Raw genomic sequence first — 576,716 nt, 5'->3', positions numbered from 1 at the left:
TAATCAACTGAGTTGAGTGATAAAATCCCTGTTTTTCCCCGGAAACATTATTGTCCTATTATAGCGAATCTAGTAAATTTCCTCACCACTTCGGATTTACATTTTTATCGTCATTTCACCAACAACTGTAACAACCAGGAAATCACACCATTGTGGATTTCGGTTCATTAACCAAATTGACTGAAAGAATCGCAGGATTCCTTCGTTTATGTATGAAAAATTCAGCCACGTAAATATCATTCCATTGTCGGACCAAGTGGAACCAGCAAATTTAATTGCATTCCATTGAAACGTTTAATTAATTCAAATTGATGATTTTCAAATTCTGACTGTGAAATATTGATTTTGAAATTGAATTCTCACATCGATGACGTAGGGGTTGGTGGTGATAGTTGTGAAACTATTCCGTCAGAAGTGGAGCAGACCATGAATGGGAATCTATTTGGGGTTTCAAAGGGATGTTTTCAAAAATTGACTGTTTTTAGTAATTACATTTTGGCATGCCTACATTTTTGGGACCTTTTTCAGATTTTACTGGAAAGTTCGAAATTGATAGTTCAGGAATTTGAAAATTCTTCGCAAAGTTGCATTCCAATTTCCACATTTAGCCTTTCCCCCAAACCGACTCAATCTACACTACTCAAGTGGAAATGGATGACCCATTTCATTCCACGGTTGAAACATTCTTGCAAATTTCCGCTACATTTGATTGAGTTCCCTCCTATTGACATAGCTAACAACGTTTCATTAAGCACTAAAACAAGGCAATAAGGAAACTCCCTTCTTGGAAAATTTCTCGACGCATTACGGTTGCTGATCAAGAAACTTGGTCGTCTCCTCGAGCGGGTCCTGCAGACAAGAAGTAATTTCCCTTCAGAAAAATAACATTGAGATAAGATGATGTTTGATTGATTGAAGCACTAGAGGAATATTTGGCAACTGGGATCATCTGCTTCCTGCGTCGTTTCCGCGAGCGAGGCAAGTGGAGCAGCAGATGCTCCATTTTTCCTAGAGCACACTCAAACTGGTGGTCCTCCCTCTGCTGTGTCCTTGCGTCGCGTCGGGCAAGCTAAATGGAACACATTCTCGCCAAATATATTTAAGACGATATTGCTTTGATAGTGGTTGGAAGGAAAATGATGCTCGAAATTACTTAGTGGGCTAAAGACAGCTTGCTGTCTCCGACGAAATATGAGAATGATGAAATAAGAGATCCTCTTTAATTCATGCCATCGCCTTGCAATTTTGCGATGTATGTGTGTGTTTTGTGGAGCCATAAACATTTCTTCAACTTGCCAACATTTTATAGCATATGCTCCGAGAAGATGAGACGTCTGTTTACTCCCATGCGTAGATAATGGAATGTGGTAATATGTACAGAAAAGGAAGATGGCCGGGGGGTGGAAATATGGAGTAGAAAAGTACTATACTGCAGAATCTTCGGTACTTCCAGGATATGAAATGTTTTGTGTACATACAGTTTGCATTAAAAAATGAGTTCGCTACTTTTTATGGCCGTAATTGAAGATGTTGCAATCATTCTACTGATGTTCCTCTCTTTACTACTTGGCTCTGTTACCTTAAAGTCGGGTAAAGAGATTTTTTTTGCAAATATTAGTGACAAACATATTTGGTACTTTTAACCGTTAAAAGGTCGGTACCAGACAAACCATTTCCTCCAATTGTTACTGCCGGTCTTCGACTATTTGGCTGAGCTGTCAAGAAGACTTCACTCTTCCTATAGTGCTTTTTGGAACACAGTTTTAGGCCAACAACTAATTGATTTTGGACTGACACTCACTCCCAGTAACAACGGAAGCTTTATAAATATATGATCTATCCATGACGGCTTCTAGACAATGCTGATGTTGGTATGCTTCGTGTACTTTATAGACTAAGTGATGTTTAGGTTGGCGTAGCAATCCAAAATTGTCACTTAGTGGCGAACGTGCCAAGGTTTCCAAATATCAATCCTCCTGTCGAAAACTTAACGTTCCACAATTTTAATCTCTACCATAGCCTCTCTACTCATGGTCGTTGTGGTTACCCCCATATAGCAGACAGAACTCCTTGTGGTCTCAGTGTAAAGCAATACCGCTGTCCTAGTCACGGCGAGGCTGGGATTGTGGTCTCCAAATCAATCCGTGTCCGAAGAGGAACATGGGGTTATGCCTACACGGTAGGCCAGGATCTCCATGTGCCTGAAATAATAAATAAGTGAAGAGGTTAAGTTTCATCAATATCCTCTACAGCCATCCCTGTATTAGTACTTGAATTTCTTTCTCAGTTTCTCCAAACAGGGGCACACTACACCAGGTGAATTATCTTTTTTTTTGAAGCCTCGAACAGAATACTTCAGTGAAGCCACACTGTAATTTTCGCCAATTCTTTTTTTTTTTTTGGGATTACTCTGCTTTAGTAAAAAGCTACTTCGAGTATGTAGAAGAACACAGAAGAGGTGGCAAAAGCTGATCGTGCTGGTCCGCCAACATCACTGAAGTATGCCACCCGCACGCATTTGCATACTTCAGCACTGACTACTATCGTGTTTTAGGTATGATGTATTGGAATTTGTTCAGAACCTGAAACATCAATTTGGAGGAAATCTAGAAAATTTACAGAGAGGGAGCTAAATTGGAAAACAAAGGAGATATAGGGTTGATCGCACGCGCAGAACTGGAAAACTCGTCAACCGGGTGCAGGTAGCGAAGACAAAAAATTTACAATGAATCACCTCTTCTGCCGGTGCCTTTCACTTATGATTTCTTTACCCTTTTAACTAAATCTGAGAAAAGGTTTTTCCCTGTCCCTACATTGCCGATAATCTGACAAAACTTAGAATGTCAAAATCCGCATTGTTACGAATAAAGGGTCTACCTAAGATTCTCAAACCCAGCGGTGGATTCAAGAAAGTAGCTACAAACTCACCCACGCAAATGGCTGCTGCTGGTAGATTCAATGAATTAAATGGGTTAGAGTCTGGCACATTCACTGAGAATTGAGCGGACTTCATTATGAAACTAAAGGAACTGAAGTTTACATCACCAAGTGAACCATTAATGTCATTTGCCATGGAAGCTTTGTTTTCAAGCGCTCTTTTATCTGGAGGAGTACTTATTAAGGAAACATCCTATACCCTTGACGTGCAAACGGGAAGCGGCAGACTTGTGAAACTTGCCAGAAAAAGCATTGTAGAGACCTGACTTTCAGAGACGAAGTTTAAAAAGGATTCGGAGGTGAGGCAACGGAAAATCTCATGTCACCTTTCTCGAATCACCTGCTTAAGATTCGGATCGAAAGTAAACTACAGTCCAAAAGCCTACTTCCTCAAATCTGCTCAAGATATGTATGCGAAATGCTTCTGAACAAAGCGAGGAGAGAAACAATTCTCTCTGAGACATATACAAAACCTTGCGAACGATCCAGAGATTGTTCTCATTCCCTCTAGTGCAGAAGGACTTATAAAGGGGAAGAAATATATCATCGATACTCGGGTTAAGAACACCTTCCAATCATCGGTTATTGAAAGCGTCATAAAGAAATAATCGAAACAGCAGCAACACGTTAACAACATCAAAGTAAAGAGAAAATTACGGGTTACGCACTCAACCGCTTCATCGATATTCAGAAAAACTGGTGAAAGGGAAGGATGACTGACAGTTTTGTCCAGGGCAAAGGTGGCTTGCCTGTCAGAACCTCCTCTTCCGCCTCTACCAGGAAAAACAGAAGAAAGGGAAGCTGGTGATGTGCATGCAACTGGTTTAATTCCGGTATGTGGAAACATCTATACAGCCCGGACACCGTGAACCTGGGAAGGCTTCCAGCCGACGACAACAGAAGGCATTGCCAAAGAAGGCGAGGTTTCTCGGGAATGAGGACATGGGGGTTGCTACATTGCCAACTGTAGCGATATTCTGAGAAATCGGACGCAAGAAAGCGGGACTTTCGGCGAAAGATGCGGACAAGTTGGCAATCCCAGTGAAGTCCACACTAAATGTAGCAGTTTTTGAAGTTAGCGGCGGTTTTCATATTATACTACACTTATGTCTACAAACGTAGGAGTTAAACAAACTAACATGCAGCATGTCAAAGCCTCTTCTATTTATATATTACTGGTTCAAGGGTAATGGGTTCGTTTTAACAAAATCCGCGATATTAGATCGGTCAAGGAGAGTATCATCTTCCTCGAGACCGAGGGTCTGCGTACGAATGCTGAAACAATTCTGTTCCCAGGACCTAGTTGCGGTCAACTTCCAATACCAGGTTAATGGTAAGAGGACAAACGTCGTAGTTGCCTCTGCTTACTTACCCTATGATTCTTTTTCTCTTCGCCGACGCAGGAACTAAGGGGTCTGGCAGTTTATGCAGGATTAAATTGTTTTGATCTTATCTCTTCAGCTGGTCGGATGACCGTGAACGTAGAGAGCACTCCTACAATCGTGGGCCAACTGGATCTGAAGTAATTGACCTAGTGATCTACACTTCAAAGTTGCTAGAATCGATTAGAGGCAGGCGAGCGCTAAATAAAGTTCACCATTACTTAGAATTTAGTCTGAATATTGCAGGCAAACAATCTATAATACAAAGATAGAATCCTAGGGAAACGGATTGGACAAAGTTCTTGCCGACAAAGTGGAGCTCACTAGGCGACTAAGGATTCCTTGGGCGATCGAGCATCAATTGGAAACTCTGAATCTCACATTTTCACACTGCTTTGAAGAGCCTTGTCCTCTTTCCCAAAGCCAACGCGGTAAAACGGGTCCATGGTGGAACCAAGAAATCAACCAGATGACCTTCAAATCGTGCTTGCAAAAGCAATAACAACGAAGACTGGTTGTACTTCCGGAAGTCATAGCGTGAATATAAGAGGCTCGTAAAAAGTTCGAAACGAGACTCCTTTAGAGCATATTGTGAGGAACTAGAAGGTGAAAGGAAACTTCCAGGCTGTACAGAGTCTTTGCTAAAGATAAGTCGGCCAATTTGGACTTTCTTAGAAAACTGGGTGGTACCTGCACGAACTCTGGAGTTAAGTTTACACTGCCACTCTTGAAAGTGCACCACCCAGGAGAACAGTGGGAGGAAGAGAATTGGCGGTTTCTGTAAACCTTTCAACGCGAAGGTGTTGCAAGGGGAATTGGCATAATGGCAGAGCGAAAAGGCGAGAGCTGCTATACTATTCTTTGAACACTTCAATGCACTTGGCATGGATGCTATCTATCCAGTGATGCTCATGTAGAATATAGGGCACTTAGAGCCGCTTCTAGCAAATATTTGTTGAGGATGTCTTACTCTGGGTTGCGTGCCCTTCTCTTGGCAGAAGGTTAAGCTATTCTTCGTAATTAAGCCTAGAAAAGATAACTATTCGAATCCAAAGAACTTCAGGCAAGTCAGTTTAACATCATTCTCGCTGAAATGTCTGGAGAGACTGGTTGAGTGTCACATTCCCGGGAAGGCGTTATGGTCGCACCCACTAAGTGAAAACCAACACGCTTACCAACGTGAAAAGTCCTGTAAGTCTTTTTTTTTTTGTTGAGGAAGGAGCCCTGAGTCTGCAACTTACTTACTCTCTTGTGATCTACGGACTCCTTTTTTAGGGTTAAATACCCAAGTTTATTAAAAATATAATATAATATAATTCGCACTCATGTTGTCTTTGCGATTATATATAAATGGAGCGATTGCCACCTGTCGCCACTTTTGGTCACGCTGTTCTCAGGGCAGAGGTGAGGTAGCGTCTGATGAGTTGCCTCTGCCTTGGACGAAACCTTAGTCAACATTTTTCCAGTGAGTCTGCTCTTTACTCTTTCATTTCAAAAATAGATAGAGAGAGGACGCAGCTCTAAAAGCCGCGTACGGGATGGTGGGGTTCGTGGACATTAAAGGCACGTTTGGCTGTACGTACCAGGCCAGGCTAGGATCCTCCAAAACCGAAATTTGAAATATGAGTCCAACGGCATATATAAAGTGTCCAGATTGGGAGAGGGCTTACATATGATGAATCAAAAGGTTGGTTTTGGAGCTTTGTCGAGACATTACAACTCTTATCTTAACATATCTGAACGGGAAGAATAAAGATAGGAGACTGCAACTTTGAGACGATTCATAATTTCTCCTCTCTAGGGTCGAAAATTACAACCGATAACAACTACGACGATAAAATCCGCGCACGGTTATTGGCAGCCAACAGAGCCTATTTCAGCTTATAAAAACTGTTTCGCTCGAAACGTCTCACCATAGGGTCAAAACTCTTACCATACAAGACAATGATCAATGTATTCCTCGGAAACTTGGGTTCTTAGCAAGAAAAATTGCGAACTCTTGGCCGCGTTGGAGAGAAAAGAATCCTCCGAAGAATTTTCGGCCCCCTACATGAAGATGGACGATTCCGTAGCCTACATAACGGAGAAATCTATGAGCAATACCATGACCGTCAAGTTGTGGATAAAATCCGGCTCAATAGGTTACGGTGGGCGGGTCACTTAACCGGTATGGATGAAGATGATCCAGGCCGGAAAGTATATAAGGGCAATATCTATGGTAGAAAAAGAAGACGAGGCAGAGCCTGACTGAGATGGAGCGATGGTGTAGGTCAGGACGCCAGACAGCTTTTAGCGATATCGAATTGGTGGACCTCGGCACAAAACCGGGATGTCTGGAGTTTCTTATTAAGGCAGGCTTAGGCCGGATACCGGTTGTTGCGCCGTTGATGATGATGACGATATCAAAACTCGCGATTAATTTTCACTTTGATGATAAAGGGAAGCAAAAGCAGGTTGTCGTATGCTTATTTAAATCAAGGACCAAGTCCAAGTCCAAGGACAAAACACTCTCTCCATATCAAATAAATAAAGGTAAAATAGTAGCAGCCTTTTAAAAAACCCTATTCTCACTCCAGTATGGAATTCTTTTGAACATTATGGGCCAGAAAATGGAGTACGAAACTGAAAAGTTCGGATGAAATCCATCTATTATCAACGAAGTTATAGTAGGCAAAATTTATCTTTTTCGCATAAATTGACTATGTACACCCTAAGATATCCAATGTAGTATCACATTAAAGTGGATAGGCTGACCTACTTCCCGCGTACCGATGGAACCGTCGTGGCTCGTATGCTTTTTTATAAAAAATACATAAAACCTTTCAAATCTGAATCTAGCTTCTGGTTTCCAACTTGTCCTGTATTCTTCTTTTTCTTCAGCCTTTGTCCCGTTTACAAGTGGGGTCGACTCGTCGTGAACGATTTCACCATTTGGCTCTATCAAATGCCTGATCTGGATGCAGTAGCGAGGCTTTCCAGTGTATCAAACCACCGTTGTTTCGTCCGGACTTTTGGTCGTTTACCATCGACTTCGATGTTCAGACCAATCTTGGCAAGTGAATTCTCGTTAGCACGAATTGCGTGATCATACCATCGAAGACGCCTCTCTCGCAATTTTTCCACGATCGGTGGAACCCCATAACGATCGCGGATATTCTCATTTTGGATGTGATCAAAACGTGTCACGCCACTAGTCCAACGCAACATCTTCGTCTCCATTACCGCAAAACGTCGTTTATTGTCTTTGATAGTCGGCCAACACTCAGAACCAAAATTTTCTTCTACCAGTATAGTGGCACTAAAATTGCCACAGAATTATCTATCTACATATCGTCCTTTTCAATTTCGATGCTAATTTTCTTCTACTAACCTCCGACTAGAAAAGAAATCTTTGACTCTTAGAGTTCCATCATATATGAATTAGGTTCATCGTAACAGTTTTATGACATTTTTTTATAGCAGAATATACCCTTTTATCATCGTAAGTGCACCGCGTGGGACCAAATTCATCATATTTTATCGCCCCCTCACTATGATCATGAAATCAATTTACATCTGTCCATCTCTCTGAAAATTTGATTGCGGAGTTCAACCCCACGTTCTTTTCCAAGGTAATGCCAAATATAGCGTTTAGCTGCTTGAGTCACATCAAAATCCTAAATTTCAGGTCCATAACTTCCTAAGATTATGCTGTCTAAAGTTCAGTTCTTTATGTCCCTCGTCCCTGGACTGGATTTGTTGGTAGTTCGCTGTCAATGTGACCTTTCATATAAATATAAGACGTACATCGGTCCACCACACTAAATCATTCCCTAAAATTCAAATTTGATTACGAGAAATCCGCAAGCGTTATTCTATCTTAAAATATTCAGATGTCAAAAAGGATTTGCATACGTACTCCTGCGGTGATGCATACATGGAAGTACCACTCAACTCGACTTCATCAAAGTATCTAAATTTTATGTGCAAATCCTTTTAGTAACTGCATCAGAGCACCTTAGATATCGCTGGCACGAGAGGAGCTGGAAACAGGCAAGGACCCAGCTATAGAGGTAGTTGCAAGCACGTTGGCTATGTGGTGATAAACTGGCTTAATCCTTTTATTTCAGTCCAGATTTGGGATAAGCTGAATGATTAAATCCGGGGAGACATTGTCATGCAAGCGTAAATTTAGTTAGATAAATCTTGCATATAGACATATGTAAATGATGGATCACGTTTTCATGTACATCAATTTGTACCCAAAGATACGTTTCTCAGGTTGTAACTTGATGAGGTGATGGTGAAGTTCGGAAAACTCTTGAGACGCGGTTGTAGGAATTCCCCGTTGGATAAATAGGAACATTTTTCTTTTTAGATCCTGAGGTGATGTCTGAGTGCGCTTGAAATTTCAACATGTTTGCGGGAATGGGTTCTCCAGGCTGTAAGCTACTTTAGCGGTTGCGAATGTAACGTTCTGTCAAGTACTGCCTAAAAACTTACAAGGTAGCATAAAAACATGGATTTAAATCTGTGTCACTGTTAGGTAGATACGACCTTCTCTGCTCTCAACAGGATAAGATGCTTTTCAATCAATCATTCGAAACATTCTGGAATAAGGCAACCCAATTCTCCAAAGAGTGCTTGTCGTTTCAAGAGTGCCGGTAGGGTTTCATTGAGAGAAAATGACAAAATTTTTTTCGGCATTTGAAGAAATAAGGTTTCTTCCTTTTCGATACCCATTCCAGAGCTTGAGTTTTTTCTCCCCGAAAAGACTTTTAATGTCGAATGTTGTCTGTACGTAGATTTTATATAATAATTTAACATGAATCACTCAAGAACACTTCAAAGCAGCACAATATCCTCACTGCCACGTCCTTCCAAATCCTGTCTCCTTTCAATAAACAAATAAAACTTCAAAGCGAGAAACAAACCAACTCGTCAGCAAAAACTAAGACTAGTGCAGCTAAATCTCTTGCCTTTACCATCATCATTTTCCCGGAAAAATCTCTGAGAGACAAACGATTTTCCTTTACCCTCTGTGGAGACATTTCCACAATCTGAGGCAGGATGAAAGTGATTGCATTCTGAGAGCAATTAAGGCTATTAAAATCTCTGCAGGAAACATTCCTAACCAGTTAGCAATTAGACGAAATATAATTGATAATTGCTTCTCGCCTTTTGTGAGAGAGAAGCTAAATACAATTATATTTTCTGGAGGAAAATTAAGTTTTGAATAGGATGGCAACGAAAAGATAATTTCAGAACATAATTTTTCTCGAGTTGAACTGGAGCATGTATTTTTTTATTATTGCTGCATGCTTTCGGTTCAAAGGAGGAATTTCTTAAGAAATTTATTCCAAAATCTGAAGCTATAATTATTTGCGTCGATTAAGATTTCTTTAGTTAGTTGAGAGAGGTAAATGGGAAAATTCATTTGTACTAAGTTCGAGCGCTGTGGTGTATATTCTTATTGGGTCCTCGGCTCTCGCATAGCTTTTTTTAGCCCTCCGCGATATTGAAGTTTCCAACTCGCCTTATATCTTCAATATCCCACCAACCTCTAATTAAAGCCGGTTTTGGCTTTGGCTTTGAATTTCTAATGAAATACACTAGGCCTTCATCAAAACCTAGTTAGAATCCAAAATCCTCTCCTACAGATGCGCAGCTACGAGAACGATATTCTGAAAAAAAAGTTTATGAATAAAGAGACGCCCCACTTTGCTCTGCATCTACCAGTCAAATGAAAATCGCTGTTAATACTAGTGCTCTACCTATATCGTTATCGGGCACAATCTTCTCTCTTGTCTAGTCGACACTCTTCCGGTCAGACACCAGCTGCTTATGGTAGTCCAACGACTCTTCGACTGTACTTTTTCAGAAGTAGCTCCTGCAAGCCGCTTTATTACTCAAGCAACTCTTTATAAAAGCACTGACTTGTTCTACTTTATCTAACTATATTCTTAACGACCTCAGCAACATCGGCTCATTGAAGATGTTTCTGCTCCCTTCTCCCATCTGTGAAGTTAAGTAGCACCTCCGATGATCTAATAGGTTTCTTCAAGATGACGGATCCCTTTGGCCGTAGAGAGTTTTCATCAAACTTTGCCAATAAACTACAAGGTGGAGGCCACCTGTTCATTTGACCATCATAAATCAATCGTTTATTCATTTAAGACTTTTCAAATGGAATGCGAACGAAGCCATTGAGCTTTAATATATCTGGCCTAGCTTTCCAGCTTCACCTCATCCACGTTTATTAAACTTAACAGCATGATAACGTTCACGATTCGGAGTTTTTGAAAGCATCTCTGACTTCCGCAGAACTGTGACAAACACCGCAAAGCTTTGGACAAGGCAGCTGGTTGGGACGTCCTTATCGTGGTTTACTCCTTCCTCCGTGCTACCCATCTTTTCCTCTCTCTTTTCTAACGAGTGTGTTACCTGACTTATTCCCCCGCCCAATAAAAATCCACTCATCATTTCCTATGAATGTTTCCCCTGAATTAGCGTCTCGCACCTATACGACGAAAAGTTTTACCTTCATTGTTTGTGGCCTAACGTTTCTGGCTCTGCACATTTTCAATTCAACTCTTTTCTTCCTTAATATACCGTCACGAACACCTCTTTCTCTCTCTAGCAGGCTTGTGTTTTATTTTTTTCAATCTCCAGATAGTTATCCTGAACTATCTCATCCCAACTCCCAAAATGGCACTTTCGACGATCTGAACTCAGTCCTAACAACTGGGCCCTCGACTTCTTTGATATCTATTCTGCTACTTTTTTATATTGTTTCCTCTCTCATGACATTACGCTTTTATTCGTTTTAGTTCTCCACTGTGATCCACAAAGACTTCGTCTGAAACTCGCAAGAATAATGTGCGCATCTTTAGTAATACCCCTCCTTACCGATGCCTTCACTATCCTAATATTGGCGGTGATTCTCTCGACGAAAATTATAGCCTTATTTCACTCCTCTCTTCTTGTTCCGAAATTCTTGGAAGATATGTCAACGAACGGTTGGCCACGCACTTTGGCCACCTTATAGCTAAAGAACTATACAGTTTTGTTAAACGTCTGTCCACTTCCAATTTATTTTACTATTTTGGTGGAAACTCTGCTTCATATCTGAGTTTTATCGCGCTTCTAACTATAAGCTCTACTTTGACAAGTACTGCATTGGTGCATCAGTTATGCTTCCAGAATGTCTGGCTTCTTATTGAGTAACAATTCTGACTTTGACTCACTCTTATTCTCCTTAACAAACTTCAATTTTCCCATTAGAAACATTCTCGAGTACTGCTCTGCGATCCAGTACACCACTTGCAGCTGTGGCTCTCATGCTTTTGAGAAAGTACATCGCGAAATCGACCGATCCCTCTTCTTTAAGGTGAGCTTTCCTCATATCCACTTTATTATTCATAGTCGTTTACTCTCCCTTATCTAAAATTACACAGAACCTTCCTCGATATCTGAACTACTTCTAAGCACTCTACCAACCTAATAGACTGCCCCGTCTCTGCTGGCGCCATCTATAGCGCCGCTTCGCATAGCATGAATAATGTAGAAATTTTTGGACTGACCTTGGGGGAGATCGAACCTATTTCTACTCCCCAATTTTGAGGCTCTGTTGGTGATATAATTTTGAACCAACCTAACCATCCATGTTTTCCGCTTCTTTCTAATAACTCTTCCCCTTCTACGCCTATCCATGTTTATAAACCTTTGTTCTACCCTCCAGTGTAGACTTGTCGGTCATGTGGGTTATATTCTTGGTTTTGGTAGTCCCGACCTAAAAAGTCAATTGATTCAAATCACCTCCAAAGTACCTCAACATTTGGCTCAAGGATTAAAGGCGTCCTGAGTCCATATTCATTTTATGATGGACGGAACAAATTGGGGGCAACTATCACCAACTTTTTTAGTACATGGACCATCATTAAGAGCAGCGTATCTTTTCTTTTTAAAAAATTTACACAATCATCTTTCCAAAATCGTCTTGAGTCCATATCAACTTCATGATGAATGGAACGAATTATGGAGAAACTGCCTCAAAAAAGTGTTTGACTGTTTCGACACTTTTCTTTTAAAAATAAATGGGAGCTTTTCCAAAAGTGGACAATCCGTATTTAAAAACAAGTCGGAATACCGGAAGCTCGCGCTTCGGGTATAAAGGTTTTGTGTTCATCTTATGTAAGAGACGCACATTTTTCTGTCCGTATATAGTTACAAATCCTACATAATCCTTCATATTTTTCCAAACTACGAGACAAACGTACATATTAGAGCCATAGATATCACGCTCACCCTAAACAAACAAACTGCCTATTACCTACTGTACACATATATGCACGTATCTAAATTTATCGTACCCATATTTCCGATTTACGTCTTATATCTAACTGAATTAGGCACTACCCGCAAAGTTCATTAGCACGCATATATTATATACCTACATACACACATGTCTGGTTGACACCAACTAAAAAACTAAAACAAAATAATTGTCTGCGACCCAATTCATAAGAATTCATTTCGTTGTGGTATTGACGAATTGATATGTGATGATGACGTCATGCAGGTTCTAGAGTGCACGAAATTCACAAAAAATTGTAAAGTTTCAGCCCCTATAACTTTGTTAATAATGGTTGGATTTTCTTCAAACTTAACGAAACTGTGCATTATATTCTTCATTATACAGACGCCAAATTTTGTACTTCTGGGATGAACATAAGGGGGGTGCCGGGTAAATTTCTAAAATATGGAAATATACTATTATTAACTTTATTTGTGCAGATATCGGAACCGGATATATTTTGAGGCCTAGATTTCATAGAGATGCACCACTGTGATTTTTTTTCAGATTTTTCGGTTGGATAGGTTCTGAGAACGAGACCTGTTACACTTTTTGTGGGTCATATTTTGAACCCTCACTCCCCTATGTTTCATCTAATATCAAATATTGAACCAGATTCGAAAAGTACTAATTGAGACCTTTGATTTGATACCCTACATGGCTACATTCTGTGAAAAAAAAATTTGCACCCTCCATTCACATGTACGGGGAGCCCCCCTTAAACTTAACACAAGATGGCGCCACTTACTGCATGTAAAGGGATCACCAGATTACATACTCTCACCAATTTTCGTGACAATCGGTGTAGCCGTTTCCGAATAAATCGGGTGTGACAGACAGACAGACAGACAGACAGACAGACAGACAGACAGACAGACAGACAGACGGACAGACGGACAGACAGACACCGTCTCGATGCTAATAAGGTTTTGTTTCACACAAAACCTTAAAAAGGGGAGACCTGTTTTCAACAACGAGATGGCCTTTAGCGCTGGTCGGTTATTTTGGTGCGTGCTCCACTCCACTCCAGCGATGGCACTGAACAAAAGGGCGCGATAGGGTCCGCCCAGCCCGTGGCCGTGTAAGAGTCCCGAGGCGTGGTTCCATCAGCTCGAGGCGCAATTTGCCCTAGCTGGTGTCGCATCTGACGCCACACGTGTCAACCATGCGGAGGAAAGAATCAACTGGGCTCGTCTTTGACGTGTTGAAACAGGGCTCACATGAAATACCCAAGGAACACGTAGTATGACATTTGGCAGTGAGCGAGACATGCAAACTGAATTACTTGCTGACGGAACTCACGCTGTACGACTGGACACCCAGTCAGCGACTTAGGGAAATGAAGCAGCTGGCTGGACACGGTGGCAACGGCTCTTTGTGGTTGCAGCGGTTTGCGGAGGGCGCTAGTGCCATTTTGGCGTAGTTTGTTGGACATTCTGGGGGCAACCGTCAACAAAATCCATGGAGTGTACTCGTGGCCCATGGTTGACGTCGAGTGAAGGGACGGATAAATTTACGCAACTACAACACGCAATGGCCGCATTAGTAACCACCACAGCTAAATTAGCCGAGACCGTTGCTCCTCTCCATCCGGGAAGAAGTTTGCGAAACAGGTCAAGATCCACTCCTCGAAATAGGCGCCTGGGTAGTAGGTAGTCAGGATTCTCGACAGGTATCAGACTATGCTAGTACCATCGAACGTTTGCAGAAAAAGCCACAAAATGTCCCACCCCTGTCGCCTTTGTCACAAAAAACTAAGCCTGCCGGTAGTCATGCCCACAGCTACCCGAAGCACAATATCACATTGCCTTTCCATTTACGACCCCCTGAGCAGATGCAACTGATTGATACAGGCGCTGAGGTTTCGGTTCTCCTTGTATCCAAGTACCAACGCCTCAGGCTTTGAAATGGCGGCACTCATGGCTACAGGCAAGTGAACCTGAGTTTGGGACTTCGGCGCATGTATTCGTGGCGTTTCATTATAGCGGACGTTAGCAGACTTCCTGTGCCAGTATGGTTTGTTAGTGGATCTACAACACAGGTCCCTCGTTGATCCCACAATCAACCTTACGCCATCAGGAGCGATCTCCACCTGCCTATCCGACACTACCTATCATATTTGAAGACGTCGCCGACCCCTGCGTTCAAACACTTTTTCAAAAATATCGCAAAATAGGTACCGAGCGTAGCCTCTCCGAGCCACTAAAATATGATGTTGAGCATCACATTATCACCACTAGCTTCCCTATCTTATCTTAGGCGCGTAAACTACCATCACAAGAAGCTCGCTGTTGCGCGGAAGGAGTTTGAAGAATTTTGGATTAGGAGGTAATTTGTTAGCCAAAGTTTTAAAATAAAAGATTGCCTTGGAAGATATTTTTCCGTTTTATTGATTAAAAGTATCTAATTTAAATAAATACGTATTTCAGGGACCAACTGCCCCTTCGTAGTCGTCATTGCATTACAGGCGAATAATCCGCGAATTATAGTTTGAAGTAATAACCGGCTTACAGGAAAATGTTATAGTCAAGCCAAAAGGCCGGACAATTTTGGAAATGGGCACATAAACTCTTTGGACCAACGATGCAGCCTCCCAAACTTCGCAAGCCACTGGTAGCTGAGTTATTAAAATTCCTTGTATCTAAATAACTGATCCTCAAACTTTAGTAATAAAACTCCATTCCCAAAGTCACATATCCCAAATATTATCTTTCCTCTGGCTCTAAATCTGCCAGGATATATGCCCGAATAAATTATCTGCACAAATTTCCAACGATATCTCCAAATTCCTTCATGTTGAAATTCAAACTTAAGCAAATCGTGCCCACTCCTTAACTCTCTTATCGTCACTTACATAGCGGCCCCTAAGAATGTCATTATTCACTTTTATTAGTCTTGCTTATGTATTCCGTTTCTTTTTTTTTTGGGGCGCTAAATTGATAAAATCCCTTTGAGGATGGAGATAGGATCAACAAACCTTAATTTAATTATTTTACGTCGAGAAATTTAATGCACGCTTGAGTGACATGAGGACACACACAGATATGCAAATCTTGTATCTTTTTTGGGTTATTGATTGTTGAGGCAGCACAGAAAGCATAGAAGCCAAGGAGGAATCAAGACGAGAAAAGCTGTTTGCTCAGGGACTCTGCTGGAAAGCCCAAAGGAAATAGATAGAAGCATATATTGTGCGTATTAGGTAGTTTTATGTTATATATTCGTAAGCACAGGGTCTATCTTCTCTGCATACAGTGTGCATACTTTGAAAGCTTATTCAGAAGATTCAGAAACTTCTTTATAAAAATATAGAATTTCATCGAATATGAAATCGCAAGATAGTATAAATATGTCCAAGTATATCAACGATAAAGATCAGACGTGTCAAAAGGAAAGTTGCAATTTCATGCATCTCAATCTTTAGATGTGAGCAATCACTTAGTAAGTGACAATGCTGGCAGATATGTCTGACAATTTGAAACCCGTCCGATGGTTGACTTACCATGTCTCATTTACTTCTTCTGGATATACTTCTGCTGCATCTTGTTTTCAGAAAAATATTTATTTGTTAAATAAAGTTCATGGAATTATTTTATTCTTTTATTGTATATTATCTGTCAGATTACATGATAATGTCAGATCAAGTAAAGGAAAAAGATAGCAAATGCATTACTTCTCAAAGGCAGTCATAAAAAGAAGCATTTTCCTACTAACTAAACAGTTCCCAGGTATTCAGTTAGGTTACATTGAGAAACTTAGTGGAGGCCCAGCTCCAAGCGCTGGGGTCTTTTATTCAGTCCATTGTTCCATGCCCCTGGCCAAAAACTTCCATTCTGCTACGGTCGTGGACTTCTGCGAATATAGGAACGTAAGAGATAGCAGGTGCTGATATCCTTCGTTGAAGGAAGATTTTTTTTAGGTATCCTTCCCTAAGGTCTGAGTAGGCAGGACAGCAGCATATGAAATGTAAGTTCATTTTTTCCTCTTTCTCCCATTGGATATTTATATGCAAGGTCTTTATCCTATTTTTCCCATAAGGAACACTGCCCCGTCAAAAACCCTACTAGGATTTTTATATACCCCTTCCTATGGGATAGGTTGCACCGTCCTATTCTTTAGCCTTTGTCCCATTTGGTAGCCGGGTTGGTTTGTCTGGATTGGGTTTGCCACTTGTCTCACTAGAATAAATATCTTTGGTGGTGAATCGAGGGAAATAATAACAAAGACTTTATATTTTCTATGTTTCACGAAAATTTGAAACTAAATTTTCAAAATTTGACCATTGATTCCTTTAAGACAGAGACAACCCATTAGCCGACAGTGGGCAATGCTCTGGGAACAGGCTGGACGAAACCGAAGTCAATATTTCAGAAACTACTGTATTTTGCCCAGAAAGAAAAATTCCAGCAACAGAAAACAATGCTACATTTTGCAGGACCGGCTAAGGTGATAAGGCTCAACCTGCAGATACGCCTCTGCCTCCCTTTATTACCCACATATGGACTATATAAGGAACAATATTGCAATTCTTAATGCTTTTTGGTCGGGAAAAAGGAGTTTTGAGCGCCCACACCCATGGGGTACATCGATAGAATGCTAAGCTAGACTAGGCAATTTAGTTATCCTCACTAGTCGCTGTTTTCATGTTCTAACTAGACCAAAAGCAAGGCACAAACATTTCTCCAAATTTCCCTAGGTATACCAAAGATGGTTTCCAAATGACACACTTTTTCAAGAGAGCTATGTAGTCCAACTGAATCTAACTTCATGTCGATGGTTAATTCTATTTGGCTGAATTTAGGTGCGGCCATGTTCGCTGACTTTCCGACCAGTATCACCGAAGGTCTAGCTCTAATCTTCTTGGACTGGTCTTCCAGTCACCTAACGCACCCAGGTTCATTACATTGTGCTGAGTAATTAATTAAAGTAGCTAAGTTTTCGCAGGAAGACAATCAAGTGTCCCTCTTGTAGACAATCTAGGAGATGATGTTCACTGCAGCCAGGGAGGTTGCAAACATCTCAGGTATGTCTCGATACACCTAGTGCAAATGATTGGTCAATGATGTTTTCTAAGATTTCACAGTTACTTTCGTGAATCCTCCGCTCATCCTGGTACGGCGCAATTAACCTTAGCAGCTCAAGTGAGTCTAGATGGAGATTGTCCAGGAGAATCGGAATCGTAATAAATATTAAAAAATCAGCTTGGCTGGTGCTGTTCATCGTCATTGTTTTTGTTCCACGTTTCCAAGGAGTTCAGCAAATATCTTATATGGAAATGCGCTTGTGAAGGAGGTAAAACTCCCCTCCCCCATTCAAGAGAATGGTTTCTACTCTTCTTAAGCGGAAACATCACCAGTGAGAGCGAAAAAATAGTCATCTCTTCAGGGTTGTGGGGAGGCTTACCAAAATTTATTAACTGCCCCTATACGACATCGATGCGGAGTGTGTTTCAGCTTATGAATCTTTCTTGCATATACTTCTATCGTGCGTCTCTTACAGTAACTTTAACTAACATGACTTCTTTTCCCTGTTTAACTGTAGGGCAGTCGGATGCCCTTAAGTTATCTAGCTTACGATATTTAGCACTGTGTTGTGTGTGTGTGGTTGGGGAGAAGTTACAGCTTCTGAGCACTCAGGCCCATTGTACTCGCCACCCGCCTTTAACGGAATATTCCAGATTCGTCAAAATGTCGCACAATTTCCGTTAGTGGATGTGGTGCTACCCGTCGCAACTGGAGAACATCGTCACCAAAGACCTGATGCCTGATGCGTCCATAGGCGGGGAAGTAGGAAGTAGGAAGTAGTCCTTGGATTCCGCTTCCTCATTAGAGGAGGGACACTTATCATCTTCAGTAATTCCTATTCTGAACATATGCCCAGCTAGTGAATTATGGCCTGTGAGAATGCCTACAATACACCTGCTTTTCGACAGGATAAACTTTTCGGTACGCATGTTCGGTTCTGACAAGAAAAGTTTAGTGTGTCGAACAGCATTTCGGCTCCGCCATCTATCAGTGTGGGAAGCTTATTCCGAATTTTTGACAGCAGCATCAGCCAATGCTACTAAGACCCCAATTGCTGGTCCCGGTCCGGGCACGGCGAAAATTGAAGCCTCTTTTGCTAAGGCATCGGAGATTCCATTTCTCTCTACGCCCCAGGTGATCAGGTACCGCGAGTAATTCCATCGTATTGAATCTAGAGATAGAGTTCAAACGGTTTCTGAATTGCTGAACAATTTTCGAGGTGATCAAAGGACTACTCACCGCCCTCAGTGCAGCTTGGCTATCACTACAAATGACGATGCGCCTGCCCTTCAACCGCTCGTCAATCACTCAGCTTATTGCCCTTAGGATCGCATAAACTTCGGCTTGAAAAACCGTTGCATATTGCCCATATCATAAGACCAGCTGAAATGATGAAATCAAATAGCTTTTCTCCTCTTGGATTGATTGCAACAAATATGTTGAGCATTCGCATTGCAACCTATTAAGAGTTCGAGACCACTTGATTCTACATACACTACCAGACCCCTAAGCTCTTGTGTCGATGGAGGATACAAAGAATCATAGGGTAAATAAGCGGAGGCAACTATGATTTTTTTCCTCTTGCCATTTATCTGATATTGTATGATGACCGTGACTAAGCCCTGGAAACAGAAATGTCTCAGCATGGTTGGCTCTAACTGTCTTGACATCACGACGCAAGCTCTCGATCTTATGGATCTTTCGTCGTAGAAGATCCTAGCACCATTTCCTAATTCAATGCTACAGATTCTGTTGAAACAAACCCATGACTCTTGCACCAGAAAGATGTAGGGAAAGTCCAACAGCTTTGTCAGTCGCGCTGCCAACAGATGGGAGGAGGCTTTGGCATGTTGCAGGTTGATTTGACCAATCTTTATGTTTTTCGACATAAATTTAGTCAAATGTGTTATGGAAAACAGTGAGAAGCGTAGAAACTCGATCCCATCGTGTTTGATTTCTCTGAGAAAAGCCGCACCGAAGATGCTGCAATTTGCTGTATATTGTGTGAATCGAAGACCATTAGTGTTGTTTGCTCTCAAAACGGAAATGATGCCCTACACTTTCCTGGTATGACTGAATTTCAGTCTATCTAGGAAAAAGTGGAGCACCATACGGTGACTTCCCCTGAGCACATTCAGACTTTTTTGGTCCAGTTCGAATACCAAGTTGAAACCCTCCACGTTTGTAGATTTTTCCTTCTTGCATTCATGAACTTTTCCCCTCCAGTGTCCAAAGTCCATGATCGGATTCTGTTCACTGGCCCGGTAACCAACATCCGACATATTCTGTCCTGGGCAGCTCAGTGTTCACAATAGTGAACTTGGGCTGACTGCCGGAACTCAAAGCCAGAATTGTCTGCTAGAGCCACTTGATGGCAGCCTAGTCAGTGCACTCTAAATGGAGAAGCCCATCGCGGAAACCTTGATTGTTGAGTCGTGGCATCGTTCCAGATCATTTTTTCCACAGGCATTTCCTGAGGATGGTAAACTGTCCCTCTGATATTTTGCCATCCTTGGAGGAAACTCCCTCGGCAACAGTCATAACAGAGGCTGCAGCTTGCACATGCGTCCTCTTCCTTCCCGCCGTCGTGTCCGTATTCCTATGGGAGAGACCAGCTTCATTTAGATCTCTCTCGCTGATTTGGTCCCCCCTCCCCCGGCACACCGGTCCTAATCCCCGCCGGACGCGTGGTTGTAAGTCCTGATGCGGGGCACAATAAAAGGTAGGCCACAGAAGATGTGTTTTTCTTAGGCTTCTTGCGCGCATTACCGTTGACAGAAGAGTCTGGTGCATCCAGTGTGGATCTCACCGGGGTTTCCAGTTTATCCCACCTTCCGTCGGAGATTCCGCTTCCTTGCGTCCGATTTCTCGGGACGTTACCGCACCTAGTGGTAGAGCCACGTCCATGTCCCCATTCCTAAGGTGGCTTCATCTTCCTTCGCAGTGCTCTCTTCTCCCGCAATTTGGGGCCTTTCCAGGTTCACGGTGTCCGGGCCGCTTGGATCCATTTCCGCAAACCGCATTAAACCAGTAGCGTCCACGTCCCCGGCTTCTCGTTCTTCCGCTCTTCCCGGCAAGGGTGAAGGAGAAGGTTCTGGCAGGCAGGATTCAGCATGTAGTCCCTTCTCCTTAGTGGTCGAAGTTCCCTACTGCTGAGCCTTCCTCATCTGTTTGCGGGTAAATTTGGACTGTAGTACCGCGGACGGGCCAGCCGTAGTTGAATTTCCAGTTTCTCCCAAGTTGAGAGTTCCCGTTCTTTCCTTTCTGGCTAACTTCGCCGTAGGCACTAAATGCAAGCTTTCCACTGAATCGGAAAGTATGCCTTCTACAGGTTTATCTATAGTGGAGTATGAATGGGGTGAGGCCTCCAAAATCCGCGTAAATAGATCAAATTCTATTGTGGCTTTAAGGGAGGATAATCTTAAATAACAGCAAAGAAGAATGAAAGTAATGTTCGCATATTCCACTTATCATAAATATCTCAAAAAACCTCCTCGTAGTTTACTTTCGCTGAATACTCTGGCGAAAGCCATAAAACCTTTTCCGACAAATGCTAATTTCAGAGAATATACGGCCAGAAGTCCTTTTCTTTTCATTTACAAACTTTCTTACACGTTCATATTCCCAAGTGGCGAATGGTAATTGCCACATAAAATTACCATCCACACTACATTCTTTTTTCGGATAAATTAAGCAATTCATTTGCTTACGGTATCAAATGGCAACAATGAAAACTTTGTTCAGAGACAATTTAAGCTGCTCCTGAATGCCCAAGGATACACTCGTACAAGGTTTGGCATTAACACGTATGCAGGCAGGGTTCCCTTCAATACCCCCACCATTCACATGTACATAGTTGCCAGGCTGGTACTTCAGTAAACTAGGTGGGCGTACTGGCATTGGAAAGATGAGGCGTTAATGAGACCATAACCCCCAAAAACCCTTGCCTTGTGCTGTGTGTTAATGAACCCAGGATATTTCACTTTCACGTTCCAATTAAAGACATCTCTTTTCTCCTGAATTGGAGATTCAACGGCAACTGTTTATGACGTGTATATTTTACAGACGACTATGTGGAATCCTATTGAACCCGAGCCTTGCCGGCTCATAATTACACCAGATCCTTTAGGAGGTGAAAAGCTGCGGTGCAAGGTGAGGGATGGAGACGAGAGCGAAAGTCATTAAATATGTAGAATACCCTCGGCTCGTATAGGAAAAACTACACATGAAAGCTATTGTACTACTTAACTAGATGAAGTCGTTCGTGTAAATTACAGGCTTTTCATTAAAAATTGTCGGAGGGAAAGGACCAGGATCTCCACGACGTGCTGACTGAATGCAATGCTTAACGATCGGAAAAGGAGTGTGTGAGCTGCGTTTGTTTACTCGTTGATGTGATATTGCTTCGGAGCGGAATGTCTTTAATAAGGAAGCTCGGAGCGTTCAGAGGAAGATGTCTTCCTTCTCTTCTAAGTAATTGGGTTTCAAATAAAATTCAATTATATCCAGAATGCCATGAAGATATTCAATTTCGCTCACAACATCTAAATTTCCTTCAATACATCTTCTTATGGGTACACATACGCAGTTGAGCTTGAATACATTTTACAATTGCTCCTGTGCCTTGAATTCAATATCATGGAACCTCTCAAATGGTAACAGAACAAGGGACTTTCCCCACCCCCACGTGTCTGATTTTGGACTAGTCAAGCCTTCGAGGAAAACAAAATATGAGGAATTTGTAAGGAAGGTCAGGGGCTGGGGACGAAACCTCGTCAAATCCTTACAATGTTTTCGAGTTATTGAAATTTTAATGGATAACAAAATGGGGGTTTTCCATTTTCCATTTTTCCAGTCAATCCATCCAGTCAGCGATGAAATCTGCTCGTCATCTCATCACCGGCCTCCTTTGTATAATCGACGAAAATTGATTTTTGTTTATTCAAGAAAGCAAACGATAAGCGCATTCCTCCCCATCTCCAGATATGACTAGATATGGAAGTAATACATTCCTTGCTATATTTACCACACTCACTGGCAGGCATAGCCACCACCCAGCAACATCTGCAAAATAACTTTTAACAAGCTGCCGAAGAGTGCCAGGGAAATGAATTGAAACGGTATTAGAGGGAGTTTTAAGGATCAGCTATTTTACATGAAGGAAATTAATCATCATCGTCGAAATAATGCTGAAGGACTTCATGGAGTGGTAGCTATTTCTTCAACGCTTGGGGGATAACTGTAAGATGTTCAATATACATATTCCGATTGGCAACAGCTTTCCTCAATGGGGTAGATTTGGATGGATATCGTAATTGCAATGTAGAAGGAGCCCAAGAACAATCTGGAGCGCATCAGGATCTGCTAGCCATTGACGGTAATAGCCTTATGGTAATTGCTTTCGAAATAGGGACAAAAGTGGGTATAAGAGTGAACATTTGAGAGGTTGATTTAATGGAAGGAACTAATTGTAGTGATTTGGCCTGAAGCAAGGGCTTACCAATTATTCCATATGTTCCTAGTGGTCAGTGATATCATGACCATGGGGATTTTCATCAAATAACAATCTTAACTTGACTCTCTATAGTCATGAAAATTGTTCACTGGTGCCAATGCTATGCATAAATTTACTTTTTGATGGTACCAGATGAGAAATTATAGATAACGATTCAGGACTTCCACATTCATCAAAAAGGAATCACCAAGGGCTTATTCCAAATACTCTCCCCTGTTCCCTTAATATATCAGAAAGGGTTGCGGATGCATTGATTAGCCAAAACATCCTTTTCAAGGTACTAGGAAGTGTCCACAGGCAGTTTAAGTCTGGGGCATGTTATCCTTTTCTTATGGTGGGTGTAGAGCTGCCTAAAATTTAGAACGCATTTGCCCCATAGAATGGCGAATAGAGTATATCAATAGGGTCGTCGTCATAACACTGAAAAACGGGCCAACCGATTCCTGAAATATAGTGTGTGTTTTGATAAAGAAAAGTACAACCAACAAGGGAATACCCTTCCTATTCTTTTTACCGAAAAAATTGTCTACCAAACTCACTTCGGAAAAGGCTAATGTGATGAAGTCTTCACTTTAATTTCACCTTAAACGGAATCAGCTACGGAAAATGGCCCTAATTGTCGGTCAACACTATTAGCCATGTGTTAAGGTCAGATAACGATGGGCGAATTAAGTAAGTGCCAATCTAATGGCCGTAGTGGCTCATTAGTGACAAACCTGTCTACTATAGCATTTAACGCTAAAGAGACAATAGAGGAGTAGAAATGAAGTCTACACCAGATCCTTTTCGTAATAGCTCTGAACTTGACAAGTCATCACCACGTCAACGTGGCTCCTCAGCAGTCGAAATTTATCCCGGGACTTCGAAAGGAATACGGTTGGTCCCCGGATGGACTCTAAGGCTGCTGAAGCAAAAGAACGTACGAGTAGAAAGGAGAGAACTGGAACAGCGTTTCCTTCAGTGGGAGAGTGCATAAATAAAATATGTGAGTCTACCATGGAGAGACGGATTATCCACCAAAGGCTTAACGCTCTGTAAGTTAGGTGAGAAAACGGGAACACCAAATAACGACGGTGTCAGTGAACCCTGCGACACCCAGCAAGCAGTCAAGAAGAAAAACTCCTCTACTAGCAAAGCTTAGCTGACGAAATCTGCAGCAATCATCTGAAAAAAGGAGCTCTGTCCTAAACGGATCCCGAATTGACAAACTTGGACGGTAGAGCCAAATTAGGTAAACGCTGAAAGGTGGTCTGATGTTGAAGTTAACTAAGTCCAGCTGATATGTTTCGCGGTCAGCCAAGAAAAGTGTTAGATGAGGCGCAAAGGTCAAGGACCAAAGGCTGGAGATAATTGTAAACAAAGGCAATGACTTAGAGGAGATTACATCACGGGAGCATATCTGTCTTGCACTAAAATATCAATTTACTCTGAGCGGAATAGAATAGGCTGCAATGGGGAAGATGAAGAAGGTATTTGGGGTACATAGACCACTATTATTAGCTTCCGGGTAGAATCAGGAGTTAAGTCGATTTCCTTGGGGAGAAAAGAAAGGTTTGGTCGTGTCTTGACTCAGGGAGTGAATTTCTTTAAAAAAATGTTCGAGCTGCCTAAACTTTTTTCATTTGACAGCGGTTGGAAAAGGTGCAAGGAATGTGGAGAAGGGTGCCATTTTATCAAAGATTGTATTGGAGACGTGAGCTTGAAAAGTACGGGGGCAACCGCACCAGAAATTAAATACACCGAAGAGAGAAAGCGGGTCCCCCAAGTGCAAGCTCCGGCAATCGAATCGGCAAAATCCAAGGGGAATGAAAACGGTGAATGGACCAAGATAGTTAATAAAAAGGCGAAGGAAAAGGCAAAAGTGCGAATTCGCCCAGTAGCAATGGAAGTGGTCCTACGCGGAGGTACTGGGAAAGATCAAAACTGACCCCGACCTAAAAGATCTAGACGGAAATGTCAGCAAGATTCAAAGGACCCAGAAGAGTGACCTCATGTTTGAGCTGAAAAATCCAGCTTTGGAAAAACTGATTGCTTCCAAGCTCAAGTTAAAAACTCATTTGGGGAGAATGTCACAGTACCGACCCAAATACATGAGGTCTATATACAATGCAAGGATTTCCATGAAGTGGCAACCAAAGGAGAAATTTGCATTTCCTTGATGGAACAGTTCAAGTTGGAGGAACTCGAGGAAATGCATGACAGTCTTGCCCTCGACTCAAGGGGTGTAGTCAACAGGTGATTGCGGGTGACTCTAATGCTTGGGCCCATAAGTGGGGTAGCAGAAAGACAAATGCAAGGGGACGCAGTCTACTAGACGCTTTTGCACAGTTGGATATAATTCTGGCCAACCAAGGCTATGTAAACACCTTTCAGAAAGAGGGGTCGGCCTCAATCGTCGACCTAACTTCTGTCAGCTCTGCACTGACATGTAGTATGACCTGGTGTGTCAGCACGGACTACACCCATAGCGATCACCTGGAAATCTTCTTTGGGCTATGGGTGGAGTCACCGGGCAGAAGACCATCATCTCCGAAACCGAGAAAGATGTCAGGGTGGTCTGCTAAAGCTTTAGATGAGCAGACCTTCATAGAGGTGTGGTTAGATCAACCTGATGAAGCAGGCGCCTCTATGGAAAGAGCCGTTCATGTGGCTCAATGCATCGCCAAAGCATGTGACGCGTCCATGCCTAGGAGGTGACCATTCCCTAGTAGAAGACCAAACTGCTGGTGAAACGGTGAACTGGCCAGCTTTCCATCAACCTGCCACTGAACCAGAAAAGCGATTCAGAGGGCGGTAGGTAGAGTCGATCAGGGACAAAAAGAACGCGCATATAAAGCAGCCCGCAAAACCCTCAAGATCGCCATCCAACGAAGCAAGAGGAAATTCTTTAAGGAGGTATATTCGGAAGTGGACATGAACCCGTTGGGGAGCGCCGATAAAATCGTGAAGGGACGATTCAGAGGCCGATCATCTCCGCAGGTCACTTGCCCATCACCCTTGTTAAAAATTATCCAGGGGTAATTCCCCTAGCAAGAGGAGGGAACTAGCAGCTTCCAACGACCTCTGAATGTGACGACAATACCGCCTGTCGCCAGTGCCAAGCTGCTGGAGATCTGTGCTAGAATAGGAGATAACAAAGCTCCAGGCCTGGATGGGGTGTCAAATAGGGCCCTAGGACACGTTCGCTGAGCTGTCCGAAGCGTGCATGTCCGGGGGGGTTTTTCCTGCATCATGGAAGCGACAGAAGTTAGTGCTACTGCCTAAGGCTGGCAAACTTCCTATTTGTCCTTTGGACACTGTGGGGAAAATGCTAGAGCGTCTAATCTATAATATTCCCGGTTGTTGGGAGCTAGGGAGGCCTCTCAGATCGACAGCATGGGTTCTGTAAAGCCTGATCAACCATTTGTGCTGTCAAAATGGTTACTGGTTTGGCCGAAGATGCAATCCATGGAACGGGCAGTACTAGCAAATATTTTGTGTTGGTGACCATGGATGTGAGAAATGCATTCAATTCGGCCAACCTAATACGGGAATCTCTGGCGAAGATTGATATTCCCGCTTATCTTGCAGCTATTGCCTAACTCTTCTTTATCGCAGACGAAGAACGACGAAAGGGAGAGGTCGCTAAATAGATGGCAAAAGCGTTGGGAACGCTCAGGAAAGGGTCCGTGGACACACAGGCTCATCCCTGCCATGAAGGAGTGGTTGGAGAGATGGTAGGGTGAGATTAATTATAATCTTACTCAGTTTCTCACGGGGCATGGAGGATATCGCCAGTACCTGTTCAGGTTTAAACTAGATACCTGACCCGATTGTCCACACTGTAATGGAGGACAAGAGGACCCAGAGTACGAATTCTCCACCAAATAGACGCTTTAAATTTCGTCTGGCTCAATCAACGTTTGTCTGTCTCAGACAGACAGTAAATCGAAACGTCTCATCATAGGATCAAAGCTCTGACTACACAAGAGTATGATGTTGCCGGTCCTTATATATTCCTCGGAGAATTAGCTTGGCAGCGTTCGAAGACCTCCGAAGAATTTTTGGGCCCTTACATGAGAATGAATGATTCTGCAGCCTCTATAGCGATGAAATCAATCAAAACATGACCGTCTGTTTGTGGATAAAATCTGGCTGAACAGGCTGCGGTGAACGGGTCATTTAATCTGTATGGGTGAAGATGATCCTGGCCGGAAAGTTTATAAGGGCAATATCTCTGGGAGAAAAAGAAGACGAGGCAGACCCTACCTGAGATGCAGTGATGACATAGGTTAGGACGCCAGACAACTTTTATAGTAATGGAATTTGATGATCTCGGCGCAAAATCGGCGTGTCCGGAGTTTTGTTACTAAGGCAGGGGTAGACCGGATACCGGTTATTGCGCCGTTGATGATGATGAACCTTGGGAGGTTTCACTATAATAGACTTACTGGATGTACACATTCTGAATAACTTCAATTTTAATGTACGCATGCACTGGCTGGTGATTGACATTGAATTTTGCCAGCACTTGACCTGTCCTAAATATACATGCGTCCATCTGGAAATACCCGGTCATATGGCTTCCAGATTTTTCCTTGGGAAGACATACTTTGTCTTAACTAGAAGACACCGGTGGATAAATTGTCACGAATTTTTTAATTACAGACTCGGTCATTTTTATCGACGGTGCAGGCACGGAAGACCAAGTGTTGCGCGGTAGTCTAAGCGCTTATCACATCCCATATAAAGATTACGAAATTGACCCTGAAGGTCCACCCGTAAATATTAGCGTTCCATTCTACCAGGATGGCTTTTTGATCATAGTCAATCTCATAAGGACATATAGCGCCCAAGGTGGAACCTAATGTTCATTAGGTTTTAATATGATAAACCTATGGCAAATATCCTCTTCCGGCCCTCAATTTCGTTTTGGTGTGCCAGATAGAGAGACACCAGGCTGTCAACCTTGTTTCCAGCTAGATTTCACGAGGATTTTAGTTAGCTTTCGTTTTTCCAACTTTAGGATACACGCCTTTTTCCCTGAAGCTAATATTCCTATTAGGAGCTTCCTACGACTCATTTTCCCATTCCAGCGTGTAGAGTAGCTTTTCCTATCCTTTTCTTGGTAGCACACCTTAAGAACTGATCGTTTCTTGCGTTTGCCTTGTCACTTACCCTCTCGCAAGTGTTTAATTTCTAGGAGTCTCTAGATCTACGGACCTTTGTGGCAATACACTGGGAGGTATTGGCGCCCGAGCTTCAGAAGAATGTCTTTCTGTACCTATTTATTCAGTTGTTTGAAGTACTTAATATTCTTTATTATCAGCTGGGATGGAGCAACAGGTGGGATCAGATTCGATGAAATACAAAAGCAGTTGACATCCCCCACTTCTCTAAAAGTCCTTACAACTCTACTGAGCATCGTCATTATTGATGGTAGTACAAAGCCACGAGAAATGATTCTCAGGATTGTGTTGATCTTTACACGCAACTTATCGTAGAGGCATGCAGGCGTGTGTCAACCAGGCCTTTCAGTGGAGCTCCAGTATTTGCCAATGGACCTTCACGATTCATTTCGCCACTCGTTAAGGTTTTTTTTAGATGGCTTGCTCTTTCTGCCAGTTAGGATGGTGTTTTAGACCATCGCTCAACCCCGTAAGTTATTATACTTATTTTGGAACTGGCCTAATCCCTCGAAAAATGACGACTATATTTAAAACGGGGATGTGCGCCATTTCATTGAATTTAGGGAAGTGCACCTTTCAAATCTGTTTCGACAGTCAGGCAGTATTATCGGCATTAACTAACAACATCATAACAAACAAGACAGCATGAGTTTGTTGCTGGTTCTTGCAGAAAGCTGGCTGACTGACCAAAGCTTTCATCATGTAGATGCCAGATTTGGACATCGTTGGCAGTAAGGAGGCTGACAGACTTACAGCTCCCTCGCCAAGGATCTTTCTTCACAATGGTGAGACAAAACCAGCATTTGATATCAGGCCATCGCTGATCGAATCTGTAGAAATTTGAATGTATCTTTGTAGAAATTTGAATCTTTGCCTTCAGACGAAAACCTTCGTGGGAGAACTCGTGACATCCAAGATGGCATTTTTATTATCTCTGGAGAGGTTAAGGCTTTTAGCGAAACACTGTTCCTGCAAAGACCACTTTAACAAAAATTTTATCGAGGTCCCGGCTATATGTAACCAATATCTGGAAAAGGAGGAGGTAGCCCTTCATTTCATATGCGGCTGTCCCACACCCTTAGACTTCGGAGGAAGATACCTCGAAAGTTTCCCTAGACAAAGACTCTCCACAGTCCCTGTCACTGAAAGATGTTCATAGATTTGCAAAAGCCTGCGGACATCATAGGCAGGAAGCTGTTGAAGAGGCGACTTTAGGAAACAGGCGGTGGGCCTAATAAAAGACTTGTGTGTTTGGAGTTGACTTGAGTGTTGAGCAAACTAATTAGACCTAACATTGAGTATTCAGGTGTTGCACCAAATCATTCATGCATAGACTTCTATTTTTTATTTGATCCCAGTATCAAAGATACTTTTTACACGAAGGGATGAACACCTCCAATTACGTTTACCTCTCACTTTTTTACGCAATTGAAATGAATGTTCTTGTTGTATTCCATCACGAATTGACTTTTATTCATTACTGGTGTTATGAATACGCACTTAACCTGAAATAAAATTCAAAATGTTAAGAAAATTTCTATCACACAAACAATTACTGCCGCTTTCCAGTTATCCTTGCACCTCTTTATCCTCAAAAATATTTACGATAAGCTTTCAATTACTCATCCTTTCCGTTTCAAACAGCAAAAAGAGAAATAACGAATAAACGCCAATTGAGATAGTATAAAGCACAGAGAAAAAACCGTAATTTATGAAAGCAGGATATGAGCAGGATATGAAGAACAATGGCGGAACGTAGAATGAAAGGGCAAAAAATCATCATCATCATCATCGACTATTCAAAATCAAGAGGCCACTTCACTTGCCTTTTCGACTGCTATCGGCAATATCTTTAATCATTGCTTTAGTGCACCCTGTCGACATCCCTACTATCGTCATCGTCATCGCTCTGTGGTGATGTTGTTTTTGTGCTAGTTCTTACCCAGCATCCTTGGCAGCGTCCTTGTCCCAGCAGCTGCTCTGTGATGAAAGCCAAAGTAGTTCATGGGAAATTGTTATAAAACAATGGAATGTTGATACTTGCTTCACACATACATTGAGTCATACAAACAAACACATATGTGAGCGGCAAAAGGAGCTGAAACAAACTATCCTGATGCTCTTTTGGTACGGTTGAAACAATGTTCTCACTTTGATGGAAGTTCGCTCCGCCTTTAGAATTCGAGATGCATTGAAATTTGTCTTCATTGTGATGGTTTTACTGAGTTTACTTCAGGAGCTTAGTACGCAAGGATATGTGGGAATCGTAGCTATTCTTTTAGGTATCGTTTGTGCATAGAGCAAGGATTATGCGCTGCTATAAAGTATTCCGGAATTTCAGAGATTTTCAATATACCGTGTCTATCTGCTTCTGAAGCTAGGGTATAAGGGAACCTGACTGATAAGTGTGGTTCAAACCGATTTCCCTGAGGCCGTGCTTTGTCGATATCTGAAAATCTTGTAACCCTCACCATTCAGGATCGCACGAGAGTTCCAGATATATTCTGGGGAATACATCACGAACCCATAAGATATTCCTCCCCGTCAGTCCCAATAACAGTTGAAATTTAATACCCACTTCCTGGAGTGTCCTAGATCTCAACTTTGCATGGAATAGCAAACATCCCTTAACCAATTGGAAGCGGGTTCAAGGCAAAAATAACTCCACTGACGCTTGCAGAAATATAAAAGAATAACAAAACCAGGGAAACAATGAATAATGATAATTTCATTTACCTACTCCCCAAGAGGGGTTGGGATCACGACAAAAGCTATGGTAATAGGAAAAGACGACCGAGTACTCGGGCTACCTTCCCCTGAAATGGAAGCTTTTGTTTATTTTCAATTTAAATTTTCAGATAGCACCGAGAATGTGGCTTCCTCTTTGCAATGTGTTGACGTACGTAAAACCTGCTGATGTAGATACCCATGAAACTCTCGAAAGAACGTACGTGTAAGTGGCTCCAATGAGTTACACTAACAAGCCAGGAGGACTCTCAAGGTTGCCTATCAGCATCATTTCAAACCGGCAGAAGGGCCATAATAAAGGAATATAGAAATCAAGGTCAAAACCTGAATGTTTACTAATCAAGCAAGCAAGTTGGAAGGTTTCCTTTTGGATTATGGCTCCCAGGAAGGTTGTGTTTAAAGACTTTGGGATTGTGGGAAGGTTAAGCATATTGCAGGAGTCGACCATTTGAATTTTACTTCTATCTAAAGATACTAGATACATATTTACACAACAAAGTATATAAACTTGAGTTAATTTTGATTTCTCCCTTTCTCTTTTCAGGTGAGTTGAACTTTTAACATTGTTGAAGAATTCTGTGAACTTTCGCTACTAATTGGTGAGTCAACAGCATTTGCAAATTTACTGCTTCAAAAACTGTGGTTCATTATTTTTCTCTCTAAAATTAAGATGAAAGTATCTTTCGTGCGGAACAAGTAATTATCTCCGTTGAGAGAATGCTTCTCATTTGCATTTTCATTGCATTTATACTACGAATTACTATAACATTCGGCACCAAGTATCCTTGAAGCAACCCGGGTCCAATTTGAATACTGTTGTTTGAAAATAACCCGCAGTAAAGTTATCACGTTCATAATTAAACTTCCCTATCAAAACCTAAATAACTATGTGAATGTAAGACTATTTTTGTTTATAGAAATAATATTGCCCAGAAAGTGTTGGGCTATGTCTCTGTTTATGGAGAAAACTTGGTGTGGAATTCGAAATTTTGGTTTCATTTAAAATTTACGCACAGAGTATTTGACTCCTGCAACGGTACATGGTCGGACTACCAACTAAACACCACCCCATCCTCAGCAAGCTAGCCTGGAATCGTTTGGTACATTACTTCGGGTTATCCTCCGAACTCTCCCGTCTTGCAGAGCCTTCAAAGCAGAAAATTTCATTCACCAACGGGATGGAAGAGGAGGAAAGGTATTGTCAATTCAAGGAACCCCTTGCCATCCGGCCCCTTAATCGGTCTAGCTCTTTTCTGCAATGAGGAGAACCCGATTGTAATGGGCAACACGATGCCACCTGGCAGCACTTTTCAGCATCTCTTCGACAATGCTGTCTAGAGAGAGAACCCCTGTGTTTAGATAGAGCTACTGACGTATCCCACCCCATCAGAACCAGTACCCCACAAGGGGAAAAGGTGTGCTGGGCACGTCCACAACTCCAGTTCAAATCATACGATCCGGAGATAGTGCCTTTCCAACCTTGCGTAGGTAAGATTGAAAACGTTAGTCTCACGACGCTTCTTAATAACGCACCTAAGCTGTCAATGAGCCGTGCAGTCCATCAGCCTCTGGTTTCAGTTTGCCAAAGGAGTTGCATCTAGGGTGCGTTACCGTTCATCAAGAGCAACCATCTTTTGCATATGGATTTACGCTCCTTAGCAAGGGGGCAACGGGGATCACTCCCGCGATTACCACCACGGTGGGTTCAGAGACAGTAGGGTACGCGCACCCCACTCGCAAAGCTCCCCTGTCTCTGTATTTGCGGGAAACGCTTGCGATATAACTCTTTACCAAGATCGTCATCCTACACCTCTGCCCCGTAGAGCGAGACAGACTGCGTTAAACTCATCAGAAGTCGACGCTTGCTAGACGTAGGACCCCCAATATTTGCAACTTACCTACTTAACACCGAAACCCCAGCTGTAGCCTTGTGCGATTTTAAGTGAAGAGTCAGTCCAAGATACCTTACTGTTGGTTTTAACTCGATCATCGACTCACCGAACGATATGGGACGCGGGGTCGGAGAATTCTCTTTTTAGTCAGGATGACTACTTCGGTTCTTTCCACTGCGAAGTTAAAACCATGAGCTCACCCGTCGCACCAATATGCCAAGTCTGCTTTCGACAGTGGGTTCAGCAAAAAGCGCCGCGACATCATCTGGTCGCACGTCACAACTGCCGCGCCTTTCTTAATAAGCCTTTCCTCTTCAGCTTTCGCCAGAGTAGTCAACAGCGCTCCCACTTGGCTTATATTCGAAACCATCTGGTCGGTTTCAGCACAGTGGAAACTGCTGCCACTGTGCCTCTTTCTGCAACTACAGCACTACGTGGACTACAGCACTACGTCTGGACTGCCGTCTCCGTTGCAGGTGTCGTATCACCTTCCGAATCTTCCTCTCTGTTTGCGCATCCCGATGTCTCGTCGGGTATTTCAGCTTCGGTGGGCGCTGGGGCAAGTGGTGCATTTTTGTGCTGCATATAAACGCAACGAACACATTCTTCATTCCCATTATTTCCTCGTTCGTATTGTTTGTATTAGCCATTTGAGTTTTTACCAGCCAACCGTGCGCAAGGGAGCAACTCCCCTTATCATAAGCGACCTGTTAAGATCTGTGGCGACCTCTGAGTAACTGGGTATACCAATCGCCGCTAACCTCCCTACCTCCTTATCAAACTCCAATGGGCCGAGTTGAATGCATTTCGCACATCAAGGATAGTAAAAGCGCAATACTTTCCAGTACCCTTTCTGTGCATCGGATTTTCAAGCAAGCCAGTAACCAAGTTCGTGATATCGACATTTCATCTGACCATACGGAAGCCGAATTGTATCTACAACGTTGAGCAATAGATTATTCACTCTAGCATTTTCCCCATCGTGTCCAACCGACATATGTATAGGCCTGTAGGAAGATGGTTCACTAGAAGGCTTACCGGGCTGGGGCAACAATACATTTTTCATCTCTCGGGAAAGACCCCATCAGGCAAAAAAACAACATTTTTATTTATAAATGGTGGACATTCTAAAAAAATACTCCCGTCCCCCGATTCGGCGAAGGTGTTCAGTATCGACGAGAAGACTACTTGATTAGTCGCGGATGTGCTGGAGAACGGCTCCTACGAGAGACTAAAAGAGCAACTCATACGCGGACTGTCAGTGAGTGAGCGAAGCTGAATCACTTTCTGAACGAGCTGACGCTGGGTGACGGTGCCCCTAGTCAGCTGTTTTGAGAAATAAGGCGGCTGGGTGGCGATAAGATCGACTCAGAGCTTTTGAACACGCTCTTGTTGCAAGACCTCCTGGAGAGTACCCTCGCCATCTGAGTCTGTATGGACTCAGGATCGCTAGAGGTATTATCCGCCACGACCGACAAAGTTCACGAGGTGTATGCACGCTCTGTCGCCCCGGAAGTTTTATAGAGATACTCGTCGGCAAGTTGAGGATCTGAAGTAAGTGGTGGTGGCACATGCGGATGCAGTTTGCAAACTTAAACGGCAGGTATTTGGCGTTCGTGGGGTAGATCTCAATCGCTGTCGCGGTCGAGGCTTGCTTCCCGAAGAGGACGTTGGGGTAGTGGCACGCTGGGACTCTCATCGGCCCCGAAGATTTGCTGGTACCACCGTAAATTCAGAGCTCAAACGACTACCACCGGATGCAATTTCAATATTCCAAAAAACTAGGCCTGCTTGGTGCCTCGGGGACGGCCACCCGAAGCGCAATACCATGTGGCCTTATAATTTTCGACCCTATCAGCAGGCGTTACTTTCTGATGGACACGGCGCGCACGTTGACACCATAAAAACTTGCAACTGGCTGCCGTGAACACTGTTCCCATCCGCCCTTACGGCTGCAGGGAGGTGGACAAGAGTCCCGGAATTCGGCGAAAGTTTTCTTGGTAATTCGTTTTGGCGGACATTAGCATCCCCATTTTAGGCGAAGACTTCCTATGGACTATTGGCGGACCTCCTGAACAAAGCCTTAATAGATCCCGCAACCTCTTTCAAGTCGTCAGGGAAAATGTCCACCTGTGCAAACGACACTTTTTCCATTATTTTCGAGGACTTTGCACACTCCTCCGAAAATATCGCGTCATTACTGCTGACAGTAGGTCCAGAAGGTTGCGTGTTCAAATCGCGTCGGTATCACCAATTTAGGAATAATTTATTTTGCTGACAAATTTTCGTGCCAGATCGCCAGCTGTCTAAGCGGAAGTTTAGTGCGTTTGGTGGAGGTGATCCCACCGCCGGCAATGAAGTCGGTGGTTCTTGCTTCCGGTGTGCCGCCACACCCTCTTCCTTAGATTGGAAGAAATTAAACGTTCCTTGAACCAGCAGTCAATTGACGCAAGAAATGCCGCAGAGTAGAACAGACGTAGTGCTTCCGATGCTCGGGGTCAGTCAAACTTCATAGGGATCACAAGGTATGTATACGTAAATTAAAAGTGCTCGCGACTAGAGCAATATGCCAGCTGTTTATCACAGAGACCATCCTAAGTGATTCGCACAGCACAATCTACTCTTTAATTCTTTTTTCATTTTGCATTGACATTGTTGATTTCCAGATTTTCTAGCACTTTTGGGAACACTCACTTTTGTTCATGCAAATTTACAATTTAGTTCAAACTTACTAAAGTCTTAAAAATTCGGACGACTATAGTTTCGTCCAAGGCAGAGGCAACTCATTAAACCCTGCGTTTGCTTCTGCCCTGAGAGCAGTGCAAACCAAGTCTTTCAAGGGTGATGTGTGCTCGCTTATATTAATTCGCAAGCACGCAATAGGTCCCAATTGTATTCAACTTTTGCCCTACTCTGAAAATGTAATGTCAAACGACTTGATGGCGGACTTATAACTCTATCCATTTTTAACGAGACAAGGTTAAAATCTAAGTTTTCAACTTCTATTTTTTTTACTCATTTTCGGTCTAATCGTGATTCAGTTATCACTTCCACTCCTCCAAACTCCAGTCCCTGAAATTCATCTATCTATAATTTCATCATCGCGTCTCTCCAGGTACCCTTCAAATCTCGGGTGACCTCTGCGTTGCACTTAAATTGCCAGAACAATGATTGCCAATATATATGCATTGGTAAATACAACAAAATTCCGCAATTTCAAAGCATTCCTCGAATAAATGCTCCTTGAGGGGTGAAATCAAATTACATGTAATTGGTCCTTAATATGGGCACCTGCATAGCATAGCGATGTTCTTTTCAGAAAAGACATTTTTTCGGACGAATTATTATATGTTATATGTGGGTGATGATTAAGTAAGGTGGAACGTTGCTTAGGATTTTAAGATTGATCTGTTTTGGATAGAAATTTTGAGGATAATTTAGAAAAATATGTTAATTTTGATTAATGTGCGGCTAGGATAGAACTTAAGAAACTGGAAATAGGGTAGCAGAAATGATAAGAGATGTTATGTAGTAGGAAAATTGGAAATTCTTAATACAATCTGCGGGGGTGATGTTTTTTTCGTATCCTTCCCGTTTGCTGTCCGCCTCCGATGCTCATGGCCATTTACTCTTATATTACTATATCTACTCTTAGAATAAGCAAACAATTCAAAAAGCCATCTGTAGAAATTATTTAATATATTTTTAATTACGGCACTAAAAACGACCGGGGAAAGTTTGAGAGATGAAATAAATTAAGTTTCTTGACACCAATCATTCATCATAAATTCCAGCTGTAAAGTGAAAGGTGAAGGATGTACGGTCAACCATAAAAACTGTCTTATACCGAAACATAGTCGTACAGAAAATGTTGTGCTAATTCACTAATGTTAACTGTAAGACTGTGTCTTGGTTTAATGACACAATCAACGATGGAGTTCACAGCGCTAATAAGAAAATTTAATTATAAGGTTTGAGATACCGAGGTATTTTGGTAAGTAATTAATTTTAATTTATTAAGGACTTAGGATATCCCGGTACAATATACATATGGAACTAAATAACATGAGGTTTGCCATAGCAAAAGTAAAGATCCAATTAAAAGTGAGCAAGGACTAACCCCAATCAAAAGACATCACCAAAGCAAATTCTAATTTTCACTAAAATGCAAGCTTGCATCTTCCCAGTTATCCTGAATCCCCATTAATTAGACAATTTGAGTGTCCTTGAAGCAGGATAATATCACTTTTCATCAGCTACTTGACACGAAATCTCTGATGATAATCTGAAATTGACATTGTAAAATTTTACTCGCAATAACACCAACTATCGGCGTTTCCAATCTCTGTATCTACCAGAATATTTATTTATAATTCCATGGATTGTAACAAGTGGATGAGGAATATAGCGTCATCTGTATTCCACCAGAGGCATTTTCCAATCTGCGCCAGGCTCCCTTCCTTCCTTTCTCGTCTTTCGAGCTGACTTCATGAATATTAATTAATTTCGAAAAGCATCGAATGGGCCCATTCAGGCTGCCTCCCGTTCAGCAAGGCTTCAGGCAACTATCAGAACGGCTGCTCAGCTCCAGGCCCGTTAAATGATGCTGAATGGAAAGTAACGATAAAACCAGCAGAAAAGGTGAACGCTTCAAAGGCTATCGCAAAAGCAATCGACACCAGTCGGTTGGGCGGTGAAAGGGAAATTAAGGAATTGAGGAGTCAATGAGCAGGCATTTTCCTTAAAGCGAGAGCATATGGAAAGGGGGATGAACGGAAATGGAAAAACTATTCACAATTATAGTGAATATTTCACTGCCACCTTGGGAAGATCCTTCCAACATTCGGAACCAACTGCTGATACTGACACTTATCCTGAAACGAAAGAGAATATCTAAAAAGTGACTAAGCTCCTGTAGTGGTCAGAAAAAGAATCTTTTTTTGATAAATTAACTGAAGGAATGGAAAACGTCAAAATTATGAAATCTGAAGCTCATAAATTTCAATCCAATTCCTTTCCCTACAACGAGGGAGTTCGTCTACTTTCGGGTTTCCTTGTGGTCTTGCTTACATCAAGCCAGCCTTGACTGAAACAAAATAAGGATATGGCAGGGAATGTTGCCCTTGCGTCTCCTCTCCTTCCTTCAGCTGAAGTTTAAATGTCTTTTAGATAGGATCCATTCCATACACGCGGACGGGGCAATTTTAAATTATCTCTAACGGTGAGTAATGATAATTTAACGGGAGGCTATAAGTCATAAAGTTGAACAGGCAACTTGTTGTGCCGGCGCTTACAGCGAGCTGAACTTACTTGTCTCTAGCGTCCTTTTTTGTTCGATAGTCTTCCAATGATTTATTGGTTACTCCTGCCATTTATTTTCAACGTTTTCAATATTGCCACCATTGGTTTGGATACCGCTGGTGCTACTTGGTTGCGTCAAATTTATTTTCAATAAAAACTTTGTTATGCATTTATGTATTCGTCCTGCAGGAAACGGATTTTTCCTTAGAATTTATTTCATTGCTCCCTCTCTTAGACAGATGCGAAGAAATGCTCAATTTAGCAACATTTTTCTTCCATATTATACTTATTTCCAGTCGGGCTCTCCTTTTGTGTTTTTCTGAGTGTGGAAAGTACTTTTCTTGGAAGGAAGAATTGAGATTCGAAAGAAAGCCTATCAAATTTAAGAAATGTGTTCGATTTTTGGGAAAGTAGAAGATCCAATGTGATTTTAAATTGAAATATTTGTGGATCAAAACTTTATAGAATTAAGAAATTCAATGCTGCAGGGAAGTAGGAAATCTAAGTGGTTTCTTTGTCATACTCGATCTTAAGGACTAAATTCACCAAAAACGTTTGAAGATTGGAGCTGTGTAATCAGCGAAAATGACCATGTGTGTTGAATGTGGGAACCTCCTTCTATATGGTTGCCCTTCACCCCTTGGTAGTGTATAGCGCAACAGCCATACCTACACGCTAACGTTCACGGTTACCTGAAATGCCCTTCAGCTCTCTCCACGACTGCCCGAGACTGCATGGCATAGCCTGCAATACAGGCCTCACCCCTCCTTAATGTGTGGCAGTGGATAGCCAATTCCGTCTTCCGATCACATCGCATGTGAGCGTCAAACCTATCCGGCGGCCAAGTTTTCCGTTTGAGACGTGTGAGGCCAGTGCACTCCAATGATACGACGCAGACAGGCATTGACGAAAGCTTGGGACTTTTGAGTAACAGAACAGCCTCAACTTGATCTTAGTAATGAGATAACTGCATTTCCACATTTTAGACAAGGCAGCGGAATCGAACCTAGCGCTATTAAAGTCTTGGGCAACGTTCAGTTCGGTGCCAACGTCGGCAGAAACCAAGCTTCCTAAATATACAAATCGATCGACGCCTTCGATACTCTGTCAATTAATGCAGATAGGAAGAGGGCGGTGACCCGTCACACTGAAAACTTTGCTTTTCTGCTGTTTATCTTCAGTCCAACTCTACTTACATCTCTTTCCAAATACAGATCCATATGGCAAGATCCATGACCTCGTGAGCGAGCAAACATATGTCATCAGCGCACTCGAGATATTTGAGGAAAGATGTCATAGTCCATTGAATTCCTTCACGTCCGCCGGACAAGGTTGACGGAAAGAAAACCTAGCGAAGTCGTCTCTAGATCTCAAAATCCTTCGAAATTTTACTCCGTTGCAGCATTTTGCGCTATCGAATGTTAGTTCGATAATAGTTATTAGCTTCTCTGGAATGCTCTGTCTGCGTAGAGCGTGGTGTTGGTAGTTGAACGTGGTCAATGCTGAACGATACGGAGTGGAAGCCAGTTGCTCTCGACTGATCAAGTTTTGCACATGTTCTTTATTGCGTTCCAAGATTATTTTAGGTATTATCTTTGCGATATCAAGAAGCACGATGATCCCCTCAAATTGTTACACTCAAAATGGGTGTTCTTCTTTGAAATCTGGACGATCTTCCCCTCTTTCCACTCTCTGGGAAATGTCCTAGATTCCCAAAGATTTCCGTACAAGTGGAAGTTGCAGATCTACAGTACAGCAAGTGCAGCAATAAATAACTGTGCGGGGGGATTTTCCAGCTCAGCGACTTTACTCCTTTTGAGTGAATTGATGGCTGAAATGAGAAAAAGGTGGAGTCCCACCGAATATGATACCGTACCGTGGTGAAGTGTTCTTTCCATTTTCCCAGTTGCGGGTCATCGTAGATGAGGTGTGAACCCTTAATGTCCTTCACAGGACCATCAAAAGATTTGCGAGCACATGCTAGTTCTCCTGCCACGGCGCACACTACTCTCTACTTCTCGGGATTTCCTACAGTAACGAAGTTTGGGCGCTTCATGGCCACCATTACTGGCAGCGGTCAATAAAGCTTTTAACCTCTTCCGTTAATCGATCCGCTTCCATGATTCCGCAGTCAGTAGGATCTTATTACATACCTTATCGACGTGGTCAACGACCTGTGTAGCACTTGAGAAAATTTGATGGCGACCGAATGCTTATCGATATTTTCAGACGCGTTACTCAGTGTATTGCCGTCCGATCAACAAGATAGCTTGGACACTGTCGAGCGATAGCTAAATCATACGGCCAATCTTGAACACGGTGGGTTGCAGATCTCCAACCCTGCGTGAAGGGGCAAACACAGCCTGCAAGCGATCGTAAGCGAACGTCAAATGGACATCCATTTTAAGGCCAATATCAGCGCCTCACCTATTATGCAGATCCATGAATCAACTAATACATCTACTGCTGATTGAGAAGTGTAGATCTGATTGCCCGAACGACGCTGGTCAGTTGAAAACCAATTGATCTTATGGCAGGCTCTGTGCTCGAACAATGTACCACCAATGACGAGGCGGTGGAAGCCACCGAAACCCGCCAAACTCCCACCATCATTACGGTCGCCAAGATCGTGTTTCCCCATCACATGTCCGAGCAAGGTGTCGCCCGATCCCATCTTAGCGTTCAAATTACCCATCACGATCACAATGTCGACTTTACGAAACCTGCATTAATCTGCGTTTAGTTGCTGATAGAAAGCGTATCCGTTGGTGCGTAACATTGTAGAATTGTGATGTTCCTTAACATGGACCGAAATCTTTCAGTTAAAAGTCTATCAGAAACCGGCTCCCAGGTCAAGAGAGCACGTCATGCGGTAGTCGTCAGAAGCAACCCGACACAGGATTCTCATGTGCTATCACTTGGCCTTCCAGAATACAAAAGCACATTGCTATTAGTGTGACAGGAGAGAGAGAGGAATACTCTTCAGGGTCCCACCATCTTACTTCTCTTAGGTCCAGAATGTCCAGTTTATATCGTTGAAATTCCCGCTCAAGCTGGAGAAAGCGAGCATTCTGAGCACCACTGCCATCGTTATCGAGGAGCGTGCGCACATTCCATACACCAATTATAGTCCATTTTTGATAGTCAAAGGTCGTTGCCGTGAGGTCAGCCTCTATCCGAAGCGTTGTTGACGTTTCGGTAAAAATAAAGTTTGCAAATTTGCAAATTGCCAGCCCACAAATGACTATCCCTTTTAATTGCGACAGGCAAGCAAGGCTTTGAGTGTATTCTTAAACACCAACTCACAAGGCAAGGTCCTTTTGAACATTTCAATCCGCCTTACTTCAGTATGGTCGACTCCAGCACCTTACTTGGCGTTTCTGAAGAACTGGCTGCTCCTCAAAAGCTGATGTCCTTTGGAATCTTCCAAACTTTTTGTTGGCGCGAGCGGGGAATTCCTCCCTAAAGCCTAAGCTATACCTGGTATTTAACCCGTCCTTACTCTTTAGAATGTGACTTTTCTAGCTGAACTTAACTCCATTGTCATATCTAAATATTTAACGTCATTCTCCTATGCTTTTTGTAGCTTAATTTTTGTTTGCGCAGTACTTTTGTCCGTGGTAAGGATAGCATTGTTATCCGCATCTATCACTATTTTGACTTCCACACAGCGAGGAATATGTTCTCTATGCAGAAGACACAGGGTTGGTCCAGCTGCAATTTTTCCCAATTTAGAGTATGTTCCTTCGTATTTCGTATTGGATAAGTTTGGATTCATAAGATTTTAGGAAAGTATTCTCACTCCCTCGCTGAGGAGCGTTTTCATGCTTGACATCCCCAACAGAACAGGAGATAGGTTTACCGCTCAAGTAATAACTGGTATGCAGCAGAAACTTCAATATGGAAAAATTCGGCTAGCAAACGCAACAAAGCTCTGCTCGCCAGACCGAACCAAATTATCCAGTGAACCTTCGAAACTGATGACCTTAAAAACCAATCCAAAGAAAGCACCATCAAAATATCGCCCAAGAAGAATGCATCCAAGATAGATAGTAGAGTGGTGTCAGAGCACTTTGGATTATCAGAATTTGAGGAAAGTTTATGGGCAAAGCGCACTAATGACACTTAATCATCGAGAAAGTTGTACTCCTCCTCTACAATTGCGCGCCACATAATTCTAGGTCAACCCGTCCCCGAGCCATCATGGAAAGGTGGGTTCCATTGCATGGCATAATCAACAATAGAGTTGCCTGTTTCCAGCCCTTCAAATCTTTATAAGGCATGGCCTTTGGGGTTCCCACTCTTCCTTGATATTTTCAAGCGAAAAAATCGAAGATTCCCATCATTTTTTGTGTGACCTTTGCTGAGATTGACTTTTCGTCGCATCGCGATTATAGATGGTAGCACGATCCCGCAAGGAAAGATCTTCTGGATTGAATTGATCCTCCCACATTGAATGCAAGAGCGACGGACACACATATCGCTTCACGAGTTGGAGGAGTGACGATGGATCTGAATCCGACACCTCTTCTCAACAAGACGACAGACTTAGGTCTGACATTTTTTACGGTCACGGCCAACTGGATTATATCAACTGGAATTTAGAGCGTCGTGGACGACGGTTAATTCCCTCTTTGTAGATCATGTCTACACTGTCATCGCATTATGGGACTTGGTTTTTGATGGCTTACCAATTTCCTTTCCAATCAACCACTACTTTTTCCGAATGAAAAGTCTGACCAACTTGACTCTACCGAACGATCTCGGGCTGCTGTCAACATATGTATAAAGGTAGAGAAAGATATTTGTATTACGGCTCCCGCCCGATGAATCGATTGCAACTATTTTCATAAGGCTCTATGCCGACAGTTTAGTGAGCCATTAGATGCCTGTTCTTAAACTGATTCAAGACCGCACCTAAAGGCAATGCGGGGGTCTTGCAGTTACGTTGTTCTAACCTACGCCATTGCTCCATCTCAGGCAGAGTCCGCCTCGTCTTCTTTTCCTACAATAGATATTGCTCTTATAGACTTTCCGGGCTGGATCATCCTCATCCACGCGGATTAACTGACCTGCCCACCGCAACCTGTTGAGTGGGATTTTACCCACAACCTGGTGATCATGTTATCGCTCATAGATTTCGTCATTGTGTAGGCTACGGAATCATCCATTCTCATGTAGGGGAGCCAACAATTTTTTGGAGGACTCATGATAGGGCATCCCCTTGTATTAGATCATTGTTGATGTTGAATAGTCTCGAAAGTGATCCTGCTATTTTTATCTGGTCTTGCACATTGGTCAGGGTCAGCCTAGTCGGTATTATCAATTTCGTTGGGATACCGAATTCTCTCATAATCGTGTACACTTTCATCCTGGCTATGCTATCATAGGCGGCCTTAAAGTCGATGAAAAGATGGTGCAACTTATGTCCATATTCCAACAGCTTTTCCGTCGCTTTTCTCTAGAGAGGGAATCTGATCTATTGTTGATTTTCCTGGAGTGAAGCCTCTTTGGCGCAAAACCGGTATGTCTGGAGTCCCTTATTAAGGGAGGCCTACACCGGATACCGCTTGTTGCGCCGTTGATGATGATGAAGCCTCTTTGGGATGGACCAATGATGGTTTGGGCGTGTGGGGCTATCCGACCTAACAAAACGCTTGCTGTCTCCCTTTTTATGCATGGGACAGCCTCGTTGCCAGCCTTCAGGCAGTGATTCACAGTCCGGCGCCTTGAGCATAAGTTGATGAACCGCTTAGTGTAATTGGTCACCTCCACATTTTATCAAATTGGGCCTAACTTCATCGGCTGCTGATGGCTTACGATTTTTAAGCCAATGAATTGTACTGGTTTAGTGCCAAACCGGTGGCAAACTGATGATTAAATTTCCGATATGGAGTTAACACGTTGTGGGGAGGGGGTTCTGATGGAATTTTAAGCTCAAATTGCCCTCTATGAAGATTTGAAGATGAAAAGCAGAAGGATCTAGTGGACATGGTTTTGCCAACCGAAGTAGTAACGACGAAAGATTTCTGCGCTTTAAATTACCACGTCACTGGCAATGCATTATTCCCTAAAGAAAAGTGTTGGGCACGTTCTATAAGTGTCGTTGACCACAAAAATGAAGAAGTGAACGCTCGAACGAATGGAACTAAGACCTCTGGTGATCGTTATGCAGGTAAAGCAAGTGGGGTCGAGAATGATACGTGGGGGTCCCATACCTTGGCCTACCTTGCGCCAGCATTATTACTTAGCGCACACCATGTCGAAAGGACACTGCACTAGTTAGCGATGTAGAAATTGCTGCTCATGGAAGACCTTTTAGTTACTCATAATATTTGGATAATCCAGTGGAAAACTTTATTAGGAGATTTCTCACCTACTATAATGGGATACTGAAGAGCTGTAAGGAAGGCTCTACAAAACTTTGCAATCGTTTAACGTCGGGTGGAAAAAATGGAATCACCTCAATTACCAAACCATCGATCTACCGGGGTAGCCTTTCTTGACACGGAAGAAACGTGCATGTCGTAAGTGCAATAATTTGCGAATGCATTTACGGACTTCCTGCCCTCAAACCGACTTATTTTGCTATTTCATCAGATATATTCCATTCCATGGTGTTAACATACCAACCGTTGCACTCTCAGGAAAGCAAAGCTCCAAGTATACAAGGCGATAATAAAACCTGTGCTATGCTACGGATGAGAAACATGGACCCTAACACAAACTTCTGCAAAACTGGTTCTGAAGAGATAATAAACCATGAGTTTTGCCAAATATTTGACGCTCCTGAGATCTCCAAACTTCAGAAGTCATAATGGGCTGGCCACGTGCTTAAAAGGTATTCGAAGGAAAAGCAGGACCGGTGAGAAAACCCATAAATTTCCCGGAACAGACACGGACTTCAAAATTGGAGCACGCGATCGATGGACCGAGATAGTTTGAGGAAGAACATCTTGATAATCAAGACTCGAAATGGTCTCTATAGCCTCGACGACGGAATAAACATCATTCCCTTGCTTTAGGCCAGCGTTCTGAATCTTGATAGGGGATTCAGTATTATTTATTACCATTTTTGTCAGTTGGACCATTTTACGGTAGAATTCACGTAGAAGTCACGTAAAATTACTTTTCCTGCCTGTCATCCGTTTACAATGTATAAGGTCTGACTCTTTTCAACAAAAGTTTCGTTAACTGTTCAAATAAAAGTAGCCAGGAAAAGCCATCGAAGAAGTCGCCCTCATTCCTTCCCGGAATTTATCTATAATTGTTTCTAATTATTTAAACGAAAATAATAGGAGTCAGGATATGCCTGAAAGTGATAATGAACTCCCTCAACAATTCGCTCCTCTCTGAAGCTGATAGTCCTTTCCAACGTAATTTCCTCTGATTATTGCCTCTCCCTTTTGCCACATATTTTCCTTTTCTACATCATTTCGCTATCCATTTTCTAAATCCAACTGTTACTTTCTCCAGACATTGTATTATATTAAGAAAGTGCCTTTTCCATTCGAACGCAACAAGAGAAACGACTTGATAACATCACTTGATACACTTTATGACGTGAATATCCTTTTATTTCTCTCAACTGCAGGACACATGACAATTCTTACGTTTCGCAATCGAAAAACAATGTTTCTCCCTTAAGTTTCGTTAAGCTGAAACAAGGATAAGTTGACTGGGTCCAGTAAAGAGAAAAAATGATTGTTTACGAGGGGAAGGGATAGAAAAAAGGAGCGGAAGTGACTGGGACCGAAACTGCCGGGTATCGGTTGTATTCGAGTTGAGAAATGAAGAGAAAAGCGTTTTTATTGATAATGAGTTTCCCTAAATCTGCTTAAATTCCTTGCTTTTCGCTGCCGTTAATGATGGTATTCGAGTATTAAAACCTAATTGAAGGAGCTAATGGGATCCAATTCTCATTGTCTGGTGCTGAAAAAGCAGAAATAAATTTCACCAATGGAGTAATTTGTTCAATTAAATGCAATTTGCTTGAAATGAACCATTTCCTAGAGGGGTTCAGAGTTTCACTTTACCCGGGTTACCTCCATTTTATATGGGTATTCCATCCTCATCCAGAAGCATCTACAATTTACTTCCGAAAAAGATTCAAAATAAAGAATGGTGCGAGTTTAAGCTCTTGCAGAAAAGCAAACAAGATCTCCTTTTCGAATAGAAATTGTATCCTAAAAAATAACGAGATATGATCATTTCATTAGAACAAGGACCCCACAAAAATATTCTTCTGTATTCTGTCCTTTGTTTAACTCCGTACGGGGTAATTTCTGTACTCAATGGTCCTATCTTCGTTGCCGGTCGAATAATTCACATATGGTAATTGCACAGTCAGAAGAGAATTTGATTGAATTACGTTTGAGGCAGCACTTTAGGAGTGATTTCGAGCCAATTGCTGCATTCCAAGAAGTGCATAATGAATTCACATGGAAGGGTCTGCTTGGCTTGGTGTTTGCTAGTTCAGATGAATAAATAGTTTATGCTCTTGGTCATTGTAGAAGCAGCTTGCCGAGATAGTTTGTCATCACAGTACATAAATTCTTGATGAACATTAAATAATATCTTGCAAATGTTCAGGGAAATATGTATACGTAAGTATAACCTCAGTATAAAATCACTTTATGATGGCTGTAGATAGCTTTACGCTCCTCGGCAAGGAGTATCGTAGGTAACGTTTCAGTTTGGACCTATTTTAATTGTACCAAATTGTCTACAGTTGCCATAAACCTCTTTATGGGCCAAAGCGCATCAAAAACGCCTACGCGCCATCGTTGACGGTCTCTAAAAATGTGCTCCAAGCGTCCCCCGCCCCCTCACCGGCTCTCCGAGAAGTTTGCACTCTTCCTTCCATCTCTACACCATGTGGCTCTTCCGCTCATCCTATGATAATAAATTCCGTTGTATGGCATGATGGAATAGCCTGGGATGGAGGAGGATTGTTACCTTTTGTCAATGTCAATGAAACGTACTACCCCAGAACAGGCGATGTCTGGTTTGCCAAAGAGCATCATAGTCTAGAAGAGCCGAGGAATAATGCATTATTTTTAAATTTTCAGCAAATGTGGTTAGATTCCTCAGCAACATGCCTAAGATTTTTATTTTTTAATTATTAAATCATTGGAGCATTATCCTAACATTTTTTTGCAGTATTTTCCAGGGCGGGAATGGCTTGGCGTTTTTGGCAATCACATTTACCTAAATCCCAACCACTTTGGCACTAAACCACCATCAACGCCAGCAAGGAAGTTAGGAAACAACGGAGATAGCCTCTTTCCGGGGTAGCAAGATCGAGAGGTTGACAAACAATTCGGCAATCGGATCGCAGTTTCTTGGTTACCTCAGCCGCTAGAGAATCAAACTCTTCGCCTCACCAAAACTAATAACGATAATATAGAAAGAAAACAGTATGAACCCCCACCACTACTATCTTCCCATAGAGCTCTGTAATAATTGTTGTTGTTGTTATTGCGGTTAAAAGTAAGAAGTAGTGCCAGGTCGCTACGGGGCCCGAGTATCAGTACGAGATCAGCCCATACGTTCTCTTTTCTCTGGCACTATGCCATGAGTGAATTACTCCAAAGTCCTTTCGAGTGGATCCCAAATATCACTCTTACAATAGGATCTACCTGCCACTATCAAAAATGATTTTCTTCATTGGATGAAAGGAGTCACATATCCCAATTTGAGATTTATTGATGAGTTATGGATTTTATGGTGGAGAACTCCGCGCGCGCTTAACTAATAGTCAAGGGAAGTGACTGTTTCTAATCCTAAACTGATGGATATTGAATTTCTTTTGCATGAAAACCTTTTAAGGGGCTACTATTTCAACACTAACATCAAATTGAGGATGTATTATTCCAGAGTTTCCTCCGTACTACTACGAGTATATGGAAGCAATACATAGAGAGTGACGAGGACTGTTACTTAAGGGGGGCTTCTGGCCCATGTCAATAAATAATGAAGAACTGGGAAAACGTACGAGCCTGAGACCTGGGGACTTGTTGATGAGAAACCGAAAGTACTAGCAAATAGTGCAAACATAAAGTACGACCGGAAACAGCATTACAAGCTATGCCATGTAATGGAACCCGCTACCACAGGATGGGCAGCAATTGGATCGCGCTAAAACTTCCCGGAAAATCGTCGATGTAGGTGAAGCTCAAAAGCTCATTGCCGGAAACTAAGAGTGATCGCACCAATGAGTGGTGAACCCGCTATCCTGCAGATAGGAGTTTATAGCAAGCACCGAAGGATCATCTCCATTAAACCTTTTGCTTTGGACTACTTGAATATTTTGGAATTTTGGATCGAAACTATGTCAACAGTGAACACAGTAAATAAAATGTCTGCTTTTCTGGTAATGATATCGCAAATAATGATTCGGAGGCGAAGTTAATCTAGACTGTAACTTATGGCCGCAGGGCTTCGGTGTCCAACCTCCGAATTGACCTAGTCTGATATTGCACAAAAAGTTGAAGGAGTACATTGATAGCATCTGCCGGGTAGGACTGCAGAGTGCCGGTAGGACCTGCACACGCGGCTCTTTGATTCCTATAAAACTTCATTCTTTTGTACTTTTTGCTCAGTTCCTGCCATCAGACAATGGAACCGTACGTTAGGATGGCACGTACGGATCTAGAATTTCATCCGAAAACTTTACATTGGAAGAAAGAACCAATCTTTGCCCTTTCCGCCGCGGAAGGTTCCCCTGTCTTAATAGTGAATAGTATCAGGTTTGGTTTGGTTGGATTTATGTCACATCTTACCGCCAACAGGCACGCCTTGCCAAAGCTCTTTCCATGATGTCACTCATAACGGAATGAAACATCCCTGACACCAATCACCAAATTGTGGCATACGCCACCACCTTCCCCTCCACTTAAGTCCAATATGTCTAGAATTTCGTCCATCATTATTAACCAGAGCACCGACCTGAGCGTACTTAGGAATCCTAGGGTTTTGAAGGTGCAGGGATTGGACGAGCTCTTCGACAACCAAATAGGAGCAACTGGACTCCTAGGAAACTGCTAGTATGGGATGACATTGAGTATTACGCGCTGGAGAATTGGTCTTCGCATGGTGTAGTCCGGAATCCACGGACCAGCTGAGAGGAATGGAGAATTATCACCCGCCTCTATAACACGTGAGTGACTCCTAGCCACGTCGCTAAAGTGTTTCGCAGCTTGTGCCTCGTCGTACGACTGCTGCAGCTTGCCAGTTTTCAGAGGATACCTGACATCCGAATGTTTGCACACTCGGCTCCACTTGTGTGGTTCTTACTTGTTACGGATGCAAGTATCACCACCTCTTATTTTTTTCTCTTGGATCCACGGGTAGTCCGAGAAAAATGTTCACCTTGGCCATCGGGGTAAATATTGAAAAAAGTGGGTTTTAATAATTTTAGATCCAAGTAAGAATAATAAAACAGCTCCGGTATAAGGCAAGAATCGAATGTGAGTTGGATAGTTTTAAGCGGGAGATGGAGGAGACCCTACAAGAGTGAAAAACTTTACCTTCACTAATTCGTTTATCTTCCAGAGGAGTTCCTTCTCAGACTTTGCGCAAATTTTTGCCATTCATGGTATGCCCGAGATTTCACAGCTTCCACATGTATACCAAATTCCATTTCAATCGCCGCAACCCTTTTCGAAAAAAATGTTTGTGACAGCGTAATGAACGTAAAAGTTAGGGGTGGTCATGAAAATCATCTGGATTGACTATTGTCGGACGAGGACAAAGTTATCTCAAAAATAAAATATGAAAATGGCCAAAAAAAGCATTAAGTCTGGCTTCAAGCACGCGAACGATCACGTCAACAATCCATAGTCTATCCGCCCCCCTCTTGGACTGATAGCTCTATTCATGTGGCTCAAGCGGCAACATCAGTTGAATTATAGCTACCAAAGTGTTGTACATGAAGCTCATGTGGTGAAAAGAATGCTCACTACATAAGTGGTCTGTCGGCTGAGTATATTATCCCGCTCAAATACCGGCTTGTCCGAACTCTCTCTGGCTTAGCTCGCTGGTGGAATCGTTTTTCAATCAACCACCGGCCGTCTTTATTACAGTTGAAACTGATAATTGAACCGAACGTGAAATGTGTGAATTGAAAGGGGAAATTTTGAAAATAACGTGTGACGAACTGAAGCCGACCATACTTCAATGAAGTTTCTAATTCTGGGCTAACTTATCTCGAGAATGGGGGATGGTCCTTTTGTTCTTCTTCAGTTCCTCTTACGCTATTTTCAAAATTTCACCTGTCACACGTGACATGTGGGCAAATTCTCCGCTGAAAAAAACGTTTCCAGAGCATTCTCGCCGTCGGCATCCGTGAATTAAATGCAGAACCATTTCCTCCTCTTCCTGAACCGGTAGAAGACCTGCTAGATTTTTACCGCCCCGACAATAAAAAGTTGGTTCATCGGTTTGACGTCAATAGCTGGTCCCACCATTATGAGGTCAGACTTCTGGCACAACTCATGCCAATCTGTCAACCCCCTTATTATAGGAGTTTTTCGAGCGTGCAGGTTGCTTTGATTGAGTTTGAGAAGCGGCTGGTGGTAGTTATGTTCTTACCTGCCTAACATTGTGCTATTATATATGGTAGTCTCGTTACGCCGATTAGATGTCGGAACAAATTAGGCTGCAAAGTATTTGACTTGCTAATTTTCAGCGTTTTTCGAAAACATCCCTGAACAGTTTCCCCTTTTATGACTGATCGGTCGGTGAAGATGATTGTGTCCATGACCGTACCCACCTGATGTCCGTTCTTTTCTTTTGGTAATTTCGATTAGTCTTGTCAAAGGCCAGGAATTCCGCAAAGGTGAAAGCTCCTGATCTTACCTATTTACAGTCTTACTATACCAGGGCAGGATTTCCAGCATTGCTCCTGCATATAGTGATTTTGACAGCTCGATGGTTAAGGGAGTAGAGCGGTAAACTCTCAATCTCATTACCGTGGGTTCGAATCCCAGACGTCCTGAATGTTTGTGCTTGTCTTTATGCTGATCAATGAGCCAACTTATTTGTAAGCATTTGAAATGCTGATATATAATTCTTATCGCCACTGGCTAGATATTAATCACTTTTTCTCTTTTATTACAGGTAAGATTCTTGGAAATTGCAGTAAATAAACCCCAAGTGGATGAAAGGTGAGACCAAAGTTTGAAATACTGGTCGAGTGACATTATGGTAAAAGGTACTTACTCACTAAGGACGAATGCATATCTTGGACTAGACTTACATAATCTTCCATCCATAAGCATATGCAAAATCGAAAACGAACTGCTGTAAGCGTTCAGCTTCCGGTTTCCCGACTTGTTCATTTTTAGGTGTGCCCTTTTTAATAATAATCGTTGGGGCGATAGTGGATGTTGGATTAGGGCCTTAAAGTGTGTTAGAGCGCTTCATTCAAGACCATTAAGGTACATTGCCTCTTACAGTTCGCTGTAGGAGGCAATGTGGTCAGCATTGTGCTCGCCCAGGTTCATTACCCTGATTCGACTCAGGTACTCATTCACACTATAGTTGAGTCGATTGGTATCTGACATCCAGCCAAGATAACAAATTTTTCTGCCACCAGTGAGATTTGAATCGCGACCTTCCGCTATGGAAAAGTTCCCAAAGTGGTGACCACAACAATTGAAGGACAATAAACTTCTCAAAGATACGTCCTCTATCACCCCAGAAACTAGCTGTTGCAAAGAAAGAGCTTCACGATTTAATGAAACAAAGTAGATGCAGACCTTCCAATACCTTCATTTGGTTACTAAACCAAACGGCAAATGGAGGCCATGCGAAGATTACAGACGTCTGAATTCTCAGACATTTCCCGGCCCCAATCCATTCATTGGTGGTTTCGCGCACTCACTCACGAACTGTCGTATTTTTACGACCTTGAATCTAGTCAAGGCGTATCAAAAAATTCCTGTCGCTCCCAAAGACATTCCGAAAACGGCTATTTACGCACCTTTGGGACTCTTCGAGTTCACCTGGATGACTTTCGGCTTGTATAATGGTGAACAGACTTTCCACAGGTTCATACACTCTGTCCTGCGAAACTTAAACTGTTGTTTCGTATGTTTGGATGATGGTAGCTTCTTCGTTCGAATCTAAGCCCTTGGACCATCTCGAGTGCAACATCTCCTTGAGACCGGGCTCATTCTAAACGTTGAAAAATTCAGATTCCTACAGAAGCAGGTTAATTTTCTCGGCCCCATAATAACCCCTGATGGAATCCAAGCTGACAAGGTTGAAGCGATAAAGAACTTTCCCTTACCAACCACGGTGAAGGATCTGCGAAACTTTAAATTGGGAGGTAGTTAGTCAGCGGAAGTTTTAAGTGCAAGATTTGCCTTTGAAGATATTTTCCATTTTATTGGCTAAAAGTATTTTGTAATGTATACAAATTCGTATTTCGTGGACCAACTGTCCCCTCCTTCTGTGTTTTATCTTCTGACAATTTTCTTTACAATTTGGGTTTTCTAGAACTATTCCTGTAAATATGATACCTTAATTATACTTCTTTCTTCTCCTGGTCCTTCCTAAAAGTTCCTCCAAGGTAGAAAAATTATTGCCCATATCCGTGTTTAGTCTTTTTTCCGCGGGAATTTTCTAAATATGGAAGCTCCCCTAGGAGTCCAGTTTTCTAACGTCGTTCACTTCGTTCAAAATATTGGCGTTGTCTAATGACAACTTGTGTCCCTGCTCTATTATATGTCTGACAACTGCGGGCTTGTGTGCGGACTATGTGTGGATTATTCTTATTTTTAGCGGATTCAGGCTCCTTTGTGTGTTCTAACACCCTGGTGTGGACTAGCCCTTTTGTTTGGCCTACATAAATCGTGTCGCACTCTGTCAGTATGAACCTTGACTGATTGTAACCGGGTCCTAAGTAGGTATCGTCTGCTGGTCAAGGTGACCCAGAATCCACGATTGTGTAGTCGCCTTTTGATGTTCCACGTCCGAACCGAGTAGGTTAATGTTATCCATTTCATAGGTTTGGTGTTCACCTCCTGGAGGAGTGTTGAAAGCTGCTGACTTGAGGCCTGACTTAGTTTCCTTTTGATCCAGCTTTCAATGAAGTTGCTGTTATATCCGTTTTTTTTGGCTGTTCCCAGAATTTAGTTTATTTCTTGATTTCTTCCCTCCTCATTGAACGGTGTTGTGACCATCTTGTGAATCATAAAGTTGTACGATCCCAACTTATGGTGGAAATCGTGGTTTGAATTGTATGTGATGGGTCGTTGTGTCTGGGTCGGTTTGCTGTAGACATTGAATTCGAAACCCCCTCTTTTTCGGATTATTAGTCCAGGAACGATGTCTACCCTTCCTCTTCGATCTGCATGGTGAACTCGATGTTCCTGTGTGCGGGGTTTAGTTTCTTGAGGATCCTTCCTGCTCTTCCCTTTTGATGATTGCTAATACATCGTCCACATATCTTATACAGAATCTCGGGAGTACCCCAGCTTCTTCGAGTTCATTTTCCAGGATCTCAGTAAATACTTCGCATACCAGCGGTGAGAGGGGGTGGCCCATTGCTGGCTCAGAGGTTGATTTATAAAATTCACTCCTGAATGTGAAATAGGATTCACCTATGCGTGTGAAGGCCAGCTTTCTATACAGTTTAGCCTTCTTCCTTTACTCAAATGAGTTTTCGTGTGTCATGACCCATTCTTCGAACAGATGTAAGGCTTCATCCATCGGTACCCTTGGGAGCAGCGCTTTTACGTCAAAAGGTACTAGTATTTCATCACTTTTTATCCCCCCGGCCCCTTTGAGTCTGCCAATGACTTTTTTGCTATTTACCATTGCCTATATTCCTATTTTAAGGCTATTTGACTTCTTCCAAAAGCCACTGCCCAACATTTTGGGTCGATGAAACCGTTGCTGCCATTACCTCTCGGACCTCGTTGCCTTCTTTATGTATTTTGGGGAGGAATTTGGTTTTAGCCAGCGATGGGTTAGCCATTCCCAGTTCAGCTGCTTTCTTAATAATGAGTTTGCATTCAGCCAGAGCCTTTTCCACTCTTTTAACGGAGTCTGGCAGAGGGTCCTTCCTGATGATGTGAAACTTACCATCTTCTAATTTTTTACATACTAAGTCGTCATATGCAACTTTGTCCATGGCGACCACTGGGTTTCCTTTTTTGCTTGTAAGTAGAAAACGTGTTTCTCTTTCAACTTTTTAGTGGTTTTGTGGTGCTTGGACGATGCTCTTTTCCTTGTGGTCATTCGCTTGGCGGGGGTCATTATTCGCCTAATTTCTTCTTGGATGCCGACCTTTTCTTCTTGTGATGTATAATTTATGCCTGCCTCGATGTTAATTACGATGTCCTCTTTGAGGAATTGGGGTCTCTTATGACGAAGTTCAAGCCTTTATTGAGAAGTGAAAGCTGTGCCTGGGTAAAGTGTTCATTGGATTTGTTGATCATATAATTGGGTATGAATTCTTCCTTCCGTTTCTCTATTGCGAAGGTTCTTGGGCATAATGAAAGGAAAAGTCCATCTTCTATTTAAAAGGAAAAGCTCCCAAAAGTTAAACGAAACTAGTTCTAATCTTATCAACCACATTATTAAATCTCTTAGTTTCGAACAAGAACACATCGGATGAAATTCCATTTTCCCACCATTTAACTCGAAATTTAATATCGCAGAATTCATGGAATTATTTTTGAAAGATGTAACAATGAAGCGTGAAATATTTGAAGAGAAACAGGTGCTAATAACAATAGAAATATGATTAATTATGTAATAATGGATAGGCCTTGAAAAAAAAATATCTTTTTTATTACCAGACAGTTGGTAGTCGACCTACTTTCCCCCATATATCATGGAACGTTCGTGACTCCCTTCCTAGAACTGTAGAATTTTCCATACATACAGATTTGTCTTTAATTATTATAAAATTCTTAGATTCGAACTGAGTGTTCTTTAAAACAATCCCTTGAAGGATACGAAATCGCGACAACTTCCACGAAGATTGCTGATAATCGAAAATTCCAAATTCAATATTTACGACCAATCTAAACGCGCCCCATACTATCCTTTCTGGCAATTTAAAGAATATCCGAAGGCACAAAGAAAATTTATATCCTTCCATAAAACTGCTTATCTCAATAATTTCTACCTCTCATCGCGGACATTTGCTCCGTACACATCCTTTTTCCCTATTCACTGGAAAGGCAAAATTTTTTTGCTTCATTCTACCTTTTTTCACGGTTGCGTTCCTTAGCTTTGCCTTGTAATAATTTACAGAAACTTTTTTGAAGGAGTAATTTTTTATGGCATTTAGCATAAAATACCCATTAAGGGTTACATTTTTGCGCTGCGTTCGTTCGAGTTGAGCTGAAAATTATTTAAGGCATCTCGGCAGCGCTGTTGCTACCTTTTTGTATGGCCATCCTGTGAGTCCCGCGAATTACGAATAAATACGAATACAACACATTCGCAAATGGCACTCGAAGAAAAACCATAGAAAAGGTAAATATAATGAAATTTTTCACTTTCCCCTTGTCCGCAAGGTGAAAGAAAGGCGTTTAGCCTTTTAGAAAGATACATTTTACATAAAATGATGCACTGCATGGTATTACCTTGGAATTGCCGGAAAAGTGTGTTGTCGTTTTGAAGGAAGCCATATTTCTTGTGTTGCAATTTTCACCAATTTCACTCCTTTAGATGGCAGAAAATTGATGCAGAGCAAGGACCTGGAAAAATATTGAAATTACGCCAAAAGCAATTTCAAGTTTCGAACTCCTCATCATCCATCCAAGTTTCTTACTTTTAGTATCGAAGTACAAAATAAAACCGACAGAGCGGATCAAGATCTGGCTCGGCACATAGTATTAACACTAAATTGCTTTTAGGAAGCTATAGCGTTCACATACTACATTACCCACTACCCTTCCTAAACGGAAACTAAACGAACTAAACGTCGTCAAATGCAAATATTTTCGTGGCCCCAAGGATACACTGCCAACTATACTCCCTGTAAGGAAAAAGTATCTTACCTTCAATTTCAAATAAATAGCTTCACATGAGCTCAACATCTACCTGTTTATTTTTACATGATGCTATTTTCATCATATTTTCAATCATCACGAGCGTATCTTAAAACTGATAAAAAATAAAAAAGATACAAAAATTACGTTATAAAAACTTAACATAAAAATGCTGTCAACTGGATAAAAATGAAATGATGGTAGCATATGAAGAATTCGAGAAAGATATCACTTCTCTAGATATATCTATATTGAGGTCCTTTTGAGGTAACCGAAAAGCCACTTATCTAACATAGATATCTTTTTTGGCTAGAGCTAAACAATTGCAGAAAAAAAAACAATCTGAATTTCTCATTTATATCTGGGCCACAGTCGGTAGACTTTATGAGTACTATCAGGTTTCTGCAATGTCTCGGTTGACTAATGAATCACATGTACTTCCGCTAAGCCTTATGAGCATCCTACAACTGGCCTATAGGCTTCAAAAGGAAGGCAAAGGAAAAGACAAAAAATGATCGGTTTTTCATGAAGCTCCCGAATTCTCACTCTATGAAAACAAAACCTCGAATGATTGTCGTGATCTCTGCGAAAACCGCAACACCAGGCATTGGTCTTTTTGGACGTCAACCACAGTTCACCATAATAGCAACCTCAAGAGTCAGTTCCTATACATAGCGTCGGAGCAGCGTTGTGGCGTCGCGGCATTCCAGCAGAAAATTGTATGCTGACAAAGTAGAAACAGCGTTGAAAAACGATCCACAGTAGAACTAATAAAGGAGTCATGTCGTTCTCAATAGAGAACCTCTTGCTTGTGGTAACGGCAAAGAAACACCGTAAAAATTACGTTCAGTCGATTCCTGAGGAAATGGAAATCCGAGTACGAGGAGGGATTAGCGGTTAGTAGGTCAGAAATGAATCAAAAAAAGTAAACAGTGATATCGCTTTCCTTAAGAAATAAAATAAGGGCCTACTGGACAAGCTTGAGGGAAACCTAAATAAGAATTACTCCCTGAGGGACTTAATCCGGAGCCTGCAGTCGACGATTGCCTCGCTCGAGGCGATAACCTAAACGATATATGATGAGCCTGGCCACGAGGAGACATTTTGCATAACATCAACGTCAGCAAAATGGGGCACCAAATGTCACCACTACCGTTAAACTTGGCAGCAAGTAGCAATCCCCAGCACTACCCAAGCATCAACAACCACAGGTACCTCGGATGAAGCAAATGATTACCAAGATTCATCCTATTGTTAATATTGGACCCAAACGGATAGTTTCAGAGTTACTCAGATTACCATTTCTTATGCCGTCACCAAGAACTATTGGTGGAAAAGTCTGGAGATTAAAAAAACAGACCCTCTCAAAGTGTAGGGAGAACGACACAGCTCTGAAGAACCTTCTCGTCGAAAACAAGACGAAGTTCTTCAGGTATACTCTCCCATCTGGGAAAACAATATCACTCATGGTTTGGATCACACCTAATACCCATAGGAGATTCCTGAGGATCCGAAAATCAAATGCATCTCCAGTGTGTTATCGATGAAACCCTTTGCCACGCAGGCGGAGCAAGAGGCCCTTGTGCTGAGCTTGTGGCAATGGAAGCGATAAACCGCACTTTGGCTACCTTCAAGCCGATTATGAATAAGTATTGCAAAAACTAAAAGTGTGCCGGCGATGCAACACCGAACTGCAAACTTGAGTATCGCTCCACCATCGGACCAGGTGAATATCCAGTGCGTCCAGTGCGAGTCCCAAGTGCGTAAGCTGTGGAGCTGCTTTTCAAGCAGCACCCAAAATTTCATCTCGGGGCCGACTGGTACATACAGCTTTTAACCGAGAGACTGGAATCTGGCATACAAAGTTTTAAAGTTTTTCCCAAGATTTCTCTAAATTTCAGCAATTTTCTTGACAGCCAGACCCCACAACAATGGTCATTTAACTCGTTCCATAGATACAAGTCTGCAGGTCCGGATGACATCATTGCGGCGCTAGTAATAGAGGAAATGGATGCCCTGGCTCTACATATTCGGAGCCTATACCGTGCATGCCTGGTACATGCTGACGTGATGTGAAGGTGATATATATTCCTAAACCAGGAAACCCACCTACACGGACACATAAAGCCTCTGACCAATCAGTCTAACGTTGTTTCTACTAAAAGGACTAGAAATACTAGTGGGTCGATTCATAAGGGATACACACATCTCTAAGTGGCCACTTCACCATTAGCCTGCCGGAAAGGCAAATCCACGGAGACAGCGCTCAATGAGCTCACGGCAAAAAAGGCGATGTCTGATAAAGAATACGCCTTAAGCGCATTCATGGACATCGAGGGTGCCTTCAATTATGTCCCATTCCGCGAGAAAAATCCACATATTGGTCAGCCAGAAGTCTTTTGAGGCAGGATGTCCATAGGCCGCTGGGAATGTGGCGAGCAATATTTCGTTCAAACGGGAAGGCGGCCCAGATTCAGGAAATGCAAGAATTTCCACGCTAGGAACTAGTCGTAATAATAAAAATAATTAAATAATTAATAGTTTGCGAACACAATATGTGATCGGTTGAATACAACTCTGCATAAAATTCACAGTTGGTGCTTCCGCAATGGACTCACAGTGAACGCTAGGAACACTGGACTAGTAATGTTCACAAGGAACGTCAGGTGGGACAGCCACACGTTACCCACTTTATTAGGACCGGAAATCCAGCTGGTACAAACAGTCAAATATTTAGGAGTACATCTCGGCTCTAAGTTAACGTGAAGGCACCATATCTAGGAACAATACCAAAAATGCTACCGATTGCTCTGGTTATGTAGGACTGCGATAGGTAAGACCTGGGGACTTGCACCAAAAACCGATACCAGACCGATAGGATGCATACATCCATAATAAAACTCATTTTGATTTATGCATGCGAGATCTGGTGGTCGAGACTGAACTTTGCTAACTGCAGGAAGCTATTAACACTGATTCAGAGGCTTGGCTGCCTAATATTACTGGAGCAATGAGTACTACGCCGACTGCCATTCAGTTGGAGGTGAAACGGAAAGCAGCCAACTACGCATATAGATTCGATACCATTGGAGCGTGGAAAGGCGGCCAATCATACGGTTATGCGTCTACCTGGTAATTCCTTGACAAACTTCGATGGCTCTGATGCTGGCCGATCATATGGTTTCCAGATTCGTCTTTAAAAAGACATATATGTCATATGTCATAATCACAAAAAGAGAAGAATGGTCGATAAACGGTCATGAGTTTTTTCTGGTTAGAGACTTAATAGTCTTCACCGAAGGGTCAGTCATTGAAGGCTGATCGGGCGGAGGGGTGTTCTCGGGGAGGAACTAGCTCCACCACTCGGAGAAATGACGACCATATTCCAGACAGTGATATATGACATTTGATTGGCCGCAGAAGAATGGGCAAATTTAAACATTTTCCAGCTGGCGAAAATCCTTGTGAAAGAGCCTGGGGTCGCCAGAGCCGCATTTTCGTTGTCACTTAAGAAGTAAGACATTAAAATCCTATCAGTGCCTATGATGGGACACTGCTCCCTAAACTACCATATGCAAAAGATTGGGGTGATGGTTGCGGCTATATGAAGCCAATGTGAGGAGGAGGAGGAGACGGCCCTGCATTTTATTAGCAGCTGCCCCGCTTCCCCAGATCTCAGATGACAACACCTCAGTAACTCTGCCTCTGGAGAATGATCTTAGATTTGCTTAGGCCTGCGAACATTGAATAGGCGCTTTGTGGGGATAGTACAATGGGCCTGACAATGGCCGAAGTGTTCAGAGCTGTGACTCCCAACAGCAAACTAAACTGAACTAAGCTGTGGGACAAATGATAACCCCTCTAACTGCCGCAAGTGTCCTAATTTCGCCAAAGAGATGGCGAGGAGAGACCGCCAGAAACGGACCCCTCCTTTGCAAAGCAACCCGATCCAAATTTCAACCTCCTCCTCTTATCTCATATCTTGCCCGCGGAATCACAATACTGGCCTTCTACATTTCAATTTCTTGCAACGCAAGTCTTCTTCCACATCAGTGCCCTTAAATCTCTAGTGGTTACCATCCCCTCCATTAAAACCACCTCCGGCTTCGTATACGTTGAACGATTCTTTGATCCGAACAAACAATTCACCGTCGAATCTTTTGCGAATCAACCCTACCCAACTAGCAAATGGCGGCTTTTGATTTTACGGGGCAATTTGAACGCCAGACACACCTGCTGGTTGGACATCTAAATCAATAATAACGGGGTCAGAATGCACCCTTGGCTGATCACTTGCTGTTGCACGCATTATATCCCATTTTGGCTCGGCATTCCCTACCTACAATGTAGGAAATAGCTATTTAAACCTCGACCATTTCCTGATAACTGGCAGCATCAATGTAATTCCAAATACCTTCCCATTTCTTGAAACCGTCCTTGACGTCAACGACCACGATCGTATCATCCTCGAGCCATTCGCCCTTTGCTTTCACAGCTCTCACTGGCGGTTGAGAACTCAAAATTAGATTCCCAGGTTTCAACTCTTACGGAATCAAAAAATCTCTAAAGGTACAATTGACCATACAATAAAACTCTGCTTCAGAGCTAAAGCAGCACAACAGCAAGAATACGAACACCCAAAACCGGAGTAATGAGCGGCTGACGCGCAGCCGTCTCGACCACCGCACCAGTCACTTTCCTATAGCCTTAAAAAGGATTCATTCCAAAAACAGATCAATTCCACAGACTCAAAATTAGCTTGACCACATTTTTTTAACTCCCCTCAAACAGGCAGAATATTACTGGAAAATACCGGCAACACCCTCTCTCAAGCATTCAACCACATTTTCACATACCAAAACTTTGTTAAATCACAAAGGACGAATTCATTTTCACTGAATTCAAAAATTGAAGTGACTCCCTACACGTCGCGGTGGCGTCTAAGAAGCCACCCCCAGAAAGGAACAAACCGTGAATAAAAGTAACCTTCGAAGAATATATTCTCTCATTTGTTGTTGAAATTGTCACCACTGCTGCTACCACCGCTGGGTTCTTGCCATCCAAGTGGTAGCAAAAATCATGATAAGCAAACATGGAAAAGGTGTGAAAAAAAAATATCTTTGAAATGGCCGAAAAGGTAATAGTTGCAAAGAAAAGTTCCCGAACGCCTCCTGTGATTTTTCATTTCAATTCTTCCGATTTTCCACAGTGACCGCTTGGACCGTTGTTCACGCTGACTTTGATATCCGAGCTACATGGAAAAGGATTCCTTTTTCGTCTGCCCTTGGAAGAAAATAAGAATATAATAAAAAAAAATCCAATTTTATGAGTCATTACCCACGTTAATAGCAGGTAATGAACAGTGGCTTGTAGTGCTGTAGTGCCTTTCGTCCTGATGGGGGAAATGAAAAATCTTTGGATGATTTTACAGTTTTCGAAAAGATTTTTGCATATCATCAAAAACAGGTCATTGGAGAAAGATATGGATGGTTTTTCCAATTTGCCAGTGGGGATTTTTTTACTGGGACGAAAAAGTTAGTGGGAATGCTGTTATAGATGTTTATGATTCATTTAATTGAAATTTTGTGATTTAAATTTTCAGACGGTTAATCACCCCTCTAGTGAAGCACTTATGCTAAAAAAAAATATCCACGATCAGTCTCATGGCTCCTCTGTACAATCTGAGGACCTTCCTAAAGTGTAGTATCCAGCTAGAGCTAGGCACAAAGTTCGGGATTTAAGCAGTGTTTTCAACCTTTTCGTCTTTGATGATCCTTACTCAAGAAGGTGATGTCTTTTCTTGTGGAGCAAACCCAAGCCAAAGAACCAGTGTGCAAGTACTGCCGGGACTCTGCAGTCCTGCTTGGCAAATGCTCTCAATGTACTCCTATATCTTCTCCCCCTAGACCTCCACATTAAATACATTGTAGCATGCAGTCAAACTAAGTGAGTCCGGTTGCAGAACAGCGAAACCTTCGGCCATAGTTGCATCCAAGACGAAGTTCCTCGGGAAATCTGGGCATTCCCCATGAACTACGCTTGCGTCGTGTTGCGAAACGGCTAACTTCACGAAAACTTTGCCGTAGACTTTCCAACCAGAGCAGAGTGGAAGACCGATGGCGTGTTGCGAGGTTGTAACACAGTATTCTTCTTCGACGGATCAAAGACGGTCTGCGGCCTTCCAGGGCTCTCCAGTATATTCCAAGCAGAAGTACTAGATACTAGAAGCCTCCCCATGGCTTGGACATGTTCCAAGCATCAGGCATAACATAGCTATTCTGACCGACAACGAAGCGACCATTCAGGCCTTGCATTGAGCATTTCAGATCTGACCCGGCTGGACTCTGCCCCCTTGGGGCATCAAAACGGCGCACCACAGTGCAAATTGAGCTTCTCAAAGCGGCCAATGATGCCTACCTACCGGCCCTACCTCCCACGAGTTCCCGAAATTAAATTAAATCTAGATATACATACAATATTTCATCAAACCTAACAGTGCAAGAAATTCAATTCCCATCCACACTTCCAATATTTCCCTCTACCATTGTTCGTCAGCTATAAAGAAGGATGCACAGAAAGCATTAACCGCGCCCCAATATTGAAAATCTTCTCTAAATAAGTTGATAGTATGGTGGTGCGGTTTGCATAGAAGCTCCTTTGAATTATCTGGTCTCCCTTGTGCAGATTCCTATGTAACCCCATGTATTGCAATTTTAAGTCAAAAGGCCTCCGGATAGAATCTCTGAAAAACATGTATTTTAAATTACATTTATGAATGATGCAAGTTTTCGGCTTTTCGCAAAAGGAGTCTCAAATGGCTGTATGGTTCCTCCTTGCGAACCGTGAATTTTCTCCTGGTACACGCAGACTTCCTGAGCCCTATGTTTCTATGTTCTCTTCGGAATTTGTCCTTGCAATTACTGCAAAAGCAGCTTATACATGGTGGAGGGTTACCTGGATTGCCTTAGTGCTGACTGTTGGCTGCGTTCGCGTTTGGAGCTCTTCTCCACTACCGGAGTATCAACCTCCTCCGAACCTCCTGGAACTTTCCTGCACATTGTTCTTTACCCTAGAAGACCTAGGTCGTCCAGCATCTCCGCTTCACTGAGCAGCAGGTCAATTTCCCTGTTTGATCCAGTCTATTCACGTTCTATGGCCTCCGAGATTCATTCAGGGACCTTGATAGGTTTTCCACCCGAGTCTGCTCCTCCCTCCAGGGATCAGTCATCAAACCCGATCATGAGGAATCCACCCTTGCCCTCCACTTTTCTGAAAACTCTCCATAATCGCGTGTGGTGAACCACACTCCGAGCAATTAGGAAGCCCATGAGATCTTCCCTTTCTAGTGCTGCGGCTTTAGGAAGAAATACTGTTACCATGTATGTTCCTAGTATATCACCCCTAGCACATATCGACAATTTTGCTTCTCCTTTCTCTAGCAACTTATGGACCATAAACCTAAGCCATTCCACAGTGTCCTCCGTCACGCAGTTCACCCAATATCTGACTTGGTCGAAAGCGTATCCCGGTGAACACAAGCTTCGCACTCTATCCCTTGCACATTTGCTGGACGACAAGGTTTTCGGTAGTTTCCTGCTCCTCGCGACTGAGTGTTTGCTCCGGAAACATTTTTGACAGTATGACTAGTCGAATGCCCTTTATCGCACTAGTCGAGCTAATGTTGGGCTTCCTGGCTTCAACCATGACCTATCCGAGATTTCCCAAGTCTTGGGTTTAGGTTAGGGTTTTTTAGCAATATTCCCCTCATTTGAGTTACTCTCCACTGCGTTTTCGGCTCGGATAAACATGGCTTAGGCCTGTCCTGAGCTCTCTTAATGGAATCAGCTAGTTCCATGCCTTTCTGCAGATATCGCAGGTGCCATTAAACCCCTGCGTCACTGGTGCCTGTCTCCTCCCCGACGTCTGATAAACTGATCTCAGACGCGCTTTTGCTTGTCCCTGCTTTTTGAGCAGTATTCGTTGTTGGTTTTAGTCCTCGCAGTGTGCCAATATTGACTTTGGCTCGCTGCTTGCCACTCTAACTTTTCCCTCTTTCAGTGTAATAACTTGGCTGCCAGAATTTTGAAGATGTGTCTCTGTCCACTTGGTACGGATCCCGCTTGATTGTTTTTAGCTTCTTTATGTTCATTCAAACTATTACCCATTTGCTTCCAACGCGTATGGAGGTTAGAACTTCCGCTTCCGCCGTAACACGATAAGATCAAACTTCCTTACTGAGTCGATTGGGTATCAGTGAGGCTCCGTTCGAATACGGTCAGTTATTCCTGAGTTCGAACTATCCAATAGGCATAGATCGCATGACACCCTAGAATGGGGAAGGTGTTTTCCAACTTTCCAAGTACTTTCTTAATAGATAGTCCACCCCGTACAGAGTGGGGCAGCACCACTCACTTACAGTCTTGACAGATGGGAGGCTTGGTTCCTGGACTCTTAGAGAAATATATTACCCTCAAAGGGAGACAGGTTGACCCAGTGAGCTATATTCCTTGTCAGTTTATCCTGGAAAGCACAACTTCACCCCTGTGGTTCTAGAACTCTGGGTCCAGTAGGGGAAGGTGAATATTTAAGGGTCTTGAATACCGTTGCTGGAGTGTACGTACATTCCAGAAACTGATTAGTATTCTTTTAGGTTAGCGAAAGGCCACAACTTGTTATTCCACTTTTATCCAGTGCGTGGACACCCAACACTGTGGCCCAGTGAATTCTTTAATTGGGTTATTCAGAAAAAAAGAACACCATCTGACTGGCAAGAAAGTACCACTGTTCTAATATAGAAAAAGAAAGGTATTATTGTTATTCTGTTAAGGGAAAGTCGTACCGCATCCTTGAAGAACTATTGTGCCCCTTTTACTGGTTATAGTGTACCTGTTGATCATAGTATCTCAAGCAGGCCTGTAACCGTTAGGAACTTTAGTATGTTCCCCACTTCCAGAAGTTTCAGCTTTGCATCTGGTATTAAGTGTTCTTCCAGATGTATCGACCTACTTTGCACGAGTGCCGGACACTGTCCCGGGACGTGCATAGAGGTTTCGTCCTCCTCCTCACAGAACCTGCAGGCAGTGTCCGTAGATATCCCTAGCTTCCCTAGGTGGTAGTTCAGCCGACAATGACCAGTGAGAATTCCCACTATGATTCGGAGGTTCTTTTTGGTGAGATTTAAGCAACCCTTTGTGCGCACGGGTTCGTATTCCCGAATAAGCTCCCTGTAGTATAGTTCCCTCTTAGAGTCATAGCCATGAAACCGTTTCCGATTCCACAGAAGGGTTCTGGCCCGTGTAAACGCGTCTCTGCTCCCTTGTTGGCTAGCCCGTCCGCTGCCTCATTGCCTTCCAACCCAGCATGGTCTATAACTCAAAGTATCTAGACCTTGTTGGACGAGCCGAGTGTATTTAGTCTCTCAAGGCATTCCCACACCAGTCAGGAGTTCACCTGGTTGGACCTAAGTGCCGTGATCGCCGTTTCGCTAACGGTGAGAATAGCTATGTTCTGCCCCCTGTAGTTCCTTTGCAGATTAAAGGAGGCACATTTGTCTATGGCGTATATTTCCGCCTGGAATATGCTAGTCTACCTGCCCATTGTCTCAAAGTACATTTTCCTTGGACCACTGACACCGGCATCTGCTCCCTCTGCTGTGAATGATTTGTCAATGCACCAAGTAATCAGTTGCTGGTTTAAGCCATTTGTCGCAGCCACGCTCTCCCAGTTTGCCTTGTTTCTCCAACGTGTTTCAAACTTCTTATCGAAGTGAAACCTCGTTGTCATGTTATCCCTTGGTATCAGTAATTCGGGATACCGCCTAGAAAGAATATGAATCCTGCTTCGATTCAGGCAGCTCCCCGCCTCACTGAGACTACCGGCCATCCTGAATATTGTCCTCCTTGTCTGCATCTGTATGTGCAGATGGGGAGGGGTTATTCCAGAAGGACCTCCAGGGATGCCGTTGGGCATGTCCTCATTGCCCCACTGATACACACACAGGCCAGTCTTTGGAGTTTATGTAATTCTCCGGCTTGTGTGCTGAGCTGGGTTCTTTCTGCCCAGATTACCGCTCCATAGGTAATCATTGGCCTTACTATTGCTGTATATATCAAAATTAGTATCTTTTTTTCTACTATCGATCTACAGGTCATCAGAGCTCTCATGGCTTTCCGACATGTGTCTTTCAGAGTCATTTTTGGTCTATCATAATTCCCAAATATTTGACCTCTGTTTCTGGTTTCACCTCCATATCATGTAATCTTATGGCTCTAAGGTGATCAGGTATACGCCGCCTAGTGAATGGTTCTATGGTGGTTTTGGCTGGGCTAATCCGCCGTCCCACCTTCCTGCACCAGGCACTAGTAACCCTTAGTCCAGTTTGGATTCTATCACATAGGGTATCTTCATATTTGCCCCTACATATTAAAACAATGTCGTCCGCGTAGCCCTGGACTTGTATTCCAGTATTAGTTAACACGTCCAGGAGTTCACCCACTACCATACTCCACATCAGCGGCGATAATACTCCGCCCTGTGGACAGCCTTGAGTGGTGAAAGGTAATCCAGCAGAATGTCCGTCCGATCCGCTTACTCTCCCCTACCATAAGGATTTTTGAACGCATCCTTGACAACCATATTCGCGAAATCATTGAAATAGCCGTGAATCAAGCCAGATTTGTCAAAAACTGCTTAACTACTGACGCAATACACGCTGCGCGGTTACTCATGGAGCAACATCATGCGAAGCATCGCCCTCTTTACATTGCATTTCTGGATCTAGAGAAAGCGTTTGCCCGTGTGGCACACGAACTCATTTGGTATGCTTCACGACAACACTTAGTGCCAGAAGAACTCGTGCGCTGGGTTCTAATTGCTATATCACGATCCGAAAACTAGTAACTAGTAATTTTTGACAACCCATCCCCATGAAACAGGTACAATCGCTGTCCCCGGCAGTGCCCTGCCCAGAACTGAGCGATTTAAATACCTCGGGTCAACACTATCAGCCAATGGAGAACTGTGTTATGAAATTGCTTCACGCATTAACGCAGCCTGGATGAAGTGGCGTTCCACAACTGGTGTTCTTTGTGATCGACGTATCAACGAACGTCTCAAATCTGCAGTTTATCGCAATGTCGTCCGTCCTGTCGCTCTTTATGATTCTGAGTGTTGACCGACTATAAAAGACAATGAATGGCGTCTTGCGGTAATGGAAACGAAGATGTTGCGTTGGACTAGTGGCGTGACACATTTTGATCACATCCGAAATGAGGATATCCGCGATCGATATGGGGTTGCCCGATCGTGGAAAAATTGTCAAAGTGGCGTCCTCGATGATATGGTCACGCAATTCGTGCTAACGGGAATTCACTTGCCAAGATTGGTCTTAACATCGAAGTCGATGGTAAACGAATAAAAGGCAGGCCTAAACAACGGTGGCTTGATACGCTGGATGGGGATTTGAAAGCCTCGAAATTGCATCAGGCATTCGATAGAGCCAATTGGCGAAACCGATCAAGACGAGCGACCTCGCTTGTGAACGGGGCACAGGCTGAAGAAAAAGAAGAAGAAGATCCACTACGTAGACAATTTTTTAACGGCTTATAAAAAAAGTCTCCCCCGCCCGCCCGCCTTTCAAACGAGCTTGGACCATTTTTTGGCGAAGTTTAGAGGACTTTTCCTAAATGGATTTCAGATGTAGCCTTTCAATGATCTTAGAGCATTCAGAGTTCTAGGCCACTTGGGGTAATAAACCAGATAATCATCAGCCCCTAAAACAAAATAAATCTGGCTACCGAATATTTCATCTAACCTAACAGTGTAATGAATTCTATCTCCGTCCAGATTCTGAATATTTCCACCCATGTACTTTGCATCAACTATAAAGAAAGATGCATTTATCACAAAACAGTCCGTAACCCTGCACCTTCCGTCAAAGTTAAGGGAGAAGAATTGCATCAAATATACATGTCATGAAAGTATTAACCGCACCCCAATATTGAAAATCTGCTCTAAGCTAAGTTGATAGTAAGATGTTGCGTTTTGCATAGAAGCTCCTCTGAATTATCTGGTCTCGCTTGTGCAGATTCCTATGTAGCCGCATATATTGCAATTTTAATAAAATTCTCCAATATTCTCTATGCAAATACCCTGATCGTAACCACATCATCGTAAAAACTATGGTGCCGACATTGTAGGAGTTTCCCGGCAGATTTTCTTAAATTTCAATACAAAAGGCGACCATCAAGGTGTTGTCTAGGCACCAAAGTATGGATGCATATACTCCTCATATGTATTCATACTTTCGTAACCTCATGCTTGATATTAAAAGTTTATAGCAATATTTTCAAGGAGTAAGAAAGTAAATCACAATGGATCATAAATAGCGTACCTACATATTCGCACAAAAGTCCCCTTGGGCATCAAGCATTCTTTTATAGTTACTCCCATTTTATAGGCGGTGTTTACGGGGAAAGCGAAGGACTGGAAGTGCTCCTTGTTTGTAATAAATTTCCTTCGTGTCCATAACCCTGTCATTAGGTAAAATATATTTTTCATGGTAAAGGAGAAATGATATGATGATGACTTTTATGGATTCACGTAATGGTAGCTTCCTTGGAAAAGAGTTTAGCAGAAAGATACGAATCATATTAATTGTGGAAATTAAAATCCAGTAGGTCCTGCGTAAGAATTAAATTTCAACGCCAATCCATCTAGTTCCCAGAAAAAAAGCCCCAAAGCTGAAATTGACCCAACTAAATGAATTAATTCTCGTACATAAGTATCTTAACTCCGGTGTAGAATTCGAATCAAGCTCTATCATTATCTTTCCTGAATACTTCTTTCTATACTGTCGAATTCCCTTTGATTTTAATTTAAGCGTAAAAGGATAACACGAACCATAGTTTTTGTACCAAATGCATGTAGCCCCGCAATCTGTTAATTACTTAAGGCTTCTTTTAGATACATTTTCATTGCATCCCTGGAAAATTCGTTTTCATTTTGAAATCTCAAAGCTATCTGCGTCTATTCATACATACTTTTTCCACTTTCCCGTCCTAAATTCCGCCATACAAATAATGAATTTAGTCAAAAAGGTCTGAAAAGCTAAAAAACCGTCTTCCGTGATTTACATGCGAGTTCGCTTGGAAGAGATAATTTCCCGGAGCTTCGTGCAAACAACATTTCTTCATATGTAAAGAGTTTTTTCCAGGATTTATAGCATATTTTACGCTTGTGTGAATATTTGCAGATACTGAGATTCAACCCTGGTTCGGAAGTTCATAATGTGAAGAATTACGAAAATTACCTGGAAAATAAGGAGGGAGGTCTGGTTGATTGTTGTTTGCTGAACTTTTCCCTATGAGCAGAATTTGTAAATCAAAATTACTTGAAAATGTGATCATCTTCCTCCATTTCATGAAAAATTCAAGCTATCCTTATGGGGATAGTCACAATCTGCTTAACTTTATAATACACGCTTTGTTGCTTAATTAGCTTAAAAATTCCTACTCCTACTGAAACTTTCATACAAAGGTAAATAAAAGCTTTGAACTCTTTCTTTCATCGATTCAAATAATGATTGAAAGGAGTCACTAATTATTCTTTTCAATAAAACACAAACGCTTGTTCCGAAGTAACCGCAGATACTTTGTATTTTCAAGATATTGCGAGGGTAGAGTAGGGGGGGTAGCGAGGTGATATGCATTTACACACAGTGCTGGACTCAAGTCTCAGATAGACTATTACTAAAACACCCCCCCTAGTAGACGCTCTAGGGGGGTGGACTTTAACGCGGAACCATTCAACTCATTACCTGAGACCAGGCCTAGGCCTAGTGGTAGACCACAATCCCATGGTTCAGATAGCCTCAACTACTCTAACATCTCTCCTATACATCTCCCTCTTCTACACCTTTAGAATGCCTTGAGTGTAACGTGCCACTCGGTTCCACGTGTACTTGTCCTGCGACGTAGCCTCAATCATGGTATCCAGAGACACTTGGTACTCTTCCATCGGTGATGACGCTGGTCCTTTTACAGAAGAAAAAGGTGTAGTAGGCATCATCTACCACATCCTCCCAATGCATGCAGTCGGAAGTGATAGTATATAGGTACGACTGAAAATACCCGTGTCTCCTAAGCAGCTGGGTTAGGTAATGGTCAACCTCAGCGTGCTTTCGATTGAACTACGACCACACGTCTTTGATAGGATGCGCGGTTCATCTACTCTTCGATTCTCCTTCCCACGATCGTTGCCATGCGCGAGTAGTGCGCGCTCTCTCTTCATAAGTGATGGGTTCATTATTTCCTTTGCCTCAGCTCAGCAGCATGGAGAGCGATCGGAATAACTATCAGGACTACTACTAGCTTCGAGGCAGTACAATGAGCGGATGCAACTCTCCACTCCTCTCCATTATATTTCCACAAAGCCCTTGCAGTACACCTCCTTATCAAGGGAGTCAGTCCATACTACGGAAGCTTAAAAAAGGGGAGAATGAAACGGAATTAACAACAAACGACACCTACTGAATAAGAGGCCGCCGACATTGTATAATACATAACCTAGCAAATCGCAAATATTCTAACCGCAGCCTTGTCTGTGGTGCTGCAAATCTGCTCGAAGAAACCTAGCTTCGTTTCTGCGATGATGGCGATGTATTTCACCGCCCGCTTCGATAAGACCATAACTTCACCAACCTGAATAGTGAGGACTGTGGCAACCCTCTCCTTCGTCAACGACTTCGGTTTTCTCCAAAGCTAAGGAGAATCAATATTCAAACATCCACCTGCTAATTCACCGCATCACCATTTCCAGTGTATGCTGAGCTTGCTCAACCGTAAGTGCGGTTACCAGTGCCACAACATCATCCGAATATCCAATCATTCATCAGGCCTCTCGAGCGCTAGAAAACTATCGTATAAAGCGATCCAAAAGATCGCACCAGGGGTAGATCCCTGAGTTTGCCCCGATGAGAACTTTATTTTGCTCTGTCCTTCTTGCGTCTCATTGAACAAAGCAAACTATTTTCCTGTGCCTCAAACATGTGGTACCACTTTGCAGAACTAAAGGCGTCTATTATATCTAGCGTCGCAAGGAGTACCACTCGACGACAGTGACAATTATGTACTTCAACCAGATTTACCAGTTGGGTCATTTCTTTAATCGTAGCAATTATGGATCGGCCTGCTCTAAAACCATAGTTTGTTGGTAAGTAGTCTGCCTTAGCGCAAATTGCGTCTGTCAGCCATAGCTTCACCAACCTGAATAAGGAGGACTGTGACAACCCTCTCCTTGGTCAAGACAACAACTTCGGTTTTCTCCAAAGCTTGGGATAATCATGTGCCACCATTCATCTGCTAATCCACCGTTTAACCGTGTGTGCGGTTACCACTGCCGCAACATCATCCGAGTATCCAACCAAATGCGATTCATCAGACACCTGCACTGCTATAAAGCGTTCCAAAACACAGGACCAAGGGTAGATCCCTAAGTCTGCCCCGATGAGACCTTTATTCTGCACTGTCCTTCTTGGGTTTCGTAGAACAACCGAATCAATTTTCCTGCACCTCAAACATGTGGTACCACCTCGTAGAACTGAAGGTGTTTCTTACGTCTAGCATCCCGGCGTTGTGTGCCTCAGGTCGATGAACCTCATTCACGAACTCTGTAATAGCATTCACCGTGAATCTCTCTTTTCTGAACCCGAACTGCTGTGGGGATAAGTCTCCAGCAGCGCGGATCATTTCACCGAGTGTTCTAATAATGAGCTTTTCGAGAACTTTCCTAGCCGTGTGAAGCATACACAGCGGCAGCTTCGGCTCTCTTTTTCTTTTTTCAACGCCAGCCTCGTTACCTTTCAACAACAAGGGAAAATTTCCTCTTTTAAGCAAGCATTGATCGCCCCCAGCAGTAACTCTGGTCATTGGCGGAACACCAATTTGCAAATTTCAGCCGGGATACCCTCAGGACTTGGCGCCTTCTTGGTTTTCATGGTAAGAACCGCTTCTTGGAACTCTTTCGTTGTGAAAAGGGGGAAATCCTTGACGTTTCCCTCGCTATTGATATCAACCCGTACAGGATGTCTAGGGAATAATGCCCGTACAATGTGGCCCATCTGGTCTGTACTTAGTATTCAGGGGCTTCCGCAGAGCCGCCGATTTTCCGGGTGACAAGTTTATAGCCAAGTCCCCTAAGGTCCTCATTCACCTCGTTGACCAGGTTCTGCCAGCTGCGAGCTTTGCTTTTCTTTATTGCACTGCGGAGTCTCCTTTTTACTGATCTATACTCTCCCGTAGGTTGGCAATTTCCATCATCCAGTAGCACATAGAAGGCTTGTCACGGCTAGGGCTCATCCGGGGCATGGAAGCCATACACGCTGGTCTTACCAGGTTCATTACTGAGTTTACAGCAGTATCTGCTCCAACGCTAAGAACCACCGAAGCCTTCCCAACGCGACTTCGCTTTTTCCAAGAACTTCGACGAACTTCTCGATGTTTGCAGTCGTATCGTCCCATAAGCAGGGGAAGCGCCGGGTTGGTGCACGCCGATAAGTAGAGTGTACCACTTCGAATACGATGTACTGGTGATCACTTGCCGAGAAGTCCTCCAGGACTCGCCACCCGTTCACATATAGTCCCAGAAATTCCCACACAAAAGTGATATCTGGGGGATGCTTTCTCCGCAGAATGGGTGCCGAAACGTTGGCGTGGATCTGGTGTGAACACTGCGAGCACAGGTCTTCGCCGCCATTTCCAGGATCCGTTTTCCTCTGGAGTCTGGCTGAAACATGTTCCATTCAAGTACCCTAGCATTAAAGTCATCAAAAAAATTAACTCACGGTTTCATCCAGGGCAGAGGCAACTCCTCAGATGCTACCTCTCCTCTGCCCTGGGAGCAGCGTTATCGAAAGTAATGGCAGGTGATAATCGCGCCCTTTATATAATTATATATATTCGCAAAATATAATTCGCACTCATGTCGTGTTCGCGATTATATATAAATGGAGCGATTACCACCTGTCGTTATTTTCGGTCACGCTGCTCCCAGGGCAGAGGTGAGGCAGCGTCTAATGAGTTGCCTCTGCCATGGACGAAACTTGGGTGTTTAACACAAAAAAGAGGATTCTGTGAACCAGAAGAAACGAACTAAGTGGCTTCCCAATTGGTCCGGTCCGTCATCAAGTGCATGCAGACTCAGGACTTCCAGCATCCTTAACAAAAAAAAAAATGAAATTATTGTCTACTTGGATTCGTTCTTCCGTGCCCGAAACGGCGCCCTGTTGAGCATCAAGCCGGCGCTAAAAGTCCCGAATCGTCTCATTCGACGTCAGGCAAAACGCTGGAAAATGTTATCCCTCAACGCTGATTTCAAACAAACCCATTCCCTCGGCCTTGGGCAAGAACACGAAGTCGAATGTCGTCCCGAACCCAGATGGCAGCAGTACCCGATAAGTAGAGATACAATCAATCCGGGCCCTTGTTCCGGTATTGCTCGCCGATTAGCACTAGATCAGCCTTTACCTCCGTAGCGAACTGCGCTAGCAGCTGGTGGGCGGTTGCACTCCGGCGCAAGTTAATTTGTAGCATGCATACCATACTAGTCGCGCCCTAAACTTTTGTGGTTTCGTCCTAAAAACCTTCTCAGGTTTGGAAATCGTCCCGAACTCGCTGTATGCGCGACCTTCTCACAAGGCGCGCCATAATCCCTGCAGAGAACGCAACTTTCGCTTTCATTGCAGGTCTTCGCTTGGTGACCTACCAGATCGCATCTGCGGCATGCTGTCCTCAACATGTGTCCATAGTTTAGACACCTGTAGCACTTAATGAGGATTATTCGCATTCGCACCCTGCATACTATTCATCCAATTTTGATTTTCCCGCTGCTAAGGAGTTTCCTCGCATATTGCTCGGGGATTTACACCACAGCGAGTTTTTGGCCTCGAGCATTTACAGAGGTGATATCTATCCGAGCATTGCTTACTTTTGGACATTCACGCTTTATGGCCTCCTCCTTTTGAGCCTCTTCTGCGAGGCAGTGAAGATCTTGGAGTTCTAGAGAGCACATGGACTCTAGAATAGAAACGAAAGCCTTCTCCCCAGTAAGTTATTGATCGCTCCGCAGAACGTACTCATGCTTGTCGGGCCTAGTTTAACGAGGACTCTACAACCCTTTGTTTTCCGTATGAAAGACACTCCTGCTTCGTTGTGTTCAGGTTTCATCCTGTAGCAGATATCACTAAGAACTTCCGCAAATGTCTTGCCTTCCGTCAGCTTAATGAGTAGAGCTGATGGTCTAGTCATTCTTCGTTTCCTCGTCTTTTCTCTTATTGGTTTTTGGTTTTTAGCCTCCTTGCCTTTAGACAGACAGGTCTCTATTTATTTCCATCTATCCTTCTTTGCCTTTTTTTGAGTTCTGGAAACGATTTAGATTAAGGCACGTTTTCCTCTTTCGACTTTTTCCCCAGTTCGCTTTGCAGTGGGCTATCTTTGAAGCGTTTGGCGCTAACAGTGTTCGAGAAGTGAGGTGTTTCTACTTTCCGCCTTCCGCTGCTCTCTACATTCGCCTGTAGAAGGAAATGCGCTTCAGTAGTTCTTCCAGTTCCGGCAGCCTGTTTTTGACATATTGAATATTGCCACCCCCATACGCTTCACCACTGCCGAGCATTTATTGGTGAGCTTTTCCTCTTCGGCCCAGTTAGGACAGTTGACTGCACTTCCACTAGATTCATCTCCGAATCCACTTGCTCAGGATTCGCGATTCTGACCATGGACATTTTACCAGCGCATCGTGTGCAAAGAAGCGGGCCGCAATAGTCAGAAACGAGTGTACCCTCGGAGACAGAGCCCCTACCCAATTTCCGTGAGACCTGACCTACACTCCGAAACTCACGGACAGATCAGCGCTCGCTCGGGGCAACGCGGCCTGCGGACACCGGTTCATTGCACACTACCCGACCAGAGTCTCAAGGGACAGGGGTCATCGTCGCGTCCAGTGTTCAATGAATTACACTGGACGCGACGACGACCCTGGCGTTGTTTGGTATCAGCCCAAGTCCCGAAGATTCGTATCTTCGTTGGGTCATGGCCATTTGCATTTGTTTACAAGCTCAAAAGTTCTACTGTTCTTCTACACCAAAGCGCTGCTTCATTGAAAGTGAAATGGAGTAGGGGCTAGTATATACAGCATCCAAGAATCAACAAAAGATATAAAATCCGAACTGATTCAAACTTTAACTATAAAAAGGAGGGAGACGGGTTCCAGGACACGAATCATACATTTATTGTCTTCACTTTGCAATTTATTGAAAATATTACACAAGATTTGGTTCCAGACCGAGGGAGTTAAAGCTCCATCCGAGAAGCACAACTGATAGTGCCTCGGAGATATCCTTTGTATTAAAGCAAAAAATTTCCCATTATTTATATGATACATGAAAACCAAATAGCTTTTCCTATTGGGAAATATTTGCACTTGGAAACATCCCCAACTGAATTCTCCACAACTTGATCTTGGATAAAAACAAGTTTGGAGCTTTATGGATACAAATGATTCCATCGCTTGTATCCTTAAAGCTCAGGAGCTGGTTGACGTCCATGATAGGAGAGTCCATGTATATGTATATGGTCCATGTATATGATGGGAGAGAGCCATTATGTCCATAATGGGAGAGAATTTCCTGTGTACTACGGCTAGACTTTGGAACAGAACTAGAATGTGGAAGGAAATTGTTGGTGTGGATCTTATTATCTTGAAAGTTGAAAATTCTAGTAGACGCAAAAGCGAGAAATTGAGGTCCTGACTAAAGAGGACTAAAATCAATCGTCCACATTATTTCTGAATTCTGCAGTGAGTGAATAGTTGAGAAATTGGGTTTCTGTTCCGACCCAGCTTTTGTCACGAAAATCGCATAAGAAGCTTGGGTTGTGGGGAGTCCACTCTTGTAAATTAATTTCAGATATTTATCTCCGACTAGAAAGCTCTGCAACGTTACTTATAATAATGCAAAGACATGGATGTTCTATTTATGTTACACTATCGCCCTAAATTTAAATGAACTCGGATTTCAGTAATAAAGTTATCGCTCTTTTCGATATGTCTCTTCCGCTTTCTATTATAATTAAGACGTCCACATATCTGTGGTCCTTAGGCTGGCAAAGTTATTTATTCCAGATTGCCGCGGGTCATAGTACCCCAACGATAGCGCGCAGATTGGTGCTAATGAAGGCTGGGAGCCTTAGAGTAACGCTGGTGGTCACTTTCAATGGTATCATATAGCAGAACAGAGAAGACATTGTCAAGGAACAAGCTCAATTTGAAGTCGATGGTGATGTATCTGCAATTCCAGATTATAGACAAAGAGCGAAGGCGGACCGACCCCGCTTTTACAGGACAAAAGCTGAACAAAAAGACAAAAGACCGAAGACGATTCTAGCCCTGTTATTGCATCGAGTGACATTAGGTTCGTCAGCAGAGAAAACTTTATCAAACTTCAATGTTCCGCCGATTATTGCAATAACTCGGCAGATTAAGAACCTTCGTTTTGTTGTTAATTATTTTCAATCGCCCTTTATGGTTCTGAGTGTTGGCCAACTATAATAGACAATGAACGGCGTCTTGCGATAATGGAGACGAAGATGTTGCGCTGGACCTGGAGATGTTGCGTTGGACACGCTTTAATCACATCCGAAATGAGGATATTCGCGATCGATATGGGGTTGCACCGATGGTTAGGTTGGGTAATTCGCGCTAACGAGAATTCAAGTGCAATGATTGGTCTGAGCATCGAAGTTGATGGTTAACGACCGAAAGGCTGGCCGAACTAATGGTGGCTTGATACCGTCGATGGGGATCTGAAAACCTCGCGATTGCACCCAGATCAAAATTTTAATAAGACAAAATGGCAAAACCAGTCACAATACGACGAGCCGACCCCGCTTGTTCCAGTCCGACAGCCTTTTTCAAATTCAAAGCAATTTCGCCACGCTACACGACTCGGTACGTCCTCTAAACCAAGGCTGCATGTAGGGTATCAGCAATGACGGGTAGGAAAGATTTTGACAAGGGTAGCCCTGGCTATCTCCAATTTGCACTTCAAATTCCTCAGGAATTTAATTTAGATATAGTCCACGACATTTTGTGTCAGGCCATCTCGCCTTTCTAATAATCAGTTTCTCTAGAATGCCCTTCCTATTGACAACATTGAAACCCTTCTCGAACACAAAAAAGAGCAGCTAGTTCACAAATCTAAACTCCGCACGCTGTTCCAAAATGATCCAAATGATGATGCAGTTCCACGGGAAAACACTGAATTCCAGTGGCTTTGCCTCGCTTTAGCGCATTGGTCCGCATGCTATATCGTTAAGAAACGTGACAAAATGTTGCCTCCATATCTTAAGCTGCTTGTCATCGGGGATGGTGAACCGACTATTAACGTACATCACATAACTATCAAAAGACAACCATCTGCGAGCTCTCTCTCAGTATACAATACTGAAATCATTTTTAATTTTCATTTGACTGATGTTGCGACGTACGCTACGTCCCGAGGTTTCTCGGGTATCGGAGCTCAATCAAACCACTCACGATGGCAATGGAGCTCTCACTTCCTTACGTTCGCTGATGGGCTCCCAAGTCTTACAAGTCAACCTGATCTTATGACGTCCCTTTGGGCACATGGTCAACAACTTGAATTGCGTTAAGGGAATGAGCACGTTGGTGGAGATCCAGTGTTCCGTCGAACTGTTTTCGGAAACGAACCTTATTGAAATTCAGAGGTAACACATATTTCCGTGGCGATGTGAATGCAATAAGCAAGCGACCGTGCAATTGGTGATCTTCTTCGAACCCGATGCCTGCGCCTCTTCTGTTTTGTTGCCGGGTGCTGGTCAGTTCGGTAAGGGTATGCCTGAACAGTGTGGCAATAACTTGGCAGTGCAGAAGATTCGAGTTCCAGACCTCTCACTACGATCCCCAAACCCCGCATTATATGTCCTCTTAATTAGCATTCTGTCTGATACCGATTCCAAGGGCAGGAGGGCGCTCCTTGCCGATGTGGTAAAGATTTACGCTCACCTTTCGCAGATTTCCCAAGGTAAAGAGAAAGGAGAATGTTCCCCAGAGTTCCAGCATCGTACCTCTCTGGAATCCAGAAACTCTAGCCTGTGACGCTGAAATTTTCGCTGGAGTCAGAGCAAGGGAGCATTTTATGGTCGCTTGATACCATTGCCAGGAAGCATTTGGACGTACTAGTATCCAATTATGAACAATTGTTGAGTGCAAAAGTCGTAGCTGGAAAACGAGTCCGCTTCGCTGACATGGCTTAAAGAAGATTTCAGGCTGACAAGTTGCTAGTCCACAAATCTGTATTCCTTGTAATGACAACATGTGATTTCGATGGTCATTCGATCATCTTGAGTGGCTGGAGACTACCAAGAGGGAAGAGCTATCCCAAAAACAAACAAAAAATGGTGAAATTGACTGTGAAGATCCGGACGCAAATTTTGAAGCTTCATCAAGGTATCCCATCGACTCGTGCCACGATAGAAGCGTGCAGCTAGCCTCGGAAATATGAAAAGGAGAGGAGGAAGGAGGCGGGTTCCTTCGGACACTTCGATCCCGCACGTGTCATTTTGCATAAATTGACGTCTCCCTGCCGGCGCGTGCGTCCACACCAGATCCTGAAAAATACTAAACTAAACAAAGGGTTGTCGACCCGAGTACTACAATCGAAAGGAAGGATCCACGATGGATTACATCCTCGATTATGGTTCCTCCTGCCACAGAGGTTTAGTGAGGCGCGGCGTCTGAGGTTTCCGCCCTCCCGTGATATCCTGAGGCCATTATTTTAGTAGATGTCCATTTTGTAGGAAGAGCGGAAACCTCAGAGGTCGTGCCTCACCACCTCATTAAACATCCGAAGTAAGAGAAACAATGATCGACGATATCAGCTTTTAAGGCAATCAGGAATACTTTCAGTGAACTCTTAACCTCTCCGCTAACAGGCGAGTCGTTGTTCTAGCGACTTGCCGAGTTTCCATTTTAATAGTGAATCTAACTAATCCGTGCGGATTTTACCCAAACTACTCCCTGAGACTTCTAACTTCTTCTATACGACAATTTAGATTAGATTGACTTTCCCTCCCGAAGTCTATACTTCCATAATATTGTCAGCCATCAGTACTGTATCGAAATCCCTTCAGGCTTCTCTAAATGTCGTTGAAGCTTCGTACAATCTGATTTAATCCTGGCAGAAGGACATCATTTTGCGCCCATTATGTAAATATTCCCCATAACTAATTACTAACTACCACCAACAAGCCCCTATAATCTTTTAAGTAGCTTCATCATCATGAATGGCGCGTATCCGGTCTAGGCCTGCCTTAATAAGGAACTCCAGACATCCCGGTTTTGCGCCGAGGTCCACCAATTCGATATCCCTAAAAGCTGTCTGGCGTCCTGACCTACGCCATCGCTCCATCTTAGGCAGGGTCTGCCTCGTCTTCTTTTTCTACCATAGATATTGCCCTTACAGACTTTCCGGGTGGGATCATCCTCATCCATACGGATTAAGTGACCCGCCCACCGTAACCTATTGATCCGGATTGTGTCTACAACTAGATGGTCATGGTATCGCTCATAGATTTCGTTGTTATGTAGGTTATGGAATCTTCCATTCTCATGTAGGGGGCCAAAAATTCTTCAGAGGATTCTTCTCTCGAATGCGGCCAATAGTTTTCAATTTTTTTTTGCTAAGAACCCAAGCCTCCGAGGAACACATAAGGACTGACAGTAAGAGCTTTGACCCTATGGTGAGACGTTTCGAGTGAAACAGTTTTCGTAAGCTGAAATAGGCTCTGTTGGCTGCCAGCAACCGTGCGCGGATTTCTTCATCGTAGCTGTTCTCGGTTGTGATTTTCGCCCCGAGATAGGAGAATTTTTCAACGGTCTCAAAGTCCTAGTCTCCTATCTTTATTGTTTTCGTTTAACCCGTGCGATTCGATGTTATTCGTTGTTGGTTTACGGCGCTGACATTGCCACCATTTACTTCGTCTCACATGCCTTCATGCCTTCATTAACGTGCGGCTCGAGATCTCCCCCAAGTTGACCCCTACTAGATCTGGATGAAGGTAGACTGAACCCCTCGAGTGTCCAGGAAGCTTTTACCGCAGATTCAGAGGCTCGATTGCTGAAGTATGATGATAAGTGTTCTACGCCAACTGCGGCGCTTGATACTATGCTAAATCTACCCTCCATGTACTTGAAGGTGAAACGGACGCATATAGACTCGACACCATTGGAGCGTAAAAGGGCGGTCATGCGGTCATGCATCTATCTGAAAATTCCTTGACGAACATCGAATAGTTCTGATGCCGACCAATCATATGGTTTCCAGATTCGTCTTTGAAAAGACATACACTGTCGTAATCGCCAAAAAAGAAGAATTGTAAATGGCCATGAGTCTTTTCAGATTACAGACTTAATAGCCTTCAATGACGGGATGAATGGCGGATTAGGCGCCGGGGTGTTCTCGGGGAACCTGATTATGAAACTGATCCGACCCCTCGGAAAAATTATAACCATATTCCAGGCAGAGATATATGCCATTTCATTGGGAGCAGAAGAATGTCTGCGACAAAAATCGAGGGGTCGCACCATTCAAATCTGTTCCGACAGTCAGGCAGCATCATCAGCACTAAACACCAACGACGTATCAAGCGAATTGGTGTGGAGTTGTCATCAGGCGTTAGTAATGAGGAAGCTGACAGACTGGTTCGCCGAGGGTCTGGATCCACAATGAGGGGGCCAGAACCAGCTTTTGGAATCCGAGCATCCACTGTCAAGTCTACTCTGAAGGGTGAAATTGCAAGGATGCACGTAGGCGGGCGGAGAAATTTGAAATCTTACCGGCTGGCGAAAATCCTTATGAAAGAGCTTGGGGTTACTAGAGCGGCATTTTTGTTTTCAATTAAGAAGTGGGACATGAAAACCCTAATAGGACTTCTAACGAGACACTGCTCGTTAAACTACCATATGGAAAATATTGGGGTGGTGGTTTCGGCTACGTGCAGCCAATGTGAGGAAGAGCACTTTTCATGCAGTTGCCCGGCCTCCTCAGATCTCAAACGAACACACCTTTACAAGGTATTCTTCAATGAAGAATCTGCACAAAAAAAATTGTACCACCCTCTTCGTATGTACATAGGGATATCCCCCGTCTCGTCTAGGGGCTTTAGAATAAATTATGAACCGGCGTATGCTCGAATCTTACCCGTCATGGCGCAAACTGAATTAAGGAGAACGCGTGGGAGTTAAATATATTTTCGTGTGTTCAGCATTAGTCAGCAATTTCCGGGATAAGTGTGCTCTACACACCTATGCACTCAAATCTACCAGCTTAAAAGGAAAGAGCAAAGAAATTGCCTTCATCGATTCACTTATTTAACAAATTGTGCGTAAAGGAATGTCTGACGTTTCTTCCATTACTTTCATCGTCATTTTTTCTCCTTGTAATCCCTGTACTTCCACAATCTCCATTAAATATTAATCTAGCTGGATCATTCTCGAAACATTTATTGCAAATTGTATCTTAAAAAGTGAAACATACCAATTTATTATCTTCTTACAAATAAGAAAATCTCCAGTACAGTTCTGCGTCCCACTTGAACTCCTACACGTCACGTAAAAGTAGATACAAGTTGCTATTAATCATAGACTAATCCCAGATAAGATTTCTACCGGGAGCCTCTAAGGATGTGGAAGTCCCTGCCGCCTGGTCTATTAAATTATGACTGCAGCCAGTAAAAATCTCAGTCATTGATAAAAATGAGGGTGTTCGGTACCCTTTGGAAGATTTAAATCCTGAACATGGATTTCACGGGAAGAACAGCAACAGATAAAAAGTGAAAAGTACGCGTCAATCATGTTGAGAACATGATGAGAGTTTGCTTACTCTATGGGACCATCAAATAAGGAATAAATAATGCATTGGCGCACTTAGCCGTTTTACTGGGACCTATAAAAGTTTATACGTGGAGCACAAGCCGGCGAAACCTCCACTTAGTTTTTTTATGTCTAGAGGATCAAATGGGCATCATAAATTCAAAATAGACACTTCTGGAGGCTGAAAGCCTGGCGTTTACTGGAAGTGGATTTGCATCTAATGGCCAAGCAGAGTGTGGCTAGGGAACTCTTGGGAATCCAAAAAGAAATGGGATGATTCCTTGTTTTAAGGATTTTGATTTTAAACATGTTTACTTGTAAAACTGCTGATTTAGATAATGTAGCTTGACTTGTCAATGGTTTAGATAAGATACAGGAAATTGAGACTAAGGCTCCCTAGATTAACAAAATTAAATTTAGTTGCTTTGCTCATACATGAGTGTGTGTGTTTGAGGTGGGGGAGAGGCAAAGCCTCTGAGCCCTGAGACGTTAGTGGCCCATTGTACTCGATTCTCCCGTCTAAGGGAATATCCTGGATTCGTTTATGTATCGCAGGATTTCCGTTAGTGGATGTGATGCTACCCGCTCCAGTCGTGGCACATCAACGCCAAAAATCTGACGCCTGATGCATCCGTAGGCGGGGCACTCACATAGAAAATGTTCCATGGATTCCGCTTCCTCATTACAGGATGGAGACGTATCATTTTGGATAATTCCCATTCTGAACATATAGTATGCTCACGTAGTGAATTATGGCCAGTCAGAATACCCACAATACTTCTGCAAGTCTTCCTACTTTTCGACAGGACAAACTTTGCAGTATGTTTGTTTGGTTCTGATAGGAAGATTTTGGTCTGTCCAGCAGCATTAAGACTTCGTCACCTGTCATTTTGGGAAGCTTGTTCCCAGTTTTTGATAGCAGCATCAGCCAATGCTACCGACACCCTAATTGCTGGTTCCGGTTCTGGCATGGGGAAAGTTGAAGGCACTTTTGCTAAGGCATCCGAGATTTCATTTCCCTGTACACCACAATGACCAGGCACCCAGAGTAAATCCACCCTATTAAATCTAGAAAGAGAATTCAATCGGTTTCTATATTCCTGAATGATTTTTGAAGTGACCAAAGTACTACCAAATGCCTTCAACCGCTCGTCAATCATCCAGGTTGCCGCCCTTAGGATCGCATACACTTCAGCCTAAAAGACCGTTGTGTATTGTCCCAAAGGGAAAGCCCACTTCTCGTTTTTATTCGAGAGGTAGATGTATGGGGATCTGAGAATCGGAAGGCATTGTGAAAACTAGAGTCAGTTCTCCCAATGATTCTTCTAATGCTCTGTGCGCTCCCCACGTCCATTGTTTTCCCATAGATTTAATCGAATTAGGTCTATGAACTGCTCTCATTGCAGCGCTCTGAATAAACAAATCCAAGGGCTGCAAATTGAGTAATGTATTCGGAGCTGCCCTGGATGTGGTGCTCATGGCACCGGTGATACCCAGACACACAGTTCTTTGCAGTGTGGCTAGTTTACAGCGAAAACTCTTCTGCTTCACCTTAACCCACCACACTACGGATGCAGCGGATAAGCGAACATCGGGCTAATGATAGCAACATAAATACACGATACTACCTGAGGTCTAGAAAGGCGCACAATCAGAAACTCCTGCATTGTCAATGAACACCCCCATCGTGTACTAACCCTTCTGAGTTGCATCCTCTATCTTTGTAATCAAAGCGTAAAGAACAGACTGACGGGACTTTCCACGTTGGTAAGTATGTTGGTTTTCATTTAGGGGGTGTGACTTTAACGCCTTCTCGCGAATGTGATGATCAATCAGTCTCTCCAGACATTTCAGCGAAAATGATGTTAAGCTGATTTGCCTCAAGTTCTTTGGATTCGAATAGTCATCTTTCCCAGGCTTTGCTATCAAGACTACCTTCTGCCAAAAGAAAGGCACGTAGCCCAGAGCAACACATCCTCGAAAAATATTTCTTAGAAGTTGCTAAAAAATTATTCTTAGAAGTGCTCAATACCTTCCTTTAGCATCGCTGGGTAGATACCATCCATGCCAGGTGCTTTGAAGTGTTGAAATGATAGTATAACAGCTCTCGCGTCCCAGATCCCCTTGCAACACCTTCATGTTGAAGGATTTGCAGAAACCGCCAATGCACTTCTTCCCACTTCTGAGACCTGTTCTCCCGGGTGGTGTACTTCCAAGAGAGTCTGTACAGACTCAACTCTGGAGTTCGTGAAAGTACCATCCGGTTTTCTAAGAGAGTCCAATTTAACCGAATCACCCTTATTAAGAACCCTGCACAACCTGGAAATCTGCCTTTCTGCTTCCAGTTCCTCACAGTGCGCTTTAAAAGAGTTTCGTTTTGAACGTTTTACGAGTCTCTTATATTCACACTGTGAGTTCCGGAAGTTTAGCCTTCTTCATCTTTATTGATTTTGCAAGCACGATTTAGAAGTCCTCTGGTTGATTTTCTGAGTCTCTGCAATTCTCGGTTCCACCATGGAACCATTTTACCACGTTGGCCACGGGAAATAGGACAAGCCTCTTCAAAGCACTCTAGAAATGCCCGATTGAGAGTTTTCAATTGATCTTCTATCGCCAAAGGAGTCCTTAGTCGCCTAAATAGCTCAACTTTGCCGCCAAGAAGTTGATTGAACTACGTGCAATCCGTTTCCGCCTTTGTATTACAGGCTGTCCGCTTACAATAGTTGGACTAAATTCCAAGTAACAGTAATCTGAGAGTGAGCCTTCATCTAGTACTCGCCAGTTTCTAATCAATTCTAACAACTTTGATGTACAGATTGTCAGGTCAATTACTTTTCTCGGCCCCACGAACGTAGGGGCCCACCTTACGTTCGCGGTCATCAAACCAGCTGAAGTGATAAAATCAAATAGCTTCTCTCCTCTAGGATTTCATTTGCTACTGCCCCAACAAATATGCTGAGCGTTCGCATGATAACCTATTAAAAAGGCCACTTGATTCTGCATACACTACCAGATCTCTTCGTTCTTGCGTCGGCGGAGGGCGCAAAGAATCATAGGGTACAGGCAACTATGACGTTTCTCCTCTAACCATTAACCTGGTATTGTAAGTTGACCGCAACAAGGTCCTGGGAACAAAATTGTCTCAGCATGGTTGCCTCTAAGAATTTTGACATCAGAATGGAGGTTCTAGATCTCGAGGATCTTTCATCATCCCCTTGACTGACCCAATACCACAGATTCTGTTAAAACAGGTTGATTTGACTAACTCTTATGTTTGTAGCTATAACTGCAGTCTAATATGAAAACCGCCGCTAACTGAAAAGTCTGCTGCGCTCAGCATGTATTTCACAGGGGTTATCGGCTCGTCCTCACCTTCCACCGAAAGTTCCGCTTTCTTGTGTCCGATTTCTCTGTATATCGCCACACTTGGTGCAGTAGCAACGTCCATGTCCTCATTCCCACGAAACTTCGCCTTCCGTTGTCGTCGGAATTAGACTAGTTGCATCCCCATCACCAGCTTCCTTTTCTTCCGCTTTTCCTCGTAGAGGCAGAGGACAACATTCTGATTCTCCTTTGCGGCTGAAGTTTCCTTCTGTCGATTCCCCTCTCCTTGGCGACTGAAGTTTCCTTCTGTCGGGCCTTCCTCCCCCGTATTTTAGAAGAGTTAGTTGACAGTGTCACCGACAGGCCGGCTGTAATCAGATTTCCAGTTCCTCTCATCCTACTATCCTTTTTGGCTGACCGTGCCGTAGAGACCGGGTGTAAGTAAGGCAAATATTCTCCTCTCTGAACTTTCATTACTCGACCTCCCTCCACTACTCATCTCCTGGCTTTCCGCCTACCTCTCATACCGTTCCTACAAAGTTTCTTTTTATGGTTACCCATCTCGTTTCTTTTCTCCTTCCTCTGACATTCCCTAAGGATCTATACTTGACCCGCTTTTTATCAATGACCTCGTTTCCATCTTCACCTGCTTGTGTTTACTTTGCGCAGTCAACCTTAAATTATTTGCCTCTGTTTCGTCTCCGCTGGACTGAACTCTCTTATAGTCCAACCTTGATCATCAAGCTAGCACTGAATGTCAGGAAATGCCCCTGGATATGCTATTCGCTTAAACCCTCCCCAACATCCTTTTCCTATTCTCTCAATGGACAACTTTTCACAACTGACTTCCTTCCAAGACCTGTACCTGGGTGTAATATTCGACGCCAAACTTTGTTTCAATTGCCACTTTGTTGACATCATCAGTAGAACTTCCAAAATGTCCGGTTTTATCCTACGTTCCTCCTCCAACTTTACCTCAATTCATCCCTCCTTAGCACTCTTCAATTCACTTATCAGAAGCATTCTTGATTATTGCTGTGCAGTCTCTCCCCCTTCGCATCCGTGACTGTCGCGTTCTTCAAGTTGTACAACGTAAATTCACCCGGACCCTTCTTTACAAAAAGGACTTTCCACGGGTTGACCATCCTTCACGACTCCGCCCACTCAATCTCGCCTCACTGCAACAACGCCGAATCTTCCTTGAGATGTGTACTCTTTTCAAACTCTGCATTTGCCTGATGGACCGCTCTGCCAACTCGGATATTACTTTCGACACCGCCTCTCATAACACTCGTAGTATGGACATTTTTGAAGTACCTTTCACGGAGCTTGAGATTTACTTCCACTCCCCGATCCCCAGGCTATGCCGGTCCTACAACGCCCTACAGCTTGGGTCCTTTGACTCTGTCTCCTTCTCTAGTTTTAAGCGTAAGGTAAGCCATTTACTTGCTCCTCCCTCTGAGGACAATATGTATTATAATAAGGAATTTCTTTTCTGTGTATTGTCCGAAACAGGAATAACAAAAGCAAGAGGCAGATACGCAACCAACTCGTGCATCGCACCACCTTAGTAAAGTAAAATGTTTTTTCTACATCCAAAACGGATCGTCCTTTTCGGTCGTTACTATTAGAAAATTATATAATTTAGTCCAGTTGTTCAAGAATGAGTCCAGCAAACAACTAAGGACAAATCGAAGACATTAGTTTTCAATGGAAAATACCAAATACCAGACAAAGTTAGAAGAAATGAATTTGTCGCTAAACATGCTGCTTTGGTAGCGTAACATCCAATACAAAAGGGACTAACTTTATAAAACTTGTGGACAAGTCACTATTCCAACATGAATTGAAAGTGTAAATACCAAAGATGACTTCCTACAAATCCACGACATGAATAGAAACTGAAATAAAGAAATAAAAAGTTTATGGCAAGTGTCCTGAAATCGTGAAACTTTGTGTACTTGATTTTTGTAACAATGGAGCAAAGTCTATGTTCTAATTTCACTTGTAGTTGCTCTCGATGCGGAGAAATTAAAAGAACTTTTGGTCTAGAAAAGATTGCAGTGTACACAGATATAGGTTAGTGAGAAAAATCGAAGATACAATAGGAGGTTGGCGATTCCTCTATTTAGAAACGTTAAAGATCTCTTTATTGTTACTGAAGGACATTTGAAGAAAAGTTCTGGGAACTCTAACTTCTTAGGGATTCTGCACGAGCTTTTTAATGGATCAAAATTACACCAGCACATATAGCAGGAAAAAATCTGACCATGAGGATCCATTAGAATAACACAAACAAATGTTTCTCATTCCCGAGCTGGCCAATAATAATTAAAGGTTGTTACTCCTTCCTATAAGTGTAGCCAATCTAAAAAGTTTCAGTTGCCGTGGGGGCTTCTTAGCTCATGGTACCCACAACTCATCCTATGGTTCCTAATTCCGACTTGATTTGTGCCGTCATTCCAGATAGTTAGACAATGGTAATACTTCTACCAAACAAGGCTGTTTACCCAAAGTCTTTTACAACAATTGGGTCATAATCCCAAAGGAAATAAAAACCAGGGAACCACTTGTGCTAACACAACACAAGTGGTTCCCGAAATATGGGTTTTTGCAAAGAATAGATATTCACACCAACGAAAAAAAGAAACAACAAGTTTTTATTATTTCAGATAATTAGAGGTTTCATCGCAGTCATGGAGATGAATTATCCCAATCCAAAAGTCAAAAGCCTGTATTATGTATTTTATGGTTTAGGTTGTAGGCCGTGGGTAGTTCATGAGGATAACCCCCAAACTTAAAGGACCTTTTCCTAACCCCCTCCCGCTCTATCCTACATTAAGACTGATGCGAAAACTTAGAGCTCCTTTGGAGACCACTGGTTAAGCCCTTTCAGTGAAAGTTTACACTCACTTTTGAATGTATAGCGATCTTCTCTTGAACACAACGTAGAACAGTGGTGTTCACTGCAGTTATTTTTAATAAACATGCTTGTGACAGACAGACAACCAGACGGACATGAAAAGAAGGTTTTGTAAAAATTCTTCAAAGTTATCTTGGCCCATATTATGATATCTCCCAAGCCATAGATAGTACGAACAGTAGCCTTAAGGTGTCTATCTTTCTGCTGACATTTCGTTGTCTAATCATATTTGCGACGTCTCTTTGTCTGTACGTTATAGTTGGGGAGAAGGTACTCAATATGGCGGTGACAAGGTCGGTTGCAGAAGGAGGAGGTATAGGTTGCTTCCGTCTCAATGGTTCAAATCTAGCCCAACATTGCCAGCGGCATGTGAGGAAGGCACAAAAACTATGTGGCCTTACTGATAATTCATTTGGCAAGCTATTAGGATACCTCAAGCTAGGGATAAAATATGGACTCTTCAATGAGAGGAAACGAAGATTAAGGTCCGGAACGGATAAATAGCGAGAATCGGAGTCGGGTTCTTGTAATAGGAGAGAGGAGGAGAGGAGAGTAGGAGAGTATGCTCCACGATGTTTAAGATCATAGCTCCGTCCTCTGCCTCAATCTATGGCATCCACTTCAATAGATTCACGTAAGCAGTGAATGAAACGGACTGAGGAAATGAGCTTCTATGTCATCCATTCCCACTACGAAATCACAAGGATTTGTCGAGCGTTCATCGTAATAACCACAAACAATTGTGCAGCGGGTTTTACACTTATAACTCTCCATCACTCCCATCAACAATTCTCAAAATTATCTTAACTCGTTCAAACAAAATTAGGGTTTTTTTTCTCTGAAATCTATCTCCAATAACCAGAAGGAAAGCAAAAAAATTCAAACACGAGAAAATAACACAAAAACTGAGACCTATAGAATCATCTCATGTCCAGTCAATCATCATCAACGGCACAACAACCGGTATCCGGCCTAGGTCTGCCTTAGTAAGGAACTCCAGACACCTCGGTTTTGCGCCGAGGTCCACCAAGTCGATATCCCTAAAACTTGCCTGGCGTCACCATCGCTCCGGCTCAAGCAGGTTCAGCCTCGTCTTCATTTTCTACCATAGATATTACCCTTTTAGACTTTTCGGGCTGGATCATCTTGATCTATATGGACTAGGTGACCCGCCTAGCGCAACCAGTTTCGTCGTTAGCTGGATTATCACAACCAAAAAAGCCCGTGTTATGAATTTTATGGTTTAGGCTGTAGGTAGTTGGTAGGTCCTGAGGATAACGCCTTAATGTAAAGGACCTTTTTCTAACCCCCTCCTGCCTTATTCTACATTGCGACTGATTTGAAAACTGGCCCCTCATTTGGCGCCCCACATGGTTATATTCAGTAAAATTTTACATTCACTTTTTCATGTATGGCGACCCCCTCTTGAAATCAACATGGAATGGTAATATTCGCTACATGGAGTGGGTACATACCTTCAACCTTTTTTTTTTAAATCCAATTCCCACCATTCATCTTTTGGTTGACTTTTCATTGTCTAATCACGTTTGGGATTTCTCTTTTTCTAGGCTAGAAGAATTTCAAAACAGCCGCCACAAGCTCGGTAGCTTCACTCTCGACCATATGGTCTTACAGATTACCCACTGGGGAAGCTATTACGATATCTGCCAGGGATGAAATTTGAGAACCGGTACGGAACTGGTTATAGTCTGACTCGGACTCGTGTATAAGATAGCATTGCGTCGAAAATCTCAATCATGGGACGGTTTGACGTGCAGACGCCACGGTCCCCAGGAGCATAGCCTCGTCCGCTGTCGAAATGTGTTCCAAATGTAACAGGAGCGAAGAACTAGCTGAGCTTTTTAGGTCACTCAATGCATTCCACCAGAGCGACCGAACGGTGTAGTCTTCGGTAACCAAAGCAAGAGAATATTAGCAGTTACTTTGAGGATTGCTTGACTATCATGCTGAGTGGTTTACGCTCGAAGCCAGCACGTCGAGCATGAACAGATATATCGGACCGGAGGTTGAGCTTGCCTTGGATAGTTCAAAGAGCAAGAAGAACTCTGGCCTGAACTGGGTACAGAAATGCTTATGCAGAATATATGGTCGGTTGGCACATGGTATTAATCAGGTCATCTATGTTCTGCAGTAACTTCTGCCCTCCTTCCTAACGGAGATTACTTAACTCTCCTAAAAAAAGACACGGTACAGGACGCCACAGATGCTTGGCGGACACCTTCTACAAACTCATAACGTTAATTATAAGTAGAGAAATGAGTGTGCACCTTGAGACCAGCAATATTCTGTTGGAGGACCAAAAGAGCTTTTGAGTCGAATCAAGGGGTTGCAAAGTGGTAGTTATAGGCAGACAACTAGAGGCCAAAAAAACCTGTCTTTTGGCTATGTATATATTACGCCAAAACTTCTGCCAGTGTCTCAACGACATAGCTCTGTACGGCATAGCTCCGATTCTACTTAAATTTTTGGCAACAGTAGTGGAAAGATGGTGTACCACTTTGTCAGTGCGCCCACACAACGCCCATCTATATACGAAGAGGCATTTTTGAAGAGAATTGATTAAACATGCATGAGCTCCCTTTGCAAGTAAATATTGCTTGTTTACCAAGTGCAAGCTCAGACACTTGACGAACCTACATGACACCAAGTTTTACACTGGCATTGATGACCATCTTTGAAATTTGATGAGTTGAAATATTCAGCCGGAATCTTTCGATGCAATGTGGTTTAAATAAGTGTTAAATATATCCCATCCGCAGAGAGATCTTTATCATAAACATAGCATTGGTGATCCTTATCTCCAAGTTTTGGCCGCCGTGATAGACTTCCAAAAGTATTTAAGAACTGTCCAAACGCATGCTCGAGCTAGTGATTTGAATTGCTCTCACTAATTCTTACAGTGGATTGTTCGCTTGTATAACCCAGATTATGGGTTAACTCCACTTCATTTGAAGGATCGATCTTCCAATCCCTTGAGTGGGTGAGGTTTGACCAAGAACGGATTGACAAGTCGAAATCAAAGAAAATGCACTGTAAACACATGATTTGTCTTTGAAAACTTTTCGTTAATCTATATTTGCCAACTTGGTGGTTGTGTGCTTGTATGGAATTTAGGGCAGTGCTGTCATCACCCGTACTTTTACAAACCTCATAATGAAAGAGCAGATGTACATGTGATTTGGATTAATTTATTGAATAATTTGTGACTTGGAATGATGAACTGTCATTCTCTATATTTCTCTCAGAAACCTAAAAACTTTAAGCGTTACGCTTCTCTTCGTTTACTAAGTGCTGAATAATTAAACATTCATACTTCACTTAACAAGGACAATTTAGCGTATAGCGCATTAATCAGAACTACGAGTCATCGCCCGCATTACCTGAAATGCACTTCAGCTCCCCTACGACTTCTCGAGGCGCTCGCCCTCTTCCTCTCCTGTTTTACGCCAAGTTCTCTTGGGTCGGCGGCCATCTTGAGTGAGTGGATTCCACTGCATAGCGTAGCTCGCAATTCAGTTGTCGACCCCCCTTAAAGTGTGACCTTTGCACTGCCGCTGCTGTCTTCCAATCACACTGGGTACGAGTGGCAGGCCTGCTCCTCGTTTGAGATAGTGTAAGATCAGCGCAGTCCGATGACACGACGCAGACAGGTATTGACGAAAGCTTGTAGCTTTTGGGTAACAGTGGAGTTCCCTTTGAATTTGCTCCTGTCAGATAGCAACATAGGAAGAACACTAGCACAGAATACTGTCAACTTTCTAGATTTTAGACAGGGCAGTAAAAGCGGATCTAATGCTGTTAATGAGTCGGCCAACATCTTGTTCGGCGCCAGAAACCACGTTTCTTAGATGTAAGAATGTAGATAGTGAAAGTGCATTGACATGTCGGACTGAGAACCTTGGTTTTTCTGGTGTTTATCTTCAGCCCAATCCTACTTGCCCCTCTTTCCAAATCCAGAGTCATTTGGCTAAGGTTCATGAGACCAGTGAGGGAGCAAGCAGATGTTATCAGCGTAGTCGAGACGTTTGAGCGAAGATGTCATTGTCCATTGAACTCCTCCACATCCTCAGGGCAAAGCAGCATGAAGAACGTCAGAAGAAATAATATCGGCGGCAGAATGGAACCCTGGCGGACCTCACTTTGGAGTTCAACATCCTCCGAGATTTTGCCTCCGTGCATCACGTGACATTTTGCCCCATCATATGTCGCTCTGATAATAGCTATTAGTTTCTCTGGAATACCCCCCTACGTTTAGCACTCCAGATACAGTCCCTGTTCACGCTATCGAAGATCTAAACTCGGCGCACTTCCTCGTCCTCCTCCTTTAACGATCATTCCCTTCTTCCACTTTTTGGGAACCCTTTCGTATTCCTAAGATTCCCGTCTGAGTGAAAGTTGTGGATCTGCAGTAATCGCAAGTGCAGCGAAGAATAGCTCTGGTAGGAGGCCGTCAAGTGCAGCGGCTTTACTCCGTCTGGGCCATTTATGACCGATATGAATTCTTTGTTTGAAAAAAAAAACAGTTCGCGTTTGCATGTTACAGTGACTAGAAATTTCAACCATAAGTTGGGAAACTTCACCGGATGTGATAAGGTCAAAAATCGTTATGAAGTGTTCTTTTAACCTCTTTAGTGGACGAGGTGTCGACCGTCAACCTTTTTCACAGGATTATCGAATTCGAATTTCTGACCATCTGCAATTTTTTCCATGGTGCGGTACATTCTTCTGAAATCGTTCTGTTCTACAGTTTCCTCGGCTCGCCTGACAGCAAATTCCTGTTTGGCATGGCGCACACTTCGCCGAACTTCTCAGGATTCCGCTCGACATCGGAGTTCGAGCGCATCACGTACTCCGTAGACCAATAAAAAAAAATTTGGTGAACATTTGCTTTATGTTGCTGTTCCTATCCTAAATCCTGAGTAGTTAAGCGTTCAACAACATTTCGTTTGTTAAGAATAATTCATGTGGATAAATATTTCTCTTCCCCGCTATTTGCTTAGTTCTAACTATGAAATATTGCATCTTGGCTTTCTCGAGGGAATGAGCTTCCTTTGCTTCAGTTTCGCTAATTATTTACTTCTCATTTCGCTAATTGTGGAAGCTTTTATTTGTCAAGAAATGATGGAATCGCAAGGAATTCGTAGCTACATTTGTATAATCCGGCAAAGCGGGAACAAGCATCCTCCTGATACTTTCCTTCAAATTCCGGCAAAACTATTAGACAGGTTTTAGATTTGAGGTTGCCTTTCTCTTACAGGTGCCTGTGTGTCGGGAGCACCTAAGGATGCTTACTTGGTCTCTGGGAATCTGCAATTCTGAGAGATGTCATAGTTCTTATGCTAAGAACGACACGGCACAGGAGTATTGAATTAGTATAGTGTGCACCTGAGAGTCCTTTTATAGAAACGCCCAGTCTCAACTTCGCCGCTGGTCTGCATCACTGCTTCTTGTCTTTGGTTTTACTATTTTAATATTCGTACCTGGTTTCGAAATGAACGCTTATTCCTGGATGGCTAGATATCCTTATTGCCTAATTACAGAAATGATTAGTAAGTTAAAACTTATTCTAATCAAAGAAGGAGCTTTTGTTCATAAACGTCCTTCCAGTTTTCAAATGCAGAAATTTACAAGAAATTTACAAATAGTATTTTATCTAAAATAATTAATTTTATTTCTTTTCTTTTTCCAGGTAATTTACAAATATCCCGCCTAAAAATTTATAAAAGCTCGTAAGTAAAGAAAAGCAAATTTGACCTTCAAAAAAATTATGTTAACTTAACATTTAACTGTGCAGAAAACTTTTACCAATATCCAAGATATAGATACATATTTATTTCTAATTGAGACAACGTTTTTTGTACCATACCACTCATTAGTGGTGAAAAAAATGGTGAAGAATCAGAGACTGTGCAGGGTACATTGTGCCTCAACAATTGACAATAAAGCAGAACCACATCAATTATCTTTTGTTAACTTCTTTGTGGAGGATAGATCGTCCACATAGTCCATTTTCCGTATTTTCGTATTACTATTATGTTGCCTATTTAATTACATATTCCTCCCGGGTTTGGCTTATGATAGTGCCATAGAGCAAGTATTACCTTACCTTACCTTACCTTACCTAATGAGCTTCACTGTCCGGATTCTCCACCAAAGTACCCTAAATCATATTGGTCCTTTCCTCTAATGTAAAGTATCTGGATGTAACCCTGGATCCAAAGCTAAATTACCTGGGGTCTCCGGTCGAGGATGGTTCTTTGGACGTACACCGCTGTAGTACGTCCGATCCTAACGTACGGTTCTATTGTATGGTGGCAGGCTTTGAAGAAAAAATACAATAGGATGAAGCTTAATAGGATTCAAAGAACCGCATGTTCAGGTGCCACTGATACTCAGCAGTCCTGCCCGGCAGATGCTCTTAATGTACTCCTGCATCTCCTCTTCCTGAGACCTGAGACCACCCTGAGGCTGGTGGGGAAGTGCCGAGACGCGCTGAACCGTCTGGGCGGCACACTCAAGGTCACTCTCCTCTGGGTTCCCGGGCATAGGAACATAGAGGGGAATGAGCGGGCTGACGGATTGGCCAGTCAAGGCTCTGCTCTTGGCAGTCCTTCGCCGAACACAATCGGTGTTCCGCTGGCGACTGTCGAGGGCCGAATCTACTTGCACTACCTAGTGCCTTAGATGGCGAAGGCTTTCAAGCTGTGCCAAGTCAAGGAGAATTTGGCCCGGTTATAACATAGCCCGATCACGAGAGCTTCTGTGCCAGACGCGTGAAAATGCATTCAAGATTACCGCGGTCTGCACGGGGCACTGGCCCATAGGGGACCATGCCGCTAGGCTCGGCATGCCCTACAATTTGCATTGCCGAAGCTGCGGAGGAGGAAGGGAAACCCTCATGCACTTTCTCTGCGATTGCCCATCTCTGGCTAGAGTCAGGCTGCGGACACTGGGTAAACTACTCTTTGGAGACCTCAGAGAGATTTCTAGCTACAGGCTCTGAAGATCCGAGCTGGCTGGACTCTGCCTCCCTTCTCCCGTAACAACAGTCACGTTTTTAGGAGTTTGTGGCATCAAAACAAAGCGCTAATTTGGCTCCTCGGAGCAGCCACTGATACCGACCTACCTACCCTAAATCAAGGTCAAACTTTATACAAATCCTTCAACTGGGCTCCTAAAATCAGGACTTTTCTCCATTAGTGAAAGAAAAACAATAAAAACCAGTATCCTCACCTTTTAGGTCCAAAAGATACAAACAAAGCCAGATCTTCAGATATAAACTTCCAATTGCAAATCAAAGATAATCCGAGCCCACGTAGTGATAGCTAGATATGGGTGATCTTTATTTTGATTATAGTCATTGAGGGACAGAAAACTGGCCCTCCTTTCTGTATGCATCAATCGCTTTATGTTACCACAAAATATGATGGGCTGGATCGAACTGCATAATCTTTGACAGTTATCTCCATCCATCCAGAGTATGAAGCTACTTTTGTTTCAGCCGGCCTTTCGGTAGTTTCCCATTGACGCCTCTCTTACAATTTTTCCACGATTGATTCAAGCCTATATTGAACACGAATGTCCCTAAGTCGGATGTGATCTAGGCTTGCTACGTCAATGCAACATCTTCTTCTCGATTTCCGTGAAACGCCGTTAATTGCCTTTTATAGTCGACCAACATTCAGGATCATAGGGGGTAAGAGGGCGGACGGTGCTACGGTAAATTTTGCTGCGTCCATCACAAAGACCGCAACTGGAATTGCTCCAAATTTCGGCAGTGCATGTAGTTGTCCGTTGCGGCTCATAGATCAGTAAGCAAAGTACCGCTCTTGTCATTGACGTAACAGAAGTGTTCGATATCCTTTGTGTGCTGATGAAAGCTGGGATCGTGATCGTGATGGGTGATCTGAATGCCAGGGTACACTTTCACAACACTTTGCTCAGACAAGTAATGGGGAATCACGGTCTTGGCGAGAGTAACGATAAAAGTGGAAGGTTCGTGGATTTTTGCATCTTCAACCGCCTCGTCACTGGTGGCATATTGTTCGAGTACACAACGTGCCTCAAGGTCTGTTGGATTTCAACCGACTGACACCGTACGAGCAATCAGATCGGCCACTTTGCAATCAGCAGTAGATTTGTAGTGTGTGTAACAAACGAGGCGCTGACACTGGCCTCGAAAGGGATTGCCATCTGATATTCACTTACATTCGCCTGCGTGTTGTGCCCGTCACTTAAGGTTGGGGAGCTACGACCTCCGAACTTCTCCGGTGTTACACTGAAGAATTATGGAGGCGGAAGACAACCGCAGCGAGTGACGCGTTCTAACTTTGATACCGAGCAAAATTGCAAGAAGTTCAGCAAAGTGGTTGTAAATCTTTCGATAGTTAGTTTTGTGAAGAATGTTGATGGTCGACCCCTCCTCCACGATAACGAGTAGCTAAAGAGGTTGAAGGAACACTTCACTACGATTCTTGACCGTATCGCATATAGTGAAGTTTCTCCTCTTGTTGTTAAAATGGTTAGTCACCGTAACATGCGAGAGTTTCCAGGTGGTAGCAATTGTCCTGTGGAGGCCGTTAACCGTCAATTTCTCATCCATGATAACGCGCAACGGAAGAGCTGGAAAGAACACTTCACTATGCTTCTTAGCCATATAACATCCGATGAGGTTCCGCCTCTTCTGAATGAAATGGCACCTCAACATGCTGGTACGAATTGTTCAATGCATTCAAACGCAGTAAAACCGCTGTGCTTGACGCTCTCCTCGCAGAGTTATTTAGCACTGTATCTGCAGTTACTCCAAATCCACTGCTTCCACTCTTACGGAAATCTTGGGAATCCGACACCTTTCCCGGAGAGTGGTAGAAAGCGATCGTTGCTAAGATTCCAAAGAGGGGCACCTGTTTTAAGTATGACAATTGAAGGGGTATCTGCCACTACATTGGTAATACCTAAAATAATAACAATATCTCGAAAACTTTATCGACATAGAGCAGGTTGGTTTTCGCTCCGGATTGTACTGTATTGACCACATCGACACCCTACAGATCATTCTGGAACTGAGCGTCGACTTTTACCAAACTTGATATCGCTAGACGCATTAACAGCACCAAATCCGCTTTCGCTGCTCTGTCTAAAAACTAGAAATGCAGTTATCTCAAAACCAAGATCAAGTTGAGACTCTTCTGTGCTAGTGTTCTTTCTATGTTGCTATATGGGAGTAGCATAAGGAAAGTGACCCTCCACTGTTACTGTCCTGCTCTGTCTGCGTCGTACCATCGGAGTACGCTAGCCTGATACTATCACAAACGTAGAACTTGGTCGGCGCATAGGCCTGGGATTCGTACGCAGTATGATTGGAAGACAAAAATAGCAGTGGGTAGGTGACACGTTAATGAGGAGCGAAAATTGCATTGCGGGCTATGCCTTGCAGGGGAATCAACTCTCCTGAGATGGCCGACGAGTGGGTCGCCTCGGCAAATTGTGGGGGTAGTTGAACCACAATTTAGGTTGAAGGGGATTTCAGGTAACCGCAAACAATGGCACGTGGGCGTAGTTTACGCACTATACGCCATCAAGGGGTAATTGGCAACCATATATATGGTCCAGAATTCTCAGAACCTATATTCATTTTATCGTTGGGTTTTTCACCAGATTTTTAACAATAAAAACCGAATACTCCAAGAAAAAGGAACTTACTAAATTACACGAACGATGCTACTGAAACGCCAATTTCATCATGTTCATCAGTTTCTGCATCTCGTCCTGTTGTCAGACAACCGACTACCATAATCAAGACCGGTTATGGCTGCACTTACAAAAATTTCGCTTGCAATATTAAAATGGTACATTCAGCTGATCGCTATGGTGGCAATAGCATGACAAATGTGTCAACCAATCAAAAGGGTAAGGTAGAGGACAAAGACAACAGAACATCAGCGTCAGTGTAACCTATTGATAATAATTTTTTAGATCTGTTAGTCTCATTAAATCGTTAGCACTGAGGTAGTTTATTCAAAGATTATCCAAAGGAAATCAAAAATCTCGGGCTAAAGTGCATATAGGTTAGGCTGCATTGGTAGATAATTCTTACTGCCTGTTATATTCGGGGTAGTCTGCATCCTTTTTGGGGAGTTGACTGATGTGTTCACATTAGCGGTATCAATTATTAAGCAGACGTATAGCTTTTTTGTAATCTAAGATATCTCGTTTTGGCTTGGTAATTCACAATACAGATATGAAGAGATTATTTTAAATTAAAGTTCCTTTATGGAAGTTGTATTTTTGTTAAAAAAAAAAATAACAAAAAAAAAGCTGCAGCTTCCATAGAATGCATTTAAGAAGTCAGAGTACATACACAAACTTCTACCAAAGAAATATCTATTCTGTTCCAGATTGCACCAGGTCAGTTGCGAACTTTACCTAGCAAGAACTGCTTTTTTTTTAGTACTGTCGTGTTTATGTAAGCTCATCTGTTTCCATCTTAGCCCAGTTAATTTTACTGTTTTATAATTAAGTTCTCAGAAAAAAGACAGCAAGTTAATTGACTTAATTTTCCAAGTCAGTTAAGAATTACCGAAGAGAAAGATCCTTGAAGATAAAACTTTGGTCTCATTTCCAAGGAGACATTAGGTTCATACTAACTCCAGGAGAATAATTGAGTCCTATTTAGGAAATCTTGTTGGGCAGGCAATTAACAAGGAGATTTTCTTAACTAAGTACATACCGCCGTAATTTGTCAATGTGAAAGCTAAAAAGGATTGCTCTTTAAAAATGTTGTTATGGTCTTCTCAGAAATGGAAGTGGATTGACTATTTCTTTGAGCCATATTTTCGGTCTCTAAGCATGGGAACTTTTTACCACATTGCTTATCCGCATAAACTGTCATACTAACCGTAAGTGAATTACGTACCCATAATTATATGAACTACATGCATATAGTGCCAGAAAAACTTCCAGGCTTCCAGTCGTTTGAGTCCTTATCGTCCACATTTTTCTCTGTCGTTGACTTAACTTTATGATCTTTATGAAACCTGCAGAGAAATAAAAAAGCCACGTTATAGCAGGACATCTAGATGAAATGCAAGAAAAACTTATGAAAAACACACATCCTTCGTCGGCCTCATTATAGCAATTATTTCAAGTGGACGAAGTAGCAAATGAGAAAATTTCCGGTCCCTTAATTGTATAAAACGCGACTTTTGTGGTTCATGAAAACAAGCTGCATTCATCTTGAATAACATTCATGTAATCCTTAGAGCCTCATGAAAATAAGTCCTTTCATTCTTTAATTAATTTAAAGAGCCCTCTCTGCTGGAAGGCGAACAAAAAGGAAGCACTTGGCCACTTGCGGCTTTTAGTGAGTTTCAAGCTTCAGAGACATTCATTCAGTCCTGAAAATCGCCTTGACATTGAGCAATTAATTACGCCGTCATGCAGTTATTTCTGCTCTTTTGAATCGCCTAGCGTCAGTTTCTTTGCACCCAAGGATATAAGCTAATATTTCATTGTGAGGTTTTGCTGAAATCTCGTTTCGACCAGTGAGTGTTGATTAAAATCGGTCTAAAGCTCCACTGGAAAGCTCTGGTCCTGCGCAATTATCCCGTCGTTCCTGCCGATTTCGTTGATGATAACATCAGAACAAGGACTCAGTGTATCCCTGATAACGGTCGAGGAAGGAACCATCTTATTCGGGATCTGAAAAATGGCGGGAAACTGAAGTCACGTACTCCTCAGTGATAACTGTCTGGTGCTGTTCGAGATAGTCAAAGCCTTTCTAAGCATTCCGGGAATGTAGCCGCTTGGAACGAAAAAGGATACGTGGTGAAAGAAGTGTTTAATAGGAGAAGCAAAGAGCATTCATGCAGTGGTGTTTAATGTTTTAATTCTGAAGCCTTTCCCAGTGATCTACGTAGGAAGTTCGAATGCATTGGTGTTCGCATAGTTAGTGGGAAAATGTTAAATTCAATTACAGCCGGCCATTGGTTTGCATCGTCCAGTTGAGCCTCTAGGGAATACAACAACACAATGGATATAGCCGAGGATGTTGTGGTTTTTAATTAAAAAATCGGTGAATATTCAATTTTCCCCTTTGATTACAACCATTATTTCATTATGTCCATATTCAAAAGGATTATGCATTTATTTCCAAGTAGAATTCAAATTAATGACAACTCGAGGGATGTTGACTCCTGGCATGCATAAAATGCTAAATATGGGATCGACTGTAATTCAATAAAAGAAAAAATGTTGATTTTAAATAGATTCTTTCTCGAATTATTTTAATAAGAATTACTTTTTTATAGCTTTTTCCGTCATCGATTTTCAAAGGGGTTTTCGCACCACCTACGTCCTTCATTGTATGAGATGATTTTTAAGCTTGACAAGTGACAAGTAACAATTTTACATCCTTATCTCAAGCACCTCATGTAAGTGCATTTTCAAGGACAATGCAATACTCTCCTGGCAAGAAAATTTAACGAACTGAAGTGGACTATCTGCCCCTCGAACCGATTAATTCAATCTGCACCACTTGTAACATCGAGTGGTCTTTAAAATATTGGAAAAGATAGATTTCGTTACCTCAAGCATTTCGAAGATAAATAAAAAATTTGAAGCTCCTGGCTCTCCTCCGTTTTCCTCGTGAATTAAATTTATTCATATTCTTCTAGTAATTGATATTGAATCCTATTAGGCATGGATTGCAAACTTGTAGGACCTCCTCTAAAGTATTGACAATTACGACGTCTCCATTTCATGCCCTGATTATGCTACTGCAATCAAAGAAATTATTCTGACAATTTGTTTACTCTCATTTATTACTTCCTGGCACCCCTCCCCCCTCTTACGACGAAGCAATTTGAATTGAGTGCCGAAGGGCCAAGAAACATTACTTGCCTTTATATTTTAGACATTTCCCCCATATCCGCAGCATGTCAAGATTGAACCATCTTTCTTGAGTTCTGTGAAATGTCATTTTGCGATTCTCATGCCATTATTAATGCCTTGGTAGCCTAGAATGCGTAAAAAATTGACGCGACGAACATCATAAAATTCTCAGGAATTTAATTGAAGGAATGGGGAAAGGACAAATAATTCAAGTACAGAAATTTTATTTATTATTGATTTTTGACTGGGAGGCAGTTAGGCTGGGAAACTTAGTTACATGGAACTCAGAAGTAGCTATTACGCGGCGAATGATTTTTTAAAGAGTAATATATTCTCTCAAGTATCTTTCGTATTTGGAGATGGAGATATTTGTTGGAATTGTAATGATGTATGCACTCTTACTTGCTAAAGCACCCCGCGTTCTATTCTCACCGCATCACCACTGTAGCTAGAAAGCATTACCTCGTGGAGGCTTATTAGTTCTTAGCTGGGGCTGGTTACGATTTTCTCTCTCCTGTGTTCTCTGAAACCCCTTAACCGCAGCGATTAATTTGCAATTTTTTTCTACTTAGTCTGACAATCTCCGAACTTGTTCGGTGCATTGCAGCAAAATTCAGGAAACGGAAAACAATATCCTTAATGTTCTCAACACTCAAGGCAGAAAGATGAATGGCCAAATTGTTTTTGGTATGTCACCCCGTAATTTAGTTGTTCTTGACTTCATTCACTTCACCTCCGAGTGGTATAATATTTCCAACCCCTACTTGGTGACTGGGCTCCTTTAGATTAGATTCGCATCCTCTCCACCGCCGTCAAGAGGTGTTTCACTCTCTGGTTGCTCACAGTTGAACGAAGAGGCGCTGGTTTTGATTCGTCAACATGTTGATGGGTAGCACCCTTGCTAACGTGTATGCTCCCTCTCCAATATGGCCCGCAGGCACTGCATACGTCAGGGTGCGTAAGCTAAAATGAAACTGCCTACTCTTTAGTTAACGGGAAGTGGGCTTTGTTTTTGGCAGTAATATCCTTAAAGTGGTTACAGCAATGAAGAGTCCTTTGTTATTCATACATTCGATCTGCTCCTTGAAGTCTAGCTTTCTGTTGATCATTCCTTCCAAGTATTCATACCTCTTGTTTCCTTCCTTCTATTCTCTATCGGCACTACCTCTGTTTTATGTTTAACAAATTATAGGTCAAGATTTTCCAACCAAAAACTGGTCTCCTATCTCGGGGCACTTTGTCAAGATTGCAATCCGATTATTATATGCAAAACCAATGACCCCTTCGCCGCCGGGGAACTGTAGTTCTTTTTATGGGTAGATGTGGAAATCTTGAAGCAGTGTGTTGGATTCTCACTCACTAAAACACCCCTACTTCCTCGCCCATATCCTCGCGGGACCACCATGAAGTATTACTTCGCAGGGAGGGCTCTGGTTTATACCAGCACAACTAAGTCACGCGTTCGTCGCGCTTTTCGGGCTCCTTAAAGTTCCTGCATCGCAGTTGCTGTTGCATTTATCAGACCCTAATTGGCTGAGGACTTCAGCGTCTCCTCTACGAAATTATGGGGTCGGATAACCGCGTCGAAAGCATCGTTTAACCTCCATCTTTCATTCGCGAATCTTGAACAATGGAACATAACATGCTCCGGATCCTTTCTCCTGTACAGCTCCTCCCTAGTGTCCTTTCGGAAGCTCGCAGTCACTTCGGCCGGATTCACCCTGCTTCTCCGCTAGAGACAATGTGCCTCATTCGCTATAGAATCCAAGGGAATCATCCCCGTGATGCTTCACCAGATACCGTCTTATATGCACTGCAGACCCTCACTACGATTGGCTGGTATGCCGAACTTATCCTTCCCCGCACACACCCAAACAAGAGCCGCGCATAGCAGGATTGATTTCATCACCCCTGCGATAACCAGCCGGTGACTAGATTTAGATTTTGGCCCTTGGAATATTAGGCATCATCCTTGCTAGAGATGAACTAGCCTTTTCTGCCTTTTCGCGAGCGTAGTCTAGGTCCCCATTGAAGCTCAATTTGGCATCGATGATTACCCCCGATATCTAATGATTGATTCTGAAACGACCTCGTGATTATCAACCCAGATTTTGGCAGTGTTGTTTTCCCTGCGAGTAGTAATAAGGACCGCCTCCGTCTTATCTTCCACCAGGTCCAGTTTCTCCATTTGGAACCATGTTTTGATGGTGTGAATATTTTCGCTGCATACAGTTCTACCGCCTGGTGGTGTCTCGCAACTCCTACCGCTGCCAGGTCGTCTGCAAACCCAATCAATGTTTCCTCCTTTGGCACGCGAAGCAGGGGCCCCAGTAGAGAACCTTGGGGAACACCTGTTATCACAACATATTCTTTCGGTTCGTCTTCCGTCTCGTATCAAAGAAATCTCTCCGCGAAGTAACTCTCAATTATCCGAGCTAAGTAACCAAGGAGGAAATGGATGCCGCAATAACCGCAGCTAACAGAGGTCCTGACGATGAGGCCTCGACAAATGATCTTCACAAGCAGCTGAAGAGTGTTATCATTGATACGGCCACAAACAGTTGACCCCAGCCGCAAGAAAAGTCGGAACGGCTGGTTTGACGATGACTCTAAGCTAGCAACGGAACTTAGGAATGCTGCATACCGAGTAATGTTGAATTCTCAAAGAACGCGAGACCTACCAGAAACTATGATTCTGCCAGTCCTTATGTTTTCCTCAGAAACCTGAGTTCTTAGTGAAAAAATGGGAACTCTTGGCCGCGTTCGAAAGAAGAATCTCGCATTTTTTTTGCTAAGAACCCTACCCCCCAACAACTGCGCGCGGATTTCATCAATATCGGTTGTCCTTTTCGACCCTAGATAAGAGAATTAGATAAAGAATTAGGATGCTGTGCTGGAAAATTGAGACCTTTTCGAAAATCTCCCAAACATCGAGTAAGTAAGCAGGTCTATTTTAAGCACCGATAAGTTTTTCACTCGCTAAGTCCGCCAGTGCGTACAGTGCAACTCCAATGAAGAAACAATCTTTCTTAATTATTCGTTGCTGTAGTTGTCACTTTAGAAATGCTCTTTTGCGCGTGTGAGAATACAATTCTCACACGCGTTAACAAAAACCAGGTGATTGAAGGTTTAAAGGTTTAATAATTTAATTAAATTACTTCCACACTCTGGAGAAGTCCGCAGGGGACATGTCCTCTACTTTTGTGGAAAGTCTGCACTCAGTGTATACAACATGATCGACCAGACAAGAGACTGTAGGTACTCCCATATTGAAAGGAACGAGAAACCTGGCATTATGGCCTAATTTTTCTAGGAAAAGAGGTAGAGTGACTCGGCAGAAGGAAACTTCAACCGCAAAGGAGAGCGGACTACAGTCTCAATCCTGCATACCAGAATCCTCTTGAATGTGAAGTGAAGTGAATATGGACGGAACTGGTTCGCAACAAAACTGGACACTCTCATGGTAATATTAACATGACAGCGGGAAGAAGGGGGTGTTTGCTTGAGCCGCAGCCTCATTTCTGACCACTACCTTAAGTGATCAGTTTACCATCCTCCGCAAATGCCTGTGGCAAAAATGCTGGAACCTTTGGACCGAAGCAGCACAGAGCTGTGCTTGACAGAACATTTCGGATATTGGATACAGGGTCCTCAAAGGATGGCAGGGGACATCACTCGCATGCTTGATGAACTAAAACCCCGCATTAATCTCGGTCACTGGAGAATAAAGTTCATGAGAGGATGATCTAACAAAAGGGAAGACATGGTTCAACCTGCCCTTCGAACTGGACCAACAGAGTCTGAAGGTGCTGTTCATTTTTCCCTGAAAAGGTAGACATTCAACCAAATCAGGGAATTGGAAAGCATCATTTTTATTTGGAGGGTGAAAATCAATGATGGTTTTCGACTCATTCATAATCGGTCATGTTACTGAATTTCACTGCTCTTTTCCGTAATGGATCTGGGCTCGGAGGATATTTAACTCGGTGCCAAGGCCAGCGTATAGGAGCTCGCGTTTGGCAAAAAAACAGATCCCACCTGCCAGCAAGTTCTTATACACTTTTACGGAAATTAGTGAAAGAAAGGAAAGCTAGAGGCGTGAACGACACTTTATGAAACCGGACACCGGGATCCAGAGGTGGCGGTGAATCGAACACGGAAGGATGTTTTGCGTGAAGGGACAAGACACTTCGTTGATAAGGACATGGACCCACTGCAGGACTAAATGGGGATCTTCACAGAGAAATCGACCAGAGGATCATGTCTTTGACGGTAAAATATGTGCGAAGCCTAGATGCAAATCGGCCGTGGCATATTCGTCTAACAGTCTTGTGAAACATATAAGAATGCACCTATGTCGAAAAACAATGGCGGAATCAAACTTCGGAATGCCAGCGGAAAGGACGAGGCTCCTCTTTGCTAGTAGCAAGGCTGTCAAAGCTTAAAATGGCATTATTTATTCTGCTTTACGGGGGGCAGAGGGGCTTAAGATCTCTCAGAGAAAAACGCAGGCGAATTCAGTTTACCGGCTTATGGCTCTGAGGGTTTGCAACGCTTTTAGAATCACGTCAGATGAGGCAGTATCGGTGATGGCAGGCATGATCCTTGTTGGCGACACCGAGGTTGAATCAGAACTGGCTCATGGTTTCTACTGCAATTGTAAGAAATACAGAACGAGCTGAGGAAGGAAGTAAGGGAGAGGAAAGCTTAAGGGCGAGAAGAACGAGTGCCTAAAGGAATCTCCATGAGCAGCCCCTGAATTCTTTTGTGATGGCAGGATTTTGGCATACATCGCTTGGTAAAGATTTAGAAACAGCTTCATTTCTTTCACTGCTCTCTCATATTTCGAAATTGCTTGTGAAAATTGGAATATGGAAAGCCTCCTCGACAGGATATTCAACAAACCAAACTAGGCTTTGGATCGAAGGCAGTAAGTGACTTTCAGAGGGTCATGGGAGTGTTCATGAAGCATAACAATAGACGTTAGAGGAATTGAAGGGAATTATGGTGAACGGCATGGAGAGGTGGATGCATGCTGAGAGCATTTTTCTTCCAGTGGATTTCTTTCGGGAGCCTGGATATGCTACCATTGCACAAGGAAACACATGAACGTCAATTAATTCCTTCCCCCTAATTTCATCCTTCGTTGGTTAACTCAATCGGAAATGACCTTTGACGATTGTTACTCCACCGTATATCAACGATTAATTCTTTTCTGAAATGTTCCTTTTGTACCTGGCATTTTTTCAAAAGCGCGAAGCTTATCGTTTGACCTCTTTCAGGTTTTCCTCTGTATTTTTCATCCTCTCTAAATCCTTCCAGGCATATCCATACAATATATTGTGGTATATTCGTCGGAATTTCCCCCAAAGCCAAGCAACATATGTGTGTTGAATTTAAACGTGAAAAGTATTCGAAAATATATGTAGCGTAGGCAAGAGGAGGCATCATGGAGGCCCAATACCGTTTTTCATTTTATAGAGACCATAAAATGTTTAATGTGAGTTTTAAAATTCCCCTGAGCTATGAGATTTCAAGTTCTGTCATTGACTTATGGCCGACCTAGGTGTTCCTTTTAATATCCCTTTCAGCTGGCGGAAAACGAATTGTGTTTAAGAATAATAATGCCGAAATTTTATTCGGTATGCATGAATAAGTGGGGAAGGATGGAGTTTAGTATTTATTAATATTAAATTGGATGTAACGCAGTTTGCGTTTATTAGCACTTTATAACTTCAATTTTTAGGGAGGGTGCAGACCATAAACATTGCTGGTAAAATGTATGTAAATTTGGGTAAGGAGTAGTGAAAGGATTGTAGTTGGTTTGGAATTTCGGTTAATACAGCAGCACCAAATATTCTTAAGATTTAAATACGTTGAATTTAGGAAGGAACATCGCTAAGTTGAACTTTAACTAACATAAAGAAAGATACTTAGTACTTAGGGAAGTCGCATTGCGTCCTAAAGATCGTTTGTGCCTATGACCTAAAGGACATTTGGTATTAAGTATTCTCCTAGGTGCCTCAACCTAGTTTGCACAAATGACGGACACTGAGCCTACTCACAGAATTCCTCCAGATACGAACGCTTGAGGTCACATCCCCCATGAGTACCATGGGCTGTTCCATTCCTTGTAATTTCGCCCAGTAGAGTTCTCTCAGCAGTTCCATTTCCAACTCTATAGAATGGCCCTGGCCCATATAGCGGCGTCCCTTTACCTTTTCTGACTAGGTCGTCCGCTGCCTCATTGCCTCCTAACTCCTGGGAACCCAGATCAATATCTCAAGGCATCACTATACCAGTTTGGAATTCACCTGGTAGGACCTGAATGCCTTAATAGCATCATGGTTGTCGGTTAGAATATCACCGTTCTGCCCCCTACAGTTCTTTTCGAGTGATTTCAGCGCCGATATATCAGTGTACCAGGAAAACAGTTGCTGCTTTAAACCGTATGTCAATGCCACTCTCTTCCTTCGATTTAGGCAGCTTGGCTCTGGCTGATTATCCCGTACATTCAGAAGATCCCCCTACTTATCTGCATTTATATGTACAGATGAAGACAAGTCAATTCCAGAAGGACCTCTAGGGATGCCACTGAGCATTAAACACGAAAACCAGCCTTTGAAGTTTGTTTAACTACCAGTCTGTTGCGCTTTCCGTCCGCCCAAATTTCCATCACATAGGTAATCATTGGCCATGCAGCGTATATCCAGTGCAGCATTTTCGGGTTGCATCCCCGCTTTTCCCTTGCATGTCATCAAAGCCCTTGCGGTTTTTCGAAATATGTTTCCAACATGTATCTAATGGCTTCAGGTGATCAACCTTGCACTTCCTCGTAAACGGTACTATATTGGCCTTGGCTGGATTTAGGCAAAGCCGCACCTTCCTACGCCTATTGCTAGTGATTCGTAGTCCAGTTTGGATTCTATCATATAAGGCATCCTCATACCTCTCGCAGATTAAAACGATGCCATCAAAGTAAATCCGGATCTGTATTTTTGTTAGCTCTCCAAGAACTACATCAATTACCACGCTCCACATTACCCCACCTTGCACACAACTTTGGGCAGTGTTCATGACACTAGAGTTTGTACCTGTCCTCCCTTTTTTTTACCTACTCACTGGCATTCTCCCAATACACAAGGGCTGGATGGTTTACCCCTCGCTTGCAGATCAGGGCATCTCGTGCCTCTGTGTGCGCAATACTTCCTTTTCGTTTGTTTCTATTGCATCCCGTACTACAACCGTCAGCTGATAAAGGCCAAGTTCGGTTTTCTGTCCTACCCGATTACCGTGTCGACACTGACGTACGGGAGTACGCATTAAAACCTTAGTTCTAATATAATCGTCTATGACGTACGAACCGTGTCAGTCATATTGATCTGAAAGGGAACACTCTTGCGCTCTCCATGCTTTTGGTAAATATTCAAAGACTATGCTGCCTCTAAGCGCTATTAGGACAAATCCTAAGATTATGTCTAGGCCTCTCTGCTAAACGTCGCTAGTGTCCTTTTGTACTTTTGCCAGTCCACGGTTTGTTTCGTCCGACTGAAGAGTTTTCGCATCGCCTTCCTCATCCTTGCTAGGTTTCTGTTGCATCGAACTAGGTCCTTTGATGGCTTCACTGACTTAGCCGGAGAGCTGGCCTCATATGCGTCAATAACAACCCTGTTGAGGGCTTTCACCACTATTTTTAGTTTTATTCTGCTCCTGATATCACGGCTCGCCTGTAGATGAGCCACACTGCAGGTAGTCTTGTGTAGGAGTCTCAGTCTGTTCTCATACGAATTGTCCTCAACGTCAAATCTTGTTATTTTGTGATCCAACATAGAGGGCTCATGCGACGCTTTCCAATTCTTTACCAAGCCGCTCATCAGAGTGTACTCTAGAGTTATTTCAAGTACCCTTTGCCTGCTGTTTGTCACGAATATTGGTTATTTATTTCTAACTTATTATTGATAATGAATTCGAGAAGGTAATAACCTCTCCAATTGATGTCGCTGCCCCCCAGATCTCACGGTGGACGGTGGTATCGCAACCGAAGAGAAATGGTAACATCTTTCACTCGCAGAACTTTGTCAATCTTACGACTAATTGCAAGGAGATCCTGGGTAGTATCTTGGTACCACCTCGCCTCTTTAATTCGTGTTATCCTTGGAACTTGTCCTTACAATTACTGCATATGCACTTTTTGCATGGTGCAGGTTTACCTGGGCTACTTTAGTTCCGGCTGTTTGATTCATTCTTCTCCAATGTCGGAGTATCTTCCGACATGGCACTCCACGCTATCCCATTTGGGCCCTTCGGGGTTTAGGTCTAGGTTCTTCTGTTCTTCTTCTATGGGCAAGAGGTCCACTTCCCAAGTTGGTCCTGCCCTTCCAGCCTCGATCTCATCCGCGATTGTTTGGGGTCCCCGAAGGACTTTCCAGCCGATGTGTCCTCCGAAGTATCTTTCCTTAGTATCTCCCTGCGCACATGCGGAGGTATGCTACTAAATCTATAACTTATGAGACTAAACGTCGCAGTTGCCACCAAGGATCGGTCATCTATCGCGATCGTGGGGAGTATATCTTCGCCCTCCTCCTTCTAAAAACTCTCCTTAGCCGTATACGGAGAGCCATGTTTTGAGTGATGAAGAGACGCAGGAGGTTCGCCGCCTCAATCGCTGTGGTTTTGGAAAGGTAGTATGCAACCGTAGGCGCCCCAGGTTCATCATCCCCCCCCCCCATATCGACAGTTTCGTACCCTCCTCTTCTGGCAATTTGGGGACTATAGTCTTATGGTAGTCCATCGTGTCCTCTGTCGTCTAAGACGTGGTCGAAAGCTTCCGTCGATGAGGTTTTTGATGATTGCTTGCTCCTCACGAATAAGTATTTGCTCTGGAAAAACTTGCAACAGTATGGCTAGTCTAATGCTCTTTACCGCATTGCCATAGCTAACGGTTTTTAGCTTCACCCCTGACAACCTGACCGGTATTTCACTCCTCTTAGGCTCGGGTTTGGGTTTCTTAAGAGCATTCCCCTCTTCTGGACTGATCTCTACTGCACCAGCCTTTCCTTTTTTGTGTTTATTTGGTGACTTATTATCATTAGCGAACGAAAAACAGAGTAAACTCCCGTTACTTATTGTCCTTAGTAGGCGGAGAAAGCAAATACCTTAACCTATGCTTAATACTACTACAAGATGACAAGTTTACGGGACCAAGCTGTTGTGTATTATAACTTCGACAAAATCTAGGAATCAAGGAATGTAAATAGATTTTGAGCTCTGCGAAGGGCATATTGAAAATATCTGCGTTACGAGTATTATAAGACGCAGGACGGCAGGCAATGTCGCTAGAGGCAGAGCAATCCATCAGACCCAAGGAAAGTTTAAAAAATGTACCTATATCCAGATAGGTTTTACGTTGCTGTAGGAAGCGCAGATTCAGAAAGTAAAATTTTTAAAATTTCTAATATTATAAGGCATGTCGGTTAAGAGTGAGAAAAGGAAGTGGGTGAGGATTTAAGCGAGTAGCACATAGAGTGACACTGCGGAATGGTAGGTGATGCGAGCCAGACTACATCCTCCAGCGGGAGGAAAACGAGGGAGGAGGGGGAACATTCACTAAATAAAAGTAGCGACAGAGTAAATCGCAAGCTGTTTGGGGGGACTAAACAGAAAAGCCAGAGAATTTCATGGAAGAAGGAGATAGCTGGGCGCGACAGCGGAAATTGCGAATAAAGGACCAGAAAGGTTTAAGGTTTCCGCGCTCCAGTAAGTCTTCAGCACTGGCCAGATATTCCTTTCTGGACTTAAACATTAAGGACTTAACCGAGGAATGGAGAGTTTTGAAAATAACGAAGTCTGTAAAGGGCGGCATAGGTGTTCATGAAAGTGAATGAAGGAAGGGAAAAGTGGATGGAGTTGTTGGGGAGGAAGGGGAGGCCGGAAGTGGTAGGCCAAAAGATCATAGGAAGGTTAAAGCCGCCACACAGGATGAATGAAAGAGAGGTGAACAAAATTGCTAGGACTTTTGATAATCTGTGGCATAAATTTCCGAAGAGGGGCTGAGGCAGCGAAAATATACACAGAATACTTAAAGGGGTAAATGTATTGCAGAATATCTTGTACGGTGACAAAATCGTAGTCTGAGGAGAAGAGGAAAAGATGGTTTCCGCACGGAAAGTGACTTAACAACTATTAGGTGACTTGCCAAGCGCAGCACAGTCTCTGTCACAACGAAATTGGAATCTAAAATCCTGTCATCCACCTGGGAGCCCTCAAGTTTGGGAAACCCTTTCTTCAACGGAAAGGGAGGAAGGGAGTTGTTAGTTCCGATCCATCAACGCTTTTCAGCATCTCTCTGACAATGTTGTCTGGAGAGAGCCCCCCTGTGTCTGCATGAAGCTGCTGACGAAAGCCGTCCACCTTTCACAATAGAAAAAGGTGTGCTCGGCGTCATCCGCTAATCCATTGCAGAATACACAATCAGGAGGTCGCACCTTCCCAATTCTGTGCAGGTAAGACTGAAAACCTACATGCCCTCTTAGAAGTTGGGTAAGGAAGTAATCAATCTCATCGTGCGTTCATCACTGAATTTACGACGGTGCCAGTTACGACGCTGTCACCCTCCGAAGTGCCCTCCAGTGCGACTCTGCCTGCTCCAAGAGTTTCGACGAACTTCCCGATTTTCACCCTCGCGACATTCCACAGGCAGGGTGAGCTCCGCGTTTTTGCTTGCGGGCAAGTAGCGTCAACCACTTCGAACGAGATGTACTGGTGGTCACTTGCCTAGAAGTCTTCCAGGCCTTGCCACCCATCTACCGATGATGCCGGAGATTCCTTCATAGTCTGGGCGCCGAAACGTTGACGTAGATCCAGTTTTTAAAATGACGAGCCCGGTTTTCGCCACCATTTCCAAAACCTGTTTCCCTCTGGAATCCGGCTGAAGGATGCCCCATTCAGGGGTTCTAGCTCCGTGCCCGAAATGACTTCCTTCAGAACATCAGGCCGGCCCCGAAAGTCCTGTATCTATCATTCAACGTCAGGTAAACGCTAGAAAGCGTTATCCCTAAACACCGAATGCAGACAAACCCATTCCCTAGGCCTTCGACAAGAGCACAAGGTCGAACGTCGTCTCGAACGCAGATTGCAGCGGTGCCCGATAAGTCGAGATGCCATGACGCCGGGTCCTTGTTTCGGTATTGCTCCCCGATTAGCACTAGGTCAGCATTTACCTTCGCAGCGAACTGCACTAGCAGCTTGCGAGTGGTTGCACTCCGGTGCATAGTAATTCGTGAGCTAGCTCTTGCCAGTTTCGCCCTGAAGATTGGAAACCGTTCTGTTCGTAGTCCAGACACATGTAGCACTTGTTGGGGACTATCTGCATTCGTACCCTGCATACTGCCCATCAAATTTTGATTTCACCGGTGCTAGTAGTAGTTTCCTCGCATATTGCTCAGGGGCTTCCACGGCGAGCTTTTGCCCTCGAGCATTTACAGAGGTGATACCTATTCGAGTATTGGTTACCTCTGGACATCCACGCTTTATGACCTCCTCCATTTCGACCGTTTCTATGAGGCAGCCAAGATCCCGGATTTCAAGAGAGCACATGGGCTCCAGGCTGAAAACAAGAACCTTTTCCCCCAATAACCCCTTCACCGCTTCGCAGAATGTACTCTTGCTAGTGGTCTTCGGGCCCAGTTCGATGAGGACCCCGCCACCCCTCGTTCTCCGTATGGAAGACACCTCTGCTCCGTTGTCTTCGGGTTTCATACTGTAGCGGATTTCACTAAGGACTTCCACAAATGTCTTGTCTTCCGTCGGCTTAATGAACAGAACCGTCGATCTATTCGTTCTTCATTTCCTCGTCTTTTCTGGCTTTTTGTTTGAGCCTCCTTGCAATAGGCCAACAGGCGGCATAGTCAGTTGTTTCTGTTTATCCTTTTTCACCTTCTTTTTTGAGCCCTGGAAACTACTTTGATAAAGTCTGCTTCAGGCACATCGTCCTCTTTCCGCTTTTTCCCGAGCTCGCTTTAAAGTGGGTTATCTACGGTCTGTTTGGCGCAAGCTGCGTTCTCTGTGGGGAGTGAGGCTGTTTCTAATTTCCGCTATTCATTACTTTCGCCTGTAGAAGGGAATGCGATCCAATAGTTCCTCCAGTTCCATCAGTCGATTTTTGATGCCTCTGGAGGAACGTTGCCAACCGCATAGGCTTCAACGCTGCTGCGCATTTCCTGATAAGCCTTTCCTCTTCGGCTCTAGGTCGACTGCATTTCCACTCGGTTCGTGTCCGAATCCACTGGACTTGCAATTCTGACTGGGCCTTTTTCCAGAACAGGGGCAAACTAGGATATTGGAGTTGTCTTCCTCGCACCGTCAGCCGCGCTACTTGATAAGTCTTCCTCTTTATTTGGGCATCCCGTGTCACATCAGGTACGTCAGCCCTCATCACTTCTTTCGCTGATGCTGCGGTCGACGACGCATTTTTGCGCTGCGCTCAGGCGCACTCAGCCCTTGCTTCTTTCCTGATATTTCCTAATACACGTCGCAACTACCACCTCTGCAGAGAGAGAGAGCTTTCGAAGGCTCTAGGGACTCTCAGTGTGTCCCGTCTACCGGTCATTCGCGGTTCGCTCTTCACCAAGAGGTTTACTCAAGGCTACTAAATAGGGCACCGGTATATTGCCAGCTAGAGGGTCAGAACTACTTAATCGAGCACCTCGGCGACGTCACACCCCGTATCGTAAGCGACCCCATAAAGGTCGCTGACGACCCCTGAGTGGATATGATGTTGGATGTGATATTTCTTGGCTCCAATGCTGAAGGCTTAGGTCTTTATTGAAGCTTTTTAAGTGTCTCTTCCGGTTTCAAGCCTTTCTTTAAATTGTTCAGATACCATTCGGTATCTTCTTCACTGAGGCCTGCCTCCTTCGTCTGATATGCTGACCTCAAACGTACCGTTTCTGGTCTCTGCTTTTTGAGCGGGGACTTTTGTTGATTGCGGTCTTCGCAGTAGGGTAATATTGACTTTGACTTCACTGCGTAATTTCCCAACCCCTAGCTTGTTGGGTTGCGGTTGTGGAAGTGTGCCACCGCTTGATGGGTCAGTTTGTCAGTGCGGTACGGGATCTCGTTTGTTTGTTGGTTGTTTTTCTATTTTTTTCCCGACGAATATGAGGATTGGAACTCCTCCTTTGCGACTCCTCAGAGTAAGCCCATAGCCTTTTGTTAATACCGGGAATACCACGTGCAGGATGCGGCTATCAACAGCAACTATCGGCTTGCTAAACGAGAGGCTTGGCTCCTGAGGGCCTCATATGCACCCCAGAGAGAAATAGGCTATTTCTCAGAAGGCTGCATTCCACATCAGTCTATGCTGCAGTTCAGGGATCTAGGATCAATCCTCTTAAAAGTACTTACCCATATCCAGTACAAAAGTACTTTCTCGTATCTGCAACTGACAAAACCCATCAAAGTACATTCACACCTTTCACTAGATCCTCTTTTGGTTCCTCTGAAAAGGGAGCACACCATTCTTCAGGAGCTTACAAGCAAATACCCATGCATTAATAGTCGCCCATATATCTGTCAGATGTAATTGTATTGCAAATATCCAACTATTTTAGCAACAGCTTTGGAGCTAAAATCGACGCCAGCGCTTGGATATAAATTCTCTCCTTGGAAAGTGTTTCTGAAAGGAAACCATTAGTCAGGATGCGCTATCATACCCATATTTCTTGCATCTCAATTCCCTGAGAATTTTACATCATGTTATCGTAAATAACAGCGTGAACGTAATGTCTTCTCATATTCGCACATAGTCAAATATAACATGGAACTTTCACAGTGCATGATATCTGGGAGCCCTGGAACGTTCATCGAGCTCCAACTTTTAAAAACAAACACGCTACGGGGAGCCTTATCTAGAATGCGTGTGGGCTTACCCGCAGCAATGAGGTATAATTTATACTTGGAGTGTCGCAGAACATAACTTAAGTTGTATCTCAGATAATCCCATAACTGATTGAACAATTTTTAAAACAGAAAATCCACATTCCGTCACTATCAATAATTCAGCAACAAAAATGGGTTCATATATTTAGAACGTTCCAGCGGTCAAGGCAGCTCGGGATCGATCACGTAAGATACATTCGGTCATGGCGGACGGAAAGTTTAGTCCAATCAGTGCATTATTCGTTGCCTCTTAGCTCTTATGGGATCCAATTTGGAACGCAATCTCAAGGGTCTTGACAAATCACTACTTTGAAATGTTTTCTCTTCAGAGCCATGAGGACTTCATCCATCCAATTTCAAATTGAGCTTACTGTTCAGATTTACACGCGACAAAACATATAGACATACTCGAATACGAGTATCTAAGAAAGGGTGTTGTATACTCGAACATCTACCCGATGACATATCATCACCTTCACCCCACGAAATTCTATTTCTTAGAATCCTTTCACATATCTCACTCTGGGCTATACATGCACGTACTGTACACAATATTCACTCACTCAAGAAAGGTTCTTTCCTGCTTGCTGTCGTTTCGTATCGCTTAGGAAATAGATGGTAGAAAATAGATACGAAAGTAAAAACCGGATGTTGGGAGCAATTTATGTCCCATTGACATACTCCAGAAGGCTTCCGCCAAATGGTCTTACCTAGTTACACGGCTCAATTCCAGCCGTCCCGGGGCAAAGTGTGGTATCTTCAGGACATTTTGACGCTGAAGATGGATTTAAAAAAACAGCGGTTCGGAAGGGTGCAAACATATGGGAGGCACGGAAAAAATGAATTCGTTTCACTTGTATGGCAAGGACTCCAAAAGACTCCAAAACGGCACGTGATGAACTATGAAACGATAGAAAAAAAGATAAACTTGTTTTCCGTTTGCGAAAACAGTCCTTTAGGAGTAAATACGCTCATAAATGCAGGCAACAAAAAATGAAAGACTATTTTTTCGTCTCCCATTCTCTAACTTCATTTTCAGGACGAAATTTCCCTCCACGTGGATAGAACAATAAAAACTTGGCGCCGAAATGGAAATGGAAAAGTTTTTATAAACCGGCTTGAATTAGGATTCTAATAATCTTTTATTGTTCATATAATGCAGTCAATATGGGGAAAATTAAAAAGGGAAGGAGTGTTGGGCTCTTCGCGACTGGGTCCTTATCAAGAGGGTACGGGCCATGAATTCATTCACCTCCCCCCCCAACTCCTGGACAATTTGTATGCTTCGTACATCCCCACAAATGTATTCAATATTTGGAAAAAAACAGGACCTTTATAAGCTTTCCAATTGTACGTCTCCTATCCAAATTTAATAAATTTCAGACATGAATCGTACATGTGTTCAGGGGTGGGTGCAATATCAGCCATTTCCAGGATTGAATCAGAAACTTTCGTTGTTCTATTTTGGATTATAGAAGAAGACATGGTGTCGTATAAATCACGCACTGTGAAGCTTCCTTTTCGACGGAAATTCTGTAGAAAATTATATGTCGTTTTATATTGTATATGTTTTGGGGTTGTTTGCATACAGACGCAATAAATTCTCAGTTTCAATGAGATTTGGAAGGAAAGGGCGCAGTTCTTAAATCACAAGTCTATTTCTGGAATAAAAGAACATGAAAGATCACTTCGTGTTGTTCCTTTTGGGTAGAGTCGTTTATTTGGTCTCATGTTAAATCGCTTGGTAACTAGAATGGATGGAACTAGAAATAAATGTCAAGCGTAAATCAGAGAAATATGGAAGAAAGAATTTATGGAAGAAGAGTTGTGAGTGCTTGTTAATGTAGTCAATTGTCTTTATCACCCAGTGAGGGTGAGTTAGCCATTGAAATTGGGGCCGCTTATGCCCTCAGGTCCTTTGTCAAAGGTGCGAATAGGCTCAACGTCAACGTCTTCCATAGGCTCACTCACAGAGTTAAGGACCTTTGAGATTTCTTTCATGGGGGCGGCTGCGAATGATATCAAGTACTCGTAAAATCATCGAGCTGTCGAATCACTCCCGGCTAGGAAGTTCTTATCAACGTGAACTACATGACCATACCATTGGTATCGTCTCTCTTAAAATTTTTCCACGATCGGTGCAACTCTATATCGATCGCCTAAGTTCTCATTCCGAATGTGATAATAGCGTATTACTCCACTGATCCAACGCACCCTCTTTGTCTTCATTACCATGAGGCGGCATTCATCAGCCAACCACAAGATCCATTGAGGGCAACAGGAGAAACGACAATATGGTATAACGGCGGCTATGGATACCTACTTCATTCACGTTGTGTCGATGCGTGGTGATGAAATTTCATAACACCATTTACCGTTGATTGAGAGCATTGATCTAAAGTACCTAAATCGCTTAGTTCTGGATAGGTATCTGCCACTGACACTGATAGTGCCTGTTTGTTTCAGATCAGTCGTCAAAAAACGCTGTTTTGTTCAGATTGACATTTAGACGTACATACCCCCGACCCCATTGTCCTGTCTAAACTTCCTATACCTTGCCTTTCCCAATCCCTTCATGCCGCTTCTTACGTTTCTGCTCTCGCGGTTGATGCTCAAATCTTCCGCCTCCACTCCCTAGTCGTGTACAAGCTTACGAAGTTTAACTTTCGTAAGGCAAACTTCGAAGGTCTGAACTCAGCCCTGGCGACAGTCAGCTTTATCAGATCTTCTTCCTTGTAACGTCGCCTCCTATCTTAAGCTCCTGCACTCTTACCTTTTTTGGTTCACCACTGAAGTCCACAAGAAACTTCGTCAAAACACACTGCGAGAAAGAAGTTCCTGTCCTCTAGAAAGGAATATGTGGCGAGTGTTGAAAACTCACTGGAGCGCGGAAACCTCAAATTTTTCTGTTTACGTTCGTAATTCCTGGCTCCTGTAGTAACTCCCCCAACTATCTTGTGATGTATCTGCCGCCAATTTTTCCGCAGCCTATGTTCCCTTTCCTCCCTCCACTTCCTTCCCGCTGGTGGGTATACCCTGCCCCGCATCTTCTACCATTCCCTTACTTACTCCTATCCTTATCGAATACCTCACTAACAAGCTTGACGTCAACGTCGGCTCTGGTTCAATGGTCTTCCAAACGCCTTTTTGATTAAAACAGGTGAGTCCCTCTCCTTCTCCTTTTAATTATTTTCAACAAAAGCCTCGAATAGAACCATTTTCCTGACCTATGAAGGAGGCTATTATCATCCCCATTCACAAAAGTGACAATCGCGCTCTTGCGGAGAATTGGCGTCCCATTTCGCTTCTGTCCTCCCCCTCTAAAATTTTGGGAAGGTATATCAGCGACTGGTTGTCCACCCACTTTGAACACTTCATAGCGAAAGAATTACTTTGTTGAGAGTGGGTCCACTGCCCTCAACTCGCTCGACTTCATAAACTTATTCAGAAATGTCTAAATTCACGGCTGAAAGTGCATACTATCTGCACTGACTCTGCAAATATACTTCTGTCCAAACTTTCGCCTTTAAGCGTCTTCATTCCACGTGTTTTTGCTTTATGGCTTGCCTCATACCTTTCCAACTGATCCAGCCGCGCCTCTTTCGATAACTACACAACCCGATCCTTCCCCCCTTCTTTGGCCGCCCATAGGAATCTATTCCGAGGTCTTTATTATTTTTATTTTATATCAATGACCTTCCTCTCTCCATACTTGTTGTTTTCCTCTATAACATTGAACTTCCAGTTAACCCGTTAGCGAGTTCCGTCCTCACGTACTCGAGGAGGGCGATCAGACCCGAGTCTGCAAGGGCCTCATTTGAAGTGGCTTCGGCCACGAAGCCTCACCGGAGGTTATCTAGTACCATGCGAACCGGGATGGCCCTCTGAGAGCATATGCTCCAGGAGAATTCCTGGAGGATGTGTTCTCGGCCCGGTTATTTGCGGTTGGCCCCCTAGTGGGAGTTTCATGGTGGTTGTGGTTATGCCTACATGGCAGCCAGAGTTCCTCGGAGCTCGAGCGTGGAGTTGCGCTGTACAACTCGGGTTCCGCACACCTTAGTTGCGGCAGAGGTGTTAGATAGGCTTCGCATCCACTGGTATGAATGTTGAGCCTGCACTCAGTATAAACCAGGACCGCTGTGCTTCCATGGCGGGGCTCTGACTGTGGTCCCAAAATCAATCCGTGTCCGAAAAGGACCGTGGGATTATGCCTTCACGGCAGGTACTCACGTTAAACCCCCCAGGACTTTCATACCATCGAACTTAACCTAATTCATCATCATCAACGGCTCAACAACCGGTACCCGATCTATGCATGCCTTAATAAGGAACTCCATACACCCCGGTTTTGCGCCAAGGTCCACCAATTCGATATCCCTAAAAGCTGTCTGGCATCCTGACCTACGCCATTGCTCTGAGATGGAGCGATCTGCCTAGAAATAGAAATTAGAAATTGGAAATTACCCTTATAAACTTTCCGGGCTAGATCATCCTCATCCATACGAATTAGATGACCCATCCACGCAATCTGTTGAGCCGGATTTTACCCATAATCAAACGGTCGTGGTATCGATCATAGATTTCGTCGTTATGTTGGCTACGCAATCGTTCATTTGCACGTAGGGGGTCAAAAATTCTTTTGGGGATTCCTCTCTCGAACGCGGCCAAGGGTTCAGAGTTTCTTTTTCAAAGAACCCTGGTCTCCGAGGACTTGTAAGCACTAATGAACCGAACAAGTGGTTCCCGAAATATCGGTATTTGCCAGACCAATAAATAACACTAGCGAATAGAAAAACAAGTCCCCAATCTTCATTGTTTTCGTTTGACCGATTCGATGTTGTTCGTTGTTTCTATTTTGGCGCTGACGTTGCCACATGTACTTCGCCTTGCCTCCATTAATGTGCCGCCCGAGATCTGGCGCCGCCTACTCGATCTGGATGAAGGTAGTCTGTACATCTCGGGTTGTTTTTCCCGTGATTCCAATATCGTCAGCGTAGGCCAGTAGTTGGGTGGATGATGCCTCTTGCTTTTACGTCTGCATCCCGAATTATTTTCTCCAGGGCCAGGTTAAAGAGGACGCATGATAGGACATCCCTTTGTTTAGACCGTTATTGATGTTGAATGGTCTCGCTTGGTGGTGGCAGTATTTGTCCGTGGTCAGTAGTTCATCAAAGTACACAACCCATCACTCCAATATGCTCATTCTGTCGGAAATCAGATTTCACTGTTTGTCTCGGCTGGATGAGCATCGAGGTGTATCAGACTTCATCCTGGTGATTTGTTGGCAAAACTTGCGCGCCTGGTGCGGTTGCTCCCTGTACTTTTCGAGTTCACAGACTTGTTGGTTCTCCCAGGCTTCCTTTTTCCGTCTATGAAGTCGCTCCTCGAAGTCCTTGGTAAGTCTCTGGGCGTGTCCCCGTTCTTTAAGAGTGTAACATTACTCGGTATGCAGCATTCTTCCGTTCCGTTGCTAGCTTACATTCATCGTCGAACCAACCGTTTCGACTTTTCTTGCGGCTGGGGCCAAGTATGTTTGTGGTCGTATCAATGATAACATTCTTGAGGTGATTGTGAAGATCATTTGTTGATACTCCATCTCCGGGGCATCGATTAGCTGCGGTTATTGCGGCATCCATTTCACCCTTATAGGTGTTTCGAAGGGCTGTGTTGTCAATGGCTTCAGTATTCACTCTCACCTGATTGTGGGGAGGATTGTAGGCGGTATTGTAATTCGAGCTTGGAGCACTTTGCCAACGAGAGAGTGATGCGAGTCGATATTGGCCCCGCTATATGTGCTAACATTCATCAAGGGTGGGAAATGGCGACGTTCAACCGGCACATGGTGAATTCGGTTGAAAAAGGATCCGTCTGGACAGACCCATGTACGTTTGTGGACCACTTTCCGCGCAAACCAGGTACTTCCAACAACTATTTCGTGCGATACTGCTAACTGAATAATCCGCAGTCCGTTATCATTTGTATCCCTAAGCTATGGCAGTTGTCGTATCGCCTGAATACGGGCTTCGTCCGTACTCGACTGTTGAAATCTTTCTACTTGACTGTTAAAATCTCCAAGTACGAATGCTTGGTAGAAGTTTATCCTTCTCCGACTCTGTAGTCCCCTCAGTAGGGGTGTGAACGTTCATGAGGCTTATATTTCTAAATTTGCCTTCCAAACGCAGAATCGCTTATATTTTTAGAGCCGTTAACAGCAGTTTTCATTTTTTGGCTGACTAAGAAACCTACTCCGAGCACGTGGTTCACTGGATGGCTGCTATGATATATGGTGTAGTGGCTTTTCTCCCGGAAACCGAAAAGAAATGTAACAGCATAGTGACATTGGTCCAGAAGGAAAATTTACTAATAGTTACATCCACAATCGGTGTTCCTCTCGCCTCAGATATTCATGGGGTCGACCTTTGGGTTTGTCCCACCCTGCCTTGGCACCCACAGATCTCATTATTTGGAGGATGGATGCCCAAGGTTTGCATCAAGTAATCGGTCAACATTTCTTTCTTAGCTAAAAGTGTCCGGCTGGGATAATCGGAGAGGGACAATATTTTTCATTGCTTTTGCAAGAAAGCGAATTTTTGAAGAAAGAAGTAGGCCAATACGCTGGGTCGAAAAATAAAATTTCAAGATCAAATTCTTGAAAATAGGCAGACGAAAATTACCTCAATTACTGCATTTAATAAAACCGAAACAATTCGAGCCATTCCTTGGGCTCGTGGACACAGGTCGTTGGTGGAGATGATGAGGAGTGCGGGCGAAGCACCTTGCTGGAACCATTTTTCATTCCAGGCTTGCCCTTAGCTAGAAATCCCTATTTCCGGGAACCTGCAAACCCTTGGGAACCGCTTATAGTTGTAGGAACAGATTCAATTTGGACGGAAATGCAAGATTAAAACCCAAATAAGTAGCAGGACGAACGCAACCCAGGCAGCCTTTTTAAATGGCTCAGCGGAGCCGAAAACACCGCACGCGTCCCCTCCAATCTTTCAGTAATGAATTTACTTGAACATTTTAAAATTTGTATCTTAATTGCTTCTTAACAAGATACTTCCGGATGCGAACACAGTTTTGGAGCCGCCACGAACAAAACGATTATTACGATTAGTAATCTGAAGAGTCCCACGATTCGATGAAGGAAGGAGATTCTGATTTCTTCACAAGTTCTTCAGAAGATTATTAGCCAGACTCAATGCCAGGCCTTTCTACTTTGATTGCCACCATCACCGCTCAAATTACAATGGTTATTAGATCGAAATGAAATTTGTATAAGTCCGAACTCACTTTTACCACTGTAATTTACATTGGAAATATATTGATTCATTTAAACAAAAATGGCACACTACTTGCTACGTATCTATCAAAAAACTGCTCACAAACTATCATAAATACAGCTCAAGTTATTCACCAACTCAACTGCGCCACTCAACTGCCTTACTCGGCAAAGGATTCACAGCGATACTGTCAGATCTCGGCATTCGCATCGACAAAATTTCGCTTTAGCCAGAAACTTGCGTTAGTAATACATTTCGCAATATGCAACATGATTAAGTCTTTGTACAAGCAACAATAAAAAAGATTAATAATCGTTTTTGAAATGTCAGAAAACTTCAATATTAACCTTAAAATATTTAAATGATTTCTGACATTTTGTGCGATGTTAAAGGTAATCATTTCAATAATTATTCTATTTTATAATACGGGAATGTGAAACCCAGGCGAATATTTTTACGGTCCCAATTTTTCTTTAAACCTATTTAAAAATGAAAAACAACATGAACGGAATTTTCATTTAGTTTGAAATTTGCCCAAGTCTAAACCATGACATTTGTTCTCTTCCTGCGAACATTCCTGACTACACAAATGTTCACTTTCTTATTACTTATCTGATAGCCCTCCGCCATCAAACGAACTATTCGATAAGTGTTACAAAAAGAAATGTAGACATGCTTGAGACAATTACAGACAGGTCCTTTAAAAAAGGATAAAGTGTTACACATGTACATAAGCAATACATTCGTACGTGCAGCATACGCATGTATATCGTATACTACTTATCCTGCTTGTACCATTTCTTCCCCAGATGCATGGAAATAAGAACCTCTCATCAACTAGACAATTTTCATGCTTTTTCCTCTCGTATCCCCAAAGGACTTGACACTGAAGAGCGAAGTTTTTCATGTTCATTTTCTCCCGTTTCTAACTGCAGAGGCTCCTCGGAATATTCTACAACCAAACGATATAAGTTTCCAACATAATCTTGGAACGAGGTTGTTCACGGGTTTTGTTAATTTCTTATATCCTGTCGGGTTAAGACTTCACCAAAGCCATGAGGAAAGTAACAAGATGGAGAACATGTTTCGTTTTTTGTGGCAATTGTAATTTCACTTCATGAGAAATGAGGAATTAGGAAAGTCAGACACAATTTAGAAGTATGTACTTGGCCTGTTCTTTCTGTTCGGTGATAGATAGGATATTAAATTGTTCTAATTTATTTTGTAAGGAGCATGTGGGATGGTGGATATTTTATCCACATGTACTTTCCCGTTTTTGTTTCAATTTCCGTTCGCCTTGAATTACAATGAGGGCAAAGGCAATTGAATGTCGGTTTCAAAACTTATTCTAGGCACAAGAGCACTATAATTTGTAAGCTAGGACAACCAATGTTTCATAAAAATTTTCCAGCAGGATCTACCCCACAACTCATAATTTATAGCCACTTTAAATTCTAAACTAAAACCGCACATTTTTCTTGATTAACTGAGCTGGGCCTTCCATGATTTTCCTCGCCTCAAGAACTGGTGATTTATACGCCAGTACTTTCCACTTCCTGGAAAAGTTTTCATATTAGATACCATCTTGTGTAAGATTTAACTTGTCAAAAACTTCCTTTTCGTATAACTAGTTGCAAAGAAAAATTTATTTGCGTGGATTTCCATGCGATCATTATTATTATATTATGAGAGAGGGTGGGCTAAGGCTGATTATAGGAGAAGAGACTAAGCCGCAACTGGGCAACTCAATTAAAGTTTTCAATGGAAATGGAAAGTTGCTGACCAATTCCATCTCAGGAATGAAAACCAGACGAAAGAGATAAAGTTAGTAAAGTAAAACTTGAATAGTAAAGGAGAGTGAAATTAGTAATTATCATAATTGGGGATGTTCTTGTTTTAGTTTCTACCGGGAATTAATTAAAAGCTATGGAAAATTAAAGAAGGAATATTGTGGTCATCAACCTTATAGAATGAATTTTCGGCAGTTCTAGTTGAATACAATGTCGGTTCCAGTGTAAAGCACCCTTTCGGAGGTCACCAAATATAATGTTAAACCTCCTGCTCGCCCGGACAAGAAAGAATGGATTTGTTAGTTCAATTTTCTTGACAATAAGAAGGAGCAAAACGTAATGCATAACACAAATGTATCTGCCAGAGATTCCCAGCATATCTCTCAAAACATTGTCTGAAAGTTGCTGACGAATCCCATTCTACTTTTGCAACAGAAAAAGGTGGTCGGCACTACACATAGAGCACACAATCAGAGGATCGTGCCTTCTTGATTTTCTGTTGGTAAAACTGAAAACCTCCTTTCACCAATTAGAAGTTGAGTAAGGAAGGGTCTAAATTGCCGGTTAACCGCGCAGTCCATTTGCTTTTCGACTCATTTTGCCAAGAAATCTGTCACCGATTTAGTGTACTTTGTCGTTATTCATGGACAACTACCTTTCTTACGCTTGTTGATGGCTTCATTTCCCTTACCAAGAAGGGGAATGGAGTTCACACTCGCAACGATCACCACATCAGATGCCATCCGCAAAGTCTCCTGTCTCTGCACTTGGGAAGGCGTGAAATTGCTTATGATATACCACCTCGCGCCGTAAAGCAGAATGGCCCCTAACATTCGCGATAAGTCGACTTAAGACCGAGATTCCAGCTGCAGTGTTGTCCGCTGCTCCTTTGATTTGCTAGAAAAAGCCTATCTTCATGATGTCATGCGGGATTTCATTTTTAGTCAAGGTCACTACTTCATTTTTCTTCAGCGCAAGGCTAAAACAACGAACAATCATCCATTCGTTTACCCGTTCCATCAATATGTCAAGTCTGTTTGGCGCTTGCCGAACAGTGCGTCTAGCAACCAGTGCGCAACATCATCCTTATAACCGACCAGACGCGACGTTTCTAGCATGTTGAGTCTTAGCAGACTATCATAGAAAGTGTTCCAGAGGTCCAACCCTAGCATGAATGTCTCTGTTACCCGTAATGTGACATCCACCATCCTCTGGCTCTCTTGCATCTTATAGAATAGGGAACTGTCTCTCAGATAATCCCTCAATATTCGCTGCAGATAACTCGGAACGTAAAATAAATTTCCTAGTGTAGTTAGCATTTCATCTCACAAAATTGAAAGCATTTCTGACATCAAGCGTTATGAGGAGTACTGCCCATCTGGATCGACGCTGATGAACCATTTCCAAAACCTCAACAACATCATCCAAAATAGATCTTCCGTCTTCTTCTTCTTTTTTTCATTGGAAGTCATCGCTTTGTGACATGCTGTCCTCCTATCAGATCTCTGACAGGTCATAGACGTGTACCCATACTCTAAGTAGTTGTTACACTTTTTGGGACTATCCGTATTTATACTCTTCATGCTACCCATCCAAGTTTGACTTTGGCGTTCTTACAGAGTTGCCTCGCATATTGCGCGGCAGCTTCTACCACGATGAGTCTAGAGTACTCTTAGGTAATACCTATCCGGGCGTTCGCCACCACTGGACACTTACACTTGATGGCCTTCTCCACTTTGACCATTTCTGTAAAGCAGTCAAGATCGCGAATTTCAAGAGAGCACCCAGGCTGTAGGCCAGAAAATAAAGGCTTATGTCCCAGTAGCCCCTTGACCGCCTCGCAAAAAGTACTCTTCTTTAGTTTTTCTCAGGCCTAATTCCAAGAGAACAATTCTACTTTTCGTTTTCTGTATGGAAGGAACATCTGCCCGACTGCTTCCAGGCCAGATGAGAGCTTCCGCAAATATCTAGCCTGTCGTTGGTTTAATCAACAGAGCCGACGGTCTAGTCCTTCTTATTTTCGTCGTCTTTTTCTCGGGTGATTCACCATTCGTAACCGCCCTGACTTCAGGCAGACGGTTTTCTAACAGCGTATTCTGTTGTTCCCTTTTGTCTTTCTTTGCCTCTCTTTGTTGAGTTCTGACGACTACTTCGACGAAGTCTCTTTCAGGCGCGTTTTTCTCTCCGCTATTCCCCCAGTTCGTTTTCAGCGACCCATTGGGCAGTTGCCATATTCTCAGCGGTCCAAGAGTTCTTTCGGTTTCACCACCCTGGTTTTTACGCTTTTGTTGATGTTTTTCTGGAGGAACGTTGCAGACCCCATGCGCTTCACTTCAAGCTCGCATTTCCGGATAAGCTAGTCATAAGGGGAATCAACAGGCTTCCACTCGGCTTATGTCCGAATGCGCCTGACCAGTTTAAGCGATTTTCCCTGGACTTTTTTCCAAGAGAGGAACACTGCAGGGTGCTGAAGTTGCTGTCCTGGGAACGGTAGTCGAATCACTTTCCTAGTCTTCTTCTTAATACAGGCGCGCGCATCGCGGTGTCTTCGCAGGTGTTTCAACCCGTGCTTTTTCTTTCGCTGAGTAGAGTAAACGATGGGTTTTTGTACTGCGGCCAAACGTAGTCAACTCTTCCTCCTTCCCTACTGTTTCATCAAACTTGTCAATTTTATTATCTTTGTTCTCCATACAAAGGAGGTTAGACACCAATAATTAGCTCGTATTTATAGTGAGTTGTCTGTCAAACCGCTAGCGTTGGTGAGATGAATAATTGATGGTTAAAGGATCAAACGAAATCCACACTTTGCCCAGAGCATTGGTCATCTTATGGTTGATTGCCTTTTACAGTTGGCACATATTTCCCTTCTCCTGTAAACTCAAGTTCGAAAGTGATTTTTCTGTTTTTTGTCATCCTTTCAGTAATTATGCAAGGTCCAATATATTGTGGTTCGAGCGGAGCCTTGGGTTGATCGCAGGGTACAAATATAGATGGGTAGATTTCAAGATTCTAGGAGCGAAAATATGAGGCCTAGACGAAGTATAAAGTAGTAACTGGTCTGACTTGGTACATGAATTCTCGGTGCTTCTCGATGAATCCTTGTAATGTTACTGAAGGTTGAATGGCCGCAAAAAATTCGCCTAGTTTGCCCGGTAGCATGCCCAAAGTCATCTCAACAGACGAAGGGTAAGAATTTAGTTAATGGGGTATTGATTATGATTATGGATGTTAGACAATTATCGCTTGTTTTTATCGTTCCTAAGACGACGATGGTTTTGCTATGTAACTTCTTGGAAAACACGGTCTATCTCAGCTGCTTGTTTTTGGCATGCCATAAAAGTAGATCCTTTCAGCGATTATATATGCTTTAATATTCCCTATTGTCACACCAGACAGAGAACAGACCAGAAAAACTCTTTCGATGATTCAGGTAGTGCTTGCATTCATCGAGGTGAGACAATTCTTTGATATCGATGTTGATGTGCTCAAATCGAGAATTAAATACTGCGATTCCTTGAGGCACTGTACACACACATTTATTTTCCCTTTGGCTGATGATGTATTTCCGCTGTGGAATCCCGGAGAATGAGCTTTCGTTTGAAAGCAGTCGAGCTAGTCATATTGTTTTCGATGACAAAAACCTTATGCCGATATCCTTTCCATAACTACGCTCTTCTTTTCCACACAAGTGAAGTCAAAAAAATTTAAAATCACTCGTTTAAAGAAAGCATATTTCTCAGTCTGGTCAATCAAGGATTTGCTGTACTTCAGTTAATATTAACCGAGCTTAACGGTGACGTAAATTATAACTAGGTCGCGCTTGACAATCCGGTATCTCTGTAACGTTTTCGCCACGTGGTTTTGTTTAAGTAAGCCTTGAGTAGAGTTTGATACTATTGGTAGAGTCAGTGGTTTATGGTAGAAAGATGACTCATAAAGCCAACTGCCAATTGCAATTTTCAAATACCTCCTCAGTTTCTCTATTACACAGATTTTCTGTTTGTTCTTCCATATCTCATTAAAGCACCCGTGGAATGGTGCTCGTTGCAAGGCTGTTTCTAATCCGTGACCAATAGTAATATATGCTTCGGAGAAATCCTCTGACCTATTTGATGGCTTTCGGTTTCGAGATCAAAATTACGGTGATACACAGCTTGTGTCCTGTCTCGACTGGGATGTAGCCAGGGAAAGCCACCCTAGTTTCATTTAGGACGCACTTCGTACAATTGATAGGTAAAGAGTTCTTCTTGAGGTCGTTCTTATGTTCGTTTTCTGACTGTCACCAGAAGAGGAAAAAATGCTAGGCTAAGGGTACTGAGTAGAGACCCGGTACCGAGCTGACATTAGGCTATTTGTAGTTGATGCAAATCCTCCCAAGCTTACGTGGTCTATATGCACTGGACTCATCTATGTGCTGCTAGAAAGATGGAGAGCATACCGCGATTAAGCCAAGATTTCAAATCTGGCTGTTTCCAGATTTACCTTTGCCAGCTGGTGAGAATCATTACATTCACCCGCATTGGCTTGAGTATTCCAAATTTGAAGCGGCATTTTTTTGAATTTCCACTAACGCTTGAAAACGCCTTGATACGCACTGTATCAGGAGTGCTGTTACTGCTTACCCGTCGTTTGCATGTTGAGTCAATGAAGAGGCCAAAATATGGGGTGAAGTCCGCTAATATGATTAATGTGTAGTTTCGAACAATGACGAATAACCACCAAAATTCCTTAGGTAGCCCCGCATCAATGCTGAATATCAAGATTTAGGTAGGAACTTGCCGCATGGAATGCAAGTAAGTTTGGTCAACCCTTTTGTTTGGTGGAGGAAACAGGTGGTACAGAAATTGTTGAGTCTGTCACAAAATTATGGCATGCTTTTCTATAGCATTTCCACATCTTCCTTGATGATATTCCAGACGAAATTGACTACTTTCCAAATCAAATTAACGACTTTCCACACCAAATTCACATTTTTCCAAATCAAATTAAGGATTTTCCTGATAAAATTAACATTTTTATAAATAAAATTTTCAAAATAAAATTCTTTCATAATTATCAAATGCAGGATCAAATTATTTCATAAAACTAAACTGAATTCGAACGGCGACTGGGGGGGGTAAGTGGGATCACTTTTCACAAATTGTTTTCCTTTTAGATTACTTGATAATTTGATCCCATGAATTTGTTTTGGTCAATTTCAATCGAAAAATCGTGAATTTGATCCATTCAAAATTGTCATTCAGTTCACTGCGGCTTTGGGCGGTTTTTCCAGTGTTAGCTCTTTACTGTTGTTATTTTTCCCAAATAGTGCTGTTGTTCTACTTTGGTAAAGAAGGTCCTGGGGATTTGATGTGAGTACATGCCAAAAATCCGTGGTCCTCCGCACGATCAGAGCCCCACTGTGACTGCCAAAACAGTCTCGGTTTATACTCTGTGTAGGCTTCAGAATTCATACCAGTGGATGCAAAGCCTATCAAACACCTTTTTTGCAACTAACGGGTGTGGTATCAAAGTTGAGCAGCGTAACTCCACGCTTGAGTTTACAAGGGGCTCTGCCCCAGCATAATGAAACTCCCACATGGGGCTAATCGCAAACAACCGGGCAGTGAGTAAATTTTCTAGGAATCCTCCTAGAGCACATGCTCTTAGAGAGCCATCTCGGTTTCCATTACACCAGAGAACTTCCGTTGAGACTTCGTCGCAGAGTAACTTCAGATGAATCCCATTGCATACCCAGGTCTGATCGCCTTCCTCGAGTGCGTAGAGAAGAGAAGTGAATTTATCGGCGCTTTTGATAATTACCAAAACACTTCGTTCTTATATCTAATCCAGAATTTCGGAAGCGTATTTATACTACGGAAATTATTTTGTATTCATTCATTTATTCAAGTTCCAATGTAATACAAGAACCTCTCAAAAATGTAAATTCCAGTTTCCTGTACTATATAGCATAGTTTGACCATTCAGCTGAATCGTCATGGTTTTTAACCCACTCTTCAAATAAGTCCAGAGTTTCATACATACCAGGTCTGATCAAAAAGTCCCCAGGCGTTCTCAATAACCCTTTATTACAACTATTTACAATTGTTCTCATTTATCCCTTTAAAAAAATATACCCCTTGGTAGCGAATACACTTTTTCTCCCACCGCTGTGCCCACTGTTCCATGCATCTGGAAAAGTCATGGATGTTTCATGGATACTATTCAAGTGTTCCAGTTTTTTTTCCTTGATCCCCCCAACCATCTGAAACCCGTGTCCGTTCCTTGGGTACTTGAGTTTTGGGAACAGCCAGAAGTCACACGGAGCCAGATCAGGAGAATAGGGAGGATGGGGAAGGATTGCCATGGAGTTTTTGGTAAAAAACCAGCGAATGGGAAGTGCGGTGTGACGAGGCGCGTTGTCGTGGTGGAAAAACCCCTCGCGTGTTGCGCACAATTCTGGCCTCTTCCGACTAATCTTTTGGTGTAAAGTTTTCAGGGCTTGAAGGTATCGATAACGATTGATTGTCTCACCTTGTGGAAAGAATTCATGATGGATGACACCCTTTGAATCGAAGAAAATAGTGAGCGTCACTTTAACGGTTGATCTCACCTGGCGAGCATTCCTTGGGCTTCGTGAATTTTTTTACTTCCACTGCGACGACTGCACCTTGATTTCCACGACGTAGTCATAAACCCAAGACTTGAGACCCATGTAATTATGGCTTTCAAGAAGATTCCATTAGCACTGGCCATTTTCAAGAACTTCTTACAAACCTCCAGGCGATGTGCTTTATGATCCTCTGTCATCAGTGGATGGAATGATGATGGTGGTGAAAATCAGTGGTAGCTGCAACTCTTCTCATCTCCAATTTTTTTGTCCAAATCTTTGGACATGACTGAGATGTCGCAATCCTCTGCCATCTTTCAAATCGTCAAACGACGATTGGAACGAGGAAGGGCATTCACTTTGGCCACATGGAAGTTGTCAATTGAGGTTAAAGGCCTTTCTAAACGAGGGTCATCTTCCATTCATGTTCTGGCTTCTTTCAGCTGTTTAAACTACTTGTGGCACCATGAACGACTCATCACTTCATCACCAAAGGCTCGCTGCAGCATTTGAAAAGTTTCCGAGAACGAAATGTCCAATTTAACGTCAAATTTTACGCAAACACGTGGCTTCTCCTTCACGATCATGACAAAAAACTCGGAACACGAAAAACAGATTCCACTAAAACAACTGAACAATCGGTTTGGAGAAGGTTAGAGCAACAAAACAAAATGAAGGTTACTCAGGGAGATTCCCGCGCCGAACCAGCTGCCAACGTTAACGTGAAGACGCGCAATTTGAAAAGTTCTGGAACTTTTTGATCGAACTTCGTAGACACAATGCTTTCAGTTCGAAAGACACTAGGGTTTTTGTCATTTGATTATATCTGTTGACATTTTTCCTGCCATTTTTTACTGCATGTTTTCCTATTTTTAGGCCAATGCTTTTCAGTTCTTCCAGAAGTCTGCAAGTCTGCAATTATCTGCCTGAAGTCGTTGATTTCTTATAGATTTTAGGAAGCATTCGTTTTGGACAGAAAGGGTTCTGAGTGCCAAGGCTTTCATAATAATTGCCCTGCATTCGGACCTTTTTCAGTTTTTCTACGGAGCTCTTTATTAGATTTCTTATTTGTCCTTGTTGGTAATGCCACTGCATTTCCCATATACATTGGTCGACAGTATACTGGTTTTTCTTCTAATTTTTTAAAGAGCTTCTGGTGGTTACCCAACTTTTTTGGCGATCTTGTAGTGTGCGTATTTCCTTCTTCTGCTTCCTTTTTCTTCCTGGGGTGCGTATTTTATTTCCACTTCTATGTTCATTTTGAAGTTTTCTTCAGGAAAAGTGGGATCTTTAATGGGAAAATTTAGTTTTTTAGTGGCTTCAATCAGACTTGTTAATTGTATTTGTGTTGTATTAAGAAGAGCGGTATGAGCTCCCTTTCTAAGATGCCCCTGGAAACTGAACTGGTGGGGGTTGGCATGGGCCCCAAAGTCTGGATCAGATATATGGACGATGTGTTGGCAATTGTCAAAACACAAGAAATAGGACTGACTCTTGGAAAACCAAATAAACCCCACCGAAATATACAAATCACTATGGATATAGAAAAGGAATCCGAAAACCCTTTCCTAGCGTTAAAGACTTTCCAAAAAGATGTTTGGTTTAAATAAGACATCTACTGGAATCCAAACAGGGATTGAAGGTTGCCCCAACCATAGACGTTTCTTATAAGAAATATACATATATTTTTTTAATTTATTTATTTGAAAAGAGTCATTCTCACATCCACGAATTACTGGTAGAATTCCATATTTGATCCACACATAAAAATCAAATTCGAAGGTCTAACCACTCAAAACGAGGCCTCTTTACTACATAAAACTAAGCTCCAATGCTAAATAAGATTGAGCAAAGAATTACACAAAAAAAGATACTTAGTTAGTCTTCAACTACTTCGGCCAAAGTTTTCCTTTGCTCTAATATTCTGGGAAAGTCCGCAAAGTGGTTATACAATCTGAAAAAGTCCCCTTAAATTTTATACCACCAAGTGTCCACGAAACTATATTAATGCCTTATATGTGGAGAGAATATAACTCCTGGTTCCCCACACACTTATTTTGCCTGGAATATTCTCAAAATTTCCACAGGATTCATAATCAGCTTAAGCCACCGGGAAAAAGTTACTAAATATAGGTACATGCGAAAATCTACGTTAATGTGAAACCTAAAAAAGCATAGTCGGCTTAACAGCATTCATCTTTCAGAATGGCTTTATCGCAAAATGTAAATATTATCCTTGATAAGTATATGCATATACGGTTATTACATACGAGGATGCATGGGACGATGGAAAGGATTTTGACTATGTGTCGACACATTTTATTATATGAATACCAAGTTCTGCGGTCGGATAAGTAAAATGTTGAAATGCTGTGGAGGTTTACCCAAATGAATGTCCACTTTTTGCGGAATGGAAATTTTTGGAAAAAGATGATATTTAGTAGATGGTATTTGGTAGACGGCTAGGTGGGATTTAATTTTGGAATGTAATTTGTAGTGACAAAAAGATACATTTAAATTGCTGAAAAGGCTTTGAAATTATAAATCTTAAATGGAAATTTCTTGTAACTTGAGGATTAAGTCATGTATAAATGCAAAAAGGCGACTAGGTTTTCCCCAAAATCGTTTATATAACTTCCTCACTTATAGGATGGCAGATCTTTTCCAAAAAAATGGGGATTCATTCTAAGAAATCTCGAACAAATCGAAGAAATGCCACCAGAAACAACCTTCCTACGAAGAGGTTGCCGTTGACTTCACCGACGGATGACATCAGATTTAACTCCGTGAAATGCGATTCAATTTAGAGCCTAACCGCACGAAAGATACTTTTCAATATCTACATCCATCTACAAACTGTCCATATCAATCTACAACCCGTTGCAGTGGCTTGCACCAACGGCGGTAGTAATAAAAATACTAATCAAGAAAATTTGGTAATGACGAAATTGGCTTGGAAGACCCCTCTGGAAATATTTTGTAACAGTGGGGACGGTATGAAGTTAGATGAATGACCTTGTGTAACGAAAATTCCACAATGACTGTCAGACAGGGAAATCACTAACGAAGTCGTCAGCTCCATTAGTGTCAATAATGTTGTTGATTTGCTGTAATGATTCTCAAGCTTTTCAAAGGAGATACGATTCCTGCCTTAAACTCTTCGGTTCGCTACGTATTTAAAAGGTCGAATTTGGCCCGAAAAGTAGGAGAAGAGTCGACTTCGGGTTCTACAATCAACACAGAAGATTGTTTTCACCCATGAAATGTAAATGGAAGGAAACTTCAAACCCACTGATTGGAGGCTATGAAGGAGCTTCCATTCATTGTCAAGCGCGGCCTATGAGAAAACGTCATTCTTCCAAGATTCATAGAGATCTCCGTGTCAATTTTGAGGAAGCAGGTAATGAAGGGAATACAGCAGACTACAGAAACGGCAACGAAGAAGGCTGCACCTAGATCCACCAAAAAATGAGGCCTCTGAGCGACCACAGTGAAATCAGAAAAAACACCAGAAGTGCATCTTCAGGCATTAAAGGTAATTAAAACGCTCGATGGATTCGTGGCTGTGCTACTTCAATTTGAGGCTTGCCTAAACTTCAGATCCCTATTTCCAATCTTGGACAATCCTAACGATATCGAGTCATTGATGGCGCTTTCTGGGGCTTATAGGCAGGATTGGAGTTACATCACACTTTCTGGTATAGGTAGTCTGGCGAGCATCTGCATCAGTGGCAGATCAAATCAAAGTGGGTTGACGAAGCTAATAACGTAGACCCTGCAGAACATAAAATGCCTCCAACGAAGTGCTCGTTATCATGGATTCGCTAAATCCATGTTCGAAATTATGGGAGTGATCGGGCCGTCACGGTCCGTTACCAATGCGGAAGAAGCATGCCTAGTTTTTTTGTATGGACTCACCTTGACTTTATATTAGGGCAGACCGACTAAAATTCTTTATGTACGAACGTCATTTGTTCTCAACGAATTTTAAGGTAAGCAAATCAGCTTATCAAGTCGAGAATATATTCGCCCACCATGATATTTTGCCTCACAGTGGTAATTTTTCGTACTTGGATCTGATATTTTGTTTGTAATCCGCTGACCCTGGGCCATATTTCACCAGGGGCTGACTCCACTGGGTGGAGGTCCCAGGCGCAGATTGGAATGTGTGAGCTCCAGGTCATCCGCAAACTTGTTTCACCCCCGCATCAACCGGAAAGCTTTATATCAGTTCGTTTCTCACTTTCATTGTGCCCTTATTTTATTTGAAGACTAAGGGACTCATAAGTCCATATCCAGTTGATGTCGGACTGGACCAATTGGGAATAAATTTTCTTCCGCATTCCCAGTCCACTTTTTATAGCTAAATACTCAAATTTTCAAAAAAGTGACTGACGATTTCGTCCAGTACAACTCATCAGATGCTGCCTCTGCCCTGGGATCATCATGATCAAAAGTGGCTACTAGTGGCAATAGCTCCTTTATGTATAATCGCAAACAGGACATGAGTGGGAATTACATCCAAGTGAACTCCGCCTTTACGGTATATTCATACCCAAACTAACTCGAAACGAAATTATTTAGTTTGAGCACTGAGAGAATCCTAAGCCCTCATCCAACTGATGTGCCCTGGACGAAATCGTTAGTCAATTTCTTAAAAATTTGGGTATTTAGCTTAAAAAGGCGTTCGTGGACCACAAATATGGAAGAAAGTTTTTCCCAATCGGTCTGATTCGACATCAACTGGATGTGGACATAGGACTCCCTCAATCCTCAAACAAAATATAATAGTTTCGCATTGGCCTACTTTGGGTCGGAATAAAAAGGTGAATTTCACTTGTCCCTCATGTCTTGTTTACGATTATATACAATATAAAAGAGCGATTACCGTCTATAGCCACTTTTGATCACGCTGTTCCCAGGGCAGATGCAGAGGTAGCTTCTGATGGTTTATCTCTGACCTGAGCGAAACCGTCAGCCACTTTTTTGGCCCTTATTTTTTTGCATTGTGGTTTTTACCAATCCGGGATTATTTTCCTTGAATTCCTAGTTCGACCATTATTCTATAAACTTGGAGGCTGGTCAGAAATCATCAATCAGCTACTCTGGTAGCGTCTTGTTTTGCTATAAAATACATTTTAAGAACTTTTCGCTGTCTCAAGATATCGATGCCATTTGGGTTCCCGCAAAATGTTGGATTAGTAGTAGATATCCTTAACTTGATTCGAAAGATTTCCTAAACTTACATATCCATGTTGATATTGGCCTAATTACTAAAGGTTATTCTAAACTTTTCATTACAGGTAAGCTCTTCAGTCCGTTTAAATTGCAACAATAGTGAGTACAATTTAAGTGTAAGTAATATAGATGTGAGCGTAGTTTTGGCTTTCAGCTTTGTTTTTTCTGTTCGTACACGGAGTTGGAAAATCTTAAGAATGCACATCCGCCCAAGCCCAAACGCCGGAGCTACAGGGAGAACGTGTTAGATTCGAACCCACTAAAACCCACCCCCGGTCTCTACAGCCCCAACCCCGCGTGACAACCATTTAGGTGTTACTTCGTGGGGTAGGTTTATCTTTAGGCACTCGTCCTACTCCTCTTTTCGGCTACCCTCCTTCTTTGCTCCTTCAGCAACTCCTCCTGTATTTGCATGATTGCCGAGCAAACCGTAAGCAGTTCTCCACGAACCTCAGCTTCTCCACTACTAAGTTCTCCGGGCTCACGCTCTCTTAACACTTGGTTTGGGTTCCTCCTGCCTATTGCGAATCTTGGGCTGTGAAACATTACATGCTGTAGAGCCTCCGCAACCACCGTGTTCCGTGAGGAACTGATTAATGTGGTAGTTGGTCTCCCTATGAATGAGCCTGTGCGTCTACCGACCCTTAGTAGACTCGTCCCACCTGTGTTGCCAGAAATCATGCGACTCTGACCTTGCTGCATTTCTACGCTCTCTCTCCATGCGTCTTGTCTGGTACAGCACACTGATTTCTTTCGCTAGAATGTCGGCAGGGATCATGATTCTAAAAGTACTGCAAACCCTCAAAGCCATCAGTCGGTGAATCGAGTTCACCTGCTTCCGTCTCTGAGAGTTTACAAGCGCCTCTGCCCACACAGGTGACGAGTAAAGCAGGTCCACCAATACACTGCAACATGTTTGCAAGGGCCGCGGTTTTCGCTAAAGCTCAATTTGGTGCCAATTATCACGCCCAGGTATTTTATAGCCAGTTTTGATAAGACCGTATATCCATCGACTCCCACTTTCACAGTGTTATTTTTCCTGCGGTTGGTTATTAACACCGCCTCCGTTTTCGCGTCCGCCAAGGTCAGCCCGCCTTTTGCTAGCCGGGGCTTTACCGCTCTTACTGTTTCAGTCGCGTGGACCTCTACATCTTCTGGGTGTTTTGGTGTAACAACCACAATCATCAGCCAAGCCGACAATCGTAGTTCCCTCTTGGACGAGAAGACCAAGTACCAATCCCTGCGGTACCCCGCTGTCACAATGGGGATCTCATCCGCCCAGTATCAGAGAGTCCTTTCTGAGAGATAGTTTCCCGTCAAATTCACTATATACCCGGGGACACCTTTGCGAGCCAACATCCCTTTAATTCTGCTCCAGTTCCCAGCCGCCGGAAATCAGTGCGCCTTTTGACAGGTTGACTACCATGCTAATTGCGTCCACCGTGGAGTGGGCACGTCGAAAACCAAACTGGCGTTCCGACAAACCATTGCTGGCTACGACGATAGGTTTAATTTTTGCATTACGATTTTTTTTGTATCGATTCGTCCAAGCTGATTATGGTACAGTTTTCCATTCCGACTTGAACGACTCTCAATTCCGAATAAGTGTTGAATGTTACCAGCCGCAGATTCAATGTCCCATTCTTTAGCTTCCTCTTCGACTGCTTTCTGTCAAGTTACTTCTTTGGAACTTGTTGAAGCTCTTGACTGTTGTACGCCATTATCGAGATCTTGCTCGTTTTATTCTTGGTAGTGTGGCCTGAGGATATTTGGTGAGCGAACAATTTGTCCCTGGCACTTTATCTGAAATCTGAGACCCAAAAAATGTCCATACTTACAAACTTTTTACATTTAGGAATATAAGAGAAGAAGCTCCTTTCTTTGTTCCTGAGGCATTTTCTGGTATCCTCCGCATCAATTGAGTTTAGGATCACCTTTGTGTTTTTACGGTTCTTGTTGAGAATGGACCTATTCTGAGGGCTCAGCCCGTAGTGGTCCATGGTACTCCTCCGGTTAATGGAATATTCGAGATTCATTTATGTATCGCAACATTTGCGTTAGTAGATGCCATGATACCCACTGCAGATCCTCACAAATAATAGCGGGTAAATCAGCCTTGGCCAGTTTTAACCGTAGGTATGATTTTCCGGATAGTTGAGTGGTTAGAGCATAATGTTGTCGTATGGACGCAGGTGATTCAAATCGCACTGGTGGCAGCGGAATTTGTATCGTGGTTTAACGTCAGACACCAATCGACTCAGCTATGAGTGAGTACCTGAGTCAAATCAGGGTAAGAATCGAGCGCAATGCTGACCATGTTGCTCCTACACGGTACTCCCTACCATTACGGTCTTGAATGAAGTGCTCTAACACACAAGTTCCTGATCCAATTGCATTGCACGATTTTTATTGTTATGATTTTTTATCATAGTAGCATGCGAATGAATGTTTGAAATGAAGACATTAGTGGAGGGGCCACTTGGGGCCACTTGATGGTGAAAACCAGTCAATTAGGACATAGTTCACAAGCGATGTAGAGATAACTTTATCACTCCCATGTGTGGTAGCTGACGCGATTCAACTAGAAGTAGAAGGGTGGACCTCAGGCTTTCTTTTACCTTCATCATCATCATCAACGGCGCAAGAACCGGTATCCGGTCTAGGCCTGCCTTAATAAGGAACTCCAGACATCCCGGTTTTGCGCCGAGCTCCACCAATTCGATATCCCTGTCTGGCATCCTGACCTACGACATCGGTCCATCTCAGGCAGTGTCTGCCTCGTCTTCTTTCTCTACCATAGATATTACCCTTATAGACTTTCCGGACTGGATCATCCTCATCCATATGGATTATGGGTGGGTCACCCACCGTAACCTATTGAGCCGGATTTTATCCAAAACCGGACGGTATCGTATATAGACTTGGTCGATATGTAGGCTCCATCCTCATGTGAGGGGCCAAAAATTCTTCGGAGGATTCTTCTCTTTTACCTTCCTGTCCAAAAAAGTCCATAAACAGTTTCCTAGAAAACTACTTTGATATCTCTACTATTGTCTTTGTCGTTTGTTCCGGCTTGGTTATAGGTATAAAGCCAAAACAGACCAATTTTTCTCATAATGCCCTATCATAATGCAGATTATCTAGAATAGTCGTACAGAAAACAAAAGGAGATGGTATAATGAAACCGGATTGTAGCTGCAGGCATACATACTTTGGTAAACATCTGATGGTTAGGACTATTCGCGTGCCGGCAAGCCTGTTATTTACGCTTCAATAGCTCACAATCCCACCGGCCGTGAAAGGTATTTGACGTAAAATTCATATAATGAGCCGAAGGCGCAATACCTAGACGAACTATTTGGCGACAGTCGGTCTGGCGCCTTATCCCACTTACGTATACGCTTGCCTGAATACCTTTCCGCCCGCACCATTCCGCTGGCCGAATCATTTTTCATTTGATCACAGGCCGCCTGTACATTCGGAATTGACAGGCCAACCCGACCTGACACGCGTCCCAGCCACTGATTACCTGTGGACTGTTCAAGTGTAACTGGCAGGCTTACCGGATCGTGTATGGGCTTAAGGAAGTTTTTGAACCACTCCACTTTTCTGGTCGAACATTGTTTCCACTGATTTTAATCCTCCTTATTGGCTCTCGCTATTTTTCTTTCGTATCCGACCAGAATCTCAACATAACTATTTCTAAGACAATTTACTTATTTTTCTTAGGGAAACATTCTTTGATAGCAGTCTTCCAAAGCAGAGCTATAATCGACTTAACATAGTTGTAAAATAATATTACCCAAAATGAAATATCTCTATAAGAAGTAATGGCTTAAGGGGGTCATCCCGTGTGAAGGCCGTTTTTTTTGGCTATTTTTAGAATTTTTTTATGAAGAACTGGATAAAGATTCAAATGCGAGTTTTTCACCATGATCCGGACCGATAAATACGCGCTTTATTACGATCAACATAAATCTGGCATGTGACTTATTACGTATTTAACACTATAATTTCCAAACGACTCCGAATATCAAAAAATAACTTTGCCCATATATTCTACACTATATCCAGATACAATTCATGTAAAAAAAAATTCGATTCCACGGATTCGACACATGTGATGACCCCCTTAAGTCTAATACCCTTGAAGTCTTTTTGGTTTCAAGGACTTGCTTGCAAAAAAGTGAAGCGATGGCGGCTTTACGGTTTCTTACCAGAGCAGAGGCAAATCGTCAGACGCTGCCTCACCTCTGCCCTGGGAGCAGCGTGACCGTAGCTTCACTTTTTTGTAAATTTTGGCTGCAAGCCCTAAGCGAGGGGTCCGTGGACCAGGAAAGAGGGAGTAAGTTGCTTCCCATTTGGCCCGGTCCAGCATTAAGTTGATGCAGACTTAGGACCCCATCATTCCTAAAAACGAAGACTTGCTTGCAGAAATCGTTAAGTGCTGGAAAAACGTTTTCCCCCATCAGCTCCTCAGGGGAAACAGGCCATTTCCCAAGCTCCCTTGTACATCTAAATTCAACGCTATGTCGCTCATCCTCATTCAAATAGTATTTGCAGTATAGTCTCTTCCTCCCCATAGTCGCAGTCTCTGCTTCTACGGAGCCCAAATTGAGTTACTTTGCTACTAAATATTCGTTTTGAGAATGATGGGGTCCTAAGTCCGCATCAACTTAATGCTGCTACTAAAGTCCCCGTGTCTCGTAAGGAATTGAGTCACATAATGGTTAATATGCAACCATTTCATTTTCACTATTCATTTTTTCATTATTCTTCCCTTTTCGATGCTATCCCATAACCTCTGCCATTTTTATCTAAAATAGCACCTCTCAGCTTCTCCTTTTCTTTCATTCCGCCAGACCAATTCTCGTTGAAAACATCTCCATCAGCCGTAAACGTTACCCCCCCCCCCCTAAGCGTGTAGGCAAAGTGTCTCTTAATTGCCGCAAGCTTTGTCGGTAGCTTTCCCGAACAGGACATCCATTGAGACAGTTCGGAATGCACTTACTTCCATGAGCGCCATTTTTGGGCCGATCTAATTGGTACAATATTTGTATCGCTCGTGAAGGGTGCCCACCCAGCTGCTCCATACGTTAGGACGGGTACCGACAATCCTTTATATATGGCGGTCTTGACCTATTATCTAATACCCAACCAGCGTTAGCAAGTCCAACAAGGTTGCTGAATATCATTTTAGCTTTGCTCGCTGTCTCTATTATATGTTGGGTTTTGCTAGCAGCCATAACCCCAGGTATTTTAAGCCGAATACAACTAGTATCAGATTACCTCAAATCTTTAATATAGGCCTCCTAGCCGTGGTGCTGCAAGCAAGATTTTCGATATGTTTTCAGTCCTGCCTTCAATGGGGATGAAGATATCATCCGCATCTGCAGTCGAAGTAATTTCTCCTGGATATGGATAACCCATTTATCAGCCCATCAAACACAAGGTTCCACAGAATGGTCGAAGTATGGATCCCTGTGGGCAACCTTTGGTGACCATTTTTTCTTCGCTTCGCTCTGAATATTTTCCTCTATTGCTGCCCATACAGTCCATTTGCACATCCCCTTCCCTCTAGTTTTTTTCAGCACCGCTGGCCACTATAGGTGGTCAAAGGCGCCTTTAATATCAAAGGCGATTGCCAAAACTTATGGCTTGTCGGTGTCAAAAGCAATGCGGTTCAATTCGAAAATGGCATCCCCAACGGCTTTCCCCCTACGGAATCCAAACTGGCGTTGGACAACACGACGCTCGCTTGTCAGTTGTGGGTCAAGCCGATTTAAAATTAAGTCTTTCCGGTAATTTTCCCACTACAGACATATTGGGTTGTAAGACTTTACTTTTTCCCTGTCTTCACCCCCTGCTTTTTAAATGACTCTGAGGCACTGATTATACATGCACAGCATTTCGCACGCTTAAAGACTTGAACCTCAATCTGATTTGCTCCTGGTGCTTTTTCATTTCAGAAGCGGTAGGCCGCGTTTAACAACTCGAATGGCCATTCGCTTCCCACACTTCCTTCCTGGTTCTCACTACGATGCTTCAAAGATCTCCTGATGGATTACCTGAGGGCACGCTGTATTTCCGTGTCCGTTTCTGCCACTTTAACAGAAAATCCATCCATCATGGCTCTTTCAGTGTCTACCCAATTTCCCGTTTTCCCTTCTACAGTATTAATTGAACAAAGGGGTTCTTCCCTACGGAGCTAGCTGACCTATGCGGAATTTCTCGTGGAACTCCACACACGTTCGTATCACTGATTACCTGTGGACTATTCAAGCATAACAGGCAGAGCGTATGTGGGCTGGCTCAAGGATGTTTGTGATGATGATGATGATTTTTTTTGTTGATCGACATCATTAATTCCGCGGCTTTTAGTCCTTCGTATTCATCATCATCAACGGCGCATCAACCGGTACCCGGTCTAGGCCTGCCTTAATAAGGAACTCCAGACATCCCGGTTTTACGCCGAGGTCCACCAATCCCATATCCTTAAAAGCTGTCTGGCATCCTGACCTACACCATCGCTCCATCTTAGGCATCTTAGGGTCTCCCTCGTCTTTTTTTTCTACCATAGATATTGCCCTTGTAGACTTTCCGGGTGGGATCATCCTCATCCATACGGATTAAGTGACCCGCCCACCGTAACCTATTGAGCCAGATTTTATCCACAACCGGACGGTCATGGTATCGCTCATAGATTTCGTCATTATATAGGCTACGGAATCGCATCCTCATTTAGGGAGCCACAAACTCTTCGGAGAATTCTTCTCTCGAACATGGTCAAGAGTTCGCAATTTTTCTTGCTAAGAACCCAAGTTTCCACTGTCTTGTACAGTTAGAGCTTTGACCCTATGGTGAGACGTTTCGAGCGGAACAGTCTTTGTAAGCTGAAATAGGCTCTGTTGGCTGACAACAACCGTGCGCAGATTTCATCATCGTAGCTGTTATCGGTTGTGATTTTCGACCCTAGATAGGAGAAATTGTCAACGGTCTCAAAGTTGTATTTTCCTATCCTTATTCTTCTTCGTGTTTGTGTTTGACCAGTGCGGTTTAATGTTGTTGGTTGATTAGTCTTCGGTGCTGACGTTGCCACCATATATTTTGTCTTGCCTTCCTTGATGTGCAGCCCAAGATCTCGCGCCGCCTGCTCGATCTGGATGAAGGCAGTTTGTACGTCTCGGGTGGTTCCTCCCATGATGTCGATATCGTCAGTATAGGCCAGTAGTTGGGTGGACTTGAAAAGGATCGTACCTCTTGCATTTACCTCAGCATCACGGATCACTTTCTCGAGGGCCAGGTTAAAGAGGACGCATGATAGTGCATCCCCTTGTCGTAAACCGTTGTTGATGTCGAATGGTCTTGAGAGTGATGCTGCTGCTTTTATCTGGCCTCGCACATTGGTGAGGGTCAGCCTAGTCAGTCTTATTAATTTCGTCGGGATACCGAATTCCCTCATGGCCGTGTACAGTTTTACCCTGGCTATGCTATCATAGGCGGCTTTAAAGTCGATGAACAGATGGTGCAACTGTTGTCCATATTCCAACAGTTTCTCCATTGCTTGTCGCAGAGAGAAAATATGATCTGTTGCTGATTTGCCCCGAGTGAAGCCTCTTCGATATGGGCCAATGAAGTTCTGGGCGTATGGGGCTATCCAGCCTAACAAGATAGTGGAGAATATCTTATAAATGGTAATCAGCAACGTGATACCTCTATAATTGCTGCACTGTGTGATATCTCCCTTTTTATGTATGAGACAGATAATGCCAATCGTCAGGCATTGATTCGCTGTCCCATACCTTGAGCACAAGTGGATTAACCACTTAGTGTAACTGGTCGCCTCCATATTTAACCAATTCGGCTGTAATTCCATCGGCTCCTGGCGACTTATGATTTTTTAGCCGATGAATTATACGAACTTTTTCTCCTAAACTTGATGGTGGCAGTATTTGTCCGTCGTCTTCAGTTGGCGGGGCCTCCAACTCGCCGATGTTCTGGTTGTTCAGTAGCTCATCAAAGTACTCAACCCATCCCTCCAATATGCCCATTCTGTCGGAAATCAGATTTCCCTCTTTGTCTCGGCAGGATGAGCATCGAGGTGTATAAGGCTTCATCCTGCTGACTTCTTGGTAAAAATTTCGCGGCTGATGCGGTTGCTCCCTGTACTTTTCAAGTTCACAGACTTGTTGGTTCTCCCAGGCTTCCATTTTCCGTCTGTGAAGTCGCTTCTCCGCTCGACGGAGTTCGTGATAAATCTCTGCGTGTGCCCGCGTTCCTTGAGAATGCAACATTACTCGGTATGCGGCATTCTTCCGTTCCGTTGCTAGCTTACATTCATCGTCAAACCAGCCGTTCCGACTCCTTTTGCGGCTGGGGTCAAGTATGTTTGTGGCCGTATCCATGATAATGTTCTTCAGGTGATTGTGAATATCATTTGTTGATGCTTCATCTCCAGGTCCTCTGTTGACTGCGGTTATTGCGGCATCCATTTCCCTCTTATAGGTGTCGCGGATGACTCTGTTGTGGATGGTTTCAGTGTTCACTCTCACCTGATTGTCAGAGGTGATTCTAGGTGGTATTGTTATTCAAGCTCGGAACACCATGTCAATGAGATAGTGATCCGAGTCTATATTGGCCCCCCTATATGTTCAGACATTCATCAAAGCTGATAGGTGGCGGCGTTCGATCAACACGTGGTCAATTTGGTTGAAAGTGGTCCCGTCTGGAGAGGCACACGTATGTTTGTGGACCGCTTTCAGCGCTAACCACATACTTTCAACAACCATTTCGTGTGACCCTGCTAATTGAATAATCCGCAGTCCGTTATCATTTGTTTTTTCGTGTAGGCTATGGGAGCCAACGTATCGCCTGAATACGGCTCCTTCCCTACTTGGCTGTTGAAATCCCCAAGTCTGGTTTTAATATCATATCTGGGACAGGCTTCGAGGGTTCGTAGAAAATATCCTTCTCCGAGTCTGCAGTCTCCTCTATAGGGGTGTGAACGTTAATGAGGCTTACATTGCTTAACTTGCCTCGCAAGCACAGACTGCATAGCCATTCGCTTATGTTTTCAAAGCCGATAACAGCAGGTTTCATTTTTTGGCTGACTAAGAAACCTACTCCGAGCACATGGGTGACCGCTATAATATACGGTGTAGCGGCTCTTCTCCAGGAAACCGGTCCCTGTCCATCGCATCTCTTGTAACGCTGTTATATCAGCCCTATATTGGGACAGAGTATCGGCTAGCTGCCCATCAGCTTTATCTCTGTACAGGGAGCGCACGTTCCATGAGAAAATGCGCAAATCGTTAATCCGTTGTCATTGGCGGGTTCGCAGTTGTAAAGTCCATCCTGTCCGAGGCTCCTTTCGCGACTCCTTAACATCGGTTTTTCGGGTAGGGTTATCAGCCCTACCCAACCCCCAACCTGGAGGACCAGTTGGTACAATTTGTCCCGTTTTTAGGCGCGGGAGACTCGCCTTCATCCTTCTCCTTCTGCAGCTTTTCGTTAAGAAAGAGCTCCCAGCGGTTACCACGTAGAGGTGGAGATAGGGTTTGGTAGTAGAGTTGTTGGTGTTGGTTCAGCAGGCATTTCCCAGGTTTTATGCTCCATCGTACTAATCCACGTTTCGCCCTGGGACTTACACTACCATTTGACCACTATACGCGCATTACGATTTTCAAAGCAATTTACTGATCTTTCATATGGTAAAGTTTTCTGATAGCAATCCCAAAAAAGCAGCGTTTTAACATAGTCGTAAAATATATTATTTTACACCAAATGAAATATCCCCATAAGAAGTAATAGCTAAAATCCTAGCAGAAAGCGAGCATTTGAAAAAGTCGCGTTTGAGACTTCCTTTGCAAGAATGCCACACTAAAATCCATTTCTCCCAAATAATCAGCATATTTTTTTCCAGGAAGTGTGACATACCATTCATAGTCAAATTTACACCCTTACACCGTCAACCCTTTGGGATTATTTCCTGCATGCATTCCGAGCTTTCATTACCCATAAAAACCCGTCATAACAGCCAGGCACGACCATTCTTCTTTCCACGTAAATATTCCCGAAATTCTCGTAAATTTTCGGATCAGCTTAAGTTCCCAGCAAAGTGCCCCAGGATATTCGCGTGTATGACCAATAATGTAAACCCTCAGAAAGGCTTTCCGCTTAGAAGCATTAATCTTTCATGATAACTTCAACACAAAAGTAGATGTAATTGCGTACGTACCCAGGAATAAAGCAAAAAGGAGAGTAAGCTTGACAACGTGTTCATAAATTCTACTATCTTGGGGCCGAAAAACAGGTTGTTGATATGGTGAGAGCATTGTTTGTGGAAACCAGTTTTAGGGGACACGTTGATAATGTGATGGGTCAAAGTAGGATGCAGTCGAAAGAAATTTAAGAATTTTTTGTATAAAAGATACTTTGTTTGGTAGGCAAAATTAAAATGAAGGGTTGTATGGAGGAGTATCTCTATCCAGATTGAAGCAATGAATTTCAAACAAAAGCTTTAGATAAGCAATGCATTGAGTAAAAATGTGCGCTCGGGCATTCAACTGAACGGATTGAAACCCATCCTGAAATGAAATTTTCGAACATGTGACTAAATTCTTTTTCCCAAACGAAATTAATCTGCTTAGAAGTCCACTCGAAAATATCCTTTAAAATCAAAAACTCCTTTCAAGTAAATACATTTTTTTTTGGTTCCAGACGGGACCCTACCCACCTAAGCTGGGGCTATTGAACAAACAAGAATTTTAACAAATCCTTGACTATTCACTCCAAAATGTCCCCATTGAGCCCTTAATCACTTTTCTGCCAGACATCTGAAAGGAGATAACTCCTTACCAAACACCGGCTCTACCTGTACTTACTCAGCAATTGATATGTATAGCCGCCAAGAGAAATATGGTCTTAATTACATTCATATTTGCTGTCTTGGAAGCAATTGTCTGCTCTCGGCTTAGCGACAATTTATGCAGGGGTTGTAAAAACAATTGTTTGCGACGAAAAGATGCTTTTTGTTAATTACAGGCATTACCTGGAACAATGAGCACGAACAATCTGGGAAATTTTCTGCAGTTACCAGACGAGCTGTCTGGTACACGGTTTTCATTACGAAATGCAAACAGTCGAGCAATCCAAAATTTAGTGAGAGTCAGCAATTAATTTTGGTTAAGCAGTCATGAATTTGAAGAATAATTTAAACAGGATCATTGAAAAGATTTTCATCGAAAGTCTGTTCCTCTTTGCCTCTTGCGTCATTCAATCCCAAGAGGTTAAAATTAGGCACGATTTCATTGGTGTAAAGCGTCTTCAGACTCAAAACAACTTTGCTAAATCCCTTCTCGGAGTAATATAATGAAAGGGTATTAAATTGGAGTCTTTCCTCAAGATCTAACTTGATTTGAACCGAACTATACAAAGTCCATTACCTTCGTTGGGGCGTAACCACCGGCTTCACCATCTTATTGCCTTAGGAGGGTTGAGCCCACAAAATATATGAAGCAGAGACTGTAGCAATAAACTTAGGCGACTTAGTGATTAAATTGAATTCCACCGGTAGTAGACCTAAAAGATCACATCGATTGTATAACTTTCCTTTGGTGCTGCACCATATTTACATATAATCGGAAGAAGACACTTGAACCATGTTGCTTAGCAGCTGTGGACGCCCTCATATTGGTCTATTGTGACGTCCGACAATAACTAGGAGCTGCTACCTAAAAACAACGAACGAGTAAGTGGTCGATGATCTAATGGGACATATTTCCGAGGCTAGTTTTCGTATTTTGCGGATGAAACTTGACGGGAAATTTCGACAACTTTTTAGGTTGTGAGATAGCTCTTCTCTTTTGATCGTCTCCGGCTACTCAGGATGATTGTTTGGTCATCGCCCAGATCGCATATGTTATTATAGTGCTAGAACCATAGAGGACAACGCTGCGGTGGTCTTTGGATTCGAGACGTTCCACATGTAGACAAATTCTTCCAGATCAGTTTCATGTCCCTAAACCTGTCCACTTGGTTCAGTGTAGTTTTCGATATAGTGGGGCATGCCATCTTAAAGAAACTTGTTCTCCCCACATTCATGTTTTTATCTTCCTAAGACCACGGAGCAAGATAGCAATTATAGTCTCTCCAATTGTTATCTTTGAGTAGCTTTCAAAAGAGTCAGCCACTAGCTGCAGATGTGGAAATTATTTGAAAGTGGGACGTGAAGTTCATCATGAACTCAGTCTTGCTGATGACTTCGTAGACAGGTATGAGCGTGAATATACACTTTCGGACCTTAAGCCATGGAGCAGACAAAGATCGGACGAATGTCAATGCAAACCCCGATCAGCTGCGTTGGTCATTGCCGGAGAATCAACCGGGCTTATTTCCGGGTTGACTTTGAGCATAAATTCTTATCGGATTATGCCACCGCAGGAATTAGAGCCAGACGCAATAGATAATACCGCGAGTTGGCCGGATATTCGAAATTTACAAAACAAAAACAACTTCTCCGACGATGCCCATTTTTGGATCAGCGGCTCAGCAATAATGCCGTTATCGGAGCGATCACAATCCGCAGATTTTCGACCAAGCATCATCATATTTATCTTAAAATGAGGAACCTTTTCCATCGGTCCTTTGTTAACCGACTTTTTGACAGTGCTGGGCAAAATCCTTAAGTATGAGCTATGGCTCCATGAAAACGTGGGAAAATTTGGAGGTCAGCTTTCAAGCCGAGATAATATGGCTTGACTACCCTCGATTATTTTGTAAGCCTGTCTCGTATGATTATATTCATGCCGTTGTTGAATTCGATTTTGACCTTGTTGAATCGCAGCCAAATCTAAACTTTGGTTTACATATTGACGTCTAAAGCAGGACCGCCTTTCTGGACGATTAGAAAACTTGAAGTCATGATAAATCACAATGCCGCGGAACTGATTGCCAAAGTATATTACACATTCAAAAATATACCAAACAGAAAATAGCGATTCCCAAGAAAGGCTTTGGGTTGATTTTCCTCGACTTGGATGTTCAGGCTAATCTAGCTGGCGAGCTCTAACACGGTCATACCACCGAAGACGCTTGTTTCAAAAACTCTCCGCGATATTTGAATCACCATATCGATTGTGGATATTCTCATTTTGGACGTGATCATAATGTTTCATGTCACTGAATCAACGTAACGCTTTTGTGTCCATCACCGTGGAGACACAGATAGACATGAGTTAACCGAAGCTTGGAGCTTTCGAGTAGCGGTGATGGTCAATATCTATATACTGCTACCCAAAGCCTTCTTGATATCGATGAAGTGTAGGTGACGCAGAAGTTAAACTCTACCTTCTTTTGCAGACATTTGAACAATCGTTTCTCTATTATTTCTTTTTTATTGTGATTATTTTTCTTCTATTCCTTTAACCCATTCGATATCACTTGTTCTTGAGAAGTTCACAAATTATCATCCAACATTTCAAGCCATTTGGTTGTCCCGGTTCGCCTTTGGATCGTTTTCCACCGAGTAGAAGCGTGAATGGTACTTTGTATTACGGTACAGCGATTGAATCGATCGACCAACCTTTTCTGGGACTATATTGTCTAGATCAAAGTATCACTCTTTTCCCATACTGAAACGAAGTTTCCTGAACAACGAGATTAATAAACTCACTGACCCAACGTATTAGATTGCAGCTACAGTATCTTCAGCTCTTGTTGCTTTAATGGTTTAATTCTCAGGCACAAGTAGATAGAATTAGTTCAAATGTTCGCAGTGACTGCAGAAGTTTGGAATCCCTTACTACGTTGTTTAAGACCTTTCCAAATGTGCAAAGTCTACTAAGAGGATAGGAGTATCTTAGAAACCTAAAGAAATGGGAAAATTGACCGTTAAGATTAGCCTGCTAATAATGTAGGTGAACTCTTCCTTCGCCACGTGTTTGCACGTCGAGGCGGCATGCTCAAGGTCACTCTCTTCTGGGTTCTCGAGCATAGGAAAATAGAGGGGAATGAGCGGGCTGACGGATTGGCCGGGCAAGGCTCTGCTCTTGGCAGTCCTTCGGCGAATACAGTCGGTGTTCCGCTGTCGGGAGCCGAGTCTACACGCACTACATAGCAGCCGCGAACCTAAAATGGCGAAAGCTTACAAGCTGCACCAAGTCAAGAAGAATTTGGCTCGCTTATAACATAGCCCGATCACGAAAGCTCTTGTGCCAGACGCGTGAAAATGCATTCAGGATTACGGCGGTCTGCACGGGGCACGGGCCCATAGGGGACCATGCCACTAGGCTCGGCATACCCTACAGCTCGCATTGCTGAAGCTCCGGAGAAGGAAGGGTACCCTCATGCATTTTCTCTGCGATTGCCCAGCTCTGGCTAGAGGCTGTGGACACTGGGTAAACTATTCTTCGGGGACCTCACAGAGATTTCCAGCTGCAGGGTGGGAGAGCTGCTTTCCTTTGTGAATGCTACGGGCTGGCTCTGAAGATCCGAGTCGACTGGCTCCCATAACAACAGTCACGGTCTTAGGAGTTTGTGGCATCAAAACACCAAAGTGCTAATTGAGCTCCTCGGAGCGGCCACTGTTACCTACCTACCCACCCTCCTTTGTTCTTCAGTGCCCCTCATGTAATTAATAAAATTTTCCATGTCCTTAATCCCGAGCTTTGGGACCGAACCAGAACCTGAATTTCAAGAAGAGTATCAAACGAAGTTGAATCGTCATGTCCAAGGCGATGTAAATACTGATGGTATCCCCATGCCTAGTGAAAAACTCAGTCAAGCGCATAATCTAAAGCTGGATATTTGGAGTCAGGTTGTTCGTCCACCTTTCCTTGTGAGAATTATCCTAAAGTTTCTGGTTGTGCATTCGTCATTCCACTAATAATCAATGAAAGTTTCTTTGCCTTGGCATATAGGTATCACAGGCTACGATGAAGTTTCTGCCAATTTACTGAGTTTTTTTCCCACATTGTACCTATTGATGTTGAACTTTCTTCCTTAAACGTCTCAATGAACTTTACCGCGTTAAACATCTTTGAATTTCACTACTTCATCCGGTATGACTTTATGTCTCTCGGATACCTCATTCTCTTGCTCTACATTACAACTCACCAGGTAATACCTACCATCAACGCGCTGCTTATGGAGGCAATATCTACCAGTGTGACTTCTAAAACACAGCAGGATATATTTTCTTCCAAATGCTATAGACAACCCATCTGACCTTGACTTCCAGCAACTCTTTTGGTCAAAAAGCAGGCAAGCTGTTGATTACTGTTTGCGTGCCACCGTATCCTTTTCGTAACTTCATTCAGAAACTACCGAAAAATGTAGTGATCCGTGCATATGGTATCCACGCCTCAGAATACTCCCCATTACGATACCTGCTCTAGTTAAGCTAACAATAGTATGTATATTATTATATTTTGACAGTTTACTGTTAAGTTCATCGCCGAACTTCCGAAATAAAGTCACAAATTGTTCTTTGAATTTCTAACCGCCTTCCGTGACGCCCTTGGAAATGCAAATTCGAAGCTGGATATGATAACACCAAATAAGCTTCAAGATCATACACATATTCGAAGTTGGTCAGCATATTCACTCTGGTCTAATAACGAATTTTGATCCTGACAATTTGACAATTTTTATTACAGTAATCGAAACCTTCTGGTACAACCCTTCTCAGTTCCATTTGATCTATTACTGTCCTAACAACCTTGTCCATATAATTCTTCGGTTATTTTCAGAGTGATTTCCCTCGATAACTCATATAACCTTCATTGCCATCCCCTCCTATATTGCCAACGAATTTCTATATTTACTTGGCAATAGGGAATACTCCGAAGGGATGTTCAATTGCATCCCATCAAGTTTTTATGTTCTCAACTTCGTAAAAATATAAATCAACAGGATGTTTGCAGGGAAGCATAAGAACAGATTTGTTTGTATGTTCTCCAGTTTACTACTGAAAATATCCTGTTTTTTTTTCTACCAAATAAACTTGAATAAGTGGTCCAAATGTAGTCAATTTGTCAAAAAAGCAGCAACCATATGAGTGGGTGATAAGATTTATTGTCCTTAATCTCGACTACTAGCTGTAGGCGCTTGTGATTCTTAATTCTACCACAAGACAAATAAGGGTAATACGCTTTTGAGTTTGCTCCAATTAATCCTTCTTTAACATAAAGTGGAATTTACGACACGCTCCTTTCAGCACTTTTCCCAAACAAGCATCCTTTGAGAGGTTCTTCACTTCTAATTGGCGTGGTAATCGCATAACTTCCTCTGTTTAATTTACAAAGAAATTTCAATTATTGTAATCCGCCAACAAAGATGTCCTTATCGTAAAATACACGGGTCCCCACCCTTGTTGAAACCGCTGCTCAAAATAGAAAGTAAACCATTAAGTCTTCGAAATACATAAACAAGATACTTTTCTCTTTTTCGTCGAGAAACTTCCAAAGAATTTGAAGAGGAAGTTCATTCACTTTTAATGCAGCCACGCCTGAGGAAGCCTTACAATTGGGTTGCAAACTTTGAAGGAGTCTGACATGCAGAGGCACTTTCCATCTACGTACAGTAGAAAGGTTGGAAAGTTTCAATAACCAAAGAAAAAATCAAGGTAAAGGTATCAAAACGTAGAGGAAGTTTGTAGTTTACAAAGTAATTGAAGTTTCAAGACGGCGGTTTATGCAGATACAGATATGCACTTGTGCATCTAGAAACAATACTTACGTTTTGGCCAGAAGAGATTGTATAGTATCTGCGCTTCAAATGACTCCTTTCTATCTCCAACTTCGCCTTATATGAGAAGTTGTCTGAAACTACTTTCGGTGAGAGGTTGCTAATTCGATTTGTTCAGTAAACGACAGTTCAAAGCGAAGAAGTTTTCAACTCTTATTATAGCTTCACTCTATCGCCGCATTTGACACAAAATAATGGTTCCTAGTTCAGATAAGTAATCAATTTAATTATAAATCCTTGATGAGGTGCAAATCTCCTGTCATATGATGGTAGCACATTCAAATGAGTCTCCCAATTACAACCAGATTTTTAAGGAGAAGTGAATGGTATTTATCGAAGAATAGTTTTGGGTTGGACAAGTGTGTTCAACCGGTAGAACTGGGTCGTCTCATCGATAAGCTTGTGGCGCGGCAGGATCTGCGGCATTCGAAATTTATTTCGAATGTTGCGGATGCGGACGGGTAGATGGCGAACTCTCCACTCAGTCATTTTCTGAACGCACCAGGGGAGTGGAGAATTAGCGGTGGAAAAATGCCGTTGGTTGGGACAGTAAGGACCGCATGGAAATAAGTCGGTCTCTTCTGTACCCAACCGCGGCGCTGAACACTCGGTATTAGATCGCTCGTGACTTGAATCAAAGTTTAAAAAGTTTTATTATTATTATATTTGTTATTTGACGATTTGGCTTTTCACTCGAGATTGGGAGTTTTCTTGCTAATTGAGTTCCTCTGTTGTACGAACTAAAAAGTTAAACTTAAGTGGTGACCCCGATAAAAAAGAAGAGGGAAAGGATCGCAGTGTTTTCCCCAGCTCAGGCATTCCTCCACTCATTTTGCTGCGCCGCACTTGCTACCAAACACACTTTTCCACGAATTTCGATTCGACGGTTCAGTCTATTTTCCACATGAGAACGTTATAAAACCACCATCGAAATTCACTGAATCGCTCGTTCTTCGCAAAATCTCGGTCTACAGTCCGGTGCGCGTAGCACATTCATCGAACGTCTGGGATTGCAGAGCCACGCAGCAGGGACAGGAGTAGTCGCGGCAACGATCAACAACAGCAGCAAACGGCCGTCCCCAGCACCGCCAACGCCGCAGCTACAGCCCGACGAATTCGAACCAGCGCCGCCGTCGAGGAGGACCCCAGCTCGGCTTAAAAGTAGCGAAAATCTCAGGCTTCATATTTTATCCACGGAAGGAACTAGTTTATATTTATTGCGACGTCGTTACTATTGTACTTTATCCTAAAAAGTGAAATTATTATTATCTCATCTCTTTACTCATTTTATATCAGTATCAAATTTAATTGTTATCATTAGTTGTGCAATATTCGCACTAATTGTTAATTATATTAAAAGTTAAAAAGTGATAATAAAAATTAAAGCCGCTGCAAGAGACGGCGTTGAGGTGTTTCGCATCGCGGGTTCTCCGTTTCCTTGGTGTTTTTGGTCTGCGCTGGAGAGCGTCCGCTTCGGTCGTCGTTTTTCTCGGTTCGTGCGTGCATTTGTGGGTGCGGCCTGACGTGTCGGTGTAAATTTCACCGCGTTTCAGTATAAACTCACCGCGTCTGCATCACAAACTCGTACTTTTCGGTAAGAAAAATGTCGTTTGACAATAAAGACGCGGCAGGCCCATCGGACCCACAAGTGACCGCCCTCGCCGTACGCGTTCCTCCGTTTTGGCGGCGGAACCCCGAGCTGTGGTTCGTGCATTTGGAAGCGCAGTTCCAAATGTCCGGCATCACATCGGACGCGACCCGCTTCAACTACGCGGTGGTCGGCCTGGACGAAGAGTCCATACTTCTGGTGTCCGACGTAGTGAAGTCGGCATCGTACTCGCAGCTCAAGAGCGAGTTGATCAGGCGCCTGTCGGCAAGCGAGTCGGCAAAATTAGACCACTTGCTGGCGGGTTTAACGTTGGGTGATCGAACTCCCAGCCAATTGCTTCGTGAAATGAGGCAATTGGGTGGGAGCAAGATCGGCGACGATCTGATCAAGTCGCTCTGGCTGCGTCGGCTCCCGGAGGGCACCCAGGCGATCCTAGCCTGCGTCTCCGGTTCCTTGGAGGAACTAGCAGCGACGGCCGACCAGGTACAGGAGGTGTACGTTCGCCCAACCATAGCGACCGTTCAACCACCGTCGGATGAGGTGAGCGACTTACGGCGCGAGATAGCGGCTTTAACTGCCAGCGTGGCCGAGATGCGGGCGACGTTGGACGCTCAGCGTTCGAGTGCCAGGTCGCGAGCTCGCTCACGGTCTGCCACACGAAAAGGGCGTTCGGGTAGCAGGTCGTCAAGACAGCCTGCGGACCAAGGTATTTGCTGGTATCATCGTAACTTCGGAGATAAAGCGACAAGATGTACGCTACCTTGCAAATTCGCGCCTACCGCAAAAAACTAGGTCCGCGGGGGGTTTTGGCGACGGCCACCCAGAGCGCAGCGCCACGTCGCCTAACTATTTTCGACCCCCTCAGCAGGCGCAACTACCTCGTCGACACGGGTGCGGAGGTTTCGGTTCTTCCCGTACCCCAGCATCATCGACTATACCCACAACCCCTCAAACTGGCGGCAGCAAATTCCTCCCGCATCAATACATACGGGTACAGGCAAGTGGACGTGAGTCTTGGCTTGCGTAGGACGTTTCCGTGGCGTTTCATCCTGGCGGATGTCAGCTTCCCCATATTAGGCGCAGACTTCTTGTGTCACTATGGGTTGCTGGTGGACTTGCAAAATAAGTCCCTTATAGACCCCACAACCAACCTAAATTCGTCGGGCCAAATCGTATCTCACGCTGACAATAACCTTTCCGTTCTTTTGGAAGACATCTCCGACTCTCGTGTTCGGACACTCCTCCAAAAGTTCAGCCAGATAACTACCGAGTGTAGTCTCTCGAAACCAGTGAAGCACAATGTGCAGCACCACATAAATACTACTGGTTCCCCGATTTTCTCAAAGGTGCGTCCTCTACCACCCCAGAAACTGGCTATCGCGCGGAAAGAATTTGAACAACTTGTTCAACAGGGTATCTGCAGGCCCTCAAACAGCTGTTGGTCTTCCCCTTTACATATGGTCCCTAAGCCAAATGGCGTCCCTGTGGGGATTACAGAAGGCTAAACGCACAGACTGTTCCTGACCGATATCCGATTCCACTCATCCACGACTTTGCGCATCACCTCGCGAACTGCCGCATCTTTTCGACCTTGGACTTAGCCAAGGCCTACCACCAAATCCCAGTAGCTCCTGAAGACATTCCAAAGACGGCAATATGCACACCCTTTGGACTCTTCGAGTTCACCCGAATGGCTTTCGGATTGTGCAATGCGGCGCAAACCTTTCAAAGGTTCATTCACTCAGTCCTGCGAAACCTTGATTTCTGTTTCGTCTATTTGGATGATGTTTTGGTCGCTTCTTCCACTGAGTCTGAGCACTTAGCCCATCTCGAGTGCATTTTTCAACGTCTCCTTCAGGCCGGTTTAGTCGTAAAAGTTGAGAAATGCAAATTCCTTCAACAACAGATGAGATTCCTCGGCCACTCCATTTCCTGTGACGGAATACAGCCCGACCCAGACAAGGTGCAAGCAATCACAAGCTTCCCGCGTCCAAAAACAGTGAGGGAGTTGAGGAGGTTCTTGGGCATGCTAAACTTTTACCGTCGTTTCCTGCCCAAGGCCGCCCATCACCAGTCCGTTTTGAACGCGTACTTGTCTGGACCCAAAACAAAAGACACACGAGAGATTGTGTGGTCTGAAGAGGCTGTCCGAGCGTTCAACAAATCCCGACAGCAACTGGCTGACGCTACACTTTTGGCATTTCCTCATCAAGATGCACCCCTAGCCGTTTTTGTTGATGCCTCTGACATCGCAGTAGGTGCTGCCCTTCACCAAAAGGTGGATCAAGTTTGGCAGCCGTTGAGCTTCTTCTCGAAACAGTTGAATCCCGCTCAACGGAACTACAGTACCTACGATCGCGAACTGCTCGCCGCGTACTTGTCCATCAAATACTTCCGTTTCTCCCTAGAAGGCAGGCCGTTCACAGTGTTCACGGACCATAAGCCTCTCACTTATGCTTTGAAACAAAAGCCCGACAAAGCGTCCCCTCGTCAGCTTCGACACCTGAGCTTCATAAGCCAGTTCACGTCAGACATCCAGCACGTGTCCGGGAAGGACAACATTGTTGCTGACGCTTTGTCTCGTGTCTCCGAAGTTAACATCCCCGCCTCACTCGATTTCTCGGCTATTGCCAAGGCGCAAGTGGATGACGCAGCACTTCAGAGCCTCAAGTCCAACCCCAAATACAAATTGCGGGAGTTACCCATCTTCGGCTCAAACCTCTCGCTCTGCTGCGAAGACTCGGAAAAGGGACCTCGGCCATACATTCCGGCCACATTTCGCAAGGAAGTGTTCCACGCAGTTCACGACTTGGCGCACCCCGGCATCAGGACAACAAACCGGTTAGTCACCGGAAAATACTTCTGGCCCTCCATGAACAAGGATATCAATTCGTGGGCCAGAGAGTGCATCGCATACCAGAAGTGTAAAGTCTCCAGGCATGTAAGGAAAGAAGTGGGCTCATTCCCCCGCACTACCAAGCGTTTCCACACCATACACCTCGACATAATAGGGCCTTTGCGAGACTCGCACGGTTACAAGTATTGCCTCACAATCATCGACAGGTTCACGCGGTGGCCTGAGGCAATACCTCTGAAGGACATTACGGCGCAATCTTGTGCCGAAGCCCTCTGCCGAGAGTGGATACCTCGCTTTGGCGTCCCTGCAGTGGTCATCACTGACCAGGGAATGCAATTTGAGTCCACCCTTTTCTCCGAGTTAGGCAAACTCCTGGGTTTTAAACGCCAGCGGACTACGGCATACCACCCGCAATCCAATGGGATGCTGGAACGTTGGCACCGGACGCTGAAAGCCGCCATTATGGCACGCGACGAACCGTCCTGGACTCAAGTCTTGCCTCTCGTCCTACTCGGCCTTCGTACAACCCGCCGAGAGGAATTTGCTGCCAGCCCCGCGGAGCTGGTATACGGGGAGAACCCAAGACTCCCAAGCGATCCGGTCTTCGACAAGAGATCGGGTCTCACGGAGTCGGGGTTGGTGCGTCTGCTGAGGGACAATCTCCGACGCATCAAAGCGCCACCACCCACTCGACACTCGTCCATACCTGCTTGTTCGCCCAAGGAACTGGACACATGCACGCACGTGCTGATCAGGACGGATGCCGTCCGGAAGCCGCTGCAGCCTCCATATGAGGGCCCGTACCGCGTTCTCGAGAGGGGAGAGCATTTCTTCCAGCTCGAGATCGGTGGTCACAAAAAGGCGGTCTCTTTGTCCAGGCTGAAACCCGTGTGCGCCCCGAAGCAGCGTCGTGTCCGCTTTGTGGATTAACGGCGAACGAAGTTCCGGGATCCGTCGCCGAAACCCCCTAGGTTTCGTCTGGGGGCGGAGTGATGTGGCGCGGCAGGATCTGCGGCATTCGAAATTTATTTCGAATGTTGCGGATGTGGACGGGTAGATGGCGAACTCTCCACTCAGTCATTTTCTGAACGCACCAGGGGAGTGGAGAATTAGCGGTGGAAAAATGCCGTTGGTTGGGACAGTAAGGACCGCATGGAAATAAGTCGGTCTCTTCTGTACCCAACCGCGGCGCTGAACACTCGGTATTAGATCGCTCGTGACTTGAATCAAAGTTTAAAAAGTTTTATTATTATTATATTTGTTATTTGACGATTTGGCTTTTCACTCGAGATTGGGAGTTTTCGTGCTAATTGAGTTCCTCTGTTGTACGAACTAAAAAGTTAAACTTAAAGCTCCTTAAAGGGTATTAAAACGAATTGTTTGATTCACAAAGGAGCGATACCAGCTGCAGTTTCAGTGTAGACCAATATCTATCTTCGTTGCCAAAATTTCGACTATAGTCCGGCAACTTTGATACAAAATGTTAACCAAGCTTCTACAAAATTCCTCTTAATACGTTACATATTACCATCGTCCTGCAACCATAGCAACTGATATTTCCAAAGCATGCAAAATCGTTTACAACTAAACCATGCAAGCCACAAACCAGGGGTGTGGTGATATTTCATTAATTAGGGTTTGTTTGTGCGTCCCATCAGCAAGTACCAGCTATCTGCTTCAACCAAGGAGCCTAGATTTTATGATAATATTTCAAAGAGCCGATGGTCAGCCATATTTTCATGCTCCGGGCTTTGGCCAAAATCAGGAACTTTCAATTGCATATAAATTAAATTTACCGAAATTCACTGCTCCACATACATGATGAACGAGGGTAGTTTATGGTTGATGATGGAAATTGATAGTTACGGTGGTAGAGTGGAGCTTCTAAAGAATTTGCACAAAGCATCATTGAAAAGGACGATGGAATTTTGACATAATTTGCTACTCCGAGCAGTACCAGGGTAGTTTCAATATTTGTGGTATACACGTAATTACGAAATTTTGATGAACATACGAGCACCTCGATTATTGGTGTTTATATTTAAAATAATTCAATCGTTTGATTAGAGGAATCAAACTCAAAAGAAATTAGTTTTGGAACTGATGATTTCTCATTTGACTAACTAACCTTTATTAGTTTGACTGTTCATCAAATTGTTTATACAACAAAGTAAATACGCGGAATATGTTCAATGATACGACATGAGAAGGGGAACCTTTCGTATCAGAAACCACAAATAAAGTCCTTGATATTCGCTGGTCCCCAGGATTAAAATGTATGATTTGTCAATTTGTAATAACTTCCTGGATTTGGCGATGGTTAAAAGACCATCTTCTGTGGCCGAAGGCGGCCTAGAAGGGAGTACTATCCCAAAAATCTAAAAAATAAGGCCCCCAAATATTGAAACTCTACAAAAGTGTTTTGTCCGCATCCGCTTGCTGACCTCTTTGCTAGCTTGGTTCAGGATTGTTTGAAAGTCCTTGGAAGACATCAGATCCTCACGAGTCACTTTACAAAACTATGTCCTTATACCGATGCATAGGTTCGCCCCGAAGTCTGACAAAGAAACAATCTTCTTGAGATATAACGCGAACCTATCGGAAGGTCCCATGCGACCTGGGAATAAAACCAAAAAAAAATGAACCCTAAAACTCTGGATCAAAGTGCCACGATCGAGAAGGAAGCCCAACGACGGAACGCATCCCCAATCGATGCTTCTCCTATCTCGGATACTCAATGAGGCGCACCTTTGGGGTTCTTACTTGCCTTGGCATCCTCATAAAATTAAGGCATCCAATATGAGCCACACTCTAGGCAACCAATCGATCCGATCCTTATAAGGAACTCCAGACATCCCGGTTTTGCGCCGAGGTCCACCAATTCGATGTCCCCAAAAGCTGTCTGGCATCCTGACCTACGCCATCGCTCCATCTCAGGCAGGGTCTGTCTCGTCTTTTGTACCATAGATATTGCCCTTATAGACTTTCTAGGCTGAATCAGCCTCATCCATACGAATTAAGTGACCCACCCACTACAACCTATTGAGCCGAATTTTATCCACAACCTGACCGTCATAGTATCGCTCATAAATTTCGTCGTTACGATTCCGTCGCTACGGAATCGTCCATCCTCATGTAAGGGGTCAAAAATTCTTCGGAAAATTCTTTTCTCGAACGCGGCCAAGAATTCGCAATTTTTCTTGCTAATAACCCAAGTCTCCGAAGAATATATGAGGACTGGCAAGATCATGGTCTTGTACAGTAAAGCTTTGACCCTATGGTGCGCGTATTTCATCATCGTAGCTCTTATCGGTTGCGATTTTCGACCCTAGATAGGGGAAATTATCAACGGTCTCAAAGTTGTAGTCTCCTATCTTCATTCTTCCCATTTGACCAGTGCGGTTTGATGTTGTTGGTTGGGTGGTTTTGGCGCTAATGTTGCCACCATATTGCCTTCATTGATGTGCAGCCCAAGCTCTCGCGCCGCCTGCTCGATCTGTTTGAAGGCAGTTTGTACGTCTCGGGTGGTTCTTCCCATGATGTCAATATCGTCAGCATAGGCCAGTAGTTGAGTGGACTTAAAGAGGATCGTATCTCCAGCATTTACCTCAGCATCACGGATCACTTTCTCGAGCGCTAGGTTAAACAGGACGCATGATAGGGCATCCCCTTATCGTAGACCGTAGTTGATGTCGAATGGTCTTGAGAGTGATACTACTGCTTTTATCTGGCCTCGTACATTGGTCAGGGTCAGCCTAGTCAGTCTTATAAATTTCTCTTATGACCGTGTACAGTTTAACCCTGGCTATGCTATCATAGGCGGCTTTTAAGTCGATGAAAAGATGATGCAACTGATGTTCATATTCCAACAGTTTTCCATCGATTGCCGCACATGGAAAATCTTATCTGTTGCTGTTTGCCTGGAGTGAAGCCTCTTTGGTATGAGCCAATGATGTTCTGGGCATATGGAGCTGTCCAGCCTAGCAAGATAGCGGACAATATCTTATAGATGGTAATCAGCAACGTGATACCTCTATAATTGCTGCACTGTGTGATATCTCCCTTTTTATGTAGGAGACAGATAATGTCTCTTTGCCAATCGTCAGGCATTGATTCGCTATCCCACACCTTGAGCACAACTTGATGAATCACTTGGTGCAAATGGTCGCCTCCATATTTAACCAATTCGGCTGTAATTTCATCAAATCCTGGTGATTTATGATTTTTGAGCCGATGAATTGCACGGACTGTTTCTTCTATACTTGGTGGTGGCAGTATTTGCCCGTAGTCTTCAGTTGGCGGGACCTCCAACTCGCCGATGTGCTGGTTGCTCAGTAGCTCATCAAAGTACTCAACCCATCGCTCCAATATGCCCATTCTGTCGGAAATCAGATTTCCCTCTTTGTCTCGACAGGATGAACATCGAGGTGTGTAAGGCTTCATCCTGCTGACTTGTTGGTAAAACTTGCGCGCCTGGTGCGTTGCTCCCTGTATTTTTCTAGTTCACAGACCAGTTCGTTCTCCCAGGCTTCCTTTTTCCGTCTGTGAAATGGTCTTCCTGTGAAATGGTCAACCAAGATCCTTTTGGTACCCGAGAAGCGGAGGTCGAAGCCGTACAGCTCGTAGTTGTTGGAATTGTGGGGAGTTAGGACACCAGTGGCAAGATTGTGTAGGAGAGAAACCTCGTCTTTGCTATGGCTTTGAAGCTCCTAATATCTGGAAGCCGCAGTGTCCCCCCCCCCTGTGTGATCCCAAAAAAATCGTAATACTCGATACCCTGGGGAATCGGGTGGCCTTCGTGTTAAGGTACTCCGATCCATTTACGATGACATACCCAGATTTGACCCCACGACCGACAGTTTCAAGAACACCGATGCTTTCAGTTCAGTCGTTCTCATAAATCGGCTCGGCCATTATATCCACTAGTATGGGTATATCACAGTCTAATTTTTTTGATTTTTATTTTCGCCTGCAAAATCATTAACGATAGTTAGTGGAAGAGATTACAGATCGATCTCAGGACAGCCGACGGGACTAGCCACTCGACAGAAGGCAATGTCGGCTGGCATCACGCTTCACGATCGAATGGAAACGATATCATTCCTCCATACCCCGTCGTTAACCCAAAATTTATACTTTGGTGCTCAATGCGCAAGTCCACAGATGACAGCATCACTTTGCTTGCTGGTGTGTCATCAATTGGTGTTGGTTGACGTTCTTAGCATTGTCTATTGAACAAATGAAAGTGCAATTAGGTCTTGCGCGCAAAAAGCAAGACAATGCTTAGAGCGTGAATCGACACCAATTGGTGACACACCAGCGAGCAAGGCGATGCTGTCATTGGCAGCTTTCTGTCTTTCGAATCGAAGGCCTTAGGGCGTATATGTCTAACGACACACGTCTTCGATGTCACGGACAATTAACTGATTAAACAGTTCCCAGTCCACCCCGCCATCGGGAAGCTCCTCTATAAAGAGATTTATCGATTACTGGCTTTGGTAGTTATAGAAGTAACGCAAACCGCCTGGTCATCACCGGTCACCTTTTCGGTAAAAGTTGGTGAAGTATGTCTTTGCCTTGATACGCTTAAGGTGAACAATGTCACCGTACAGGACGCTTATCCTTTACCTCTCATCGAGGGGAATTTCAGCCGTCTCCCGGTTGTGTTAGATTTACTACGAATCTAGATCTGAAGAATGCGTTCTGGAAAATTCCGCTGAATGAGGCATCCAAGGATATGAGTGCCTTCACAGATTCAGTACAACCACTCTGTTGGTTGGTGATCATCCCGTTTGGACTCTGGAACACACTTCAACCATGCAGCGACTGTTTTTGTATACTTAGATGACTTGGATGACTTGCTGCTCATCACAGAGTTCTTCGACCATTACTTGCAGCTCTTAAGCGAAGTAGCTTGATATTTTTCATCTCCAAGAGCAAGTTTGTCATGAAGAAGATTCAATACTTGGTTCATATCATTAGTAATGGGACAATTTGTGCCTATCAAGGTACACGCCGTCGAAGCTTTTCTACGCCCGAAACAGCTACGGCGATTCTTTGGAATGTGTAGGTGGGGTCAGCGATTTGTGCCAGATGACGCTTCGCTAACTGCACTGTTGAAAGACATGGTTTAGAAGAAGTGTCAGCTCTGTTGCTCAGATGCTCTGAAAACGAGTCTCTCTTCTTCGGTCTTATATAGCCCCCTCTACAAACCTTTTGCTATCCGTTGTGACGCAGATCAATATTTCATCGAAGCGATGCTGATGCAGATGACAGGGGAGAGAGATGAAGTTCTCATAGTTTACATGTCAAGGAAGTTTCTCAGCCTCAGCGAAACTACACTAACAGGAATATTTGATAGCCCCTTCAGGAGATGAACTGCAAGAGCGACAGGTTCGGAAGTTTTGAATTCTGGAGAAGCTAATGGCTGAAATAATCACTCGTGCCCATGATCATTCTTCAAGTGCGCATGAGGAGATTGATAAAACCTTGGGTAGACTGTGGTTGTGGTTCTATTGGCCGAAAAAGGTTTCACAGGTCATGGACTACAAGGCGTCAGAAGCTCCCAACGAAATGCTCGGCCTCTAATAGAAAAAACGCTCATCTCCGATCGGGTCTTTCAGCGCTTGTGTATCGATTAGATAGGCCCATACGCCAGGTCTCATCGCGGAAACATTGGAATAATAGTAGTTCCAGATTCTCTCTCCAAGTTTTCATTCGTGGAGCCGATTAAACGGCTTACCGCAAACGCTGACAGAATACTTGGAGAAGAGAATCTTTCATGTGTTTGGAATTTCTGAATCGACAACATCTGACAATGGAGTCTTCTAGACCAGTATGTGGAGAGTAAATCGCTCACTTTTGGCTGATATACGCGCCTATATCGATCCTTATTAAAGAGATCCATCAACTGTGCTTTTCGTTCAGCAAAACACATCTTGATAGGGACTTCACCCTATCACATCGTTTTTGGGCAAACCGTGGTCATCCATGGGAGTATATACGCTCTCTTATGACAACTAAACACCTTGCATGATGTGAACCTGGAAATCTGTTCTAAGCATAAACTTGCTAGGCTCAGAGCGGAAGTCCAAAGGCCTACCCTCCAGGCAAGAGAGACATAGGAGAAAGGTTACAGCTTGCGATTCCGATCTTGCAAATTTCAGGAAGAAGATATCGTATAGAAGCGGCTCTTTAATTTAAACAGTGCGGCAAAGCGGTACAATGCGAAACTGGATCAAAAGCTCGTGAAAGCAAAGGTAATCAGATTCAATACGATTTGAAAGAGATGGACGCTCGTTGTCTGGACGTCGCTCAACTAAAGGACTTCAAACTCTAGCCCACAATCTGGTGGACAATTTTCTGGAAAATGAGTTGTCTGGAACCAGTTGCTGATTTGTCTTTGATCTGGGATAGTCCGTCACCTAAGCGGGATTAGTCAAAGAGAATCAAAATCAGAATTCAATGCAATCTAGGATATGATTAATTACTATTTTATTTTAGGAAATTTAGCTCTTCCTCAGCGTACATATCCTCGTTACCACCTACAGGAATTGATTATTTCTCTGATAATATATTCCTTGTGAAATATCACTGCGCATTATAGTACACGAGCGATGCTTATGAATTTTACCACTCCAGGACACGAATCCTTTTAATATTCATGAACCATGACCAAGTTCTCAACCCCAGTAGCCGGAGACCTGAATATATTCCACTGGAGCATGGAACTCGGCCAGGCTGTTCAGCTCACTTCATATGGCATGTACACAGCACGCGGACAAGTGTCGATAGTGCAAAAGGTGCCAAGGAGAGAAAATGCACTGTCGGTACAGAACTAATAGCAGTCGACCCCCATCCGGGACATGTATCTGCCTATCAAGGATCCAATGTCTGAAAATTGTTATGACAGGGATTCACTTGAACAGTTTTGCTCACATTTGCGAATGCTTTCGTTTGGCTGAAATTACCTAAAAGGCATGTCGGTTTCGACGTACATGCTCCCCATGCAGCACCAGAGAATTCATCAACCGGAAAATATTGGAGAGAACAATTTAACTTGTAAATAGGTGGATCCAGAGTTCCATGTTCTGCGGAAGGACCGATGATGTTCTTGGATCCATCTCAGCTATATGTAGAGTTCGGGAATCAAGTGCAAGCTCCTGTAGCCTTTTGTGAATAGGTGATGACGTAGTATGGCTTCGGAAGTGGCTTTGCTTGTCTATGGTTAACGTTTTCATTTATTCAACCCCAACTTTGCGTTTATGTCTGAAAGTGAATTCCGGGTTGGGTTATGATCGTTGGGTAAATTCCCAGTAAATGATGCTTCTAACGAACCGTATGTAAATTTTTCGAACCAAATAAATGGATACGTTTGCTAGGATACCCCCAATTTGTATCTCATGTTTTCGAGTTTTGAAAAGATTTTCTCAAGTCAAGGCTAATCTTGTAAAGACCATGCATAGCAAGTTATGCAAAAATGTCAAGATTATTTTATAGGAAAGTTGGAATTAACATCGAAAATATCTACAACAACAATAATTTGAACCTACGTTAATGTCGAGAACTACCCACGGTAACCGCCTATTATGTATTTGTGTGGTGGGGAGAAGCTACAGCTTCTGAGCACTCGGACCGTGTTGGCCCATTGTACTCGTCACCCCGTCTAACAGAATTTTCCAGATTCGTCAACCTATCGCAGGATTTCCGTTAGTGGGTGTGATGCTACCCGTCGCAACTTGAGAACATGGGCACGAAAGATCTGATGCCTGATGCGTCAATAAGCGGGGCATTCACATAGGAAATGCTCCGTGGATTCCGCTTCCTCATTACAGAAGAGACACGTATCATCTTGAGTAATTCCTATTCTGAACATATGCCCAACTAGTGAATTATGGCCTGTCAAAATGTCCACAATACACCTGAAGTCCTCCTGCTTTTCGACAGGATAAACTTTGCGGTACGCACGTTCGGAAAAGTTTGGTGTGTCGAGCAGCATTTAGATTCTGCCACCTGTCATTGTGGGAAGCTTGTTCCCAGTTTTTGAAAACAGACTTAGCCAATGCTACTGATACTTCAATTGCTAGTTCCGGTCCCAGCATAGAGAAGATTGACCCCACTTTCGCTAAAGCACCCGAGATTTCATTGCCCTTTATGCCACAGTGACCGTACTGAAACTAGAGATAGAGTTCAAACGGTTCCTGCATTCCTGAATGATTTTCGAGGTGATCAAAGAACTACTCAACGCCCTCAATGCAACTTGCCTATCACTGCTGATTGCGATGCGACTGCCCTTCAACCGCTTGTCAATCACCAAGTTTGCCGCCCTTAAGATCGCATAAACTTCGGCTTGAAAAACCGTTGCATATTGTCCCAAAGGAAAAGCCGACTACTCGTGAGAGGTAAACTCCGGCTCCAGAACCCTTTTCTGTTTTAAGCCATCGGTGTAGAAGACTTCCGTGTATCCTTTCCCATTTCTCCCTACGCCTCAGGGTAATTTCATATCTTCTACCAAACAGATGTATGTGGACACGAGAATCGGAAGGCATTGTAAGAACGGGATTCAGTCCTCCCAGGCACTCTTCCAATGCTCTGTGCCCCTCACATCCATTGTTTCCCCATAGATATAATCGAATTAGTCTATGAGCTGCTCCCATTGCAGAGCATTGAATAAATATATCCAGTGGCTGCAAATTGAGTAGTTCATTCAGAGCTGCGCCGGATGTCGAGTTCATGGCACCATTGATACCCAAACACACAGTTCTTTGCGGTGTGGCTAGTTTTCAGTGAAAACCTTTTTGTCTCACCTTAACCCACCACACTACGGATGCATATACGAACATCGGCCTAATAATGGCAACGTGTATCCACATTACCACATGAAGCCTGAGTCCCCATGTCGAGCTAAAGGTCCGTCTGCACAGCCCATAAGCTGTGAGAGCTCGTTTCATCTTTACCTCTACATGTTTGTTCCAACGAAGTTTTCTATCTAGAGTGACTCCCAGATATTTCACTTCTTCGAAGAGTTGACGGCTAGTACCCCTCATCTCAGGGAGACAAAGTCCACCCAGTTTTCTCTTTTTTTGTAAATAATTCCATTGTGGGTTTATTTAGATTAACTGAAAGACCATGTCTGAGGCACCAGCTGTCTATCAAATCAACGGCACGTTGTATATTCCTACACACCGTTCCAAGATCCCGATCAACAGCAAGCACAGCCACGTCATCCGCATAACCTTGAGCGTGTATTGGCAAATTTTGCAGTTCGCATGATCGAGTCGATCAGCATACTCCACAGAAGTGGCGCACCTCCTTGGGGGCAGCCCTTCGTTACTTCTGCAGTCAGATAGCGATCGATACCCACTTCGGCGCACAGCAATCTCATCTCTCTAGTATAGCATGGATCCACTTAATTCAAGTATCATCAACACCATGCACTCTGGCGGCATCACAAAGTTTTTGAAAAGACGCACAGTCAAAAGCCCCTTCAATGTTCACGAACACCCCCATCGCATACTCACCATTTAAAGTCTCATACTCTATCTTTGTGACCCAGGAATGGAGAGCAGACTCACTGGACTTTCCACGCTGGTAAGCATGTTGGTTTTCATTAAATGGGTTCGACCTAAGTGCGTTTCCACGAATGTGACGCTCCACAAGTCTCTCCAAACCTTCGAGCAAGAATGAAGTCAAGCTGATGTGTCTAAAATTCTTTGGATTAGAATACTTATCTTTCCCAGGTTTTCATATGAAGACTACCTTAACCTTTTACCAAGAGGAACACACGCAGCTCTGAGCAAGACATCTTCGAAAAATATATCTTAGAGGTCGCTCTAAGTGCTCCATACCCTCCTTTAGCATTGCCGAATAGATGGCATCCATGCCAGGTGCTTTGAAATGTTCAAAGGACAGTATGGAAGCTTTCACGTTTTCATGGGTAACAACCGCTTTCGGAGTGTTCCAGTTCCCTTTACAGCCCTTGCATGTTGAAGGGGTTGCCAGAACCGTCAACTCTCCCCCTACCCTCACCCATTCTCCCGGGTGGTGTACTTCCAAGAGGGTCTGTACTGACTCTAGTCTGGAGCTCGTGAAAGTACCGTCGGGTTTTCTAAGAAAGTCCAACTTCGCCGACTCATCCCTTTTGAGGACTCTGCACAGCCTTAAAGTCTCTCTTTCGCCTTCCAGTTCCTCATAGTACGCTCTAAATGAGTCTCGTTTCGAACAGCTAACGAGGCTCTTATATTCACGCTGTAAGTTCTTGAAATTTAACCAGTCTTCGTTCTTATTACTTTTACAAGCCCGGCTCAGAAGTCGCCTGGTTGATTTCCTGAGTTTTTGCAGTTCCTCGAAGGAAGCGTATTAACGCTTTGGCCTCAGGAAATAGGACAAGCGCCTTTATAGCATTCTAAAAATGTGCAGTTCAAAGTTTTCAATTCATCTTCCAGCGCCAAAGGAGTCCTTAGTCCCCTAGGGAACTGTACTTTATTGCCAAGAAGTTCGTTGAACTTTGTCCAATCCGTTTTCCTAGGGTTCGGCTTTGTACTGCAGACTGTTCGCCGCAATAGCCAGATTGGATTCTAGGTATCGGTGATCTGAGAGTGAGACCTGGTCTAGCACTCGCCAGTGTGTAATCAACTTTAACAACTGTGAAGTGTAAATTGTTAGGTCAATTACTTCACTTCTTCTCGGTCCCACGTTCGCTGTCATCAGACCAGCTGAAGTGATAAAATCAAACAGCTCCCCATCTCTAGGATTGTATCTGCTACTGCCCCAACAAATATGCTAAGCGTTTGGTTCACAACCTATTAAAAGTTCAAGGCCACTTGCTTCTGCATACGCTACCAGGTCCTATAGTTCTTGCGTTGGCGGAGGTCACAAAGAATCATAGGGTAAGTAGGCAGAGGCAACTATAGCTTTTCTCCTCTTACCATTAACCTGGTATTGTAAGTTAAGCGCAACAAGATCCTGGGAACAGAATTGTCTCGGCATGGTTGCCTATAACAATTTTGATATCAGAATACAAGCCCTCGGTCTCGAGGATCTTTTATCGAAGAAGATCCTGGTCCCCTTGACTGATCTAATACCACAAATTCTGTTAAAACGAACGCAGGGCTCTTGAACCAGAAATATGTAGTCCTGCAACTTAGCCAGCTTTGCCGCCAGTAAATTGGAAGGAGCTTTGGCATGCTGCAGGTTGATTTGCCTAACTGTTATGTTTCTAGCCATAAGTGCAGTCTAGTATTAAAACCGCCGCTAACTGAAAAGTCTGCTGCATTCAGTGTGGATCTCACCGGAGTTACCAGCTTGCCCTCATCTTCCACCGAAAGTTCCGCTTTCTTGCGTCCAATTTCTCTGGGTATTGCCACACTTAGTGGTGTAGCATTTTCTCATTCTCAAGAAACTCCGCCTTCTTTCGCAGTGCCTTCCGTTGTCACCGGCTAGAAGCCCTCCCAAGTTCACGGAGTCCGGGCTGCAAGGATCTATTTTCACATATCGGCGTTAGACCAGTTGCATCCGCATTGCCAGCTTCCCTTTCTTCCGTTTTTCCGGGTACATGCGGAGAAGCAGTTTCTGACAGGCAATCCTATAGTTCTCCTCATTTGCGGCTGAAGTTTCCTTCTGCCGAACCTTCCTCCCCCGTATTTTAGAACAGTTAGGTAACAGTGTCACCGGCCGTACTCAGATTTCCAGTTGCTTTCATTAAGGGAGTTTCTGTACTATCCTTTTTGGCTGACCGCGCCGTAGACAGCGGGTGTAATTTTTCCACTGAAGTGCGGAGCCTGTCTTCCACAGATTTCTTCTTGAGGGAACATGAATTAGGTGAGGCCCCCAAAATCCGTGCCTCGGCCACGACCTGATTTCTCAGAGTCGCGGGTGAATTCGAAGTCTGTGAGTTCTTATCACTTGGAGAGTTACAATCCTTTATTTCCATCTTTATGTATTTTTGAACACTCTTAGTGTAGTAGTAAACTACCACAAGCTCCTCCTCCACGACAAAGTGGTGTACGAGGGGAGACCGCCTATTATACTAGCCAGAAATCCCCGTGCGTTTCCCCGATTAAATCGCTGATACTTTCCAATGCAGAGCACGAATTTCTTGGATTTGATCCCCAAAAACTTTTTTACCAACGCTCGAAGAGAATCCTCAGCATTTATTCAAATAAGAATCGAAATGCGCTCCATTGATTAAGGTCAATCATTATTCACTGAACTATTCATGCGGAATGTGAAAGGACGTAGCCACTGCATCCTAAACCCGACAACATTCTGCTTACACAGGTTCCGTTCAAGTTCATTTGTTCAGGTGCCAATTCCAATTTATATCGACAGCCATTGAACCTCCCCGTCCGCAACGCTCGCATACTAATACAATTGAGGTGAACACACGTCCTTGGAGAATTTTCAATTTACAATTGTGCGAACATCTCAAAATTCCAAATTATCTACTAAAAGTCGAGAGACGAAATTTTAACACATTTTCCGAACCTTTCATTTCTCCTCGTCCTTGTCTATTGCTTTTCCCTCAGCCAAAAATCGAATTTGAATTGAGGGTTCCGCAAAATGTTACCTAATCGAATTTGCGAGTCCTAGTCCCGATTTTAAATGCTGACGAAGAGTCAAAGGATCGAAAGCTCTTATACTATCCCATATACATATCCCGATATCTGCGCATTGTTCTTCTTGCGTAGTAAGAAAAGATTCGCACAGAAAACATTTGGATTAACTTTGGTTCGGGAGCTCAAAATTATTGCCATGCTTTTCCAGACGATGGAAAGTTTCATGAATGAATGAATAATTGAAAATTTGTAGGTTTTCAATGAATGCCATGGAAAATGTAGAGGATGCCAAGGATTCCGGATAATACAGAAAAATCTTTCAGATCAGGAAGGTGAGTCTGATTTGCATAAAAATAATTTGAAATGTATCATTCGTGACTTGGATGTACACGAGAAAAATATGAGGGGATAAACAGGAAGTGCTATTTGTATCTTCAGAATTTCGAAACGGATGTGTTCCTTTAATATTCAAATACGTCATCCGTTATATATTCCAGGATTTCCTTTTGATATTTTTAGAAAGTTAGCTTTTCATGTAAACGCTGCAAGAAAGTCATATTTTAGGCAACGGTGGGGTTCATTTCTGAATAAATTCTATTTTTGTAGATCCTAGAGATGATGAGGGATAAATATGTATTCCATACATAGTTCCAGGTCCTGCAATGAATCAGGCTTGATGTCCCTAAGTTAACTTTTGTCAGCCACGTAGGCAGAACTATGCCTCAGATATGAAAATGAAAATGTTGTGTCAATGTGCAGAGATTCTTCTCCAGGTTCATTGAGAACGTATGCCTAATAAATGGTATGATTCTGGATATATCCCTTTTGTGTGTAGTTTGCAGGGAGTTAGAAGAGGAAAGGATCGTCAGATTCAAGAATTTTGTCATCATCATCAATGGCAGAACAACCGGAGTCCAGTCTAAGTCTCTGTTAATAAATAAATAGAAATATCTGTGTTTTGAACCAAAATCTACTAATTTGATACCCGTCCGCTTAACAAAAAATGCATGCAAATGTACGCTAGGATGGAAATATACATAGCATTGGAAGGCTACTACATAAAAGGAGTCAATGATTGCTTTTGATTTCAATGTATACAATTGTTGACGCTGAAATATAGTAATTTAAAGGATACGTGTTTTTAATAATTTGGTGTCAGGAAGAAATATAACGAATTGCGGGGGTTGAGGGAAGGGGATGATGAAAAGCTAAAAATGCCAAATGCCATGCCAAACCCACTGAAGAATATTCAAATATGAATCGCATATCGTAAAACCGCCGGTTATTCTAAAGAACAAGTCATTATTTGGAAACAGAGTACCCGGATTTAACGAGGTCCTAAATTCAACTTTCATAGTACAAACTCAGCATGCATTTCTTTTCCTTGAATTTTTGTATTCGACGATTTTGTGCATCATAGCAGAAGTTACTTATTAAAAGAATTAAAAAAAACCTCTTCTCAAAATAACAAAATTAAGTATTTTCTTCTTATTTCATTCTAGGTAAGAGTTGCTTGATGACTACACTAAAGCCCTTGCTAACTGAATCAGGTGATTTATTTTTAAATTTTCTTCCGGAATACAAGGTCAAAATCGCCTATGCTTCAAAAATAATATCTCTTTCAGAAATCAAAAATTACCAGGATTTAAAGAACAACAGTATTTACCTATAAGCGCATATGTAACTATTTGCGGCTCAAACTTAAATATGCTTATTGGTCCGCTTTTACTTTACTCAAGTTGAGGTGTCAAAAATGTGCTCACAATATGGAACAGCTTGATACGAAACCCCTTCTGAAAGTCTGAAGATCTGAATTTACAACCACACCCTCCTAGTAAACGGCGTCGGTTTTTTCTTATTGTGGATTTAGGTGGAAATATTCTGAGGAAACCGTTATGGCAGATATGTGGGGGAGTCACACCTACTACAACCACGCTCCGCCCCTTCTCCTGTTCCTATCCTCCTGGCCATCATCATCAAGGGCGCAGCAACTGATATCCAGTCTAGGCCTGCCTTAGTAAGGAACTCCAGTTTTCGCACCGAGGTCCACCAACTTTGTATCCCTAAAAACTGTCTGGTGTATTGGCCTAGGCATCGTCTTCCTTTTCTACCATTCACATTGCCCTCACAGACTTTCCGGGCTGGGTCAGCTTCCCCCATACGGATTAAGTTACCTCCCTTTCCGCAACTGGCTGAGCCGGATTTTATCCACAAACAGTCGATAGTGGTATCTTTCCTATGGAAAAGTCGATCCTCATATATGAGGCTGAAAATTCTTCGAAGGATTCTTCTCTCGAACGCGACCAAGAGTTCGCAATTTCCCTTGCTAAGAACCCAAGTCTCCGAGGAATACTTGAGGGCTGGGAAGATAATTGTCGTATACAATAAGCGATTTGACCCTATGGTGAGACGTTTCGAGCAAAACAGTTTTTGTAAGCTGAAATATGTTAGGCTCAGTTGGCAGCTAACAAGTATGTCTGCTCGACCTGGGTGAAGGTGGACTGAACATCTCGCTCAGCTTAGTCAGTCTGATCAATTTTATTAGGATACCGAATTTTCTCATGGCCGTGTACAGTTTTACTCTGGCTATGCTGTCAGAGATTGCTTTAAAGTCAAAGAAAAGATGTTGCAACTGATGTCCATATTCCACCAGCTTTTCCATCGATTGACGTAATGTGATCTGTTGCCGATTTGCCTGGAGTGGTATGGACCAACGATATTCTGAACGTATAGGGGTTTTCCGACCTAGCGAAATAGCGGAGAGTATCTTATAGATGGTACTCAGCAACGTGATACCTCTATAATTGCTGGACTGTGTGATATTTCTTTATGTGTGGGGCATATATTGCCTCGTTGCCAGTCGTCAGGCATTGATTCGCTGTCCCACACCTTGAGCAATGGTTGATGAATTACTTGGTGTAATTGGTCGCTGCCATATTTAACCAAGTCGGCTGTAATTCCATCGACTCCTGGCGGATTATGGTTTTTAGGCCGGTAGATTGGACGTACTGCTTCTTCTATGCTTGATGGAGGCAGTATTTGTCCGTCGTCTTCAGTTGGCGAGACCTCCAACTCACCAATATTCTAGTTGTTGACCAGTTCATCAAAGAACTCAGCTCATCGCTCCAATATGCCCATTCTGTCGGAAATCAGATTTCCCTGTTTGTCTCGGCATGATGAGCATCTAGGCTTCATCCTGCTTGGTAAAAATTGCGCGCCTCGTGCGACTGCTCCCTGCACTTTTCGAGTTCACAAACCTGTTGGTTCTCCCAGGCTTACTTTTGCCCTCTATGAAGTCGCTTCTCCACTCGACGGAGTTCGTGATAGGTCTCTGCGCGTGTCAGCGTTTTTTGAGAATGCAACATTACTCGGCATGCAGCATTCTTCCTTCCAGCCCATCCGACTTTTCTTTGTTTTTTGTTGTCACCAATACCTTAAACAAGTCGGGAAACCGGAAGCTCAGCGCTTCAGGTATGAAAGGTTTTGTGTATTTCCTTTATAAAGAGATTTGAGTGTGCATTTGTCTCATTAGCATGTAGCACGTAAAATATGCATATATTATGTGAAAATTTCCACTTTCAAGTAATATTTACATTCATAGTCTTGAATTTGCAGAGATGCGACAGTTTTGACCTAGTATAACTTTGTTAGTAATAGTGTGATTTTCACCAAATTTGGAAGGATCATGCTCTATGCTGTAGCCTAGATTAGTGCAATTTTATGACTCTAGAGTGAACTTAAGGGGGTTTTCTTGTCAATTACTAAAAATTCTAGTAATGTACTACTATTAACTTTATTTTAACAGGTATCGGTATGGAGGGTATTTCGGAGCCTAGGCACCATATAGTGACAGCCCCCTGATTTTTTTCAGGTTTTTCGGTTGGGTAGTTTCTGAGAATGGGTTCGTTAGAAAAATGACCACTTTCAACCCCCCGCACTCCCCACCTTTTCAACAAATGCCAAAACTAAGATTAATTTGATATCCCACATGACTATATTTGATGAAAAAAAAAATACACCCCCCTTTTGCATGTAGGGGGACCCCCCCCCCCTTAAATTCGACGTAAAAGGAGGTAACTCACTATATGCGTGAGCGTTCACAGTTCCCACCTTTCTACCAAATTTGGTGCCAATCGCTATGACCGTCTCCGAGAAAAACGCGTGTGATGGACAGACAGACAGACAGACAGACAGACGGACAGACAGACAGACAGTAAACCGATTTATTTATTTTATTTTTTGTGTGAACACAAAACCTTAAAAAGGATACATTGAAACTGGAAGAAGCTCGATCCTCCGGATTCATACCTCCTCCTAGTTGTCGATCTATCGATCCATTGTTTCATATGCACTCCACTGTAAAGCCAGCTTCATGTTTCTTCGGGTTTTCTTGTAAGTTCGTTGTTTCACCTCCTTGTCAATCCTACCCGTTGCTCTCTGAGCCGCTTGTCTGATCCGATGGCAAGCCGACCGACGATGTGACAATTCACTATTCCACCAGCAGTTGGGCTTTCTACTAGGGCAAGTGTAACGTCTCGGCATCATGAGTCGCATGCCTCCCCGTTAGACTCCGTGATATGGAAGACTCTTTTCCAGGGAGTACCTTGTATAGTACGCTGGTCCAACCACACATCTGTGAATGTTTGTTCGTCAATTGCTTTCACAGACCAACCTGACGTTCTCCCCATTTCTGGACGAGCAGATTTGCAACCGCTTGACTTGCTCTTCAGGTGAAAGACTATTGAACCAGTCTGTCCAGCATGCCCTCGAATTCGGCCAACGTCAGGCTTGGCCATCTATTTTTGCCCATACAAACCCACTGACGGAAGGCCTCATACATTCATGTATGGCTTGGTCCTCGCATGCACACAAGGCCGCCCTACCTGTTGGATCGGCTACCCACATATTGTTGTTAGGGTTTCTATAGGGTTCGCTTATTATAACCACTTGCACCTCTGATTCATGGGTGGCCTGCGAGAGCAGATCTTACGCGACCCTACAGTGATTGCGGTTGATTTGGACCAACTCATTTTCTTGCTACCGTTTCCGACAATATGCCTGATGTCCAGGCCCTCCTTTCCATCACACAACATGGTTTTGGGATCCTTGTTATAATCCCGAGCAATGTGACCTGTTTTAACAGCAACGTCTGCATCGGCTAGACCAATCAGCCTCGCTTGTGCACATTTTCACTAAATGTCCGTACGAAAAGCAATTGAAGCATTTCCTTAATGAGATTTGCTCTCTAAGGCCACAAACTAACCATCCAATACGGACCTTCCCGAAATCCAGCAGTTTGCGCGCTGCTTCTGCTAGCAGCCGGATGGTCGCCGTTTGTGTACCTCCATACGCCTTTCCAAGGCTGGCAATGCATGCCGCCTGCAAGTCGTGCAGCTTAAACTGCTCCGCTAGGGCAGTGCAGATTTTCGCCTTAGATGATCTAGGTTCTTGCACTGTATAGCGATCTCATGCTTTTGAGCACGCACGGCAGCACTTTCCCCAAGTAAATTTTTAATTTGGCTGCGAAAGCCTTCGGCTTTGCTCTCTTCGGACCTTTTCAGTTCCAGCATGAGAAGTCCCTTTTGATTCCTCCGGATCCTGCTTACATTCCCCTCAAGTCTTTGAGATCAGAGTCAGCTTTCAGTCTTCTTAATATATCTGGACATACTACCTGTACTAGAAATGATGATTGCTTCGGGACGGATCCTCATTCTCTGCTTCTTCTTTTTTGGTTGGTCCAACCTTAGTCCAACCGTCGGATACCTTTTGAGATATTAGCTCCCTTGGTATTTTAGGCACTATTTTATCGCCTACCGAGGTTTTAAACCCCTTCCGTAATCCTTTTCCCAAACCCTCTTTTTCCTCTGCCCATCCGTGAGTATTTGGTTGGGTGTCACCTGCGTCGACTCCGTCACCGTCGAAGGAGTAATTTTAGGGCTCCCCTTCAAATCTTTCTCATCTTCCCGCGATTTGTTGTATAGAACCATGATAGCTCTCACCATATGTTTGATTGCTTGGTGCACGTTGTGTTTATCATTGATGAATTCCGACAACACTACAATTTTCGCTCCAAGGAAAATGAAGGATGCCCCTTCCAGGTCGGACTTCTGTTCCAAAGCCTCATTCGTCTTTCCGCACATTTTCTGGCGTCAACGGGATTTCTGTGGCCCAGGTCCTTTTCCGCATTGCATATTGGGGGAGATCTCATAATCGTTGAGCTTCTCTTAAACGAATCCGGCTCTCGATGCTGAGGAGCCTACCCTAACTCTTTACGCTCAGATGCGGCTTTTAACGACCAACGTTCTTCTTTGGGCACATCCTTCTGCGCGTTTGCTACGGGTATTCTAGGGAGCGATGTGCTCGGTTTAAACACCTCCTTGTCTAAGCTGCTTGTAGCATTAGATGCGACGGTGGCCAAGCTGTCCACCACCAAGGCACTGCAGTCGTGGGATATCAATGACCGGAAGTCTGCTTGGCCTCCCAAAAGCCGGCGGTGCTGGGATTTCGAGCCCCAACACCGTATGTTTATACACCTTCTCTTCGTCGATATTGGTCTATTATTCTGGGTAACCTTCCCATAGCCATTTTTATCCACGGGTGGCTGTTTTCCTCCCACCTACCCGACCTGCGCCATGTGGCCATGCACGCACACCTTCGAATGCGTATAAGTACATATTCATACGCATCCGTCGAGCATTCCCTTACCCGCGTGAAGGGACGGGCCTGATGGGAAATCTGGCAAATCCTCGCAGGTTTATCTGTCTGTCTATATGTTACACGAACGTTTCTCAGAAACGGCTATACCGATTGACATGAAATTTGGTGAGAAGATGGAAACTGTGATTGCCCAGATATGTAGTGAGTGGCATATTTCTATGTTGAGATTAAGGGGGGGGGGCCCTCATACATGCAAAAGTGTAGTTTATTTGCTTTTCACCGAATGTAGTTATGTTGGGTATCAAATGAAAGGTCTTGATTAGTACTTTTCGATGCTGGTCTTATTTTTGACATTTAGAAAGGCGGCGGGGGGAGGTCGATTTTTAAATAAAAGAAAAGTAGTTTCCTAAGGATTCTGCAACGAACAAATATGTTAATAGCTGAGATTATGAAAAGGCTAGAATTGCTAAAATATTTGATGAAGAGAAAGAGTGCTTGTAAATAATTCAATTGATTCCATCACCGGTCCGGCACAAGTTAATATAAACGTGAAAAAACATTTGAATAATTCACTAGTTTTATGGAAATGTGAGGTAAAGCCACACATGTCTACAAAAGGAATGGCGCTATGTTGGGAAGCTGCTCCTAATCCCTCATGTTTAGGTTTACTCCGAAGTTTGCAAAACTTTCACAAAGGAATAAATTTCGTAACTGATAACGACCAACTGAGGTCTATCATATTTGTTTCAGCTATCTGACGATAAGTGCCAAAACTTTTATGAGCATGAAAGCGGTCCGTGGACTAAATGGAAAATAAATGATTGATTGACACGTTTTCTGCAAAAAAATCTTTCTCCTTTCCCGAATCAATGAATCATTTAAGATTCGGGGGTATTATGATTACGATAAACAATCCAAATTTGTTGAAAGTTTACAGATATCAACTCCACCCGCACTGGAAAAATAATCAATTTTCTGAAGTTTTAATCTAAGCGAAAACATATATATTCGTATCCTTTTTGTATTTTCCAATTGAGAGGAAAATACCGCATCCTTGTGAAACCACAATCAAATTTCTTTTAAGAAGTTTAACCGTCGATTCAATAACAGAAAGAAATGGAAACTCACGTCCTGTCTGGTTGCGCGGATTTACATAAACATGCCACGAGTATAGGCATACGAAAAAAGGAAAACATCCTGGCTCGCATGTGTTACAACGATAATCTCATGGCATAATTTTTAAGAACTTTTAATCTATGGGGAAAATATATCAAACATATTTTCCAAAATATATCAAACATATTTTCCTAAAAGAAAATTATTTTTGTGGCAAAAACAGGCGCTTCAAGAAAAAATACAAATAAGGATCGATGGATCCTATATCACTCAATATTAGAAAATTCCATGGAAAGTTATTAATGTCGTTCCCAAAGCAGAAAAATGAATTTCCAAAAGGTGGAAAGTTCCAATAAAATGTTCACTCAAGACTTTCAAAAAGTCAAATCAGATCGACAGGATGGGAGGGGGAGGGGTTATTTGAATATTGGTTGCGACGGGAGGAAAATGACGACATGTTCAAGAAAAGTTTCTTCTTTAATATTGTGTAGACTCGTACGTGCTCACATTTGCGGCCCATATGGTGCTCATCAGAAAAGTTTGCCAATCAACTGAATCCCTATCTATTACTTGAAGACTTCACGTGTCCCTATTTGGTAGTACATCTTCTATTTAATTGAAATATTCTCCAGAATTCGAGTCCTAAATGGAATGAAGTCTGGCAGAAATACTCTTTTCACGATAATTTTCTACACACGCTTCCCTGAATACCTCCTACGAACTAATGCATTGCCTGCATAATAGTCCATGACTGTCGAAAAGTATGTCCTTTCCAGATTGACCATAAACCCAGTATCCGACAAACAACACAAAAGAAGTCTGAAATCACTCCCGGAAACTCAATAGAGAGTGATACCAGGAACGGTGAGTAAGAGGGAGTAAAGTGAGGCATTTACGTTGAATACTTGATTCTCTGCTGCTAATGTACTATACATCAATCGATTCATTCCCTGTGGAGATAATGATGAATCGGAAATTCAATTAAATTATCCAGGATTTAGCGTACGTTTCCATCCTTGCTGTACACACATTCACCCAAGAATTGAGATGATTTTCTCGTGTGTGATTTCCCCGACAGTTTTTCCGGGTATTTGGCGTAAAAGCGTACTTGTCTTCCTGTCCCAGAAATAGCGAGAAGAAGGAGATTTTTTATATTGTATGGTGGTGGTGTTTCCACTTCTATACAGTTATTTATTATCTTTTGTCCTGAAAGGTGGGATGTCCGTCGATCCATTTATATATGTACGTTACACGACTCATCTTTCTTTCGGATTTATTTACTGTATGATTGTCAGCGAAAGTGATTTAGAAGCGATAAAAGGAAATGGGAGAGACAAGCATAGTTCTCTTCTTCCTTTTAGTAAGTAAAATATGGTACTTTTGTATCCTTGATGGGTTTTGCTGAGCATTTCGAATGAATTTACTAGTATTTGGATTATATCTGTAAAGTGGAACTTCTAAAATAGTTCAAATAACTAACTAACTAACTAACTAACTAACTAACTAGTTTAGCGGAATAGAATACTTGAACATTTGTTTTTTTTTAATTTTCGAATATCCTATATCCTTTTTGCACAGGGCACCCTTTTTTTTTGGGGGGGGGGGGGGGGTTGGCTTCGGGCTAGTATCCCGGCTCTCCCGCCTTGCGGAGCCTTCAAATCAGGGAATTCCTTTCACCAATTGGAGGGGACAGGAGTAAGGGAACTGTCAGTTGAAGGAACCCCCTGCCATCCGGCTCCTACTCCGGTCAAGCTATATCTTCTTAGCAACGAGAACGACCCCAACGTAATAGGAAACACGGCTCCACCTGTCAGCACTCCTCGGCATCTTTTCGACAATGTTGTCGAGAGAGATCCCCTGTGTTTGAATAGAGCTGCTGACGAACCTCATCCCACCTTCCACAAGAAAAAAAAAGTGTGATGGGCGTCGTCCACAACTCCATTGCAAAACACACAAGCCGAAGATCATGCCTTTCCAATCTTGTGCAGGTAAGACTGATAACCTCCATGCTCACTTAAAAATTGGGTAAGGAAATAATCAGTCCCAGCGTGCTTCCTATTCAGCCACGCACCTAAGTTGTCGATGAGCTGCACGGTCCATCTGCCTCCAGTTTCATTTTGCCAAGAGAACTGCCACTCGTCTAGTGTTCGTTGCCGTTCTTCACGAGTAACACCCTCCCTTGGCTCATCTCCCTTGCGCATGTACATGGCTTGACACTCCTTACCAAGAAGGGAAACGGAGATCACTCCCGCGATAACCATCACGGCCGGTTCAGAGACAGTGCGGTACGCAGACGCCACCCGCAAAGCTGCTTGTCTCAGTACATGCGCGAGACCTTTACGATACACCTCCTTGTCAAGAGCGTCAGCCCATTCCTCTGCGCCGTAAAGCAAGGCTGCGTTGAACTCATCAGGGAAGTCGCCTGCTAGACATAGGATCTCCAATATTTGCCATCAATCTACTTAACGCCGAGACTGCAGCTGCAGCGTTGTTCGCTGCTGCTTTGATCTGCTCAAAAAAGCTCATCTGAGTCAAGAGTCAGCCCGAGGTATTTTACCGCTGGTTTTGACTCGATAATCGACTCCCCGAACGATATGGGACGCAGGGTCGGAATTCTCGTTTTAGTCAGGATGACTATTTCGGTTTTTTCCAGTGCAAGGTTGAAGCCATGAGTAGTCATCCATCCGCTTACCCGCCGCATCAATATGCCGAGTCTGCTTTGCGCCTGTTCAACAGTGCGTCCAGCAGCAAGCGCCGCGACTCTTCTGGCGTGTCGAGTTTAAGTAGACTATCATAGGTAGCGTTCCAGAGGCCCGGCCCTAGGATGGATCCGTGTGCTAGCCCCGATGTGACTTCCATCCTCCTCTGACCCTCTAGTGTTTCATAGAGCAGGGAGCGGTTCGTCAATATCCGTAAGAGATATTTGGGCACGTGGAAATTATTGTTAGCGTCCCTAAAATGTCCTTCCATCTTACAGAATTAAAGGCGTTTCTGACGTCAAGCGTTACGAGGAGCAACACTCGTCGAGTTGGGCAGCTTTGTGCCTCCGCTCCTCGAACGGCATCCACGACTTGCATGACAGGATCGATTCTGGATCTCCCTGCTCTAAAATCAAACTGCCGAGAAGATAAATCTCCGGCAGCGTGTATCGAGCTTTTCGAGCACTTTCCAGCAGTGTCAAGCATACATAGTGGGCGGTATGCAGACGGCAACTCGGGGTCGCCTTTCCCTTTGTGGATCAGTGCAAGCCCCACCACCTTCCAACAAGCAGGGAAAGTGCCCTCTTTCTGGCAAGTGTTAAATGCGCCGAGTAGTAGGTCTGGCCCGTGTAGGAATACCAGTTTGTATACCTCTGCTGGAATACTATCGGGTCCTGGTGCCTTCTTGCTTTTCAAAAAGAGGTATACCTGAAATCGCTAAGATTCTTCGTCATTGATAGAATTATGATCTACACTAATGTCCACAAAAAAAACTTTCTTCAAGATTTAAACTTTTGTGTTAAGATAAAACAATCCAATCGATAACCCCATTAACAATAGCTGCAGCTCTTTCAAGACTTTCCGTGAATCTTGCCATCCTTCTCAACTATTCTGTGCCGGGTACTGTTATGCAAACACATTCTGTCGACTTTTGTGGGATAGTAACCTATCGACTGCCACTTCCACCTTCTAATCATTAGGTGAAAAGTATTTGACACCGGCGATGTTCTTCGTTTGATATTGTCTCAAATTAGATAGCACCACAAAGAAAATATCAGTGCCGAAAGTCTGAACTTAATACTAGTGTCAAGATGTTTCATTCCCATATTTTAGGTGAAGCCGCAAAGGCGAATCCAGGGCTGTTAATACGTCAACTGACATTAAATTTAGTGGCACCATCGATATAAACAGCGCTTCCCAAATGAACGAATTGTTCGACGTCATCGATGTTTAATCCAAAGCCATTTAGTCAAAGTCTAAGGCTCGTTAAGAGAACCGCCAGATGTTATCGGGAGGTGTCTGGAGATAGTCCATTGAGCCCCACAAATCCCTTCATCCAATCAGCATACAAGGTATTACCAGCAACAATAGCAAATCAAGTATTGGAAATGCATCACACCAATGTCAAATTCCACTTTGGATTCCAAGTTATCCCAAGAGTCTACCTCCATTTTGCACGCGACATTTTGGAGGCCATATTTGGCTAGTTGAACAGTTATAAGAGCAAGTTGGACCGAAATCTAAATTGCAGTCATTGCTAGACAGATTCCAACGGCATGTCTGTGGAGGCTGCTGATGCCAAACGCAACAGCTGCACTTACAGGCTGGTTAAACGAAGAAACAGTCCACAAATTTATCGTGCAGTCGGCCCGTGCAGGTCGGTTACACACAAAGTTGAAGAAAGAATAGAAAAAAATACTAACTGCACGGCGCGGAACCGGGAAACTCGTGGTCTGAGTGGCGCGAGCGAGAGAAGATCTATGACAGATTGCATCCATCATCGATGTCTCTCCTGCTTCAGATCTTCAGGAATCATTCCGTGTGAAGGTATAATTTTAGGGTGAACCTTTTGCATTGGCATCATCCAGTCGTATAACTGACCAAGTAGCTACGAATCACATTGAAGTCTCCTGCTACCTTCGAAGCTGCCTACCGTTACCCTCCTTCGCCGGACCATCGAAATACCTACGATCTCCAGCAATTTTATGTGACACACAATACCAAATCCTTTGTATTCGCACCAGCTTTTCCTCTCCTGATAATCACAGTGGAATGTTTCCCCTATCCACCGCAGACATGATGGTGTATTAATCTGACTTTGTCACATTATCAGAACTCTACCATATTGGCGTCACCCACTTGTTTCCGTAGTCAGCCAGCCCTTCTTCTTCTATACCGCTATTTTTCAGTCCTTGGCCTCACGTTTCCATTTATCACGAATTCTCCTATCCGCTCCGCGATTTCCTATTTAAACATTCAAAAATAGTTCGTATCCTTCACGTAATCCACCTATCATTGTCCGTTGGCTCATATACAATTAATCTCCGGCGCCATATATGGTAGCCTTACCATTTGCGCAGTTTTCAGCGTTATGGTAATGAAACTCCAGAACAGTCTCATTGAAAATAAGACGGGGGAATAAAAAACAATAAGAAGGAAAAGACTATGCGGATGCTCCACAAAGGAGTGAAAAGCAGTAAAGAAAGATCTACAGTATAAAACTGCACGTGGTGTATTATTCGCCATCTGTCATCATCTCCTACTAGAACCTATAATCGCCTGACGATCCGTCGCCTGCTGCCTTTGCTATGACCTGCTTATAGTCCACGTCTCACTGCCGTAATACAAAAGAGGTCAAACTAAGGAGGTTTCCCGCTGTATTTTTGAAGTATATATTTCGAAATTGAAATCCTATCGTCATACGCTTGTGATTTATTCAATTTGAGGAGTTGTTTTTTTTAACTCTACGTATTTGTCTGGTTTGACACTCGCCGGATGCCTCTCATATATACACTAGAAATTTATGACATTGGTGCGTCAGGCTTACAGCATTTGTGGGATTCTCACCCACAAAAACCACCCCACATTCTCCTTCTTCTTCCGCAAAGTATTACTACGCGCAGAGGACTGCGCTAAGAAGCCTTCCACTTTTCGCGCCTTTCTTGCGTGCTCCGTTTTTTCAAATTCAGCCTGAATTCTTCTGATTACGCAGTTCACTAGCTTCCCTCCGACTCCTGTAATCCCCAGCTCCTTCTATCTAAACAAAATCGTAAGCAGTAGAACATTACATGCCCCGGATCTTCAGGGCAGCAAATGCATTGAGAATCATCCAACGACTTCAGCCTTACCGCCCTTTGGAATTCTGTAGTTTTTTCAACAAAGGACATTCATTCTCATTTTCTCGTACAGACATCGTGCCTCAATTGTCAGAATGTCCATCGACTGAGATTGTCATGCACCCGCTTCACACCCTAAGCGCTAAGTTACGCTTGCCCTACTTCGATTGCTTTCACACACTAGTGCTTCCTTCCAGACCAGTGCCAGGTAAAATAGTGTAGAGAGCATTACTCTGGCTACAAGCAATTTGCGGCTATATCTTGGTCATCAATGTTATGCATCACCCGTGTAAGCGATACGCTGGTATTTGCTACTTTCAGTAGTCCAGGTATTCCTTGAAATTGATCATCACCTTATTTGATAACCGAGTTTGCGGTGGTAATGTGGCCACCAACATCAATACTACCCGTATTTGTTTTTTCGTCGGTTAGTAAGAAACCCCGCCTTTGTCTTTTGTTCCGCAAGGTCAAGGTGAAATATCTCCAGCCGCGCTTTTATGGCACTGATGGTTTCATAGGCTTACACTTCAACATTTCCGGGTTGTTTCGCGACGACAACCCCGCCTAGATTATCTACGTAAACTATTTTATTGGCCTCCTTTCGCTGAGAAAGGACAAGGACAATATTGTACGCCACACTCCAAAGGAGAGGACTTAGCTTGACCGAACTGCCGCTCCAAAAGGCCATTCCTATATTCTGTGTTATAGTTATACGTGACTCTTTCTAGAATTTTTTCTACTATGTCTATAAGGCAAATCGGCGGTAGGATGGGCCCAGCCCCTTATTGGGCTTCGGTAGCAAAACGTATTTCTACCGATGAAAGATCGAGAGTGGAAAACTCTTCCTTCCAGTCGGGTGCGGTCTTAGCAGCGAGATTTTGGGCACTATTGCAAACCGTATCCAAACCTGGAGCTTTATTATCACAAGTTCTTACTCAGTTACCGTAGGTATGGTGAAGACTTCCCATGCTTGCATATATTTTTTGTGCCTCCTTTATGCGAGGGGGAAGAACGCCATCACTATATCGAAAAGAAGATGTGAGCAGATCAGTTGTGGTGTTCTCATTTTCTTCATAACAATAGTGCGCCCGGTTTCCTGGGGGCTTTAGTCTTCTTCCGCATAAAGTAGCTTAAAACATTCTCGCTGCTGAGTCACACATACTTCCCGTTCCTTGCCAAAGTCTGGTCTGCATTTAGATCCTTGGCAAATTCTTCTTGCTTGAAAGCGTGCAGGTTGTACCTCCGCAATTTCTTTGTTCCGCCAATACATTGACCACCTATTTACGAGGGATAGCTGCCTCACAATGGTAGCGCCGCATGGTACCGTTTCTGAAACCACGCCATAGGGGTTATGGCCTTCTAATAGCATCTCTATGACTGTGTACCTTTCAGATGTTTTCACGGACCAGCCTTGATATCCTGCTCGGCATGAGCACACATCGTTGCAAAACCGATTTTTTAAATGAAGGAAAATTGTCTGCTAGTCGCTATGAGCATACTGCTCATTGACAAATCAGATCATTGAAGCACGAAGTCTATAATCAATGTGTGATTTGCGGTGATCCTAACGAACAGGTTTAAGGAAATTAAAGAGAAACACCGTCTCCGTCGCTAGTAGTGATTATTTTATTAAGCAAATATCGATATTTCGGGAACAACTTGTTCTCGATTGAAGTAATAAAAACTTGTTGTTTGCAAACAAGTTCTGTTGCACTGATGAAGGGAACAAGTGGTTCCCGAAATATCGGTATTTGCAAGAATAAAATACCCACACCAACGGAAAAGAAACAACAAGTTTTTATTACTTCAATTAATTAATCGTTGGAAACACCGCATAATTTCACTCTGATTAACTTGTTCTCTTCTTCAGTGCACGGGTCTATACACCAAGTGTAACTCTGCAAAAACCTCGAGCGATATACCTGCTATTCGTAGTCCGACTGTCCCAATCTACAGCTCGCGCGTTGATATGGGGTTTTGACACTCAGCTCACCCGCTAGGATGGGGTTTTGACTTTTTACGTCCGAAAAGAGCATATCTTGCATTTCCTATTGCTTCATCATAGTGCTTAGTAGAGCATAGCAACTGTATATGTAAATGACAACTATTTTTCTGTCGACTTCCAGAAACTCTATAACTTCTTGGATGGATTTCTTTCCTTGCAAATCGACTACCCTTTAAATTTCGAGGTGGCATCATGGGTATTGCCTGAGTAATGTTTGCTTTCTTCGAAGAATTTTACCGTCCTCATCGCCCTTGCACACAATTCGAACTTCTCTGACCACTTTTTTGATATCCTGGTGCACATTGTATTTGTCCTTCAAGAATTCTTAGGACCCTATTATTTTCCGCCTGAGTATGACAAATGATGATTCGCATTCGGATAGTGGTCTTCTGCTTAGTTTTCTGTATTTATTAGCTCCGCTCGAGCTTCCCTAAATACCGTTGGCTTAGAGGAATCTTAGGTTCATCGAGTTCTCCTGAATGGATCCAGGATTAGTGTTTATGATATCTCCCGCCCAAGTGTAGTCCCAACTGTAAGCTTTACAACAAGTGTCCTTGAGAGCGATGGACTCTTTTTAAAAGCTTCTACCTACAGGGCACTTTTAGTATTACATAGATGCAACGGTAACTAAATAATCCACCACCGACCCTTTATAGTCAACGGATATCGACCACCGGGGACCGGCTTGCTAACCCCAAAAAAGCGCCGGCATAAGAGTTCCAAGCTCTTACGCCATATATTTCACTATCCTATCCAGCGCATAATTACCTGCTAATACGTATACGGCATGAATTTCCCAATCCGCACGGAGGGACGCGCTTGATGGGAGATTTAGCAACTCCACACAGGTCTGCTTGACTATTACACGCATTTTCTCAGAAAAAATCGATCATACACACGGGAACTGTGAATCCCTTCGCATGTCAGTTGAGTTTGTGGGGAGTCCAGATATATGCAGAAGGGGAAATGTAAATTTTCATAACCAAATATAGTCATATGGGGTAACAAATGAAAGGTCTTGATTAGTACGTTCCAAAGCTGGCATCAGTTCTGATATTTGAGGGGTTTTCGGGAACTGGAAGGTGATCATTTATTTCGCGGACTCATTTGCAAAAACTATCCAACTCCAACCTCAAAAAAATTATGGTGGCTCGGTCTTAAAATAATCTCAATACCGATACCTGCTTAAATAAAGTTAATAATAGTATAGTACAATACCATATTTTTTAGAAATTGACTAGAAACCTCTCCTTCTTCATCTAGTTTTTCCCAGTACTCTGCACCTGCACAGGCTATAATACAAAGGATGATACTGCCGAGTTTGATGGAAAACGCACCTTAAATGAAAAAGTTCTCTTCGGAATTGTCTCTTTAATGCTAACTACAAGATTTCTCATCCCCTTTTCCGGTGAACACACCATTCTTTCGTGCCTATGTATTTCGATGTGTAACAAGCAAATTCCTGGTGTAGGCAAACTATATGAGCCTCTTCATACTTGGAATGTGGGATTATAATTTCCATCGACACTTGTCTGCTTTGTGTTATCGGATTACTCTGGTCTAAATCCGCCTCGTCTAAGTCGGCTGAAGCTGAACTAATTTCTGCTATGAAAATTTAGAGAATCCTAGACCTGATGGGTATCAAGACATGGAAGTATCTATAATGAAGAGACTGACCCGAAACTGACGTGCCAGGGGTCTAGCATCTCAATGATGTCACTAAAGTCGACTTTTGGCATCAAACTGTCTGCCATCAAGTCTACTCCGACGGAGAAATTCGAAGTCGTCTCGATAGGATAAAATCTTTATTAAAAACTTAGGCCTTGCCTCTTCCAAAGGATATCGCTAGTAAAGCTTCCAATGAGAAAAGACTCTCTGAATTGTTGCATGGAACCCTTGAAATTTGCAGTATTTCTTTAGTGGCTAACCGGCTCCCTCGAACCTATGAAAAATCAATTTTAACGTGTAACCTTTTCTTGAGGCGTCTGAATGAAAGTAAGAGAAAACAGAAATAAATATTGACAGTACAACTCCCCCCAATGTGGTAACCTAAGCTAATCATTCCTTGATATTTTTGAAGCGTTTAACATAGCATAACGGATTATTTGCAAGATGTCTCTGAGTGGAATATGAAAATTCCATTGACGCTTCCACATTAACACCTTCTATGCAGAAGATACCAAAACCCGACTATAAGTAAATGCAAATGACTTTAAAGGCAATTTGTCGAGCTAGAATATGATATTCCCTGAAGAGGGACTTTGTCAAATTTTAGTTTCATATGTCCTGGGGAACATCTGCATCAATGGGCTACAGAATAAAAAACTAAAGTAAATTAGATGAAAAATCCCCATGCCTACACAAGCTCCTGTAAAATCAATATTCTTTAAAGGCTTTTTCAAAAAAAAAATAATAATTAGTAGTTAATTTATTTATCTACCAAATCTCTGAAGAACTAACCAAAAATCATCACTTTCACCTGCCCCTCTTAAATCCACTACTCCACTGCTTTATAAATCCATTTTATTTAAGACACACTAATTTGTCTTAATTAAATTGCTCAAAGCATTAATCTCGGACAATTCCTAACAATCAACTTCTCAAATCAACTTAAAATCTCATAAATCTAACCAATCGTTAAACTCATCCAAATCCATGTTCACTCCAGTGACGAACCTTTCACCAACCAAATCAGATAATTCATTTCAACGGGTTCCACAGAACGTCTTCATTTTGTCACTCAACGAATGGATAAATGAGCCATTTTCCTTAATCCAGGACACAAGGAGTATCACAAAAGATTTGTTGATCCTTCTATTGTTTTCCGCGACAAAGTAATCACTACCGTACCGGCTTTCCCCCTAACCACCGCAATCCATAAACATTTTAACTGGGATAGGACCCAACAGGATCCTGTAAGAAGGGTACAGAGAAAAAAACTTAGAGGCTTATCGCCTTAATCTAGATTCTTTAGAATATGTACGTGTGTATACGTTTTTATTACGCAGGATTCTTCTCTATGGAAGCGACAGATAAATCTTTCTGGCATTTACATTAACTTTTAGGTTTGCCGTGAGTAAAAGGAAGCGATTATATAAGGGATTCGTTGTCTGCGACAATCTATCATACAATGGAATAAAGAATGTGGATAAGGAAAGAGAGGAAGTGAAAAATAAATCACGCTTTCTCTTTATTTTCTTTTTGTCGGAGAAACTTTAAGTGATGTGGCGTGCTGAGCTATGAATAATATCATTTCGTGGGTTCCTTTTTATCACGACTTGAGAGTCTGCATTAAGGTAATCTGTGCGAAGGATGTGTCATGAAAAGGTTTGAAATATTTCCTAGCAAATTTTAAAGATAAAACCAGGTGCGATTATTGCCGACAAGTTTCCGTACATATTAGAAAATATAGAGTGTATATCTCAAATTGCCTAGATCTCTACCATTTAAATTGAAGATATTTTTACTTTAATAATATATCTATATTGGAACAGGGTCTTGAAGCGTGTTAAAGCACTTCATTCAGTACCGTAATGGTACACTACACTTCACTGTAGGAGGCACTCTGGTCAGCAATGCGCTCGCCCGAGATTATTACCATGATTTGACTCAGGTACTCATTCACAGCTGAGTCAGCGAGTACCCAACATCCAGTCACGATAACAAATCCGTTTGTCACCAGTGGCAAAGTACTAACTTTTTCCTACTTCCACATCTTTGCATCTGGTATTAAGTGTTCTCCCAGGTGTCTCGCCCTGCTTTGCACCAATGGCGGACACTGCTCCAGAACGTGTATAGAGGTTTCAACACACTCCGCGCAGAATCGGTAGGCACTGCCCGTCGAAATCCCTAGCTACCCTAGGTGATAGTTTAGTCATCAGTCACCAGTGAGAATTCCCACTATGATTCGGCAGTCCTTTGTGCGTTTGGGTTCGTATCTCCCAATAAGCAACCTGGACTTCTGCAGTCCTGGTAGACCCGCCCAGTATATTTAGCTCAACCATTCCTCTTCATTTTTTAATGACATATCCATGAACCCGTTTCCGATTCCACAGAAGGGCTCTGGCCCGTGTAAAGGTATTCCTGCTCCATTCTTGGTTACTGCGTCTGCTGCCTCACTACCTTCCAGCCGAACATATGGTTGAACCCAGAGTATCCAGACCTTGTTAAACGAGTCGAACGTAATCAGTCTCCCAAGGCATACCGGTTTAGAGTTCACCTGGTTGGACCTAAGCGCATTGATCGCCGCTCGGCTATCAGACAGAATAGCAATGTTCTGCCCCCTGTAGTTCCTTTCGAGATTAAAGAAGGCAGTGTTTTTACCCTTTGATTTCAAGCACATTTTCCTTAGACCAATGATCCCGGCACCCACTCCCTCTGCAGTGAGGGATCCATCAGTATACCAATTTGGTCTTTTGTAGCTTTCCGACATGTGTTTCCAAAATTCCAGAGTATTGTTTGGTCTTCCCAAATATTTGCCCCCTGTTTCTCGTTTCACCCCCACGTCGCTCTTAGATGAGCAAGCTTACGTTTCCTAGTGAATGCTACTATGGTGGTGATGGCTAGATTGATATGTAGCCCTGTCTTCTCGCACCAGCGACTAGTAACCCTTTAATCCAATTTGTATTCTACCACATAGGGTATCCTCATATTTACCTCCAGAGATTAAAACAATGTCGTCTGCGTAACCCTGGATCTATATTTCAGTATTTGTTAGCTCATCCAAGAGTTCATCCACTTCCATGCTCCGCACAAGCGGTGATAATACCCCGCCCTGTGGGCAACCTTGAGTAGTATTCGTGACTTCTATTTGCCTACTCTCTAACAATTTGCCCATCGAGAAAGCCAGGATGTTTCTCACTCCCTTGTAGATCAAGGCATCTTGTATCTCTGTGTGCAATATGTTATCGGATGCTCCTTCGATACCCAAAAACGCACATAGAGCTATTTCTTTTGTTTCTATGGCATGCCGTAATACATACGATCCGATACCGAGCAGTTTCGGTCAACCGTCCTGCCCGGTAAGAACATTAGTTTTATTATAGCTCTCTATAACCGACTCCACCGTTTTGAGCACGAACGATGTTGGCCAAATTGGCCTGAAAGGTTTAGGGTGAAAAGAATGATTTCTAGGTCTCTAGATTAGTACTAGGAAGATACCATCTACTCCGGGTGATTTTAGGGGTTTAAAGGATCCGATTGGTCACCTTATCCTAGCTTCCGAGCATACCTCTTTTGCTAGTTTCCGGTTCCAGTTCCAACCTTGTGGTAGGACCCTGGAAAATGAGTTCTGAGAAGCAGGTGCACTCTGTCCTCCTTATTCACGGTAAATGACTCATCCTGTTTTTTAATACAGACAAAAGATATTGCTCCATCTTTGGCTACAGCTTTATATACTGCTTCTGTGGTTTGTTCGGTCCCTCGTTCCGCTTTGTTTCCCTGATCACGTTGCTATACGGAGAAACTACATTTTTGTATTTCAACTAGTGTTCGGTTTGTTTTGCCCGGTTGAAAAGGTTTTGTTCCTCTCTTCTCACTCTCGTTAGGTTCCTGTTCTACCAGGGTACATCCCTTGATGACTTAACTATCTTAGCTGGACAGCTGGCCTCATATGCCTCAATGATGGCTTTGTTGAGTTTTCCCACCACTGTTGCTAGTTCCAGTCCACTCCTGATGTCAGCACCCCCTTGAAGATGAGCCAGTTGTTACTTAGGTGCGTTACATAGGAATCCCCTGAGATTCCTTATTATTTTTTTTATTTCGGAGTTACCCTCAATGTCGAATCTAATTATTCTGTGAACTGACATAGAGGGCTCATCCGAACCTCTCCAGTTACCGACCAGCCCCGTCATCATGCTTGTATTTACTCGGAAAATGTTTTTAGCAGTATGGCCAGTCGAATACCCTTGACAGCACTAGCATAGCTAATGGCGGGCTTCCTGACTACTGTCTTCACCCCTGACCTATCGGAGTTTTCTCCCCTTTTAGATTCAGGTTTGGTTTTTTTGGGAGCATTCCCCTCATTTGGGTTTATCCTTGCTGGTCCCCTCTTTCTTGGCTCTGGCAAAGATGGCTTAGGTCTGTACAGATGCTTCTTAAAGACCTCTTCTGGATTCAGGCCTTCCTCCAGATAATGCAGGTACCATTTCGCACCTGCACCACTGAGACCTGTCTCCTTCCTGGCGTCTGATATATTGATCCCAGACGTGCTTTTGTTTGTCCCAGCTTTTTGAACCGTAATGTTTGCTGGTTGTTGTCCTCGCAGTATACCAATGTTGACCTTTGATCTACTGCTTGACGTCCCAACTTCCCTTTTCTTGGGTATAATCACTTGGCTCTCAGTATTTCGGTGCTATGCCTCTGCCTGGTTGAAAAGTGTGTGCGCGGTGTGGGACCCACTTGTTTCGTTATAGTCTTCCTTGTTTTTATAATTGTACTCATTTAACTCCCACGAGTACGGCGGTTATGAGGTCCGCCTTGCCATAGCACCATGTAGCACGGTAAGGCACTGAGGCGCCCAGGTATCAATTAGGTTCTGTTCGAGTACGGTCAGTTACCGCCGACTGCTAATTATTCAATGGGCACAATTCGCAAGACACAATCGATTGGGGAGGTGTTTTTCGGCTCCCCAATCTAGATCCGTAGCGTTTTGTTAACAGTAGGGTAGGCTTGATCCTGGAAAGCCACACATCACCCTGGAAGAGAGAGAGTTCACTATCAGTGAGAGATAGGTTGACTCCAGGAATCTATATTCCGCGTACTCTGAAGTGCACTGCTTGATCCCCCCCCCCCCCCCCCCTCCCCCTAATGTTGCAATTTACAGCACACAGTCGAGTTTGAAATAACAACCGGTGACAATAAAGGCAAAAATAAAGCACAATGTAAAGGGGTGTCCGATATCAGATGATTTGATTTATGAAATCAGGATTGATTTTTCAAACATCCAATATGTATCCTTTATTTAGAAAGCCTTAATTTGTATATATCGTTTGAAATAGGGAAGAACAAAGCATAAAAGTGTAACCTGCCCCAGAATCGAGGCAACCCGAAATCATATGGAAGGAATCAAGCTCATAACCATCTCTTCTTCAAGGTGCTTTTTCTGCTTGTTCTGTCTTGGGTGCGGATAAACTCACCTAAGACAGAACTACCTCTTAACGACGATCTTTTCTCACGTGGCGTTCAAACGTTCGCAATTCAAAAAACGAAATTCCATCCCCTGGGGATGAACTACCTTAAAAGCTTGTACTTTGAAAAACATTTATTCTGGATTATGTAATGTTCTTCAGTATGCAGGGACAAGTTCTTTGGATTGATGTGATGCTTTCATTTTCCACTTAACTTCCCAGCGAAGATTTATAGAAAGGGACATCTCCAATGACAGGCTATGCCAGAATAGATGGAGACATCAAGATTCTTAAATTACTCAATCTAAAGATGAATTAAATAGTTACATTGTTTAACTCTAGAAACCGAAGTGAGTAATTTTTCATTATTATATTTTGGTGACCCTATGGGAAGCCTATTCGGAAATGCTCTAGTGTTGGCATGAAGGTTTCACCTGTGGTTTGATGCAAATTTACAATCTTAAGACATGTGCTATTTGTAAAATGACATTAAAGAGTACAAAAGCCAATAATCCTGCGCAGCTTCTCGAACTAGCTAGCAGCAGCAGTGAGTGCTGCAGGGTTACATCAGTTTTGCAAAGATGATAACCAAAAAATCTTACTGGTTTCCAACAACTAGTGTGCGGGTTCATGCTGGTGGAACTGTCAACCTCTTTTACTTTCGAGATTATTATCAACTTAAAAGTATGAGCAAAAGGAGAAAAGACCGACTCTTTCTTGCAAAGGGACTTAATGGGGTCTTCCGGGTGACATCAGTCCTTATCAGAACGTGGGTGCAGCCCTCTGGGTTTGCACCGCTGCCTGTGCATGATGAGGTGGCGGAGGCGGCATAAATTTGGGGACGGTTCTCCCCGTACACCAGCTCAGTAGGGCTGGCAGCAAATTCCTTGCGAACAGTTCAATGAAGGCCAAGCAAAATGCAGGGCAAGACCTGTGACCAGAAGTAGTGCGCCATAATGACGGCATTCAGCGTCCGATGCCAATGTTCTAGCATCCCATTGGACTGCAGATGGTATGCTCTTTTTCATTGGTGTTTAAATCAGAGGAGCTTTCCGAGCTCCGTAAAGTGAGTCGATTCGAATTGCATTTTCGAGTCTGTGATGATTATGGCGGGAACACAAGAGAATGGAATCCATTCTCGACAGAAGGCGTTAGCACATGGCTCTGGTGTAATGTCTTTCAGTGGTATTGCTTCAGACTACCACGTAAACCGAACAATTATCGTGAAGCAATACTTGTTCTACCTGAGTCTCGCAAAAGGCCTACAATATCAAGGTGTATGGTGTGGAAGCGTTTTGTTGACTTAAGGAATAGACCCACTATCTTCATCGCATGTCTAGTGACTTTAAACTTTCAGCATAGGATGCGCTTTTCGGCCCAAGAATTCACGTCCTATTTCATGGACGGCCAGAAATATTTGCAGAAGACTAGCCGGTTCGTTGTCCGAATACTGAGGTGCGCAAGATCGCTCACCGACTCAGTGGGTCGCCAAAGATGGGGAACTCCTTAAGCTTGTATTTGAAATCTCATTGCAGGCTCTAAAGAATTGGCTCATCCTTCTGGGTCTCAACGATTACCGAAAAATCAACTCCGGCTGGCATGATGATCTCGGAGATCCGAGACAAAGCGGCAACGACTCAGTTGTCTTTACCGGACACTTGTTGAATGTCCGATATGCCGAAGTTTGAGGATGGATGCTTTCAAATGCCAGCTGACTGCGACTACTGCCTCGATGCCTCTTGCTCAGAAAAGGCTGCATTGAAGTTTCCAGCATTCCAAAACCATGCAATAATCTTCCCTAGCTTTTTCGAGCGTAAAGTGAATTGACGATGACTCTTAGGTCCTGTTACCAACTTTTGAACTTTTGAATGTACGGTTTGAAAAGTACTTATGTCAAGGTGACACTTGATAATATGATATAATGCAGTGTAGGCTGGCTACAGGCTTACAAATAAATCGGCCAACCTCTTTGTTTATTTGTTTTGTTTCAAGACCAATGCGAGAGGATGGAGACTACTGGAGCATCTGGAAGGATTAGAATTACTGATCCTTAATTCGGGTAATGAATCCACTTTCTTCAACGTGGTAAGGCAAGAGGTCATTGACATCATAGTGGCATCCCCTGACATCGCGGCTCTTGTCGGAGATTGGATAGTATCAAACGATATCACCTTCTCGGATCACAGGTGCATTGATTTCATAATGGGCATGGATTCACCTCAACCCGCCTTCACCCGCTCCATTTCGGATTCCACGATCCCTAGGAGACGCATCAAATTCATTGCTGGAATTGATAAAACAACCGAGATGATCACAACTATCATGGGAGAAGTTTTCGAAGAGAGTTGTTTATTCACGATGCCAAACAAGGGTAAAACACCATGGTGGAACTCAGATTTGGCGAAACAGAGGAGAACAACAAGGGTGCTCCTCAACCAAGCTCTAAAGTCTCACGACACTTAAATATCGCTGGTAATGAGAAAACTGACAGACTGACTCGCCAAGGTCCTTGGTACACAATGGTTGGACCACCTCTTGTTGTCCCTTAAGAAGTGGGGCATGTAAACCCTAGTAAGGCCCCTTAAACTACCACACGGAAGAAATCGGAGTGGTGGTCTGGAAGAAGGATGAGGAGGAAGAGACGGCCCTCTACTTCATATGCAGCTGCTCGGCCTCCTTAGACCTCAGATGAACATCGGAACTAGTTTGACACACAGAACCGTGTGCAGAGCCCCGGTTTTTACTAACATCCTTTCTGTATTAGTCTCCACTATTTCGCAACCTTGCCTGTGAGGGAAGCGTCTAAAATAGCAAGTGACGTGCCTTCTCCCAAGGTTTCATTCGTGAGCTGACTGGCTAGATTTTAAATCCACATCATTTTGGCTTCTTTCGGCTTCTTTCGGCGTATGTAGCCAGCATTCATCTACTTTTCTATCCGTTCATGTCCTTTAAATCCTAACTAAATTAATTGAGATTTCCATCACCAAAGTGGCTTTTCCTTTTGAAAATACAACCATTTAACAAGGTTTTCGTGCATTTCAGGTGTATTTGTTCAAAAGCAGTTGCAATTTAGTCCTGGATTTACTACTGTCCAAGATTATTCTCTTCCCTTCCTCTTGCACTACTTTCTTCCTAGAAACACGATGCGGTCGTCTTGCCCGCTGTCCATTCAGAATCCATTCGAAACTCAAATAAAACTTTTTAAACACCGCACTAGGAGTATTTGCTCATTCTGCCATGTTTGCCTTGGTTGTCCATTCAGGCTTTCATATTAGATAACTTCAAAATGACCAGATTGCCGAGGATACCACTGAGATGTTTCTCATTCTGAAGCCAGCCATTTTGGTTGTGCTTTGATTTAGTAATGAACGGTCCACTGGGTTGAATCAACAATCATTAAATTAGACTAGTGGAGCTACGGATGGAGCCTGCAAGATTTCACTAGTCCGTGTACTGAATGCAACGCATGGACGTCCTCAGTAAGTTGCGGTAGGAATAGAGTCCGCGCAAATAATGCACACAATAGGCGAACGCAAATAGTGCAACCAAAATTTCGTAATTATGAAGTGATGAGCAGTCAGGACTCATTAAAACTTGAATTCGATGAATGCAATTTTCATCCCTGATAAAGTTCCACATTTTCATCTGTTTTTAGGATGTGAAAAGGGAAGTTATAATTGAGCCAATCCAGAATTGAATGCTAGGTACACCCGGGAATAGATTTAGTTAGAAAATGGATTGTCTTCATTTTTTCAGAACATTTGCCCGAAATTTACTTTGTTATTTGCGTTATCGCTGTCCGCGTCGTATTTCAATCTTCAATTTAATCAGCGAAAGGAGAAATGGAATTTTGTTTTATACGAGAAAGGATGCTTCAAATTGAATTACATAAACAGCTTCGAAACAGATTGTTTAGATACACATGCAAGTATGCAGTTCCCTCATTGATTTTGAGTTTCTCTGTGATACGTGCTATACTATACAATCCATCTCGGATAGTCGGATATTATGGTTTTGAAGTGGTTTCCTCTATAGCTCCAACCAAAAGAAAACAAAAGGATGAATCCATGAATCTACACCAAGAGTCTTATTAAAAAATTCCTTAAATTGTTCCGAACAAATTGAAGGATACTCATCTCGCTGGTTTACCTTATTCTTGCGACATCTTGGATGCAATGTCACCTACCATGAAACTATGCTGCAAAATGGAATTCCTATCTGTAATGAGCAGATCTCGTCCTTCATTCTGACAGGATTTTCAGAATAATTTCTCATTTCTGAGAGAAGATAAATTCCTTTGTGCTAAATTTCTTGACAGAGAATGCTTCATAAAATCAAAAATCATAATGTCTCTCTTTTCTCTAAAGAGAAATGTTCACTGCATACTTTCCAGGACGGTCTTCCAAACCACTTGATATGATGTACGTCTAAGTATTTTACAATGAGTTAATATTTTACTGAATAGCTTTCATTTGATTTCATTCCTGAGGAGGACTGCAGTAAGTATCTTTTCGTAAAAAAATTCCACCTCCGATTTCTTGCATGGGACATCAACCAGTCTCCCTCTGCTTCTTTTTCAATAAAACCGCACCTTAAGGACGCCATCATTTCTAATCATACAATGAGTTCGAACAACCTGAAAACTTCAAAAGTTTCTGACATATGTAGAAGTGACAGCGCGACGATTGAGTTGGTTGAGCGCCAGCTTCTCGATCTCATTGTCCGGGTTCGAAATCTTGATTCACCGTGGATGTTTGTGTTCATCTTTGTACCGCTTGTATCACAATGGGTTATTTTCTGGTAATAAATAATAAAAGCTATTATACTATCCGTTTTTGACGTTTCTTCGAAAAAGATTCGCGACGACTCCTTCCCTGACTTCTCCAGCTCCCCTTTCACTTCTTCGTTCTTTGGAAACTTCATTCCACCTATGTGAATCTTCAGGGAAGTGAAAAGACAGTAATCTGAAGGCACTAAGTCCGAGGAATGCGATGCAAAACGTCCCATCCAAATGAGTTCAAGAGTTACCTCATGGCATTTGGCCATGGTCTGGAATTATCGTACAGTACGGAAACTCGGTTTGTCAGTATACCCCTCCTTTTATTCTGAATCACTTTCACAAAGTTTTTAAGAGTCTCATAGTATCGCGTTGATGGTATACCCGAGTCAAATATTCAAGTCAGATATGGCCCTAAAGCACAAATGCCACGATTTCATTACCTGAAATTGTGGTTTTGATTTTTTTGGCGAAGGATGTGCGGAGTGTGATGCCACGGTTGGGCCTGTCCTTTGGTTTCAGATATATTATGGACAACGTCATCAAAATTTTTAACTGGAGTTTTTTCCTTCACGACGATGTAATGGATTCCGCACTTGGTGGTGGGAATTTGGATCGCCATTTTTCGAAAGCAATGATCCTGGGTTAAGAATTCTCAACATACTACCCCCCATTTGGTCCTTTTTGACGGCGAGGAGTACACATGGTTCATGGCATTATTGCCTACATGTAGAAAAGCCATTCTCTAGGGACAGAGAGCCCCAGTAAACCTACTTTCCAAATGTGCCCCGTACTCGTTATTTCTTGGCATTATTTCACTTTGTTTCACTGATCACGTACCTCATCAGTATGTACGTGTTTGTACCTTGACTGGCCCCAGTTTGCTTTGCTTTGAAGAACTTTTGCTCCTACGTCCTTATCCAAACTCTCATTTCACCAGAGTATGGCTTTAGGTGAAATATTAACCTTAACCGGAAAGCGGGCCTCATACTCATAATGACTGTTCAGGTCTTGCGTCACTGCGATTCAGATCTCACCGCACACAGCTATATAAACTAGTTTATTGCTCAGGTACCTTTCATAGAAATGCTAACTTTTTTGCTGGAACTCTCTACAATTTCATCTATTTCAGAATTGTCCTTAACGTCTTGTTATTATCGTCTTATGAGTCAGAGGTGCTAGTAACGAAGATCGACATATTTCCTATATTCTCTACGTCTATCTTATTACATTTAATAAATTCAAGATGGGTAAGTTAACCGCTGATGTCTCTCTTTCCCCAAATCTCATTGTGTGTGTTGGCATCGTAGCCAAAGAGGAGTGGTAGTGCTTCGTATCGCAGTACTGTTCCGGCAAGATCCGGGTGTTCTCTGGCAGGAAAGGAATGAGTTCTCTCATCGGGTTCTAATGGAACTTAGATAACCATTGGGCCTCCGTTCAGGACCTCTGAAATTTAAGAATCAACCAAATTTCCGACAAATTTCTTTCCTACAATTGCGAATGTCTTGCTGTCCATTTTGAACCTTAGAAGATCCAGTTCTCGATCGTCTAGCCCTTTCTCTTCAGAAGGAACCAGATTGACTTCCTTACTCGATCTTGCCCTTTACTCGATTTCGAGCCTTGCATGCCAATAGGACAACCCATGCCTTCACGCCAATATGCTTAAGTGGGCTGCAAAAAGGCATCCATGGGAGAGAATGGTTAAGTGCAGACCTGTCTAAACGGGCTTGAAACCCCAAAAGGAAAAGGTTTAAGTTTATGAGAATCGGGGTTAATTTATAGCACAATCTGATTCCACACAAAATCGCGCTTACATTAACTAAATAAAGACGAAAAGGAGCCAAAAAAAAACTTTAAGAGAGCTTCATGCTGGTGAATCTTTCTTTTCCGGTTCCCAACTTCATTTTGGCGTCTCATTTGGAGATAAGTCACTTGGTCGCGTCTTCTATGATTTGAATTAGAAGAGTTTTTCCCCCATCAAACAAGTGTTCTTAACACTCATTCTGATACTTTCGATATTAGCAAGAACAATGTCCAACGAAGAAAAAGTTTCCAGCAATATGAACCCTCCGTTGTTAGAAACTTTGCTTCCCCATTTGGTAGACCATACGTTGAAGTCTCCCACGATGCCAATTGGGAATTGTATACTTGCATCTAATGCCAATTCATGTAACATCCGCTCATATTCTACGATTGTTGCACTTGACGGAGCGTAGCAACTATAGACATGAATACCGTTAATTTTTGCTCTTATAAACCCATTATCAGGCGTTGCAGTTATCTCTTCAAACGAGTATCACCCTGTCGCACTTTCCACTTTTGTCGGTGGCACATACCGCGTTATCTTTTCCTTTGTATGGTTCGCTAATAATCGCCACGTCCACATCCAGCTCTTGGATTGACTGGCTCCCTCAGGTGCTATTGGACAAAATTCACGTGTCTCTTCAGCACCGAATCCTAAGAAATAAACCAAATACACGTGCACCTATCAAAATAAACAGCACAGAAGATAAATCTGGAAATAAAATTCAAAAAAGAAGACGGCTCGACCACGCTCGTTGAGCTATAAAACTCCGGACCCGAGTGCCGCGATCGAAAAGGAGGATCTACGATGGATCACATCCTCGATCAATGTTTCACCTGGCTCAGTTGTATAGTGAGAAGTGGCCTCTGAGGTTCTCGTCCTGCCTTGACATCCTCACGCCATGTTATTGGAGGATCTCCCTTGTCTAAATGAGTTTTGCGGGGCTAGGGAGGAGTAGGGGAAAGTGAATCCTCAAATTTCCCTGCAAAACTCAGGGATGGCTAAAATTCCATCCCAATCTCATAAATTTGTTGGAACTTGTGTGCAGAAACACTTCCGCTCACAGTGCTTATCTATGGAGAAACACCAATCGAGTAGCTACTCGCCGTAGACTAAGATAATAAAAAAAAAAACAAAACACAAAAAGGGAAACACGAGAATCCACTCTGCTTTGTCTGGATCCGTGAAGGAGATGAGAATGCACCATTGAGGATGGCCGAACCCAGCACCTAGCTGCGATCCCCGTTATCCAAAAAAATGCCACACGTTCATCCGTTTCTTCCTCCCTGCAAGATAAGAAGATGATACATATCTCTGTTTCCAATCAAATACTCGCCAGCAACCAACCTCCTTGTCCCGAAAACGAAGAAAAAACGTCTCTTCTATCTCCATGAGTATCCAAACGCGGGCATTTTTAATTCCGTGTATGATATCAGAAGTGAGAAAGAGGAAATATTGGGGGCGGCCAGGACTAACACCTCGCTTCAATCCTCCGTTTCCAACTTAATATGCGTTCACACTGCTTCTTCAACCCGACAAAGAAATAAAAACGTTTTATTTGCCACCTTTCTTCCTTGCATGGATTCCGAAAGCTAATCGCATGCAATGTATTAGGTACGGCCTTGCTGCAGTCCCCCATTTCGAAACGAGTACCCGCAGACCATCAACTTCTTCCCCGCAACACAGAGAGAAAAGATCAGCAACCGCGCGACGAAATCTAGGAAGCATTGTCATTCACATAAAGCCAAGAAGAGACAGTTCCCAAAAGCTTGGACGTCACAACTTTTCAGTCTTCCGCTGACAAGGCCCGTATTCCAGAGGCTTAAGAGACGCTCAAGCCTCAAAACACCAAACAAAACGAAGATCAGGGCAAGCCACTCTACAGGGCCTAGAAGCATCTCCACCGACGCCTGAGAGGATTCCCTAGTTAGGTCTACATCTTACCCTTTGAAACGAAACTCAACACACTCAGCAGAGGGACTCAAATTTCGTAGTATATTATAAAGAAAGGATTGGAAAGGATAGAAAAGGAAGCTCTTCAACGTGAGTTGGGAAATTGAAGCTTAGGAAAGCTTGCTTCTGGGGAAAAATACCTGAAAACAAAAACTTGAAAGATGAAGTTAACTGTACGTAGGACCAAGCCGGCAACAATGTTGAGAATCTATTAATTCTCTATCCAACACAACAAAACCAAGTTGCGAGCCAGAATGGACTATCTTCCATTGTTTCAAGCAAGGAAAACCTAGGAAATGTTGGGCTTGACCCTAGGAAATGCTGGGCCCCACGTTGGGCGCCATTTGAAATGACCAATTGAAAATTGCCACTTCAATGTTTGCGAGCGGATATTCACGATCAATTTCGCCATCTTTTTAGGTTTTTGGGCTAGCTCTCCCCTCTTGGTCGTCTCCGGCTACTAACGATGATCGTTTGACCATCGATAAATTAGATAAGTCATTCCACTGTCTAAAGACTGGTTTTGTCAACACTTGTGTCCATACCCACTGGAACAAACGTATTGATGGATTGATTCCCGGATTTTTGAATTCTTCAGCGAAGCTTTTGGGCTATAAGATCTTGTTCTTCCCTGGGCCAGGGATTCATGATCATCACCAAAGGACTCCAGAATAAATATTTTAGTTTATTCTTTAATCAAAGTAGCACCTGTAACAGTAAGACCTGAATCCTTTCGAGGAAGCACTTAAAAGCTTTTCTGTACCCCAATATATGCACTGACGACCAAACCGGGGTTAGGTTAGAATCCGTTTCGTGGAAAGCGTCGGTCTACAACAAAGTAAACCACCCGATGGATTCTATCATCTAGTATCTTTTTAAGGTTTTATGTAAAAGAAAGCCTTATTAAAATCGGTTTACTGTCTGCCTGTCCGTGACACGCATTTTTCGCGGAGGCGGTTGCAGGGATTGACACCAAATTTGGTGGAAAGGTGGGAACTGTGGACACTCATGCATGCAGTGAGTTACATTATCCCACGTTGAATTTAAGAGAGGGGAGGGTCCAAACATGCAATATGGGGATGTACATATTTTTCATCAAACATAGTCATGTCGGGTACCACACGAAAAGTCTTGGCTAGTACTTTCCGAAGCCGGTCTTAATTTTGACATTTGTTGGAAAGGTGGGGAGTGCGGGTGGTCGAAAATGATCACTTCTTTATCGGAACCATTCTCAGAAACTACCCAAAAGAAAAATCTGAAAAAAATCCAGAGGCTGCCACTATATGGTGGCTAGGCTCCAAAATACCCTCCATACTGATATCTGTTCAATAAATATAATATGTTAGAAAATCGTACAAATCAAACGGGACAATGTTGGTGCATACTAGTACTATGTTTTGAACATGATGAAGCCAACGTGTACACAGGACGTAAGCGGCTTTAAGCGATCAAGTACAAAAGAGAATATATCGAAAAATAGATTAGATGTTCAGTGGTTAGAAACACCACTGAACATCTAATGTACGTAAGTCGCGAAAGCGCCCGCAATGTAAAAAATTCGAAAGGGTTGCAACGGTAGAGGATTCGCCCCGCTCCGACGGCGTCGAGCGCCCTTACGGAAGAGAATTTACAACGCGTAGCCGAACTCATGGTAGAGGTTCCTGCAGCGTCTACGCGTAAAGGCTGTTTGCCGATAGACATGTCGCGACCCTCGTTCATACGAGCTAGACACAAATTAAAGTTTAAATATTATCGGCCACGATTGATATACGCCCTCAATGCAGAAGATCCGGACCAAAACCTGCAGTATTGCGAACTCATAAAGAAACAGTTGACAGTCGATCCTAAATTCTTTTCGAATATTCTGTGGTCCGACGAGGTTCAGTTTAAGTTATCGGGATACGTGTATTGGGACGCATCCCACGAAGGAACAGCCAGGATCGACTGTATGGGGTAGAATTTCGGAAGCAGTTGTATATTACCTTCTTTCTTTGACGGCAATTTCAACGCTAGCAGCTACCTGAAGAGACTGCAAAATGACTTCCTCCCAGGAATGTAAAAGTTTTCCAATTCTGATGACCTGTACTTCAACCAAGATGGTGCCCCTCCTCATTCTGCAGTCATGGTCCGTTGCTACCTAGGTGAAGTATTCCAGAGATGTGTTATCGGTCGGCGTGGGGCCATTGAATGGTCTCCCCATTCTCCCGACCTGACTCCCATGGATTTTTATTTCTGGAGTATCGTGAAGGATAACCGGAATCTGCAAGAATTGAAAGCATACATTTATGACGCTTCCCAAGACATCGAAAATGATAGCACTGCCCAAAACACACCTCGACGACTGCATCAAATGTCATTATAAAAGAAATACCTGAAGCGTCCAGATTCCGGTTTCCCGAATTGTTGATTCTGCTTTCATAACAAGCAACAAAATGTTTGGAACTGAACTGAAAAGGCCGCAGAGAGATAAATGTGGACATCATACAACATACTCCACTTACCCCATAAAAAGTATATATTGAGTCGGCGCTGTGCGTAGGTGACATTTGCCCGTTGGGGACCATTTCGTAAAAATGGGCTTACATCACGACACGCACTGCCGGTGCTGTGGTGATGAGGGGAAACCCCTTTGCTTGCAGGAATATCTCAAAGAAGTATATTAAAAATAAGGTCATGGAACTCTTTGCTTATTGGATCACGCTAGTTGAGTTTACATGAGCGAGTACAAGACCCACATAAACCAATTAGTCCATCTCCTATTAACTGAACTCATTACAGCTTTTTGAAGAACTGGAATTATCTTGAATTTCCAACATTTTTCAAGTACCTGTCTCACTGATAACATTTCATTAACGGTGGACCATTTAGTCCCAAAACTACTTTGATATATTTACGTATCATTATCATAATAGGTGTTTAACTTACGCTCAATTATTCCCGAGAGCACTTTATACAACCCACGTAAATTCCGGCGCTCATCCAAATAATGTTAGTTCGGCAGAAACTACAGTGGTATAACTTTCCTTAATTACGTTCTTCAAATACCAAGCATACACCATCTTGAAATTTCCCAATTTTCCATATTGTTCTCATCTGAATGATGTTTCGAATTCCGTCACGAAACTTTGTTTCATGTGATGCTCCCTCGCATCACAAGTCCTTCCGACTCATATTTCCTCATGCTCGATCCCGCACAGAATCTTCTCTTCAGAGAAAGTTTTACTTCCACCAAAAAGTTTTGGTTCGAACTTTACGAACTTTTTTACAACCCAAATAACAAATGTGACCATTATTAGTTCATAATCGGACGAAATTACACGCATCAGATGTTTTCAAGTTGGTGTTATCAGTAATTAGTTTTATAGGTTGATTGACGTAAACGGGGATCAAACGATCCAGGGAGAAGGGGAGCAATAAATTATCGCCATTGTTTATAGTCATGGGGGCTACTGATAGAAACTGATGGGAGATTATGGTCAATAAAGTTAATGAATATCAGTTCAGGGTGCAGTACTCGGCCTCTATGCACATCACTGTGGAACTGAGATTTATCCAAATTGATATATGAGTAACAGAAATGATATGGGATGTCATTTGTGGTGTCCTGCTATTAACAGAAATGGGGGTAAGGATTGCTACTGGACTATATTCTGATGTAAATTTCAAATCTAATTGAAAATTCGTTTGTTATGTGTCGCGTTACAAATGGCAACAGTTACAATTTCATAATTGATTTGCGTGCAGTGTAACAATCCCAGGAAACTGAGTATGAATATAGAAGCGAACATACTTGTGACACAATGATACATGATAATTTGAAGCATACACTGAATATCTAATCACTTCTCGAATTAAGAAATGGCCAAGGTACTGTCTGGGTAGTCAAGGAACAGCCACGATGGCTGAGCTAACCCGAATGAGAAATTGACCCTGAAATTCCGGCCAAAGAAAAACAAAAAGTAGAAGATTTGGTTTAAGGATTGAGAGGTCCTAAGTCCTCATCACTTGATATCGGACCGGACCAAATGGGAAGCAACTTACTCCCTCTTTTTTGGTCAACGCACCCTTCGTTTAGGGTTTGGCACCTAAACTTAAAAAAATTTAGGCGAAGACGGCTTTAAGGTTTCTTACTAGGCAGGACAACGTCTGACAATTTGCCTCTGCCCTGGTAAGAAACCGTAAAGCCGTCTACCCTTCAGCTTCAGAACGAAAAAAATTGTCGTTTTCAAGGTTTTGTGTAAAACAAAACCTCATTAAAATTGGTTTACTGTGTGCCCTGTCTGTCTATTTGTCTGTCCGTCTGAACTATGAACGCTCCCACATACAGTAAGCAACATAATTCTATGTTGAATCCACGCAAAAGGGAGGTGTAAATTGTTTCTCTCACAAAATATAGTCGTGTGGGGTATCAAATGAAAGGTCTCGGTTAGTACTTTCGAAGCCGGTCTTAGTTTAGATATTTGTTGGAAGGTTGGGGAGTACAGGCAACGGAAAGTAATACTTTCTTTCGCGGATCTATTTTCAGAAACTACCCAACCAGAAAATCTGAAAAAAAATCAAGAGGCTGTCACTGTATGGTGCCTAGGCTCCGAAATACTCTCCATACCAATATCTGCTCATATAAAGTTAATAACAGTATATTACTATAATTTTCAGTATTTGGCTGCGAAACCCCCTTAAATTCATTCTAGAATCACAAAATTTTGCAACAATATTGGCTATAATATATAACAAGTTTGGTGGAAATCGCACTATTACTAACAACGTGATAAAAGGTTAAATTTGTCGCTTCTGAGCAAAGCCAAGACTTTGAATGTCAATATCACGCGAAAGTGGATATTCTGACATAATTCTATATATGCGTATATTACAGGCTAGGTACTCATGGGACAAATGTCCACTGAATTTTTTCCATAAAAGTAAAAACCTTTTATACCAGAAGGGTCCAGCTTCCGGTTTCTCGATTTGTTTTTTGTACTGGGTACCGGTTAGATGCAACTGGCCGATGACCCGAATTAGCTGTGCTAAAGCACACATATGTAGCCTATCAACATGACATATGAATGTGTCAAAGTTACTTGATGAAAAATGCTTAAAAGAAGTAGACTTGTCATGATAATCACAGGACGTTGAAAATGGGATACTTTCACAATCAAAGGTTAACATCTTGGGCTAGGAAAAAGGGAATTGTGCCATGCGTTTATCAACTTCTCCAAAATTTCACCGCGCATTAACGAAACAAAAGTGTTGGGCATGTCACGAGGCGAGGGCTACTCTTGGGCACTTGGGTTCCCAAGATCTTTTCGAAGGGACTCAGCTGAAAACCGAAAAAAGAAAAGATCGCAGCTACTACAGGAAGCCCGAGTTTCTGAAATGCACTTGACTAAAAAGGTGCTTCAAACTCTCAGCACTTCCGCGTGAGCGACGCCCAGGTTACTACGACCCTTTCATTCGCATTGTACCACCTTGCTCTGCTGTTTAGATCGAAGAGCCGATTATACATAATATTTTGAAAGTGAATTTCACGAACCCGAGATCACATATTGTAGCCCTTTTCCAGTGTCCTGTTTCCAGTACCTTTCTAATCTTTGAGGTGACTTCTTGCTTGAAACTTGGAGATTCCTGTGTTGAAATTGTTGCTGGTCTTTTCAATCTTGGCAAGAAGTTCCCAAGAAGTTAGCATTATATTACTTCGCTTGGATTTACTAATCTGCTTTTTATATTTATGGGGGATGGCATCTAGAAGTAGAAGTTTCGGGATTATAATTTATGGATCAAGGGATCAGGTAAGATTTTTGAGGATTGATGGAATCATCAATAAATAAATCCGTGGCCGTCCCTATTGTACTCACCCGGGAATAAGCACTGTAAATAGCATCGGCGGGAGTAATGCAGCTATTACGTTTATTGTAAATTAATATCGCTAAGTCAATTACAACTGCCTAAGATTGAAGCATTGGATTGTAAGTTACTTATAAACATATGAATTTGGGAATCACACTAGACCAAATACTGCTCTGGAAGACACATGTTGTTGTCAAAAACCAACAATGGCCCTGGCGACTTCTATGTTGGAGTATGAAAAAGTAGGCACATCACTATTTTGAATATACACTGCAACATGGGTCGGTATCCTGGGCAGACAGGACAGAACTCAGCATAACAGCCAGAGAGTTACACAGACTTCAAAGACTGGTTTCCGTGTGTATCAGTAGGGCAATGAGAACATGGCCAACGGCATCTCTAGAGTGGTGAATCAAATTGACTATTCCTCATCTGCATATCCAGATGCAGGCAAGAAGGGCGATCTTCAGAATATCCGGGAGTACCAGTAAGACGAGGAGCTACCTAAATCCAGGAAAATTGATATTTTTTCTAGGCAGCATCCCGAATTGTTGATAATAATAATAATCGTTGGCACAACAATCCATATTGGACCAGGGCCTTGAAGTGTGTTAGAGCACTTCATTTGACTCAGGTCAGCTGAGTCGACTGGTATCCGACGTCAACTCACAATGCAAACCCCACTGCCGCCAGCGAGATTTGAACCGCGACCTTCCGTACGACAGCCTTGTCGAATTGTTGATACCAAAGGATAATATGAAAACGAAGTTTGAAACACGTTTGGAAGAACAGGGCAAACTGAGGGAGCGTGGCATTCCCCTAAGGCTTAAACCAGCAACTGACTACGTGATACACTGGCGGATCTCTTATGGCAGAAAGAACGGACGCCGTTCTAAGGAAAGCAAACTCTGAAACAGTGGGTAAGCATTTCAGCATACTACAACGGAAATATATGCCCAAGATGGATGTGCCTCCTTTAACCTCGAAAGGAATTATAGACGTCACAACATTTCTTAGCAGACTGAAAACGGTCGGTTTGCTCAATAATATATAATCTGGGTTCCAGCTCACATTAGGGAAGAAGGCAATGAGGCGGCTGGCCAAAGCAGCGACGCAACTATACGGGCAGAGCTATTCTGTGGAGTCGGAAATAGGTTCATGGCTACTACGCTAAAAAACGAAGAAGAACGGCTAAGAAAACTATACTGGGTGAGCTCACCAGGAATAGAACAGCTCAAGGTTCTCATGGGAGAAGACGGATCCAAGTGTTCGAAACCTCACGAAGAACAGATCCCGGACCATATTGGGAATACTCACTGGCTACCGCAAGCTAAATTATCACCTGGAGCAGTGACCGATATTCGCACCCAAAAGCATGCAGCTTTATGGATTATTGGTTTCACACTCTGGAGTAATAAATTGAGGTTGGCCCAGAATCGCTGGAACCTAGTTACCCGGATGGGGTTGTCGCATAGACGACAGACCATAAATCAACTTCAAACTCCAAAGAGAGGGTACTACCGAAGTTGTGATTTCTCCTTTAAATTTTACTTTCACTCACTGAAGGTTATAAATTGGTTGTAAAGGTTGTAAATTCTGAAGAAATGTCAAATTCAGAAGAGTTACTGTACTACTTGTGGGACGAGCATACTATAGAATCGTACTCTCTAGTTGCCTAGTAATTTGGAAGGAATTGTATGCGGTCATAGTCTAAAATAAGGAAGCTGCATGTCTGTTTCCGCAGTTGATACTACATTTTCATTTAACATCTTGACAGCTGTTTTGTTTCGCTTTATGCAAAGGTTTTCGTCTTTAGCAACTTATTTCTGGGATCCAAATGATTCACAATAGGATTAGAATTGGTCATCCCACTATCGAATTAGCCCCTCGAAGTATCCTCGCTAATGCTTGATAACACAACCGACCTAAATCAGCAAGCTGCCGGAAAAAGGACTTGGCCCATTTCAAATCCTTCACGTCAAAATTTTGATTTAGAAATTGGGATATTCCTCTTCTACCCCTGAAAACAATGAAAATATCTAACAAAATGATAAGACGAAATAGGCAACGATCCGAAACAACGAACAGGATACACTCTAGGGTTTTGTTTTATTTCTAATACCAGCTCATACCAAATAATCTTTCTTCAAGGGTATTGTCTAAATTCAGCTTGTCTGGATGTACCATGCGACTACCAAGGACCTTGTCGCCCTTAAGAGAGTCAATTGGGATTAAAGTGCCATTTTCCAGTATATATTTGATCTTTGTTATAATCACCTCGTGTCACGCATTGGTTCTTTGCTCTATTAATAAAAATTTCAATCAGAAGGATTCCCATGCGTCTTCTTCATTGGATCTTTCTTGCGAGGCAGAGGTTCGGCTGATGCAATTTCCTGAATCTTTTCCTTTTGATTCGATTGGGTTGATTTTTCCTGATAACTACTTTCATCTCAGGCATATTTCCGGGGAAAATTTCGTCTTCGCTCGAGCCTTTGCATTGCATCGATTTATAGCTAAGTTTCTTGTACTCGAAACAATTGCCAAATTTTGTCCATCACATACACCATCATCGTCTGCCGAAAACTTGTAGCTTCTTTCAAAGCCTCTGCTCGAGACTTTCAAATCAATAAATGCCTTTTAGAGAAAAGAGAAATGAACATGCCTCCTGATATTTTTATCTAAAACGGGTACAAGGGCCACATTCCTAGCTGATTCAGGCTCCATTGAGTTTTCTCCAGCAAACCCGCCCAACTCCGGTCCATGTCTTGTAATTCGTCTTGTTGAGAGGCTGAAACCACATCGCACATTTCGTGTTCATGTTTGGAGATTAGGTGGGCTTGAGCCCATAACTGATTATAGGACCGAGAACACAAAACAGGAGCAAAACAAGTATTTATGGGGCACGGAACGTTACTGTGTATTCGCAGGATAAGGAGAAGATAGCTAACTGGCCCCAGACTCTTGTCGTTAATGCATTGGTGTGTCGGTGTTTCGATGCGCCTAGATGGTTTTCTTGAGTGTGTTTGCCCATCCCATACGGCAAACCATAACTAGCTGGGCAATGCTACATGTACGATTATATCGGCTCGCAACCACGTGGCCACACACCAATGGACTGCATCACATACACGGCACTACACCAGAGCTAACGTGCGAAATTGTTCTCTTACATGTACCGAAGTGGGTCAAACATGCCCATTGATTATTTTCCACCATAAAATTTCAAGCAACGCGCCGGGAGACGAATCTCCTGTGTGTAGTTCTTAAGGAGAACCATATAACTAAAAGCGGATTCAATTTTAATTAATGTGACGTTATTATCAGTTGACTAACAAAAGAGAACTAAAAACATATATAGAATCATAGATTCAGGAAACAGAAGCAATTTGTACCCCGGTAGCAGCATCTATGAAAGAGACGATAACTCTCGAATCAAGTCACTTGCTGCAAACTCCAAACCGCCAAACAGGTTTGGCCAAAAAAAACATCTTCATCCACACGTTTACAAGTGCGTTAGTGTTTTCTAAAGGACCTGGCATAGCAGAATACCAGTAGCACATTGAAGTGGAACAATCATTAACCTAAAAATATTTAAATAAAAAACCTAAAGCACCCAGCTCCAGAAATCGGGACCTGTTTGTATTCCCCATGGGCAGCTCATTTCCTGAAATGTAAATCCAATCTCGTTTTTTCGAAGTATTCCCTGAATGTCAATAACGCTCAATCCATTATGTGGACCGTCAGATGGACAAAGTACTCGTCATATTCATATCGATTCAGATGCAATTTGCTGAAATTTATGGCTCATTATCATTTATCTGGACCATCTTCACACTACATTCATCACAAATGAGAGCTATTCACATTTATGGCAAATGAAATGTTGTTACTATGGAGGAGGAGCGATGCCGAAATATTGTCATACTTTCATCCAAACGACCAAAGTTTCTAGTCGAGAAAAAAAAACACAAAGAAAAAAATTATATCTTCGTTGACTTCTAGATAAATATTTACCACATACTAAGCCAAGTCTGCAAACTTCATGGAAAAGTAATCTCAGACTTCATTTCTACAATGAATTCAGGGAAGAGAACCTCCACCACATAAATCTGTTTTTAATATTTTCTAAATCAACAAAACAACAATCTGCCTAGGGAGATAACTTTCCAGATGACATTCCAGTTCCAGTTTTGAAATATTTTAGGAAAACACGCCTGCACATGCTTTTCTCCGTTCCAGATACACCCCAATGCTACATGTAATAAATTAATTTTCCTATCAGGATATAACATACATCCGAAGGACATCTTAGCAACTAAGAATTTATCTAGCAAATAAATATCTTTTATTTGACTGGAGTATATATAGTCTAAGATGGATTTGCTGGGAGTTTTGCACCTTTGGTAAGTGGGCGAAATACAGGCAGGGAGGACAGCTCTGCTGTGAAAATAAAAGCAAGGACGATGATGAAAGTAGATTGCAAACTACCAAATCCAATGAACGTGTTCGTAGCATCCACTATCGTCCTGTTTAATTGATAACGTTGAATAAACATACTATATGCGTTGAATGTATCTTGAGTTATTCAAACTTAAATTTTACAGACATGGAATCTTTTCCCTACTCTGAAGAGGAAATCCTTAACGAGAACTAAATTGTATAGTAGAGAAGCGAGTGATGGCAATTTTCTGATGTGTAAATATTTCTGCAAATAACTGAGAAGATGAAGATGAGAATTCATGTTTTATCTGCCCTAAGGGCGAACCAACCCTAATTAAAATTATCTCATCGTTTGAAAGATACTGGACAATGATTTGATGAACATTGCATAATGTCGCAATGTCTTACAAATCGATATTTTATTGCTCCCGTCTTTCATCACCGAAAACGGGAGGATGTTTTCAAAATTTTCTAACGTAAACCGGAAAGTTTTTTTTTTAAATTTCGAATCAACCATCTGACAGTAAATAAAGGAGACAATTGAAGGAAATTTTCTTGTCAAATACGGAAAAGAAAGTATTTTTCATTGGCTTTTAAAACACAAGGGATAAACTATCCTTCTGATATCGCTACTTGTTAAATTGAGTTACTATATATGCCAAGGACGTGACGAATACATGAAATAGTTACGGTCCCTAGATACTCCTAACAGAATAAAAATGGTTTGGGTCTAAGTGATGTCAATCTACATTATCAAAAGGATAAGTCACAATGTCCTTAGAAGTGAATTTAGTTTCCAATATACTGAGCAATTCGTGCGACATTTAACAAGACAGGATAGAAGGTGAGGAGTCGGGGAAAACTGTGAAAGCTTGCATGACGGGGCATCAAAGGAACCATTAATAAGGATGAAAATGGTTCTTATACAGTAGAGGAGTGTGCAACGGTTAAGCATCACAAAGCAACTCTGGGAATGAGATCTATTGTTATTAGGGACAGGGGATATCGAGGAGATTTTATAGATTCGTAAACATACCAAGAAATTAAACAACAACAAATGCTCAAAAGAAGGACGGAAAAGGAAATTGCAAGTATCAACTCCAGATTGTTATAAGAATTTAAAAGAAATTTATTAACTACTACTTACTTTACTAAAGCAATAATAATGTTAACAGGTAACAAATATGATAACATATGAAACTACCCTTCCGCTTATATGGTTGCCCTTCACCCCTTGGTGGGGTATAGCGCGTCAACCACACCTACGCGCCATCACTAGTAATTACCTGAAAAGCGCTTCAGCTCCCTCCACAACTTCCTGAGACGATCGTACTTGTCCTCTACTGTTCTGCCCCAAGTGCCCTTGGGGCGACTACCTCGTCAACCATCTTGGGAGAATAGTTCGACTGGATGGCATAACCGGCAATGCAATTATCGCCCCTCCTTAATATGTGACCTATCCACTGCCATCTTCCTATCACATCGCATACGAGTGTCAAGCCTGTACGCGGACCAAGTTGTTCGTTTGAGACAGTGTTAGGCAGAATTGGTCATAACTCGACTCCGACCTCGAGACATCATTTAACAGGTCGATTTCACACTTGTCTTCATTTACTCCACGATGATAAGTGGGATGAGACTGGATGCAAAGGAATGATGAGTTGTGGGAGACATGGGAATATTTTGAACAAATACGTGTCTTGGAATTTTCGGCTTGTCTAGCGATCACAACTCTTCTCAATGTGTACATCATCGTGTCTGCAGAGCTGCGTCCCAATCGTATTTGAGGGCCTACAGCTGCTGAAGGAAAAGTTTAGCAACCAATACCACTCTGCCGCCATACCAAGTGGATCGAAGATTCTTGCTATATCAGACGCAACTGTCCTTTTGCTTGTCCTACGCGGCTCCACATAAGTGACTCTAATTTGGAACACGTCGGATTTCAGCAGCCAATTCAGTCCCAGTATTTTTATTGATTCATCATGGCTACCATCATCAAGACACACTTCTAACTCCTCAGGTGGAATTTCCGGCAATGGAGGTTTATGGTTAGAACTCCATTTTCTAAGCTTAAAGCCTCCTTTTTCCAGAACAAATATGCCACCGTGCAAAGTTCGTAAAATTTTAAGGGCAGGCCTGGATCTTCCCTCCACCAAATCAAATGGAATCTTCTATGTGGCCCCTGAAGTTGAATTTCCCGGTACATCATCTGGATGTCTGCTTTAAACACGAATCTTGGCAGTCGGAATCGCAATAGAACCGTATACAAAATGTCGTTTAATGATACGTTTGCCGATTGTTTTTACCGAGGCGTCGAACATGATCCTTAATTTTGATCCTACTCTTTGGTCGTAGCACACAGTGATGCGGTAGGAAATAGTGAGGGTGCGGTATCTGAATCGGGTTGAGCCTGAGATATTCCCTCATGAAGTCGACATACTGCATCTTCAGGTTTTCGTTTTTCGCTAGCTTGCGTTTAAGTGTATGAGACCTGCTCAATGCTATATCCCTGGAGGCTCCAAGTTTCCTGCCGCTGTCGCAAAATGGTAGGTTTACAATAAATCGGCCATTCTCTGAGCTAGTTTCCTGATTGAACAGCTAATGTATGCGTAGAGGGTTCTGATAACTGCTCGGTCTGCCAAAAGCGCTCAATACTGCACTCTAGTGGTTCGTCCAAAGTATAGGTGCCGCATGTCGCAGAGGACTCACCTGATCCCATCAGCTTCCTCGTGGCTGTCCATCCGAGTAATGTATTTTGTAGCGGCGGCAACTTCTTCCCGAGTTTAATTTGTCCAATGCACAACAGCTGATGATAGTATTCTGCTCCTAATGGCACATCTACTCGTCTCGATTCATTGAACCTTGGGTCAGATAGCTTAATGTTTTTAGGAATATTCCATAAAAAAACGTCCAATGTTCGCGAAGGCTGTGGAGCCACGATCTGAGGTAGAACGATCACTTTGACTCTCATGGAGTAACTGGTCACTCCTGATTGGATTTCGAAACTCACTCTTCGATGCGTCTCCAGCTTTGAATGTCCTGCTCCTTGTAGGCGCATTGAATTAGTTGTCAGCGGCATATTTAAGTTCCGCAGCAGTCTCTCTGACACGGTGTTGACTTGTAAGCCGGAATCTAACATCGCTCTACAGCCGTTGCCTCTACGTCAACTGACGCTGTACTGAGGAACACGTAGAAATCAAGTTTATCGTTGTTATTACTAACCCCCGCTGATATAGCCTTCTCGTTTGCCACCTTTGAAGGCTTTCGACTCGAGCCGTTCTTCTCCAAGTCCTGTATTTGGCCGTTCGATGATGTTTCTTCCCGGGGGCTAAAATGAACCAGTGTGTCGTGTTTCTTGGAACACTTTGAGCATCCCTTCGAATAGCAAGATGATACAAAATGACCACTTTTTAGACAGTTGATGCAGAGATTATGTTTCCGAATATGCTGATAACGATCGGCGGGTGATAAGTACAAAAAGTTCTTGCATGCGAAAAGTTGATGCGCCTCTTTACATATTGTGCAAAATAAACTGACGGTAGTGACTGACATCGTTGTTCTTGACACGCTCTTCTTGCTGTCTCCTGATTTGGTGTTTCTGGTACCTGGCGCTTCCAACGACTGAAAACGAGTTTCTGCAAATTGCAGAAACTCGGCTGGCACCAGTGAGATTTGAACCGCGACCTTCCGCACGCCTACCTTACGCTCTAACCACTCAACTATCCGGACAATTTTTGAATATAATCCTCAAAATCGTATCCAGTTGCCGCTGGATCCTCTGCTGCATCCAGATGTTGTTATGGATATCTTCGACCTGATTCCAATAGCACTCAATGGTGGCGTTCTCCAACTCAAAGTAGTGCCGGGATTGCTCCTCCAGAAGAGCATTTTGAAGTACTCGGTTCAATACACCAATCACTGACTGCTACCATCTAAACTGCGCCTGCAGCCCAGTTTTCTCGCGAGGGATTCGCGCCGACTGCTGTTCAACCGTCTTCTGTTCCAGCTGATCCTCAAGCTTTTGAATGTTTTCTGCAGACTCTGCTGAGTATTTCTGAAAGGCCTCCCTCATAAAGTGGTAGTATCGCTTAGTAAAGTACGGATGGATTTGCTCTTCCCCGTACTGCTGTCGCCTTGTTCGAACAGCTCCCACAGTTCGATTAACTTTAGCTGCCGTTCCCGAAAATAACCCAACATCTTTCTCGAGGCTCCATCCTTTTTGAATTTGGACACGAGCGACTCTATCTGCTTCCCAATTGCTTCCAGCTTCTGCGTCCACAAATCCATCTCGCCGTGTTGTAACAATTTTAATTTAAACGTTCCGGGTCGCCAAAAAATGTCACGACTTGTTTTGTTCTATTTCGACAGCTGACGATACTGGAATCGTAAGTTGCTCCAACGAAACGCTCTAAATGTGAATTTCAACGCAACACTTCTTGGTGAAGCACCAATTCAAGCTTTAGGTCAAATCGATTGTCCCTAGCAGCCTCACTAGGGATAAAACAATAGGCCTGATTATATCGATCGGACTGACAATTCTTTATTAATGACATTCCTTTAAATACAGATACATTTTCATCTCGATTGCGAAGGCAATTTACTTATCGAGTTTGCTAAGTCTTGCCAAAATCGAGTTAAATTTTGTCTTTTGGCCATTGCAAGAACATTATCTGTATATCTCACCCAGAATGGTGGGAATATTTGTTCCTATTCAATCTGTTCTTATATTTTGTTCGTAGATACCTCGCTAAGTAGAGTCAAATAGGGTTGCCCATTGCGACATTTACGAACACAATGTTGGACTGCCGGCTCGGTACGTCGTCGGACTACCAAATAAACACCTCCCCATCGTCAGAGAGCTAGCCTGGAACCGTTTGTCACATTACTTCGGGCTAGTCCCCGAACTCTCCCGCCTCGCGGAGCCTTCAAATCAGGGAATTCCTTTCATCAACGGGAGGGACAGGAGGAAGAGAAGTGTCAGTTCAAGGAACCCCCTGCCATCCGGCTCCTCCACCGGTTGAGCTCTATCTTCTTAGCATCGAGAACGACCCGAACGTAATAGACAACACGGTTCCACCTGTCAGCACTCCTCAGCATCTGTTCGACAATGTTGCCTGGAGAGAGATCCTCTGTCCTTGAATAGAGCTGCTGACGGACTCCATCCCACCTTCCCAAAAGTGTGATGGGCGTCGTTCACAACTCCATTGCAAAACATTCAATCCTGAGATCGCGCCTTTCCAATCCTGTACCGGTAAGACTGAAAACCTCCATGCCCACTTAAAAATTGGATAAGGAAATAATCAGTCTCACCATGCTTCCTATTCAGCCACGCACCTAAGTAGCCGATGAGCCGCGCAGTCCATCTGCCTCTAGTTTCATTTTGCCAAGAGGGCTGTCACTCGTCTAGCGTGCGTTGCCGTTCCCCACGAGCAACAACCTCCCTTGGCTCATCTCCCTCGCGCTTGTATATGGCTTGACGCTCCTTAGCAAGAAAGGCAACGGGGATCACTCCCGCGATCACCATCACGGCCGGTTCAGAGACAATGCGGTACGCAGACGCCGGATAGTGCCCTCTCTCAGGCAAGCGTTGAATGCGCCGAGCAGTAGGTCTGGCCGGTGTTGGAATACCAGTTTATATACCTCTGCTGGAATACCATCAGGTCCTGGCGCCTTCTTGCTTTTTATTGAGAGGACTGCCTGTTCCGACTCTTTTATAGAGAAAAGTGGACTGTCTTCTGCGCTCTCCGCGCCGACATCATCATCCCATATGGCGTGCGCAGGGATTAGTACCCTTAAAATGCGGTCCATCTGTCGACTTTAAATGAAGGATTTCCGCAGAGCCCCGATTTTTTCGGGTAATCAGTTTGTAACCGAGTCCAGACAGGTCCCCATTCACTTCGTCGACCAGATCCTGCCAGCAGCGAGCTTTGATCTTGTTTATTGCGCTGCGGAGTCTCCTTTTGACTGACTTTCACTTTGTCACTATGGTACATGCCTCCTCCCGGTGATTTAGAGGTTGTGTTAAGCGGCGGAGCCTGTGACACTAATTCCGGAGCTCTGAGATTTCTAATGTCCACCAATACATAGAAAGTTTGCCACGTCTCCACGCCCTCCTGGGCATAGAGGCTCTGCAGGCCGACCGTTATCAGGTTCATAATTCAATTTACGACAGTGTCGGCTGTAGTGCCACCACCCCCAGGAGTACCCTCCAGCGCGGCCCCACCTGTTCCAAGAGTTTCGACAAACCTCTCGGTGTTCACTTTTGCGATGTTCCGTGCACAGAAAGGGCGCCAGGATGGCGCACACCGAGAGTTTGTGTCCACCACTTCGAAGGCAATGTATTGATGATCGCTTGCCGAGAAGTCTTCCAGAACTCGCCACCCGTCCACCAACGACACCAGTGATTCCAACGCGAAGGTTACGTCTGGAATACTTCCCTCGCGACCGGCCGGGCGTCGGAACGTTGGGGTTGATCCGGTGTTTAGAACTACCAGTCCTGTTCTCGCCGCTATTTCCAAAATTCATTTCCCTGTGGAGTCTGTGTGAGGCATGCCCCCTTCCAAGTGCCCTAGCATTGAAGTCACCCCCGACCAGTATTCGCCCCTCTGTGCCCAAGACAGCGTCCCTCAAAGCATCAAGCCTGCGTCGAAAGTCCGGCATTGTCTCATTCGGCGTAAGGTAGACACATCTGTTACATTTGATTGGAGCGACCCGGATTCGTATCCTACACACTACCCAACCAATTCTTATTTTCCCGCGGTTTAGAAGCTTCCATGCGTATTGCTCGACAACTTCCACCACAGCGATTTTTGGCCCCGGGAGTTTGCAAAGGCGATACCAATCCGGGCATTGGCTACCTCCGACAATTCGCGTTTGATGGCTTCTTCTACCTCATTCTTTTCTGTGAGGCAGTCAAGGTCTCGAATTTCCAGAGAACACGTGGGTTCCAGGCTGCAAACCAAAGATTTTTATCCCAGAACCCCCTTGACTGCTTCACAGAACGTAAGTTTATTTATAGTCTTCGGGCCTAGTTCGACTAGGCCTCCACCACCCTGCCTTTTACGAATGGAAAACACTTCTGCTCTGCCATCTTCGGGTTTATTCATGTAACGGGTTCACTGGGAACTTCCGCAAAAGTCTTGCCTCCCGTCGGCTTAATAAACAGAGCTGGCGGCCTAGTCCTTTCGTCTCCCCACCTTTTCTTAGTCCTCCCTCCTTCGTGTCCGCCTTAATTTTAGGCAGAGGTTTTCTGATTTCACGATGTGTTGTTGTTTCTTGCTCCTCTTCGCCTTGTTCTTTTGAGCCCTGGAGAGTACCTGAGTGAAGCCTCCTTCGGATGTCCCTTCCTCCTTTCGTTTTTTCCCCAGTTCGCTCTGCAATGGACTGTCTGCGATCCGTTTGGCACTCGTAGTGTTCTCGCCGGGAAGTGCGGTAGTTTCTGCTTCGCTTACTCTCCATGTCCGCCTATAAAGTGCAATTCTGTCCAGGAGCTCCTCCAGTTCCATTAGCCCGTTTTTCACTCCTTTGCTGACATTTTTCTGGAGGAACGTCGCAGATCGCATGCGCTTCACAACTGCCGCGCATCTTCTAATAAACATTTCGTCAGAGTGAAATTATGCGGTGTTTCCAACGATTAATTAATTGAAATAATAAAACTTGTTGTTTCTTTTTCGTTGGTGTGGGTATTTATTCTTGCAAATACCGATATTTCGGGAACCACTTGTTCCCTTCATCAGTGCAAACAAGTCGTCCAAGACTTGAACTTGTTTGCACTGATGAAGGGAACAAGTGGTTCCCGAAATATCGGTATTTGCAAGAATAAATACCCACACCAACGAAAAAGAAACAACAAGTTTTATTATTTCAAACATTTCGTCTTCAGCTGACGCCAAAGTAGTTGACAGTCCTCCCACTTATATTCGAAACCATTTGGTTAGTTTCGGCAGTTTCCACTGTGCATTTTTCCGCAATTATAGCACTGTGTGATATGGTCTGGGCTCCTGTCTCCGTTGCAGGTGCCGCATCACTTTGCGAGTACTTTTCTCCATCTGCGCGTCCCGATGTCTCGTCGGGTATTTCAACCCTTGTTGCGTTCTTCGCTGGTCGCTGGGGCGAGCGGCGCATTTTCGTGCTGCGAATAAACGCAGCCAGCTTACTCTCCACTTTCACTATCTCCTCGTTTGGTTTGTTTTTGTTCGCCATTTAAATTGTTTACAAGCGCATCGTGTGCAAGGGAGCAGGTCGCAATAGGCGAAATCAGCGCTCGCTCGGGGCAACGCGGTCTACTAATACCGATTCAATGCACTCTACCCGACCAGGGTCCCGAAGGGGCTGGCTTCTGATACACGCCACAACTACCACCTTGCCAGAGCTAGACTCACATCACCCCATCGACGTCGACAAGGTGTTGTCTACGGCACCGGGGACTCCCAGTGTATCCCGCCGTGTATCAGTCATTAGCATTTCGCTCTTCACCGAGAAACTTTCTCGAGACTAGTACCTCAACAACAGAACAACTTGCTCAGGCACCGACCCATTAAGGATCGTTGACGATCCCTGAGGGAATGAAGACTAGTTTGGCTCATGTACAAGGAGTCTAACTTACATATTGTCATTTCAATTAGTCGAACCTTCTTCCCTCTTTAGTAGATCTCCTTCTAGGTAGCACAGTGCTCCTTTGCTTGATGCTGGGGAGGAGTACCTTCACATCGAGGAATACTAGCATCTTGTTGTTTGACAATTCTTTTAGATTTCCGCAGATTCGTCCGAGTTGATCCTCTCTGGCTTATCATTTGGTCTCAAGACCTAGACCGCTTAGTGTTATAAGCCATTTCACCTGTTTTTGAGTTGACGAGTTTGTTACGATTATCTGCCTCATTTCAATCCCTCTCTCTTGTCGATGATGACAATCGACTTTCGCTTATCTGAATTCACGTAGTAAACCGGTTGTTCAGTAAGGATCTCGCCGGTGGCTGAGCCCTTACTCCTTGGTTTGGTCCTGTTATTCCTTGCATCATTTATTCATGATTTGGAGTTCCTCTTTTCTTACAATTTATTTTCCCTCTGTTAGGCGGTATCGAATAGCTGCACGATGTTCACTAGCATAGCATCATAGAGGAAAATCTAGCGCAAATCTTACTATTATTAATGAAGTTCTTGCACCTTAAAACATATGAACAAAGAATATGATTGTAACATTAAAGAGAATAGCCAGATTTATTTAATACACATATATGACGAGCTTAGTTCAAATGGAACCATCGAGGATACATAAAAGATCCGCAGATGCCTCCCCCAAATGTATACGTGCAATGCTGTCTGCAGTACAGTTATTACAACATCCTCACCCTTGCTGTTTAAAATGATGAATCTAGAATAAAATGTAATTACCAATTTGTAATTAACAGAATCGCATTAGCATACCAACCCTTCCATTTAATTTTGTGTTATTTCAACTCTAGGCGGGTCCTATAATTACCTCCTAGACGCATCCATCCGTCTCCCTTTAGCAATAAGGACTCGTCAATATTTTCGTCCAAAATAAATTCTAATGAGAAAACATCCAATTCAAAACCTAACAAATTCCTCCAGAATCGGATAACATATGAAGGTGCCAGGTCGTATTTCATTGTGGATAACATGTATCCACAGATGATGCCCTGATCACAGAATTCATCTACATACATCACACCGTGACATGTAATCCTCGTGCTAAATGAATACCAAAGGGTAACAATTGCCTGGAGCCTGGAAATATGCGAGTACCATATTTCACCCATTGCAAGTATAGACAACCCTTAACTGTGTATATGCGATTATCCCCCGGGAGTTGTTAATAGGTCGATACTGTCTACAAAACAAACTTTCAAATATGTTTCCGTTGTCCACGTGAATGTTACATATCGTCCTTTGTTGTGCTAAATGAGAATTCTTCTGCAAACTATGTTAGCGTGTTCACTGCAAAAGCAGGAAGGACAACTGTGTAATGACCATTTTCAGGAATATCCGATACAGAAGGCGTGGAAATGCACTTGTTAGATAGCTATTGTCGGAAAACAAGTAACAGTTTGTAGCTGAGTGACTTGAAAATGTAGTAATGGACAACGGTTGGTGTTGTGATTGTTTCCGGGATCTTTTTTTTGTAGATATTCCCTTGTGAGCACAAATAGTCACTATGAAACAGATAGCAGATAATAATTGCCACTAATTTTCAGTCTAACACATATATAGGTGGCCGGTTTACTGTAGATAGAAAGCAAATCTTAAGATGGTGGAAATTGTCGGTTCAGTTGCATGAATTTTCCCACTAACTTCCTAGAAAGTCATCCCCACAGTTTTATTCTTCAAATATATATAAAAGTCACCCTGAAAGTTGCATGATATTCCCTCAACTTCCCTCAACTTTAACAGTAAATATTTGATACTGACAACATTTTTCATTGGATACACCCGTGAACGAATTATCAAGGATAAGCTTTCACACCCAACATGTCAGTAAAATATAGAAGAATATTTCAGCCTCTCCTCATTTCCCAATTGTCGTCACCCATATGTCGGTAAAATCGAATTATGTAGCTCACATTGCGGACAGAATTTTTTCATCTGAACCTGGACTTCCCTTATTCATATGTCAGGAGCGTTCGCTATAGTCGTTTTTCATAGAGTCCATGAATGTCGAAAGCAAATACCGAGTTGTCTATTCCCAGATCGGAAATGGCCACGAAGACAACATAAAATGAAAATTGGAAAATTCCACGAAAATGTTATTTTATGCGAAGAGAACATGATACCTCAATCAATCAATTTCGCGAAGGTAGGAAATTGGGAAACGCCATTCCAACGTTGTGGCGCAATTGCTCCTGCTGTGTATCGAGCTTCAGATAAAGTTCTGGAACTGTTTCGGAATTTATTCATTTAGTTTTTTTTAAATCTCTTCAGGTTTCATCTTTCATACCCAAAAAAAATGAATTCAGAGATATAAAATTGAAAAAGGAAGTGCGGATTTTTTTTTGTTCACCCTCAACGTATGACAGTTAAAAATTAATGATTCAAGTTACCAACACTCGAGGGTCTCCAGAAATTGATAACATTTACCTAAGAAGGAAAAGTGACAGAAAGAAGGATAACGTCGTCTTCAAAATAAAGCTACCCACGGCAGAGCAAAACAATTTTGAATATTTTTACTTTTCAGAAGGTGGGCAAGTAAGTCCTAGTGAAACTTTCAATGTGACACCGTAACCTAAATTATTACCGAGTTAATTGGCTCGGCTACTTACCGTCAGGTCGGTTAGGCAATCAGGCTTCGCATTTCTACATTTCAGATGAAGATACTATTGAAAGGTCTTCTTCAGTAAGGAATTTGCCCGGTCTTTATCTCTATGTTAGATTCATAATCACGCCTACCTCCGACGTAATGAAGATTGTCTTCGTTTACTAAATCCTTTAAGTTTTCCCACATTTGCCGAATAGATATCCGTAATATACCATCAATTCAACAAGTTGGAAAATACCTCGGGAAGCTTGACTGAAAGAAAGACCAAACTACTCCTAGTCTCAGGACTAAGTTATAAGCACGTAGTTTTAACCATACAAAGGCCTTAACTCTCTTAACTTTTAACTCTTTTAAACGAACAAGTGTCCTAGCCGTCTTCAAGAATCATATTGGGTCCTTTATTCTTTCGTTTCCCTCAATGGACGACAGATACGCCGCTAGCCAGATATATCTATGAAAAACAGCTCTTCAATAGTGGTGAACCATCCCTTGGAATCTCGCTGCAATCTTTCTTCATCTATTTCTTAATTCGTCATCATCAACGGCGCTACACCCGGTATCCCATCTAGGTTTGACTCAGTAAGGAACTCCAGAAGTTCCGGTTTCGCGCCGAGGTCCACCAATTGGATATCCCTAAATGTTATCTGGCTTCCTGTCCTACGCCACCGCTCCTTCTGAGCCCTGATCAGTCAGATCTTCTTTTTCTGCCATAGATAGTACCCTTTTAGGCTTTCCGGGCTGGATTAGCCTCACCTTTACGGATTCGTGACCTGCTCACTGCAACCAAAAAAGAACGATCTTTAACTTACATCTCCTTTTCCAGAGCCAGGTAAAAAGGATGAGGATAGGATTTGCTCTGAAAAGTTCTTTTCCTCATACTCGTCTCCATCTTGCGACACTGTGCTTTTGTACTGTGGAAATCCCAGTGAAGACAGAATCGAATGAGGTGTCGAAATGCTGCTGACGATTGCCAAAAGGCGAACCTTTTCGGCTTGCGAGCTGGTTTCTGACATACTACCAGATTCGGGTCTATGTTAAGGAATATCGCAATTATGCTTTACTATATAGCAACAGAGATTTCGGAGATAGAGAAGGGAAGGTTGCCTCCTATGATGACGATCAGTGATTTAGATGCCACGGTGGGCTTTGGCAATGTCTTGATTGTCAGTTGGGTTTCGACTGACCGGCAACAAACATCTATTTAGATCGACCACATCGTGATCACCGGTAAATTTTGGAGTTGTATTCTGAATATGCATAACAAAAGTGTGGTCTCGAAATGGACAATCGTCTGATGGGTTTTTTACCTTCGCTTGTGTGTGGTTGCTGCGTATCCTCGCTCATATGCGTAATCCGGCTATCCTCCTGCAATGAGGAAGCTTTCTTACGAGGCAAGCCATACAAACTATAAGCAACCCACCCGAGAATATGTATGCAACTCTGGTGCAGATGCAGTTTTCGGCTACGTCGCAAAAAAGTTACAACACCTAACTGACTGCTGATATGAAGGCAAATTAATGATCTTATGGTACTGAGAGTTCTGCTGATGGGTATGGATAAGTACGGCCTGCTAGAGCTCCATTACTGTAGCACGGCGCAGGGATGTTAACTATAATACTTTGCCACCGTATACCGCTTCAAGAAAGAGGTTGCAGATGGTCATAAGCCTTCTGATGATCTTGTACAGAACGTAGGCTAAGCCATCTGGTATTAGGTATTCCCCCAGAGGCCTCGATCTACTTCGCAGAAGTGCCGGAGACTCCCAGAACGTGTATATAAGCACCCTGGACTGCTCCATTCCTAACTAGGGTAAGTTCGCATAGTATAGTTCCCTCAGTCGTTCTTCTCAATTTTTTAATGTCATAGCCACAAACCCATCCTCAACAGAATGGTACTGATCTCTGTTCGCTTCTTGACCAGTTCATCCGCCCCCCCCCCCATTGCTTTCCAACCCAGCATGGCTGCAACCCAGAGTATCCAAAGGTTATTGTGCGAGCCAAGTGTGTTTAGTCAGCATTGCCATACCAGTTTGGAGTTCATCTGGTTTCATCTAAATGCCTTGAGAGCCGCTTGGTTGTCAGTCAGAATATTCGACGTGCATGAAGAAGAATTACCCGACATTGAAAGGAAAATTTTACAAAGATATCAGAGATCCGACAATGGGGAACCTTTCGCCATTTTTTTTTTGAGCGACCTATTTATAAATTGAATCGAGGGTGATTTATAGTCCAAAGGTCTACTTCCTAAAATCTGAACCTTTCAGGGATACTTTGAGTTTAAACGCTACGGGAAAGATATTTTCCTCAAAAGCTTTCGCCGCCCACCCGGACGAACCAGCTGGCATTCTGTGAGAACTCTTTTTCGAGCTTGATTCGTCTCTGATTTCTTTGCAAATTGTTTGGTAGCCGAAATGACCTGCCGGCAACAATACCGACTAAAGTGGCGTTAACATATGTCAAATCCACTAGAGACCCCACCCGTAAAAGCGTATGATGCCCCGATATTCACGAGTACCACCTCTAGCTCCACTAACGCTCCAAACAGAGCACTTCCTTTCACATTTGTTCTCCGCTGCCCCATTCAAGAGCCCATACGTTAAAATCCCTCCTGAATTTCTGGCCAACATAATGTTGCGTCCAGAACTAGAGCGCTCAGTATCCGCTCATACTCGCTAAGTGTTGCATAGCAGCTTTGACTTTTACTCTTGCGAATCCGTCGCCTAAATACTCCATTGTATCCTGGAAGCCTTGTGTTCTGTAGGCCCATAGCGCTGCTTGGCCCTTTTGATTTTTGACCGAAACATGGCCACCGTGATTTCGATAAGATTCACTAAATATGACCACATCGACGTTTTCTTTACGAATGGTTTGCGAGAGCAAATCTTGCTCTACCTGGCAGTGGTTGATATTAATTTCTGCAAACCTCATCTTCGATTTGTGTTAAGGGATCTCCTGCAATGCAGTGTGACGCAATGACGGTACACATCCTCCTTCCCTATGCGTGGTAAGCAATTTGGATCAGCTCCACAATCCTTGCTGATATGGTCTTCCGTGCCAGATCTTCTACATTGCGTCGTCCTGTCAACTAGTGCATGCCTTGAGAATGTAACCGAAGTCAAGGCGTCTAAAGCATCCCGTCAACTTCACTGGCTCCCTAGGCCTACCCATTATCCAGCCTATTCTTACTCTATCTGCTGCCGACAGTTTGAGTGCTGCCTCCACAGGTAAGCTGATGTGTTTTGTGTTTCATCGTAAACTTTTCTTGGTGTTTTCACAGCTGACTCTTGTCATCCGATAAGGTCGAATTGCTTTTCCAAGACCTCGCGAACCTCCTCCTTTATAGGGATGTCAATCATATTTTTGCAAACTGTAGTGATTTTTGACCTGCTAGAACTTATTTCGGCTTCCTGTCTTTGGGACTTTTCAATTTGGTTCGCGAATTTATCCTTGATTATATCTTCGATTTCCTTAAGCTCCAACATAAGGACTTCTTTCTGAGAATGTCTAATGTAGCTAGCATTTTCTCCCGAATTTATGAAGTTGAGGTCTGCCTTCACTCTCCTGACAATGCCAGCGTACGATCCTTCACCTCCTTTTAAAATAACCTCCAATCTTATTTTCATCCGACATTTCCTTTTTCGAGGAGTCAGATTGCACATCCTGCTTGTGAAATGTAGAATAGCGGCTACGTGAGTTTCGCTGACTGCTTTATCTGTCCACCTCATATGCTTCACCTTTTGGGAATTTTCTCTTCGTTACTGCCCTGTTGGTTCGTTCAGTTTAGTTGTGTTCATTTCAGTTTCTTCTCTCTCGTGTTTTGAATAAGTGTTACTTGAGTCCTCTGATAAAGGCAGCTCTTCAGCTCTTCCTTTTCATATCCTCCCGCAACACAACTCCGCTAGGGGTAGCACTTTCAATGACGAGGGCTTTTCCATATACGGATGAGAATCTGGGAAGAAGAAACCAGTTCTAGTACCGCCCGCGCTTATAATATTAACTGCTACAGTAGTCAAGGCTCCCACTACTGAGGCACGGCGAGGCACAACTGGTACCTGAAATGCGGGTGAAAATGAATCAACTCAGTCATGTGTTAGAAAAAACATCAACTTTGGAGGTTAGGCGTCGAAAAAACTGACAACTAGAAGCTAAAGTTTACCTTCTTCAAGTTGAGATTGTTTCATGTCATCCAGATAAGATATAGTGAACTGTAGCAGCTGTACCTAGAACTATCTGTGGATTCTTTTACGCTCAACATAAATAGTTACAGCAGTAAAATTTTACATCATAAATTTTCCAGACTGATGATAGAACTATACAACAACTCCACAAAGCCTCTTGCATTTCAGAGACACATATCGTCCTTCACTCTCCGACTCCTTTTTCCGAACTCCCCAACCCTTTTCCGATAGAAGGATCCGAAAGCTCCCCCACTTTGTTTTTTCCATAAAGTGAACCGAAAACTCCAGCTGGCGCTTCTTTTTATGACAAGCTCCTCCCGATCATCCTCCAAGTACTTGTCAGGATGCCATGCTTTACTGCAATGAAAGTCCTTAGTAAACAATTATGTGATGAAAGTCTCATTAGGCTGATATAATCCTGTTTAGTTCTCCTCACACAATTTATTGTCTCTCGGTCCTTTAAAATTTCTTCTAGCTAGACGCTCGTTTCGTAAGAGTCTTTCTCATTCAAGCAGGGTCCTTTTTATAAGAAGGTGGTAGTGACTACTTCAAAATAAATCCTGCAAGTCCTCATAAAAAAATCAAACCAACACCATAATCGCTCAAATCTCAGTGCCTCACGGCATTGTGATTCCCCCAAAGCGCTAACAATGCCTGGTAAATTTTTGTCGAGCTAACAAACTGGACAAAACTTGGAATTTATAGCTCCCAACCTCTTGGCAATAAAAACTTTTCCACTGAAAGACGGCAGACACAGCATCCTGGCTAGAAACAGAAAGTTGGAAGTGCATAGGAAAAAACGAAGCGATCAGAAATGTTGACGTAACTTCGCTATTTATATGACGACGAGAATCGGGATTTTCATCCCCTTACGCTTGATAAACGGTTCTGTATTGTGTTCTTGATTGTCGCAGAATTATGTCTCATTTAGATAGCCTATATCAATTAGAAAAACGAGAAATAGACTCAGAAATATCTTATCGGAACATAAGACGCTCCTTGTGATTTATATGGCTATAGGAAGGAGATAGCCTGGGCACTATATGTTATGAGAGTGTGACGCCATTAATTTTATCAGATCGGTACAGAGAAGTCACTTGGAAGACGTTAGGAATGTCCTTGCTAGCCGCATGGGTACCGTTCTATTCACAGTTTATTCCAACCTTTTATCTGAAATATGTTCGGAGAAAATGAGTGCAATCCTGGGTGCAAATCATTTTGATTCACTGAACCTTGAGTCATATTCAAGGATTTTCACAGTCTTCAAAGAAAATACGAGCGCGTAACTATAATAAAATGAGAAAACAAGTTGGTTGAAAAATAGGACTCGTAAGGTTCACCCGATGACACAAACGTTTCCTGCTGAAGCTTAACCGTCTGAATAAAGGACGAAATGCTGCTTTTCCCAGCGAGGATTAAGGCAAAGTTGTTCGTAATTTTAAATTTTCCCAGCTGCAGATTCAATTCTACATTCATACGTACTCGTATTGTATGTAACTCCCCAAATCCGTACACTATCTAACAAGCTGTCGTCAGGGTCTTGCTCTCAAATGCGACCAGCTCAGCAGGTATTTTATGTAGAAAATTTATACAAACCCTCGGTATCTGGGTCAGAGGGTTGAAAATCACTGTTCAAGTGTATTTATATGTATTAGTCGGTATCAGCAGGACCTTCTATCATAGAGAGAGAATTTATTTGAAGCATCTGTGCGGAAAACGCTGTAGCGACTACATTTTGTATGAATTAAGTTGTTGGAAACGTTTTGTAGATAGTCCCCATTCGTGGAATGGCGTTGGGAATTAAATGTACACAACTGTAGGTCGGGGAGATTATTTCTCTGGAGGCGATGTCGGAAAAACGAAGTTAATTACGGTGCTACACACAATAAATTCAGCGATTCCAATTAAAATTTAAAGTGAGGGTATTTTATCTAGGAAAATGTGAAAAATTGAGTTGAATGTTGTGATACAATTTAAGCTGTGAAATGGAGCTCTTTGGATTATTGTATTTTATTTAACATTGATGGGAGCAATATGGGCGCTATAATATCATGACTTGCTTGTTTGGTGGAGGTATTTATTAATCGGAAATGTCCCTAGGTGTTATGTGTTCTTACATAGGAATCATAATCTGGGAGTAGATCTCGCCGTAACTTCACGGAAGCACCGATTCTAATTGAGCTTGGAATCAATTTTGAAGAAGTAATCCACGTTGACCCCTGCTAGTTTCATCCGCTCCAGTTCCGGATGGAAAAATGGAAATGAGGTGTAGGAAACCATGCTACCACCAAAAAGACAATTCTTTAAAAAGTTTGGATAGTAGATTTCGTAGAGAATCATAGGACCACAGAGCCTAAGAAATCGACAACTCAGTTCATTTAAGTCATAAATAATAGTAGCGGCTGACAATTTCATCCAGTGTCTCCGCCCCATCAGGCGCGCCCTCCTTTCTGCACTTATACTCGAAAAAGAGGTGGAAATTTCTGCTCCTTTCAGAGCCACATGCGTGCAGAAAAGATTTTGATAACTCACAGAGCCTGCCATAAGATTGATCGCCCCTAATAAACATTTTACCAGATCGACAATATCGCTCTCAGTAGTAAATATAGGAAGAGTTTTTTTGAGATGCTGACATCGGCCTCGAAATGGACCATCATCTGATGATCGCTTATCTTCGCTTGTTTGACGCGGCTACGTCAGCAAATTGTCGACCTTCTAGATTCTGTATGGGTTATCTACACGATCTGGCTGTCGTCCAGCAATGCGAACACTTCTTCGCCGCCCAAGAATATTAAGAAGAATATTAATCAAAAGTACCATTATCTCTGTCATGCATGAAGTTTTCTTGGAAGGATACCATAATTTGCTCAAAGCTCTGTTGATTGCTGCGAGTGTTGCTGCAGTCCCTAGAGAGTTACTTCTTCCGCTCATTCGTAAATACTGAGAGTGTAATATTTTTTCTAGCCTGCGGAAGAATGGGGTGAGCGTTAAAATCCAGCGTCATAAAGGAAATGGCTGAAATAATCCTTGGAAGCAATGAGGAGCACCTCGTTTGATCGGCAGGAAGCAAGTTGGGGGATTCCAATATCCAATGTCTCAAACACATCAGTTATGCTGGTGCCATCTACTTGTCCTCTCATCGGGTCATAAGCCCTAACGAAATGGATTCTGGCTTGGAGAAAGAGGCAAACAAGCAAGGTTGTCAGTGTGATTGGACATCGCCCTCTTCCTATTTGCACTAATTGCTATATTATCGAGAGCTCCGAAGAATTTGTATATCTAGAAAGCATCATTTCGGTCGACAATGGAACCAATTTTGATATAGTTTCACACATTAGCAAAATTGAATCGCTTTCGCTGCTTTTCAATGTTGAGTTTCGAAAATGAGTAATGTAGGACCTCAGACTTTGTGGAAGAGTTCGATCATACTCAGAGGTAGTCATATGATATAAACTATCACGAAAGCTTTTCCGTTTGCGATAATCCCTTTCCAAACCGCTTGCCGCGGAGAGAAAATTCGAGCTGTTGCTGATTTGTCTGAAGCGAAGTCTTCTCCCAACCCCCAAACTGAATGACCAGTTGGTACAATTTGTCCCGTTTTTAGGCTCGGGAAACTCGCCTTTATCGTTCTCCGTCTGCAGTTTTTCATTAAGGAAGAACTCTCAGCGATCACCACGTGGAGGTGAATTTTTGGTTGTACAGCTGTTGGTGTTGGTTCAGCAGGCGCTTCCCAGGTTTTATGCTCCATTGTGGGTACGAATGCACGTTTCGCCCTGGCATCTATACCACCCTTTGATCGCTACCTAAAAAAGAAGCGGCATATGGCAAAATCAATCGCAGGACTCCGACGAAAGAGTCTGTGAATCCACCTTGGTGCTTAGATGGTAGACACGTTCTTTAATAAACATAAGCCAACCCATATTGCTTTCTTACGAAGCTAATCTAAGTGCCCCTTTAAGCCAGCCCAAGCAACAGTCATCACTGGTAGGTTCCTTATCGACAATTGGGATGATCTCGAGGTCACCAGTTCATACATTCACAATGTTATTTTTCCTGTGAGTAGTGATAAGGGCCGCCTCCGTCTTTTCTTTGTATAGGCTCAGTTCAATCATTTAACCATAATTTGATGGTCGCCGGTGTATCTTCCAACTAAAGCCAACGCCACATGTGGCACCGGCTTCCTCCAGAGTCTCCCTTACTCTTACTCTTGCTGTAGCGGTGTTCTCCTTCCGCCCCCTATCAGTCTGGTGCCATGTAAACTGCATTTCTTCTCGGGACTCAGCCTCAGCTGCGTTGACTCGCTCATTGAAATCATCCTTCTTTAGCATTGCAACTCTTCAGCATGAGTCGCATTCCTTCATTCGATATTTACTGAAATCCTTCTTAGAAACATCCGATTCATAGCTATGTGTCCTTCACGGCAAGGCCAAAAGTCGTTCCAAATGCGCAGCACACCCTTAAAGTCAACAGCGAACATAAGGATGGGGAGGCTTGGTATAAAGCCCCCCCCCCACCCAACTTCAAGTGTGCCTCCATTCTACAACGTTCTGCAATATCGTCGTAAAAATTTCTGAAGATTAACTTTACAATATAATCATGATTTCACAAAAATCTTGCATTCTCTTTTCTTAAATTTGTTATGTCAAATCTTTATTACAGTGCGCCAACGATACCTACGCTTCCTTTCGGAAAAAATGATACTACTCTTGACCTATTCTGCGCAATGTATTTTAAGGGCAGCCCCCTGTCTACTGTATGGCAAACCCAGCGAGCTGTCAATCTTTTGTAATATGTGACCTATCTACTCCCGTTTTTGATCCTCAACCAAGACTTCTTCAGCTTTCTAGTTTGTACAGCGCATAGCTTGTTTGAAGATTGTAGCGAGCTAGAACGATGGTACAACAGAAACAGGAGTTGTGAGAAAGCGGAGGGCAAAGCGTTTCAACCACGCATACGTAGAATTCAGAATTTTGCTAAAAAAAACCATTCAATCCCAGTTTCCTGCTGCAACTGTCCCACCTTTCAGTTAGAAATCTCTCCGAGGTCCCCCTCTGTTCATATGACTATGGACCCAGAGCAGGATGATCTTGACTGTGCCTACAGCAGATGTTGATGATCTTCCTGATCAGCTTCCTGAGCTTGAACAGATCCTCATTTCACCATGGTGACAATGTTTTCTTGCTGAATTTGGCAGGTTATGAGACTTTAAAGGCGGTATCGAATGCCTTTTCTAGAGCCCCGACTCTTGACTGCAGTTCGTCGGCGTGCCAACCTTGCCAATTTATTTTTGATTACTTCACCAAACATTCGCCACTCGATTCTCCTGCGACTCAGAAAAGTTTGGAGACCTTTGCGGCAATATCTAGACTGACAAGTTTTCAACTATGATCTGAGAAGGATCTCTGGTCAGATATTCTCCAGTTCTCCACCCTAAGAATCCCACTGCAGGTTAGTAGGGTGATGTCAAGGACGCTCTCCCAACCATCACAGTTCTACGAGTTGGGAAAATAGAAGGTTGATATACTGCCCTGTTACAGATCGATAGATTTGTATTAATACCAAAACCTAAGAATGATTTACTTCTTTCGTATATTTCCCCATCAACAAGTTGACCTTTTTGTTGCAATGGTGCTTGTCAAATTCCGCAGTTATTCTGGCAGAGCTGATCCGTTCTGAGCTATGTAAGCCGAGGAAATATACGCCCCCGCTTACTCCAGTTTGACCACGACTAGGTCGCTGGAACTCAGGTCCAGACACAGAAAAGCCTGCAGACTCTTCCTCGCGAGGATACATGCTCTAGGTCTGTCCTGATCAGCATCTTCTTTGCTGTGGAATAAATTATTATATTTACTTTAGAGCCCTTTGATGCTTCGGTCGTCTCCGATCCAGGGCTCCTGTACTAGTACAATGTCGATGTCTTCCTCTGGGAAGAAGGCAAACAGATTAGCACACTCTGCTCCGTTTGTGTTTTTGTCCGACCTCGTCTTGAGATCGATTACGTTTGAGAGCGGTAGGTTACGCCTTCTGCTCGTTTGCCAGACGTTTGCCGTTATGATCCTCAACAATCCCCTGGTATTTCACGAAGTCCTTTTCATTCCGCTTGTTTGCAGTACCGGCTTCCTTATTCTTAGCAATGTCGCTGGCTCTTGAACAGGACTCCAGTGAACCTTCGCTTCTTAGCTGGTTTCCGGTGATCGACATTTTTTTCGGCCTTTGTTTTTGAGGGGTAACCGACGTCGATGGTTTTGCGGTTAGGAGTACTATGGCTGGTACTCGCTACACCAAGCTTGACGGCAGTGAATTTCAAGCTGGAAACCACTAGTTCACCAGCCGCTTCGCTCCGAAAGGTCCTTGCGGTTAGTTTCAGCATACCGATTGTACTGCTCTCGACGACTACTGTTTTCTTTTCTCGTCAGTTTTTTTATTTCTATTTTTATTAATTGATACCATGTCTTGATCGAGTAGTTCAAGAAGAAAGTCCACCCTGGCTATCCCGGCCACCAGGGTAAGGGACTTATTTGAAACTGAAGGTGCCCAAGGTATTCAGAGATTGCATACTGAAGACCAAGCTACCCATTGGACACTCAGCCCTCGGTGTATGCTGCTCCAGTTTGGCTTGAGTTCCTATTAGCACTTTTTCCAGTGCAGAGAGAACAATCCCCGGGCGGTTACACGGGACTCGGGTCATTCCCCGCTACGCCCACTTTCCACACATAACCAGCAGGCAAACAGATCCTTGTCAGTTAGATGAGCTAACTCCCAGCTCCGGCCTACACACTCTTGGCCCCTCTGAAGACGGTTTCCAGCGGCCACCGCGAGGAGGTCGTGTGAGGACTTGCCGAATTATGCAATTTTAACCTGAAGCATAATCAGACCAGGCCACCAGCGACTGCAAAGTTAATAAAAGAATCAATATCGTCGCCCCTATGGTATTCATACATATAAAGTTAACTTTATACTCTAGATTACTTGGTTTGGAAAATAAGCGAGTGCTGCCATTTGGCAATATCACAAAGGACTCTTCCGAACTCCAAACGCTTTCTGCTGACTGCAATATGCTCTATTCCCTGTCTTCCTGTGGATAGTATTAAAATCTGCATATATGTAGTGTATCTTCTGTGTGACCTTTTTCGACAGCCTCCTAGTCCGCACTTCTGCCATCATTAAGGGTATAAGACATAGCCTCTCCATATTTCTTCATTGTTGGCATTGTCTATCGACTCTCTCATTGCAAGCCTTCGTAACCGGTTTCTTCACATATAATTTTGCATCTAGACCGTATGTTTAAGACTGGTTTTCTTAACCTTTTTTGCAATCAATGTTAGTCTTATACATATATATTATAGCTAACAATCGATCAAGTATTAAGTTCCCTCCGGAACTTTTGATCCTTCATTTACAACATCAATTTTTGGAATAGTCAAACTCCCAATTACTGAGACGCCTACGTACTTTGGATATGGAGGTCCAGTTGACCAGATACTAAAACCATCTGCATTGACTACATACGCTCTGAACCTCTTATTTTTCTAAACATTTTTCATAGGTTTAGATATTTTTCACTCATTTAGGGCTCCAGTCAACCCGTTGGGGAGTACCGTCCCCACGTACTCGAGGAGGGCGATCAGACCCGAGTCTGCAAAGGACTCATCTGAAGTGGCTTTGGCCACGAAGCCTCGCTGGAGGTTATCTGGTACCATGGGAACCGGGACGGCCCTCTGAGAGCATATGCTCCAGGAGAATTCCTGGTTGGTGGTTGTGGTTATGCCTACATCGCGGGCAGAGCTCCTCGGAGCTCAAGCGTGGAGTTGCGCTGTACAACTCGGGTGCCATACCCCTTATTTGCGGCAGAGGTGTTAGATAAGCATCCACTGATATTAATGCTGAGCCTGCACTCAGAATAAACCAGTACCGCTATGCCAGTCATGGCGGGGCTCTGATTGTGGTCCCAAAATCAATCAGTGTCCGAAGAGGACCATGGAATTATACCTGCACGGCAGGTACACACGTTAAACCCCCAGGGTTTTTGATTCATTTAGGGCCACCAGTGATGAATCAACACCCCTTCTCCCTTTTCTATGCGTAATAATTTCGCAATATGTCAACCCGTAGACGCGCCTAAAGAAAGATATCTAAATCTACTATCTAAATTTGCCATCAGGACAATATAAGAATGTCTACATACTGTTGCTACTATGTTAAACAATCGAATGTCCTGTATTTTGTTACAATTTAACATGGTCGTATATGTTATATTCTTAGACATATGTCTCGGACCTTCTGCTCCTAGTTTAAAGGATGCTGGACAACTTTCACCGCAGTTCACACTAAATACTGGTGGGACTGGTGGTTAGATATTTGCTCAAACCAAATGTTTACGTATGCTTGGAATGATTCGATTAACGTTTCCGCAATTCACTGAACACACAAATTAAATGATCTAATTTCATGTACCTCTGCACCTACTTGTGTGTACATACGACATTTCAAGGATATTGTCAGACCATCCACTTGTGGTATGGAAATCAGACTGCGGTACGTCTTGTCACCATACATTTTAATGAGATTACTACACATTCAGATAATTCATAGACTTCTGGAAGAATGTTAAATTATAGAAACCATATTGCTGTCCTTCCCAACAGAAAGTGGATCTTAAGGACGTAGAAACGGTTTGTAGCTTCATGCGTATAACGTAAAACAAACAACCCCCACAGAAAATCAGAAAATAAATCCCAATTTTCGACTTTTGAATACCAATATCTTTTCTTTCATCGAGCTCGTTCTCTGCACAATTCATCCTGCTTCCACGTGGAAGAAGTAGAGCAGATGGATACACTCTCAACCTGTCTGTTGTCGCGAATCCTTCAGAAAGTTTATCAGCAAAGTGAAAAGGGTTTTTTTATTGCTCTGGTTGAAAGCTGATTTGCAATATGTCTGAAAATCGTACCCATAAGAAGGAACCATGGACCCTCCAATCCTGAACTGCATAAAATTTCTTATAACTCGAATCAAATCAGATATTTTATTGAAAAGGAAAGAGCTATTATGGAGAAAGGATATGTTTTGAATTTGATTAACCCTTGGCTCGAATAAAACCACGAGATCCTCCTAACTTTATGTTCTGTCTAGGACTGAAAATGTTATCCCGTATTCAGCTTGACATTATTAAAACATGAATATGAATTTAAATGAATAAATGTATCTGAAAATACAAAGCAACCGCTAACTTCAAATTCAAAAATATGCTGGTCTCCCCTTGGGTAACAAGTCTGTAAATTTATCTCGCAGATGTCAAAAATCCTAGATTTTCTGCTCACTAAATATTTCAATCTTGCTCATTGTTGCGCTCCAGAACTCCAGAATCAACTTTGAATAGATACTTATTTATAAATTCCCTATGATGGAAAGATAGATGAAAATATACGTACTTCTTTTAAAGGACTCTTAATGCTGTATCACCGCCTACCAAAAGGAAACTTCAATATTTATTAATAATTAATGATGTGATTGTGTGATGAAAGTATAATAAATCGACAACAAGACGCTGATTCTTCTCTCATTTCTATGTTTCCCAAAGGCGATATTGAGCGTTCCAATCCAAATCCTTTTTGTTTCTTCTGGGAGGAACTTAACTAAATCCTTGACTACTGAATCAAAAATTTTGGATACCGAATAAGAAATGCAATTCAAGTAGGTGTTCTGCCGTTTTCTTATCACTTCTTCCAATCTGGATCTATTTCAGATTCGAGGTTACCTCGAATGACTTCGTCTGTCTGTAATAAGTTCTCCACGGAGAGGACTTTTAAGCCTACCTTGAGCTCTTCCTCGTTGTTTCCTAACTCCTTCAGTTGACTTCATGCTACCAGACCAGTTTTGGAGTAGCCTAACTACTCTCCGTCGCTTTACTAAATCTAAGTTCCACTGAAATGTCCCATCTGACTTCCACTGTACTTCTGCTTCTCTTTGACGTACCAAAAAGCACTGCTTTCCTCTCATGCATATAACGATCTCTGGGTTGCCCTCTTATTTGTGCAGATGTTTCTCTTTGGAAAAATAGCCGGTTTTAAGACTTATAAATGTTCTCATCATCATCAATATCAATGGCGCAACAATCGGTATCCGGTTTAGGCCTGCCGTAATAAGGAACTCCAGACATCCCTCAGGTCTGCCTCGTCTTCTTTTTCTACTGTAGATATTGCGTTATGGGAACCGCAACCTATTGAGCCAGATTTTGTCAACAACCCGACGGTCACGTTATTGCTCATAAATTTCGTCGTTATGTAGGTACGGAATCGTCCATCCTCATGTAGGGGGTCAAAAATTCTTCGGAGTATTTTTCCCTCGAACGCGGCCAAGAGTTCGCAATTTTTCTTGCGAAGAACCCAAGTCTCCGAGGAATACATGAGGACTGGCAAGATCATTGTCTTGCACAGTAAGAACTTTGAGCCTATGGTGAGACGATTCGAGTGTAACAGTTTTTATGAGCTGAAACAGGCTTTGTTGGTTTCCAACAACCGTGGACAGATTTCATCATCATAGCTGTCGACCCTAGATAGGAGAAATTTTCTCATCATGTCAATATCGTCAGCGTAGACCAGTGGTTGGGTCGACTTGATGAGGATGGTGCTTTTTCATTGACATCTGCATTACGAATCACTTTAACCAACACCAGGCTGTAGAGAACGCATGATGGGGCATCACCTTGTCTTAGATTGTTGTTGATGTTGAAAGGTCTCCTGAATGATCCTGCTACTTTTATCTGGTCTCGCACGTTGGCCAGGGTAAACCTAGTCGGTCTTGTTACTTTCGTCGGGATACCGAATTCTCTCATCGCCATGTACAGTTTTACCCTGGCTGTGCAGTCATAGGTGACCTTGAAATCGACGAAGGGGTTTTTACATCTCTTGCTGCAGAGAGAAAATCTGATCTCTTGCTAATTTGTCAAGCCTACTTGGTATAGGCCAATGATGTTCCAGGCATATGGGGTTATCCGGCGTAGCAGCATAGCGGAGAATGTCTTATAGACAGTACTCAGCAACGTGATGCCTCTATAATTGCTGCACTGCGCGATACCTCCCTTTTAATGTGTGGGACAGATAATGTCTCATTGTCAGCCATCAAGCATTGATTCGCTGTCCCACACGTTGAGTATCAGTTGATAAACCAGTTGGTGTATCTTACTATATACTGGTCTTAATTCCTTTGTCGATCCCCTGGTACGTCTGTTCGTACGTACCATGGAATGTACGTCTGTTCAGAGGGTTTCCAACCTGCGTTGCACACAGACTTTTACGGATCTAATCGGAGGAACTTATAAAGCTGCAAATGAACCGAAGGATTACCTCCTCCTATTATTCATATTGGTGCCTAAGAATAGACGCACGAGTGTGTCATTCGTCGTCTTTTTAAGTGCTAATGGCATCCAGCCTGTATTCATCGGTAGCCTGTTTCTGTTTCACCTCCAACTGAATGGCTTTTGGTTATTTAGAATAGCTGGATTTCTACCTTCGATAGCGTGCCAACCCTCTCCTCTGATGTTCACAGTGAACATCACTGGTCCACCGGTAACCGTGAATCCATTTCGAAGGCACCATCGTTGATGATTGCAAAAATTGAACTAATTTCACTTACATGCCAAGGGCCATTCTCTTAGCTGTGGTCCAAATATGGTTATTAGTACCGCCTTGAAGAGTTACTTGCTAACTAGACTCCCAAACCAAAATTGGCATTTATTTCGAGGTTGCCTCGAGCGAATTCATCACTTCACGGAAACGCCAATGTTTATGCTCTCCATGTGTCCGCGTTCTGAGCTTCTAGCATTCAAGGCTGAAATTTGACAACAATCCCCGCCGAGCTGAAAAGGTGGCTTCTTTTGTACTTTTTGTAATCATCAGGGCTGCCCCCCGAATTGGAGCGAATAATTCAAGTTCTTGTGGCAAGTTTGTATTATGCACAGTCGGTTTTCTGCGAATTGTAAAATGGAGGATTTTGCGCCTGTAGGCCGGAGGTATATAATGTTTACCACTGTCATTCCCAAGAGCTTTTGCATTTAGGAATTCCACCGTAATATCAATGATTTTTCGCCTTGCTGAAGTGACGAAAGTGAATTAACGTTGACCATCTATAATTCTTTTACATCTCATTTCTTCGCCTCTGTAGCCCTGACAGTTGGCCCTATTTCTCGGTATACTTTCCTGGTTAATCAGCGGAGAAAGTACTTGTTATATGTTGGTAGCTCAGTACATTTTTTCAAGATAAACTTGCCATTCAGTTATCACAATCTCGGCAGATGCCGGATTTTACCTAATACTAGCACTAAGTGCCAAGCATTTAGGCTCGGACGATCCTACCTACTTAAAAACTAAAGGGGCACTGGTGGTGGTGGCCGGTGGTAGGTCAGTGGGAGAATCCGTCGAGTACTCCCCGCAACATCGAGCACGTATGCAGAATGGTGTACTTCTGCATGGTTTGAACCAGACTGTGCGAAAGTCCCAGGACATCAAGGGAAGCCGTGAGGGATTTAGGTACAATACCTGTAGCTGACAATATTATGGGAACTACAACCACCCGCTCGAGACGCCAAATTTCTTTGATTTCCCGAGCCAATGGCTCATAGTTCACCTTCTTCTCCACGTATTTCCGTTCAATGTTGCTATTATGGGGGATAGCAACATCAATAATATACGCGGAGCGACCTGTCTTGTCAACTAACAGTACGTCAGGCTTGTTGTGTGCGGTATGGCGATCAGTCAGAACTTGCCGGTCCCAATACATGCTGCAAGCAGAACTATCAAGTACTGCTTGCGGCTCGTATCGGTAAACCGGACATGTCCCCGTGATCAGCCCATGCTTGTATGCAAGGTTTTGATGGATAACCTTACATACAGCATTATGCCTGGTGATGTACTGCACCGGTGCCATAACAGTACAGCCAGAAATGAGATGGTCCAACGTCTCTAACGCCGAACCACACATTCTGCACTGGTCGTTCTCCACCCGTTCTTTCATGATGAGCTTTTTATAAGCTCGGGTGGCGACCACGCCATCCTGAATGGCACACATGAACCCCTCCGTCTCAGCAAAGAGCTCCCCAGCACACAGCCATCTGTTCGACAGGTGCAAATCGACAAATGGCTGCCAAAGACAATTCACGTGCTTACCGTGCATTGCCTTCGACTTCCATTCCTCGATCCGCTCTTGGTCCGACTTCACCCCACTCAGAGGATTGAAAGATCGATCCTTCAAGTTAAGTGGAGTCAGTCCACAGTCTGCCTTACAGACAGCCGCATGCAAGGGACTCGCCTGCTCTTTGCTGTAAAAATAAGCGCGCAGCGAGTCGACTTGGCGATGATGTTGTGCCGCCACGTCAACCACTCCCCTACCTCCGATGTCACGAGGCAGGTTCATCCGCTCCACGGCAGACTTTGGGTGATGCATTCGGAATTTGGACATAGTTGTCCGTATCCGCCGCTGGACGTTTTCCAGGTCGGTCTTCGTCCACGGCAATATTCCGAATGCATAAGCCAGTGAAGGGATAGCGAATACATTCAACGCGCTTATTTTATTTTTCCCCGAGAGATGCGATTTCAGCACCAGCTTTACACGTCGCAGGAATTCGGACAGCAGAGCTTCCTTCAGATCACCAACTCGAGCATGGGTTCCTTGCAGAATTCCTAGGTACTTGTAGAAGTCTGTCTCGGTCATAGCTTCGATGTGGAGGTCACCAATGCTATGCCCGGCATGCGGCTCGTGATGACCTTTGCGGATGGCTTGGATTCGACATTTGTCTAATCCAAACTCCATCCGAATATCACGGCTGAACATGTCTATTATTCTCAACAGACTTCTAAGATGGTTGTCAGTACCAGCATACAGCTTGATGTCATCTAGGTACATCAAGTGTGTCAGTTCGCACTTAGCACGTAGGCCATATTTTATTGCAAAACCATGCCCTCTAGCATCATTCAGTAGCCATGAAAGGGGGTTCAGTGCCATACAAAACCAAAGAGGACTCAATGAATCCCCCTGGAAGATGCCCCTCCGTATACGGATGGGCTCTGAGGTATTAGCACCCTCAGATGTACGGACTGATAAGGTGGTATGCCACCCTTCCATGACTGTCGCCAAAAACTTTATTAGTTTCGGATCAATGCGATACAGATGTAGGATATCGATTAGCCAGGTATGCGGAACGCTATCAAAAGCCTTGGCATAATCGATATAGCAACTGAAGAGGTTTCTTTGGCCTCTAGTTGCTTGTCCTACAACTACCGAGTCGATAATGAGTTGCTCTTTGCAACCCCTTGACCCAACTCGGCAGCCCTTCTGCTCCTCGGACAGAATGTTGTTGGTCTCGAGGTGCGCATTGATCCTTCCACTAATAATGGACGTGATGAATTTGTAGAGGGTTGGTAAGCAAGTGATCGGTCTTGTGTCTGCGGGGTCCTGCACCGTGTCCTTCTTAGGGATAAGGTAGGTAATCCCCGCAGTGAGGAAAGGTGGAAATTCCTCCGGCCGACTCATGACCTCATTTATACTGCGTGCCAACCGACTGTGTACGCTGGTAAATTTCTTATACCAGAAATTCTGCACCCGATCCAGACCTGGGCCCCTCCAGTTCTTCGAGCTGTTTATGGCTCGTCGAACTTCCTCTTCGGTAACATCCGCGAAATTCATGCCAGGTGTATTGGCATGGCGGGTGCCTTCGGCGGTGATCCACTCAGCATGCTCAGCATGCTGGGCAGGTAACCCCCAAAGTCCACCCCAATACTCTTTCGCTTCCGTCACCGAGAACTGTATTGTCTGGGCGCTCTGTTGGGATTCGTTGAGAGATCTGAAAAAGCTCCGCTGGTTCCTCGCGTATGTTGCATTCTGGACACGTCTGGAATAACTTTCGCCATACCGTCGTAACCGACTGCATATGACAGAAAGTTTCTGTTTTAGTGTGTCCAGAATTTCAACTACGGGTGTCTCACAGGGGATGGCATAGTTCCGGTAAACCCTCTGCACTTTATTTCTCACCCGTCGGCTGGCATTGCCAGTGCTGATCTGAATCAGTCTAGCAATGTCCTGCCTTAGTGAGTCCCGCCGACGTTCCAGACGAATTTTCCATGGTGGATCTCTTTTGTCACTCAAACCAATAACGCGAAAGCGAATCTTCTGACCGTGCAATCTGATAGCCGCAACTGCACCACAATACACAAGTGATTGTAGTTGCAGCAGCGACATATCAGCACACAGTCGAGACGCAATCTCATCATTGATTTGAGATAGAATTCCCGGAGTTGCTGGAAATGCATAGAGCCTGGGAATACCTGGTCTATGCAAAGGATCCACATCCGAGAATTCTATACACGCTCTTTGGAATTCGTCCCGAACTTCAGCGGAAACCTCAGCTGGACGGTGGAGAAGAGTGCTTCGGCGAGTACTGAACCTGTTGCCCGCAGTGCGGCGTGGTGTTGTTGATGCCGCCGCCTCTGCCCCCATCGACTCTCGGTCACCAGTTTCCCCGATGACTTCAAGTCGAACACGTTCCCTGATGGTGGCCGGGATTGTGTCACTGCGAGTGATGAAGCGGTACTGGTCTGCGACTCGCTGCACAGTCACGTGCGCGAATTGCGGGAAACGCTCGACGAATCTCTGGTGCAACAAGGGGCGGTAAGATGTTGTACCCGCCCCCGCCGTTATTTCGTAGTAGGAGCGGATGATGAAGAGGTTCATTTCTTCAGTCCATTTCATCCGCTTCCTACGCGAACCTGCTGAAGTGGTCGCCACTGATTGTGGCGAAACAGCTGCAGCAGGCGGAGCTGTGCTCCTGGTCGTCGTGGCGCCTAGACGTCGAACCGCCCCACGACTAGCGGTTTCGACGCCGTGCTGTCCATTACGAGAGCCCGACCCAGTCACCAAGTCAGACGACTCCCGCCGGTTATCCGTACCGGACCTTAAATTTCTCCTTCTTCTCATTTTTTGGTGGTGCATTTTATCCCTAGCTGCCAGGTGTGTAGATAGCTTCCTTAGTGAGTAATCTGCAAGACTGCAAAGTTCCTGCACTTTCCTCACCTACCCCCTGAGACGCTGCGGTGGCGTACAGCCATTCAGACTGAAGCTATCTATCCCTCCTCCTTTCACAACCGGGCTTGGGACCGGCTTCGGCATTCAGTATTATTATTATTATTATTCTATTAAGGGAAAGTCGTACCGTGTCCTTGAAGAATTATTGTGCCCCTTTTACTGGTTATAGTGTACCTATTGATCATAGTATCTCAAGCAGGCCTGTAACCGTTAGGAACTTTAGTATGTTCCCCACTTCCAGATCTTTCAGCTTTACATCTGGTATTATGTGCTCTCCCAGATGCCTCGACCTACTTTGCACAAGTGCCGGACACTGTCCTAGGACTTGTATAGAGGTTTCGTCCTCCTCCTCACAAAACCTGCAGGCAGTGTCCGTAGATATCCCTAGCTTCCCTAGGTGATAGTTCAGCCGACAATGACCAGTGAGAATTCCCACTAGGATTCGGAGGTTCTTTTTGGTGAGGTTTAAGCAATCCTTTGCGCGCATGGGTTCGTATCCCCCAATGAGCACCCTGGACTGCTCCATCTCTGGTAAGCCCACCCAATATAGTTCCCTCAACCGTTTCTCTTCATTTCTTAGATTCATAGCCATGAAACCGTTTCCGATTCCACAAAAGGGTTCTGGCCCGTTTAAATGCGTCCCTGCTGCCTTCTTGGCTAGTTCGTCCGCTGCCTCCTTGCCTTCCAACCCAGCATGGCCTGGAACCCAAAGTATCCATTGAAGATGCTAGTGTACCTGCCCATTGGTTCAAAATACATTTTACTTGGACCAATGACCCCGGCACCCGCTCCCTCTGCTGTGAGGGATCCGTCAGTGTACCAAGTAATCAGTTACTGGTTTAAGCCGTATGTCGCGCCACGCTCTCCCAGTCTGCCTTGTTACTCTAACGTGTTTCAAACTTCTTATCGAAGTGAAACCTCGTTGTCATGTTGTCCCTCGGTATCAGTAATTCGGGATACCGCCTAAAAAGGTTGCCATTCAGTAACGCGCCTCAAATATGTGGTAGAGGTTTTCCGCCTCCTTCATTAGTATGAAGTGCAAGTAAAGTCTTAGTCGTTCTAAATCAACCTTCCTTAGCTACAAATTCAACAGGACAGTTGGAATTGGAAAGCAATTCTATTTTGCCAGATCAGCAGTAAAGCTAGCTGAAACTTGGAAGTATTTGGTAATTAGAGTTCGCGTTCTTAGTCACATTTTTACTCCAGCCAAACCACTATATGTACGAAAAAGATATGAGGCTCAGGCCATGAATGCTCAGACGGCATCACCGATTCATTTAGATATCGCAAGATTTTCGCTAGTGATGCTACCCGCACTGAAGATCTGATTTCTAAATCATTCAAAAGAGGAACACTCACACAGAGTATTCCGTGGATTTCGAATCCTTAATATGATGGTCACTTTTTGGCTTGAAGTTTGATTAATTTCTCGTTCTCAGCGTCGCAGCACCCAGCATCGCCCTCACTTTTGCCACGCTGGCGGCCATCCCGCGCTTCAGCTCGCCTACTTCATCTGAAGGCCACTGAACGGCCGCTATCGTGGGATGGGCGTGCACCTCATGTACCTTTCCAACCGCAGCTGCCAGCGCCTCCAAAGAACCGGAGATGTACGCGAGGACCGTCTGGATGCTCTCCGGAAGTCGTCGCGGCCAAAGCGCCTTCATCAGGTCGTCGTAGATCTTGCTCCCATCCAATTGTCTCATTTCCCGAAGCAATTGGCTGGGAGTTCGATCGCCCAACGTCAAACCTGCCAGTAAGTGATCCAGCTTAGCGCTTGATCAGCTCCGTTTTCAATAAGCTGTAGGAAGCCGACTTTACGATGTCCGCCACCAGGAGGATGGACTCCTCATCCAGGCCCATAATGGCACAGTTGAATTTTGTCGCATCCGTTGTAATTCCGGACATCTGAAATTGCGCCTCCAGATGGACGAACCACAGCTCGGGGTTCCTTCGCTAAAAGCGAGGCATGCGTACGGCGAGGTGGTCACCTGAGGGTCCAATGGGCCTACGCGTCTTTGTTGTCTAGCGACATGATAAAAGCTAAGTTTAACGATCTGAGTTGAGTCGAGGACGCGGCTGTAACGAATTTTAGCAGACCCTAATTGGACGACGGCAGACTGCACCCCCAAATGCCCGAACGAACAAGAAAAGCGAAACCACCGACGCCTTCCGGAGCGGACGCTTGAAGCGCAGACCAAAATAAATAAAAATCTCACCAAGAGCGCGGAATTTCAACGATGAATTTTTAAAAATGAATATCGTCGCCGTCTCTTGCGGCGGTTCTATAATGTTGTTGGATGATGCCTCGTTGTGGCCTTATTTGAGTCTTCTCTGCGGTGGCTTGCACTGACAGCGTTTTTTCAAGGTTTGGGCTCCTGAGCTTGCGATTGATTCTTGACGGCGGCTTCGGCTCCCTGTCCCTGCGGTGACGTCGTCGAAGTCAACATCCGATTCTTAGAGATTGGCGTCTCAACAGTCTGATCAATGATTTCAACACTAGACATTGGGAGAACACAAAAACCAATGGAATTTTTCGCGTCTCATCCAGCGAAATACGGGGCGTCCCCGTTCGCGGTGATGTATCTGGCTCCTTCTGGCGCAAGGTTTCGCTACCTTTCGCCGTCTTCGCAACGAGCGGAACACAAAAAACAGCCCGAAACTGGCACTGTGATGATGTCCGCTTTCGCTCAAGTCGTGGCTGTGCTGCCACGCTCTATCTGGGTACAATCGCTGCAATTGCAAATTTCTGCATAAACCTCCATTTTTTGCTCGTTCCAATCAATCGGGCGAGTTCTACTTCTCCGTGGTCACCAATTTAAATGTCTTGAGTACTTTGAATTATTATTGAATTATTGACGAATACTCGCTACTGATGCACGAAATTAATTTCGATTTAAGGATTTTCAGATCTGCACGAATTTGAATGACAAATGAAATTTCTTTCTTGTATTTCGAATTATATTTTTGTTTTCTCAAAATGACAAGGTTTGTTATAATTCAACTGTGAAATTACACATAAATGAACGCGGCAAGTTTTGGTGAAAATCCCTAGCAACTCGTGAACGGTTGTGAACTGACTGTCAACCTCAATTATTTTTTACAATTTTTTCTAATCAGATATCAAGGCCTACTCCGCCACGGAGAACACCGGCGTTGACATCTGTCAGTCGAGTTAACAACATTCGAAATAAATTTCGAATGTTATTAACCCTGCTGTTCCACAACATTAGGCTTGCGAATGTTCCCAGCCTTGCTCTATATGTACATATGTAAACACTTATATGAGGGTTGTGTAAATGAAAGAGTATTGAACAGGATCTGAAATTGTAGCCCCCTAGAAAGCAGAATTCCTGGCAAATATGGATAAAGAGGTGTAAGTTACATGGGTAGATACAAACAAATTTCTAACAATGTTATCTTTAAATTTCAAACTTCCTGTTACCCTTTGAGCCATCAGATCCTGCTAGAATCCCATCCCTTCGTATCAGTAGAATAGACTGCATGTTGGCATCTAATGAATTAAATGTCCATCAGAAAATGAATAGTTAACAAACTCCCTCCAGCCCCAGATGCATACATGGTCCATGTTTATTGTATGTTTAAGAAATATTTACTCCGTTAACAATGCAAAACCTTCCTCGTGGTTATTATTATTTCAAAATGTGGATTACAACCAGCAGCCGAAGTGCTACATTGTCTTGATTCCCTACAAGTAAGTATCACACATTTTCAGTCCAAAAATATCTGAAAATGCTGGTTGCATAACGCTTGATAGCAGAAGTGAACTTTGCTGGCTGAGTCTCTTCCCATGGAAGCATTTGCTGGAATAGGATTCCCTTGAGAGAGTACCAAGAAAAGGTTTTGAATTATAGTCCTTGGGGGAATATTCGCATTCTGTTTTCGTGAAATTTTCTGATAAAGATGACGATGCACTTTATTTGAAAGGTTCCATATATGTCGGGATGTCTGGCTTCTTTTCGATATGGAAATGATTGATCCTTAAGTATATGCATCATACGGACAAACATATAAATATGTGGATTTTGAACCCACGGAAAGGGAGGAGCTTTTCCGAGGAATGCTTGTTGAATGCCATATTTGTATTCAACATTTTCAAGCTCAAGTGAGCACAAAAGTCAAGTATAAAGTCACTCGTCTGTGAAGAAATCCAATTTTGATCCTTTATAAAAATTGTATTTACATATTGCATTGCAGATAATTGACTAGATTTTGCTTATCATATATCTTTATATATATATATATAGGTTTTTAGCTCTAACCCTTAACTGCAAATGTCTAGTTATGGAAATGTTAAAGCAGAGCCTCTGTATTTTTGTAAATTTTGTTTAGGGTATCTAGATTTGGTAAAAGCTCCTTGCGAACAGCGGCCAGCGGAAGATTCTCCAGCAGCATCCATTCGATCATCAAGTTGTTGTCCTCCTTTAGTTAGAAATTCTCTTGGGATCGTCTTTACTAGTATGCATGCGACTTCGTCCGAGTTTGGTTGATAAGGGCAAAATCTTCGCAGTGCACTTAGGTGCCTGCTTCAATTTTCTTCCCTCTTTAGAACATAAATAAATATTCGCATTTATAGGACCGGGTCCCCTCTTGTCGGAGGAACTACGGCAGGGTCTACTTAAGCAAAGAGAATATTTGTCCTGATTTCGTCGAGCAGGTTGAGGCAAGTAATTGGTTTTGTCATAGGTTTTTAAGCTGGAACCAGTCAATGTAGTAAACCTGGCGGTTCCAATAAATATAAGTCATACCCTTGTGGGTTTTACATTTGACTCAGATGGAGGAGACAAAATTCGTAGCCGATTTCAGTCGCGCAGCCCATCAAAGCAGAGACAGCGTTTGATGAGATCGCCTCTACCCTGCGTTCGAAATCAGCCTGCAAAAAATTCGCCCTAGAAAAACAGTGGCTAATGCATTATAATGAAGAATTAAGTTGCTCCTCAAATCAGTGCAACCATCCACTAAGCATATGGCGGTTTCAGAACCACTCCTTCCCCAATAAAATCAATTTATTGGGTTCCACCAAAAGTTAGACGTTTCTGGGAACAATGCGCCATAACTTTTCGTCGCGTTATATTATACAGCAGCAATCTGGAAGCCTCCTCTTTAGACTCGCTGGTAGGTAGGTAGGTAGGTATCAGTGGCCGCTCCGAGGAGCCCAATTAGCGCTTTGGTGCGCCGTTTTGATGCCACAAACTCCTAAGACCGTGACTGTTGTTATGGGAGCAAGGAAGCAGAGTGCAGCCGGCTCGGATCTTCAGAGCCAGCCCGTAGCATTCACGAAATAAAGCAGCTCTCCGACCCTGCAGCTAGAAATCTCGCTGAGGTCCCCAAAGAATGGTTGGTTAGACTCGCTGACTGCTTATGTCTTTTTTTTCTTTTTAAAGGAGGTGGCCTGGGTACGCCACAGTGTGAGACTTTTACCCACTAAAACCACCCCCGACTCTCCCCCTAGCTTTAGGTATTACATAACGGGGCGGAGTTAGCTTACTTTAGTCTCTTTCCGTCTACCCGCGGGGTTCGTAACCGCGCCTTCCTCACTTCTTCTGCTTTTCGCAGTTTATCCTGGATTACTGCGATCATGGAATTGATCGCATCCCAGTCTTCCTGGCAAGCTACCATTCTCCGGACAAAATATTCCAGTGGTAGCACTTCACCTCGAGTTTCCTCTAGGTTCCGCCTTTCTTCCTCTGGCTGGTTCCTCTGGGACCTCGTCGCAGTTTGGACAATTAGTTGAGCTGCCCAATTTAAACCTGTACAGGAATTGACGGTCTCCTCCATGGCCGGTGAGAAACTGGGTAAGATTATAATTGACCTCCTCATGCTTTCTCTCCAGCCACTCCCCGATGGAAGATATCAAGCTGTAAGTCTAACGACTCTTTTCTGACTGGCCCCATCGTTGTTGCCATCCGTTTACTTTTTTCACCTGCGGTAAGGGAGAGATGGATCTGGTGTTATAAATGTTCATCATTTCGGTTGCCAGGATGTCAGCCCCCATCATTCCCTAGATGGCGAACGCTGCATCGCTGCACCCTTAAGGCTGTTCTTCTGTAAACTGTACTCAGTTTATGTGCATTGCCTAAAACCTGCAGCACTTTTTCCCAAACTGGGACTGCATACAGCAGGATATAACTCACCACCCTGGCTATGAGCACCTTGCAATTATGCCATGGTCCTCCAACGTTCGACATCATCCTTGCGAGAGCCATACTCGTGGTGGTTGCTTTTCCCCAAGTACGCTCTATGTGCAGCTGCTAAGTTTTTCGTCTATCATCACCCCCAAATACTTGATGGCCGGCTTGCAAGTGATGAAGGAAGGAAGGTTAGGTACATCATTTTACATGATGTTCCACAGTGGGACACCCACGGAGATAACGTACTCCTTGGGTCCATCATCGGTATTATACCAGAGTATCCGCTGTTGCAAGTAGCTATCGATAATAGCGGCGAGGTAGGTGGGAACACCAATTGTCTCCAAAGTCTTTTGCATAAGTTTCTCTGCACCAAGTGCTCGTGGAGCAACTCACTAGTCGGTCAACTTCGGACAGTAGGTCCATCTGCATGGCATAACCACCAATGAAACTGTCAATCTTCCTTAATATGTGTCCTATCTATTGCCACTTTCGGCTTCCCATCAATTCATCTACGAGTAACTGACCTGTGCACCGGCCAAGTTCTTTGCTTGAAACATCAACGGGCCAGTATTCTCCGATGCAGTGCTATTTGTAATCCATCTAGAAAAAACCTTCTAAATCAACTGCTGATCGCAAAGTGATCAATCTTATTGCTATTATAGTGTCGATCAATTGAAAGTCAAATCACCTTATGGCAAGCTCTATGCTCGGATAATGCTCCATCAATGATAAGGTGGTGGAAGCTGCCGAAATCCATAATAATGATAATCGTTGGAGGGATAATCCAAATGAAGTGGGGCCTTAGAGCGCTACACTCAAAACGGCAACGGTATACACACGCACATAACACTGCATCCTGGCGATTGACCGCGAGTGTCCTCCGTTTAGGCCTAGCACCACGGTCTTCTTAAGAGGCAGTTTGAGTTTCCGAACAAAACAATCAAAACCCCGCTGTGACAAACAACAGCGGTACTAGTATGTACTGAGTGCATGACTCAGCACTCATACTGATGAATACAAGACCTACCCAAATCTCTGCCGAAATAACAAGTACGGCGCGCGAATTGCAATTTCAACTCCACCATTTCGGTCCAAAGGTCTCTGTTGGACATAACCACACCCCCCATGAAACTCCCACTAGGGACCAACCGTCAATAACCGAGATGAGAACGCATTCCCCAGGAATTCTCCTGAGACTATGCATACTGATCCATGGTACCGGATAATTTTCGGTAAAGCTTCCTGACCGAAGCCACTTAAAATAAGTTCCCGTGCGAACTCGGCTCTGATCGCCCTGACTAGGCCTTGGAGCATTCGCTTACTTCATCACGACCGATGTTTCCCGGTGCCGCCATGTGGAGTTTGCCCTCGATCACTTGGTTTGTGGTGGTCCTTATCCTGCCCGGAATTTTGAAGTTAGACTCCGACCAACCAGCCTCACCTTTTCATGTTGAAGACCAAATCACGCTTTCTGAATATCCACTTAAGGACGATCATGAAGAGGACGCGGGATTCCGATATCTGAGCATGCCTACCTCAAAAGCAAATCCCCAGGGAGCGCCATTTGTGAGGCTATTACCATTATTGAGTGATCGTTACACTACAAAAAAACATAACGCAATAGGACTGGAGAACATCTTATCTATACTTAGAACTAGAATTATCTAATCTGGCCTAAGAGATAGGTTGAAAAAGCTGTACCTGTGGTCTACCAGATGTGGACTCGATATAAAAGACCCTCCCACAGAAAACCCTAAAAAGACCGTTTGAAGCGCGAAAATTCGTGATAAATTACGGCGGTCTACACGAGTACTGATCCAGAGTAGACCATGCTGCCAGATTTGCAATAAGTTATTGAGCCGAGTGAGAGGCCTTCAAGCACTTCCTTTGCGACTATTTAGCTCTAACCAAAGCTTGCTGCTGGGTAAATACTTCTCCGGAGACCAGAAGAAAGTCTCTGGTTACAATAAAATGGGGAACTGTTGTCCTTCGTAAACATCATGGGTTGACTCTGAAGATCTTGGTACACTGAATTGTGCTCTCCCAGTTCTTTCTCTGCGTCAGCAGTGTATATCATGTGTCTTCTAAAGCGCGGTTAATTGGCAACGATGTTATGTTGCAATTTTGGGACATGTTTAGGCACCACAATACTTCAATCGGTACCAGAATGTCATGTCATCCTATAGTTCGTAATCATCAATCGAGTTTAAACCTTTTATATCTGAATCAAACTCGTCTGGCTATTTTTCTAACGCTTCTTCAAAGGCCTTGTTTTCAATTTAACTCTTCGAAGATCCAAAATTACTTCCGTCATCCATTCCCTTAGGATATGGACGTAATATAAAAGTAAGCAAAAGGATTAAAAAAAAAATATTTAGGTATGCACACGCCTTTGGTAACTTCCATCGATTGTAATTACTGAGCAGGAAAATGTCACAAAATACAGTGAATTCTCTTGCGAAAAATTTTACATAAGCGTATGAGCGCCTGCAGGTGAAAAATACTCAACATCCTACACCAGGGCTAACTTGGCCCTACTCCTCTGCTTTTTCTATGTGTTTAAAGATATTACGCAGGGCGAAAGGGTGGCTACGTTTTAGGCCCTCCTTTTTCTACAGCCCTCTTGAAGTTGTAAAAATGATAAAACGGAGCAAAATCTGCTGAAGGCTGATCGAATGTGTACAGAGTTAGGGGCAGCATCCCTCTCCCGATCACTTATATTAAATTGTAACTAGCTACAATTTTCCCTCAAATGCATATACTGAACAATATATCTGTCGTCTACTGCTAGTGTTAGATATATTCAGAAATTGGACCCTTTATTACCTTCTCTCCTTAATATACATGTGTTTCTATCTCCCTTAATAATTTTCAATTATATTTCCAAAAACGAGGAGGATAATTACCCTGGAGTTCCCGAAAAAAGGAGTGCCCCTACCTGTTAATGACATGGAAAACTGTATTGTCTCCGGAAAGATTAATTTATTTGCAGTCATAGGGCGAAGTGCTATTTTCCTGGCAGGTACGACTAAAGCCCTATAGTGCAATATTGATCCCCTGAGTGGGTCTCTCATTTTCCTTACCTAAATAGCGTTACTTTTCATAGGTCAAGTAAATACCAGTCATTAAGTCAGTACTCAGGTATAGAAAAAAAGGAAATTAACCTCCTGAACAATAAACATTTCACCCCTTTCAGCTTATAGTCCATTGTAAAATCAAGTTTGCCTTACTATAGTTCGTCTTGCTAGAAACTGAAAGGAGTATTTTTATGATAACCAAACTTCCCTTAAGGTCTGCTAAACACGCAGATAATTTTTGAATTAGTTTCCCGTCGTTCTTCTCTTGTGCACTAAAGTTGACAATTTTCAAGGGGGTTCAAAAGCGCGATTGCCAGTGTTCATCAGTACCTTAGTCGAGATGAATCAAGAAGAGTTCGAAGCGCTCCAGAAAAAAGTGAAAGCGAGACTGAAGGAACAACCCAGGATAGCCCATAGCGATAAAAGGCCCGTATTTCTAACGTACGCAAATCGGACCAGTACTCCTGGGGCTTGGGTGACAAGTCTTAGGCTGAAAGCAGTAGATAATCTCTGCCCTCGCAAAGGTCAGATTCGTATTTATGCAATATTAAGGGACACCTTTTTCAGAATCGAAGATGATCCCAACAGGCGGAATATCTTACAGAGACTACTCTATGATATTCGACGGGAAGTGTGGAGGAACAACAGAGTGGTTGAAGTTATCTCCGATGATGAAGAAAGTGAATCGGGTAACAAAACTAAGGAAAAATCGGAAAATAGTGTAAAATCTGAAACCAATAGTAAACCAGCGGAAGGAAGTAGTCAAGATGAAAATAGCAAACTAAAAAGTAGCGCTCAAGAAAACTCAAAAATTGGTGATAGGAAAACTTTTGGAGCTGAAGAAGGGAACAGTGTTAACGCATCGAATGAAAGTGACCTTGATATAAGTGAAACCATAAAAAGCAGAGAAGAAGACAACCACCCTTTAGCAGCCAAATCCGAAAATGTTATCGAACGTAATCCACAAAAAGATGAAAATGGTGGCGGATGTAAACCAGAAGAAAATAGGGTCGAGAACGAGAGCGACCCAGAAAAGACTGGAGACAAAACTGAATCTAGCGAGGTGAATAGTGGAGACGACAACGGACGTAAGCAAAAAGAAGTTAAAAATGAGGAAAATTCCAGACCAGAAAAGAGTGATGAAAACGAATGTAACCAGGAGACTAGTGAAAGTAATAACGGATGTAAACCACAGGAAGGTGGTGATACTAACAGAATCGAACCAGAAAAATCTGGAGATAGGAAGCAATGTGCCACAGAAGGCTGTGTCAATGACATAGAAGCTGCACAAGGAGGCAGTGAAGATAAACGTACATATAATCCAAAAGAAAGTGAGAACAAAAACCAATCTGAACTAGAAGCAAATATAGATGAAAACAAATGTAACCAAGCAACAATTCAAGAAGATAAGGGAAGTAAACCAGAGAAAAATGATCATAAACCACAAGAAAAGGTGGTCGAGAACAAGCGTGAACCAGAAAAAAATGTGGAAGATTATCGAGATAACGAAGACAAGAGTAAAGATAAACACGGAAAAACCGGAGAGGAGAACTTGTGTCAACAAGAGAACAGTCCTGTCAAAGGAGGATGCAACCTAGACAAAGGTGCCGAAAACAAGGCAATGACAGAAAACAATGCAGGCAACGCGGCTAAACCAGAAGAAAATGCAGATAGCGAGTGTAAACCACAGCAAAGTGGGGTCGAAAACGAATGTAAACTAGCAGAAAATAGTGATGAAAATGAATGCGAAATCGAGGAGGTTTCCAAAAATATGGGCAAAATATCAGAAAATCTAGTTGAAGAGCAAACAAAGGACGAGAACGAGAATGGATATAATACCAAAAGCAGTGAAGTTGACAGAAAGGAAAACTACATTTCAGCACCTGATCATGTTTCGGAATCGGTAGAGCCGATCGAAAATATACTTGAGAAATTAAAAATTTCCTAATTTAAGTGATTTTTACTGATTTAGAATTAAGAACAATATATGTATACGTATCAATTTATAATTAAATGAAATAGCTTACAACGATTATCTTTTGTTCTGATTGTGTGATCTACACGATAGCCAACCTTCCTTTTTCTCACTTCTCCTTCTGTGCGGCGTTTTTAGTGACTTGGTTCAAAAATTTCATATCATCTCTGATATGGAAGCAAAACCTTCTTTTTAGACCCTTATTGGCGACAACTACAATTTATTTAGGAATGCCAGAGGTGCATTTCCTAGTATGTTTGTTGCTTCCACAAACTTTCGTCTTCTGATTATAACTACCGCCTAACACGGTGTGGTATGAATCTCAATCCACCGTCAGTCAACTGGAGCACATAGAATTACGTCAATCTCACTGGCACCAAAATGATGGCCTAAAAGCAAGCGACAGAAAAGTTCAAATCAAACAAAAGGATACAAACAAACAAGAGAAAAGTCTGGAAGACCTAGCTCAGAAAAAACGCTTTATCCTCGCACAAAAAGAGAATTGTATTTTTTCTAACTTCTAAGTCTTCAGCATTACTAACGTTTTGATGACAATTTCTGCGCTTTTCCACTGATCCTTTCTGCTTTTTCATTTCCTGTCGTGCCTACGGGTGCTCTAATCGGTTATATGTTATGGATGATTGCACAACTTACTGTGATACTTAATTTGGTATTCTTGTCAAAATCAATCCTCTACTTTTCTTTTAGAACAGGAATTTGACATCATCACATCGCTGCAATCGGTTAGGCCCATTCGGCTTTGGTGTAGCCAAAAATATTCGATGCGTCCTTTAACGTCAAAGGATAAACTCGATGGCTATTGCTACTCAAAACTATTGAACGATAATTAAACTGCTTCATCCGAAAAAGCATCCGTCAGTTGTTTGTTGCAATGAACTTCTTGAGTATAGTCCACTAAAAGCAAGGTTACCACATCTCCTCCCCCACTCTAGCCTGAAAAGTTTCAAAATGATTTCCATAATCCATGTAAATACCGTCTCCGAAACTTCTTTTAGGCCTACAAAGAGGAATAACCAAAGAAAGCAAATTATGAGTAGATTTCAAGTCTTCACGCGTAACTTACTGACCCTCTAAACACGTTTTCCTATCTCAAACTTTTCTATGGAGAGGTCTAAAACCAAACTACTCCTTTCCAATTTATGAATTCTGAAGTCCTCGCTATTTCTCCCGAATAAAGCCCTCCCATCTACACGAATAATTTTCTAGAAGATTACCTGAAATGTAATATTCTCCTCCCTCTAAAACATAAATCGCTCATCCCAACTCCCGTATTGAGCGGAAACTTGTTGAATTCAACTTTCAAACTTGGTCCTGACAACGGTAAAATTAATTAAGATCCTTACTTCATTAATGTAAGTACTAACAACACTTCGGTACCATTTATACCTTAATACCTAACCTCCTTCTTGGTTACACCCTTTCTCCCAACAAGTATATGTCTTACGAGCGAGTATACTCACCAATTCACAATTGAGATCCAAAAAACTTCACCTGAAGCTTACACCAATAAAACCGTTCTAATTTGCGTCAATCAATCTAATTTTACTCCTTTCAAAACTCTTCGTTACTCCTTACAGTCCTTGATAAACATGTATGTCCTGAAAGACCAATGTGGGGATCGCTTTAGCGCACGGAACTTTTAAACTTTTCTGCACTCTCATTTTTGCCTAGTCCTACTCCATTTTGACAAAAGTCACTGGCCCACGTGCTTCGTCTATCTTCCGATTTACTTTCGGATTACTCCTCCTAGGTGCAATTTTCATGTTAGTTTCTTCCTATTCCTTTCCCTTTCTCGGTCTAATCAGAGTGCATACTTTTCTGTTCCTACTCCTTTCCTCCGTCTTGGTTGAAATCCTCATCTATGGTCTCCAAAATTCTTGCTGCGAAATAATAAATAATGTCTTACCCGCGACCCCCCCGGAGTCATTGCCAGGCAAGCTACTTTGTATCTTCTACCATTCCTCTCGTTACCTCCTTCTTTAGTTGAGTTTCACATGGACAGTTTTGACGCCAACGTTGGTTCCGATCCAGATGGTCCTCAGTTGAGTTCCCCATTGACTATATGGATGCTAACGTCGATTCTTGATTGTCCACTAAAGTTATCGGATGCAGAGATGCTGCAATTATCTATGGTGATGTTGTCATTCCTGCTAGGATGCTGACGATTTTGTTCGTTCGCTGTTCGTCCTTTCTTCAATCCAGCCCGTGCTTCCCCTAAATATTCTCTGATCCTGGTGACCGATAGTCTTTTAGTTGATCCAACGTAGACCTGGTCTCATTCCAGACAATCGATTTTGTATATCCCGCTTCTCCCATTCTTTTGCAGGCACTCTTGTGACGGACCCAGTTTTAGCTGTTATTTCCTAGTTAGCTGTTATTTCCTGCTTGTAGTTATCGACATCAAGCTGGATCACCTGAAAGCCATAACATTACATGATATGGAGGTGAAACGAGAAACAGAGGTCAAATATTTGGGAATCACGCTAGACCAAAAATTACTCTGGAAGACACATGTCAGAAACACTTGTCGGAAAGCCACGAGGGCTCTGATGACTTGCAGATCCATAGCAGGAAAAAAATGGGGTTGCAGCCCGAAGATACTACTTTGGATATATACTGCAATAGTAAGACCAATGATTACCTATGGAGCGGTAATCTGGGCAGAAAGAACCCAACTCAGCACACAAGCCAAGGAATTACATAAGCTCCAAAGGCTGGCTTGCGTGTGTATCAATGGGGCAATGAGGACATGCCCAACGGCATCCATGGAGGTCCTTCTGGGAATAACCTCTCTCCATCTGCACATACAGATGCAGACAAGGAGGACAATATTTAGGATGGCCGGTAGTCTAAGTGAGGCGGGGAGCTGCCTGAATCGAAGCAGGATTGATATTCTTTCTAGGCGGCATCCCGAATTACTGATACCAAGGGATAACATGACAACCAGGTTTCACTTCGATAAGAAGTTTGAAACACGTTGGAATAACAAGGCAAACTGGGAGAGCGTGGCTGCGACATACGGCTTAAACCAGCAACTAATTACTTGGTACACTGACGGATCCCTCACAGCAGAGGGAGCGGGTGCCGGTGTCATTGGTCCAAGGAAAATGTACTTTGAGCCAATGGGCAGGTACACTAGCATATTCCAGGCGGAAATTTACGCTATAGACAAATGTGCCTCCTTTAACCTGCAAAGGAACTACAGGGGGCAGAACATAGCTATTCTCACCGATAGCCAAGCAGCGATCAAGGCACTTAGGTCCAACCAGGTGAACTCTAAACTGGTATGGGAATGCCTTGAGAGACTGAATACACTCGGCTCGTCCAACAAGGTCTGGATACTTTGGGTTCCAGGCCATGCTGGGCTGGAAGGCAATGAGGCAGCGGATGAACTAGCCAAGAAGGGAGCAGGGATGCCTTTACACGGGCCAGAACCCTTCTGTGGAATCGGAAACGGTTTCATGGCTATGAATCTAAGAAACGAAGAGAAACGGTTGAGGGAACTATATTGGGCGGGTCTACCAGGGATGGAGCAGTCCAGGGTGCTAATTGGGGGATACGAACCCATGCGCACAAAGGATTGCTTAAACCTCACCAAAAAGAACCTTCGAATCATAGTGGGAATTCTCACTGGTCATTGTCGGCTGAACTGCTACCTAGGGAAGCTAGGGATATCTACGGACACTGCCTGCAGGTTCTGTGAGGAGGAGGACGAAACCTCTATGCACGTCCTGGGACAGTGTCCGGCACTTGTGCAAAGTAGGTCGATACATCTGGGAGAACACTGAATACCAGATGCAAAGCTGAAACTTCTGGAAGTGGGGAACATACAAAAGTTCCTAACGGTTACAAGCCTGCTTGAGATACTATGATCAATAGGTACACTATAACCAGTAAAAGGGGCACAATAGTTCTTCAAGGACGCGGTGCGACTTTCCCTTAACAGAATAATATCGACAACGGGTTTATTTCCTCGATTAATTATTTACTGTTTCGCGTTGCTCTTGAGTAGGTATAGGGGATCTACTTCTGTCTTCACGATTTTTCTTGTTGTTGGCTGCTTAGGTGCGTTAGTTCCCTCCTTTTCAGTTTTCTTTCGTCTCATTAGATGTTTTACCATTTTTCCTTGTAGCCGTTCATCCTAGCGGTGCTGAGGATGTAATCTTTCTGCACACACAGAATTCTATAAAATGTCGGTTACCATTACCGATTTACATATATTCACCAATTTTATACCTATGTGCCAAAGTTGTCAACAGGAAGGGTACGTTATTTGCAGCGATTGATTTCTAAGACCTTGCCGACTGGACAAATCATGGAAAACTTTTGTTTAAACTCGTTCAAAAATTATATATGACTCGACTCACATCCCTCATACTAATCTTCCAGAAGGCTTAGGGCTTGGAACCTACAGGATCTAGTCAGGACAAGCCTCCTTTACCCTCTGAAGATGATCGATGTCCTGAGTGTTACTTAATTATTTATTTGCGGGACATTAAAAAACATTAACCTATGCAACTAGATCGACAAGATTAAGGGAGAGAAAGGGAACTAGGTTAAGAAGATTATACACAGGAGATTCGTCTCCCACTGCATTGCATGAATCTTTATGATGGAAGAAAAGTATTGCACATGTACGGCGTTCTTTGATCACTCACGCCTGAAAAATTTCACGCATTTACTCTGACGTTAGTGCAGCGCATTTCATGCTATGCATTGGCTATTGATTGTATTATAAGAGGCAGAGTGGCAAGTGATGCCATTAAAGGCAGGTCAATCCAGCAGACCTGTCGAAAGTTTGAAAATTGCATATAAGTCAAGATATATCCCTCTCTGTTGGCCTGGGCAAAGTTCTTTTTAAAAAGATAGAGGCAACAGATGGGTTTCTATTTCAAAACAATCTCAAATTACAGTTACGGCAGGGTGGTACGATCACGAAGGAGTACTTGGAGATAGTTCTAACAGGAGAGCTGAAGAGAGTTGAGGATGGTTGAAAGAAGTCAAAGCCAACGGGTGATCCTCATATAAAGCCGGACAATTTTTCAATTTTTCAAATTTTTGAAGCAGTGGGTGTCGAAGTGGAGCTTATTACTGAAAGTGACTCCACGGTCTTGAGTGGGAAAAGGAAGTCAGGAAGTCTATTAGCGGAAAACAGATCACGGTCGTCTGCATAAAGTAAGTCGTTAATAAAGACGCCTATGCTTAACCCTGATGGGTATTCAGAGCTGAAATTTGAATTTTTTGAATTTATACCTGATCCATTGTTCAATTGTGGATTGATTGCTTCTGGAATTAATAATTGGTTAAATATATAACTTCTGATATCCTATCGACCCCAATATTCCGACTGACAAGAATCCATTTCCACTGATTCTCTTCTTATTCAATTTTCCTCTCTTGGAGAGGGAGATGCATATCTAGTATATTCACCATCATCATCAACGGTGCAACAACCATATCCGCTCTAGGCCTGCCTTAGTAAGGAACTCCAGACATCCCGGTTTTGCGCCAAGGTTCACCAATTTAATATCCCTAGAAGGTGTCGGTCGTCCTGACCTATGGCATCGTTTCATCTCAGGCAGGGTCTCCACGTCTCATTTTCTATCATAGAAATTCCCCCTATAGAGCGGGCTGAACCATCCTTATCCATTCGGATTAGGTGACCCGCCCACCGCAACTTGCTGAGCCGGATTTTATTTACAACCAGACGTATGTGGTATCGCTCATAGATTTCTTCATTATGTAGACTCGTCCGTCCTCATGTATGGGGCCAAAGATCCTTCGGAGGATTCTTCTCTCGAACGCGACCAAGAGTTTGCAATTTTTCTTGCTAAGAACCCAGCTCTCCGGAAGAGCAAGGTCAATGTCTTGTACAGTAATAGCTTTGACCATATGATGAGACATTTCGACCGAAATGGTTTTTGTAAACTGCAATAGGCTCTGTTGGTTACCAATAACCGTGCGCGGATTTCATTGTCATAGCTGTTATCGGTTGTGATTTTCGACCCTAGATAGGAGAAATTTTTAACGGTCCCAAAGTTGTAGTCCGGATGGCCCAAGTGGTTAGAGCGCTGGGCTGTCGTAGCGGAAGGTCGCTGTTCAAATCTCGCTGGGGGCAGAGGAATTTGTTATCGTGATTGGATGTCGGACACCAGTCGACTCAGCTGTGAATGAGTACCTGAGTCAAATCAGGGTAATAATCTCGGGCGAGCGCAATGCTGACCACATTGCCTCCCACAGTGTACTGTGGTGTACCGTTACGGTCTTGAATGAAGTGCTCTAACACACTTCAAGGCCCTGATCCAATATGGATTGTTGTGCCAACGATTATTATTATAAAGTTGTAGTCTCCTATTTTCATTGTATTCAATTGACCAGTGTGATTCGATGTTGTTCGTTCTTTTGGTTTTGACACTGACGTTGGCACCAGGTACTTTGTCTTGCCTTCATTAATGTGCAGCCGAAGATCTCGCACCGCCAGCTCGATCTGGATGAAGGTAGACTGTACATCTGGGGCTGTTCTACCCGTAATGTCGATATCGTCAGCGTAGGCCAGTAATTAAGTGGATTTGAAGAAGCCGGTGCCTCTTGCATTCACAGTTGCATCGCGAATCACTTTCTCCAGAGCCAGGATAAAGAGGACGCATAATAGGGCATCCCCTCTTCTTAGGGCGCTGCTTTTATCTGACCTCGCACATTGATTAGGATCAGTCTAGTCAGTCTTATCAATTTCGTTGGTATACCGAATTCTCTTTATGACCGTGTACAGTTTTACCCTGGCTATGGTGCCATAGACGGCTTTAAAGACGATGGAAAGACTCTCTAAAAACTCTAGCCATATTCCAACAGTTTTTCCATCACTTGCTGCACAGACAAAATCTGATCTATTGCTGATTTGCCTAGAATGAAGCCTCTTTAGTATGGACAAATGATGTTCTGAGCATATGGGGCTATCCGGCCTAGAAAGAATATCTTAAATCTCTAAGGTGTCTAAAATAATCAAATCGACTAAAATTTAAAGGCACGCGATATAGCAGGCAAAACGATTAAACAGTTCCCCAAAATGCATTACACATGCCTAAATTACATGAGCATGCTATGGCTTAAAACCTACTCCTCGAGCTGAAAACAACCTCACCTAACAGTGACCTCAAGGATCAAACGCAAGAACAGTCTGTAGAATCACTTAGAGTGACTCAGCAAGCCGTTTCTGTATAATTGTGGGTCATGATTATGATGCGAAAACAAGGAAATTGGATAGTTTATGCACTGAAATTCAGAGACGTTTAAAGGTGATTTTTCAGTTGGCAGAAACTGATGCAAAAATAACAAAAGAAGTTTTCTGGATCATGCTGCGACTATTTCAAATTCAGATATTCCACGACAGTATCCAGAAGGTAAAATATATGTTAATTCCGGACAGTGAATGATATCCACCTCAATATGAACGTCAAAACGAACATACACGGTTCGAAGATCATGCCTAGTATCTGATGGGAATAAAAGGACAACGTCGACTAACGGTTTTGTCCAGGGCTGTGACAACTCATCAGACGCTCTACCCTGGGAGCAGCATTACCCGAAAGTAGCTGCAGGTGGTAATCGCTCCATTTATGTATAATCGCAAACACGACATGAGTGCAAGAGGAAATAAGTTGCTTCCCACGTGGTCCGATCCGTCATCAAGTGGATGCGGACTCAGAACTCCCAGCATCGTCAACAAAAAAAAATCACTTCGACCTAGTTTAGGTCTAAACTTACGACGGATTTTGCTTTAATATAATTCGCACTCATGTCATGTTTGCGAATACCACCTGTAGCTACTTTCGGTCGCGCTGCTCTCAGGGCAGAGGTGAGGCAGCGTGTGATGAGTTCCCTCTGCCCTGCACAAAACCTACAGTCAACTTTTTGTTAAACTTGGGTATTTAACTCGAAAAAGAGTAATCCGTGGACCACAAAGGACGAAGTAAGTTGCTTCCCAAATGGTCCGGTCAATCAAGTGGATGCGGACTTAGGACCCCCAGCATCCTCAACAAAAAAGGACAACATTTATTAGGAACTGAAATTTTACAAAAACATATGTTAGTATGCTATTCCCCAACATTACATCGCTCAGTCCAATGTCGCCTGGCCAGACTTGTCAAAAGAGGGGGAAGGAGGTTGATTCCACCCGGCCCCTAGTTTTTCTGAAGTGGTGAAACAAAAATTTTCATGAGCTAAAGGAATATTGATCCAGCATAATTTTCAATGTATAATAGCTCACCCCGGGCTCGATTTCTGCAGTTCTTCACAGGAGGAACTGGAAAAACAATAGGTATTTGCAAAATAAATAAAATGTCTTACTCCCCGAGCCGTATTCTTTTGACACGGTCGCTTCTATTTATTGGTTATTTTGCTCATCCATAGTCAGACTCCATGATCTTTGCATAGTTACCGTTTTACAACTTTGATGTTAATAACATAGGTAAAAGACCCCTCATAACCAGAATCAACCCGGAGAGCAGAATTGTTTACTTGGAAGGTGTGCGCCCTTAATCGCCGAACCCAGTATTCTATTTTGTACGCACTACAAAAAATGTTTCTTGGTTTACTCCGAAATGCTATCGAAAGGGGATGATAATAAGTTTCTAAATTTTTACCTGCAATTCGTTTGCATGGGTGTTCGCAATTCCCTTCCAACTTGTCAATCAGTCCAATTAAACAAATTTACTCTACTAAAAGGTTTAAAATACCTATCTTTCTACTCGATTTCTTTTCCACTAAAGATATTTATATAATATTTATTTATGAAACCAAATAATAATTAATCTTTTCACTTCTTTTCAGGTAAGAGCATCTAAGGCCTTATGAACCTCCCAATGGCTAAAATTAAATTCTGTTAAGTGTAAGTAGAAATTTGGACATACACGCACCATCATAATAAATATGAAGTTCTTTAGTAACAATATTCCAGGATTGATTATAATATAAATAAGATGACGGAAAATTGGAGCTTCAAATACGAAAGTTCTGAGCTTCCATAATAGAAATTTTTACCATTATTAAGTAACCTAAGCTCTTTTAATATCACCAAAAGAAAAAAGAAAAACAAATATTTCCATTAAGTCCCCTATCCAAGTAGTGACCACTTCGGGAAACGCTTAACTTTAATTATTATATGAGGGTGGTTTTTCTTTCAGTCAATCTTCATTGTTAGCTATTTGGAGCTTTTTATTAACATGTATAAAGCAAAGGAATATTATAAAATTATATCAGGGCAATGTGTAATTGGAATTTTGGGCCTTGCTTAACAATTCAGTTTTCTAATGTGAGGTTCTAGATTGATTATCCAGTAATTAGCGGCAAATTAGTAGTTACAGTTTGGAAGAATGCTTTCCTTTAAATATGTTAGGCTGTTCAATTTAGTGTGATAACCACATTCAAAGATGTACAGTACGCTCACATAGAAAAGAGTTTTAAATTGCTATGACTTTAGTGGTTCAGATTCGCCGCCAAATTTTCCAGGATAATGCCCTCTAACATATATTTTTGTAAAACTCTGTAGACAAATTTTTGGAATGATCTTGATGATACTGACAACAACATGGTAGCAACTGCACCTGATGATATAAAAAAAACTGCCAATATTTTAATAACATTTGAAGATTTTAAAGTTACAATTATAGATCAAAGCCGAAATCACTGAGATCATCATCATCATCAATCTGTTCTTTTTTCGTATATAAGCTTTCTCATAATGAACGAATTTGGTTACTAATTCCACTCCCGCCATCAACTGGGTTTTCCATAGTAACTTCTTTCCCTGCAGCATACTTCATACTAATTCCCCCGTAAATATAAGTATCTCATTTTATTTATAATGGAACACTGCTTACGGAGCCTTGCAAAATAAGGATGGAATAATCTAAAATCATCTTATTCCCTCTCTTGATTCTACTGAATTTTTTGTTTAAACTGCCTGAATTGAATTTAATTGAGAGCTCTTCAAGTAATTTTATCTTTTATAGTATTTCCTCGAAATAAGAGTACACATTCTAAAAATAGATGCCAGATATAGTCCTGATGTTCCTAGGTTCAATATTATCTTATAACAGCAAAAACCAATTTCGAAGATACTGTTTACCTGGGCTCGTAATTATCTGAAATATGTATATTAAATCTTTTGATGTTAGCTTAGCGTACTGGAGTGCTTCAAATTTGTCTTAAATACGTACCCAAATAACTTTAAACTCAACATTTCTGTTCAGGTACTCATATATATTATAGTTTACTAGAAATCTGAGTCAATTCTCTTTATAGAAACATCATCTATTTATATATATATTCTGGAAAATATCTGGGTTAGACTATTAAAACTCAATGAATGAGAGTTTACAGCCAAACCTTAATTATCTGGTTTCAAATCGTAACCATTCCCAGGCATGATGAGGTATCTCTTGCAAATTAAATCACATCGTCATTATCTCTGGTTAAAACAAAGATTGAATAACTCTTGGTATCCTGTCTTTCTGATTTAATTACTCAAAGCACAGATAAATAGAGGGATATTTTCAAAAGAGGAGGTGTTTACGAACGAAGAAAGTGTGTATTATTACGAAGTCAGAGAGCAACGTTCTCCGAAGAAATTTATGGTCCTCAATTTAAATTATCTTACCATTTGTAAAGGGTAGTAATTTGATGGGTCCCTTAGTGGGCTCCATTGGTCATAAGATCTACTTCCAACAAATCTGGTTCGTATTAATTACGTCGTTCATTGAATACCTGAAGAAGTGACTCCCGTCGAATTACCTCAGGTAAGATCAGCCCGGAAAGTCTCTGTCATAGATGGAGAGGCGGTCAAGGCGCCAGACCGCTTTTATGAGTATCGAATTTGTGGACCTCAGCGAAAAATGGAAAGTCTGAAGTTCCCTACTAAGGCAGAAATAAATCGGATGCAGGCTGCTGCGCTTTTGATGATGATAATAGACTTGGTGCGGGTGGAGTTGAGAAGCTCGCAGTTTTTCTACGATGGTGCTACTCCATATCATTCAGAATGTGATCGTAGCATGTTACGCCTCTGACCCAACGCAACATTTTTGTCTCGATTAGCCTAAGCGCCGTTCATTGCCTTTGGTAGAACCATAGAAGGCGGCAAGGTGAACGACAGTACGGTATATTTTGAATATGAGACATTGAGAGGTGTGACGGTCTTGTATGGAATATGAGATTTTATGTGAGAAAAGTCGAAAAGTAGGAACATGAGACAATAATTTAATAAACCATGTGTCGGCAAGTACAAGATAGTGAGTTTCGGCACACTGAGACAATGCACTCATCTAACGTATGATGGTATATATTAGACGAGAACAATTGAATCCACAATGTTGCGATTGACCGACCTGACGACAGCTAAAGTCGAACCCCACATAAAGATGCTAGGCGAACTGATATAAAGTTTAGTTTTGAAACGATCGGGGATCAAATTAAGGAGACGGCCATAAACAGAGACCATAAGTGATTTTCAAACGAAATTTAAACAAAAGGGAAATCATCATTATCGTCAACAGCAAAACAACTGACAGTCCAGGCCTGCCTTAGTAAAGAACTTCAGAGATTCCGGTTTTGCTCCGCAGTCCCCCAATTCGATAACAATCAAAGCTTTCTGCAGTCCCAGCCTACGCAATCACTGCATTTCAGGCAGTATCTGCCACGTCTCCTTTTTCTACCATATATATTGTTCTCATAGACTTTGCGGGCTGGATCATCCTCATCCATGTGGATTAAATGATCCGCCCACCGCAACCAATTGAGCCGGATTCTAACCCCAACCAGCTGGTCGCGGTATCGTTCATAGATTTCGTCGTTATATAGGCCACAGAGTCGTTCAATTATCAACGGTCTCAAAGTTGTTATCTCCGAACATTATTGTTCTCGTTTAACCAGTGCGATTCGATGTTGTCGCTTCTTGGTTCTTTGATTCTAACGTTACCAACATGTAGTTGATCTTGGCGTGCCCGCCTGCTCAATCTGGATGAAATTATGCCGTACATCTCGGGTTGTTCTTCCCATAATGTCAACATAGGCCTATAATCGAGCGGACTTAAAGAGAATGGTGCTTCGCGCATTAATATCTGTATCGCGGATCGCTTTTTCCAGGCTAAAGGGGACGCATGATAGGACATCCTCTTATCTTAGACCGTTGCTGACGTTGAATGGTATCGAGAGTGATCCTGCTGATTTGATCTGGCCTCACACATTGGTCAGGGTCAGCCTAGTTAGTGTTATGAATTTAGCGTGAATGCCGAATTCTCTCCTGGCTGTATACTGTTACCCTGGTCATGTTATCAGAGGCGGCCTTATATTTAATTCTTTGTTAACATCAAAACCCATTGAGGACTAATTTTTCTGGAACCAAAATATTCATTAGAAAATTAATTTATTTTAATTTTAATTAGTTTAGTGAATTCTGGCCGATGATAATGAGTTTCATTTTCCACGCTTTCTTGGTCATCCATTAATTGTTCGGCCCAAGTACTCACTCCATCCTGGCACATTCTAGGGTCTTCAAACTCTACCTTGAAACGAGTTAAAATCTTGAAGGGTAGGTTGGTTCGGCAGTTAACAGTTGCTAGGAGGTTGGGAGTCCTGAGTCCGCATCCACTTGATAACGGAGAGAAGAAGGTAAGTGGTCCGGTCCGTCATGAAATGGATGCGGACTCAGGACTCCCAGCATCCTCAACAAAAAAAACTCGCTTCGACCTGGTATAGGGTTGAATTTATGATGGATTTCACTTCAATATAATTCGCACTCATGTCGTATTAGCGATTATATATAAGTGGAGCGATTACCACCTGTCGCCACTTTCGGTCATGCTGCTCCCAGGGCAGAGGTGAGGCAGCGTCTGACGAAACCGTCAGTCAAGAATTTCTCTTTTCTTTATGGATGAAGAGGTTTTGTGTGGATTGGGCGCGGTCGGAAGGTGGGATCGATTGGAGTAAGAAAGTCAATTCGCGGATCTCTGTTTCGACAATCCGGTGTGAATGTGTTGGGTTCAATGGTGTGCTTGTAAGAAGTATTATTCTAGAATTTTTGCCTTTTCAGGTAGGGAGATAGTATAAGTTAGTATTGGGATTTTGTTGGGTTATTCCCTAGATGAAGGCAAATTTTTCTGATTTTCATGAACATGTTAGTATTCAATTCGATGTTGGAGAGGTGTTTGTGGAGGTAGTCAGTATGTAGGATTAAAATTCATGGGCGCATTAATCTGTCAAGGATGCGGATTCCTTCAATGAGGTGAAAGGACTGCGGAAAGTACCTTTTTCTAAGCTACCCCCACCGAATGGTCTTTTTGGACTTGATATCGTCAATCATATCAAAGGGGAGAGGAATGAGGTTACGGTATTTGAGTAGACGAGCTGAATCATTTCAATTGGTTATTCATTGTTTTTGCCCAGGTTCTGACAAAGGGCTTAGCGCTGAAAACGCTGGACCCTGGCTGGCTTTGTACTGAAGAAGTGGGTACGTTGCTCCCGAAATATATATAAATATATACGTCATAAACAAACAAAAAATGTAGTTTAGAGAAAGCTACTCTTTGTCTATTAATTTTAGGTTGTATGCTCCCTACGATGATGAAATCCGCGCACGGTTGTTGTCAGCCAACAGAGCCTATTTCGGCTCATAAAAACTCTTCCGCTCGAAATGTCTCACCATAGGGTCAAAGCTCTTACTGTTCAAGACTATGATCTTGCCAGTCCTCATGTATTCCTCGGAAACTTGGGTTCTTGGAAAGAAAAATTGCAAACTCTTGGCCGCGTTCGAGAGAAGAATCCTCCGGAGAATTTTTGGTCCCCTACATGAGGATGGACGATTCCGTAGCCTAAACAATGACGAAATCTATCAGCGATCCCATGACCGTCCGGTTATGGATAAAATCCGGCTCCCACCCGGAGAGTCTATAAGGGCAATATCTATGATAGAAAAAGAAGACGAGGCAGACCCTGCCTAAGATGGAGCGACGGCATGGGCCAGGACGCCAGACAGCTTTTGGGGATATCGAATTGGTGGACCTGGGCGCAAAACCGGGATGTCTGGAGTTCCTTATTAAGGCAGACCTAGACCGGGTACCGGTTGTTGCGCCGTTGATGATTATGATGTATGCTCCCTGCAGCTTTAGTTCTTCAGTGTTTTCTTTAACCAGACAAGCGGAATCAAAGCGACGAAGGATAAGGGGGTTTTTCTCGTCAGAAAGAAAGGACAGTGGAGTAATCTTTAGAGATTTTTGTTAATAATTTGTTGGGAATTACCGAACTTCTTAATTAGGTAATTATTGAGAAGGGCTCCAAAAATGTTTTGCTTGATTTGTTCATAATCGGTCAGACGTTCCATTATATTGAGTGGTGGAGTTCTTCGACCTATCTCCCTACTTTTGTCATTGAATGCTTGGTCGCCTTAGCCCGCCTTATAGCTGGTATAGCACGAGCTAGTGCTGTCTACTTTGGTGTGGTTGCTTCTGCAACGACCCCTTTACAAGGTGGTTGCTCCATCATTTCTGGTTGATGCTGTTGATTTGCTAACATTGTTTGAAGGTTGAGTCCCCATATCGTTTATTTATTCGTTGCTTCACGAGGGAAGATGGTTGCTTGAAGTCCCCGGATTAGGTCCTGTTTGGACTTGTTTCTTGAGGGCTTGAACTAGCTGCTTCTCCACCACTATGGGTTCATTTAGAGTTTCGCTAAAGTACCGGGGCGACTTGGACTCATTTTCTATTACAACCACAGACTCCTATTCGTACTCAAACTCGATTGTTTCTGGTGGGAACATACCACCCGTTATTCCACTAAGGGCGATATCATACTGCCTGCTGTCTTTTTAACGTTCACTGTTTCCTTCTTTAGATCATGTTTCGCTAATTTCCTTTACCTCAACTTAAATCTGCTTAGCGGCACCACTTTAATACGTAGGGTTCACCTTACACCCACTTATCTAGCATTGGATATTAGGAATCTGCTATTCCTGTTTCTTTCGCTACGTTCGATACAATTCGGCACATTCGATGGTGAGGAATCAAGGTTCCTCAGAGAATCCAATAGGATACCCACGAATACAATGTAGTACTTCTACTCATTGTGCGTATTGTGTCAGGTAAAGCGAGTGCCCGTACCTTCCACTAAGGTAAGAGACCTTTTGTCACCAGGCAGCCCCCGATTAGATGTCAGCTGATCAAAATGAGTGTATTGGGTATTGCATTTTCGCCAGAGGGACCGAGGGAAAGATGGTTAATGTTGTTCCACAGAAGCCAAGTAGTCAGCCTAATTATCCTCCCAAACTAACATATTAACTGAAGGAGGCAACCTATTAATACCACATAAGCCTATATAATGCGGATTCACCAGAAAGTTAGTCGACTTAGAAAACAGCTTAAAAGTTTTATTTGGTTCCTCATCATGTTCGAAAATCCCTAGAGGCCTCCTGCGAGAATCACCACTGAATAATCTTTAGAGAGAGATCGGGCCATTCGCCTATGATTACCGCCATTGAATCTCAGCACCTTCAGGTCAGCTCTACGTATCACCTCTGTGCCTCTCGTCTGAAATGAAGAAGCGCCAATTAAAGGTCAAATTATTCGCTATTCCCCCAACAGTTTGATGATCTCCTATATAATGTTTATCGCTTCAGCGTTGATGTACCGCATGTCGGTTGCTCTCCCAGAGGGTACCTAATTTAATACCATTCTGTTCCAGCCAAAGCTTCGTAAATGTTTGTTTAACCATTGATTTCATTTTCCAGGCCAACTGCTTTCACGTTCCTAAGTGTCGAAACATCCAGTTTCCTGGATTGTTTCTCTGATTCAGTAAGATTGCCCAATAGTCGGTGAATGTATAGTATTTAAAGAAGTTTAAAGATGTATCTCGAGTTAACGAAGCAGCATTGAAAGTTAATTCAATAACTGAACCAAACACCCCTTTCCATAGATATTGACTTCACCTATCTTTGCTAAAAAGACATCTAAGTCCACCAAAGTTTCCATTGCAAGTAATGCTTTTTCAAATTGAGGATAACTATTGTTTCCTGCAGTCTTACTGCCATCGATGGTCTCCTTTCCGTTGCACAACACTTGAAATCCTTGTAATGCTTCCTATGAAGCTAACAAATTTCTTTCTGCACTAGTTGAGGTGATAGCGCTACAAGGAATGTAATTGTATGAGAAGTTCTCTGCCCAGAAGGGGTATTCCAATATCGAGGTCATCGGTACTACTTCTTCTTCTCATCAGCGACGTCCTTCAAACTGTCATCCCACGCTCTAATATGAATAAAGGATATCGTTCTGAATTTGAGATAATCTCTATCCATAATAAAGGAGCACAACTTATGCCCTTTAAGCTTTTGTTGTCTGAATTTGTACGAAATGCAATATTTTATCTTTCCACCGCGTTAGTCCTTAAAGATATTTCAGTTATGATTACCGAAAAGTTACATTCATCGTCGGCATGACTCGATTCATTATTCTGAACTTTCTTGAAAATCCAAAAGAGAAATTTTTCCATCTCAAACACATAAATCTTTGTAATTGCAAGTCATTGAAAGGGTTCTGCTATTTTTAAATTCCATGGACCGTTTGGGTTTAATTAATTTTGTTGAAAGATGAAATAATTTCTAATTAGTCATGCTTTGCTCTTCGTTTATTTGAGCTCTCATTCCGCTTAAGTTAATTTTTGCTTTGCTCTTTCTGTTCTGTAAGTTTTGCAAAGTTTCACATTTTGAATATTCTAAAAATGCTGCAGATGTTTTCAAGGTTCAGATACAGATGCTTAGCTGCAATTTTTATGGAAAAGTGCTTTCCTGAGGGTATATAAAGAGGAGCGCACAATTAACCTGGAATTCAGTTCTATTGCTATCATTAAGCAAAATAGCGAATATGAATTTTCAAAGTAGCTTGGTATTCCTTGCACTAATTGCGCAAGTATTCATAGGAGCCGTGCATCCAGTTGCCATTTCCGTAAGTGCAGCAATTAAGTAAACGTTGGTGTTGGTGCTGGGGTATTTCTTCGTAATAAGTCTATCTGCACATATGAGTATCACGATGCCTGGAATTTAATCATCAGGTTTACTTTATTCCATCTATTTTCGAATCCTTTGGAAATTTCAAATGTGCATGTTTGTAATCTGGTGAAAGTTTTGTATCATTATTCATCCTAACAGATATTGTTCGAGTTTAAATGAAAAAAGGTACAGTGCAAGTAACAAGAAAAACAATTAATTTTCAGAAAATTTCTGGAATACGTCCTCGTCCCCGGCAGTCTGTTCCTATACGAACTCTTCCCTACAGGATAGCTACTGGCGGCATTCTGGGATAAGCCGTCCTCAAATTTAGACCAAGGGCAAAACTAAAAAGAAATCTAGAGTTGAAATAGATACAAATTGAATTGAAATTGAAAACGCTCGTTTTACTCTCAATATTCATTCCAATACGCATGAAAATATCTTCAAGTAAGTATGGGAATTTTCCGTTAAAATGTCGATCCCATTTTCGAAGCAATCCATCATCATAACTTCCCCCATTAAATAAATTGGCAAATATATATGTATGGGATAGAATTTTCTTACTGAGAAATCATTACATGAATTTGCGCATTCCTCGCTTCCCAAAGTTCTAATCCAATAACCTCGTTTTCCTATTTATCAATGAGAAACGTTCATCCCGAAAAATAACTGCCAAAGAATAATTATTCATGGGAACCACATAGGCAGGGTGGCGTCATTCTCCAAGTTACTCAACCAAATCGAACAAAATATGAGAATGGCAAATTATAATTTACGAGCGAACATTAATTATATTTTTTCCTTTTCCTGCCACAAAGAGGGTTTGGTACAATTTGGAATGGGAAATGTTCCCTTGGAAATTTGCCTAAATCTCCTAATTCATTTTCAGCCTTGTTCAATCTAAATTTATGATTATCGCTTGGGGAAAGCTTAGCAAGCTATTGAAATTTTCCGTAATTATATACATCAAATGGATGATGGCGGATACAACTCAATGGGAAATTATTTATTTAGATATAAAAGGAACCTTGAATATTCAGGTGATCTGCTAGCATCATTTAGGTATTAGGAACCAGTTAAAATTTAGTCTTGATGCAATGCTCCTTATGAAAAACTAAACCTACCTTCATCCTCTGTCTGTCATCTTTTTTGTTTTTGTGAGGAGCTGGAGGACTCCCTCTTTACCCCTACACACATTCATCGGGCCTTAAGTAAGGCTTGCGGAGACCCATTTGGGCCCACCCCGAACATCGAGCTTGAAGGAATGCTCCCGTCGCTTCAGGACTTAAAAGGGGTCCTCGTGTGACCTCCGAGGAGCGTCCACTTTGATGAGGACTTATGAGCATGTCTCAAGGTCCCTGGGGGTGTCGACCTCAGGCTTCGTGTGCCGGGAAGATGGAGTAAACCGCAGTTCCGAAACCGCATCCCTGAACAAACGCAACATGCTCGAGTCGCTTAACCCTGCTTTGATGTCCAGCACAGGATCGGCGAGGAGTCGCAGATTCTTCCCGCATAGCATCTCCGCGGGGCTGGCCGTGAACTCCTCTCGGTGAGCTGTGCGAAAGTCAAGTAGGGCGAAAGGCAAGAATTGCGACCATGACGGATCGTCGCGAGCCATCAAGGTGGCCTTTAGTGTCCAGTGCCAACGTTCCAACATCCCACTGGACACCGGATGGTATGCAGTGGTCCTGTGACGTTTAAAACCGAGGAGCTTGCCTAACTCTTAGAAAAGAGGAGACTCAAACTTCATTCTCTAGTCCGTGATGATAAAAGCGGATACACCAAAGCGCGGTATCTATTCGCGACAGAGGGCCTGGGCACATAGTTGCGCCGTAATGTCAGTCAGACATATTCCTTCAGGCCACCGCGTAAACCTGTTGATGATTGTAGGGCAGTACTTGTATCCATGCGAGTCTCGTTAATGGTCAATGATGTCGAGGTGGATGGTCGATCGAAGGAATACGCCTAGTTCCATTTTTACGTGCTAGTTGATCTTACACTTCTGGCACGTTCTTATTCATTGACGCCCAGAAGTATTTTGCGGTAACTATAATAACTTGTTCGTCGTCCTGTACTGGGTGAAAATTCTTCCTTCTGAAAATCAGCCGGAATAAATGGTTTAAGTCCCTTGTCTGAGGTCTCACAGAGTAATTAGGAGTTTGAGTGAAGGTAGGAAACTCCTTGAACTTGTATTTTTAATTTGCCCTCAGGAGTCATCTTCATGCAACTTGGCGATTGCCGTAGAATCGACCACAGCGGGAACTTAAATCTCCGAGATTTGTGGCACAGCGTCTGCAACGACGTTGTCTTTTCCAGACACATGTTGAATATCGGAAGTAAACTGGCTGATGAAGCTCAGCTCCCGAAATTGGCGAGGAGACACTTTGTCGGACTTTTGCTTAAGTGCCAAAGTTAGGGGCTTGTGGTCCGCGAACACGGTCAACGGCCAGTCTTCAAGAGAGAAGCGAAAGTATTTATTGGAGAGGTACGCAGCGAGTCGCTTACGGTCGTAAGCGCTGTAGTTACGTTGGGCTGGGTTGAGCTGTTTAGAAAAAAAGCTCAACGGTTGCTAGGTTTGATTCTGCTGTTGGTGAATTGCGGTGTCTACCCCTGTGTCTCATCGACGTATCGACGAACACATTTAGGGGTGCATTTGGCCGAGGAAATGCCAGTAGCGTAGTATCAGCAAGCTGTTGTTTGACAGTTTCAAACGCACGGACGGCCTCAGTATGCATTGAGCACCGCTGGTAATGAGCGGCCTTGGACAAGAAACGACGATAGAAGTTTAACATGTTCAACAATCTTAGCAAATTCTTTACAACCACGGTAAAAATACGGAAAATTTTTATCGCATCAAACTTGTCTGGGTCTGGTTGAATTCCTTCAGGGGTAATCTTGTGGCCGAAAAATTTCACTTGCTTATGCAGGAATTTGTTTTTTTTTAACATTTAGAACGAGCCCGACCACAAAGAGACGTTGGAAGAAGCACTCGAGATTGTCCAAATGCTCCGATTCAGAAGAAGAGGCGATCAAAGCACCATCCTTCCAAACGAAACAGAAGTTGAAGTTTCGTAAGGTAGAGTGGATTAGTCTCCAAATTGTCTGCGCTGCGTTGCACAAGCCAAATGTCATCCTCATGAATTCGAAGAGTTCGAAAGGTTTGCAGATAGTCATTTTCGGTATGTCTTTGGGAGCAACAGGCATTTGGTAATACGCCTTGGCCAAATCCAAATGCTGTGAAAATACGGCAGGTTGTCAGTGAATGCGCAAAATCATGGATGAGTGGAATAGGGTACCGATCGGGAGTTGTCTGTAATCTCCGCATGGCCTCCATTCGTTGTTTGGCTTAGGAACCAGATGGAGTTGAGATGACCGACTGCTATTGGAACAGAACAGCCTATTAGGACACTGGAAGCTATTAGAACAGGATTGGCTATTAGGGCACTGACAAGAAAGGAGCAGGGACGCCTTTACATGGGCCAGAACCCTTCTGTGTGATCGGAAACGTTTTCATGGCTACGACACTAAGAAATGAAGAGGAACGGCTGAGGGAACTATACTGGGCGGATCTACCAGGGTTGGAGCAGTCGAGGGTGCTTATTAGGGGATACGAACCCATGCGCACAAAGGATTGCTTAAACCTCACCAAAAAGAAAATCCAAATCATAGTGCGAAATTCCGCAGTTCATTTTTTATCTGACACCGGTTCTCAGGACATGAGTGCACTTGATCTTGTAGATGTGGAAACAATCAATCTCACACCGTACACTTATTTCTGGCATGTCTCTCAAAGTACAATAGCATAGACCCGTAAGAGGAAGAGAACTGATCTCCAGAGCCCCATCATCATACCTCACTTTACCCTAGAATGTCCTCCTCTGTACCGCTAAAATTCTAACTGAAACTGGAGCAAAACAGCATCCTGGGCAACCTCATAAGATTCCAGAAGATATTGCCGAAACATCAGTCGTCACTGCAGGTGGTTAGCCCTCCAAGACTTTATCAATTTTGGTCGCGTTTTATGGCTAGCAGGAAGTAGTTTGAGTGAGTTCGGAACCTCTAGTTCTTAGAGCAGGGCACGGATTTGCCTTTTTAATAGAAAATAGTTTGAAGCCTCACCTACTCCCTGGGATGCCTAAGTATTATAGAACACGGCTATTCAAACTATAATGGCTCTTGCTACCTGCTTTGTCAAACGGGATTGGAACCATCTTTGCGCATCAATGAAAACTTCCTGAGGATCTTTGATGGCATATCATTCACTCCCAATCAGTATCCAAAGCTCCTCTTTCGTAAAGCATTACAATCCTGGACGGTGATGCATTCTCTCCCTTTTACACCATATCTATGTTATGACCCCAATACTCAAAGGAGTGTACAAGTTTCAGGGTCCATACGGCTTCCCTAAGAGAATAGCCCATTCATCAACGTTCCAAAGCGCGGCTTTCAAGGCTCTAAAAAATATCTTACACTCAAATGTCCAGACAACTATACTCATCACCTCGTCGCAGTTAGTTCAGCCGGGCATGCGCGACAATCTCCACCGGCAGACACATCGATATAGGCTTTGCCAATGCGCTAGTGTGATATACTGACATAATATAAGCCATATTATACAGACGGTCCAAGTATCGGCATGCCGACTTCATCAAGCTTCTCCTCTGTCAGTGCTTTCAATACCGCCTTGCCGCGCGGTGGATAGGTCCACTAAATGGCCAGATATAATCTTTCTACCGGGCCGATAAGCAGCAATCGCCGCCTGAGCCTTCATCGGCAAATGTGTCAGCATACACTGGAAACCATTATTTATTACGACACAAGGCCACCCGGTGCCAATCCCCCCATTCTCTGATTGTGTTAGTTAATCTTCTTAAACTCTGCTTCAATCACAAAATCAAATCCCTCTTTTGAAAACGCTTGATTAGTTCCTCTCTGATGTCTATCTTGTCCGAATCCCACTCGGTCTTTTATAAAATGTTCGCGTATATGACATATTGCTTTTGACGATTTTGTCATTTTATGACACCAACATGTTTTTTTCCATCCTTTGCATTATTATATTAAGCCTCAATCCCTATGCCCATGTTCTCGATGAACACGTGCCAATTCTAATCTGGATCTGGATACCTCGTGCATCGTTGCGCCTTTCCGAAATGTCTTTTTATAATGCATCCTACCGCATTCTTGTTCTATATGTTCTAATTCGTGAAGGATTGCCTTTGTTCTAAGAAAAAGCGCCATTTCCCCCTAGGTTTACCCAAAAAGCTTACGTTCCTTCTTAACTGTTTTGCACTACGTTTTTCTGGGACGACTCATTCATCTGCCATTTTGGGATAGTGGATTCTATTGTATAGCATAGCTAACAATGAAGCTATTGTCGACAGTAATTTAATTTAACCAAATAATTTGGATTTTGTTAAATATCTACGACTTTAGTTTCGTACCTTAAACTTTTTTTTACAACAACTGGACGTGAATCATCCTCAAAACTTTGAAACTCTCACGAAATTTTGCAAAATATTTTGTAGTGTTCAGAATGACAGCTTGTAAATGACATATGTCATAAAAATAATAGCGACTAAGCTCCATGTATTCAAAATGGCGGCCAACCAAGTTCAGGGCCGAGTTTTTACTTGCAAAGCTTTCGTTTTAAATTTCACAACCGTTATACTTACATTTACCTCAACTTTTCATCAAAATTAATTGCTTTCCCATCTATTTCTCCCCACTCTTACGATTTGGTGCAATTATGATATAACCTCACAGTAATAGACGTGTAGATTTTATATTTAAGAAGGCGGTTCCTTTCTTGGCCCCATCATAATTGCAGGGGCCCAATTTTAATATTGTGTTGATGTACAGTCTTTTTGAAACGATTGTTTACTTCATAAACATTTTCTAAAAGTCTGTTCGACTGACATTCCATGCATATATATATCCTAGCTAATTTCTTTGATTTCTAACCAATGAAGCTACAGGCAAGCAACGCGATCTTGGCTGAAGACATCCAGATTATTTTACTAAATAAATTTAATTAATTTGATGTTTTGCGAGATTTCCTAGGGGTGATATTCCATCCACACACAAACGAAAAGTTTCATATCAAAACAGCCGAAAGCACTTTGGTTTAGAAATCCTTTATCCTTTCCATACGTTGAATTGTATAGTTTGGACTTCCTTGACACATCACATCCTTGAATGGGACGAAAATACTACAAGCTTAGTCAAAAATTTTAGTTTCAAATGCAATTTCATAAATTAACTGCAAAATCCCTCACTTCGAGGTATCTAATGTAGTATCTCCAACTTGTTAATCTGAAAATTAATTTAGTCTTTGTGCTTTACAAAAAGAGACAAAGTTTTTGCTGCTTTCACCTTTCTACAGAAGAGATATTCAACGTTTCCCTTGAGTTAATTTAACTTTCAATCCCCAATCCGTTTTTCAAATTTCCACTGCGACATAGTATCCAGATGTAACCATTTCAATTCTATTCTTGCTTATTGAATTTCATGTACCAAAATGTCCTTGCAGTCGTCATAACTCCTAGTTTTCCGTCCGCAAAGTGAATTGTTTGTTCAGTTGTAATGGAAATAAATTCTACGAGAGAAGTTCATGTAGAAAACGAAGGTTTCCCTCTCGTCCCCATTGTTAAGGGAAATCCTTTTCTTATTGTTCTTATAAATCCCCCCTCCTCTCACACTCCAGGGAAATGCTTTCATCGAGCACGTCCGAATTGCGTCCCCAAGGTCTCTTTCGAAAAATAGAACAATAGACCTTTCATAATTTTTCACTTCACCGCAAGTGTTGTTTCAAATGATTCAATATTTACGTAATCGTGCCATTTTTGGGGCCTTGTTAACCTCGTAAATAAAATTCAATATTCAACCATATTCAACCTTTGGGGAGCGTGTTCCTTATCGGCTTAGGTTATTCCAGATTGGGACGTTATTCTGGGGTCTTTTAACCCAAGCGATTATTGTTTTCTGGAATTTAGCTCTTAGGTACGTACACAAATTCAGGACCGAAATTAAATTATTCATAATTTCAAAGGAAATGTATCTCATCCCTAATAAGTTTTCCCTAATAAACTCTCCCTAATAAATTTCCTGCATCTAGTGCAGTTTTTCTCAACCACTCGACTTCAGATATCTTCTTGGAAAATCAGCACTCCAATTTCTACAAATATTAATCTTCTCCAGGCATCAGTTATGAAAGTTGCACCTGTCACTCTGGGACTGAAGGATCCTAAGGGATGCATCCTTTTGATTTTATATCTCATTAGAATTACGGAAAACGTAACATTATAGTGGTCTTCGGTTGAAGTAGTTCGACTGTTCTGCATAAAATACAACGTCTTTGATCCTGATTTTGGTGTGGCTACCTAGCTTCGTGTTGTCGTCCTGCACCTGAAATACATTAATGTAGGGAATTTTAGAGAGGGGGATATCTCTATCAATTAGGATAAAACGTGGCGTTACTTCTAATTTCGCGATATGATATCAGGAATAATTTCACATTTTTCGGATGAACAAATTCGTATCTAGGATTCTTCTTCATCGACAAAGAATTCGCTTTGTTGATAAGATTATTCTCTAAGCAAGCTCGACTGAAGAGGCCTTAACGTCCTTTTTGACTGCTACTCAGAGTTTAATCACTTATGGCCGATGCTTCTGAATACCTATGCGATCTTTCTGCCAATACCATTCGAAACAGGACGATAAGACGCTTGACAATTAAAAACCTCAAACTGTAAACCTTTATCGATTGTTGGACGTGTTGTAGTGCTGAAATGAGAAATGCAAGTTCTGTAGAAAGCATTGAATTTAATATTCGGCAATAAGGTAACCTCTCACTATATCTCTGGTTGTATCTCTTCGGGTCTTTCAACGGACCTATATTATTGTCAAGGACGTCAAACTGATGGTCTGGAAAGGTGATTTCTTCACGCGAAAAGTCCTCATCTATGTTGCTACTTAGGTAACTAAAATAAGGTCGTGGATAGCTATTGTTCCTTTTGGAATACAAGGTCCAATGGATTTACGCTGTGTCATTTTCTTGGTAACCAAAATCAAGATTGGGGGTCCTAGTTGGAAGATTCCCAATGTCGGGGATCCTGGCATGTAGCGGCTGCAGGAGGAGTTCTCCTCCACGTGGATGTGTTGGCTTTTTCTTAGAATACTTGACTTTTTTTCAATAAGTTGAAAGAATCTAATAGCCAAAGATTCATCCTCACCGTACGTCGCGGCTTAAGAATATACTCAAAACCTTCCCTGCTTATCGTAAAAGCTGACTAAACGAGATAGAAATTTGTGATGTGAAATATCAACAACACCTCAGATCGAAATTGCCCTCACGGCAGCTTGCTGCAACTTCCACCGCGCCCTCACTCGTAACACATTACTAAAGCACAGAGCTTGCTATAAGGTCAGTCGAGTTTCAACTGACCGACATCGCGCGAGCAACCAGATCGAAAGAGATCACCATCTGATGGTCGCTTACCTTTGCACGCCTTCGCTTGCGTGCTGCATCCGCCAATTTTCGCAGGGTTGAAGAACTGCGGCGACCCAAGTTTAACATCGACCGCATGTATAATCCATCTGTCGTTTAACAGTGGGAGAGATATCTTGCCGATCGGATTGAAGATACACTAAGCCCGCCGGTGAATATCGATGACAATGGGCCACATAAAAAATGCTCTCTTCTCAGACTACAACTACGCTAATGACATCCGTTTGCTCTCTCACCGAGTCATAAACCTTGGCCAAATGACTCTGGGTGTAAAAGGGAGGCAAGTAGAATTCAACCGAAGATAAACACCAACAACACCAAAGTCCTCAGTCCCAACAACACCAAGGCCCTCAGTCTGATGGGTCATCGTAATCTCCCTATCTGCATTAATGGGCAGAGAACCGAATACGTCTTTCAATTGATATATGGAACTGAATGGCGCCGCATTAATAGTGCTAGATCCGCGTTGACTGCGTTGTCTACAATCTGGAAATGTAGTTATCTCAACACCGAGATCAAATTGAGATGTTCTATGCTAGTGTTCTTTCTGAACTGTTATAAGGGGATAGTATATATCAGGTGATTCCCGCTGATACTCAAAAGCTCCAAAGCCTTCGTCAACACCTAACTCCGTCATATCATCGGAGTATCCTAGCCTGATACTATTAGCATTATTAAATAGCAACGTTATATATCAAGTTTGAAAATGTGAAAGGGGTTGGTGCCTGTCAACAACAATTCAACCAAAATGCGTGTTTCCACCCATTATCTATGGAGTTTGCTATGGGGTGGAGCCTGCAACCCAAAACTTTTTAAGTTTGCAATAACTGTTCCGATAAGTCCAAAAAGTTGAAAAACAAGTCAAGCCAACTTCGGATGAAACTGAGCTACTCCGAAGCACTTCGACAATTGGACCGCAATGAAGAAACAGGAAACTAGCTAACTTTCGTTCAACATATGGGTGGGGTAGGTGAATGTGTTTGCAATCGGAGTATTGGACTTCTGTAACAATCATCCGAGACTATCCTGGAACTGTTTGCTATATTACTTTGAGTAAGCCCTCCAGTCTCCCGCCTCACGGATTCCTTTAGTCAACGAATTCCTCTCAGCGACGGGAGGGGGAAGGTAGTTCTTAATTCAAGGAACCCATTGCAATTAGGTTCCTCCTCCGGTCGTACTCAATCTTCTTGGCAATAGAAAGAATATATTTGGGTTCCTTAATGCGCAATACGGCTCCACCTGTCAGTGCTTCTCAAGATATTTCTGACGACGTTGCCTGGGAAGCATCAAATTTCTAAGAAATTCCATCCCGCCTTCTAAAGGAAAATAAGTGTACTCGATGTCGTCACCGTCCGATTACAGAACATGCAGTCAGGGATTGCGCCTTCCCAATTTTTCTGCAGGTAAGACATGCTCGCCTAAGAGAAAATAATCAATCGCACCATGCCTTTGATTCAGTTTGCCAGGGATTTAAGTTGCCAATGCGCAGTATAGTCTCCTATACTCCTCTTGACTCATTCTACCAAGAGAGTTCCAGCTCATTTAAAATATGTTGCAGTTCTGTACTGCTCTATCTATTCCAGTAGCTTCTTCGAACCTTCATGTTCATCTTTATGACGTTTCATACGCTGGGCGTTTGGAAGGCGATGTACAGAGCACCACTCGTCCACCGACCGCATCAGTGATTCTTGAACCATGTTTACATAGGGGATGCTTCCTTCGTAGCCTGGACATGCACCAGTCAAGTATCTAGGATTTGCTACCGCCCCCTCTTTCTGTCTAAGACACCGTCTTCCACTGCATCGAGCCTGTATTTACTCGGTGTTAGCTAAACATCGAATTAATGCAAAGCCATTATCTCGACCTTGGGTAAGAAGCTGGGTCCTTGCTTCGGTGCTGGTTGCTGATTAGAACTAGATCAATTTTAACATCCGCAGAGTACTGCACGTGAGCGAGTGTACTCTCTCTCCATCTGAAGCCCGCAGAGTGTACAACGCTCTTACCACACGAAGCGGGATCCCTGAAAGGAGCACAATTCTCTCTTCTTTTCGTTGTAAGTCTTTACTTTGTAACTTATCTTGCTGCATCTATGACATGCTGCCATCTCTTCAGATCCCTGACGGATTGCAGACGTGTTCCCATAGTCTAAGTCAGCAAGGCACCTATAGCACTTGGTACGAGCCACCCGAATTCGTACCCTACATGCTGCCTAACCAGTTTTTCTTTTCTACGAAGAAGTTTCCCCGCATATTGTTCGGCAACTTTCCCTACAGCGAGCCTTTGGCCTCGAGAAATCGCAGAGTTGATATTCATCCGGGCTTGGTTTCTTCTCGGCATCTACGCTTGATGGCCTCTTCAACTTCCATTTCATGCTAGACCCTCAAGATCTCAGATTTCCAGAGAATATGTGAGTTCTAGGCTAGAAACCAGAGCCTTCTCTCCCAGAAATCACTTGTTTGTGTCTTTGGACTTAATTCTGGTACACTTCATGTTCAGACTTCCTCAAAGGTTTTCCATCGGTTCAATGAGCTCAATGGTGGTCGGCTCCCCCTTCGTTTCCTAGCCTTTTCCTTTACAACACTATACGCCTTGACTTAGTGCGGACAGTTTTCTGAACGCACGGCATATTGCTTCCTCTTGCCTTCCATTGTTTTCTTTTTTTTTTGAAATTAGGAGACTGCCTCAAAAGGTTTCCCAATCCGCATCGCAACAAATTGTCTACAGCCCCTTTGATGCTTACGGTGCTCTCAGCGGTAGTGCGGTAGCTTCTGCTTTTCATCCTCTATTGTTATCCATGCTCGCCTCTAAAAGGAAATACAAGCCAAGATGATGATGTTTTCTGGAGGAAGGTAACAGACCACACGGGTTTCACAACTGCCTCGCATTTCTTGATAATAATTCTTCGACCCCAACAAGGACAACCGATTGCGCTTCTATTCAATTTCAGCTATGTTCTGTGGGCTTCTTCCCGGGTCAGTACAACTACAACGTATTGGAGATGACATCTCGGTGTCTCGTCGGGTGTTTCAGCTCTTGCTGTCTCCTTTCCTAGACGCTACAGTGAGTGACGGATCTTCGTATTGCACCAAAATGCAGTCAACTCTTCTTCCTTCCTAAGTTTTGTGTCTTTTATAGTATATGGAAATGGTAACAGCGCATTGTGTGGGAGAGACCCGCAATAGTCAGAACGGGTATACTCTCGGGAGTAAAGCTCCCACCCCAGTTTTTTGAGAGTTGACCTATGTGTAACTGATCGCGGAACTTACGGACGGATCAGCGGTCGTTCGGACCAATGTGGCTTACTTATACCAATTCAATGCACAATATTCGACTAGAGTCGTGAATGGGCAGGCTACTGATGTACGCCACAACTAGCACATTAGCCGAGCTAGGCTCATACCATTCCATTGACTTGGGCAGAAAATTGTGTACAGCTGCGACCACTCGCAGCTCGCACTTCAACTAGAAACTATCTGGAAGCTGCTACTTAAGATGCATGTATAATACCAGATAGGAGATCAGAACTACTTACCCGGACACCTCGGGACGCCACTCTCTGTATCGTAAAAAACCTGCTAAGAATCGTAGGCGACCCCTTAGAACGTGTGAATCAAACTACTAAGGGTTATGGGAGAATCAGACTTCGTCAGATAGCCTTGCTCATCATATTCTAAAGGTTACCTTAGGCATGAAATCAAAGATGTGGCCTCTTACAACCTTGCAATCAACCAAAACTTGTTGTGCAGACATGATTTCCACTCAGGCTATCAAATCAATCTAACCGTAGTGCGGCTATACCACTTGTGTCTTTTTCAGTAAAACCAATTCAAAAACGAAAAATTTCCAAACTTAACTTTGCTGACAATAATCACTTTTGGATCCTCAAATCTTCTATCCTTTTGTGGGTTTCAACGTTCTAATAGTCTTTCAAATAGACCCCCACGTAGGAAGTCATGCTATGATAGAGTTATTATAATTATAATTAGATAAGATATTATTCTTTAAAGGGTGTGGTAAGATCTACAAAAAGTCGATGAACCTATAAATGCGCATAAGCAGAAAAATGCTTCCCGAGAATCTAAGGTCATTCCACCGTATCATAATTTCTACCTACTTTTCCTCTAATTTGAGTATAAACAACCCATGTTATACCCTAAAACATACCCCGAAAACATGTTTGAAGCATATTTTATTGATTAAATATTCTAACCGGAAAAGATTCCATTCCATTGATTCAAAGCAAAGATTTCCTTTAAGAGATGCGTGAGATCTTGTGCAGTTAACATTGAAAATTTCCATGCCTACTTAGGAGCTGGGTAGGAAACAACAAACAAAGAACCACCTCCTTTCAGTTTTCTCCCTTAAGCTCGTACATGACTTTACGCTCCTTAGTAAGACAAACGACGGAAATCATTCGGCGATAACCATTACAGTCGGTCCAGCGACCGTGAGATAGGCAACTCTCCTGGCGTGTAGAATCTAAGCAGACTATCGTAGGAAACGTTTCAAAGTCTAGGCCCTATGATTATCCTTGCATAACCCCCGCCAAGATCTCCATCCTTCCCTGTCCGTCTAGCATCTCACACAACAGAGATAGCCCGGTAAGTGGGATAAATTGCCTAATGTGCCTAAAATACTTTTCCTTTTTGCCGTTTGGCGGCTGTGTACTGCTTGACAAATCGCATCGACTGTGGATCTTCTTGCTCTAAACCCAAACTGTCTTGAAGATAAGTCTCTGATAGTATGTAGCGCTTCAGCGGGTCTACATTTCGCACTTGAGCTCTCAAACAACTCTACCCGCGACATGGACGCAACTACCATGAAACTCCCGCAAGGGGACCAACTGCCAATAGGTGGACCGAGAACACGTTCTCCATATCAGATAAGGCCCGATGAGGGCCCATTGCACACTCCGGTCCGATTGCCCTCCCCGAGTACATAGGAATGGCACACACTCCCTAACTGGAATACTGAATCCGGACAAAGCCATTCCATCGGCCTAGGACAAGAACCCTAAGAGGGGTGCCGTGCTGAACCCAGTTGGCACCTGATAAGTTGGAGTGCTATGAAGCTGGGTCCCTATTCCCATACTATTCCCTGATAAAGACTATATCAGCTTTTATCTCCACAACGAAGGGCGTTAGCAACTCATGAAGGGTTTTACTCTGGCGCATATTGATCTAAAGGATGCGGATCATGTTAACCGCGCTCTAGAACTTCCCGATTCTGTTCAGAAAACTGAGCACCGCCTCGAATCCGAATTGATTGGATATTCGCGATTGACAACCACTTCTACTTTAGCCTCTCGGTAAGCCAGTCGAGTTCTCGGATTCCCAGAGAGCACGTAGGTTCTAGGCTAGAAACCAGAGCCTTCTCTTGCAATAGCCACTTGGGTGGACCTAAAATTGATAGACAAGTTTCCTCCAAACTACAATTTTTAATTTTCAATGTAGACATATATTTCGGGAGCAACTTGCCCCCTTCATCAGTGCAAAGCGAGTTGGTTTGTACATGAAACAGGAGATGTGACCTCTTGCAACTTAGCAACTAAACCTTGTTTTACAGACATGGTTTCCAGATAGGCTATTAAATCCAGGGAAATCTAACCGTGTAGTGCGGGTACGCTCCTTTAACCTCATGGTCCTCCAAAATGTTCTTCATAGACCCGCCACGTAGGAAGTTACGCAGGTGCCATGATTGAATTATTATAATCATAATTAGATAAGATATTATTTTAAAGGGTGTGGAAAGATCTCTATTCCACCTATAGACACGTACGAGCAGATAAATGCTTTCCGAGAACTTAAGGTCATACCACCGTATTGTAATTTTGACCTACTTTTCCTCTGATTTGAGTATATGCAACCCAAGTAATTCCCAAAAACATACCCCCAAAAATGTGTCAAGCAGATTTCATTGATTAAATATTCTAACGAAAAAAAGATTCCATTCCATTGATTCAAAGCAAAGATTTCCTTCCTGCAAATTCAGATGGAAAAAGCAATTTAAGTTTTTTTCATCTTTTTGGGAGATTCAAACAAACTTGTTTCCATTCAATTTGCTTGTCCTTTTACTTGGCGTTTGAGAATAATAGGAAACTCTTTGACCAAAGACGCATTGAACTATGAAAGTGTCGTTTCCAGAAATCAATCGATGACAGGATATTTAGTTGGTACCAAAGCATAAAGGAAAAAGGTCGAAACATATTCGATTTGGAAGATTTGCCATTTGTGTTTAGCATGAATTGAAATTTGTATGTGGAGAACAATCTTTCAAAGCCATTCATTCCGTTTGAATTGGAAATTCCAAGAATAAAAGGAGGAAATGCTAATCCCAAATTTACTCTGTTAAATGGGGGATGAATTTTCAAATGGATGCGGGAAATATGAAATATGTTTCGTTGAACTTAGAAAGTGAGTAGGAACGTAGAGTTCTGAAGCTGTAACCGAGCAAAATAAATTGATGCAAATAGGTTTACAGGTAAAATCATGCAAATGGATTGACTACGTAGATTTTAAAGTTAAAGAAATTCAGTAAAACAACCCTCAAAGGACACAGTGGTACATCAATTCCCAAAATATTAAAACATTCATATATATAAGTTGATTGAGTTTAGAAATGTATCTATAATATGTACTTATTTAGGAATTGCACAAAGTTTCATTAGACACGAAATTCAGATACAATTTTCGTCTTTAGACTTAAGCTCAACTACCCCTATACTTATAAAATATTTGTTGAAACCGCTTTAATTTACTCCCAAATTTTGTTATTAAATTTGTTAAAGTTAGTCACAAATTAAGCCCAGAAAAATTAAGTTTAAAATTTCGCATGGTTAACTTTCCTAATACCCCAATGGAATTTGATTATCCAAAGTGGTAATTTTTTAGTCTAACTCATTCAATATCGACGTCTTTATCGAAGTCAATAAAATTCTACGACCGGGTGTAGTCAACAGGTTCAATACAATTAAGTCAGGGAAATGGCTACCATTAATTTCAAAACTTAGGCAATTTCCGGTACTCAATAAGCCATGAGACTTTTAAAGTTCGAAAGGAGCAATTTTTTTTAGAAAAATACCTGATGAAGCGAAAAACCAAATATATCTGAAAGTCTGAAAGAAAAAGATACATTTTAGGATTCGCTCTTGCTTAAACTCTTGAGAAGGCCAGATACAGACACAGAACTAACAGTAAGCGCTTCAAGAAGCTAATGAATTGGGACACTTTTCATAGTGCAGCATAATTGTAGTATTTTTCTCGTCTTTCTATATATATTGGAAGAACATGTTAATTGAAATTGGATATTACCAAATACTATTATACTTCTCACTATAATATTATTTGCCCTGCGTTTGTCATATTCGTAGCGTATAATGTACTGCAGTGCCAAATAGGTATGAATGAAGAATTAACCTTTCTTTCATGCAAGAGAAGTAAGAAAGCCAAAGATCCCATATCCTATATCACATCGGCACGGGCATTACAAAACATTACTTACCACAGCAGTAATATCAGTTCTCTACTGGGTGGTGATGCAGTGCTGTTGTGATGTTAAGTGATATTATAATGTTTAGTGATGTTGCCACATTAGGTGATGTTGTGATATTTCAATCACGCTCACTAATGGTAATGTAATATCACACTTTAAGGTGATATCACTTTTATAATATTGCCTATCCATCGCTAATATAAATGGAATTTACCACAGAGCCACTGACAGCTTTCAGGATTTACGGCGTTTGCTAATATTGTCCATACTCGTCGCTTTGTCAAATTTCGAACTATTGCCTGAATTATAGGGATGGAGTATTCACGTCGCAAAGAAAATTCCTCCATTGCTATTGATTAACTGGGAGGATTTAGAAGTTTCCATAAATAAGACACTCTTTTTTTTTGCTATTCAAATTACTCTTGCTGATTATGCATTATGCTTGTCTCTACGAAGGCTCGTGTTTGCTTGAAACCAAAGTATTCTCACCACCACCAAATGTCAGGAACACTTGACCAAAATGTATTCGACATGTGCGATGCAGCTCCTTTCAACTAAGATCATATTTTTTGATTATAACTAAAGAATTAAACTTGCTACTCCAGCGGAGAATATCTGATAGATGGTATTCCGCAGCGTGATCCGCTGATTTTATGCATGGGACAGATAATACCTCGTTGCAATCGACAGAGATTGATTCACTCTCCCACACATTCAGCATAAGTTGATGAACTGCTTGGTGTAACTGGTCGTCTCCATATTTAACCAGTTAGGCTGTAATTCGATGTTCGATGTTCGATGAATTGCACGGACTGTGTCTTCCATGCTTAATGGTGGGAGCGTTTATCCGTCGTCTTCTCTTGGCAGGATCTCCATGTTCTGTTTGCTGAGTAGCTCATAAAAATACTCAACTCGCTCTTACCTTATTATGAGAGGGGATTCTAAGCGATGTTGTAATTCGAACCCAGAGCACTAAGCCTCTGCGCCGTAGGGCAGGACAGACTGCGTTGAACTCATCAGGTGACATCGCCTGCTAGACGTAAGACGGCCAATATTTCCCATTAGCCTACTTAACGCCAAAACTCGAGTTGCAGCCTTGGTCGCCGCTGCTGATTTGATTTGCTAAAAAAAAAGCTTCGAGTCAAGTGTCAGTAGTCAGTCCAAGGTGCTTTCCGCTGATTTCGATTCAATTATCGACTCGCCAAACGACATGGAACGCAGGGTCGGAATTCTCTTTTTAGTCAGGATGACTACTTTTTCCAGTGAAAGATTGAAAACATGAGCTGTCATCCACTTATCCGTCGCATCAATATGCTTCATTTGCGCCTGTTTGCCTGTACGCCCAGCAACAAGTGCCGCGACATCATCTGAATAACCGACCAGGTGCGACTCTTCTGTCATGTTGAGTTTAAGTAGACTATCATAGAAAGCGTCTCAGAGGCCCGGCCCTAGAATGGATCCCTGAGCTACCCCCGACGTGACCTCCATCTTCCTCTGACTGTCTAGCGTTTCATAGAGCAGATGGTCCCTCAATATCCGTAAGAGATAGTTCGGCACGTGGAAATTATTGTCTAGTGTGCCTAGAAAGTATGTCAAGCAAGCGCAGTAGGTCTGGCCGATGCTGGAACACCAATTTGTATACCTCTGCTTGACTACTATCGGGTCCTGGCGCCTTCTTGCTTTTCATAGACAGGACGCCCTGTTCCAACTCTTTTATAAAGAAAACTGGGCAGTCCTCGATATCACTATCCCATACAGGATGCGCAGGGAATAGTACCCGTACAATGCGGTCCATCTACTTGGCCTTAACCAAACCTTATTCACTTAAGGTTTCCGCAGAACCCCGGTTTTTCGGGTTCCCAGTTTGTGACCGAGTCCCCATGGGTCCACATTCACTTCACCGGCGAGGTCCGCCAGCAGCGAGCTTTGCTCTTGTTTATTGTCCTACGGAGTCTCTTTCTGGCTGATCTGTACTCTGTCGTTATGGTGCATGCCTCCTTCCGGTCGTTTAGACGTTGTGTTAAGAGTCTATGGCATTCCTTCCGGAACTCTGCAATTTCCGCCATCCATCAATACATAGAAGGTTTGCCACGTCTCGATGCCCTCCTGGGCATGGAAGCTCCGCAAGCCGTCGTTATCAGGTTCATAACAAAATTTATGTCTGTGGCAACTACAGCGCCACGATCCCCAGGAGTACTCTCCAGCGCGGCCTCACCTGTGCCCAGAGTTTCGGCATACCTCCCGGTGTTGACTTCGCGACGTTCCATGCACAGAAAGGGCGACCGGATGATGCACACTGAAAGTTTGTGTCAACCACTTCGAAGACAATGTATTTATGGTCTCTTGCCGAGAAATCTTCCAGAATTTACCACCCGTCCACCAGCGACACACACCGGACACTGAACTGGAACGGCTAGCTGCCTGGGAGCTCATTTCCAGTACAATGCGCAAATCGTTAGTTCTTCTTCGTTGCCGAACCATCAATGTGGCATCCGTCCTGTCGGAGGCTCCTTTCGTGTTTCGGTAGCTTCGGTTTTCCATGTAGGGCTGTCAGTCCTACCCAACTTCCAACCAGGAGAACCAGTTGGTACAATTAATCCTGTTTTTAGGCGCGGGAGATAAGCTTTTATTCTTCTCCGTCTGCAGTAGAAGTGGAGATGGGTTTGGTAATAGAGCTGCATTAACCATACCTCCTGAACATTCAAAATAATGAGCTTATTACTATTGCAATTCAAAATTGTCATTACTATTGGCATAATATGTATTTAAATTATATTTTTTTTTCGCCATTACAGGTAATTCGTCTTTCATTTCATTGCGAATATCCATTCTTTGTTCGTCGTAAGTATTCATCCAGAATATTTATATAACTTATAATTGTATCCCTTACTTGATTGCTCTTACCAGAAAATGTTCCACTCAAATACGTCGCCCGTTCGCTAATACTGCAAAAAGTATTAGAACCATGAAGATACCTATTTTTGTATGGACATTGTTTGGCTTCACAGTTAAGGAGAGATTCTACCCTGAATTTCGTTAAACACCATGCTAGCAAATGGTGTTAAGTGCTTCAGAGAGGATTTTGACAAACACATTTTCCAAGCATATGAAATGGAAGCGCGGTGTTGATTGGAATATTGAAAAATATCTTGATTTCTTCACATCCGGACCTCAGTAATCGACGCACATCATCATTGGCGTGTAGCTTATAATCGCGCAAATGTTCAAATCAAAACAAACCCCAACTAACTATCCAGTTTCCAAAAAAGATAACCCGTCTCAGCATAAGGCTTTCTTCCGCAAATTTTTTATGCTTGACGTAAGTTAGGACATCGTTAAGGACATCACCGCTAACGTGAAGAGAAATTGATGGCAAAATGTGCGCTAATGGGAGGATGGTCACTTCGGTGTATGCTATGCTGCCCCTCTCAACACTTGGCACGATACCCAAAATCGAGCTCGTCTGCCTTAACATTGCTTACTCCTCTCAATAGACCTATCAATTTAATCCGCTCCCACATTTCTGTAGATAATCAAGTCTCTTAATGTTCCTTTAGACATAGGCGATATCCTGAATGACGACACAATGCTTATCAACACCGTGCGGAGGAATATCTAAGTCATCTGCCGTCTGATCAGCATTTGGGAGTGCCATGGCAGATATTTTTATTATTCAATGGTATACCTTTGTGAAGTTAATTTGAATGATTACGCTCGCAGCTTCGACACCTCACTCAAAACTGCTATTAATCCGTCGATTCGTAGCATAAATGCTGCGTAATCCAGAGCACAGTAGAAAGTCTTATAAGTTCAGGGCTCGTTGAGAACCATGCATCAAACTTACGCAGTTAGTACGTACTATTCTGAATCCGGAATCTTTATAACTGCTCGAAAGATTCCCAAACTCCGATACGAATCTTCCGCTCAGTGACTGAAAACCAGGTTTACTTAAGTCAACAGATGTTCCACCGTAGCATTGAAATGGTTAATTATCCTCGCTGAATTAGAACTGGTTGACTTGCAATGACCTTCGTATAATAGTTTTGGCTCCACGATTTCTTGTAATTCAGGTTTAACAACATAAACAAGTCGGGAAACCGGAAGCTGGACGCTTCAGGTACGAAAGGTTCTGTGTATTTCTTAGTACGTAGCACGTAATATATCCATATATTATGTGAGAGTATCCACTTTCGGGTGATATTGACATTTATAGTCTTCAATTTTCAAAGAAGCAACAAATTTGAGGTATTATAACTTTGTTAGTAATAGTGCGATTTCCACCAAACTTGGTAAAATCATGCTCTATATTATAACCTATATCACTGCATTTCATGGTACTAGGATGAACTTAAGGGGAGTTTCTAACCAATTACAAAAAATTGTAGTAATATACTATTATTAACTTTATTTAAACAAATATCGGCATGGAAGGTATTTCGTAGCCCAGGCACCATATAGTGGCAGCCTCCTGATTTTTTTCAGATTTTTCGGTTTGGTAGTTTCTCAGAATGACCCCCTTAAAAAGTGATCACTTTCAACCCCCCGCGCTCCCCACCCTTCCAACGAATGTCAAAACTAAGATCGGCTTTGAAAAGTACTAATCGGGACCTTTAATTTGATACCCCACATGACTATATTTGATGAAAAAAAATTTTACACCTCCCTTTTGCATGTATGGGGACCCCCCCCCCCCTCTTAAATTCGACGTAAAAGGATGTAATTCACTGTATGCATGAGCGTTCACAGTTCCCACCTTTCTACCAAATTTGGTGTTAATCGCTATAACCGTCTCCGAGAAAAATGCGTGTGATGGACAGACAGACAGACAGACAGTAAACCAATTTTAATAAGGTTTTGTGTTTACACAAAACCTTAAAAAGGATAGCTCCTTCACTACCATTAGTTTTATTGTTGCGTATATGCACGCATTTCTTACACCCTTCCTCAGTACAACTGCCACTGTATGTAATGAAGTCCGTACCAAACCTTCCAATTTAAATCAATATTTTAAACCGCCAAAAATTAAGTTTCTGGAATGAAATTGGGGATTTCCAGAATATAGTTAAAGGCTACTACCAACTCTGTTTAAAAAGGTATCAAGATAGTTTACATTTCAAGACTTAGGCGTAAATCAGTAACATGCATCATGTGTCTTTGTCCTTTATTTGACACGTGAGCGAAAGGAATGATAAAGTTTATTAGAAGTTTACTTCAAAATGAAATATAGATTTTTTTTTCAAGGGAAAAAGATATTTTTTAATATTCTTGGGTCTCTCTTTCGCTTCTCTCTGGAAAATAAATATTCACTTTTATGAAAAGCCTCATAATCGCTTCTACGCCTTTTATCATCAATCCAAGTGGGCTTGTGTCAAGGGTACACTTTGACTGAAATATATGTAGGTGTACATCACTTGTTTATCTACGCACGCCCTGGGTACATGTACGTATCCATTAACTGACATGTTTGCATCCTGATTTATGTACGTATATTTTCTTCACTGCGCTATTCCCACGAGGATTGTTGTGATTGTCGTTCAAGTTCCTTGCGGCAAGCATCCTACCTTCCATCACAGCATGGTACGTACGCAAACACATTTGACTGACATTGCTCATTACGTGACGACATGTAAAGCGCCAAAATATTTTTCTTTTGAACTCAAACACGTCAACTTATGGATGCTGGTGATTGCCTCAACAACTTCCAGGGCTTTGATTTTTGACATGCTTCCTTCCTCGTTATCACAAGTACTTGCGTGTGTCGCAGAGATAATGTCCTCAAATGCAATATATGTATGTAGATGATGTGCAGAGCATGGTACACTTATGATGCTTCCCATACATAAATTTAACAAGGAACATGGTTGAGGAGCACCTTGATTGGTAGTTAAAGCGCACCAGATCCAGATGTACTCATGAGTTCTTACCCTTACCGAGGCAGCTATGAATTAAATATGTGAACCGGAAACGAACGCGAAATTGAAAATTCAGTTCTTACAATCAAACCCTCAAGCAATGCGTATGTGTATAACAAACAAACTAAGGAACTTGTTACTGAAATGGAGCGAAATATCTTGTTAGAACTTTTCAAAATCGACCTCACCACATTCCCGCTTTTCAAAGAACTCTCTCTCTCTCTGTAATTCCACCGACTTGTAAAACCTCGGGGGAATCCCTTGAGAAAGTTTCTAGATTTGTCTTCATCCTAAATCTGATTCCCTTCAGATCCTTTACCGCGTACAAAGTTCCATTACTTCATTAAGTGCGAGTCTCTGGAGCATGGAAGCTAATTAATGAGATAAGAAGGTGCGCGAAAAACTTTGAGAACGACTTCCAAGTAGCTTCCTTGAATTGTATTTACGAACTTAAAATAAAGGAAAAAAACTGCGACCCGGCGTCATCAGATCCTAATGATTGCCTTCTGGCAAGGGTTCGAAGGAGATTGAATTTCAACAAAGCTAATGCCTTGCTGGCGTAACAAATATGAAGAGAAAAATTTAAAACAAACAACCCCGAGGCAATTTAGGAAAGGAAGACCCTGTTGTGGTGAATTGATTCTTTACAGAAGCTTGTGAGAGTCAAAGGTTCATAAATTTAAAATTCAGCACTCCCTTTGTTGTCCCCACAAATGAAGACTTTCTAACTTTCCGGAAAAACACAATGAATAGTAAATATTGGAAAATAACTATGAAAACACACATGGCATGATAAATTTTAAGAATTTATGAAGTGGAGTCAAATACTTAATAACAAATCAATGACGAAATTAAAGGCGGAGGAAGGTTTTGTATAAATCAGGACCTTATTAAAATCTATTCAATAGGCCACTGCCTCAATCTTGTGCCCCCTTACTTCTCAATGTTGTGATTTAATTCACTTTGAAATATTTGGAGTAACTCTATAGGTATAGGATCCTTTGGATGAATCGTCCTCTTCTCCTTTGTCACTTCAGAATAAATTCAGTCCTCGTTAATTGCCGCGCCATAGAAGCATCGATCCTCCTATCGTTCACGATAGGACAATATCTGCTATCAGACATTCTGCCTCGTTTAATAGGCACACGGTGTTCCTTTTGTCATGGATGATCTTTCTCATATATCAAGGGCCAGACAGGAACTGTATAGAACAAGATCGAGTTAACAACCTTCCAGGCAAGGAGCCTTGAGCCACCTATATTTGATAACACCACATATAACACTCTCCACTACTAATATTTTTTCAGTCAGATGTAGTGTGAACTTTAATTTCCGGTCATCGAAGGCTTTTCGTTATTTGAGCGCCAATTTTGACGGTTGAACTCAGCTTTACCGTCTTTCAATTGGGTACATATATTAAGCAACTCATCCTGTGATCAAGCTCTAAATACGTTTTACAATGTCCTTGTCCGATCTCCTCTCCTTTCATGTCCCTTCTTCCCCTCCCTGCCTACATTCGTACCCAACTTCACAACGGAAATTCTTATCAACATTCGCCTGAAACATACACTGCGAAAAAAGTTTCGGGCTTCTAAGAACGATGCCGAACTTGCTTACTTTAAGGCTATATGCTCTACTGTGAAGTCAATGGTCAGAAAAGCGCGTAAAAGGTACTTATTGAGCGTCGAAGCCACCCCTGCCCGCGGTAACTTAAAACTCTTTTGGTCTCACGCTCGCAATTCTCGTAATCCCACTCAACCTCTCCTTTCTTCTATCAGTTTCGCTGACTCCACTGCTAACTCCCCACAACAATCCTGCGACCTTCTCTGCACCTACTTTTCTTCAGTTTTTTCTGCCTCGAACCCTCCATCCTCTACACCTCTCATAATTGCAGATTGCTGCGAATCTCTGGCCATTCCTCTCCTTATGCCTTCCTTGGTTGAGTTCCTCATTGATACTCTGGACCCCATTGTCAGACCTGTCTCCGATGCGCTTCCTAACCTCCTCCTCTCTAACTATAGAAAACATATTTCCCTCCCCCTGAGTATAATCTACAACATAAGTCTAGATGAATGCCACTTTCCCCGTTTCTGGAAAGCGACCCCTATCATCCCTATCCTATCCCCCTATCCCCCAAGAGCGGAGACCCTTCTCGTGCTGTGAACTACCGCCCCATTTCTCTTCTCTCCTCTAGCTAGAAAATCCTGGAAAGATACGTCAACGACTGCTTAAGCGCACACCGTATTATCAAAGAGCAGCATGGTTACGTGAAACATAGATCTACGGCTTCAAACCTTCTGGTCTTTACCAACTGTGTTGCTAAATGCTTTAATTCACGGCAGTAGATACATGCTATTTATACCGATTTCTCCAAAGCCTTTGATGCTGTTGACCATAACATTCTCCTCTCTAAACTTTCATTACTAGACTTCCATCCCTCAGACATCTCCTGACTTTCCTCCTATCTCTCATACCGTTCCTGCAAAATTTCTTTTCGTGGTTACGCATCCCGTTCCTTCTCTCTTTCCTCTGGTCTTCCCCATGGCTGTATACATGACCCGCTACTCTTCCTGTTTTTTATCATGACCTCGCCTCCATCCTCACCTGCTCATATTTGCTTTACGCAGACAACCTTAAATTGTTTGCCTCTGTTTTGTCTCCGCTGGACTGTGCTCTCTTACAGTCCAACCTAGATAATTTAGTCCGTTGGTGTTTGGTCAACAAGCTAACACTGAATGTCAACAAATGCCGCTGAATGTGCAATTCGCCTAAACATTCCCCAACATCCTTTTCCTGTTCTCTCAGTGGACAACCCCTTTCACTACCGACCTCCTTCGAAGACAAACTTCGTTTCAATTCCCACCTCGTTGATATCATCAATAGAGCTTCCAAAATATCTGGTTTTATCCTATGTTCCTCCTCCGACTTTACCTCAACTCAGCCCTCCTTAACCTCTTCTATTCCCTTGTCAGAAACACCCTTAAATATTGCTGTGTAATCTGGTCCCTCTTACGCAATCGTCACTGCCGCGCTCTTGAAATTGTTCAACGGAAATGCACCCGGACCCTCTTTTACAAAAAGAACCTTCCACGGGTTGATTATCCTTCACGACTCCGCACCCTCAATTTCCCCTCTCTACTGCAACTTCGTACCTTCCTTGATATGTGCACTCTTTTCATACTCTGCAATTGTCTTATGGTCTTTCCGTATAGCCTCGTCTCATAATACACGTAGTGCGGACATTTTTGATGTACCCTTCGCGGAGCTCGAGATTTACTTCCACTTTCCGATCCCGAGGCTATGCCGGTCCTATAACGCCCTACAGCTTGGATCCTTGGACTCTATTTCCTTCTCTAGTTTTTAGCTTAAAATAAGCCATTCACTTGCTCCTCCTTCTGAGGATAATATGTAATAAAGAATCTGTTTTCTGGTTATTGTCCTCATTAAATAAATAAATAAAGAGAGTAGGACACGTGATTTGCGGAGATAGCAGCCCTCCGAATCGTCTCATCGCAACTTTGTAGGCGCTCCTCCACTGATTTACATCCACTTCAAAGCAGAGCTCCTTAAAACGTCCCCTTTTTCCTCCGCTGGAAAGCAAATTTTGAATTTTTGCGAGCTTCCTTGTATCCATGCCAATTTGCAATCTGACCGATCCTACTTACCTCCACTGAGCCATTCTTCTGGCTCGGGGGTAGGTTGATCGAAGGCCGGCCAGTTTCCCATTCTACCAGTAGTCGGGTCTTCTACTGAGGAATGTGCATCTTCTAGGCATGAAAGCGTCACATGCCTTCGAGATGCATTATGTGACTCGGAGAGCTTTTTCATGGTGCCGACAGCCTTGGTAGGTTGGTCCAGCCACAATTCCATGCCTGCTCGTCCAGTACTATTGTGGACCAGCCTAATGTCCCTTCGGTTTTGGGTATGTTATTTGCCTACCATATCTCCCTAATTTGAAAATAATTCCCGGTGATCGCTGTGTTTGTAGTCCTCGCTAACGGGCCACGTCCTATTTTGCGTCACTGCAGGGTTAACATTACTTTCGTTGTGCAGAACAATGTTTAACTGGACATTCATCATTCGCTCTGCTTCCCCATTCTAGTGCCGGCACCGGCAATCACCTGCGTCGTGAACAAGGTTGTCTTAAATGTCTTAGGAACCCAGTCTCATGGTGGAACATAGCAGCTGTACACTTAGACGTTGCTTATTTTTTCCCACACAAAGCGAATGGCCGACTCATGGTGCATTATATAACTTGCCTATCTCACACCAATATCGCCGTTTCAACAGTTGAGACAGTGACCCATACGCCCGCGTGACAGTTCCTGTATGGTTTATTTGAATGAACCTCATTTTTTTCCTTCCAATCAATGCCTTTCTGAATTTGCTACCTCCACCCGTTCTTTTCTTCACACAGTAGGAATTTGGGGTCCCTAATGCATATGACCTTTCTCCCCGCACCCCTTGCGTCGATCGGTCCGATCCACGCCATAGGTACATGCCTCGCGAAGTGTCCATGAATGACTTGCAACACTTCTCCCAGACGTCAGACAACCCATCCGATTCCAACCTTTCCTTCCATTAATAGCTTCTGCGCTGCTTCCACTGGTAGTCGATTTGTGGCCGTTTGAGCACTACCATAGGCTTTCCCCAGATTCGCGATAGATTTTTCACCCAATCCTCCAATTAAAATTGCTCTTTCAGCGCAGTACGAATTTCTTCTCTGGGTGTTACTTCACCAAGATCCTTGCACTGTGTCTATATCTTGTTTTGGGGCCCGCACCATGACATTTTCCCCAATTGAGTTCTTAACTTGGTTACGAAAGTCATCGGTTTTGGGCAAGCTAAATTTTTTCAGCTCACACATGAGACCGCCTATCTGGCATTTTGTTGGCATTTCCACCTAGGTCTTTTAGGTTGGGATCAATTTTGACCTTTTTTAGCATCTCCGCGTACGACCGATTAACCTTGCTAGAGATAACAATTGCGCCTGGGTGAAATCGCACCTTCGACTCCTCCTTCGCCTTTTTGGGAGTGACCTTGGTGTATCCACCATTCTCGGTTGTCTTAGGTTTCGGTTCAGCCGCAGACGACCACGCTAAGAGCTCAGGCTTCCTCCATTCAGTACTTTTAGCTCCGTTCTTCGGAACTACATGTCTGCCTTTCTTCCTCCCGAGATCGTTCTTCTGGAACAAATGCAGTGGTTGTTGAAACCTTCTTCGTGTGCCAGCGATTTTCTTTCATCATCATCAACGGTGTAACAACCGGTATCCGGTCTAGCCCTGCGCTAATAAGGAACCCCAGACATCCCGGTTTTGCACCGAGGTCCACCAATTCGATATACCCAAAAACTGTCTGGCGTCCTGACCTACGCCATCGGTCCATCTTAGGCAGGGTCTGCCTCGTCTTCTTTTTCTACCATAGATATTGCCCTTATTGGCTTTCCGGGTTGGATCATCCTCATCCATATGGATTAAGTGACCCGCCCACCGTAACCTATTCGCCCGGATGTTATCCACAACCTGATGGTCATGGTGTCGCTCATAGATTTCGTCGTTATGTAGGCTACGGAATCGTCCATCCTCATGTAGGGGGCCAAACATTTTTCGGAGGATCCTTCTCTCGAACGCAGCTAACAGTTCGCAATTTTTCTTGCTAAAAACCCAACCCAAGAATACACGAGGACTGGCAAGATCATTGTCTTGTACAGTAAGAGCTTTGACCCTATGGTGCGACGTTTCGAGCGGAACAGTTTTTGTAAGCTGAAATAGGCCCTGCTGGCTGCCAACAACCTTGCATTTACCTCATCATCGCGAATCACTATCTCCAGGGCCAGCACGCATGATAGGGCATCCCCTTGTCGTAGACTGTTGCTGATGTCGAATGGTCTTGAGAGTGATCCTGCTGCTTTTATCTGGCCTCGCACATTGGTCAGGGTTAGCTTAGTCAGTCTTATTAATTTGATACGTCTATAATTGCTGCACTGTGTGATATCTCCCTTTTTATCTATGAGACAGATAATGCCTCTTTGCCAGTCGTCAGGCATTGACTCGCTGTCCCACACGTTGAGTACAAGTTGATGAACCACTTGGTGTAATTAGTCGCCTCCTTATTTAACCAATTCCATCGGCCACTGGCGACTTATGATTATTAAGCCGATGGAACGAACTGTTTCTTCCATACTCAGTAGTAGCAGTATTTGTATTTTTTTAGCGGGAGCTTCAACTCGCCGATGTTCTGGTTGTTCAATAGTTCATCAAAGTACTCAACCCATCGCTCCAGTATGTCTATTCTGTCGGAAATCAGATTTCCCTCTTTGTCTCAGCAGAATGAGTATCGAGGTGTGTAAGGCTCCATCCTGCTAACTTGTTGGTAAAACTTCCGCGCCTCATGAGGTTGCTCCCTGTACTTTTCGAGTTCACAGACCTGTTGGTACTCCCAGGCTTCCTTTTTCCGTTTGTGAAGTTGCTTCTCCGCTCAAAGGAGTTCGTGATAAGTCTCTGCGCGTGCCCGCGTTCTTTGAGAATGCAATATTACTCGGTATGCGGCATTCTTCCGTTCCGTTGCTAGCTTATATTCATCGTCAAACCAGCCGTTCCGACTTTTTTTGCGGCTAACGGCGGATAACGTTCTTCAGGTGATTGTAAAGATCATTTGTTGATGCTACATCTCCAGGATCTCTGTTGACTGCGGTTATTGCGGTATCCGTTTCCCTCTTATAGATATTGTGGAGGGCTGTGTTGTGGATGGCTTCAGTGTTAACTCTCACCTGATTGTCAGAGGAGCTTCTGGGTTGTGTTGCTATTCGAGATCGGAGCACCATGCCAACGAGATAGTGATCCTTGTCTATATTGGCCCCCCTATATGTTCTGACATTCATCAAGGCTGAGAGGTGACGGCCTTCGATCAACACGTGGTCAATGTGGTTGAAGGTGGCCTCGTCTGGAGAGGCCCACTTTTGTTTGTGGACCGCTTTCCGCGCAAATCAGGTTCTTCTAACAACCATTTCGTGTGACACTGCTAATTGAATACTCCGCAGTCCGTTATCATTTGTATTTTGATGTAAGCTCTGGGAGCCAACCTATCGCCTGAATACGGGCTCCGTCCTTACTTGGCTGTTAAAATCCGATGATTTTATGATTTTGATGTCATATCTGGGATAGGCTTCGAGGGTTCGTTCTACTGCCTCGTAGAAGGTATTGTTCTTCGTCTGCAGCCTTTCGTTACGAAAGAGCTCCCATCGGTCACCACGTGGAGGTGGAAATAGAGTTTGGAGGTAGAGCTGTTGGTTTTGGTTCAGCAGGCATTTCCCAGGTTTTATGTTCCATCGCGGGTACCAATCTACGTTTCGCCCTGGGACCTTACCACTTTTTTACCATAATAATTTACTGTTTGAAAAGAGAATACAAGGTACGCTTTTTTAACCGGTTTCAGTGAACCAACAGATAAATGGAACATGATCGGCGCTACGAGAGCATTGGCTGCGTTACAGGATACAATTTCGTAATAAACAAATAAAAATGTTTGAAAAGAGTTTGGACAATATTCGAGCAACTTGTAGAGCTTCCTTAAAGGAACTTGAAGATGAAGAAAAGTTCTAACTGAAATCGATTCGTTGTAAAAGGGTCGGTACAAATGGACCATAATTTCCAGAAGTAAGTGGTTAATACATATATAATGAGGTGGGGGAAACAGCCACCACCAGCAGTGGTCGACCAGGAAGTCCATAAAACAAGACTAACAGTAATAGCTTCTAATTATCTATAAAAAGCGCCATCAAACTTCGCTCGCTTGAAGTTTGCTTTAATTAAATCCCGTGGATGGAAAATCCTGGAAACCTTCATAGTTACTATCTCAACTTCCTTCCACTATGCGGCATCAACTTCTGCACTTCACCTGGAAGTAATAGACGGTACTTGTGCCTTCTAATTTTCTATAATGTTGTTTTGAAAACTCTTCGCGCAAAAACAAAGATATCAACTTTTCCTTTTCCTTATTGTTCGTCCCAGGCCCATTATCTTGAAACGGCAAAACTTTTGAATGATACTAAATTTATTAAACTAATTTTCTCAGTTGGGTGGAAAACACTTTACCGCCTGCATTATATCATCGCAATTAAGATACAAAGATACATACGTATACGATTAGGCAGCACGACTTTTTATGATGATAAGTAAGTTTACGGAATGTGGTCCTTGGAAGCAACGCGACATTTTGATAAATTGTTTGGTGTCAAGCAATTAGAACAGGTGTAAAATGGAATGTGTGATGCACATGATCTTTTATGGGGAATAAGGTGAAATACCTTCAGCATTCATAAAGGACAAATAAGAGGGACTGAGTAATGAAAAAGGTGCGGGAGAAGATATTTTTATGAGTAAATAATTAACACTGAGTTTTCTTATCCAAATTTGTTTGTTGTTCATTTGCAGATAATAGACCGTTGTTATTTCACTTTTTTCCGGTGAATACCAATTATAATAATTCACTGAAATCTATTCAAATTAGGGAACTCTCAAGAATTCCCAATAATAATTCTCTTGGGATCACAACCCGTATTTCTGTTCATGCACAGTTTAGGTAAAATTAGTCCAGATCAAGATGTTCTAAGAAAACAGGTAGGCATTTTCATCCTAAGTATCTGAGGGGTAAAGCTTAAAACGAAAAAGAACGGCCTAAGTAGTAGTGGCCTTACTCTTTCATAGAAACTTCATAGTACCTGATGAGAGTTAAGTTAAAATTTTAATTGGGTCGTTTGGAAAAAGGCGGTAACTACCTGAGTGAGCAGATATGAAAGACCTACAGTATGCAAAATTCGTATTGGAACACATAGGTTTTTAACAGTTTTTTGCTTAAATCTTCGAAATTCGCACGAATTTTGAAAAATTAAAATGTGTTTTGGATTTTAAAGCAAAATATTTATTCAATTGTATAAAAATAACTAAAAATTTTGGTAACAAAAAAAAAATAATAATAATTTCATACTTTAACAAAAACAAAATTCGTATTGGAACACTAAAATGGATTACAAAAATTCATTTTCTTAAACACATCTAATATTTAGTTGGGTAGCCTTTTTGCTTTATAACAGCCCTTAGTCGTTTTGGCATCGACTGCACCAATTTTTCAGTCAAGTTTCTCGGAATTTTTTTCCATTCTTCCTGTAATGCAGTTTTAAGGTCACTGATGTTTCTTATGCTATGATATCTTAACCTCTGTTTAAAAATTGACCACAAATTTTCAATAGGGTTAATGTCTGGGCTCTGAGGAGGGGTTTTTAAATATTTTCTACAATTGTACAATAACCACAAGCGAGTATTTAAAGCGGTATGCTTGGGGTCATTGTCTTGCTGAAATATGTAGCGGTCCTCAATGCCCAAGTTTCTCGCACTTTTATGCAGATTTTTTTTTTAAATGTCGATATACTGCGCGGCATTCATATTTCCTTCGATAAAGTGGAGCTCTCCAACGCCGGATGCAGCGAAACAACCCCAAACCATTAATGAGCGGTACCCATGTTTAAAGGTTGGTCTCAGATTTCTCGGATGGAGGCGAGTATTTCGTTCACGCCAAATTCGTATGCGACCATCCGACGACTTAACATTAAATTTACATTCGTCGGTAAAAATTACATTTTTCCAAAATCGAAAGTTTTTATTTAAATACCTTTTTGCGAATGTAATTCGCTTTTTTCCGATTTATTGTATTTATAAAAGGTTTTCTTGCACTTACGTTGCTCCGAAATTGAAGCCGGCGAATGTAATTTTGAATCGTTTGAGCTGTTACAGTTACTCCACAATATTTCTCTAGGAGGGCAGCTAGCTTTACAGCACTTACGGCATTATCCTTTCGAATTTGACGGAGAAGAAAGGACTGATGTCTGCAAGTCAGAAGCATTCGATTCGGATTATGCGATTTCTTATTGATCCTGCCGCTTGATTTGTATATTTTGATTATGTTGTAAACCGTCGTATGACTTCTTTGAACGATTGTTGCTATTTCCTGGAACGATTTCCCATTTTCATGCAAATTAACGATTAATTTTCGAACATCGTTTGATAACTCTGTTGACTTCCGACCCATTTTGATAAATTTTGAATAGTATAACTAATTATGGAAAATAAATGTAATTTTTATACTTAAAACTATTCTCTAACTCGATACACAGCCGATCATTAACTAAAACATCACAATCTGTGCAAATTGTGCATTTCCTGGAAGCGTACAGTGTCGCACCATTAGTGTTCTAATACGAATTTTGCTTCGACAATAATGATCTATAGCCCATTATGAAAAACCGGTTTTGTTATTTTAAAAACTTTTATGTGTTAAAAGTGTCTTAACTCAAATGCAAATAATTAGAAATATAATTGTGCTAAAATCATTTAATTTTCTCGTAGAATAAACCATTTTTCTGTAAAATCATAGGTGTTCCAATACGAATTTTGCATACTGTACATAGAAAGCATATCCCATTCCGGAGAATTAATTTAAGAGTTTCCTGATCCCCAATTGTTGGGTTAATCCTGTGAATTCCCAGTATGGCAGGGTAGATTTTTGAAATTATGTTTTGGGCAAATAGATAAACAGGTAAAGTGCTTTTAGTTGCTTTACTCTAAGATACATTTCATGTTCGCAATGGTATATGCTTACTGCTTGAATAATGGATATGGAGGATTTTAGTGGTTGGCATATTGATGATGGAGATGGTGCTACAATTCAATATACTATATCAGCTTGAACTATTGATTTTAATGAAGAATTAATTTTTAAATTCCACTTGGTGGGTTTTGCCAGATATAAAATGAGTGACTAATCTCATTACTCCGCGCTTGAGTCCCGGAGGGAATAACAATAAAAAGGATAATAAGGAAAAGAGGGTATGGATGCCCTATACTCCTCAAAGGAGTGAAAAAACCATAAGATCTTCTGCTTTAGATGTTTACTCACTGCAAAATATAGTTAGCTGAGATTTTGTTTGAGATGTAACTAGGGGATCTCTTTCAGATAATCCCTCAATATCCGCAAGAGATAGTGTGGCACGTAAAATGAGTTTTCTAGTGTGTCTATCATATCTGTCCATCTTACGGTAGAAATGCCTTTATTCTGACATCAAGGGTTATAAGGAGCGCTATCCATCGAGATCGGCGGCTGTATGCCTCGGCTCGATGAACCGCATCTACGACCTCCATAACAGCATCCACTGTAGATCTCCCTGTTCTGAACCCGAACTGCCTTGGGGATAATTCCCCGGCAGCGCGGATCGCTTCAGCGAGTCTACCCCTGATGAGCTTCTCGAGCACTTTTCCGGCCGTGTCAAGCATACACAGTGGTTGGTATGCAGACGGGAGCTCCGGGTCTACTTTACTCTTACTGATCAACGCCAGTCTGGCTACTTTCCAGTGACAAGGAAAAATACCCTCCTTCAAGCAAGCGTTTAACACTTCACGCAGCAATTCTGGTCGTTGGCGGAACAAAAGTTTGTAAACTTCTGCGAGGATGCCAACAGGGCCTGGCGTTTTTCTGTTTTTCATAGTGAGAACCGCTTCTTCGATCTCTCTCGTTGTGAAAAGGGGCAATCATCGACGCTTTTCGCGCTATTTACATCAAACCGTACAGGATGTCTGAAGAACAATGCCCTCGCAATGCAGTCCATCTGGTCCGTACTTAGTATGCAGAGTCTCCGCAGAGCCCCGGTTTTCCGGATAACAAGCTTATCGCCAAGTGCACACGGGTCCTCATTCACCTCGTTGACAAGGTTCTGCCAGCCGCGAGCTTTGCTTTTATTTATAGCGCTGCGGAGTCACCTTTTTGCTCATCTATACTGTGCCTTTATGGCACATGCCTCCTCGTTGGCGTGCAAACATTTTGCCAAACAGCGAAACTTGTGATACTTCCTCCGTAGGTCGGCAATTTCTGCCATCCACCATTACATAGAAGGCTTGACTAGATCGGTTTCTACACGCGATGAACAGATGGTGCAACTGGCTTGTCGCGGCTGAGACCCGCCCGGGGCATGGAAGCCTCACATGCCGTCTTTATCAGGTTCATCACTGAATTCACGACACTACGACCCCCCGGAGCACCCTCCAGGATGGCTCTGCCTGCTACAAGAGATTCGATGAACTTCCCGCGACATTCGACAGGCAGGGGAAGCGTCGCGTTGGTGCTCACCGGCAAGGAGTGTCAACTACTTCGAACGCTATGTGCTGGTGATCACTTGCCGAGAAGTCTTCCAGGACTCGCCAACCGTCCGCCGATAATGCCAGAAATTCCGACACAAAAGTGATATCAGGAGTGTTTCCTTCACAGCCTGGGCGCTGAAACGTTGGCGTGGATCTGTTGTTTAAAATCACCCCCTATCGTCCCTCCGTGCTCAAAACTGCGTCCTCCAAAACATCAAGCCGGCGGCATCCTCTCGTTCAACGTCAGGTAAACACTAAAAAACGTTATCGCTAAAAACCTCGACTTTAAGCAAGAACACGAAGTTGAATGTTGTCCTGAACCCAGATGGCAGCGGTACCCGATGTCATGAGGACGGGTTCTTGTTTCGGTATTGCTCGCTAATTAGCACTAGATCAGCATTTACTTCCGCAGCGAACTGTGCTAGCAACTAGTGACCGGTTGCACTCCGGTGCACGTTAATTGGTAAAATGCGAATCACGCCGTTCGCACCCTAGCCCTTTCTAATTCCGCCCTGAAGATTGGACACCGTCCCGAGCCCGCAGTGTGTGCGACGCTCTCGCCACGATTCCTGCAGAGAACGCAACTCTCGCTTTCATTGCAGGTCTTCGCTTGATGACCTACTTCGCCGCATCTTCGGCATGCTGTCCTCCTGTGCGGTCGCTTGTAAGTTGCTCACATCTGTCCATAGTCCAGACACCTGTAGCGCTTGGTGGAGACTATCCGCATTCGCACCCTCCATACTACCCATTCAATTTTATTTCTCCCGCTGCTAAGGAGTTTCCTCGCATATTGCTCGAGGTCTTCCACCACGGGGAGCTTTTGGCCTCGAGCATTTACAGAGATGATACCTACCCGGGCATTGGTTACATCTGGACATTCACGCTTTATCGCCTCCTCCACTTCGACCTTTTCTGTAAAGCAGGCAAGATTCCGGATTTCTAGAGACCACATGGGCTCTACACTGGAAACAGGAACCTTGACTGCTTCGCAGAAGGTACTCTTGTTAGTCGTCTTTGGGCCCAGTTCGATGAGAACTCCGACACTCCTCGTTTTCCGTATGGAAGACGGAGCAGAGGTCCGTTGTCTTCGGTAGGTATGCAAGGTATGCAGTAGTCCTATGCGTTTAAAACCCAGGAGCTTTTCTAACTCCACGAAAAGAGTAGATTCAAATTGTGTTCCCTGGTCCGTGATGATGACGGCTGGAGCACCTCGAAACCTGTCGATGATTCTGGGGCAATACTTGAATCCGTGCAAATCTCGCAAAGGGCCGATTATGTCGAGATGGATGGTGTGAAAGCTTTTTATTGACTGAGGGAACACACTTACTTCTTTTCGAATGTGCTTGTTGATCTTGTACTTTTGACACGCGATGCACTGTTTGGCCCAAGAATTTACGTCCTTGTTCATGGACGGCAGAAATATTTTTCAGTGACTAAGCGGTTCGTCGACCTAATGCCTGAGTGGCAAGATCGTGAATCGCGTGGAATACCTACCGCAGTATGTGAGGTATCGACGAACACACCCACCGGAGCGGAAAATGGCTGTGGCTCAACTGAATTTCCATTCACCGACGCAACAATTTCCGCAGGCACGCGGAAAACGGTCTGGCAAAGACCGAAGGTAGCGACCAAAAAAACTGAAAACCCTCGCCGACCATTGCGAAATTACAAAAAAAAAATATAAATGTAGGTACAAAAATAATCAAATAAGAAAAATGAAAAATAAATGAAATTGAATAATCTACATAAAAAAAATAAAAGAAAAAGAACAAATAAAGGAAATGGCATAAACTGGATTCAGTGGTCCTTGGCTGACTCGACGCATGCTGTGTATATTTCCTTTGTCCGCTGGAACTGTTACCACTGTTGGGATCCACTAATTGATCTAAAGTATGAAATTTACGTTGACCGATGCAGTACATGCCGTTTTCAATATGAACACGAAAATGCTTGTTTCAACCAAGTGCCCTATGGCCTTATGGCTCCGTACTACCGGCTTTCTATCCTCCCTTCACGACAAAAAAACAATCCGAGGAAATCGCGTGCCCGATTCCTCGGATCTTAAGACAGTTCGGTTGTATGCTTTTGAGAACGAACTGAAGCCATTTGTTATTGCTTACGGATTTCGCAAAATAGTTATTGTACAAGGCACGAGGTGAATGATTCACAAAAGCAATTTTAACGCTTGTCATTTTCGTTCGGAGTCACTACTTTGGGGTGTATCTCTAATAATGATTATCTAGATTCCAATGTTTACTCAAATTTTACTTTATTTTCTGCACTATCTTATTTTTTTACATATCACATGCTTTGCCCTTTTTGCTTTCTCGGGTCGACGGAGGTGATCTCTTTTGACAAATGTCATAATTGGCATGTCTTTCAACTGCTACCAGGCCACCTATCGATTTTGGTGCGGCTATTAATACAGCGGTGAAGGCGAATTCGCAATGGTGCCCTAGGTTCGTGCCTCCACGGCACCGCCACAGTAACATTGGTCCGTCGTTCTTAGTTGGCGATATTCTGATTGTTGAATATTTCATCAAAATTCTCAATCTAATATGCCCGTATGGTCGAAAAACCCCTTTGCCTCAGCAGGATGAACATCGATGTACATATGACTACATCCTACAGACATGTTGGTAAAACTTGATCGCTTAGTGCCATTCTGCCCTGTCCTTTTCCAGTTCACAGACCTGTTGGATCTCCCAGACTTCCTTTTCCTATCTGTCATTTCTCCGCCCAATGGAATCCGTGATAGGTCTCTGGGTGTCCGTGTTCATTGCGACTGCTGGTTTGCCCGATATATGCATGATATCCTTCCGTTCCTCTGCTAACTTATTTTCATCATCGAATCAGTCGTACCGACTATTTTTGCAATTGGGGCCAAATGAGTTTCTGACTTTACCATCTTAGAATCATAATACGCCATAATATGAGACACCGTAGGAGAAAGTTTGGTGGAAACGTATTCCCGCCTAAAAATTTCACAAAACTAATTACTAGAGAGGATTATCTATTAGTGTCGAAAAAGGCGGAAACATATTGTGATGGTTCAATTGGCCTTTCCTGGACCCCCGGGCATAACTCTCTGTGGAAACTTGTAAGCAATGGCTACGTGCCGTTTGTGGTCCTAAATTTAATACAAGCCTGAAAATTACTGTGAGTTTATGCTTACAAGGCAAACCTTAGACCCCTTTGATCTCCAGCTTCTTAGATACTTTCCTTAAATTTAGCTAAATGACCTAACTCAAGTCATATTGATTACTCTATCAATCCCAAGGATGTTTTCACTCAAACGCAGGACCTCTTCTTGCGGTTTAAATCATTCAGAGCAAAAGCTGAACTTTAAATTCCCTCTCACCAATGTCCTGTCATAATATACAAAACAGGAAAAAAACACAATTGATATTTATCTGCATAACAGCTGGCAAATTAAATTAAACTATCACATTCAACTGTTGTTTTCTTGGGCTGATTTCGTGCAGCACAATAATTTTATAGGCAGCCATGTGCTGCGTAATGTTCTCTACTTTGTCCTCCGCCCTTTCCATGTTGTATAATACATTTTAGTTCTGTAGCCGACAATTTTGCTTATGCTGGCATTCTATGAATTCGTAAATACTCCATTCTAAAATTGATCTCCCTTACTCAGGAATAGCTTTCCAGTTGGTTAAAAATCGTTTCTTCCAGTTAAAGTGGAATAGTGGTTGGTATCGAATAATTTAAAGTATTTCAAATTTTAACACGATATTCCGACTTTTCGTCACTTTTATCTCAAAAAATATAAATATCGACATAACAGAAAGATTAAACTCTTCAAATAAATTGGATGGTGTTTTCAAAAAGTTAAACGAAGAATATGACTAAAATAGATTGACTGGGGAAAGGGACATGTCGTCATACTAACAGAGATAAGTTGAGTGGTAGTAACGCTGTCTTAAGCCACACCGCTTAGAGAAGACTATCTAACTTTGACGGCCCGAACTCCCCTGAAAAAAGGGCATTTTCAATGGCTTTTTGTTATTGTTTTCATGTTTGATAGGTGCAAAGATCCAAAACCCAGCGCTTACTTCTTCATCTCTCTCCTTCGACTCTCCTCGCGGGACTGCTCTAAAGCAGACCATAACAATTAGTCTGATTTTCTCCAAACCTTCCGGTATTATGTCATACATAACATATTATATTTGTGCAGTTTTCAAAACATGGGTAGCATACCATTATTCCCTATATTAGAATTGATATCCAAATGGCGAAGCCGATCACGACGAGCCGACCCCGCTTGTGAACGGGACAAAGGCTGAAGAAAAAAAGAAGATTAGAATTGATATCCAGATGAAGGGTCGGGATGTAGTTGCGGTTGACTAATTTCTGTTACTTGAGGCTGTAACATTAAATCTGCCATTTCTTCACTTCCCAAACAAAATCGAAAGTAATGCCTTTTTTAAAAGTGCCAATCAAGGCCTCTTAGTTGCTACTTCTGAGGATATTGACTTCAAAAAAATACGTATCCAAATACGGGTAGCTTAAAGGACCAGAATGACATTTCTCAGGTGCCCTAGGACATTGTAATATTAGATCAGTTGGCACAACTGTTTCGGAGCTAATTGAATAAGATAGCCAGATAAGGAGACAGATTTCAGGCTGATTTGATTAGGATATTTTGGCACACCCCGCACGATCCATTGTGGGAACTAGAGAAAAATTCAGAAATAACAATCGCTACTCCATTAATAAAGGTGAGAGAAGAATAACCCAAAGATGGAAGATGAAAGATAGGATATGAATTGATGCTGGGCTTATGTATATGCTTTCAATCTGAACATATGTACCATTTAAATCGCACATGCTAGGGAGAACGACCTGCTAGTTAGGCAATTGATGAATCGAATGATGGTGATATTATTGGGGTCGAAAAATAGTTAGGGAAATTTTTTTCTCTGTTTAATTCACAATGTACAATAAACCGATAAATTACATGAAGATATGGTACGCACATAACGTATAATAGGGTAAACATTACTGAGAAGAAAAAAAAAACACAAAAAAAAAATTATAGTACCGACACTACTTCCTTTTTAAATAAATCAATTGATAAGGACAAAGGATCAAGCTGCAAGCGGTTGTATTAACGAAGAATTCTTGGTACAGGGAGTAATAGTATCATAAAAGCTTAGCGAAAGGAAGAGTCTCAGAATTAAATTTCAGAGGTTAAACAGCTGTCCATTAGACCATGGCATAATTTATAAAGGACGCATACATCATTCCGTGATTTGCGTTTCCCAGTTATAGAAACATAGAGCGGAATGATCGGGCTGACGGACTGGCCAGGCGGAGCGCTGCTCTTTTCTAGCTGCAGGGTGAGAGAACTACGGGCTGGCTCTGAAGATCTGAGCCGACTGGACTCTGCCGCCCTGCTATCATAACAGCAGTCACGGTCTTAGGAGGTCTTGTGGCATCAAAACGGCGCACCACAGCACCAATTAGGCTCCTCCAAACTGCCACTGATACCTACCAGCCAGTGATCTGCGCCAATAATGGTAAGGGAATCATATTACTGAAGCATCCTTAAACTGGTAAGAAGAAGAAAGAATGAAACCAGACATTTAGTAGGCTCGACTAAAAATGTCAACATAATGACAATTAAATCGAAGCTTGCTGTTGAATGTTACGTCAAGGTCGTTGTAAGGGGAAATAACTAAAAGTGCCTGACCATCCAAGTTGTAACTGGAACTAACGTGAAACATTTACTAACATCAAGTGCCAACGTGGCAGAGTATCGAGATTTGATTACAGGTGATTGAGTTCTGCAGGTGGGTCAACAATAGAAATTAGCTTCAAATCGTCTGCATACAAAAGACAAGAATAAGTAAATAAGGAAGAAATAATAATAATAATCGTTGGCGCAACAATCCATGTTGGATCAGGGCCTTGAAGTGTGTTAGAACACTTCATTCAAGACCGTAACGGTACACTAGGAGGCAATGTGGTCAGCATTGCGCTCGCCCGAGATTATTACCCTGATTTGACTCAGGTACTCATTCACAGCTGAGTCGACTGGTATCCGACGTCAGGTCACGATACAAATTCCACTGCCACCAGTGAGATTTGAACCGCGACCTTCCGTACGACAGCCTTGCGCTCTAACCACTCAGCTATCCGGACACGACACGGACGGATAAGGAAGAAAGATCACTAATAAACAAAATGAAAAGAAATGGTCCAAGGACGGAACCCTGCGGGACTCCAGATTAGGGGAAAACAGGAATTGAAACGCGACTGTTGAAGAAGATCGTACTAACATAGCAGGAAATCATCAACTAAGTCGAAACGGAGAAATCAGTATACATTGTGTGTACGTCTTTCCTTCCATTGAGGGATTTACCAACAAAGTTGGTAAACTTCATTAAATTAGTTACGATCGAGCGCCTCCTTTGAAACCCATGTTGTTCCTTCGCAATGTGATGTCCGAAGCAAAACGAAAGGAAGTCTTAGGTAGACCGTCAGGACCACAACTTCCATTACTATCTATTGCCGATGAAAAATTCGACAATGGGAGGAGACAGAAGATTTTGATGGCGCGCCTATTTCGTTTTACCTTCATTAATGTGTAGCCCAAGATCTCGCGTCACCTGCTCAATCTAGATGAACGCAGTTTGAACATCTTGAGTTGCTCTTCCCATAATATCGATATCGTCAGCATATGCCAGCAGTTAGGTGGATTTGGAGTGGATGGCGTCTCTTATGTTTACCTCAGCATAACGGATCACGTTTCCCAGGTCTAGGTTAAAATGGATGCACGATAGAGCCTCCCTTTGTCTTAGTCTTGACAAGTAGTCAGGCCGCGAATATTAGTCAGGGTCAACTTAGTCAGTGTAGACAATTTCGTCGAAATACCGGATTGGTTGTTCAATCGTACAATTTTACCCTGGCTATGCTGTCATAGGCGGCCGCGGAGTCAATGAAAAGGTGTTGTAACTGGTGGTCAGGCTCCAACAGTTTTTATGAAGCATTTTCATCATGGGCCAATTATGTTTTGGGCATAGGGGTTACCGACCCAGCAGAGTGCAGAGAATATCTGATGGCAAATAGGTACCTCTATAATTGTTGCATTGTTGCGTCTGTGTCTGAAAACTTGAGCATAAATCGTTGAACAGCTTAACGTAGCTGATCGCCTTCATAATTATCCAGCTTTAAATCCATCGGCTCCTGGTGACTAATGTTTCTTAAACTGATGAATTGCATGGACGTCTTTAACTGGCAGGACCTTTAACTCGGTGATATGATATTTGTTGAACATTTCGTCAAATTACTCAATCCATTTTCTGAAATGCCTATATGGTCATAAAACAGATCTACCTCTTTGTGTCAGCAAGATAAACATCAACATGCATATGACTTCATCCTACAAGCATATTGGTAAAACCATTGTGTGTAGTGCCATTCCGCCCTGTACTTTTCGAGTTCACAGACCTGTTGGAGCTCCCAGGCTCCCTTTTTCTATCTGTCACTTCTCCGCTCGATGGAGTTCATGATAGTTCTCGGCACGTGCCTGTCCTCATTGCCACTGCTGCATTGCTCAATATTCAGATTCCACTCCTTTTCTAACTTAAATTCATCATCGAACCAGTCGTTTCAGCTATTTTTGCGATTGGAGTCAAATATGTTTGTGACCTTACCATCTTAGAATCATAATACCCCATAATATGAGGCACCGTGGGAGAATGTTTGGTGGAAAACTCACAATTATTAACAAAATTATAGCAGGTCAAAATTGTCCCCTTCACAGTATCATATTGGAATGAATAGACAAACTCAATGTACTTCCATCCAGACTGTCGTGTTCCCAAATATTTCCACCCAAAAATTTCACAAAACTAAGAGAGAGGATTATCTATCAGTGCCGAAAAAAGCGAAAACATATCGGGATGGTTCAATTGGCCTTTCCTGGACTCACGGGCATAACTTATAAGCAATGGTGACGTGCCGTTTGTGGTCCTAAATTTAATATAAGCCTGAAAATTACTGTGAGTTTATGCTTACAAGGCAAACCTTAGACCCCTTTGATCTCCAGCTTCTCAGATACTTTCCTTAAATTTAGCTAAATGACCTAACTCAATTCATGTTGATTACTCTACTAATGCCAAGGATGTTTTCACTCAAACACAGGACCTCTTCTTGCCGTTTAAATCATTCAGAGCAAAAGCTGAGCTTTAAATTCCCTCTCACCAATGTCCTGTCATAATACCCAAAACAGGAAAAAAAACACAATTCATATTTAACTACATGACAGCTCCCAAATTAACACAGAAAATCCATTTACATAAACTCTTGAATTATAAGCATCAATTTCTAATGAATCTAATTAGAGGAAGCTTCTACACAATCCCGAGGATAATATTTATTGCCAGTCATTAAACTGAATCGCCAATTCCATCCCCGCAAAAGAAATGAATAAATTGCTCAAAAAAAGTTGGTATACCTTTCATGAGTCAATCCCTTGGGATGCTTAGCAACATCGTTGACAACGTTTGCCAAAAGAAAACAGAATTTAGGATCCCGATTATTACATTTTCCTGAATTGCAAATCCTTATCAATTCGGGGGAAGCAGGGGAGACAGACGAAGTGTAATGAGAAAAGGAGACCCTCACTTATTGGCTTTTATTTGATTTACTGTTTATTCCATTACCATTTGGCACGAGCGTTTCAGTAAGATGTTCACCGTAAAATTATCAAAATTTCATCCCCGTCGTCTTCTCCAAATTCTATTATTATCTGAAATATTTTCATCTCCGGCATTAGACAAGTTGCTTCCCTCCGTTTCATTTTCCGACCCAGAGCTTGAAAGTTATTCTGAACACTCCTGAAGAGGCAACGTCAGGGGATGGTGTTGTCCACCTCCCGTTATTTGCTCTGAACCCAATTAAATTCTAAGTCTTGCAAATTTCACCATGGGCCATGATCAAAAAGGCGATTTCGATGCTGATTTCAAAAAGGCCGGGGACTATCCTATGGCCGGACTTTTAGCATCGCTGAGCATCGTTTGATGGACCTGCAGACTAGTTTCGTAGAAATGTCAAAAATGGACGGTGAGCAACTCGCAGTCGTTCCTTTGAGTACTAAAAAGTAATTGAAAATTGGAAAGGCTAATAAATTCGTCCATAAAAAGGACGTTTTTATTGGAGTCTACGTATTTAACAGGACGTCCTTTGTTATTAATTTCTAGTGGTTGTATCCTGTTTTGTCGTTAAAAACAAGAGAAGAAAGTGCCTAATGGAAAGGGGAATTGTAATAGCGCTCATAAAAGTAGAACAATTATAACTCAGCAGATTGGGGGGTATGATTCGTTTACAATACTACAAAAGTCAAGGATTCCGAAATAAAGGATTACATTCGTATGACATCTAAATTATGAAAAAGCTTTGATCTAAATACGAAGAGAAAGCCATTTTTGGAATTGCTTTGCACATGCTGCAGATACGTAAATTGGCCATTAGATCCGAATTGACAAAAAGGACACTGACTGTCTGGCTTGCACATAAGCTGATGGCAACAATATCAGCATATTAGTTCCTGTCAGTGAATTTCCAAAGGACTCGCAAACAAGCTCTTAACTGCTCTAACCAGAGATACCAGTGATATTACAGCACAGCCGAGGGAAAACAACCCTTTATTGCACATTTTTCACAATTTCGTTACAATTCTTTTTATTGCTTCGTGTTTAATACGCCTCGATGAATCCACGATTACGCTAGCATACAGCATCCTAGTGTATCCTGTGTTCTGGTCCCATCTAACTTTGAGGACTTTGTAGTTATCTGAATTGCTCACTTGCTACCAAACTGCTCTAGTGTGTGGTGCGCTCCACATTTGATAGTGATTCCTCTTCAATATTGTTTGCAGAAGGATTCTCAATTTTTTCCCGGCTAATGCACATACCATTTTGTGTGATGCTTCAAATTGGTTCAGCGCGGAGAGACAATACGCTGTTTCTAAATAGGATTGAAAGGATGCGTCGCCATGGAAATATGGATGGTTTGAAAACATTTCTCACTAGCATTCGAGATGTTAACAGCAAAAGGGAGGCTTTTTCCTACAGAGCTTAATAGGAAGTATCGTATTGAGGTAGATACGGAATAATTGAAAACAGATTCGATTTTGGTTGAGTGCGTAATTAGGAAAACTTCTGCACCAGGGGATGCATCGATATTTTCTATTTGGTGAGGGCTAGAGATACGTACAATTTTCACTATATAATATGCCTTATGAAGTGTCAATAGGACTGCTTGGCAAAGACAAGGAAGTCAAGTGGTACAATCTCCATTGAATAATTCTTTCTACTCAGTGTAACCCCAGCCCACCATCAACGAGTTCTGCAATTAGAACTCGTATGATTTTTCAAAAGGAACAGTTGGTGAGAAGAGTCCTTATTTCTGTTGATTGTGACACTAAACTGAAATGACTCGCTTTGTTTTTTTCTGTCCAAATCCTTTCAAAAGCGGCTAGGACGTAGACCAGGCAGCAACCCTGTCGAGTCAACACGAAATGGCCAAAGGAGAAGCTCCAAATAGTGGCACCGGGAAACGCTGCATTCACATTGGCTTGTTTGTCATGATATAGCAGACGAATGCTCTGAGGCCTAGTAAGGCAAACAGAACCGAGTCTGCACGGAACTCATCTCAAGTGGCTGTTACCACGAAGTTCATCAGAAGTTTTCTTGAATCATGAGAACCGTGATGGCTTCTGGTGAATTCCTAGGTGACGTGTTCTTCGACCAGGTATACTAGTGATCACGAATTAGGCTCCTATTCCAGAAATTCTCAATATTAACGGAGATAGAACCGTTTAAAGTTTTAGCCAAGATTCCTCCAAATTTCAGCAATTTTCCTGGTACCCAGACCCCCCAACCTTCATACCATTTTGAAGCTCAGACCCTGCCCTGATAGTAGTGATCGCGAATTAAGCTTCTTTTCTCGAAATTCTCAATATTAAACGGAGATAAAAGCGTTTAAAGTTTTTCCCTAAATTCCTCCAGATTTCAGCAATTTTCCGTACCCCTCAGTTGCATTGTATAGGCCTCGCATTCACTGGTATGAATGCTGATCCTCATCATAAACTTGAACTGTTGTGCCAGTCATGGTGCAGCTCTAACTATGGCCTTCAAATTAAGCCGTGTACGAAGAGGACCGCGGGATTAGACCGACACAGCGGGTACTCATGTAAAATCACCAAGACTTAACTGTCCAAATCTGCAAATTCAGCAGACCAAATTGTGAGTCAGTAGGTCACTGATTAAGAAGAGCAACAACTCATTTCTAGTGAAATCCAATATCTCAGAATGGCTGACGAGGGATTTGCTTCAGAAACACGTGGCGCAGAATGCAGGAGGAGTGGTAGCTTTCCAGAAACCTCTGTTGGAATTCAAAGTATACTTATTTCGGAGAACAACGACACATAGGTGTGATTGGCGCCCTGTACCCCATTCAGGGTTAAAAAGCGACCACTTGCACATTTCCCGTTTGTTGGAAAACATACCTAAAAGTAATGAAAATTAGGTCCACTAGCTTGTGCGTTCTTCTGTTCCCCCGCCTTAGGTTTGAACCCAAGACTTTAGGTTCCAAAACCATCATCATTATCATCAATGGCGCAACAACCGGTATCTGGTCTAGGCCTGCCTTAAAAAGGAACTCCACACCCCGGTTTTGCGCCGAGGTTCACCAATTCGATATCCCTAAAAGCTGTCTGGCGTCTTGACTTACGCCATCGCTCCACCTCAGGCAGGGTCTGCCTCGGCTTCTTTCCCTACCATAGATATTGCCCTTATAGACTTTCCGGGCTGGATCATCCTCATCCATACTGATTAAGTGGCCCGCCCACCGCAACCTATTGAGCCGGATTTTATCCACAACCGGATTTCGACATTATATAGGCAACGGAATCGTCCATCCTTATGTAGGTGGCCAAAAATTCTTCGGAGGATCCTTCTCTCGAACGCGGCCAAGAATTCGCAATTTTTCTTGCTAAGAACCCAAGTTTCCGAGGAATACATAAGGACTGGCAAGATCATAGGTCTGAAAGTTATAGTCTCCTTTCTTTATTCTTCCCTTTTGACCAGTGCGGTTTGATGCTGTTGGTTAGTTGATTTTCGGTGCTGACGTTGGCTCCATATATTTTGTTTTGCCTTCATTGATGTCCAGCCCAAGATCTCGCGCCGCCTGCTCGATCTGGATGAAAGCAGTTTGAACGTCTCGGGTTCCCATGATGTGGATATCGTCAGCATAGACCAGTAGTTGGGTGGACTTAAAGAGGGTCGTACCCCTCGCATTTATCTCAGCATCACGGATGACTTTCTCCAGGGCCAGGTTAAAGAGGACACATGATAGGTCACCCCCTTGTCTTAGACCGTTGTTGATCTTAATTGGTCTCGATAGTGACCCTGCTGCTTTTATTTGGCCTCGCACATTGGTCAGGGTTAGCTTAGTCAGTTTTATTAATTTCGTCAGGATACCGCATTCTCTCATGGTCGTGTACAGTTTCACCGTGGCCATGATGTCGTAGGCGGCTTTAAATTCGATGAAAAGATGGTGCAACAGATGTCCATATTCCAACAATTTTTCCATCGCTTGCTGCAGAGAAAAAATCTGATTTGTTGCTGATTTGCCTGGAGTGAAGCCTCTTTGGTATGGGCCAATGATGTTCTGAGCATATGGGACTATCCGGCCTAGTAAGATAGCGGAGAATATATTATAGATGGTACTCAGTAACGTGATACCTCTATAATTGCTGCACTGCGTGATATCCACCTTTTATTTATGGGACAGATAATGCCTCGTTTCCAGTCATTAACTTTGCCATTTACCCCTTAGTTTTGTATACCACGTCAACCACATCTATGTGCCATCGTTCCTGGTTACCCGAAATGCATTTCAGCTCCCCCTCACGATTTCCTGAGGCGCAAGCACTCTCCCTCTACTGTTCGACGCCAAGCGCCTTTGGGGCGAATCACCCGTCGGCCATCTTAAGGGAGTGGATTCCACTGCATGGCGTAGCAACAATGCAATTGTCGCCCCCCCCCCTTAACTGGTTGGCCGATCCACTGCTATTTCGCCGTCCGATCAAAGTGCGCACGTGTACCAACTGGTTTGTTTGAGATAGTGTCAGGTCAGCGTACTCCGATAATATGACGAAAGCTTGGAGCTTTTGCGTGACAATGGACTTCGCTTTCCATGTGGCACTCCCGTATAGTAACACAGAAAGAACACTAGTATGGAACAATTTCAACTTGACTTTGGTATTGTGATAACTGCATTTTCATATTTCAGACAAGGCAGCGATAGCGGATCTGGTAATGAGTTGGACAACAACCGACCTGGATGTCGGTACACGTCCTAGATATACAAATTGATCGATGCTTTCAACGTTCTGCCCATTAATGCAGATAGGGAGAGTGGTATGATCCGTCAGACTGAGAACCTTGGTTTTGTTGGTGTTTATCTTCAGTCCAATTCTACCATGGGGCAAGATCCATGACCTGGAGAGAAAGCAGTCAGATATCACCAGCATAGTCTAGGTGTTTGAGGAAAGATGTTACCATCCATTGAATTCGATAACAAGAAGAAATAATATCGATGACAGGATGCGACCTTGGTAGATTCCGCTTTGGACCTCAAAATCCGCGAAGATTTTGCATCGGTGCAGGACATGGCATTTTGCGCCATCATATTCCACCCTGATAATTGCTATTAGCTTCTTCGGAATGCCCCTCCTACGTTTCGCACTCCAGATACACTCCTTGCTCACACTATTGAAAGCTTTCTCAAAATCAATGAAGAGCAAGCGCAACGTAGATCTAAATTCCAGGCAGAATTTCAAAATGGTCCGTAGGGCGCTTATGTGATCAATGTAGGAGGATCCAGAGGGAAAACTAGCCTGCTCTCTTTGGGAGAAGCTTTCGAGATGCTCTTTGATGCGTTCCGGGATTATTTTAGATGTTATGTTTGCAACGGCAGAGAGTACGCATATACCCATCCAATTGTCAGTCTCAAAACGGGTGGGAAATCTTCACCACCATCCTCTTCTTCCACTCTCTGGCAAAGGTCTCAGATTGCCAAGGGATTCTGCAAAACTATTCAAAAACTATCAGCAAAAGTGTCAGCAAAAAGGTGACAAGTTGACACGCGAAAATTACTACTTTGACGCCCATCAGACAAAATATAAAGATTGATGAGTACAACTTGGAAAATCCAGACAACTTTAAATACATACTGATGTATGCGCCTGAAGATGGAAATGAAGCGGACAAAGTAAAGCCTTCTACTCAGTCCTGCCGGTTTTAAAAAACAGTGGCATATACTGGAGAGGAATAGATGGGGGGGGGATGGGGAATGAGACCTAAGCTATTCTACGGGTTTAAAACATGGACCCTAGGACCAACTTTCGGAAAACTGGTTAACACCTTTGAACTTCAGCCCAAAGTCCTGTGAAGAATAATGTTGTTGAAGAGTAATGTTGAACGGGTGGACGACAATGGCAAATCAGATTCAATCATGAATTGCAACAAATATTTGACAACCCTAAAGTCTACAAAGTAATCGAACTTCAGGAGCGACAATGGGCTAACAGCGTTCAATGTATGATCGTCACCCAGATATCTAAAAGAGTATTTGAAGGTAGAACAAAAGGACAGGGACCGGTGGGAAAACCTCAAAAGCGAAATTAGAGAAGGCAATCAGTGGATCGAGGTGACTGGAAGAAGGACTTTTTGAAGGCCAGGGTGTAAAATGGGCTGTGCAACCTCGACGATGACAACAAAGGGAATTCCTGTAATCGGTATTTCCCACCCTTGACATTTGAAAAGATTTCAAATTGAATGAGCTCCTCCTAAATAAAGCTATCTCACACTCTAGAAATAGTTCCTATGACCCCCTCTACTACGGCGTGGTTTGCGGGGTTACAGCTTGTGTCGTCTGCTCCTAGCGTTTTTATTATCGTTCTTCCTGGAAATGGTGTACTCAGTTTGAAGGACCAAGTAAAACTGTTTTCTGGCGCAATGGTTGAATTAGTGAAATTTACGCCCCTCGCAGTCATACCCTGACCATCATAGGTGTTTTATTTTTTTTTGTTTGAGATATGAGGGATCTTAAGTTCACATCCACTTGATGTTTGACCGGGCCAAGTCTAGAGCATATTACGCTCACTTTTTATAGTCCACGACTTTGACCTAGATTGGGCTCAAACTATTAACGGTTTAAACCACCACCACCACCATTGTCGATTATATAAAAGTGTTTTCCACCTGTTGCCACTTTTGGTCACGGTGCTCCCAGGGCAGAGGTGAAGTAGTGTTTGATGAGTTGCCTCTGCCCCGGAGGAAACGGTTGGTCGTCTTTCATTTGTTTGTATTCGTTTTTCTGTAATGATCTCTGCCCTTCTTGGATATGACAGCAGCTCACGAAGATCGAACCATATCACCCAGAAGCTTTAGTTATTCTTCATTGTTTAAAGGGTAACCTCATCAAAAGAAAACGTGTTGCCAATAACCGATATCTGGTAGTTGATATGCTACATAAACGGCGAGCAACTCCTTGCAACTATCATTTAAAAGAGCAAGTATCTATAAATGCTTTGTAGCTTATAAACTTAAATTACGGATGACTGTTTTGCTCGCTTCCCCGATTTACAGCATTACATTTTATATTTAATTGTATTTTCTCTGTCTTTTCAGGTATGCTCCACTTTGTAATTATCTAAAAATCCGCAGTAAGTAAAGTGTAGTAAATGCAATCTGAAAATTTCATGGACTAAAAGCTGTTTCATTCGGTTACGAAGTATCGTGGCTTGCACGGACATCCTCTTCAGTGTAATCATTTAAAAATTAGTGTCTCGTCAGACCACCCTTGGTGGTGAAACCGCTCTTTAGTCCACAAAAAAAGCATGGAAGGAAACCTTCCCCTCGGTCTCTATCGTAGATCCAATATTTAGAGTCGGTTGTTCTTGGGTCCTTAGGTCTGAAAACGTGATCAAATTTTATCCAAGCCATTCCTGTGGAATTAATGAAAGGCTTAGTAGTCTGCCTTGAGGATCACGTTGACAACTATCCAGTTCTGATTAAAAAAAAATATCTTTTCGTTTGGAAATTGAGGGCGTTTTGAGTATCCATTTACTTAATGGCGGACTAGATGAATTGGGAAGAAATTTTCTTCCATTTTTGTGGTCCTCGGATTCTTCTTTTTGGACTTAACATCAATGTTTTTAAAAAGGACGGCTGAGTATCTTGCTATGTTAGGTATTCTCCATGTGCCCATCTGGAAGTTCTTGTCAATCATTGCATTATCTAAACTTGGATAGGTAAAAGTTAGGCCCTGTTGTTGATAGAAAATTTAGCAGCAATAACAAAACTAAAAAGAAACACGCAGTACATTTTCTATTTAACTTACACACTTAACCAATTAGGAATTTTCGAGGTTAAACAAAAGAAAATAATTCGAACAAAATTTTCCCTTATTGGCTAAAATTTTTTATTTGAATTTAAAAAGTGTGCTCCTTTTTGACTTCCAAAGTTACTTTTTTGTCCCAATTACGTAAAGTTCGTTATTGTCTTAATGATCTCTTTATTATCCTTCGTCAGATGGTTAGATGATGTCCTTGTTTCACTATATGCCTAGTCACTGTAGACCTACCTACATCGGAGTTGTTATTCTTCTTAGTTAATTCGGTCTCTTTTATATAATCCTTTAGCGGCCTGTAGACCGACCTTTAGGTTTGCTCTACTTAAGCTCTGTCACAATCTGTTCAAGGTCTTCTGTATACTCCTGGAGGACAAAGGAGGTGACTTCCCCAGACCTCAAATTTGTCGAGTCCCTGAAGTAGCAATACTAATAGTTAATTACAGGCATGTCAGCAGGAGGCGCTACACTTTTTTACTGACTGAAGTTGACATACCTAACGAATTGCCTCTGCTAATGATGTTGAGCAACAAATCCAGTGCATGAAATCCATGTCCAGCATTACGCTGAGGTAAATAAGTGCTCTCCATCTGATAACAGCAAAGAGAGGCCAGTCTTCCATTGTCGCTGTTTGCAGGCTAGAAACTCAGATCATAAGGGAGATGCCATGCGTCTATCGTTGCGTCGTCGTTCGTAATCCAAACAGCGAATTTTAAGGGAAAACTTCGGAAATGGGGTGGAAATAATGCGCCTTCCAGTTTCATAATTAATCCAATTTTTTTAAAGTCTTTATTTGCAGCCCTCTTAAAAAAACTTGTGGCTTAAGGAAATTACACTCCCGTGACAGCAAAAGTGGTATCCAAGTCTTAAGAAAAACTGACAAATCCCCCTGCCTTCACCTTTACCATTTTTCAGATTCACTCAGAACGCTTGGAGTAGCTTTTAGCTGTCCCTCATTGTAGTATATTGACGGGCGGTGGGTATTCTGCTAAAATTCTTTAAAAATTCTCATGTAGAAATCAAATTAGATCAGGTTTCCTCACAACCAATTCGTAGAAATGTGGGATGTACTTGATTGTCGGATTGAGGTTTGCCTCATTTGAAAACTTAGTCTTTGAAAAAAATCTTCAGCAAGAACCCGCTCTTCTGCATTTCAAACTTCATTAGCTCTTATAGATGCAGCCGTTTCGCTAAGCGGCAAGGGCATGGTCAGAGAAAGGAGTAAATTCAGCTCCGGCTGAAAATCATTCCATTAAGGCTTTATATTTAGTGGTGGCAAACTCCAGGCTGATGGAGCAATGCAGACCCGCAATGAGCAGTCACGACAACACGCTCAAAGGCACCCTCCTCTAGATTAGTGGTCATAAGAATGGTGGTGAAGGCAAGGTCTGCATTAAGTCATCATTCAACAAAAAGACTCGATTTCAAGGGGCACTGACCTACATGAGATCATGCCGTCAGATTCAGTATACCATGCTATTTACATTGCCAAAGTTCGGTTTGTCCTTTGGTAAGCTGATGATAAAAGTCAATAGCTAGTATGCAGCATTTTTTTCTTTTTCATTATTAAGCACCCCTTAGTTTCTCCCTTACTCGCCTGTCAATTTACTACTTCCTACCCCAACAATAGAATTGTTTCAGCATGGCTGCCTCTGACAATTTTGATATCAGGACCAGGATCTCAGTCTCGAACATCTCTCATCGAAGAAGATGCTTGTCCTCTTTACTAATCCAATACCACAGGTTTTGTTAAAACGAACTCATGGCTTTTGTACCAGAAGTATATGAGGAAAGTCCTGCAATTTTGGCAAGCTGGCTGCCAGTAGAAAGGAAAATGTTAATTTGAATAACCTTTATGTTTGTAGACATAATAGTAGTCTTATATGAAACCCACCGTTAACTGAAAAGCCAACTGCGTCCGACGTGGATCTCATTGGAGTTGCCTGCTTGTTCCCAATTTACGCCGAAAGTTTCATTTTCTTGCACCCGATTTCTCTGGATTGTATATCAACACTCATGTCCTCATTCTTAAGGAACTTCGCCTTCTTTTGCAGTGTCTTTCGTTGCCGTCAAATGGGAATCCTCCCAAACTTACCGTGTCCGGGCTGCAGGGATCTCTTTCGGCTTACCGGAATTAGACCAGTTGTGTCCACATCAATAGCTTTCTTTTCCTCCTCTTTTCCTAGCCTGTAGTCCCTTCTCCTTTGAGGATGAAATTTCCTTCTGCCGAACCTTATTCTCCCGTTTTCTGGAAGAGGCCGGTCGACGTCAATTTTTTGGGTTCCTCTCATTAAAAGAGTTGCTGTACTATATTTTCTGGTTGACGGTGCCGTAGACATCGGGTGCAAGTTTTTCACTGAAGTGGAGAGCCTGTCTTTCACAAATGTCTCCGTGAGGGAACATGAATCTGGTGAGGCCTCCAAAATCGGCGCCTCGGCCGCGATCTGATTTCGGAAAGTCGGTGACTTCTTATCACTTGGAAGGTTACATTCCATTACTTCCAATTTCTGCTGTTTTTGGACACTGTTAGTGTAATAGTAAACTACCAGAGGCTCGCCCACCACGACAAGGTGGTAGCCGAGGGGGAGCTTCAATAGCATAGTTTAATTCTTTTGGGGGGTGATAGTTGGCCTTGGATGAAATGCTCATCAGATCGGGTAATTGTCTAGTTCCACCCTTAAATATCTTAATTGTCCACTGAAGTTCATAGAAGTTCAGAGGAGGGTACATTAACGAACTGATTTCGAATACACAACACAAGATAACCTTCTACTTTTCAACATTCATATAAGCATATGGCCTAATTTACCACTGAGTTTGTAAGACTCGATATTAGCGGCTTATATTACAAGTGGTACAGGTAAATAATAGTAACATATGCATTTCTACCACTTTAGGTCGATAGGGTGAATAGATATTTCCGGAATGAAGTGTAACGCAAACAGTTCCGCATCACTGTAGAGCAGATGACAAAAAACAATAAAAATTTCCAGGTGATTTCCCAGGAGTAATTATCCATGGTGTAATAAATAATAGAATGGGGTATAAAAATTATCGGAAATGACAAACATGACATAACTTATGTGTATCAATTTTCCCGACTATAAAATGCAAGATTTCAGATCTTTCAGAAAAATTTTAGAATAAACGAACGTCAGTTGCGCGAAGGGCGAACATGAGATTCGTTCAAATTTTTATATTTTGCCTGATTTTGGTGCTAACGAATGTAGGAGTCCTTTACGGCGACTTCAGTTCTGATTTTAAAAACAAGCTGGTATGTTTTAAAGAATACATTGCGGAATTTTAAATTGATTGTTATCTTTTGTTTGTTAGAAAAACGTTGAAGATATAGCAAGAAACCTAACAACCCAGGCGCAGGCGTTCGCCAAGCTTGTGAGTCATTTCGGATGATAACCAGTGTGATATCACGGAATTCTGTTCGTAATGGTGAAACTTCAGTTACATAAATAATGCTTAACTTGAATTTAACTAGTATCTTTGAAACAAACGGTTGCTAGATTCAAATATTAAAACATAAAATCAACGAACGTGCTTTCGTGCTCAAGTGGAGATGTCACCCACATGACGAGTTCCACCTACTTCATCTTAAATTCCAACTGCAACCTAAACTTCCAAGAAAAATCTACGCACCTTCACCAAAATTGATTTTGCTCTTTGGCTCCCGAAAAGAAATATTCTCCACTTAACCCAAAGATCACATCAAAGATTTATCCAGAAAAAAGCATCCTTTTCCTTACAACAAACGATAAGGGACTATTCATAAGCCTCGACGGAACAGCCTTCAGGAATCGCCCCTAGGATAAGCACATCCGTGCAAACAAATGTATACCCTCCTTCCTTAGCACGAGAACCTCAGTTCGGTGCTATAAAATATTCATCAGTTCAGATTGCAAAGGAGCAGAAGGATCTGTGGGACAATCACATTCCTACTATTCACATTATTTTTGGATTTTCGGATAAGAAAGTTAGATTGCTCTCAAGGAACTTTCTTAAACATGTGAAGTTATTTATTTACTAAGAAGAATAATTGCACCTGGGAGATATTGGCGGTGATACGTGTCGTTGTGTGATTACGATTGTGCAGTCCATTCGGTCGAGTCTCTCTTCGTTATAGTTTTTCTACAGGAAAAAAGAACGGACACGCAATGGAGTTCATAAGAAACGACACTCAAGGGCTGACAATCTTAGGTCTCCATTAAATAAAGCAATAGAATAGAACGCTCGGCCTCGGTAATCGGAGCCCAAAGATATATATTTAATGCAAAAAGAGATACCAAATCTAATCAACCGTTTTCTGACTACAGATCCCCAACTTCTTCGGCATCCATTGTTCCAGCATGTTTACCGTTCATTAGGTCTCAAAGAAAGCGCCCCGAACTAATTGGGCTACAAAATAAAATCAAAAAGTCCTCACACTTCCGAGAAAGGACATTCTGACCACTCTCTGATTGAGGAAAAATTACATTTCCGTCTCCTTGAATTTCCGGAGCTTGTGATAATTCCAGGCGTAAGAGGATTAATTTTTATGACAGTCCCCTTCCTATTCTTCCGATTATCTACTTCTCAGGAATATTTAAATGGTCTTAGCCTACAAATTCCAATTACAATAGGAGAAAGGCCATAAAGTCCTGGTAGGAGAATTTTAAGAAATCCATAAAGCCTCAATTCTATTTCAGCTTAGAGGGACTGCCTGTGATGTACAAGGGGAGGACACCATAACGTTAAGATAGTGAAGTATTTATTTTAGGGGGTAATAAAACGTTAAATTTTTCTCCAGGAAGTGGAGATAAAATAGATAATGAAATATGACTGGTATAAAGCTCGCCAAATATTCTATTCTGCTGATTCCAATCCTCTAAACTTTGAGCATAAAATTGGAAGCTAAGCATTTTATCAGACGATGTGGACGATGTCCTCACTTTGCTATTACTGAATTATTCCTGCAATAAAAATGTAAATAAAAGTCTGCGGTGATGTAATAAATCAAATATTTCTCTGCAGTTGCCAACGTTTTAGTTATATGAATAGTACTCAAGAAAGCCCTGCAACATGGCGAGGAAATCTAATAAAGTATTCATTCCGTTTTGCCGTTTTACTTTTGAGACTGGAAGTGGAATCACGGAAAAGTGATGTCACTCGATGTAGTCCTGCTATTTTATTTTGCGAAAATGGGGGAACGTTTAGGCTTTAATTCTATAATTTTGCAAGACGACCAAGCGTTGGTGGGAAGCAAAGCCCCCTTGAATCTTAACCGTATTGTTACACCCATCATCTATGAAAGAAAGAGAGATAACAAAAAATCCACCCTTTGCCTCCATGATACACCCTCTCTCACAATGTGGTTTATGGGACCGGCTGATCGAGAGACAACTGATTGGCAGAGAAGATCATTTTTGGCTGTTGGTGAAGAAAGTTCAGATTTCGGAATTGCTAGCAGTAAATGGGATTTGACAGTTGTGCTGTTTTTTGTGCCAACAAAACGAGGAGGAGAATTTTTACCGCGAGAAATCACACTTGTCAGTAAAGGAAGTGGAACGAAATCGCGAGATTTTATTGAGAGGTTGCCATTTGGGGACGCACTTTCTTTTTTGTTTTTATTTTGTAAACATCTGGTATTTTTTTTTTAATAATTTCATGAAGAGGTGAAAAGGTGGAAGGTTGGTGGGATTCGGTGAACATTTTTCGGGTGGATCGCAATCGCTAAACTTCTTTAAAAGCAGATATTTATTTCGGATCGCGAAGGAGCAGTTAGGACGTCATCCTTTGTGAAGCCGAGCTCTCCGACTTCTAGCTGTGTCACAATTGAAATGGGAAACGAATTCCAAATTTGGAAAGGGTCGTCTAGGCCAATCGTTAGTGTCTTGCTGTCGCTTTTTGAAAGATATTGTTCGTCAGCATCTCTCTCTTTGACTCTAATAAGAATCCCAACAGAAAGAGGTTAGTGAAAATAAAGAAAAGTTGGTTTGCATATCAACTGATAAGTTTGTTATGCTAAAAGTTTTCAAATAAATTTTCGGGTTTATTCTGTGAATCTGATTATAAACACAAATGGAACGCCGAGTGCATCTCAAAAACTGCTGATTGTTGAAATGAATGACAAATGAATTTTAAACACTCATTCGAAGGAACGCAAGAACGGCAGCGCGTGGAGCTTCGAGTGCATCCATAAGTTTTTATTTATTTATCTTTTTAATTTTTCTCATCTATTTTTATTTATTTATTTATTTCTTTTATGATTTTTCCATTCATTATTACCATTTTCATTTCATTATTTTTATCTATGTAATATTTTATTGTTTTTCTCTTCTTGAATTCCTCTTGAACACTTTACTGAATTGTTTTATTCTGTCATTTTTCAATTATCGTTTTTGAATGAAAATATACTTCTGCGTCATGAAGTATAATTATTTTTTATTATTATTTAACTCCTCTTTAGCGCCGCAAAACTCCCACATTTTAGGGACATCCTCCAAAATATTGACCTGAGGATGTCAAGGAAAGGAGGGAACCTCTGGTGCCGCACCTAAATATACGTCTGAGGCAGAAGACACAAGGATCGAGACCGTGATCCGTCGTGGATCTCTTCTCGCACGGTCGAGCCGTCATTTTTCTTTTTATTTTCATTTTTCAGGTTTTTGCTCGCGGTTTGGTTTAACTCGTTAGGCTTACGGGAATCGCTGTTCGTGCAGTTACTTTCAAGGTCCGGTGCAGACCCATGGATCGGTGTAGATACGTGAGGGATCATAGCGCCCAAAGAACGCCCCACATCCCCGAGCCTGGCTAGCACAGAGGCGTGCAAACACGTATCGATCGAGCTTCGGTATTCGCGGGCGATAGCTCTTCCTTCTAAGTCGTCTTCGGCCACTCAGGATGGTCGTCTCACCATTGGAATTCGCATTAGTTCATTATAGGGTTCAGCACAACTTTCATCCCGGGCTTTATTCACTAGACATAGTAATTATTTATGTCCTTAAAATCAGCGGTTTGTTTTTAGAGTTTTATATTAAACAATTATTAAAATCGATTTACTGCGGGTGCGTCCGTCTGTCAGACCTTTTTTCAAAGCCGTGCAAACCCTCAAAATACACTTGTCTGTATATTAAAACTACCCCCGAGTTAGCTCACTCAACTTATGAACTTTAAACTTTTCTTGTTTCCTCTGCATTGTCAGATTACCTGAATAGTGTCGATCATAGATTTGATCATATCCCAATCCTCCTGACATGCTACCGCAATAGATTATCCGGCAGCACCTTTCCGAGAGGTTCCTGCGGGATTGCGTCTTTTCCGCGAATGTTGGACAATACATGCTCTAAATCCTCTAGGATTCCATTGCAATTTGAACAATCGGGTGAAGCGTTCGATTTGAACTTGTACAAGTATTGGAGATATATACCCTTGAAAAACTGGGTAAGTATACAATTTACATCTTCATGTCGCATCTCCAACCATTCCTTAATTGTCATCAACCCTACCGACCTTTTCCTAAGCGTCGCCAACGCTCTTACCCTCTATTTATAGACCTCTCCTTTCCAGCGTTCTTCGTCAGCACTAAAGAACAGATGGACTTTGATGCACAGCATGTACCCCATATCATCTGCCAACAATCAGAACCATTCCCGAGATGACAAATGCTGCATTATCTGGCAGGGTTCTGAAAGCATACTCGGTTCATGCCTGACAAATGAGATCTGAAGTATTTTTCCGCAAACTGTGGCTGCATAAACCATGATCAAGTTTACCACCCTCCAGAATAATAATAAAGATTATCTTTAACGCAACAATCGAATTGAATCAGGGCCTTGAAATATGTTAGAGCATTTTATTCAAGACCGTAACATACCCATAAGAGGCAATGGGGTCAGCATTGCACTAGCCGGTGATTATTACTCTGATTTGACTGAGATATTCATTTATAGCTAAGTCGACTGGTATCCGACATCCAGTCAAGATTACAAATTCCTTTGCCATCACTGAGATTTGAACCGCGACCATCCATACGACAGTTCAGTGCTCTAACCACTGGAGCCATTTGAGAACTACTCCTTCAGAAACGGAAAATTAAGTACATCATTCTACATGATGTTCCACAGCAGTACAATTTATATGGGGCCATGTGAGACACCCGTAGATTCATGATGTCAACCGAGAGATTCTTTCCTCCTAAAAAGCTATCGACAATAGCAGGGACATAGGTGGAAATACCAACGGTCGCCAGGTATTTCCATATTATGACCCAATTATCCGAATTGAACGCATTTCTCGCGTCGAGGGTCACCACCATGCAATACTTACAGGGACTACCCTTTCTGCGTATGGCATTTTCGGACATGCCGCTCATAAATTCCATGGTACCGATAATTGATGCGTTCGGTAAGCATGCGATTTCCAAGACCTCCTTGCTTGTCAATAACTCGGACCAATTTATTGTAGATGACTCGCTCTAACAATTTCCCCATTGTGCCTGTAAGACACGTCAATCTATAGAAGCATGGCTCATCTGGCGGTCTGCCAGCCTTATGATTAGTACCAGTTTCTGCCGCTTCCATGCTGCAGGGAATATCTCCTCGGACTCGAACTAACCGAAAATGTTCCATTTACATTACAGGATCAGTTTAAAGGCCTTAGTTGGTATCCGCGGTTTTACTGTCGCCTGTGCTACTTCAGATCTCCAGAACTGACGTCACATTAATAGACCGTTAGGGTCTATCGTTCCCCTGCTCTTCGTGAGGAGTATCCATTGCAGAACTTTCTACAAGAAGGTAGGACCCATGATTTGTTGAGATGAAGGCTCACCGAAATTTTACGTCCACCTCAGAACGAACCTGTTTAAAATCTCGCTCCTACTCTGATGGATGGTCAGCTCGTGGTTTTTGTGGGTTTCCTTATTGGCGCTCTATTTTTGCCCTAGTTGGTCCTACCTGCGACCCTCCGTGCGACTCATTCACTTGGTGCCATTCTAATCGAATTTTGACCAAGTTGCGATTTTACCAATAGGTGGGTTTTCTGTTGGGTAGTGTGCATCTCCTAGATAGAGACGACCCATTTGCTTTTGCAATGAATTGCATCACATAAGGAGTTATTTTTATGAAAGTAATTGTCATAGTAGATCAGGTTAAACTCATTTTAGTGAAAATTGGTTCAATTAAGTTTTTGGTATACTGGTTCCCTCCCCTGTGGCTCGCGCGACAGTTTAGGAATGACTGCATGAAGATCACTAATAGATATAGCCCCGTTGACGTGTTTGAACATACCTTGAGTCAGTGCAGGGTTGACAAAAAGTGAAGTCTAAAACCGGGCCAGATCCTCTTTCCGAAAGCTGTTTACACTACCATCGTTGACTAAAGCTATACTCAACTGCGCACAAAGGTGAGGTCTACAACCGAGCCAGAGCCAGAGCCTCCCCGAAAGGTGTTTTCATCAGTTTCCATGCCCAGAGCTTTATTCTATTTCCCAAAAAATTCGAATAGATTGTGTCTCCTTTAATTTGCTTCTTTGCAACCATACCTAAAATTCTAAGCTTGGGAATTATCGTGAACTACCTTTGGACTTTGTCAGATATCTTCTCGAATTCAATCAATGTCAGACATTGTAGCCCGTAGCAGCTGTTCACATATACGCCACTTATTTTCGCCCACCCAAAGCCACTGACCACTTAGCTCTCTGATCAAGTCATCATAATTGTATCCAGACTAGGCAGAAAAACAAGCCATTTATAGTGGTAACATTAAATTGGTACTCCAAGAGGACTCAACTGAAGCTAGATAGACATGGTTTGACCATCACATTTGTAGAAATTCGGCCAAAAAGAGAGGAGCTAGTAGCTTCAAAAGGCCAAGGACTGACATCAGAAGGCGCTAAATTGCAAACGAAATCTTGACAGATTTCAAATGGAGGCTCCTAAAACTGAATGTTTTGTCGGCAGGCTCTGGATTTAACCATCATTGTTTACTGAACTGCTAAAAGTAGGCCCAGAATATGTAGGTAATACGCACTTTGTAAGCAACTCCCTTTGGTTTCATCAGTAATGAATATTGTTTTGCAACTTGAAACCAGGGGAGGAGAAAAATCTCTGACGAGTTGCATCCTCACCTCATTCTTTTTCAGGCCTGAGGTAAGCATGAATTAGAACCTACTAAACTCCTGTCTGCTCCTCCTGCTCTACATTTACTTCACCTGACCGCGACATACGTTAGCGCTACTTATTGAATACTGCTATAAAGCCCGAGGTTTTAAGAAGGGTGACAACCATATACAGCGTTGAACGACTGGACTTTGGCATGCCAAAGAGCAACAGCAAAAGAGAGGAATATTCGGCAAATAGCCAAAAAATTCGATTATGCAAATCACCCGACCTATAAAACCTATAAGACCTGACCTATAACCGCATTCTATTTTATTGGCAGCAAAAAATGCTTTCGTCGAAAATAGCGGGGGTTACACTATTCGAACCTGTTCAGACAGTCAGACCTTAGAAGTAGATACCTCGGAAAGGTTTTCTTCGGCGAATTACCTGCGGACTTCCAGCCCCTTGAAGATATTCTCAGATTTGCAACAACTTGAAATCGCGTCACGCTGGAGAGTGTTGAATAGGGGATGGCCCTAATAAAAAGGCCTGAGTGCTTATAGCTGCGTCTCCCCCGCTTATATAAGCCAATCTAGCCTAGCCTAGCCCTTTATTATAATCGCATCTCCTGCTAATACTGTAGCAGAAAAAAGATAACACAGGAAAATACAACGTATTTTTGAAAACCATTCACCACCTTCGGAAGTTTCACCGGATGTTTCGAAACCAAAACAACTCCCACCCAAAATTAATCATTCAGTAATCCCAATAATTCCGTACCACGTGAAAATGATTACATAAGCTCCTATTCCTATTATCCCCTCCCAACAGCTGCTAAATCCACTTCTCAAAAACATTTCTTCAGAATTGCTTATGTGTCATAACGAACTCCGAACATAATACCCCCAAAGTTTTCGTGTTAATTTCCGCCCAGCATCCAATATCCTTTACGAACCAACAGCAACACACTTCCCAAGATGTAACCTCGCACTTATGTTAGGAAAATGAAGGAAACTGCAAATTGGACTGATTTATCGCATCGTACAGGCCTGCGAACTCATCCGAACCTGAAGAGGATCAATAATCCTTTCGGAATTAGTGGTAAGGAATGAGGCAAAACGTAATTCTATTACCACAGGTTACCTTTGAAGCAAATCCTGTATATTTCGAAGTTATGGCAGTTTGTATGCATGTGTAAGTCTACACAGCCTTGTACATTTGTCATGGGGTTGGGGATGAACGTTCATTGAACATTTTTAGGAATAGTTGAGCAAGCATTCAACAACATCCCCCGGAAAGAGGTCAAGCATTAAATTGACATTTCGGAAATCGTTCTCTCAGGAAAATAAATGGGGGCCTGGCCGTCTGGACAACTTTCACTTATTTTCCCTCAATACGCATATTCACAAAACATAAATTCATTTTTCGGAACATTTCCAAATTTCCCGAAAACATTGTTTGCCTTGTTCATGCTAAATTTGGCTAATATGAATGTTTCACAAGGGCAGGATGGGGGAAAACAAAGCTCAAAGAGGCAAATTATTTCAAGATGTTCAGTTGGATAGGGAAAATTCACAGAAAATCCAATTTTCCATCTACTAGCATTGTCTTATCGAGCCCGAAGCAATTTGTTAAGTAGCTCGTTAGAAAAAACGACGTTTTGGATTTTTATTTCAGATACTTATAGGCAGGATTTCCACAGGGAACCATCCAATTCAGGGTCTTTAAAATAGAAGGCTAATGGAGTTTTAAGTTTTATTGGCTAGTATTTGGGGGAATGATGTTGAAGATGTTGGAAGTACAAGCGTGAAAGTTGGAAGTTAAAACGAATGAATAGAAAGTCATTGTGAAAGCTGATACTGGCATTCTTAGTAATGCGAGCTCGTAAGATAATCAGTTTGAAGGCTAAATGTGCCACTATTTGGTTTGAAGATAAAATTAATAGGAATGATAATGATATTATCAAATTGGCGGCGGCATGACTGTTGAGGCAGATGGTAGAGTCATCGATCCATATGTCCAGAGATAGCTGAAATTTGGGCCGTTTTTCGGATCAAGAATTTATGGGAAGGCATGAATGAGCGTCTTTTCATCTAAATAGATTTACATCTTTATTCTCTGGCAAGATACATATTTTTTCGCCTTTTCTTTCCATTGAAAGCTCTACATGTAGGGTTGGAGAGAAGTACAGCCTTTCAGCACTCAAACCACAGTGATCTTTTGAAATCGGCTCCCCGTCGAACAGAATATCCAGGAGTCGTCCCTATATGACGGAATCTTCGCTTGCGAATGTTAGCACCAAAAATCAAATGATGCTCCATAGCCGGTGCATTCACATAGAAACCGTTCTATCGATTCCGCTTCCTCGTAACGAGAGCATCTTGTAGCAGTCATATTCTGAACCTACATCCACCTAGTGAGCTATTGCCAGGTGGAATGTCCAGAATTCATCCGGTTTTCTACAGGATAAACTTTGCACAACATTTGCTGGTTTTTAACAAGAAAAGTTTGGTATACCTATCATCCTTCAGCCTCTGGCACTCGCTCTTATTCCAAGCTTGTTCAATGTTTTGACAGCAACATACCCAAAAGGCGCTCAAAACGTTTGCAATGCTTTGAACCATCTTTTTCAGCTAAAATTTAATTTAATTTAATTTTTTTGAGGAGGACCTAGTACACGATAGGATTTCGTTGCTCGATTTGTCAGTCTCGCAGATGTTGATGCGGACGCTAAAATGGTTCAGCAAATGGAGGTGAAGTTGGTACAGACTACGGAAAGACCTGCTCATTTGCTACGTTAGATGAACCTCAAGTACTCTCTATCATTCAATCTACTGAGCATGCTCTTCTTATCTTGATAGAGTCAATTTCAGAAGCCAGCGACACCGAGAATGTCTTAGTTGTCTTCGTCGGTTTCCATTTATCTATTGGTAGGGTACAGCGTATCAACCACATTTACACGCATCATTCACGGTTACCTGAAATGCACTTCACCTCCTCCCACGATTTCGTGAGATGCCTGAACTCTTTCTCTACTGCGTCAAAAGCCCTTGGGGGTACTTACCCGTGAACCATATTGGGAGAGTGGATACCACCATGGCCATAGCAGCAATCAAATCAGGATAATCAAATAATCACACAACGTAATAGTCTGCACAGTAATAAGGCGACTGAAAGTCGTACTACTCTTCACCAACGCATCCCCCTTAGTGACTCAGTAGCAAATGCCGACGTCCTCCGGAGTTCAATTTCCTCAAATGGGACATTACAGGCAAGAAATAGATGGATGTTGACCGTTAAACTGGACTTTTTTGGTACATGGCATCTGAGCTCTGAAAAGTAATGAACTGGGACCCAATACAGTGCGGACTCAGGACTCTCAGCATCCTCAACAAAAAATATTTGCTTCGGCTGGTTTAGGTCTGGACTTATGACGGATTTCACTTGAATATAATTCGTACCCATTATGTGTTTGCGATTAGCAATTACCATCTGTCATTACTTTCGGTCACGGTGCTCCCAGGGCAGAGGTGAGGCAGCGTCTGCCCTGGACGAATCCGTCTGTCAACTCCAAAAAGAGCAGTCCGTGGACTACAAAAGAGAAAGTAAGTTGCTTCCCAAGTGGTCCGATCCGTCACCAAGTGGGTGCGGACTCAGGACTCCCAGGATTCTAAAAAACCAGTTAGGCTTGACCCATTAGACCTCTTCACACATCTGGAATTCCTAAGGTACGGCAATGATATCATTAGTATCAAGCGCGAAGGCTATGTGAGGGCGACGACCAACTTCAAGACCGCACAAACAGCAAACCGCTTCGCAGCGGACAACACAATGTGCCATCGTAGTTTTCACTGCTTTCACATTTCAATGCGGCCGAGGTATCCGAAATTGTAACATTGCCGAAGAGAGAAAATCTGATCTGTTGCTGATTTGCCTGCAGTCAAGCGTCTTTGGTAGAGGCGAATGATGTTCTGGGCGTATGGGCCTATCCGGCCTAGCAAGATAGCGGAGAACATCTTATATAGAGAATATCTCAGCAAGGTGATACCTCTATAATTGCTGCACTGCGTGATATTTCCCTTTTTATATATTAGATAGATAATTCCTCTTTGTCAGTCGTTAGGCATTGATTCGCTGTCCCACACCTTGAGCACAAGTTGATGAACCACTTGGTGCAATTAGTCGCCTCCATATTTAGTTAATTCGGCTGTCACTCCATCGGCTCCTGGTCGCTTATGATTTTTAAGCCGATGAATTGTACAGACTGTTTCTTCTGTACTTGGTAGCGACAGTATTATCCGTCGCCTTCAGTTGGCAGGACCTCCAACTCAACGTCAAAGTACTGAAACCGTAGCTCCAATATGCCCATTCTGTCAGAAATCAGATTTCCCTCTTTGTCTCGGCAGAATGAACAGCGCAGTGTGTAAGGCTTCATCCTGCTGACTGGCGCGGTTGCTCTCTGTACTTTTCGAGTTCACAGACCTATTCGTTCTCCCAGGTTTCCTTTTGTATCTGTGAAGTCGCTGCTCGTGTTAAGTCTCCTCGCGTGCCGCAGTCCTTTGACAATGCAACATTACTCGGCAGGCAGCATTCTTCCGTTGCTAGCTCACATTCATCGTCAAACCAGCCGTTCCGATTTTTTTTGCGGCTGGGGCCAAGTATGTTTGTGGCCATATTTATGATAATGTTCTTCAGGTGGTTGTGAAGATGATTTGTTGATGCTTCATCTCCAGGATCTCTGTTGACTGCGGCTATTGCGGTACCCATTCCCCTCTTGTTGTGTTGTGGTTGGCTTCAAGGGTAACTCTCACCTAATTATTAGAAGGGATTCTAGGTGGTGTTGTTATTCGACCTCAGAGCTCTATGCCGACGAGACAGTGATCCGAGTCTATATTGGCCCCCCTATATGTTCTGACATTCATCAAGGCTGCGAGGTGGCGGCGTTCGATCAACACGTGGTCAATTTGGTTGAAAGTGGCTCCGTCTGGAGAGGCCCATGTATGTTTATGGACCGCTTTCCGCGCAAACCAGGTACTTCCAACAACCATTTCGTGTGACCCTGCTAATTGAATAATCCGCAGTCCGTTATCATTTGTATTTTCGTGTAAGCTATGGGAGCCAACGTATCGCCTGAATACGGGCTCCTTCCCTACTTGGCTGTTAAAATCCCCAAGTATGATTTTGATATCATATCTAGGACAGGCTTCGAGGGTTCGTTCTACTGTCTATCCTTCTCGGACTCTGCAGCCTCCTCTGTAGGGGCGTGAACGTTTATGAGGCTTATATTTCTAAACTTGCATCACAAGCGCAGAGTGCATAGCCGTTTGCTTATGTTTTCAAAGCCGGTAACAGCAGGTTTCATTTTTTGGCTTACTAAGAAACCTATTCCGAGCACATGGTTTACTGGATGACCGCTATAATATATGGTGTAGTGGCTCTTCTCCAGGAAACCGATCCCTGTCCATCGCAACTCTTGTAATGCTGTTATATCAGACTCACCTTCATCCTTCTCAGTCTGCAGCTTTTCGTTAAGAAAGAGCTCCCAGCGGTCACCACGTGGAGGTGGGGATAGGGTTTGGTAGTAGAGCTGTTGGTGTTGGTTCAGCAGGCATTTCCCATCGTGGGTACCAATCCACGTTTCGTCCTGGGACCTATACTACCCTTTGTCCTTAATCCATATGCCCAAAGTTGGCTGAAATCTGGGATCAACAATGTATGGGAATCCATGAATAGGCGTCATTTCATCTAAATACCTTATATATTTTTTTAAACTTTTATTTCCATTGGAAATTCTTTGTGTGTGTGTTTTTTTTTTCGGCTAAGCCAAGATGTGGAATCTGGCAAAGTCATCAGCGGAAACCGCTGACCTACACGATTCGTAGACATAAATCCGCACCTACGTACTAAGACACACGCTCATCCCGCGGAACTGTCGTTAGATATTACTACACGGGCCCAGATAGCAATTATCGCTCACCTTTCTTTTTCCGCACCTTAATTACGAGCGCCCTACGTTGTCAGTCTTCCGATCCGTGTCATCTATTCAGCCAAAACGACTACCAGGAAGCCCGGCTACAACTAATGCGGCTTTATCTGATATCCTTCGAAAGCCACAAATCACCCTCAGAGCCCCTAATCTGTACAACCGTAATAGGCTTTTCCTAATTTCTTTATTCGTTAATGCTGCAGTCCATACTGGAGTGGCATAGAACAAGACTGAACTTTTGACTCTAGATAGGAACACTCTGCTGACATATTTGGGTCCGCCAATGTTTGGCAGCATTCGCGAAAGTGCTGGCTTTTTTTCGACGTACTATACATGCACTATGAATTTGAGTCTATTGTCGAGCATCACACCTAAATATTTAACCGCCTCCTTGCTTTGTATTGTCTGGCTTCCAACCTCCGGCTTGTTATCAAAATTGCAGATTTGTGATTTGTGAGCACTAGTCCGGCAGTTTCCAGCCAACTCTTGATAGCGCTTCGCTCGTGGATGTGCTTGTCAACTACAACCATAGCAATATCGTCGACGAGACCTATTACTTTTACCCCTCCTGGTAAATGCAGGCGGAAGACTCAATCATACAGATGTTCCACAAGAGCGGACCCAGTATCGACCCATGAGGAACTCCAGCTGAGACAGGGTGATAATTGGTGCTTTTGCCGCTCTCACAGTTTAGCCCCCTTTCTGTAAAGTAGTTAGACACTATGTTTCTCAGGAAGGGTGGTGTACTCATTCGGTTGAGGGACGTTTTGATGGCCGACCAGTTTACTGAGTTAAAACCATCCTTCTCATTCAACGTGACCTCGCCTCTCGCCTCGCCTCTCGCCTTCTATGGCAGTGGCTGCGGCGTCTACCGCCACCTTTATTGCATCGACGATGCAGCAAACTACCCTGAATCAAAACTACAAGTCGAAAAGACCCTTTTCATGTTAAGCCGTCTCGCACAATCTGTTGGCAATTAATCCATATGCCCATCGCATCTTGAAGGCATATTGGACGACATAATGACGAATCGCCAGGTTGTTTCCTTCTGGCATCAAAACCAAACGATGCTGTTTCTATTTCTTCCCCCTCATTCAGATATTACAACAGATAGTTTGCCTTTTCTATTCGCCAGTAATGTTTATTAAGATGCAACACGTCCTTTTTAGTATTGATGAAGGGAACAAGTGGTTCCCGAAATACCGGCATTTGCAAGCTTAATAAATATTGTGTGTTCGTGTGTGTGATGAGCGAGAAGCTGCAGCTTCTGAGCACTCAGGCCGTGTTGGCCCATTATACTCGCCACCCCCCCTAACGGAATATTCCGGATTCGTTAACGTATCGCATTCACATAAGAAATGCTCCGTGGATTCCGCTTCCACATTACAGGGGGGACACGTATCATCTTGAATAATTCCTATTCTGAACGTATGCCCATCTAGTGAATTATGGCCTGTCAGAATGCCTACAATACTCCTGCAAGTCCTCCTGCTTTTCGACAGGATAAACTTTGCGGTATGCATGTTTGGTTCTAGCAGGAAAAGTTTGGTGTGTCGAGCAACATTTAGGTTCTGCCACCTGTCATTGTGTCAAGCTTGTTCCCAGTTTTTGAAAACAGACTTAGCCAATGCTACTGATACTCCAATTGCTGGTTCCGGTCCCGGTCCCGGCATAGGGGAGATTGACCCCTCTTTCGCTAAAGCGTCCGAGATTTCATTTCCCTCTTTGCCACAGTGACCAGGTACCCAGAGTAGTTCCACCGTATTGACTCTGGAGATAGAGTTCAAACGGTTTCTGCATTCCAGAACGATTTTCGAGGTAATCAAAGGACTACTCAACGCCCTCAATGCAGCTTGGCTATCACTGCAGATTGCGATACGCTTGCCCTTCAACCGCTCGTCAACCACCCAGTTTGCCGCCCTTAGGATCGCATAGACTTCGGCTTGAAAAACCGTTGCATATTGTCCCAAAGGAAAATCGCACTTCTCGTTTTTATTCGAAAGGTAGACTCCGACTCTAGAACCCTCTTCTGTTTTTGTGCCATCGGTGTAGAAAACTTCCGTATATCTCGCCATGCATTCCTCTGGGACTTCCCAGTTCTCTCTACGCCACAGGGTAACTTCATATCTTCTACCAAACAGATGTATGGGGACACGAGAATCGGAAGGCATTGTAAGAACTGGATTCAGTCCTCCCAGTAACTCTTTCAATGCTCTGTGGCCCCCACACCAATTATTTCCATATAGATCTAATCGAATTAGTCTATGAGCTGCTCTCATTGCAATGTTTTGAATAAATATATCCAGGGGCTGCAATTGAGTAGTGCATTCAGAACTTCGCCGGATGTCGTGCTCATGGCACCAGTGATACCCAGACACACAGTTCTTTGCAGTGCGACTAGTTTACGGCTAGTACCTTTCATCTCAGGGAGGCAAAGGCCACCCAGTTTTCTCCTTTTTGTGAATAATACAATTGTGGTTTTATTTGGATTAACTGAAAGACCATGTCTGAGGCACCAGCTGTCTATTAAATCAACGGGGCGTTGTATATTCCTACACACCGTGTCCAAAGTCCATGCCCGGGTTCTGTTCACCCAGCATGCGGATGATGTCATCTGCCTTCCTTCTGTCCTGCGTAGCTCAGAGTTCACAATAGTGAACTTGGGCCGACCGCCGGAACTCAAAGCCGGGATTGCCTGCTGGAGCTACTCTATGGCAACCTCGTCAGTGTGCTCCAAATGGAGAAGCCCACCGCGAAAACCTTGAATGTTATATCGCGACTTCGTTTCAGGCTCCAGGATTTTTTTTCACAGGCATTCCCGGAGGATGGTAAATTGTTCCTCTGACATTTTGCCATCCTTGGAGGAAACTCCCACGGCAGCAATCAGAGCAGAGGCTGTAGCTTGCGCATACGTCCTCTTTCTTCCCGCCTTCGTATCCGTATTCCTATGGGAGGGACCAGCTTCATTGGGATTTCTCTCGCTGATTTGATCACCTCCCGGCAAACTCATACCAATCCCCGCGAGACGCGTGGATGTAAGCCCTGGTGCGGAGCACAATAAAGCGTTGGCCACAGCAGATGTGTTGGCCTTACGCTTCTTGCGCGCATTACCGCTGACAAAGAAGTCTGGTGCGTCCAGTGTGGATCTTACCGGGGTTTCCAGTTTATCCCCACCTTCCACCGGAGATTCCGCTTCCTTGCGTCCGATTTGTCTCGACGTTACCGCGCGTAATGGTGCAGCCACGTCCATGACCCCATTCCCAAGGCGCTTCATCTTTCTTCGCAGTGCTCTCTTCTGCCGCCAACTTGGGGCCTTTTCAGGTTCACGGTGTCTGGGCCACTTGGATCCATTTCCACATACTGCCGTTAAACCAGTAGCGTCCACGTCACCAGCTTCCCGTTCTTCCGCTCTTCCCGGTAAGAGTGAAGGGGAAGGTTCTGACGGGCAGGATTCAGCCTATAGTCCCCCCTCCTTAGTGGCCGAAGTTCCCTTCTGCCAAGCCTTCCTCTTCCGTTTGCCGATAGATTTGGGTTGTAGTACCGCGGACGGGCCGGTCATAATCAGATTCCCAGTTTCTCCCAAGTTGAGAGTTACCATACTTTCCTTTCTGGCTAATTTGGCCGTAGGCACTAAATGCACGCTTTCCATTAAGTCGGAAAGAATGCCTTCTACAGATTTATCTATAGGGGGTATGAATGTGGTGAGGCCTCCAAAATCCGTGTCTTTTCCACGACATGATTGCTCATGGTCGCGGGTGGATTCGAAGTTGGAGAGTTTATATCCTTCGTTTCCATATTCATATTTGGACACCCTTAATGTAATAGTAAGCTGCTACAGGCTCCCCCACCACGACAAAGTGGTGTCCGAGGGAGGCTTTCCCCTACTGTAACTTCGTTATTAATAGTACGATTTCCACCAAACTTTCCAGATGCTCCATATTAAGGACTTAATGGAGTTCGGAGAAAATTTCCAAAATAGAATAATATACTATTATTAATCTTATTTGAGAAGATATTGAAACAGGAATTCTCTTGTGTTCTAGATATCATATCATGGTCCCCCCCCCCCTTTTTTTGAAAATTGTTCCGTTGAGTAGTTCTTGGGAATAAGTCCTTGATAAAATTGGCCTCTTTCGGACCCCCGCAATCTCCTCTTTGGAAATATAAACAACAATATTAAACTAATACCTGCTTCGAAAAGTAGTAATCAAGATCGGGTCTAGTGGAATGGTCGCACTAGAGTCCCTGAAAACACAGCTGCAGCAGAGAAAGACAATGCTGTTGGATTTCATGGCACTTACACGTTAAGTTGTCCACAATTACCATTTTCGATGCAATGCTCTCCAACACGAGAATCTGACCAAACTATTCTAAATAATACTTTTATTTTAGTATTTATAAGTATCTGCCTACTGAAGAGATAGCCTTGAAGCTCTTATACTTTCTGCATATACTTCCCGAAACGCTACGGGCCATTTAGACCAAAGCTAACCAATCCGTTTCCCTCCCCGTAATGGGACTTAAAAACGATTACCCCAGTCACTAATTTTATTTTTAATCATATCAAAATATAGGATATATCTAAGTATAATAAATTTATCTGCCTATGGAGGTCGTAGGCCATTAGAATCCCTAATTGGGTATAAAATTCCGCCATTAAGCTAAAAGTTATCAAATAAATATTCTTAATGACCGCGAACACTTGTTAGAGGACCTTCTAAAAATAATGAGAATTTATTCAAGCCTTTAGAATGCTCTTATGTCCTTGTGCTGGCTAAATTCTCACCAGCAAATAGATGCATGATATTTTAAAAAACAAGGATATGAGATTTTAAGGGCATTTATTTCAGAAACAGAGGTAGGAATTTGGTTAGTTGGAATAGGAATTTGGTTTACTCATTTTGGGTTTGAATATTATCAAAATATCAAATAGTCCAGTGTGACAAAATATTGGGTTGGAGAAAAAGAAATGTCGTATTTGTGATGCAAGTTTGACGCTTTATTTAACATACTTAGAATTATCCGATTTAAGTCCCCTCGGCAAACTTCTTGCCATTTAGAAGACAACTTCATTATCCCCTCCTTATAAAACCCCCCTCCTTATTTGCAAAAAAACTCAGACAGCCAGCTTTCGCAAGCCCCTTTTGAGGCCAACTTAGTAGCACGAAGAGCCCGTAGCTTCTGGGGGGTTATCAAAGATGTGTGAGGCCGAGCGTTGTCCTGGTAGAACACAACACCATTCCTATTGACCAATTCTGGCCAGTTCTGGTTAATCGCCTGCTTCAAACGGTCGAGTTCCTCACAGTATAGGACCGAATTGAGGGTCTGGCCATAGTGGATGATTCCCTTCAAATCCCACCAAACACACAGCAAAACCTTCCTGGCCCTCAACTCGGGTTTGGCGATGGTTTGGGGCGGCTCGCCGCGCTTCAACCACGATCTTTTTCGTTTGATATTATCGTACGTGATCCACTTTTCATCACCAGTTACCATCCGCTTCGAAAATGGGTCGAATTCGTTCCGCTTCAGCAGTGCATCGCAGGCGTTGATTCGGTCCAAGAAATTTTTTTGCGTCAACTTTTGCCGCACCCAAACATCCAGCCTTTTTTGGAATCCAATCTTCTGTAAATGGTTCCAAATGGTTTTATGGTCTATACCCAGTTCCTGGCCAATCGAGGGAGTGCTCACATGCCGGTCTACTTCGGTTCCTACGACGATTGGCCTACCAGTGCAGGGTGCATCTTCGACATCCACTGCACCAGAACTAAATCGATCGAACCAACGCTGTTCTGTGCAAATCGTTACAGTATCGGGCCCATAAACTTCACAAATTTCTTCGGTCACCTTTGTTGCATTTTTACCTCGCAGGAAGTAAAAACGTAAAATATGACGAATTTCTTGCTTGGTGGACTCCATCTTTGGCGCGCTATAACTTGAGACTGAAACTGATAATCACAACACTGTCAAAGAGACACTTATAGCGCAGATTGCGTCTTCAAATCGCCGTACAACACAAGATATGTTTAAGTGTCGCCATCTATTGACAAAATACGACATTTCTTTTTCCCCACCCAATATTATATACTTGGGTAAAGGAAGAGCTCGTCATGTCGAATAGGATAAGCGAAGATACAGATATTACAAGTTTGGATACGCCCGTACATATCTTACATACTAAAAACTACGCATCTGTCATATGGCATTATGTTTTCTGCCACTTGCTCTCAATGCATTTCGATATTTTCGGATTCTTGCAATGCTGTAACTCGTAAGATAGGTCCAGAAAACGCTATTTCCTGCTTACTTTCGTGTACATACCTTGCATATCCTAGAGCAATATCATTATGAACAGCAACAACTGGCGAGCGAATTTTATCTCAATTTTGTGCATCTTTTGTATTCATAAACTGACTCCCGAAAAGACCCCCCCAACAGTTATCTAAAGTCCATACAAATTCAAATTCGGGACAACTATCTTCAAGTTGTTCATTTGAATATTTCCACCGAGTAATATTGACCATTGTAAGTCTTCACAGCAGAGATTTAACTATTTTTATTTAGATAAAAGTTGGTATGAAAAGTTTAAAGTTCAGTGCAGAGTATCTAGCTTCGTACTTTCCATTGAAAAGTTTAAACCATTTTCGCCACCTTAACTGCAGTGAAATGCTGTTAAGCGGAAAAATCTAAAGTTGAATAGTTTAAAGTTTAAGTTGCCTCAATAGTATGAGAACGTTGGTGTTGATTCCTGTGAGTGAAATCTAATTCTTGTTCGGCTACAAAGCTTGCGAATTTTAGTTCGACGAGTAAATATTTTCGATCAAGCTTGAATACGAAACTTAGATTGGCTAGTGTGAAGGAAACATTTTAGATATGCCAAGATTAGATGCTTTTCAACAACGTTTTGTACTTGACTCCAATCTAATCCGCATTTACACTTATCTTTTCAACGGGTATCTGGACTACACATAAGAGCGAAACTTTTCATGTCGATTAGCATAATCTTCTCGAACCTTACCTACCTCCCTACAGGAAAATTGAACTTATCGAGGCTTACAAGATGAGCTTATCTAAACTTTCCTTTTAAGCAAATTTACGACTCGTTGACTTAATGAAATCTCACCTCAAAGATAAAGCGACGTTGTTCCATTGTCCCGAACCATTTCATCACAGATTTTCGGATTCATCCAGACTATGTACTCTCTGTACTTTGCTTTATGTCGGTCAGCTTTATCCTTGCTCCATCAAATCCAAAGGAATGGTTAGTTGGGATAGTCGAGATGGGGATGATTTGCATATTGCAGATGCTTACGGAGAAACATTTGCTGTTGTTGAAGGAAGATGCACAAAATTGAGCCAAATCAGAGGAATTCAATAGAATGAACGAAAGCGTAGGGCCATGGACTGGAAGAATTTCTAATTCTAAGAAAGTACGTAGTTGGCAGTTGCAGAAGCAGAGATAGCAATGTCGGATGAACTTGAACTCCTTTGGAATCTACTTTGTGATTGTAAATCTAAAGAGAGGTAAGCAGCCTTTCTAAGGCGATCTAAATTCTTGAATTCTTGTTCAGCACAGACCAAATCTGTGTAATTATCTACATCGGTCAAGAGTGGCATTTAACTACTCATAGGTAGATTACTGTAATAACACGGACCATATATAGAGTAAAGAGTGCAGTTCTACAGTCAATAAATGCATAGCAACAGATTTACCAATTATTAGATTAACTTTGCTCGAAGTATTGCTTTGAAGATTTTAGTCCCAAACTATGCAAGATGGAGGTAGTATCAGTGACTGTTCCAAAGAGCGTAACTACTGACATGAAATAAAAGATTCCTAAAACCGTGATTGTTGCAGGAAGAACCAGGATAACAAAATCTAGCCGGCATTTGCAAAGAATATTTGCTCCTAACCCTGGAGTGAAAGATCTTTTTGAGATAAAAAAAATGTCTTTGAAGAGAAGCAGCTAAAGTATCTTGCTTGTAGTGTAACTACCGCACAAACATACTAATTGCCTCGTAAAGAGTAGTTTCTGTGGATCTACCTTCGAAGTATATATCTGAGTCTTGAAGAAGGGCATTCCCTCCATAATCGCCCTCAAACGGATATCCAGGACGTGCTCTAGGGTTTTCAATACAAAACAGAGGTGACGCTGATTAAGCTGAAAGTAGTTCACAGCACTCTCGCTGTTGGTCCGAAAGCCCGCCCGCATTGCCAGTTCGCGTACCGGAAGGTTGCTCTTGATAACTTCACTCAACTTCCTCTAGTTGATCTTTCAAGAGTATCTAAAAGAGTTGGAGACCCCTGCAACGAGATTTAGACTGCAACTGTGATCTGAGAAGGGTCTCTGGTCAGCCAGATTCACCATCCTGAATTAAATTGAACATTGGTGTAAGGCCTCTGTCATACAATGATAGATTTGTATTAATAACGAAGTAGTAGAGAGACTCAGTTCTTTTCTTAATTTATCGGCCGTCCCAAAGCGGTATGTCTTTCATTGGGGTTCCAGCTTATCAACATATTGGCCTTCTTTGATTCGTTGGTGATCGCTAAACATTCTGGTGGATCTAATCGGCCGGGAACCATGTAAGCCGAGCAGGTATACATGCTCTCCGCTCCTTTCTATCCAGTTTGACCACAGGGAAGTCGCTGGAACTCAAGACTGGACATAGGAAGATATATAGGCTCTTCCTGGTGAGGATACGTGCTCCTGCCACGATACTGGTCTTTTTCTAAGGAATAAGTTGTAATATTAGCTTTTAAGTCATATGATGGTTCAGACTCCTCGGATCCATTGCTCCTTTGTTAAAGCGACATCTATATTCTGCTTTCAACGGAAGACCTAAAGATTGAAATGTGCTTCCCTTAGTATGATCTGCTAGCGTAGGAGTCTCGTCAGTCTCCGTCCGACCGTTGATCTTCATCTTCTCCAACAATTCGTTAGCGGCTCTGACTGGATCCCAGTCGTCGCCGAGTTTCAAAGAGCAGAAAACTTGCACTTTTGCGTTCCAAATTCGAACTGTACTGTCTAGTAGTCAGTATCCAAAAGTTCCTGGGGCTTTGTCCTTATCCATGCGGATCTACGGGAAACAGATTTGAGCGCTCGGTCCCCTGGGAATCTCGTAGTATAGGATGACTTTTAGGTTTAAGCCTCGTCGTGGAATTGTTTCTCAGCAGTGGCCAGTTGTTTCATTATGTGCAGAGCTTGCTTGGTCCTCGAGCCCTTGGACACTCTGCTCCTATTGTCTTGTTGTTCAGCCACATATTGAGATCGATTACCCTTGACGGCAGTAGACTTCGCCTTCTGCTGGTTTCCCACGTGTTCATTATTATATTCTTCGGTAATCGTCTGCACTTTACGAGGTCCTTTTCAACCCAACCCCACCCCAACCCCCGAATATGTACGATATCTGATATAGCTCCTGGGTAGGACTCCAGTGGACTTCACGTTTGTCACTAGTTTCCGGCAGCCGACATTCATGTGGGCCCTTGTTTCTCCGGGCAACCGTCACATTGACATTTGCGATAATGCGCCTGGCATCACTATCTCTTCTACCTCAACCGTCAATTCGTTGGTTTTTAAATGTTAATTCATGTCCGGGAGCCACGAATACTCCAGGAAAATCTTCGTACTGGCTAGCCCAGCCACCGAAGTGAGAAGTTTACTTGAAATTAAAGGTGCTCAAGGAATTCAAACCCAATAGTTCTACTACCAAGTTATATCTCCATTTCACGCGGTGATCGCTGAGAGTTCTTACTTAATGAAAAACTTCAGGTGGAGAAGGATGAAGGCGGGACTGCCGCACCTGAAAACGAGATAAATTGTACCAACAGGTCCTTCGAGTTGGGGGTTGAGTAGGGCTGACAACCTTACATGGAAAACCGACGTTACGAAGTCATCGAAGGAGCCTCGGATTGGATGGATTTTACAACGACGAACCCGGCAACGAGCCACTTCACCATATATTATAGCGGCCATCCAGTAAACCATGTACTCGGAGTAGGTTCGCTAGTCAGCCAAAAAATGAAACCTGCTGTTATCGGCTTTCAAAATATAAGCGAACTGCCATGCACTCGGTGTTTGCGAGGGAAATTTAGAAATAAAAACCTCATTAACGTTCACGCCCCTACAGAGTAGACTGCAGGGTCGGAAAAGATTACCTTCTACAATATCAAAATTATACTTGGTAGTCAAGTAGAGACGTTTCGCTCGAAACGTCTCACCATAAGGTCAACGCTCTTACTATACAAAACAATCATCTTGTAAGTCATTATGTATTCCTCGGATTCTTGGATCAAATTCTTGGGGAGAGGAGAGTCTTCCGAAGAATTTTTGGTCCCCTACCTAAGGATGAATGATTCCGGCTCAATAGCTTACGGTGGGCGGGTTACTTTGTCCTTATGGATGAGGATGATCCAGCCCGGAAAGTCTATTAGCGCAATATCTATAGTAGAAAAAGAAGACGTGGCTCACCCTGCCTAGGATGTAGCGATGGAGCCCCAGCTTTAAAGGAAATCAAATTGATGAACCGGGATGTCTGGAGTTCCTTACTAAGGCATACATAGACCGAATACCGGTTGTTGCACCGTTGATGATAAAGGAATTCAGAGTCTGCCAACTAAATACCAACCTCCTTTTGGCCACACAGCTCTCAGAGTATGTTCTTTCATTTCGGCTTGGGGTCCTGGTGGCGTCTTTTCCGGTGCAGGGTGAACAATACCCAGGCTTTTACTTGAGTTAATTTCTTCGCTGAACCCACTTGTCCCTACCCTATTGGTCATGTGAACAGATTTTCGCCAGTTGTCGCATTTATACCTCCGAAAATTCAAACCCAGTTATTGAACAACCACCGTATTTATCATATTATTGTTCATAGATCAGAAGTTGGTGCTCGGGTTACTGTGAATGAGATACGGTAACTGTAGTCTATTTTATGCGGCATTTATATAAAATACCATTGAACCGTGTGAGGTGTCAAATTGATTCCTGTTCTAGATGACGATCGTTTTGATTCTGATGAAAACTAATGGATCCCTGTTTCGTCAATTGTCACACACCGACGCACAAATTCGGGTTTTTTATACAGGAAGAACTAATTAATAATTTTGTGGATTTTTTGGTATTTTTGTCAGTAACAGCCTCTTTGAGGCATCCACTGCGTGCACCGCCCTTGGTGCTCATTTCGTCTTGTTTAAAATTAGCAAAACACTTCTCAATGGTTTCCTGGTAGAAAGTCCAAATAATGTTTATCAAGCCAAGCCTTGGTTTCAACAGTATTCGTTTTCGCCAAAAAGCAATGCATTATTAGACGCGAAATTTTGTTTTATTACTTTTCTTCAATCTAAAAGTTGCTTCACTCAAAATCCTCTATCCTACAAATTAATAGTCCGACAGCTGTCAAATTTGCACACGTATCTTTTGGAGGTTAGGGTTAACTAAAGATGATATGGATAGAAGCACCATCTGTGTGTTAGCCTACGAACTTATTAGCCTACCTGGTAAAGGAACCTGGAATCATAAACATGCTATACTGTTGGGAAACTAGTATAGTATCAGCGATGTTAGGTGCGTATCTGTATGAGAAAGAGGGCTTTTCGTTTTCAGAATATCTAACTTAAATATTTTGAACTATCATCAGTGGACTCCGTAGATATCCGAAAAGCCAATCTAGATCCTCAGACAATAGTCAAAAGTAAGAGTCGAATGGTGTTTGCAAATTTGGAATGTAACCCTCTTTTACTTATCAGGAACATAATTATCAACTGATGGAACCCTAACTTCTATATGTCCTTGTTACCTTTTTTGACAAATGGGGAGCACGGTCAGTAAACTATTACCTTTACTAGAAATTTTAACGAGTTCATGTCATCCAAATCAATAATTTCTTTATGTTTTTCGCCTGTTCTTTATGGGTTCTGCCTAGTGTAACCTTTGATGGAATCAACACACATACATATACTCATTGAAATTTAGTTAAATTACTCTCCAGAATTCCTTGTAATCGCTACTTTGATCACTTTGACAGTTGTTCATTTGATTTCGCTCTCCTCCTCTCTGAAATTCGGCACAGCTAAATGTCTCCTTGAAAATGTTCACTTTGCATAAAACATTTCATCTCCATTCATCAATCAAAGTCGAAACATTTCTAATTAATCTCCAAAAAGGCTATCCCTACATATGTACATATGTGCAATAACATTCAAAAACAGGCAGATGAATAAATCTTTCATTACGATAATTTTACCTTTCATGTTCAAATTCGTCATTTATGTTGTAACCTGATCAGACCTATCTGAATTGGGTACTGAACCCGTAGGGTTCAGGGTTAGATTAGACGAACTTGAAAGGTTTATTTTATCGTCCTTTTCGCATGTTGGTTGAAAAATGTTTAATGCTTCGTATGATAATCACAGACATATTGTATGATTATTTTCCCAGAAAATATCAATTTATTACCATTGGTGTGATGCGAAAAGGTAATTATTGCTGAGAAGTTCTCGAAATGTGTCATTTGCATGAAAAGATATTTGTTAGTCTATGCAAACGAAGAAAAGTCGTAACTTTTTCTTTTGATGAAAATACTATGTTTTCGCGAATTTTAGTTACGATATATATTTTCAGATTATTAAACTTTTTTGGAAAACCATCAATTTTATAACGATGAATTGGAAACAGACTCGCAGGAAAGAAAATCCTGACCCAGGATGAAAATTGCATATACCACCCCCTATCAGAACTTTTCCCAATGAAATGTTGATACTAGGCCTCCGAGAAAATTCTGAGCACAAGTGACTTAAGCTCGTTTCACATCTCTACGGTTCCATTCAGTTTCGGTTGCTGCCGACATGTGTGAAACGATGTTCCGGTTTCAATTCGGTACCTAATTGAAACCGTGTAGCGTTAAATACTTTGACGACACGAATAGGTTTTACTTTGAGTTGTCGGTAGTAACCTAAACAGAACTGAAAACGAACCAAACCGCATGGAATTGTATGTGTGTAAAAAGGCGCCTTATAAAAACTACAAAACATGACATGGTCGAGAATGCTACTGGGAGGATCCTTTTGTTCGATGTAGCCATTACCATATACGCTAGACTCGAGTGCATTCTTAGCAACTTTCAAAGCAGTCTTTCACTGGGTGAAGTGCTTTTTACAGAATGAGGGGTATTCTTTAAATAATTCGCAATCGCCTCAGCCAATGCGAGAAATCGTCATCGTTCAAGAGTAATCTGTCAATCGATCAATGACTGATGGCGTTGAAAAATTATATTTCCTATTATACCCGCTCGAATAATTTCTAATATTAGCGATAAGTTCGTGTATCTGTTGATTGAGTCCGAATAGCTCAGTCTTCAGTCTCAGTACTTCCCGCAAAATGGTGTACTTTTGCATGGTGAACCAGAACCAGACTGTACGAAAGTCCCAGGACATCAAGGGAAGTGGTGAGAGATTTAGGTGCAATACCTGTAGCTGACAATATTATGGGAACTAGAACCACCTGCTCGAGAAGCCAAATTTCTTTGATTTACCGAGCCAATGGCTCATAGTTCACCTTCTTCTCCACGTATCTCCGTTCAATGTTGCTATTATCGGGGATAGCAACATAAATAATATACGCGGAGCGACCCGTCCTGTCAACTGACAGTATGTCAGGCTTGTTATGTGCAGTATGGCAATCAGTCAGAACTTGCCGGTCCCAATACACGCTGAAAGTAGAACTATCAAGTACTGCTTGCGGCTTATATCGGTAAACCGGACATGTCCCCGTGATCAGCCCATGCTTGTATGCAAGGTTTTGATCACTCTTACATACAACGTTATGCCTGGCGGTGTATTGCGCCGGTACCATTACAGTGCAGCAAGAAATGAGATGGTTCAACGTTTCTAACGCCGAACCACATATTCTACACTGATTGTTCTCCACTCGCTCTCTCATGATGAGCTTTTCATAAGCTCGGGTGGCGACCACGCCATCCTAAATGGAACACATGAATCCCTGAGTCTCAGCAAAAGGCTCCCCAGCACACAGCCATCTGTTTGGCAAATGCAAATCAACAAATGGCTGCGTGTTTACCGTGCATTCCCTTCGACTTCCATTCATCGATCCACTCTTGGTCCGACTTCACCCCACTCTAAGGATTGAAAGATCGATCCTTCAAGTTAAGTGGAGTCAGCTCACAGTCTGCCTTACAGACAGCCGCATGCAAGGGACTCGACTGCTCTTTGCTGTAAAAATAAGCTCGCAGCGAGTCGACTTGGCGATGATGTTGTACCGCCTCGTCAATCACGCCCCTGCTTCCGATGTCACGAGGCAGGTTCATCCGCTCCACGGCAGACTTTGGATGATACATTTGGAATTTGGACATAGTTGTCCGTATTTTCCCCTGGACATTTTCCAGATCAGTCTTCGTCCACGGAAATATTCCGAATGCATAAGCCAATGAAGGGATAGTGAATACATTGAACGCGCTTATTTTATCCCCGAGAGATGCGATTTCAGCACCAGGTTTACACGTCGCAGGGATGACTTGGATTCGACACTTGTCTAATCCAAACTCCATCCGAATATCACGGCTGAACATGCCTATTATTCACAACAGACTTCTAAGATGGTCGTCAGTACCAGCATACAGCTTCATGTCATCTAAATACATCAAGTGTATCAGTTCACACTTAGTACGTAGGCTTTACTCTATTGCAAAACCATTCCCTGTAGTTTAATTCAGTAGCCATGAAAGGGGATCAGTGCCATACAAAACCAAAGGAGACTCAACGAATCCCCCTGGAAGATGCCCCTCCGTACACGGATGGGCTCTGATGTATTACCACCCTCAGATGTACGCACTGATAAGGTGGTATGCCACCCTTCCATGATTGTCGCCAAAAACTTTATTAGTTTCGGATCAATGCGATACAGACGTGGGATATCGATTAGCTAGGTATGCGGGGCGCTATCAAAAGCCTTGGCATAATCGATATAGCAACTAAAGAGGTTTCTTTGGCATCTAGTTGCTTGTCCTACAACTACCGGGTCGATAATGAGTTGCTCTTTGCAACCCCTTCCGCTCCTCGGACAGAATGTTGTTGGTCTCGAGGTGCGCATTGACCCTTCCAGTAATAATGGACGTTATGGATTTGCAGAGGGTTGGTAAGCAAGTAATCGGTATTGTGTCTGCTGGGTCCTGCACTGTGTCCTTCTTAGGGATAAGGCAGGCAATCCCCGCAGTGAGGAAGAGTGGAAATTCCTCCGGCCGACTCATGACCTGATCTATGCTGCGTGCCAACCGACTGTGTACGGTGGTAAATTTCTTATACCAGAAATTCTGTATCCGATCCAGACCTGGGCCACTCCAGTTCTTCGAGCTGTTTATGGCTCGGCGAACTTCCTTTTCGGTAACATCCGCAAAATTCATGCCAGACGTATTGGCATGAATGGTGCCTTCGACGGTGATCCACTCAGCATGCTAGCCCTAACGTCCACCCCAATACTCTTTCGCTTCCGGCACCGAAAACTGTACTGTCTGGACGCTTTGTTGGAATTCGTTGAGAGGTCTGAAAAAGTTCCGCTGGTTCCTCGCGTATGTTGCATTCTGGACACGTCTGGAATGACTTTCGCCATATCGTCGTAACCGACTGCATTAGCAGAAGGTTTCTGCTTTAGTGTGTCCAGAATTTCAACTACGGGTGTCTCACTGGGGATGGCATACTTCGGGTAAACCCTCTGCACTTTATTTCTCGCCCATCTGTTGGCATTGCCAATGCTGATTTGAATCTGTCTAGCAATGTCCGAACTTTCCATGGTGGATCTCTTTGGTCACTCTAACCAATAACACGAAAGGGAATCTTCTGACCGTGCAATCTGATAGTCGCAACTACACCAAAATATACAAGTGATTGTAGTTGCAGTAGCGACATATCAGCTGAGATTGCATCATTGATTTGAGATAGAATTCCCGGAGTTGCTGGAGATGAATAGAGCCTGGGAATACCTGGTCTATGCAAAGGATCCATAACGAGAATTCTATACACGCTCTTTGGAATTTGTCTCGAACCTCAACGGAAACCTCAGCTGGACGGTGGAGAAGAGTGCTGCGGCGAGTACTGAAACTGTTGCCTGCAGTGCGGCGGGGTGTTGTTGATTCTGCCGCCTCTGGCCCCATCGAATCTCGGTCACCAGTTTCCCCAATGACCTCAAGTCGAACACGCTCGTTGATGGTGGGTGGGATTAAATCGCTGTCGAGTAATAAAGTGGTACTGGTCTGCGACTCGCTGCACAGTCACGTGCGCGAATTGCGGGAAACGCTCGACGAATCTCCGGTGCAACAAAGGGCGATAAGGTGTAGTCGCCCCCACTGTTATTTCGTAGTTCGAGCGGATGATGAAGACGTTCATTTTTTCAGTCCATTTCATCCACTGACTACGCGAACCTGCTGAATTGGTCGCAGCAGGCGGAGCTATGCTGCTGATCATCGTGGTACCAAGTCAGGCGACTCCCGCCGGTTATCCGTACCGGACGTATTTCTCTTTCTTCTCATTAGATGGGTTTGCATTTTATACCTAACTGCCAAGGGTGGGGATAGCTTCCTCAGTGAGTAATCTGGAAGACTGCAAAGTTCCTGCACTTTTCTCACCTACCCCCTGAGACGCTGCGGTGACGTACAGCCATTCAGACCGAAGCTATCCATCCCTCCTCCTTTCACAACCAGGCTTGGGACCGGCTACGGCGGAGTTTTATTATCTGTTATTATTATTATTATCTGTTGATTGTTTGAAACTCGTTCCACCATTTTTATATTTATGGTTTTCGTCCTTTGCTACTGAATGTTGTTAGACCGAAAAAGTAAGCGCTCTAATATGACTAACAATCTTCACCAGAAGACCTTTCTACCCCCGCTTAAACCATATTCGCTTTGAGCCTCACATCCCATTTAGTTGATAAGATAACAATCCACCCAACCTCATCAAGTACCTATAAACACCTGTTTCAATAAAAATATCTCTAATCCCATTGTCACAGAACAATCTGTTTTTCATATCTAACATACAATGGGAGCTCAAAAACAACTTGTTACTCGGCAGATCAAGCATTTTGCTATTGTTGAAACTGACTTCATTCTATTGTAGTCACCATTCGAATAAAATTCGATTATTTATTACATCCAACCCAAAATATATTTTATTAATATCAACAAGTGGGTCAAAGATCCTCTTAAGTGATAGGATAGCTGACCATTGTAAGAAATAGATACATTTGGAGATATTTTAAATTTTCACGAGATATCTGAGAAAGTGGGCAAAAAACACAAAGCGCTATAAACGTTCTTTGTCATCGTGTTATATACCGTTGCGAAAAATACAAAGAAACGGATAAAAATATCTCAGCTACTTCCGAGTTTCCCCAATATATACTGTCGTAAGCTGTATATTGTATAACTAAAAGTATCTTTTCCCAATGCCAATCTACGTTTGTTTGATATCCACTTTCTTCACATTTCTTTATAGTTAATAATCCACAATAATACACTTTTCCAATATCTATGTTATCTTATCCTTACCAAATTTGATCCGAAAGAAAGAAAGAAAACCCTTAAGAGAAGGAGAAACACAGAAAGTGAGTCCTTTTTGTATACTTTCTACTATAGATTGCCTGGATTTATATTCACAAAAACCAAACAAGTGGAAAAGCTATCGTAACAATGCCTTGAAAACTTTGCCATAATATCATTGAAAACGATACTTTTCCAACTTTTCCTTGCCAAGTAGAAAGAAAATCTTATTTTTCACTTATTTTTGTACCGATTATTGTATTATAATCTGAGAAAACTTTGATACAGATGCATTCATTCCAACTGCAACATCGGTGCATTGCGTTCTGTTACTGAAAACAACGAAACTATTGTACGTTTTTCTAAGAATGCATCTGTAAGATGCTTTCAAAAAAAAGAAGTTTATTCCCTTTTCACTCTGTAAAGAAAGTTTGAGGGATGATTTTTCTACTGTTTAGACCCAGCGCTCATAGAGCGTCTTACTTACAAACAAAATACAGTTACAACAACTACAAACGCACTCTTAGAAAGGACTGACGCCAAGTAACTATAAATGCACTATTTACATTGCACTAAAAAATTACGTACGGATATACATAATACCTCCTGTTCGCCCCAACCTGATCCTATCCCCGATAATCACTCATGAAATCTAAAGGAACGGGAATTATTTACGGTTCCGAGTGTTGGCCGACTATAAAAACAATGAACGACGTCTTGCGCTAATGGAGACGAAGATGCTGCGTTGGACTAGTGGCGTGATACGTTTTGATCACATCTGAAATGAGGATATCCATGATCGATATGGGGTTGCACCAATCGTGGAAAAATTGCGTAAAAGCCGCCTTCGATGGTATGGTTACGTGATTCACGCTATCGGGAATTCACTTGCCAAGATTGGTCTGAACATCAACGGTCAAAAGGCCGGCCGAAACAACGGTGGCTTGATACGCTGGATGGGGATTTAAAAGCCTCAAGATTGCACCCAGATCATGCATTCAATAGAGCCAAATGGCGAAATCGATCACGGCGAAGATCGCAAAATGAAGCATAAAGCATGCCATTTTTTGTCCGAGGAAGTGAGGTAATGCTGCTGGAATAGTTCTCCGTATGGAGATTGGTTTTCGGGAAGTTTTACATTCAGTTTGTACTCATATGCCTAAAAAGGGTAGTTAATGGTTATGATCGACTTTCATCGTGAATGCGATGTTCTTGTGGTCGTATTTAGCTTGTTTGAAAGGGAATAAAATTTGTTTCGTCTTCCAATTACGGTAATTTCGTCTTCATAATTCTCGAAACGCCCACTTGAAAATCTTGCAGAGAAAGTGGACTAGTATGAGCGTGGAAGCGGTTTTTACTTTTTATTAATGTGCTTCAGTCGCATTAGAATTTTCCAAAGACCCTACAATTCTCCCCTACCGCCGAGGTTCATATGAATCTAGCGTAAACCATTTCTGAGATTCAAGTTTTTCTACACTGTCAGAATGGTTAGCATATCGCAAATAAACGCAGATGAAAACTTGGAACAATCTGGGGGAAGTGAGGGTCACTATCTGTGTCATGATAAAAATTGATCTTCCTCAATGGTGCAGTAGCTTGTTACAATCCTTGACCTCCAGAATGCAAAGTCCCCAGTTTTCCCAATCTGATCTCTCTTATCTATCAAGAGCCGCTTCGAGGAGCCCAATTAACGCTGTGGTGCCCCGTTTTGATCCCACAAACTCCTAAGACCGTAACTGCGGTTATGAGAGCAGGAAGGCAGATTCCAGAACGAAGGGAAGCAGCTCTCCCACCCTGCAACTAGAAAGCCCCGTGAGATCCCCAAAGAATGGTCTACTCAGTGTCCGTAGCCTGACTCTAGCTAAGGCGTGCCTGAGGATTCCCCTTCGCCGCAGTTTCGGCAATGCGAATTGGAGGGTACGTCGAGCCTGGCAGCGTGGTCTCTTTGGGCTAGTGCCCTGTGCAGACCGCCATAATCTTGCATGCATTTGCACGCACCTGGTGCAAGAGTTCTCGTGATCGGGCTAGGTTATAAGCGGACCAAATGCCCCTTGACTTGGTACAGGTGGAAAGTCTTCGCTATCTAAGGCCGGCGACTGCTAAATAATGCAAGCAGATTCCGCACTTGACAGTCGCCAGTGAGACACCGACTGTATTCGCCAATGGTCTGCCAAGAGCAAAGCCCCGCCTAGCCAATCCATCCCCCCACTCATTCCCCTCTATATCCCTATAACTGGGAACCCAAAAGAGGATGACCTTGAGCGTGCCGCCTAGACTGTCCAGCGCGTCTCTGCAATGGCTCACCAGCTTGGAGGATGCCGTTTCTGAGCACATGGCCTTAATGACCGCGTGGCTGCCGGTCAGAATGGTTAATGTTATGCTTGGTAGTCAGATCATGCTCCAGCCATCAACGGACTTCCAATATCGCCAGTACCTCCGCCTGAAATACACTGGCGAAACCTGGGAGACCATACGATTCGGATACACTGTGTTTATTCGAGAAAACCACGCACCGACTCCACAAATCATGTTTGATCCATCTGTGAAAAGTACTGCATCATAGCCTTGCAACACGCCGGCGGTCTTCCAATCTGCCCTGCTTGAAAACTCCACAGCAAAGTTTCTGTGAAGTTCAGCTTGTGTGTTGCATAGTGTGTGGGGAATGCCCAGATTTCCCGAGGTACTTCATCTAGAATATTAGCATGGCCGTAGGGCTTCACTGTCCAGCATGCCGATTCAAGTAATCTGACGACACAACGTATTTAATGTGGAGGTCTTGGGGGAGGAGATGCAGAAGTACATTAAGAGCATCTGCCGGGTAGGACTGAAGAGCCCGGGTAGCACCTGCTCACCCGGTTCATTGAATCCTATTAAGCTTCGTTGTGTTGCACTTTTTATTCAATGCCATACAATAGAGCCGTACGTTAGAATTGGACGCACCACAGCGATGAACATCCAGAGAACCATCCTCGGCCGGAGGGCCCATTTCTTTGCAAAGGTTCTCTTACAGGCATGGAAGGGTGCACCGGCCTTCTTAACCCTCAGTTCTATGTTCATTCTCCAAATTAGTTTTGTATCCAGGATTACACCCAGATGCTTTACATTGGAGGAAAGAACCAATCTTTGTTCAGTCAGCCATGATAGATGGAATTCAGGTACGCTTGTCTTGGTGGTGAATAGCATCAGTTCCGTTTTGGTTGGGTTTATGTCAAGTCCACACCTTGCGGCCCACGAATACACCTTTCACAAAGCTCCTTCCATGATATCGCTCATAATGGAGGGAAACATCCCTGACACTAATATCACCAAATCGCCTGCATACGTCACAACCTTCACCCCGCTGCTTTCCAATATTCGTAAAATTTCGTCCATCACTATTAACCAGAGCACCGGAGAGATGGCGCCACTCTGGGGTTGCCTCTCAGATCCGGCTGGATTATCCTGGTACTTAGCATGGGGAAAATCCAATGCGTCCAATCCTCCAATCCAATACTGGTGAAGGCTTCCTTGATGAGGTTGGTACTAACAACGTTGAATGCTCCATTTATATCCAGGAAGGCAGCTAGGGTATACTGCTTGTACTGCAGTGACCGCTTAACCGTGGAACTACCCTGTGGGTGGCGGTTTCTTTGAGGTAGGCAACGCTGATACTTAGAGGCATTATCTCTATAATCGTCCTTAAATGGATGTCCAGAATGCACTCTAGGGTCTTCAATACGAAAGAGGTGAAGCCGATTGGTCGAATGTTCTTCGCGGACTCATGGCCGCGCTTGCCCGCTTTCGGTATGAAAACCACTCGCGCGTGTCTCCAGGACTGTCGTATTAATCCTAAAGAGATACAGCTCTGGTAAATCTCATCAAGCCACGACATAACCCTTTCTTGCTGCTTTTGTAGCATGACTGACATTATGCCATCTGGACCCGAAGATTTATATTATATGTTTTTCGAGTAAATCTTGAGTTTTCTGCAAGTCTTTAATGCAGCGCGATTCTTCAAACCGTTTCCTGAGGAGTACAGCTTGGTAGCGATATATATGCCTTCGATCGTACCACGCTTCTAGATTTCGCAAAGCCCTTTTATGGAGGCTGCAAACTTGTTGTTTATGGGTTAAAACCGCAGAGGGAAGTCAATCATAAAAAAATTTAATTTAATTTCATAATTTAAATAATTTTATTACATAAAGCTAACGAGAAACTACACAACATAGTATCCTCTCTTTTCTTAATTCAAATGTCGAAATTAATTTTTTAAATTCAATTATTATTTCAAAAATCACGGCCTACTCCGCCACGGAGAACACTGATGGTGGCAACTGTTAATCGAATTAATACCATTCGAAATTATAATGATGGTTCGCCCGTTGGCTAGCTGTGGCTGCTTACTTTTCTCCAGAGGTTAAGCAACCTCTGGAGTCCGAGCTCTGGCCCACTCTGCTTCACTTGTGTTATTGTTCGACCTCTCCTTGAGACCGATTGCATTTCAGAGCGGTGGGCTTCGCCATCTGCTCGTCTGCCAGGCGTTTGCTTTTATATTCCTCAGCAATGCTAACAAGATGAATGGCCTTCTGGTGCTAGCTCTTGAGCAGGACATCCTATGCTTCTTAACCGGTTTCCGATGACCGACGTTCTTGTAGATCTTTACTTTTGAGGGGTCACCCAACGTCGAGGGTTCGGGTTAGGAGTACTAATTCTGATAATCGCTACACACAGCTTGATGGCACTGGATTCCAAGCAGGAAACCACTAGCCCGTCTACCGCCACGCTTCGGGGGTCCCTGCGGTTGGCTTTCGAGCAGCCAATGATGCGCCTGAAATCACCACCTCTTTCTTGTATCGTCGGTTTGTTTGTTTTTTTAATAATTAAGTCCATGTCTTAGTCTCATGAGTAGACCAAGAAGAATTTCTACCCTAGCTAGCCCGCCACCAAAGTAAGGTTCTTATTTGAAACTGAAGGCGCCCAAGGTATTCAGTGTTCGCATACTAAAGCCTAAATTCCCCATTGGTCACGCAGCCCTCGGTGTATGCTGTTCCACCTTGGCTTGAGGTCCTATTAGCACCTTCTCCAGTGCAGGGAGTCGATCCCCGGGCTGCTGTTTCGGCTCAACCCCCCGCCAAATCCATTTGCCCTTAACACATGACCAGCAGATAAGCAAATCCTCGTCAGTGGGATGAGCCTACTCCCTGCCCGGTCCTACACACTCTTGGCCCGTCCGAAGACGGTTTCCAGCAGCCGCCGCGAGGATGTTATGTGAGGACTTCAATCTGAAGCATAATCAGACCAGATCGCCCATGTCTAAATAGTTCTCTCATTCAACACGAGGTTGTTTCTTTGATAGCCTTTCTTATGCGACTTAGCAACCAATTCGGAATTCTGCTCTCTAGCATTCGCCCATTCGATCTTGCAGAACTAAACATGTTTCGAATAATAATCAAAACACTCATTGTATATAACTCTCCATTTTTTGATGACCCGAAAATCCTTCGTTGGATCGTTCGCTTAAATATGTCGACCAACCTTTCCTGCGTAATTTTCAAGGTTTAATTGGCAACATCAGCTATATGAAGTCTCCTGTCTGGCGGTCAGCCATCCCTCTCGGTTACCGGAAATAGGCTTCAGCTTTTCTTCCCGAATTTTTGTACTTTTCCTCCGCCGTTTTGCACCATATAGCTTTAAGGAGATCCACTCGCCGGCCATCCTAGAAGAGTGGGTTCCATTGCATAGCATAACTCGCAATGTCTGACTATTCACCGCCATATCCGCTTCCTAATCAACAAGTCCATCTCGTTTGTTATTATCTCATTTGAATCCTAGCTAAGGCCAGTGGTATCAGTTAGTGTTCTAAGTTTCCCTCGACTAATAGGCATTACTTCCGGGGTGGGCTTGTATCGAATTTGCTTCCAAAATTTAATTATTAAATTTTACAATGTTTATCTAGTGAGTAAAATTTGCTAATGCCAATCTTTCTCCCGCGTATTTTCGGGAGTCACGCTCGAGATACGCGAGGGTAAGAAAGGTAGCTACGGCTGGCTTAAAATATTGCTACAAGCGTGATTATAGTCTGGGGAGTGTTCTTTTGGGGGGTTTAGGTGGTGTAGTAAGTTGGCCTAAAGCTGATAAGGAGTGCTTTGGAAGCAATTAGGTTCGTGATGCCAAGAGGGGAGAGCAAAAAAACCGTGTCACAACGTCATCAAAGGGTAAATAGATGTTACCGGTGTGAATGTGATCCGTTGTAGATCTTTCATCTCAAGTCTTTCGGCTCCGCACCAGGTCGAACAATTATTTTTTTTATCCAAATTTAAGTTCTTACTGATAAATAATAACTGGGCGTTTCCATCTTTCCTAAACGAAGTATCTCTTTTGGCGCAAGGGAGTCTGATATGTTCAACTAACCTACTCACATTCCAGAGCCATGCTAGCATAGAGGCATGCAAGCATATGTCACTGGGGAACCTGCACGGTCGATATTTGCCAATTATCATGGATTATGTATCTAGCTCTTCACTTTTGGATCTATAGCAGCCACATGGACTTCGGATTACGTTCTGAGCAGGTTCAATTTTGCTTACTTTAGGACAACTGTTGGCGATTTTACTTGGTAGCTGCCTCGAGTTAAATGAAGGCAATCAATCAAGTGGAAGCGGACTCAGGCCTCTCTGCATCCTCAAAAAATAATAACTGCAGCCTGGTCTAGGTTTGAACTTTGGACGGATTCACTTCAATGTAATTCACATTCATGTCGTGTTTGTGCTGCTATCAGAAGCAGAGGTGAGCCAGAGTCTGATGAGTTGCCCCTGCCCTGAACGAAACCGCCAGTCAAGATTTTTGACAATCTATAATCTTATCTTCTTTAATTTCCACTTACGTTAACCCCTAAAATTAAAACCTTTTTATTGTGTTCCCCAAAAAGTAACTGCTAAGAATTTGCTTGAAAGTAAACTACTCTCAAATTCCAGACAGTGGTTCAATGAAGAACTCCAGACATCCCATTTTTCGAGCTCCACCAATTCCATCTCCCTAAAAGCTGTCTGTTGTCCTGGCCTACGCCATCCCTTCACCTTAGGCAGGGTTTGCACTCGCCTTCTTTTTCTACTATAGATATTGTCCTTATATACTTTTCGGGCTGGACCATCATATAGGAGACCATCAACCAAAATTCATGTTTTCTCTGCGAAGCATAACATACGGGGCAAACAAATATTCACTGGTAAAAGTAAAGCAATATATCTTGGGAGTGAAACATGATAAAAGAAAATGCTACGTAAAACTGCTCTAGGTTGGGTTGCTAAGGTATAAAATGGTTCCATATTATATTCGCAACCATTTTAAAGGCCAACATATTCATCAAAACTCCATTAACAGAATCTCGAAATATCTGCAAAAGATTTATTATTATTGTTGTTCTTAAACTTGAATGCTTCACACAACAAGGTGATGTTTGCGTCTCTAGAATTTAATATCCTTTGTCGTGCTATTGAGAGTCTTTTAAATGTCTCCGTTATACACAAAACCCATTGAATTCGAGAATGTCTTTCTTATCACCGAAAATTTGCACTTCGTTAAATATTCCCAACTCTCTACTATTCAAGAGTTGTGTCACCAGAAGCACTGAAACTTCCATCAATAGACACTTCCCTGAATCAAGAGAATCTTTGAAAGGTGCTCAAAACCACAGTACAAAGCACCACCTGACTCCAGGAGAACTTAAAATTGCAACTACTTCAGGCACTGTTTGAAATAACACCATCACACAATTTAATCTAACAAAATTTCCATTCAAATGAGGATTTGAATTACAGCAGAAAACTTAGTATAAGGCAGGAGTAGTATCAAGACGGAGATGCAATTCGAAGCCTTTTGTAATTCAGGACGAGGATCAACTGCTCACTTTGAGGTTCAGATGATTTATCATGTCGTCGAGAATGCTCCAAAGCTCAAAATTTACCTGTTCATTGCACACCATTGAAAATAGAATCAATTTACATGGATGGGAAATTTCTACTTCATTTTATTGATCCTATTAGGTGGGTTGGAAATGGATTACAGCTGACGATTGGTCCCAGCACAAAATAGGATTGCGAATCGAATTATGAAGAATCGGAAAGAACCAGCTCAATTGAGCAAGCAAAAATATGGAATCCATCATAAAAAATTCAAAAATCTGTTAAAGCTGAACACATATGGTATTTATATTTTGGAGTTCAAAGGAATTTTATTAAATCGGCTCGTAAATACGTCCCATGTATCTAGATATGTTCGTTCAAATCCCGAAATAAAATTCGAAAGAACGAGTAATCAAATTTCAGATATACTGAAAAGGTTTCTCCAAAATTGATTAATGATCAGAATATGTTTACAATAGATAAACTGGAAAACAGTCAACGATTTTTTGAGTCCTTGAAAATAAGGAATTTTCTTCATAAATTAACAAACCCAAGCTACTTACCAAACCATCTCCATACAATCTCCAGGAATGGAGCACACACGGCCTATTTTATCGCTGCAAAAAAAACTATTAAAAACTCAACAAAGCAGCGGTATTGGACTCTTTTACAAAAAGTTTCCTCCGATATGAGATTCCGTCCCAAGATTATCCAAAACATCCGCATAATTTCGGCATCAAAGTGTTCAAACTATTGAATTATACAATACATTTACGAACCTACCCTCCCAGCAGCGCACAGAATCCACTGGATGAAACTCTCTTTTCAGGATTATATTTTTATGGTCAATTTTTCCGCAGTCTACGGCAAGATTGATTACTTCCATTTCAAAATGCTTTTACCCTTGAATTATTACGTATTCTGCACACAAACACCAATATATGTACGCACCACACCAACCCATCTATGAACATGAATATTTAATTCAATTGCGAAATTTATTCGCATCCTTGGGAATTTTCACGCATTATTTTGAGTGATTTGGGTGGGGGGAAACTGTGAAAGTAAAATTTTAATAAGTTTCAATTTCGTATTTATAAATATTTGATGATAATTAGATTTGTTTGAAAGCGGAAAAATATGGAGTGTTGTTTTCTGGGAAAGATAAACATGAATTTTGCTGGAACGCAGAAGGTACTCTTATCCCCATGGAAGGGGCCTTTACTTAAAGATATGCGGTTTTTTTTTCTTTAAGTCCTTTCATTGGCAATTTCCAGGAGCATCATATTTACCTACGTTACGCTAACACGTATCTCACATCTTGAACATCCTTGTTGATCTAACCTACATCTAAATAGATCACATAATCGTCGGAAAGATTATCAAAACACTGATGTCAGAGAGCAGAGAGCTCATCTAGACCTAATTCGCCTATTTTTTCGGCCATAGGGTTGGTCGAAGTGGAGTCGAGTGGCCCCACTCAGAAACACCAGTTAGTATTTGAAGCCATTGCTGTTTCGGTCGGTGTTTTGGCCCTTTTAATTGACTTCTATGTTCAGGCCAACCTTAACTAATGAGCTCTCGACAGCGCGAATTATAGGACCGAAGACGCCTCTCTTGCACTTTTTCATTACCGCGAGACGTCATTCATTTTCTTTTATAGTTAGAGAGCATTAAAAGCCATAGAATCTGGTAGGCCAAACGAAACTGTAATACTTTACATATGAGACGTCGAACGTTGATCGCATCAACAACCAACTATGAAACGCTACTTCATCCAAGTTCATTGATCCGAGATCAGTAGTCAGCTCCTTTGTATTGATTACACTAATAGCCCTAAATAGTTAGTTCTGATCAGTGACCAAGTATTTTAGAGGTAGTCAAATGATAAATCTCAACCAAATAATCAATCAAATGAAAGTAAAGTAAAGCAATTCGTGTTCAGAAAAGGGTTAAAAAGGGAAATAAAAGTGTCAGATGGAGGAATCCATTTAGCTAGAATATCTAACGCACAGCTATTTATTTTTTTTTTTCTTGGAAGTATGGTAAGTGAATGCGTTTACGTTTTAGTCTTGGACTCCCGCAAGAGTACGCTGCCGAACTGCCAACTAAATACATCCCTGTCATCAGAGAACCAGCCTGGAACCATTTGATGTGCTACTTCGGGCTTACCCTCCCGCTCTCTTGGCTTTGGGAGCCTTCAAGTCAGAGAATTCCTTTCACCAACAGAAATGAAGGACAGGAAGGGAGTTGTCAGTTCAGAAAACCCCTTGCCATCCACTCCCTCCACTGGTCGATTTAAATCTTCTTCGTAATAAGAAAACGGGACACATTGTACCAACTGGTCCTCCAGGTTGGGGGTTGGGTAGGGCTGACAACCCTACACGGAAAACAACTTGTTACAAAGCCACAACAGGAGCCTCGGACAGGACGGATTTTAAAACGACGGACCCGGCAACGACAACGGAACAACGATTTGCGCATTTTCTCATGGAACGTGCGCTCCCTGTACAGAGATGAAGCTGATGAGCAGCTAGCCGATACCCTGTCCCAATATAGGACTGATATAACAGCGTTGCAAGAGATGCGATGGACAGGGACCGGTTTCCTGGAGAAGAGCCACTACACCATATATTATAGCGGTCATCCAGTAAACCATGTGCTCGGAGTAGGTTTCTTAGTCAGCCAAAAAATGAAACCTACTGTTATCGGCTTTGAAAACATAAGCGAACGGCTATGCACTCTGCGCTTGTGAGGCAAGTTTAGAAATATAAGCTTCATAAACGTTCACGCCTCTACAGAGGAACCTGCAGAGTCGGAGAAGGATACCTTCTACGAGGCAGTAGAACGAACCCTCGAAGCCTGTCCCAGATATGATATCAAAATCATACTTGGGGATTTTAACAGCCAAGTAGGGAAGAAGCCAGTATTCAGGCGATACGTTGGCTCCCATAGCTTACACGAAAAAACAAATGATAACGGACTGCGGACTATTCAATTAGCAGGGTCACACGAAATGGTTGTTGGAAGTACCTGGTTTGCGCGGAAAGCGGTCCACAAACATACATGGGCCTCTCCAGACGGGACCACTTTCAACCAAATTGACCACGTGTTGATCGAACGCCGCCACCTCCCAGCCTTGATGAATGTTAGAACATATAGGGGGGCCAATATAGACTCGGATCACTATCTCGTTGGCATGGTGCTCCGAGCCCGAATAACAATACCACCTAGAATCCCCTCTGACAATTAGGTGAGAGTGAACACTGAAGCCATCCACAACACAACCCTCCGCGACACCTATAAGAGGGAAATGGATGCTGCAATAACCGCAGTCAACAGAGGACCTGGAGATGAAGCATCAACAAATGATCTTCACAATCATCCGAAGAACGTTATCATGGATACGGCCGCAAACTTACTTGGCCCCAGCCGCAAAAGGAGTCGGAACGGCTGGTTTGACGATGAATGTAAGCTAGCAACGGAACGAAAGAATGCCGCATACCGAGTAATGTTGCATTCTCAAAGAACGCGGGCACGCGCAGAGACTTATCACGAACTCCGTCGAGCGGAGAAGCGACTTCACAGACGGAAAAAGGAAGCCTGGGAGAACCAACAAGTCTGTGAACTAGAAAAGTACAGGGAGCAACCGCACCAGGCGCGGAAGTTTTACCAACAAGTCAGCAGGATGAAGCCTGATCTGATTTCCGACAGAATGGGCATATTAGAGCGATGGGTTGAGTACTTTGATGAGCTACTGAACAACCAGAACATCGGCGAGTTGGAGGTCCCGCCAACTGAAGACGACGGACAGTATTTGCTAGCACCAAGTTTAGGAGAAACAGTCCGTGCAATTCATCGGCTAAAAAATCATAAGTCGCCAGGAGCCGATGGAATTACAGCCGAATTGGTTAAATATGGAGGCGACCAGTTACACCAAGTGGTTCATCAACTTGTGCTCAAGGTATGGGACAGCGAATCAATGCCTGACGATTGGCAACGAGGCATTCTCTGTCTCATACATAAAAAGGGAGATATCACACAGCAATTATGGAGGTATCACGTTGCTGAGTACCATCTACAAGATATTCTCCACTATCTTGCTAGGCCGGATAGCCCCATACGCCCAGAACATCATTGGCCCATACCAAAGAGACTTCACTCCAGGCAAATCACCTACAGATCAGATTTTCTCTGTGCGGCAAGCGATGGAAAAACTGTTGGAATATGGACAACAGTTGCACCATCTGTTCATCGACTTTAAAGCCGCCTATGATAGCATAGCCAGGGTAAAACTGTACACGGCCATGAGAGAATTCGGTATCCCGACGAAATTAATAAGATTGACTAGGCTGACCCTGACCAATGTGCGAGGCCAGATAAAAGCAGCAGGATCACTCTCAAGACTATTCGACATCAACAACGGTCTACGACAAGGGGCTGCGCTATCATGTGTCCTCTTTAACCTGGCCCTCGAGGGCTGAGGTGAATGCAAGAGGTACGATCCTCTTCAAGTCCACCCAACTACTGGCCTATGCTGACGATATCGAACCACCCGAGACGTACAAACTGCCTTCATTCAGATCGAGCAGGCGGCGCGAGATCTTAGGCTGCACATCAATGAAGGCAAGACAAAATATATGGTGACAACGTTAACACCGAAGACGAATCAACCAACAACATCAAACCGCACTGGTCAAACACAAACACGAACAAGAATAAGGATAGGAGAATACAACTTTGAGACCGTTGACAATTTCTCCTATCTAGGGTCGAAAATCACAACCGATAACAACTACGATGATGAAATCCGCACACGGTTGTTGTCAGCCAACAGAGCCTATTTCAGCTTACAAAGACTGTTCCGCTCCAAACGTCTCACCATAGGGTCAAAGCTCTTACTGTACAAGACTATGATCTTGCCAGTCCTCATGTATTCCTCGGAAACTTGGGTTCTTAGCAAGAAAAATTGCGAACTCTTGGCCGCGTTCGAGAGAAGAATCCTCCGAAGAATTTTTGGCCCCCTACATGAGGATGGACGATTCCGCAGCCTACACAATAACGAAGTCTGTGAGCGATACCATGACCGTCCGGTTGTGGATAAAATCTGGCTCGATAGGTTACGGTGGGCGGGTCATTTAGTCCGTATGGATGAGGATGATCCCACCCGGAAAGTCTATAAAGGCAATATCTGTGGTAGAAAAAGAAGACGAGGCAGACCCTGTCTAAGATGGAGCGATGGCGTAGGTCAGGACGCCAGGCAGCTTTTAGGGATATCGAATTGGTGGACCTCGGCGCAAAACCGGGATGTCTGGAGTTCCTTATTAAGGCAGGCCTAGACCGGATACCGGTTGTTGCGCCGTTGATGATGATGATGATTAAGAAGACCCCGAGCCTAATGCGCAACACGACCCCAGATGCCAGCGCTCTTCAGCATCCCTCTGACAATCTTGTCTGAAGAGAGCTCCTTTCTATCTGAATAAAGCTGCTGACGCCTTTCGCAAGAGAAGAAAGTGTGTTGAAGGTCGTCCGCCGGTCCATTGCAGAACACACAATCAGGAGATCGCGCCTTTCCAATTCTGTGCAGGTAAGACCGGAAACCGCCATGCACGCTTAGAATTTGGGTAAGGAAGTATCAGTCTCACCGTGTTTTCGATTCAGTCACAGGTCTAAATTTTCGATGAGCCGCGCAGTTCATCTACCCTTATCTCATTTTGCCAAGAGAGTTGCCACTTGGAAAGGTGCGTTGACGTTCCTTGGCAAGAAGGACAACGGGGACCACTACCGCAATCACCATCACGGCCGGTTCTGAGGCAATGCGATAAGCAAACACCGCTCGCAAAGCTTCCCATCTCTGCAAGGTGCTATCGATGTACCTCCTTGTCAAGGGCATCAGCCCATACCTCCGTGCGTAGAACAGAATCGAATTCCATAAGTAACGCATATTCCTTTCCAATTCCGTCATAAAGATGAGACACCATAGCCCGCATTGTGTGCGAAATTCCCGCTTTCATTGCAAATCTTCGCTTGGTGACCTACCTGACCGCATCTCCAGTATGCTGTCCTCCTGTCCGGTCCCTTACGTCCGAGCATTAGTTACCTCTGGATATTCACGCTTTATCTCCTCCTCCACTTCGACCTTTTCCGTGCGGCAGTCAAGATCCCGAATTTCTAGAGAGAAACACGACCCTTCTCCCCCAATAACCCCTTGACCGCTCGCAGAATGTACTCTTGCTAGTCGTCTACGGGCCTAGTTCGTCAAAGACTCCGCCACCCCTCTTTTTCCGTACCGGAAACACCTCTGCTCCGTAGACTTACGGTTTCATTCTGAAGTGGATTTCACTAAGGACTTCCGCAAATATCTTGGATATTTGGATATTTATCTGAAGGAAGGCTTAATGAGCAGAGCGGCCGGTCTAGTTCTTCTCCGTTTTTCCTCGTCTTTTCTGCTATTGGCTTTTGGTTTGCAGCCTCCTTGTATTTGGACAGTTGTTTCCTTTCATCCTTCTTCGCCTTCTTTTTTGGGCTCTGAAAGCTACTTTTATAAAATCTCCTTGAGGCACGTCGTCCTCTTTCCGCTTTTTCCCCAGTTCGCTTTGCAATGGACTATCTGCTGTCCGTTTAAAGCAAGCAGCGTTCTCAGCGGGGAGTGCGGCTGTTTCTACTTTCCAAAAGTCTTCCATCTTCCACGTTCGCCTGCAGAAGGAGATGCATCCAATAGATCCTCCAGTTCCATCAGCCCGTTTTTCACGCCCTTGCTGACTTCGTCGAGCCCATACGCTTCACCATTGCTGCGCCTTTTCTCTCCGGTTCAGGACTAGCACACACTACATCAGATCGACCGTTTCGAGGGCCAGCTGCAATCCACTAAGTTCAATTTTGGCCGGACTTGTATAACCTAATTTTTTTTCTGATCAGATGGCGGATATTCTGAGTAACCCGCCTGTGAGAGCATTAGGCCGTCATCAGAAATGCTCTTTTCTCGGATCCTAGGTCGTCGGATACGTCCCGAAGAGCATCATAAGATCTGGCTGACTACGGAATTGTGGAAGCAGATGGATGGACGGAAAAGGTTGGAGGCTCTACTGACCGCTGCGAGTGATGGCGGGCATGACGCGCACGAACTTCGATACTGAGCAAAAACTCCCGAGAAGTTCAGCGTAGTGTACGCCGTGACAAGAGAAAATTTGCTATCGCGCTGCTCAACTAAAGCGCATTTCAAATAATCGTTAGCGATGGGACATAGATGTGGCCGACGCCGCCAAACAAGAGGTTTTGGGCAAACATATAAATAAAGAGACAGAGATCCTAGAGATGAAACATGGACAACTGATATTCACAACTATCTGAAGAACGTTGACTTTGAATACGGCGACAAACTTACTTAGTCCTAGCCGAACCGCTGGTTCGATAATGAATGTAAACTAGCTATGGAACCGAGGAATGACGCATACCAGGCAATACTGCACACTCCAAAAACGAGCTCGCACGGGGAGACCTATCACGAACTCAACGGAGCGACTTTCAAGACAGAAAAAGGAAACCCAGGAGAAATCTCAAGTATGTGAATTCGAAAAGCACACGGAGGGAAGTTTTGCCAACAAGGCAGCAGAGTTAAGCCAGACAAAAAGGAAATCTGATTTCCGACAGAATGGACATATTCAAGCAGTGGGTTACCCAACCCACCCACCCCCCCAAAAATACCCATTTTTATGAACTGCTCAACAACCAAAATATCGGCAAGCGGGAAGCCCCGCCAACTGAAGACGAGAGATAAATGATACCAGCATGGAAGAAACAGTGCAATTCATTGACCAGAAAATCATAAGTCACCAGGGACCAATGAAATTACAGCCGAATTTACTAAATACGGAGACGACCAACTGCACCAACCAACGTTCAACTCAAGGTGTTGGACAACGAATCAATTCCTGAAGACTTGCAACGAGACCTTATCTGTCCCATACATATAACCAGCGCAGCAATTATAGAGGTATCACGTTGCTGAGTACCATCTATAAAATATTTTCTGCTACCTTACTAGGCCGAATAGCCCCATTCGGCCGGAACATTATCCACCCATACCAAAGAGGCTTCACTCCAGGCAAATCATTAACAGTTCAGATTTTCTCTCTGCGGGAAGCAACGGAAAAATCTTTGGAATATGGCCATTAGGTGCACCGTTTTCCATCGATTTCAAGACCGCATAAAAATCAATGTAGGGTTTGACCTTTTTTTAAAAAAAAAAAACAGTTTTTTTTCCAAAAACGATCGACATAGTTTCTCTCTATTTGGTGTTGTCCGTGTGGCCATGTGTCTTTTCAGATTAAAGACAGGTCAGTCATGGAGGGCGGATCGGGCGCAGGGGTATTCTCGGGGAATCCGATTATAGAACTGGCTCGACTCCACGGGTCCCCCCACAGCATGTCCATTTCAGCAGAAGAATGTCTGCGACAAAAATGGACGGGTCGCACCATTCTAATCTGTTCTGACAATCGGGAGGCATTATCAGCACTAGATAGGAACGACATATCAAGCCAGTTGGTGTGGAGTTGTCATCAGGTGCTGCTGAAACTTGGCCGACTGAACAAAACATTTCTGATGTGGGTGCCGGGCCACTCTAACATTGCTGGTAATGAGGAAGCTGACAGACTGGCTCGCCGAGGTTCTGGATCCACAATGGTGGGGTCAGAACCAACTTTTAGAATCCGACTGTCAAGTCTTCTCTGAAGGGTGAAATTGCAAGGATTTACGCAGCCAAGTGGAGAAATTTGAAGTCTTGCTGACAGGCGAAAATCCTTGTGAAAGAGCCTAGGGCCACTAGAGGGGCTTTTTTGTTGTGCCTTAAGAAGTGGGACATGAAAACCCTAGTATGGCTTTTAACGGGACACTGCTCCTTAAACTACCACATGGAAAAGATTGGCGTAGTGGTTTCGGCTATGTGCAGCCAATGTGAGGAGGAGGAGGCGGTCCTGCACTTTTTATGCAGCTGTCCAGCCTCCTCAGATCTCAGACGAAAACACCTTGACAAGATTTTCCTCAATGAAGAATCGGCACACACTCTGCCTCTGGAGAATGTGCTCAGATTCGGTAAAGCCTGTGAACGCCGTAGGTGGGAACCCATTGAATAGGCGATTTACGGGGATAGTACAATGGGCCTAACAATGACCTGAGTGCTCTGAGTTGCAGCTCGTCCCAGTAAACTAAACTAACTAACTTGGTGTTGTCCGTAAGCAAGTGAATGCAGACCCAGAACTCCCTCTATCTATAAAACTACAATTATCACTGTAATTCAGAAAAGAATCTAAATCCATTTAAAAAAAATCTTAGTTGTGAATATACAGTTTTACATAGAATTTACATCTCCTTAAAGTCCAGGCATTGGCCTTAAAAATCTTTTCCACAAAGTGCCAAGTCCACAGTTTCCATTCAAATGCGTTTCATTGTATATAAAATTGAATGAATCAAGCAATGGCAGATGGTGGTAGATTAAATCTTGTTCAGCTTTTAACAATAAAAGTTTTCCACCCAACGTGTGTAAAATAGCTGGCAGAATGGACCTTGTAACCTAATGTACACCCCAAATGTATACATCGGCGCACTTATATGAGTCTGCACACATCGTTGATCCGCCTTGTGTTCGCCAAACTATGGGACGAGGAAAGTGAAAGGACGTATTCAATGGAAATCTATTTTACCCACTCGGTAGCCAGTTTTCCAGGAAATGAATTTTTATGGGAAATGAACAAGCAACATTGGCGAAAATGGGGTAAATCGGAAGGCAATATGTCGGCTGATGTTGATATTGTATATAAATGTAATAAATTTCTTACGGTTTGGTGTTTTATTCAAAGATGGAAGTAAGTTTGGATACGGTAAGTGTCCAACAAAATATGTAGATGTATTCTTTAAATGCCGGAAAAAAGTATGTTATCCCGTCTTACTAAAAAGTTATTATTGACAACAGATTAATGCTCTGCTTACCATACGGTTGGCCATGGGGCAGGATCTCTGAAAAGCTTTCCAGTAATAATATTTGTGAAGGAAAGTCGTACTGCGTCCCAGACGAACTATTGTGCACCTTCACTTGTTATCATCGTCATCAACGGCCCAACAACCATATCCGGTGTAGGCCTGCCTTAATAAGGAACTCCAGACACCCCGGTTTTGCGCCGAGGTCTACCAATTCGATATCCCTAAAAACTGTCAGGCGACCTGACCTTCCACGCCATCGCTCCATCCCAGGCAGGGTCTGCCTCGTCTTTTTTCTCTCTCTCAATAGATATTGCCCTTATAGACTCTCCGGGCTGGATCATCCTCATCCATACAGATTAAGTAACCCGCCCACCGGAACCTGTTGAGCCGTATTTTATCCACAACCAGACGGTCGTGGTATCGCTCATAGATTTCATCGTTATGTAGACTACGGAATCGTCCATCCTCATGTAGGAGGTCAAACACTCTTCGGAGGATTCTTCTCTAGGCCAAGAGTTCGCAATTTTTTTTGCTAAGGACCTTTACTTGTTATAGTATACTTATTACCTGCAGTATATCGTTTAACCTTGTAACCAACAGGACCTTCAAGTGTTCCAACCTGGCATCTGGTATTCAGTGTTCTCCCAAATGGCTCAACCTACTGTGCGCAAGTGCCAGACATAGTGCCAGAGCATACATTGAGGTTTCATCCCTCTTCTCGGCCTCTCCAGATAATAATTTAGACTACTGTCACTAGTGAGTATTCCTTCTATGATCCGGAAGCTCTTCTCAATGAGGTTTAAACAATCTTTCAAGCGCCTGGCCCGGTATCTATCTATAATCGCGTTGGACTGTAATATCCCTTAACCGCTCCTCTTCGATTTTTAGTGTGGTAGCCATCAATCCGCTTGCTCTGGTCTATGCAGTGGCGTTCCTACTGGTCCGCTGCCTCATTGCCTTCTAACCCAATGTGATTTCGAACATAAAGTATCGAGACTGTGTCGAGCGAGCCGAGCGTGTTTGGTCTATTAAGGCGTTGCCGTACCAATTTGGAACTCACCTGATTGGACCTAAGGAGTGTTTCCTTGAGTTATGTCTAGTAGTTCTTGCCTGGTCAATCACGAATGCTGAAATGATCCCTAGATTATATATTTATAGGTTATTACTAGGCCTAAATGCGAAAAAGAACCCAGATCTTCGGTTAGTGCCGTCATCCAACATGACCCGTCCTTGCATATCGCTGTCCGTTTTCTTCATTCAATTTCTCGTCTTCTGTGGGCAGCAGGTCCACTCTCCTACTCGGTCCTGCCCTTCCAGTCTCTATGACTTCAGCAATTCTTTCGAGGATCTCGGTGAGCTTACCACTTACCAAAATATCTGTCTTTAGTTTGTCCCTGTGTACATGTTATCCTGCCAAACCCGTCATTGTTGGACCAGTTGCGGCGTTTAATTGGCTTAACCTGATCGTGAGGAGACTGTCTCCGTTTGGAAGCATATATTTTCAGTAGTTAGGAGGCGCAAAAGCTTCTCCGTCTCAATCTCTTCAGCTTTCCAAAGGTATACTGACATTCAAAGTACATGGCGACAGTTCTGTTCCATTCCAGTTTCGCAATTAGAGGGTTATGTTCCTAAGCAAATCCGCCGTGCCCATCCCCCGCACAACATTATGATGATGCGGCCTCCGATGATTTCTTGCTCTCTACAAGTGATTGGGATTTTATCCCTCTTGGGTTCGGATTTGGGTTTCTTGTGAACGTTCTTTTCTTGTGGGTTAATCCCAAATACCCTATTTTCCTTGGCTCAGTTGTTGACGGCCTAGGTCTGTCCTGAACCTTATTAAGGCTCTCTTCTGGTTTCATACCTTTCCTTAGATAATACAGATACCATTTTGCACCTGCTCCACTGAGGCCTGTCTCCTTCCTGACTTCTGATATACTGACCTCAGGCGTGCATTTGCTACTCCCTGGTTTTTGAGCTTTATTGGTTGTGGTCTACGCAGTAGGCCAATATTGACCTTGGCTCCACTGCTTGACTTCCCAACGTCTCTCTTCTTTGATGTAGTCACCTGGTTCTCAGTACTGCAAAGATGGATCAGTTTATGTGCGGTGTGGGGTCCCGCTTGTTATCTGTTTGATTTTTTAAATATTATCTTTCTGTATAACATCATCATTTAAATCCCACGAGTATGGGGATTATCCGCAGTACCAGAGTCCCACCCCCCTAACACAGTAAGGTCAAGCTTACTCACGGATTTGACCAGGTATCATTAAGGCTTCGCTCGAATACAGACAGTTACCTTCAACTGCAAACTATCCAGTGGGCAAGGTTCTCATAACACCCGTGATTGCAGGAGGTGCCTTCCGACCCCTCCGTCCAGATCTGTAGCATTTTGTTAAAAGTCACCTCGTTCAGGGTGTGGCTATCACCACCTACTAACGGTCTTGATGGCCCCCAGGGAGAGAGAGAGATTGGCTCCGCTTCAGTCTGTCCTGCAGTCCACTGCTTGCCAAAACTACCTCAAATTTAACAAAGTCATTCAATATTTTTTTGAGAATGGTGGGTTCCTAAGTCCTAAATTGATGTTGGACCGGACCAAATGGAGAGCAACTTACTCCCTCTGTTTTTGGTCCACGGACCCCTCGTTGAGGACTTCGCACACAAACTTTAAAAAGTGTTAGGCGATGACGGCTTTACGGTTTCTTACCAGGGCAGAGGCATAGCCGTCATCGCCTGTCATTTAATATTCAAGATAGCGGGGAAAGTTTTGGCAGTGGAGGACTCGGCGATGTGGGTAAGATGAAGGCATGCGGAAGGGTTTTCAGGACTAGAAGCTAGGATGGGCCCTAGTTTGTAAAATTGGGACTGGGAGAAATTACGAGTGTAGAAGGCGACTTTACCTTAGAGATCCAAAAAGGGGTTTGGCAATTGGAATGGGCTTGGGCCGGATTAGCATATGGCCACGAAGTTGTGGACATGACTAGCTATAATGGCGTCGATGCTGGGAATGTGAGAGGATCAGGTTGGAAATATATATGGACCGGTCTTTGTTTTTAAAGATTTCGGAACAGTGGCAGACGTTTCAGCGCCCATGGTGTTGAAGACATTCCATTTGGGATAGGGAAGTAGTAAACTAGAAAATGAAGTCGAAAATGAGGGAGAAGGAAGGTTGGATAAGCTGATTGTAGCGAAACGGCTTCACCTTTAAGGGAGTTGGAATTTTGTAGTCGATGACTACTCGTAGGGATCTGAAGACAACGGTTGAAAAGCCCAATTCCTTGGTAATATGGGGTACGTGAAACAGACGAGAGTTCATAATCACGGCAACATAAGTGATTTCTTCAATTGTTGGCGTGGGAGTTCTGTAGATATTAAAGAGCAAAATAACGAATTCCCTCCACATTTTCGAGTATTTCTGTGAAAAAGGCTGGTGTCACATTTCCGATGGTTTAAGAAGAATTTCCATTTGGAGAAGTTTTACCGTTAGTCGCCCAAGTAGAAATTCAGGCGAGTTTCGCCTCCCAGGATGCTTCCGGTGAAGTTGTAAAGGAGAAGGTCTGTGTATTCAGTTACTCAGTAAAAAAGGGTGGCAGAGAGAATGCAGCAGGATATGAGTAGGGTGGCAAGCGTTGTGACTGTGCCTGGACTTGGGAATTCCACACATCTAGGAGGCTAAAGGTTACCGCCATATGGAGTCGAAAGCGTTCCATAAATGGAGAAGACAAGGCGATGGTTGGGGTTTTCCGGTTTAAACCCAGAAGGAGCTCTGATTTCAAAATGAGGAAGTCGTGCTCAATCGGGTGTTTAGGTCGGCTAGCGAATTGAAACTCGAGAATTGACTTGTTGCTATCACAGGGCTCGTCTATGGTCCGCTCGGATATTTTGGCGGATGATGATAGGATCAAATATGTTATCAGTTATCAGAATTGAGGAATATTTTAGTTTTTCTTGAGTATCAGGGACAATGCGAGTATACTTCCAATCGCCGGAAAAGTGCACGTTGTAGAAGCAGTGGTTGATGATTGACAATAGAATGATGGATAGGCTTGGGACGTATACCAATAAATTATATTTTTAGATGCAAATATTAAAGCCACGATAGTATTCGCACTGACAGAAGAGTGGGATATTTTGCCGGAGTTTCGAGTCAAAGAGTGGTTAAGAGAAAACGCTCGTGCTGGCTTGCCGAGGAAGGAAGGATCGGCATGATAAGATGGACTCATTGGTCTCGTTTCCAAAACGCAGTTGCTTGGATGTTCACCCTTTCAGGTGGAGGGCTGTTTTTCCAATACAGGGAGATGTTTTTCTCTTAGCTCGAGGCAGGCTTCAGCTCAGTGTCGGCGATGCGATTATAGAGATGATTGGTACAATATAAAGGGTCAAACCCCTCTGGCAAATTGACCTATTTTAAGACCGGATTTCACCTAGGGTTTGCGAGGATTACGGAAACTATATGCATCTAGTCTCTAATGAAGGACCTTCTTATATTTGATATCCTGGAGGATATCACTATTGTGGTAATTGAAGCAGCACCTCTCAAAAGGTCCATATGATAGACTATGAACCGAAACAACCGATGTTGCAATCCAGAATATTGTGATGGTACAAGTCAAGACCATAAAAGATGACTTTTTGCTATAGTATGTAGTATAATTCAAGCATGTTTTTCCTGGACTTGCAGAAAACAAATATTTATAGTCGTCGCGCTGGAAGAGAGTCAATCACATCATTTCTACTCAAAAAGGAGCTATATCTGTCCATTTATCTGAATTTTTTTCGTTTTAGGGGTGTCCTCCGTAAAACCATCTTATGTAAATATATAATATCACGACCAATTCCACCAAAACTTTTAAAACTTCTGTAAAACGTCGTATGACTCATAAATTGTATCTCAGTAGGGACGCAATAATCCTCAGAATATTCAAGAAGGAATAAAGTTTATGAAGTAAAACTATCAAGACACTTGAACTAAGAGGTTCATCATAAATTTTGAATGGTATTCCCAATTGGACTGACGCCACTTCAGTGATAGTCTTATCGATAACCATATGCTCCGAGTTCAATTTTACTTGAAATGACAGCGACATATATTGTGTTATTTGTACGACACTTTGGGATGAGTTCCTCCATCACAGTCAACCCATCACTTCATCCAGAGCATGAAATAAAAAACTTTCCTTAGATATCCTTGGACCTGAATATTCCCATAAATATGTCCTAGAGGAAACCCATAATTCCAGCTGAATGTCTACTTTCCAAAAAGATTCCATTAAGTTCCGGGATTACGAGATAAGTTGAAAATGGAAGTGCACCCACTTGTCAACTGAAGAGCGGTGACTTTTCCCACTTATACATACCATTAAATTGTCAAATAGTCCTTGTCAGGGCACGTTCTAGACTACATAATGCATAATCGTTTATTCTTTACCATTGCAGGCTCTTTTGCACACGCATGACGTTGTTGCAAGAGAAGTTTATGGCGAGGATGCTCTAAGGGTTACACCGCCCCCAATTGCCCCTTATCTGAATGGTGACGACATCGATAGTGCGGATAGTGGTGAGCTGCAGCATGTAACTCGAGTTCGATTGGTACAGTTCCAGAAAAATACCGACGAACCAATGGTAGGTTGAAAAATGGTTAACAGTTGTGCATGCATTCACTATATTCTGAAAGCGCCTTTTCGTAATATTTTGAGTGCAGCATTGACAATGCATGCATGCCCATTTGCACGTTCGGTTAAACATGGAAAACAAATAGCGCCAATTCCACTGAATTGATATTTCTTTTTTGCAACATTTCCCCATTTATTTGGCTCATTCAAGGATAAATAATCGTCTCTTTATTGTTTCGAACAGGGCATTACACTAAAAATGTCGGAGGACGGGCGTTGCATCGTAGCTAGGATTATGCATGGTGGTATGATTCACCGTCAGGCCACTCTGCATGTTGGAGATGAAATAAGGGAAATTAATGGACAACCAGTGCAACACCAATCTGTTAGTCAGTTACAACGAATGTTGGTGAGTTTTTTGATAAATTGTTATGCATGGACTTGGTCTTATCTAGGCTGAAATAAACTTAAATATTTACAACCATACAGTGAGGAATAAGATATCTCAACCGAAAACAAGATATTATAGTGAAGTAGTAAAATTTGTCCTAATACTACCGTGAAATAGATGTTACTGGCAGGAAGGTTCTTTCCAAGACCCCATTGCCTCTAAAAACACCCTCTTCATTCCTCCCTTTTGTTTTTCAAAAGACAGCCTGAGCAGCCTCAATGACGCGGTTTCCCAAATAAAGTCTCTTCTATTTACTACAAATCTACAGCCATATACTCCATTTGACGGAGCCTAGTATGGTTTTGCTATCAGTCAATCGGTCCTCGGCGCAGGTAATTAGTCGCACCGTTGAAAAATATGAACGTGAGTCCTCGCACCTCAAGTCGTTAACCAAAACACTAATGAAGCAGACGCAGAAACATCGATTCGACGCCGACCTGTTGAATTGACCAAAGAGTTAACCCGGCTTATTTTGCAGTTGGTTTTGGGCCTACATCCTTATAAGGATATACTGACGCAAATATGCATAGACATACCATGAGTTCGCTAATTCCGCGCTGTAAATACTGGCCGGAAATTTGAGTTATGGCATATTTTCATACTTGGACCATTTTCGGAGTAACCGCTATTTAAACAAGTAAAATTGCCACTTTTGGAACGTTCACAATCGCAATGTCGTCCGTTCAGTCGCTCCCTATGGTTCTGAGTGTTGGCCGACTATAAAAGACAATGAACGACGTCTTGCGGTAATGGAGTCGAAGATCCTACGTTGGACTAGTGGTGTGACACGTTTAGATCACATCCGAAATGAGGATATCCGCGATCGGTATGGGGTTGCACCGATCGTGGAAAAGTTGCGAGAGAGGCGTCTTCGATGGTATGGTCACGCAATTCGTGCCAACGAGAATTCACTTGCCAAGATTGGTCTGAACGTCGAAGTCGATGGCAAACGACCAAAAGGCAGACCTAAACAACGGTGGATTGATACGCTAGATGGGGATTTGAAAGCCTCGAGATTGCACCCAGATCAGGCATTCGATAGAGCCAAATGATGAAACCGATCACGACGAGCCGGCCCCGCTTGTGAATGGGACAAAGACTGAAGAAAATAAGAAGACAATCTATAAATGTTCAACCAAGCATCAACGCACAAAGACTGACAGTTTGATACGGTTTATAGGATGACGGCATCATCGAACCTTATTTCTTTCGAAATAAAAACGGAGACACCGTCACCATCAATGGCTCTCGGTAGAGAGCGATGTTAACCGACTTTCTGTGACCAGAGTTCGACAACAGCTAGGATAGCTGTGGTTCCAACATGCTCGAAGCTGCGAAGGACAACTTTGGCGACTAGGAAAACTAGCAGCAAGCGTTCATCAATTGACCACCCCGATAATGCGACTTGAACGGAGCAATGCCGTACTTTTGGACCTTGTCATAAAAATTTGGACAGCTGGAAGTCCGGTCAGCGAAGCCGAGGCAGCCATTGATGATGCTAAAACTGATGTGATACTCCATATACAAGGACGTGATTGTAGCTACCACCAAATCAAGAAATCAATTTGATATTCCACACGGCGATAGTTTTATATAATTTCTTTTTCCTGTTGATCTTATCTGGTCACCCAGTATTTAACTTTTCCTGGCTTGATTATAAAGGCCACTCAGTTGTTTGTCGAATCAATTTTCCGTTTCCATTTGCCAAATCTTTGTCAACTTCGATGTTGTGGTCTTACCAATTTTGATTCTATTTGACAATGGAACTTTCAGGTTAGTGAATTGGAGTGCCAAATTTCCCCGAGCTCCCATCGTTAGCATTCGCACCTAGGATAAATTGGATTCAAAGGTCAAAGCTCTAAAGAAGGCAATCGATGTCGTCTATAAAATTTTGTTGGTAACAAAATGCCACACTACAACTGTGATAAAATGAAAATATATCTGGCCCAGGAAGGAAACTAGAAAGGTCTCCTATATATTCTACATTCTCATATATTAACAGTAGTATAAGAAAGTCACAAACTATACAAAAGTACTAGGAGTGAAGCCAAGAAACGGTCCTAGCTAGACTGGAGCCAGAAGATTGAAAACATCAGCGACTCCACAAGGCTTCAGAATTCAACGTTTTTAACAAATCTGATGATTCCTGGTGGGAATTTATTCTGTACGCACAGAAATGAGCGACCATCCTGGATATTTCTGTCAAAAGGCTAAACTTTACGCATTTTCATTATTTGGTTGGCGTCAATTGGTTCTCTGCTATCGACAGCTTATTCACCGAATATGATGGGAACTGGATCCACTTGATATCAGACTAGACCAAATGGAGAGCAACTTACGCTCTCCTTTTGGCTTTGGTCTAAAATATAGGTGGATTTATGTCCAATATGATTCGCACTCACATCGTCGTTTGTGAATTATATAATTGAGCACTTAATATTTGCGAACCGCTTCGTTGCTCCCAGGGCAAAGATGAGGCAGCGTCTGACGAGTTATCTCTGCCCTGGTACGAAACGACAAGCCGCCTTCATCTGTTTCATATTGGAATTAAACTTTCAGGGTTTTTTTTTGGGAGAAGGGTAGATGAGTGCGTTTACGCACAGAGAGTTGGACTCACGCTACAGTGCGTTGCCGGATTATCAACTAAACACCTCCCTTTCATCAGAGATCTAGCCTGGAACCGACACATTCCTTCGGGCTAGCCCTCCCGCTCTCCCAGCTTTGGGAGCTTTCAGGAAGGGAGAGGAGAAAGGGAGTTGTAAGTTCAGGGAACCCCTTACCGTCCGATCCCTCCGCCCGTCGACTTTAATCTTCTTCGCAATAAGAAGAGCCCGAACATAATGCGCAATACGATTCCAGCTGCTAGCGCTCTTTAGAATCTTTCTGACAATGTTGTTTGGAGAGAGCTCTCCTGTGTCTGCGTAAAACTGCAAACGAAAGCCGTCCCACCTCTCGCAGGAGAAAAAGGTGGGTTCAGTGTCGTCCGCCACTCCATTGCAGAACACACAACCAGGAGATCGTGCCTTTCCAATCATATGCAGGTAAGACTGAAAACCTCCATGCCGGTTTAGAAGTTGGGTAAGGAAGGAATTAGTCTCAACCACGGGTCTAAATTGTCGATGAGCTACGCAGTCCATCTGCCCCTGCGCTCATTTTGCCAATAAAGTTGCCACTCGGCAAGGGTGCATTGATGTTCTTCACGGGAAACCACTTCTCTTAAGTTTTCGTCCTTACGACGCTAGATAGCTTTGCGCTCCTTGGCAAGTAGGGCAACGGGTATCACTCGCACGATCACCACCGGTGCGGAGACGGTGCGATAAGCAGACACCACTCACAAAACTCCCTGCCTCTGCACTTGAGCAAAGCGCTTACGATACACCTCCTTGTCAAGGGCATCAGCCCATACCTTCGCGCCATAAAGCAGAACCGACTGGGTTGCTCCCATAAGAAGATGTCTCCTAGTAGATATAAGGCCCCTAACATTCACCATTAGCCGATTCAAGCCCGCGACTCCAACTGCAGCTCTGTCCGCTCCTGCTTTGTTTCGCTCAAAGAAGCTCATCTTCGAGTCGGCCGCGAATTAACCGCTTGTTTTGACACTATAGTCAACTCGCTAATTAATTAGGGACGAATTCTCCTTCTGATAAAGATGACTACTTCGGTTTTTTCCAGCGCAAGGCTGAAACCGTGAGTCGTCATCCATCCGCTTACCCCTCGCATTAATATGCCAAGTCTCCTTTGCGCCTGTTCAACAGTGCGTCCAGCAACAAGTGCCGCAACGTCGTCCGCATAACCTACTATGTGCGACTCTTCGGGCATATCGAGTCTCAGCAGACTATCATAGGAAGCGTTCCAGAGGTCCGGCCCTAGGATGGATCCCTTTGCTACTCCCGACCTGATTTCCATCCTTCTCTGGTCCTCTAGTGTCTCATAGAGCAGGAAGGGGTGTTTCAGATAATCCCTCAATATCCGCAAGAGATAGCTTGGCGCGTGAAATGAGTTTTCTAATGTGCCTAGCATATCTGTCCATCTTACGAAATTGAAGGCAATCCTGACATCAAGCATTATGAGGAGCACTATCCGTCGAGATCGGCCGCTGTGTGCCTCGGCTCGATGAATCGCATCTACGACCTTCATAATATCCCCCTGTTCTAAATTCGAACTGCCTTGGGGATAAATCCCCGGCAGCGTGGATCGATTCAGCAAGTCTACTCCTGATGGACTTCTGGAGCACTTTCCCGGCCGTGTCAAGCATACACAGCGGTTGATATGTAGACGGGAGCTCTGGATCTCCTTTACCCTTACCCAGCGACAAGGAAGAATGCCTTCCTTCAGGCAAGCGTTGAACGCCTCGAGCAGCAATTCTGGCTGTTGGCGGAACACTAGTTTGTAAACTTCCGCTGGGATGCCATAAGGACCTGGCGCCTTCTTACTGATATCAACCCGTACAGGATGCCTGGGGAACAATGCCCGCACGATGCGATTCACCTGGTCGGTACTCAGTATACAGGGCCTTCGCAGAGCCCCGATTTTCCGGGTGACAGGCTTATAACCAAGTCCCCATGGGCCTTTATTCACCTCGTTGACAAGGTTCTGCCAGCCAAGAGCTTGATCTATACCATGCTTTTATGCCGCATGCCTTCTCGTTTGCGTGCAAACGTTGTGCCAAACGGCGGAGCTTGTGACACTCCCTCCATAGGTCGGCAATTTTTGCCGCCCACCAGTACATAGAAGGCTTGTCGCGGCTGGGCCTCTCTGGGGCATGAAAGCCTCACAAGACATCGTTATCAGGCTCATCACTGAATTTACGACGGTGTCAGCTGTGACACTACCACTCCTCGGAGCGCCCTCCAGTGCGGCCCTGCATGCTCCAAGAGCTTCGATGAAATTCCCGATGTTCACCCTCGCGACATTCCACAGGCAGGGGGAGCGTCCCCAACCACTTCGAACGCGACTTACTGGTGATCACTTGCTGAGAAGTCTTCTAGGACTCTCCACCTGTCCACGGATGATGCAAGAGATTCTGATGCAACAGTGATGCCAGGAATACTTCCTTCACAGCCTGGGCCCCGAAACGTTGGCGTGCATCCGGTATTTACACTACTACCCGGTTCCTGCCGCCATAAACTTTCAGGAAGGCCACAGTTCTAGTAGTACCATCTGTTGGAAATCATCAAGTACTTATGTAAAGTCCTGATAATTGTGGTGGAATATAACTTTCAGTGAGTTAACGCATTGTTTAAGCCAAAAACAAATAAACGAAGACCGCTGGACATACCAAATATAAATATAAAGCTTACATCAAGTAACTTTCAGCTCATGTTCATATACATACATATTTACAGAAAACAAACTGAAATAATATTTCCATAAACAGAATCGCTTTACCATACGAGGACCAGCTACTTTACAATGGAATTGAAACTGCAGCCATCTGCAATGTTTATTAAAATTATTCATTGTGAAAAAAAAAGATAAATACGAAAAGCATAAAAAATTGGAAAGCTACTGTTGAAAGTAAGCCTTCCATGCGAATGAGTTGCTTGGCATTTCGAAGGACATACAATGGTAACAATGCATTATGTACTCTGCACATGGCCGCCTTCGGAATCCGCTTAAAATTTAATTGGATGTGATAAAACGCATGGAGAAGTAGGAGTATCTACTGAAAAAATAAATGTAGATATTATTAGCGCCTCCGTTAATTACCCGCTGATGAATTACTGAAATAAAGTACTGAAGCCTATTCGAATTTCGGGAAGCGGTTTTCAGCAATTTTAAGAAATTAAAATTGAATTTGATAAAAAAAACTCCCTTTGACGGTTGAACATTTCATGAAAGAAAGAAAGAAAGGAAAACCCTTCTTCCAATAGTCGTAACTTTCAGTTGAATCCAATTGGCACATTTTCCTACACTGAATAAAGATACGCAACCGAAAAAAGGTTTTTTCCAGATTCTTTTTCATCTTGCTTTGAATGGATCGAAATGGATGTTACTTCCTTCTTTCAAATACTACAAAAATTACAAATGGTTACATGGTCAAGATACTCTTAGACTGCCTCCAAATCATCGAAGCTTATCCTCCTACGTTAAAAAGAAGCATCCCTTAGACTTCTAAATAGATCCCTACTACAAATGAGCCTAATAGATTTTCTATTTAGATACTCTCCCGGTTACTTGTATGTAGGTAGAAATCTGACTGTCTCTAACCACGAAAATGAATACGGTTTCAATTTTAGAAGCCATTTAAAAAGGTTAAATGGTTTTTTTTCCAAGAAAACTCTTCGGATTTTCATTTTCTTTGTTATTGATTCTTGCCCTTTTGGGGATACAAAAGGTAGGAATTGTCCTTTTTTAAAGACAATGGTAATTTCCTTTTAATAGCATTGAAACGTGATTCGATATCTGCCTTGGAGACATGTGGTATTTATTGTAAGTTGGAAATGAAGTCGGTTTGTATATTTTCATCAGATCCTTATGAAAACGTTGGGTATTACTTGGAAGGTATCATTATAATGACTTCTTAAATTTCAAGTGGGGAGCTCTGAATTTGTGTAGCTTAGCCACCGTAGATACTGCATTTGGTTTATCTTTTGTGCTTTTTCTCTGATAAATTCTAAGAAGGACTGCGCCTTATCGATTTTTAGTTTTAAAATAATATTTCCATTAATTTTGTATATTAAATTTCCTTCCATCCATCCATCCATATTTTCATTCCTGATTGAAAAATAAATTTGGCTTCCCATCAACAACAACTCAACAACCAGAACGTTAAATAACCATTTTTTTCTCACATGGAAATAAGATCAATCTTGTATTCGACCCTAGCCCTGTAGGTTCTTTGAAAGTCCCCACAATCCTCCCTATTCAGGTGGGTGAAACCATGGTCTTATCGAAGCCATCAGTGAAATGCTTTGGCATCATGATAGACACGAAGATGAACTTCTTCGACTTCAGACAAGTTTACAGCTAGAATGTTTGCGATTTGGCAGCTAATGTCCAATGTCAGAAGCCCCTTATCCAGCTGGCGTCGCTTGCTGACGACTGTGTGAACTGCACTGCCCGTTCTCTTTTACGGTTTCGAAATATGTGCTGACTCATTCAGTAAGGAAATGTGCCGCAAGTCAAAGACGTGGGGCTCTGCGAGTTGTGTCCACCTATGGTACAGTCTCAAACCTGGCTGTAATGGTGATCGCTGGAGTTATTTCGATCGCTCTCCATGCTGCCGAGCGGAGGTTTCTTTACCTCAGAAAGGGCGTGGGAAATAAGGAAGCTCCCACTTATGAAGAGAGAGCTCGTACTCTCTGCGCATGTCAGCAAACTTGGGGATGAGAATCAAGAGGTAGAAGGCAAACAAAGTTATCAAAATCGTGGAAACTGCAACGCCGGCTCGAATCGACCCAAGGGAGGTGGAGCCCAAAAATAAATCACACATAAAAGAAGATTACGGCCCAAATTAATTATCATTTCCAAAAAAGGTGATATGACTTATGCCAATATCCTCAGGTCAAATCCGATCCTGAGCTAATAGACCTTAAAGAAAACGTCAGCCGAATCAGACAATCCAAAAGGACATTTGATGGAGCTGAAAAAGTCTCCGAGCAAAACGGTTGAAAATTTCCTCGGCAAGGTGGAGAAGTCTTTAGAAGAAGAAACGAAAGTATGGGCCAAAAAGCAGAATCTTATACATTTTAGGAACATTGATGAAATCACGACTAAAGAGGATATCCTCGCCTAAGACAAGCAGCTCGGACCACTTGGTTTGCAATATTCCGCAATCAGAGAACTGGGGAAGGCATACGGACGCACGCAAACGGCAACTATAAGCTTACCAGCTGAAGCAGCGTTCAAGCTGCTAGCGTCTGGTAAAGTAAAAATAGGTTGGGTCGTTTGCCGACTCAGGGACCAGGTGTCTCTCAAGCGCTGCTTTAGATACCTGGAATTCGGTCACATAACGGCGAAATGCACAGGTGACTGTGACTCGTCAAAAAGTTGCAAAAATGTGGAGGAGAAGGTCATATGTTCAGGGAGTGCAAGGCTGACCCAGAATGTATGATTTGCAAGGGGTGTCGACTGTCGACTGTCGACGCGTTGCAGGCAGCAGCAGATGCCCAGTGTTTAGGAGAGCCTTGAATGCAGTAAGGAAATGAGGTTGATACAAATCAACCTCAACCACTGCGAGGCAGCGCAAAGCGTTCTCTTGCAGACCATCTGTGAAAAGGGAATCGAAGCTGCCATAATCAGCGAGTCTTATCGCAATAATAAGAATCGTGCCTGGACTGCAGATGTAACTGGCAATATGGGCATGTGGAAATCGAGCCATTCAAGAAGTGATGGAGTTTCCAGAAGTTGGATTCGTCAGGGCAAAAATAGCTGGTATCTACATATATAGTTGCTATGCTCCACAAAGCGCGACGATAGCAGAATTCGAAGAAATGCTAGGTATGCTAGTCTCGGATGCAAGAAGTGGAAAGCCCAAGATCATAGCGGGTAATTTCAACGCGTCAGCCGTGAATTGGGGCAGTCGCATTACGAACACCCAGAGCTGTATCCTGCTCGAGGCTTTCGCGGAGCTAGACTTGGTGCTTACCAATACGGGAAATGTTTCCACTTTTCGTGGGACAGGATCGGGCTCAATAGTCGATCTGACATATGTGAGTACCACATTGGCGAGGAGAATCTCATGGTTTGTCTGGGAGCATATAATCGTAGCGACCACCACCCAATTTTTCTCCAGATCGAATATGGGCCATGCGGCGATGTGCGTTCCCGCGGAGCTGGAAATCAGGGCTGGTCCGTGAAAAAGTTTGAATAGGACGCATTCATAGAGATGCTAATGGGGGGCCACAGTCCCGGTGGTGTGGCTACAGAAAAGGTAGAGCAAATTATGGGAAGCGTAATGTGAGCATGCGACACTGTTATGCTGAGACGGCGAGTCCTTGCAAAAAGGCGCTCAAACTATTGGTGGAATGAAGAAGTCGCGGAGTTGTGGGAAGCATGTTTTCGAGCTAAAAGAATCTACCATCGATCTAGAGGAAGACCGGACTTCGACGGGAAACGGCAAGTATATGTTAACCTTCGAAGTAGGCTTAAGCGAGAATGCTTGAAGGAACTTTGCACAGAGGCAGACTAAAACCCCTGGGAAACAGCGTACAGAGTGGTTATGAAGAAGATGAGAGGGCGAGCACCACAACTGATTTGCCCGCATCTTCTGCTCGATATCGTGATGGTTCTCTTCCCCCGGATAAAGGAGAGCGCAAACAATACGGTAGGAAAGATGCTCGAAAGAGTCATCTACAATAGACTGCTCCCTATCATTGAATATAAGAATGGAATATTGGTGCGGCAATTTGGATTTCGACAAGCCCACTCAACGATCGATGCCGTAGACATTGTTTTCAATCTGGCTCGAGACACCATGTCGTCTAATAAATGCTGTGCCGTGGTGACGCTGGACGTCAAAAATGGTGTCGCTAGTTATTTGACTAGGCTTCTCGAAAGTTACCCTTCGGAGAAGTCACTTGTATGATACAGATGAGGGATCCAAGCAGTACACCATCACCGCAGGAGTACCACAGGGCTCAGTGTTGGATCCTCTCCTGTCGAACGTGACGTACAGTGTGGTCCTTGTCCTTCCCGTGCCAAAGGAGGCCACGATAATCGGTATTGCAGATGCTCTAGCTGTGGTTGGCTGTGGTTGTCGTCGCGAAACAACCTGAAGACATTGAAGTGTACGCTAACGAAACCATTAGCACCATAAAAGCGTGGATGGAGATAGTTCAGCTTGACCTTGCGGAACAAAAGACGAACACGGTTTTGATTACCAACCGCAGGAAAAGGAGGAATACGGTTAATATTCGTGTTGGTGGTCACGTCATCACTTGGAAACCGATTATGAGGGTGATGATTGACGCTAAAATCAATTTCAAGATACACCTGGACTATGCCTGTGAGAAAGCGGCAAATACCAGCGTATCATTAGCGCGAATGATGCCTAACATTGAAGGCACAAGATACAATCGGAGATTACTTGTGGCCGGAGTGGTTCGCTTCACATTATTATACACGACACCAGTTTGGGAGGAAACACTAGCTTGTGAGAGTAATCGTAGGAGGCAAAAAATATGATTTACCGCTTAGTGACGCTAAGGGTGTGCAGCGCCTTTAGAACAATATCAGACGTCGCAGCGTGTGTTATTGTGGGAATTATTCCGATAGACATTCTGGCAAGTGAGATACGCTGCCTGTACGAGAAAAGGAAAATTAATCCACCTGAAATGGATGCAGAATATCGAATTGAGAGTGGATCCAGCAACGATACGGCGAGATTAAATACCACCTGGCGCAATTCCGGTCAGGACATAGTGGTTACAGCAAGTATCTACACCAATTCATTCTCTCTTTTGTCCTGAATATCTTTGCATACCTGAGGACCCGGAGCATGTGATATTTCATTCTCCACGAATTTACTCAGAAAGAAGGAGCCTGGAAGACTCTCTGAAAATCAACCTAAGCCCGCAGAACATCATCGGGAAAATGCTAAAGTCGGAGGAAAACTGGTGTATGGTGAACTCCGCAAAGAAAAGTATACAGGAGCAACTTGGAAAAGCGGAAACGCACAAGGAAGAAGGAGTGGGGGTCGTTTTAGTGGGTGAGAATCCCACATACTGGTGCAACCTGGTGCGGCCGTGTCTTTATAAGACAGACTGACAGTAAACCGATTTTAATAAGGTTTTATTCACACAGCTTCGGCCGGCTTAGACCAAAATTTGTATGGGATTTGTTACTGGATACTGGATACTGTACTGACTGGTGCATCTGGCCACAAAATGACCGAAATCGTGGCACCTGAAACATCCCTTAACAGACACTTGTTCCCCAAGTCGGCACACGATCCTACCTATTCTAACCTTGCCCAAAGTAATCAGTTTAGCCGCTGATTCTACCGGTAGCTTACCAGTCCATATAACCCCAAATATCGTCGGTAGCCTGTTTATTGCATTCCCTTTTATTCCGTTAAGGTTAATTTGTCTCCTATGCGGCATACAGATATACTCCCATGATGTAATCTCGTCTAGGTCCTTACACTCGATCTCTATTTCCTGATTTAAACTTTGATTTCTGCTTGCGTTTCACCTTTTCTGCTCGGTCGTGCTGATTTCTCGCTGGATTTATTTAGCTCCAACATCAGATCCCCTTTGTGCGTTCACCTGATACTGCTCAGAGTGCCGCCCCGCTTTCACTTTCTGATGGATATCGGCATAGCATATATCTTCTTCTAATGATTATGATTGGACGAACTTTCCTCTTGCTATTCTTTCATTTTTTGTTGCCCACCTTTGTCCATTGCTCGGGGTCACGAGTTATCTATTTTTCTCCTTTTTCTAATGTTGAGGCAGTAATTGAGACGCTGTCAACTTTCCCTGGAATTTTCCACGGATTAGCATTTTGCGGTCAAGAGGCTATTTTCTTCTTGGCCGCTTGCTGGTCCCTAAAAGGTTCACTGATACTGTTCCTACTCCTACCTATGTTGAGGAGGTGTCACTAGGGTTTCTCGCGTGACTTCTCCACATGATGCTTGGGGTTTTTTACTTTTGGAGCATTAACAAGTGACAACTTAATGCCCCATATCAGAGCCCTGGTGTTAGTTAATATTTCGTCTCGCTTTGATGAAATCACAGAGTTCATTTATGTGTTCTCCCACTGAAAGAAAAGATGTTTCGGCTTACTGCCTTCTAAGTTCGTCTTTTATAATCGCAGCATTAATCCATACCCGTCTACCCACATTCCTGCCCAGATTCTGCAACGAAACTCGCATACCGAGGGGTAATGTTGTGCGCCCTGAATACCGATGCCCAGGAGACAGCTCCCCCTTGCCACAAATAAGAACCGGGAGTACTAAATTTCCGAACCCCTGCACCTTCCAAAAGCTTCCTTTTTTCATCCTCCACTTTTATTCCTCCTATCTACAAGTATGTCTGGATGGCTTAAGTGATTACAACTAAGCGGCTATGCTCATGATATCTTTGGCCGAATGGCTCTGGATTTGGAAATAGAGGCAAATAGAGTTGGACTGAACACCAACAAAACCAAGATTCTCAGTCTGACGGGCCATTGCACTCTCTCTATTAGCATTAAAGCAAAACATCGAAGGTGTCAATCAATGTGTATATCTAGGAAGCGTAATTTGCACCCACAATGACACCGAACTTGATGTCCCTCGAAGCATTATCAGCGATAGACCTCTTTCGCTGCCTTGTCTAACATTTGGAAGTTTAGTTATCTCTACATCAAAGTCAAGCTTAGACTGTTCTTTGTTAATGTTCTTTCTGTGTTGCTATATCGGAGTGGTATATGTAAAGTAACCACTACTATCTCTCGAAGACTCCAGGCCTTCGTCAACACCTGTTTGGATCGTATAATTGGAGTACGCTGGCCAGATACCATTAAAACTGAAGAACATGGTCGACGCACAGGCCTGGCACCCGTACGTAGTATGATCGAAAGGGGCGCCAATTCGATTGCTGGCTACGCCATGCCGAGGAACGCACTCTCCCAAGATGGCCAATGGATGGGTCGGCACATGGGCACTCAGTACAGAATAGTTGGGTAAGAATGCAGGCGTCTCGAGAAGCCCTGGAGAAAGCTAAAGTGCATTTCAGCAAATCGTCGAGAACTTACATCGTTATTCGCTCGTTATACAATATGAACTCATGGCGTATGTAGTCCCTTCCTCAAATCCGCGAAGAAATTCTTGTCTAAATTAGGTTTTAGATTCGAGAATATTAAAAGAAAGCTACTGACTCTTCCCCAGGAGAACGATCACAAAGTTATCTTAATGACGATTTAGATAACAACGAGTGGAGTATTTTAAGCAAGTTGATTGGAACACATTCTAAGAAAGTTTTATTCGAGGGGAATATTAAGATAAATGCTATCTTTGTTTCAATTAAAAAGTATGGCAAACAAATACTAATTCATTTGTCAATAACATTTATTAAATTGTTCACTTCTTCTTCTTCTTCAGCCTTTGTCCCGTTCACAAGTGGGGTCGGCTCGTCATGATCGGCTTCGCCATTTGGCTCTATCGAATGCCTGATCTGGGTGCAATCTCGAGGCTTTCAAATCCCCATCCAGCGTATCAAGCCACCGTTGCTTAGGTCTGCCTTTTGGTCGTTTACCATCGACTTCGATGTTCAGACCAATCTTGGCAAGTGAATTTTCGTTTGCACGAATTGCGTGACCATACCATCGAAGACGCCTCTCTCGCAACTTTTCCACGATCGGTGCAACCCCATAACGATCGCGGATATCCTCATTTCGGATGTGATCTAAACGTGTGACGCCACTAGTCCAACGTAGCATCTTCGTCTTCATTACCGCAAGACGCCGTTCATTGTCTTTTATGGTCGGCCAACACTCAGAACCATAGAGAGCGACTGGACGGACAACATTGCGGTAAATTTTAGATTTGAGACGTTTGTTGATACGTCGATCACAAAGAACACTAGTTGTGGAACGCCACTTCATCCAGGTTGCGTTAATGCATGAAGCAATTTCATAACGCAGTTCTCCATTGGCTGATAGCGTTGACCCGAGGTATTTAAATCCGTCAGTTCTGGGCAGATCACGGCCGCTCACAATGATTCATGGGCATCGGTCGTCAAAAATTCAGTTTTGCTTAGATTCAATCTGAGACCGTGTTGCATGAGACGATCATTCCATTTTTGAACAAGTTGCTCGAGATCATTTTTGCTATGAAACGTCAGGAAAACATCATCTGCATAAAGCAGTGTGTAGGGCGCTGGATATTGGATATCCCGTGTGACGGTGTCCATAACAAGGGACAAAGAGGAGTGGTGAGAGGGCACTTCCTTGATGAACTCCAACAGAGACACGAAGCGGTTTTGATACACCCGCCATACTTCGAACTTTACTTTTCGGATCGTGGTAGAGCAATTGAACCCAGCGCACGAGTTCTTCTGGCACGAAGTGTCGTCGTAAAGCATACCAGATGGGTTCGTGTGGTACACGTTCAAACGCTTTCTCTAGATCCAGAAAGGCAATGTAAAGAGGGCGATGCTTCTCACGGTGTTTCTCCATGAGTAACCGCGCAGCGTGTATTGCGTCAGTAGTTCCGCAGTTCTTGACAAATCCGGCTTGATTCACGGTTATTTCACCGATTTCGTGAATACGGTTGTCAAGAATGCGTTCAAAAGTCTTCATGGTATGGGAAAGTAGCCGGATTGGACGGTAATTTGAACATTCTGCTGGTCTACCTTTCTTTTTCAATATTGGAACAGTGGTACTTTCTTGCCAGTCAGATGATGTTCTTCCTTCCTGAATAACCCAGTTAAAGAATTTACTGAGCCACAGTGTTGGGTCCCAGCTCTTCGCTTTCCAGAGCTCAAATGCGATGTCGTCAGGTCCTGTTGCTTTCCCCGATTTCATTTGTTTTATTGCCTCCTCGACTTCAGTTGCGCTGACTGGTGGAACTGCTCCCAATGTCGGCAATGATTGTGGAAGTGGAGGATGAGCAAATTCTTCAGTTGAAATCTGCTCGAAGTATTCTCGCCATCTATCCGTTGCGGCTCGACGGTTGGTGGGCAAAGTACCGTTCTTGTTATTAACACAACAGAAGTGTTCGATATCCTGTGTACGTTCGTCACCGCTTTTAGGAACTCGATACAGACCTCTCTCGCCATCCCGAGTGTCCGGTTTATCGTAAAGATTTTTGAAATGGTTCGCTCGGGTGACAACGACCGCTTTCTTTGCTTCCCGGTTGGCATTCTTATAAATTCGCTAATTAGCAGGCGTTTTATCGTCGAGAAATTTGTGGTAAAGGCGTTTCTTTTCACGGACCTTCATTTCAACATCATCATTCCAAAGCCAAGTATCTCGGTTGATGTACCGTTTACCAGGCTTGGTGACCCCGAGGGTTGCAGAGGCCGCTTTGTGGATCGTGTCTTTCATTTGGTTCCATGATTCTTCCATATTCGTAATGGTTGGCAATCGTATGAGTGAGACCGTTTCTTCTTTCTTCTCACCAAATCGCCACCATTTAATGCGCGGCGGGCCAGTGCGTTCCTCACGCTGTTTTATCGGTGGCTTAATTCGCAGGACGGCAATCAATGACCGATGTTGAGGTGCGATAGTCTCATTGGGAACGATTTTGCAATCAGTGACAGTAGTAAAATGTTGGCGTCTTATGAGAATATAGTCGATTTGCGTTTTATTGTTCCCACTATAAAATGTGGGAAGGTGAGACAATCGTTTGATGAACCATGTATTCATAAGTACAAGGTCATGGGTGTCCGCAAAATCGATTATACGCTCGCCACCTTCATTGCGCGCTCCGAACCCCTTTCCCCCATGGCACCTGTTGCCGTCTGCCTTTTCACTCACATGACCATTAAGGTCGCCGGCAATGATTATGTAATCGTCAGCAGGCACGTGACAAGTCTTTTCATCGAGAAGTTGCCAGAAGGCATCTTTCTCGGCATCAGGTCGAACTGTTTGTGGTGCATACGCGGTGAAGAAGTGAATAGTGCGATCAGCTGATATAATGGTGAGCTTCATCAGCCGATCATCAAATCGTTCGACTTCTTTAATGGCATCACGGAAACCCTCTGAGATGGCAATGCCAACACCATATTGAGTGTGTGGGTTACCAAAATAGAGAAGTTTGTAGCCATTTTTACCGCGTTCGCGTTCAATGTCGCAGCTTTTTGCACCAGACCATCGGGTTTCTTGCAGAGCGCAGATGTCAATGCACCTTTTCCGAAGGGCTCTTGCGAGTTCCTCGGTCTTTCCAGTTAGAGTACCAACATTTAGCGTGCAGACACGTATTTATTTTGTTCGTTGTGTGCGGATTAACTTGCTTACGTCCTCACGCCGTCCATGCGTCAAGAACCCTTGCCCATTTCTCGACAGGACCGGGGCCCGTCCTGGCGCGTCGGCTGAGGTGGACGCCCTAGCATTTCTCTGAGGCTTGTGACTCAATCCGATCATCATGTTTGTAACGACATTGTATGCATTTTCTTGGTCGACCTGTCGCGAGGCCTGTCACCAAGAGAGATCAGGTAGGATTTAGCATAGTAGAATAACTCCAACTATACTCTATTTATCTCTTTCCCTGATCTCAGCATTTTATTTTTGTTTTACTGAGGATAGTACAGAGTACGTTGCCTCAAACCCTCCTCCTTTACTTGGGCTTGGGACCAGCATACTATGTTAATAGCATGGCGGAGTTTTATTAAATTGTTCACGCTGACATCAAATAGCATTAAAATACGTGGTTCAAAATGCGAGCCGATGGTTGCCTCTTACAAGGATAGGATAAACCGGTCTCATAAGGGTTCTGTACAACTGTACAACTATGCGCTATTGACTCATTTCCTTCCATATGTCCCCTCAAATACAAGTGCAAATGTGATATTTTCTTGATGTTTGAAACACAAGTTTCCTAGGAAAGTAAGTAGCTCTTTTCTGCCGATTGACGGCAGTCAATCTGCAGTCATGTTGCTTACCAGCTTATCGAAATTCCATCAAATTATTTCCCGCGATGGCGAGATTCATATGAATCTCTCTACCCAAATATCTAAAAGCAAGTCGGGAAACCGGAAGCTAGACGCTTCAGGTATGAAAGGTTTTGTGTATTTCTTTTATAAAGAGATTTGAGTGTGCACTTGTCCCATTAGCATTTAGCACGTAAAATATGCATATATTACGTGAAAATAGCCACTTTCAAGTGATATTGACATTCATAGTCTTGAATTTGCAGAGGATCGACAATTTTGACCTAGTATAGCTTTGTTAGTAATAGCGCGATTTTCACCAAATTTGGCAGGATCATGATCTATACTGTAGCCTACATTTGCTACATTTGTGATTCTAGGGTGAACTTAAGGGGGTTTTTCCTGTCAATTACTAAAAATTATAGTAATGTACTATTATTAACTTTATTTGAACAGGTATCGGTATGGAGAGTATTTCGAAGCCTAGGCACCATATAGTGGCAATCCCCTGATTTTTTTCAGATATTTTGGTTGGGTAGTTTCTGAGAATGTGTTCGTTAAAAAAATGACCACTTTCAACCCCCCGCACGTAGCCTTACAACATCCCACTTCGGTCACGCTACTCCCGGTGAAGACGCAGAGGCAGCGTCTGATGAATTACCTTTAGCCTGGATGAAAACGGAGTTGTCTGAATTTTTGGAATATGTTGTTTCTCCGATTTAAGGCATGACATGTTCACAGGATATTTCAGTTGGGCAGAGTGCTGCCTTGCTGGTGCTATTTAGTGGACCGACAACACCAATTTTCGATTCAGATTGTTGGCTGATTGACGGCAGTCAATCTGGATCAAATTATTTTTCCGCGATGGCGAGATTCATATGAATCTATCTACTGTATCCAAATATCTAAAAATAACGGGCGCATCCCAGTTTATCTAAATGAATCTCTTTAGTGAATGTATCCAAAAAATATCTCTAAAATAATAAACACATAATTTGGTATCTAGTTATAGATGAAGATTGAAGATAGAATAGAAACAGTAATGTAATTTCCTCTCCCGAAAATAAACTCATAGTAATTTTTTTCCACCATATTGTTATGTTATCCGCACTGACTCAGATAAATCTTTCTTAATATCCAACCATTTCTATTTTATTTACAGCGTGAAGCTCGTGGCTCAGTTACCTTCAAAATAGTTCCTTCATACAGGAGTGCTCCACCACCATGCGAGGTAAATAAATCTTTTCTCCATTACTCTTCCAGGATAATGTTTTCCATAGTAGTGGTTACCATACAAGGATTCTCGTTTGCATGATATGTACATATATATGTTTTTTATGACACGCATCGCATTTTCTTCCTTCCATTTTGGGCTTCAGTTTTACATTATGTTCACCCATTTGGGGGCTAATTTTCCATGGAGGAGTGATAATTTTTTTTGTTGAAATTTTTCCATGGAAAGTGACAATGCATTTACATTTGCAGATCCCTGGAAGGATAAGCATATTTCATTGTATTATCAAAAATTGCAATTTAATGGGATTATTTCGTTTTCAAATAAGTTTCATTATTTAAATTAAAGCTCATTCCGGTGTCACATTTGTTTATATAACAGCCAACATTGTACAAACTACGACAAAGGCTAAATCCTTGGATCTACATTTACGTCAAAGGATAATGCATTATGTGTAATTTGGCTTTTTAATTAGAATGTGATAATTTTTAATAATCCATAAGCCATGATCATGACGGGTTCATTTGAATGATATGAGTGATGCAAGGGTCACGCTCCACACATTTATCAATGTTGATTTATTCCTTTTACGTTGGTTTGGTTTCATGTCTGGGAAAATGTGCAATTACTCCCTTGATTAACATCAATGAATCTTTCCTAAATTCAAATTTTCTCTAAAATCGTTTTCATATACACCACGCAGCTATTCAGGATTAGACCCGCTCCAGTTCTAGTAAGTATTTTATTTCAACATTTTCGAAAATCCATGATATAAAAATGATATTAAGACTTTGATAGTACACACATCACCTTTCAATAAATCCCCTTTGGAATTAGGATCAGCGTCTGCAATGCACCTAGATTCGCTTTCTTCTCTGACGAGATTCCCACCCCTAATTAACCGTCTTCTTAACGACGCTCTGAAGAAAGCATTAATCACATTATTTATACACCAAGGTTATAAAACATTGATAAATTACTCTGGATAGAATTTAGTATGCTTGGAGTGGAGCCGGAAAATTCGGTACTAATTAGGCTCTTATAGATTTTATTGTCCCAATTTATCAACTTCCATCCTGTCTTTCACTTTCGGATACGATGCCAGGATTGGTGGATTAGATTTTATGAGAGACTCGTATCTGATGGCAATTAATCCTGACAGGATGTTACTTACACTACTGTCAATATCGATTTTATCTCTTGAGTTGTTGATTGGCATTTGGGGGGCATAATCAAGTTTTGATGTTGATAATTATTTAGAAAGAAAACACCGTCGATTGTAAAAACACTGTCTTGTTAGGCAGCTTTGTCAATGAATTTTGCTCTTGGATGGTTGCATGCAAAAGAAAAGACCCATTGTCTTCAAAGGAGATTGGATTCATTTGTCAGCTTTTCAGCGACAATGTTGACTACGTGGAGACTCAGGAAAAATTGCAAAGGGGCAGAACTCCCATAATGATAAAAGTAGAGGTAGCCATTGATTACGTTGACTTAAGATTAAATTACGACAGGATTTCACTAGGTGCCCGCATGCCAAAATGGGGCTCCCACTTCGCTGGAACCTTTTTTTGCTATTTAGGACATTATCTAACATGGATGAAGTACTACAAACCAACTGCAGCGTGAAAAACTGATTCATAGACTAAAATGGATTAGAACTGCGAGCCACCGGTCGCAGTTACCTGAAATGCTTCACCCTCGATTTCTTCAAATCTCTGCACTCCTACTCTATTGTTCTGCGCCAAATAATCTTGGGACGGCCCCACCGTCGTCCATCTTGAGAGACTAAATTCCACTGCATGGCGATGCCGGCATTGCAATAGTCGTCCATCCCTAATAAATGACCTATCCACTGCTACTTCCGTCATCCAATCATGCGTACAAGTGCCAGGCCAGGTTTTTCGTTGATAATAGTATCATGCCAGCGGACTATGACGATACGATGCAGACAGGTATTTACGAAGGCTTGAAACTATTTAGTAGCTATAGGATTCCCTTTCCATATAGCAATACGGAAAACATACAGATTAGTCCCAACCTCATCTTAGTGTGAGATAACTTCATTTTCAGAATTTAGACAAAGCAACGAAAGTGCTGTTACTGTAGCAGAAAGCACGTTTTCTAGATATGTAAATTGATCGACGCCTTCGAAACAGATAAAAAGAATGCAATTACCTGTCAGGCTTGGCTTTGTTGGCGTTTATCTTCACTCCAACTCTACTTCCCTCTCTTTCCAAATCCTGAGCCATCTGGCCAAGATCCATGAACCGGTGAGAGGGCAAGCAAATGTCATTAGCATAGTCGAAGTGTTCAAGGGAAGGTGTCATTTAACCCCTCCACGTCCTCCGGGCACCATGAAGAACGTCACCGATAACAAGAATATCAGTGACAAAATGCAACCCTGGCGGACTCCGCTTTGGACCCGAAAGTCCTCTGAGATTTTACATCGGTGCAGCACGTGACATTTTGCGCCATCATATCTCGCGCTGATAATAGGTATTGGTTTCTCCGGAATGCCTCTCCTGCGTAGAGCACTCCAGGTACACTTCCTGTTCATGCGATCGAAACCTTTCTTGAAATAGATGAACGGCAGATGCAACGAAGTTCTAAACTCCGGTCACTGTTCTAAAATGATCCGTAGGGTGTTCATGTGGTCAAAGCAGGAGAATCCGGAGCGGATATCAGCCTGGCCTCTGTCGATCAAGTTTTCAAGATATTCTTTGATACGTTCCGGGATTATTTTAGCCATCATCTTTGCAGCGGCAAGGAGCACGCAGATACCCCTCAAATTGTTTTTTAGAATCTTGACGATCATCTCCTTCTTCCACTCTGGCAAAGGCCCCGGATTGCCAAGATTTTCGTACGAGTGGAAGCAGCGAATCTGCAGTAACTGCAGGTGCAGAAATAAATAATTCTGCGGGGAGACCGTCAAGCCCAGCGTCTTTACTCCGTTTGAGTGCATTGGTGATCCAAATGATTTCTCTTCCGCTTGGACGAACAATCCGTATTCGCATATTACGGATACTAGCCCTTTCATCCACAAGAGGAGGAACCCCATCGGATGTGATATGGTTTAGAACCAAGTGCGACTGTTCTTTCCACTTCGTCAGTTGTTCATCATCGTAGATGAGGAGTTAACATCCTCCAAAGGACCATCAAAAAATTTGCGACCACATGCAAGCTCTTTCGGAATGCGGAATACACTTCCAAAATCATTGTGTTCTGAGGCATCTTCCACTTCCCTGACCAGCGCAATAGCAAATTCTCTCTTGTCACTTCGCACACTATACTGAATTTCTGTGGATTTCGCCCGGCATCGGAGTTCGAGCACGTCACACCCGCCATCACTTACAGTGGTCAATAGATGCTTAAACCCCTTCCGTTCATCGATCCGCGGCAACAATTCCGCCTTAATGCAGACCGTGCGGAACTTCTCATGACAGCCCAATGCTAGTCAATATTCTCAGGCAGGTTACTCAGTATATAGCCGGCCGATCGCTAAGATAACTCCCCTCTGTCAAGCGACAACTGGATCAAGCAGTCGATGTTAAATTTGGAGGGTTGCAGGTCTCTGACCCTGCGAGAAGTGGCAGACACAACACACATGCAAACTTAGGCGACCATCTGATGGTAATCCCTTTCGCAGCCAATGTCAGCGCCTCTCTTGTTATGCACATCGAACAGGCAAATCCTAAATCTGCTTTTAGAAGTTTTAATCCAACTTCTATCAATTCTCGTTTGGAACTCACGGTCAGTCAACAAACGCTATTTATTTAATTGAACAATCTTTAATCACTTAAAAAGTAATTGAACCTAATTTCTTATTTCAAAAAACTTCACAATAATGAAAATAGAAAATATTAAAAATGAGCTCGAGTAAAATCACACGGGTCTCCTTGGCAAACCTTTCGAATGCCGCGAATTCCGCCGCGCTACATACTCCTGGTCGCGAAGAACTTAATCTGACTGTTCGTACGGCGTCGATTAATTAAAACACAACTAACCTTATGGCAGTCTCTGTGCCCCCAATGACGAGGTGGTGAAAGAAGCAGAAATACACATATCTCTTACCATTATCGTTACCGCCACCAAGCCCGCGTTTTCCCATCACAATCCGAACAAGTTGTTACCAGATCCCATGTTGACATTCAGATCACCTATCACGGCCACAATGTCACCGTTAGGAAACCTCTGCTGAACTGCATATAATTGCTCCTAGAAACCATCCTGCTCCACTCCACATTCGTTAACCAGGACCAAAATTTTATAGTTAGAAGTCTTTTAGCAACTGGCTCCCAGGTGAAGCGTGCGGTAGCCGTGCGGAGCAACCCAACACCGGATTCGCAGTAGCTAACACTTGGCTTTACAGAGTACATGTTTCAGTTTCTAGGTCTAGTTTGACTATTCATAACCATGTAAGCATACTTAAATGATGGTACGAATGTAATGGAACATGCATGGTCACCACCGGAGGTCATTCATTGCCGCTCTGATAGTTTATCGGTTTTCACGAAAAACGGACGAAGTCTATTCAATATCATTATTTTCAACTCCAGGGCGATATGAAGGAGGTACACTGGGTGATTTTTAGCGTTTCGCTAGCAAGACCACCAGGGTTTCCCGTTTCTATCGAGTAGAAAAACACTTCCTAGGACTGACTTCAACAGCCGAACTCCAGTAGCTCTTCCTCAGTTAATGGGGGTATCTGAAAAGTTTGTGTGTGTCCGAATGGCTCAAGTGGTTAGAGCGCTGGGCTGTCGTAGCGGAAGGTCGCGGTTCAAATCTCGCTGGAGGCAGAGGAATTTGTTATTGCGACCGGATGTCGGATACCAGTCGACTCAGCTGAGAATGTGTACCTGAGTCAAATCAGGGTAATAATCTCGGGCGAGCGCAATGCTGACCACATTGCCTCCCACAGTGTACTGTGGTGTACCGTTACGGTCTTGAATGAAGTGCTCTAACACACTTCAAGGCGCTGATCCAATATGGATTGTTGCGCCAACGATTATTATCATTATCTAAAAAGTTTCCGGAAGTCCGGACTAGGCCCTCGATACACATGGCTTCCATGATGTGGCTATACACGATATTGTAATCCTCGATATTAAACTTCCTGAAAGAGCCATCCGTTCCGCCCCACCCTCAGTTCCAGATTACCAGAAGGCGGACTGGAAGCTCATTAACCGGATTCTTAAGCCCAGACATGATCCACTATTGCTCCCATCCAAAGTATCTAACAACACTATCCACCAAACAGTTCGCCAGTACATTGAAGTAATTCACCGATTATGCAACAAGCTGATTCCAACTCTTTCCTCAACTACCGCAACATCTTTCTCTTTCCCCAATGATATCCGCGACGAAAACAATTTCAAAAAGATCCTTCGATGGAGACTATTTAGAAATAGATATCTTCCGCAGTCCTCTCACCTCAATGCAGAAATCCGCAACCATGACCGGTCAATCTGCCAATGAATTTTAACCTTATATACCGATTACCTCCACAAATGCCTCTTCAGCATTGAATTGGACCCTGGCACGTTCAGGGAAATCAGAAAAACTTGTCCTCACCTAGGCAAAACAAGCCCCAATCCTACCCCAAACCATCTGCCTACCTGAAAAGGCCAATATCCAAGCAAAGCACTCCCTGTTAGCACACCATTGCACATTGCACATCCACAGTCAGGTTTTCGAAACCTATGTTAACAAGTCAATTTCCCGACTTTAATCCCCTTCATCCCCTCAATCATCCGGATCGCCGGGAAACCTCCCACCCATCCATTGTGTCACACCGAACATGGTTACGACGTCGTTTATGGCGTCGAAAAACAAGAAATCGGTAGGTCCTGACAAAACCTCATCCACAGTACTTAAAAAATGTTTCCCAAGCATTTCCAGAGCAAGAGAGTGACGGTGGTTAAATTTCGGCGTCTTATGAGAATACCATATAGTCGATTTACGTTTTACTGCTCCCACTATAAAATGTAGGAAAATGAGACAATCTTTCGATGAACCATGTGTTCATAAGGTCATGGGTGTCCGCAAAATCAATTATACGCCCATGGCACCTGTGACCGTCTGTCTTTGCACCCACATCACTATTAAGGTCGCTGGCAATGATGATATAATCGTCAGCAGGCACGTGACAAGTCTTTTCAGCGAGAAATTGTCAGAAGGCATCTTTCTCGGCATCAGGTCGACCTGTACGCGGTGAAGAAGTGAATAGTGCGTATAATGGTGACCTTCATCAGCCGATCATCAAATCGTTCGACTTCTTTAATGGCATCACGGAAACCCTCTGAGGTGACAATGCCAAGACCGTATTGAGTGTGTGGACTACCAAAGTAGAGGAGTTTATAGCCATTGCTACCGCGTTCAATGTCACAGCGTTTGACATCAGACCATCGGGTTTCTTGCGGAGCGCTCTTGCGTGTTTGCTTTCTTCTTAATTTCTTGGTTTTGCCGGTTGTTTAGTTCCCAACTAAGGATAAGAGCCCTGTTGAGCTAGTAGAGCCACATGCCTCCTTCAGTCCAAACCTAAAATCAAATTCTAGCTGGCAAAATCGGTTACTATTTTTTTCTGGATCCATGTCAACTACATATCACATCATCCCCTTTTGGTTGTGATCATCGATTAGTTGATCCGGGGCAGGGGCAGATCAAGTGAAGATAAATAATAAATAAATCTGCAGAAAAGTAATAATATCAAAAAATTAAAGATTGTATTAAATTTTGATGAAGTTGACAGAAAACTCAGCCCCCAAACCATAGTCTTTCTACTTGAAGGGACTGCAAATGAATCCTCTCCCATGAACTGACATTCTATTGATCCAATAGTCAACACCCGATGGCTTCGAAATCAAATCATCGTATCCAAGAAAATCACTTGAAAATCGCCAAAACTCCAAATTTATTCCAAAAGTACTAATTTTCTTTTTTTCTCCCTGGTTGAACAGATTTTTGTGCGAGCTCAATTCGACTATAATCCGCTGGATGACGAGCTTATTCCTTGTGCTCAAGCTGGAATTGCATTCCAGACAGGTGATATTTTACAGGTGAGTAATATTGGATTTCAAATTATTAATAAAGATTTGTTTTTTTTTATTTTGTCTACATTCCCCTCATTAGCGTTATTCCTACCCCAACCATCTTTTAACAAGTTTGAAACTTTTCCTTATCAAAGCTGACCTGCTTTGAATTATCCTAATTTTCCCTGTCAAACAAGTTTTCAAAATAAAACTTTTTCCCTGGAAAATTTCAACAGCAAAATGTTTTATTTGATTGAAACTTTTAATTTGGAAGGACTCCATAATTCAGAATAAAAGACATAAAGTTTTAAGAAAGATTTCTTATCTTTTTTTAAGAGGGGCTCCTAATTCTAATGTCGTATTTGCCCCAGCAGAAATAAATTTCATTTTCTTTTGCTTCATAGCTTCAGGCATTGTGTCACCAACTAAGTAAATTTCCATTTTTATACACGAATAGAAAAGATTTTTTCTAACGGAATCCCAAGAAATTCAATAGCCGGAATTGATTTTCTGACTTGAGTTGTCTGTAACTTCCTGACAAATAAATTGATTCATTTTCGTTCGAAGACGGTATGCCTACGCAACATGTCACATCTCACTGATAGTCAGAGTGGGCTGTTTAGTCGCAGAAAAAGATTAGATAGATTAAAATCAATTTATTAGATGATTACTTTTGATTGCAAATTCAGAACCATCACAGTAAATCTATAAATTATGCTAACCGATTCATACCTTCTGATTGAACCACTGATGCGTAAATAATATAGTTTTGGCTTGTTACTATCAAATGCAGAATAATGGGATTACCAAAAAGTTTCCCCGCATTTATCAAAAGCACAAAAGATATTCTACCCTTTGATTAGTAGAAGCAGCAATGAAGGCAAATTCGAATAACTTCGCCATTCTTCGTGCTTATTAAAGTAAATTAGTTAGTCAGAACTTCCTATACTTTTGTCACTATATTACGAGATCATTTTGTTCATATACAGCACTTCCAAGTCAGATACTGGCTCGCAGATCCCCAAATTAAGTAGCCAACCCAATATATTAGCCGAGGAGCTGGGGTTCTCGACTGCTACTACCAAAATCACTTCATACTTGATAAAGTTGGAAATCTTTGAGAGATACTCTTACACCAGATTTCAGATGTCTCCTGTTCACCCCTTTGTAGAGTATAGGGAATCCACACAGTCTTAAAATCAATGACAAGCTCAACGGTCGAATTGGTTTGGCGTCAGCTACCTCGGATTGGAATCCCAATTATCATGGATATTTTTGTTCGATAGGATGGGCTACCACTAAAACATCCACTTTTCGAGGAAGACGCAAGCGAGACGGGGGTGATTCAAAACGTCACATCCAACCGAATATAGGAATTGCTTCGTGCCATTATCGTAGGGCAGGAAGACTTCCTTTGTCAGTATGACCCCGCTTTCGCCCTTTTCAATGGTCTCCCTCTGAGCCAATATATTTCAATCATATTTAATCAACATTATACCTTTATGGTCTCAAACCACGAATGCAATTATTGTATTACATTCCTTGGCAATATGGCCTTTCTCCCTGCACATTCTGCATCGATCGGACCAATTGCTCTTTTAACGAAGTGCTAATTTCACCCTTCATCGAGATCCTCGGACTGTATATAGATCTTTTGGGCTCGCACCGTGACGTTCTCCCCAAGTAAATTCTTAACTTGGTTACCAAAGCCAGCCAAGTTTTGCCCAAGCTAGATTTTTTCAGTTCAAACACGAGATCGCCTTTCTGGGTCCTTCGGATTTTGCTGACATTTTCACCTAGATCTTTTAGGTCATGGTCAGTTTTGACTTTTTTTAGTACCTCCACGTACGACAGATTGCTGGAAATAACAATTGCCTCTGGGCGAATTCGCACCTACAATTTCTTCTTCAGCTTTTTGTGAGTTACCTTGGTCCATCCAGGATTTTCTGTTCCCCTAGGTTTCGCTTCAGTCGCTAACAATCATACTAAGGGCTGAGTCTTCCTCCTTTCCATACTTGTAGCACCGTTGTTCGGAACTGCTAGTGTTTCTTTTTTCCTTTATAGCGCCTGGTAATTCCGTTCAGGATCACCACCTTCTTCCGCACTAGGTTATTTGATGGCAGGTCGATGGCAATACGGTTAGATGTCACTATGACACTGTTTGGACGACCGGTTTCAGCTTTTGCTGGGATGCTCTTTTCTTGCTTGTTCATCCCCAAAAGCCGCCAGTTCTGGGATTCCGAGCCCTTGCACCGTGAGCTTCCTCCTTCTCACGCCTTTCACAGTGGTTTTATGTTCGGAGAGTCCTTTTCATAGCCATTCTGGTTCGCGCACCAGAGATAAGCAAACACTAGCCCATCCACAACCAAAAAAGAAAAATGCATAAACACATATTTATACATCAATAGGTATGCCCCAATCCGCCAACTCAGGTCGCGCCTGATGGAGGATCTGCCAACTTCTCACGACTCCTGTCTGTCGGTCTATCTCTCCGTCTGTCTGTCTATCACACACACTTTTTTCAGAGACGGTTGCACTGATCGACACTGAATTTAGTGGGAAGGTGGGTATCGTGAACGCTCTTGCATACAGTGAGCTACATCGGTCTATGGGGAACTTTAGGGGGATCTCCATACATACAAAAAAGGAGTGTAGATTTTTTTTCACCAAGTATGACTATGTGGTGGACTCAGATTCTCTCCGCACACCATCTCCGCAGAGCAAGGCGTGAACTCCTCTCGGTGGGCTGTGCAGAAGCCGAGGAGGACGAAAGGCAATCACCGCGATCACGATGGATCGTTGCGTGATATTAAGGCGGCCTTAAGCATTTTTGCGCCAACGTGCTTGCATACCATTGAACTGTGAACGGTATGCAGTAGTTCTATGCCGTTTGAACCCAAGGAGCTTGCCCAACTCCGAGAAAAGAGTAAACTCAAATGGCATTCTCCTGATGATTGCGGCTGGTGCACCAAAGCCCAGGATCCGTTCTCGACGGAGGGGCCCAGTACATGATTGTGCCGTAATGTCAGTCAGAGGTATTACTTCAAGCCACCGCGTAAATCTGTATAATACATGTATCCGTGCGAGTCTCACAAAGGGCCAATGATCTCGAGATGGATGGTGTAGAAGCGCTTGGTCGACCTAGGGAATACGCATACTTTCCTTCTTACGTGCTTTCGCACTTCTGGCACGCGATGCACTATCTGGCTCAAGAGTTTACGTCCTTGTTCATGGCCGGCCAGTAATATTTTGCAGTGACTAACCGATTCGTCATCCTGATGCCTGGATGCGCTGGATCGTGTATTGCGTTAAATACTTTCTCTGAAAATAGAGCTAGAGCGTTAGCATTGTGTTTCCAGACCATTGGATATTAGAAGTAAACTGGGTGATATAACTCAAGTGCCTAAGTTCGTGAGGGAACGCTTTATCGGCCTTTGTCTAAGCGCGAAAGTGAGGAGCTTGTGGTTCGTGAACACGGTGAACAACTTGCAATCAAGAAAGAATCGAAGCGAGAAGTATTTTATAGAGTGGTACTCGGCGAGTAGCTCACGATTGCAGGCGCTCCAGTTACGTTGAGCTAAGTTGAGTTGCTTCGAAAAGAAACTCAACGGTTGCCAGATTTGATTCACCCGTTGGTGACGAGCGGCGCCCATCGCTGCATCTGGCTAAGAAATTGCAGCAGTGTTACATCAACAACCATCTCAAATGCCTGAAAGGCCTCAATAGACCATGCAGCGTCGCGGGAGTCTTTTGTTTTGCGCCCAAACAAGTAAGCGTTAAGGATCGCTTGAAGATGGGGAGAAACGACGATATAGAGGTTTAACACGCCAAGAACCTTCACAGATCCTTTACCGTGGTTGGCAGGGGAAAGTTCTTTATCGCTGTCTGGGTCAGGTTGAATACCGTCCGGGGTAATTATTTGACCGAGACGTTTCACCTGCTTCTGTAGGAATCTGCATTTTTCAACGTATATAAAAAATTCGGCCTCAAGAAGATGTTAAAAGCAGCATTTGCGATGTTCCAAATACTCAGATTCGGAAGAAAAGCGACCGAGAGATCATCCATAGGTGAACCTCTGGAAAACTATCCTGGTGAACTTGAAGAGTCCGAAAGATGTGCAGATAGCCGTTTTCGGAATGTCCTCGGGAACGACAGGGACTTGGTGGTGCGCCTTGGCTAGATCGAAGGTCGTCATAATTCGGGAGTTCGTAAGCGAGTGCGCAAAATCATCGATAAGTGAAATTAGGTATCGGTCTGAGACTATCTGAGCGTAACGTGCGTGTATAATGTATGCATGGTCTCTAGTCGTAATTTGGCTTAGAAACCAAATGAAGTGAAGAGGACGAACAGCTATTGGATGATCTGCAGATACCCTGTTTCATTAAATTTTCAAACTCTTTCTTCGTAAAAGCAAGCTGGGGTGAAAGTGGACGCACCTTTGAGAAAATTAGAGGACCGGGAATATTGATGTGATGCTGCTTGTCGAGTTTAAGCGGCTGGAAGAAACTACTTTCAGTAGCAATGTTGCGGTACTTACTGAGGAGTGCGCGTTTATCATTAAAAATAATTTTAAGTGTGTCATCTTTACAAGTGGAAATTTTCCCTGATGTGTGTAAAGAGGTGGTGGGGTATATCAGGGCCATGTTCTACAGGTCCACCAAAAGCCCATTGTGATATAGGATGTCTGCATCCTCAAATGGAAGCGCTGATGTCCTTCAGAACGAATCACCACGGAAACACTCGGCACAACCCGAGATTCACGTCCAACTGTTTATAGCCATAGGTGCGGATGGGAGAGGAATTCACTGCTGCCAGTTGTAGATTTTGTGGGATTAATGTGCTCGGATGGGGTGCAGAGAGAAATGACACCTCAGCGCCTATGTCGACCAGGAAGCAACGCCTGCTCAGACGGTCGAAAATTGAGACACCCAGCGAGCCTAGTTTTTTGTTGGGTTAAACGTGCGTACCGTGTTACATTTAGCTGGTTGAGCTCCGTATTTACGATGGTACCAGCAAGTCATCGAGACCCATGAAGATCCCGGCGTGCGACTACCTTGACGCCTTTTTCGGGAAGCAGACCTGGATTGTGATTGCGGTCGAGATCAACCACCCGAACACAAAGTACCAATCGTCGCTGCGACCGCGTTAAAGATCGTGTCGTCATCATGGCCTTGAGCTCGTCGACTTCCCGACTCGCATCTCAAGAAATCTCCGTGATAGCGGGGCGTGCGTACACCACATGTACCTTGTCGGCCGTGGCGGACAACACCTCCAGCGACCCCGAGTCTGCGCAGGCGAAAATGGCGTGGGTGCGCTCTGGGAGTCGCTGCAGCCAGAGGGACTTTAGCAACTCCAAGCAACCTCCCACCCAGCTGCCTCATTTCTCGAAGCAACTAGAGGGGAGGGGTGTACGGTCGCCTAACGTCAACCCTTTCAGCAAGTGATTGAGCTTTGCTTCCTCATTTACCAAAAGTCGCCCAATAAGGTGCTCCTTTAAGCGGATATACGAGAAGTCCTCGAGCACGTCCGAAACAAGTCTGATGGTCTCTCCGTCGAACCCGATAAGGGCGTGGTTGAAAACCGTGGCGTCCGTCGCGACGCCAGCCAGCGCCAATTGCGCCTCCAATTGACGGAACCACGCCGCCGGATTGTGCCGGCAAAAGCGAGGCACCCTAACCACCCTTGGCAGCCGTGGGAATCGTGCCTCTCGCGGTTTTTTCTTCGCGCGACAACTACCTAAGGAAAGTGGATAAAAGGGGCAGAGCACCGGAGCGAACAAACAAACTATGGCCCCAGTGAATTCTCGCGCCGTCGCCACAACAAACTCCGCAGTCTCCGAAAAATGGTTTGGCGGCGCAGTTCGGCGGCGTGGTTCCGCCAATTTGAAGCGCAAAGCATAAAGAAACACAAACACACAAAAGCTCCTGTCTATTGGACGGGAAAGGACTGATTTTATTGCCCGAACGTTTAGGTAGTTGACCAAAGATTTATGTTAATTGACCGAAGTTTTATAAAGCTAGGTATGCCGCATTTTTGCGATGAGGTTTCCAAAATTTACGATTATCTTTGGCATATCTTTGAAGGATTTTGGAGCAAGTCGATGCCCAGAGTGCCGGAAAGATTAACCAATCAATTGTCGCTCTCGACATTTAGTTACCAACCTGTGTTTGACCCAAAGGCCTTATTAAAATCGGTTTACTGTCTGTCCGTCACACGCATTTTTCTCGGAAACGGTTGAAGCCATTGACACCAAATTTAGTAGAAATGTGGGAATGAATTACATCTTTTTACGTCGAATTTAAGGGGACGGGGGGTTCCCATGCATGCAAAAGGCGGGAACAAGTTCTTTTTTCATCAAAAATGGTCAAATATGGTGGTATCAAATGAAAGGTCTCGGTTAGTACTTTTCGAAGCAGGTCTTGGTTTTGGCATTTTTTTGAAAGGTGGGGAGTGCGGGGGGTTGAAACTGATCATTTCTTTAACGGACCCATTCTCAGAAACTATGTACTTAACCGAAAAATCTGAAAAAAAATCAAGAGGCTGCCACTGTATGGTGCCTAGGCTCCGAAATACCTTCCATACCGATACCTGTTCAAATAAAATTAATAATAGTACATTACTATAATTTTTAGTAGTTGGAAAACCCCCCTTAAGTTCCTCCTAGAACCACGAAATTGCAGCCATATAGGCTACAACATAGAACATGATCCTACTAAATTTTAAATAAATCGCACCATTATTAACAAAGTTATAATAGGTCAAAGCTGTCGCTTTTATGCAAATTCAAGACTTTCAATCCCAATATCACTTAAAAGTGGATGCGTATATTATGTGCTACATACTAATGGGGCAAATTCCCACTCAAATCTCTTTATAAAAGAAATACACAAAACCTTTCATATCTGAAGCGTCTAGCCTCCTGTTGCCCGGCTTATTTAAGGGTAAATGAACTTAAGTGAACCAATATTGTGACTTTGCAAATACACCGTACTGACTTGAAATCTATCTTAATATCTGGTACTGATTTTTTTCTTCTTGAATCTTTACAGATAATTAGCAAAGACGATCATCACTGGTGGCAGGCACGACATGATGCTGCTGGCGGCTCTGCCGGACTAATTCCTTCTCCTGAACTTCAAGAGTGGCGAATTGCTTGCCAAACAGCTGATAAGACAAAGCAGGAGCAAGGCAAGTGCATCCTTTTTATGTTGTCTCATTGTTTATAATGTTCAAACGCTTACATATATTTTACAGTGTTTATTTGTACTATACATCACTTTCACACTCTTGTTAAATGTGTTTTGTCTATCGAATTAGTTTCCATTCGTTTCATTTACTTCCATCAACCCATATCTGTGTTCTGTTCATTTCAATCGTCTTTTTGTAAAGCTAGAGATATTCATTTCTTGAAATTTGTTGAGTTTGAAGTGGCATATCACAGTCGATCCTTCCCTGGGAACTGTGGTTTCAATAGCATTCAAAATGACTGTATTGAAGGTTACACGAAAACCAGGATAATTTGATAAATATTCAGTTTATTAAGTCAAAGCACCGACTGCAAACTTGTATCTTTTTTGTAGATTTTTACCGTACTTTGAGTAAGGCTAAAAAAATTGCAGCCCATGAGTATGATCCCGATTATTTCCAAATTAGATGACAAATTCAGACGAAACTGTGAATTAGACAAATGAAATTCTTACCCCATGATTTTGATCTGTTTACATTAAGTTGGGGTGCAGGGAAAATCAAGACCTACCCCAGCAAATTTTAAAGTTCTTCCCCCGACCGGGTGACAGTTTACTCGGAGCTCGAAAATTAGCTGGTTCAATTGAAATTTCTTATGAGTTGGCTTTTTCCTTGATTTGTTCCGTTTTTGTCTCTAAGAAACAAAAAGAAAATACATTTTATATGTTGTTGTTCATGTATAAGTGTTGACAATGTTTCTGTGTGTTGTGTTGCCGGCATTCAATTTCTCAATTATCAGGAGAGTCTGGACCAGGATGTTCAGCTCATGCAGAGGGATGTGATGGATCAACAGGTACTGATGCATTTCAATTGAGACAGTAAATGCCAAAGAATACGTAATAGTCAAAATCGAAATTTTTTTTTCGTCCCACCGAATGCTATTAATTTTTTCTTTGTAATTAATTGTTAATAGCATTGAATTATTTTAACACTTTCGGCAAATATAACTCCTCCCCGTCTTGGCATATACAATACATAATTTTTCATATTGAATATTTTGCGCATTGAAAGCATTTCCAATTAAACTTTTTACAAAAGATCAAATCTAAAAGTATGAAATGATTTTTGACAATAAAAACAAATATGCAGTCATGAATTTATTTGTTCCTCTCCATCACACCTAGTGGCAGTTTTTTCCTTTTTATTTGAAACATCCAATAGAATGCGAATTCAAATTTCTCGGAATGCTTTGTGTTTGGTATGCGGTTCCCATTCATTGCGTGATTGCCATGTTAAGCTTCGATTGAGTACACAGAATGCTGCTTAGAGGTAGTCCTTCATAATAGCTTAGTCCAGTTTTTCCGCTTTTCAATTTCAAACGTAAATTCATTTTATTATTTTTTAAGGTAGGAATATTGTTTAGAATTATTAAAAATATGGAAGGATATGTTTTCTTTTCGCAAAAGCTCCATCGTCGTTTTCAATGATTACTGCGGGTTTTACGTTCAAAAAATCGCAACAAAGTATGATGGTGAATTCATACTGCCCAAAGTCTTTTAGGGCAAACTAAGTAAAACAGTGTAATTACTCAAATAGAAACTGCGATTGTCAAAGGACCATCCTGAGTACCCGGAGACGACCAAGAGGGGAGATCTTACCCAATAACCTAAAAAAAGATGGCCACAATTTACCGTGAAGATCCGCTCCCAAATATTGAAGTTCGATCAAAGTGCTCCGTCGACACGTGCTTGGCCGCCTCTGTGCTAGCCAGGCTCTGCAATGTAAGGAAGTCCTTTGAGTGCTTCGATCCCTCATGTGTTATTTTTACAAAAAATCGTGTGTCCTTTCCGGTGTGTGGATCCGCACCGGATCCTGAAAATATTCAATCATGGTGATTTGCGTGCGCCTAACGAACACACAAGAACGTGGAACCATACAACTCCTGACCCGAGTGCTGCGATCGAAAAGGAGAATCCACGACGGATCACATCCTCGACCGACCTTTTCCCTGCCTCATCAATGCACAGGAATACGATACGATACGCTTTCACTGAGCACGTACCTGTTCTGGACGAAGCGTGGGCGGATTGTCATGCTGCACTTTCACGAGTGTGGAAAACGAAACGAATCGATACTTACTTTCTGCTAAATTCTATGCGCGAAGCTCTTTCCATTGGGCAAAAATAAAAAAAACAATACTGACGCATCATTCCGCAGCACAAAACTCACAATATATAGCTATCAGAGATGATTTCCCAAAACTCGATTCCTATCTGGTTTGTGCATTAACAGGTTTGCGTATGAACGATTTCCCTCCTTTTGACTCACAAATTACAAATTTTCCAACCATACACGCTCTTTTCTCACCGTCCGAAACTCACTTTCAAATTGAAAACTCGAGTCCAGCTCATCAGCTGTCCTTTGATCAGCCAGTCTCATGCCGGTCTGTGTTAACAGCAACTTACACGGTTGCTGAAATGTGCAGCAGATCATTCCCCTTAGCCACGAACTATCGCCTGCTTGCACCCAGTAATGTACAATACGAATAATTTTGTAAAATATAGAATTTGAAAAGCTTGAAGAGAAATTGAGTTATGAATTTTCAAGGGAAAGGGACCAGTGGCTGGATGGTTTAAAACATAGGAAAATGTAATTGGTTGAAATCTTAAGTTTTTTTTAATAAAGGAAGGGATGGGAATTGCGAAATAAAGAAGGATAATTCAGAAAACTAAAGGAGTAGAAAAACAATGTTAAGATAAAAAGAATATGACACATTATTGAATGCATTATTTGGTCGGATTGGCTCCTGGAAAAGGCGGAAGGAATACTCCTCCTATCGTTAAGTCGTGGACACTACTACAGTTCATAAAAGTTATTGGAGCACCCAGAAATTTGATTTTTTTCTGCACAGCTTTGAAGCACCCTGACGACTAGCGATTTCGCAGGAGCAAAGTCAACTCATTATACGCTGCCTCACTTCTACCCTGAAAGCAGCGTAACCGAAACCGATTCCAATGTATTATTTGCTTCCTTAGGCTATGCCCCGGACGAAACCGCAAGACGTCTGCCTTTTAAAGAGTGTGTGTTTAGCCCAAAAGGGGATCCGTGTTTCTCTGACTGACATTGACCCCACCTTGAACTCCACAATATTTTCGGGTGCTAAGTCCCTGTCTGCGACCGCCTTCAATCTTGTTCGGTGCGCAGTAGACCTGGAGTAATCAAATAATACATGCTCCTTATTCTCGGCCACGTTTACACATCTTAGGCAGCATGGTGTCTCGTGATGAGAAAATCAACGTGAATACGCACAATAATCTCCGTGTCTTCGCTCAATCGATCTTCGAATGTACGGTATGTCCAATGACCAGTTTTGACTCGTCCCATCTCTTTTGCGATAGATTCTCACCGTGCCAGTTGCCGTCGAAATACGCTAAACTCTCCAACTGCATACGCTTTTTCGTCCGTCTGTCTGTCGCGCACACTTCTCCTAGAAACGATTATACCGACCCCACCTCAAAGCCTCAATCGATTGGCATTCTACATCCAGTTACGATACAAACCCTTCTGACAACGGTAAGATGAAGTGGCCGGAGACGACCAAGAGAAGAGAGCTAGCCCAAAAGCTTAAAAAAAGGTGGCGAAATCGACTCGGCTCGATCGAAATGTCAGGCCTGTACGCCGAGCAAGTTCTTCGTTTTAAAAGGTAACAAATCAGCATACTCCGACGATAGGAGCTGATACGCTTCCTAGGTATACAAATTGATCGACGTTTTCGATGATCTATCGATTAATATAGATAGAGATAGTGCGACGACACATCAGATTGAAAACTTTGGTTTTGTTGGTGTATATTTCCAGGCCAATCCACTTTCCTCTATTTTCAAATCCGGAGCCATTTGACCAATCCCTATGACCCGGCCGCAGAGCTGAGAGAGCAAACAGACGTCATCAACATCGTTGAGGCATTTAAGAAAGGTTGCCATCGTTCATTGAATTCTCCACATCCTCCAAATAAGGCAGCATGAGAAACCTCACCGATAACAAGAAGAAATAATATCGGTTATAGAATGCAACCGAGGCGAACCCTATTTTGGAACTCAAAATCCTCCAAGATTTTACTTCGGTGCAGCACGTTCGAAAATCATCCATAGGCATGATCTAGAATGAAATCCAGCCTGCTCACTGTCCATCAAGCTCTCGAAATATTCTTTGATGCGTTCCAGGATTATATTACCTATTATCTTTGTAACGGTGGGGAGCACACAGATACCCCTCCAATTGTCACATTCAAAACCATTGTTCTTTGGAATTTTAACGTTTTCTTTGGAATCTTAACGATCATCCTCTTCCTCCACTCTCTGGAAAAGGTCTCAGATTCCCAACACTTTCGTATGACTGAAAGTAGCAGAACTGCAGTAATTGTATATGCAGCAATAATTAATTCTGCGGGCAGACTGTCAAGCTCAGTAGCTTTACTCCGTTTGAGTGCATTGATGGCCGAAATGATTCCTCTTCTGTTTGGAGGAATAGTTCGTATCCCCATGTTACGGTGACTAACCATTTCATCCACAAGAGGAGAAACCTCACCGGACGTGATGTGGTTAATGACGGAGGTGAAGTATTCCTTCCACCTCCTTTCTCGTCATCGGGGATGAGAAGTCGACCGTTGCCGTCCTTCCCAGGACCGTCGAAAGATTTGCGAGCTCTTTCGTAATGCGGTATACAATTCTGAAATTATTGCGTTCTGCGGCATTTTCCGCATCCTTGACCAGCGCAAGAGCAAATCCCCTTTTGTCATTATGTATACTACGTTGAACATCTCGAGATTTCGCTTGGTACTGGAGTTCAAACACGTCATGCCCGCCATTATTCGCAGCGGTAAACAGAGCCTTCAACCCCTTCCGTTCATCGATCCGGTTCCACGATTCCGCACTGAGCCAGATCTTATAACACCCCTTCAGGACCTAGCCAACGACTTGTAAAGCACCCGAGAAAAGAGTAGTTTTCAGGGCAGCCCAATGCTCATCGATATTCTCAGGTGGATTACTCAGTATACCTGCCGTCCGGCGAGCAAGATATCTCTCTTACTCTCGAGCGACGGCTGGGTCATACAAGCGGCCAATGTTGAACTCGGAGCTCCCCGACCCCGCGAAAATTAGCGGACACAATGCGCAAACGGAGGTAAGCAACCATCAGATGGTGTTCTCTTCCGATTGCCATGTCAGTGCCTCTTTTGTTACGCGCATCTAGGAGACAACCCACAGATCTACTGCTGGTGGCAAATGCAACGACGAACCTCCCACTGTTCAGGCAGGGAAGACTTTGAGTGTATTTTTGCACTAACTCATGTCTCATTGTATGCATGATAAATAAATTTATTTATTTATAAAGTTGACAAAAGATAAAGGGAATCCAATTATAATATATATTGCACGAAAGAGGTAAAAAACGTAACGTAACTGCTTAAAACCACTATAGGAAACCAAGTCTAAGAAACCAATCCTATAGCGCATTGTAACTACCTCTGAATCAGAGGACGTTAATTAAGTGCAAATTCCGCGAAGTGCTCTCCGAGGATGTCTACGCCAGGTGTATCTTACGATGCAGTCATTAAAGATGGACTACTGATCAGTCAGCCCAAGCGCCTTTTCAAGATTCAGTCAATCGCAACTGCAAAAGGGACCAGATCGCAGAGTTATACTCTAGGGCAACTTGGCTGTTGAAGGGTGTTTGGGGGAATTGCATAGTATCTATGTTAAAAGGAGAAAGTAATTTGGAGCCTGACATTCTGGAGGCAGAATTGTTCACGTTGAACTCGTGGCTTTCGAAGCGAAGCCCATTACGTCCATGGCTTGCCTGAAGCTCAGATTTTCCAAAGACTGTCCGACAGCATTTTTTTTATAGATCCCGGTGATAAATTAAATTATATAATAGCTCGCGAACCTGAGGAAAGTGTGAATGAGAGCTCAGCTGACAGCCTTATAGTTCACAATTCAGATCTTCGAATTTGGCTGTTCTAAAGTTGAATTTATCGGGCTAACGCAAATGGTCCTGTGGGAGAAGCTTTCCTTATAGAAGAGGGAACGGGTGAATTTACGTTGCACATTTTCAAGGACAAGACAATCACAGTTACGAGAAGGTGACCAGATCACGGAGCAGTACTCGAGGGTATTCCTCACGAGGGAATTGAAGAGAGCTAAGGAGGGTTGGATGGAGTCAAAATCAGAAGAGGAGCAAAGCATTAAGACTGACAATTTCGCTGCTCGATTGGTGACTTCGAGGCAATGGGTGTCAAAGCGGAGCTTGTGGTCGAAAGATCTTGAGTGAAATTTAAGCAGGATGAGGAATATCCGTGAAGAGATTAGGAGAAAGAAGTGGGTGGGGGATTTAGGGAGTAGCACATAGAGTGACACTTTCTGACGTTTAACGCTAAATCATTAGTCGAGCACCAATGAACCAGATTGTCTAGGTAAGATTGAAGGGAAACACAATCCGCAGGCGGCGATATAGGGGAAAACACTTGAAGGTTGTTGGCATAGAGCAAATAGGGACAAGTAAGGAGTGGGCAAAGATCGCTGATAAAAAAAACAAAGGGCCCAGAATAGATCCCTGTGGGCCGGCAGAGGAGTGGGAGAAGGAAAGCGTGTTAATGTTTTATAGTACAAAGATTACGAATATTTCACAAGAAATCTTACTCCGTCAGCAAAGCCTCAATATGAAGGTTCAAGGTACAGATTCTGCGACTAATATTCATTCGGGGAGTTTATTCGGCATACCTTATCCAAAAATTCACTTCTCAAAATGATCTTTGACCAGCCCTAATACCTGGCAAATTTATACAATGCCACCATAACGAAGCAATTGCTGAGAGCTAACGCACCCCTTGTGATAGCCACTACTATCCCCTTACTCTCTGGCAGGTCCATCTTGTCTTCAACTTCGTAGAACAGCTTATGGCAGGCAAAATAGTTTTCATCCTCATGTTTAAAAAGCAGAATGTACAATAATATCCAGCGCTCAATGGAAGTTTATCTCAGCCTCAGGTAGCCATACCAATTTATATTTCCTTTTGGCTAAGAAAAGAGCAATTGTCTGGATGTCTACTTCCAAAATATTAGGGACAAAAGAAACCCTACACAAAATGGCTACACACAAATTAATTTAAGGTGAAAAGACTTATTTTACCAACTTTCGGAATGACCCCTCTTTTCGACCTCCATGACCATGTGCCCCAAGGGCTACACTATCCCTGACCATCTTCAACGGGAAGACTAGAAAGATTTCCAAACCCCATCAACTCCGGACGGTTTCAATGTATTTTTACTTCCAAGTTTTTTGGTATACTCGATTTTCCCCCTCTGTCTGTTATTGAGGAAGCCAAGCCAATATCATAAAAGCGAAAGGAAAGGAAAAAGAAATTTGCACCGCGCTCAGAGACCAAGTGAAACCGGAGAACATACAAGAAACGAATATCAAGAGCCTATGGAGACTGTTCGGCGACCTTAACTATGTCTGTGGCATCAGCTATAGAAGCCCCATCTGCAGGTACAGTTCGGAACGGATGAAATGTGTGTAGGTTACGCGAGAATATACCTATGAAGAAGTATTTTAAGTGCCTACGTTTCAGACACATGATGAGGGACTGCACTAGCAGTTTTGATAGACCATCATTTCGTTGAAAATGGGAAGGGGAAAAAATCATTTGACGGAAGAACCCTTACTGCCTTCTGTGTTGAGAAATCAAGAATCAGGACTGCAACCATATAACGGTGTCCAGCCTACAGAATTGCTTTAGGTACCTTATATAAATAAGAATCATCCAGCTGAATTTAAATCATGGGGAACCAGCTGAAGGAAAGGATGTTGGTATTGTCTGTGAACAATAGAAAAATCTCCATCAGGATGATTGGGAAACGGATATAAATGGAATGACTGCGGTGTAGGCCTAGGGAAATCGAGCTTTAGAGCAAATAATGAAGCATTTCAGTTTATGATGAGAGTTAACATCGATGGTCTCTACGTACATTTATAGTTGGTATGACATACCAAGAGTATTGCAAAACGGTAGACAGACTAACGAGAAACGTCAAAGAGCACACAACGACTTCAACACCTGGGCTGTGGATTGAGGAATTCGGGAACGCAAATAATGCTATGTATACCACCATTGATAGAGAGACCAGAAAGAGGTCACCAAGATCACTCGCTGAGGATACAACTCTGGAGATAATGTGGTGGAATACAGAATTCACTGGTACGGCTGTAAATAAAAGATAAATCAAGCGTGGGATGCTTCCACACTATACCGCGAAATCCTAACTACTGATCGAACGATGTTCTTTTTCTTCAGCCTTTGTCCCTTTCGCAAACGGAGTCGGCTCATCGTGATCGGTTTCGCTATTTGGTTCCATCAGATGCCTGATCAGGATTCAATCGCAAGACTTCTAAATCCCCATCCAGCGTATCAAGCCACCATTGTTTTTGCCGGCCTTTTCGTCGCTTACCATCGACTTTGATGTCGGCAAGTGAATTCTCTATCTCTTCTCTCACAACTTTTCTACGATCGGTGCAACCCCATAACGATCGCGGATATCCTCATTTCGAATGTGATCAAAACACGTCACGCCACTAATCCCAGGCAATATCTTCGTCTCCATTACCGCAAGACACCGTTCATTGTCTTTTATAGTCGGCCAACACTCAGAACCATAAAGAGCAATAGGACGGACAACATTGCGGTAAATTTTAGATTTAAGACGTTCAATGATTCGTCGAACACAAAGAACACCAGTTGTCGAACGTCACTTCGTCCAGGTTGCGTTAATGCGTGAAGCAATTTCATAGCACAGTTCTCCATTGGCTGATAGCGTTGACCCGAGGTATTTAAATCGCTCAGTTCTGGGCAGGTCACTGCCGCTGACAGTGAACCTGGCTCATCCGCCAAGATGTTACCAATTCCAAGTTCGATTCGCCGATTATACAACTGATGGATTAACACTGGTAAAAGAGACGAAGACGGAGAGAGCAAATCGAACACCCCGACCTTTGGTGTTTGACAAGAAGATCTGGGGATCTAAATGCCAGATCCAAAGACCTTGGAGACAACCTCAGTAATGGTAAAGGGATGAGGTTGGAAGCCGCTGTTCTCAACCCTTTGTTAAATTTTGCTTAATACCTAGCGTCTATGCTTGATCAATTGGGTTCGGTTCTAGACATCACTGTCGCTAATTCCGTTAGTCAATCCTGGCAATGGAATACGATTATTGATAAACCATCCAACAACAGTCACAACACACCCATTTGCATCTCCACGCAGTTCCTTAATGTTTCTCCTAATTTCAAAACTGATTCGAATAAGTTAAAGTTACAGATCAACAACATAAGGTCATAAGTAAATATCCCCACTCTAACTTACATAATGAAAAGGGAAATTGCTGATTCAACCAGACCTATCACGAATAATAAAGGCCAGCCCATGTTTTGATGGGCCCCAGAGCTAAGCTTCTTTAGAAGGAAACCAATCGCGTATCGGCGATTTAGAGCTAGGTCAAGAACCATAAATTTTCTACTCCTTGGAGTGGCCAAATGCTTATGAAATATGGTCATCACGGATGCGAAGATGAAGCGATGGCGTGAGATTTGGACTGACTTAGCTATGACAAAGGATGTCAAGTCTTTCTGGAAATTCATGAAGAATTTTCGCAACTATCTTAGTGACAAATCCCCGTGCTGGGACCAAACAAGAAACCGTGAAAATCTCGAACTTTTGACAGTATTGTCCTTCATCCATTCATTAGGCATCTCACAATTTCTCATGCCTGCTTTGAAGAAGAGCTAATTTTTTTTCACCGAATATAGTCATGTTGGGTATAAAATGAAAGATTTCGATTATTACTTCTCGAAGCCAGTCTTAGTTTTGATATTTGTTGGGAAGGGAGTGCAAGGCGTTGAAAGTGATGATTAATTCTCTCTTTTCTTTCCCTTTCTTCTCAGAAATTACCCAACTGAAAAATCTAAAAAAAAAGCAGCAATATCCCCAAGTCTGACTAAAATCGCACTATTACTGACAAACTTACAGTAGTTCAATGTACTTACATAAGAAACAAACAAAACCTTTCACACCTGAAGCGCCTAACGTCGGTTTTCGACTTGTGTTTATATGACCTTGGTGAAGTTTGAATTTTCAGCCCTAGCCTCGGGACGAAGGCGATGGAAGGATGTGGAGGAAGAAGAGGCAGATCCCTGCTTCTCACTCCATTTAAGGGCTGCGACGTCCAGCCCCCTTAAAAATTATACTGACACAAAATGAATCTCAAATTTGGCAAGTTCTAATTTAGAACCTCACCCCGGAGGAGGTAGGGAGAATATGGAGGGAGGAGCGGCTGAGCCATTTTTCCGCAAAGTCCCTCATCACACAGACTTAAAAATTATTGGTGATATGAAAATAGCAAGTTTTCGGCGCCTAGTAGCTTCTATGTGGAAAGAACGTTGCAATTTTTAGCGGATGCCTCGTTTTCTTCGTGGATACGTTCCTTACTTTCTCCGGGAGTGGGGTTAGTCAATCAAAATCTACCATGGTGATATCAACATACCCTCATTTGGGGCGGTGTAACTATAGAGAGAAGGACCTGCGGCTTCAACTGTAATCGAGAAAACAAAATATTGTTCAAAACTTCTAAATAATGACGAGGAAAGTGAATTTTAAAAAGTAGATCCTTCTCATTCGGAATAAACCTGATGTCTTTGACTACCACCATGTATCACCTAGACGCTTCTGTGGTTTTCATCTTCTGTGAATCAATTTTCTAAACTCTTCTCTTTCTTCAGCCTTTGTCCCGTTCACAAGCGGGGTCGGCTCGTCGTGATCGGCTTCGCCATTTGGCTCTATCGAATGCCTGATCTGGGTGCAATCTCGAGGCTTTCAAATCGCCATCCAGCGTATCAAGCCACCGTTGCTTAGGTCTGCCTTTTGGTCGTTTACCATCGATGTTCAGACCAATCTTCGCAAGTGAATTCTCGTTTGCACGAATTGCGTGACCATACCATCGAAGACGCCTCTCTCGCAACTTTTCCACGATCGCTGCAATCCCATAACGATCGGGGATATCCTCATTTCAGATGTGATCTAAACGTGTGACGCCACTAGTCCAACGTAGCATCTTCGTCTCCATTACCGCAAGATGCCGTTCATTGTCTTTTATGGTCGGCCAACACTCAGAACCATGGAGAGCGACTGGTCGGACGACATTGCGGTAAATTTTAGATTTGAGACGTTCGTTGATACGTCGATCACAAAGGACACCAGTTGTGGAACGCCATTTCATCCAGGTTGCGTTAATGCGTGAAGCAATTTCATAACACAGCTCTCCATTGGCTGATAGCGTTGACCCAAGGTATTTATTTTTCTAAACTGATGTATAGCTATTACGTTGCTTTCCAGTCTGATCGTAAATCGTATCACTTTGCGGATGTTGCTAACAAAATCCTTCTAGGAACTCACTTTTCATTATAAACGGACCATTTTGACACAACACTCTCGTGAGACAAAGAAATGCTTCCAAAGTCCAACCATCTATAATAGTTAGTATCATCCAAACCCTCACTCGAGGTAGAGAAAGCGAGCACTCTTGGCAACCTTTATGCCCTTATCAAGGAGCATGCTTCCATTTCAAAAACCTATCCTTGCTCATTTCAATTCTTTCTGACAGTGGAGTAAATATTTACGCTTTTCGTAACACCTTTAACTCATCTCGTCCTTGGGCATTCATTTCCACCGCTCTACAAATTGTTCATAGCCAGTACATTGTGCTTTTCATCGACGTTGATATCTAATCTAACATTCTACCAATATTGGAAGCGTCCTTATCTATTCCTACTTGATAGCATACATAATATTGAATGTGTCATGTACACACGTCTTCTGAATTCTGTAGAAAAACGGAAAAACGAATACTAATGTACATACTCTCATACGAGGATACATTATTTATCCAAGAACCTGCAAGAAAGCATAATATGACACAATGCCAGGACCATGAGCCTATCGATATCTAACAAACAAGCCTTTATCTGAAGAAAGCCCTAAAGAGCAAACATAAAACACTCAACAAAATTTTCTTTTTTTGCCAGTCCAGTGAAGGATATTCTCCTTTCCTCCGTGTCCTGGGAGAGAAAAAATGCTAATATTATGAACCATCACCGAAAAAAAATATTGACGCAGCTACACGTCCAGAATAAATACGAAGGAAGCAAAAAGTTCAACTGAAAAATATGCATGTACATGACTTTACAACACGTGACCTCTAAAAGTTCGATTCTTCTTAAAATAAACCAGCTGTGACCCTCTCGTACACAGATTCAACAAATATGGCTTACCACAGACTAGAATCATGAAAATCCTTTGGCTAGTCACGTATTTTCTGCATCATGACTTCCTACGACGTGTCGAGTACGAAATTGTTGAGGAAAAAAAGTATCTTTGCCAATTTAAAATGAAAAGATTTTCCCTTGCTGAGTGGCCATCTTCACGGGCTTGGAGGTGGCGTCTACACACTCAGTTACCTCTGGAACTTTCCTAGAGATAAAGTTAGGACAGAAATATTAATAAACGCTCACGCCAGATGAAAAGTGTTCACCTGGATCTTTTTTGGGTTATGAGGTTCAACGTGAGGAGGAGAGAAGGTGCCAGGATATATGGCAGAAGATATGCAGGTCAAGTAAGCCTGGAAGGGCTATGTGGTAATCTGAATATGCAAATGCGAGTTTTATATGGGAAGGTATTTGCATGGAGGAATTATAGGAGGATTAAGCTTCCTAGAGCGGAAAAATTCTTGGCAAACAAAGTCAACCTAACTTCTTTTTAATTTGAGTTAGGATTTTAATAATCATGTGTACTTCCAGATTTTGTTAAAATTCAGTGCGTAATTGCGTTGAGCTAAATACAGGGAGAAGGGCTTACCTCTTAACCAATGTATTCCGTTAAGGTATCAACGGATTCACAGTTGCACTTAAACGTACACCGCCAAAATTAGTGATTCACTGCCCAAGATCTGTATTTCAGATCGCCTGATACTTCTCATCCAGATATATTGGTGCACTCTCTGACCACGGTTTAAGCTGAGTTTAAGATAAATATTTATATCAGCGGGTACAAGGCGTGCCGAAAACCTTTACCTTAACAGTAGGTAGGATGCGCGGTTGGAAACAGTCTAATGCATTGTATCCCGAATTCTACCTAATAATCAAGGCCGAGGTCGAACATAAAGGTAAAACCGTTTTTTTTGTGTGTACATGCAGGTGGAAAATCTTAGAAAGACACGTCCGCCGCAGCTCCACCGCCCGAACGCCGGAACTACAGCGGGCGCGTGTGGGATTCACACCCACTAAAAACCACCCCCGGTCTCTCCAGGTAAGGTATTACTTACGGGGTAGGTTTGCTCTTAGGCACTCATCCTTCTCCTATTTGCAGCTTTCCTCCTTCTTTGTTCCTTCAGCAACTCCTCCTGCATTTGGATGATTGCGGAGCCAACCGCAAACCACTTCTCCTCGGACTCTAGCATCTCAGTAACCAAGCTCTCCGGGGTCCCGCTCCTGCCCAGCACCTGGTTTAAGCTCCTTCTCTCCATCGCAAATCGTGGGCAGTGAAACATCACATGCTCTGGATCCTCCGGTATGCCATCGCATCTGGGACAGTTCGGAGAACCATCCAACCTAAAGCGGTGCAGATACTGCCTGTAGCAACCACTGTGTCCCATGAGGAACTGAGTAATGTGGTAGTTGGTCTGCCCATGTTTTCGCTCAAGAAACACCCTAATGTTGGGAATGAGCCTGTGCGTCCACCGACCTTTCGTAGACTCGTCCCATCTGCGTTGCCAGAGATCAAGCGACTCTGACCTTGTCGCATTTCTACGCTGTGCATGCCCCTCCATACGTCTTGCATTGTACGGGATCATGCCTGCCACCACCAATACTGCCTCATCTGATGTGGTTCTAAAAGCACTGCAAACCCTCAAAGCCCTCTGCAAGTAAACCGGGTTCACCTGCTTCCGTCTCTGAGAGTTTGCAAGCGCCTCTGCCCACACAGGCGACGAGTAGAGCAGGATGCAGCGCACCACTCCGGCTAGCACCAACCTCCGGCAATGTTTCCGTCCACCAATATTTGACAACATTTTTGCAACTACCGTGGTGGCACTGGCTGCCTTTTGGCATGCATACTCTAGGTGTTCCCTAAAACTCAATTTGGTGTCGATTATTACCACCAGGTATTTAATAGCCGGCTTTGATACGACCATATTTCCACCGACCTCCACTTTCACAGTGTTATTTTTTCTGCGGCTCGTTATTAAGACCGCTTCCGTTTTCGCGTCCACCAAGGTCAGCCCGGCCTTTTCTAGCCAGGACTTTACCGCTCTCACTGTTTCCGTCGTGTAAACCTCCACATCTTCTGGGTGTTTTGCTGCAACAACCACAGCTAGGTCATCAGCAAAGCCGACAATCGCAGTCCCCTCTGAGACGGGAAGAGCAAGCACCCCATTATACATGATATTCCACAACAGGGAACCAAGTACCGATCCCTGTGTATCCCAGCTGTGACAATGTACTCTTTTTGGCCCTCATCCGTCCCGTAGCAGAGAGTCCTCTCTGAGAGGTAATTTTCCACCAAATTCGCTAAGTATCCGGGGACACCTATGTCAGCCAACACCCCTTTAATTCTATTCCAGTTGGCCGAGTTGAATGCGTTTTTCACATCCAATGCCACCACGGCACAGCGGCCGCCAGAAATCAGTGTACCTTTTGTCAGGTTTACCACCATGTTAATTGCGTCCACCGTAGAGTGGGGGCGTCGGAAACCAAACTGGCGTTCCGACAAACCATTGCTGGCTTCGACAATGGGCAGGAGTCTGTTGTAGATGACTCTCTCCATCATCTTCCCCATTGTATCTAACAGGCAGATAGGACGATACGACGCTGGGTTTCCAGGTGGCTTGCCAGGCTTCGGAAGCAACACCACCTGCCAACCTATAGTAATGTATTACCTCCAACCCCCCAACCCCCCTTCATTCCGGTCCGGAACAGGAGAATCTTTAAACTGCCTCAACCCTTATCACCAGTTTCTTTGGTTGTTTTTGCTTAGGGCATACAATCGTCTCCGCCCCTCATTCACTCATTTTAAAGCAGCCTTTAAATGGGAGCATTGAAACAGCACGTTTTCTAGGTCCTTTGGTACGCTAGCCTATCTAGGACAGGAATCTTTGAATCCGAAGTGCTACAGATACGGTCTGCAAAATCCCCGGTGCCGTGAGGAATTGCGAGAGAGGTGATAGTTGGTTTTCTCGTAACTCCGCTCGACTTTGTGCTTGTTCCCGAAGAGTTCATCCACTTTTTCTAATATAAGAGATGTATTTCCACTTGCCTGGATCTTTCCAAGTATATTCTTTATAAGATCGGCCATTCGATGTTAAAGAATCTGGTCCCACTGCTCTTCTGCAGTAGTCCTCAGCTCCTAAAGATCTTGTGGGTTATTTTGATATAACATGGATTTCTTAAGATAATCCCAAAGATGCCTTATAAAATTGAAATATAGTCTGCGAGCTGGCCACTCCAAGGGTCGGATGCGTTACCAGCGTAGTCCCTGACAATATTGGTGGCGGGGGGGATCATTTTCATGCATAGAAAGAAAATGAGAGAGAGAGTTTATAAAAGGGGGAAAAGGGTCTACATACTCTTCCAGGATGTCCCTTATGTAAGTTTGTGCATTGAGGGATGGTCTCCGGAACATAAGGAGGTCTATCTTCGGTTCTAAACAAATCCCTCACACACAATCACCAATCTTGCGTTGAATTGTACTGTATCCACAATATTGCACTGAGCCTAGCATTCTCCTCTTTTTTGCCAGAAGCATAAATGGTAATTCTGCATTCATCTGAGGAGGGAACAGAAGCCCATTCAGCCTCAGTCCAGTCAGAATGCTTCTGAGCAAAACGGAGTGGAGCTACTCCTTGTGCTGCATTGAGGAGGCGGCCGGTAGCAGGAACATAAGGGCGCAGGTTGAGTTCAGCCAGTCATCTACATATTGTATGAGAACTGACATAAACACCTCGAGCAGCATAAAGCCGGTTGCCGGTCATTCCAGGTGACCTTAAAGTCTCCATTGCAATAGATCGTCAGCTTTGTTTGTTGTTCTTGGTCACCCTGATACCGACCTCCATGAGTTGCTGCCAAGTTCCCTACTCCTCGGGATCGCCCGTCGAACCATCGTTTCCGGTACCCCGAAAGTCCTGGCTGCGTAACGTTAGCTTCTTGCGTCCTCAACTAACGCTACAATTTGAACGATTACCATCTATGGATTGGATAAACTTTCGGACAACAAACAATACGAAATAAAAACGAAAACAGAAAAGGAAGCCATTGCCAGTGTTTCGGCCTGCAACTATTCGTCAATATTTGTGCAAGCACCGCAGTAGCATTGCCCGGACCATAGCATTAATTATGAATTATTACTCCTTGCTATTTCATAATTTAGCTCGAGATAGCCCTAAATCCACCAACTCCCGCTTTGAAACTCTTCTTCTGATTAGAAATCAGGGCGTTTCCATCTTCTCGCCCAATAAGGTCAAACTAACTTTTTGAAGCCAGAACCTCATAATTCTTACTGTTTCCCCGTGATATTCTCTACACTCTCCTCGTGTCTCACGGTGTCAAAAACGACCAAATCATAGGCAGTATTGGAAGCAGGAGAATTCCCATTAGGGTTGCACAGTAACGGATCTAGCACTGAGTTTTGGAATACTCCAGCTAGTATTCAAAAGTGTTCGTGAATAGGTTGACCAAGCGTTTCCTGAAAATTCAACGATTTTCACTCAATGGATTTTTCTATGGTTTGCTTTCTGCAGGTTTCATAGTGAGGGGAAAGGGTAACTACAATTTTTCCGAGAAGGTGTGCACAGGACACCTGCGGCAATCTTTGCCTCTGCAGCTATACTCCGATGGTTAGTCAGCCATTACGTATTTATTTTAAAAAACGCAGAACACACCGAGTTAGCCCTATTATATATTGCTTTGCTGTAGGAAAGTAGGTATAAGGGACCAAGCGACAGTAGATTGTAACATCGAGAGTCTCAGAATTACATTAAGACTGTCAATGAGGTACTTGGCTAAGGAAGGGTGTTGCGGAAGAACGGTGAGGGGTTACTGAAATTGCGATCCCAAAAGGGTGTGAAGATTTTTCACGCCAACGCGACTACGAATCTGGCCATATACTCCTTTTTCAACCTAGTTATCCATGACTTTCTCAAGGATCGCCAATAACATCATCCCAGCCCCTAAAATTTTGAGTTGTATTAATAAGATTTTATAGGATACGAAACCATAAGCCGTCTTCATTCTCTTTTCATCCATTTCTGTTCTCTGGGTTTTCTTGCTGTACACTTTGGTGCGTTAGTTCCCTGCTCTTCAATCGCCTCATCTCATTAGATCCTCCACTGTTTACTCCTTGTAGTCGTTCTTCTTAGCGGAGCTGAGGATGTATTCTTTCTGCATCTCGAAGGTTTTTCGGTGGATGTCAAACTCCACCTTTCCATTCCTGTTTATTATTTTGACATCCAAATAGAAGGCTGTGGTTCACTTTTGTCTCCATTGTGAAAGCAATTTTTCTGTGAATATTGTTGAGACTTACCAACATGAAGGTTGTGTGGAGGGATTATTCCCCTTTTTTCATCCTCTCTTAAATTTTTTTCATGAAGATTTCGCTAAGTAGTGGTGGGAGGATATTCATTGCAGGTTTCGTTTTTTTCAAAGCGGCCGTCGGCTCGTTGAAAGCCTTCAGCCTCGATAGGACTCCCATTTGGAGCCGCCCCGTATGTTGAACTTGAACGAGTACTCGCCTCATTCCAGAACTGTATAGGGGCTGTTCTATGGTGGTTGCAGCGGCCTCCGAAAAGCGTCCACCCGAACGAGGAGCTGTGAACACGTCTCGAGGCCCTGGGGGTGTTGATCTCCGTTGTCGCGTGTACGGAGGGTGGAGTCGGTCGCAGCGTTAAAACCGCGTCCCTGAACAGACGCGGCATCCCAGAATCGCATAACCTTGCTCTAATGTCCAGCACAGGGTCGGCGGGGAGGCGCAAATTCTCTCCATACACCATCTCCGGGGGCGATACGCAAGATCGTGTATTGCTTTTAATACTTCCCTGCAAAAATCAGCCAGAATGAATGGCCCTGAGTCCCTTACCTCAGGTCTCGAAGAGTAAATAAGAATTTGAGCCGAAAATAGAAAACTTCTTGAATTTGTATTTGGAGTTTGCCTTCAAGCTCTGAAGCTCTTCGTCGTCTTTTTGTGCTTTGCGATTGCCTTATAATCGACCATGGCGGGGACTGTGACCTCCAAGATTCGAGGCAAAGCGTCTGTAACAACATTGTCTTTTCCGGATACGTGCTGGATATCAGAAATATAAACTGGCTGATATAACTCAAGTGCCGAAGTTGGCGGGGGACACTTTGTCGCCTTTTGTCTAAGCGCGAAAGTAAGGGTGAACGGCCTGCCCTCAAGGGAGAAACGGAAGTATTTTATGCATATCTTGTAGGCGCTTTAGTTGCGTTGAGCTGGGTTGAGGTATTTTGAGAAGAAGTTCAACGGTTGCCAAATTTTATTCACCTGTTGGGGAAGAACGGCGCCTACTGCTGTATCTGACGCATCGACGAACACGGTTAGGGGTGCATCTGTCTGAGGAAATACATCAACAAGCTATTCTTTGACCGAATCAAACGCATGAACGGCCTCAGTAGACCATGCAACCTCAGAGGAGACTTTAGTTTTAGACCCAGACAAATAGGTGTTTAAGATCGCTTGGTGATGAGCGGCCTTGGGTAAGAAACAACAATAGAAATTTAACATGCCTAAGAACCTTCGCAGTTCCTCTACCGTGGTTGCTAAGAGAAAGCTCTTTATCGCCTCAACCTTGTCTGGGTCAGGTTAGATACCGTCAGGGGTAACTAAAATTTTACCTCCTTCTGGTGGAATCCACATATCTCAACGTTTAGGACAAGTCCGGCCTCAAGGAGACGTTGAAGAATGCACTCGTGATGTTTCAAATGCTTAGATTCTGAAGAGGAAGCGACCAAAACATCATCCATGTAGACGAAACAAAAGTTCAAGTTTCGTTAGACAGAGTGGATGAACCTCTGGAAAGTCTGCACAGCCTTACACAACCCGAAAGTTATCCTAGTGAACTCGAAAAGTCCGAAAGGTGCGCAGATAGCCGTTTTCGGAATGCCTTCGGGAGCGACAGGGATTTGGTGGTATGCCTTGGCTAGATCCAAGGTCGTTAAAAACACGGCAGTTCATTAGCGATTGCCCAAAGTCATGGATGAGTTGAATGGGATATCGATCTGGAACTGTCTGTGCATTCAGACGCCTATAATCTCCATATGAGCGCCATTCGCAGTTTGGCTTAGGAACCAAATGAAGTAAAGAGGACAGCTATTAGATGGTCGCCAAATATTCTGTTTCATCAAGTCTTCAAACCCTTTCTTCGCAACAGCAAGTTTCTGGGGTGAAAGTGGACGCACTTTCGAGAAGATTGGAAACCCGGTAGTGTGGATGAGATGCTAAACATCGTGCTTACCCGCTGGGAGAAACTACTTTCTGTAGTAATGTTGTGATACTTTCTCAGAAGTGCGGGAATTCGGTGGTCGGCAATATACCCGAAAATTATCGAAAGAGGGCCATTTTGGCAGGAAGAAATCTTTCCTGATGTCTGTTATAAAGTTGCGGGGTCTATCAAAGCCTTGTTCTGCAGTCCACCAGCACCCCGTAGTAACACAGAAATATGGTGCCTAATATGGGGATGGTAATGTCCACCAGAACGAAACCCTACGGTCTTCGGCGTAGTCCGAGACTCACGTCCACCTGCCTATCGCCATAGGTGCGGATAGGAGTTCGCGGCCGCTAGTCGTAGGTTTTGCGGAAATAGGGTGTTCGTACGGGGCAGAGGGAGAACCGACTCCTCAGCGCCCGTGTCGACCGAGAAGCAACGTTTGCTTAGGAGGCGAAGATTATAAGGTCGCGTGGTACTGCGCTTCGGGTAGCCTTCGCCGAAACACCCAGCGAGCCTAGTTTTTTGTTGCGTTAAACGTGCATCCGATGATACATTTAGTCGCTGAATTTCCCCATTTACGATGGCAAACTGTCGAGGCCGATGAAAGTCCCGGTGTGCGATTACACGAACGCCCATTTCAGGGAGCAGACACCGACCTCGATTGCGATCGAGATCTACCTCCCGAACGCAAAGTACCAACCGTCGCTCCGAGCTTTATGACCCCGTCGGCTAGTGTTGTAACAATTGACTTAAGCTCGTCGACTTCCTGTCTCCCGTCGTTGTATCTCGGGAAACTTCCGCGACCATGAAGGGCGCGTACACCTCGTGTACTTTGTCGGCCGTGGCGGAGAACATCTCCAGCGCTCCCGAGTCTGCGCTGGCCAAGATGGCGCGGGTGTTCTCTGGGAGTCGTTGCAGCCAAAGAGACTTTAGCAGCTGAGAAGCGACCTTATTCCCACCCAACTGCTTCATTGCCCGTAGCAACTGGCTGGGAGTATGGTCACCTAACGTCATTCTGCAAGTGATTAAGCTTTGCTTACTCACTCACTGATAGGCGCCGAATCAGCTGCTCCTTCAAGTGCAGGTACGAGCACTCCTCCAGCACGTCCATGGCGAGTCCAATGGTCTCCTCGTCGAGACCGATGAGCGCAAGTTGTGCCTCCGATTGGCAGAACCACACAGCCGGATTGCGTCGCGAAAAGAGAGGCACCCTAACCAGCATCGCACCTTCCGCGGATTTCTCTTGGCTCCTGGCGACATACGAGTATTGCCACAGGAAGATTGAAGAAAAAGAAGAGCAAAAGGGAAGGTAAAGAACTCGGGAGCAGACAAACGGCTACGACTTCGCGGCCGCCGACGCGATAAACTTCGCAGCCACGCGAAAACTGATCTGGCAGAGACCGGAGGGAACAAATGTCAAAAAACTGGAAAAAACTCCCCCTGACCGTAGCGAAAAATAAATACAAATGCTAACAATAATAACAAATTGTAATAAAAAATAAAATTGATGAAAATGAAATCAATAAATAAAAAAAAAATAAAAGAAAATGAAAATGAAAGTTGAAAGGAAATGAAATGAAGAAAACAAAAATGAAAAATGAAGTTGCCTGCTTCGTCTTGGCAGGTCCAGGTTAGAACGAACAGCGTGTCTGACTTAGCGCATTCTATTTGAATTCCCTTTGTCCAACCGATTTGCTGATCAACGCTTAGATACTTGCTCTTGGACTGCTTTGCCGTTGCACTTTATTACGGCTTTTCGACGCAGCACCGCGTGGATCAAGAATATAATGTCGACAGGCGGGATCATGTTATAATCGCTAATACAATTCTTCCGCCGGGGTCACCACTCCTTGGGGTTAGTTTTTCCCAAATGCAAAATAAAAAAACCGTTCTTAAGATTTTGTTTTGCAAACAACAACAAAACCTTATTAAAATTGGTTCAATGTCTGTCTGTCTGTCTGTCCGTCTGTCTGTCTGTCACACGCACTTTTCTCAAAAATGGCTGTACCGATTGACACGAAATTTGGTGAGAAGGTTGGAACTGTGAATGCGCAGACATACAGTCAGTGATATCCTTTTACGTTGACATTTAAGGGGAGTCCCCATACATGCAAAAGGAGAGTTCACTGAATATAGTCATGTGGGGTATCAAATGAAAGGTCTCGATAAATATTTTTCGAAGCCGGTCTTAGTTTTGTGATTTGTTGGAAAGGCGGGGAGTGGGAGCAGTGGAAAGTGATGATTTCTTTAACGGACCCATTCTCAGAAACTACCCAACCGAAAAATCGGAAAAAAAATTTATGAAGTTACCTCTCTATGGTGCCCAGGCCTCAAAATACTCTCCATATCGATATCTATAGAAACTAAGTTAATAATTGACTAAAACCCCCCTTGAGTTTACCCCAAAGTTATAAAAGTTGGTAGTAGTATAAAATATAATATGAAGCATATTATCCTCAAGTTGGATGAAAATCATACTATTAGTAGCAAAGTTACAGTAGCTCAAAGTTGTCTTTACCGTATAAATTTACAACCCGAAGTACTAAATCTGACATGCAAATTCATATACATATCGGGCTACGTACAAATGGGATAGTTCTACACTCAAATATACTCGCAGAAGAAGCAAACAAAACCTTTCATACCTGAAGCGCCAAGCTTCCGGTTTCCCGTCTTATTTTTTTTATTTATTTACTTTTCTTTTAAGCATTACGTGCTGACGGTCTCCTCGAGAGTCCTCTTCTTCTTCTTGTCATTCTGACATCTCTCCCCTCGGTCCCCTCTCAGGCCGCCAGCGCGAATTCGCGGTAGCGCTCAGCGGCTTCTTTATTGCTCTTTTTGGTCCTATTGTCCATTGGGATCATCTAGTATAATTTTGGTTAGACTTTTCTTTGCGGTTTCCTTTTCGTCTGTTGGGTGGTATTGAATGGCCGCTTCGATGTTCATTATTGTGTCCTGTATTGGGAGTCTGCCCTCTCTTAGAGCGTAGTTTATCCCCTTGTTGAGGAGAGCTAGTTCCTCTCCTCCGAAATTTTCTCTGGACCAATTTATTATAAAGTTGTTTATGTTCTTGACATTATTATTTCCCGACCCCATGTTGAAAAGTTGTAGGGCCTCTAGTTTCTTCGTGAGTATGACTCGTTTTCTTTTGTTTTCGCATTACAAAGCCTTGTTTGCCTTGGCTATAGTCTCTTCAAGGATGCCCTTACGTGCGTTTGAAAAGCATATACAACTATATTCGCAGGTTCGTTCGAGGGGTTTGTGCAACTTCTTCTGTCTCACCAATGTGGATACCAACATTTATGTAGTTTGGAATAATGTGTGTTCGTCCTGACGAATTCCATGCGGCGAGAACCCTTATTCAGCTTTCGATAGACTCGGAGCTCGCCCTAAAATAAGTTTTCGCATTTATCTACAATTATAAAAATGTTGACATAGTTTACAGGATTTGGTCACCCCCTCATAATTATATGGTAATATCTTAAATAAACTTTTTGACCATCTACAATACAGCTAGATGCTAGCATGTGCAAATGAGCTTAAGAAATTAACGATCAGGAACTTCCCCAGTTTTCTCCGTAATAGGAAACCATCGATATACTAAATTAGATTGATTTCCTTATCTACATAATTTAATGTATAATCATGACCCAAAAAGGTTTTTAGGACCAATGTATTTACATCTAATATGATTATAAATGGTTTTGTATATAACGTATTCTGAGACCTTGATCCAAATTACATGTATTGCATATAGTCATACACTATCTATCATTTATGGTAGTTATATAATTTTTCTTTAATTTGTGAAAAATTTAAAAAAAAAATAAAATATGATTATATAGCCACAGAAGAGCCGTTCTAACCCCCGATAAATGACATAAAAGTATCAAAATATACAGAATCTGCTTTTTTGAACTTTTGATCCTAAAATGATGACTAAAAATTATATTTCCTTTCCAGAGATATTATTTTTGTTTAGGAATAAAATTATTATAAAAGTTCTGTGTGCATTACTACAATTCAGAGATTAGCCTAATTCTTCTGATACACATACATACAGGGAACAAACCATAAACACACATTAAGGGACTAAAGAGCACCATTCAAAGTCCTATTAATTGCAGCATTACCATGCAAGAACGTATGAATGGCTCCGTAATTATGCACCATTTAACGACATCGGCATGCAAATGATGATTTCGAACATGCACCCCAAACCTCCTGATACCAACCAACCAAGCATTACTAACAAATTGACAACCCCCAGCAGTGCTGTTGCATTTTGTACATAATAATTACTACTGCAGCTACCAAGTCCGTTGTCAGGCGAAATTTGCTTAAATCCATCCCTTGTGCATATCAATCTTTATTAAAATTAAATTAGAATAGTTGCGAAATTTATTGCCTACTTTTATGCATATTGAGTACGCTTTGCAATTAAGTTCGTAAGCAATTTATAGGATACTTGCTAAGAAGTACGAGTACGTGCCAAAAGTAAGAATTAGATCAGTTATTCAACCTCCATCCTGCTTGCAATATTATGTATATGATATCTTGTATCTTATATCTTGTATGAACACGCTAATGTCCCGAATCGCTCCATTCGGCTAAGCTTTAATTGTTCTAATATATTTTTATGAATAATTAAATTGTTTAATATTTACAGCTTTCAGTGTCTATCTGTTTGTTTCTCGACGAATCCACAGAATGCTTTTTCCGTCTTTTCACACATTATGATTACCATACTCCGTTACGTACACACACTTTTAATATTTTATCTTGTATGATATGATTTAATTAATTTGATTTTTTTCTTCTTTTTCTCTAAACTTTTATTTGTAGATGAGATGAATTCATTCATTAAGAATTTTCAATTTCAATTTTTAGTCAACTGCTCGATATTTGGGCGCAAGAAAAAGCAATGCCGGGATAAATATTTGGCTAAACATAATGCGGTGTTTGACCAATTGGATTTAGTTACCTATGAAGAAGTTGTTAAAGTGCCAGGTAAGATATAATTGATTGAAAATGTGGTTTAATTTAAATTCAATTGCATTAGATAAACACAGGGATCCCTTGAATTTACGTTGATTTCAACCTAGAAAATAAGCCACCTTCACAAAAGGTCTTTCAATTAGGATTATGAAGATGTCAGGTAGAATTTCAATAAAAAGATATAGTTCCATAAGTTGACTAATCAGGTCACGCCAACTTAGGCCTATGATCCTGTATCTCAAAGAAAGAAAGAAAAATGATTATTCTCCTTATTATATGGACCTAAAATGTACTCAACTTGGTTTTAACACCGAAACTGGTTGCAGTCCTCAAAACTTTCTAATCGAACTCGGTTTAAAAAATCAACGGACTAAAAAAGATGCGAAATCGTCCACTATATATCTTCAAAAGTTTACCAAAAACTCGGAAAAACGATATCTTTTCTAATCCAAATGCTGTCTGTAGTAGTGCATCTCCCACCTATAAACATAAATTAACCAGAAAGAGCCTACAACTTAGTCCGAGAATTTCCTGAGAGAACTGCATATAAAAAGTTCAAGATGCTGCAAACATATCTGACAATTTTAAAGCAACATACCTTGACTTAAAAGTGAGGGACAAGAATCCGGCCTGGGCCTTTCAACTAATGAGTTCGCTGTCAAATTTGCAACTCCAAAGTCACTTCTGCACTCACTTTTTGTCCCTTGTTGTGGTCGATTAAGTTTAAAGAGGCATGATCTTGGTAGTCGAAAGAACCACTGAGTCCAACTTGCTCCATTCATGTCCCTCAAAACGTAAAAGTCGTCTGTCCTGCTAGGTAACACGCTGCCATCTTTCAGCTGGTAGACCGTCCTACGTGTAACGAATTTTCAATCAAGGCCTAAATTTCTACTCACTTAAGAAGAACATGTATACGGATTGAAAGAGAAGAACTCTGTAAACAGATAGTTCTCCGAGTATTATTGGACACCCTGTAAGACAAATTTTAACTGTAAATAAGGGTAATGAGCGGCGGGTTTCCAAAATTGTCGGAGGTCTATCCTAATTTTATTGGAAAAATTCTGGTACACCCTCAATAGTTTTCACTTGATTGATACATACCCGTCTCTAATGACTTTGGTTAGATAAGATTCCAATATCTACGGGGGCGACTGGATTGACAACCCACTTGTATTTTAGGGCAAATTTAGAAATATAAGCCTCATAAACGTTCACGCCCCTACAGAGGAAACTGCAAAGTCGGAGACGGATACGAGGCAGTTGAGCGGACCTTCGAATCCTGCCCCAAGTACGATATCAAAATCATACTTGGAAATTTGAGCAGTCAAGTAGGGACGGAGCCCGTATTCAGGCGATACGTCGGCTCCCATAGCTTACATAGGGATACCAATGACAACAGACTGCAGATTATTCAATTAGCAGCACGAAATGGTTGCTGGCAGTACCTGGTTTGCGCGGAAAGCGGTCCACAGACAAACTTGGCCTCTCCAGACGGGAACACTTTCAACCAAATTGACCACGCGCTGATCCAACGTCGCCACCTCTCAGCCTTGATGAATGTCAGAACATATAGGAGGGCCAATTTAGACTCAGATCACTATCTCAATAGCATGGTGCTACGGGCTCGAATCACAACACCACCTACAATCCCCTCTAACAATCAGGTGAGAGTGAATACTGAAGCCATTCACAGCACAGCCCTCCGTAATGCCTATACGGGGGAAATATATGCCGCAATAAACGCAGCCAACAGATGTCCGGGAGATGAAGCAACAATTAATGATCCTCACAAACACCTGAAGCACGTTATCATTGATACGGCCACAAACATACTTGGCCCCAGCCGCAAGAAAAGTCGGAACGGCTGGTTTGCCGATGATTGTAAGTTAGCAACGGAGCGGAAGAATGTTGCATTCTCAAAAAAACCGTGTCGTGCGGAGACCTATCACGAACTTCGTCGAGCCGAGAAGCGACTTCACAGACACACACGGAAAAAGGAAGCCTGGTAGAACCAACAGGTATATGAACTCGACAAATACAAGGAGTAACCGCACCAGGCGCAGAAGTTTTACCAACAAGTCAGCAGGATGAAGCCCATCGCACCTCGGTGCTTATCCTGCCGAGACAAAGAGGGAAATCTGATTTCCGACAGAATGGGCATATTGGAGCGATCTGCTAAGTATTTTGATGAAGTGCTCAACAACCAAAATATCGGCAAGTTTGAGGTCCCACCCACTGAAGACGACGGACAAATGTCGTCACCACCAAGCATAGAAAAAACAGTCCGTCCAATTCACCAACTTAAATACCGTAAGTCGCCAACAGCCCATGGAATTACAGTCGAATTGGTTCAAGATTGAGGCGACCAACTGAACCAAGTGGTTCATCAACTTGTACTCAAGGTATCGGACAGCGAATCAATGCCTGACGGCAGGAGACATTCCTGGCCGCATTGGAGGGAGCCCATGATCCGGATGGAACAGCGGTGGAAAGGGTCACACAGCTGTCTCAGCGTGTAACCGAAGCATCCGACACTACGATGCACGACGACGTTTGCACCACGGCAAGAAGCCAAACTACTGGTGGAACATGGAGATCGCTGCCTTGAGATCCTCTTGTCTCCGAGCGAGGAGACTTTCCCACAGAACAAAGGGAAGGCCGGAGCACCAGGAACGTGAGGAAGAATACAGGGATCTGCGAAGCAACCTTAAGAAGGCCATTCGGAGAATCAAGCGGCAATGCTACCAGAAGCTCTGCATGGAGGCTAATACGAATCCATGGGATACAGCCTACCAAGTTGTAATGAAGAAGATCCGCGGGCAAAAATCACCTCAAGTGACATGCCCACGGCTCTTGTTGCAAATAATTACAACTCTTTTCCCGCAGAAGGAACAGGATGAAAGAGAACCCCAACTGGTAGCTCAGCAGGACGTCTTCTCGATCCCTGATGTTACCGAAGAGGAACTTCGGGAAATCTGCAGACGTACTGGGGAGAGCAAGGCTCCGGGATTGGACGGAATTCCGAACGAGGCTCTGAAGGTGGCGGTCAAGGCCACACCAAGGTGGTTCTCAAGCACATTCGAATCATGCATGGCGGAAGGAATATTTCCCGCCCAGTGGAAGAGGCAGAAGCTGGTGTTGCTACCGAAGCCCCAAAAACCACCCGGCTTCATATCGTCCTATTTGTCTCTTAGACATCATAGGGAAGATGTTAGAGAGGGTGATATACAACAGGCTGCTCCCGTTCATCGAGCTGGCGGGTGGTCTTTCAGAGCGGCAATATGGGTTTCAGCGAGCCCGTTCTACGGTCGATGCAGTAGCAAAGGTCGTGGAATTGGTTCGAAATGCAATGGCCATGGGCAAATGCTGCGCTCTGGTGACGCTGGACATCAAAAATGCTTTTAGCTCAGCCAACTGGGCCTGGATTAAAGGCGCTTTGGCCAAACTGGGTGTTCCTAGCTACTTGGCTCGGCTCATCGAGAGATACCTTTCGGACAGACTTCTCCGGTACGAGACGGACGACGGGCTGAAGGAGTACATTGTGACAGCAGGTGTGCCTCAAGGTTCTGTATTGGGACCGCTGCTGTAGAACGTAATGTACAGCTTGGCCTTTGCGTGCCGGAGGAGACAACGCTGATTGGTTTTGCGGACGACCTGGCGGTAGTTGCAATTGCAAAGCATCCCGAGGACGTGGAGCTTTATGCAAATGAAGTCATTCATACCATCAAGTCATGGTTACGAATGGCCAAGCTGGACCTGGCGGACGAAAAGACGGAGGCGGTCCTCATTACCAACCGTAGGAAGAACAACACGGTTACCATCCAGGTTGGTAAGCGTGAGGTCGTCTCAAAATCGGTTGTCAAATACCTGGGGGTGATGATCGATGCCAAGCTGAGTTTCAAGGAACATTTGGATTATGCGCGAGGGAAGGCAACAAATGCCAGCTCATCCCTTGCAAGGATGATGCCTAACGTGGGAGGGCCGAAGTATAGTCGCAGGCTATTACTCATCGTGGGAGTGGTGAGGTCGATCCTGCTATACGCAGCCCTTGTCTGGGCGGGAGCGTTGAACCACGCTGTCAACCGGAGGAAGATAAGTTCGGCATACCGGCCAATTGCGCTCAGGGTGTGCAGCGCATTTAGGACGGCGTTGACGGAGGCGATGTGCGTCATCGCAGGAATGATCCCTATAAATCTTCTAGCAAGCGAGGCACATTGGCTCTACGAAAAACGGAAGGCAAATCCAGCCGAGGTGAATGCGGATTTCCGAAAAGCCATCAGGAGAGAGTTGTGTGGCAAGTGGCAACAACGGTGGGATAACTCCGACAAGGGCCGGTGGACCCATACATTGATCCCGTGTATCGAGAAATGGGTCGCCCGAAAGCACGGAGAATTGAATTACCACCTGATACAGTTCCTTACGGGACACGGTGGCTATAGAAAGTACTTGCATCGCTTCGAGTTGGACGAGTCTCCCAACTGTCCTGAATGCGGTGCTACACCCGAGGACCCGGAGCACGTTATGTTCCATTGTCCCAGATTTCTGCAGCAGAAAAGGAGGTTGAACAGCATCTTAGGGGCGGACATCGAGCCCTCCAACCTGGTGGGAGAGATGTTGAAGTCGGAGGAAAACTGGATGACGGTAAATGAGGCAGAAGCCGTGGTGCAGACAAAACTATATAGGTATAGAGGTATCACATTGCAGAGTATCATCTATGAGATATTCTCCGCTATCTTGCTAGGTACAGAGCATCATTGACCCATACGAAAGAGCCTTGACTCCAGGCAAATCGACAACAGATCAGATCTATGTGCTGCAAGCAATGAAAAAACTATGGCCATCAGTTGCAATATTTTTTAATCGACTTTAAAGCCGCCTATGATAACATAGCCAGGGTAAAACTGTAAACGGCCATGAAAGAGTTCGGTTTCTCAACGAAATTAATAAGACTGACTAGGCCGACCCTGACCACACTCCCGAGATCACTCAACATCAACAACGGTCTAAGACAAGTCGATGCCCTATCATGCGTCCTCTTTAACATGGCCCTGGGAAAAGTGATTCGCGATGTCGACGTAAATGCGAGAGGCACCACCCTCTCCAAGTCCACCCAACTACTGGCCTACGCTAACGATATTGACATCATGGGAAGAACAACCCGAGATGAACAATCTACCTTCATCCAAATCGAGCAGGCGGCGCGAGATCTCGGGCTGCAAATTAATGAAGGCAAGACGAAGTACATGGTGGCAACGTCAGCGCCAAAAACGAAAGAACGGACAACATCGAATCGCACTGATCAAACGAAAACAATGAAGATAGGAGGCTACAACTTTGAGACAGTTGATAATTTATCCTACTTAGAGTCGAAAATCACAACCGATAACAGCTACGACGATGAAATTCGCGCACGGTTTTTGGTTGTCACCAAGGCCTATTTCAACTTACAAAAACTGTTCTGCTCGAAACGTCTCACCATACGGTCAAAGCTCTTACTGTACAAGACTATGATCTGTTCAGTCTTTATGTATTCCTTGGAGATCTGGGTTATTAGCAAAAAAAATGCAAACTCTTGGCCGCGTTCGAGAGAAGAATCCTCCGAAGAATTATTGGCCCCTTACATGATGATGGACGATTCCGTAGCCTACACAATAAGCGATACCATGACCGTCCGGTTGTGGAGAAAATCCGGCTCAATAGGTTACGGTGGGCGGGTCACTTAATCCGTATGGATGAGGATGATCCCACCCGGAAAGTCTATAAGGGCAATATCTATTCTAGAAAAAGAAGACGAGGCAGACCCTGCCTAAGATGGAGTGATAGCGTAGGCCAGGACGCCAGAAAGCTTTTAGGGATATCGAATTGGTGGACCTCGGCGCAAAACCGGGATGTTTGGAGTTCCTTATTAAGGCAGGCCTAGACCGGATACCGGTTGTTGCGCCGTTGATGATGACGATGAAGCAGCCGTAACGAAGGTACTCGCGGATATCCCAGTCGAAGCGTTCCAAAAATGTTACGAAGAGTGGAAAACGCGCTGAAATCGCTGTATAGCTGCCGAAGGGGACTACTTTGAAGGGGATGGCAGAATTGTAGAATAATTTTTAAATATACGGTTTTTATGGAATCAGTCTCATTACCTAATTGTCTAACCTCGTAAGAGAAAGCATTGGACAATTGGGTTCGAAGTTAGATTGAAGAATCAGTAGTGCAGGGAAAAAAACTGATAGAACAATATCCCATAGTCAAAGACAAACTTTCTTCGTCCCGAACATTGATAATTTTACATTCCCTCTAAATTCTATAATCCTAATTGGAAGATCTTTTACTAACAACGATAGCGATCTGAGTGAAATTATGCGGTGTTTCCAACGATTAATTAATTGAAATAATAAAAACTTGTTGTTTCTTTTTCGTTGGTGTGGATATTTATTCTTGCAAATACCGATATTTCGGAAACCACTTGTTCCCTTCATCAGTGCTAACAAGTTCTTGTTGTTAGCACTGATGAAGGGAACAAGTGGTTCCCAAAATATCGGTATTTGCATCAAGTTCTTGTTGGTAGCACTGATGAAGGCAACAAGTGGTTCCCGAAATATCGGTATTTGCAAGAATAATTATCCACACCAACGAAAAAGAAACAACAAGTTTTTATTATTTCAAACGATAGCGATACTTCCGCTGAGAAAATTAGTGCTAATGCAAAAATCCTAATAATACCCGGAAAACTACTATTTCAAAATTATAAGTTACCCTGACTAAATACCACAAAATAATCTACAATAATCCTTTTCTTTTCTCCCTTCAAGTCGGGGATCCCAATTTCAGACGGAAAACTTTAGTATTATTAGGCGCACACGGGGTCGGTCGCCGTCATATCAAAAATACACTAATAGCTAAGTATCCGGATAAGTATGCCTATCCAATACCACGTAAGTAACTTGAATATTGAATTTTAGATAATTTTCACTTTTCACTTTAATTTTCGCAAGAGTAAAGATTACTTACTATTCTTGCAGATACAACGAGACCTCCTCGACCTGACGAAGAAAACGGTCGCAGCTACTATTTCGTATCGCACGATGAAATGATGGCTGATATTGCAGCTAATGAGTATCTCGAATATGGTATGTACTATATCCATGCAATAAGATAATGATGCATCTTGCGAGTAATTGTAATCTCCTCATTTATGGAATATTCCAAATGTCCTGAAATTCAAATCTGCTCTAATGGAACTAATCTCACTTCCGTCAGATCTTCATGAAATGCTGAGAGATCCTTCGATATCTATTATCTTACTAATTGTATCTTTAATATGATTCCAGGTACTCATGAGGATGCAATGTACGGAACAAAATTGGATACAATACGACGTATACATACTGAAGGAAAAGTGGCAATACTTGACGTTGAGCCGCAAGCTCTGAAAATTTTACGAACTGCTGAATTTACTCCTTACGTTGTATTTATAGCAGCACCTTCTTTACAAAATATAGCGGATGTAAGTATGACTTTTCTCGCAATTATTGGAAGCAAAATGTTTGTAACTGATGAAACAAGAAGTTCGGAACATAATTCACCACTCTTGACAAATCCCTATGATCTTGAGGAAAGAGTATCTATTTCCTTGTAGCCTTCGCAACAGGATATTTTTTAAAATAATAAAAACTTGTTTTTCCTGATTGATTTATATTTACATATTTATATTTTTATTATTTATTTATTTATATATTTATAAAAAATTGGTTGACGTGCTGCCACTTAGCGTTCATGCAATCAATTGCCATTAACGACAGTCAACGGTAGGCTGAGCCTATTGGCGGAGAAGATATTGGTTGTTGCATTGTGACCAACAATAATATCATCAGTAGAATGGTTTCAAGGAATGCGAAGATGTATGGGCTTGGTACTACCGGGAAATTGTACCAATCAAATCTGATATGATGGTTGTTCCTTACATTTAAAAGGGGATTTGACATTTACGTAGTTAGAGATCGTTTCTATTTCGGTCTATATAGATGCTTCCATGTTAGAGATAAAGAAACCACTAGACAGAAAAGGTTACTCTTACGGATACAAAATTTATTAAAAAGATGGGAACTGTGCATCCCCTCACATGCAGTTATCAACATCGTTCTACGTCATGATTAAGGGGGGCCGTCTCCATATATGCAAAAGAGGGATGTAAATTCTGCTCATCGAATATAGTCATGTGGGGTATCAAATGAAAGGTCATGGTTAATACTTTCAACGGCTCAGTTCTGACATTTGGTATAAAAGGAAAAAGTGCAGAGGCTGGAAATTGATCATTTTTTCACGGACCTGTTCTGAAAAACTGCTTAACCAAAAAACCTAGAAGAAACCGACATCTGTCACGGCAGGCATGATGTGACAAATGCAATAAATTACTATTTTCGACATCAAGCTCCCAAAAGCTTTATTTTTCCTCATTTTATCCACTTCCTCCGTCAAATTCCCAACGTCACTCAAATGGAAACTTTTGGGTGAGTCTTTGCTGAGAGCGACAAGGGTCTACTTCTGCGATTTAATAATTCTTGACGCCGCGTGTTTTAAGTAAATCTACTTTGGCACTAATTGACAATAATTTTTTGAGCTAGTGGTTGACAATTTTATTTTTGTCCCACTATACTCATAGGGTTGGAAGCAAAATTTTTACGGGGGCCAGGATTTTCAGCTTGAAAAAAATGCACTTTTTTTACGAATTTTAGCAAAAAGGTTTGAGTAAATTTACTAAAATCTTTTATACATTATTAAACATGTTTTTAACAATATTATGTAATTGATGCAAAAATATTCACAAAGAAGGCGTGACAGAGCCTTTCTTAGAGCGCCTTTGGAAAAAACCGCATCATCCTTCTGGGCTTCAGCGATTGCCGAAAAATCGGCAGCGACTAAGTTGTCTTTACACATATTGAATTTCCGATATAAACTGGCTAATGTAGGCTAAGTCGTGAAGTTGGCGAGGAGACACTTTGTCGGGATTTTTCCGTAAGGCACGATCATAGGCACTGTAATTCCGTTGAGCGGGATTCAACTGTTTTGAGAAGAAACCCATAGGTTACCAGCTTTGATTCACCCTTTGATGAAGAGTAGCGCCTACTGCTGTGTCTAAGGCATCGACGAACACAGCTGGAGATGTATCTTGTTGAGAAAATGCCCAAAGAGTAGCTTCTACCAGCTGCTGCTTGGTGGTTTCAAATGCTTGAACGACAATCACTCGCGATCCTTGGTCTTAGGATCAGACAAGAAGGTGTTCAGTAATACCTGGTGGTGAACGGCTTTAGACAAAAAACGACGATAGAAGTTTACCATTCCCCAGAACCTTCTAGGGTGTGACCGTATTTGGCTACGAAAAGCTCGCGATCGCTGGCACCCTGTCTGGGTCGGGTTAAATGCCGTCAGGGGTGATGGAATCGTCTAAAAATTTCACCTGCTTCTTAAGAAATTTATACTTGGTGGAAGATGCGACCAGAACGTCATTCAATTATACGAAATAGAAGTCCAAGTTTCGCAGTACAGAGTGGATAGATCTCTGGAAGGTTTACGCCGTATTATGCAGGCCAAAAGTCACTCACTCGAAGAGTCCAAATTGCAGTCTTTGGAATATTTTCAGGATCTACCGGGGTTTGATGGCAGGCCTTGGCGAGATCTAAATTCAGGAAAACAGGACAGTTTTCCAAATAATGTGCAAAGTCTTGGATGAGTGGAATGGGGTCAGGAATCTATAATCTCCACAAAGTCGCCATTCGCTATGGGGCTTGGGGATCAAATGGAGTGAAGATGACCAACTGCTATTGAAAGGTCTGCATATACCCTGCTTAAATAGTTGTAGAAACTATTTCCGTTCAACGGCCAGCTTCTAGGGTGGTAGAGAACGCACTTTTGAACCAGGGGGAACTAGTAGTGTTGATGTAATACTCGACGTCATGCTTAACTGGCTGAGAGAGGCTACATTCGGGAATAATATTGCGATATTTTTGGAGGAATGCGCGATTGCGCGTGGACCGGCAACATCCTCTAAAATGCTAAAAAGAATGTTGTTTGTTAGAACAGGTTGAAATTTTTCCTGACGACCGAAGAGAAGTCGTGGGGTCTATCGGAGACCTATGCTGCATATCTACCAGCAGCCATGAACAGATCGTACACAAGCTAAGACTCAACTGTTTTCTACTTGCCTGTAGCCGTAAGTTGCTATGGGCGTGGAGTTTGCTGCCAGTTGCTGCTGAAATACTTTGTTGGGTCTGGGGAAGGGGCGGACTGAGACCTCCGTACCTATGTCTACCAGATAATTGCGCCTAATAAGGGGGACGGCCAATATAAGGGAACATATTGATGCGCTTCGGGTAGACTTGGTGCTGCTGCTATAAAGTAACTTGTGCCACACTGCACGTTTGCTGTTGCCTGATGTTAGAATGTTGGTGAGTTATCATGTCTATATGGTGGTAGTTATTGACATTAATTGCGTTAGGATGTGATGCCAACTTCGCCATGGAATTCACAACAAGTAGCCCGGCCACGAAGGACAAAATCCTCCGGAAACGATTTCATTTTCGATTTGGAAATTATTCCGTCCTCGTGTCTGGTTGCGCTCGGTATCGCTCAGTCACAACACTAAGAGATAGTCTGTCACCCCAAAAAAAGCAGCATTCAAGTCTTCATATTTCCCCACAGTTAAAAGACCACGTGATAGCTGCAGGATTGGGGGTATTTTTTTTATATTATGGTTAAGCTCCTGGTTCAATATCTTTTTCCTTTTTTTTCGCAATTATATCATTTAGAAGCGAATCTATATTGAAAATGGCTTTGGAGTTCGTAGAAAAACTTCCTAATAATTTGATTTTTCCTCTAAGTTGTATCCACCACAGTTCCCAAGAGGCAGAATTCAATTGTCGACCCTTAGCTTTGGGAACCACTTTTACATCGCTGCAACGCTTATATTTCACTAGTAATTCATTTTGAATGCTCGAAAAGTTAAAAGTTGATTCTCCTATTTAAAGTTGGTAACCAAAAACGTGAAAACAGAGTCTACGTGAAAATCTCCCGTTTCAAAATGTCCAGAGGTAGCGAAGCTCACTATGATAGTGAAATTCGACAGTAACCCTGCTAATGTTGGATGGCATTCCTCATATTTTTTTTCCCAAATTAATGTGGTATTTAATTAATTAATTTAATATACCATTATACACATACATTGATTCAGAAAAGAAAAAGAACATCTTTGAGACTTTATTAAAGAGGGCCCGCCGCTATCGTATCCCGAATCCTCATTCCTCTGGGGGATTGGCAATCGTTTATTCACATAAACCTCAATTATTGCAGGGTCGCTCGGGATTTACTCGAGCAGACCACTTACGAAGAGGAAATAGCCATCATTGGTGAACCCTATACCCTATACCCTAAACCGCCACGGTGGCGTATGGGTTATAGATTCGACTGGTGGAGCAGCAATATGGGCATGCGGTCGACAGGCCATCCAATGTACCGGAAGTCAGACAGCCAACGGCTTTGTGTGGGCGAAAATAAAAGGGGCTATATGTGTACAGCTGTTATGCCCACCAAGTCTGACGCTGTCCGATTTCGAACAAATGCTTGACAGTCTTGTTCTCGACGCCAGGGGATCGTAGTCCAAGGGTGGTGACTTCAATGCTTGGACCCGTAAGTGGGGAAGCAGAAAGACAAATGCAAGAGGGCGCAGTCTATTGAACGCTCTTGCACAATTTGATATAATGCTGGGCACCGAAAGATATTAGACATATTTCAGAAAGGGGGGTTGGCCTCAATTGTAGACCAAACTTCAGCCCTGTACTGGCATGTGGTACGTCCTGCTACGTCAACAAGGACTACATCCACAGTGATCACCAGGCAATCTTCTTTGGGCTATAGGTGCTGGGTTATACTCATGCGAAGCGACCAGTGCTATTAAGGGTTAACTAGAGAGCTCTGGTCTGACATTTGCGGAGGAGAAAGCGGAAGCGGTCCTCATCACCAAGCGCCGTAAAAGAAATTATGCCCGCATTCAATTTGGGAACCATATCATCACTTCTAAGCCTGCCATCAAATATAGGGTGCGGCAGCATAACTTCCTTTTTTCAAAACTCAATAAAAACTATTGTATCCATCGGAAAATATTTATTTATTTTTTATAATGTAGGTACATGTCTAAAGTTTTTATTTACATTGTTTTGAAGATCAAATCTGTTAGGTGACGTCCCCCATTCCCCATACATTGCGTAAACCGATTTCTGGCGTTTGTCATGACTCTTGTTAGCATAGCAAGAGTTATGTTGGCAATTTCTTCTTGGATGTTGGTCTTCAAATCTTGTAGGGTTCTTGGACGGTTCACATAAATACGGGATTTCAAAAAACTCCACAGGAAAAAATCACAAGGGGACAGATCGGGAGAGCGTGCCGGCCATTCCAAATCGCCTCTAATTGAGATAAGGCGCTCTGGAAAGTGTTCCCTCAAAACAGCCATCGATGCTCTTGAAGTGTGTGCTGTTGCACCGTCTTGTTGGAACCAAGTGTCCCCCAAATCCAAATTTTCTAGCTGTGGGAAAAAAAATTCTGTAGCATGTTTACATACCGGTCCGAATGTCTGTAACCTCATTTTCCTCAAAAAACCAGGAACCAATAATTCCAGCTGAGGAAATTGCACACCACACTGTGACTTTGGGTGAATGCAAAGGCTTTTGATGCAATTCTCGAGGGTTGGTGTCAGCCCAGTAGCGCATGTTTTGTTTGTTAACCGACCCACACAAATGAAAATGGGCTTCATCGCTAAAAAAAACATCCGCTTGAAAAGTAAACCTCAACGGCAAAGGCACGCTCCTCACTATTCCAACGCATGATGGCGACTGAACCGTGTCAGGACAAAACTTTACAGTATCCTCTCTTGAACGAGACCACTAGCGCTCCACTATGACATCAACTAACTGAGTGGCGCGCATTTTAACAAAGGAAGTTATGCTGCCGCACCCTGTACTTGGAAGTGAAAAAAAAGCCAGATTTCAATGGAATTTGGTATGAATATGCGAGATATTGTTCTCTCTGTCTGGTGCAGAGTTTGGTAGTCCTAAGATGAAATTAAAGGGGGTTTTCCAGTTGATTTGTTAAACTTGGAAATGCACTATTAGTATGTTTATTTGAGCAGATATCGGGATCGAATATATTTCAAGGTGTAGATTACATCTAAGCGCACCTTCCTCATTTTGGATAGTTTCCGAAAATAAGTCCTGTCTCACTTTAAGTGAGTATATTTTGGCTTTTTTTACTCGCACACTTTACAATTCACGTCTGAACTAATACCAGATTCGGAAAGTAATAATTGAGATTTTTCATTTGATACCCCACATGGCTATATTCGATGAGAAAATGTTCTACACCCCCCCTTTACCCCCTAAATTTATGTCACTCAATTTTATTTTTTATCATTTTAGTACGATGGAAGTTTAGAACGCCTCGCTAAAGAATCGGAAATGTTACGACAAGCCTATGGACACTTTTTCGACTTGACAATTGTCAACAACGATATCGCCGAAACAATAGCAACCCTAGAGAATGCAATCGAAAAGGTGCAAACAACACCCCAATGGGTACCGGTATCGTGGTTATACTGACAAGACAGTGAACTCGAATGTCCCGACTGTTTGGAAGAATGTGATTGTGATTGTGATCTAGAATCACAATGCGATCTGAAATGAATGGATAACACAGAAATTGAAGTCGAAGTGATAAGTTTTATCAACAGGAAGCAAAAAAATATATCCTAGCCAAAAAACAAAACAACAGCACAAAATTTAGTAACATCCACAATCAATTAAAAACTACAGAAACCTAGGAATACGCAGAAATATTCGATTGGCATTATAAAGGAAAAAAAAACGTATCTAAAGTTCCCAATTCCACACTTAGGACTTATTACCACAATTATGTACTTTTCAGAGGTTTTTCTTTGATTTGATTAGCTGGGAGTGGTGGGGGAGTCTCCCCTACACACCTACGAGAAAAATAAATTATTAGCGAATTTGTATTTTGGTAAAGGAAAACACCACTCTTAATAACAGAAAATATATATATTTCGCGAGAAACACCTATTTATATCAATAAATTTAAATACGTAAAATTCTGAACACTAATGCTACTGATACACATAAAAACACGATAAAGGAATTAAAAATAGCATCACCTAAAATTCAGTCTAGTAAATTCATTATTGCATTTATTTCAAGTTCTGGAAAGGCGCTAGAAACACACCCCCATTGAGAAGAAAAAGCAATGCATCACTCAATTGTGAACGGTCAATCACATCATATACTTCCATACTAAAGAAAATTATATTAAACTCGTACGTACATAACACAAATTTATACACTACGCAAAACACATACATACAGATACACACAGCCACACACATACTAACACAGTCACGCATAAAAGATGATATATAAAACGAAATAAACGCATTCATTTAAACAAAGAAAAAAAACAATACAGCAATGATTAGATTGATATTCTACTAAATAAAGAAACAATGTTAACATTAATATTAATATTTAAGGTAAATAAATAATTTTTAAATAAAAGAAAAACAGAAAAAACCAATTGAATTTAAAGTAAAAAAGAGAAAACACTAATGTTTAAAAATTAAGATTTAATGTAAAAAAAAACAAACAAATTATAAAGAAACGAATTAAAACGTGACAAAAAAAATGTTTAAAAAAAAATGTGAGAACAAGAACAGCAACAATGAAAGGGTAGTAATCAAGGAAATTAAAATAATTTTTAAAACATGATTCAAACAATACAAGAATCACATAAATAAATTTGTAAAAAATGATGATCAGCTCAATGAATCAATAAAGATAAAGAGACGACTTGTTGCTTAGTTGTATATTAGTTGTATATCATAGAACATTCTAATTGTTTTATTCCAACATATTCCTACGTTTGGTTTTATGAAAAATGCATTCCTAGAATGTGAGAATTATCCAAAACAACAAAATGTTTAAGTTTGTTTTTATTATAGCTGCAAATTTTATTTAGTAGTTTTTTATTTTCGAAAATTAGAGTGATATTTATTCGGGATCATGATATCAGGTCAATTGGGTTGATGAGTTTAAAATAAATGTATAATTTCATGTTCTTCAGGTAAACGAAATTTAATAAGCCGAAAAAAAAGCCAAAAATATTTTTTAAACTATCGAGCAAGTCAATAATTAAATTTTATTTTATTTAAAGAAAATGGTGTATGAGGAAAGCTTTAAATTAATCAATTAAATTCTATTTAATTTGAAAAAAGAAGCGGAAAGGCTACAAAATAAAAGCAGAACAATTCGAATTTTACGGAAAAATATTAAAAAATTGTCACAAGTTATATATTCATTGATTTTTAAAAATAAACTCTTCCAATGGGAAATAGATTTTCGGCGTTTTCACCATTTTTCAAACTACTTCACTTCGAGTAGGGTAAAAAAAAACAACCGTCACAACTGATATATGGAAATAATTTTGCTGGCCTCTTCTCGTATGAAAAAAAAGCTGTTATCTTCTGCTAAAAGATTTGTTTTATATTTTCGCAAATACCGTGTTTCTGGAACCAGCTATCGTTCCCTTCTTCACTGGAAGAAGACTTGACACTGGAAATGGAACCAGCTGGTCCTCAGAAACATAATTTAGGAAAATAAAAAAAAAACGTTTAGCCAAAAAAGCCCACCAAGGGTTTTGTAAAAAAAATCACCTTATTCAAGTCCCTTCATTGTTCGTCTGTCCGTCTATCTATCTGTCACACGCACTTTTCCCCGAAACGGTGATATCGGTGGTGAGGCCTGAAGATTTAGGGGATCATACACGAAAAGAGGAGTGTAAAATTTTTCTAACAAAAAAAAACCTGCATTTTGTCCGATTTTGGTAAATTTTCTGGAAAAGATTCCATTTTCATACACTTTGTGTTCAATTGTTGTGGCAATTGATTGCTAAGAGTCATGCAAGCGCTTTGGATAGCTTTAACATTTTAAACATTCTATCTACTTCTGCTCTATCACTCACCCAGTCGTGAACATTGGTCGAATCGTTCTAGATCTGGAATAGAAAGGGAGGAATTTGAGCTCAATACCAATCCAGCAAATTGAAGGTTGTCAGTCTACATCAATGGACAAAGAGTCTATGGTGTCTATTTATGTTATCTTACGTTTATATAGTATATATGTACATACATAAACAACATTTTTGTTGAAGAGCTTTGATCTCGCTTGACGCGTTAATAGTATTAAATCCACTTCTAGTGTTTTGTCTAAAATCCAGAAATTCGACTACTTCGATACGAACATCAAATTCAACAACTTTCTATGAAAATTGTATATTAAAAATAATTATGTTTGCTACTCGGAAGCTTTAAACTTGTCTGCGATGTTCCTTATATTGCAGTGGACTCCCCGTCTCCAAAACGTCATGCCTCTCCACTTCTATGTGCGGTTTCTTCTCACATATAAGGTTGACACGATGACTTATATTTACATTCTGTCGCCTGCGCGAAGTAGTTCTTGAGCGAACCACTCATCAGCCGCCTTGTGACCTACCCACTGTCACTTACGCCTTCTAATTAATTCGCTTATGAAGCACCTAGCCTAGTTCTTCGTTTGGCTTTATGTCTTAACTAAGTCAAAACGTACTTCAGAACGTAGAGATGAGGATAATAGTTACTGAGAGCTTCAGGTTTAATAGGGAACAACAACGATGCATTAAAAGAGGATAGCTCGCCAAAACTTCAACCTCCGATTGTTGCATTTATAGATAGTCCTCATATGCATAGCCAAATTCAGTTAGACGGGAGTTCTTGCTCAAACTGGAAGAAGGAAGCAATCTTGAAACCTTAGATACCTTAATCGGAAAGCATATACACATTTCACGGCCATATACCCATCGGGTCCTAAAATGACTGCTGAAAGTTATAACTTCAGCTTAATGGCTCACATACTTCTGCCGCTCTTAGGCCCCGGTGATGACCTTTTCGAAAAATGATCAAGCAATTTTTCAATACGCTGTAAAAGATAAATTAACCCCTGTGTATCTTGTTAAATATGAACGGAAATAATAGACCTATTTTCATTTTTCCCTAACAGGCGAACTATTTCCTTAAAAAGTTGACTATCGTTGCAGATATAAATTCACTAACTTTTGCCCATCTTTCCTTAATCCTATTTGACCAGCAAACAGCCGGTTTTATGTCAAGGTAAGTGATCAGGAAGTTTCAAGTTTTCGGAATCACTAATAGCCTGAACCTTGCATCAGTTCAGAGAATATGGCGCATATTGAAGGACTTTCCAATTGAACTCGAAAACGCCTTTTTGACGAGTGCCATAGTGTTTGACGTTGTCATGAAGTATAATCAACGAATGCTGTCTGTTTTCCAGAAAAAAATTCCAATGCAACATGCCTTAACGAATCATTGCTTCCCGTGCCTCAAACTTAAATAAAGATACCACTTTTCAGCTCCTATAACCATCAATTACGGCCGTGTTTATCTCGATAACGGACCAGATGCTAAGCATCAAAGACAAACCTTGAAAGCACACTGATGTCGCGAACAGTGGGCTACGACAAAATAGTAAATGCCATTTTCAACAAAATAATTTCAGCCCTTAAAAAAAATATTCATCTCAACTTGTTTACTTTGGATGTTTTCTTCCTGCTTGCGGCACTGCTCATGAAAGACCCGAGTTTTTAAGCTTTACTATGGAGACAAGACATCGAAAAGTCGTCATCGCGTTGCTATCCATCTTTACTGAGTACTCCTCAATTCTTTGGCGGCTATCTTGCTTCAAAGGAACCTCCAAATTTTTAGTTGAATTCGTCAGGTTGGTCGGCGCGAAGTATATCTTCGAGACCTTTTTGACTTCTTGACTCTAGTAACCATGGTATCTTCACCAGTCACAGCGCATCTACCCCATTTCTTCGTAACTAGTAAGCCATAGTGTATACGATTTATTATGTCAGGCTCTTCACTTTAATGTACGGTACAATAATTCACAGGAATAAACACCTTCGACTTACTAACATCAAAGTAGCAATAACCGGTTTCCGGTCGCGATCTGCCTTAGTAAGCAACTGCTGACATCCCGGTTTTCGCGGTCCACCAATTCTTCTTCATTTTCTTTAGGTTTTGTCCCGTTCACAAGCAAGGTCGGCTCGAAGATCCACCAATTGGATATCCCTAAAAGCTCTCTGGTGTCCTGGCCAACACAATCGCCCCATCTGAGAAGGGGTCTGAATCGTCTCCTTTTTCTACCATTGATGTTGCCCTGATAGACTCTCCGGGCTGGATCATCCTCACCCAAACGGATTAAGTGACTTACACGCCGCAACCTGTTCATCATCATCATCAACGGCGCAACAACCGGTATCCGGTCTAGGCCTGCCTTAATAAGGAACTCCAGACATCCCGGTTTTGCGCCGAGGTCCACCAATTTGATATCCCTAAAAGCTGTCTAGTGTCCTGGCCTACGCCATCGCTCCATCTTAGGCAGGGTCTGCTTCGTCTTTTTTTTCCACCATAGATATTACCGTTATAGACTTTCCGGGTGGGATCATCCTCATCCATACGGATTAAGTGACCCGCCCACCGTAACCTATTGAGCCGTATTTTATCCACAACCGGACGGGCATGATATCGTTCATAGATTTCGTTATTGTGTAGGCTACGGAATCGTCCATCTTCATGTAAGGGGCCAAAAATTCTTCGGAGGATTCTTCTGTCGAACGCGGCCAATAGTTCGCAATTTTTCTTGCTAAGAACCCAAGTTTCCGAGGAATACATGAGGACTGACAAGATCATAGTCTTGTATAGTAAGAGCTTTGACCCTATGGTGAGACGTTTTGAGCGAAACAGTCCTTGTAAGCTGAGATAGGCTCTGTTGACTGCCAACAACCGTGCGCGGATTTCATCATCGTAGCTGTTATCGGTTGTGATTTTCGACCCTAGATAGGAGAAATTATCAACGGTCTCAAAGTTGTAGTCTCCTATCTTTATTCTTCCTGTTTGACCAGTGCGGTTTGATGTTGTTGGCTGGTTCGTCTTCGGTGCTGATGTTGCCACCATATATTTTGTCTTGCCTTCATTAATGTGGAGCCCAAGATCTCGCGCTGCCTGCTCGATCTGGATGAAGGCAGTTTATACGTCTCGGGTGGTTCTTCCCATGATGTCGATATCGTCAGCATAGGCCAGTAGTTGGGTGGACTTAAAGAGGATCGTACCTCTTGTATTTACCTCAGCTTCACAGATCAATTTCTAGAGGGCCAGGTTAAAGAGGAAACATATTGACCATAACGGTATTAATTACAGCCTTCAGAAAAGAAATAGTGTTATGAGGATGTTTGTTGGTTTCACGCTCAACTACGCACCATACGTAATAATCCAGAGGATTAAGGTCTGGGGATCTAGGCGGCCATAGGTTCGGTGTTATGTGGTCATGGAAATTTTCAGCCATCCATTCTTGTGTCGCCATCGCTTTGTGTGAAGGAGCAGAGTTTTCTTGAAAGATATATGGACTGTCACCGCGAACACTACCAATCCAGGGTTTCACTACTGTCTCTCTAGATGTATGCAGCAGAATTCACTCGAAGTCCTTCAGTGAAGAAGTGAGGTGGCATGACATGCCCTTTGTTGCTCACAACACCCAAAACCATAACACTAGCTAGAAACTTCGTGCGCATGACAACCGGAACCTCTGTAAGATCGTAAAACATAAAGCTCCCTCGCAAGGGCGGTCATTGATTTTGAAGGGTCCTCGTCAATGATAATTTGCACTTTATGAATAAATTCTGCAGATCGGACAGTGTCAAAACGTCGCACGTGTTTTTTCGCGTTTTGAAACAGATTCTGCATCGCCGCCTGATGCTTCCAATTCACGGCGATCCTTATGAACGAATGAACGGGCGCACTTAGAGTTTTCTAAATTGGTGTGATTTGCACATGTAACAACGATGACCGCATGCTTCTTCATTTCTTGAGTTAAGTTGTAGTCCTCCATGTCTTATCTGAAAAAGAGCAAAAAGAAAAATAATAGTTTCGGGAAACTATAGCGACATATATGCATGTCCTCAAATACCGTACCCTGTAGTACGAATTCTGCTAAAATATCTTTTTTTATTTTTGCAAATGACGTATTTCTGGAACCAGTTATTGTTCCCTTCTTAAGTGCTGAAAGGCTTCACCATAGAGATGGGATCAGCTGGTCCTCAGAAACATTATTTAAGAAAATAAAAAAAAAATTTAGTCAAAAAAGGGTTTTGTGATAAAATACCTTCAAATTTACTCGCTGTCAATCTGTCTGTCTGTCCAACTGCTTATCGGCCACACTCACTGTTCTCCGAAACGATGATACCTACCGACTCAAAATTTAATGAAAAGATTAGGACTGTCAAGTTACATATATGCACTGAGGCTTTAAGATTCAAGGGATCATACATGAAAATGGGAGTGTAACAAACAAAACCATGCGGGATATGAATTCACTGGCTTTTCCCACCTTTTCGGTAGTTTCTTAATCCTATTTCACCAGCAATCAGCCGGTTTTATGTCAAGGCACGTGACCAGATAGTTTCAAGTTATCGGAATAAATGATAGCCTGAGCCTTGCATCAGTTCAGAGAATATGGCGAGTATTGAAGGACTTTCCAATTGAAACCGAAAACCCCTTTTTGACGAGTGCCGTAGCGTTTGACATTGTCATGAAGCATAATCACTTAGTATTTTTCTTGTATGGCCTCATACAACGAATGCTGTCTCTGTCTGTTTTCCCTTTCGATCCCTGCTTTAGGATATCACCTGAGCTCCCTCATTCCTTCATGTGCCTAAAATTTACATCAGATATCACTTTTCAGCACCTATAACCATCAATTCCCGCCGTGTTTATCTCGATAACGGACCAGATGCTAAACATCAACGACGAACCTTGAAAGCACACTGATCAAGCAGACAGTGGGCTCCTGCAATATAGTATATGCCATTTTCAACAAAATAATTTCAGCCACTAAAAGAAAACATTCATCTCAACTTATTGTTTGGATGTTTTCTTCCTTCTTGCGGCACTACTCATGGGAGACCCAAGCTTTGAATCCATCCACCTTTACTGAGTACTCCTGTGTTCTTTGACGGCCCTCTTGTTTCAAAGGAACCTCCAAATTTTTGGTTGAATTCATCAGATTGGTCGAAGCAAAGCATATCTTCGAGATCTTGACTTCAAAAACTAGCACTAAACCACTCTAGCGACCATGGCATCTTCACCATACACAGCCACACCATACATCTACCCAATTTCTTCCTAGATAGTAGGCCATAGTGTATACGATTTATAATGTCAGACTTTCTATTCTGTCTTAAGGTACAATAATTCACAGGAGTAAACACCTTCGGCTTACTATCATCATCAACGTTGCAACTTGCCTTAGTAAGCAACTCCAGGCATCCCGATTTTCGCGGTCCGCCAATTCTTCTTCTTTTTCTTTAGGCCTCGTCCCGTTGACAGGCGAGGCCGGCTCGAAGGTCCACCAATTCGACATCTCTAAAAGCTGTCTAGCGTCTTGGTCTACACAATCGCCTCATCTGAGACAGGGTCTGTATCGTCTCCTTTTTCTTATCATTGATATTGCTCTGATAGACTCTCCGGACTGGATCATTCTCACCCAAACGGATTAAGTGACTTACCCGCCGCAACCTGTTCAGTCGAATTTTATCCACAATCAGACGCTCGTAGTATCGCTCATAAATTTCGTCGTAATGAACGCTTCGGAATCATCCGTTTTCGAGCAGGGGGTCAAAAATTCTTCGGAGGATTCTTCTCTCGGATGTGGCCAATGGTGCACAATTTTTCTTGTAGGACTTCATAGTCTTAGTTGTTATCGGTTGTGATTTTCAACTCTATATATTAATCGCCTCCAAGTTGTAGTCTCCTATCTTTATTGTTCTCGTTTGACCAGTGCGATTTGATGTTGTTAGTTCTTAGGTTTTTGGTACTGACGTTTCACCACGTATTTCGTCTTGCCTTCATTTATGTTAGCCCAAGATCTGGCGCCGCCTGATCGGTCTGAATGAAGATTGACTGTATATTTCGGGTTGTTCTTCCCATAATGTCAATATTGTCAGTAGTTAGGTGGACTTGCAGAGGGTGGTGCCTCTCCCATTAACAGCAGCATCACTTTTTGCAGGGCCAAGTTAAAGAAGATGCATGAGAAGGCATCCCTTTGTCTTAGACCGTCGTTGGCGTTGAATGGTCTCGATAGTTATCCAGCTTTTATCTGGCCTCGCACATTGTTCAGGCCAAGCCTTGTCAGTCTTATCAATTTCGTCGGAATACCGAAATCTCTCGTGGCCGTGTACAGTTTTACTCTGGGTTTTCATCACTTTCGAAGACACGTTCCTTTGACGGTAAAGTCTAAAAACTCCACTTCAATACAAGCAGAATGTTCAGCAATTCATCCCCAATTGATCGTTGATTGATTAAAGTGTAAAAGAGAGTAAGTTGGATCTAAATGTAACAGCACTGGGGTGCCCATATATGCTACTGCGCTATCTACTTCGATAATTACATCATGCTATACAGCCCCAGTTTTGCATTTTGCTAATAGTATCCTTTATACCATGACGAAAAACATCTAACTTGATCTTTTTTTATTTGAAGATTGAGGGAGTTCTAAGTCCGCATCCGGTTGGTGTCGGACTGGACCAATTGGAAATAAACTTTCTATCATATTTGTGGTTCGCTGACCCTTCCTTTTTGAGCTAAATACCCAAAATTTCAAAAAAATTAAAAAAGTGACTGGCGATTTCGGTTTTGAATTTTTGGGTACTTAACCCAAAAAAAGAGGGGTCCGTAGACCACAATTCTGGAAGGAAGTTTCTTCCCAATAAGTCCGGTTCGACATCAACTGCATGCGAACTTAGGACCCTTTCAATCCTCAAACAAAAATAATCTCGGTTCAACCTAGTTTGGTTTGAATAGATAAGGTGAATTTTTCTTGGATATAATTCAGAATCATGTCGTGTATGCGATTATACATAAAGGAGCGATTACCACCTGTAGCCACTTTCGGTCACGCTGCTCCCAATGCGGAGGTGAGGCACTATCTGATGAGTTGCCTCTACGGTGGACGAAACCGTCAGTCACTTTTTCGAACTTACTTGATATTCTGGAATGTAACTTCGACGATCTCTCGTTATCGGTGCTTAGTCATTGGCCTTACCGAAATAGCTCCGGATTTAGAAAAGGAGGCAAACAGAGTCATACTTAAAACAAGCACCAGCAAAACCAACTGGTCATCTTCCTATTTGCATAGAGGAATAGAACACCAAAGGGGTTGAACAATCTCCATACCTAGGTAGCATTAGTTCTTCCGACGGCGGCACCAAACTAGACGTCGTTCAACGCGGTAACAGCATTAAATCTGCCTTCGCTGCTTTCTCCAAAATCTGGAAATGCCACTATCCCAATATCAACATCAAGTTGAAGCTGTTCCTTGTCTGTGTTTTTTTCTGTGCTAATAGTGTTTGTCAGGACCAACACATCACAGCTCACAGTCCCTCGTAAACGCCGAGCTACCACAAATTCATGTAAATGTAATGTCGTCTGTATATCCTGACGTGAGGCAATTACTAATGAACAACTTCGTCAGCATACAGGCCAGATACTCTTGCACACGTTGATAAGAAAACAGAAGTGACAGAACGTAGGTCACACATTTAGGCAAGGCGACAACCCAGTCACACCATCTACCCAATATCTCAGGACGGCCAACGAGTTCGTAACCCTAGAACTTGGCACAAAACAGTGAAGAAGGAGTCCAATCTTCTCGGAAAGTTATAAGGGGCGTTGAGCACAGCCGGGAATTATCATACCGGATTGGGGTCGTAATAACTTTGGAACTATCGCGACGAACATTATCATAGAAAATCTTTCCTTTCAAGATTCTTTGACTTCGTTAATTCAACAGAGGTAAAAGTGGATAAACGTGTCAGAAGATAAGGTGAGAGAGGATTGAAGGAACAAATGGTTCTCTATTCACGCTCATAAAGATCACACACCCCGCTGCTATCTAAAAACTTGCCACTTGTCTTATTTGGAGAGACCTCATATTTTAACTGAATTAACTTATTAGGGAATACCCAATAGACCAACAGAGTCCTCCTCACCAACAGTCATCCAATGTTGACTTGAAGGCAAACTGCGGTGCAGTTTTATTCCGAAGATGCAATTCTGACTCTACCACTCGCACCCTTCTAGCCACCTCATCAGAATATGTGGTGCAAATTCTGCATACCTGGTACTATTTGAAGTTCACCGGGATTGAAGGTTCCTTGCCAATTGATCGCTTCTATACTGCGGAGAAACTTCGACCTTTGTACAGAAATTTTCGTTCAGGGTGTAACATGCAATTCAGAAGAGATGCTGCAAAGTGATACTGAAACTATCAACAATTCGTAGTAGGCTTAGAAGTGGCACTCAAAGAACAATGTCAGAATCATTTTTCGGCCCTATGAGAATGTAATGATAGCCAAACTCAAGAAGGTATTTCCAACATTAGCTGGACCCAATAATATCGGAGCAACTGGGTCCCGAAATATCCATATCTAGCAAATAAACACAATGGGGCTGTTTTTACCCCTTTTGTTTCACTATTTCAAATAAAAATCTTATTTATGAATTATTTGTCAACTACAAACAGATAATTGATAAAAGAAAAATAAATAATTGTAAAAGAAGATGTCACCAATTCTTCACGAAATTGACAACATATTTCGAGAACCAGTTGCTCCAATCCCTACTTCAGGACCTGCTTTATTCAGTTTGCCCTGTCTTCGCTTGGCACCCTCTCAATCACACTAAAGTTGGCACTTTTCTCGTGTTTTGATCACTATAGTTGCATCACAAACCAGTTATTGGTCCAGTCCCAAGTCCCTCAGTCATTCTGCACTTAGTGATAAAATAAGTACGTTCAGTCCTAATAGATGCTGGAACTTTTGAACAAATTGTCTTCTTTCTGGGTCCCAATTTTTAATCTTCGAATTTCTAGCTACTTGGATGACCCTTCAACTTCTTGAGCTGAGCTCCTGATCGGACCATTCAAAGATTTATGAGCACATGGAAACGTTTGCATGGTTCGGTGATCTACGTTTTGTCACTAAACCAGCTCTTATGGCACCACTTCGCATGTGGCATACAACTTGACTTCCGCCAAAGAAAGGAGCACTTTACTGGTTCCATTTCTTTTCTGACTGCCAAAGCCTATAGTCTGATAACTTTTGAAATTCTCGTCTAAAATTTCGATGATTGACTTCATCTTCGTTTACATTAACGAGCCAATGAGAACCGTCCCATCCCGTAAATCTCAATTTGATGTCAATTATTACCCATAAGTATTTGATGAAGGACTTTGATGCGACCGTATATCCACAAACTTCCACTTTCACAGTGTTATTTTTTCTGCGGTTCGTTATGAAGACCGCTTCCTTTTCGCGTCCACCAAGGTCAGCCCGGCTCTTTCTAGCCAGGACTTTACCGCTCTTAATGCTTCCGTCGTGTAGACCTCAACATCTTCTGGGTGTTTTGCTGTAATAACCACAGCTAGGTCATCAGCGAAGCCGACTATCGTAGTTCCCTCTGGGGCGGGAGGAGCAAGTACCCCATTATACATGATATTTCACAAGAGGGGACCAAATACCGATCCCTGTGGTACCCCGGCTGTGACAATGTACTCTTTGGAGCCTTCATCCATCACGTTCCAGAGAGTCCTCTCTGAAAGGCAGTTCTCCACCAAATTCACTAAATATCCGGAAACGCCTATGTCAACCAACGCCCCTTTAATTCTGTTCCAGTTGGCCGAGTTGAACGCGTTTTTGACATCTAGCGCCAACACGGCATAGCAGCCGCCACAAATCAGTGCACCTTTTGCCGGGTTTACCACCATGCTAATTGCATTCGCCTTAGAGTGGGCACGTCGGAAACCAAACTGGCGTTCCGACAAACCATTGCTGGCTTCAACGATGGGCTGGAGTCTGTTGTAAATAACTCACCCCATTATCTTCCCTATTGTATCCAGCAGGCAGATAGGACGATATGACGCTGGGTTTCTAGGTGGCTTCCCAGGTTTCGGAAGCAACGCCATCTTTTGCGTTTTCCACCGGGCAGGGAATATTCCTTCTTTTAGGCACGCCTCGAAGGTGTTGACGAAAAGGTCGGGCCTAGTCTTCACTGCCTGGGGCCTTGTTGTTACCGATCCTCCCACATATTTCCCGTATCTCCTCGGCAGTTACTGGAGGTATTATGCCCTCATTTAGCTGGACAACCATTTGCCTTCCCCTATTTTCGTGGTGAGGGAACAGAGTGGTAACAGGAGGCGCGGATAGGTCACCTGGGGTGATCCCCGCAGCCTCTTCATTACCACTCTGCACGCCTCGTCCCAAGGGTTTATATCGGCATGGTCACATAGCTGTTTGAGGCAGTTCTTTTTGTTCCTCCGAATGGTTTTTTTAGGCGGCCACGCAATTGTCTGTGTGCCTCCTCTCGACCGTTGCCATCGCGCTTTCCCCTGAGCCTCTGGCAAAGCCTCCATGCCCGGAAACACGCGGATCGCATGCTTGCGATTTCGTTGCTCCACCAGTAGCTACTATTGGGGAGCAATCGCTTTCTGGACATAGCAGCATCGTATGCTTCCGTAACCCATCAGGTGATTTAGGTGGCTTTTTCTCTAGCCATACCATTCAGAGATATCTCAGGTCCTGATTTCTATGCAGATTGCTTGGTAGTCGCTGTGAGTATAGTCCTCACTAACATGCCAAGCCACTCTACTGGTTAAAGTGACACTCACGTATGTCAGATCCACTATAGACCCCAGGGTTCTTCCCCCGGAAAGTGTACGAAGCTCCAACTTTCGCCAGTACCACGTCTAGCTCCGCGAATGCTTCGAGGAAAACACGTCCCCTCACATTATTTGTCCGGCTGCCCCATTCAAGACCCCACTCATTAAAATCGCCTGCTATTATGGTCGGCCAACGTGCTCTTGCATGCAAAACTAGAGCGGCAAACATCTGCTCATACTCGGCGAGTGTAGCGCTGGGTGGAGCATAGCAGCTGTAGATGTGGACGCCTTTCACCTTTGCTCCGGTGAAGCCCTAATCCGGGTGCTTCATTATTTCCTCGATAGATTCATCTTATACAGTACCTGGCGACAATTACGTGACAACTGACTAGATATTGGTGCTTCCGTTTGATGACTGGCATAGATTCCGCTCCGCTTGTTTAGTCTCAAACATCCTTTCTGCCCCCAATAAAATGTCATTTATCTCCGCCTTGAAGGTGGTCCTTCCCAAAACCATGGCTGGAAATACAATTGGCGCTCATCGCCCAATGATACACAAATCTTGCAATTCGGCTGAGCGTTAGCTTCTCGATTTCACTATCCCCGGTTCGAATCCTAAAGGCGCTAGTAAACGGGACAAAGACTGAAAAAAGGAGAATCTTATGTTGTCATGAATGTTCGTATTCGTCTTTGTGCTGTTCCGCTGTTGTAGGCTGCGCACTTGTAATTGCTCCGCTGTCTACTATGTGTTTTGCGACTGAAGAGTTAACATGCCGTAGTGGGGGTTTTTGTCGCTAGTTCCGCTTCTTTGGTATGTTCCTCGAATCGTTTTAAGTTGCGCATGTCTGCTTGTTGGGACAGCCTCTATTTTCAATCCTTTAAGCGCATTACTAATCCTAGGCAACAACGAGGTGTATGTAATGCTCGATCTTATTTCCTGTTATTGACAGCCTGTTTCCTCCTTATTATAGCCTCTTTAATGTCGGTGCTATACCCGTTCTTTTTGCGCTGCGTTTTATATAAGCCAGTTCTTTGACATATCTCAATCTGGTTAGGGGGATGTTTAGGATTCTATGTACCATGCTATGGAAGACCGCGAATTTATGCTGGTATGAATGGAAAGAGCTGCTAGGAATGACTCGTTGAGTGGTTGTGGGCTTCCTAAATATATCAAACTCAAGGTATTCCCTGTTTCTAATTATTTTGATGTCCAAGACTGGTAGTTCTCCCATTTGTTCAGTCTCCAAAGTGAATGAAATATTTTTATGGAGCTGATTGATTTTTTCTAGCAATCCATTCAACAGCGAGGTGTCCACATCATCAATATATCTAACCCAAAAAGTAGGCATTATCCCACGCTGCTCCATTAGTTCCTCTACATCTGCCATAGACATTTCGCTTAGTAGAAGGAAAATTGGGTTCCTCATTTCGAAGTTGTGTTGGGCCTATTTTTCGGGTATACTCGGAAAAACATCACATCATCACATCAAACGAAACTAGGATTTAATGCTGCCTAATTTTAGCATCCTTCAGCTTTTCGACCACCTGGAAACTGTTTTTTACGGAAGCACCGATAGTGTTGACTTCTTTTAGTAACCATTTCCCAATATTATTGGTAATAATTTCCTGTATTTCGTTACTATTTTATGTATCTTGGGTTGTATTCTGAACCCAGGCAAAGAGGGATTAGGCATGCGTAATGCCGCTATGTTCTTGACAAGGTCAACACATTCCCTTAGTGTCTCCACTCTTTTGATTGACTCTGGTAAAGTTGCCATTATTTAGTTTCTGTAATGTCAAGTCTTCGTAGATCGTTCCGTCTAGTATTATGAGTTTGTTACCTTTATCTGCTTCTAGGTAAAAAACTGGTTTCTGGTTTAGTTTTTTAATGATCTGCTCTTCCTTATTGTGTTGTTTATTTGTCCCCTTGCTTCTTTTCTTCTTCTTCAGCCTTTGTCCGTTCACAAGCGAAGTCGGCTCGTCGTGATCGGTTTCACCATTTGGCTCTATCGAATGCCTGATCTGGGTGCAATTTGGAGACTTTTAAATCCCCATCCAGCGTATCAAGCCACCATCGACTTCGATGTTCAGACCAATCTTGACAAGTGAATTCACGTTTGCACGAGTTGCGTGACCATACCATCGAAGACGCCTCTCTTGCAATTATTCCACTATCGGCGCAACCTCTTAACGATCGCGGATATCCTCATTTCGGATGTGATCAAAACGTGTCACCCCACTAGTCCAACGCAACAGCTTCGTCTCCATTATCGCATGGCGCCGTTCATTGTCTTTTATAGTTGGCCAACACTCAGAACCATAAAGGGCGACAGGACGGACGACATTGCGGTAAATTTTAGATTTGAGACGTTTGTTGATACGTCAAACACAAAGAACACCAGTTGTGGAATGCCGCTTCACCCAGGTTGCGTTAATGCGTGAAGCAATTTTATAACGCAATTCTCCATTGGCTGATAGCGTTGATCCGAGTTCTGGGCAGATCACTGCCGCTGACAGTGATTGTGCTTGTTTCATGGAGATCGGTCGCCAAAAATTCAGTTTTGTTTAGATTCAATCTGAGACCGTGTAGCATGAAGCGATCATTCCATTTTTGGACAAGTTGCTCGAGATCATTTTTGCTATTATGTCAGATGCTAGGAAAACATCATCTACCTAAAGCAGTGTGTAGGGCGCTGGACCTTGCATCTCCCGTATGACGGTGTCCATAACAAGAACAAAGAGGAGTGGTGAGAGGGCGCTTCCTTGATGAACATCAACAGAGACACGAAGCGGTTTTGATACACTGGTCATACTTCGGATCGTGGTAGAGCAATTGAACCCAGCGCAAGAGTTCTTCTGGCACTAAATGTTGTCGTAAAGCATACCAGATGAGTTCGTGTGGTACACGGTCAAACGCTTTCTCTAGATCCAGAAAGGCAATGTAAAGAGGGCAATGCTTCTCACGGTGTTTCTCCATGAGTAACCGCGCAATGTGTATTGCGTCAGTAGTTCCGCAGTTTTTGACAAACCCGGGAATATGGTTGCCAAGAATGCGTTTAAAAATCTTTATGGTATGGAAAAGTAACCGGATCGGGCGGTAATTTGAACATTCTGCTCGACTACCTTTCTTTCTCAGTATGGGAACAGTGGTATTTTCTTGTCAATCAGATGGTGTTCTTCCTTCCTTAATAGCCCGGTTAAAGAATTCACTGAGCCAAAGTTTTTGGTCCAGCTCTTCGCTTTCCAGAGCTCAGATGCGATGTCGTCAGGTCCAGTGGCTTTCCCCGATTTCATTAGTTTTATTGCCTCCTCGAATTTAGTTGCGCTGACAGATGAAACTGGTCCAAATGTCGGCAATGATTGTAGAAGTGGAGGATGAGCAAATTCTTCAGTTGAAATCTGCTCGAAGTATTCTCAACATCTATCCGTTGCGGCTTGACGGTTGGTAAGCAAAGTAATGTTGTAATGAGCACAAGCTTTTCGTTACGCTATAGTCAAAGAATCGTGGTTTCGATCGTACTTGCGAATACAAAACGCACGTGGTGATCGGCTAAGTGACGCTATGACAATGAACTTCCATTCGCTGCTCTTGCGTTTTGTAACCCCTCCGCCCACCCCGCTTTAACACTAAACGGACTGACAAAACATAACATACATCGCCCAGTGATACACAAGTCCTACAATTTATTCTAGCCGTGCGATGGCCGATTTGGCTGAGCTTCAGCTTCTTCATTTCATTATCCCGGGTTCGAATCCTATATTGTCATGGATGTTTGTGTTCGTCTCTGTGCTGTTCCGCTGTTTTAGGCTAGGCACTTGTAATTGCTAATAACGAAACTGAAGCACAATCTCATTGAAGGTTAAATAGGAAAAAAATGACAATACGAAAAGGAGTCTGGATGGATGCCCTCTACTCTAGCAAGGAGTAAACCTAGGGACGCAAATAGGGCGATGAATGCATACAACATGAGCTTTTTAGTGAAGGTGTGCATTGAGAGAACTCATTTTGGTAACAGACCCCATATTTTACCATTCGTCGAACACCAGCATCCGAAAAATCTCCAAGAATCCGATCCTTTCTAAGAGCCTTGTCTCCTTAACAAAGGACTCTATTGAAATGAATGAAATGAATGGAATTTTCTAGGCCAAGAAAACCAAGGGTTCATAATCCGGAGGAATTGACATACTGAGCTGGACAGTTCCGGCATACCCTTTTAGGTTTCAAATGTGCCTGCAAACTTGGTACCACTTTTATGAAATGGTTTTTTGTTGGAAACGCGAACATTTCCTATTGATATCATGATTCCGGGTAAAAATGGCTTTAATTTTTTTTATCGTTTTCTTTCATCTATTTGCATCGATAATCTAACTCAAACAACAACCACGATAAAAAGCAAGTACAGATACTAAAATCGATTGCGAATAATCTGAAAATTAAAAACAAACAAACATAAGATAACAATTGAGAGTGTAAAATGATGAGAAAGAAAGGATTATTAGAACTTTTTATATGTGCATGTGATTGTCCTAGCGGAGATGTTGTTAATTTTTTTAGTGTTTTTTATAGTTTTAGAAAGAAAGGTTAAACGGATGGCATTGTATTTATTACGTAATGTATAAAAAAAAAAATTAATTGAGAAATTTTAAAAGATGTAATTTTTACATTTTTACAGTTAATTCATTTAGAATCTAATACTTCTCCACTAATACAAAATATAATAATTTTTGTAAAGAAATTTTAATCTTAGTTACAAAAATCTTGAATCTGAGGGAGAGATTGTCACTTTAAAAATATTTAGACAAAAAAAAAAGAACGCATTCCATACATTTTGTTCGGTCAATTTGAAACTTTTGTCGAGATAAATCTAAATAAAAAGACACCTCATTTCCCATTTAAATCCAATTTTCTCGAAAAAAAAACGAATTTCCAAACTACATATAAACTTAATGAATCTAAGTAACGGAGAAAGTAACGAAAATCAGCAACAGTTAAGATAAGAGTCGTTCAAAAGTAAAAATTCGAAGCAAAATAGTTTATCCAAATGGTAGTAGAATTGAATTCAAATTCAAAATCTTTCGATAAAGTATGGTTTCAATATTTACAAGAAAAAAAAACAAGGAAAATTATATCAAGAAGGTTGTGTTAGTTTAACACACGCTCATTCATACACTACATCAAAAAGACAACAGTAAAAAAAATATAGCCAAGAAACATAACTACAGCATTCAAACTCCAGAGACATGTAGCGATTTTTGAAAACTTAAAACACCAAACTGTAAAATTGAAAACTTATATCTACGTACTATACTCGTATAACAAAACTAAAGAAAGCATTTTTCGGGCACTATATTTCGCGCAGTTACAAAGGACAAAGGAAGACAAAGCCAGAAAATAGTCAATATCCAAGGAACGAAGCAAACCTAAATCCACTATATCCACTCAAAGATTTCGTACATGCATATTTCAGGACACAATATTTTGACTAAACATATTTATTGGGTTCATACTTACACAGACAAACCGAAAAGATAGTATCCAAGTAAGTATTTCAAAAGTCGTGACTCATTACAGTTTCAGATAAAGTATGCACACTTGCAGAGTATCTTATGCGAGATAAGATTAGGCGTTCAGCTATCTTAAGTGTTGAGAATATCCGAGCCCTCTCTTGGGCTGGAAATGATGCTCATAACTAACTACCTTACGTGCTCATAGATACACTGAGAATACCTGAAAGTCTAATCTTAAGGCACCTAGAAGTTGCTTAAAGCAGAGAGAAACCAACAAAATAAAATTTAAATAAAAAAAAACACGTCATTTACTATGTAAAAACTTGTAGTAACTGTATCGATTTAATCATGTATTTTCGTATCATAATCAGATATTTTTATATTTATATTATTAAAAAAAAAACTTTACGTTGACAATTGTTACCTCATCATCAAAGAGAAGAAAAAGAAAATAGAAATACATACACATACGCGAAAGTAAATCGATTCAATTATTAAAAAAATGCATTAAAACAAGTAAAAAACAGTCAGAAGAAAACCCATTAAGTGTCGAGATCTGCTCTGTTCACGAAAGAAAAAAACCAATTCATACTATATACATACATATAGAACATATTCATGTATATCTGGAAAGGATACAATAAAATCGCAATGGATACGCAATGAATTTTGCAAAACCAGAACATTATAAATTGCAAAATACAGGACAATTAAAAAAAGAAAATATATGAGAAAAAAAACGAAATGAAATCAAAGCAAATAGAAAAACAAAGAAGAAAAACAAAAACTGCGAAAAAGAAAAATAACGTTTCCAACATTATTAAAAACATTTGAAAATTGAAAATTTATTGGGTTTTATTTTAGCTTAAGTATAAGAGTGTATAAATTAATTCCAGATGGCGGTCATGCTATTAAATCGCGTCAAACTATACTGCAACTAACTTCATGACGAACCATCATCCTCAGACTTCAGATCCCAGTATATGCTATTTTGTTGTAGTGTAAACAACATATTTCCTTTTTGTGCTTCAAACATGTCAAATTTTGTGCCAACGAAACGCAATTTGTGGGAAACTTTACTTTTTTGTTTCAATTGAAAGAAAAAGGCAACTGAAAGTTATGCTCTATCGCAACAAAAGTGTGAGTACTGGTTTTGGTGCCTCAAAAATGGCGATTATGAAGTTGAAGACGAGGAACGTCCTGGACAGCCGAAAAAATTTAAAGACACCGAATTGAAAGGAATATTGGATGATGTTTCGTGTCAAACCCAAAAATGAACTTATGGAATCATTAGGGGTGACTCAACAAGCCATTTTGCACATTTGAAGCACATTTCGCTTTTTGCATCGCATCGTCTCCGGCGACGAGAAGCGAATTTGCTACGATAACCCTAACCGTCTTCAACGGCAATATTCACAGATCGAAGCTCACGCTCTGTATTTAGTGGGATCAGAATCAGATCACCCCAATGAAACCATCGCGGATCACCATGGCCAACAACAAGTGGCCAATTTGAGTTGAAGTTAAAACGCCCATGCCAATAGTTTTCGACAAGATAATGCGCGGCACATGCTGCGAAATCCATCAAAAAAACGTTAAACTGTGTATTTCTTTTATAAAGAGATTTAAGTGTGCATTTGTCCTATGAAGACGTACAGGGTCCGACAAAAGAAAGTCACTCGCAAAGCCGATCAGGTAACAGGTCGTCAGGACAGTTCATCCTGGCGGATGTCAGCTTCCCCATACAAGGCGCAGACTTCCTGTGTCACTATGGATTGCTGGTGGACTTGCAAAACAAGTCTCTTATAGATTCCACGACCAACCTTAATTCGTCGGGACAAATGGTATCTCACCCAGGCAATAATCTTTCCGTTCTTTTAGAAGACATTACCAACTCTCGTGTTCGGGCACTTCTCCAAAAGTTCAGCCAGATTACTACCAAGTGTAGTCTCTCCAAACCAGTGAAGCACAATGTGCAGCACCACATTATCACTACTGGTTCCCCGATCTTCTCGAAGGTGCGTCCTCTACCATCCCAGAAACTGGCTATTGCACGGAAAGAGTTTGAACAACTCGTTCAACAGGGTATCTGCAGGCCCTCAAAGAGCTGTTGGTCTTCCCCACTTCATATGGTCCCTAAGCCAAACGGCGAATGGCGCCCATGTGGGGATTACAGAAGGCTAAATACACAGACTGTTCCTGACCGATATCCAATTCCACTCATCCACGACTTTGCGCATCACCTCGCGAATTGCCGCATCTTTTCGACCGTGGACTTAACCAAGGCTTATCACCAAATCCCAGTAGCTCCTGAAGACATTCCAAAGACGGCAATATGCACACCCTTTGGACTCTTCGAGTTCACCCGGATGACTTTCGGATTGTGCAATGGGGCGCAAACCTTTCAAAGGTTCATTCACTCAGTCCTGCGAAACCTCGAGTTCTGTTTCGTATATTTGAATGATGTTTTGGTCGCTTCTTCCACTGAGTCTGAGCACTTAGCCCATCTTGAGTGCATTTTTCAACGTCTCCTTGAGGCCGGTTTAGTCCTAAACGTTGAGAAATGCAAATTTCTCCAAAAACAGGTGAGATTCCTCGGCCATTTCATTTCCCCTGAAGGAATACAGCCCGACCCAGACAAGGTGCAAGCGATAACAAGCTTCCCGCGTCCAAAGACAGTGAGGGAGTTGAGGAGGTTCTTGGGCATGCTAAACTTCCACCGTCGTTTCCTGCCCAAGGCCGCCCATCACCACTCCATTTTGAACGCGTACTTGTCTGGCCCCGAAACTAAGGGCACACGAGAGATCGTGTGGTCTGAAGAGGCTATCCGCGCGTTTGACAAATCCCGTCAACAACTGGCCGACGCTACACTCTTGGCATTCCCTCTGCAAGATGCACCCCTAGCCGTTTTTGTTGATGCCTCTGACATCGCAGTAGGTGCTGCCCTTCACCAAAAGGTGGATCAAGTTTGGCAGCCGTTGAGCTTCTTCTCGAAACAGTTGAATTCCGCTCAACGGAACTACAGTACCTACGATCGCGAACTACTCGCCGCGTACTTGAGCATCAAATACTTCCGTTTCTCCCTAGAAGGCAGGCCGTTCACAGTGTTCACGGACCATAAGCCTCTCACGTATGCTTTGAAACAGAAGCCCGACAAAGCGTCCCCTCGTCAGCTTCGACATCTGAGCTTTATAAGCCAGTTTACGTCAGATATCCAGCACGTATCCGGCAAGGACAACATAGTTGCTGACGCTTTGTCTCGTGTCTCCGAGGTTAACATCCCCGCCTCATTCGATTTCTCGGCTATTGCCAAGGCGCAGGAGGATGACGCAGCACTTCAGAGCCTCAAATCCAACCCCAAATACAAATTTCGGGAGTTGCCCATCTTCGGCTCAAACCTCTCTCTCTGCTGCAAAGACTCGGAAAAGGGACCTCGGCCATACATTCCGGCCACCTTTCGCAAGGAAGTGTTCCACGCAGTTCACGACTTAGCGCATCCAGGCATCAGGACAACAAATCGGCTAGTCACCGAGAAATACTTTTGGCCCTCTATGAATAAGGATGTCAATTCCTGGGCCAGAGAGTGCATCGCATACCAGAAGTGTAAAGTCTCCAGGCATGTAAGGAAAGAAGTGGGCTCATTCCCCCGCACTACCAAGCGGTTCCACACAATACACCTCGACATAGTAGGGCCTTTGCGAGACTCGCACGGTTATAGGTATTGTCTCACAATCATCGACAGGTTTACGCGATGGCCTGAGGCAATGCCTCTGAAAGACATTACGGCGCAATCATGTGCCGAAGCCCTCTGTCGAGAGTGGATACCTCGCTTTGGCGTCCCTGCAGTGGTCATCACTGACCAGGGAATGCAATTTGAGTCCACCCTTTTCTCCGAGTTAGGCAAACTCCTTGGTTTTAAACGCCAGCGGACTACTGCATACCACCCGCAATCCAATGGGATGCTAGAACGTTGGCACCGGACGCTGAAAGCCGCCATTATGGCACGTGACGATCCGTCCTGGTCCCAAGTCTTGCCTCTCGTCCTACGTACAACCCGACGAGAGGAATTTGCTGCCAGCCCCGCAGAGCTGGTATACGGGGGGAACCCGAGACGACTCCCAAGTGATCCGGTCTTCGACAAGAGATCGGGTCTCACAGAGTCGGGGTTGTTGCGTCTGCTGAGAGACAATCTCCGACGCATAAAAGCCACACCACCCACCCGACACTCGTTCACACCTGCCTGTTCGCCCAAGGAACTGCCGTCCGGAAGCCGCTGCAGCCTCCATATGAGGGCCCGTACCGCGCTCTCGAGCGGGGAGAACATTTCTTCCAGCTCGAGATCGGTGGACACAGGAAGGCGATCTCTCTGTCCAGGCTGAAACCCGTGTCCGCCCCTAAGCAGCGTCGTGTCCGTTTTGTGGATTGACGGTGAACCAAGTTCCGGGATCAGTCGCCGAAACCCCTAGGTTTCATCTGGGGGCGGAGTGATGTGGCGCGGCAGGATTCGCAGCATTCGAAATTTATTTCGAATGTTGCGAATGCGAACAAATAGATGGCGCGTAACTATCCACTTTGTAAGGCTCGCCACGGGAGTGGAAGACTAGCGAGAAAAGTGTGCCATGAGTTAGGGGCAGAAAAGAAACACATGAAGCGAGATAATTCTCTTCTGCCTCTAACGAGAAAATAGTCACTTCACTCTTTCTTCATTCTTTAAATAAATTAATTAATAAAGTCTAATTGTTAAATCTATCGAGTATTGATTGTAAAAACCTGGTCTATGTTCCGGTGTACCTAAAAATTGTGGTTTGCAAAGAATTGGACTATTAAAGTTAAAGAATCATCCTCATCCATACGGATTAAGTGGCCCGCCCACCGTAACCTATTGAGCCGGATTTCATGGTATCGCTCATAAATTTCGTCATTATGTAGGCTACGGAATCGTCCATCCTTATGTAGGGGGCCAAAAATTCTTCGGAGGATTCTTCTCTCGAACGCGGCCAAGAGTTCGCAATTTTTCTTGCTAAGAACCCAAGTTTCCGAGGAATACATGAGGACTAAGGACAAGATCATAGTCTTGTACAGTAAGAGCTTTGACCCTATGGTGGGACGTTTCGAGCGGAACATATATTGCTCCAAGTAATTTGAATCTGGAAAAGGAGGTTTTCAAGCGAAGCACGACCTTTCCAAAAACAAGACCAAAGTAAGATGAACTGAAGGCGAATCGATGGACGACAAAAGCCGTGATAACGCCCACCGCATATGTTCAAGATGCGCGGCAACAGGAGGTACTCCAGGACCAAGAAAGGGATCCATTCAAAAAAAGCTCATTAACTATGAGATCTCCATCAATGTCAAAGACGGTAAAGGATAAGGTGCACGCAAAGTCAATAAACGTCAAAAGTGCAAAAGCGTATAAAATGGGTAATCCTGTTGGGGCTCATAGAGAGCTGAGTCCGGGAGGAATTACCCTTCACTCAGCTTGAGGCGAAAATAGTTAAGCTGTCCGAGTTTATGAAGGACGAGCACAATATCCACCAGCTCATAAAAAAACATAGTGAGGGCTATTCGAGTCCTTTATAATAAATCATAGATAGAGGAAAAGAATACTAAGGGTACGCCGAACTCTGCTGTACTAATAGTATCACAAGTGACGTCTAAACGTACTGACATCGAATCACGGCGAAATAAACGAGGACGTAAAAAAGAAAGAGATCCTCTAAATAATCAGCAGGCGCCTAAGAAAAAAAAGGCGGACAGGAAATTCTGAAAACCAGCACTAATAGTGCAGAAGGGGGAAAGCATGCACCCAATGTAGGAAAGTCGGTCAGCGTGCCAAGCGCAAGACGAACGAAAACGATGGATGGGGGGGATCTCATGCTCAAGCAGAAAAGATCCAGCGTAGGTAAAACTTATGACTTTTGGCCTCAAATTAAAAACTCACTTGGAGAAAACGCCGCAGTGCGTGCCCAAAACCATGAGATCTAGGTGCAATGTAAGGATCTCGATGAAGTGACATCGAAAGGAGAAATTTGTTAAAGTTGTGCGAACTTACCGAGAAGTCGGCTGTGGATTAACGGAAAGCCTATGGCGGTTCTCAAACGGCCACAATACGACTACCAGTAGGGGCAGCGCAAATATTCTTGGCGGCCGGAAGGGTTCGGATTGGATGGGTTGTCTGCTGTTTAAGAGAACAAACTTCACTAAAGAGGTGCTTTAAATACCTTATGTTTGAGCACTTCACGAAGGTATGCACCGGCAGCATTGATCAATCCGGTCGATACAGAATGTGTGCGGAGAAAGACCGTATTGCCAGGGAATGCAATAATGACCGCAAATGCCTATTGTCCGAAGTAAAAGAGGAAGTGATAAATGTCCGGAATTTAGGAAGGCGCCCACTGCAATGAGGAAACGAGGTTTATTCAAATAAACCTCAATCATTGCAGAGTCGCTCAGGATTTACTTGAGCAGACCACGTTCGAACCGTATGAAGCCGTCACCGTCGCATATGGGTGACAGATTCGACTGATGGAATGACTGTATGGGCCTGCGGCCAACAGGCCATAAAAGGTTCTGCATGTCAGATAGCCAGTGGATTTGTGTGAGCGAAAGTTATTGGTTTATATGGATACAGCTGCTAAGGCACACCAAGTTTGACACTGTTTTAATTCGAGCAAATGCTTCAAAATCTTGTTCTCGACGCAAGGGGATGAAGTCTAAAGGTGATTGCTGGTGATTTCAACGCTTGGACCCTTGGGCCTCCCTAATTCGTCCCCTCCTTTTATCGAAGCTCCTCCCCGGACTTTCACAGAGCCTAACCGCGTAGGGCCAATGTTCTGGCAGTCAATCCCCCCGCAGGTGTAGATCACTTTTCATTATCTTATTTTTGTGTAAAACAAAACCTTATTTAATGCGATTCACTGGCTGTGTGTCTGTCTGTCTGTCATACGCACTTTTCTCCAAAACGGCTAAACCGATCCAAACGAAATTTGGTGGATAGATGGGAACTATGAAATCCCAAGCATACCCCAAGCATGGGTGTAATCGCGAGGCTTTTAAATCCCCATCCAGCGTATCAAGCCACCGTTGTTTCGGCTGGCCTTTTGGTCGCCTATCATTGACTTCAATGTTCAGACCAATATTGGCAAGTGAATTCTCGTTAACGCGAATCACGCGAACATACCATCGAAAACGCCTCACTCACAATTTTTCCATGGTCGGTGCAACCCCATATCGATCGCGGATATCCTCATTTCGGACGTGATCAAAACATGTCACGCCACCAGTTCAACATCTTCGTCTCCATTACCGCAAGACGCCTTTAATTGTCTTTTATAGTCGGCCAACAATCAGAACTACAGAGAGCCGCAGACGGACGATATTGCGGTAATTTTTAGATTTGAGACGTTCGTTGATACGTCGATCGCAAAGAACACCAGTTCTCCATGATAACATTGACCGGAGATATGTAATTCGCGCAGTTCTGCTGACAGCACTGAGCAATTTAAATATCTCGAGTCAACGCTGTCAGCCAATGGAGAACTGCCTTATGCTTGTCACATAGGGAAACACAAAACCTATATAAACCTGAAGCATCGAGCGTCCACCAGTGCCTAAAAATTCCTATTTTCTTGTTTTCCAGTACAGAGTACTATTTTGTGTTGTTTTATGTTATCTATTTATTTAGTTGTAAGTTCTAAATTATTCTTAGGTTTAAGCACATGTTGTGTCAAATGAGCATTGACATGTAACCGGCTAGGCCGGATATTTCCATAGGTTAGCGTAACATACTTAATTAGTCACGCTTGAACTTTTGAGTTATTATTCTTTACATATGCGGTAATATTTCTGTTCTTTACTCAATAAATAAATCTGAATCTGATGTATGTTTAGATGTTACGAACAACGATGTTCATTGTTCATTTATTTCATAAAAACAATGGCACTGACAACTTCAACAAAGGATGAATTTCATAGAAACTTTGTATAGGAATCTTTTCACTTTTTCCAACAACACAACTGGTGCTAGTTATTTTTATTATTTTTCTGACATCTTGTATCTTTCGGTTCTCATTTTTTTCTCATTCCAAAATATGACATTTCTCGTCATCTACTCTGCTCTTCACTCACTCACTCACTTCGAAATAAATTTCGAATGCCGCGAATCTTGCCGCGCCACATATGTCTGTAACATGAAGTTATCTTTTTCTTGTCCTGGTACATCTGAAAAAAGATACTACACTTCCTACAAATGAAACACTTTCCTTACAAATATTTTATTTTTATTTCAACTTATAATGAAAAGTGTGCAGAGGTATTACTACATCATTAAATCATATTATTTTACTAACTTAATTACAATAATTATTTGACCTCGTACGACATTAATAGCCTAACGTGAACGACTTAAGTTCAAACTACAGTTTGTTTGCATTAAAATAGAAACACACAATATTTTAACATTGCGCGCACTACTATCACAGATTGTGTAAATAATATAATCTGAATTACAAATCGAGATAGTTTTAGAAACAAGTTTCAAAATCACTTGGCACATATTGTTTGGCTCACTTCATCGTCCTTAGCATGCTTAGAATAGAATCTTCTTCTGTGACGTTTGGAGAGTCCGCTAATTCCGTCCTTCCCTTTTGACCCAGCCATTGCTACACATCATAGGAACTTTATCTGTAATCCTAAAGTAAAGTTAGTCATCAATTTTGCGCCATATTCACCTCCCACAGTTTCATGTAATTATCAAGAAGTTCGTGGAACCACTTTCGTTTTTCAGGTTCCCGGAATATTGTGTTTAAGGATTTCAGTTCTAGTTGTAAAATTGCCTCGTTCCCGAGTAGGTCATCCAGCGCTCGTAGTAGAGTCCCATTTCCGTATAATTTTAATAAAGTTGCGTATTTGAAAACGTAGTATTGATATTGAAGTTTCCGCCGTGCCCATTTTTCTACAGTGGTATTCCCACTTGCTACCAAAATATTCCCTAAGTGCTCGGCATACCAAGGAGCAAAGAAGTTGTAGAGATCCAGTCGCGATAGTGCTGATATTCCCCGTGTTTTTAAACGCTCTTTGATTACCTGGTAGTTCATTTTGTTGAATACAAATACCTGTGAAAGAGGAAGTTAATACATCAAATCACCAAAAATATAAAAATGTAAATAGGTAGGTACTAGGTAGCGTACCAAATTTAGCACCGCACCTATGTAAGGCACAAGTGAAGTAACTGGTGGCAAAAGTAGTGGCAAAAAACCGGAGCTCGACTTCTGAGAAAATAGAAGCCAGGAATAAGGAGGCATCAGCAACGAAATTGATAACAACATCAGGCAACAAGACTGACAAGATGCTATCAACAAAGACCCCGTCTGCTATATCGAAACCGTATGCCCGACTAACCGCACCAAAACCAATATCTCAAACTACCACTCTAGCCAAACTAGTTATCTGACAGTAGCAAGCCTATGGCAACGTGAAGCAAGCAAAAAAGATCCCGAAAAACACAAGCTCTACGATCATAGCAGTAAGCAGTAATCACCAAGTCCTCCTCGACAGCAAGGAGCATCTACCAAGAAGACAAACTTTTCCCGGAGTAGAGCAATACCATGTTCTTCTCGTATATATCCTTTCTTTCTTTCTCTTCTCATATATGTTCTCCATTTTAGAAGACGCCCTGGAAATCGCTGACCATCTAAGTACTTAAAACATCACTAACATGTCAGCGCACATTAAACACTTTTTCACAACAAAAGCGAGATGGAGCAACAGAAATCTAAATCTGATAACATTTGATGTGACTTTCGAAATTCAGATGCTCACTCAAATCCAACCGATAAACCACATTTTCATCTGAGTCAAGAAAGGAGTTTGCACTACCTAAAAACCCTGGACGAAAGAACCCACATATTTCCTTGTTTCAACCTTTTTCGAACATCATCCGCGCCAAACATCCGAAAGCCTTTTTGGAGGCACTAGGTTAATTAACTTCAACAAATTCCGTGACGCTCATCTCTCCTTTCCCAAAAATACCTACAATCAATATCTCTTGAAGCGATCTTGGTTTCACCCAGGGCTACCTCAGGCTTCATATATATTATATTCATATATTACCCTAGTAAATATTTCCATTTCGAGGATTCGCGCCATCATACGTTAGCGAGCTGTCGTTCCTGATCATAGCTACAGACTTAAATCGCGAAAAACAATGTCCGTCAGAACCAGTTCTAGGTAACCATATTTCAGTCTACACATACTATTTTCAACCTAAGAAAACTCCCTTCTTATCTTAAGATCTACCTGTTAACATGATATTCTGCAATAGTGCTCGAGCCTAAAATTCCTGGCCTCAGGGCTTGACTCGTGATAACGCCATGATATAAGACTTTCAGGTAGAGTCATCTGCCCAATATCTTTGCTACAACATGACTTCTAAGACGCCAACTCTTCAACCAACTCCCCAGATCCAGAGAGAGTATGGAAATAACCACTTCTCCTCAAACTGAATGCATTGCCAGGTGACTCCTAAACCTAAAACAAAGATCAAAATTGGCTTGTTAAATACCTGGAAGGCCAACAGGATTTTCTCTCCTAATGCTACAGCTTCTACCTTAGCCTTAGCCTCCCGGATACACCAATTCCAAAAGTCGGTCTAGAGACCGCGCTTTCTGGCACAAAAACTTAGTAGGAATTTGTTATCTGCGTCGCTTAAAGGGCTGACCCTTTTCCTTGCCTCTCTTTGCGGTCTTATTTCCAGAGTACTACCTTCAAAAGGACGCCTTGCGACTCGCTCCTTGATCACCTAAAAATCGACCCATTGCAGCTTTCAGACTTTAATCTGGTTAATTGGTGTGCAGTGCACTGATTTGGTTGTAACGATTTATCCTAAAAGCTGTCCGGCACCATGAGCGACGCAATCGCTACATCTTAGGCTGAGTCGTCTTCTTTTTTACCGTAGATATCGCCCTATAAACTTTCCGGACTGGATCATCCTTACCCATGGGGATTAAGTGACCCGCCCATTGCAACCTATTGAGCCGGTAAGAAGTGGCGGCGTTCAATCAGCACGTGGTCAATTTGAGTGAAAGCGGCCTCGTCTAGAGAGGCCCACGTTTGTTTGTGAACCTCTTTCTGCGCAAACCAGGTACTTCCAACAACCATGGGAACCAACGTGTCGCCTGAATACGAGATCCGTCCCTACTTGGCTGTTAAAATCCCCAAGTATGATTTTGATATCATACCTGGGACAGACTTCGAGGGTTCGTTCTACTACCCCTCCGACTCGGCAGTCTCCCCTGTAGGGGCATGAATGTTAATGATGCTTATATTTCTAAACTTGCCTCAAAAGCGCAGAATGCATAGCCGTTCGCACATGTTTTCAAAGCCCATAACAACAGGTGTTTTTTTTTGACTGACTAAGAAACCTACCCCGTGCACATGGTTTACTGAATGGCCACTATAATATAAGGTGTAGCGACTCTTCTCCAGGGAACCGATCCCTGTACAACGCATCTCCTGCAATGCTGTTACATCAGCCCTATATTGTCCAGTTTTTAGGCGCGGGAGACTCTCCTTCATCCTTCTCCGTCTGCAACTTATCGTTAAAAAAGAGCTCCCAGCGGTCACCACGTAGAGGTGGAGATAGGGTTTGATAGTAGAGCTGTTGGTGTTGATTCAGCTGGCGTTTCCCAGGTTTTATGCTCCATCATGGGTACTAATCCATGTTTCATCCTGGAACCTATACTACCCTTTGACCCCCAGCCCGCTCTTACTACCATATTTTCAATCTAATCATGATATTAGAGTAAAGTCATGTGGCAAATGCCGTTGCAGATCCATAACTTCTAGGACGCCAACTTTCCAAGTAATTACCCAGATCCTAATAGAGTATGAAATAGTTACTTTCTCCCAAACCGTCCACATTGCCAAATCATTTCTTGTAAGGTCATCACAATTCTCTTGCTTGACAACTTATATCAAACCCTTGACCCCCCGGATACATTCACTGTAACGGTCAACCTAGCGATCGCGCCTTCCAGTTGAAAAAGAAGCATGTCCTTTTCCCTGCCTCTCCTTGTGGTTTGATTCCTTGAGTACTGCCTTCAAAGGCTTGTCTTGCGACTCTATCCTCGATCATTCGCTCCAGAAAACCGGCGCATTGCAGTTTGCGGAATTTGATCAAAGTACCTGCTGGTAGGCATTCGGGCAGTTTGTGGTAATTGCGTTATGTATGAAGTTTTCAACGTGTTTAGACTACGTCCTACTCCATTCATGACTGACTCCAAATCTCGCTAGAATTCTCTAAATAATGTTTGTCACATTTGTCCCACAAAACCTCTGATCACAGCGCTATAATCCTAGAGATTAACTTCATGAATCGAACCCACCAGCTAAAATCACTAATGGCGGTTGACACCTAGAAAGTCAGCTCCAACAAAACCAACGGGAACCGAATGGTGCTATCGGTCACCTGATTTCCGAGTAAGTTAAAGTTTTAAACCAAATTATGTCGATCTCCATCGTCAACCTCATCTCCCTCTCAGACGACATTGTCTAAATCATAGACCTTTTGTACATGACTAAGGCTAAGTAGAGGTTTTGACTAATAGTGGGATTAGCTCCCATATGGCAACACACTGGGTGATGATGATGGGCAATTCATTCATGGTTGCATTGAGTTTGCTCTTTCCTCTTGATTGTTCCATGTCCACGAGTTCGTCAGTACTGTGAATCTGAGATCTTTCCTAGTGATTGGAGGGAAGACATGGTCGTGATTTGGAAGAAGGGCATCCGTCGTGAATGCCATACCTGGGAGTATTTCCGTGCTTCCTGGTACGCATCATGGAGCACCCCGAAAACTTACTTAGCAAATTAACAAGGAGTAGTATCTTGGAGAAATTTGAAGTTGAAAGCGGAGTCTGCATGGGTTGTATCTTGTCACCGATACTTTCCTTCTTATTATCAATAACGTTCTACATTTTCTACATTCTGCTTTGATCGAAGGATGTGCAGGGGTTTAATGGACGATGTCATTTTTCTTCAAACACATTAGCTATGCAGATGACATCTGTTTAATTTCATTCTGCGATTAATGCACGTGATCAAATGGTACTGGATTTGGAGAAGGGCCAAGCAAAGTCAGACTGAAATACAATTGGCAGAACCTAGAAGGCGTTGAACAATTTGTGCAGGTGCTCTAAGGTGGCGGACGAAGTAGCAACCCTGTCGTCAAAATCAAAACCAAGTGCCCGGGAAACGCTGTATTCACATTGACCTGCTTGTTGTGATGCAGTAGGCGCATGCTCCAAGACCCTTTTATTACAGTCAGACACGATCGCAAGTGGCTTCGGTTACGAAACCTCATCATAGGTTATTTGGCATCATGGGATAGCCCTCTAAGTTGATATTCCTGGTTATTAGCGGTTGGCCCCCTAGTTGGCACCTCTTGGTGGTTATGGTTATGTCCAAGCGAGTGCCATACTCTTTAGTTCGGTAGAGATTTAGGTACGTCTTGCATCCACCAGTATAAACTGGAACTGCTCTTGCTGGTCAATCCGTATCTTAAGAAAACCGTGTGGGTAAGCCGATACGGCGGGTGCTTACGTAAAACTGCCAAAACGTAACTGCCCTCCGCGGCGCTAAGCTTAATGTCGTTCAATGCGTTGACCAGAATATTTTGATATAAGAGCATCATTAATGAAGAACAACACATGTAATGGAACCCACTATACCAGAATGGCCGATAAAGTAGCGTGCCTTAGAATTACGTGACGTAGAATTGTGGAGAATGAGTGTAAACTTCTCAGTAAATCCTGGAGAGAGTTGACGTACATTGTCAGAAGAGACAGTGATTGCGCAAAGGTCTGGTTAACGCACTAAACCCCACATGAGGTGACTGGTATCTTGGTATCATCCAACCAATTTAAAACCCTTAGAAGCGATATGTTATCTTCGTTGATTAACTATTCCCACCATTGCCAGTCTTCACTGCTCCTTTAAAGTTCGCTCCTCACTGCATAGCCGATTTATTACAATCTGCCGGATTTGATAAAGGTAGACGCTGAAGAGCAGTAAAACAATTGACAAAAATCATGGTTGCATCGAGTTTGCCTTTCCTCTTTATTGTTCCATTTGTTGCTCGGAAAGTGTTCCGCTCAAATAAGTCTCCTCTTCGGAAACAACTCTTGCCAAGAAGCCTCCTCGGAGGTTATCTGGTACTATGGGAGCTGGGATGACCCTTTGGGAGCATATGCTCCCGGAAATTCCTGGAAATGTTTTCTCTAATGAGTTTCGTGGTGATAATGGTTGTGTGCACATCGCGGGAAGGGCTCTTTGTGGGCTCAAGCGTGAGGTTGGGCTATACAACTCGGGCGCCGTACCCCCTAGTTGGGGCAGAGGTGTTAGATAGACCTCGCATCCGTGTCCGAAGAGGACAGTGAAGTTATGCCTACACGGCAGGTACTTGCGTTAAACCCCAGATCACATTCTTAACAATTCTTTTACTGAATCTCCTGTGCCAATTACATAAAATGTTTTTCTTGTGCTTGCTTCGTCCCCCATAGAACATCCATAAAGTCACCAGTAACAGAGAGGGTCCACAACCCGGGGATCTCTCTCAATTAAGAAAAAGTGCTTTCATAGTATTCTGGTAGACAGACTTCATGTACTAGGGAGGATAACTATGACCATAACAATTACAGAATGAGCAGGCTTGAAATGAACTAACGCCTTGGTAACAAAACGGAAGTAACTCATCAGACGTTACCTCACTTTTGCCCTGACGTAGTCCAAAGCGGCAAATTTAAGCAAGGGGTTTTATTCTCCACTCTTCAAAAAACTCCAGGTTCTTCTCTTTTGGAAACTACTCAGTAACTTTTGAGCCTTTCGGAAAACAAAAAATTGTTTGTAGAGAAAATGGAAACTTTCACTCTAGACTATTTTTTAAAAAAAAAGAAAAATATTTCTCTATCCTTCCCAAACAATATCCTTACCTGATACAAAGAATTTCCAGTTACGTAGGAGCTAATATAATGAGTCCCATACATATCAATGAACTTCACAGCTGCGGTCGTATTTCCCACTTTCATCTCCCGGATTCGTTGGGCTACATCCTCTTCGAAGGGTTGATTAACTGGTATTGGTCTCCTCAGCTTCCCGCTTTCACGGAATCTTGCCATTCGAACTAGAATATAGGCAAAGTCACCTCGAACATATGAAGCATTTATGCCTAACTTCTTTGCAGCGAGATCAGGATGCCAGCCCCCTGTGAACGCTTCCCATGGCTTTTCTAAATTTTCAATTTGAAAATCCCGAAAATATGCTTGATAGAGTTGGCGACGATTATCACAGAATTCCATGTGAAAGTCTCCGTGCAGTACGCCGGGAGCGTTCTCTTCTTTGGTGTCTGTTAGTGATTCCATATTCTGAAAAGATAAAAAGAGTGTATCTTAGATTGTTAAAACGAAAGCAAATATAAAGAGATATAAAACGGAAGATATTATCATTGGACTTTCGAACTTCGACTTTTAAACACGTTTTGTATCTTACCTCACCTTTAATAAAAGTATCAGTAAGTTTCCCAATTCGCATATTCCATTGAAGTATGCAGTAAATTTTAAAAACACATTAATATATTATTATTAATTTTATTTTAGCAGATATCGGTATGGAGGATATTTTGGAGCCTAGATGTCATATACGGGTTTCATAATGATTTTTTTTTCACATTTTTCTGATGGGTAGTTTCTGAGAATAGTCCCTTAATTTAAGTGTCCCCTTTGTAGGACCCTTACTCTCCCGTTTCGCAGTCGTCAGTCAAAATAAAGAGTATTAATTGAGACCTTTCATTTGATACCCCACATGACTATACTCAGTGAAAAAATGTCGCACCTTCTTTTGCATATATGGGAACCCCCTTAAGTTCTTCATAGAACGATATAACTCACTACATGCGTTGGCGTTCACAGTTCCCACCTTTCCACCAAATTTAGTGCCAGTTGGTACAATCGTTTCTGAGAAAAATGCGCGTGAAAGACAGACAGACAGATAGACGGACAGACAGACAATAACAAGTTTCAGGAGATCGGTACAGTAGCAAATGAAGCAATCTGGAAGACCCAAGGCTGGCATCACTGTTACAAGCAGCACTCTCGTGAATGCTGCCAAATATCGGTGAAAAAGATATGTCACCGTAGTATTTCCCTTTCAAGCCACTAATTCGGTCTTACTTTTTTACTGCTCCTGTCTGGCGGCAGCAAGGGAATCAGGAAAAGTCTGTCGCGGTCATTCAGGATATGTCCGCTGAGGGCGATTATTGGTTTTTGTAAGGCAGTCAGTACCAATTTGTTCCTAGTGCCAGAAAAATAGGACCGAAGGCGAAATGGAAGTCTATAACTTATTTCGTGCCATTTGTTAAGAGATGGCGCGTAACTTGATTATTATTCCATCGTTCCAATATTCCGAACATGCGTTGGAAAGCTACTGTCATTATGCATCTTTTTCAGTACATGTCATTCATTTGCAGTGTAAAAAACAATAATTTTTTTCACTCAAATATATCGAACTTTGTGCCTAGAATAATGATTTTGGGCGGAGTTCTTCTTCATTACTATAATAAGAAGAAAACTGCTGCCGAAAGCCACCGTATTTTGGCGGAAGTTTATGGTGAACATGCTCTAGCTAAACGAACGTGCCTAAAGTAGCACGTTTTGAAAGTGTTGGTTTTGACTTGGAAGGCGAAGCACGTCCTGGGCAGCCAAAAAAGTTTAAAGATGAAGAATGAGAGGCAAGCACAACCACAAGTAGAAAAAGTCATATGCGAAACCCGGCCAACCAGCCAAATGAACGGCAAAGCCGAATATCCATGGCGCGAAGGAAATGATCTGGATTTAATGGGAGCTGAGGGTTATGAGCTACTAAAACCGGACGAAACCATTAATGGAGAACGCTGCCGGACACAATTAATCCGTTTAAAGAAAGCAATAACCGAAAAACACCCGGAATAGGCGACCAGACATGAGTCGTTAATTTTCCATCATGACAGCGCTCGGCCTCATGTGGCAACATCGGTCAAACACTATTTGGAAAACGGCGACTGAGAAGTTTTGGCTCACCCGCCTTATAGCCCGGACGTTGACCAGTCCAATTACCATTTATTTCCAATGATGTAGATCGCCCTCACTGGAATACGGTTCACATCAGAACAAGATATCAAAAGTTCTTTTGGGATGGAATCCACAAATTGCCAGAAAGATGGGAAAAGGTCATAGATTCAGATGGACAATACTTTGAATAATACTGTTGTACATGTCTTCCTTAAATCAACGTAAATTTTGAAGAAAAAAAACGACACGAATTAAGTTATACATCCAAGGACCGAGGAAAGGGCAACGTCAACAATTAGATGATAAATCCAAAGGAATAGCCTAACGATGGACAAATGTTCTGATTCCAGTTAACTGAGTTACTATCTGGCCACGAGCTTCAGACTGTTGTGCATTTGCCCCATTAGTACGTAGCACGTATCCACTTTTAGTCTTGAAATTGTGAAGAAGCGACAACTTTGACCTATTATAACTTCGTTAGTAATAGTGGGATTTCCACCAAACTTGGTAGGATCATGCTTTATATTTTACCTATATTTCGTGGTGCTAGAATGAACTTAAGGAGAGTTTTGCAGCCAATTACTAAAAATTATAGTAATACACTATTATTAACTTTATTTGAACAGATATCGGTATGTAGGGTACTTCGGAGCCTAGGCACTATATAGTGGCAGCCTTTTGTTTTTTTTTTCAGATTTTTGGATTTTTCACCCCCCCCCCCCCCCCGCACTCCCCGCCTTTCCAACAAATGTCAAAACCAAGACCGGCTTCGGAAAGTACTAACCGAGACCTTTCATTTGATACCCCACATAATTATATTTGATGGCAAAAAAATGTACACCTCCCTTCCGCATATATGGGGACCCCCCCCCCCTTAAGTTCGATGTAGAGTGATGTAACTCACTGTAAGCGTGAACGTTCACAGTTCCCACTTTTCCACCAAATTTGGTGTGAATTGCTATAACCGTCTCCGAGGAAAATGCGTGTGACGGACAGACAGACAGGCGGGCAGACAGGAATTACCTTTCACCAGCTTGAGGCAAAAATAGTTGAGCTGTCCGAATTTATCAAGGACAAGCACAACGTGCACCAAGCCATAAAAAATATGGTGAGGGCTATTAGAGTCTTCTATAATAGATCGCAGATGGAGAAAAAGAATAATAAGGATACGCCAAAACCCACTGTGCCAACAGTGTCACAAGCGACCCAAGTGACGCCTAACCGTACTACTATCGAATCACGGCGACATAAACGAGTACATGAAAAAGAGGGGATCCTCTAAATAATCAGAAGGCGCCTAAGAGAAAAAAGGCAGGCAAGACATTCTAAAAACCACCACCAATAGCTCAGAAGGAGAAAAGCTTACAGCCCCCCAGAGCTATCATGCCCGAAACCGAAAAAGATCTCAGGCTGGCCTGCAAAATCTTTGGATGGGCAGACCTTCATAGAGGTGTGGTTAGATCAGCCTGATAAAGCAATCCCCTCTATACAAAGAGCCGTCCATCTGGCTCAATGCATCGCGTTCATTCCCCACCAATACCAAACTACTGGTGGAATGATGAACTGACCGGCTTTCGATCACCCTGCCACCGAGCCAGAAGAGTGGCTCAGAGAGTCGATCAGGGGCAGAAAGAGTGCGCCTATAAGGCAGCCCGCAAAACCCTCAAGATCGCCATCTAGCGAAGCAAGAGGAAATACTTTAAAGAGCTCTGCGCAGAAGCGGACGTAAGCCCGTGGGTAGTGCTTATAGAATCGTGATAGGACGATTCAGAGGCCGTTCATCTCCGAAATTCACGTGCTCTACCCTCTTGCTGCTCATCCAGGGGTTATTCCCCCAGCAAGAGGAGAGCACCAACACATTCCAACCACCTCTGAATGTGACGGCAATTCCGCCAGTCACCAGAGACGAGCTGCTATAGAATAGGAGACAAAGACACAATAGACAATAGAATAAAGCGCCGGGCCTGGACGGAGTACCGAATAAGGCCCTTAAGCTTGCCATGAAATCCAGGCCAAGAGCAGTGGAAATGCTCGGAAAAGGGCCGGCGGACTCACAGGCTCATTCATGTCATCAAAGAGTGATTGAAGAGACGACACGCTGCGATTAATTATAATCTCACCGATTTTCTCACGGGGCACGGAGAATATCGCCAATACCTGTACAGATTAAAATTGGCAACCTCACCCCTCAAATTGCGATGGAGTCCCAGAGGACCCAGAGCATGTATTCTTCCACTGCCCGAGATTTATGGAAGAAAGGAGAAATCTAGAGGAGAGGTGCTAGTACCAGAAAATCTGGTGGCGAAAATGGTAGCACAACAAGAGAATTGGGATGCGGTCAACTCCATGATCGCATCTATCCAAAATAAACTGCGAAAGAAGAAAAACGCGGTCACGTACGCCGCGTATAGAAGAAAGGTGCTTAAGCCAGAATGAGCTGACTCCGTCGCGTGATGTAATACCTTGGGGTGGTTCCGCGGGGCAGGCAGGCAGTCGGGGGTTGTTTTAGTGGGTAAAACTCCCATACACTGGTGAGTCCAGACCAGTGCCTTTTGAAGATTTCCACCTCCTCAAAAAGAACAAAACAAAAAAGACAGACAGACAGACAGACGCGAGAATAACGCCAGGTATGTTTCCACGGCATGCCTAAGGGAATGAGAATTCCCCGAGCAATGGAAACTACAAACCTCATACTCCTTCCGAAGGTAGGCAAACCATCCTCATTAAACCGATATCTCTGGTCTATACCATTGGAAAACTACTTAAACGAGAAATATACAACAGACTGCTCGCTGTTGCGGAAAAGGGAGGAGGCCTTTCCGACAAACAATTCGGATTTCGTAAGGCGAAATCAACTGTCGACGCAATCAGGTTTGGCTTAGACTGCAATACAAGAAGGAAAATGCCGCACAGTAATAACCCTTGACGTAAAAAATGCGTTCAATAGTGCAAAATGGAAAAAATCATCGAGGCACTCAACAAGCTACAGACCCCGAAATACATTACACGCATTGCTGTTGAGTTTTTCCTTGAGAGAAGGCTTTACTGCGACTCGGACCATGGGCTCAAAATATTCCCGACAACTTGCGGGATGCCACAGGGCTCTGTCCTAGATCCCTTGCTGTGGCTAGTTATGTATGATGGAGTGTTATCGCTCCGCCTTCCGGACAACGCGACAACTGTTAGCTTCGCCGATGATATCGGAATAACAGTGGTTGCAAAGCACCAAGACGAAATCGAGATCTATGCGAAGGAAGCGATATGGGAGATCAATTCCTGGTTGAAAAATTTCGGCCTTTCACTTGCTGAACATAAAACAAAAGTAGTTCTCATTAGCAAGGGAAGAAAGAACACAACTGTGAAAACCAAAGTTGGCGGACAAACAATTTACTCCCAACCATCACTCAAATACTTGCGAGTAATTATTGGCAGAAGACTCAACTTCAAAAGACACATAGAGTGCCCCGCAACTGAAGCGCCTTCCATCGCTGCAACGATCTCCAGGATACTACCGAATATTGGTGGGCCAAGACAAAGTCGACATCTTCTGCTTTCTAGGGTAGTCAGCTCCGTGCTACTCTGCGCAGATCCAGTTTGGGCAACTGTTCTGGATAACAAAGTGAACTCCGAAAATTGGGAATGGCATATCGGCTAAGTACACTCCGGGTATGCAGTCGGACAGCATCAGGAGAAGCAGCATATGTACTAGCAGAAATGCTCCCCATAGACATCTTGGCGAATGAAGGCCGGCGACTCTCTACTCTACTCTAAACGTATGCATCTGGGGAGTCTGGCACATTTCGATGGCAGCTGACAGGGTGGGAATCTATCGAAGAGTAGGAAAAGCTATGCGACGAGGTCGTTGAGCATACCGCATCATTCCGAATATTCGGAGATGATTTGAACGAAGCCATGGGGAATTAAGCTACGAGTTAACGCAATTCTTTAGTGGACATGGAGGTTATCGTGCTTATTTACATTGATTTGATCACGACGGGTCACCATGCTGTCCAAGATGCGATAGCTTGGCTGAGAATGCGGAGCATGCCATATTTGACTGCCCCACTTTCACCGCACACCGAACAAGGATGGAAGCGGTCGCAGACAGGCGCTTAACACCCGAAAAGATTGTGGAGTTCATCCTGGAGTCAACGGATGCTTGGAACGAGGTTCTAAAGGAACTGCAAGCTATTCACCAACAGCTTAGGCAAGAAGAACTACGACGAAAACAAGAAAGGGAGAAAACCATAATGAGCCGCAGCTAAAAGCTGACCCAGCCCCGCGATGCAATAATTTATAGGAGTTCCGTGGGGAGAGTGGAATGAGAAGGAGATGGTTTTAGTGAGTAGAAGCCTCACATAACTGCGGGGCAGGAGTCAGCAGAAGGTTCTGAACCTTTCCATTTTCCAATGCCGAAAAAAGACAGACAGACAAACAAATAATATACCGATCTTAATAAGGGTCTGTTTTACACAAAACTTTAAACTAATTGACAGTATTTCTATAGCAATAAGTGAAATACAGCTTGTACTAATAACGATTGCTAAAATATAAATAAATAAAACAAAAACTCCTTCTTCAGGCAAAACGTGATACTCATTCAAAAAGACAATCAAGAATCTTCACAAATTGTGCGATGCTTTGATGCAGAAACTGCGGGAAGTCCGTAATACCATTTTATTGATTTACTACTAATGCAGAAAGCAATCTGATGTTAATGTTCATATCTTTTCACAAGTGCAGGTAATAACAGAATGATTAGTTCCCGATAATCAGAGAACGAAAGTACGAGTAGATTGCTCAGTTTTATGCACCTTCTTCAAATGTGAGTTACAATTTGATCCATCGGTTGAATCAGCATCACATCAGAGGGAAATGATTGCTTTGAGAGCATAACATTGGCAACATCTTTCCCTTACTACTGCTCACTAGATACTTATTGTTGTATACTTTGAAAAGTGAATTGCTCACGTTTAGTTTGAAGTAATTAGTTCAGCAGAAGCGAAGCATTGTCCAAGATAGGAACCGATTTTCAACGCACTACGAGAGGGATGCAATTCAAAGTACTATTCGATAAAGTTAGCAACAACTCGTTAGGTATATTAGATAGATACATATGTGTGGACTTATTTCCATAAAAAATATATCCAGGAATTTCCATGAAACTCACCTTATAAATACTTCTCGTCGGCTCCTTGAACAACCATTCCTCAGTGTCATTATTCGATATGACCCGCATCGATATGCTCAGGTAACCATATCGTACGAAAATATTGACTGATTTCCCGATACGCAGTTGCGACTCATGACTTCCACCAAAACACCAATCCCCCAATAATATCGATAGTGCCACCAACCAGTAAAATTTTGAACTTTCAAGCATGTCTTATCTAATCCGGCTACGTGATGTAGCTGGAGGCGCTGCTAATACCTGCAAGTACAAGAAAGAAAAGAAAATTAAATAATGAAAATGAAAATGAAAAGATACTCGTATCTAAGCGCTATTACTACATATCGTGTTCAAAATGTGTAATCCACCACTACCGGCGGTGCCAGCGGAAGAGCTACTTTGCAACAAAATTTTGGTTACTGAATGGATTAGGTTCGCCGGCATATGATAATTTGTATTCAACTTTTCAATGTGCGTTCCGTTGATCTTGAACTCTTAAGATGACCTAGTTTCCGGCTAATCGGCTTTAAGCTCCAAATTAGTGTCATTCATTGCAACCTGAAGCAAGTACGAGTACATAGTAATGCACGTTTTATCTCCGGTGAATTGTGTTTAGATTAATTGGTTCATGTTTACAAACGAAAAATTTAGAATTTTTAAAATAAAAATTTTTGATAAAAATATGGCACAATTATTAGTAATTTAACAAGTCGGGACACCGGAAGCTACACGCGTCAGGTATGAAAGGTTTTGTGTATTTCTTTTATAAAGAGATTTGGGTATGCATTTGTCCCCCCCCCCCCACCTGGGAAATGCCTGCTGAACCAACACCAACAGCTCTACTACCAAACCCTATCTCCACCTCCACGTGGTGACCGCTGGGAGCTCTTTCTTGACGAAAACCTGCAGACGGAGAAGGATGAAGGCGAGTCTCCCGCGCCTAAAAACGGGACAAATTGTACCAACTGGTCCTCCAGGTTGGGGGTTGGGTAGAGCTGACAACCCTACACGGAAAACAACCTGTTACGAAGCCACAACAGGAGCCTCGGATAGGACGGATTTTAAAACGACGGACCCGGCAACGACAAAGGAACAACGATTTGCGCATTTTCTCATGGAACGTGCGCTCCCTGTACAGAGATGAAGCTGATAAGCAGCTAGCCGATACCCTGTCCCAATATAGGGCTGATGTAACAGCGTTGCAAGAGATGCGATGGACAGGGACCGGTTTCCTGGAGAAGAGCCACTACACCATATATTATAGCGGCCATCCAGTAAACCATGTGCTCGGAGTAGGTTTCTTAGTCAGCCAAAAAATGAAACCTGCTGTTATCGGCTTTGAAAGTATAAGCGAACGGCTATGCACTCTGCGCTTGCGAGGCAAGTTTAGAAATATAAGCAACATTAACGTTCACGCCCCTACAGAACAGACTGCAGAGTCGGAGAAGGATACCTTCTACGGGGCAGTAGAACAAACCCTCGAAGCCTGTCCCAGATATGATATCAAAATCATACTTGGGAATTTTAACAGGAAAGTAGGGAAGGAGCCCATATTCAGGCGATACGTTGGCTCCCATAGCTTACACGAAAAAATAAATGATAACGGACTGCGGACTATTCAATTAGCAGGGTCACACGAAATGGTTGTTGGAAGTACCTGGTTTGCGCGGAAAGCGGTCCACAAACATACGTGGGCCTCTCCAGACGGGACCACTTTCAACCAAATTGACCACGTGTTGATCGAACGCCGCCACCTCTCAGCCTTGATGAATGTCAGAACATATAGGGGGGCCAATATAGACTCGGATCACTATCTCGTTGGCATGGTGCTCCGAGCTCGAATAACAATACCACCTAGAATCCCCTCTGACAATCAGGTGAGAGTGAACACTGAAGCCATCCACAACACAACCCTCCGCGACACCTATAAGAGGGAAATGGATGCCGCAATAACTGCAGTCAATAGAGGACCTGGAGATGAAGCATCAACTAATGATCTTCACAACCACCTGAAGAACGTTATCATGGATACGGCCACAAATATACTTGGCCCCAGCCGCAAAAGGAGTCGGAACGGCTGGTTTGACGATGAATGTAAGCTAGCAACGGAACGGAAGAATGCCGCATACCGAGTAATGTTGTATTCTCAAAGAACGCGGGCACGCGCAGAGACTTATCACGAACTCCGTCGAGCGGAGAAGCGACTTCACAGACGGAAAAAGGAAGCCTGGGAGAACCAACAAGTCTGTGAACTAGAAAAGTACAGGGAGCAACCGCACCAGGCGCGGAAGTTTTACCAACAAGTCAGCAGGATGAAGCCTTATACACCTCGATGCTCATCCTGCCGAGACAAAGAGGGAAATCTGATTTCCGACAGAATGGGCATATTAGAGCGATGGGTTGAGTACTTTGATGAGCTACTGAACAACCAGAACATCGGCGAGTTGGAGGTCCCGCCAACTGAAGACGACGGACAAATACTGCCACCACCAACTTTAGGAGAAACAGTCCGTGCAATTCATCGGCTAAAAAATCATAAGTCGCCAGGAGCCGATGGAATTACAGCCGAATTGGTTAAATATGGAGGCGACCAGTTACACCAAGTGGTTCATCAACTTGTGCTCAAGGTATGGGACAGCGAATCAATGCCTGACGATTGGCAGCGAGGCATAATCTGTCTCATACATAAAAAGGGAGATATCACACAGTGCAGCAATTATAGAGGTATCACGTTGCTGAGTACCATCTATAAGATATTCTCCACTATCTTGCTAGGCCGGATAGCCCCATACGCCCAGAACATCATTGGCCCATACCAAAGAGGCTTCACTCCAGGCAAATCAGCAACAGTTCAGATTTTCTCTCTGCGGCAGGCGATGGAAAAACTGTTGGAATATGGACAACAGTTGCACCATCTGTTCATCGACTTTAAAGCCGCCTATGATAGCATAGCCAGGGTAAAACTGTACACGGCCATGAGAGAATTCGGTATCCCGACGAAATTAATAAGACTGACTAGGCTGACCCTGACCAATGTGCGAGGCCAGATAAAAGCAGCAGGATCACTCTCAAGACCATTCGACATCAACAACGGTCTACGACAAGGGGATGCGCTATCATGCGTCCTCTTTAACCTGGCCCTCGAGAAGGTGATCCGTGATGCTGAGGTGAATGCAAGAGGTACGATCCTCTTCAAGTCCACCCAACTACTGGCCTATGCTGACGATATCGACATCATGGGAAGAACCACCCGAGACGTTCAAACTGCCTTCATCCAGATCGAGCAGGCGGCGCGAGATCTTGGGCTGCACATCAATGAAGGCAAGACAAAATACATGGTGGCAACGTCAGCACCGAAGACGAATCAACCAACAACATGAAACCGCACTGGTCAAACACAAGCACGAACAAGAATAAGGATAGGGGAATACAACTTTGAGACCGTTGACAATTTCTCCTATCTAGGGTCGAAAATCACAACCGATAACAACTACGATGATGAAATCCGCGCACGGTTGTTGTCAGCCAACAGAGCCTACTTCAGCTTACAAAGACTGTTCTGCTCGAAACGTCTCACCATAGGGTCAAAGCTCTTACTGTACAAGACTATGATCTTGCCAGTCCTCATGTATTCCTCGGAAACTTGGGTTCTCAGCAAGAAAAATTGCGAACTCTTGGCCGCGTTCGAGAGAAGAATCCTCCGAAGAATTTTTGGCCCCCTACATGAGGATGGACGATTCCGTAGCCTACACAATGACGAAATCTATGAACGATACCATGACTGTTCGGTTGTGGATAAAATCCGGCACAATAGGTTACGGTGGGCGGGTCACTTAATCCGTATGGATGAAGATGATCCCACCCGGAAAGTCTATAAGGGCAATACCTATGGTAGGAAAAGAAGACGAGGCAGACCCTGCCTAAGATGGAGCGATGGCGTGGGCCAGGACGCCAGACAGCTTTTAGGGATATCGAATTGGTGGACCTCGGCGCAAAACCGGGATGTCTGGAGTTCCTTATTAAGGCAGGCCTAGACCGGATACCGGTTGTTGCGCCGTTGATGATGATGATGATGATGATTTGTCCCATTAGCATGTGGCACGTAAAATATGCATATATTATGTGAGAATAGCCACTTTCAAGTGATATTGACATTCATAGTCTTCAATTTGCACAGGAGCGATAGCTTTGACCTAGTATAACTTTGTTACTAATGGTGCGATTTTCACCAAATTTAGTGGGATCATGCTCTATACTACAGCTTACATTGCTGCAATTTTGTGATTCTAGGATGAACTTAAGGAGGGTTTCCCCGTCAATTACTAAAAATTATAGTAATATACTATTATTAACTTTATTTTAACAGGTATCGGTATGGAAGGTATTTCGGAGCCTAGGCACCATATAGCCCCCTGTTTTTTTTTCAGACTTTTCGGTTTGGTAGTTCCTGAAAATGGGTTCGTTAAAAAATGACCACTTTCAACCCCCCGCACTCCCCACCTTTTCAACGAAAGTCAAAACTAAGACCGGCTGCGAAAAGTACTAACCGAGACCTTTAATTTGATATCCCACATGACTATATTTGATGAAAAAAAAAATTACACCCCCCTTTTGCACCCTCCTTAAATTCATCGATCAGATAACTCCGAAAAGATGCTTCAGGTGTTTGGAATTTGGGCACGTGGCGAAGAAATGTACTAGCGTTCACGATAGGTCCAACCTGTGTCGTAAATGCGGAAATAAAGGCCACATTGCAAAAGCCTGCGAAGAAAAACCCAATTGTCTGTTCTGCAGGCAAATAAACGACATTGACAGCGCCCATGTCACAGGCAACAGCACATGTCCAGTGTATAGGAAGGCGATCATCACTATGCGCAAATGAGATTCCTACAGCTAAACCTGAACCATTGCCAAGCGGCTCAGACGATATTGGAAAACAAAATCGACGTTGCTATTATCTGCGAGCAGTACAAAAACCTAGACAGTGGAGTATGGGTCGCGGATAAGAGCGGAAAGGCAGCGATACGGACATGCGGAAATCGGGCCATAGAAGGAATCACCAAGATCCTCGAGAACGGCTTCACTAGAGCAAAAATAGGCGGAATATCTATTTACAGCTGTTATGCGGCTCCAAGCCTTACGACAGAGGAGTTCCATTCTTTGGTGGAGAGGCTAGCAACAGATGCACACAACCATAGTCCTAAGATAGTGGCTGGAGATTTCAACGCATGGGCTGAAGAATGGGGCAACCGAGAAACGAACGCAAGAGGACGAATATTACTCGAAGCTCTTTCTCATCTGAATCTTGTAGTGGCTAACACTGGATGCGTGAACACTTTTCGTAAGAGAGAAATGGGGTCCGTGATAGATGTCACTTTTGTTAGCGATGTTTTAGCTAAGGATCTGCAGTGGTATGTCAATGACGAATATACACATAGCGACCACTAGGCCATCATTTTTTAAATCAGACATGGTAAACGAGTGAAACGATCTCGGACGAGAGCGGAAAGGTGGGCAGCTAAGGTTTGACGAGGAGATTTTCGGAAAGGTTCTGCAGCAAAATACAGCGCTTGAAGGAAGCGGAGAAAATAAAGCTTTGCAGATTGGCGAGAAGTTGCGACGAGCATGTGACGCATCCATGCCAAGGTATGTTGTATCACAGAAGCGAGTTCCGAACTTTTGGTGGAACTCTGAAATCGGAGAATGCCGTAAGGCCTGCCTCAAAGCCAGAAGGCGCAGTCAGCGAAATAGAAACCGATCTGGATACGATCAATTACATGAAGAATATAAAAACGCTCGGAAGAAACTACATGTGGCCATCATGAAAAGTAAAAGCGAACACTTTAAGCGACTGTGTAATGAAGCTGACACGAACCCCTGGGGTGGCGCCTATAAAACCGTAATATCGAAAGTTAAAGGCAAACGCTTTCCACCGATCTCGTCCCCTACTCTGCTTGATGAAATAGTAACGGATCTTTTCCCACAGAATGTGAGTACCGCTAACCTTCCCACTGTCGAGATAGACACCGCCGAAGTTCCCATGGTAAGCGAAAAGGAGGTCCTCGAAGCTGCGGAAAAAATTGTTGGAAATAAAGCACCTGGCTTGGATAGCATCCCCAATAAAGCTCTGAAGGCAGCAGTAAAAATAGCTCCAAATATGTTTGCCGAGGCGTTCACCACATGCCTTAAAGAAGGAGTATTTCCTACACAATGGAAGAAGCAGAAATTAATTCTAGTCCCCAAGCCAAACAGACCTTTGGGTGAAGCTTCGTCCTACAGGCCGATATGCCTTCTAAATAATACTGGCAAACTATTCTAACGAGTAATCTATAACAGATTAATTCGAATTGCCGAAAAGGATGGCGGTGTCTCCGAAAATCAGTTCGGTTTTCGAAAGGGGGGGTCTACAACGGATGCACTTGTCCTAGTAGCTAACACAGCTAAGACCGCACCTGACGAGGGCAAATGTTGTGCAGTGATTGATGTGAAGAATGCCTTCAATTCCGCTAGATGGAGCAAGATACTTGAGTCCCTAATTAACTTAGGCGTGGCAAAGTACCTGGTGCGTATTGTTGCCGACTTCCTAATCGATAGGACTATGTGCTGCGAATCAGATGAAGGAATGAAATCCTACCAAACGACATGCGGAGTTCCACAAGGGTCTGTCCTAGGGCCACTCTTGTGGATTATTATGTATAACGGGGTTCTGACCCTAGACATTCCTACTGGTGTGGCCTCCATTGGTTTCGCGGACGATATTGGTGTGACGGTTGTTGCACGCCTTCTCGAGGAAGCCGAGCTCTATGCAAATGAAGCAGTCTATGAGATTAAATCCTGGTTAGAGAGTGCTGGTCTACAGCTCGCAGAGCATAAGATGGAAGTAGTACTTATTACCAAGAGGAGAAGAGAGAGAGAGTGCACTTCCATGAAGATCAAAGTTGGAACGCAAACAATTTATTCCAAGCCTGCACTTAAGTAGTTAGGTGTAATGATTGACCAGAGGTTGAATTTCAGATTGCATGTGGAGGGTGCAGCAACCAAAGCATATAACATCGGAGCGCTGGTTGCGAGAATGCTACCAAATATAGGTGGCCCAAGGCCGAGCCGTCGACTCCTTATTTCAAGGGTGGTCAGTTCGATCCTACTGTATGCACCCCCAGTATGGGCAGATGCACTGGAAAATATAATAAATAAGAAATAGATTGGAGCTGCGTATCACATAAGTGTACTCCGAACATGTTGCGCTTACAGAGCAGCTTGCGTGATAGCAGGAATGATCCCGGTTGAGATTCTGGCGAAAAAAATACAACGACTTTACGATCGAACGTACCTCACCGGAGAATCTACTGCCCGTCGGCGACAGTTTGCACGAGCTGAAACTGTCGCGGAATAGCAAGAGAAGTGGGACGAGTCAGAAAAAGGCCGTTGGACTCACAAAATAATATGGGATATCCGCAAATGGATCGAGCGACCTCACGGCGAAGTAGGTTTCGACCTAACTCAATTCTTGAGCGGACACGGAGGCTATCGACCATATCTGTATCGATTTGGACGTGATGATTCGCCATATTGCCCACAGTGTGCAAACATTCCAGAGGACGCAGAACACATCTATTTTTACTGCCCCAGATTCGAAACCCAAAGGGCTACATTAGAAGCTACAACCGGGGAGCACTTTACACCCGAAAATATCATGGAGCTTATGGTGAAAGCCAAGGGGATATGGACCGAAGTTGAAAAAGTGATTACAGCCATCGGAAAGAAGCTTAGGCAGGAGGAAGTCATCCGAAAGAGTGAACGCGAGAGGAGCACGAATGTTGACATGAGCGCAGAATAAATTCTGATGCAGCCCCGCGACGTAATACCAAATGGGAGTCCCGCGGGGAGAGTGGAAGGAGAAGGAGGTGGTTTTAGTGGGTAAGAGTCCCACATAACCGTGTGGCAGGAGCCTGCGGTAGCTCTTGAAGCTTTCCACCTTCAATCGGAAAAAACAAAAAAAAGACAGACAGATTTTAAAAATGCATATTTTGCATTAAAAACTGGTTTAAGAAAATCCGCCAATATCGGAGCTGAGATTATTTCATAAAAATAAATATATAATTTTGTGGGTGAAGATAGCCATGAGTCCGCTATCGACTTGATGGTGGATAGGAACAATTGGGGAGCCACTTAACACTATTAGTGGTCAACGCACCCCTCTGTTTTGTGCTAGTACCCAATTTCTAAAAATAGACGATTTGCGGTTTTATCAATTTTTAAGATACGCAAAGAGACATAAAAAAGATATTTGATGTATTGAAAGACATCAAAATTAACCAATTTTGATAATTATTCTATTTCTAAACCGAATGGGAGCGATCAAATCTGTAGAAAGATATAAAATATGTACATAGTCGGAAAATAACGAATCTTAAGTGAATATCATTATCCTATTGACTTGGGTGCATCTAACAACCTGGGGCAGAGGTGGAGGAGACTTGGAACAAACTTATCGATAAACATCTATTGCTGCAAACTGATAGTGCTTGATTTACTATTATGCCGACAATTTTTTAGTTGCAAGTGTTGGCAGCCCAATAATATGCGCTGACTTCTTCAGTCGATTGCAGAATAAGCAGATAATTATCTTCCCTTTATTTTGGAAGATGCTGCCAACATGAAGATTCACACACTTCTTCAAATATATTACTACTTTTATTCAACCACTGACACAATTTTTGGTGCAACAATAGCACTACTGACCCCCCAATTGCTTGAATTATATTTTCTTTAAGATCTAAGAAACTTGCTGTAACAAGGAGGAAATTTGAAAAATTACTCCAATGAAACCGTCAGTGAAAACTTGAGCGTACTATCGTAAACTAAATGCTTAGACTATTCCTTCTTCTTCTTTTTCTTCGGCTTTGGTCCTGTTCACAAAAAAGATTGGCTCGTCGTGATCGGTTGCGCCACTTTGCTCTATCGAAAATCTGATCTGGATCGCAATCAGCGTATTAAGTCACCGTCGGTTCTCCCGGCCTATCGTCGCTTACCATCGACTTCGATGTCCAGACCAATCTTGGCGAAAAAATTCTCCTTAGCGTGAATTACGTGACCATACCATCGAAGGCGCCTCTCTCGCAATTTTTCCATAATCAGTGCAACTTCATTTCGATCGCGGATATCCTCATTTCGGATGTAATCAAAATATGTCACGCTACTAGTCCAACGCAACATCATCGTCTTCATAATCGCAAGACGCCATTCATTGTCTTTTATAGTCGGCAATCACTCAAAAACGGAAACGCCTGCTGAACCAACACCAACAGCTCTACTACCAAACCTTATCTCCTCCTCCACGTGATGATCACTGGGAGCTTTTTTTTAAAGAAAAGCTGCAGACGGAGCAGGATGAAGGCGAGTCTCCCTTGCCTAAAAACTAGACAAATTGTACCAACTGGTCCTCCAGGTTGGGGGGAGGGGTTGGGTAGGGCTGATAACCCTACATGGAAAAAAACTTGTCACGAAGCCACAGAAGGAGCCTCGGATAGGATGATTTACAACGTCGAATCAAGCAACGACAACGGAAAAACGATTTGCGCATTTTCTCGTGGAACGTGCGCTCCCTGTATAGACCGAATACTACTGAGCAACTAGCGGATACCCTGTCCCAATATAAGGCTGAAGTAACAACGTTGCAAGAGATGCGCGGAGCAGGGACCGGTTTCCAGGAGAAGAGTCACTACAACATAAATTATGGTGGCCATTCAGTAGACCATGTGCTCGGAGTAGGTTTCTTAGTCAGCCCAAAAATGAAACCTGCTCGTATCAGCTTTGAAAACATAAGCTAACGGCTATGCACTCTGCGCTTGTGAGGCAAGTTTAGAAATATAAGCCTCATAAACGTTCACGCCCCTACAGAGGAGACTGCAGAGTCGGAGAAGGATACCTTCTACGAGGCAGTAGAACGAACCCTCGAAGCCTGTCCCAGATATGACATCAAAATCATACTTGGGAATTTTAACAGGAAAGTAGGGAAGGAGTCCATATTCAGGCGATATGTTGGCTCCCATAGCGTACACCAAAATACACGAAATGGTTGTTGGAAGTGCCTGGTTTGCGCGGAAAGCGGTCCACAAAGCCTCTCCAGACACGACCACTTTCAACCAAATTGAGCACGTGACCACGTGACCACGTGTTGATCAAACGCCACCACTTCTCAGCCTTGATGAATGTCGGAACCTATAGGGGGGCCAATATAGACTCGGATCACTATCTCGTTGGCATGGTGCTGCGAGCTCGAATAACAGCACCACCCAGAATCCCCTCTGACAACCAGGTGAGAGTGAACACTGAAGCCATCCACGACGCAGCCCTCCGCAACACCTATAAGAAGGAAATAGATGCAGCAATAACCGCAGTCAACAGATCTTCGAGATGGAGCATCAACAAGTGATCTTCACAACCACCTGAAGAACGTTATCATAAGTACGGCCACAAACATACTTGGCCCCAGCCGCTGGTTTGACGATGAATGTAAGCAAGCAACGGAATGGAAGAATGCTGCATTCTCGAAGAACACGGGCATGCGCGGAGACTTATCACGAACTCCGTCGAGCGAAGAAACGACTTCATAGACGGAAAAAGGAAGCCTGGGAGAACCAACAGGTCTGTGAACTCAAAAAGTACAGGGAGCAACCGCACCAGGCGCGCAAGTTTTACCAACAAGTCAGCAGGATGAAGCCTTACACATCTCGATGTTCATCCTGCCGAGACAAAGAGGAAAATCTGATTACCGACAGAATGGGCGTATTAGAGCGATAGGTTGATTATTTGGATGAGCCGCTCAACAACCAAAATATCGACGAGTTGGAGGTCCCGCCAACTGAAGACGACGGACAAATGCTGCCACCATCAAGCATAGAAAAAACAGTCCGTGCAAGTCATCGGCTTAAAAACCATAATTCGCCAGGAGCCGATGGAATTACAGCTGAATTGGTTAGATATGGAGGCGACCAACTACACCAAGTGGTTCATCAACTGATGCTCAAAGTATGGGACAGCGAATCAATGCCGGAAGACTGGCAACGAGGCATGATCTGTCTCATACATAAAAAATGGGACATCTCGCACTGCAGCAATTATAGAGGTATCACGTTGCTGAGTACCACCTATAAGATATTCTCCGCTGTCTTGCTAGGCCGGGTAGCCCCATACGCTCAGAACATCATTGACCCACACCAAAGAGGCTTTACTCCACGCAAATCAGCAACAGATCAGATTGTCTCTGAGCGGCAAGCAATAGGAAAACTGATGGAATATCGCCATCAGTTGCACCATCTTTTCATCGACTTTAAAGCCGCCTATGACAGCATAGTAAACATAGTGGTAAAACTGTTCACGGCCATGAGAGAATTCGGTATCCCGACGAAATTAATAAGACTGACTGGGCTGACTCTCACCAATGTACGAGGCCAGATAAAAGCAGCAGGATCACTCTCGGGACCATTGAACATCAACAACGGTCTACGACAAGGGGATGCCCTATTATGCGTCCTCCTTAACATGGCCGTGGAGAAAGTGAGTCGCGATGCCGATGTAAATACGAGAGGCACCATCCTCTTCCAGTCTATTCAACTTCTGGCCTACGCTGACGATATTGACATCATGGGAAGAACAACCCGAGATGTGCAGTCTACCTTCATCTAGATCGATCAGGTGATGCGAGACCTTTGGCTGCACATTAATGAAGGCAAGACGAAGTACATGGTGGCAATGTCAGCGCCAAAACCAAAAGAACGAACTACATCGAATCGCACGGGTCAAACGAAAAAAATGAAAATAGGAGACTACAACTTTGAGATTGTTGAAAATTTCTTCGATCTAGGGTCGAAAATTACAACCGATAACAGCTACGATGATGAAATCCGCGTACGATTGTTGGTAGCCAACAGAGCCTATTTCAGCTTACAAAAACTGTTCCGCAATGATCTTGCTAGTCCTTATGTATTCCTCGGAGACTTGGGTTCTTAGCAAGAGAATTGCGATCTCTTGGCCGCGTTCGAGAGAAGAATCCTCCGAAGAATCTTTGGCCCCCTACATGAGGATGGACGTTTCCGTAGCCTACATAACAACGAAATATATGAGCGATACCATGACCGTCAGGTCGTGCATAAAATCAGGTACAATAGGTTACGGTGGGCTGGTCACTTAATCCGTATTGATGAGGATGATCCAGCCCGGAAAGTTCATAAGGGAATATCTACGATAGAAAAAGAAGACTAGGCAGACCTTGCCTGAGATGGAAAGATGGCATAGGTCAGGACTGCAGACAGCTTTTAGGGATATTGAATTGGTGAACCTCGGCGCAAAATGGGGAAGTCTGGAGTTCCTTATTATGGCAGGCCTAGACCGGATACCGGTTGTTGCGCCGTTGTTGCTGGCGATGATCGTCAACGGTGGAAGAGAAAATTACCAAGTATTTTACTTAATCGGTTGTTACGTCGTTGATGATGATGATAATTGAAATGATTGGACGGTTTTTTTATTTCATTATAATACGTATATACCGATATTTCGGGAACCACTTGTTCCCTTCTTCAGTGCTACACATCCAGGATGATACAGATATGTATTAAAATAAAAAACCAGCGATAGAGCGTCCAATCATTTCGACTAATTTAATCACTAGAACCTCCCTATCAGCACAATTATATAAACAGGATAATATTTAAATATTCTTCAAAATGCAATGACCTTAATTGCCTTACAATTGACAAGTGAAATTCAGTCTTTTTCCACGAAAATACCATCATTTCAAACCACCAGTTGACGTAATGTTTTGATAACAGTTCAGTGTCGATAAGAATTCGTACATTCATATATTTTGATAAGGCTTCGCATATCTCACAATGAGTCAGGACGATGAATTCTTGGCAGCTATGGAAATTGTCACACAAAATCTAAAAGATTGTGTCAAAGTACTTACACAAATTTCCAACGATTAAGTCACTTTGCTGACAGAAAATCTTGAAGTGCGGTGACGAAGGGTAGGCATGAGCCTTATCTCTTATATACACTTCGAACTACTGTCAATTACTTTCACGGTTTTATTTTAAACTGTCATTTCATCGAAATGAATTTTATTAGGAGGAATCTCAAATGTAACGTTCCAATCTGTATATTTATCTATACCTGTTTACCACTACTGTTTCCAGAATGTAGTTTGGTTTCTATATCCATCGTTGCTTAATGATTGGAAGAGAAGGGATTTTGCCTATCATAGAGTTGTGCTCTGCCATTTTGATGGGTAAAATGTAGTCCGAGTCACTTGGGATAGTTCTGGAGTCTGTAGATTTTCCACATATGAAATACTTTTTTATAAAGGCGAGCTAGTTCTCATTTATAGAAACATGATCTAGAGGGGTGTAACGTGTCCACAGTGCCTTGCCATCAAGAGAAAGCATAATAACACATTCCAAAATAATCTCGATTTCCTTGTTTTCACTGGCCAATAAATGGTTAAACAAACGGTTTTCACACCTTGCCTTCTTTTTCTTCAGCCTTTGTCCTGTTCAAAAGCAAGGCCTTTTGGGCGTTTAACATCGACTTCGATTTTCTGACCAATCTTGCCAAGTGGAATTCACTTGGTTGGCGCGAATCACGTGACCAGCGAAGACGCCTCTCTCGCAGTTTTCCACGATCAGTGCAACCCCATATCGATTGCGGATATCCTCATTTCAGATGTGATCAAAGCATGTCACGCCACTAGTCCAATGCAACATCTTCGTTTCCATTACCGCAAGACGCCGATCATTGTCTTTGACAGTCGACTAACACTCAGAACCGTAGAGAGCGACAGGAAGGACAACATTGCGATAAATTTTAGTTTAAAGACGTTCGTTGATACGTCGATCACAAAGAACACTAGTTGTGGAGCGCCATTTCATCCAGGTTGCGTTCATACGTGAATTTCATAGCACAATTTTCCATTCGTTGATAACATTGATCCAAGATACTCAAAGCTCTCAGTTCTGGGCAGATCACTGCCGCTGACAGTGATTGTGCCTGTTTCATGGGGATTGGCCGTCAAAAATGCAATTTTACTCAGATTTAATCTCAGACCGTGTTGCATCAGGCGATCATTCAATTTTTGAACAAGTTGTCCATAACAAGAACAAAGAGGAGTGGCGAAAAGGCGAGACATGAAGACAGAGACATGAAGCAGTTTTGAAACACCCACCACACTTCCAACTTTACTTGTCGGAACTAAGGTGTCGTAGAGCATACCAGATGAATTCGCATGGCACACGGTCAAACGCTTTTCCCAGATCCAGAAATGCAATGTAAAAGGGGCGATACTTCTCACGATGCTTCTCCATGAGTAACTGCGTAGTGTGTATTGCATCAGTTGCTCCGCAGTTCTTGACAAATTCGGCTTGTTTCATGGTTACTTTCAACGATTTCGCAAATGTGGTTGTTAAAAATGCGTTCAAAAATCTTCATGGTATGGGCAAGTAACCGGATCGGACGGTAATTTGAACATTTTACTGGACTACCTTTCTTTTCTCATATTGAAACAAAAAAATTCACTGAGCCACAGTATTGGGTACCCATCTCTTCGCTTTCCAGAGCTCAGATGCGATATCGTGAGGTCCTCTCGCTTTCCTCGATTTTATTCGTTTCTTTGCTTTCTCGACTTCAGTTGTGCTGACAGTTAAGTCCTTGAGGGTTTAACGTGACCACTTGTCTGGACGACTTAATCCCACGGTCTTCTTAAGACACGGATTGATTTTGTGACCTCAATCAGAGTCCCGCTGAGACAAGCAACAACGGTACCAGTCTATACTAAGTGCATGGCTTAGCATTCATACTGGTGGATGCAAGACATACCTAAATCTCTACCGAACTAAGGAGTACAGCACCCGCGTTGAAACGCAACACCACGCCGAGGACCGAAGGTCTCTTGTCGCTTGAGCATAACCACAACCCTCATGAAACTCCCACGGGGGGGCCAACCGCAAATAACCGAGCTGTCCTCACATACAACGGGAGTTCACACGAAGTATGAGAATCCAGGGGCCATCCCGGTTCTCATGGTACCAGTATACCCCTGGTAAGGTTTCGTGACCAATTTGCCACTTCAGATGAGTCCCCGTGCAGACTCGGGCCTGATCGCCCTAATTAGGCTTTTGGAGCATTCGCCTACTACACTATGGAGGTTCTCCTCGGCCACTGGGTTTTGGTTTGGCCGACAGGGTTGCCGCCCCGTCTTCCTTACCGCTACCTCTGAGCACCAGTTGTGCTGACAGGTGGAACTGGTCAAAATTTCGGCCATGATTGTGGAAGTGGAGGATGAGCAAATTCTTCAGTTCAAATCTGCTCGAAGTATTCTTACCATATATCCGTTGCGGATCGACGGTTGGTAAGCAAAGTACCGTTCTTGTCATTAACGCAACAGAAGAGTTCGATATCCTGTATACGTTCGTCACGGCTTTTACCAAGTCGATATAGACCTCTCTCGCCATTCCGAGTGTCCAGTTTATCGTAAAGATTTTTGTAATGGTTGGCTCGGGTGAGAGCGACAGCTTTCTTTGCTTACCGATTGTCATTCTTATAAATTTACCAATTGGCCGGTGTTTTATCGTCGAGAAATTTGTGGTAGAGGCATTTCTTTTCACGGACCTTCATTTCAACATCATCATTCCAAAGCCAAGTATCTCGCTTGATGTACCGCTTACCCGGCTTGGTGACCCTGAGGGTTGTAGTGGCCGCTTTGTGGATCGTGTCTTTCATTTGGTTTCACGATTCTCCCACATTCGTAATGGTCGGTAATCGTGGGAGTGAGATCGTTTCTTCTTTCTTCTTACCAAATCGCCACCATTTAATGCGTTGCGAGCCAGTGCGTTCTTCACGCTGTTTTATCGGTGGCTTAATTCGTAGGATGGCAATCAACGGCCGATGTTGAAGTGCGATGGTCTCATAGGGAACGACTTTGCAATCAGTAACAGTGGTAAAAAGTCGGCGTCTTATGAGAATATCGTCGATTTGCGTTTTACTGTTCCCACTATAAAATGTAGGAAGATGAGACAATCGTTTGATGAACCATATATTCATAAGTACAAGGTCATGGGTGATCGATTATACGCTCGCCACCCTCATTGCGCGCTCCGAACCCCTTTCCCCCATGGCACCTGTTACCGTTTGCCTTTTCACCCACACGACCATTAAGTTCGCCGGCAATGATAATATAGTCGTCAGCAGGCACGTGACAAGTCTTTTCATCGAGAGGTTGCCAGAGGGTCGACCTGTCTGTGGTCCGTACGCGGCGAAGAAGTGAATAGAGCGATCAGCTGATATAATGTTGAGCTTCATCAGCCGATCATCAAATCTTTCGACTTCTCTAGTAGCATCACGGAAACCCTCTGAGATGGCAATGTCAACACCATATTGAGTGTGTGGGTTACCAAAATAGTGAAGTTTGTTGCCATTTATACCGCGTTCGCGTTCAATGTCGCAGCTTTTGGCACCAGACCATCGGGTTTCTTCTAGAGCGTAGATATCAATGCGCCTTTTCGGAAGGGTTCTTGCGAGTTCTTCGGTCTTTCCAATTAAGATACCAACATTTAACGTGGTTTGTTCGTTTTATTCAGACTAACTTGCTTACGTCGTGACAGTCTCGACAGAACCGGGGCCCGTCCTGCCGCGTCGACTGAGGTGGACGTCCTAGCATTTCTTCGAGGCTCAATCCGATCATCATGTTTGTAACGACATTGTATGCATTTTCATGGTCGGCCTGTCGCGGGACCTGTCACCAAGAGAGATCAGGTAGGATTTAGTATAGTAGAATAACTCCAACTATACTCTATTTATCTCTTTCCCTGATCTCAACATTTTATTTTTCTTTTACTGAGGATAGTACAAAGTACGTTGCCTCAAACCCTCCTCCTTTACCTGGGCTTGGGACCAGCATACTATGTTAATAGCTACCTCCTGCTTCATTTATTATGCATGTGAACCCAAAACACTAACCTATTCATACTTCACGTTCCAGTGCCAACTGACCTTCCTAAGAATCAGCCAAAGCTATTTTCATTGGTAACCTAGAAAAGGCATCATACCTGAACTAGGCAAGATCCTCTTAGTATCAATCAACTATTTACTTTTTAAAATTGGCTGAATGTCTGTCTACCCGTTTATCCGTCATACCCAATTTATTCAAGAACGATTAATTTTGATTTTTTTGCGGAAACAGATCATTTGACTTAATTACCTTGAAGCTTGAATTTGTTTTCGATATGGATTTATCCATCCAAATTTAGATTGCACTTAGATAATTATACTTTAATTGACTTTTCACTGGTAAACCTTCGCATTCAACAGTATTTTCAATAATATTTTTCACTAATTACGCTAAGTTTCTGAACATTGATTGAGTTCTTCTATTTAATTTAAGATTTCAATTAGATTTAGTTTATTTAATCTGTCATTTATTACTATCAGGAGGTAATAATTAGAGAATGGAAAGGAAGCCCAACTAATTTTGGTAATAACCCAGAGCTTCAGAACAACTAAACAGCTATAATACTTCATAATTTTATTTCACTAATTATTCTAAATAGTAATTTGCGGAAATGTGTAATCATTGGCTAATTACTTTGAAGTGACATGTCTGTTTGCGCAAATAACTTCAACAAAATTCTAATAAAAACATGACTTGCTTGGAGCCCACATAAAAACGCGCAGATAACCATGAGCTTAGGTTTCATAATCATTCTCAACATTTCGCTATTTTCTTCTCAAATTTGTGTGATATCACATTACTAATTGGAAGCCTCTGCCTCGGCAACAAAATATCATCCAGGAACTCGTCATTCCTGCGATACCATGTATCTTTGATTAAGGTGATTATGTTGACTCGCATCTTTTTCCACATCACAAAATAGCTTGAAATTCCCGCATTTAATCGGCTTTATCCTCTTCTGAATTTGTTTTTCGATAATACCAGTTTTTTTTGGAAGCCTGAAAGCCATGATAAGTAGCTACAGTAAATAATTTAAGATTAATTTGGAATTTAAGCGAATTCTTAACATAGCTTCAGATACGATTGTCGGACCTTATTATACTAATGGCATCCTGTAAACCAGAAAGGTGTGAACGATTTGGGAAGGTTCATCAATTTCTTGTTTCTTAATAGATAAATATTGGCAATAAATAAGTTTTTATGTCTTTTCATTATGGACGTTGGCTACCGGATTTACTTTTTATTATCGTTTATAATGGAGCGGTCGTTTCTTTTCATTTCAACGGCTGCTGATATTACGCAGTCACAGGCATCCTGGAGCTAGAAAATATCTGACCTTTATTTACCTTAAAATGTATCCAAATTAGATGAAAAGAATGCTTTTTAAAATCTATTATATGATACATAAGTTTATGATGTCTTTAATCTACTGGTAGCTTTGAAAAGATTAAATTCAATACAATTGATAAATATACAATACGTAGATTACTAGTATGACTACTGCTACTGCTTTTCAAATGCAGTTACTTTTCAGGATCTATTTCAAACTTAAGGGGGTCATCCTGTGGGAAGGGCCGTTTTTTTGGCTTTTTTTGTGAAGAACTGGATAAAGATACAAATACGAATTTTTCACCATAGATTTACTAATGTCTTGAGCGTGCATAGTAATTTTTCCACCCCGATCGCATAGTTGTTTATTGAAATACAGGGCAACTTATGCACCCATCTCCAAAAAAGGTGTTTTTCTGCTGCCACGCTAGAGGGCGCTGCAGTCATCCTAAAGAAAAAAGTAAACTGCATTTTAACGTATAGACTTAACTACAGTCCGCAAGCTAGGATTATTAAAAAATAGTAAAAGCTGAATTTTAGGTGGCGTATTAAACTTTTTTTGTGAATTTTGGTGTTTTTTCACGGCTTCTTCAATGAATAAAAAAAACTACTGAACGAATCGCAATTATCCTAGTTTGCGGACCATAGAAATATGTTCTGAATAATTCCTGAAAATTTCAAAGAATTTCGTTTGATAGATTTTGGGCTATGGTGGCAGCCGATTTTCAACATGCAGTTTCGAGAAAAACGCATTTAAAAAGTAGAATACGATTTTTAGCCATAAAACCTTAACTGACCATTAATCTGCTATACCTAATCCCTAAACTTTAGGTTTCTTGAAGAAACACATGTACAGCCTTGGCTTCAATTTTTGGTCTTTTAGCGAAGTCATTCGAACGTCATTCGGATCGATAAATACGAGCTTTATTACGGCGATCGACATAAGTCTAGCATGTGACTTATCACGTGTTTAAGACTATAATTTCCGAATGACTCCGAATATCAAAAAATCACTTTGCCCATATATTCTACACTACGTCTAAATACAATTGATGCCAAAAAAAAAATCGATTCCGCGGATCGGGCCCACGGGATGACCCCCTTAACCAGGTTGGAGTATTAAAAATAAAACTTGTTCACGCGGAAATTTGTTTGTTAGTTGTTTTCCATTTTTCAACTGAAAGCAATTGGTCATAACGATATTTGTATCAATTAACAACAAAGATATGAAATGAACAAAATGATTTCTAGACTAACAATGATACATAAATATGTACGCTAAATTACTTAACCCCAATACTTCACTTTCCTGATAAATTAACGGAGCATTCTGATGGAGTTTGGCAAGACAGAATGCACAAAAAAACAGTAATTTTCTTCGGGAAGTAATGCTTCCCGGCGGTTTCATGGGGAAAAGAGGAATATGGCCCTCTTAGGAGCTATAGATTCCGGGTACAGCAGTAGCAGACAGATAGAAAGACAAACATTTAATAAATACAATGATATATTGCCCACAATAATCATCAGCATCACATGGCTATGCACTTTAGCATGCTAATATGCAATCAGGTGCATTTCTATGTTAATGCAGAAACATTTAGACAAAATATGCATGCAATGTTAACAAACAACAACTGCAGCCCGAAATTTGTATTGTTGCAAATGAAAGTTGAAATGTTCTTTGGTCCCCTTGACCGGTTGATGACCTGATGGAATGCGGGCAACCGGAAGTACAAAACACAAAGATTTCAAGTTTTCTTTATGTTCAAAGTAGTCTTATAATCACCTGAAACATGAACGAGAAACATTTTTGACTGAAATCAGTTCGCTCGGATTTTCGAAGAGTTGCTCCCGTGATCTAGACTTTGGTCGCGCGCAGGCCAGGTATCTCGCGTTAGGGAATGTTCCAGATAATTCCAGGTTGTCGACAAAAAATTCAGCTTCAAAAACTGGTTTCTTTTTTCTACTCCTTTTTTTAATCTTTTCCTTTTTATGCCTATAATTAATCGAATTCTCGGTAGAACTCAAACACATACGCTAGTAAAGAGGCATCTCCATAATAAATGGCTAGAAGATATTGGGGTCGGGAGGAAACTCCAAGGACCGCACCTCACTATCAACTGAGGCACAAGAGATCTAGTATCCCTCGCATGTAATACATTGTTCTCTCCTCAATTTCGGCACCCAAATCACGAGCTTCCAAGCTCGAAGGGGAGAGTTGAGCCTCATCTCTCCTTTGTAACTTCGCGTTCCTTCTCGCAATATTCCAATTTTCTGTTCTGGTGCGATTCGAATGCAACAGATTAAGGAAAAAATGCTATGGGGTTGCAATCTGTATCCTTTCATTTTTAACCGCCACCCCTTGCTTCGCTTCTAGCATAATTTGTAAGATCATAATGAACTCTATAAAGTTTTCATTTAACTTTTGTTACTCGCGAAGTTGTTCTTAAGTAATCGCTAGTTGATTGGTTACTTCGTCGAAGTTCCCAGTTACTGGTGGTGCACAATCATATAACCGTTGCTGTCTTTTTCATTTCAATCCTGTATTGATATATATATATACATTAGTGGAGTGGAAATGAGATCTACACCTGATCCGTTTCGCGAAAGCTCTAAACTTAAGAGGTGACCACTGAAAGCAACATTAGACCTAGTTCATCAAAAAGAGGCGGAATATCCACCACAATGTCAGGGCTCCGATACGTGGCATTAAGTTATCCTGTATTAGTCACACGGACGACATCTCCTCAACATAAGGTAGGTGAGAACGCAAACGGAGTAGGTACGAAATAAGTGAACCCCTTGGTGCCCAGCAAATGGCCAAGAAAAAAAAGTCCTCTTCGCTGAAGAAAGCTGCGTCGGCGAAAGCTCCGACAGTTCCTTGACAGCGGCACTTCGACAAAAAGGAAAGAGTTTACGGCAACAACTGACAAAGTTAGGCGGCAAAAAGCGGCGGAAGAAAAACAAGAAAATTCGTCGGGAAACAATTATTATTTCCAAGAAAGAAGATACGTCTTACGCCGATATTCTTCGGAACGTCAAGACCAATCCGAAATTGATAGAACTGGGCAGCAGTGCTATGCATGTTCTCGATGCAAAGGGATGAAGTCCAAAGGTGATTGCCGGTGACTCCGACGTTTGGGCTCTCGAATGGGGAAGCAGGGAGAATAGCGCAAAGGGCCGAAGTCTATTAGAGGCTTTTGCCCAGTTGGATTTAATTTTAGCCAATAAAGGTGATGCAAGCACCTTTCGCAAAGTGCGGTCTTCCTTAACCATAGCCCGAACATGGTATGTCGTGGCAAGTTAACGAAGACTACACCAAACACCGTCACCGGGCATTCATCTTTAAACTGAGGAGAGAGCCACAAGGAAGCAGGATACCTAAAGCCGAGAAGGATATCAGGCTGATCTGCAAAAATATTGGACGAGGGAAGCTTCTTGGAAGAGTTGCTAGACCGGCCTATTTAGACAGCCGGTCCCACGGAGAGAGCTCTCCATGTCACACAACGCATCATCAAGACATGTGACGCGTCTATGCCTAGGAGGTGCTCATTCCCCAGTAGAAGACTCAACTACTGGCGGGATAATGAACTGACTAGTCTTCGATCAACCTGCCACCGAGCCAGACGAACGACTCAGAGGGTGGTAGATAGGAATAATGAAGAACAAAAAGACCTTTTTTACAAGCTCACCATACAGCGGAGCAAAAGGGAATGTTTCAAGGAGCTCTACCCGAAAGCGGATATAAATCCGTGGGGGACCGCCTATAGAATTGTAATGGGACGGTTGAAAGGACAGTCATCTCCATACATCATGTGCCTTACTCTCTTCTTGAAAATTATCCTGAGGTTATTCCTCCAGTAAGAGAGGGGCACTGATATATTTTAGAGATCTCTGAATGTGACGGCAATTGACGCCAACCATTGATGCCAACAAAATGATTACTGGTTTGGCCGAAAATGTAATTCACGCAAGGGCTTGTACCAGCAAATGTTGCATAATGATGACCTTAGACGTAAGGAATGCATTTAATTTGCCCAAACGGAACCTTATGCGACAATGCCTGGCGACGATTGATCTTCCCACCTACCTCGGAGGTATTGACGATAACTACCTGCAAGAACGGACACTCTGGTATGGCACCGATGATGGATCCAAGCAGTACATTGTCTCCACGGGTCTCCCACAGGGCTCGTTGCTGGGTACTACGGAATATCATGTACTTAACCTTCCGGTTCCGGAAGAGGCCACGAATTATAGTTGTAGTCGCAAAGCATCTAGAGGATGCTGAGTTATGCTCTTGCGAAGCAATCAGTAATCATCTAAGACCTGGTTAGAGAACATTGGACTGGGACTTGCAGTGGAAAAAAACAGAAGCGGTCTTCATCACAAAGCGCCGGAAGCGAAATTACGCCCGAATTAAAATCGACAATCACATCGTTACTTCCAAGCTGACCATCAAATATTTGGGAGTGATGATAGATACGAAACTAAGTTCTAACCAAGACGTGCAATATGCTTGTGAATGAGACATACGGCTTAAACCAGCAACTGATTACTTGGTACACTGACGGATCCCTCACAGCAGAGGGAGTGGATGCCGGTGTCATTGGTGCAAGGAAAATGTACTTGGAGCCAATGGGTAGGTACACTAGCATATTCCAGGCGGAAATATACGCCATAGACAGATGTGCCTCCTTTAATCTCCAAAAGAGCTAAAGGGGGCAGAACATTCCCATTCTCACCGACAACTAAGCACCGATCAAGGCACTTATGTCCAACCAGGTGAACTCTAAACTGGTATGGGAATGCCTTGAGAGACTGAATACACTCGGCTCTTCCAACAAGGTCTGGATACTCTGTGTTCCAGGCCATGTTGGGTTGGAAGGCAACGAGGCAGTGGACGAACTAGCCAAGAAGGGAGCAAGGACGACTTTACACGGGCCAGAACTCTTGGATGGAATCAGTTATGGTTCCATGGCTATGACATTAAGAAATGAAGGGGAATGGTTGAGGGAACTATACCGGGCGGGCCTACCATGAATGTAACAATCCAGGGTGCTTATTGGGGGATACGAACCCATGCGCGAAAAGAATTGCTTAAACCTCACCAAAAAGAACCTCCGAATCATATCAACTATCACTTAGGGAATCTAGATATATCTACGGACACTGCCTGCAGGTTTTGTGTGGATTGAGATGAAACCTCTATTCACGTCCTGGGACAGTGTCCGGCACTTGCGCAAAGTAGGTCGAGGCACCTGGGAAAACACTTAATACCAGATGCAAAGTTGAAAAATCTGGAAGTAGGAAACATACTAAAATTCCTGACGGTTATAGGCTTGCTTGAGATACTATGATTAATAGGTGCACTATAACCAGTAAAAGGGGCACAATCGTACTTTAAGGGCGCGGTGCGACTTTCCCTTAACAGAATAATAATAATGCTTGTGACAAGAGATCCATGGTGAGTATGGCCCTGGCAAAGATGGCCACAGTATACTCGTAAGCTACTTATAGACAGGGTGGTGACCCCAATCTTGCTTTACGCACCCCCTCCCCCCCCCCCCCCCTTATTGAGGGAAAGGCATTTCACATACCGTGCAATGTTCGTAAACTGAGTAAGGTCTAGAGGACTACAGTCCTAACGGTGAATTCTGCTTCAGAACCCTCTTAGATAAGGCTGTATTCGTCATCTGGTCTCGGTCTTGGTAGATGAAATGACGGGTATATACAAACTAAAGTCAGTCTGTCCTTCATCGCAGACAAAGAATGGCAAAAGGAAAAGATCTCAGGGCCGTTGGGACCACTCGGGAAAGCCGGGCACGCAGGCGGATTCCTATCATCAAGGAGCGGCTGAAGAGTCAAGAGGCGGAGATTAATTGTAATCTCACCCAATCTCTGACGGGGCATTGGGATATCGCCAGTACCTCTACAAGTTCAAATTGGCCAATTCGCCCAAAGGAGTTCCCGAGGACCCAGCGCACATATTCTCCCACTGTCCGCGATTCAAAACGAGAGAAGAAACTTGGAGGAAACTTCAGGCGAAACACTGATACCGGAAAATGTGGTGAGGAGAATGCGAACATCCAAGGAAGATTAGGATGCGATCAACTCGGAAGAGATGAAGAAAGCGCGACTACAAACCTTGTGCATAAAGTATAGAAGAAACAGCTAAAGCGAGTCCCGTCATGCCATAATATCTTATGGTGGTTCCGTGGATCAGGAGGTTTAGTGGGTAAAAATCCCACACTCTGGCGTGTCCAGGCCAGAGTTTTTTGAAGATTTCCCCCTCCTTGCTGCTGGCAAGGAGGGCAATCTTCAGAATGTCAGGAGAACGGAGAGCCGCCTAAATTGAAAGAAGATTGTCATTCTCTTTTGATAATATCCCAAAGTGCTTATAGGAGATGAGTAATAACAATGAAGCCTCATTTTAGTAACAAATTTGGAAAACAACGGAGCAAGAGGGCAGACCTGGAGAGTGTAGCAATGAACTCCTGCTTTTAAAACAACAACTGATTACCTGATATAGGGAGAGATCTAAAATGCCGCTACGTGAACCAGAAGCCTTCTATGGAATTGGAAATGAGTTGATGGTCATGATTTTGAAAACAAGAACCATAGTCCTCGCTTTGTAAGCATCCCCAAGAAGAGCCTTAGGATCATAGTGGGAACACCACCTGGCCAAGCTGGGGATATAAGAGCACACTGCAGACCACCTAGAAATAGAGAGCATTCTATGCGACGGTAGATACTACACATTTACATCACTCTGTTTGGCAATGGCCTGTGGAATGAATCTACAAAGAAAATGATACTACAAAGAGACTTTGCTCCAATATCTTTCTATCTTTCCTGGTTATTTGTAGATTTTTCCAACCTTTTTGATCAGGAACTCTCTTTTCACCCATTTCAATGGTCCCAGCCACCATATCAATGATAATATCTTGCAGAAAGATCCCAGTTTAAAGTGCGTATCTAACTTTAAGAGTTTTTTTTGAAAACAGAGTAAAAGGTTCTCAATAAGTACATAAGGTTCCAAACAATTAAATCTTTTTTTGAAATGCGTCATTTCCTGTAAGAAACCTGTTTGCTCATCAATTCACTTAGTCTAATTACTCTACCTATCTGAAGCTTGTGAATGTATCTGAGTACAGGTGTAAGGTCTTGCAGCCTCAGAAGGCGGGTCGGGCCATGAGCAGACCCACTTGTCTGTAACTATTTCAAGCAAACTATCTATTACTTTTTGGTATAACGCTTGACCTAACATTTCGAGAAAGGTGCCGGCGGTTGTAACGAACATAATTACATAATGAAACACTAGTAATTGGCCGGCCCAGTAAGGTTGATTACGTTTCCTGTAAATGGCCGCAAACAAGTATTCGGGGAAGAGAAGCACAATACGACGGCCGAGTGCACTGACTATTTTTGACCCAGTTTGGTTTATTGAAAAAGATAAGAAGTAGAAAAACAATCTTTTCGAATTCACTTTCGTTTGTGTTGCCGTTGGTGTTGTTAGTGTTACACGATCGAAGGTTGCTTGACATGCACATGAAAACATGGTAATAAGTGGCACCGCGTCGCCGGTAGCATACTGAGTGTCCAATTTGGAGTTTTATTAATAAAATTTACATTCACTGCACACACACTAGGTTGTTATCATGTTCAACGATGACTTGCATTGACGATCAAAATATTCAGTTTCCATTTTTTTACCGAACATAATCAGATTTACACGTCTACACCTCATCGTGTGATTCCCATTATTTAGCTCAATCTAATAGATTCAGTGACGTAGATACTCTTCAAAGTTACCTCAGATGACCCTGAAATGTTAAAGCAGAAGATGCTAATTTGGTGTTAGAATTATGAAAATTTTAATTTATGAAATGCGTGTTATTATGAGGCTTAATGCAATGGGAAAAGTTGGCGTGATAATGCGTTTGGTCTAGGGGCTCATGGTCTTCATTAAACTTGACCCGAAATGGCGTCATGAATTTATTAAAGTCATGCAAGTAATGTTACTAAGCATTTTTTATTGTATAGATAAAACACAGGCCTTACAACTTGATGGTATTTGATTTGAAATATGAAATTTCGACTTGGAAATGAATTTCCCCTTGAGAGCCAAGTGCACTCGATGACCAAGATTATACCTAACCCTGTCTTATTAAAATCATTGGGATAGTTAAAGTACATGAATCAATTACCACAAAACAGTGCTGCAGGCCTTAGTGAAAAAACTGGTCCCAGGGGAAGCATTACGCGCGCTCCCTTAGTACTCCCTTATTTTAAAAAACCCTTTATTCTGAACCCCGACAAAATTGCGAATCCGCGAATTATCACCTTTGCTTCCTCCTCCGGAGAGAAAGACAAGCCGCTCCTCGAAAAGCAAGAAGGCAGGCGATAATCAACAGGCACGGAATTTTCCCAGGAGGTAGAGGGTGGAATAGAGAGGCCTGAATAAATCTAAGTCTAAGGAACTCAGCATAATTTGCACCAAATGATTGACAAAATAGCTTCAGCTTCTTTGCGGGGTTGACTGCGGATTCTAAAAGATTGGAATGAAAAGAAGTCGAAAACGGGAATCTCGACCCTTCAGATATAAAAGGTTTTGTGTATTTACCGTATTGTTGTTCCACTCAACCAAAGGGCTGATCAAAAGAAAGAGGACTTGATACGTTAGATCAAGATGGGTGATTGACTTCTGAATAAGACAAAGGCGGAAGTAGAAGATGTCAAACTTGTCACTTTTGTGTGATATTGAGGACTAAATATCTTATAAGGGAATCTTCTTTGTTTTTTTTTCCGAATTTTGGGTACAATAGCTTCTAAGAATGGCTCCTTAGAATAAGTCATCACTTACTAATCCCCATACTACCTCCTTATGAAAACTTCGAAAAGGACTAATGGAGACCTCTCATTTGATACCCTGCATGGCTATATTCGTTGAAAAAAATTTGCTCCCTTTAAAAGTATGACAAACGACCCCCCCCCCCCCCTTCTCCCTAAATTCGATGTGGCAAAATGATACTTACTGCATGCGTTCACAGTTCCACCGTTTCTACTTTACTAGCAGGTACAAGCTACAGCAGCCCCATAGAGCAGCAACCTGAAGCGCTGATTGGAGCTAGGTGCCAGTGCATCCAGTGAGCACAACCGGGGTTCAAACTGAGTGGAAGAGTAAAAAATCTCCTTTACCTTTTGAAAAGAAATTTATCTAGTGGAGTTCAAGAAACGTATTGGGAGATTTTATAAATCTTTGAACGGAAAAGGATGAACAAAGTCAGAATGAGGGCGCGTAAGGGGTAGGGTTGGGATATCTAAATCAACATTGGAGATAAATGCAACTTCAGGCGAGCTTTCTATTTATATCATTTCATGAAATAGTTCGAAGAACAACTGCAAAGGTTCGGTCCAAAAAGCACTAGGACTACAAAATCACCAACAAGAATATGTTGCATCGGCAACTTTCAACCAAATCAATCTAATCAAAGAAAGACCTCTACTTCCAGCAAAGCTAATGCGACCACAGAATCGGAAGCAGAAACCGACGCAGGAAACAACCCAGCTCACACAACTAAAATGGAGCAATTTACCGGGTTTAGTTTGCTGATTATACAACTGTGATAGAATACATCAAACCAAGTATGTGCACAACGCAAAGTTTACCCAGGACTGTGAAGTGGTACGACGACGGAGAAAGTAACTCAAACGTCCCCAACTTCTTTGCTCTGTAGAAGGGATCTGATCCGCTCTCCGAAGGTGTATCAGAGAAGTCTATGACAATTCAACTTTACATCAATAATGAACTTCAAGAGTCTAAGAAGGGTGTCAAAAGGTGCTATAGGTCCCAGGGCGAAACGTGGATTGGTCCCCACGATGGAGCATAACACTGCCTGCTCAACCAACACCAACAACTCTACTACCAAACCCTATCTCCACCTCCACGTAGTGACCGCTGGGACCTCTTTCTTAACGAAAAGCTACAGACGGAGAAGGATGAAGGCGAGTCTCCCGCGTCTAAAAACGGGACAAATTGTACCAACTGGTCCTCCAGGTTGGGGGTTGGGTAGGGCTGGCAACCCTACATGGGAAACAACTTGTTACGAAGCCACAATAGAAGCCTGGGACTGGACGGATTACACAAAGACAAACCCGGCAACAAAACAGGAATAACGAATAACGTATTTTCTCATGGAAAGTACGCTTAGAGTTAGCCGATACCTTGTCCCAATATAGGGCTGATGTAACAGCATTGCAGGAGATGCATTGGACAGCGACCGGTTTTCTGCAGAAGAGTCGCTACACTATATATTATAGTGGCCATCCAGTAAACCATGTGCTCGGAGTAGGTTTTTTAGTCAGCCGAAAAATGAAACCTGCAGTTATCGGCTTTGAAAACATAAGCGAACGGCTACGAACTCTGCGCTTGCGAGGCAAATTTAGAAACATAAGCCTTATTAACGTTCACGCCTCTACAGAGGAGACTGCAGAGTCGGAGAAGGAGACTTTCTACGAGGCAGTAGAGCGAATCCTCGAAGCCTGTCCCAGATATGATATCAAAATTCTACTTGGGAATTTTAGCAGAGATGGAACCTGTATTCAAGCGATACGTTGGCTCTCATAGCTTACACCAAAATACAAATGATAACGGACTGCGAATTATTCAATTATTCGATCCACAAAAAAACGTGGACCTATCCAGATGGAGCCACTTTCATCCAAATTGACCACGAGTTGATCGAACGCCGCCACCTCTCAGCCCTCATGAATGTCAAAACATATAGGGGGGCCAATATAGACTCGGATCACTATCTCGTTGGCATAGTGCTCACAGCTCGAATTACAACACCACTCAGAATCCCCTCTGACAGTCAGGTGAAAGTTAACACTGAAGCCATCCACAACACAGCCTTCCGCAACACCTATAAGAGGGAAATGGATGCCGCAATAACCGCAGTCAACAGAGATCTTAGAGATGAAGCATCAACAAATGATCTTCACAATCACCTAAAGAACGTTATAATAAATACGGTCACAAACATACTTGGCCCCAGCCGCAAAAAGAGTCGCGCAGAGACTTATCACGAACTCCGTCGAGCGGAGACAGGACTTCACAAACGGAAAAAGGAAGCCTGGGAGAACCAACAGGTCTGTGAACTCGAAAAGTACAGAGTGCAACCGCACCAGGCGCGCAAGTTTTACTAACAAGTCAGCAGGATGAAGCCTTACACACCTCAATGCTCATCCTGCCCAGATAAAGAGCGAAATCTGATTTCCGACAAAATGGGCATATTGGAGCAATGGATTGAGTACTTTGATGAACTACTGAACAACCAGAACACCGGCGAGTTGGAGGTCCCGCCAACTGAAAACGACGGATAAATACTGCCAACACCAAGTACAAAAGAAGAAGAAAGAACAGTCCGTGCAATTCAACGAGTTAAAAATCATAAATCCCCAAGGAGCCGATGGAATTACAGCCGAATTGGTTAAATGTGGAGGCGACCAATTACACCAAGTGGTTCATCAACTTGTGCTCAAGGTGTGGGACAGCGATTCAATACCTGACGACTGGCAAAGAGGCATTCTCTGCCTCATACATAAAAAGGGAGATATCACACACACAACTATTGACGTATCACCTTACTGAGTACCATCTATGTATAAGATATTCTCCGCTATCTTGCTAGGCCGGATAGACCCATACGCCCAGAACATCATTGGCCCATACCAAAGAGGCTTTCTCTCCAGGCAAATCAGCAACAGATCATATTTTATCTCTGCGGCAAGCGATGGAAAAGTTTTGGAATATGGACATCAGTGGCACCATCTATTCATCGACTATAAAGCCCCCTATGATAGCATAGCCAGGGTTAAACTGTACACGGCCATGAGAGAATTCTGTATACCGGGGAAATTGATAAGGCTGACTAGGCTGACCCTGACCAATGTGCGAGGCCAGATAAAAGCAGCAGGATCACTCTCAAGACCATTCGACATCAACAACGGTGTACGACAAGGGGATGCTGTATCATGCGTCCTCTTTGACCTGGCCCCCGGGAAAATGATCCATGATGCTGAAGTAAATGCAAGAGTATCGTACCTCCTGCGAAGTCCACCCAACTACTGGCCTATGCTGACCATATCGACATCTTGGGAAGAACGACCCGAGACGTACAAAATACCTTCATCCAGATGAAGCCAGCGGCGCGAGATCTTGGACTGCACATCAATGAAGGCAAGACAAAATATATGGTGCCAACGTCAACACCGAAAATCAACCAACTAACAGCATCAAACGGCGCTGGTCAAACGGGAAGAATAAAGATAGGAGACTACAACTTTAACACCGTTGATAATTTTTCCTATCTAGGGTAGAAAATCACAACCAATAACAGCTACGACAATGAAATCCGCGCACGGTTGTTGGCAGCCAACAGAGCCAAGCTGAAATAGGCTGTTCCGGTCAAAACGTCTCACCATAGGGTCAAAGCTCTTACTGTACAAGACAATGATCTTGCCAGTCCTCATGTATTCCTCGGAAACCTGGGTTCTTAGCAAGAAGAATTGCGGACTCTTGGCCGCGTTCGAGAGAAGAATCCTCTGAAAAATTGTTGGCCCCCTACATAAGGATGGACGATTCCAAAGCCTACATAACGACAAAATCTATGATTGTTACCATGACCGTTATGGTGGGCGCATCACTTAATCCGTATGGATAAGGATGATCCAGCCCGGAAAGTGTATAAGGGCAATATCTATGGTAGCAAAAGAGGACGAGGCAGACCCTGGCTGAGTTGGAGCGATAGCGTAGGTCAAGGCGCCAGACAGCTTTTAGGGATATTGAATTGGTGGACCTAGGGGAAAAACTGGGATGTCTGGAGTTCGTTTTTAAGGCAGGCCTAGACCGGATATCGGTTTTTGCGGCGTTGATGATGGTGATTACTTCAACCCTCGAACAGTGGAGTGAAGAAGCCGGGAAATAAATGAAAAGGAAAGAATCTTACTCGAGATCTTCTCCTGTCTAAACATTATTCTGGCCAATGTGGGAAATGTCAACTTATTTAACCGTGGAAAACGGTATATGTATATCACGATTACTAAGCGACCCAGAGTAATAGATCGTATCATGAAGAGGCAGAAGACAAGTTGGTCTTCAGACTCACTTGTTGGTGATCGTCCAGAAATACATACTACTATGGATTTGGGAGCTTACTTGAAAAGCTGCAGATAAAACATGACAGTTGTCCCAACATATCGAGCGTGTGATGCCTCCAAGCCAAGACGAGCATAACCTCCGAAGTGGAACCGTAATGATTGGTGGAATGCACAAATAGCGAAATGGTGTGAGGAATGCGTGCAGAACCAAAGGAGAACTCAACACAGAAGAAACAAATTAGAGAGCTGAGATGAGCCATTGTCGCAATATTTCCAGTCACTTTGTGATTAGGCGAATTGCGATCCATGAGGAGTTGTTTACAAGCCGATAATATCACCCCTAAAAATAAAGAAGATACCCTCGTTTTACGTCCCTTACATTACTACAAAAAAAAATTGTCCTCCTAATATCAGAAAACTACTTTCCCAATGATATCAACAAATGGGGAAAAGATCAGTCCAACAACCGAAGACAATGTTTCGGATGCAGTGAAAAGAGCCCGGTATAAAGTGACCCCCGCTTTTAATCGAACTCCTAACAAGGCGTTGAAAAAGAGGGGTCTTTCCCTACTAAATGGAAATGGCAAAAGATTGTGCTGATCCTGAAGCATGGTTTGTCAATAGAAGAGCCTTCATTCTATAAACCGATTTGCTTTTTCAATAAAATTAGCTACATTATCGAGCGGGCAATTTCTGACGGATGGTCCCCAACAATTGACAGCGGCGGTTATTTATCAAATGGACAGTTTGCCTTTCGAAAGGTTGAAATGCGTTCAGCGCCAAATGCTCCTGAGACGACCCATTCGTCTGTCATATTCGGGAAGTGGGTTCCATGGCATAGCTAGCCAGCAATTTAATTGTCCTCCCATATCGCGTACAGATGGCTGGTCTGTGCGCCGACCAATCGTGCACCTGCACTCCCTCTTCACTGTTCTACACCGCGTAGATCTAGGATGGAGTTTTCGCCCTTCCTTAATGTGCGACCTATCTATTATCACTTCCACTTTCTGAAGAACACGTCCACGGGTTAGGTCAGAAAACCTGGATAACACGACTCACACATGAATTGATGAAAGCTTGGAAGTTTTGGGCAATAGGTACGTTCACTTTCCATGTACTGCTTCCATATTATACCACCTCAACTTGATTAGTGTCCAAATAGTTGCATTTTCAAATTTTGGACAATATAACGAAGGTAGATTTAGCATCTAATGCATTTAACAACTTCAAGGTCTGTGTCGCCGTCGGCAGCGAGCGGTTGGCTAGAGTCATAACCATAGTTGAGGTGGTTGAGGAAAGATGACTGATTCTAGCCAAGGCAGCATGATAACAAGAAGAAACAATGTCGGTGACAAAATGTAACCCGAATTTCTCTGAGATTTTATTTCGTTGCAGCATGTGACATTTTGCGCCGGCATATGCCGTTCAAATAAAAGCTATTAGTTTCTCCGGAATGCTCCTTCTTTCCAAATGTACTCCCTGTAAAGAAAATCAAAAGCTTTCCCAAAATCAAAGAAGAGCAGATGAAACTGTTTCACTGTGATCCGAAGGACGTTAATATGATCGGCACAGGTAGATCCAGAACATCAGTGGCTTTATCTATACAAGTGCGTTGATGGCAAAGGGAATTTCACTTCTATTTGGAGGCACAGTTCGTAGCCACATGTTACGGTGGTTCGCCATATCATGCGCAAGTGGTGAAATTTCGAAAATCGTGGTGAAACGCTTCTTCCAAGTTTTCAGTTGTTCATCATCGTGAAGGGGACGATGACAGTTTATGCCCAAGAGACATCGAAGAACTTACGAGTACTTGTGAGCTCATTAGCGACGTGGCAGCTTCTGCTTCCTTCACTCAAACAATTGCGGAATTCCTTTTGTCATGGCGTACACTAAGCTGCACTTCTCATACTTTTCCATGGCAATGAAACTCCAACACTTCGTACTCACGCTCATTGACAGTCAAAAATAGGCCTCTCCGCTCCTTACGTCCATCGATTCGACTCCATGGCGGCCCTGTGAACTGTGTTTAGTGTTTGTGTGGTATGTTCAGCAAGAAAGATTCTCTACTGCTAAATGAGAAGCGGATGGCCGAGGCGGCCTAGTTTAAATCTTGGGAAACGACGCTCTGCTACCGCTAGTAAATGTGCTATACCGGGTTCGCAGAACAGTGTCAGAAAAGGGAAAGAAAGGAATACTCTTAAGAGTCACAACATCTCATTTCCAGTTGCTGGAATTCCCGTTGGGGAAAGTAAGAATTATGGGGCTCTCGATATCGTTGTCGACGAGCTGCTAGTGATAGACCGACAATGCCAGAGCTGAAGTTCCAACTGAAGTTTCATTACATCGAATAATGGCAAACATTGGAAGTAATACATCTAGCAGAAGACGTCTTCTAATGACTGCACCACAGTCTGCCCTGTCATCCACCCGTCCCACTACCTCTGAGATGATGTCCGGAAAAAGAATTCCCGTGTTTAGAGCGCTAGGCTGTCGTAGCGAAAGGTCCCGGTTCAAATCTCACTGGTGGTGAAGAAATTTGTTATCGCGATTGGATGTCAGCTGTGAATGAATAGCTGAGTCAAATCAGGGTAATAATCTCGGCCGAGCGCCATGTTGACCACATTGCCTCCTACAGTTTACCCTGTAGTGCACCGTTATGGTCTCGAATGAACTGCTCTAACACATTTCAAGGCCCTGATCCAATATAGATTGTTGTAAAAACGATTATCATTTAATTTCTCGTGGAAACGAATATCCCGTAAGACCCCACATTTCAGTGCAACAGTTCTCACCTCTCTCACCTCTGGTTCATTGCCAACCAACATCAACTTCTAATGAGGAAAAAAACAGTCGCAAACCAAACCAAATCCGTAAAAAGTATAATAGTGTTCCAAAATTCGATTTCTGCATTAACAATTTAAGGTTATGCCATGATTACAGTGGCATGATCTATTGGACCATAGTATACCACATGAGATATTTTTAGTGGCTCCGGTGGATTTTTCACTGTATATTCTGACAGTATTGCAGAAATGATTCACAACCACTAAGAAGATGAAATGGAAATGAGCAAAGAAAGTTCCCTATCATCAACCTTGTGTCAGTCAACTCCTTCGTTAAAACCTATTAGCACAACTTTTCTTCCACTCACTCCAATCATGAAGATCTTGGTTTGATAACATAAGGTTCACCCAAATGAAACGTACTTCAGGTAAACAAAACGTCACTGCGTATTGATACTTTTCATGACCACTTGTATTACGAATGAGACTAGTCACCCACAAATTCATATTTTTGGCATTGGATTTCAATAAGGCATGCGATTATCACTCACAGAAGAATTGGGGACAGATCTTGATCTATGGTTACAATCATCCACAACATATATAAATATAAATTCCTTATCTAATCGCTGAAGAATCACGTCGGAACAAAAGCAATCATAAAATCTTCACAATCAAACTTCGCAGCTTGCTCACGACATAGTTGAGGCTTTAAAATGTTCACGTTTCGTTTGAAATTGTGACAAAATGGTAAGCAGACGACACCCAACGGCTCCATTACCCAAGCATCACTCCTTTTTGCAAATTATAAACATAAAAACTATTTTAGCTAGTATCGTAGCTTCAGTACGACTTCCATTGCAGTTTCCAAAAATATCACCCAATTTTTGTGTGGTTTCCCGAAAATTCTTTTTCCTTAACTTCATTCTCATTCCGAAATGTCCTTGCGCCCCTTCAGAAGCTTTCTGCTCTGCATCAGGTACCTGATTGACCGCCTGACAGAGAAAAAGAAACCCGTTATTTCCATCAAAAATTTCGACTCCCACACCCAACAACAAGAAATAGTACGTGAACAGAAATGATTAGCCAAAATGAACCTAATTGCTTGCTAGCAAGGACATGCACATAGCATCGATTAAAATTGTGGGAGATTTTGCTTAATATTTTTAGGTCAACATGACCATTTAAAAATAAGTATTTAAATTATGTTAATTTTTAATATTGTGATATTGAAATGGGATACAGAAAATTGGAAATGGGATAACGAAAATGATAAAAAGTGGTATGTAGTAGGAAAAGGGAAACGCTGCGGGAGCCCTTTCGTTTGATAGCCTACATGACCATATTCTGTGGGAAAAAATGTCCCCCTTAAACCCAACCCAAAATAATGCCACTCGTTGCACGTGTTGCGGTTTCCCACAAAACCTTAGAAACAAAGATGATCCGCAAGGAATGAATCGGCAAACATTATCTACCTTTCATTAATAATAGAAGATGTCCCCTGACTTGATACAATACTTACATGGAGGTTCCCACTTGCAACATCACTGCCAAATTTGTTGTCAATAACTACAACTAGCCTTATCCAAAACTTTAAAAAACAATCAGTTTTTTTGACGTAAATTTAGGGTTATATCCCTAAGGAGTAGGCAAAAAACTAAGTTATAATAAAATGGATTATAACACTATTGTTCGACTTTTAAATGCTTACGAAAATGGATCCATTAGATATCTAGCTATTCAAAAAGATTGTCCGAAAAACTGCCTTTAATACACTTCGCATAGTACTATAAGTTTTTGTTAATCTCCAAACAGAAAAGTTACAAATTAAAAATAATCCCATATCATGACAACATCGCTAAAATTACAAAAATTACTTACATTATTAGAAGCACATATGCATGTATGTAAAACTAATTTTACTCAGAATTCAGGTATGACATGGATATCTTTATGGTCGTTTGCTTAACCTCAAAAAATATAATAAATGCAGCTCGCCTTGACTCAGCATATCTTGTACTTTTCCAATTACCTGCAGACTAACTGCTATCCACATATAGACGCTACTTTTAAAACTGATCCAACCTCACTTACATATCTTTAATGGCATTTTAATTGCAAGCATGAATGTGCGAATCTTCCATATTAATCTAAATCTCACGTGTATCCAATTTAAGATGAAATCATTGGAAACAAAACCAACGTATGTTCAGGTGAGCAGGATATTATGTAACATTATTTCGCGGCAAAATATTGAAATCTAATGACCGGATAAATGTAGATAAATATAAACACAATATTAGTGTTAAGCTTAAGTAAATCTTTAATTTGTTAGTCCATCTGAAATAAGTATTACTCGGGCTCAAGAAGTTACTTTTGCGCTGTCCATCCAGATTTCTTTAGAAAATTAGAGAAACACAAATAAATAAAGATAAATTACTAATCAACTACGTAAGGTGTTAGATTGTAGACTTTAAGACTAAATGTGGCAATCAAAATACGTTTTTGTAGCGAGTTTCCATTCACGGAAAAATGAACCCCTTCAAAACACGACTTCGGACCAAAAGCTCATTATACTCACTCATCACAATACCATCTTAAGTTCGATTGTTCACAGTTTAGTTCGTTATGGTTGCACCTTTACGTAAGTAATTCAAAACTAAATTATTATGCAATCAGTAAGGGAATTTTTCTAATCAAAAATGAATCGAAGTTCTACAATTGGGACCAATATGAAGAGAGTTTCTTCATCATTTTCCAATGTAAGGCCCTGTTCTGACTGTTATAGAAAATCAGACCAACTTTGAAAAGTAGAAGAAAGTCAGCCGGTGCACTTGATACCCCACATGACCAGAACCTGAAAAAATGCACACATATTTTCCGAGAGTTCCGCCTCTTATCACCCTTAAACTCAAATCATAGAGCTAAGGCACTGATGCCACCGCATGTAAAAGTTACAACAGACCAGATACTTCCACTAAATTTTTTATCTTATCTGTCTCATACATAAAAAGGGAGATATCACACAGTGCAGCAATTATAGAGGTATCACGTTGCTGAGTACCATCTATAAGATATTCTCCGCTATCTTGCTAGGCCGGATAGCCCCATACGCCCAGAACATCATTGGCCCATACCAAAGAGGCTTCACTCCTGGCAAATCAGCAACAGATCAGATTTTCTCTCTGCGGCAAGCGATGGAAAAACTGCTGGAATATGGACAACCGTTGCACCATCTGTTCATTGACTTTAAAGCCGCCTATGGTAGCATAGCCAGGGTAAAACTGTACACGGCCATGAGAGAATTCGGTATCCCGACGAAATGAATAAAACTGACTAGGCTGACCCTGACCAATGTGAGAGGCCAGATAAAAGCAACAGGATCACTCTCAAGACCATTCTACATCAACAACGGTCTACGACTAGGGGATGCCCTGTCATGCGTCCTCTTTAACCTCGCCGTCGAGAAAGTGATCCATGATGCGGAGGTAAATGCAAGAGGTACGATCCTCTTTAAGTCCACCCAACTACTGGCCTATGCTGACGATATTGACATCATGGGAAGAACCACCCGAGACGTACAAACTGCCTTCATCCAGATCGAGCAGGCGGCGCGAGATCTTGGGCTGCACATCAATGAAGGCAAGACAAAATATATGGTGGCAACGTCAGCACCGAAGACTAATCAACCAACAACATTAAACCGCACTGGTCAAACACAAACACGAAGAAGAATAAGGATAGGAGAATACAACTTTGAGACCGTTGACAATTTCTCCTATCTAGGGTCGAAAATCACAACCGATAACAGCTACGATGATGAAATCCGCGCACGGTTGTTGTCAGCCAACAGAGCCTATTTCAGCTTACAAAAACTGTTCCGCTCGAAACGTCTCACCATAAGGTCAAAGTTCTTACTGTACAAGACTATGATCTTACCAGTCCTCATGTATTCCTCGGAAACTTGGGTTCTTAGCAAGAAAAACTGCGAACTCTTGGCCGCGTTCGAGAGAAGAATCCTCCGTAGCCTACATAACGACGAAATCTATGAGCGATACCATGACCGTCAGCTTGCGGATAAAATCCAGCTCAATAGGTTACGGTGGGCGGGTCACTTAATCCGTATGGATGAAAATGATCCCACCCGGAAAGTATATAAGGGCAATATCTATGGTAGAAAAGGAAGACGAGGCAGACCCTGCCTAAAATGGAGCGATGGCGTAGGTCAGGACGCCAGACAGTTTTTAAGGATATCGAATTGGTGGAGCTCGGCGCAAAACCGGGATGTCTGGAGTTCCTTATTAAGGCAGGCCTAGACCGGATACCGGTTGTTGCGCCGTTGATGATGATGAAATCTTATTACAATCGGTTTATCCCTTTTCTAGTAAATTAAGTGCAACAGATAGACAGACAAACAGATGGACAGACAATAAAGCTTACAAACTAACTATGATGGAGGCAAAGTTGCAAGTTCAAATTTAGAAAAGATTCAATTGGTACATTCCCCAGCTGACAGCGTCCCGATCAGGGAAATCAGTTAATCCTTCAATTTAACTCTCGATAGTGTTGACCTGAGCTAGCATATTTAATAATAAAAATGTAATTAAGAGCCTCAGTTACTGAGCGGAACCAACTGAACTTTCTCTTCATATCATTCGAGTTCGATATCTTTTTCAGCCATTTTTCTACATGACTATTGAAGGACACGTCAATTCTTCGGTGGCATTCTGAAAATTCCACAACCCTTCCTCAACAGTTGACCATCATCTATAAGTTGCTCGACTACTTCAATATTCTTATTCAATAATTGTTCCCACCAGAATAAGAACTTGCACTTTTCCAATTGTAGGAACGTGGAAATGAAGGGAACTTAATTCATAACGACAATCATAACTACAGAAGGACAAAAACAAAAATTAATAAAGACTCGCAAACGCATCCTCTCACCTTCTGATAAAACCTTTGCAGTTTTTCGGAATTGAATTGAAATTAAAAAGGAGCAATTCCTTCAAAGATCGAGAATCCTTACATGCGATCTTCAGTTTCAACCATGGTAAAAATGAATCACAACCCCCGGAAAGAATCCTAAATCGGGCCTGAGCTGATGAAAAATTCGGTTCCGAAATTCCACCTGGATAACAGTCGAATCCCATAGGATTTGATTTTATCATATTTCAGGTAAGTTACACAAGGTACATCAAAGGCACCAATAAAAAGAACCGGAACTTTGGATGGTTTTACCCCGGGAAGAGACGGGAATAAAAAAGGGAGCACTGGAACCTTAAGGTGAAATTAGCAGTCTGTATCAAATGCACTCTTGACACTCATGCAAGTGAATGTGGGCTTCATTTGATATTTGAGAAACCAAGCAAGTCAGCTGGTCCATCAGGCTAGGGCACGTCTCCGCAATGCTGAACCAGGAAATATCAGACAAAGAGGAAGAAGTCCGGGAGTGAAGTAGCGAAGCCAAGCTCAACATTGATCTGCTGTGAAAATGACAACCAACTAGAAAAGTACTTCTAACCTTAGCATATCAAATGCTAGAAAGAAAATAGGCTTCAATGGCGCAGGAAAAAGTAGTATATTCGCTAATGGAAGAAAAGCCTGGAAACAGAAGAGCTTCTCAAAGAGGTTCGCGGTCGACCTAAGCCTTCGACGGAAGCAACACAGAAAAAATGAAGTAGCAGAAATCATCCCGCAAGAGATGAATGTTCCAAACAAAGCCGAACCCTGACCAAAGAAGGTAAGAATTTTTGGTAGGTCAGGAGTGAAGGTAGGAGCCACAAAACCCGGCGTTAGTTATGTTAGCGTCTTCGAGGGTATCCAACTATCTTTCTACCCATAAAATTTCCAGAACAAACATTCACCCGCAATAGCAGGAAATCACCGAAGGCATTATCCTGGGGAGATAATCCTTCGACAAGGCTTAACGCTAGTCTAGCATAGTACCTAAATTTCCAAGTTAGAAAGAAGCAAAACTATCGATATATACTGAGGATGGCATAAGACGGGCACCGGTGGTAACAACATACCATCCCAAGCGGTAGAGATGGAGCTTCCGAATCTCTTAATCTTCCAGAATAAGGGTCTTCACACGGACTCGTGGAGAGTCTTCCGAAAGAAGGGGAGGGTAAAGGCACGCTCCTCAAAATCAAAGTGGCTGAATGATCTATAGATGCAACCAAAAGCAGTACGTACCGCATCAACGATTCGGAAGCAAGAACAAACCGAAGAAGAATAATTCAGAAGGCACATCAAGTAAGAATTCTACCGAGATTCCTAAAGAGGATGTGGAGTTCTTGGGAACCGAAAGGACAGGATCGAGCAAGAATGTTAACCTGTTACCTATTGTGAGATAAAGGCTAGAGGATCTAGACCTGAGTCTCCTAGGGATCAACCCGACGTTGCGTCATAGGAAGGCGCAATGTCGGCGAAAGAGGCCGATGCTCTGATATTGGAGAAGAGTTCCAAGCATTAATTATTCGGTCAGCACTAAAATAGGCCAGGTAAACCTCTACAATGCAAAATAAATGCATCTAAAATAATTGCAAGCGCAATTTCCGAATGACAAAATAATAGCAATAGCGCAGGAGAACCCGAGAGGGAGTTGTGGCATCGGACTGCTTCCCAAGAGACGACAACTGGATCCCCGCAACAAGTAGCTCCACTGCTAAAGTACTACGAAAAGAAGACGCTACCACTTCCACTCGGCCACGATGCGAGCGTACACAAATGTCATGGATCTCGGGAACCGCAGAGCTTTTTGACGCATATGGGATCAGCTGTCCGGTTAAGACAGTGACCTTAACAAAGGATGTACCGTGGTGGAACAGAAACCTAACCAAAGTGAGAACAGAGTTTCGAAAACTCTTCTACCGGCCGAAACAATCGGAGACCGATTTTTTAGGTACCCTCCAAAGGATGACAGCCGTCATGGGTCGGGCAAACATGGTCTTCATCTTGAAAGCGAATAAAAACCATCTTTTTACTCTAAATCTGCCTAACATCCTTTGTATTGAAAACAGAATTGGTCTTGGAAAATTACATTAAAATAACGTTATAACGACTAATCCTTTACATCAACGTGAACATGGTTACCTAACTAACCAAATACTGGAATACATGTCCAGGGTTATGTTAACGATATTGTATTATTCTGTTGTGGTAAGTATGAAAACACTGTATGTGACAGAACCCATTTGGATATTAGAATTATTTGTGACTGATCCAGTAAGGTGAGGTTGCGCATCAATCCCTCAAAGCCTGCCATAGTACCACTCACCTGAGCTATTAGACTACATAGAATGGAATTTAAGCAGGAAATAGAGTCAAGTATTTGAAAGTTACAATGGACAAAAAACTACTCTACAAATTCGATTTTACTATTATGATTGCACAGCAAATTTACAGTATTCTGTCCTTGTAGTAAAAGACAACTAAAAGGAATACACATTTGTGGCAATTTGCAGGTTTCAAAACCTATAGCTGCTGAAACGTCAACAATGACTGGGGCAGCGGCCCTGATCTTTAGTTATCACAAACCGATTATGAACGGCTTCTAGAATTTGCTTGTTCGGGCTTGGTAATGGAAAAATATTATATATCCTTGGTCACCATAATATCCACGATAAAAGGCTTGTAGACTTCTGCATTGCGGGAATTATCTACTTTGCCCCTAAAAAGGAAACGGTGCAGAACACCGCGGATACAAGACCGATTAGTTGCTTACCAACACTTTACAAATTCATAACATCCATCATTAGTGGAAGGGTCAATGCGCACCTCGAAACCAACAAAGAAGAGTTGAAGGGTTGCCGACTTGGGTCAAGGGGTTGCAAAGAGCAACTCATTACCCAGTTGTAGTTGTAGGACATGCAACTAGAGGCCAAAAAGCCTCTTTAGTTGCTGCATCGATTATGTCAAGGCTTTCGACAGCGTCCCGCATACCTGTATCGCATTGATCCGAAACTAATAAAGTTTTTTGGCGACAGTCATGGAAGGGTAGCATACTACCTTTTCAGTGTGTACATCTGACGGTTCTAATACCTTAGAGCAGGGGCATCTTCCAGGGAGGTTCTTTGAGTCCCATTTGGTTTTGCATGACACTGAACCCCCTTTCATGGGTACTGAATGGTGCTCGAAGGCATAGTTTCGGAATCAACATACTAGATGACATCGAGCTGGTACTGACGACCACATTAGAAGTCTGTTACAAATAGTAGACATCTTCAGCCGTAATATTCGAATGGAATTTGGATTAGACAAATGTCGAATCCAAACCATCCGCAAAGGTCATCACGAGTCGCATGCCAGACATAGCGTTGATAACCTCTATATCCAAACTATAACCGAGACAGACTTCTACAAACGCCTCGAAATTCTGCGAGCAACTCATGCTCGAGTTGGTCATCTGAAGGATGCTCTGGTGTCCGAATTCCTGCGACATATAAAGCTGGGGCTAAAATTGCATTTCGCATTTCGCGGTGGATACGGACTACTATGTCCAAATTCCGAATGCATCATCCAAACTCTGCCGTGGAATGGATGAACTTATCTCGTGACGTCGGAGGTAGGAGCGTGGTTGACGTGGCGGCACAACATCATCGCCAAGTCGACTTACTGCGCGCTTGTTTTTACAGCAAAGAGCAAGCGAGTCCCATGCATGCGGCTCTCTATAAGGCAGACTGTGGCCTGACTCCATTTGACTTGAAGGCGTGAGTTGTCTTTGGCAGCCATTTGTGGAACCGTTGGCTGAGTGCTGGGGAGCTCTTTGCTGAGACGAAGGGGTTAATAAGCGCCATTCAGGACAGTGTGGTTGCCACCGGAGCCTATAAAAAGCTCATCATGAAAGAGCGGATGGAGAACAACAAATGCATTATGTGTGGTTCGGCGTTAGAGACGTTGGACCATCTCATTTCTGGCGGCACTGTTGTGACACCGGTGCAATACACAAACAGGCATAATGCTGTATGTAAGTTCATCCATCAAAACTTTGCATACAAGCATGGGCTGATCATGGGAACATGTCCGGTTTATCGATACGAGCCGCAAGCAGTACTTGATAGTTCTGCTTACAGCATGCATTGGCACCGGAAAGTTCTAACTGATCACCACATTCCAAACAGCAAGCCTGACGTACTGTTAGCTGGCAAGACGGATCGCTCCATGTATATTATTGATGTGGCTATCCCCCATAACAGCAACATCGAACGGAAATACGTGGAGAAGAAGGTGAACTATGAGCCACTGACTCGGAAAATCAAAGAAATTTGGCATCTCGAGCGGGTGGTTCTAGTTCCCATAATATTGTCGGCTACAGGTATTGTACCTAACTCCCTCACGGCTTCCCTTCATGTCCTAGAACTCTCACACAGTCTGGTTCAAACCATGCAGAAATATACCATTCTGCATACGTGCACAATGATGCGGGGAGTTTTCGACCGATTCTCCTATTGACCTAACTCCGACCACTACCATCAGCGCCCCTTTAGTTTTTAAGTAGGTAGGTTCGTCCGAGCCTAAATGCTTGGCACTTAGGTATTAGGTATTAGGTAAAATCCGGCATCTGCCGAGATTGTGAGAAGTCGGAAATAATTTGATACAGTCGAACCTGGATATAAGGAATTGCAAGGGAAACTCACTTAAATTCCTTATAAACAAGTTTTCCATTTATCCAGTTTTCCTTATACAGAGGCTTTCAGCAAAAAATTCCTTTTATCCAGGTTTTTAAAATCACCTGGTGTATTTAGTATTACAGCAACTTTGAGTTTTCATTTAAATACAAATAAATAATCCGCATGATAAATAAAATTAAAAAGAGTATATCAATATCAAAGATTCTTTATTTCATAAGTCGTCACTGTAATCAGTCGAATACATAAATGGAATGAGTGTCTATCTCATAGATATTAAGTTTTGAAAAAATCAAATATTTTTGTTTGTTTATCAGTGACCACATTTTCAACGTTTCTTTCAAGAGCGATAATATTTTCGAATATCTTTGGTTCGGTTTCACGCTGTTCAAAAAATTTTGTTAAAGTATGCAGTGCCTCTAACGCTTCCCTCTTCTTTACAAGTTTTATTTCAAGAGTATCGCCGTGATCTTCATCACTATCGTTTTCATTGGTGTCACACATTTGGAGGGTGCTCACAATGTCGTCGACTGTTTGCTCTCCTGTAACCTCGATATTTTCATCGACGTTTACATAATCTTCGAAGCTAGGTACCCTCTCACCGGCATTGGAAGTTAATTCAGACCACTCTTGGAATGAAGGCCGTAACTCCTCATGTAAAGAGTCCCATTCGGAATATTGGGGCTCTTGTAAACCATTTATCCTGAACCCTGCTTTCCTAAAACAGTTAGCTATAGTGGTCTGGGTTACAGATAACCATGCTTTTTTCACAAATCTCATTGCGATGAGAACGTTTATTTCCAAGCTACCGTTGCTTTCGAGATTTGTTAAAATATGGCGAACAACCTCCCGACGATAATTAATTTTAAAATTTTGAATCACTCCCTGATCTAGGGGCTGCAGCTTGCTGGTGGAGTTTGGAGGTAGGTAGACAACTTTTATGTGTTGTAGCTCATCTGAGCTGCAATGGCCAGTACAATTATCGATAAAAAGTAAAATTTTCCTATTTTCGAGGCGCATCTGAATATCGATTTTCTTAAGCCATTCCGAAAAAAGTGCTGCAGTCATCCATGCTTTGCTATTGTTTTTGTATTCAACAGGAAGAGTTATCACGCCTAAAACAGAAAAAAATCTATAGTATTTTAACTATCGACTCATAACCTTTATTCTGTTAATGTCATTTATACAGTAACAGCGAACGAAGAATCTTTTACTCACCTGCAAAACATCTGGGTTTCCTTGACTTGCCGATAAGAAAAACGGGTAATTTCTCAGTGCCAGTCATGTTCGCACATAAAAGAATAGTGACACGTTCCTTGCTGTACTTCCCACCATGACACGAAATTCCCTTAAAGGTAAAGGTCTTATCTGGCAAGCATTTAAAAAAGAGCCCTGTTTCGTCTGCATTGAAAATGTCGTTAGGAGAATAATCTCCCAGCAAAGCGGGAAGATCGTTTATCCACTGGCTACATGCGTTGATGTCTACAGCACCACTTTCACCAGAAATTTTTTTAAAAATAAGATCATTTCTTTTTTTAAAGCCATCCAACCAACCGTTGCTGGCGCAAAAACCTCCAATCGTCAACTTCCTAGCAAATTCTTCAGCTTTTTCTTTCAAAATCGGTCCATTTACAGGTACATTCTTGCTTTGGCACTGTTTCAACCACTCCACTAAACACTGTTCCAGATTCGGATATTCCGAATTACGATTTCTTTTTATTTTGCCATGTCCTTCAGAACACTCTTGTTTGATTTTGTCGCTTTCTTTTAAAATACGACACAATGTCGACAGCGGCACGAAATATTCCGCGGATATTGCATTCCGAGTTTTTCCGTTTTCAAACTCCTTTATCAATTTCAATTTCTCACTTAAACTTAAATTTTTTCTCTTGTTTTCGGACATGACAGCCTTTTATTATTAAAAGAAACAAAAGTTATAGCGGCAAAGGAACAGTAAAAGGTTTAATTTGCAAGTGAAAGAATCGTCACCACTATCACCGAGTTTCAAATTAAACTTTGAATAAACAAAAAATTTCAAAACGTGTCACAATAGAAAATTGCACGATTCTAAGAAAAAAAAAAGACCTTCCCTTTTTGTCGTTCAGGGGAAAATTCCATATATAGAGGTCATGACAACTGAATAACATAAAAATTTCCATTTATAGAGGCTCCGGAAAAAAAATGAATTCCTTATAAAGAGGTTTTCTATTCCATATATAGAAGTTCGAAAAATTGAAAAATGTTATTTTTTCTTTGAAAATTGAAGGTGCACGAAAAAATGTTCCATTTGAAGAAGTTTTCCTTATATCCAAGTTCCTTATATCCAGGTTCGACTGTATAAGAAAAATAAAGTGTTTATCACTATGTACTTCCCTCTCTGTCCGGCTATGCCATAGGCACTAAAAGCAAGCTCTCCTTTGAGTTGGGTAGCATGCCTTCCACAGATTTCTCTGTAAGGAGACATGAACAGTATAGGGCCTCCAAAATCTGCCCCTGGGTTGCAACCTAATTGCTTATGATCGCTGGTGAATTCAAAGTCCATCACTTCTTACCACTTGGGAAGTTCCATATTTATGTTAAACTCCCTTTTACTGGCGACCCGATCTGTACTTGCAAACTATAATGATTGCCTGCCTCCTACCACTTCTCCACGGTCATACCCTGGATTTCTTGAACTCCAAAATAAGGTTAGCATTCCCACCCAAACTGGTGAGTTCTCGATCCATCTTCACTCCTCCGAGAATGACGAGGTATGACCCTTCACCTCGTTTGGGTTCATTATCACTTTATTCTCTATTTTGAAATGGTATACAATAAACCTTCTAAAAGAATTAAAGTTGTAGCTCTATAAATGTTTAATTTAAATATCTCATGACTCACCAGGTTTAATATCAGTGCTGTCCCCACCTAGAGGTGTTGAAATACTCTCAAAGGTCCGTAATAATTCAATTTTACCTTATTCGCAATTGCAATAATCAACTCCAAGTCTAAGGCATTTGAAAATAATTGACCTCATTAGCCTCATTACCAGATTTTATTCAAATATGAAGCAATTGCAAACGATTAAATCAACAAATACCACCGGTGGCAATAGAGAGCAACAGACAACACAACAATTGCTTCGACTTATCTGCATGCCCTTGGTAATCGTGAAATTTAGATACAAGTGAAAATTGACAATCAATTGAAAACTTTGCGTCCAGAGATACGTCTTTCACAAATTAACATCACAGCAAAAATGGGTATGCATATGTAGGAGTACATTTACAATGGCCTTCAAATATAATGAACTCCATACCCATAAAGCATCGGCGAACTTAGCAGTACTAGGCCCGCCGTATGAAAACACATTTAAAAAAAAACGATCTATTGTTAATAGAAAAATTATCTGCAATAAAAGTCCGGTCACCAACTTCTTTTTTCAACGAGCTGGAGTGAAGGTAAGCAAGGTTATTCCACCTGTCCGTGACTTTGATAAACTTCCAACATCCGTTGCTGATTGAGGGGACAATCATGGAGTACCTATAAAGTATGTAATCACTGCGTCGTCGGTCCAAAGATACAAACACATCTAAAAGCGGTCACTTTGGGATGGAAGATTTTTTATCTGGTACAAAACAAGGTGAAATATGATTACAATATAAATAGTTTGTTTCGATTCATCGAAATCAAATATTTTATTGGGCGGATTATTCAATCCCATGGTTTTTTGGCGCGCACAACTAGATACCAGTTAGCGGATTGGACCAGTAACGATTTCAAATTCAAACCGTTGCAACATGCTCACGTTGATCAATCAAATACCATTTTCCCGGTGAATCAAAGCATCTGAAATCCAATATTACATGCAATTTTTTTTGGCAATAATCAATGGCGTGCCGGTGATTTCAGCGAAAAATTGTTAGTGGTTTAACACGTTTCCAGCTGTTTTTGGAGCACCATTCAAGACCATAGAGTGCTTCATATATGTACATATGCGTATCCACTAATAATCAAAAAAATTACGCGAACGCCGTATTCGCTCGCATCGTGGTAGGCATAATAGTTAAGTACAAATTAAGAACCGTTTGGACGCTTGCAGCATTGCATAATTATGCAAACTGAGAGCGTGGATAAATAAGAAAATGCGATTTAAGATTGCAATTCCAAGCTTTTCTTGAGAAGTGGTTTTGCCACTGCAACTCACCGGTTTTAATCATCAACCGTAAGTTGAGATGCTATTTAACCCTGATTTGCTCAATAAATACGGAAATATCACAATCTTCAAAATTTATAGAACTTTCAATGAAAATCATTAACAATAGTCGAGACCTTGGAGCAAAAATGTAGTACGCTCAGAATCCATAAACCAGAAATATAAAAATATGCGGAAAAAAAATCGGATAAATTAGCATAGCCTCCAATTTAAGCGACTAACAAACGGACAACATCACAATCGTAATTAATTTTCGATTGTAATTTTAATGGATTGGACTTCAATATCCCTGAAAAGAGAATATTCCTGTTAACCTATAAAGTATAATTCAACGATCTAGATATAGCTAACATAAGTGTCCTCCATAAATGGCAACAAATTAATTATGATATTTATCTATACCGCCTTAAATTGTATTGAATAATTGTTTATGAATTTATGGTGACACTTTTACGAACCGATGACCTCCCTGGCGATCTTTTTCGGAAAATTAGCTTCGTGTTTGGTAACTGAGTTATCTATTCTCCAGGTAAGATGCCACTAGAAACTATTACATATAACCTGGTTGAAAAGTTGGACAGGACTAAGAGCAGATACTTTCCACCGACAAAAACCCGGTTTCTTGGGACATGACTAATTGTAGCTAATTTGCTAGACAGATTTAGTAAAACAACATTTAAAAGTGTCGTCCTGTACTGTTGAAGGTTCTGGACCCCAATCAATATATGTAACCGGCTCCGAAGGAAGGGGCCTCAATTATTAGATTCTTCGACTGCCTCTCGACACACATTTAGCTGTTTGTTGTAGAAGCGCAGTTAGCGGTTGCTTGAGGAATGCATCTCTATTTTCGCAATTGGAACAGAGTGGTCTGATTTCTTTACCACAGACCATTGGAGGGATAATCCTTTTGGGCAAACTTCTTGTAGAAGAAGCCCAGGTTCAGATACTGTTTGCAAAATATTGTACACCTGTTCTGTAGAATCCGCGAATTCTTTACAGTAAACGCTGTTGTTCTTCATTCGTCCATAAAAAATGGAAATGGAGTGGGACCGCGTCAACAGTTTAAGTGGTTTAAAATATTAACCGTAAAACTCATCCCAGAGGTACCATTTCAGAAATCTTGCTCCTGTTGACAGATCTGATGTGGGTACTGCCACGCTGAAGCCACTTGGTGATGCGTTAACGACGCATGTAACGAGATCCTGGAAGGTGTCTACTTTCGTCTTTGCATACTTTTGCTTGATCAGGCCAAATATTCGGCTCGGAGCGTTGCACGTTTTGAGCATAACCAAAGGATAAAACCGTCAGTAAACCTTTCGGTGCGATTCAAATGATGGAAATACTCGTCTAGTGTGGCGTTTTTCTGCCATGCGTACAGCAGCTGTACTTTCCTGGCAAATATCACGCAAATCATCAGCTGACTTCATGCAAGCGATATAAGGACATAGTTCGTTCCATGTTTTATAAAATCTTTTCTCATTAATGACGGTTTCCAAATTCTCCTCTTGGCACGCTTTTATGTACGTACGGTGGATATGCGCCTTGGAGAAGGCTGACGGCAATTTCATGAACCGAAAATCATACAGTGGTATGGCGAACGATTCTGCGAATGGATGATGAAATTTGACAGCAGATTCCATCAGCTTGGATGTATACTCGGGAAGTATGACAGGGAGTACGCCCAGTCAGTTTGTACACCCGCAGTTTCAGGCTTCCTTGATCAAAATCTTTCACGAACTTCTCAAAGCGCTTAACGCCAACCTCATACAAAAACAAAAAAATTGGCGAAAACAGAAATGTAGTAATCGGCAAGTGGTTGGAACGACCTTTTTCAACTTTGCATGTTGCTTTGTATGTTCACTTTCGTACGCTGATTCTAATGCTGCATTTTGGCGACATGCATCCAAGTGGCCTTCTAAAATCAGGTCTTGTTCTTCTTTTGTCAGCTCCATGAATATTTGTTTCGCTTCTTCTACCAATTCTCGCGGTAATTTCGTGTTACAGTTTGCACTGCAACAAGCCTTGGGGTAGAATATGCCCTCACTTTTTCCTTCCCTGTTACATCTTAACGGGATAATTCAAGTTAAACAACAAATTTTCAAAGGGTAGTAGTATCGGTCCCAGCGCCAAACGTGGATTGGTACTCACGATAGAACATAAAACCTAGCTAACACTTGCAGAAACAGCACCAGCAGCTTTACCACCAAACCCTATCTCCACCTCCACGTGGTGACTGCTGGGAGCTCTTTCTCAATGGAAAACTGCAGATGAAGAAGAGTGAAGGCGAAATTGTACCAACTGGTCCTCCACGTTGGGGGTTGAGTAGGGCTCACGGAAAACCGGTGTTACGAAGCCACGAAAGGAGCCTCGCACAAGATGGATCTTACAACGACGAACCCGGCAACGACAACGGATTAACGATTTGCGTATTTTCTCCTGGAACGTGCGCTCCCTGTACAGACCGAATGCTGCTGAGCAGCTAGCCGATACCCTGTCCCAATATAAGGCTGATATAACAGCGTTACAAGAGATGCGATGGACAGGGACCGGTTTCCTGGAGAAGCGCCGCTACACCATATATTATAGCGATCATCCAGTTAACCATGTGCTCGGAGTAGGTTTCTTAGTCAGCCAAAAAATGAAACCCGGTGGTATCGGGCTTGAAAACACAAGCAAACGGCTATGCATCCTGCGCTTGTGAGGCAAATTTGGAAATATAAAGCTCATTAACGTTCACACCCCTACAGAGGAGACTGTAGAGTCGGAGAAGGATACCTTCTACGAGGCAACGAACTCTCGAAGCCGGTTTCAAGCATGATATCAAAATCATAATTGGAAATTTCAACAGTTATGTAGGTACGGATCCCGTATTCAGACGATACGTCGGCTCCCATAGCTTACATCAAAATACAAATGATAACGGACTTCGGATCATTCAGTTAGCAGTATCACACGAAATGATGTTGTTGGAAGTATCTGGTTTGCGCGGAAAGCGGTCCATAGACGTACGTGGGTCTCTCCAGACGGGACCACTTTCAACCAAATTGACCTCGTGCTGATTGAACGCCGCCACCTCTAAGCCTTGAAGAATATCAGAATATTGGCTCTGTTGGTAGCCAAGAACCGCTTACAAAACCTCCTTCGCTCGAAACGTCTGACCAGGGGGTCAAAGCTCCTACTGTACAAGACTATGACTATATATTCCTCGGGGACCTGGGTTCTTAGTAAAAAAATTGCGAACTGTTGTTCACGTTCGAGAGAAGAATCCTCCAAAGAATTTTCGGCCCCCTACATAAGGATAAACAATTAAATCCGGTTCAACAGGTTGCGGTGGGCGGGGTCACTTAATCCGTATGGATGTGGATGATCCAGCCCGTCTATAAGTCTATAAGGGTAATATCTATGGTAGAAAAAGAAGGCAAGGCAGATCCTGCCTGAAATGGAACGATGGCGTAGGTCAGCACGCCAGACAGCTTTTAGGGATATCAAATTGGTGGACCTCGACGCCAAACCGGGGTGTCTGCAGTTCCTTACTAAAGCAGCCCTAGACCAGATACCGGTTCTTATGCCGTTGATGAAGATGATGGTGTTGGTGGTTTTTGGTAGCTGCCCAGCAGTAAGACCAATTGAAGATAGTCTTCAGATTAAGACGTAAACCGTGTTGCATGAAGCGATAATTCCAAATTTGTACAAATCGCTCATTATGGGAGACAGGAAAAATGTTATCCGCATAGAGCACCATCTAAGGCAACCAGTATGCCAAAGTCCATGATGTAAATGGAAAAGTGTGACGCGAGGCCACTTCCTGAATCAGCAACTACGTAAACACTGAGTAGTTCTTATGTACTAACACTTCAAATTCAAAGGAGTTAAATTGCATACCGAATCAGCATGTGTGCGATCAAGCAGTTTCCCCAGATAAAACAAGGCAATTTAAAGAGGGAGATGTGTGAATGACCTGTTCGACGATGTAATCTTCTAGTTAATAACGCGTTTGAAGGGTTTACTGAACCTACACTGAGAGTAGGGCCGGGTTAGAAGTAGGCGCATCCAGCTAACTATCATCTGTTTGCTGCTGGTCATCTATAAGGGACAAGCGGATCTGGTGAAGGAATGAGTCGAAGCAACAGCCTGCGGATCGTCCTTATTTCGCAAGAAAACGTACTAGCAAGACTCCAAGCCAAGGTGCAACAGCATACGCCGAAGGGCAATGTGGGCAATGGGGAGCCCGGTCTTTAGTAGTAGTGGGCACCTTCAATTTCAGATGAGATCCTTACGCTGGGACACGGGCTAGCTAGGATGGACATTTGTGCCCTTCACTCGTGGGACCAAAACATCGATTCCAATTTAACAAAAAATAAAAAGCCGATGATAGAAGAAGAAGATATAGTGTTGCCAGGCGTATCATCGAAAGATGAGCTGCTGATATCTAGTCAGGAAGCGGTAGCCGTCGAGTTTGGTGACAGCGTTATGCTAGAACCAACAATGGGGACCTCCGGGAATGAGCTTGGAGCTTGGAGCTTGGAAACCGGTGTTTTCGAGCTGGGTATAGCAAGTTGACGTTGAGGGTCCCCTAAAAGCAAAAACTGGCATGAATATCGGTCACCCGAAACCAGCACAGAGGCGGGGGTTCACTAAAGTTCTGCTCAAGAACCAACACCAGAAGGCCATACATATTCTGAGCAAGATTGCGTAGAATAAGAAGGTTTGGTAATATTAGTGAGCGGGATGAAAAGGACGATTTTCGAAGAATAGAGCAACGAGCACCTGGGAAATCAATAGAAGACGAAGCCCACCCCAAGTAATCTCTGCAAAGAGGTAAGCAAAACCCGACGGTGCCGTTAAATCACTTATGAGAGGCGCTGGCGGATGGTAATTTCGGCCGTGTTGAGGCCAGGGTAGCGAAGATGGTCATCGAGCATCTTCTGGACGGCAAAGGGGGACAGGGGATTTATTCCCTGCTTCGATTCCCTCAAGGACATTCTCGGTTCGCGCGTAAAGCTCAAATTCATCCCATACGACGAGATCCCAAGGAGACTGGTCTGTATCCTGTGTATCCTCGCCAAGAACAGCTTGCATACTTCTCTATGATCCCACCTTAGCTCCAACGACCTGACTGTGATCAGATTGGAGCCGATCAGCTCTTCCAGAAGCAGCAGAGAGAGCAACCCTGCTAATAGGCTACGATGCCAATGCAATATATACGATTTGGGGTAGCTCGGTAATCAATGTTGTTTTTTTGATTTTGTTACTAACATAAATCTATCCGAGTACAACAGGAACAGTATACCACCCTTCCATTTCCCCAGTTTGAAGAACTAGGACGATTGAGAGGAGATCCTTGATATCACCCTATTAATCGGCAATGGAAGCGCAAATTGATAAGATTAGCACGATAGACGAACTGGAATTAAAGGTTGGGGCTGTGGAAAAGGTATTCGAAACCGCCTTCAAAGTCTCATGTCCAACTAAATGCAGCAAGAATGAAAACGTTGCCACCGTGGAGGAGCCTATTCTTTCTGGAAAAGTCGGAAGGCTTTTAGACGCGATTCTCCGCCAGGAAATAAGACTGCAAGTCAAAGCTTTGCTTGGAGGTTATACAGCACTAGTCGTGTGAAACGATCAAATCGGTAATTACCAAGGATAAAATCTGTGCCAGTCATGCTACAGAAACAGCAAGAAAGGGTTGTGCGGGGCCTGTCGAGATCACTCTTGGAGACTAGCGCGCGTGGTTTTCATACTAACAGCGGGCAGGCATTGCGTCCTGGACATCCACATAAGGACGATTATGGAAATCTCGGCTGGCCTATTTCAAAATCAAATTCACAGGAACTGCTCTCCACGAGGTAATTAGCACGCTCAAGTGGTCACTATCGTATAGGCATTATACTCCAGTGTCAGACAGGTTTCCTTCCGTTATCAGTGACATCATGGAAACAGCGTTGGGAAGGATGTGCCTGTGGGCCGCAAAACACGAACTTGGCATAAATCCAACCAAGTGGCTAAATGAAAAGCGATTGGTTCTTTCCTCTAATGTAAAGTATCTCGGTGTAATCCTGAACCCAGCGCTACATTGGAGATTGAACATAGAACTGAGGGTTAAGGGGGCCTCTATAGCCTTCTATGCCTGGAAAAGGACCTTTGTAAGAAAATGGGAGTTTCCGGCCGGGGATGCTTCTCTGGATGTACACAGCCATGGTATATCCCATCCTAACGTACGACTCTATTGTCTAATGGCAGAACGCTGAGCAAAAATTACTATAGAACGAAACTCGATAGGATTCAATAGACTGCGTGTGCAGGTGTTACCGTGTCTCTGCAATCCTGCCCGGCAGATGCTCTCAATATACTCCTACACCTCCTCCCCCAAGATGTCGACATTAAATACACTGCAGCGTACAGTGCTGTCAGAGTATGTGAGTCTGAGTGGCATAACCATTTTGACTGACAGGCAAGCCTTGTACTCAGTGACTCAGACTGATGGAGCAGTGCAAGAACGTGCTGAAGCCGATGGTGTTTTACGTAGGCACCTGTCGTGAGACTTAATCCTACGGTCCTCTTCAGACACGGATTGATTTTGTGACCACAATCAAAGCCCCGCTGAGACAAGCAACAACGGTACCAGTCTATACCAAGTGCATGCCTTAGCATTCATACTGGTGGATGCAAGAATTACCTAAATCTCTACCGAACTATGGAGTACGGCACCCGTGTTGATACGCAACACCACGTCGGGGCCCGATGGTCTCTTCTCGCTTGAGCACAACCACAACCATCATGAAACTCCCACTAGAGGGGCCAACCGCAAATAACCGAGCTGTCCTCACATACAACAGGAGTTCACCCGAAGTATGTGAGTCCAGGGGCTTTCCCGGTTCCCATGGTGGCAGTATACCCCTGGTAAGGCTTCGTGACCAATTTGCCACTTCAGATAAGTCGCCGTGCAGACTCGGGTCTGATCGTCCTGATTAGGCCTTTGGAGCATTCGCCTACTGAATCACGGCCGGCAAACCAAAGTGATTACAACGTCTCCCGGTGCCACCACTATGGAGGTTCTCCTCGGCCACTTGGTTTTGGTTTGGCCGATAGGGTTGCCGCCCCATCTTCCTCGCCGCCACCTCTGAGCACCTGGAAGAACGTGCTGATCATTCGGAGCGACACGCTTGAAATTACCATCCTCTGGATTCCCAGTTATAGGAACATAGAGGGGAATAAGCAAGCTTGCCAGGCCGGGCTCTACTTTTAACAGTCCCACGATGGGCACAGTTTGCGTCCGACTGGCGACAGTTAAGGGTGGAATCTACTCACACTGCTTACCAGCTGGACCTCAGAGAGAAAAAGCTTACCATCTGCGCCAAATCAAGGAGGATTCGGCTCGCCTATAACAAGACCCGATCGAGGGAGTACTTGTGCCAAACGCGTGCAAATGCATATAAGATTAAGGCGATCTGCACGAGGCATTGGCAGACGCAGCATACCCTGCAATTCGCTTTGCCGAAACTGCAGAGAAGAGGGAGAAACCCTCAGACATTTTGCAGGCCCTAGCTAATGCCAGGGTATGGACACTAGATGAAGTATTCTTTGAAGACCTTAGAGAAATCGAGAGAGCTACAGAGTGGGAGAATGGCCCGTGAATGCTAGTGGCTCGCTCTGCAGATCTGAGCCAGCTGGCATCCGACCCTTTGCTCTTACCACAGCAGTTATGCTCTTAGGAATTTGTGCCATCAAAACATGAAGGAGCCATATAGCCGAAACTCGTTTAAAAATTTGACTTTAGCAGTCATTCACGACTCCTGCGCTAAATGTTCATGCTTTAAGGAACCACTTAAACATCTCCTCTCTGGGAAACGATAATTACAATTAATTACAATATTCTATTCGGATCAGTCAGATAATAATGACATCATATATGAAACAAATTCGGGTTAAAAGATATTTTTCTAAACTCAATGTAAAGACAGGTCCTCAAGAAAAGGTGGCAAATTAACCACCAACAACAGTAGCTGCATAGATCTTACAATTTGTTACCCTCTCTTGGCTTTTGCTCGATGCATTGAAAACAAACACACAAACAAATCGACAAATGTTGCAAAATTCACGACTTCACGTAATTCAACCGGTCTTGTGAGTTTTACTATCTTTTTTTGCGAGAAAACTAGGTATAGGTTATGTTTGGGTATACCTGGTCATAGTCGTGCAAGATTAGTCGTCACCGATATTATCTCATAGTTGAATTGGCGATAGTATTGTAATAAAGCGAGTTTCATGCTTTTTTTAGGCGTGAACCATGTTGTCCATTCGATATTGTCCATTCTTTTGGGTTGTCTGGTTTTATAGCTTTTGATTTTTTGAAAAGTTGAATGGAAATCATAGAAATTATTTTCGGATTGTTTATGGTTGTTTTTGGAGAAAACAATGGATCATATAAACTCTTAGTGGAACTAAATTCACCCGTAATTGATTTTAAAAGCTGTAACATTACTTTTGTATAGGAAAAATGACAAATTAGTGCGCTTACCAAAGTTACAATAGTTGCAAATAATGATTCCTGTAAAGGACGAAAAAAATAATTAAATATAAAGAAATCAATTGCGTAATAAGATAAACTACAATATAAACTCCATCAAGTTGACAAATCTATTTTCATATCAAAACACGGAAATTTAACACTCCGTCCTTCAACCCAAACCCATAATTCACTGCCGACCCCCCACAAGCCAAGTGTCTGCAACTGATCCATAAAGTTTAAATTAAATTCATTCTTGATGAATTCCATTGAATTAAAGTCAATCACCAATAAATCCATATCTTACCTCTGAAGTTTCAGTCAAACTCCAATTAACCCCAGTTTGCATGCGTGGCACATGCCTTGTTTAATCGAATTACAATCAACTTTCCAAGGCTAACGTTTTGACTACAATGTAGAACTTGATATGCACATGATATTATATTAATTGCTTAAATTCGAACCACTTGATGCCGCCGTTCTAGCAAAAAGTGTATTTTGGACATCCGTTTGAACAATGTTAATGGCAGACCATGCAACGTGTCTTGAAGATTTGAAGAGACCGTTCCAAGCGAATTAGAATTCCTTGCATGCCTTTCCACAAAAGATACAATCAGTTGCTAAGTGGAGGATCTAAAAATACCTTGATTTAATCCATTGGTATAAATTTAGATATTTGAGACAAAATTTCAATTGATCAATCTTTCAAGGAATTTGACACGACTATGCTGGATATACATACACATATATGTATGTCATCAAGGGATACAACGGGGAGATAAAATCACATGAAGAGATTCAATATGGAGATAAGTTTGAACGAAACATTGGTAATTATCTGGAAGGCACGTTAATATATACTTCATGTATCTGACCTCATAGACCTTAGATCTTAGTCCTATAAGTAAATTTATTGAATTGGGATCTAACCAAAACTGGCATGCTATATTTACTGCGCATCCATCGCCACTGAGTAAATGCAACTATAAACATGCAAAGGTGGACTACAAGCTTCACTGCTTCTTTAGATGAAGATGCCTGGCCCAAACATGCCGGCGGTTCCAATCAGAAGAAAGCAAGTTCGCGCCCCAGTCTCGTGCCAGGCCGCCAGCCATGTCGGCAGCATTGCAGTGTGTTGGCGGAGGCGAATTCATCACCGGCAATGCAGCCATGGCTCATGCCTTCGATATGCCGCCACATCACTTCGGCCCGAGCTGATCCCGTCAATAGGGTTACCGGGCGAACCTCACGCTTCGCGGCGCTTGTTTGGAGCGTCTCCCGGTTCGGCGAATGCCTTCAGCCTCACCAAGGAGACCAATTTGGGCCCGCCCCGAACGTCGAGCTAGAAGGAGTGCCCCGCCGTTCCAGGACTCTAAAGGGGCCTTCGTATGGTAGGTGCAACAGCCTCCGAGGAGCGTCCGCCCTTATGAGGAGCTATGGGCAGGTCGAGCTTGAGGTTCCTGAGGGTGTGGATCCTCGGCATCATGTGTCCCTGAGCAGGCGCAGGATACCGGGTCAGCGGGGAGCACGTAAACCATCTCTGTGCAAAGGCCGAGGAGGGCGAAAGGCAAGAACGGTAACTATGAAGGATCGTCGTGAGCTATTAATAATAATAATAATCGTTGGCGCAACAATCCATATTGAATTAGGGCCTTGAAGGTTGTTAGAGCACTTCATTCAAGACCGTAACGGCACACTATAGGATTACAGTACCCTATAGGAGGTAATGTGGTCAGCATTGCGCTCTCCCGAGATGCTTACCCAGATTTGACTCAGGTACTCATTCACAGCTGAGTCGATTGATATCCGACGTCAAATCACGATACAAATTCCAGTGTCACCAGTGAGAAGCGAGCCATTAAGGCGGCCTTTAATGTCCGATTGCCAACGTTACAGCATCCCATTTCTGTGACGTTTAAAACCCAGGACCTTTCCAAACTCTGGAAAAAGGGTAGACTCAGACAGCATTCCCTGGTCCGAGGTGATTACGGGTGGTACACCAAAGCGCGGGATCCATTCTCGACAGATTACCTCGGCGCATGATTGTGCCATAATGTCAGTCAGAGGTATTGCTTCAAGCCACCGATTGTAAGGCAATAATTGAATCCGTGCGAATCTCGCAAAGGGCCGCGGCGGGGACTGTGACCTTCGAAATTCGAGACAAAGCGCCTACAACAACATTTTTTTTACCAGATACATGTTGGATATTAGAAGTAAACTGAGAGATGTAACTTAAGTGCCTAAGTTGGCGAGGGAACGTTTTGTCGGGCTTTTGTCTAACCGCGAATATAAGACGCTTGTGGTCTGTGAACACAGTGAATGGCCTGCCCTCAAGGGAGAAACGAAAGTATTTTATAGCGAGGTACGCGGCGAGTAGTTCACGATCGTAGGCGTTGAGCTGGGCTGAGCTATTTTGAAAAGAAGCTCAATGGTTGCCCGATTTGATTCACCCGTTGGTGCTCTTACCGCAGTATCTAAGGCATCGGCGAACACAGCTAGAAGATCATCTGGCTGAGGATATGCCAGCAGTGTTGCCTCACCAAACTGTTGTTTCACTGTCTCAAACGCATTGGCGGCCTCAGCAGACCAAATAACCTGACGAGAGTCTTTAGTTTTGGGCACAGACAAGTAGACTTTCAGAATCGATTGATGCTGAGCGGCCCTGGGCAAGAAACAACGGTAGAAATTTAACATGACCAAGAACCTTCACAGATCCTTCACCGTTGTTGGTGGTGTAAAACTCTTAATCGCCTCAACCTTATCTAAGTCAGGTTGTACACCGTCAGGGGTAACAAACTGGCCAAGAAATTTTACCTGCTTCTGTAGGAATTTGCATTTTTCAACGTTTAAGACAAGTCCAGCCTCAAGAAGACATTGAACAAGTGGGGAAACCGGAAGCAAGGCGCTTCAGGTATGAACGGTTTTGTGTATTTCTTTTATAAAGACATTTGAATGTAAATTTATCCCCTTGGTACGTCACACGTAATATACACATATATTATGTGAGAATATCCACTTCCGGGTGATATTGGCATTCAAAATCTTCAATTTTCAAAGAAGTGAAAACTTTGACCTATTATAACTTTGTTATTAACAATGCGATTTCCACCAAATTCGGTTGAATGAAGCTCTATATTATAGCCTACATTGCTGATGGTGCTACGATGGAACAAAGGGGGGTTCTGCAGCCAATTACTGAAAATTATAGTAATATACTATTATTAACTTTATTTGAAGGGATATCAGTGTGGAAGGTATTTCGGAGCCTAGTCCTTATATAGTGGCAGCCTCTTGATTTTTTTCAGATATGTCGGTTGGGAAGTTTCTGAGAAGGCCCCGTTAAATAAATGATCACTTTCGACCCCCCAACTCTTCACTTTTCCCTAGATTTTCGTTTCGCCAACCGACCCAAACGCTCAGTTGAGCATGCACTCCTCGTGCTCAAATCGGACGTCCGCTTGAACCTCAACAGGGAGGCGTTGACCATAGCCTGTCTCTTCGACATAAAGAAGGCTTTCGACTCCGTGTGGTAATACGAACTTGGTTATAAGCCTTCCGTACTCCTCCATTTCCATCCGTACCTCTGCAAGCTAATTCTCAGCTTTCTTGACGGGCGGAAATCTCAGCCAACAGCCCTTCTTCAACGATCAGTCCGCCCGCTACTCTCTTTTCCCCGTTCACCTAAGACCCGCCCAATCCAACCCTACACCCAAACTTAATCCGAATTCTAGAATACGCGGATGACTTCATCCTTTACACCAGAAACGTCCAAGCCGGCGAAGCTCGCCTGAATTCCTATTTGGACGAGCTTTACTCGCTCTTTCAACCAAATTGACCACGTGTTGATCGAACGCCGCCATCTCTCAGCCTTGATGAATGTGAGAACATATAAGGGGGCCAATATAGACTCGGATCACTATCTCGTTGACATGGTGCTCACAGCTCGAATAAAAACACCATCCAGAATCCCCTCTGAAAATCAGTTGAGAGTTAACACTGAAGCCATCCACAGCACAGCCCTCCGCGACACCTATAAGAGTAAAGTGAATGTCGTAATAACCGCAGTCAACCCTGATCTTGGAAATGAAGCATCAACAAATGATCTTCACAACCACCTGAAGAACGTTATCATAAATACGGCCACAAACATACTTGGCCCCAGCCGCAAAAAGAATCGGAACGGCTAGTTTGACGATGAATGTAAGCTAGTTACGGAACGGAAGAATGCTGCATAACGAGTATTGTTGCACTCTTAAAGGAAGGAAGGAAGGAGCCGAGCGGAGAAGCGATTTTACAGACGGAAAACGGAAGTCTGGGAAAACCAACAAGTCTGTGAACTCGAAACGTACAGGGAGCAACCGTACCAGGCGCGGAAGTTTTACCAACAAGTCAGCAGGATGAAGCCTTATACACCTCGATGCTCATCCTGCCGAGACAAAGAGGGAAATCTGATTTCCGACAGAATAAGCATTTTCGAGCGACGGGTTGGGCACTTTGATGATTTGATGATGCTACTGAACAACCAGAACATCGGCGAGTAGGAGGTCCCGCCAACTGAAGACGACGGACAAATACTGCCACCACCAAGTTTAGGAGAAACACTCCGTACAATTCATCGGTTAAAAAATCATAAGTCGGCAGGAGCCGATGGAATTACAGCGGAATTGGTTAAATATGGAGGCGACCAATTGTACCAAGTGGTTCATCAACTTGTGCTCAAGGTATGGGACAGCGAATCAATGCCTGACGACTAGCAACGAGGGCTTATCTGTATTATACATAAAAAGGGAGATATCAAACAGTGCAGCAATTATAGAGGTATCACGTTGCTGAGTACCATCTATAAGATATTCCCCGCTATCTTGCTAGGCCGGATAGCCCTACACGCACAGAACATCATTGACCCATACCAAAGAGGCTTCACTCCAGGCAAATCAGCAACAGATCAGATTTTCTCTCAGCGGCAAGCGATGGAAAAACTGTTGGAATATGGACACCAGTTGCACCATCTATTCATCGACTTTAAAGCCGACTAAGATAGTATAGCCAGGGTAAAACTGTACACGGCCATGAGAGAATTCGGTATTCCGAGAAAATTAATAAGACTGACTAGGCTGACCCTGACCAATGTGCGAGGCCAGATAAAAGCAGAACGATCACTCTCAAGACCATTCGACATCAACAACGGTCTACGACACGGGGATGCCCTATCATGCGTTCTCTTTAACCTGGCCCTGGAGAAAGTGATCCGCGATGCTGAGGTAAATGCAAGAGGTACGATCCTCTTTAAGTCCACCCAACTACTGGCCTATGCTGACGATATCGACAAGAAGACCCGAACGACCCGAAACGTAGAAACTGCTTTCATCCAGATCGAGCGGGCGGTAATCGGTGCGAGATCTTGGGCTGGACATCAATGAAGGCAAGACAAAGTATATGGTGGGGGAAGAATAAGGATATGAGAATACAACTTTGAGACCGTTGATAATTTCTCGTATCTAGGGTCGAAAATCACAACCGATAACAGCTACGATGATGAAATCCGCGCACGGTTGTTGTCAGACAACAGAGCCTATTTCAGCTTACAAAAACTGTTCCACTCGAAACGTCTCACCATAAGGTCAAAAATCTTACTGTATAAGACTATGATCTTGCCAGTCCTCATGTATTCCTCGGAAATTTGGATTCTTAGCAAGAAAAATTGCGAACTTTTGGTCGCGTTCGAGAGAAGAATCCTCCGAAGAATTTTTGGCACCCTACATGAGGATGAACCATTCCGTAGCCTACATAATGACGAAATCTATGAGCGATACCAGGACCGTCCGGTTGTGGACAAAGTCCGGCTCAATAGGTTACGGTGGGCGGGTCACTTAATCCGTATGGATGAAGATGATCCCACCCGGAAAGTCTATAAGGGTAATATCTATGGTAGAAACAGAAGACGAGGCAGAGCCTGCCTAAGATGGAGCGATGGCGTAGGTCAGGACGCCAGACAGCTTTTAGGGATATCGAATTGGTGGACCTCGGCGGAAAACCGAGATGTTTGGAGTACCTTATTAAGGCAGGCCTAGACAGGATACCAGTTGCTGCGCCGTTGATGATGATGATCCCCTTGAAACAAGCACAATCACTGTCAGCGGCAGTGATCTGCCGAGAACTGAGCAATTTCAATATTTCGGGCCAACATTATTAGCCAATGGAGAACTGCGTTATGAAATTGCTTAACGCAATGACGCAACGTGGATGAAGTGGCGTTCCACAACTGGTGTTTTTGGGATCGATGTATCAAACAACGTCTCAAATCGAATATTTACCGCAATGTCGTCCGTCGTGTCGCCCTTTATGGTTCTGAGTGTTGGTCGACTATAAAAGACAATGAACGGCTTCTTGCGATAATGGAGACGAAGATGTTGCGTTGGACTAGTGGTGTGGCACGTTTTGATCATAACCGAAAAGAGGATATCCGCAGTCGTTATGGGGTTGCACCGTTTATGGAAAAATTGTAGTCGATGGTAAACGATCAAAAGGCAGGCCGAAACAACGGCGGCTTGATACGCTGGATGAGGATTGAAAAGCCTCGAGATTGCGTCCAGATCAGGCATTTGATCAAGGCAAATGGCGAAGTCGATCAAGACTAGCCAACCCCGCTTGTGAACGGGACAAAGGCTGAAGAAAAGGAAGAAGAATATTACTATTTTTGTGATAAATTGACTAGAAACCCACCTTAGCTTTATCCTAGAGTTATAAAAATTTGCAATAATAAAGATTATAGTATGAAGCATGTTATATCCAAGTTTGATCAAAATGAGAAAGCTGACATGCTAAATGCATATACATTATGGGCTACGTACAAATGGGATAGATCTACACTCAAATATGCTTGCAGAAGAAACAAACAAAACCTTTCATACCTGAAGCGTCCAGCTTCTGGTTTCTCGACTTATTTAAACTTCTTTTCACAGGTAGCTTATTTCAGGAATCAGTTCTGGACAAAAGATCTCACACTAAAGAACTAAACTATCTGCGGAAATGAAACAATCTACAGCGGATAAGGAAGCTTAAATTCAAATTCAACGAAGATATTTGTCATATATATCGCATAGACATATACATATGTATGAAAGTACACTTCCCAAACATGTAACTTATATAAACAAATCTTCACAGCAATCAGTAATGAATATTCATTCATTACAACCTGCAGTGCCTCTAGATATTGCCTTTCATAAATTTACCTAACATAATGTATTTGATCTGTTACTTTTCATTCCGTGGCAGTACTTCATCCATTTTGACGATTACTTCATAATAGTTCAATCTTGATATCAAATCCATCAGCCCATAACAACAGCTAGCATTCATTTACATAGATTAAATGCAAATTTTATTAAAAAAAAAAATAGATTTCTGTGTTTGCTTGTTTTTAAAACACACGCCATGCCATCCGTTCATTTTTTTCCACTGACACCGTTTAATCAATTGTAGGAAGATAAACATTTACCTCGAATTATATAATTACACCTGATAGAATTCCCAGTTTTAATTATTAACAGGAGACACAATTGTATGTTATTTCTATGAAAATGATGTTTCCATCTTTTTATATTTATAAAGTATCTTATATCAGCTCAACAAACGGAAGACAGATCTTTTTGCGATATTCAGACGAATGGAATACAATACGAATTATTTCAAACCATTCGCAAAGTACAAACATGTGAAAAATATTGTATTTTTCTTTTGTTAATAGTATCTTTTCGCGCTGGAGATATATAGGTTTTGTTTAGTATTTTTGCACTTAATTCTTGTGGTGTTATTTAAAACGATAAAATGTTCAACCTTAATTTGCATTTTTGTTCTGCTATTGTTTGAGCAAGTGCAGAAAATTATAAGCACGTTTTTCGAGGAAATATTCTAAACAGGCCACCACTTGAATTGGAGTTTTCTCACAGAACGAACAATTAACCAAATGATTACCTAATCTGCCATATTGTATTATAATAAACTTTTTTTTGTTATTACCTTGTTGTGGTGCTGGGTTCCGTTTCGTTGCAAGGTCATTTAGTTTTTTAATTCAAAAACCTGCGGTTGATCTGTTAATGATTTATTACAAAAGTATTGAGCTTTGAACTTTCACTCAGAATTAATCTAAGCAAATGAAATGAAACGATTGCCTAGATGCATGTACATCTGGATAACTAGGAAAAAACTTAATAAAGAAACCGCAAAATCAACTTTTGTACCATCTTATGCATCAGCTTACCCAAACCCTCTTATATTTCCCAGTTCATTCAAGGCTGCACACCTTTACTGAGAACAATAATAAATCAATCAAACTTTTGCGTTATTTAAGCAATAATTGCAGAACAACCTAAAATTTAATTATCACAATATCAAATAAATCAGCTCTGCAGATAGCTATCTGACCCAGGAAACTTAATTTACTTTTAGTAACTATATTTCATCTGAATACGAATATAAATTATTTTTGCATGTTAAAATCAATTCAATCTTTTTGTTAGATGCATGTATCTATTGCGACACTTAATTCATATGTACATAATAGATAAGATTATATGGTATAATTCGCAGTATTTATGTTTTTATTGTAATAATTCCAAAAAGGTAAAGACTGTTGTAAAATAAAATTGCCCCGTTTTGGTTCAACCACTTTTTGCTGGAAATGCATATAAAAAGTAACGTCAGCAATATTCTATCATAAAATGTACGATAATTACCTAATTCATTCAACTTTGGATAGTCTGCATTTTTAGTCAATGCGTAACGATGGAATGAAATTTGCATTATGTGGACAGTCGTTCCGCTATAATGCCTTCTTGTTCTGGAGAAAATGGAGCGAATTGAATTAGGTCAGTGTCCAGAATGAAAAGTCAAATCCAAGCTTCATGAATAAATATTTTTTAGATAACTGGTTCACTAGTTTTACATGAAGTCTTTTGCTAAATTAACGCAGAGATTGTTATATTTAGATGAAAGGATGGTGTTGACCATAATCATGGTAAGGAAAACTGTCATTATCGGGAGAAAATATGAAGCGGAAGGTGTGAACCAAATCGATTGAAGCCTCCCGTTAAAGGAGTACTATAATCCCAGATATCCCTGAAGACTTATCATTTAGACTGAACGAACAAAAAAGTTCTTCTTTGTAATGATACCGCACGTTTGGAGCCTTGGCTTCCTCGATACATTACCTGCTTTCCTCTCGATTCTATGAACACAACTGTCCTTGTACCTAATGTCGACGGAGTCCTTTCATCGTTTTCTCACCTTCCGAACCGGTCTACAGACATCGGTTTTCCCCTTGAATACAACTTTGGACATTATCAAGTGAACATGGCCAACCTTTCCCATTTAATCACCTTAGATAATTCCGAATCTTCATATGGCGTATACCGTACAGGTCTCTATTGTACCTAATGCACAGTTCGCCCTTTTCTCGAACTCCTACGCGGACCGCAAGCCAAAGACGAAGGCTCGGCGGAAAGAACTTCAGCTATTAAGGCGAGGGGACTACAGACTGAATCTTGCCTGTCAGAGCATTCTCCTTCACCTTTACCAAGAAGGGCGGTAAAATCTGCGAGAAAGATCTCAACGAAGCTAGTCCTTCCCATAGGAATACGTACACGAAGGCGTGCCTTGTGAATTTCTTCCAATTATGACGAAATGTTAGAGGGCCAATTAACCATTCTCCGGAAGTGCCTATGGAAAAAATGCTGGGGCCTGGAACAATGCCAAGATTTAACAATCAAAGTTTTCGCGAGCACTTCATCATTTGGAGTGCACTAATGAAGCTGCCTTAGAAAGGCTCCAGCAGGTAATCTCGGCTTTGAGTCCTTATGGTCGGCCAAAGTTCCCTTTTGTGAATACCGAGCTGTGCAGGACAGAACATATCGAATGTTGAATACCTATCTACCCTTCAAAGGAAGGCAGGGGATATTTTCCGGAAAGGTCAATCTACAATCGTCGAGGGCTTCAACTTGGCATTCGAACTGGACGAAAAAAGTCTGAAAATGCTCAGGGGAAGCCATCATATGATGATCCACCTTACCCTTGATAGATTGAAATTCAGTCTTTGGAGCACCATCTCCATTTCGAATGCGAAGAACAGTGATGGTTTTCGGCTCACACAATATAGAGCAAATCTCAGCTTCTTCGGTGCGCTTTCCCACAATGGAACTGCGCGCGGAGGATAGTGCATACAGTGGTGGAACGGCCGCATGGGGGTTCGCACTGGTGAAGGGACTACAGAGAGAGTCCTACCTGTTAATAACTTCTCCTACACCATTTACGGAACAGGGGGAAGAACGGGAAGGCAGAAACGCGAACGGAACTGACTTCATGCCAGTTCGAGGGAACGAATGTATGTAAAGCGGGCACCACAAACTAGTGAAAGTGTTAAATGAAAAACAGACGAATACTCTGCGGGATGAGATGAGACCTTTCATGGATGAGGACATTAAAACTGCTGTACCTCCAAGTGCGGCAGTTCTCATAGAAATTAAACACAAGGAAATCGAGTCTCTGGCGACACGGTGTGGGGGAAACCCCGTCATACGCGGACCGCGGTCTATGCTTTTAACAGTTTTTCATTACACATTACACTAAGTTTTTGTCAAAAAACATAAATATTGGTCAAATTGACCTGCAGCATGCCAAATTCTCCTCCTATTTATTGGCAGCGAGGCTGACAAATCTGCAGGACTACTCCTACATTTTTCTGGTGCAAGTGCCATCTGTGGCATTAAATCAGTAAAGGGGGCTAGGATCTTCTACAATAAGATATCCACAAGACCGAGCGTATGTGTCCTGATGTCAAGACGGTTAGCGTCAACAATGCTGAAACAGTTCTGTTCCCAGAACTTAGTTACCGTCATTGAACAATATCAAATTAATGGCAAGAAAAAAAAACATCATAGTTGCATCCACTTATTTACCCAATGATTCTTTGTATCTTCCATCGACGCAGGAACTAAGGGATCTGGTAGCGTGAGCAGAATCAAGTGATTTCGAACTCTTAATAGGTTGCGATGGGAATGCTCAATATATTTGTTGGGGCAGAAGCAAATGCAATCCTAGAGGAGAGAAGCTATTTGATTTCAGCTGGTCTCATGACTATGAACGTAGGACGTAATAGGCCAAACAATCAAAAGTGTTAGAGTTGAATACACACTGGCGGGTGCTAGACGAAGTCTCAGTATCAGATCACCAATATCTAGAATTCAATATGACTATTGCGGGCGCTTAGTCTGTAATACAAAGATGTAACCTTTGGAAAACGGATTGGACAAAGTTTAGTGAACTTCTTGGCAATAAAGTGGTTCCTCGGCGACTAAGAAATCCTTTGGCGCTGGAAGATGAATTGAAAAGGTAAAAGCTATCATACTGTTCTTTGAACCCTTCAAAAGCACCTGACATGGATGGTATCTATCCAGGAATGCTAAAGGAAGGTATGCAGGACTTATAGTGATTGCTAAGAAGTATTTTTCAAACATGTTTTGCTTTAGGCTGTGCGCCTACCTCTTGGCCGAAGGTTAAGGTAGGGACCGAAGCCTGGCAAAAATTACTTTAATAACTCAAAGAACTTCAGACAGATCAGCTTGACTTAATTCTCGCTGACAGGTTTAGAGAGACTGGTTGAGCTTCACATTCGTTGGAAGGCGCTTAGGCCGCACCAACTTAATAAAAACCAACATGCTTGCCAGCGTGGAAAGTTCTGTGAGTTTGCTCTTCATTCTTTGGTTTCAAACATAGAGGATGCAACTCTGAAGGCTGAATACCCGATGGAGTGTCCGTAGACGTTCAAGGGACGTTTGAGAAGCTCTGTGATCCCAACAGAATGCATGGTGTTGCAATTAGGTTGTTGCAAATGAAATGGCCGTTTTGGTACTAAAATATAATAATAAAAATTTATTTATTTAATCAAAATAGGTGCCTGCCAGTCGATTCAAAACACTTCTCCCAGCGAGATTCAAGAGCATGTATGCCAGTTTAGTAGAAGTCCAACTGTCGGGTGTTGGTAAATTCGTCAAACGCAATTTTGACAGCCTCTTCGTTCCTAAATTGTTTTTCCGCCAAAAAATGATCCAAATGCTTAAAAAAATGGTAGTCGGTTGGCGAAAGGTCCAGTGAATATGGTGGATGAGGCAGATTCTCATACTGCAATTTTTTCAACTTTTGAATCGGTGTTCTGGATACATGAGGTCGTGCATTGCCGTGAAGGAGTATCACACCATCTCTGTTGACCAATCTTGGCCGTTGAAAACTCAAATTTTGGTGCATTTCCTCTAGTTAGGCATAATATCTCTGTGTAATATCGTTTCTCCAGATGCCAAAAAAGAATAGTGGATATCTCCAGCTGTAGACCACCAAACAGTCACCATTACTTTCTTCGGATGGAGGCTCGGTTTCGGCATATGCTTCGGTGGCTCATCAGCATCTAGCCATTGCGCTGATCGGCGACGATTGTCGTATAATATCTACTTTTCATCACATGTCACTATTCTGTGCAAAAAAGGGTTGTTTCTGTTGTGGGAGAGTAAAGAACTGCAAATGTCCATTCAAAGTGCCATGTTTTGCTCTGTAAAGGCTTGCGGAACCCATTTGTCGAGCTTTTTCACCTTTCCAAGTTGTTGCAAGTGCCAGGAAAATGTAGAATAGTTTCTCTGCAATGTCTCTCACAGACTGACGTGTGTCGGATTCGACGAGCAAACGCAGCTCGTCATTATCAATCGATGGCCATATGCAACAACCTAATAATTTAATTAAGTGGATCTATGCAATGGTAACGCACGTACCAACTGCCTTCATTCAGATCGAGCAGGCGGCACAAGATCTTGGACTGCACAGCAATGAAGGCAAGACAAAGTATATGGTGGCAACGTCAGCACCAAAAACCAACCAACCAACAACATCTAACCGCACTGGTGAAACGGGAAGAATAAAGATAGGAGACTACAACAACAATCGTGGATAATTTTTCCTATCTAGGGTCGAAAATCACAACCGATAACACCTACGACGATGAAATCCGCGCACGGTTGTTGGCAGCCAACAGAGTCTATTCCAGCTTACAAAAACTGTTCCGCTCGAAATATCTCACCACAGGGTCAAAACTCTACTGTACAAGACTATGATCTTGCCAGTCCTCATGTATTCCTCGGAGACTTGGGTTCTTAGCAAGAAAAATTGCGAACTCTTGGCCGCGTTCGAGAGAAGAATCCTCCGAAGAATTTTTGGCCCCTACATGAGGATGGACGATTCCGTAGCCTACGCAATGACGAAATCTATGAGCGATACCATGACCGTCCGGTTGTGGATAAAATCCGGCTCAATAAGTTACGGTGGGCGGGTCACTTAATCACACTTGATCCAGCCTGGAAAGTCTATAAGGGCAATATTTATGGAAGAAAAAGAAGACGAGGCAGGCCCCTGCCTGAGATGGAGCGATGGCGTAGGCCAGGATGCCAGGCAGCTTTTAGGGATATCGAATTAGTGAACCTCGGCGCAAAACCGGGATGTCTGGCGTTCCTTATTAAGGCAGACCTAGACCGGATACCGGTTGTTGCGGTAATTCGGGGAACGATTGGTCCATTCTTCCTTACCTTTCACAGCCCATTTGACATTGTAAGAGTATATTTAAGAAAAGCTTATAATTTCTCATAAGGCCAAAGGTATCAATTATGCGCAGAATTGGATATGCATAAGAAACTCAAATAGCGTGTTTTTCTAATGCAACAACGCCTGCAAATAAATTAGTCATTTCGAAACCCCGTACAACATAATAATGGGCAAATTGCAAAAAACTCTGAAATTATAACAATTTTAATTAAGGGAAATTATTTCAGGCAGCTCTAAACCGATTAGTACTATCTCAGTCCTCGGTGGTCAGTAACAGTCTTTCACATCCTGTTCATGGAGGTGACCACGAAATCGGCAATGGTTGTACTCAATAATTTATGAATTGGGCAATGTCCAAATCTCCACCATAAAAAATGAAATGATGGCTCCAACGAATACATTAGTCACTGAAGCGCGTGAAAATTATCGGAATTCGAAACTCTTCTACCATTGACCTTAATGAAATGAATTCAAATACTTTTTATAATATTTACATTTTTTTTTTGTTATTGCAAATATTCGTAAGTAAATGGCACGGAGTGCTCATAAAATCTGTACTTGTGCAAAAGTGGGTACTTGGTCTCATGCACGTCATTAGAGCCAGTAACGAGGATTTTATTGACCATCAAAGCATCTTTGAAGATGCTTTCGAGGCTACAGCATCTATAATACATACTTCTGAAGATGTGTGATCAGATACACCTTGATTGATATGAGGTAAAGGTGATTGAACTTTTCGCAGTTTTTACTAAGCTCGCTACAGGTGGTTGGCTTCGAGATTATATCTTTAGGCTACAAAATTGGCTCGAGTGGTGTAAGTTTTTATCGATAAGATACAAACATAAAGTAGATAAACCGAACAACACCCACTACCCACGTAACACAAATTAAAGAAGTTGGGATTTTTATTAGGGGAAACCCGTTTCCCTTCTCATTTGTAGTGCGTTTTTGTGTTAATTTGGTAAACCACATCTTATGCATTTAGTTTGCTGTGCTCACAGCTATGAATTATGAAAAAAGTTTGATTCTTAATCATCAACCTACGATCATTGAGTTGATCGCAACCCAATTCTCTTGCGATGTTAGTATTCTACTCACCACATTTTCTGGTATCAGTGCTTCACCTAAAGTTTCCTCTAGGTTTCTCCCCTCGTCCCTGAATCACGGACAGTGGAAAAATATGTGCTCTGGGTCTTCGGGGAATCCCTCGCAGCTGAAGCTGTAGAGGTACTGGCAATATCCCCCATATCTCGTCAAAAACTGTGTGAAATTATTATTAATATCCCCATATTGTCTCCCCAGCCACTCCTTGAAGATAGGGATCAACCTGGAAGTCCGCGGCCCCTTTCCCGAGTGGTCCTAACGCTCCTGCCTTCTATACAGAGGAGAGACTGACTTCAGATTATATATACTCTTTATAACATCCGCCAAGATGTCAATTAGCTTCATTCTAGAGATCTGAGACGGTTCTCAAAAAACACACCCTTAGGGCTATTTTCTTATAGACAGTACAGTACAGGTATACCGTGGCCCTCCCACGTTGGACATTAACCTTGCCAGGGCCATACTCGTCGTGAATCCCTTGTCACAAGTTGTTTGAAACTTGGCTTTGTATCTATCATCACTCCCAAGTATTTGATGGTCGGCTTAGAAGCGATGATGTAATTGTCGACTCTAATTCGGGCGTAATTTCATTTCCGCCTTTTTGTGATGAAGACCGCTTCCGTTTTCTCCATAGCAAGTGCCAGTCCAAATGCTTTGCGACCACAACCAATGGTATATCACCACCGTGGCCTCCTCCATAATCGGAAGATTAAATGCGTTATTTTACATAATGTTCCACAGTAGTGGGCCCAGTATGGAACCCTGTGGGATACCCGCAGAGACAACGTACTCATTGGGTCCGTCGTCGGTATCGTACTAGAACGTCCATTCTCGCAGGTAACTATCGACAATAGCTGCAAGATAGGCGGGAACACCAATCGTCGCCAGGCCCTTCATATAAGGTTCTAACTGGCCGAATTAAATGCATTCCTCACGTCCAGGGTCACTACCACGCAATATTTACTAGTCCACCCCCTCCGTGAATTGCATTTTCGGCCAAGCCAGTAACTATTTGATGGCATCAATGGTTGATCTGGCTTTACGAAGCCCAAACTGCTGATCAGAAAGGCCTCCTTGGCTCTCCACGATCGGGAGTAATCCAACGTTTTCCCCATAGTGCCTAGAAGGCATATGGGTATATAAGACGATAATTCACCTAAGGTTTGCCAGTCTTAGGCAGCAGTACCCTCTCGGACATGCACGCTTCGAACAATTCAGCGAACATATCCGGTCTGGATTTTACGGCGAGCTTAAGGACTCTATTCGGTATGCCGTCCAAGCCCAGAGCTTTGTTATCACCTATTCTGCTGTAGATCTCCAATAGGTCGTCCGTGGTCACTGCAGGAATTGCCGTCACATACAGATATCTTTGAAATGTATCAGTGCCCCTCTCTTCCTGGGGAAATAACCCCTCGATTCTTTTCCACATGAGAGTAAGGCGCGTGATCTCAACCATCCCATCACGATTCCATAGGCGCTCCCCCGCGGATTTATATCAGCCCCTTAAAACATTCCCTCTTGCTCCGCTGGATGGCAAGCTTGAGGTTTTTGCGCGCTACCTTGCTAACATGCTCCTTTTGTCCCAGATCACTCCTACATACCGCCCTCTAAGCCATTCGACTGGTTCTCTCTGTAGGTACTTCCTCTTGCTCCGGTGGACGGTAAGTTTGAGGTTTTTGAGCGCTATCTTGTAAACATGTTTCTTTTGTCCTTGATCACTCCTACATATCGCCCTCTGGGTCATTTGTCTGGCACGGTGGCAGGCTGATTGAAGGCTGCCCAATTCGCTATTCCACCAGCAGTTTGGTCTTCTACTGGCAAATGAGCACCTCCCATGCTGGACGACATTCCCTGGCGATGGATTATGTGACATGGAAAGCTCTCTCCGTGGGAACGCCCGCCTTAGTAGGTTGGCCTATCCACACTTCCAAAAAGCTCGTCCAATACTTTTGCAGACCGTTTCCTTAGCCTCGCTCCCTCCTCAGCGCAAATGATTGCCTGCCGGTGTAGTCTTCGCTAATATGCCAAAAAATACCACGTTCCAGTACAGGCCTGACAAAGATCGGGTTTACGATTGAGGAAGACCCCCTTTGCAAAAGGAGTTTGCATCATAATTATTGGCCAAAACTAAATCCACTGGGAAAAAGCCTCTAATAAACTTCTGCCCATTGCGCTACTCTCCCTGCTTTTTGCATCGAGACCAAAGTTGTTTAACATGTCTTCAAATTCAGGCAATGAAAGACTGCGCGTAGCAACTGTACACGTACGTTCGCCCACACGAAACCACCGGCCGACTGACTCATGAAGCCTTGTATAGCTTGGCGACCGCACGCCCATACCGCCGCTCCACCAGTCGAGTCAGTTGCCCATACACCACCGTCACGGTTTCTATAAGGTTTGCTTGGTATGGCAATTTTCATCTAAGATTCATAAGTGGTATGCTCAAGTAAGTTCTGAAAAAAGTAAATATTTGAATAAATCTCATTTTTTCATTGCTGTCAACGCCTTCCTCAATTCCGGGCATTCACCACTTCCGGTAATAAGCCGGTTATCGCTTTCTTCCTTTCACAATAGGTATTTGGGGTCCCTATTGCACTCCTTTCTCAACACACTTTCTGTATCGATCGGATCGATCAATGCCATTACTGCATACCCTCGAGTGTATCCAAACATGAGGCACTTGAAGCACCTCTTTAATGAAGGCGGCAGACAACCCACCCAATTCGAACCTTTTCGGCGGACAATAATTTCTGCGCTGCCTCTTCTGGTAGTCGCATTGTAGCCGTTTGAGTATTACCATAAGCCTTTCTCAAGCTCACAATGGATTCTTCTTTCAGTTCCTCCAACTTCAATTGTTCTTTCAACGCAGTGCATATTTCTACTCTGGATGTCACTTCGTCAAGATCCTTGCACAGTATATATCTCATGCTTTTGGACCTGAACTGTGAAATTCTTCCCAAACGAGTTCTTTATTTGGGTGCAAAAGCGAAGCGAAATCCTTTCTGGGTCCTTCGGACCTTGCTAACATTTCAACTCAGATCTGAGGTCGGAGTCAGATTTCACCTTTTTTACAACCTCCGCGAATGACAAATTATCCTTAGTGGAGACAACAATTGCCTCTGGGCGAATTCGCCCTTTTGTTTTTTTTTTTCTTCGCCTCTTTATTAACGACTTTCGTTATTGAGGACATGCCCAACTGCAGGCATACCTGTGATTGATTCGTCTCCATCTTCACAAAGATAACAATGGCAATCTTCAGAATGTCCGAGCGTCAGCGGGAAGGAGAGCCACCTAATTCCAAGGAACATTGCCATTCTTTCTAAGTGGTATCCCGAATTAGTGATACCAAGCAATAGCATACGGAAGAATGCTGCGTACCCAGTAATGTTGCATTCCCAAAGAACGGGGGAACGCGCAGAGACTGATCACGAACTCGAAGAAGAAGCCTGGGAGAACTAATTTGAAAAGTACAGGGAGCGAATGGCCACTTTGGAACTATGGGTTGAGTATTTTGATAAACTGCTTAACAACTAAAATATCGGCCAGTTGAAGATCCCGCCAACTGAAGGCAAAGGACAAATGCTGCCACCACCAAAAATCATAAGTCGCCAGGAGCCGGTGGAATTACAGCCGAATTGACTAAATATGAAGGTGACCAATTACACCAAGCGGTTCATCAACTGAATCAATGCCTGACGACTGGCAACCAGGCATTATCTGTCCCATATATAAAAAGGAAGATATCAAACAGCGCAGCAATTATAGAGGTATCACGTTGCTGAATACCATCTAAAAGATATTCTCCGCTATCTTGCTAGGCCGGAGAGTCCCATATGCTCAGAACATCATTGGCCCATACCAAAGAGGCTTCACTCCAGCCAAATCAGCAACAGATCAGATTTTCCCTCTGCGGCTAGCGATGGAAAACCTGTTGGAATATGGATATCAGTTGCACCATCATTTCATTGACTTCAAGGCCGCCTATGATAACATAATCAAAGTAAAACTGTACACTGCCATGAGCGAATTCGGTATTCCGACGAAATTGATAAGAATGACTAGGCTGACTCTGACTAATGTGCAAGGCCAGATAAAAGTATCAGTCTCGAGACCATTCACCATCAACAACGGTGTACGGCAAGGGGATGCCCTATCATGCGTCCTCTTTAACCTGGCCCTGGAGAAAGTGATTCGCAATGCAGATGGGAATGCGAGAGGTACCATTCTCTTTAAGTCCACCCAACTACTGGCCTATGCTGACGATATTGACATTATGGGAAGAACAACCCGAGATATACAATTTACCTTCATGCAGATCGAGCAGGCAGCGCGAGATCTGGGACTGCATTAACGTAGGTAAGACTAAGTACTTGGTGGCAACGTCAGTGCGAAAAACCAAAGAATGAACAGCATCGAATCGCACTGGTCAAACGAAAACAATAAGATAGGAGACTACAACTTTGACACCGTTGAAAGTTTCTCCCATCTAGGGTCGAACATTACAACCGATAACAGATATGACGATGAAATCCGCACACGGTTGTTAGCAGCCAACAGAGCCTATTTCAACTGGCAAAAACTGTTTTGCTAGAAACGTCGCACCATAGAGGCAAAGCTCTTACTATACAAGACAATGATCTTGCCAGTCCTTATGTATTCCTCGGGGACTTAGCAAGAAGAATTGCGAACTCTTAACCGCGGTCGAGAGGAGATTATTATTATTATTATTCGTGAAGCTTGTGTGCTCCAAAATCTACTATATGCCAAGGGGTGGTTTATCACTAAAGATTTTCATCCTTTCAGGTCACTTTAAGAAACACCTGGAGAAAAACAGTTCCTGTACTTTTTGATTTTTTGCAAAAGGAAAGAATATTATTAGGCAACATGTTTTATTGTGGTTGCAAGTTGTATGTTATAACTAAAGGAATGGAAAATAAGTTCAAAGCTTAAAAAAAATGGCACAAGCTTGATTTTCAGAAATCTCTAATTTCTTTGCAAGAGAGAATTAAAAAAATCAATAATGATGCTTTTTACTTAGCCAACTTTAACAACCTCCAAAGATAGAAACTTGCATCTATCCGTAACCAAGCCAAATGAAAATTGTTTCACTATCTTGAAATCTCTGGAATTCGTATCTTTTTAAAGAAGTCTTTAAAAATTAGTAAAATTCTTCCAAATGAGCGATGCATTACGTACAACCACCCATTTCACCGTGTGTTTTACGCGTAGCTCTTACTGAGTGCATTACCCTCGATATGTATGGTAGAAGAAGTGAGTGTATCTTTTTATCAACTGCAGTTAAGAAAAGTAAATCCCAGTCATGAAATATTTGTCCCGTTCAAAAACACAAACATTATTAAAATTTCCTAATTACACTCAATTCCTGTCAACAGAACATAGATTGTCTTTCATATTGTGGAAATCCCCCTCGCGATTGAAGCCACCGCAAATTGTACAAAATCATGCCAGAAAACAGATAACAAATGCTATCAATAAGACAACCATGAAAAATTGAATGGGAAATTCGGCAGTGTGATTTTTAAGAAGAAAAACAGATGAGTCAATCAATCCGACATCATAAGAAAAGGTGCAACTACAACTACAATAGCATTTTTGAAGGTATAAATATGAATATACATAGATACACTATTATAAGATAGAACCAAACATCACAACGGTGAACATATGAGACTGCAATAATACTTCTAGAATTTTAGTCAAAGCACTTGTTTACCTATGGAATTACCAGTTATTATTCTTATTTATCTACTACTCCACACGGGAGATATTTTGGTCTATTGACTTACAGTTCGTGAAATGTCCATATACCAATGCATACTAGATACTATTTATAATTTACTATGATCGTTTAAAGTTACATATTGACATCATACTATGATGTGAATTTAGTTACAATCAAATTATATCTACATGCATTCGTTCTTAGATATGGAGTATAAAGAAATCCAATCTACTTTTGGCATTCAAATATCATTGCTATACGGAAAAAGTATCTAAATATGAAGGCTGACTTTTAAATTCAGATTCATACTGTGCAAGAATCATTATTAAGCTAATTACTTCTAACACATTACGTAAGAGACCGAAAAACAATGCGGTTTCGATTACTTTGACGACCTTCCTGACGACTTACATATTTACCACGCACAGCGGTGTACGGTATCCACAAGTAATTTAAAGTGTACAAGAATTATCACTGGTTATCTAATGCATTACTAGAAGAGTATCATGTATGCATATATATGCAGCACAATGTGGAAGACAAACGACCCTCCGAGTAACCTCAAAATGAATGAGGAACTCAAATAGCAGTGCGCATATACTTTCTTTCGTTGGTTGACATAGCCACTCACTTGAGAAGTATAGTGGCATAGATTTCTGAGGGGCTAGTACCTTCAAGATGCGGTAGCTCCACAAAAGCATTTATACCTCTCATTTCATTAAGTGCAGGATTTAGTTCGTTCGGGTCAAGCATACTTCCCACCATCTTTGTCTCCAAAAAGTGTCTCAACTTCCTCCAGGACATTCCTAGAAGCTTGCACTCTTCCTCCACGATTCTGTTCTTATCTTCTGTTATTATTTGAGGCATAAAATATTAGTTTAGTTGGTCAAATTCACTTTCCTATGTACATATATGGATTAAAAGTAAGATTGTATCCAAAAATCTCTGAAAACCTAGTGGAACAATCTGGTTTTGATCTCACGAAACCTTAAGCAAGGGAATTTGGTGAGCTTAAGAAAAAAACAAGAAGATACTGAGAAACACATCACATCGAGAACATATGTATGTATGTAGGTTTCGTAAGTCTGATTCGGAATTTTGCAAACCAATTTCCGAATTTTCCAAACAATTTCAGATTTTTCAAACTTCCGCTTCAAATTCAGGCTTTTCCATTTCAAAATCAGAATTTTCCATTTCAAATTCAGATTTTTTTCATTGTTCTAATGTTCCTTATATTTGATTTGAAAAGTTCTGATTCAGACTTGCAAAATCTATATATAGTATAACTCAATTAGGGTCATAGGGAGCAAATCCAGCCCTAACGCTCTTTCTAAAGAAGAGAGGGGAGTAATACTGTCTGTTATATCACAAGGTTCCTGTACTTTCGCTCACCCCTTGAGAAGCTGTAATAAGCCTGAGAACTGGTGCTATCTATCCTTCTTCTTTTCACAACCAGACTTGGGACTGGCTTTTCGACCTTCCCCGCTATTTGTATTTCGCTTGCGTTCATCGATAGCAGCCTCTATTAAAGGCATGATTGGTATCGTGTTTCGTTAACCTTTGATGTGGGCCTGCGAGCTTCTTTTTCCTTTCCGTCCTTACGAAGGTGATCAGCTTCTTTTTCTTTCTGCAGGTGCTCACATATTCCAAAATCCTACGAGACGAATTTGCCAATTGGGAAGAAATTTCCTTCCACATGTGTAATCCACGGACCTCTCTTTTTACGCTGAATGCCCAAAAATTTAAAAGATCAAAAAAAGTGGCTGACAGTTTCGCCCAGTGTAGAGGCAACTCATCAGACGCTTCCTCACCTCTGCCCTGAGAGCAGCGTGACCGAAAGTGGCTGCAGGTGGTAATCACTTCTTTACGCTGTTCCCAGGACAGGGGTGAGGCGGCGTCTGATGAATTGCGTCTGACCTGGACGAAACCGTCAGTCCCAAAGATGTGACCCGTTAATTATTCCATTAAACACACACACTCCTCAAAGTTGGTCCAAATATGGATCCCTGTAGGCAACCTCTAGTAACTAAATCTTCTCCCTCTGAAAGTTCGCCTGTATTGCTACCTCCCAGTTCTCTTAACAGCTGGTATGTAAAATTTGTGTGACGAATGTAACTATGTGCCCTATTGAGGAGAAAGATCACTGAAATTAAAGGGCTATTCTCAAAAACTGCTCAGTCGGAAAATCGAAGGCGAAGGTCGCTATAATAAACAAACTCCAGATAAATCAGAGCGATTCGACAAGGGAGGCGGCGTTACGAGAGTGTGGCAACCTGGTCATACGGAAAAGTGTAAACAGCCCGTAATCGGATTCATGTACATAGATAGAGACGTCATGTACTTCTTTACTCGCTTTAATTTACCAAGTCTCATTTTGGCGTAACCCAAAGACATGGTGGAGAACCTTGTCTTGGATGATAAAAGACGAAAAACAAAAGTAATTATCGATGACTTCAACCCCATAGTCCCAGAATGGGGACGTTTCGTGTGAAATACCTTGCCTTCTGGAAGCTCCCGCGCGGTTAAGCGTTATATAGTCTAACAAAATATAAGGTGAAGACATACCGAGAACGAGGCGAGAGCCGGGTTGTCGATGTAGCTTTCATGTTATGAAACTTCAATAAACACTACCCCCACACCAATTCTATCTGAAAAACCAAACAAGCTCCAAGCGCACGCTCAAAAATCAGTAAATGATGAGACACTTAGACAGCGCTAGATGTGCAGTTCAAAGAGCAATTAAAAGTGGTGCTAGGAAACTCGAAGGATTGGGACTGCTTCAGACAACCCTGTGTGGAGGCGAACATAAGCCTGTTGGGAAGCGTCTGCAAGATTTTATTGGCGAGCTTCAAAATTCACGTATCTTCAAGAATTGCATAACCCGGATTGGTCCTCAAAAATTAGTCAAGTCAGAGATGCTAATACGTAGTAGTACTACCCGCAATAATGGCAGAAGAACTGCTTGAAATGTGCAGCATGATTGAAGACAGGAAAGCGCCGGGCCTTGACGGTATACCCAATGAAGCTTAAAGGCTATTAAAATGAAACCAAACTACTCACTTTTGCTAGATAGAGTCCTTCCTCCATCATGAAAATGCTGAAGCTAAAGCTGTTATCTAAAGCTGGTAAACCTTTTCTAGAATCACCTATCTGCATGCCTTGGCCGAGCAAACGGCTGACTTGGCCGAACAAAAGACACGCAAAAAAAGCAGTACCTCAACTAATGCGCCCAATTCATTCGATTCAGTCATTGGGGGCCTAATGAAGAGGCGACAATCTGAGTACTTAATTCCTGGCTGCACTTAAGGGCAGCTATCTGAGACAAAGAAGGTTCTAGTACAATACGGAAGACAGACGCAAGGGATAAGTTGTCTCCACAGATATCTCACATCGTTCCATGGTAGGCCCGCTGCTATGGTACATCATGAACTTTTAATGATATCCTTAACATTCCAGGTGCTGAGAAGTTCCATCAGGTTACGATGACGACATAACACTGATCACACGCAGTAGGACGGGCGACAACAAAACCCCAGGTTTAGATGGCATCCCTAATAGGGCTTTGAAGCTGGCAGTGCAGGCTTTTTAGCTAGCATATTCGATGCATGCTTAAAAGAAGGAAACACAACAAGCCACCTGGAGACCCAGGATAATATCGTCCGATTTGCTTGTTGGATTCAATGGGAAGATGACGAAGAAGAGAAGATCTACAACATACCCTACCTTTCGTCGAACGTAGCAATAGCTTGCCGGAGCACCAAACTGGTTGTCGACGTGATGCAATAAGCATGGCTGTGAATTTGGCAAAAGGCGCATTGGTTTCTGGTGGCTGCTATTCCGTGCAGGCATTGGATGTCAAACATGCATTCAACTAGACCAACTGGAACCGAATTGAAAGGCCGTTGGCTGACATAGACGCTTAGCGGTATTTCACGAATCTAGTCGAAAATTACCTTTCAGAGAGGACTCTCTTGTATGGGACAGATGAGGGTTCCAAACGGTACTTTGTGACAGGGAGGAATACAACAGGGCTCGGTACTATTGTAGAATATCATGTATAATGGGGTGCTTGCTCTTCCTGCTACCATTGTCAGCTTTGCGGATGATCTAGCTGTAGTTGGTACAGCGTAACACCCTGAGGATGTGAATGGAAACAATGAAGGCGATAAAGCACTGGCAGGAAAGAACCGGGTTGACCTTGGTGGACGAGAAAACGGAACCGATCTTAATAACAAACTGAAGAAAAACGAAAACAGTGAAAGTAGAAGTTGGTGGATATACGGTCGTGTCAAAGTCAGCTACCAAATACCGAGGTGATAATTGACTCCAAACTGAGATTTTGGAAACAACTGCAGTATGCATGCCAAAAGAAAGCCAGTGCCCCCGTGGCACTTGCAAAAATATTGCCGAGGTTGCTTTTAGCCGAAGTGGTACAATCCGTTCTACTCTACTCGTCACTTGTGCGGACAGAGGCGCTTGTAAACTCTCATAAACGGAAGCAGGTTTAGCGGCTGATGGCTTTGAGAATTTCCACGTCTTTTAGAACCAAATCAGATGAGGCAGTACTGGTGGTGGCGGGCACGATCATATAAGGTGTATGGGGGAAGACAGAACGCAGGAATATGGTAAGGTCAGAGTCGAATGACCTCTGGCAACACAGATGGGATAAGTCTAAAGAGTTTCAGCGGACGCACAGGCTTATTTCCAACATCAGGAGACCAACTACCACATTACCCAGTTACCGTAGGCAGTATTTGTACCACTTTGAGTTGGATGATTCAGCAAATTGACCTAGATGGGGGGGATTCAGAGCATGCAATGTTTCACTACCCAAATTTCGCAATGGAGCTTGGATCCGGTATATTTAGTTATTGAGATGCTGAAGTCGAAGGAGAAGTGGCTTACGGTTTCCTCCGCAATCGTAAAAATACCGCTGGAGTTGCTGAGCGGGGAAAGATGGAGAAAAGCAGAAAGGAGCCGAAGGACGAGTGCCTAAGGGCAAACCCACCACGCTGAGTAATACCTACTCAAAGAGATGGTGGTGGTTTTTAGTGAAACTCACATAAGCCCGTTATACCTCCGTCATTTTTGCGGTAAAGATGGAGCGTACCTATCTTTCTAAGACCTTTCTCAAGAATCATAGAGGCCACAGCAGCTGCCTACATAGGTTTAAATTCGGCACCTCATCAAACAGTTCCAGCTTCCACGGTATCCAAGAATATCCTGGCACGTTTTCTTCCATTGACTGTGTCCATTTATGAAAGAAATTTGTCCGGAAAAGACAATAAATGGGACGGTAGCACTGGAAAGTATAGTTGCATGCAAGGGAAGCTAGTTGTAGTTTCATAAAGGGGAGAAAAGTAGTTTTGGAGAGGTTTTAATGTTTAAAACCCCACACGTTGGTAACATACATATATGTGAGTGTGTGACTCTGGAAAGAGTAAATCGATTTTACTAAGGCTCTATTTTTCAGTACACCATTATGAAGACAAGTACAAACGATCCAATCCCAGGAATTACTGAAATTTGGTTAACACAAGACTTCGGGTTTCGCAGATTATTAACCAATACAGTTCTCTATCTTGTTTTCAACTACTACGGAGGGGGGAGAAGATACTGCAACTTAAATTTTACTCCCCAGTCCGAAGGGATATCTCTAACGACTTTTCTATTGTACTAGTGAAACCAAGCTAACAATACCGACTACCCTCCCAAACACAGAGGTTTCCAAACACTAGTAATTCTTTCCAATTTTACTTAAATAAGGGTAGTGACCCCTTTGCCTTAATTGGCAATTCAATCGGCCGTCAAATGATCATATGCATAAATTCAACAATTCTTCAAAATCTATTCTACGTCATCAGGCCGGCTTGAAGTGATAAGCCTCGCCCAACAGGTCATGACCAAAAAATTATCATGATCTCTCGTATTTCATTAGTTCGTTGAAAAATGTGATTAGAATTGATTAAAAACAACCAAAAAGTAAAGGAAGACCATATTCAGCCTTCTTACATAGATTACTGCTTGAAATTTATAAAATATGCAAATGGTCTCACCTGACCTTAGTAGCGTTTGTTCGTATGTGGAGTCATGTTACCAAAAACTTTGAAAGGCAATGACAATGTCTGGTATAGGTGGCATAGGGAGAATAGGCTAGGGAATCAATTTGGAGCTAATCAGTTCCTTATAATCATGAGAAAGGTTAGAGGATAGTGTAAGCATGAAGTTAGTGTAATTACTACTTGAGATTGGAAGTCAGACCTTTGCTAGCAAACATCTACCAATCATTCAACAGTTGCCTACCCTAACCAGAGGAAACCATTCCGTAACCACAGCAGAAGCAGCAGCACTACCAGAAGATCTAAGGTCATAGACATTGGCTACAAAGTTGATTTCATGGAACCTTCTGAACAAGTACTAGCTATTAATAACTTCCAATGGTTACTTCTTGTTATTCGGAGATAAGCCATTCTTACACAAATCGCAGCACGAGAAACCTTGCTATACCAAGCTCAACATACATGTCTGCTTCGACTTCCGCCAAAACCGAGTACCAGCAATCATGTCTAACCTACCCGAGCCCACAGACCAACAACACCAACCGGCTCTTCAAAGATTTGATAAATCACTTAGTCTCGCATCTACATTGAACGTAAATTGTATTAATTACGAAAAAAGCCAACTGCCCACTTGAGTTAATTAAATTGAGTATGAAGACAAATCAGACAATTTATACGATAAGAAGCCTAGGCTCCGGCTCAAATGCCAGCCACACTTTGATTACGGATTATCGCTAAATGTATGAGTGAGTTATTATAATAAATAACGCACTATCTCCCGCAATAAATTGTCCAAATGGATTTCTTAAGCGCTAGATACGAGTATGTTACGATTCTTGGGCTGCATCTGCAACACCACACATGAAACTTACAGATTCAAAAGTAATTGATTTGGATTGATTATCTGCTGAAAGTTTGAACTATGACTCCCAGTTGCTCGTAGAGTGGCGGCTTGCTTCCAACATGGATGACGCTGCTGAGGGGCACAAACACTATTCGTAACGACACAAACCACAATATATTTTCGTAATTGAAAACCTTTTTTTTAACTTTTTTTGTCGGACTGATATGAATTAATATTTTACATGGACTGTAATAAAATTTTAACACACTTTCATGAAATACTCGCAACTGGTTGCCGAATCACCTTGAAAACACATTCTTTCCGTTTCAGTTGGCAAAAAGATCATCAAGTGCTGGGAACTCTCTGTTTTCAGCAATATTTAAATTTTTCGGACCCCGAGACAATACCGCATCAATTTGAATTTATTCTTTCAAGGTAACCGATTTTTCTGGGAATACTCCAACGACTTCCACGCAGAACACTATCTTTCCTCGGTGACCAAAATGTGGGAGAATAACGACTTTTCTGGTATTCCGAAGGGCGACCAAATAACCCAATGATTTATTCACTTAACACCGTGAGTGCGTTAACATAAAACACCGCCAAAGCCAACTTGATCGACCAATACCCGTCGCTAGACTGGTTCCATTGCAGTCTTATAACTTATAACAAAGCCAGTCTGAGAATTAAATTTGATTGCCCGCGGTCCGCGACTGTCCGTACTCTGTCTGCGGTCTGTTCGCTATACGAAAACGAGCCACCAGTAAGCCAGCCACCAAAGCAGTCTACTATCCTACTATGTAAGATACTAACTTATAGAGTGACTTGGAACAGCTGAAACTCCAACCATAAGCCGCTATTAAAACGTGGAGCTGTTGATCAAGCCTCTCAGATGCATAGATACGCAATTATAGATACTCCAAGTGCGACCCGAACGCCGACCATTTACTCCAGCACACTTTTATTACTAAAAATATTTTATGGTAAATAAGATTATACTCTCATTGCGCATGCAACCAATCGTGCGGAAAACTGAGTTTTCGGAAGAAAATATAAGTTGAGTTGAACGTTTCCAGATTTCTTATCTTGTTTTCTGAAAAGTGTAGTAATATTAAC

The 576,716-nt window shown here is 42.8% G+C and overlaps 2 protein-coding genes across 7 annotated transcripts; one reads left to right on the top strand and one right to left on the bottom strand.

The window, feature by feature from the left end:
• Positions 1-100,211: 100,211 nt before the first annotated feature.
• LOC119651229 (peripheral plasma membrane protein CASK) lies at positions 100,212-452,397 on the top strand. 6 transcript variants are annotated; one of them, XM_038054700.1, is made up of 13 exons: positions 100,212-100,598; positions 379,777-379,962; positions 380,197-380,361; positions 398,083-398,151; positions 398,858-398,887; positions 405,102-405,209; positions 412,232-412,370; positions 413,167-413,220; positions 436,850-436,969; positions 443,764-443,886; positions 443,974-444,081; positions 444,283-444,458; positions 450,415-452,397. In XM_038054700.1, exons 1-13 carry the CDS (start codon positions 100,572-100,574, stop codon positions 450,592-450,594), a joined length of 1,485 nt encoding a protein of 494 aa, XP_037910628.1. In that variant the 5' UTR covers positions 100,212-100,571; the 3' UTR covers positions 450,595-452,397. The 6 variants fall into 6 exon arrangements, with proteins under 6 accessions (XP_037910628.1, XP_037910630.1, XP_037910629.1 ...); XM_038054701.1 differs by having other exon boundaries at positions 100,213-100,598; positions 405,111-405,209; XM_038054702.1 differs by lacking the exon at positions 413,167-413,220 and having other exon boundaries at positions 436,805-436,969.
• A 25,207-nt stretch (positions 452,398-477,604) lies between these two features.
• LOC119652381 (torso-like protein) lies at positions 477,605-576,456 on the bottom strand. The gene is made up of 5 exons (XM_038056479.1): positions 575,629-576,456; positions 548,225-548,254; positions 491,602-491,862; positions 484,320-484,751; positions 477,605-478,445 (listed from the first exon to the last, which is right to left on the bottom strand). The coding sequence occupies exons 3-5, from the start codon at positions 491,812-491,814 to the stop codon at positions 478,041-478,043; spliced, it is 1,050 nt and encodes a 349-aa protein (XP_037912407.1). The 5' UTR covers positions 491,815-491,862; positions 548,225-548,254; positions 575,629-576,456; the 3' UTR covers positions 477,605-478,040.
• Between the last annotated feature and the right edge of the window lie 260 nt (positions 576,457-576,716).

This window comes from Hermetia illucens, chromosome 3 (assembly GCF_905115235.1).
Source record: "Hermetia illucens chromosome 3, iHerIll2.2.curated.20191125, whole genome shotgun sequence".
NCBI lineage: Eukaryota > Metazoa > Arthropoda > Insecta > Diptera > Stratiomyidae > Hermetia > Hermetia illucens.
This window is presented reverse-complemented; position numbering and strand designations above follow the sequence as displayed.

What these genes read in the sequence shown, in the direction of transcription:
- LOC119651229 (XM_038054700.1), top strand. Translation starts at nt 100,572, where the DNA reads ATGTTGTGGTTTTTAATTAAAAAATCG. An exon ending in AAAATACCGACGAACCAATG is followed by an intron (nt 379,963 to 380,196) that starts GTAGGTTGAAAA and finishes TGTTTCGAACAG; the next exon opens with GGCATTACACTAAAAATGTC. An exon ending in GGGATGTGATGGATCAACAG is followed by an intron (nt 413,221 to 436,849) that starts GTACTGATGCAT and finishes TTCAATTTTTAG; the next exon opens with TCAACTGCTCGATATTTGGG.
- LOC119652381 (XM_038056479.1), bottom strand. Translation starts at nt 491,814, where the DNA reads ATGCTTGAAAGTTCAAAATTTTACTGGTTGGTGGCACTATCGATATTA. An exon ending in CGACGAGAAGTATTTATAAG is followed by an intron (nt 484,752 to 491,601) that starts GTGAGTTTCATG and finishes TTATCTTTTCAG; the next exon opens with AATATGGAATCACTAACAGA. An exon ending in CTGGAAATTCTTTGTATCAG is followed by an intron (nt 478,446 to 484,319) that starts GTAAGGATATTG and finishes CCTCTTTCACAG; the next exon opens with GTATTTGTATTCAACAAAAT.